At 41.7% G+C, this 508371-nt stretch overlaps 1 protein-coding gene and 3 long non-coding RNA genes across 4 annotated transcripts; 3 read left to right on the top strand and 1 right to left on the bottom strand.

The window, feature by feature from the left end:
• Positions 1-6: 6 nt before the first annotated feature.
• On the top strand, positions 7-1089 carry LOC122187649. The gene is made up of 4 exons (XR_006181368.1): positions 7-158; positions 258-415; positions 577-766; positions 850-1089. It is a non-coding gene; the product is annotated as an uncharacterized LOC122187649 (long non-coding RNA).
• A 33447-nt stretch (positions 1090-34536) lies between these two features.
• Positions 34537-405271, top strand: LOC122187645 (glypican-5-like). Its single transcript, XM_042885359.1, has 9 exons — positions 34537-34696; positions 63561-63722; positions 122451-123145; positions 161408-161538; positions 166068-166127; positions 168003-168128; positions 262038-262158; positions 309218-309368; positions 397657-405271. The coding sequence occupies exons 1-9, from the start codon at positions 34537-34539 to the stop codon at positions 397857-397859; spliced, it is 1809 nt and encodes a 602-aa protein (XP_042741293.1). The 3' UTR covers positions 397860-405271.
• On the bottom strand, positions 153198-159375 carry LOC122187646. Its single transcript, XR_006181366.1, has 3 exons — positions 159334-159375; positions 154356-154499; positions 153198-153409 (listed from the first exon to the last, which is right to left on the bottom strand). It is a non-coding gene; the product is annotated as an uncharacterized LOC122187646 (long non-coding RNA).
• Positions 405272-483526: 78255 nt separating the features above from the next.
• On the top strand, positions 483527-496141 carry LOC122187664. The gene is made up of 3 exons (XR_006181371.1): positions 483527-483602; positions 494627-494748; positions 495150-496141. It is a non-coding gene; the product is annotated as an uncharacterized LOC122187664 (long non-coding RNA).
• Positions 496142-508371: the final 12230 nt, after the last annotated feature.

The following is a 508371-nucleotide window of genomic DNA, read 5'->3' as shown; positions in this document are numbered from 1 at the left end:
CAGAGGTGGACATCAAACAGCTCCCCACATACCTGCATCATGCCGCAGTGAGCACTGACCCATGTCCAGCATGGCAGACCTCAATGCATTCCTGACTGACGCACACGCGCAGCGTATTCACAGGACACTACTTGGACCTTACGGCACCTGCACACAAGGTCAGTGCACTCTAGAAAGGAACGTGGCAAACATGGTCAACCACAGACCCTGATAAGAGAGTAAAAAGCGAGACCTACAGCAGTTGTTTGATCCTTCAGGGAACACCAGCGACGGGATCCAGCAGGTGGCACTCTAGTGCATGTTAAGGCACCTTGATCGCTTACGGTACCTGGTTTTCTCAGTACGTCTCCCAGCCAAATCCTTATCACCGATACTTCGATACCACTACTTGTTTCATACGGCACCTCCACACTAGGTCAGTGGACTCCAATTTCCATCTTTGTTTCTAGTATATCGCTTTTTCTGGCCCACTCTAGGCAGCCTTGCTCTCAATCGTCCTGTCCTTACTGTGCTACAATGTTCTGGGTGCACAAAATTCCTTTCCCAAATATAGCTAGTGTATTTTGTTTTTGACAGAACATGACAGGATATTAGGTGGCAAGATACCCTGTAGCTTGGGTGCATTCTGCTGTTGACTGGGAGTGCCTGGATGCCCAGCCGCGGCATGACGACCAGGAGTATGCAGTGTGCGGTGACTGCACAGATCACGTCTGCTGCCATGGCTTTCCCAGGACCGTCCACTGCCTGGTGCTCCTGCTGCCTCATGGTGAGTTGAGCTCTGCATTGGGCTGGGTATCCGGTGTGCCTTGTGTCCCTGCTTCCCCTCACAGCTGTGATGGGGTTTGGCAGTTGCATGTGGCAATGCAGCTCACATGTGGCCAAGCTGGGCTGGTTGTGGGAAGCAAACATGGCTGCAGAGCAGCTCCCTGCAGTCCCAAAGAAGGAGGAGCAGAGTGCCTAGCTGGGAGGAGGCCACTGGAGCACCCATGGCAGCTGTTTTTTCAGGAATCTGCACTCCAGCACTGCCCTACATGTGATGGTGAACCTGGGTGAGTCCCCTCCGTCCTTAATATAAAATCAGTTATCACTAGATATGTTACTATTGTAACAAGGAAGATGAGATGTCTTGTAAGCTGGACTTAACTGAACGTGAATGTTCTGTCGCCATCAACAACAGCACCACTTCTGTTGAAGAAGTCTATGCAAAAATGAAATAGGTCACAGGCAGGAATTGGGATTTTTTCCAAGCCATGCTGCTGACTGATTGTTTTAATGAATGGAGTCTGGATTCTGGCTTGCCTCAGTGGTGGAATCACTGGGACTCACAGGATGTGGAAAGTGGCTTGTAAATATTGGTTCAATGTGACTGTATGTATCTATGTCTTTGATAATCGCTATTGTGTTTGTAAAATATATAATAAATTTGTTTTTCTTTTTCTCCTTAGCTCTGCTAAGCACCAAAACATCACTCTGGAAGAAGACTATAACTGTTCCAGTGTCTCAAACATTGGGGTATCGCTTAGAGTCAGAGAAGGAACTGAAAATGTGTTTAATTTGCAGTCAGAACAGGAAACCAAAATTGTATATGGAAACGGTGCAGAGTACTCTGTGCTCATTTTACAGTTGGAAAACAGAACTAAAAGTGCTTACCAAAGAAGGTTCTGCATATTTGTCTGCATATTTGCAGTTGGAATAGTAAACCAAAAGTACCAAAAGAGGGTGCAGCGTACACCTGAGACTGGATGGCCCTACCCCTCTTGTTTAAGTCTGGGATATTTCCCTGGTTGCAAGAGATGCCAATATTACAAATGAGATGCTGGTCCCCTGCCAGCCTGTAAAGGATCCCAAGCTGAAGGATTTAGCTGCAAAGGGAAGTGCAATGCCCATTTCCTTGCATCAAGGGACCCTTTCCTCTTTTTTTCCCTCACCCTAGCAGAGATGTATTTGTCTCGCTCTGACAGCTGTGTCCTTGTGAAATAGGTCTGGCTCCTGCCTGAGAAGGAACTTCCTGAATCTCAAGAAGCACATTGACAGTGGTGAGGCCCTACAGACTGCATCAGCCTTTGAACTTGTGATGGGGTATTGGAGATGGCAAGGGATGAGACACAGTGAGGACACTGCAGCTCTCCCCACTTTTCATTTTCAAAGAAGCATATCTGAGTGTGTCTGACTAACCCTGCCCGCTGGGAGATAATAATCTCTCCTCAGGGGTTATTGCACACAAGAGAGGCTATTGGCCAGTTCCTGCCAGCCAGGGCTGAGTTGACCTTCCTCCATGATGAGGCTCTGGGATGGTTTTGAGATACACAGAAAGGCATTGGCAGGCCCCAGGACAAACACTGAGCACTTTGAGTCCTTGGAATCCCTTGGGTATCGTGAGAACAGCACAGCTGTGTAAAACGGAAATAGTCAATTTCTCTGCAGGCATTGTCATGTCCCCATAAAGTCAAAGCTGTTTTAGGAAAATACTCAGATAGGATTGACAGATGTGATCAAGCCTAAATTGGAGTTATTAAGCCTGCCAAGGAAGACTCACTTCATCAGAGACACTGCCTGGTTCAATAACTTACATTGCCTGGTTCAGCCACTTACCCAGTTTTCCTAAGGAGGTGGTGGAAAAGGCCACCTTTATCCCAGATAAGGAAGGTGAGACAAAGGCCTCCCTGTGCAGAATTAATGGCTTTATTCATGCCTCTACAGAAGGACTTTGTTCCAGGATGGAACAGGGATTGGTCTTTGCCACATGCCTCTCTATTCCTCTGTTCCAAATAGGAATCAGCTGTCCTGTGAGGACCAATATGAACTTAGGCCATTTTTAGATCATGGTCTCAGAATTACAGAATCACAGAATGGTCATGTTTGGGGCCTCTGAAAATCATCTGTTCCAACACCACTCCTCTAGCAAAAACATCTTGTCACAACTCATCAGATAAGGGTGGTTGAGGTTTTGAAATTCCCTCAGGCTAAATTAAAGTGAAATGATGAGTCATTTTCCAAGGCTATCAGCACCACTGCGGGCATGTTCTGCAGTGGAGCTGGGAATTGCCATTCAGTAGGCTGTTCCAAAAACCATGGAGAAGAAAGGGCTAGGAGGGAGCTACCCTGAGCTCACCTGGTCCACCAGGAGAACACAGTCCTCACAAGAGCAGGTTACACAGAGGGGTCTGGGCCAGGAGCCTTCACGTTTGTACAAGCAGCCACTAGGAAGTGCGAGGGACAAGGAATGTGGCAACCTAGACAAACAGAGTGGAGGAGCAGTGAAGGCATGGTGTGGCAGTTTGTGTGGCAGTTCACACAGGCAGGACAGAGAGGGAGAGTGAAATCCAAACTGCTTTCTTTTTATCTGGGAACAGCAAGGTGCAGTGCTCTATTGAAACGTATCTGGTGGCCACCTACTGCAACAATCAGGCTGAGACAGAATCCCAGGCAGAGGGGCTTCCAACTTTCCAGGCTGATGTATGCACCTAAATGAACTTCCCAAGGAGTGACAGGTCCGCTCAAAACTTCAGCTGTGGAGAACTCCAGAATCTAGAAGCCCCTCGAGGGCCTGAGGGAAGAGGGTGTGCAAGGTGTGCCCAGGTGAATAAACTTTTTGAGCAGGTGAGCAGGCTGCAATCAGAAAGAAAGATTGATGCTTGGTATCATGCAAAAACACAGTCAGCACAATAACCCTCTCTTCTGTACTTGCAAGGGTAAGAAACTAAGCAAGCTACCAACTCGTAGGAGATAGATCACAAAATCATGCAGGATAAGGGAGACTGGAGCAGAAGGAGTTTTTCCCTTGTTCAAGTCCTCCTAACCAACAAATACAAAGCTCTGGGTAAGGAAAGTGAGCAGAGTGTGGATAATATTTCAAAACAGAAAGGGACAATCAAGTTAAGATGCTTCAAGTGAGGATTCGAGTCATAGAACTACAGAATCATAGAATCATTTCAGTTGGATGGGATGCTTAAAGGTCATCCAGCCCAGTTCTCCTGCAATTCATTGGGACACCTGCAGTGAAATCAAGTTGTTCAGGGAACTCAGAACTCAAGGTTCAGCCTGGCCTTGAGTGTCTCCAAGGATGGGACTTTCACAACCTCTCTGAGCAACTTGTTTCAGTGCCTCATTACCCTTATTGTAAAACACTTTTTGTTTATCTCTGATCTAAATCTCCCCTTTTTTAGTCTGAAATCATTTCCCCTAGTCCTATCATAACAGACCCTGCTAAATAATGTTTCCTTCTTTCTTATTGTCCCCTTTAATATACTGAAAAGCCACTACCTGGAAATGCTGTATTTTGGGAAGTTCTTTTATTGGAAAATTTTTGAAAGGCAAAGGTAATGTGCAATTTAAACAAAATGAAAACTTCATTTAAAGCTGTGAAATATAAATTACTTAAGTGTTCTCCCTCTTCTTTCTGCTCCCTCCATTGTCCTTAGGAAGACTGAAAAGAAAAACAGTAGCTGTTACAATACAATTAAACTAACAGTAATGTAAAATCCTTGACCTTCCTTAACTGTGCTCCAGTTGTAAGAGTGAAGACAGATTTGTCAATATATTATCCCTTTCAGGGTCAAAACATATTATAAACTTCCTACCAGGAACAATGGAAGAGTCTGTACTTGTCTGCAACAAACACACGAGATCATATTCAAGATATTTTTGTGTTGTTTCAACTCAGGGATTGCTGATGTACTGAGAGGAGTTTCTCTAAAGTTCTGCAAGGGCAAGGAAAAGCAAGCATGAATGTGTGTATAATCAAGATGTTATAATCATAATATAATTGTGTATAATCAATAAATATCAAGATGTTATAATTGCAATATAATCAAGAGAGTAAGGCAAAGCAGACAACGATCACAAAAAGTGAATAAGTGGAAGAGCTTACCCTTAGGTTGAGCTCACCAGAAGACACCAAAAGAGGAGATCTCCAGAAGAGATCCTTCCCCTCTGGTAGCCAGCTCTTAAATAGGTCCAGGAGGGGTGGAGCCTGGCTCCACCCCTTCCGGCAGCACAGGTGAATTGCCTTCACCTGTACTCCTCTGGCTGACTCATGGCTCACCTCAGGTGATCAATCAGAGGTTCAGGCCATGACTCAGCAGTTCCCATACAATGTGATAACAGGACAGAGATGAACCAAGCCCGTTGCTGGCTTCTAACACATCTGTTTCCATGTAAAAATAAGGCGATTTCCTTGTAACTTGAGTGTGCAGGAAGTTTGGTTTTAAAAAAAATGCTCTCCTTAATTCAGAACACTGGTCTGTGGTCAGACACCTTGTCAACAATGATAGTTGTTCAGTGTTCAAGATGTGTGTGACATTCTAAAAGCATTATCTTCTAAGGAATATGATCAAAAGTCCACAAAATCCAAACAGGGGATTCAATGTACATGATTCTAAGAGCAGGAAACTGGAAAAATGAAAGCACGTTTAAAAAGGAAACCTACTGTAAAAGTTACTGAGGTATAACAGCAAAATGTTATGCTTTGATTCTGACATGAATTACTTAGAGAAGGCTGGAAAACCTTCACAGTGCCTTGGTTTATTTGACTCACATGCCTTTCCGTATTTGGCTCAGCCATTAGAGAATATTGAACATCCCTGAGTTTGTCTGTGTTTTCCTGATGCTGAAGTGGCCAAATTTTGGAAATGTGCAAAATCAGCTTCAATATGCAGTGTCTAAGAGAGAGAAGATCTGTTAGAGCTTCTGAACAGCTTTAGAACCTGTAGCTTTTCACTGCATAAAAATTGCACACTGAAAATTCAAAGAACAATGCACATTTAGTCCCTGCCTCCTCCAGTTCCTGATGGCATGCCAAATACTGCAGCTTCCCTGCGAACCATGGAGCTTATAGAGAGCATATCCCCAACTCCATTTGAGCTGCAAAATGCTTTGTACAACTTAGAAAACTTAGAAAAAAATACAACGGCACTTGTATGATCACATAAATAAATAGCATTTTGTATGGGAACTGCTGAGTCACGGCCTGAACCTCTGATTAATCACCTGAGGTGAGCCTTGAGTCAGCCAGAGGAGCACAGGTGAAGGCAATTCACCTGTGCTGCCGGAAGGGGTGGAGCCTGGCTCCACCCCTCCTGGACCTATTTAAGAGCTGGCTACCAGAGGGGAAGGATCTCTTCTGGAGATCCTCTTCTTTTGGTATCTTCTAGTGAGCTCAACCCAAGGGTAAGCTCTTCTACTTATTCTCTTTTGTGATCCTTGTTTGCTTTTGCCTTACTCTTTTGATTATATTGCAATTACAACATCTTGGTTATGTTCTTGGCGAGCCAGGCAGGCTGAATATACTGAAATTAACATCATGTCTTTCCTGTGGAATTTCTATAAATGGGTCAAGGGGGAGAACAATACTTCTCTAGAGAAAATGATTCCAGGGCAGATCCCAGGATTTGAGGGATCGCCCTATTATGAGTTAGCTGCCATCATTGAAAAATGGGGTCCCTTACGCGTTATGGGCAATCCCTCCCCATATCGCATGGCGGACTATTTTCAAGGACTCGGCAAGGATATCCTCATTACCAAAGAAAGACAATTGGCTGCCTCTATGGTGGCATGGCCACTATTAACCGCTTTAAATCATGCGGACTTAAGAAATAATACTTTAGAAACTGAAAATCAGCTTTTGAAAGACTGCATTGAAAAGCTGGAGCACGAACTTGGCGTTTTAACGGGGAAGAAGCCAATTCTACATCTTCCTGTAAGCCAAATTCGTAATATTTCAATAAATGATGACCAGGCTCCTGAATCAACAGACTTCGTTGATCAGGACAACAAGAAATCCAAATCAGACCTTGAATGTCCAATTCAAACTGATCCATTGGAAGTCCGTCCTGTTGTAACCCAAAAAAACAAAAAAAGTACAGGACAGACCGGCAGGGGTGCCGCCTGATTAATGGCCCCCTGCCCAGACTCATTTACATGTTACAGCTCGGCCATACACGGCAACAGAATTAATGGACTTAGTACAACGATTTCGGCAGAAGCCTAGAGAAAGTGTGCCGGCTTGGTTATTGAGATTGTGGGATTCTGGGGTAGAAAGTGTCTTGGTGAATGGCCCAGAAATATCTAAGTTGGCCACCATAACTGTCCATCCTGCTCTCAGGCAGAGGTTATACGTAGGCAATCAATATCGTGATGAAAACCATTCCATACTAGAATGGTTAATGGCGGCCTGCCGTATGGTATGGCCGAATAAATCAGACATACCTTTACATACAGGTATGTGGTCCTCCATGGAGGACCTTCAAAACTATATCCGTGAACTGGGTGTAAGAGAGGCCATCTATGAAGATACATTTGATGGCCCTGATATGGTTAAATTTTCAGCAGGGATGAGAGATTTAATTCTACAGCAAGCTCCCTCCCATCTGTACGGCACCCTAGTTTCGATATTAAATCCCCTTGTAGCATCAGAAGCCGTAGTCCAGCAGGCTGCCCAGTTAGTTGCCGATTTGGGAGAAACAGAACGCCTGCGGACTAGGCGCAATATTCGGTTTTTGGAGGAAGCAGAGGTCCTGCCGGTAAATAAAACCAAAATGCCGGCTACTCGAGCTCCTCCATCGGGACCCATAAGGGTGTCCCGAAAACAAATGTTTAATGATTTAATTCGGGCTGGGGTCCAATTTGCTAAGATCGACCGCCAGCCCAACCACGTCCTTCTCCAGCTTTGGAGACAACTAAAGGACAATCAAAAATTCCAGAGCTACCCTAAGAAATCAAGGGTAAGAGCTATAGAGAGGGTTCCAACAACGACATGGAACCTAGAAGATTTTATTATTCCAAACAGGAAAAAGAAGCCACCTCAGGCGTCTCGGGCCACAATGCCTGAGCCGTCAGAAGCAAAAGAACTGGCCCTAGCACAATTCATGCAGTGACAAGGGATGTTAGTCCCCGTAGGGCCTCCAGATGGGACCGGAGGCCCTATGTAGAATTAACGATTTATTGATCCCGAAAAAATATTCAGAGAGTTATGGCACTAGTAGATACTGGAGCAGAAACATCAATTATCTATGGAGATCCGGGAAAATTTGATGGCGACAGAGTGATGATTGGTGGTTTTGGGGGACAGACTATTCCTGTCACCCAAACATGGTTAAAATTGGGGGTTGGGCGTCTCCCACCCCGGGAGTACAAGGTGTCTATTGCCCCAGTCCAAGAATACATCCTGGGCATAGGCATTCTATGGGGTCTGGCTCTCCAAACAACTGTGGGAGAGTTCAGACTTCGACAAAGATCTATCAGTATCCGGGCGGTGCAGGCAATATTAAGAGGCCATGTGAAACATGAGCCTGTTTGCCTGCCGAAACCGCGCCGGATTACTAATGTTAGACAGTATAGACTCCTGGGTGGGCAAGATGAAATACCGAGAACGGTGCAGGAATTAGAAAAAGTGGGCATTATAAGACCTGCACACAGCCCGTATAACTCCCCCATATGGCCGGTGTGAAAGTCGGATGGCACATGGAGGATGACAGTAGATTACAGAGAATTAAATAAGGTCACGCCGCCTATTCATGCGGCCGTACCCAATATTGCCTCCCTAATGGACACATTGAGTAGGGAGATAAAAACCTATCATTGTTTCCTAGATCTAGCAAATGCATTCTTCAGTATCCCAATTGCTGAGGAATCGCAAGATCAGTTTGCATTTACGTGGGGAGGCAGGCAGTGGACCTTTCAGGTCCTGCCACAGGAGTACGTGCATTCACCAATGCATTGTCACAATCTAGTGGCGCGTGACCTGGCTGACTGGAGAAAACCTGATGATGTTAACCTATATCGTTATATTGATGATCTCCTGTTGACATCCGACTCACTGGAGGCAGTAGGACAGGCAGCAGATTCATTAACTGCCTATTTACAACAAAGGGGATGGGCTATAAATCCCCAAAAGGTGCAAGGTCCAAGCCTGTCCGTAAAATTCCTGGGGGTGGTTTGGTCAGGAAAGACCAAAGTGCTACCCAGTGCTGTTATAGATAAGGTTCAGGCATTCCCAGTCCCTACAACATCAAAGCAGCTGCAAGAGTTTCTAGGTATATTGGGTTACTGGCGTTCCTTTATACCTCACCTAGCGCAGCTGCTAAGGCCACTATACAGACTCACAAAAAAGGGGCAGCTATGGGACTGGGGGAAAACCGAAAAGGATGCTTTCCAACAAGCAAAACTGGCAGTTAAACAAGCTCAGGCATTGGGTATATTTGATCCTACCCTCCCAGCCGAGTTGGACGTTCATGTTACTCAAGACGGCTTCGGTTGGGGCCTGTGGCAACGCCAGAGTTCTGTTCGGACCCCCATTGGTTTCTGGTCTCAGTTTTGGCACGGAGCAGAAGAAGGATACAGTATGATTGAAAAACAGTTATTGGCTGCCTATTCGGCATTACAGGCAGTAGAGCCAATAACTCAAACAGCTGCAGTTATAGTCAAGACCACTCTGCCAATTCAGGGGTGGGTGAAAGATCTGACCCACCTTCCTAAGACAGGGGTGGCCCAAGCACAAACAGTGGCACGATGGGTCGCCTATCTCAGCCAAAGGAGCAGTCTGTCTTCATCCCCCTTGAAAGAAGAACTCCAGAAGAGCCTAGGCCCAGTTACGCATCACAGTGATGCACCAAAAGAAATACTGGTCGCTCCACCAGAGAAGAGTCCCGTTCAGGAGGGAAAATATCCTATCCCTGAAGATGCCTGGTACACAGATGGGTCCAGCAAGGGCAACCCGAGCAAGTGGAGAGCAATAGCATACCATCCTTCCACCGAGACAATCTGGTTCGATGAGGGGGATGGTCAGAGCAGCCAATGGGCAGAACTGCAAGCCGTGTGGATGGTTATAACCAAGGAACCCGGTGATGGTATCCTGAACATCTGCACAGATAGTTGGGCTGTGTACCGGGGGCTCACTCTTTGGATTGCACAGTGGGCCACCCAGGAATGGACTATCCACGCCCGACCGATCTGGGGCAAAGACATGTGGTTAGATATATGGAATACGGTCAAACACAGGACTGTACGTGTCTACCATGTTTCTGGTCATCAGCCCCTACAGTCACCGGGAAACGATGAAGCCGACACACTGGCCCGAGTTCGATGGATTGAGAATTCACCATCTGAGAACATCGCCCGCTGGTTACATCAGAAGCTACGGCATGCTGGACAAAAGACAATGTGGGCAGCTGCTAAAGCATGGGGACTGCCCATACAACTATCTGATATTGTCCAGGCATGCCAGGATTGCGACGCTTGCTCCAAGATGAGACCAAGATCGTTGCCCGAAACAACAGCCCATCTTGCTAGGGGACACAATCCTCTCCAGCGATGGCAGGTCGATTACATCGGGCCCCTTCCTCGTTCCGAAGGGGCAAGATATGCCCTGACCTGTGTCGACACTGCAAGTGGGTTACTGCAGGCCTATCCAGTACCGAAAGCAAACCAGGCATATACCATCAAGGCACTCACTAAACTGATGTCTGCCTACGGGACACCTCAAGTCATCGAGAGCGACCAAGGGACTCATTTTACTGGTGCAACGATACAGCGCTGGGCAGAAGAAAATAACATCGAATGGCGATTCCACCTGCCATATAATCCAACGGGGGCAGGCCTCATCGAACGTTATAATGGTATTCTTAAGGCTGCCCTGAAGACAGACTCCCAGTCCTTGCAGGGGTGGACAAAAAGACTGTATGAAACCCTGCGGGACCTGAATGAAAGACCTCGAGATGGCAGACCCAGTGCCCTGAGAATGTTGCAGACGACATGGGCCACCCCGCTTAGGATCCAAATTATGGGCACTGATCATCAGGTAAGACCCCAGATTGGTAATGAAAATAATCTTCTGCTCCCTGCCCCTGAAAACTTAGAGCCAGGTACCCATAAAATAAAATGGCCCTGGAAGGTGCAGGTAGGACCCAAGTGGTGTGGCCTACTTGCACCTTGGGGGAGACTATTGGAGGTGGGAGGCTCAGTAGTCCCTCCAGTAATAGGTACATGGCCTACTGATATTGCGGTCAACACTCCGATCTTTATTGCTAAAGGGACCCCCATCCTGTCCCTATGGCAGATCAGGACACCTCCTTTGGTGCCTGATATCGTTATGCAGCCGCAGATATCCGGCCAAAAGGTGTGGTACAGGCGGCCAGGACGTGCCCCAGTACAAGCGGAAGTGTTGACCCAAGACAGAAATACGGCCTGTATCTTGCCCTGGAGAGCAGACCTTCCCCTCCCGGTACCTGTAAAACATCTGTATTACTCCCCTTGAGTCTGTGAGCCTTCAGGACCACCGGAAGGAACAAAATGCCATCAAGCGTTCCAGTGTTGCTGTCAGATCACGTACAACACCCGGTGATGGTCTGCATGGGACTGACGGAACATAGAATGGACTTGCACCTCAGGACCTCATGCCTCCAGTCACATCATCAAGCACTGGCCCATAGAAGAATATAGACATCTACTAATCATCACTTGTCTTGAACTGTACCAACATACGTCGCGATAAAATTGTATAAGCGTCGCGATATACCGGATCTCTGTATTAGGGAAAGCTTACCCTTTTGTTAACCTGATCATTGGTTCACACCGTGAAGGGGTGGAGTGTATGGGAACTGCTGAGTCACGGCCTGAACCTCTGATTAATCACCTGAGGTGAGCCTTCAGTCAGCCAGAGGAGCACAGGTGAAGGCAATTCACCTGTGTTGCCGGAAGGGGTGGAGCCAGGCTCCACCCCTCCTGGACCTATTTAAGAGCTGGCTACCAGAGGGGAAGGATCTCTTCTGGAGATCCCCTCTTTTGGTATCTTCTGGTGAGCTCAACCCAAGGGTAAGCTCTTCTACTTATTCTCTTTTGTGATCCTTGTTTGCTTTTGCCTTACTCTTTTGATTATATTGCGATTACAACATCTTGGTTATACACATTTGCATACCATTATTTTCTTTTTTTTTTTTTTTTAATTTTCCCAGAAGTAACCACAGGGACTTTGCCCTGAGAACTTGTCACATTTTGGTTGCGTTACTATATATTACATTCTTCTCTGGTAAATCTGGAGGACAGAGAGAAAGTCTGATCATACTGCATTCCAGAAAAGATTTCTCTTTTAGCTTTGTGGGGGCCAGGACTCCATCTGCTGTAAAGGTCCAGCACTTAATTTCAATTGTCTACAATGTGACACATTTTTATGTGCAAAAATCTCAGGAAGACACATTTCTAAAAGAAAAAGGCTCACTGTCTCTGTCCTCTGCTCTGTTAATTTTGACTACTTGCTGATATCCAAATAATAAAGCAAATCTCCTGCATGATAAAGCTGACCTACAAAAATTAGAATTAGGCTGACCCGGAAATATTTTAGTTATAGTTTTTACAAGTTGCACTGTCAGAATAGGACAGTAATAATTTACTAAAGGGCAAGAAGGATGGGAAACCATGAGGAAGAGATCACAAAAATAAATAATCTTTGTCACAAAAACAGCTTCATGGAGGAATATTGATCCTGATGTGGGAATCAGATGTTGTTTCTGCATTAGAACAAGTTAAATAGTTAGCAATATACTTGTATAGCTAGCAACAATTTACGTCTAGTCAGCATGAATATGTATGCAATATTTTGTCACAGAATCAAAGAATCACTGAATTGTAGGGGTTGGAAGGGACCTCCAGAGATCATCAAGTCCAACTCCCCTGCCAAAGCAGGTTCCCTACAGCAGGTCGCACAGGTCGGCATCCAGGCAGGTCTTGAACATCTCCAGAGAAGGAGACTGCACAGCCTCCCTGGGCAGCCTGTTCCAGTGCTCCGTCACCTCACTGTAAAGCAGTTCCTTCACACATTGGTGCAGAACTTCCTGTGCTGCAGTTTCTGGCCGTTTCCCCTTGTCCTGTCTCCATTCACCACTGAAAAGAGTCCGTCCTTGCCATTCTGCCCCCCCACACCTTAGATTCTTATAGACCTGGATCAGGTCCCCTCTCAGTCTTCTTTTTTCAAGGCTGAACAGACCCAGATCACTCAGCCTTTCTTCATAGCAGAGATACTGCAGGCCCCTCACCATCTTTGTGGCCCTCCACTGGACTCTTTCCAAGAGATCCCTGTCTTTTTTGTACTGGGGAGCCCAGAACTGGATGCAGTACTCCAGATGAGGCCTTACCAGGGCAGAGCAGAGGGGGAGGATCACCTCCCTCGACCTGCTGGCCACACTCTTTTTAATGCACCCCAGGATGCCATTGGCCTTTTTGGCCACAAGGGCACACTGCTGGCTCATGGCCAACCTGTTGTCCACCAGGACACCCAGGTCCTTCTCTGCAGAGCTCCTCTCCAGCAGGTCATCCCCCAACCTGTACTGGTGCATGCAATTATTCCTCCCCAGATGCAAGACTCTACGCTTGCTTTTGTTAAACCTCATCCAGTTTTTTTCTGCCCAGCTCTCCAGCCTGTCCAGGTCTTGCTGAATGGCAGCACAGCCTTCAGGCGTGTCAGCCAATCCTCCCAACTTCGTGTCATCAGCAAACTTGCTGAGGGTGGCCACCATCCCCTCATCAAGGTCATTGATGAAGTTGTTGAACAAGACCGGACCCAGAGCAGACGCCTGGGGGACACCGCTAGTTACAGGTCTCCAGCCAGACTCTGCACCGCCAACGACGACCCTCTGCGCTCTGCCAGTCAGCCAGTTCTCAACCCACCTCACTGTCCACTCATCCATCCCACACTTCCTCAGCTTTGTTATAAGGATGTCGTGGGGGACAGTATCAAAAGCCTTGCTGAAATCAAGGTAGACTACATCCACTGCTCTCCCCCCATCCACCCAGCCAGAGACAACATCATAGAAGGCCACCAGGTTGGTCAAGCATAACCTCCCCCTGGTGAACCCGTGCTGACTACTCCTGATCACCTCCTTTTCTTCCAGTTGTCTGGAGATGACATCCAGCACCAGCTGTTCCATCACCTTTCCAGGGACAGAGGTGAGGCTGACTGGCCTATAATTGCCTGGATCTTCCTTCTTGCCCTTTTTGAAGACCGGAGTGACATTGGCTATCCTCCAGTCTTCAGGCACCTCCCCCATCCTCCAAGACCTCCCAAAGATGACAGAAAGCGGTTCAGCAATCACCTCTGCCAGCTTCCTCAGCTCCCGTGGGTGCATCCCATTGGGTCCCATGGATTTCTGAACATTGATGTTGCCTAGGCACTCTCGGACCACCTCTTCCCTGACTGAAGGGAGGTCTTCCATTCCCCAGATCCTCTCACTAACCTCCAGGGTCTCGGATTCCCGAGGGGGAGCTTTTTCACTGAAGACAGAAGCAAAGAAGGCATTCAGTATCTCTGCCTTTTCAGCATCCCCCATTACCAGAACACCCCCGTCACTTAGCAGGGGAGCCACATTCTCCCTAGTCTTCCTTTTACTGTTAACGTACTTAAAAAAGCCTTTTTTATTATCCTTTATCCCCTTCGCCAGATTTAATTCCAGGCAGGCTTTAGCCTTCCTCGTCACATCCCTTCAGGCCCTGACAACATTCCTGTATTCATCCCAAGTGGTCAGACCCTTTTTCCACATTTCATGGGCTTTCTTCTTTCCTTTGAGTTTGTGCACGAGCTCCTTGCTCATCCACACAGGTCTCCTGCCACCCTTTCCCGATTTCTACCTCACAGGGACGCACTGATCCTGAGCTTGGAAGAAGAGCTGCTTAAATGCCGACCAGCTCTCACAGGCCCCCTTGCCTTCCAACACCCTAGCCCATGGGATAGCTCCAAGTAGGTCCTGGAAGAGATCAAAGTTGGCTCTCCTGAAGTCCAGGGTAGCAATCCTACTTTTTGCTTTACTTCTTCCACTCAGGATCTTGAACTCCACCATCTCGTGGTCACTACAACCCAAGCTGCCCCCAACCTTTACTTCCCTGACAAGCCCTTCTCTATTAGTGAGAATAAGGTCCAGCAGTACCCCTCTCCTCGTCGATTCCTCAACCACCTGCATCAGAAAGTTGTCTTCAACACATTGCAGGAACTGTCTGGACCGCATGTGCCTGGCCACATTGCTTTTCCAGCAAATATCTGGATAATTGAAGTCCCCCATAAGCACCAGTGCCTGGGATCATGACGCTGCTTCCAGTTGCTTGTGGAAAGCCTCATCAACCTCCTCCTCCTGATCTGAGAGCGTGTAGCACACTCCCACAACAGTGTCAGCCATACCAGCCCTCCCCTTGATTCTCACCCACAAGCTCTCCACTGCTACACCACTCTCCCCCTGGTGGAGTTCAATACATTCTAGCTGCTCTCTTACATAAAGAGCAACTCCACCACCCCGCCTCGCCGGCCGATCTTTCCTAAAAAGCACATAGCCCTCCATGACAGCATTCCAGTCATGCAAGCTGTCCCACCATGTCTCCATGATCGCAGTGAGATTGTAGCTGTGCGACCGCACACAGATCTCCAACTCTTCCTGTTTATTTCCCATACTGCGCGCATTAGTGTATAGACACTTCAGGGAAGCAGCATTCCCCTGCCACACTCCATCCCTTCGAACTCCACCCTCATCACCCATCAAGTTCTCTTTTGAACCTCGAACTACCTGCACAACCTCAGCAACCCTCATTTTGTCCCCTTCCCCCTTCTTACCTAGTTTAAAGACCTTTCAATAAGGCCCACCAGCTCCTGGGCTAGGATCCTTTTATTCCTTGCAGACAGGTGAGCTCCATCTGCAGCCGTCATACCAGGAGCTGAGTAAATTGCCCCATGGTCAAAAATACCAAAGTTCTTGTGCCTGCACCAGCCTTTAAGCCATTTATTGATGAGGAGGGTTTTTTTGATCCTCTCAGTGTCCTTCCCCGCCACTGAAGGGATAGAAGACCACCTGCACTCCCGCACTATCAAGTACCCTCCCCAGACCCTTGAAGTCATTCTTGATAGCCCTTAGGCTTCTCTTGGCAGCATTATCATTGCCAACCTGAACTACCAATAAGGGGTAGTAGTCAGATGAGTGAATAAGCCCAGGAAGCTTTCTAGAGATGTTCCTGACATGTGCCCTAGGGAGGTGGGTGATAGTTCACCTTAGTAGCTGGGCACTACACCCTCCACATATGATAGAGAAAAATGTGAGAAGGGCAGTCCTAGCTGCAAGCAGCAGGGCCAGGCTCTGCAGGGACTCTGCTGTTTCCTGGGAATTGCTTCTGTGATGGTCTCCTGCTAAAAGATCTCCTCTTGTCATCTGCTAGCTGTATTCTATAAACATATTTGCTATATGATGAAAAGTGGCAAGGGAAACTGTTATGGTCTTATAAGAAGTTCTTTAGCTCGAAAGAATTAAGAAAGTAGAAACAAAGTACTTGTATCAAACTAGCATAATGTTAAGAGGAGTCATGAGGTGTGGTTATTTTTAGCTAAATCTCCCCAGTTCTGTGCTATTCTGTGGGGCAGTGAGAAAATTCTCTGTGCAGATCAAGATGTACTTTTTGTGAAGGTGAGCACACCAACAGCACAGGCCTGTCTTCAGTCTGTCCTACAGCAGATAAAATGCTGTAGAGAATGGAGGTTTAGGTGAGAGGAAAATCATTTCATTCTCACTGGGAAACTGGCAGGAGGCTGTAGAGTTTGTCAGGGACTGGCCTCTATCATAAGGATAAATGCTGAACTATGTAGAGATGGGAAGATATCTTCAGATTTTTCTGAATGAGATGAGCTCACAGAATAAGTTAAAGCAATCTGGGGAGATCATCTGGTCTCAACTTGTGAGCAGAACATGCTAGTTCAGTCTTTCTGGGCTGTGAGGTGATCACATCTTTTGTTCAGTTTATTTCTACTAACCTTTTTGAAGAATATCATAGTATTTAATTTTTGTATCAAGTCAATTTTCAAGGTTCAAAAATTTCATTGAAAAACATTGAACGAAATTTCTGATAAGTTCTCAACTGAAGATTAAAGCACCTAGAAAATAATAGTGAGAACCCCATACTTGAGCTGGAAATATCTGCTTTGGTTCTCTCTCTGCCAACTAAAGTAATTTGCCAAGATTATCAACATGTTTTCACCAAGCCAAGCTAGAATTCTTCAACAAAAATGTAATAATTACAGTGAAAGACAAAAATAAATACTCGCTGTAATCCTTTCCATTGTATATAGTCATGATAATTTTGCTAAACAAAACAGTAGTAAATCTGGGCTGCTTTTATCCTAGGTGATAAAACCAAAACACAATCTTAAAACTCCAGTGCAATGAATCCATCTTTCAACAGCTTTCTGTTCTAGAAGATTTGGTTAGAGAAACATATTGGGGACAATGTGTTGTACTTTCTTCAATGTGAATTCTCATTTATTTCTCTTTGAACTAATGCGTTTGATTTTTATACCTAAGTATAATCACACTCCTTGTCACTTGAACTTCAGAAACTTTCACAGAATATCTATGCTTGATGACAAAGAAGCTGCTGTCTGGATTCCAGAAATACGACTCTGGGATATGTGGGTTTAATGGAGTTTGTCTGATATCCTACTGCTTTTTCACAATACCTTTGGCATCATGTATTAAAAACTTCCAGCAGTAATAGTTACAAAAAGCAACATTGTCCCCTTTTGTAGAGATGAACAGGACTGAATTTTCCTGGCATGCTCTAATTCTCTCAAGTACATTACACTAATCCTCATACATGTCATTTGTCTGTACTGTTATATCTCCTTGGGGGGACTGTGCCTGCGTTATGCAGAGGTAATGAATAGATGTTTTTTCAGCTGGCAGCAGTGTAAGTAGGAGGCATAACAGCCTGCAGCTCAATACAAGAATGGTGGGGAAGGCAAAGAGTGGCATTCCCAGGCCACTTTCAGGGTAGCTGTAGTGGAAATGCTACGTCGAGGCCTGAGACAGCGATTAAGCACCTGGTGGGAAAGCAGGGCCAACTCAGGGCACCTCAGATGCATGCAGTGTACCTGAGTGACCAGAAAGGGTAGAGCCAAGATGCACCCCTTCCCAAACCTCATTTAAAGGCTGGCAGTGGAGGTAAGGGTGTTTGCTTTTACTGAGATCTGTGCCTACCTGAGGCGTTCTAAAAGTAAGCAGCTCTTTTCCTTCATTTCTGTATCTGTGGCTGCTGCATTTGGGTTCCTTATCATTTGCTGTAGCCAAGGACTTTGCCACCCTGCTGTTATCAGGGTTCTTTCCATCCTATTATAGCATTATAGTAGCTAACTTTGTGATGCAGGGAAAAAAAACAAAAAAAAGTTGATCTGGAGAGATGTATTCTGATTAAAGGGATCTCAAAGGATAAGCTTTCTGGTTATGTTGGATTACAGATGCTGTCATTAGTCTGTGAGAAAAGGTACAAGTATCATGCTCAGTGCTACTCTGAGTTTTCTGCTTTATTTTGGTTAGACTAGTAATAGAATGTAACAGCATTTAGTTTACCTCAGTGATTTTCTTGCATGTTCTCTAAAACTGGAGAATGTATGTGCTCAATTGCTGAGTACTGACTGCACCTCTGTTGCCTGGAACACTCTGATCTTAGAGTGTTAGAATAATGCATAGTCCCAGTTTGGTTTGCCAAGCTGGCAGAGTCACTGGGGCTGGTTTGTTCACTCTGTCCTTATTTCTTGAACGTTGAGCTGCTGCAAGCAGCACATCATGGAATTATTTAGGTGAACAAGTCACAACATCAGGATTATCTTCCTGCTGAAGACCAGCTTAGTCTGGCCTGTGCGATGTGGATGCATGTGCATGCCATAGAGGCAGTGTCCTGGAGTGATGTGAACCTACAGGTGTAGGCAGGATGAGTGACCTGGGGCAGTGCTGCAGCTCCATGCACATCAAGGGGCACGGAGGCCAAAGGAAGAGTCAAGAGTTCTTTAGGGATTGTATAGACTTGACAAAAAAAAAAAAAAGAAAAGGTAGTAAAGTGTGTGGGTGACTGAAATTTATCTCCTCTCTTGAACCGTGGAAGCAAATCTTGATTAAAACTTAGGTGTAGCAGATTCCTGAAATTGGCTGCCTGGTCCTTGGTGACTTCACAACTTCTGCTAAGGAACTATTGCACTTTAGAAAAGGATCACCTGGGACAGGAGGTCAGCATCTGCCTACTTAGCACCTCTGGGCTGTAGCCTCTTGGAGGCAAGACGAAGTTGTGCTCTGAGAAAAGGCTGTTTAGCTTCCAGCAGCACTGTGGCAGGTTCAGAGCTGCAGCATAAGGGAGTTGCACAAGGTAGTTTTGTTAGCATGGGAGTGATGGTGGTCAACTGGGCAAAAGCCAGGTGGTACCAAGTGACATTCTGATGTATCCATGGGTCCTGCACACAATCTTCTGTGTGCAGGGCCCTCTGTAGGGGTGAGGACAACAGGTATCCCAGTGTATCCTAACTCTAGTCTAGATTACAGCAGCTTTGTTGTTTAAAAAGTTGTTGCTCCAGCACGTGTGTCAATTCTTAGATTGAAACTTATTTTTACTGTGAAGTTATGAGCCTTGAAAGTAAGGATTTCTAACAAAAACACTGGTACACTCTTAAAGTGCACTGGTGCTACTAGGTTTTGTTGGTGTGGTTTGGAGAAGGAATAGTTTGTGTTAATTACTCTTAAACCTGTTATGCCTGGCAAACTCTGAGAAGCTCAGCTGTGTGACAGAGAAATTGTGTTTAGTCTGAAATTTACTTTAAAAAATAAAATCCAAACAAAGAAAAGATTAGGCACCATAATGATTTCATGGTTTAAAATCTCTGTGCTAGGAAAAAAAACTAATTAAATTCCTGACATCATCAGTTTTCTTAATAAATAGTAACCATGGATGCAGAAGAGTCTTGCATCTCATTACAGTCAGTGTAGGATTTCAATACAAGAGCCATTAGCTGTGGTTTGGAAGTGTAAAAACAAAGGGAAAGTACGGGAGACAGACTTTTTTTCTTCCCATTATCCTGAACAGTCCTGGAAGAATATCTGTAATTAATTAGCAGAGCTTTAATGTAGGGCAGTAGGTCGTAAGTTTTTTTTCTGGTGAATTTAGTAAGTGGCAGCACACTGCACAATAATAGAGGAGACAGGATATATAAACAGCACAAACTTCAGGAAATAAATACTTGTGCAGTGTTGCACAAGAAATAAGCACATATTTTACACTGACTTGTGAAGCTATTTATATGTACATATTTATCTATCTCAGGAAGTATGGAATCCAGGTGCATAAATCATTTAGTATACCTGTCCTAATCCAGCCTTTTAAAGCCATATTTATTTGGATGCATGGTGAAAATATTACATGTGTAAGGGAGGGTAAATTAGCATGCAGACAGCAAACATAGGCAGAAGGGAAACAAACTCATAAAGGAACTGATTGGAATTACTTGATGTCACTCTTTATTTAACAGGAGGTGTACTATTTAGCACTTCATTTCAGTACAAACAACAAACAAATGATGTTCATTTACCAAGGCTTGACATAAAATGAGTGTCTTAAAGGAATCGGGGTTGATTCAATTCAATGAGAACAAATTTTGCTTTGGGCTTCTGAATCAATTGGCCGAATGTGTCTAAAAGGCACAACACAGTGTGTTTGTCCAATCCTGCAGGTTCCTGTTGTGCAGCTGAGAGGGCTTATGCTTAGCCTTGCTAGTAGCAGTGGTGGCTGCAGAGATGGTAGTGGGGTGCTGAGATTGGGCCTGTACGTAGAGTTTGTCAGTTGTCACTGAAGCTTTGCTGAAATCGATCTGTAATTCACCTTTAATGATAACGTGAGCTTATTTAATGATATAAAAATGAAAATCTGTCAATCACAGGGAAGAAAAACAATACTGAAACCATAAAAATAACCAGATAAAAAATAACTTAATGTGCACCATTGATTGTAAATGGGATCTCTGCTTTAAAACGAATGGCACAGTGCTGTTCATCTGTTACTTGTCACTATTGATAATGGTTTTGTAGGAAGAGGATTTTTTTTAAAAAACTCCAGTAAAGTTCAACCAGAGTAAAAGGATGATGCCCTTCCCTTCACATAGCAGGGGGGTTGAAACTGGATGGTCATTGTGGTCCTTTTCAACCCAGCCCATTCTATGATTCTTCCTTAGGAATACATGAATGTTTTGTAGTGCGACTTCCTGTTGAGGTGCAGACCTTGAATGCCATTCTTTTAAGTAAAATGGCATGATCTGATAACTGCAGAGCTTGGTAAAGAAATTCCTATGGCTTTTAATGGACTTTGGGTCAGAGGTTGCTCTTTGGTTCCATGCACACAGGTCAAACAGCCTTTAGGTTTATGTGTTGCCTAGGATTTTATTAGTTGTGCACAGAAACAGAGCACACTTTGAGCAAGCTCTTGCAAAAGAAATCTATGGAAAAGAAATCTATGGCACCCTTTTTAAGGTGAAGGATAGTTTTCAGAAATGGAAGAAAGACAAATGGAGTTGGAGGGAATATAGATCTGCTAGTGAAATATGTTAGGAGATAAAGGGATCTGTATTGGAGATTACTACCAATCAGAGCATACTTAACATTTAATACTACTCTGTAGAAGAGACCTCATAGATACAGAACACTGTGCTATAAATCCGTTGCTACAACATGTTTATTCCTTGGTAACACTCGAGCAGAGACTTCATTGCTTATTCTGTATGGTGATGCCTAAAATCCACATTTATATTCTTGCTGTATGCATATTCCCTGTTTGCTTACAATATATCAATTTGTTGTATGGGTTTTTCTCTTTGCAACCAGTCTTTTAACGAGAGATTTCAGCATCCCTGAAGAGATTATGAAAACAAGTAACCAGTCTTTTTTTTTTTTTTTTTTTGCTGATTGTATAGCATGTGTTTTAAGTCATCTTGCTGCCCATGGAAGGGCTTATTGGATCTAGTGGGTGGAAATCACATAACCAGACTTAATATAAAGCGTTGTTGAACAAAATTTTGCTGAAATTAATGGTCACTACTTCCTTGAGTACTGCCTATGCTGTCCTATTTCTCTTCTGAATGTTTTTCATTAACTAGTTGGAATAACTCTTCTGATTGGAGGTGGCTTTTCTTATCTATCATATTCAGTACATTAGCTAGAATTTTGTCCTCATTTAAAGAGAAGCTCTTGCTGTTACAAGGAAAGCTTTATGTACTGTAGTGATGGGAAAACCAGAGGCAGTAAGAAATATAAATCAATGGTGTTATCTAAACATGAGTTGCTTAAGAATTCAAGATTCACATTCAACTAAGATATTGATATTTAGTTGGTTTTTTAATGAAAATAAAAATCCTGCTATCTTCTCAAACTGCTAAATGACAGCAAAATACCTATTTTCTAAGCATGAAAACTGTAGCAGAGACCTTTGTCTCTAGTCCAGTTCTGCCTCTTTTGATACAGGCTCAGTTATTCAGTTGACTGCTGAGCTCAGAACAGTTGCTGCATGGAGAAACCACTCATTTAAGCAAAGAAATCACATTTAAATGATGAGGCTAGTCAAGAAGTGTTAGGGGCTAAATGCATACTTATGCAATTGCTACCATAACTGAAGGGGTGAGGGGTCTGGAGCACAGGCCTTATGAGGGGCAGCTGAAGGAGCTGGGATTGTTCAGTCTGGAGAAGAGGAGGCTCAGGGGAGACCTATATATAGACCTCTATATAGACTGCTCTCTATAACTACCTGAACGGAAGTTGTGATGAGCTGGGCTTTGGCCTCTTCCCTCGTGTAACTGGTGATAGGACCAGAGGGAATGACTTCAAGCTACGCCAGGGGAGATTTAGGTTGGATGTTAGGAAATACTGCTTTTCTGAAAGAGTGGTCAAGCACTGGAATGGGCTGCACAGGGAGGTGGTGGAGTCACCAATCCTGGAGGTGTTCAAGGAACATTTGGATTTTGTGCTGGGGGACATGGTTTAGTGAGATCTATTGGTGGTAAGTGGATGGTTGGACTGGATGATCTTGTAGACCTTTTCCAACCTCGGTGATTGTGTGACGAATGATGATCCTTAGTAATCCAAGTTATTTACAGATTGGTTTTTCTCTGCTTATTTAAAAACTTTATAGTAGCTTTGTCTTTTGACGCCAAGCTTTATATTGCCACTTGAACTTTTATCTCCCCTTGGAGCTTTACCCAGCTTGCATTTCTTGTGGAATTCCTACCTCTTTTCATGAAGAATTCTGACCCTTGTCTGGATTGCTGACAGCGACTTTTCCTGCAGGATGCTTCCTAACTGTTAGGCTCTCTAAAGAGTGCAGTTATCTGAAAACCACAAGCAGCCCTCTGTGCCCATTTCCATCTGCACATGGAGTTTCATGGTTGCTCAAAATGAATGTAGTTTCTCTTTTTTCTTTTCCCTAAACAGTAACAGGGGTGAGAGCTGATTCTCCTGGCTATGGCAGTTTGATTAATTGCCACTACCTATATGCATGGGAGGCAGAAATGCAGATTTGTGATGGCATAGCAAGGGATACGGGAGAATCATTTATATGATTTTGTTGCTTCAATGAGCTTCTGTGGAAATACGATTGCAAAGAGCCAAAAATAGTTGTTTACTTTTATCTTTCAACTATTATGAAAGATTGGAGAGGAAAAAAAGTCTTTCCAGGAAGGAAATAAAGCGAGGAAAAAAGGATTCTGTAGATAGTTTGACAAAGAATACTCTCGTTCTAGAAGAAGTGCTGCTTTTGTGGTTTTCTCATGAGAGAACTGAAGTAGGAATAGTTGATTTTTTTTTTTTTTCTAGTAGAATTTGGAAGTATGATGAGAGCACACTGGAGTTTTAGCCTGGACGTTAAAAAATACATTTATATATTTCTACATGTAGGAAGAAGCTTGGGAGTCTGAACTGATCAGATATCAAAGGCCTTAAATGTGAACACATCTTTGAACAAGGTGGAGAATGCCCTCCTCTTTGCACCAAAATGTTTCCCATAAGCATGTTTTCTGGATGAAGTTTTCTGGGTGCTCTGATTCTGCACCTCTATTTCCTGTCTTTGTCATCCTTCTTGAGGCACTGAGAAGCAGCAGATGACCTGCATAATACTCCACCAACATGGAATGGAAAGGAGAAGCAATTTTTGCCACATATTTGAATTTCAGTTGAATAGAGCAATAAAAGTAGAAAAGAAGAAATCTGTCTTATCTCCTGTAGCAAGTGGGAAGTCTTCCATGGAAGGCTGTTGTGTTAAGAAGAGAGTGCCTTTCATTCAAACTGCAATTCCTGAAGTCTAATTCCAGCTGCCGTATGCTCTTAGGCACTATCAAGTTGAGCAGGCTTTACTCCTTCATCTCCTCTCTGCTCTCAATTCTTTGTCCTTCATTCATTCAGAAGTCTACAGGAGAATTCCTGGTGGCAGAATGCACTTTAATTTGAAATAACGTGGCACTTTGGTAATAATAGGTCAAACAAAAAAAGAAATAACTCAAGTTCCTATCTTCTGTTGGTCAGAGCTCATTCCTGTAATGTAAATTGGATTTTTTATTTCTGTGCTGAGCTGAAAGGATCAAGACTTGCCATAGAGGTGTTTCATTCTAACAGTTCACCCACAGGTTCCTGTGTGTGTAGTGATGCTGGTTTAACTTTGCTAATAAGTTAACACTGTGATAAGGCAACCCACACCTGCTACATATCCATCTCAAGCTTTTGAGGAATCGCATCAGCTTTTGGCATGTGTTTTGTGCAGACAACGCTGGGAACAGACCCAGAGATAAATCTCAACTTACTTAGGGCTTTAAGTGTCAAAGGTAGGTTATTCAAAATATTGGCCCTAAGACAAAAAAAATACAGCGGTTCTCTTTACATAGGAGGGAATGAAATGTAACAGTTTTGCACAAGTCATGCATTGTTAGTACATCAGCTTTCACTCTATTGGGAAAAAAAAAAAAAAAAATTACTAACTATATTGAATTTTGCCTGTCACAAGTAAAAGCATATTTGAAAGGTCTGGAAGTGAAAGAGCTAATGTGCCAGATCATGGATGCCATTGTTTTCTCCAAATTCCTCACAATTTTTACTTGGTTCTTCCTACTGTCTGCTTTTACATTTTTTCCCTTTCTTTGGAAGTCAGTAAGAAAGGGACTCTGAGCACCAGGAAATAGGGGTGAGCATCTATGTTCAACATGCCAAAATGAGCCAACTGTCCACTCTAAGTAGCTCAGATCTGGCTTCCTCTTATCACCCACCTGACATCACTGTGACATAAATAGTGTATAAAGCCTGATAGGGGCTCTGTATAGCCTTGTATTCTTTGTGTCTAGTGCAGATATCTAAAAAATTTAGCAGAGAGGAACATCAGACGAACTTGTGATGCTCCCTAAAGGGTCTTTGACTCCATAAGTCAGTTAGTGGATTGCACAGCCACATAAAGTATTTCCATTTATTATGCTCATAATGAAATAATAGTTTTCATTTAATAATTAGCCAAGTGTAATTCAATAAAAAGCCATAATATACTCCATTTCAGAGAAGGAAGCATGCCACAGCATAAATAGCATATCAGAGCTAAATTCTTGTCCCATGCTCTTTCTCCTTCACTAGGAAGCTTGCTGCATATCAAGTCTCATGACCAGAATGTCCACATAAGTATAGACTCGGTCTTAGCAGGCTTTAGCTCCTAGTGAATGCACTTAGGGCTTATTGATGTTCGTAATAGCTACTTTTTAAGATTTTGTTTTATCCTGATTTAAAGGACTAAATTCTTACATGCTGACTTCACAAACAGTGCAACTGAGGGCTGTGTCTAACACCTTGATTGGTGAAAGTACATAAAACATTAAAACACCACCATTAACTCCAGGCTTCAGAAAAAAAAATTCCTTTGGGATCTGGAACTGCTGCCTGAATACCAGTTTCTCATCAAGGAATCATGTCTGCAAACAAATCGGAAGAGTATCATCTCTGGGAGTTACAGCAAGGCAGTGCCTGTCTTGATACAGTCAGACAGGTACATCAGACTTGTCTCAGACTTTACTGGGGTCTGAGGAGTTTTGTGAAGTCTGTGAGGAGTCTTGGATGAGGCACGTGGTTGTCACTAGACTGGCAGATCCTGGTTCATTCAGCCCTTCAACCCTGTAAAGAACTTGAGGAGGAGAGATGTCAGGTCTTTGGGCCTATGCTTGTGACAGATTCACTGCATGGCACAGAAAAACACCCACTAGCTATTCAGAACCTGTTTTGGAGGAAATAAAATGAGCTGTGCATAGTAGGTAATGTTATCACTACTGAATAATCTGTACTTCAAAGTCAAACAAAGCTTTCCTGTCCCCTTGTTGAAATACTGATATTATTTATCCTTCAGTTTGTCACTATAAATTGCCTGTAACAAATCCCAGCAGTAACTAAGAATCTTTACAGACCTGGGCTCTTCTAGGGACCATCACAAATCTCATGTTGCCTCCCAGGTGATTGATTCATAAAGATGATCTTCTGATTTAGCAGGAAGATGCACATAAACTCATGTCACAGGCTCTATTGGTGCCACAGATGGAGAGTCTCAGAGTACATTATTCCAACAAATGTCAGTATTAATTTATACTTGCCCAGGGCTCATCTGCTTTTTTTCCTGCAATCCTTGAGCATGGTGCATGTGGTGCATGCTATGGAGGTGTGGGAAGGGAAGGATGACAGCAGACTGACCTCCAAGGAAAGGTGTTTGTGTCATTGTGTGTTATTCCCTGTCTTCCCAGAAGCATTATGTAACTAGGGGCAGTAAGCAGCAGCAGATGTCCACTCAGATAAGTTGCAATTTAAACTGCTGATCTGCAGGCAAGGATCACTAATGTAGACTTGCTGCAGAGGGGGGGTGGGGGGAGCTTTCTTTACTGGTGGACTTTGACAAAAGTGGGGCCCACAGTATGGTCTCGTTCACATGAAGAGCTACAGCAGTTGCTATACTACTCATGAACAAAATCCTACAGAGGAATCTTGACACAGATTTAACTGACACATCCCATTCAACTTTCCTGTTTGGAAGACAACTCTCAGCTCAGATGGAGTTGCCATCCTTGGAGCTCTATAAGAGTTGTGTGATGTGGTGCTTAGGGACCTTCTCTCTGATAGCAACTCATACATCAATTTAGTCTCTGCAAGGCTTAGATGAGTTGGGGTAACTTTATAGAAGTTGTTGCCCAAAAGTGTAAGGCAAACTGATGGCTGCCCACAAAGCAAGTTGCCTCACTTGACCATCACCTGCACTGTAGAGCTGAGATTGAAAGGGGGTTCTTTAGATTAGATTTCATAGAGCAGGTTGCACCCTGCCACATCAAGCAGGCATGTACAGTGAAACTGCTTTTGTCACAGCAGTTTCAGGAAGGGTCATGATTTTTGTGTGAGATTCAATCTGTGATGATGCTGAAAACTTGGAGCCCTCTCCTCCCTTTCCTGTACCTCCTCCTCCATCACCTGCTGCTGTGGTTCTCCTGCCTCTCCTAATGGATTACAGCTGCAGGAAGCTGTGACTGGGTATGGTTGCTCTTATTTAACACAGGGTACCCTCCCCATGTAGGGAGGAAGTGCTCCCCCTTCACATGATCCAGAGTGTGGGGACTTGCATACTGGACATGAAGTTGAAAAGGCCTGCAAATATGCCAGTGTTGTGAGTGGAAGCAATGTATTTGATCATTGGTTCTCTTTACAGAGATCTATTTCAGTTCATGACTACATGATAAAGGCAGTGTATGCTGTTATACCAGTTAAAAAGTACATTACTCTTGAGCTATACAGTTTTGTTATGAAGCTAAACACATGCAAGTATTCTGAGGGTGGTGGCTAGTGGCAATAGTAATGTGAGGTGTCAAAGGTGTTCATTTATTTTGATAAACTAGTTTATATTCTATGCTGCTTTTTTCACATTGATTAAAATGTCAGTCTTGGATATGAAGTTTACTATTTTTGACCTTTTACATAAAGTTGCAAGATAAAGATAAAGATTAACAATTTGAACAATAGAATTAAGGTAAACTTATAATTCAGTAGATGAGACTTCAGTATTAAGTAAATCATCCCATGGAAACTGAGCTATTGGAAAGTGTAGTGGGGATTGGTGACTGAAGATTGTAGTAAATGGCATGGTGTGTCAGATTATGGCATGCAGTTTGCATGGGCAGTTCACACAGTATGCTTGAGCATGGGTGTGAGCAGGGAGGGTGGACTATCCCTCCCTATTCAGGAGACCAACTCGCCTATTGGCTGCCCCCCAGACTACAAATCTAGCCATGGTGTCCAGTAGGCAGAAAGTTTTTGAAAAAAAAAAAAAAAAAAAAGGTGACACTGACTGAGTGCCTGTCCAGAAATATAGCTGACCAGGTTTCTGGCTGCAGAGGGTGCCTCTGAGCCTGTGGCTACTGGCGGAGGGTTGCAGGGATACCACGTGCATGAGTGTGAACAGGTAAAGATCTACTCAGTCCAGTGGCTGAGCTTGAGGAGGAAGAGATTAAGGAGCATCAGGGATTGTGAGCAGGAGGCAGACTGGTGGACCAATTCCCTGCTATAACTATGAGAAAGGCAGCAGGGTGATACAGCTCAAAAAGTGGTGGTCCCCCTGCACTGTCAACACTAGGCAGAGGGAGGGGACCAAAGAGATGGAAAGAATGGAAACACCACAGACAAACCCCCTCCCTACTTATCTGCCTTTGAAGCTCTGCCCCTGTGTAATAGGTTTGAGGCTCTGAAACTGGAAGGGCAGATAAGTGAGTGCACCCAGCAGATTGTCTAGGGAAAGGCAGTTCACTCCATGCCTCAGGAATGACTTCACCAAGAAGGAAAAGAAGGGTAATTGCAGGTATCTTCTTTCTAATAGGAAGAGCAGAGGGCCCCATACGTAGGTCAGACCACACATGGAATTATGCTGCCTCCCTGGGGCCTGGGTCAGAGGTGTTACTGGAAAACTTCCTGGTCTGGTTTGTCCCTCTGATTACTAACCTTTACTGATAGTTCACACTGCTAATGTTTAAAGTCACTGAGAGAAGTCTGAGGGCTACCAAAAGGGACATCAGTGAATTAGGGTAGTTAGTGGATGGAGCAGGAGTACAGATGATGTTCTCCTCTAACCATTCAGTGGCAGCAAGGGACACTGAGAGGACTGGGGAAATACATCTAATAATTTCAAGGCTGAGAGGCTGGTGCCACCACAGGAATTTTGCTTTTTTGACCGTGGGGTGGTTTACTGAGTGCCTGACCTGATGGCTTTAAATAGGTCCCATCTGTCTCAAAGGGGAAAATAGATCCTAGCCCAGGAGCTGGCAAGACTTGTTGAGAGAGCTTTAAACTAACTACTAAAGGGGAAGTGGGTAAAACAACACTCAGTGGAGATGGTTGCTGCTGGGGTTGAGAGTGAGGAAAGTAGCTCAGCTGAAATGTATCCACATCAATACAGCATGGGCAACAAACAGGAAGAGCTGGAAACCACCAAGCAGCCGGTAAAGTATGACTTAGTTGCTATTCCTTACAACTCCCATGACTGGAGTGCTGCAATGAATGGCTATAAGCTCTTCAGAAGGGATAGGCAATGAAGAAGGGATAGTGGTGAGGCTCTTTATTCTAGAGAGTGTTTTGATGTCGTTGAGCTCAGGGATGGCAGTGATAAAATTTAGTTCCTGTGGTAGGAATCAGGGGGAAGGCCAAGAGGGCTGACATCCTGGGGAGGATCTGTTACAGACAACCTAATCAAGGTGAAGAAATTGATGAAGGGTTCTGTGAGTGGCTGGCAGAAACTGTGCAATCACCAGCCCTGGTTCTCATGGGGTACTTCAACTTCTCTGATAGATGCTAGAAATATAATACAGCCCAGAGGAAAGAGCCTGGGAGGTTCATGGAGCCTGTGAAAGCTGGTGTGTGAGCCTACTAGGAGAAGTGACCCATTAGACCTGCTGTACACGAATTGAGAAGGACTGGTGGGAGGTGTGAAGGTGAGAAGCTATCTTAGACAGCATGACCACAAAATGGCGGTGTTCTCAATCCTTGTTGAAGTCAGGAGGGCGATCAGCAAAGCTTCTGCCTTGGATTTCCAGAGGGCTGACTTTGAACTCTTCAGGTCACAAGTAGGGAAAATCCCTTGGGATTCAGTCCTGAAGGGGTCCAGGAAGGCTGCATACTTCTTAAGAGGGAAGTCTTACAGGTGCCACAAGATGAGCCATGGTGAAGGAGACCAGTGTGGATGAACAGGGAACTCTGACTGAGACTCTGGGAGAAAAAGAGAGTCCACCTCCTGCGGAAGAAAGGATGGGCAACTCAGGGAGGATCTAGATTGGATCCACCCAAAGGTGCTGAGGGAGCTGGCAAAGGTCATAGCCAAGCCACTTTCCACCGTCTTTCCGAGTCTCTGGCCAACTGGAGAGGTCCCGGAGTTTTCGAGGCTTGCCCATGTGACTCCTATCTACAAGAAAGGTCATAAGGATGATCAGGGGAACCAGGCCTATCAGTCTGGCCTTGGTGCCCAGGAAGGTTATGGAGCAGATTATCTTGAGTGAGATCATCTGGCATATGCAAGATAACCAGGGGTCAGGCCCTGCCAGCATGGGTTCATGAAAGGCAGGTTCTGTTTGACCAACCTTATCTCCTTCTATGATCAGGTGATCAGCTTAGAGGATAAGGGAAATGCTGTTGACATAGTCTACCTAGACTTCAGCAAAGCCTTTTCTGTGTGTCCCAGGGTATTCTGCTGGAGAAGCATTGTGCTAGGTGTCAGATCTCTATTTGAGTAAGAGAAATCTTATGTGCCTTTTCATCCTTTACATCGGCAGAGAAATTTTAAGACACCTATTTCTCTGGGCAGGCTTTTTACAATTAAGAAAAAATAACTAAAAAACCCAGGTTTCCTGGGTATTAGAATAGTGATCTCAGATGGCATCATAGAAAATACACAGCACTCTCTGTGGCCTTGGTGTGATTTGAAACCATCATCTAGAGCATATGCAGTGCAATCTCCTTAAAAGCACAGTAGCTCTGATCCTGCCAGACACAATTCAACAGCCAAAATGATTTTCGATCTGAACCAAAATAGTCATCCTTACATTCTTAAAAGGAAGCAATAGAAGATGATGAAAATGTGGAAGCCTCTTCAGCACTGCCTGTGTTGGTGCCAAGCCTTATTCAGTTTGGAGTGAAACATTCAGCTTTATTCTAACTATTAGCTGTCCTGGCCTGCTGATCTTTGCGAAGGTTCTACTTCTTTCACAGATTGCATTTTAGCTTGTTTCAATACTTTTTTTTTTTTTTTTTTTTTTTTAATTTAATAAATGTTATGCTATAGTTAACAGCTGCGCATTTCAGGCAAGTACAGCAGGCATTTTTGAACTACATCTTTGAATAGGTCTGTCTGGTAAAGAAAATACCCATGAAATAATGAGGCAGTGCAGGAGTACTGCATTCTGACCATCAAAGGGGTCTGCACATACTTTTCCATGTGGTGTACATACTGCACAGGAAACAATTTATGATATGGCAGCATACTTGCGTTGTTCTCAGTTCTTACAGTGAGTGAGAAGAAGAATGGATTCTCTAAATAAAAAGCAGAATGGTAAATTTGTGCTGGTAATTTTTCTACTTTGTTCATAACCTCATAGGATGAGAAAATTTTCAAATTGACAAACTATTTTCTATCAGTGATTTTAGTCTTGGTATGATTGTGAATATTTCATGCATTTATATTTCTTTTCTTTTGAGGCAGATTAAGGTTTTTTTTTTTTTTTTTTTTTTTTTCTTTTTTAATGAAAATTGGTTTCTGGTTTGGGCTTGCTTCATTGAGTTAACCAGTTCCTTACTTAGGCTTCCAGGAAGTCAGATGAGTTCCTTGGGCACTTCACTAAAACATGTGCCTTGGAAAACTGGGCTTCTAAAGATAAAATAAGGGTTTAAAGACTGGATTACAGGTTTTCTTGGAATGGCTAAGAAATTCATACAGTAAGGTTTCTTGTCTGGCAGCTGAACTGGCAAGAGAAGACTGTGCCCATCAAGTCTCACTGGTGGCAAGTCCAGCATTGGAGATGAGCTTATTTTAAACTAGCTTAGTCCAGCTTCCATTTAAATCACTGGCAAAACTCCAGCTATTTTTAACAAGAGAAGAGCTGAGGCAACAGACATACAAAGCCTGATCCCAGACTTGATCCCAGCTTTTCTTATACATCCATGGCTCATGCTGAGTATTGCGGTCACTTTAGTAGGATTAAGAGCAAGCAGACTGCTTGGGCAGATTTATATTGCAATTCTTTGTAAGAAGTACCGATATTGTCCTTAATAAGTAATAAGTTGTCAAGGTAAACTGTCACAGTTCCAAGCCAATTGATGAAGTATAATAATGTCATGTACAATTGGATAAGTACCTCTTCTGTTGTTCCTAGTCATTTTACAAAAACGTATGTCCTTTATTAAAAAAAAAATGTGCAGGGATTTATATGTTTTTTCCAAAGGGGGAGTTGGGGGGGGGGAGGGAGGGGGGTTCAGGCTCCACCCTGAGAAATGCACCAGGCTATCTCTGATTTATGCCTTTCAATATAGTTACTACAAAACCACTAGGAACATACATGTTTCCTTAGGTACCGCAGTAGCTACTATTATATATATGGACAATCCAGTTCCCTGACACTAAATTTGCTGTTGTGTTTGTTATATGTATAATTCAGGCCTCACAGCAGTATTTTGAGGAGAGAAGGGGAACAGGAGGTAACATGTGAGACCCAATTGAGAAAATATACATAAGCAAAAAGACTTAAAGTAGCCCAAAAACAGATGGGTGAGGAGAAGAGCATCCACCGTATAAAGATGAGGTGACAAAATAAGGACCCACCTAGGAAAAGGATTAGCCATTTGTGATATGAACTTGCCACTCTCTGAAAACAGTGGGAAAACTTCCACTGAATTAAACGCCTCAGTCCTTTGCACAGGACTGGTTAGATGCTATTCAGAGAATAATGTATATATGCCAAATAGTGCTGTTTTCATGAGGTGAATTACTTGCCAAATCCATCATCCCGCTGTTTCTTTTCTGTCAGAACTCCTGCTGAAGTCAATGGGAGTGTTGTCTGCATAACATCTTTAGGACGGGGCACAAGGTTAAACAAAATGCATGTGTGGCCGCCCAGGGTCCATCCAGCCTGGCCTTGCGTATCTCCATGGATGGGGCACCCACGGCTCTCTGGGCAGCCTGTGGTTTACAAGTTCAAATGTTCTAAATCAAACTGGGTTTTGTTTTACAAAAAAAAAAAAAAAAAATTAAAAAAAAAAAATGGAATTAAAGAGATTAAAATAATTAATCTCTTGCTATGAACTTGATACGAACAAAGATAGAACCAGCAAAGTGCTTAAAAGATTTGCATTTCTAGCTATTAAAATACAACTCAGACAACTATTGACAACAGTGAGAAACAGCTTCTCAGTACTTCTTACGGGAAAGTGTAATGGTTAAATTAGCTGAGATGGACTGTCCTGTTGCTCTGGGAACACATTAGAAGCATCTTAAGGGTCACAAGGATCCTTCAAGAAATAAGATAACAATAACAGCTTATACCATGCTTGCATGCCTGAAAGATTCTCTTTGTGAGAAATGCCTTGGGATTTGTGTCTCTGGAAATGGTTGTTTCTGTGAGGTGGAAAATAGCTGCTGAGAACACTGCATGCTGAAGGGCACTAAGAGCGCTCAATGGTTAAGCATGCCAGGGCGGACAATGGGATGCAGAAGTGTTCTGACAGCACCCCGGTTCTCGTGGGGGTCTCAGCCCAGGAGGCAGCAGAGGGCACTGAGGAGAGCCCCGGCCCGAGGTGGGGGACTGCGGGTCTCTCGAGCTGCTGCCGGCGGCCGGCCATCTCCCGGGGTCTGTGCTCCTGCAGGTTGTGCTGCGCCGCGGGTACAGCAGCAATCTGAGTCCCAGCAGCAGCTCAGTAACCAGACTACGTCCTGAAAGGACTGTACTTTTTTTTTCCTTTCTTTCTTTCTCTTTGAAGTTATAGAACAGGAAAACGACTCAGAGCTTAGTTGCTAAGTTTTATACATGAAATGTATGGATAGGAGTGTGCCTCTAGGATACTTCTTGATTGCTGTTGATGGGTTTTCTGGACTGATTTCAGAGTTCAGTGCCACTTGGAATAGCCAGCGCGTTCCATGTGCCCCCAAAGTAGGATCTAACAGCTGTGCATTTTTTTAATACAAGCCAACAGTTTGTGCGTGCAGTCAGTACGCGGGGACATATGTTTGCTGGGGCAAGGTTTACTCCGTGTCCCGCGGTACGGGGCCTGGAGCTGCTGCTCACCTCGTGAGGATTCTCTCGTGCCCTCCGAGTCATTCAGCCGGGATTCCGGGAGCGACACGGCACGTCCTTCCTCGCGCTGGGACCCGCTCACCTCCTCCCCCGGACTGCCGCCTGCATCCCACGAGGGAGTGTTTCCCGTAGGGACGGGCCGCTGTAGCCACGCGGCTCTGCCGGCACCCGCTGCCAGGCGCGGAGCTCGGAGGCCGCAGAGCGCTCTGCGAAAACTTCAGCGCCGGAGCTGCCGAGACCGGCCGCGCTCGCGGAGCAGCTGGGCGGGCGCCAGGGCGGGGCGGCGGCGCCGGGCGGGAGGCGGCCTGGGCCGGGGGACTCGCGGCCACCCCCCACCGTCCCCCCCGCCCTCAGACGGCCCGTGCCCCGCAGCGCTGCGGCCCGGCCCGGCCGCTGGGTGCGAGATGGCCTCCGGTAGGAGCCGCGGGCTGCTGTGGCTGTGGCTGCTGGCGGCTGCGGCGGGGTTGACGGCGGGCAGGGCTCCCAGCTGCCACGAAGTTCGGACGGCGTTCCAGCTGCGGCAGATCGGGCCCCTCAAGCTGGTCCCCGACGTGCCCACGGCCGGTCAGTACCGCCCGCACCCTGGGGCCGCCGTTCGGGGGCTGCGGGCGGCGCGCATCTTCCCGGGGTCGCATTCGGGTCCCGCTTCGGAGCGCTGCCGCCTTTGGCCCGAGGGAGGCAGCCCGGGGCTGGCGGGGCTCGGTGCACCGCTCGGTACGCGTTTCTATACAATTCCCGGGGAGGCAGAGAGAGAGAGCGAGAGAGCAGCGAAACGTCTGGGTGTTTGCAGCCTGCAGGTATTTCTTGCTGACCGTCACTGGAAGCACCGGACTTTTTCTTTCCCTTCCCCATTGGCCCCCCTCCGCTTCTTTAGGGCTACTGCGATCCTTTTGCTGAGTTCTTCACGTAGAATCCTTACAGAAATTATCTCTTAGAAGGCAAATTTGTAGCTGAGTTATTAAGGAGTACTTGTTTTGCTGGCCAGGTGTAGAGGTCCTGGGGTCGTAATTTCTGAATTTGGGAGTTTTCTAGCTTGTAAATTCAGAAAGTCAGTGAGAAAGGCGGGAGTAACGCTTTGGAGGGGTGTAATCAGCAGAACTCGGTTTTGCTCTGTTGAGCAGCAAGTCCACAGCGCTTAGTGATTGTGAAAATTGATGAGTAGTGCGATGTTCTTTTTTTTATATATAGTAGAAAAGTTGTACATAGTAAAAGGTTTGTTTTGTAAGTTCTCTCTTGAATTCATTGTAAGGGAGTGATGTGCTTCACTGAGTCAGATGATGTAAATCTTATGAAAGACCATAGATCTATCCGGATAATGAAGTCATTTTCCCGCTTTCCTCATGTTTTAAGAAAAATATTTGCAAGACTGGAACACAAAAGAAAAGGCTGCCAGTCTCTTACAGAACAGTCTGTAGCTGCCTCTGGCTAGCACGCTGCCCATGTGTGTGTGCCGGGATACCTGTCAGTATGAGTTGTTAACTTTGTTTCTTTTCAGATCTTTTTAGAGCACTTCAAGCTTGCAGAGGCTGATGAAAAGAATTCTTCATTGAAATTAGTTTTGGGTGTGTTTTCTGCATTGGTTTCTGTTTTAGGGGTAGGTTTGATAGACTGTTGGTCTGAGCAAAGGCAGCTCCTGTGGCCATAAGCAATTGCGCAGTGCTGGTGATCTTCATCTTCTCTTTGCATAAAGCAGTGCAGATTGCGTGCAGCTGGAAAGTTGTCTATGACTAAGGAGACCTTGGTTTGTGGCAAGAGGATATGAGCAGGAATGGCATTCTGAGGCTTGAATCTTGCTACTGTTCTCTTGTGCTGATGGAGAAATCAGATTGCTTTTGGAGAGCTACGTGTGAAAGCTGGTTAAAAAAAAAAAAAAAAAGAAAAGAAAAAGAAAAAAAGAAAAAGAAAAGAGGTAAAACAAAGCTTCTCATCTACTATGTTGCACTCTTTCCTGAGCTCTTCCTGGAAGAAGTTCTAAAAGGTTTTATAGAATATATAAAAGACTGTAATCAAACTCTAGTATTGGGAATGAAGTGTGGGGAAAACCATGCTCTGCTCTGGAGGAAAGATGCCTCAGAGATGGCTTCATTGCATTCCTTGTGTCATACTGAATTTTCTTGTCGAATAACAAGCTCTCAGAATATAAATGGCAGGAGAGATAGTGAGGGAGAGCAATATCCTTGTAAATTTTAGCTTTCACAAAGAGGAAGACGATTTTTGGAGCAGAACAGAGCTAAGGAAATGCAGTGTGTGTTGATCTTCCCTGTTTGTAAGGTGTATTTAGCTCCAGCAAAGCTCCAGTGTGTTATTGATGCCCCTTGCCAGGCAGCAATGCCTCCTGCCTTATGCCCTCTTAATTAATTCGGTACTAAAGCATTTTCCAGTGTTTCCATCTGGCAGCTGTTATCAGCGAATATACCTTATTCTGTCCCACCAGGCACACAGTAGTGTACTGAGGGCCATTCTAAAAACTCATGACCAGCACACGCATTGGGGTGCTCCTCTGTTCTCATCCATCTGCATGTTGGGTTTCTCAAAAAAAAAAACAAAAAAAAAAAAAAACAAAAAAAAACAAAAAAAAAAACAAAAAAAAACAAAAAAAAAACAGAATTTCTGCAGTCATGTTATCTGTTTACCAGATATTTTCAGTCACAATAGTGTTGAAAGCCCTTGGTTAATTTTAAGCCAGTATTTATTGGCTAACTAGTACAGTGGATCTGGCAGAAGTTAGTCTTACAGATTATTAAATTCTTGTAATCTTCAGGAAAATCAGCAGCTTGGTTGAGGAGGGAGGTTTTCCAAGCTGGACAAGGAGTCAGCAGGCTGAGGCTGGCTGGTGCATAGTTTCTATCTCCTACAGGTGGTGCTTGTTTCACACTTAGTAAAAGTAACTCTAGATACTGAAGAGTTTATAGCCTGCACTCTCTGACCTTAGTGCAGATGCAGAGCTGAAGTCACCTACCAGTGGATCCTGGGTGCCAGCTTCGTGGGGCCTGCCCTCGTTGCACAAGGTCTTGAAGTAATGAGGTCTGAACAGCAGGCCTTGAACCGAAGCTGACCTCCATATGAATCTCACAACCCAGAATCAGTATCCAGTCATTAGCAAAATATATATGATCATTAAAAAAAAAGTGCATCATGGATGAAACATCTCGTTAGCAAGAGCTTGGATAAAGCACTATGAGAATGTATTAACCTTTCCTTGTTTTGAAGCATGGTGTCAAGACCTATGAATACACAAACTTCTTTAGTTCCTCCTTGAGTCCTGGCTTGAGGTAGAATCCAATGGCAGAATGAAAGCAGATGTTTCTGCCTCATTGTCACATAAACTTGTTTATTCAACAGTATAAAAGCTGGATGCACTTGTAGAGGAGACCTTACCTGGGAGTGGATGCACTGCACAGGACCTCCCCGTTGCATGATGATAAAGCAGTGGGGCAACTGGTATATCTTGTAACTGTATCTTTCTTAATCACTATTGCTATCCTCAAGTAGTGATGGTTAGGTGCATTGCCTTGTTCTGTGTTATAATTGCTGTATCGCTTCACTTATTATCTCACTGTTTTAAGCCTAAGTAAAGATAAATGCACTTCTTGAGCTTGGGGCCTGTGAACTCTGTGCTGGCCCTGATGACTAGAAAACAGCTCTGTAGGCAGATTGCTGATCTCCTCCACAAAATGTATTTGCATGGGGAACAAGGAGGATTCCTGTGGAAAAATCCTGTGGAAAATTTGTTCTGTTCTTAAAGCGTGATGTGAACATGGCAGTGGCCTCCCTGAAAGCTGTCACCTCCTGAGGAGAGCTCTTAATGATGCTCAAGAGGTTCCTCTTAAATTCTCTTCCGTAGTTTCACTAAAAGATGTGAGATTTTTCTGTTCTAGTGAAATCTATTCTGTTAACAAGTGCAGGACTAGGAAAGAATAGTGCTTTGACATGAAGTGGAGGGGAAGTCTTAACAACAGGTATCAGCAGATCTCCTTGGTCTGTCGGAAGAACTTTGTTTTTTGCTAGTGGAGCCTGTAATGTATTTCTTGTGATGCTTTTCTTGATCAAACACTGAGTGTTTCAAGGGTAATTTGCTGCAAGTAGCAAACAGATTGATCAGGTAGAGGTACTGCTGCTCTGGCTGGGATTCAGAGGAAGGGTTTTTTGTGTCTTCCCCAAGACTGGAAGTTGAGGTAATAAGCTCCTGGTTTTGTACTTTGATTGTTATAGGCTGAGCAAGCTGGGATGTTTTTGTGGGAGTTCCTAGGTGAACATTTTGATGAGTGAGAATTACATGTTGACTCCAAGGATGAAGAGCTGCATTAATCCAGCCAAGGAACTAAGCCTGTGGTTCCAGAGAGTCTAGATAACTCAAAGCTGATGCTTACCGCAATGCATGGTATTCCTTCCAGACATGGGGCTGTAGTGAGAAATACCCTGTGAACCCTGGGTTGTATTACAGTGTAGCTGCACGTAGGCACTGGCTATGGTTACGGTTCTGTTTATTTATGGGTTTTTCCCTGGCACTGAACACAGGGGTGGCTGACTGTAGGAAACTGGATGAACCCAACCGGGTTCTTGGACTTGTGTGCAATCAGGCAGTGAATTGTAGCTGAGTCAACACAGAAGTAGCCCTTGTTTCTTCTGCTGATCATGTAACCACAAGAAAATCCTCCCTCTTTATGCAGGCCCTATTCTGCCTCTTTTGCTTCTTGGCTAGTATATGAAGAAAACTGTATTGAAATATGTAAGTTGTAGAGAGAAAATTGGGATGACATCTGGTAAGCAAGAAGGATGTCTGTCACTCATAACAGAGTTCCAGGACATCTTTACTCCAGAATGATAATCTTGTTGAGGACAGTTTGCTTCTCATGCTGCTCTTCTGCTTAACAAAGAGTGTTGGCTCTGGGACTCAATTCTGAAGGGCAGATTTTGTCCTGCAAAGTGCTTCTTTGTTTTCTACTGTCATCCAGCACCTTTAAATCAGCAGCACCTTTACATCAGCAGTTCCTTACAATGTGTATATATATGAATACATATACACACTGAATGTTCCATTGCAGAGCTGGACATGCATTACCAATTTATACATGAAATCTGTTTTACTTTGTGTCTTTACAAAAGTGTCCTAGATTCCTACCAGAAGCTCATTGGTTGTGATGCATGAGAGAGACTGTCTCTCAGTCTGTGGCAAAGCTTCTGTCATGAGCATGAGCTAGATCCATTTTTGAATATATCCAAAAATATCTATTAATCTAAACATTTTAAAATGGAAGAGGTTGTATCACACTTTATTTTTCCTGTGTTTTTTTTTTTTTTTTTTCCTCTTATCACTCAGCTCTTTATAATCTCAATGAGAACACTGTAATTCCTCTGGTAATGGTGCAGTGTTGAAACACATTTTGTTCACATCAATATTCTGTCAAAGTCACTCATAAGCCTTGTGCTTACCAGATATGAAAGGCATTTCCTTATTGGCTCTGGAAAGTTTTTGCCACATCAGAAAGAGCAACTAAAAGTCTTTGGTGGGAATAGCAATTTATGCTCAGGTTCCTTTCACCTATGTGTCTGTGCACATACTGCATTCAGTAGCATGGATGAAGAGTATGCCTGGGAGAAAGAATTGTTGGATACACATTAATGCTTAAAAAGAGTAGAATGGTTGAGATTTTTTAGAACAAGAAAAGAAATAATCTTGTTTACATGAGGTTTAATTGTCTTTTAGAAAATACAACTATCATGTTGTAGCTGCTAGTTGTAACCACCTTGTGAAATGTCCTTGACATTACTTGTGCCTTGTCACAGTGGGAGATTTCCTTACATGGTACACCTCTACCGGCTTTGTCACTCTCTGAATAGCTTAAGATGAGGCCAGCTGTGCCTCAGTTTCCCCATGCTGTTAGCTGTGTCATGATAATGTTATTCTTAGGGGGCTGAAAGGCTGCCAGCAAAGGGAGCAGCAGGACTGCAGCTGGACAAAGTGTCAGTGAGGTGCTTTCATTTCTTCAGGCTGATTTCCCCATAATTCTTTATGATAGGAAAAATGCTGTAGTTTTTCTTGATTTCTGATTTAAATCTTCTTGATTGGAAGTTGAACGTGAAAATCATCCATCTTTCCCTCTTTTCTTCCACATCAAGTCCCAGGGAGGAAGCAGTCTTTCCTAAGCCTCTGAGCAGTCACAGGCTGTAAACAGTGCTTATGGTGACAGCTATTGTGAGCAGAAAAAAAGTTATGCTTTTGCAGCCTGCAGCTCCTTTGGAGTAAGGATGCCTCAGGATTTTATGGCCCTTTTCAGGCTCAGGTCGTCACCAGGAGTGTTAACCTGAGGCTGGTGATGAATGTAGCAAGAGTCATGCCAGTGCTAATATCTTTCCTTCTCTGTTTCTTTTTTCCAGTTGCCCACTCTGTAATGTCCTCATGGGAGCAATCTGTATGCAAAAAAATCTGTTTAAACTTACTTAGTGCCTCATAGAGTGAATCACTGTTCCACTGCCAGGTGGAAACCTCTAGTGCTTGATGGAAATATCTAGAACTCATGTCTGTGATCCTCAGAAAGTGTCCTCTGTGATTTGCATGACCATTTGGTCTAAGTGAGCACAGAAGACTGGCTTAGTTATTTGGATCAACCTTTGCAGTAAATATCTTGAGAAGGAATCCAAAAGTCAGCAGAGAATTGACTTTTCCCCCTTGTCATCAAAGAGAGTCAAGGGAAGGAGCCAAGCATTCCTATGATTCAAGTGGTCTGTTCTTTTTCTATGCATCTCTGTGCAAAAGGTTGTAGTCATTTAATTTTTTTATGGTCACGTCTGATCTGATTATTCTGAACTGCAATGCAAAATTGAGTAGAAACTTAGGAACAAATGACCTGTCCTTAAAATATTAGTGACTCCCAAGAGCTGCCTCTGTAGCACCTTATCTGCCCCTGAAGTTGTGCTATCTTTAAGTCTAATCAGAAGGTAACTGAAAAATATCCTCCCCACACCTCAGTTCTACTGAACCGAGGGGTGGTACTAATGAGAAGGCATTAATGTGATAAGTGGAAGCCAAGTTGGCATGATAAGAATCGCTATGTACATCAATAGAATAAATACATCAAAATGAGTAAAAGCTTTTATAAAGATTAATCATGAAAATGAGCATGAACCTGAGCATCTGTGTCAAGCAAGACTGTGTGTGAAATGCATCCTGGAGTAAAAAGGATTTCTCTCTAAAAATGATTTTGCTTTTAGGCTATATAAAATGAGCTATAGTTCCAAGCATTATAGAGTCTTTGTAATTGAATCTTTCTCCCATGAAAGCATAAAATAACATGATGAAGAGGCTCATGTTTAATAATACCTCAGATAGATACTCATCAATTATAGTTTAGAGCACTGCATCTGCTTGTAGGGGAAAACACAAATTTTGATGGATCAGAATAAATTTCCAAACAGCAGCTAAGCCTGTGACATAGAATTTATACCTGCTGTCAACCTCTGTCAATGTAATCAGGTATCACTGCTTAATATGGTAGGAGCATGTTGATACCTATGAGGAGATATTAACAAATTCTTGATCCATTCACATTAAGATAATCTCTAAGCAATGTGAGTGGATGAAATGAAGTTCCTTAGCCAAAGATTTAATTAATTATCATCTTAAAGATGCATGTCTCTGCTCTGTTTGTTAGAAAGGTAACGTGTCCAGAATGCTTTGTTATGGGTCTCTTTTGTCCATTTCAAGAGCTAAATGTTTTTTGTAGCAATATTAATACCCAGAATTAGATGCCTGCTTGAACTGCTTTAACAATTCTGGACCTTACAGCCGCATTGTGGAAGAGCAATAAGGAAAGGATTTCTATCAATAGTTTAGGGTAAAATTAATCTCATGTTGTTGGGAAGATTTTTGCCAAGTCCACGTGGAGTCATGTAGTGTAGTGGTATCTGATGGCAAGGAAAGCTGCATGGCTTAGAAATGTGATATAATTTAATTCACTGCTCTGTGGTTCAGCAGATATTTAGCTGCTTCTGTGTGGTTTATTTCTGAAGTGAAAGGTTTCTGCACTTCTGTAATAGAGTAGCACTCCAAGACTCACTATGGATTGAAGGTAACCTCTTTTATACAAGGTGCTGCACAGACATGCTAAAGCCTTTGGCCCTAGCAATCTGAAAGATGAATTTTGGAGTACGTGTGTATCCTGGACCGCCTTGGGGCTGTAAGTCTGTCCAGCACCAAGTGCTTTCGCAGTATTTAGCGAACAACTTATAGAGGAGTAGTGACAACTTTCTCTTATGGATTAGCACTATGCATATGCTATTATGAGTATAAATTCATCTATTTTGCTATTCCTAGTCCAACAGTTTTGAAGGATGGTTGTTAATTACATTCTTAGTGTACTCACACATGCAATGTTAACAAATACGTTTTTTACTTGTGATTTTTCAAGATACTAGTTCAAAGGAATATAGAAAGCACTTGATGGAGAAACTTTAAATCTACGGATGATACTGTTTAATGCATCATGTAATGACTCAGAATTCTCAGGATCAAAATCCTCATTAAGCCAGATAACATCCTCAGGTTTTGTCTTGCATTTTGATAGCTAAAATGTGAGAATAAAACCCAAATGCAGCCAGGCAATTGTGTAAGAACTTCAGAGCTGTAGAAGACAGCTATTTTCCCCCTAGAAGTTCTCTTTAATCAGCCTTTCTCCTTTTGATCTGTATCGCTTAGTTATTCTGTGCCATATTCTTCCCTGCAGTGTTCTTACTGGGTTTCCATTAACACCAAAGGTCAGTGTACGTAAGCATTTGAAGTGTGTGTGTATATATATATGTGTGTATATATATATATATATCCACATGTATAGTATGTAAGCATATAAAGCATATATATGTATACATATATATGGATTTTTGGTTTTCTAATTACTTTGCTTGATTCCCGAGGTCACGGTCTTTCTCCAGAGCTCTCCATCGCACAGAATGTGTAGAGACACTGTGGAGGACCATTATTCTTTGAGAGTTTCACCCCAGCAAAGAGATTCTATGGTGCAGACCACTGTCAAGTCCTTTAAAAACAAATGAGAGAAATTTCAGAGAGCCACTTTCTGAATCATATCAGATAGGTTGTGGTAGCTTTGTTTGGTGGCTAGTTAGGTTGGATTATTTCTGCAGATCCCGAGATGTTAATGGTTAAATGCATTCATTGTTCCAACAAGGGTCCTATTCAGAGGGGACTGTTCTCTGCTTGTTATGCATGCATAATTCCCATTAATGCTACTGGGGGTTAAGTGTGCGTAGTGCGGGGGAGGATGAAGCTTCTGTTTACACAGTCATGTTTGCACTCAGAGGAGAGATTTTGTAACATGTGAAGAATTGTTTGTTTCCATAGATGCCTTTACTTTAAGAAGCTTTAAATCTCTTATTTGAGGAGTGGATGAGAATGGGAGAAGGTGATGTTTTTATAACTTAGCTACCACCTCACACTCCATACTTTGTCAGTAGTTAGGAATATTACTGCAGTGCAATTACTAGACAAACCTTTTGAAAGTAGCTCAGTGCCTGGAAATGTAGGGGTCTTATTTAGGTATAAAAATAACAACTCAGAATTTTTAGCTTCAGGCACAAAGCTTTTCCAACTTTTTGACTCATGCTAATCAGGGTGACAAGATTTTGTGATTTATATACAACACAGTATATTCCATAGAAAACGTTCAGATTAAGATTCCTCAGTCTTAGGTCCACATCAAAGTCATGTAAAAGCCATAAAGAAACTAAGTGGTGCCTAAGAAAGCCTTTCAAGTTCCAGAAAGTGCTTGAACTACCAAGGGTTTTGAATTGCTCTAGTCTCTGACATGGGTGATGTGCTGGGCTAGCAGTTTTTTGTTTTGTCACAAATCATTCATGCACGTAGTGCAAAGGGATCCTGGCAAAGTCATTTTACTTTTGAAAAGGCCTCCCGTTCACATTTACATGTTTTCTTCCACTTTGTTAAGGTCTAAGCAGAGGGGCATTTGCATGGTCTTCCCTTTATTCTCAGTAAATATAGAGGAAAAATAAGCAAGATTCCTGCTGTGAAATTAAAGCTCTACTCCTAACAGATCTTAAGGGCCAAATTCTCACAAAAGATACAGCAACTTAGTGCCAAAGGAGCTGGAGTCCAGGAAAGCTTGCCCTGGGTGTTTGTGCTAGAAACTGTGAATAAGGCAAAGGGAATCTGGTGTAAACGGAGTGTAATTAGAAAAATAAACTGCAGAGAACTTCTTAAAGAGTAGGGTAATAGAAAACAGTGCTGGGATGGTCCTGACCTGGTCATCTGGCCCACTCCTGCTTGTTGGAGCCAGGATTAGTTGAATTTAAAGCAGTAATAGATGATCACAACTTTTTTAGGCTGTTTATTCCAGTTCTTAAGGCCAGGCTGGATGTGGCTCTGAGCAGCCTGGTCTGATGGTTGGCAACCCTGCACGTAGCAGAGGGGTTGAAATTAGATGATCTTTGTGGTCCTTTTCAACCCAGTCCATTCTATGATCTTACTGCTTTGTTTCTTTTCCTAATGCGAAACCTGACTCTCCTTTCCTGAAATACAGGGCTTTTCCTTCTTATCCTGTTCTTATCACCTTCCTCCTTGTTTCAGTATTCACATGTGGAAAAAACTACTTGGGCTTGTGCTGCTCCGTAACAGTGTTCTATGCATTTGTACTGGTGATAGAGAGACAGAATAAAGCTTTTTTTTTGTTTGTCCTTCCAATCTAGTTTTGGGATATGCATAGTAGTTAATGTGTGTAGTCAAATGAGCTTTGTAACAGCATGCACACTTCTTATTGGACAAAAACATCAGTCTAAAAGATAGCTACTTAAGACCAGTGTGGTCTTTAGAGGCAGGCGTTCTTTTATTTTGGTGCTGGATGCATGGGAAATGGATGCATGTGAAAGTCATTCCACCTAACCGTGTGTACCTGGCACAAAAGATCTTCAGCTTATGTACATTATTTGTATTACATCTGTGACTGTTTTCCTGGATGGTACAAACTTATTCAATACTTCCCCTAAAATCATTAACATAGCATTCTGGCTCCTTGGTGGTGGTCCTGAGCCCCTTAGTAATCATCTGTCTCTCCTTCTCTGTCTCTGTGTGTGTCCTTTAGTTGAACTCTCTGGTCTTTATACTTTATTAGGGATGGAAAGATCCTTTTGTGGCTGCTTTGCTGACTGCAGGACCAAGGACTTCTTGTAACTGGTTCTTATCTTCAGAGTGGCCTTGGAGGGTGGTCTTGCTATGTAGGCAGGAACCTATTGCAAGCAATCTATTTCCTGTTATCTAAAATGGTCACAGTGGTCCACAACAATTTGCCCCTTTGAGACTTACAAAGTTACATACTTTGGTAGTCTCACTTATGTAATTGTTACAAAAATCTAAAATTAAAGTTCAGAAGGTCATGGTTCTAGGTCACTGTTCCTTTAAAACGATACCTGTCTTAATGATACATTACAAAATCGCATAGACGCAAACAAGCAATAAAACAACCAAATCCATTGTGCTCAATAAATTCTTAAGCTACATTGACAAACTTCAACTTAATTTCATACACATTCTTTTCTACTGTTCTCTTACATCCCATTATTCTCACATCCGATTAGAAGGACAAGAAATATCAGTCCTTCTAATAATGAAGCAAGACATCCTCTTAGTGACCATCTTCCTATCCCTTGGAGGACTTTATTTAGACAGTTTTGTAATCTGCCTAATGATTTGGCTGTCTTCTGCAACTTCTCTCATTTTATTCATTTGTTCTTCCAAATCTTGTATAATATTAGGAATAGAAACACAGTAGTGCTCTTTGTCCAACTTTAAAAATCCACACACCTCTTATTCTAACTACAAACTTTGAAGTCTCTATCCAAATTCTGCAGCTGAGGATGATGACCTTCAATCTCCCTCTTAACCCTGCTCATAGCTTATTATAGGTCCCCCATTAATAATGATGTTGTTTCCTCGTTGAGCAAAGGATCTAGAATTCCAAGGTTTCTTGTTGGTGACTGAACACTCACGTAGATGTGTAGTCCAGAATCTAACTGAGGTTACCCAAAGTGAACATTCTGGTGAAAGGACCTCTTTGCTACGTGCCTTTGAGGTGTTTGTTTTACACTGCTCTGTTAATGTTAGGACATCTGTGATGATAATTATGTGACTACCATTTCCTACTTTTTGTTCACAATTCCAATTCATCCTATTATATTTTGATCCAATACCCCAATTCAATACACCACTCCTTCCTAACTGTATGTTGCTAATGTTCCTTTTCAATTATATACTATTGTTTTCTAGGCCTTATTTTTGCATTGCTGACACTGTCCAATTCCTTCTGAAACCAGCCATTTAATCATATTAATTAGATGGCTCCCCACATTCTCAGTTAGATATAACAGCTAGTCTGGTTTCCCATGTATGCTGTTTCATCTAACTGATGCAATTTTGCTATTCCTTTCCAGGAGTTGCATCTCTGGACATACCTTGTCCCTCCCATGGTACAAATCTACCTGCCAGTAATCTGGCAGTTTCCTCTCTTGGTTGTTCTGAGTGGAGGTCACTTAGGTCATTAGGATTGTTTTTCAAACAGAGTTCAGATCTTCTAACAACAGTCTTTATGATTCCTGCCGCTTGTATGCTTAAAATATGGTGTCTGATACTTTTGAACATTGCTTCTATTCCCCAGTGTGTTGATGGATTATTATCCATATTCTGCTGATTTTTTGATCTGTTCATCTGGCAGTGAGGCAGTCATTTCAGCTTTTGTGCTAATGTATTGAAAGGCAAAGCTTTGGCCTCTTTCATTTCATCCTGGGTCCCTAAAGCATAACCTTCTTCACAAAGCTGTTGCCATCAAGAAATGGCTCCTAGTCCATCTCCTATACAGAAGTATCACACAGGTCAGCTCATATGGAATACAGTTGTTCAATAGTTTGGAGACAGCCATGCTCCAGGTCTCCTTCATCTGCACTTGCTGTTAAGAATAGTGCAGGGTGGTCACTTTTAGTGCGATGTCCTCTCCTTCCAGCAATGCACTTTGGTATTTCAGCATTCTGCTGGGGGACAACCACTGTCACCATGTATGGCACAAATGCAATAATCTTTTCTCCCAGAGTCAGCTTCCTAGCTTCCTGCATCAAGAGTACAGTGGCTGCCCCTGCTCTAAGTTGTGATAGCCATGGTTTGCTGATGTTGTCGAGCTGCTTTGAAAAGCACACATTTTTTTTTCTCCAAGGTTCTAATCTCTGTGTCAGGACCCCTGGGCAGTATGCAGCCTTTCATGCACAAGCAGTTTAAATACATGTATTTTTTTCTTACTGATCTGCTGTTTGGCTTCTGGTGTACAATTAATGGCCCACCTTGATCTTCCTGGGGTTCCTGCAGCCCATACAGATGACATTATCACATTCTCTAGCTCTTCAAATATTTCAGATTCGGGAGATGATTCCTTTAACGTAAAGACCTGGGTTTCCACAGCCTTATTCTTGGTGGCATGTACTTGAATTTGAGTATAGTTCTACCTAAAAGTGGCACAGGGCACTCAGGCATATACACAAAACTGATGCCTAAATGTTAATCATTAAAGAATGGCGTGTCCTCCATCTTCCCTGTGATACCAACAGCTAGGGCTGTCTAATTGCTTAACAAGTATTAATAACAGTGTAAGTTTGTCCCGTATGTGCAAGAAATTTCACTTCTTTTTTTCTTCATACTCTGTTGAGGATAGCTTTGAATCCACCCCCGGCCCCCTTCAGTCTTCATCAGTATTTTCTCTGCCTGACTCGGCACTCCTCCAAAACCTCCCTGCTGCATCGGCTGCCTGTTTTGATACTCCTCCCAAACTTTTAAATCTCTGCTAATTTAGTGGGCAATCTCTTCTGCAGTGCTCTTCTTGCATGTATGTAAAGCATTGGTCCTCTGCTAAGTGCAGTCTCTTTCCTGTTCTGCACCACCTGGTACAATTTAGACAAATTTTTTTGCTTTAGGGATGGCATGCCTTATCATGAATGAAATCAGAATAAGTCTGATACTTAAGTAGTGCCAGGATTATTCAGGTCCCACTTAGGAGGCTGAGAAAAAAGATTGTCCACTGTTCCCTGTTGTGCTCCATGAATGTGGATTCTTTCTGCTTGTTCCTTTGCTAAAACTACAGTTCTTTCTTCATATGTGAGCAGACTTGCAAATCATTCCAGTCTGGATCTGCTATTAGTTTCCACCACCTTAGCTACCATGTCTTAGTCCTCTCTGTGTGCTACTTCCAAAGCTTTCTGGGATCACAAATCTGTCACAGCTGCTGGATCCTAGCCTGTGTCTCAAAAGCACCCATTGCACTTAAATCATCTCTCTCTGTCTCTCTTGCTCACTTCATTACTTCCCAAACTCAAATGTATTTCAAAATCGATCTCATCCATGCATGGTCTCCTCTGCCCTGAACTCGAACTAACTTCATTGTTCTGTACTTCTCTTCTGGCCCCACATTGCTCCTGTCTGGCCCTGACTGTGGGACCCACCATTCCTCTTGCTGATCTCTGATGCATGGTTTACTGATGCTGCAGGATGAGCAGCAGTGCTTATGGGGTTTCTAATTATCCTTTTCTAAGATCACCACCGTGTGATTTTTTTGGTACAAGTCCATGTTCTTTTTGCATTGCTATATGATGTGTCAAATAAAACAAATCAGCATGAAGCATTTCATCCTATTTTCTCTTTCATCTTCAAAACAACGTTAATTCTTCTAAAACAGAATGGCCAGCTGTGATTACACTGTTTCAACAGTTGACTTTTGGCGCATTGATCCTCTCCTACCACCTTCCATTTTTTCAACAATTGACCCATTGGGCATCTCCCTGGCTTCCTCTCTCCCCCTGAGGAAGGCTTATTGCCCGTTACAAGACAATATAATGGACAGTGACTTAACACAGACTAGCAGCAATAACCAGATGAGATTTTGGGGACTTGAACTCCCCTTTTCCCACACATTACCCACATGCTTCTGTTGTATTCCTGGCACTCCTGTTAGAGCAAACTGCATGGACTGTTTAGTCCCAACCTAGGCTAAAGGCCTTTTTAGTTTCAGGCTGCAGTTAGCAAATTTACTCTTCCTAATCTGAGTTGCCCTAAATAAGCCAGGAAATAGAAACATTTTCTTTCCCCAAAAAGTAACTGTTTGGCGGTACCTGTCTGTGATCTAAAAGGAGGTGCTCCCCCTTTGCTGCTCAAGGACCTGCCACACTCTGTGACATTCTCAGATGGAAGTAAACCCTGACTGTGATGAAAAGCATCAGTGTCATTTGTTGGCAGGGCTGTTGGCTTACGTTTGGGAAGTTCATTTTAGAGTCACTATCACAGGGACCAAACATGAGCTGAGTAGCAGCAATTGAATAGGGCCAGTGCACGTCAGTTTTGCTGCCACTGTGTCTCTGATGGCTGCCATACTCAGCTTCCTTTCTAATCACCTGCCTCTGGCATTTCTGAACGTGTGTAACCATTGCAGTGCTGTCTGATGCTTTGTGTGGCTGCCTTGGAACTGCTCTGCAGCACTGTGACTGCTTTGCCTGGTATGACTTACTAGTTCTGAAGCATCAATAACACTGTTAGTTTTGAGTGGAAAGACGCAACCAAGAAGGGAAACGATCAGTTTGATGTGCTGTTAATAGTGCCTTGGCTTAGTGTTGTAAGGAAATCATAGAGCTATAGGGGTTGGAAGGGACTTCCGGAGGTCCCCCAGTCCATCCTCCTGCTAAGGCAGGTTCCCTACAGTAGATCACAGACTAAAGCAGGGTGGGTTTTGAATATCCCTAGAGAAGGATACTTCTCCCACCTCTCTGGGCAGCCTGTGGCAGGGCTCTGTCATCTTTACCCAAGATGTTTTCCCTCATTTTCATATGGAATTTCCTATGTTCTAGTTTGTACTTGTTGCTTCTTGACCTGTCGCTAGGTACCACTGAGAAAAGCCTGGCCCCATCCTCTTAATTCTTGCCCTTCAGATATTTACGAGGGCTGCTCCAAAAATAATGCCTCCTATTTCATGGTGTTGGCCCATGAAATCAGGCATAAATTGGTGGGGTGGCAGTAGAAGTTGAAACATCCCACTGATATTCCATTACATGTCATTGCTGTGTGGCAGATGGCAGCAGAGGGGTAGCATGACGGAATAATGGCTGACATGGAAGTCCATATGGAGCAAAGGTATGGGACTGAATTCCTCTGTTTGGAAAAAAAAACTCCATTGACACTCATTGACACTTGTTGAATGCTAATGGAGACCAAACAGTTGGTGTGAACACAGTGAGGCAGTGGATGGTGCCTTTTAGCAGTGGTGACAGTGACAGTGGGTCACCACCACTGGTGCAGATTTTGAAAAGCGCAGCTCTTGTTTATTGCTTGCAAAAATGCATAGCTGATGGTGTTGACTATGTTGAAAATTACTGTTTTGTAGCTGAGAATCTGTGGTATCTAACACTGTTACAGCGATCTTTAAATCTGTTTTCGTTTCCATGGCAATAAATAGGAGACATTCCTTTCAAAGTAATTTAGCTAAGTACTGATAGGATCCCCTCTCATGGCCAACCTGTTGTTCTGCTTTGCAGAGCTTCTCTCCAGCTGATTAGCCTCTAACCTGTGCTGATGCATGTGGTTATTCCTCACCCCGTGTAGGATTCTGCACTTGTCGAACTTCATCAGGTTCCCCTCTGCCTAATTTACCAGCCTTTTCAGGTCTTGCTGAATGACAGCACAGCCTTCTGCAGTGTCAGCCACTCCTCTCAGCTTTGTATCATCATGAAACTTGCTGAGGGTACACTTTCTTCCTTCATTCAGGTCACTGATGAAGATGTTGATCAAGACCTGACCCAGTACCAGCCCCTTTGGGACGCCTCTGACTGCAGGTCTCCAACTAAACAGAGCAGGCTCTCAGAAGCCACTAAACATGCACACAGCAAAATGCAGTCTCTGCTAGGAACTGTTAGCAATCTAAGGGGTCAAATAAAGGGTATCCTTTCACCCTAGTTTTCAATAGTTTTCAGCCTGTTTCAGCAGTGTCCCCTAGGGCTCAGTACTGGGGCCGCTTCTATTTAACATCTTTATTAATGACAAGGGGATTCAGCGCACTCTCATAAGTTTGCAGATGACACCAAGTTGGGAGGGAGTGTTGATCTTCCGGAGGGGAGAAAGGCACTGCAGAGGGATCTGGATAGACTGGATCAATGGGCTGAGACAAACTGTATGAGTTTCAATAGGGCCAAGTGTCAGGTCCTGCATTTTGGTCACAACAACCCTAGGCAACCCTACAGGCTTGGGGAGGAGAGGCTGGAAAGAGACCTTGGTGTACTGATGGACAGTTGGCTGAATATGAGCCAGCAGTGTGCCCAGGTGGCCAAGAAGGCCAATGGCATCCTGGCTTGAATCAGAAAAGGTGTGATGAGCAGGAATAGGGAAGTTATCCTGCACCTGTACTCGGCACTGGTGAGGCTTCACCTCGACAGAAAGGACATTGAGGAGCTGGAGCAGGTTCAAAGAAGGGCAACAAGGCTTGTGAAGGGCTGGGAGAATATGGCCTGTGAGGAGAGACTGAAGGAACTGGGGCTGTTTAGTCTGGAGAGAAGGAGGCTCAGAGGAGACCTTATTGCTCTCTTCCAGTATCTGAAAGGTGATTGCAGTGAGAGCGGGATTGGTCTCTTCTCACTTGTGACAGGTGACAGGACAAGGGGAAATGGCCTTAAGTTGCACCAGAGTAAGTTTAGGTTGAATATCAGGAAATACTTCTTTACAGAAAGGGTTGTTAAGCACTGGAATAGGCTCCCCAGGGAAGTGGTTGAGTCACCATTCCTGGATGTGTTTAAATCCATTTGGATGTGGTGCTCAGGGACGTGATTTGGTGAAGGACTGTTAGAGATAGGGTAGTATGGTTAGGTTGTGGCTGGACTCGATGATCTTAAAGGTCTTTTCCAACCTGAGTGATTCTATGATTCTATGATTCTGGGATATGGTAAATGATGGAAATTGGAAGCTGTTAGGTTGGTTTTTGTTTGTTTGTTTGTTTGTTTGTTTTTGCCTATGAGTATTATGCAGTTGTGCTGCACTTTTCAACATTCTGTAGCCTGTAACAAGCACTGAGTTCTGCCAACTGTTCCTGCAAGAGCGTGCAGATTTGCCAAGGAGTAGACCAGGACAGGGGTGTGGTGCCAAAATGCTGATACAGCACATGGAAGTTTTTATTTTTTGAGAATATTCATGCTGAATGAGTATTCAACTCCAATGTTTAGTCATGTGTGTTGAGCTCTTTTATCTTCTCTCTGCTCTGGGTTGCCTTCCAATGCCTGCAGGTCCAGTTCATGACAACAAACTCTAGTATTACATCATTGTCACTGATTTTGACTGCGGCAGAATTATAAGCATGAAGAACTGAAGAAAGGAAACACGTTGCGGAGACTTTGTAATACTGTAGACTTACTGTTGCCTCCTTTAATTAATTATCATGTCATGGGTGGTGGAGCTGAAGAGTTGATTTTAGTGAAGGGTGTTTATCTAGTAATCAACTGTTTAGTTTTGGTTCAGCTTTGTAAACAATTACTATTTTGTTTGTGAAAATAACGTAGAGGTTCTCATGGTGCTTTTCTCTGAGGTTTTAGAGTTTTCATTCTTTCTTCTTCCTAAAAGTAAGTAAAATGAAAAAGAGATTGGAATCCTAAAGAAATAATTTCAAATATTGGCATAGCACTGACAGAAAACTATCTAATAAACTTGTTTTCTGCCATTCTGCTCAACTTCAGAATGGAAATGGCCAAACATCATAAGCATTGGGTTTAGTGCTGTAAAATTAAATCTTTGGGAAGAAGTGATACATGTTTAAAGGAAATAGAAGGTGTTATTGAACACTTTGGCTTCATGGCTTTCAGGTAAAAAATGCAAATCTGAGGGGAGGGTCATGGAATTCCTCGCTACTGTAATTTTGTTGTTCTTTCCAATTTCCCTTTCTGAGAGTGGTACCTAAAGATCTATAAGTCCCTTATTTCTTCTTGATTTTTCTTTGCTTTGGTTTCTTCTTCCAGTCTAACACTATGACACTTGTAGATTGACAGCTGTAATGAAAAACAGTAAGAAATACAAATGACCATCAATCAATGTCTTTGAAATGTTCTGTGCTATACTACCTTCTACAGATCCTACCACAGCAGGTAAAGCAGTTCTTACAAAAAGAAGGTCATGTGCCGTTGGTAGATCAGTTGGCATTAGTATCTGAATTATTGTTAGTCTTCACAGTTGAGATGAATGAGGCAATTCTTCCTCTCATAAAGCTATTTTTATTTCATCCTTTGGTAGAACTAAATAAATGGCCTTGTATTTATTTGCATTCAGAGGTTTTCTTTATAATAGGGCTAGAAACCTACAACATTCATTTAAAAACTTCACTTTTTCTGTAAACATTGTAATCCACAGAGAGTTACATATCTCTAATTTTGTATAGGCTTTTCACAATATGTGGTTTCTGTGGCATTTTCCTGGAAGTACTGCATGTCAGAGTTCTATGACAATGAAATGCTATCCCCACTGGAGAGAAGTAATTGAATTGTTTATTGTTGGCTTTAGATGATACAAGGTAGAAAGATTTTTTTTAATATTATTTTCCAGTAAGAAATGATTTTTGCATGCTTATGACTCATGGTGAAAAAGTGTATGGGATTTTCAGCTGTGAATGTGGTGAGGTATAATGAAAGATGAGCTATAGTAGGTAGGTTTTTGCAAAAATTTGTGACAGTTCTTGCAACTTTTCTCTCACCTCTGTATTGCAATTACGTATGCTGTCCAGGAAAGTTAAGGAAGGAGTTGGCATTACACTAAATAACGTACAAATCCATTTGATGGAGAACAACTGATCTCTATCAACCTGACTGCTTTAAAATGTTCTTTATGCATCTGTCTGTACTTGAAATAAAAACATAGAAACTAGAAGGAAAGAAAGATGAGTCCTCAAAGAGTATAAATTGTTTGACTTGGCATGCACTATGCAGTTGGGAAGCCTTTGAACATTCACAGTCATACAGTCAGCAGATAGGCTCACATTTTAAGAATTTTTCTCACTTAGCACTGTGCTGCTGGGAAGTCATTTTGTTTAATCAGTATTAAACATTGAGTTGCCTATTTGTGGAAGTGCGGGGTCTGGAGTGGTGGCCCTTGTGCTCTCCCACAGGCAACACAGGTAGTCCTTGCCCTGTGCAGCACCTGTCACTTCCCAGTCTGAGTCTTGTCTCTTACATCAAGGCAAATAATCTGTTAAGAAGAGGAAGAATTTGGGAGAAGGTGCCAAAGGCAGATTAGGGAGTACTTACAGGGCCTGCATCAGAGGAATGGTAACAAACATGAGGTAAGCAACAGGGTCTGCAACAGCCACAGTGTCTGCAACAGCTCCAATATAGCCAGAATTTCTAAGGAAACAACCAAGAAAACTGTGGATGTGCGTCGTGAGAAGGTCTCTGCATGCAGCAGCTCATCATCCTTGTAGAAAAGAGGTGGCCATGGAACTGGACAAATTTCTTGGCTGCACTGCTTTTCCAGAATATCCCATAGGCATGCAAGTGATTGGAGAAGCTGAGTGGATGGCTTTGAGGGGGGAGCAGAAGAAGAGGGCCTTGTTTGAGGGGCTGAGAATTGGGAAGAAGTGAACCTGTTCCAGCTATTCAGTAGTTTAGGTTCCTGTGAATGGAGAGACATTAAATTTAGGGCATAGACATGTTCTTCTCCTCAGTCACAGGCATGAGGCAGATTCCATGAGTTACAGCTAAGGTGGAAAAGTCAAAAAGTGTAGGCGTGCAGTAACCGAGAGTTCTGGGCAAAAGATGGTTTGCAAACTAGGCCACAAATCAAAATACAGGAGTGATCAGAACTGGGCAAGCAAGAAAGGGAAGTGGAAAAACCCAGATAAAAAGCACTTAGCAGCAAGCTGAAAAATTCAGCATTGTGCAAATGCTGTTCTTAATAGTTCCTGCTCTGGAAGCTGACCAGGGCCAGTGCTTGATGGTCTCCAGCTATCCTGCAAACTTACTGATGCTGCCAGCTCTGTGGAGTCATGGCATCTACTGCTTATTACTATTCTCCTTCCTTTCCTGTTCAGAGTTTTCCACCCCCATGAATTTGCTGTTCCAGTGAAATCAAGACATCCAATTTGCTGTTCCAGTGAAATCAAGACATCCTCCCATGTTGTGGATTTTTTTTTTTTTTTTACTTTTTAATGATTTTGTTCAGATCTGTTGAAGAACTCTTGAGGTCATGCAAGTATTTTTGACATGCTTGAGTAGATTGTAGCTACATACTCTACTAATTACACCAGTAGATTATCTGAGTCAGGCATGTCCGGCCAATGCCCTGTGGGCTGTGTGTGGCTCTGCACAGCCTGTGATGTGGCCTCCCAAGATCCTAAACTTTTAACATTATTATGTGATTTTTAGTGATATGTTTCTTGAGTTGGTTGCACATAGCTCTAGCATGGACTGTGTAGGCAAGAACAAGAGCTGTGGAGGGGAGCATGGATTTCTGTGTTAACTTGGCTCTCACACCCACCGCACGCCCTCAGATCGACACGTTATGTGCTCCTGTGCCACTTGGCTAGTAAAGTGCACAGATTGCTGATAATATCTCAGCCTTTGTAGACACACATTTTTTGTTATTTGGCAGACATGTATTTTTTTAAATTTAATAATTAAACTTTGGGAAATATATGATTGCCAAAAAATAATCAATCCATAAGACTTCAGAATGCAGACTTTTAGAGTATAATGACACTGAAGAAATGGCTTATTTGTTGCCATTGAAGTAAAAATTACATTAAAGCCATTTAACCTTTAACCTTCGCCAATCTGTTTGGTAGAGCTACTGATGGTGCCTCAGTGGCTGGTAAAAAAGGAGGACTTTTCAAATCTTTTATTGGATGATGCAGTTGCCACCAGCAACTCATGTTTGATGAAACGCTGCATGTCATGTCAAGAAAATTTAAGTGCAAAAGCTTCAAAAATGGATAACGTTGTGCAAATTATTGTCAAAGCTATGAATTTCATAAAGTCCAAGGGATTGAATCTTTGCCAATTACAGGAATTCCTTATAAGTATGGATGCTGATTATGGGGACATCATTTACTTTTCTAATGTAAGGTGGATAATTCAGGGTAAAATGCTAAGAAGATATTATCATTCACATAATGAAATCAAGTGTTTTATGGAATCAAAACGAAAATTTGTGCCAGAATATGGATAATGGTTCACAGGCTTAGCATTTTTGATGGATTTGGCAGCTCTTTTAAATGAGTTAAACATGCGTCTTCAAGGTGAAAATCAGCTTGCATGTGCTATGTTTCAAACCATAACAGCATTCAAAATAAAACTTAAATTATGGCAAGTTCAAATTTTGGGAAAAAAATTTAAGCATTTCACATCATTTTCAGCATTGGCTGAGCATAGTCCTGTGAACAGCAAAAAAATGCAGCCTTGCTTTCTATATTGATAAAGTAAGATAAGAAGATAATATAAGAGTTCAAGATTGCAAAAAAACCCCAAAACAAACAAAAACCCTCATTTTTTTTGTATATTTGCAACTCCAGTATAATATCTGTAAATTTTCAAATAAAATGTCACTGTAGTCAGAGAATTTGATCGTGCCACTGTAGTAGACTATTATATGCACCATGTTATTAGAGAAAAATATCCCATGCTTCACAATCACACCTCATTCGTGTCATCGCTTTATGGCAGTACGTATGGTTGTGAACAACTGTTTCCAAATGCGAGAAAAATGCCATCAAAAATCTCTGACGAGCACCTTGAGAACTCTCTGAGAACTGGAGCTGCTGCCATCAAACCAGGCTGATGCATTACTTTCACAAAAACAAGGTCAGATATCCCACTAGCGTTCTGCTTTTGTTGTGCTCTTTTTTTAACATTTTAATTAAAAAAATATTAAAAGTAAGATCAGTTTTGTTACTTATATATTTTCAACTACATTAATATATACATACACATACACATACATACATGTATAAAATAGTATGTGTCCTGAGATGATTCATCTTCACTCAGTCTGGGCCAGGCAAGCCGAAAGATTGGACACCCATGATCTGTGTGGTGCTTGATAAAGCTGGACGTGTTTATTCTTCTCAATTGTTTGAAGTCTGGTGACATAGCTGCTTGTGGCCATCAATGATGTGTTAGTGAATCTGTGCTATTCTAAGAGGGTAAGGTTCACTGATCATATTAAATAATATCTCTTTTAATGTACAGTAAGAAACAAGGGGCTGTGGAAAAGAATTTTCATGACTTGTATTTTTCAAGTTGCACTTGTATGCTGTCATGCTGCGCTAACTGAGAAGAGGCAAAGTCAAGTTCTATGCTGAGTGCTGCATTGGTATTTCTTCAGCTTTCTGACTTTTCAATATTATTTTAAAGAACCCTTTATCAATGTAATCTTTATTTTAAAGCTAATTTGGGGTAACAGAGTCTCTGCTCCCTGTAGTCTACCTGATATTACCCCTGCCTGAAAGGAGCTGTGGGTTTGTAGAGCTAGATGCTGTTTAACGTGCTGCACTCATTAGCAACAGTGCACAGTGCTGTGCTGACATCATTCTCCTGCACTGCTTATTCATCTTTCTAGCATATCCTAGCATGCACTTCTTCATTCAAACGTAATAACTAAGGTATATAAAACACTGGTAAATCAAATAGTCACACTTAGAGTGTGCATGCTTTGTGCTTGGTGAGCTTAATATATTTGGAGAGTTTTCCCAGTGCAAAACCATTCAAGTTGCAATGTGACTGAGCTGCACTTGCTGCCAGGCGAAGTTGGCTTGTGTCCTTGTGGATGAGTGTTTCTTGATGGTGGCCTTGCAGCTGTAGGTAATGATGGCTTTAGCTCTTGTGCCACAGCAATGCACACAAGTGACTTCACAAGCTTCCTGCAGTGGCTGGATCCTCTTGCTGGTGTGGCTGTGCAAGTGTGGGCTTTTCTCATGTGTGAAGTAGATAGTTGCAAGGGGTGTGCCGGTTGGAAATTTCTCTTTCTCATTTGATTTTGCCTCCTCCTATAGATGAATTGTTTTTAGTTACTGAATTTTCCTCAGTCTGAGGCAGCAGCTGTAGCAGACAGGTGAGTATCAGACTGAGAAAGTGTTGGCTCTTGTTGAACTGGGCCAGACTCAATGTGAGGTACTTCTGGCATGATGAGTCTTGGAGTTTATGAAGACATTTATAACAGTATTAAAATATTGGGGTTTGGATTAGAGCTTTGTTTGGAAATACTGTTGAAAAGCTTGTCATAATATAAAGGAGTAAAAGCTTTCAGAGGATGGATTACACTAAGTTTAACTTCTGATAGTGCTTGTTCAGGAATATTCTGTACAGTGGATGCTATAAGCTCAGTTTATACAAATCAGGACTTACAACAAAGTTGTGAAGGTACATTGTTTAGTGTGTGCTAAAGACCCAGCTTGCTGCATTCAGAGTATAGCTTTTGCAGTGTGTACAGCATTTTAAAGATGGCAGGGTATTTGGCATCTCTGCTGCTGTCACGGAGTTATCTAGATCAATCTGTGCATCTGACAGGGGGGCACCAGGCCCGTGGGCCCCCTGACCCCAAAAATGGAAAGGGAAAAAGGGAAGGGTAGGGAGATGGGAACTGGACTCAAACAAACAAACAAACAAAAAAACACCAAAAAACAGCGACAATGATCTAAGGAAGAAAACTTATTTTGCTAACTATGATATCTAAATACAAGATAAAACAATATAATACAATCTAATTGAAATTGAGGCTAATAAATCAAATCAAATAAAATAAGAGAGAGAGAGGGTCTTCTGAAACCAAGGAAACCTACTTTGAACTGAAGGCACATGGCTTGGAAGCCCATCCACACCCTCTGCCAGGCAGAGAGTGAGAGAGCAAAATCCCATGACTTCCTTCCTCCTGTGACTTATCTTCCTCTCTGACCATGAGGCCTGCAGGATATATAGTTCTTCTTCTCTTCTGAGAGACAGGTATCCAGCAAGTTGTCAGTCTGCAGAACGGGAGTATTAATTCTTTAATTACCCATGCTTTGCATGATGTTATGATGTGGAATAGTGATAGAAAAAAATTATAAAACCATGGCAGCTGCCTGTTTGAAACACTGTTAAGTTGCATGGTCAACTGGAAAAATGAATATGTATTTAGCTTTTGTTATTGCTAAATTACAGGCCTCTCTTTGCTTTTGAGAACTAACATGTATACTAACTCAAATAGCTTTAAAGGCCAAAGTCTCTTTGACTTTTACAAAATTCAGAGTGGAGCCCAGAAACTCTGCTGATTTAAAACAAACAAACAAAAAAAAGTAACCAAACACCACAATAACCTCTGCAGCTGACTTCAGTAGGGGTGGCTCTATTGACACCAGTTAGTGATCAGTAGTTGCATTTGGCACTTAAATAATTTGCTCTTGTGACAAGGTGGTGATGCCTCTGGCTCATATTAAGTGCTTTAGGGTTTCAGGAATTTTGAGTGGGGAATGTTGTTGCTTTCTAAGATGCTTATGGTTTAGGCTCCAGTGTAGCATAATTTTTCTTGTTCTGAATATGACTTCTAAATTTCAACAAAATACTTCATCCTGTTTTTTGGTCATTGCTCCATTCTTCCAGATATCACAGAGTAGAAACACAGATGAGTAGATATACTTGCACAATAGGTCAAGTGCAGGTGGAAGATGCCTTTTGTGCTTTCAGTGAGGAAGAATGGGATTGGGATTTGATGTGGCAAATTGGCTTGTGCTACAGCTTGTAAATTGTTCCTACTGTGACTGAAGGTGTCCTGAACAAAGAGGTGAGTGGAAAGTCCAACTCAAGCTGCAGGGAAAGGGCTTGTGATTCTTTGTATCATAATGACTTTAAGGGCTGAACTAGATGACCTGCAGAGATTCCTTCCAAACTGAATTATTTTACAGTGACATAAAATAGTGAGCAGCCTGGGGGGAAACAGTTATGAAAATCCTAGATAGCTATTAGCAGAATCAGATTTGAAATCATGCTATTAAGTTTTCTACCCAATTTCATATTCATGAATGTTGCTTTCTCTCTTCTCTTTGGAGTACAGAATAGCTTTGTTTCTAACCTTGAAGGAGTTTCCCATTAAGGTTTTCTCTCTGTTGATGATCAGCAGTGCTTGTGAAATATACCCCTCGATCACCATTGGATCTCAGTGTTCTTCACCACTTTTCTTTCTATTGGAGAGTATATTTTGCATTAAGATGAGAGATAAGATGAATTCATTTTAGTGGCAGTGTTATTAAAGACTTAAAGATAGAAATGGTCGGTTCTAATTGAATCTCAGCACCCAGGTTGTTGTAGTACTGAAAACTTCTATTAGGTTTCTATAATTGTGTTAGAAGTTATAGCCCCAGGCTAATTTTGAAGCAAGAGAAACTGACAGTTTCCATGCAATACAGTCCCAGCCTGATAGTACTGTGAGGGGAGTTGGACTTACTCTTTGCTGGTCTTTTAAAGGTCTAGCACTGTTAGGGGCTTAGTGCTGTCTCTATTTGAGAGTGCCCTCTATATTGCTTTTGCTCCGGACCAGCATAATAAACTAATCTTCTGGCTCCTGGAGTGTTCATCTGAAGACATAGAGGGATGGGGAGTCGCAGGAGTGTGGTTTCAGCTAAAATCTCTGTACTCATGGTTTTCTGGAAGAGATGTGTGATGCCTTGATGCAAAGAGTATCAGTGGATGCAGAACTGACAGCTGAGTGGCTTCCTTGTGTAGGTCCTGCAGGCAGCAAGGGGCACCATGCTTCAAACTATTCTCATACAGGTCTGAGCTTGGTAAAGGTCTTTCAAAGAAGACCTCAGAGGACTTCTGCAAGGGGACGTGTTCCGCATAGCAGCCTGGCATTGCAGAGGCTGAGTAATGCAAGCCCTCTGCTCTTGGACCTACTCTTTAAAACTGTCTTAATGGCTCAGCAGTCTGCACTATAATGTCACATACACTCCATGCTGCCAGCTCAGAAGCGATCCTTTTCTGACCTCTGGTTCCATGTGACAGAACAAACATATGCTCATAGGGCAAGCAGGAGTTAAAACTAGCCTTGTCAAGAAGCTAATTTCAACCCTAACCAACTTCTCTAGCACACAAGAGCAGGAGAGCATGCTCAGTTGATGGTTATTGTTCAGCCCTCCTGCTGCTCTTCCAGCTGCCTGCACAATGTAGTCACATCTTTGCAGCAACTTGGCTTGTGTGGGCAGAGTCATCATTCCTATTCCTGAAATTACTTCCTAAACTGATGCAAGTCTACCTCCAGAACAGTATCTTGAATGATATGCAGTCTGTCACAACCATTTTTTGTTTCATGAACTGGAATCAAAATGTAGGTTTATTGAAATATTTCACTTTTGATTTTGACTTTTTTACATAAACTAGCTCTGCTTTCAGGAGAGTTGTTAAAAGCTGGAAGGAACGTTTTCAAGATCGAACATGATATTTTCAGCAGTTAGGCTTTTTGGCAAGGCAGTTTGTTAAAGCTCCTCCCTGTGATTTCATTCTCAGTGAGCTGTTGGCCTGACATTGACCCTAGGCACATCTTGTTTGGATGATGCGCTCAAGATTTTCAGAAGGTCTGGTGTATCCTGTTACCTATTTCTTCATTATTTCAGCTGTATATGCCATCTTACCATGCCTTAATCTGCATGGCCAGATGGTCATGATGGCTCATTAATGTTTGTGTCCTGAGTGAAATCCTTGAAAGGAAGGCATAGTCGTGGACAGTCGTGCCCACTGGTCACAGTTCTGTTGTTTGCAGTAAGGCCATCAGCAGTGATATCACAGCAGAGATCCCCTCGGTGCTGATGGGCTGGGGCCCTGCTGGAGCAACTGCATGGTGAGATGGCCCATGCTGATGTTGTGCTCTGTCAGGTATCCAAGCATCCATTCTCACCTCTGTGAGGAGTTTGTTGTGTGGTGAGACCAAACCTCCTGCAGCCTCTGCCCCAGGGAAGGTACAGTTCCTGCTCCAAAGCTGTGCAGGGACAGGAGAAAGGAGGTACAGGCAGCTGTGGCCTGGGCCCACGCAGCCCAGCAGCCCCCCACCACCTTTGCTGTGAGGTGAAAGGCAGGCAGCTCCAGACATGTGCTGTTGCAGCATCTCATTGGGAAATTCTTATCTCGATTTGCTGATGATTGCATTGGTAGTGGTTCCTTTCTAATATATGTATATATTATAGCTGTTTCGTTTGTAGGTTTTTTTTGTTTTGTCTTGGGTTTTTTTGGTTGCTTGGATTTTTTTGCACATCTGTTTTTAGATTTGCTCTCACTACTTAATAGATACTTGTGGATTTTTTTTTTTGTTTGTTTGCTTTTTTTTTGGTTGTTCTCCCTACTTAAAACATGTGTTACATGAAGCAAAGGAGTATTTCTGTCTGTAACAGCTCCCTTCCAGAACTTATTGCTTCCATGAATGTCATACTGCATGGCAAACAGAGCTCAAATGTCTACTGCAACACTGTAATGCAGATTTCCTTATCAAGGATACAAACCTTACTGACATGCATACATACAAAAACAAGAAGATGAAGAGAAAGTAGAACCAAAAATAGTTCACAAAAATTAAGAAATTTTTAACAGATTTTCAAATTTTCTTTAGTTTCAAGGTAGGAATGACTTCAGTGCTTTTGTTAAATATAGGTGAGCCATTACTTGCTTTCAGAAATACTAAGGTTACTGTTAGACAGGCAGAGATCTGCCTGTGTGTGGCTAAGCTTATAACCAGGCTTTTCTTTTATTTTATGTAAAATATCTGTTGATGTTCAGTACTGCTCAAGCTCAGAAGTTGTAGTACTTCCCACTGGTGTAACATAGCACTTATATATAAATGTAGCATCATAATTTCTTATCTTTGGCCCTATATAGGTAAACACAGGCTGCCACAGAATTTTTTTTTTTTTTTTTTTTTTTTTGTGGCAACTATTGGTGCTTGCTTTTCTGTTTCTGTTTTTTTTTGGAAATCTGATTCAGAAAGGAGTTAAGCATGTCAGAACTAGAGAGAAATGGAAAAAAAAAAGTGCCACCAAGTTACCATACCTTTGGGAAAGCGCCGATGCGTTTATTTATTTTTAGCTGCTTAGAAGATTACAGATTTTGAGAGCCTTTCACTAGTGTAGGAGGCCAATAGGAAATTCCTTGAAGTGCTGCACAGTGCATATTGGATTCTAATTTAAACATGGTTTTCACTCAGATGTTAAAAAGTCTGATGCCTTTAGCATGAGTTGCGCAGTGGATGTGTTGCCCCTTCAAATGCTCATCTTCAGTGATTCTGTTGTTCCCTTGTATTTAAGTGATTTTGTGCCTAATATGTTTTGCACTGAATTTTTTTACTTGGTTGTTGCTTTCATATTAGGAAGCATTATTTTAATGGCATTTGTTCCCTTTCTTTTAATAGAGTCAGATTTACAGATCTGTCAAAATAGAGCACCAACATGCTGCACCAAAAAAATGGAAGAGAGCTACCAGGCAGCTGTTCGAAGAGAAAGGATGCAGAGTATCCAGGCACTGAATTTTGAACTGAAGTACATGATTGTTGGCCATACCACAGCTTTTCAAGGTAGGAACTGTTGAAGTACTCCAGCCCTGTGATGAGCAGCATGTAAAATTATTCTGTACAGATGAAAGAAAAGCTGGTTTTGTTCTTCATTTTTGTTGTACAGCATACAGTAGTCACTGGCTTCTTATTTACTTCCCTGCTCTTTAATGGCCTTGCCCTTAGGAAAAGGTAAGGGTGTGTAGTCTTGACTGTTAAATTTAAGTACCTGCCTAAACCTATATAGGAATAGAATGGCCCTTATTCCTGAAATCATTTTAAAAAAGGATTTATGTGGATTTTTCAAGGCATTTTCAAATATCATTTACGTGCCTTGTAGTTGTTTATGCTTTTTGATACTCTTATGTGGTCAAACCATTTAGAGATGTAGAAAGTTCAATTGAAATTTACTTTTTGAAGCTGAAGAATGAGTGCTCTGTCTGATGTGTCAAATGAAAATACAGTTTTCATTGCTTTTTAAAATGTTTCACTACTTAACAGGTTACATGTAGGGTCCTCCTTTCTGGAATTATGACTGCACTGTTGAATGTGAGTACTTGAAGGATTCTGTAGTGAAAGTCTGTTCTCATAACTCATGAAGTTTTCGAAGGTGTTTGCTCTAGCCTGTTCATACAGCTTTATGTATTTTCTTCAAACCATTATTGTTCAATTAAAGGGAGGGAAGTGATTGTGTGATTGTGTAGGATTGTTCATTATAAACTGTTGCACACTGGACTTTCTCTACAAAGGCATTTAAGCATAGACTGTAAATGTTAAATGTGGGATTGATTAAGTCAGTTGTTGAGTGATGAATCCAGCTTGCTGACTCCCATGGGACTAAGGTGCTTAATTTTATCTTACTAAATATATGCTATATTTAGTGCTGAACACCTTATGGAATGGGTTTTGAAAACAAGGCAGTAATTATTAAAATACAAAATTTCGAGGTCTATATGATTAAGCTTGTTGTTACAAGGCTTTTTTTTTTTTTAATCAAATAGTAGATTTTTTTTTTTGCTTAGTTTCTTCCATTTGTAAAATATTATTTAAAAAAGAAGAGATTGTTAGTGAATAAAAGATATTGTAGTGGCAATGGTAAGTCATGGCCTGAACCTATGGGTTACCTGGTGAGAAGGCAGGGCCAACCCAGGGGAGCTCAGGTGCATGCAATGTACCAAGTGACCAGAAGGGGTGGAGCCAGGATGCACCACTTCCCAGTCATCATTTAGGAGTTGGCAGTGGAGATAAGGGTATCTTTTGCTGGAGATCTGTGCCTACCTGAGGTCTTCCAAAGATAAGCAGCTCTTTTCTTTCATTTCTGTTTCTGTGGCTGCTGCATTTAGGCTCATTCTCACTTGCTATAGACAAAGATTTTGTCACCCTGCTGTTATCATCTGATTATAGCATTATGCATATTATCTAAAGTTCACAGTAATTGACGCTGGATGTCATTAGAGATATGTAAATGCAAGGTGAAAAAAATCTGCTTTTGGTTGCTTACTTTTTTCTGTTCTGTACCTTTGAGCAAAGATAAATAAAATAAACCTTTGGTTTATTTTACAATCAGTTTTTTCTAAATGTTTTGGTAACCCCCATGAATTAAAAATTTGGTTAGAGAGCTCTCTGGAGGAATGCTGTAGTAAAAGGGTCCCTGTTAAGGTGTCTGTTGGCATTGTTAAATGTTGGTGAGTTATTCAAGTAATCTTTTAGTATTGTGACAGAATAGAGATAAGGTCAGAAGAGATTGACCTACCAGCCCCTTTAGGTCAAACCAGTGGCTGTATGGTCCATTGTTGAACAGGCCTTTTGATGAAATGAAAGTAGTAGTTAGACATTTCACACAGTTTAAATTTACAGGCATGTTCCAAAAATGGTTAAATAGGTGGTTTGTAACTTGTTATGTCTGGCCTTCTGTTTATGTTAGATGGACCATTCAGAAATGCAACTTTGCACTGTTGTGTTGGGAGCTGTTTTGTCCCAGGTGTCAGTGAAAAACCTCTTTCTCTATCTTGTGTCTTACACATCTTGTTGCTACACATAGTACTGTGTGAGATACTTAATGAGAGGGAAGATTTTTTTTGCACTGAATTAACTTTGTCCTTTTGGTCTGTTTTAGTTTGTTGTTCTTTTGAATGGTGAGGGTGCTAAAAGCACATTTGAAGTCTTAACAACAATAAATTCCTTATTTTAAGCTCTCAGCTGCGTTTCAGACTTCAGGTTTCTTACAGCAATGGGAGCTAATTTGGACTTGTGAAAAATAGCATTTTTTTTTTTTTTTTTTTTTTTTTTTTAATGTGGCAGTGTTTACTTGTATGTTTTTTGTCCACAAAGCTTTCTTTTACAAACACATGTACGCTTTTTGCAGTGTTAGGAACACACTTGCCTTCAATAGTGTTAATGTAGTCAAAGCAAAGCACTAGTTAGTTCTCTTAACTGCTGATGTGGCAGATATTTCTTTAAAAATTTTTTAAAGGGGAAGTATTGCTCAAACCTTGCTGAATTGTTTAAGGAAGATAAGGGGAGGCAAGATGAGCCAGGGCAGACAAGACTTAGAGGACTGCATCCAGCCAGGATACACCATTCTTGAAAAGAATGTAACAGATAGTTGCTGACTGTATCCTTTTGGTTTAGGCTTAACCCAGATCAAAGGTGAAAAAGGACAAGTGGAAGACATAGAGCTTTCATCCTACGACCCCAGAAGACCACCATCACAATTCAGTACTCATGTGGAAAGGGCTAGGGATGGAGAATATAATAATAATCGCTCGGATGTAATTGTAATATACCTCCTATTTGTGGCATATATATGACTTGTCTTTATAAATATTTCTTAACCTCTACCTCATGGTGTGCAAGCTAGGAAGGGCTACCTGGTTTGCACCCAGCATGTGTGCACAGTGCTGATTTAACCACACCTGTGTTATAACTGCTTTGTGGTTATACAGTTTGATTTCTGCTACAGTACTGTGACACACACAGTACTGTAGCAGAAGTCTGACTTTTCCTATAGTGAAAGGAATTAAATTTTGGTGGGAAGAGAGCGCAGTTTTTTTAGAGTGAGGGTGGTGGTGTTTGTTTCATTTTACAGTCCTATCCCCTTATTTTCTTTCATGGAAGTCAAAAGACACTTCTAAGGGCCAACAATTAGATACCGCAAGTATTAATGAGAGAGCTTTATCATGTGAATAAGCGTTTAATAAGGTTCAGTTAAGTATTTCCTCTACAGTGCCTGGGATGCCTTGATCTGAAGAGATTCTATTTACTTTCAATTGAAAATATTATTTAATTAACTTTGCCCACAGCAGAAATAAGATGATTTTCACAAGTGCCAGAGCTGGATTTGCAAGTTTGTAAGATTCTATTAAATACAGTGCAGCTGTGGGCAGTCTTGTTTTGTTTGGGCTAATGCCTGTTCCTGCATATGGTCATCCTTAGAACTACAGTTTCATGCTGCTGTTTTTCCCCCTTTTAAGTCTTTGGTATTAGTGATGCGGTATTTACTCGAACACTTCATAAATCATACTTCTGTTTGGGTGTTTTTTGTTTGAACTTCTTTGTCTAATGCTGTTGCATGTGATTAGAGGAAGAGGTGCACTGACATCAGCAGCACAGTTACTTCCATCCAAAAATGAACTTATCCTTCTCTGTTTTTGCACCCAGGCCTGCAGTACAGAAATGCACAGAAATGGTCACAGGGTGACCATTCAAACAAACGAGCAAGCAGGATACTTTAATTTTGTAACTCGCTTTCCTCTTTGGCAACTGGAATGTTTTCCTTTTGAAATTGCTGAGGTTTTTTTTTTTTTTTTTTAATCCTAACCTTTTTTCAGACATGCAAATAAGCAATATATTGCTTTAGCTTAGATTTAAATAGTTGTGTTTCTTATTTCTTGTGGTGATACTTGGCGCAGTCATCCTTCTGCTCCCCACCTGCCTCATCAGTTCAGTCATGCAGTCACTGCAGTCCTTGGGGACAGGTCCAAACAAGGCAACTTTGATTCATTGTTTGTGGATTAGAAGTGGTGTGGGTGTGGATGCTGAAAGTTGCTGTCAGAGGAGCTATCAATAGTCCGCTAGGAAAGCTTTGTTGTGGGCAGACAGCAGAAAGAAACCTGCCAACCCTCTTCCATATCCTTTATGGTGCTGTGTGAAGACTTACAGAAAGCTTGGCTCTGCTCCTTTTTTATGCTGAGGCTAATTTGAGGGAATGAGAGTTAGAACACTAGTAATTTATTTGCTCTGCTGATAGTCTCTGCGAAGAGACAGTGAGATGCTTTGAAACCTACACATTTCATTCACCAAAATTAGGAGGTAATCAGAAGAACTTGGCAGATTCCAGGAAAAAAAGTATATTATTTGCTGTATTTTTTACTTATACATCATGGGATAGAAATTGTTCACTCTCTGTGAAAGAAAATATTTTATAAATAAAATATGGTAGTCATAAGGCAATGCTTTTGTGGTGTTTCTCCAAAATAGCATTCTTTTGGCCTTCTGTTAGGGGGGTCAGGTGTTCCCATATCCTTTCCCCTGCAGAAGAATATAACAGCTTTGTAACATTCTGCTTCTCTCTTAACTGTGAGAGGTTTGAGAGAAGCTGTGGGTATACTCTTTGTGTTGGGTGGGGAGATGTGAGATGCAAGAGGTCCTTGTTGCTATTTTTAATAGCAGAAGCTGCTATTGTGGCATTGCTGTTGTAAGTATGTTGTTCTGCCCTGTTGTTACCTGATGGCAGCTGACAACTGAGAAGGACATGAGTGATACAAGGCAATGGGAGAACTGGTGGTAGCAGATTTGGATCCCGGAGCCCCTGGTTTCCAATGAAAGGTCTGAAAGTTCAGTTATCCAATGGATCCCCCAAATCTTTAAGCACAATGTTCCTGATTTGGCTGTCTCTCTGGTAAACTGAATGGGTCAGCTGGCTTCCGTAGGTCATGGGGTTCATACCAGTACCAGTGATAAGCACTGTCCAGTCTAAATGACCCACCCAAATGCTTCCACAAGTAACCAGAAGTAAGTGCACAGGCTTACAAGCAAACAGTCAAACATTTTAAATCTTAATTGGCTGAGTTGCTTTGTTGCTGGCATTTATTTTTACTAAATTAAGAAATATCAGCTTGAAATATGGGTGACTGGCTAATGGTGTTAAGGTACAGTGATGTTTAAAAAACAAAAGATATTTGGGGAAGTGCACTATGTTTTGTAGTTAAATAACACATGCAGTATAGTCATAATATGGCTAACAGATACAGTCCAAAGTCAGAGCTATTTAAGAAAGGGGAAAAAAAAGAAAGCTAACTAGCACCAAGAGACAAGCACCAAGCATTGCCATTATGCCTTTGGTTTGCTTTGCTTACTGATGGATTGCAGAAACATAGAAGTTTTTTAATTAGTATTTTTTTATAATCTTGTATTACGTGGCTTCTTTCTTACCCCTTTCTGCGAACTAAATCTGCCAAGTAGTATTTTGTATGCTAATGACCTTTGAGCTGAAAGCTGCCCGAGATATATTATTTTGTTTTGGCTCATTGCAAAAATTACTCCTTGCAGAGAAAAGAAAGAAGCTTCATTAGGGTATTTCTGTCCACCTCCTGTATGATGTCTATTCCTATTCCCATTCCGATGGCCAGATGATCTGTGTTTTCCAGCAGGAATGACAGCCTAAGGAAGGCTAGAATATTCCTTTTTAGCTGTAGCCTCACGTGGGCAAACTGCATGCACTTAGATTGCTGCTGTTTGCCTGCTGCTGTTCTTTGTTGAAACATACAGAGCTCTTTATATGGTTCTTTCTGTCTATAGACCTTGAAGTGCTGTTGAAAAGGACTTTGTTGTTTTATCAGTGCTAGAAATAGATAAAGTGAGGCTCTGGGGAGGGGAGATGTCCTTCCATAAGTGACACAAGAGCCCATAGGCAGGGCCAGGAGTCCACTACAGCTTATCTTAGTGATATCTTCTGATCCCTTATTTAAAAAAAAAAAAAAAAAAAAAAAAAAAAAAATTAAAAAAAATTATATGTATGTATTAATGATTTCTAGGGACTTTAGTGGGGATAGTGATTTTGGCTGCCTGTAATCTCATGAGTGAGATTTTTGTTCTTGATCTTCACAGTTGGACTTCTTCACCCTGACTGTGGGTCAGGTCAGTGTGTTGGACAGGGCAGTATGAGAAAGTGACGTTCTGCATCAACTCCTTCATAAGATTCCTCCTTCTACTGGTCATAAACCCAGTATACTTACTGTGTTGTCATCAGAGGGAATTCCCCAGGTTTGCAATTTACTGTAAAAACTGTTCCAATGTAGGTGGAGGCAATTAAAGAACTGTAGGTAGGAGAGCCAAAACCCATTAGAAATGAATGGCCTATGTAACCAAAATTTGTGTGCAATGGTGCTGAAGAATCACCTTTAAGAGAGACATCTGATACTACTGTGCTGCTTTTTGTCCTTGGCTTTGGTGCCATCTCAGTTGAAATGTCAGTAACTGCCTCACTTTGGATAAGGCTATAGGGCCACCTAAAGACTTCGTCCAGCGGCAAGTTAAATCAGAAATATGAGCAGTGGATCTTCTTTCTTTTTTGTACCTTTCTGTTTCTTGGTGAATGATAATTTATTAGTTTTGAGTTGAGGCTGAAATGTACTTGTTTCAATTGTGCAGTTATCCCTTTTTGCCCACCCCCTCCATCCATTAATTCTTTTCTTTAAACAAGCTGTCATTTGGATGCCTCAAAAATTGGCACTGTTGACAGCATGCTGTCAACAATCCTAGTATGCGTCAGGCTACTTGCTTTAAATAGGCTGGATGGTATTTCCATTGTGCCATCTGGTTCCTAAGTTTTATTGCTGAACATGTACTATTCCCAGTATAAATATTCATCTTCTATATGCCATTTATGGCTTTAGAACCTGATACTTAGCTAAAACTTCAGTCTTGGTCTGCATATGGGGTGGGAGGAGGTATACTAAATTCTGTTTGTTAAAGTATCCTTTTTCAGCAAAAGATAAAAATGATTTTGCAATGTTCAGTATTTCCTAATGCACTCACTTTTCTTTTAATTTTGCATGTTCGTATGATAAAACTTAGAGATGTGTCAGGGTCTGTGAGTAAGTACTAGCACAAAGTTGTGAATGGCAGTTATTGAAGTCATGGTGCAAACTGTGTGTTTGACCTCTACCTTTGCAGAAGTTGGGTGTGCACTTTAGTCAAGATTCTAGATGCATGGATACTAGGTAAGAAACATGAAAATGAAAAACTTGTATTGCCTGACCTTGATTGTCACCAAGAATGGGGCACCACCAAGTCTCTGGGCAACCTGATTGCCCAGGTCAGTGCCTCACTACTCTTTTATTATAAAAAATCTTGTTCCTTATTTCCTGTCTAAATTTCCTGTTTTAGTTTAAAACCATTTCCCCTTGTCCTGTCAGAGCAGGCCCTACTGAGGAGTCTGTTCTTCTTTCTGACATCCTTCCCTTAGATACTGAAAGGCTCTCTGCAGTTTCCCCAGTCTTCTGTTCTCCGGGATGAACAACCCCAGCAAGTTGAGGGCAGTGGTCCTGCCTCTCCACTGGATGATCCACTATGCATTAAAGGAACAATATAAGGAATGTGTTTTGTTTTCTATATACATACAGGCTGGAAGTTAAATGTGTAAACAAACTAAAAAATAAACTGTTATCTTTAAGATCTGTAGTGCATATTCAGCATAAAATGAATGTGTGTATAAGTTCATCCCAGGCTCTAAAGTCCTGTGAGACTCTACAAATCTTTTGATTTTTTTTTTTTTCCCCTATACTTTCATCTCCCGTTGCATGTGTTCTGAAAATTGAGATTTTTTTTTAAACTGTATTATTGTGTTCTTTGTATCTGCTGTAATTTCTATGGAAATAAATGGGAGGCATTAGTGTGGGAGAAACCTACCTGCTTCTCCATGCTACTGATTGTCATGAAGAATATGAGAAGGCATTAATTTTTTATTCTCTCCTCTAATACAAATAATTTTTCTTTTTGGAGTTGTGGCAGATTGAGAGCAAACAAAGGTCTGCTTTTTCAAGCAGCACTGTTAGTTCGGAAGGGGAAAATGGTACCATTATTGTTGAGCATGGAGAGAACAGCTCTGGCTGAGAAAGCTGAGCTGCATAACTTTGGAAGATAGTATATTGGGAAAACTTTATTTTTGTCCTGTTCAAATACTTTCAAAATTGTGTCACTGGCTGCTGTTTGAGATAGGAGATAGGAATCTTCAGTCTGATGTAGGCTCTTTTCACGATTGTTCTTACTAAATGCATGTTGTTAGGAAGATTTCTACTTGACTTCTGCATTTCATATCAAATGTAGTACAGGGAGCTTGTCGTTTTGTCAAAAGTTCAGCACAGTTGAAGTGTTTTTTCTGTGACCAAACTGTCCTTTGCTTACGTTTTTCCCTTCAGATTCAGCAACACCATTTGTCTTCAGCTTGTACTTTCTAATGGGGCTCTTCATCTGTAAATTTGCTATCTATTTATCACAGCATGTTTTTGGTCAGGATCTGTAATAATTGTCTTGCAAAGTTTTTTTTCTTCACACAGCTAAAATCTCACCAAACACTCCTGGAATTTGCATATTAGTGATTGTATCATCTTTAAGATTAACACCACTAGTGCCTATTCAGAATTCAGCAGGAAAGATAGTTTTCCTAGCCATTCTCTCTTTGATACTGCTACTGCATCTGAAATAATGCCTTTCATCTTGTACTTTCCAGTGTAGGCCATAATGCTAGTCACTTACGTTTTGTGATCTAAATGTCAGTTTCTGTCACAGACCAATAATGCCAACTACCATTTATTATTTCAATTACCATGAAAATTCAGATGGCATTTTCTGTTTTATCTAGTGCTGTCTTCCGTGTTGGAGAAGCATGGCTGGAAATACCATCTACAATTTCATTATCTTCCTTTAAACGCCTCTCCTTAAGGTCAAGATAAACAAAATGCTTGTTAAAGTCAATCCAAAATATGCTGAAACTACTGCTCGCTACAGTGACCAGTTTTGTCATGCTTATGCTGTTTCTTGTCTTTCTTCCACTGTGTATGTTTATATGTCAGATGTTGTTTGCCTTTGCTTTTATTGGCAGCTCTGAGACAGGCACCATTTTTTATCCTGAATCTCTTGTACCTGTGATATTTGTGTTTTGTTAGCATCCCTGAGTATTATAGTATGCAAATAATTTGAGTTTGGCATTTTTTGTGTGTTTCTGATTACATTTCCCATCCTCCTACCTTGTCATTTGGGCAGCTTGTCAGAAAGATGAAATTACTAGTTTATTTTCCCCTTTGTTTTTTTTTAAATGGGGAAAACTGTCCTCTTTCATAAAAAGAAGTTCTAGATGACCTGATATGCTTTTGAAATACCAAATTTAAGTGAAAGATACAGTGAAAACCGAGGGTGAACAATTCTAGCCTTGGACTGTAAATTCAAGTAAATCTTTCAAACTCTATCTAGTAACAAAGATGATGTCCACAGAAATCTGTATAGGATTACAAAAACTATTAACCGGATTGCATATAATGGATATTTTATAAAACACAGTAAAACTTTTTAAGTCTGTTTTTGTGCTGAAGTGATATGCCCTAAAGAATGGCCACAAGCGTGTTGAAAGCCTGTGGTTGAGAGAGACCAAGACAATACTGGGAGTCCTGTGGCTGATGTATACTATAAACTGCCTCATCAAGCAGAACTTGTTGGTGAAGCTGCCTTTCTCCAGCTTCAGAATGTATCACAATTGCAGGCCGAGATTACGAGGTCAGAGAGAGGAGTATCCTGAGGATAACTGGTCTGACTTTTAAAGACAGACGTAAAGAAGGCATTCAGAACCTCTGCCTTTTCCTTATCCTCAGTGGTCACATTCCCAGCCTCATCCAGCAAAGAGTGGATATTCTCCTTTGTCCTCCTCTTACTGTTAATGTATTTATAAAAGAGTTTCTTATTCCTTTTCACCCCAGCAGCTAGATTAAATTCAAGCTGGGCTTTTGCCTTTCTGATTTAACCTCTACACATCCTAACGACTTCCTTGTATTCATTCTGAGTAGCCTGTCCCTCTTTCCACAGGCGGTAGATTCTCTTTTTCTCCCGGAGCCTCAAGAATAGCTCCCTATTCATCCCCGCCAGCTCATTTTGCAGCTCAGGGGGACTGCCTGCTCCTGCGCCCTTAAGACTTTCTTCTTGAAGAGCAACCAGCTCTCTTGGACCCCTTTACTCGCTAAGACTGAATGCCAGGGGACTCCCCCTAGTAGTCCCTTGAACATTTCAAAGTCTGCCCTCCTGAAATCCAAGGTAGCAATTTTACTATTCCCCCTCCAGGCTCCACCATGAATTGAGAAATCTATCATTTCATGGTCACTCTGTCCAAGACAGCCTCCAACCTCCACATCTCCCACCAAACCTTCCCTGTTTGTGAACAGCAGGTCTAGTGGGGCAGTTCCTCTCGTGGGCTCTTGTATAACCAAGATGTTATAATTGCAATATAATCAAAAGAGTAAGACAAAGCTGTATAACCAAGATGTTATAATTGCAATATAATCAAAAGAGTAAGGCAAACAAGGATCACAAAAGAGAATAAGTAGAAGAGCTTACCCTTGGGTTGAGCTCACTAGAAGATATCAAAGAGGAGGATCTCCAGAAGAGATCCTTCCCCTCTGGTAGCCAGCTCTTAAATAGGTCCAGGAGGGGTGGAGCCTGGCTCCACCCCTTCCGGTAGCACAGGTGAATTGCCTTCACCTGTGCTCCTCTGGCTGACTCATGGCTCACCTCAGGTGATTAATCAGAGGTTCAGGCCGTGACTCAGCAGTTCCCATACAGCTCTCTGACCAGCTGTATCAGGAAGTTGTCCTCTACGCATTCCAGAAACCTCCTAGACTGCTTCTTCTGTGCTGTGCTGTACTCCCAGCATATGTCAGGGAAGTTAAAGTCCCCCGTGAGGACAAGGGCAGGCGACTGTGCAGCTCATGCCAGCTGCTTATAGTATGCCTCGTCTGTCTCTTCATCCTGTTTTGGAGGTCTATAACAGATGCCCACCAGGGTGCCTGTCTTGTCAGCCCTTCCTCTGATCTTTACCCATAGGGATTCAATGTTATTGTCCCCAGTCATGATCTCAGTAGCGTAAAAGCATTCCCTAACGTAGAGAGCCACACTGCCACCCCGCCTTCCTTGCCTATCCTTCCTAAAGAGTTTGTAGCCATCCATTGCAGCGCTCCAGTCGTGGGAGCAATCCCACCACATTTCTGTTATGGCAACTAGGTCATAGTTTGTCTTCTGCACAATGGCTTCCAACTCTTCTTGTTTGTTGCCCATGCTGTGTGCATTAGTGTAGATGCACCTCAGCTGAGCCCCTCGCCTCTCACCTAATCCCAATACCACTTCCCCAGGCTGCTCTCTAGCAGGCCTGGCTTTATCCCCCTCCCCCTTCCTATCTAGTTTAAAGCTTTCTCTACAAGTCCCGCCAGCTCCTGGGCAAGTATCCGTCTCCCTTTTGGAGAGAGGCAATTCCCATCAGCAGACCTCAGGCCAGATGCCGAGTAGACCACCCCGTGATCAAAGAATCCAAAATTTTTGCGCTTGCACCAGCCTCTCAGCCATGCATTTATAAGATGGCTTTTCCTGGTCATCTCAGTGCTCGTCCCTGCCACCAAGGGAATACTGGCAAACACTACTTGTATGCCCACTCCATCAACTAACTTCCCCAGTCTCCTAAAATCATTTTTTATAATCCTCAGGCTTCTAACAGGGATCTCATCACTGCCGGCCTGAACTATCAACAGTGGGTAATAATCAGAGGGGCAGATAAGGCTGGGGAGTTTTCTAGAAATATCCCTGACCCGGGCCATAGGAAGGCAGCACATCTCCCTACGGGTAGGGTCATTTGTAGTGAGATTGATTGCTTCCATGGCAAGTTTGAAGAAGATGCCAAGCTCTGTGATGCAGTTGACATGTCTGAGGGGCGGCAGGCTGAACAAGAGACCTAAACAGGCTGAGCAGTTGGCCCAGAGGAATTTTATGAGGTTAAAGAAATCTAAATGTGCAAGCTGTGCACTTGAGTCATGGCAACCCCTGCTACCAGTACAAGCTGGGGGATGGGGGGAGGGGGGAAGGATGGAGCACGGCCCTGCTGAAAAAGACTTGGGGGATACTGGTGGATGACAGGTGAGCATGAATCAGCACTATGCCCTTGCTGCCCAGAAAGCCAATCGTATCCTTGGCTATATTAAAAGAAGCATGGCCAGCAGGTCAGGGAGGTAATCCTGTCCCTCTGCTCAGTGCTATGAGGCCTCACTTGGAGCACTGAGTCCAGATGTGGAGTCCTTAGTACAGGAGAGACATGGAGCTGTTGGAGCACAGCCAGAGGAGGGCCACAGAAATGATGCCAGGAATGGAACAGCTCTCCTACAGGACAGGCTGAGAGAGCTGGGGCTGTGCAGATGGAGAACAGAAGGCTGTGAGGAGCCCTGATAACAGCCTTTCAGTATCTGAGGTCTGCTGGAGTAGGGCAAGGGGAAATGATCTTGAACTAAAATGGAGGAGATTTAGAATGGATGTAGGGAACAATTTTTTTGCAATAAGAATGGTGAGGGACTGGCACAAGTTGCCCGGAGAAGGAATGGATGCCGTGTCTTTGGAGACATTCAAAGTCAGGCTGGATGGTGCTCTGAGCACCTGATAGGGCTGTAGGTGTCACTGTTTATTGTGGGGATGTGGGACAAAATGACCTTTGAAGGTCCCTTCCAACTCAAATGATTTTATGACCTTATAGTGCAGTAATAGTAGTCTTGTGAGTAGTTCTTTGTTTTAGTTCTGCATGTTGTATGCAGGTTTACTTTATGAAATAGCTTCAGTTGTTTTTCAAGCACACAATGCATGGAACTGTGCTAGTAGATAACTAATGATTTTATTAGTTCTGCCAGAAGCATGTTTGGTAATGATTTTTGACTGTTTTCAATCTATTTCTATTATATTACTTTGACTTTTAAGCAAAAGTGTTTTCTTGTTTATATATCTTTGTGATGAGTATATGAACTCTGTGAAGTTGTTTGGTATGAGGCTTTGAATGGATGGCATTATTCCCTGTGAGGTGATGAGAGAAATACATGTTAAATTCATCTTAAAGGAAACAATAAATCATCTAGGTAAGACATCTTACATTTAGCGTTAATAGTCATAATATGGACTGCCTTCCTGAGGACGTTTTGCTTTTGCTGACATCTGATACCAAGAATGTAAGCAATTTGGTGCAGAGATGGTCTCTTCATTATCTATTTAAAACTGTGCTTTGTTCAATCTGGGCAGGGCACATTGATTCTAGAACTGGAAACCCAGTGAACACATAGTGTTTGTGTTCATCTTGTATCTGTGTTCACATTTCACCTGTGAATTGCTGTAATTATCTTTCATCATTTTTGCTCTTTCCAGTGCCTTGTCAGGCTGTGGACCATATCTCCAGAGTATGAATGCATGGTGAGAATGTAATTCAGTAAATCGATGAAAAATAATAGACTAGATGGAAAGAGCACACATGCAATTTGAAGAGAGTGTGCAGTCGTCAAAAGAAAATGAAGAAAAGCTTGCAAAAAGTGGACAAATAAATCTGAGAGCTTAACCAAGGCTTTACTACAGTTCTGCTCAGAAGGCAATGTTTTTGTAACTGTTACTGTTTCTGAAATTTCATTTATTGTCATCATTCTCCAGGAGGTATGTCCACTTGTGAAAGTTCAGTTGCCTGATGAGTTTTCTCGCATCTGTTTGGACATAGCACTTCCACAGAACTAGCATTTCTGCTTTCTCTCTAATTATATGATGTTCCCCATTTGTGCTAATCCACCGCTGGGTATGTGAATAATTCAGTAAATCTCAAGTACTGAAGTTGAATTGCTGCGAATACTAACAACTCCACTTTCCCACTTTCTCAAATTAGTCTGACATTTTGTGAAGAAAGTGTATAAAGACCTGGGAAGAAATGTGTTCTGATGTTTTCTCAATAGGAGTCTTAGTGTATGAAGACAGCTTCTGCCCTAAACTACTTTCTGTAAATAAGTAGGACTGTCCTTCAGTATACTGGGGAATCTAATTTTTGTGATAATTCAACTTTTAATTATATATCCCTTTCCTCTGAAAGTTTGTTGAAGTTTCACTTACTGTTTTATTGGTCCTCTTACTATGAAACTGAAAACAGAAAATATATTCTCTTAGGCCATTTCTAGATACAAAGTTTTCAAAATTTTAGGTGTTTTTTGTACGAGATTGTAGGCACCATGACATTGAAATAAAAATAGGAGAAAAAAAAGTTGGAGATAACGAACTAAATCCAGAAAGACTGATTTACGGTAACTTCATTCTCACTGTTGCATTTTCAGACTTGGAAAAGAAAATGATTGAGAGAGACTGGCAAGGTTAAGACAGCAGATACCCCAGAGCAGGTATGTTCTGGATAATACTACAGCCAAACCTCTGACCCGTGGCTCGATAGTGAAAGTATAACGTGTCAGTTTGCGGTGAGCTCTCTTCCACCAAGTATAGACACTCAATTTAATTCAGAAAATGCAATAAAATTTTCAGATTAAATGACATTAGAAAATACATTGTAATTCTTTTCTGGCTTTATTTTATGAGTTATATGCGGAATGTCTGAGATTCTTCTAGAAGATTTTTGTTTAAAATCACCGGTTTTGTTATGCAGATGCATTTTTACTTTCAGAGCAATTTGTATATATATATCTTTTACTAATACGTATTATGTTATTGATCTAAACTGTATAGCTGTACAAAGATTATAGAATATTTTCTTCCACTTATCAACTGAAAGTGACTTAATGCTGCTGCAGTCACACATGGTATTTTAATTATGGGCTAGGACCTCACTATGCTGTGTACAAATCTAAGGAACTGTGCCAGTCCCAAGAAGATTATTGATACCATAACATGAGTAACATGTTATGTTAGTAGCATAACAGCGAAATACAGACAGAGGGTGCTTAAAAGTAAAGGTGACCCATTGTTTCACAACTGTTATGATGGTATTGTTTCTAGGAAGATGCTGCCTGTGCAACATCTGTCTTTCATCAGCCTAAAAAGATTGAAGTCGGAAGGTTCCAAACCCTGACTATACAGCGAGTGTGGTAGGACAGTCCCTCCAGAATTGGCAGTAAGTGCTCCACTGTGTTCAAACTGGTATGGAGCATGGTGTTAACAAGTTGCAAGAGAAAGGCTGTCTTCTTCTCTGGTCTTACTTTGGAAGTTTGGCCTTAAGTCAGCATTGTGATGTATCACAAAGAGTGGATGGTTTGTATGAGTTCCAGGAAATCCAGAGAGATCACCCCTTTTCTCTCCCAAAAGCTGTACGTCATGTTACTTACTGAGAGCTGCATCTGCATCTTCAGCATCCCCATTTCTTTGACAGGGAATTCACACATCGCCACTCCATGTATTGCATTTCAGCAGTGTAGAGCAGCGTCTCAGTGCTGGTAATGATGTGATCTGTGAAACAGTCACCTTCAGGCTCCTATTGGTTGAGTAGGTCCTGACAAACTTGCAGACAGTGTTCTTTGTCTTCCTGTGTGAGCATTCGTGGGACCCACCTGGCACAAACTGCAGTATTCCAATGTGGCCACCATCAATTCCAATGCACTGAAGCTGATATTCAGTTCCATACACAGTTCCTTGGTTGTAATCCACTGATTTTCACAGATGAGCTGTTTGAGATACACTGCCTTTTGTGATGTGACAGCTGTGTGCGATCGTCTGGAACGTGGCTTGTCTTTGATGTTGCTGTTGACACTGCTGAAAAATGCCATCTCACTGTGCTTATATCTGCTGCTTGTTCTCCATCAATGTTCAGCAAGCATTGATGAGCGTCAGTGGATGCCATCTCTTCTTCATGGAGGAATTCAGTTCCACACTTTTTCTTCATACACACTTCTATGTCAGATGACACTTTGTCAGACTGCCCATCTGCTGCCATCTGTCACGTGGCACCAAAATGCGACAGAATATTGGCAGGAAGATTCAACCTCTACTGCCGTAGCACCAGCCTCCACCTCTGATGTCATGAACAAACATAATAAAATAAGAGGCATTTCAGAGCAGCCCTTGTGGTTCAATCAACTTTTCGTCTCAGTAATCTTCAATTTTCTTATTTGGTTTCTTATGCTTTTCCACTAGTTACCTATCTTGAAGAGGAAGAGAGGAAGGAGTGTGCGTGTGCTGAAAAGGGAATACTTTGAATGTTGGTACCCTGTTCTTATCAGCTGTCTTACCACTAGTTTAGGGTGACTAGTTTAGGGTGTCAGTTGGACAGGTGACACAGCCACCTCCTTGTGTCTTCTTCACTTCTTCCCCTGACATTGATATGGAAGCTTCTTTGAAGTACTTATTGGACCAATTCTTTGTAGCCCAGTGTGGTAAGTTAGACTAAAATCTATGAGGTATGAACTGAAATAGTGTAAAGGAGATCGGTATGCAGAGATATCTGTTAAAATTCACGTTATGCAGACATAATTCCCTTATGCCTGTGTTTAGTCACAGTGGCTGCTCATCATCACTGTACAGAAATATCAATTGAGGGATTTGTGCAGAATATCTAATTTGAAGTTATCATGGAGTCCTTGTCCTGCGTCTTCTTTACAGACATCTGTTTGGATTATATTTCAACACTGCTAGCCATGCAGCTGGAGTGTAAGGATTTTGATTGTAGTTATTGGATTATGCCTTTTCATTAGGAAATTTAAATCTTAGTGAATACTTATCTATTATTCCAGAGGCATACCTATGGAAACAAGTAGCCTGGGATCTTCCTTCAACTTAGTGTGTGGCTTCTCTTTCTAGTATCTGCATATTCCAGACATCTGATTCTTGGAATGGTGAAAGCTCAGGACTGCTTGTCAGGAGGCACAGCTCACTGCTCCAGAAGCCATGTCTTATTCTGTGTGGCCAGGCATAGCTTTTTTTTTTTTTTTTTTTTTTTTTTGTAACTCAGCTCCAGGTGTATACTAAAAGAGAGAAGCAAATTTGTGCTCCTTTCCATTTTGTTTCTATAATACAATTTATGAAGACTGAGTCCAGCAGAGGAGCTAAATGTATAATGCACTAAAATATGGTGTAGTTCATATTGCGGAAAAACAAATATTTTAAAGTTTTTTGGTATCTCTTTTTAAAGTATTCACAATCTCTCCTTCCCTCCTTTTTTCTTCTTTTAAGTTTTTTCAGTAGGTTTGGCATCCACAATGTCCCAGTTATTTTGATGTTGTAATACCTAAGAATTCAAGGGCACATAAACCTTGCAGAAAAAACTAGGTGAAAAGAAATACCTACACATCTATCACTGTGCATTTAGAAATAACGGCCGGATGAACAGCAAGGATAAAATATGTCCAAGGATGGCATAGCTTTGAGTAGGGAAAAGTTCTAAAAGTGCTTAGTTATTATCTGCATCTGAAAACTGATTCTCAGCTACTTGAAGGTGGAGGAACTTGAAGGAAAGCTTTTGAATTCGGCTAGGTGTAACTGGTGTGAATGGCAGCAGTGTGAGATCCGCAGTGATTTATCTTGTGATGGCTACAAATCTTACATGAGAATTCCTGATTTTGTAGAGGATGAAATATTCACTTTCCTGTCATCACTCAAGGCAGTAGGTTGTTCTATCTAATTTCATAATGTCTGAACAGAGCAGTTTTGAAGATATAAACATGGTTTAAGCCCCCCAAAAAATGGGACTTGGAAAAGTTTGGAAACCAGTACTCAGCTCTCAAAGAACATAGCTTTTTAATCATAATGTTGCTGGCTGCTCTATTCTGCCTTCCCAGTAACTTTCCTATGCCTTTACTCCTCCGCTGGTGTAGTGAGGGTGCTATGTAAGAACGTTCTTTTTGAAGAGACTGTGTGGTTGTTCTGTCTATATTCTGCTTTCAGGAATACTGACCAAATTAAATAGAAGAATAGAGGTGTTTATTGAAATTCTGTAGTCAGCTGCACTAACAGGATGAGTAGCTTCCTTTTTGCCTGGAGCAAAGACCACTATGCAGTATCAAACAAAATGATTTCCTGAAAATAATGCTCATTCTCTCAGTGGGGATGCTGTCCTCACTGATAGTATCCTGGATAGTGTGTCAGACAAGTGAAGCTATTCCAGAGCTACACTCCTTCCTAGAAAGGAGCTGCACAGTTGCATCTAACATGTTGTCTCCTGTTTTTAAAGCATCCTGTTCTGCTTTAGTACATGTCCCATTGTCTTTATTTTATATAACAGAGTAGCTACCTTAAAGCAATCACTGATCCTTACACAGTAAACTGTCCTGCTGCTGTATTTTCATGCTTCATTTATTGATGTCCAGTTGCATGCTAGTAAGAATGGAAAGGTTGACCATCTCCTCTTTGGGAAGGGTAGCATCTCTCCTTCACAGTGTTTTGTGCACTTACGGCCTTGTTTTGCTTTCACTGTCGTGAGAGTGTTCCTAGTTAGTTGTCTAGTTTTCTGTGTTGCCATTCACAGCTGGCATTGCAGATCTGAGCTTTCTGTCTGGGATGAACCTTCTGCATGGGTGTACTATGCACTACTAGATCAGCTTGACCTGGCTGGGGCCTTCCATCTCAGTTAGATAGTTATGCTGTTCCGTATAGTCTGTCTAAAGAATGTATCTTTGTTCTGCCATCTAAGTTTCTCGATTCCTAAGGAGGGCAGATCCTCATATTCTTTCTTTCAAATCATTCATGGTGGCTTGACTGATCACGCAGATCAGGTTCAGTCCTAGGTTCCTGTACTTTAACAGTAGACACACACTTAGGTATTTTATTGGCTTGGCATCAAAGAACTTGATATTCTGTAGTTTAACACTTTGGATAGTGTTAGTGGTCAGCCAGGAAACGAGTTTCAGCAGCCTGAGGGATCTTTGGCAAAGTAAGTTAAGTGTATTTACACTATAACCTTCAGATTTCTTAGATTCTTAACCTTGATAATTTCTCTGAGTAAAGATTTGGATATAAAAATGTAATTGAACTTGTATGATAACCTTTAGAGTAATTCAAACATGTTTTCATGTTGACTTGTTATTTAAAAGTAATGCAGTGACTGTTTCACGATGCAGATAATGACATTTTATCTCACACTGTTTTAACATTTGTGTTGAGCTGTTAGCATGAAGAGGTTCTTTTCTTGTTAGTTTTTGGATGCTGTTTCTTTTATTTTCAGCATGAATTACAAACATAAAGAGCTATGGATATGTGTGTTCTTTTCTTTTGTTTACAAACCTTATTTAGATCCCATCTTTGGAGGTGCTGTCTCCAAGGGAGAAAGAGTTTTCAGTTTTTTGCTCTTTAATAGAGCTTCACTTGCAGTTAAAGACACTTGCTGTGTTAGGAAGTACTATTTTTCTGAAAAAATGGTCAGGCACTGGAATGGGCTGCCTGGGGAGGATGTGGAGACACCAACCTTGGAGGTATTCAAGGAACATTCGGATTTTGTGTTGAGGGACATGGTTTAGTGAGAACTATTGGTGATAGGGGGATGGTTGGACTGGATGATCTTGTAGGTCTTTTCCAACCTTGGTGATTCTGTGATTCATTCTTTTAATTTTTACCAAATAATCTTTTTAATGAACACATGATATGTTAAACAGAAAGTCCTGAATGTTTTTTAAGTTTTTACAGACAAATCTAAATCTGCTGCTTGAAATGCTATGCTTTTCATGTTTTATAACACATTAATCACCGATACTGAAGACCTCCTGATATGATTTGGCTAAAATATATTATTTGAAGACTGACCTGTAAATGATGCTGTACAAGTGACAGTTCAAGTCATGTGAATAACCTTTACAGCAGAAAACCGTACAATAGCTCCAGGTGCATGTTTTTTGTCCAGACTTAAAGTTGACATAATTTGGTGTTTATATTTTAAACTTGTAGCTCAGAAAAAGACTCAGAATTTATTTTAAAAATATTCTCTGTTGTGATAGTTACTAACAAACAATATATGAAAATGAACCAGAACTACTGACAGGCAGTAATCCAGGAAAAAGTGATTACTAGCGGAGATGGTGGTAGTCTTTTTTTCAGCATGAACAACAACAATAAAAGTAGTGTGAGAAACTTTACTTATTTGAAGATGTAAGTAATAATTATGGTGTGCAGTGACAAATCTGAACCCATTGCAACCGTTAGTCCAGAAGCAGCATTCCTGAAGTGTTGCAATCCTTTCCAAAAGATCCATTCACTCTATTACAGGGACCTAGGAGTTCCCAGCTGTCCCTGTGTGGCATTAGAGTTTTTTTAATTAAAATTCATGGACTGGATTCAAATCAGAGCCATAACTGCATCTTAACTCTGTGAATGTCTTTGGACATCTCTGAATTGAATTTATTTTATCCCAGAACAAAACCAGCATGCTTTGCAGTTACATTTCTGGTTGAAAGTTATCTAATGATACTGTTAGAATTTTATGTAAATACTACTGGAAAACCCATATAGCTTGACACTAGCAGCACTCAAGAGACTTGGCAGCTCCTTGCTTTTCCAATTCTAAGTGCTTGTTACTGAGGAGCCCCACGCCCAGCGCATTCCAAAATGTCTACATACAGCCACATTTTGGGAGAACGCATGCACGTGTCAAATGTCTCTAATCTTGGATAGCTTCTCATTTTAGGCAACAGAATTTCCTGATGAAAATGTTAAATACGTTTCCAGTCATATTATTTATTAAATCCACATTAGATGTGAATGTCCATGGAATAAATTGGTTTAAACTCTACAGCATATCTGTAAGCTATTCTTATTTAAAAAGAAAGAAGGAAAGAAGGAAAGAAGGAAAGAAGGAAAGAAAGAAAGAAAATCTTTAAATAAAGGAAACCAGATGCCCCCACAAGAAGGACATGTTGCTCTTGGAGTAGGTCCAGAGAAGGGCTGCTAAGACAATCAGAGAGCTGGAGCACCTCTTCTATGAAGAAAGGTTGAGGGAACTGGGCTTATTTAGCTTGGAGAAGAAAAAGCTCCAGGAAGACCTCATTGTGGCCCCCAATATTTGAAGAGAGCATATAAACAGGAGGGGGAACGGCTGTTTGTGAGGGTGAACAGTGATAGGACAAGGGGGAATGGTTTTAAATTAAGACAGGGGAGGTTTAGGTTGGATATTAGAAAGTTTTTCACTCAGAGGGTGGTGATGTACTGGAACAGGTTGCCCAAGGAGGCTGTGGATGCCCCATCTCTGGAGGCATTCAAGGCCAGGCTGGATGTGGCTCTGGGCAGCCTGGGCTGCTGGTTGGCGACCTGCACACAGCAGGGAGTTGGAACTGGATAAGCGCTGTGGTCCTTTTCAACCCAGGCCATTCTATGAGAACTCATGTAAGTTTGGTGCTTTTACTTGGCTTCTACTAATGAAATAGTATCAGATGTTTCTATCCAATGTAATTTTTAATGTAGTGATGTTTTTGGCTGGAGAGGCTCTTTACTTTTTCTAGAACAACACATCTCAGTGAAGCTGCTGCACTAGGTTGGTTTTCGTTTTTCTTTTTAGTAGGGTAAGTCCTGTTCTGTGGATGATTTCTGTTTTTTTTTTTTTTTTTTAATACATTCTGACAAATTTTTGGAAGTAGTGAAGTGTATTTTCAAATAAACAAAACTGTAACTTTTTAAGTTCCTGTTGAAATGGGGAATAAATCAAGCAGTATGAAAATTATTAGAGTAATATTAAGTTTCAGAGCTTCAAACACAGATGTGGTAAATGTGTTTTAAGGACTTCATTTAAATCTCTCTGTCAGCAGAGGCCACATGTTTGACCTGTAGGCTCTGTGCCTGAAAACATGATACTACTGAGGGCAAACTTAAGAACATGGAGATAAGACTTGAGGAACAGGGTCTTAGCAGCATGTCTGATATTCAAATCTGTCTACTCACTTCCCAGTCTTCAATCCTGATTTAAAACTTGCTTTCCTCAAAACTGGATGAAGACACTAGTTGGTACTGAAGTGTGTCAGATTTCACACATCTTTTGTAAAGACCAACTTGAAATAAAGGGGACTAAAAGTGAGAGAAGGGAAACTGAGATAAGAATCTACTCGGAAGTGCTCGTTGAGAGGATTTTTAAAGTTCTACCTCTTTCAGGTTTTCCGTTTTCCTAGTTCATATCATGTACCATTGTTTTATGTCTTCCAGATCAAATTCCTTGGAAGTGAAAAATCCAGCTTTCGAGCAGAAGAGAAATTTTGCTCGTCTGTTTTCAATTGCATATTTGAAAGCCTGAGAATGCCAGAGTGCACTAGAATCACACAGATGGCTACTGATTTCTTGCATTTGCAAGTGGCTATTCACAGCAGCATAGTGGGTGTTGCTGTGGGCAGAAAAGGAGTTGTTTGACTCTTAGAAGCTGCTGGAAACAATATCCAGTGTCCCCCATGTGAAGTCTTATGTAAGACAGGATAAGTTTCTGAAGATAAATAGTGAGCCCTAGGTGAGATATTATAAGTGCAGGAAAAAGTTGTTGAGCAGGAATTACTCCATGAGAATTGAGGGCATTGTAATTTTTAGAAGACAGGTGTTTCTAGGGCATATGCACAGGATTATGGGGTAAAGAGGAGGATAGAACTAGAAAGAGTCAGTATGTGTGTTAATGATTTCCCTGAAGGCTAAGTCAGCAATAATCCCATTTCTCCTCTTTCACAAACTTCTTATTCAAAACACAGAGCTTCCTGGCAAGGAGGCTAAGGTTTTTCAAGGAAGACATTGACTTCTGAAGTGTGTTGAAGGGTTTGGGAGCACAGGTAGCGCTCTCAATCCTACTAATTGGAGATGGGGATCTGAGCAGAAAGAGGAGAGCAAACCAGTCGAATGAATGATTGTGTGGATGGTGTCACACTCAGGGCTTTGATTTCTCTGATCTGGGATGCATCTTTGATATACTTGGAACTATTGACATTGGATAGGATGCAACTGACCAGGAGGTGTAAGAATATACTAGGCAGCAAGCTGGCTGGGCTCATTGCCAGAGCTTTAAATTTGATTTGGTGGGGGAGGAGGATGAACTGCTGAGTGACAGAGAAGAGCCAGGGAAAACTGTCACTTTAGGAAGCAAGGAGCGAAAACCTTGAATTTGCCCCAGAGTTTTTTGTGAGGTCTTCTCTAAGAAGGCAGTGAGGCCAGTGGCTCAGCTGAAGTGCCAATGCATGCAGCATGGGAAATAAGCAAGATGGAAACAAGGGTGCAATTAGGAAACTATGACCTAGATGATATCATGGAAATGTGGTGGGATATCATATACAATTGGAATGCTATAACTGATGGCTACAAGATTTTTAGAAGGGACAGGCTAGGTTGGAGGGTTGGGGGAGTTGCACTCTGTGTTGAGAAGTGGATAGACTGCAGTGAACTACCGATGAGAAGCAGTCACAAACATGTTAAGGTCTTGTAGGTTAAAATTAGGGACCAGACCAAGAGAGGACATCTGGTTGTCAAGGTCTTCTACAGGCCACCTGATCAGGAGGAGCCTGTTGACAAGGCCTTCTTGCTTCAGCTGCAAGAGGTAGCATGCTTTCAGGCTCTCATCTTGGGAGGGGATGGGGGATTTCAGCACCTAGACATCTGCTGGAAAAACAACGTGATAAGCTGCAAGCAATCTGGGAGACTCATGCACCAGTACAGGTTGGGGGATGACCTGCTGGAGGGGAGCTCTGCGGAAAGGGACCTGGGTGTCCTGGTGGACGACAGGTTGGCCATGAGCCAGCAGTGTGCCCTTGTGGCCAAAAAGGCCAATGGCTTACTGGGGTGCATTAAAAAGAGCGTGGCCAGCAGGTCAAAGGAGGTGATCCTCCCCCTCTACTCTGCCCTGGTAAGACCGCATCTGGAGTACTGCGTCCAGTTCTGGGCTCCCCAGTACAAAAAAGACAGGGATCTCTTGGAAAGAGTCCAGCGGAGGGCCATGAAGATGGTGAAGGGCCTGGAGCATCTCCCCTATGAAGAAAGGCTGAGTGAACTGGGTCTGTTCAGCCTTGAGAAAAGGAGACTGAGAGGGGACCTGATCCAGGTCTATAAATATCTAAGGTGTGGGGGGGCAGAATGGCGAGGCCGGACTCTTTTCAGTGGTGAGTGGAGACAGGACAAGGGGAAACGTCTGGAAACTGCAGCATAGGAAGTTCCGCACAAACATGCGCAAGAACTTCTTTACAGTGAGGTGACGGAGCACTGGAACAGGCTGCCCAGGGAGGTGGTGGAGTCTCCTTCTCTGGAGATGTTCAAGACCTGCCTGGATGCCTACCTGTGCGACCTACTGTAGGGAACCTGCTTTGGCAGGGGGGTTGGACTCGATGATCTCTGGAGGTCCCTTCCAACCCCTACAATTCTGTGATTCTGTGACTCCTGGAATCTGTTGACGATAACTTACTGGTCCAGGTATTGGACAAACCGAGCAGAAGTGAAGCATTACTAGATCTGGTGGTCACCAATGGAAAAAAATCATTACAGAGGTTAAAACTGGAGGCAGCCTGGGCTGCAGTGACCATACCCTGGTTGAGTTTGGGATCTTGAAGAATGTGAGACTGGAGAATTATTGGATGAGATCCCATGGAACCTGTCCTTAGAGATAAAGGAACAGAACAGAGATGGCAACGCTTTACAGATACCTTTCTGTGAGAGCGCAAGAGCTCTTCATTCCTCTGCAGAATAAATCAGACAGAAGGCAGGAAACTGGCTGAGCAAGGAGCTGCTGGTTAAACTGAAGGATAAGAAAGAAAAATATAAGCAGTGGAAGCAGGTGAGTGTACTGGGAGGAATGTGGGGATGCTGTCCTGATGTGCAGAGATGAGATCTGGAAGGCTAAGGCACAGATGGAATTGAACTTGGCAAGGGATGTGAAAAATAACAAGAAGGGATTCTTTGTATACATTGATCTTAAGAGACAGGCAACGGGAAATGTACCCTCTATGATAAATGAGAAAGGAGAACTGACTTCCTTGACATGTAGAAAGTTGAGGCACTTGAGTTCTTTGCCTCAGTCTTCACTACCAGTCAAGCTTCTTGTGTCCCTTAACTTGTAGGCAGGGTTTGGGTGAGCAAAATCCCTCCCCACTGTGAGACAGAGCAAGTCTGAGAACATCTCATGTGGCTTTGTGTACAAGTCTATGGGCCCAGATGACGTACATCTCAGGGTTCTGAAGGAACTGACTGATGTGGTCATTGAGATGCTGTCCATCATATTTGAAAAGTTTTGGCTGTTGGGCAATGTCCCCTGATATATTAGGAAGAAATTCTTTACTCAGAGGGTGGTGAGACACTGAAACAGGTTACCCAGTGGAGTAGTGGATGCCCCATACCATAGCAGAGATAAAAGGCAGCCTGGTCTACTGACTGGCAGCCCATCCCATAGCAGGAGGTGGAACTGGGTGGGGTTTGATAGTACCTTCCAACCCGAGGCATTCTGTGATACGGTAATCTGGGTGTGAAACTATTCTTACCATTAATGACATCAGTGAAGTGGTTGTTGGTGGAAACCAGTGTCTTTAATCCAGAAAAAACAGTTGAGACTTCCATGGGTAGGTTTGCATACGGCCCTATCAAACAATAGTAAACTTATCAGAAGCGAAACTAGGCAGTGCATGTGGGTGTTCATGTACAAGACACTTCAATACTGGATGACAAAGAAAAATATTCTTGTTAAAATCAGTGGCTGTGTGCTTTTGTCCTCAGTTACCAAGAATTCCATGCATTGAAAGTCTAACCTTGACTTGCAGAGTTCACTGAATAATATTTATGATGTAGAAAAATGAAGGAAATATTTTCAAGGCTGTGCAACCACTCTAATTTCAAGGTTTTCTGTTATCTTTGTCTCTTTTTCCACAATCTTCAAAAACCTTACGTTTCTTTGAAGAATTGTTTCATATAGGGGAACATACTTAGGAAACAAGGTATCTAAACTATCTCATATGGCATACATTTTTACTTGATTTGAAATGTGTGCAGCAGTTTTGTGTAAAAATTGTATTTCACAGATTAATCATGTGATTAATCTGTGGCATGGGCTACAATAGTAACAGAATGTTCTCAGACTTCTGAAACATCAACATGATCCAGTCAGCATGTGTTTAAATTAAAGCGGGTATTTCCATTGGTTTCTGAGTGATCGTTCGCACTCTTCAGTACAAGGTTAAAAAAATTCACCCAAGTTAAATTCATGAGAAATAATTAAGTCAGTATTGCTGCAGTTTGTTACACTGAGAACTTGGTCTTTTTTTCCCCTTAAATTGTGCAGTGCGAGTTGTAAACCCAGCTTAGTTGTGAGAGACTTAAGTACTTGCAGTAGCTGAATAGGAGGTAGTTGTATACATATGGATTTGATAAATGGACACGAGAAAACAAACATTTGTTCTAAATGTTTGGAGAACATCTGTTCTCCATAATACTTTCTGTGAGACTCGGACCATAATATGACTTAAGTTCAAACGCTCAGGGGATTCCCAGAAAAATAAACACGATTTCCTTTTCCAGATCTTCTCATCACTGTATTGTTTTGCATCACTTTGTTGTTTTCCAGCACAGCAGATGTTAAACAAAATGACCTACAGTCTTGTTTTTCACTGGTGATACTTTGCAAACAAGGCTTGTTTACAGATGTTGTCCTAAACCATTTAATAAGGTAGAAATAAACAAAGAAAAGAATGTGATTAGTATCTGACATCTCTAGTTCAGGAAGACTTCTGTAGAGTTACTACATGCCCTTAACAGTAAAGGAGAGAATGATTTTATTTTTTTTTTTGCCATACAGTATTGGAGTGTGCTTGTACATGAACACTCGCACCCACACATACCTGAAAGTTACAAGAAGGCCTGTAATCAGGCTTATTTTTTGGCTTTTGGTTATATGCTAGGCCAGTAATGTCCACAGAGAAGTAGTTCTTGGATTCATATGGCACAGCTGCATATGACAGTATGTTGCCTCCTCGGCTGCTCATGCTGAAGCATGTGTAAACTTCTGTTGTGAACCTGTTACTAAACTGGCAAAACAAATAGCTGTTTTTAAGCTACATTTGGAACTTGATATGATTTGCCCTGCAGTTTTGCGGTGCCTGTGGCCTTGGATTCCTCGCAGAGTATTAGGAAGTCCTGGTGTGGATGTATAGAGTGCTGCACGTACCTTGCCATCCAGCTTCAAGCACAGAAGTATAGCTAATGTACTGAATGACCCCTCAGTGGTTTGGGATATGGTAGCTGATGTATCTTGAATTCACATTCCAGCATGATGGGTGCCAACTTTTGGGTACAGACAAAGCCATTAACTGACACTGTACAGTAATTTATTTCTCTATTTAGTTCTCTGAGTCTCAAATTTGACCTACATGAGTTTTTCTAAGAAGGCTTTCATGTATAAAGTCTTCATGTCACATTAACATTACTGTTATGATTACAAGGCAGATTCTCATGCAAAGCTGGCATCCAACAGCCCATTTTTAATTTGGTGCCTGCATTCCTTCGTGGAACACTGCTTATGGTTAAGAAAGGCAGGATATGCCAGCAAGGCTGTTAGAATTTGCAGTCTGTGATCTTTAGAGAATTCCCCAAATCAATGTAATGATTTTTGAAAATTAATCCTAGGTATTAAACTTATCTTGAAAATGCATTTGTGTTTTAACCGTGACGCTCATGATTTTCTTTCCCCAAATGTTTTGAAAATATTTATATTTTTTTCCCCCCCAGGCAATAATGAAGTAATTTATTTTCAGAGAGGCAAGACTTTTTGCCCCACAAACAAAAACTTTAATACATATAATTTTCTGAGCCATGGCATGTTCTTATGAAATATACAAAGTTTTATGTTTGAAGATGATTGAAACACTAGCATTAATGGTTTGAGTCTGAACGTGTCATCTTTGCTTATCCTAGGCAGTAAAAGGATAAGAAAGAGCAGATTATTTAAAACATATGTAGTTCTTGGTTGTGAGAACATCCACTGATGCTGTAATGGAGAAAGGAAAGGTCAGTGACACTGTTGCCTGCAGTTCAGAGATCTCTCAGCTTGTATTGACCTGATGTAGTGAGTCTGGCAGCACGGTGACGAATAAATGTGGCTGTATGACTTCCAGACATGAGCTGTCTCGTGCAGAGTTAACTTGGGTTGTTCTTTTGGCATGATGAAACTGAAGTCTTGAAAAGCCACTGAAGGATGATTGAAAGCTAATTTCTTTTTTCCTTCTACGGAAGCTTATACTCTTAATGGAAGTAAGTCATCACAGCAGTACTGAAAGCATGAAATATACTAGTTCTTACTATTAATCTTGATTTTCTAGACCACCCGGTTTTCATTTTGTTTTCGCAAAATTTCAAAGTAATTTGAATCAATAGCTTTATGTAAATATCAGTTCATAAAATCATAGAATCATAGAATGGCTTGGTCTGGAAAGGATCTCAAGGGTAAACAAGTCCCAGCCCCCTGCCACAGGCAGGCTGCCAGCTGCTAGATCAAGTACTAGATCAGATCACCCGAAGTCCCATCCAATTTGGCTTTAATCACCTCCAGGGATGTGGCACCCACGGCTTCTCTGGGCAGCCTGTGCCAGCACCTCACCACTCTCTCAATAAAAAGCTTTGCCTGAAATCTAGTTGAAATCTCTCTTCATTAGTTTAAGACCATTTTTCTTTGTGCTATTACTACCTACCTATTTCCGTCATGTTTATAAACTCCCTTTTAATACTAGAAGGCTGCAATGAGGTCTTCTCACGGCCTTCTCTTTTCCAGATCGATGAAGCTCAGCTTCTTAAGCCTGTCTTCATAAGAGAGGTGCTCCAGCCTTTGGATCATCTTCTTGGCCCTTCTCCGGATGCTTCACATCCAATGGCTTCACATCCTTCCTGTACTGGGGGACCCACAATTGGATGCAGTACTCCAGATGGGGCCTCACAAGGACAGAGTAGAGGGGAAAATCACCTGCTAGCCCCCCCTCTTCTAATGGAACCAGGATACCATTGGCCTTCTGGGCTGCAAGGCACACACTGCTGGCTCATGCTGTGTTTTTCATCAACCAGGACCCCTGAGCTTTTCTTAGTAGAGCTACTCCCAAGAACTTCTGCCAGTTTTTATACGTATCTGAGATGACCTTGACCCATGTGTAAAACCTTGCACATTACTTTTTTGAACCTCATTAGGTTCCCTCTGAATGGCATCCCTTCCTTCTGCTGTATCAGCTCCACCACTCAGCTTGCTGTCATCAGCAAACTTGCTGAGGGTGCGCTTAATCCCATAATCTATGTCATTGATAAAGATGTTCAGACAGAAACCTGGGGACACTGCTCATTGCTGGCCTCTGCCTAAAACAGAGGCACTGACCACAACCATCTGGCTGCGACTTTCCAACCAATCCCTTATCCACCAAGTAGTCCATTCTTCAAATCCATCTCTCTCCAATTTAGAGATAAGGATATGGTGGAGGAACATGTCAAAGACCTTGCAGAAATCCAGGTAAATTACATTGTTTGCCTTCCTTTTGTCCACCAGTGCCATCACTTAATCCTAGAAGGCCACTAGATTGCTCTGGCAAGATCTGTTCTTGGTGAAGCCATGCTGTTGATTGAATTCAGTGTTTTAAAGTCACGTGTTAATACAGTGTGTGCAGGCCTTGCAAGTCACTTGAACTACTGCATTCAGTATTCAAACAATGTTGATTTGTGTAGAACATGTTACATTTTCCTTTACAGTCAGTCTGCAAAGCCTGTATGTGCAGGCAGCGCAGGATGGAAACCTGTATCTGGTTTGTATGTAGCCTTAGATGCAGTCTACAGTCCTTATGCAGTTATGCAGAACCACTGTTTTTTCTTTCATTTAGAGGTCGTGCCTTTTAATGCCTTCCTAGCGAAAATGGACAGGATTATTCTTTCTGTCCGTGGTGACAAGAATTTGGATCTCCTCAATTTTTGTGCTTTTTGCAGTGATATTTGTCCAGGATATGTTGTGTATATGCTAATTAAATGTTTAGTGCTCTGTTCCTTAATTGGAAAAAGTTTGTCAGTTATGCTACTGCTGTCCTGGGTTTCAATCCTCCTTTCTCCTTTCCTCCTGCTTTGTCTGTCTGAACATCCCTTGTTGTTTTCTGTTTTCTCTGTCCTCATAACAGCTCCACTTCTCAACTTCTACATCATCAGTCCCATGGTACTGTGTGTTAAAACAATAGGTGGTTTTGTTAATGGCGGTATTCTTCAAACACTATCATGTGCTCCAGCACAGTTCAGATTTGGTAGTTATTCTCTTAACAGCTTTTGTATTGAGGACTAGAGGGAATGGCCTCAAGTTGTGCCAGGGAAGATTGAGGTTGGATGCTAGGAAAAATTTCTTCTCAAAACACTGCTCAGGCACTATAATGGGGCTTCCCAGAGATGTGGTGGGATCACTGTCCCTGGAGGGGTTCAAGAAACGTTTAGATGTTGTGCTAAAGGATGTGGTTTAGTGGGAAAATATTGGTGGTAGGGGAATGGTTGGACTAGACGATCTTGGAGGTCTTTTCCAATGTTGGTGATTCTAGGATTCTATTTGGAAAGCTGCCCTTTATTGTTATGAAGGTGGAAACAATGAAGAAATGGTTAGATATTGGAAAATCTGGCTTGTGACACACCAGATATATTCATAGAATGTTGTCTTTTAACCCAACAGGTGGCTCAGCACCACTCAGTCTTGTGCTCACTTCCTTCCCTTCCTAGCAGGATGGGGGATAGAATCAAAAAAACAAAGTACATATAACTCATGGTTTGAGATAAAGCTATTTACTAAGATAGAGAAAGGAAAAAGATAATAATTATGACAAATACATATTTAACAAGTGATGCACAAACAATTGCGCACCCCCCCCAACCAGTGTCCAGCTTGTCCCCAAGCAGCAGGAGAGAGCAAGGTAAATTACCCCCCCCTCACCCAAAACTCCTTCCACATGATGCCATGTGGTATGGAATATCCCTTTGGCCAGTTCAGGTCAGCAGTTCTAATTCTCCTGCTCAGCTCCTCAGGCCCTTCACTGAGAACAGCCTCGGCTATGTGCAACACTGCTTAGCAGCTACTATAAACATGGGTGTGTTATCAACAACGTTTCTCTCAAAGAGACAAAACAGAATCATACCAGGCACTCTGAAGAAAGCAACTCTGTCCCTGCTGAAACTAAGACAAGGAAACAAGACCATCTGAAAGCTATGACATTAGGCAGATAGGTTTCAATGAATTGTCAAAGATCAAACACTGGAGATCCTTGTGAAATTACTGTCTTTAATGCATAGCTCTTTAGTTATCTCTGTTAAAGACAGGGTTGTTTTTGGTGTGAAGTCTTTGATGCCTCCAACCTACTTGACATATCCTGTGAACTTCGTACGTCATTCGAGCATACCTTCAGATACCAATCAGCAGAGCTTATTCTGATGACATTCACGGCTAAGAAATGAATAGGATTGCAGAATGCTTTGTCCTGAAGAAATATTCTGTATCAGTGATTGCAGTAAATGATACTGTAAAGTAATGTACCTCATAACAAGCTGTAGAATGTTCAAGGTCTGCTCTGAAAATATTGCCGCCTCTTTTCTTATGTTGACCCACGACATCAGAAGAGGATTCTGGTGGGATAACAGCAGAGGCTGAACCTTCCCAACAATATTTCAATACATGTTGTTGCTGTGTGACAGATGGCAGCAGAGGGGCAGTCTGGCAGATTGGTGTCTGTATGGTAACTATTGAACCATGGCCTGAACCTCAGATTGATCACCCTGGTCACCTATAGGCAAGCACTGAGTCAGCTGCAGCACAGGTGAAGGCAGTTCATCTGTATGACCAGAAGAGGTGGAGCCTGGCTTTCACTTCTCCTAGACCCCATGTAAGGGCTGACTGCCACTGAGGAAGGATCTCTCTCTGGAGATCATTCTTGGAGTTTTTTTCTGCGAGCTCAGGACATGGGTAAGTTTTTCCATTCATTTCCGATTATCCCTTTCCAACGTGATAATCTTTCCACCTGTAAGCTCTCTACAACCAGCCTAACCACTCTGTACATTTGTAGATTATACGGGCGTCTGACACGGAAGTGTGGGTGAATCAAAGCTGTGTCATTGAATTCCTCCATGTGGAAAAAATGGCACTCACTGACATTCACTGACATTTGCTGAACATTGATGGACACCAAACAGTGGATGTGAGCACAGTGAGAGGTGGATGGTGCCTTTCAGCAGTACTGTCAGCACCAACAGGTTACCTCTGCTGGTGTGGATTTTGATGAGCATGAAATGCAGGCACGCAAAAATGCAGAGCTGATGGTGGTGACTATATTGAAAAAGTGTTTGGTAGTGTTGTTTTTCTTTCTGTATCTTTTGGAGCAAACTGTGAGAAGCCTGAAATAAGTAGCTTGTCGCAACGTGAAATGATCATGTAGCTGCTCTTAGAAATGAGAAATTATTGAGTGCCGTGAGTGTATGCCTACTAGGAAATTCTTCCATACAGACCATCTGCTCTATTGCCCAATCTGTGGGTTCTGCCAATGGGGGAAAGATGGGGCACAGTAAGAAGAAACTGTACTCAGTAATCACTTTGACTTTTTTCATTTGGCGTTGAGGTATGTGAATAAGCAATGTGAATCATATCTAGAAATTCCTTGATCTGAAAAGAAAGTAGCAAAGCAGACTAGCAAATTGATGTTCCCTTAAAATACCTAGCCATCTTATACCAGATGTACCAGAAGTTCTGGACAAAAGCCAGACACTCAGCTGGTGCAAATCAGTGCTGCCATGAATGTTTGCCACTACTGAGACTCTGTGTCTAAGCTCTTCAGGTACATTTCTTGCTCATTGAATTACAGAGAGAAGATGCAATTATGATTCATGGAAAAGTTTCATTATTGCCCAATAATTTTTCAGCTAAATCAATTATGCATTATTAATATGGTTCATTTAATTAGAAGAAAATATTTGTTTATATAATACAGTAGAAACAGTGCAGATGAAAAACATTTTTGAACTGGGCAGTATGTTTGAACAGTCTCATTTTTCAAGTTTTCCCCTTTTTCAATCTAAGAATTACTATTTCTCTGTTTTTAAAGCTTTTATTTACAACTATCTTAAGTGTGTTGGGGTTTTCAGAACTATTTATGTTGATCTTTCAATACAAACCCTTCCAAAATCCAAGTTACGTGTTTTAATCTTTTTTGGGGCAATCAAGATACTGTTCTCTTGTCACTTGTAAATGAAACATTTTTATTAAGTAACTGATAATAAATGTTGAAGAGCTCTCTCAGTCATTTGTTAAAGATTTTCTGTACTTTTGTCAGTAATGGGAAAGAATGACACAATCCTGAGAACTGTTGGAAGAGAAATTTATAAGCTTATTGTTTTATGTGGATCTATTGGAAGTGAATCACACTGAGGTCTAAGATGTATTAGAAATGATTTTATGAAGCACTCGTATCAGAATGTAGAGGGTTTTTTTTTTAATATAGAAATGACTGATTCTGTTTTTCTCATAAGTAAGGGTTATATGAGCTCTAATAGAGACAGATAATATTGCTTTACTATTATTTGTGCAGATAAAGTCTGGTTAAGTTATGAAATACAAAATTAATGGATTCCCAGAAGAATTCAGTTTGTTAATACTTCACATCTTCTATGTCATGCAGTATCAGCTTTACATGAACAGGAATATGTTATGCTCAGCCTCCAGTGTTTGCATTCCTGTTGCTTATCAGTAGCTGAATGGATTTGTGAAGCTCTTATCTCACTGCTTCTTGAATACACTTTTCTGGCATAATTGAATACTTTAGGTATTTGGCTTTCCTTTTGTTGTGGATTTGATCCTTGAGGACTCATTTTGGAGAACTGATGCATACACTAATGTCAGGAAACAAAGATGATTAATCTCAAAAAAGAACAGCAGAAGTGAACTTTTTTTGTAGTAAATATTCTTTGTTAGAATGCCTTACGAGAACATCTCCTCAATTGTGTATGCCTCCAGTCCAAAGGAGTGGTTGGATCTCGTGCTCTCAGCTGGCTGGAAGGCAGTAGCTTTTGCAGCAGGATACTTGCCATGAGCTGGCTGGTTGGCTACCACTTACAGTGCTTGCTGATTTGGGATTGAACCATATGCTACCAGGGGAGACTGCTTCGTCCTTGGTTTTGTGTACCCAGGTCTAATTCTGGATTATGGCCTGAAGAGTTTTAGGGTAGTTTACTGTACTTCAGTGATTTACTGACAGGTTGAGCCTATATGGGATTAATTATCAAATGTAAAGTTTCTCAAGAGAGACTAGGGGAGGTAAGTGCCTAGTTGTATTAGTCATTTCTGGATAATTCCAGTGTAAAAGCCTAGATGATTCTCTCTGTTCTTCATCTCTCTTAAATATTGTTAATTCAGTTGCGAAATACGTAGGTCACACTGAAATTAATGCCTCCTATTTATTTCAGTGGAAAAGACAACGGATACAGAGTGCAATAACGTCGATAAAACACATTCTCAGCTATGAGACACTCTTTTTCAACATGGTTACTACCATTAGCTGTCCATTTTCACCTGTGATGTACAAAAGCCTGCATTCTGGGCTCATAAAAATCTGCATGACTGCTTGGAACTTGGATCCTCTTTCGCATCACTGTGACCACTGCTGAAAGGCACCACCCATTTCTCATTGTGCTGATGTCCACTGTTTGATCTCTATAAACACTCAGCAAGTGTCAGTGAAGATCAGTGGGAGCCATTTTTTTTTTAATAATTTAATTCTATGTGCTTGCTTCATCCGCACTTCCATGTCATACGCTATTTTGTCAGGCTGCCCCTCTGCTGCTGCCACCTGTCGCACAGCAACAAAATGTGATTGGATATTGTTGGGAAGGTTCAACCTCTGCTTCCAACATTCGCCTCTCAAGTTGTGGGACAGCATCATAATGTGGGAAGCATTATTTTTGGAGCAGCCCTCATATGTAATAATAATATGGTTAATATATATATAAGCAACAACACTTTTAATTTTTTTTTTTTTTTTGTTAAAACATAAAGAAAGACCAGCAGCAACATTAAACAATTAAATTAATTAATTAACAATTAACAATTGATTAACATTAAACTGGTGGAATATTTGACCTCGTTTTTTGTGAAACTACTACATCAAACTGGTTCAGTTGAAATGGTTGCAGTTCTTAGTGAGTTCCCAGGGTGATCTTCAGAGATTTTTGGTGGCATTTCACTCTTCCTGTACTTTATCCCTGGGAACAGTTGTTCACAAATGTATGTACTGCCAGAAAGCAATAACATGAGTAATATGCAATTGTGAAGTAAGGGATATTTCTCTCTGGTAAGATAGGCCTTATAAATGTATAGTAAGGAGGCACGATGAAATTTTTGAGTTGAATATTTGAATGTACATCTGTACTCTGTACAGATTGTTCTCTGTACATCCCGGGTGAAAATTCCCAGGTAATATATGCATGTCAACTGAAAATGGAATTGAAAATGTACCAAAAATTAAAGAGTTTTTCAGCAATCTTGATATCTATTCTGAATTTCTTTATTAAAAAAAAAAAAACAAAACAAAACAAAAGCAGGGCTGCATATTTCTGATTATTTCCATGACCGTGTTCAGCCAGCATATCAAAGTGCATAAAATTATTTGCTGTAACATGAGTTAACTCTGTGCTGCGACCTCCTTGTGTCCTGGTTTCAGCTCCCACAGTGCCAGCAGCACACTGATGTTTGGCTGTTGCTGAGTGATGGGTATGGCCCAGCCACAGCCTGCTGAAGAAGGGGAGAAGTTGTACAAGATTGGAGAACAGGATGGGGCGTAGGTCCTCTGGTGGATAACAAGTCTGCCCCAGCCATCCAGGCCAGATAAGGCCATAGCTATGCCTCTGCCACTCTCCTTGCCTTATCTGTGCCTAACAGCATGTAGCCTGGTGCCAGGTCAAGGGTCTGAGCCATGACCAGAAGTTGTCAACAAAAAGAGGAAGTGCCACCTTTGGCACATAGACCATACAGTGGTAATCTAATGTGATGATTAACATAGAAGCAATCCCTCACGTTTTTGGGAACTGAAAATGAGGTCTTAAGGAACCAACCGAAGGAGAAATGAGTGTTTTGTGTCAAAGAATGCTCTTCTGTGACACTTTTCATTTGTTCATTAGATGACTTTTCTGGTTTCATAAGGAAACATCAAAACTTTGGATATACTTTTCTTATAGTACTTCAATATGTTAGAAAAGGAAAAACAACAAAAACAACAGAATACTTGAAATAAATGTGGTGTAAAAACACTTTATACCTCCAACTGGATTAGTCCAGTTAATCCAGTGGTGATTATAAAAGATCATACGTTTGTTTGGGTCCTTTCATGGATTAACCTGGCTAGTTAAGGTTCATAAAATTAGACACTGTTCTTCAAAACAGTCCTTCAGTTGTATAACAGATGGCCAGTATTCACCGTAATTAGAACATAGCCTTTTGTTTGTCATTTTAAAGTATGGTAGCTGAGCTTTTCATCCTCTTTGTTTACTGCAGAAAAAAACTGAATATGTGCACATTTTATATATTAACAATGTTTTACTTTGTAAAAATTAAGTATTTCTGTGGTACGTTCTTTAGTATTATTCTCTTTTCTTTCCTCTTCCAGTGACAGTTGAATAGTATTTTACTTCTCTAATTTCTCTAGTCTCCTTCTCTAATGTGGAAAATACACCAGTTAATAAAATGCTCATGTTTGAGTTTAATGTGCTTGTAAATCTGAATGCTTCATCTAATTTTCTCCAGAATACTCTTGGGAAATAAGATTTTGTTAAGTAGTCAAAATACTTTGTTTCTACCAAACCCAAAGTAATTCTCAAATATATTGCTTTAAATCAGATTTTAAAGAATGTTTTGTCTCTGTCAGAAACCCAGTAGCCCAGATAAAATAATGGTGGTGGTAGGGAACAACACTGGATGTGAAGGTCTGTGGGACTACCAGAAAAATGAAAATTCTCTTACTATGTTTGGTGGTTTTTGTCAGTCTCTGGTAAGTGATTTCGTGACAGATGTTATCCCTTTTCAGACTGTGCTTGAGCAGTCAAGGACTAGTATTAAATTGGACTCTCTTTTTATTTGGGTTTGCAGTTTGGTAGCCTGTTCTTCCTATTCATTTCCTAATTATTTGGTTTCTGTGGAGGCTTTCTCCACCAGATTCTTGGCTTGCTGAACCAAGTCTCTCTGAGCCCACTTTCTTACCTATGTCCAACTGCTCATCCTTATTGCTAACTTTATCCTTGGTCAAGCCTTTGAATATAGCAACTTAGTTGAGAAAATTCCTGGAAGCATCTTTTTGTTGCTGGGAAAGTGAACTTAGCAATTTTTTTTTTAATGTGTTTGATTCTCTGAAAATTTTTATGACCCTAAACGCGGAAACATTATGTAGCCTCTTTTGGTATATTGTCTGCTTGTAGTCTGTCAAAAACAATTTCTCTAATATTTCTCTAATAGGATTTTCATCATAGTTGCCAAAAAGAAAAACCAAACCAACAGTCCAATAGAAAAAAAAAGAAAGCTTGCATTTATATGCCTGTTCAGTAGTAAGTACCTATAAGCACTGCAACATACAGGGCCCTATTTTTACTTTCATCACAGTGAATTGATATCCTGGGGCCAATTCTTTAAGTCATTACTCAATCTTTATTCACAAAAGCTTGGCTAATTTAATTTGGGAATGAGTGACTAACTATGCATTAAGCAAACCTGGCTGAACACCACTGGGATTAAGCCACTGGGATTAATAATGGCTCATAAATGACAGTTGTGTCTCATTAACTTGGTGAATTTTAAGATTTTCTCACAATTCTCTAGTGCAGGTGTGGGTATTTAAATAGCAGATTGAAGGCTTTTGATAACAGGCCTTTTTCTTGTTTAAGGGTTTGGTCCTGAAATTGGTCCTTCAACTTTCTTCCAGTATTCTGTGAATCTCTGCAACATATTACTGTAGGTAGATGATTGTCATAATTTTTTTTATTTGTGCTGTTGTTAAGAGGTAGAGATCATGCCACAGCATCAGAACACAATTTCAGTGATGAAAAGAGGTCCACCTGCCTCTGAGGTGTGCTGCAAGAGGATGAGTGGGATGGGAGTAGCAGTGTAATGCAGCATGTTCTGCATCTGCTTTCTTATGGTGATGCAGGGATCTTTGTTGCCTTTGCACATGCCCTTATCCTTCTATGGGTGAACATGGTCCCTGTGTTAGTAGTGTCTGTGCTGCTTGAAACTAGCCTGTTGCATTCAGACAACCCTGCTCGCTTACACTGTGAATGACCACTTCAGTGCTGGCTAATGTTGATGTTTCTTTATTGCGCAAAATACATATGTGCTGTACTTTCGTACAGGTAGTTTATGCATCAGAGTAGTCGTACCAGGGAGACAATAGGTAAATTGCTACAAAAGCACAACAAAATGACAGATTAGTCATGAAGCATTTATTCTGGAAGACGCATTATTGCAGATTCAAGACTTGCACTTTCTTCTGACATCCACCACATACTGGCTTGGTGACTTTGAGCCCATTGTTTAACTACTTCATAGTTTTTAAGTGAGATACTTACTAGTTTTTGCTTGTTTGCATGCTTGTTTTTTTAATTACCTGCAGGTAATTTCATTGAAGTATGATCTTTAGGTGAAGTACAAATAACACACACATAACCAGATTGTGTGGTCCTGCCCATGGACTTGCTGAGGCATTATGGACATTACAGAAGGTGCATCCCAGTGCTGGAAGCTTCAGAGGAGATGTGCATGGGCAACTGCTGTCCCCTTCAGTCGTTCATGATTCAGTGAATACAGACAGCTGTCCTTCCCTCACAGCACACCAGGCAAATATCACCCTTCTGTGGGAAAAGCATTTATGGTGTTTGGATGGCAAGCTTCATTTAGAAGAAAAAAGTTACATCCAGGAAAAAGAAAGTGTAGGAGGAGTGATGAATTGCATTAAGATTTTGGATCAAAATAGTTTTTCAAAAGCAGTGGCATTTGAAACACAATCCAAACGTGTCATTTTCTGGTTATGGTAATAACTGTGTTTACAAAGAAAATAATTTGTTGGACTCTTATTAAATGTTTTGAGCTTTGGTTTTTATTAAGGAGGCAGAACATTAGTGAGAAATGAAAAAGGAACAAAATCCAAAGTACTCGTAACTTTTCTGGGGAAAATAACCTTGAAATTTTAAAATTGCTGAAGTTTCACTTTAGGGGAAAAATGTAGCTGAAGATTTTGCAGCTCCTGGTTTATCAACTAAAGTGAAAGCACAAGATTTGTGTAGTAACTTTTCTTTGATTTTCATTTTCCTTCTTTGCTTTCCTTCCCACTTGCATCTCAAGCGCTGAGGAGGAAATTAAATTCTGAATTTGAAGTAATAACTGAACAACAGCGCATTTGTACAGAAGAGACTATGTAGCCCTAGGGAAATCAACCCTGATCGAAATGGTACTGTTCTTAGACTTTTCTGTAATATGTATGATGAAACTTCCATTTTTCACATTTTGTTTCACTCTGTTCTTCTTTTGTGGCAGCAGGTAAATTGCGTGCCTGTCAGTGGAAAAGTATCTCACCTGTCAGGAGGCTGATGGTAGGGGAACAAGGCTGTAGAGAGAATAAAGGAAAGTTCAGAGTACTGTTTTGTATCTATACGCTAGCTGATTCCACTGAAAATACGTGAGACACTGGACTTCCTGGCAAACTTCAAGTTTTCTATCTTAGCTGTATATTCTATGAGTCCAATTCAGAAGTACTCAGAAATGGTCAGCTTGTATGCATGTGCAGTCCCTTTGGGGTCAGAAGGGCTACCCACGAATAAGAAAGTAAGGTTGCTTTTGTATGGTGCAGTTTGGGATTGCAGGTATTTACAGTGTGCAAACACTGTAAATTCTTTAGTTTTTCACTGACTTTGTAACATTAACAGTCAATATAGAATGTAAAAAATGTTGCTATAGAGTAGCCAAATATTTCTTACCAGTTCCTGAGAAAATAGTTGTTTGAACCTGAGGGATGAACCCATAGCCAAAACTCCTGTGTTTCTGTGTCAAAAACACTTGTGCTAGTCCTGGGGTCCTTGACGTTTTGGAAGATGTCAAATTGATTATAAATGTTCGGACAGTCATAGAGGAATGGCTTTACAAGCCTAATGCTTCTCAAGCAGGAAGGTGGAGTAGTAGAGACTATGTGCTATGTTTCCTGCAAACATTGGATTGTTGCAGACAGCAGAGCTGTATAGAATCATAGATTGATTGATGTTGGGAAAGATCTGTAAGATCATCCAGTCCAACCGTCCACCAATGTTGCCCACTAAACTACGTTCCTTATTACCATGTCTACCTGCTTCTTGAAGAACTCCACGGATGGTGACTCAACTTTCTCCCTGGGCAGCTCATTACAGTGTCTGATCATTCTTCAGAGAATAAATTTTTCCTAATATCCATCCTGAACCTCCCCTGGTGCAACTTTAGCTCATTCTCTCTCTTCTTCTTGCTAGTAATGTGGGAGAAGGAGCCAACCCCCACCTTGCTACCACCTCCTTTCAGGGAGTTGTAGAGAGCATTAAAATCTCCTCTGAGCCGCCTCTTCTACAGACTGAACAATCCCAGTTCCTTCAGCCACTCCCCGTAAGACTTGGATATGCTGGTGAGCTCCAGACTGCTCACCAGCTTTGTTGCCTTTCTCTGGACATGCTCTAGGGCCTCCATATTTTTATTGTAGTGAGAAACCAGAACTGAATACAGCACTCAAGGTGCAGCCTCACCAGGGCTAAGTACAGGAGACAATCACTTCCCTGCTCCTGCTGGCTGCTCTATTTCTGGTACAAGCCAAGATGCCACTGGCCTTCTTGGCCACCTGGACACACTACTGCCTCACGTTCAGCTGGGCACTGCCCAGCACCCCAGGTCCTTGCTGTACATCCGTGCTTCTTAGCATCTAGAAAAGTGCTAGAACCATCAGTTGTTTAAAAAAAAAAAAGGGCTGGACAAATCTGAAAGTCTTAAACTTTGTGGCAGAAGAGGGGGAAACTTGTTTTTTCTAGACCAACAAAGGGAATGCAGTATCCAGTGACTCTTGTATATTGGATGGAACTCTGAAATTACTGATTTATTTTTGAAAAATTTCTCTTAGGTGTTCAAGATACATTTTTAGAAAATGTGGCTGTAGATGCTCAAGTGAGTGTAGAGTGCTGCTGTTGCGCTGTGCTTACTGAAGCTTTACTGTCCACTAACAGCTTTAACTGTTGGTCTGGGAAATATTAGCTTCTGTTGCTTCCTTTTCTCGCCTGCCAAGGGTTTGTATGGCACAGTGACTTTTGGGCCAGGCCATCGAGAAAGGCAGTTCATCAGTATGTAAGGTAGTTTTTTAATAGAAGGTCCTTTTTCTTAGGGTACAATGTGGAAGTCCTTACAAATTATTGCAGAAGTCTGTCCTATGCTTGTATTTAGTAGATAACAATATTGTTTTCTTCTGTGTACAGCAGTAAACTGTAGAAAAATGAATTTTTGTTAAAGCTTATGCTCTACTGTAAATGTAGAGTATGAAAATGGGCAGTGTTTCACCAATTGTATCTTTGTCTTTGATGTAATTCCATGTTTTGCTCTCTATAACTACCTGAAGGGAGGTTGTAGTGAGCTGGGGGTCAGGCTTTTCTCTTGTGTAACTGGTGATAAGACTAGAGGGAATGGCTTCAGACTGTGCCAGGAGAGATTCAGGCTGAACGTTAGGAAATACCACTTCTCTGAAAGAGTGGTCAGCCCACAGAGGTGGTGGAGTCACCGACCCTGGAGGTGTTCAAGGAACATTTGGACGCTGTGTTGAGGGACATGGTTTAGTGAGAACTATTGGTGATGGTTGGACAGTTGGGCTGGATGATCTTGTAGTCTTTTCCAACTTGTTGTTTCTGTGATTCTGTGATTCTTTTCCCCTTCCTTTCTGGATTACAGTATATATATGGGAATTAAAAATGTAGTGCTAACTTGTTTAATTAATTTATTTATTTATTTTAGCCAAAACCAGCATTTTTTACTTTATTCTGTTAATTACTGAAGCTCTATCAAATGTTGTTTCTTACTGGTAAGAAAAATCTAAAGATTATGTGGCAGTTAAAATGGGGTTCTTCCATTCCCTTATATTTTGAAGAGCTTTATTTCAAGACTTCTGCATGCTTTAGACATTTTGTGCTTATCAATATATTCCCAATTCCTTTCAGAAGCAAATATATATTTAAAAGCATGATAAATTATATTTTGTAACTTTCATACAAAATGTTGAAATCCTGATACTGGATTTTAATCTATTTGCAACTGTACGATTCAGCTGGGTAAGCAGTATGAACTTAGCATTTTACTCTTCTGTACTGGTTGATTCTGAATATTCAGTAGCTGAATACAAAAGAACGTGAAATGGTAACTCAAGGATGATGTTTCAAGATGATGTTTCAAGAAAAAATGAGAAGGAGTGACAACAGAATATGTTTGTTCTGTTAGAAAAGCAGCTGGAGTAGTCACGTGGCTGTAAGAAGAATGGTGTTGAGATAGGTATTAATAGAGTTAAGTTCCAAGTGTGTCGGTGACAGAGATGAAAGACATTCTACAACATAAGGAGATGGGGACTTAGCGTGGCAGAGAGCATGATGAATTGTCTAGTAGAGTGGAGAAGATTAATTCATTAAGGCTGAAAGAGGCAAATACATGGAGCATGCTGACGATGTGTGAAGGATGATAAATGGCTGTTTATTTCTGTCATTAATCTGTGGTTGTGCCTACTGATTAACGAAGACCCCTGAAGAAAAAGATCTCACTGGGGAACAGATCTCAACACTGTCTCAGTAGGAACAGGACATTGCTCTCTGAGCTCACCGAAAAACGTAGTATGACTTCTGTAATGGAAGAATCAGTCTGTAACTTTTGCTCTGTTTTGTCAAGTTAGTTGAAATAGGAAATGAGTACTAAATTGCTTAAATACCATGAATTGAAACGCATCTCAACATTTCAGGAAGTAATTTTTTGTTTGTTTGTTTTTTAACTAGTTCAATGTGTCACTTTTTTTTGAAAACTTCTAGTATGTCAGTGTCAAATTTGCCAAAAACACTAATAAAAGGTATTTCTGAAGACACTATGAAGTATTCAGGGCTTGGGGATCTCTGAATGTTTTGTTTTTGTGCTCTTCTGCAAAAACAAACAAACAAAAAACAAACAAGCCAAAAAACAGCTGAAATAATCTGCTGTTTATCCATGTGCCTTTTTAGATGTCACTGATCCTCATACTGCTTCAGTCATAGCAGCTTCAGTTAGGTGAAGTTTGGGTCCAGGTTACGTGACTTGAATTTAAATGCACAAGTTATCTCATGCTCCCTGAAGAGTTCCACAGTCAAAGCTGAGACTAGGCTATACAGACATTGGAAAAAAATAATGGCCAACTTGCTTGAAGTCCCTTCTTAGTAACTTGAACAGTGTGAATGCTGTTTAAAAATGTGGCTGTGATTAAGCATGGAAATAACAACTGTAGTTTAGGCATAGTGGCTGCTTAAGCACACCAGTCTGTCACTTTAAACAGGAATAGCACCATGAGAGAGAAGGAGCAGAATGGCAAGTGAATCCATATGCTTAAACTCAAAGTTCACGAGGTTATTTGAGCAAAAGAAATAGCTGTCAGAAACTGGAAATCCAACACGAGTGAATGCTAGGGACAGAGGCACAGTCCAGAGTGGGATGTGTGAGAAGGAAACTGAAGGGGCCTGAGATGGAATTTGAAGAGCAAAGAGTCAAAGATACGAAAACAAACAACAAGAAATTCTTGTGGTGTACTGAAGACTGGGAAGACTGTGAGAGAATGGGTAGGTCCCCTGGGTGTGATACTCTGTACCTGGAGCTGTCAGTTGCAGGGCTTCATACAGCTGTGTGTAAAATATCTGAGGAGAACTACTTCAGGCTTTCAGACCTGGGACTGGATCATTTTCTGTTTTTTTCCCTCTATGACAGCTTCTTCACAATGACTACTTTCTGTCCGAAAAACCCATTTCACCCTTTCCTGTTACCTGCAAGATCCAAAAAATATATTCTGAATTTCCCCTCGATATTTTTTCAGTATTTTGATAATTCTCAGTTACATCAAATGTCAAATTTAAGGACCAATGAGTATATGCATGTGCATACCTCAGGGTCCCATTATAACATCAAACCTTTTGTCTCTCTGAAGATGTGGGTGGATGTTGGCCTGTGTGAGTCTGACAGACTGCCTGGCTGTAGTACATGTCTAAATAGTGTGATGAGGATTACCAAATTTATGTTCTAGGTTTGTAGAGAAATTTATAATGCTCCTGAACCCGCTATACAAACCAGCATTATAAATGGAATATTAAAAAAAAAACCCTCCAAATTTCATAATGGTTGTTGATATTTAATTATTCAGTTCCATTCAGAATTGGATTAACAACCATTATTCTTTGCCATGCCAAACTCTCTGCTTCCATCACCTTGTTAAATTCCCCATGTAGAAAATCTCCTTGGCATCTGAAGAGGAGATTGAAAACTAGTCTTCAAGGTCATATCCTCTATAAATCCTCTCCCCTTGCCCCCCCATTCACCTGATGCCGCCTTCGTTTTAATGGCTTCTTGCTCTCTGTTAGTCTCTGCTGAATTACTGCTTGGTGCGTTTTCTCCAGCCCTGCCTCGCTAAATTACAGTGCAAGCTTTTCCTGCATCAGTGAGTTTCTGTTTCAGGGCTGTTCAACAGCCTCTTTGAGCAGGGAAGTGCTTGGTCCTTTCAGAGCTTCCTTTCACTAGGATGGGGAGGTTTTTCCAATGTTTTCCAATGCAGCAAACACTATCCAAACACTTTTGTTTGAAGGTTCTGTGTAGCAGATCTGGTCTTCACCCATCTGCTAAGGAAACGTGTCTTTCTACTGTGGAAGGTTAAGAAATCAAAGAGGTGCTTAAGACAGATCCCTCCTGCTCAGAGCAGAGCTCCCTTCTTTGGCCCTTGTCAGGAGTCGTGTGGCTGGGGAAATTGGAAAAAAGGAGAACAGGAGTGGGGCCCCATCAAGATTTTTAAAATAATTTAATTTACCTTTCTAGGTTAAGATGTTAAATTTGTCCTTTTCCTGTCTTCCTTCAGTAACATCCACTCTCCTTCCATCTTTGTTCTGTTTGAGCCATGTCAGTAGGAACAGTCCAGTCCCAGAGACATCTGGCCCGTGAAAGCTCCTTAGCTGAGTGGCAGGATTGGGCTATCGCCCTTTCTCCTACTTATTAGCTGCCAGACCAGGTCTGCAGTACAAAGATATTAAATATAAATGTATAAGGGAATTTAGTGCAGATATTCTGTGTAACTAAATGGTGAGACTGTGGCAAATTTGAATGCAGTCATAGTGACATCTTGAAACCTGGATGGCATCCAGACATTGAATGAAGTGGCACAGGCAGGCCAGGGAACTGTTGGAACCAGTAAAAAGGAGTTATTAACTGAAGTGTGTTTGATCATGATATTATAAGATATTTAAGGCATGAAATGTCCACAAGATTGGAAAAATTATGGCCAAGGCAGAATACATATGAGATACTGGTCTATAACCATTTGCACTTACATCAGTCTTCCTCCCAGTCTTTCACAAGAGGGGTATTGTACAAGATGAAATTGAAAAACAAGAGAAAACACTTTGGCAATTTGACATTTGTGGAACAAGAAGGCAAGAGATTTGTCAGAGGAATTCAAATGCCCATTCAGAATTCCAGTTTTTGCAAAGTTTGAGGCTGGTTTCATGAATCCTCTTTCCTGGAGGAAAACTTTTGTGCACTGAAGTTCAATGGGATTTTGTGGATTAAGAATTGTATTGCAGAAACAATATAAACTATATTGTATATATAAATACACCAGTATGCTTTCTTGCACTGGATCTAAAATGCAGCAGATATGTTTTCCTTGAGAGCACAGAATTTCTTGGTCTTTATCTGTTACTCCTCGTTTTTAAGTCTTCTGATGATTTCATTATTTGCTTGGGAAATGGTTCACCTCGTTGTTCTTTGTTTTGTTTGTTTTGTTTTGTGTTTTTATTCCATGCTTCTGAAGGAATCGATCGCATTACAGAGTTATTCAGACAAAGTTTCATGCTGAAGAGTATTTGTTAAAACAAGCAACCATTTCTGGGGCTTCAGAGAGTAGAAATTGAACATTTGGTATTTATTATAATGGATTTAAAGATCCAGAAAAGGAGAAGTGGAGAACGCATCTGATAATGAAAATGCCTGTATCTTGAAATTTTGAAGCAAAACCACCAATCTGTTGAAATATTTCAGTTGTGATTTCTCTCCTCCTTTTAAAAATCTGGTATTTCTTTTTCTGGATTTGACTAGGCTAAAAACATGATACCTAAATGAGTAAGGTAAAAAAAATGAATTGTCTTTATAGATTCTAAATCAACTTGAAGGTGAAGATGAGCATTTCAAAAAGAAAATCGTTATAGACTGTTTGAGTTGAGTATCTGTTGCTGCCCATATGTTTTTTGTATTAATATGAATTAAAGGGCAGAAATAAGTGGTGAAAGTTAGATGCTTTTTTAGGATGGAACAGCAAGTGACCTTATGAGAGCAAATAAGAATACCTGATATAGGCCAGGATGTGAGAACATTACGCAAGTGAAAAGACCGGACTGTATTACAGTAAAGTGAATGGCTGCGTATTTGAAATAGTTGCACCACGCCCTTTTTATGTCTGAGATGTATATAAGTGAGGGTTCCTGTCATAGATTTAAAGGGAATTTTTGGACTTTGGGCCTCAGTAATTTTCTGATGGAAAAAAAAAATAATAAATATATACCCAGTGTATTTAAAAACAAGGCAGTTGCACAGGGATAGCAAAAAAAATTTTGTAAAACAAAATACAGGGTAAAGCTGCAGCTTACAGCTCCAAAAGTCATCTGTCCCAGATTGCTTCCTCTGCAGCAGGGATGCCTGCATGTCTCACAAATGCATTCCAGTTCTTCTCTAGTCCAGGCTCTCCAAACTTTTTTGCAAATTGGAGTACTGGGTAACACAGGTCATTCACAACAGATGTATGACGTGATAGAAATATTCCAAATATTTTATTAGTAAAAGGTTGCAGAGCTTTAAACAGGACTATAAAAACTGGATGTATATGATAAAGTTTAACAATATTGTATCAGGACTTCAGAATGACAAACATACCTAAAACATAGTTTGATCTCCAATTCAATGTATAACATTGGTGTGATTGAATTTCCATCACTAAGCATAGCTTTATGCTTAACCAAAATAAACCAGATATGCATAGTAGTATATCAAATAGCTGTAAGGAATAGAGGCAGCAATTGTGACTTCAGTAACACCGAGAAGTAAGAAAGAAAGGAAAACTGTAACATGTTCCAAGAAAGACCTGCTCTTTGTCACTGTTTGAGCCTGCACTCAGTGAGATAATTGAGAACACTGGTGGTCCCCAGCAGGTAAAACTTAAATACTTTAGATACCTTATTGAGTCAGGGACTAAGATGAAAAACATGACTTTCAGGAGTGAAAAATAAGAGGACTTCTCCTTCTTGTGGAAGAGGCTGAGCTGAAAAAAAAAATCTGCAATGCTCTCCCTGGAGTTCTGACACTGTAGCAAAAAAGGGTACCAAAAATACGGACAACATGAGTTTAATGTGCTTTTCTCACTCACGAATGAGCAGTTCCTGCAGAGAGGGAACCCCTCTGAGCTCAGGAAGGGTCCTTCTTTCTCCTGAATAATGCATGTCTATCACATTCTGTAAGGACATACAAGCAATTTACTTAAGGGAGGATATAACCAGGTGTCCTCTTCTCTCTAATGACCTATCTCAAAAACCCCTGTTAACAAAATCAACATCAGCTCTTTGAGATGCCCCATCAATCAGATTCACAAATGGACTTTCTTTAGCAGTTCTTGAAGGTCAGCAAGCCCAGAGAAGAAACAATTGCTCACTTTTAACAACCTTCAAGTCCCCAGAGGTGCAGATTTCAGGATTGTTCATAGAAGTTTCAAGATTGTTCATGAACTGAGGACTCAGGCAGATCCCTGAGGCAGCTCACTTAAATCCAGCCATGAAGCTTTATACAGAGGTCTTGAAATGAACAAGGTGGATTTATATATTCTTTATTACTTAGCCTATACTACTCCTCTCTTAGAAATTCCACTACTGCTGCTGTGCATGCAAAAAAATGATGTACTGAACTGAAATCTGGTCAGTGATACACTTAAGGACTGAAGCAACTTGTGGTCTTGTGAAGTCTTACTCATTTCGGAGAGTGCCTGGGTATGTGTGGCAGCATGGAGGGGTGGTGTCATGGTGATTCCAGTCAAGGAGTGCAGCTTTCTGCAGACTGTTTCATTTTTTGGTTCTTTGGTCTTCATTGCTGGGATTTTTGTCCTGTAAAATACCCTTAGGTATTTTCTTTCTTTCAAGGAGGGAATTTCAGATAGCCAATCGATGTGCTGTATAATGGATGGGGTACCTTCCCTGTTGAGTAACTGCAGCTGGCTCCTGACAAACATCTCACTAGCTATGGAACTGCCAGCTTGTGTACTTCTGCCAGTGGTGACCCACCTGCTGAATGCACACCAGCCTTTTTACTCAAAGGAATTCGGGAGGATAAATTGAGGGGAAGCTTTCAACAGAAAGAAAACTCTGTTCTGTTTGTACTGAATTACTTTAAGTATTGTCCCACCTCTAATTTTCCCAGTAAGAGAGGCTTTGTGAGCATGTGAAGTTTTGAAAAGCAGTACCCAGTTTGTTTTCCTAAGCTTAGTAATTTGGGTTCAGTGTCTGCTGCAGTCAGTTACGGAAGTCTTTTCTACCATGTCTCTTCAGGAATCCAGTGAAATTTGTTGCTCTGACTGTCAAAAACACTCTCAACAAGTAATTTTCTTCTAGCAAACATCCTTTCAGTCACCTTGTGGCATTTTATTATCAAATAAGTTTGCAAAATTATCTACAGAGGGAGACAGCAGAAAATAGATGTTGCAGGGAGGATTTTTGGTTTTTAAGCATTAATTGCCTGTATCTGTAATCTAAGGCCAATGCCTCTGCATTTTATCTAGATGTTGATGCACTTCTGAGTGTATAATGGAAGAGTGGACAATACATGATCCATTTAGCAGCCTGCAGCTGTGCTGTGGACTAGTACTGCAGAGTGTTTCAGCTGAAAGATGGGTGAGGATACTGCGAGTTGCTGTAGGCTTGATGGATAGTTGTCTAAAAATCTGAAAAACATGAAAGCCACTGATTTAACTTCTTAGCCATGTACATAGAAGTAGCTAGTCAGCTTTTATTTTTTTCTGTAGCTTATTTTGCGTGGATATCTTTGTGGAGATTAACCCAAAGAGGAAGGGTGAGTAAAGTTGGTAGTTTCACAGTACTGCAGAATGAATTTGGTGTGCTTCAATCCAAAGCCAGAAGAAACAGCTGGAAGTTATTTTGGCCTGTGATTTGTCAGCTAGAAATATGCATTGACTGCCGTTGGGAGGCTGGCTGCCATGGTGAGTAACAATCCTGTTCCAGCAGCTGAAGGCTGAAAGTGGGTGGGCACATGCGGTGCAGTCCTGGAGCCAGCTGGATACTCTGGGTTACAGCTGTTGCTGCTGAGCACACAGGGCAGCGTTATTACTGTCACTGTTCTCTTCACTTTAAAGTTCTTGATAAATGCAGCTTTATTTAATTTTTTTTTTTCATAGAATTTTTTTTTTTTAGGTCTTATTTTGTGACCTTAGCCCTCAAATGGCACTCGGGATTGCTTTTTTTTTTTTTTTTTTTTTTTTTTTTAATATATATATATTTCTACATTAACACATAGGCTCGGAGAAGGAAAAAAAAATCAGCTTTGTTAAGCTAACCCTATTTCCTTTGGCTGTTTTTCTCTTAGATTTTTAGAAGTGAGTCATGATGGACCACCTTGCTAATTCAGCTGGAAATCATGAAACAGTTCATGACCTTCTGAAACAAACATATTAGTTTTCCTACTGCCAGTTGAACTCTATAATCACAGGGTTGAGAAAATTGTCCCTAGAGACTTCCGACTGGTTGCTCTTCAGTTAATGAGAAGATTCCCAGAAGAATGAAAATATTCTTAAAACTGAGTAGATCATATTCCTTCTGCTTTGCCTTGAAGGACTTAATATTTTTGGTTCTTTCATCTTAGATAATGCAAATCTTTAAAAATATTACATCCTTTCCTTTCTCCGTAGCATTTAATACACCAGAAGAATACAAACAAAATACCTCAATTTATTCTGTGTCCCAGTCTATCTGTCAGTTCTGGGGTGTTTCTGTGTCAGAAAGCATGAACATGCAGTGCAGCAGTTCATCGGAGGTAAGTTTTGTAGAGTACTCAGTGCTCTGGTGGAAGTACAGTTCACATCTGGATTCTAGAGATACTTGTACTCACTGAATAGGTAACATGCATAGTGCTCTGTACTTCAGTGGTCATCAGTGCTGTAAATCAGGTGCCAGTAACTCCGCAGTGCTTTTTGGTTAGATTTCTTGCTTGCTGAGCCCAGTTCTGTCAGATCTGTGATGCTTTGAGCCCCAACAGACCACCAACCTCAGAGCCTTCATTTGTCTGTGTGATGGTTGCATCGTTCCTTTCTGTTCTTGATAGCTGGTCCAGTGTGTAGCTGGCACAGCTTCTACTTTCGATGTGGTTTTCATTTTCAGGAAGGCTGCTCAAGCAGTTTCTGACCTGATATGTTTGGAATTGTCCCTCTCCTCAGCTAGTATATAGAAACATCTCTGCATATCCACATTTTACTTAGGCATTAGTTCTGACCTCACCTAGCCGCATTTTAGAGTTTCTGATTCTGATTTGGCAGTAGTGCACAGCTGTTACTGCTTGCTTCAGAACACTTACACTATCCGTGTTGTCCTCATCCTCACCTAACCTAAAGTTTCCAGTTAGGAATGTTTTTTGTAAACCCAGAGAATTTGGAGTGCTGTGATGAATGACACAGCCAGCCCATCCTGCAGAGGTGAATGCACCGAGATTGTTCCTCAAACTATGTATAATGTGCTAAGTATCTCATTCCAAATGTACTTATAATAAAAGCAGTTTGCTTGGGTAGGTGAAGGAGAAATGAAGTTCCCCTTTTATTCTGTCCAACTATTCTGTCCAGTGGGAGGAAATTACCTGCATGATGTAGTCCAAGGGATTGCAGTAAAACTACTCCCATGCTAGCACATGTAGTGCAATTATTCACAGCATTGAAAAGCTGCTTACACTTGTGGGAAAGTAACTCCTAAGGAACTTCAGAAAGAATAAAGTAATTGTTTTGCTATTGTCTCCTGACAATAGCAGTTCTGTATTGGTGCTTCTCATGTGTGAGCACCACAAGCAGTTACCTCCCTGGCTAGCCTCAGATGTAGCATGCCCTGGCTTTCTTTCCAGACAAACATAGCTTGAGTTCCATCTGTTGCTCACTAACAAGTGTGAATTCTAAGAAATACGTGGTTATAGTTTAATATTCAAAGTGTTATGAATAGAAAATAGCAAAAAACTGTGCAAGACTTTGGCACTGGAACATTCTGCTCATTCAGAGGAGTTGCAGCCATATGTACTGGGTATCTGTTCTGAAGAAACCAAACTGACAGGGAGTCACTTTTTAAGAGTCCAATATAAATCCTGTCTAACACCAAGCACAACTTGATTGCTGGGCCAGCATACCTTTGGGAATTGACTAAATTTTTTGCGATATTATTCCAATGCATCAAAAGTAAGCACAGCATGAAGCTTATTTGGAAAGATACTGGGTGTTTGTCTCATCCTATAAAGTTGTATTTCCACAAAGTATTGTCCAATTTGTTATTTTACTATATATATATATATATATATATATATATATATAAATTTTCTAAGAAGAAATTGACTTTTCAGTTCACTAAACATCTTTACAGCTGTATGCGGAGTTGAAGTCTGAAACATAAAAGCACATTTTTTTTTTTTTCTTCTGTATTTATCCTGAAATGTGTGTTAAGGAAATGTCCTTCAAAGCACGTGTAAGCCAGTTAGGCAATTGCAGTGCAACTTGATGGAGGTGTGGCTTCCAGTTACCAGTTTAGCGACTGATCAAATGAATCAGATAACATCATTTCTGCTCCTGGTTTCTGAGGGCTGTCAGACCTCTTAAGAACTTTGAAGATAGCTGTGTGAAGAACTTAACTATCTGTATCAGCTGACTTTGTGAAAACACTGCAAGTATTTTCTCTCTTGTGTATTGTCAGAACTTTTTAATGAAGTTCTTGGAAAGAAAATCAAAGACATAGCTGATGGAGTTGAAGCGTAGCTACAGTTCTCAGCTCAGTTATTTTAGCCCACCTCCTTAACATTTAATTCATGTTAAATAGTAGCTGGGGTGTTCGAACTTCACAAGGATAAATTATATGAATTAGAATTTGGATAGCCATTGTCCTCAGGCCTTTTACTCTTCTTCTAGATCATCTTACCCTTGTGATGCCAGAAGTCCCTTGGCCTTTATTGCACAGATATTCCCAAAGAACTATGCACTTTATTTATCTGTCAGTGGAAGCCTAGAGGGGTATTGAAAAAGGTTAATGCCACATCTGGTCTCCAGCTTTTTGCTGGTCAACTGATTTAGTTTCACTTGAAACCGCCTGGTTTAAAAAAGAGCAAGTGATTGCACTCTAAGTGCAGTGCATATAGAAATAGCATACACATGTACTAACATGCAGTGTAGAGAAGTAATAAAAAGCTAAATTTAATAGCTTTTTCAATCATTTTGTTCACAAACAGTTTGAAGATGAAATAAGAAACAGTTCAAAATCAAATTAGCAAGCAGTAGCTGTTTTGTGAAGCATAACAACTTCAAGTTTTCTCTGTAAACTCTTCCAAATAATGTGTTCTTTAAAAATATGGCACAAAGAGACATGAAGGCTTGATTTGTCATAGTGGAAATGCAGAGCTTTTCCTGGACTCTGATAAATCCTTTCACAGTTAGTTGCAACTTCATTAGATGTTGTGGATTTTCTGAAGAATGAGGCCAAGGTGGCTACTAAGCCTGAAAAAGTGTGTGGTGTAGTTACTGTTTACAGCAGTTTGGATACATTCCCCATGCAGAAATCATTATTTAATTTCATGGCAAAATGACCAGAGCAAAGCTTGATACCTGTCACTGGACTGTTCTATTCTTGTTAAGGTAACTCTTAGGCTTGTCTGCCCACTTCTTTTCCGTTTGCATTAGCAGACTGTGTAGCAATGAGCCTATTTTAAAGTTGGTGATATCACTTCTATTACTGATGCTTCCAGAGGCAAATTCTTACCAAAAGTTAATGGTATATAGTGTTTGTCAGTCCCACCAAAAATAGGCACTGCCTATTTCTTCCCATTCTCCCTGTGCAGGATTGCATTGTAAAGAAGCAGTTTAAGTTCACAGAAGAGAATAAAGTGCTCTGGGAATGTATGATTCAGGAAAAGAAGTATGTTCAGTACTTAGGGACAGAAGCCAGAAGATGTGATTGCTTCCTATATGATGGTACAGCTGTGCCAGTGCTGCAAAGAATATGTTTATGTGTATGTAGAAGACAAAGCTAATTTTCATACTATGAGACAAATTTTCAGATGGTACTTAATAGTTGGCTTATATTACTGATAATGGAAAAAAATACTTTCTTGTTTTTGGATCTCTGTTTCCAATTCTGTCTATGTTAAAAGCAGCAACAGGATACGAGTAGAAAGCAAGAGAGGCTTCCACTTGATCCAGCATTGGAGTTTTTTCTCTGGCCAAAATGTTTATGAGCAAGGTTGCTGTGTTTCCTGCTTACATGCTGAGCATCTTATTTCCATGAGGCCGCTTACATAATGATGCTTATTAAGATGTTACTTCTGATCAGTTTTGTGAAGAGATAGTGCACGTGCATGTAGGAAGCCTGCCATTCTAAAAACACATGAAAAAGTGAAAAATTGTGTGTTAATAAAGAGCTTTGGTGCTTTTTTCAGCATAATGACCGAGGACAGAGCAGAAGAAAACATCCAGCCCATGACATTCTGTATTGTGCTGTTTTGCTAGAAGTAAAGAAATGCAGCAGAAAGTTTTCTTAAGTAGCTTAATAGACTTCTGTTGCTCTAAATGTGACTGTGTTTTGCGCTTACGTTCTTTTCCAAAACAATCCTACAATCTAAACAAACAAACAAACAAAAAAGAAACAACAATCCCACAACCCAAATTTGATTATGTTATTTAATGATAGGTAGCAACCTGAGCAATCTTTGTTATTTTTGTTCACATACATAAATGTTTAGATTTTGTTGCTTATCTGTGAATATGGAACTCTGAATTTTATCGTGTGCATTACAAGAATTTGTACAAGTGTGACTTCTTGTTGTGTACGTAGAACTTTGCATCAAATTTCAAATAATCTGTTCTTCATTCCTACTGCTGCAAAATATGTTTGTCTTGTCCTGTGTTTTGGCAAACTGTAAAGACATAGAAGATTTAAAGGACTTGAAAGCATTAAAAGGAAGCTGTTTTCAACAAATCTAGCTTTCATGCACTTTGTAACTTGGTACTAAGTGGAAGACCTTGAAGAGAAAGGAGCCAAATCTTAGTGTGGTCCTAAGAGACCCAAGAGATAATGGAGCGACTTCAATTTGTCATTATTCTTTTATGATCACACACGGATCTAAAATGTATACATATTTCTGTATAGTTAGGTACAATGCTGGCTTCTACTTTTGGTTTCTTGGCCATTCCTAAATATTGTCATTAATGTTTATAATACAGTGGTTTTCCTTGTTGCAGGGGGACTTTTTTTGTAAGTTAATGTTTATTCAGTTATTGCAGAAGGTAAGAAATGATGAACATAGAGACCTTGCGTTAGCAGGGCGTTTCACACAGAAGCCTAACAGCAATGACAGTAACTTGCCCTTCACACGTGTCGATGTTTGCACTCAGTTTTGGAGGGCTGGCCTTGGTAGACTCGGGTTTCAGCTGGAGTAGGCCTGTTGTATGTGAGCCTGTGCTGCTGAGCAACAGAAATGGCCCCCTGTGCACAGAGGTCTCTGGTGCTTAAGCTGACTTTATTTTGGAAAGGTGGTTCCCACGCTAGTGTTAAAATATTAGATACTTTTCTTTGGTCTATAATGTTGCTTAAAATCTGCTTCTGCTTTGTAAGCACAGGATGAGCAAAATGAACAAAATTCTTCTCATGAAGGTGATGTTCATTAAGTAGTCACTGATGTGTTAGTCCAGGCTCCAGACATGGCTTTGATTTCTCCCTGTAGACTTAAATAAAAAAAGTGGCTCTTGAGGAGCATAAGAACAACTGTGATTTCCATCTTCCTATTTATTTTAATAATAAATGAAGGAAAAACTTACATAATGTTTCCTTCACATTCTGGAGAATTTTACAACTTATTCCAGAATCGATATATTTGCATGTATTTGTACTTTGATTTTGTGGAAGATTGATATGAAGGACTGTAAAGATGACCAAATATTTTTCTTTTTTGTGTGTGCTGAGGCTACACAGAGGAACATCTTACTTCTTAGACCTTTGAGATCTAGGAAGTGTACAAAGTACCATAGAAAGTATATTTAAAGTAAATAATCATAAATAGAATAAATAAATAAATCAAATAAAACAGGATGCTAAGGTAGACTCTCTTGCACAACCGCTTCAACTGCTTGAAGCTGCATTATTTCTAAGAAAAGATGTAAGAATATCCAGATGACCCAGTAATTTGATTCTCTGCTGTCTCTTAATGCCTTACAACAAGAAAGTCAAGTCCCACGTTTCCTTCTCAAGGGTGATTGTCAGATTTATCATTGGCGGATAATGATAAGGAAGCATATGGTACCTTACTGATGTTTGCAGTGTACCTACAACCAGCAGAAATGTTTTTGTACTGTACGCTCAATGCTCTGGCTCTTTTAGCAAGAGGAATAAAGCTGTGTGCCATTATCATTTCTCTTGCATAATGAAAAATAAACGGCACTCAACTATTTTAATTTCATACCTGTCACAAAATAGTGTAATTCCACTTAATTGCATGCAGAATTTTGATAGTCAAGGGACATTTGAATGTAAAGGGCTTACGTGGTTTCTAGTCTACAACCTATTACCCAGGAAGCTCCTGAAATCTGTTTTGTTGGGAGGTAAGTTGTCAGTAACTCATCTTTCACTGGGGGCTGTTATTTTCCAGGAAATTGAGAATACGTGTAAATTCATAAATGTGTTTCATTTATTCAGATAAGGAGGGTGATGGTTGCAGAGTTTATAGAGGTGGAAGGCAAGGGTATGTAGGAATCTACTGGCATCATTGGAGAGAGTCCCTGCTTCCATAACCTAATGGCAGGCTGCTTATCTGCAAGGGATGAAGTAAAGGAGGAAACTCCTAGGGCACTGTTTTCATGCTCTTCAGATTTCTGTTGTCTTTTCAATGTGATAAATAAAAATGGTTGTTAGATTTTCCCTACAAATAAAAGTAGGTGAATTCAGGTGAATCGTCAAACACAAAAAAAATCTAATGGTACAGTGGCATGCAGCTGACTGCATTACAATTTAGTTGTGTCAGCATTTTCATCACGAATCAAGTTAGGATTTTTTTTTAACACAGCTGTAAAAATCTGCTTCGTTCTGAAACTTGGCAAGATGTTTCGCTGTCTGAGAAGGAGCTTCTTTCTTTTTAAATGGAAATGTGTTTCATTTCTTGATATTCTTTCAGAGTATTCGTGGTTTACCATCAATGAGAATGCTGAAGTGATTCTCAGGCAGAAGGAAACAGCTCGTGCATGTGTGTAATATACTAATGTACAATGAGATATCTTATATTATCTGTCTGGTTAAATTGCCCTTCGTGGTGAGGGGATTATAATGCTCCACATAGCAAACAAGCTAGTTGCCCAGAGAGATGTAACAGAGGAAGGCAGTGAGCAGGCTCTTCTACAAAACTTGGCCAGTGCATGCTAATCTTACAGTATTGTGTCAGCTCCTTTGCTAAGCTGATGTTTGGGCTAGATCAGTTTGTGTTACATTGCTCTGAATTGCATGGTGATGTTCAGCTGAATGCAGAGTAGGATTAGACTGAAAGCCCATTATCTGGCCAGTCCTCAGGGGGCACAACGTGATAGGTTTCCTCCTTTAGCAGGAACTACTTGCCATTCAGAGAAGTGTGAGCATGATTTATGTCAGAGGCGTTTTGTTGTACAGTTTCCAAAGAAAGCAGTGGGAATAGTTCAGATTACTGTCTTTTATGTCATCAAAAAATAATCTTGGGAATTGATTCTATGCATGTTCCTGTCTACAAATCTGTCTACAAATTCTAGCACCTTGGTCATTGTATAATAGTTACATTGTGCAATTTCAAATGCTTTAACTATGGCATTTCTTAGATTTTTTTTTTTTTTTTTTTTTTTATAAGAGCATTCAAAAATGGTGTAGTTAAGTGAAATACTGCTTTCCTGAACTTAAAATTTCATCTCATTCTTTGTTCATAGACTCAATGTTAAGTTCTGCCTAACCCTTGGCTGGAGCTCAGGCCAAGCTGATGTTAACAGTGAGAGAATTTCTTCACACAGCATCTTCCCTTTATTCCTGATCTGTTCTTTGCAAGAAGTGCACCTCAGCCATCCACTCACAGGACTGTGAAAGAAAAGCATCAGCTTATGTTTACATTCAGTTATCTCAATCTTTCACTGAGCTGCTGTCCAGCAGCTTTATCTGAAGTTGCTCTTTGTACATTTGTCTTTGTCTTGTCCTTCATTCTAGCATGTATCCACTCTGCATGTCAGCTATCCAAATGTGCACACGCATGTTTTTTGTACGTCTAGACAACATTTCACACAACACAGTTGCCTTTACACTTCTCTCCATTTTTGATGCAATGTTATTTCATAGCAGTAGATACTTGGGATGAAAGCTAGCAAAACGTTAAGCTGTCATTGTGTTATCAAGATACTGCTTTCACAAACTGTTAAATTATTAAATCATTTCAAATAGCTACAGTTGAGAAGTACTGGTAATGAATGAGGATCAACATTTCTGAGCATTGATGAGATGTACATGTTATTCTTTGACTTTTTTCAGTGTTCACTGTGTCTTTATTACAGGTTTACAAGAAGATAAAAAATGAATTTTCTCCCTCTATTTTATTAAATGCTGGTATCATATAATTGTTTATACAGCCAGTACTAATTGTGTGATGGGTGTATTATGCCCCCCCCCCCCCCCTGTTACCAGGTATTCCTGTCATAGCAGTTCATGGCTTCCATAATTCTGCTTGTCCAAGTATTCTACTATGCAGTTTTATAGAGACATATTCAAGGCATTGAAAATGTTGTAGTTCTCTCTAAGTACTCAAAACCAGCAGTGCTTGTTGATGTAAAGGATGTTTTGATGATGTGTCTTTGTTGTATTGCCCAAATACAGTGTCAGTTTAAAAAAAAAATCTAGATACATCTGATCCCTGTGCCCACTGTCTGTGAAGATCCAGCAGTGACCACTAGAGCTTGAGTTGGGGTATAACTAGTGATAATACAGTAATCTTTCTTTAAAAAAAAAGTGTGTGTTAAGACATTTCTTTATTATACACATGTAATATTTACTTGTCTTTTTTGTCATATTCTGATGAAAGCTGTATTAATTATTAGTGTATTCACACTGCTGATTTTGTATAGCTCTTGGTGTCCCTGCTCAGGACATTATTAGTCCTGTGAATTAGAAGCAAGCTGCTAGCTGTTAACATCTAACATCTTTCTCTCTCTCTCTCTCTCTCCTGCCCCTTTTTTTTTTTTTTTTTTTTTTTTTCAGAGGCCTTTGAGTCCTTCCTGCACTTGGCTGAAAACCGTACAAGATCTCTGTTTGAAGTAGCTTACAGACCTATGGCAAAAGAAGCAGAAGAGCCTATTAAAGAACTTTTCACAGACATCTCCCTCTACATCCTGGGTGCAGAGACTACAGTGGAAAATGCAGTATTACGTTTTTTTGACAGTCTTTTTCCTCTGGTGTATAGTCGGCTAATAAATCCAGGAATTACTGATCTGTCAGAGGACTATACAGAATGTCTTCGGCTTACGAGGCAAGACATAAATCCTTTTGGACACTATTCTAAAAACATGGTTACAGAGCTGTCAAAATCTCTTTGGGCAAGTAGGATGCTCAGCCAGGCTCTCAGTCTGGGCACTGAAGTGATAAATACTACTGAACACGCTGCCCTCACCAAGGAGTGCAGTAGAGCTCTAGTGAGGATGCAGTACTGCCCACATTGCCAGGGCCTGACACTAATCAGACCTTGTATTGGATACTGTCTGAATGTGATGAGGGGCTGTTTGGCCAGCGTGTCAGAACTGGATATGCAATGGAGGGAGTATATCTCCACACTGGAATATCTGACTAATGAAATGGGTGCCTCACATGATCTGGAAATAGCACTGACGGGAATCTGGAACTCCATCAATGAAGCCATCCTGCACGCACAGTTAAATGGACCACAGCTTTCTGCTACAGTAAGTGCTCAGTGATCACTCCCTACCCCCATCTATAAATTTCATTATTAAATGTTTGAACAAGTTTGTGTTTTCTGTAGATCAGCTTTTGGTTTTCAACCGGATCTTTGTTAACAGTCCATGAAAATATTACGGATGGGGTTTAGTGGAGTCCACACTAAAATAAAAGGAGGGGTGAGGGAGTGGTGGAGGTAGCTCTAGCTTGTCTGCAGTATATTATAATATACTTGATATCAACAGCGTATTTTCATACTTAAAAATATTTGATCCTGGAATTCTAGAAACAATGTTCCCCTGGCACGTAAGTATTTGTAATGTATGGAGGCATTCCACAGGCAATAATGTACAGGGTTAAAACAGCGTGTTTCTAAATAAATGCAAAGAAACTTACTTCTTCATAATTTAACAGTCACTTTGTTTTTGTGCTGATGATTGAGACATCAGGAAGGTAGTAGAGGTCTACAGTGAGTACCTTCCTCCAATGAAAGCTGGAAAAAGCGATAGGAAAGGTACTTATTTCACAGCATTTACATTAGCAGAAGAATAAAATACACTGAAATAATTCCATCTTTTTTAAGTGTGAGATTAAAGAGGATATAACTAGGATGGCAGAATTCTTGTAAATGATAGCATCATCTTGACTGATTGATATTCTCTCAAGATGTTGAAAGTTACAGCGGAAATTATTGAAATGAGTAATGGTGAATCCGATGACATCTCTGTGAAGTTTAGCAATGGCTGTCAAAATGTAGTAGTGTGGCCTTAAGGAGGAGAAAGCCTAATTTAAAACGAGAAATGCAAGTAGATCTATCTTTCTTAGGGAAGGAATTCTTGCAGAGAACAAATTAGAAGGAAATGCTCAGATCTAAACTTGAATTCCTAGGCTGAACTCGGGTCTTCTATTATGTAAGAGGAAAAAAGAGCTGAAAGATTCTGTGTGAAGAGAATATGGCAGGGGTGTTTCTGGGCTAAGAACATTTTTTGCCAGAAGAAAATGACTGTAATTTGTAACCTTCCAAGATACCTAGTGCCACAGCTGCCTTTAATTTAGAAAAGTGGTTGGAAACAGAGTGACTGTATATATGCAAATGATGTAAAAAAGTAAATAAATGCCCCCCATTCTTAGTAATCTGATAGAATTTTAACTGTATCATTTGAAGTGATCTTAGTTCATGTCGCCTGGGGGTTCTGCTTTTACTTTACATCCATGACACTCATGTCTGCTATTTTGATAATCAGGGATAAACATGAAATATTAAGAAAAGATTTGTCTACTTTCTTGTCTACTACACTACTGGCCTTGGAGCCTACATGTGGTGTAGAACAGATCTTGCTCCTGCTAATGTCTTGTTGGGAGCATCATAATGTATGACATAAAGCAGTGTTAAGTGCTAAGTAATGGACAATATTCTTACATCTGCTCTCATTTTCCCTATCAGATTAGTTATATGCAAGTCTAGGAAAATGAAAATATATTCTAAATTAATAATACTAGTTTCATCTTAGTATAGATAGATGCCTCTTAAATCATCACACTGCTTCATTATTGATTACACAGTAGTAATTAGGAATAAACTGAAGCTTCCTGACTACTGGCAGCAAAAATGGTCTAACAGATATTTCCTGCAATATATACAACATGCTACAAAATGCTGAATTGTAATTCTGCATGGCATTTGTAAGCCTCTTCTTATGCTCTTGTTTAGTTTAATTGTGGAGTAAAATGCATACATAATCCAAATGATACCAGATAATTACAGATGAAGTCAATGAGTATATTGCTTCTAGCTGCTTTCAAAGCAGTATTACCTCTGAAGTATTTTTGACAATTTTCTTTGATGGATATCAAAGAATATTCACATCATTTTGTTTGACTTTAGTCTTACTCAGTTCCCTTGCTGTAACTTTGAAACATTTTCTTTCTTTCATTCAGAATGCATTCAAAGGTGTTGTTTGAAACTACATTAATTCTTTCTACCTACAACCACACATCAAAACAAAAAAAAAAAAAAAAAAAAAAAAAGATTGTGTTGGTTTAGGGACTGCTCTGTAGGGTATAAAAGGATGTTTTCTGTTTGAAAATGAGAACTGTATAACAGTTCGTTATTCTCAGTCTTTAGCTTTTTCAGATATTGGATTTCTGCACGGTAAGACTGTGATTTGAAGACAGAGCGTGTCCCACTATTTGAGCAAGTGTTTAGTCTGATATTAATTTAAAACTTTACTGAGTAGCTACAGAGGATAATAACCTCTATTTAGAAAATCGAGCCTAATTAAGTTGCATTTCCATCTCTAGAGAAACGGAAAGGAGTTCAATCTCCAGCTTCAGGATTTCTGTCTATGAGACGGCTTCTTGGAATCTGGGCCCCAGTTTTCAATTATAAGATAGTAGCCCTTCAGACTACTCTAAGAAGGTTTTGTACTTCATTTTTTCATTTTTTCATTTTTGTACTTCCATTTTTTCAGAAAACGATGACTTCTCTTTTACCTTCACATAAATGTAGAGATCTTTTCCTGTGCACGTAGTTCAGCTTCTGCAAAAAATGGAAATGTTTAATGTATGTGTTTAGTTTCCATTACAAGTGCTGTAATTGGTTTCATTCAATTATAAATAATCTATGGAAAACTCATTCAGGAAAGCAGAGCCCTCCTAGTAATTTTCATTTTTCCTGAGGCACCTGCCCTTTTGGGAAGTGTTTTTCATTTTTTAGTAGGTAACACAGCTAAAAATTAGAATTTGTTTTTGAGCTTGCTGCCCGCCTGGATGATAATGAAGAATAAGAAGTTACATTGTTTTCTTTCAAATGAGAGAAAGGACTGAAGGAAACCAATAGAGCGCACAGTGTACTTCCCTCAGATGAGGTTCAGTCAATTATTATAAAATTATATATTAAAAAATCCTATTTATAGGAAGAGTGCATAATTACAAGAGACTAACCTCTGCTCATCTCTTCCATTACAGCAAAGAGAATTGCCCCATTTGCTGGGATAGCATGTGTGAAAGGTCACCTTTAAGATATTAGTAACCACTCCTCAGATTCCTCCAGAATGTGCCATGCCATTTGTTCAATGATACTGGCTTGCATCCAGCTTACTTAACCTAATGTGGGCCAGCCACGGTCTGCAGCATCAGCAATCACAATCATTACTTTCTGGCTTGTCTGCTGAAATCTAATTGTCTTTCATATTCGTAGGAGATCTGATTGCGTCTTGGAGCCAGATAGAGACACCAACTTTGTTCACTCTTCCTTGTCGTTTTTGAGACTTTCTCCATACTTTTCCTCTTCTGTGTTTTAAAAGTGAGTGCTGTTTTCTCATGCAATCAGTCTACTGTATTGCTTTACACCAAACTGTATTTTTGCACCTTTCCCGCTTTTTACTTTTATTTTTTATTTTTTATTCCAAGTGGAAATAAAATATCCTCAATTAAAATGCTTGGGGGAGGAAGATAGACAGTTCTGAAATGTATGCTGGCCTTTGGCACCTGGGGAGGTGTATGTGTTTGCTTATTCATTGTAAGCAAAATTCGCTCTCCTCTCCTGATAAAATACTGTAGTCTTTAAAATACTTAAATTATAATCACAGAAAAAAAAAATATATATATTGTGTAGGTCAGTCCCTGTTGATCAGGAGCATACTGGAAGTGTCTTTGATTAAAGCACTGTATGTGACGGATGCTCTTGTTCACTAGGGGGACTCCCATTTTGCTGCTTGTCTATCACAAGTAGTTATCTGTAACAAATACTGTTGGTGCTTGTGCTTCCTTGAATCGAGTCCCAGAAAGGGGGCATTCCTACTGCTCTTGAGGCACCTAGCAGGTTGAGGGCATACATGGAGGCAGGTAATAGGAACTGAATAACATATGAAGTACAGATGATTTCTGTTGGATCAAAAATGGTTAGTCTGTCTGGTTGTGCTAACTAAAAATTTGCACCTCCAGTGATACTGAACATATCCCAGTTCCAGCTTTGTCTGGAGCATGGTGGTCTTAAACATGAGGAAGAACTTTTTCTCTCAGAGGGTGGTCAGGCATGGAATGGCTGCCCAGGGAGGTGGTGGAGTTGCCGTCCCTGGCAGTGTTCAAGTGGTGTCTGGATCTCGGCTGTGAGATCTGGTTTAGTGCTTGTGGGAGCAGTGGTGATGGGAGGACAGTTGGACCAGATGATTTTACAGGTCGTTTCCAACCTTATGATTCTATGAGATTAGGCTATCTGGGTCTTAGGAATATGCATCAGATCTCTCACCCAATTCTAGATACATAGTGTTTTTACTATAACTTCAGCTGTCTGTGTTATTGGTTCCATTGCTTGTACTGCAGAATTACAGGCTAGTAATTGTCTCTCTATCACACTAAATTGTTCTTCTGCTCCATGCCACATCTGGAACCAAAGCCCTATCAGAGTTGCTCCAATTGGCACCCAGATCCCACTTGAGTCACATGCACATCTAACTTGGTCGGGAGAGTGGGGTCAAAAATGCTTTATACCTGTAGCTGTTTTACTGCTAGCCTTGCCTGCTGGAAGGCATCCTGCTGTTGGTCCCAGTCCCACATTTGGCCTTTTGTTACCAGCCGATAGAAAATTCTTAACATCTGTGTTAAACATAGTATAAACAACCACCAGTATTCCAATATACTTAAAACTCTGGTAGCAAAGTTACTGCCTTTGGCACAGGGAATGCTTTTAGTTTGTTAATAACTGCATTAGGTAGGACTTTTGTCTTACGCAACTAGGCAACACCCAACAATTTGACAGATAATCTAGGTCCCTGTACCTTTTAAAGATTGATGGCCCATACTTTCTCCTGTAAATAGAAGACAAAGAGCCTACTGTGTTGTTTATTGTAGATAGAAATGTGGAGGTTAGCATTAAATCATCAATATAATGACATACCTTCACATTAAATGCTTTGTCCCAGTTAGCCAGGTCCTGAGCTATTAAGTGATGGCAGTAGGAAGGACTATGCAGATACCACTGTGGAAAGATTCCACAAAGTTCCCTGTCCTCCTACAAAGTAACAGTAATTGCAAAATTCTATTATAATTTAGAGTACCACCTATTGCCCTACTTTCCTTGAACTTCCAGAGTAAATGTTTGCCACCACTGATGACAGTACACAAAATTACAGTGTCTCTCTATTGAATATTAAACAGCCATTCTCCACCTACAGAGGAATCACGATGGGAGTCCCCGAAAAAATTCTCGAGTGCATGTTGGAGACCAACTCATGGCACCCTCCTGGCAGCAGTGAGAAACTGGACAAAGTTCAGTCTGTCTGTCCTTATTTTTTATTTATTCTGGATCTTTAAAAAGAAACATTCCATCTTGGGAAGTTTGTTTTATGTTTTTTTTACCACCTTGATGGTGATGGTGGTGCTCAACTGCTTCTTTTACAGTCATTTGTGATTTGTGGTTGGAGATATAATTAGGAGTTGGAAAGGAACTGTAGAAAGAGTAGCAGCTCGTATCCAGAGTCATTTAAAAAAAACACTCAGAAAATATAGTTTGACAGTTGGTCTCAGCTGGTTTGTTAATCTCCCATCAGTGGTTTAAAAAATTTTACTGCTTCCGCAGAGCAGGAAGCTTGTAGTCAAGAGGAATATCCACATAACTCTTCTGTCTGCATTTCTGTTGTCTATGCTTTCCTCCTTGAAGCCATTTTTAAATTGATTCCTCTCTGTATTTATATTACATCATTGCTAGTGTTTTGATTTTTAGTATTAAGCAAGACAATGATAAAGATGGAACTAAAAATCAGTAGTGTTTTTTTTTGTTGTTGTTCGTTTGTTTCCAATAATACTTCCTTTTTCCAGAAACTTTGAGTAGACTTTCAGTATCCTTAACATATGGTGCAACTCAGCATATTTTCTTAGCTAACTGGAAGTTGAAAAGATGTGTACCTTTAATTCTGAACAAACGAGGTGTATAGGTACTTCTTAGTTTCAGTTTAAGGGAGGAAAGAGGCATCTGTCTGTGAAATAACATTTGCAGTATATCCTGAAATGCCTACATGGTTGCACTGAGCTTGGACCAGAATTTTCTGAGTGGGGAAGAAATTTGGAAAATAAAATGTAAAGGTTGCCACAACTTTTCTGTTAGAAATTCAGCAATGAGTGGAAGGCTTAGGGAAAGTAATTTTGATGGTCTGATGTCATTAAGAATAGAAAACACAATCTGAGGAGAAACAGAAAAAAGAACTAACAGTGCTTAACTACACTATTAGTGAGATCTGTAGTAAGATAAAACATAAAGCCAAGGAAGAGTAGCCAGCTTTTAGAGCGAAAAGTCATGTGGCACTTAGGGACGTGGTTTAGTGAGCATGGTGGGGATAAGTCAACGGTTGGATCAAGTAGAAAAACTCGTATTGCCTTTTGCATATCTTTTTTTAGAGGACAGGATTTAAAAAAAAGTAACATCCAATAAATTTCTGAAAAGTACATTTTATTTCTTCTTTGCTGTTTCGTTTTGTTAACAACGATACACCACTGATACTGGATGTAAATGTATTCTTAAAATTGCATAATTGATGAAGCAAGGATCCTTGGTCATTGCAGGAGTGGTGAGCTTGCCTCTGTGTGATGCTAAACACTGTATTCAATAGCACAGGTGTATGCTATCATGTGAGCACATTAATGTACACACATACATGCTTTTCTCCTTCATCTAATTGAAGCTGCATCTGTTTTAGAGTGTAGATAATCAACTCAGTTCTGAAATACTAGTTCATTTAGCAGCTATTTTTTACTAAGAATTACCTTATTGGGTTTCCTATTTTCAGATTTCAGATTTAGTTCTTCTTACTAAGGGATTTGTATCTGCATGATATAAGCAATTTTTCTCAAAACAGCTGCTTTGTTACATTTTGTTCACCAAATTGAGGTTCTGATACTTTTCAGCTCCTTTTGGTTCCAGGAGGATTCATTTCTGTGAATGACAGAGCCAAGCGTAATTGTATGTAAAAAAAAAAAAAAAAAAAAAAAAAAGTCATGACCTACGTAAAATGAATGGACAGAAAGATGCTCATTTTCAGCCCCAAAGCAGCAAGCATGGAAAAGTGTGCCCAACGTCACAGTGTGTGTCTATCCTGTATGGCATTATCCTGCAGCTGTATGAAGAGATGTGGGTACCAAGGTCTGTCTTCTGGCAGGATATGAGCTACAGAATTCAAGTACTACTGAAGCCATAATCATAAACCTGTCAAGGTAACAGTCATAATTTCGCTGAGCACTCTGTGTCTTGCTGGAATATGATGTTGGTGTCAGCACTTCACCATTATTACAGTTGAAAGATGAAGGATGTAAACGTGGTATGAGTCCAAGGTTTTGTTTGAAGCAAAATCAGCTGTTGGGATAATACGGAAATAACGGTACTCAGGATGACAGCTGATGTACTTAATGTTTCAGCAACAGTTGTGTACACTCTATTCACTGTTTCTACTTTTCTTCCTTCTATTCTGTGCTTCTGTTGTAAGCTTCCAAAGATTGTGTAAATCATCTACTCAAGTGGAATGTTATCTTCTACAGAATCAATGCAAACTACAAACAAAAAATCAGATGCACAGATTTTCTTGTGGGCCTGAAATTCTATATTGCATTGCATTAAATGTAGTTGTGGTGCTTTGGAATCTTGGCACTTTCTGTTTGTTGTGGTTAGTTTTTGGTCTTAGAAATTAACAAGGCATCAATGAAGTTGGTGTGTTGCTGGGTTGGGGTCTAGACCTTGATAAAACTGCAGCTCTAGCTCAAGCTCGACTGCTTGTTATTCATTGTAAGGCATCTAGCTGTGGGAGTGTTAGATGTTTGACAGCATTGAATAGCTTCCAGTCAGCCATACAAACTACCTCCAGTGAAGTGGAAAGGACCATAAAATTGTTTTAGCAACAGCTAATTCTCGTGAGTCTTTTAAGGCTTTATTTCCCTTTTTTTCTTTAACTATTTAGTTGCCAATGGATGACGTGTCAGTTTGAACAGCAAATGTTCCCAGATTGGTTGCATGTTTTACAATCTGGTATGTCAGCTTTTCACTAATTTTGTATTTACACAATTTCTGTTTTGGAGGGAAAAAGTATATAATAACAACATCTTTCTTTGAATTAAAAAAAAAACACCAAAACACTGAAATACAAGGAAGCTTTCATGGTGTTGATTGTTAAAAAGCAATTTTTTTAAAGAATAATGTCTAGTCCTATTTTTATCAAGTCTTTTGAGTGTTAGTCTACCTGTTGTGAACTGGATTGAGCTTCTTATCCCTGCTCATTGTTTTGCAGTTGAAATGTTGCACAAACATAGTCTTTCTTTTACAAACAGCTTGTGGACTTACTTTGTCGTCTTAGATCTCCAAGGATGCACGCTAATTCTACCATCTCTTATTACTTGAAGTCAATTCTTTTTTTCTCCTGAATAGCTTAGATTGCGGATTCAGTGTTTAAAAGAACTTAGTGTGTCCTTACCTTCCAAATGCTTGCTGCTTACTTCATAATGTACTATAGATTGGTCTTGGAGAAACAATCTTCAACTCAAAGTATTTTTAAATAGTTTGGGAGACACTGTGGGAATAACTTTGGTGGAAACCTGAAAAATTTTGGGTTTTGGAATGCAAAGGGAAGATGGAAAGTGTTACAGCTTCATTACAGGGACTTTGAGAAGCAAGAACTTGGCTAAAAGCAGTTCAGCAGTTTAGTTTGGTGAGTGCAAGGCTTCACTCTGCTGGCAGTAGGTGGTTAAGGAGATGGGAATAACGAGCAGAATGGTTACCTTAGCAGCCATGGTGCCTCTTGTTAAGAGCTTTCAGTGTCATACACTGGGAAAAATATTTCATTCAGCTGGGTACAAACTATTCATATCTTCCTTCCGTTAGTGTCTTTTTCCCAAAATGACTTAGGTCATAATCACAGAATTGCAGGACCTCTGGAGCTCCCCCAGCCTAGCTGCTAAAGCAGGTTCCTTATAGCAGGCTGCACAGGAAGGCATCCAGGCAGGTTTGAATATGTCCAGAGAAGCCTCCACCACCACTATGGGCAGCCTGTGCCAGGGCTCTGACGCCCTCACCATTAAGAATTCCTTTCTCACGTTCAGTTGGAACTTCCCGGGTTCTAGTGATAATTGATATAAAATAATCATTGCATTGCTAGCATTTTGATCTTAGAGTAAAAACACCAGCTGTACTAGAAGGGCGTTAGGCAGCCAGAAACATCAGTACATGGGGCTGCCTGGTGGCACTGAAATTGTCATGTGAAGAAACCCAGGACATTGTTTGGAAAGGGCAAACTCTTGGTGACTCAATGATATACATCTGTAATAAAGTGAGGTGAGTGAGGTGGTGGTTTTATTCATTTATATAAATATTTATATATATTTACTGTGGCTCTCTGAGCTTTTTGTTAATAGTAAAGAAGTTTTATTTTTTATAAGTGTTATCCTTTTTGTCCATCTTTAAAAAATAAATTGCTTCACAGAATTTTTCTCTAGTCTTCTGATGTCTGTGTGATCCGGAGAAGTTGACGCTGTCTACTGCGTGATGTAAGGGGAGATGGAACGACAAATCCTCATTATTGCACTGACTGTACATGCATCTAGAGAAGAGAGCCTGCATTTTTATTTAGGTACTTCAATCCTAGGGAGAGCAACGTGGACTCTTTAAAGCTGCCCCCCTCATAAATAGCAGCCAATCGCTCCCCTCAGCTATTGAAGCAAACAGGGTAAGAGCCTTAAGCAGTCCTTCTTCAGAGGACTCCGTTCAGAACAAAATATGACGTGTGCAAGGAAGATGCATAGTTTTTGCTGCCCATGAATTCAAGCTCCCTCAGATGCCAGTCTGTCTACATCGCTAACTGGAGATACCATAAAAGATTGGGTTTTCAATCAGGATCTGAGCATGTTACAATTGTGCATGTTTCATCTGAGTTACTCAGTCTCTAGGACTGCTGCCAAAGCTCCTCTTTTACGACGCTAAGTGCCCGTGTTCTTTCTGATTGTAGCAGGGAGTGGTGGCTCCATTCTCTTTCTTTTATGAGTCTCTTCTATCCAAATTTACACCATCCACTGTATACCTTTTCTGGGAGACCACATAGTTTTCATTCTCCTATTAAATATAGGTTTTCTCTCATTGCAGTCTTAAAGTTCATGCATTTGTTAGTCATGTAAACATGAATCCTCATATCCTAGGAGCGTCCAGCTGCCCTAGTGCTGCCCTAATGCCCTAGTGCTGCCCTAAGTGCTGTTCCCTGGAAAGCACTTACTACTGCAGATACTGATGTGGAGGGTGGATAGGAAGGAGCAAAGACTATATTGTATTTTTAAAAATGTATCTATCGTGCAAATATGAATATTCACATCTCTGGTTTATTCCCAAGGGAAAGTGTGCAGAGTCATAAAGATACGAACATGTAGGCATGTTGCAAGCAGTGCAGAATGTGGCAGTGCACGCCTCAGGTTAGGCTACAGCGGTCGTACAGCAGCACCCCACCCAGAAGCCAGCTGAAGTTGCATGTGATCAGAAGCATGATGTTCTGTAATGCTTGCCTCGTGTGTAACACGTGGGTGTTTGGTGTTGGGATTTCTGTTGTTACTTAGGGTACTGCAGCACAGTGCATGAAACTGTGTGCACCAAAGTATGTGCAACATACCTTGTCTGGCAGGAGGCAATGGGAAAATGGCATGTATGGCAAGCCAGTCAGAGGAGCATTTGGTTAATGAAGAAGGAACTGGGATGTGTGCCCCTGCTGAATGCTCAGCAGCAGTCAAAGATGTGCACACTTGTGGTTTGCCCATCTGTCCTTTACAAGAAGGTATCCATGCATGAAGTAACCCTTATGGCTTAGCCTTTCCGCTAAAGGCTTCATTAATAAGATGGTTTGATTTGAATTGCTGATATTACTCCACTATATGGAGTATGCCATTGGTTCTCTTTTTTATCATTTGCTATATCATTTTAATTTCATGATTTTTAAAAATGTGCTGTTGTTTCCTTTTGTGGACGCAACAGGTCTCACTTAAGTGCAAAATATCACTTGGATCTAACTGCATTTTTATAAAGCACGAACTTAATCACAGTTGGTGTGGGACAAGTGCCTGGGGGAGAAGTTTATTTTGTGAAAGGAAAAGAGAATGAATAAAAATAACAGGAAGAGATTTAGAGCAGTAGAGAGGCAAAGCAATGAGAAAGGTATGTAAGAAGTTGAGACAAAAGATGTAGAAAATAGCTAGAAAAATAATTACGGTAAAAAAATTTGAAGCCCCTATATGCCTGGTTGTAGGGCAGCCCTTACTGCACCAGGTTCACTGAGGAGTACAGCTGTTGATCATGTTGAAGGTACACTGGGAATGCTGTAGGCCATCTTTTCAAGAGCTTTGTCAATAAACGACTACCAACAGCAGCTGCAGGATTGAAGTAGAAACCAAAGCAGCAACTGGTTGATTTCTGGTTGACAAGTTGTTTCTTGTAATGCTTTCATGCAGCAGGAAAATTCACCTTGAACTTTGCAGCTGAAAGGTGATTCTTGGATTTTCCTCTCAGGCCTCAGCATAATGATGAAATTCCTCCTTGATGTGTGATGGCCATACATCTGGTCACATATGAGGCAGTACTGAACTTGTTTGGTGTGGAACAGGCTGTGTTTGGCCTGGGGGACCACGTCTGTTTTCATGGACACATCAGCTTTGGAACTGCTGTGGTTTACAGTCCATATGATTTTATATTGCCATTGCAAGTTTGTCGAAGTCTTCACTTTTAATAGTTTGTTTGATGTTTAATGGCTTAAAGGCCATGTTCAACAGGATCAATGATATGGCTCAGTGATGCCTGTGCTATGGACAAGCAACAGGGCATCTTATATTTGAGCAACTTTGATGAGTTTGTCCTTTCTGTCCTCCATAAAAGGGAGTGAATTGAGAATCTGTGCAACTCTTGGAATTGCATCTTGATCTGTTTCCAGACATTTTCAAATGACAGCAAATACAGAGTTCTGTAGAAAGGTAGTCTTTAGAGGATAAATATTTAGTGAGACATGAAGGAATATTGATGTCAAAATCCTCTATAATCACAGCCTGAATCATCATCCTCTCCAGAGCGACAAAAAGAGCCAACCAGTCAAAAAAAAAAAAAAAAAAAATTACTTTTGTGTGGCTGACTTTGTGCATTAAGGCTATAAATATTAGCTTGTCATTATAAGTTCTGAGCAGTTGCGTTTTTCCCTATGTGTGCAGTGTTTGTTTGAAGAATGTTTTATGAAAGTTTAGGGAGAGAACAAGAGGTCAGTGCTCTACTGGTTTGCTGCCAAAGGCCACATGGCTATTTCTTCTCAGCAACCCAATTGTCTGGTGGGAACTCTTAGGACTGCTGTGTGTTATTCCTGCATTACTTAAACTAGTTTCTGAGAACAAGCTTTCTAAGGAAGTATGCTTGCTTGAATAGCAGAAGAGGAAGAAGGGTTATAAAATTTACTAGAAACGTCATACTCTTCAAAGCTGTGCAGTGTTGCAGGCTGTGTGGGATGGAGCCCAATTCCTCTCTCCCATACCTGCTCTAGCAGCTTGCCTTGTTGTGGCCATTGCCATGGTGTCCCCTGTTGAGCTGTTTTGTTCCCTTGAGTCACTGTGAGCAGCTGGGAGAGGAGGGAAGTTGTTGTAGAGATGGCTTTCCGGTACAATTCCCAGTCTGACCAGAGTTCCTTCCTCTGGTTTTGAAAGCCTAACAGACTTTGAATACGAAGGGTTAAGATCATTTTAGGTCATTTCTCCCCAACACATTTCAATAGAAAAGTAGTTTTTTTCTTTATTTATTTTAAATTGGAGTGACTTGGCAAGTATTTTTACTAAGGATTATCATTCTGAAGCAATTCATGAAATACTTGCTTGTTTTTCTTTTGTCTTACAGAGTTTTAAGTTTTAGAAATACACAGAAGATGCACATACATTGAAAGCATAAATGAACCGTATTATTTGTACTTAGTGTTACTTTCAGCTACTTTACCTAAAGTCTGCTTTTTCAGAAATTGAATGGGAGAACCTCACTTTCAGTGCTGCTTGATCAATTCAAATTTCCTATGAAGCCATGCATGATTTATAAGCAGAAAGGAGAATGAAGTGTAGAAAAAAGAACAAAGAGGCCATGTGGGTGCATAATAGGTGCAAAGGGAGCATAGGTTTTTTACAGCTCCTGGCTCTGTTTGCGATAGGACTGACGCTGCTGACTGCATCCTCATCCTGGGCTGCATCCACCACTGCCACCTCCTCATCCCACATCTGGAGCATTGCTGCACAGCAGCAGACACAGGTTTTGGACCGAACACTAGGGCAACTAATAGAACATTTCCCAAGGATACTGTAAACCTTGGCAGTGTTGCATGCTTAAGGAAGAGAAAATAGGTATGAGCAGTTTTCCCCTGCGGAAATGAACTTTAAATCATCACCTCTCAACTACTAGTGCTGGATGCTCTATAGTGGTCCAGCAGAGCCTTTGTGACTCCTTTCCTCCACAGTGCGAATGACTCCATTGCTTGTCACCTGGGGATATTTATTGTGTGTCAGCATCTGCATTATGCTGCTGCTCAAGGGACAATTTTTCACCATGTCAAATGTTGGTTACAAACGGTTACCAGACTGCAAGCAGTGCCTCAGTAACACTGTTTAACAGAACCAGGGAAGCACATCCATCGTGCCAGACAGTTCCTGGAAACCGTGTGGTGCCCACATATGTAAAAGCAAAGTAATGTGGTTCCTGAGACAGCCCAGGAGGGCTGAGCTGAGCTGATGGAATTGTTTAATATCTCAGTTTGGGATTTCAAAAGTTGGGTTCCCTCTGGGCTGGGTGATGCAAAGGGGAACCTGCCACCAGGAAGTCCTTCTACCTGAACTTGAAGAGGAGGTGGCATCTGGAAAGCAAACCGCTCTGTAAATTAGCAACAAAACAACTGTGGATCACCATCCCTACAAGGCTTTGGGAAAATGGATGAATACGTCTGCGGTGTAGAGCAGACAACAATGGACTGAGGGTCTGGCTGCAGCCTGCCAGGAGCATGGCAGGGGAAATGAAGGCATTATCAATTGGCAGCATGTAGCTGTAATTGAAAGCCTTTTTGCTGCTGGAAATCCTCAAGGCTGCCACTCTCTTGTCTGCGCTGCCACTCGCAGACACTTTTTTCATTTTCTCTCTGTTTTGCTTAAACTTTTCATCAAGTGTGCCAATTCGTTATCATGCAGCCTGGATTGCAATTATAGGTATGTAAATATGGAGGTATTTACAGCCCCTCTCCTGTGTTGTTTTGTATATAAATTTGCCCTGCTTGTAGCCTTCTTGTCTCTGCACATGCTGGGAGCAGTGGGCATTGCCTGGGGCTTGGCAGGGCAAACCTTTTGGGGAAGCTGGTTGCAAATGAATATCCAGCATCCTTGGGCTCTTCTGGAGGATGCTGACAGCCAAATAGCTGGGTCATTATACAGAACAACCTCAGCAAAAGCGATGGGGCGAGTCTGCTCCTCTGCTTCCCCCCAGTGCCTCCTTGCTGTCTTCCTGCAGGGATTTTGGAACTGGAGTGGAAGGGTAAAAGCAGCAGCTGAAGAGCTGAAAATATGAAATATGAAGAATGGCTTTAATTTTTACAGAATCTCTTACTCCATTAATTATAGTGAGACTTCTATACAGAAACGTCCCTCTCATTTAGTACTGCCTAAAGGTCACCAAGATGGTAATGACCGTTGTGGGGGAGGAGGAGCTGGGGTGGGGGACAGGCTGAAGTCCTGGGCTTGTCTCCAAGGAGAGTAGCTCAGCCCTTATCAGCAACAAACCCAACACATGGAGCTGCCACAAAAGCAGGGCAAATCCACTCGGGCACCTGAAACAGTTTTTAAGAATTTTAACAGCAGTCTTAAATGTCTCCAACTCCACCACTATGTCATTTTTCTTCCCCACCCCCAGAAAATTCCAGGATGAAAAAAAAAACCAAAAAAAAACCAGGTTGGATGCAGGGGGAAACATCCCCAGCTGATGTTCCAGCCCTGTGCCTACGGGAAAATGGCTCTTCACACCTTTGGGATGTCTGTGCTGCACAGTGTGAGGATGGAAGCTTCCTTCATTCTTCCCAGCCTTTCTTTTCCCACAGTGTCAGTGGGACCTGGAAGCAGCACAAGAGCAGAGTGGGGATGAAGGTGGCCAGAAGCTCCCAAATTGGTTCAGTGTTTGGTCTCTGTTTCCTTTGAGAAGGCGTTTGCAGGGACTCCAACCAGAAGCCTCAGCCAGCCAGCCAGCTTGTGCCTTGCTGTGGCTGGGGAGCACTGCTGTCTCCCTTGGGGAAGAGACAGGAAGACAAAGGTGTAGAAGTTTTCCCTTGCAGCAAACAAGGAATTTTGTCAATCTAGTGACTTCTCAGATGTCTTCTTTTTCCTTGAGGTTGCACGTAACTGTGCTGTATGTGAGCTGTTCTGTCCAGAAACAGCCATGTTGTATCCAATCGCAGGGGAATGCGCGAGCAGTGGCCAGTGTGTCAGTCAGCTGTCAGCATCCTGACATTTCCATGATGAGTTCAGCTCTGTAGATGCTTTGTGGCTTGGCTAACACAAAGACTGTTTTTTGCTTTCCCACATTCCCTAGTGCTGCTCCAACAGCACATGATCTTAACAAATCTTTTTTTTAAATAGACTGAAAATAAAATTCAGAGCACTGAAGGGAGAAACCAATGGGCATTTTGGGATTAATTTTTACATCAAGTTCTAATTTTTTTTTTGTTTTTAAGTTCGTGGCACAGGTGCATTTATGATATGCCAACAACACATGCTTAAATGTGATGTTCTAATTTGACTTGCTTACTTGCTTTTCTTTCCTACAGACATCATGGGTTATCTGTATTTTGCATTGCAGAGTACTTGTATGTGTGCTTCGTGGTTTTATATATACAAAGTGAACAAACCCTGATCTCTTTGTGGTGTAAGTAAAGCATACTGTTCCATGATAAATAAAGTGGAATGGGTATCGCAGTAATCAGTCTTTCTTTGCAGTGTGTTTTCATAAACCACTAGTGTTGATGGTTGTTACGTTCTTTTTTTCTTCCTGAAATGGATTTGCTGTCAGAATTTGCTATTCTCTTGCCATTTATATTTAATAGAAATAAGTCTTCTGGTCTCTAATTTTGGACTCTTTAATTTTGTGCTACACTATGATGTTCCTTCTATTTTTTCATCACAGTATGGTTCACATAGTAGAAGTGACAAAGTAAAGCTGCATTTTTCTGAATGGCTTTACACAAAATGATGAGTCTTTCATATTTTGAATCAACTGGATAGTGAATTACCTAAAAGTCACCTATGCTTCGAAAGTACAGAAGTATATTTCCTTGGAAGTGTCTAGTGATGGCAAAAAGTTACAAAGCAAATATCTGGAATAAAAGGTTAGTTCTGATTCAATAGACATGTCTAGCATTACAAGCAGTCTTAGCTCCTACACCGCATAGCAATTAGAGGAGAGCTTGGTGAGAAAGTTCAAACTGCAGAAGATTATCCTTTCACAAATAAACTCTTTTAATAGGCCTCTCTTGAAAATAGTAAGATTATACCTCTGAGAGAATTACCCCTTTAAATGAGTTTTTGTTACTTAAAGTTTGTGGAGACTTTCATATTGTGAGTGAAAGTAATTTTTCATTCTTTTAAATAAGATATGCATTTTCTACCGAGATCAGCTAAACTGATTGTGAGTCACTTAGGGAACTAATGCTCCTTGAAGAAAAAAAAATGCTGAGATTTGCATAGCAAAATATAACTTTGTTCCTTTTTATGGCCATGTTTTGTGAGTGCATGAAAGTTTCTTCAACTTCCAAGTTATAGTGTCTAACTCATTTTTAAATACTCATCTCATTTTCTAGGGAGCTTGCACTTTGCATTCTTACAACAAAAAAAAAAAACATTTTGCTGTGGTGCGAATCACATTCCAAATCTTGCACTAGGAATATCCTAAAAAAATTGTTACAGTGTGTTTCATATTCCAAAGTAAATATGGAAACTTTCTAAACATATTGAATATACTTTTGCACAAGAATATATATAACTTATTACAAAATTGGGGTGTAAAAATTTTAGGTAATTTTTTATAGTTCATAGAATCACAGACTCATAGAATCACCGTGGTTGGAAAAGACCCCCAAGATCATCCAATGCAACCATCCACATAACACCCACATTTCCCCACTAAACCACGTCCCTCAGTACAACATCTTAATGTTTCTTGAACACCTCCAGGAACCACCAGGATTCCACCACCTCCCTGGGCCGCCCATTCCAGCAATTGACCACTCTTTCTGAGGAATTTTTTGTCCTAATATCCAACCTCAATCTTCCCTGGCACAACTTGAGGTCATCTCCTCTCGTCCTGTCTCTAGTCGTGTGGGAGAAGAGGCTGACCCCCACCTCATTGCAGCCTCCTCTCAGGGAGTTACAGCAAGCAGCAAGGTCTTCCCTGAGCCTCCTCTTCTCCAGACTGAACAATCACTGTTCCCTCAGCTGCTGCCCATAAGACCTATGCTCCGAATCCCTTTGGAGACACTCCAGGGCCTTGATGTCCTTCAGTGTAGTGAGAGGCCCAAAACTGAACACAGTGCTCAAAATGTGTCCTCACCAAAGCTGAGTACAGAGAGAGGATCACTTCCTTGCTCCAGCTGTCTACACTGTTTCTGATGCAAGCCAGGATGCCGTTGGCCTTCTTGACCACTGAACATACTGCTGGTTCATGTTCAGCTGTGCAGAGACCAGCATGCCTAGGCCAGTTTCTTCTGCTAAGTCTTCCAGTAACCCTGCCCTACATTTGTAGCATTGCTTTGGAGTGCACAAAATGCAGGACCCAGCACTTGGTTTTGTTGAACTTCATCACCTTGGCCTCCCCACAGTGATCCAGCCTGTCCAAAGCTCTCTGAAGGGCCTTTCTACCCCCAGGGAGATGGACACTTCCTCCCAGCTTGGTGTCATTTGCAAATTTAACTGAGGGTGCACTCAATCCCCCCATTCAAATCATCAATAAAGGTATTGAACAGGACAAGCCCCAGTGCTGACGCCTGGGGAACCGCTCATGACTGGTCACCAGCTGAGTGTAATTCCATTTACCATCACTCTGTGTCTGGCCCTCTAGCCAATTCTTTTTCTAGCAAAGAGTTTCCTGTCCAGGCCATGAAATGCCAGCTTCCCCTGGAGAATGCTCTGGGAGACAGTGTCAAAGGCTTTGCTGAAGTCTAGGAAGACAAGTCAAAATATTTTCCCTCATCTACCAGGTGGGTCAGTTGATCATACAAGTAGATGAAGTTGGCCAAGTAGGACCAGCCCTTCATGAACCTATGCTGGCTGGGCTGTTCCCTCAGTTGTCCTACACATACCATGTGATTGCACTTGAGGTGATCTCTTCCATTACCTTCCCTGTGCTTCCATTACTGAGGTCAGGCCGACAGGCCTGTAGATGGCTGGATCCTCTTTACAACCCTTCTTGTCAATGGGAGTCATGCTGGGAAGCCTCCAATCCTTTGCGGCCTCTCTCCAGTTGACCATGGATGCTGATAGATGGTGTAGTAATTCTGATGCTAAGCAAGGAAATAGATGGAAAGTATGGATGGCAGGGATGGAGAGAATGTCAGTCATTGCCTTACACCCTCAACCTCTTGAGATGTTAAATCCCTATGTTTGGAAAGCCGAGGAAAAGCAGGCATGTCAAGTGATACATCCTGAACTGAATGCTTGCCAGTGAATTTTGTGTTTTTTGTTTTAAAAGCAGTTTTCTGTTTTCTTGCTCCCTGTAAATTATTTAGACTACAATTGGTAGGCTAATTTTAAACAATTTTTTGTTCTTTTGCCTTGTGTTGCTTTAAAGTGAGCTGTGGGGAATGTTTGTGAAATTATGCAAGTTTCAAATCTTTTTGTGCAGAATAATTAGTAGTAGCAAGTCCTGAATCTTGCTATTCTTGTTGAAAACTTGCTTCCTGCAGGGATCAGTGCTGTGGGAGCAAAAGGCTGAAGAGAACGTCCTCCATTCTTGCAAGTCAAAATATAGACAGCCACAGAGGTGCGAGTAAAAACGCCGTTTGTGAAAGCTAATGATAGATTGCTATTGTAAGTTTTGGGCTGTTTTTTGAAAGCATTCCAACTATTATTTCCAGGTCAAAAGCTTTTCTTATCTGAGCACAAGTTCAGATTGATTATTTAAAATTAAGCTGTTACTCTATGTTTCAAAAATCTAACTAAAATTCAGATCTGGGAGGGCATTCTTCTGAAAATTAGTAGGAAGATAACTGTGGAGATAGTGTCTTTGAAGCAAAAATGATATAGTACAAAGTGCAGGGAAAAGCAATACAATAACCAGTACCAAAGAAGCATGGAAAGCACATGTCTTCAGGAGGACTCAGACAACTGAATAATTGCCATTGTGCAAAAATCCCTGCTATTTGAGGATGCTGGAAGGAGGCAGAGATCAAAGAATCAAGGATCATAGGGGCTGGAAGTGACCTCTGGAGGTCATCTAAGCCAACCTCACCTGCTAAAGCATGTTTCCTAAAGTAGGTTCCATAGGAAAGCATCCAGACAGCCTTGAAAATCTCCAGAGGAGGAGAGTCCACCATCTCTCTGGGTAGCTTGTTCCAGGTCTCTGTTACTCTTGACAGTAAAGAAGATTTTCCTCATGTTTGCTTGGAACTTCCTGTGTTCCAGTTTGTGCCTGTTGCCTCTTGTTCTGTTGCTGGGCATGGTTGAAAAGAGCCTGACTCCATTTGCTTGACTCCTGTGCTTCAGATGTTTGTAAGCATTGATAAGATCCTCTGTCAGTCCACTCTTCTCCAGACGGAACAGCCCCAGGTCTCTCAGCCTTCCCTCATACAGAGATGCTGCAGGCCCTTTATCATTTCTCTGGCCCTCTGCTGGACTCCTTCTAGGAGATTCCTGTTTTTGTTGAACTGGGGAGCCCAGAACTGGACACAGTATTTTAAATGTGGCCTCAGCAAAGCAGAGTAGATGAGGAGGATCACCTCTCTTGACCTGCTGGCCATGCTCTTTTTAGTGCACCCGAGGATACCATTGGTCTTCTTGACCATGAGGGAACACCACTGTATCATGGCCAGCCTGTTGTCCACCAGCACACCCAGGTCCTTCCCCACAGAGCTCATATCCAGTAGGTCATCCCTTAACATGTACCAATGCATGTGGTTATTCCTTCCAAGGTGCACGACTCTACACTTGCTCTAGTTAAGCCTCATCAGGTTCTTCCCTGTCCAACTCTCCTGTCTGTCCAGGTCTTGTTGAATGGCAGCACAGCCTTCTGATGTATCAGCCACTCCTCCTAGCTTTGTATCATCAGCAGACTTGCTGAGGATGGACTATATTCCCTTATCCACGTCACCGATAAAGATGTTAAATACAAGACCAGACCCAGCACTGACCCCTGGGGAACACCACTAGTTACAACCTCCAACCAGACTGCACTGAGCTCCGCCAGTCAGCCACTTGTCAATCCACCTCACTATCCACTCATCTATGCCATGCTTCCTAAGCTTCACAACAAGAATGATGTGGGAGACAATGTCAAATGCCATGCTGAATTTAAAGTACACAACATCCACTGCTTTCCCCTCATCTTCCCAACTGGTGATGGCATCATAGGAAGCTACCAGACAGTCACTGAGATGTCTCATTGAACTAGCATCTGATGTGGGAGGCTCATGGGTTGAGGTTATTACAGTCTAATGTCACTCAGGTCTGCAGTGTTGTTCTCTTTGCCAGAATTTAATGAAAAGTGCTTAATCTTGCAACAGATAATCTTATCTTAGAGTAATAGAGCTGGCAGATGGAATTCTGCTTGTGGCATAACCCATCCCCTGCCTGAGGAAAGAATTATTATGTTTAAGCCTTTTCTGACAGTTGTTTTTAAACTTGCTTTTAAAGACCTTTAATGCTGGAAATGTTGTGATGTCCCCAGACACTTTTCTAAAATCTTTGCTATTACTGTAAGAAAAATTTATCTTAGTATCAAACATCCATTGCAACTTGTTACTTTTTCTCTCTTGTGTATACATATGTATTTCTCTTGATAGGGCAAATAGGTTATTCTTACATGCAGCACACTTTTATGTACTTGAAGATGGGGAGTGAACTACTCTGCACCTACTGCTGCCAGTTTCTTTAGCCTTTCCTTATTGGCTTTTCTTTAGATTTCTGGTCTTTTTCATTGCTTTACTTTATACTCAGTATGTTAAGTATCTACATTATATATATATATATATATATATATATATATATATATATATAATATAATATAATATATATATAATATATATAATATATATATAATATATAATATTATATATATGTTTGTATAATATATAATAATATATATATGTTTGTATGTATGTAAGCATACATAAAGTAGATACTTTACACTTCATCTGTCCAGATAAAGGTTTCCTCAAATAACATGATGTATGCAGAGCTGGATCCTGTGGCAGGGTCAGCAGGGGCCCTTCATGCAGTCAGGGTGCCTGGAAGGAAGGAGAGAAGTGAATGTTTCGTGACTCAGGAAAGAATAAAACCCAAACTGGCATCGGTGTAGCAATCCCAGCAATTCTTTTATAGACAAATTAAGAGAAGAAGCTGGGATTTTGAAGATGCAGATAGCTACTGGAGATGGAGTGTTTACTCTTACATCTAATAAGTGTTGTTTCTACTCTGCTCCGGTATTATATGCATGTCTGCCGTGGATAGTTTGGTACATAACTTCATTACATAAAGCCCTCTGTGGAAAACAGAAAAAGGGTGTATCTGTTCTGCAATGCATTACCAGTAGTCATCCACAGCGTGTGGACTGGTTTTTGTTGTTGCTGTTTGTTTTTGTAAAATGCATGAATGTATTTCATGGCTGTTATTTTTTCCTCTCTACATTTCAGATTTTTTTAAAAAATGCTATCTCCTGGTGTTTATGGAGAGGTAAATATTGCCTTATTTTGGCAATGATAATATGCCCTTTTTTCCAGGTCAAAAAAAACACATTTGTCTTTTCACTGTCAAGAATGTTCTGAGATGTGCAGGTGCTACAGTGAAATTAAATAGTGAGAAACAATTTCACAAGAATTAGATTTTTTTTATCAGCATTGAGTAAATAAACAGGAAACCTAGTTAGGCACAGGTGATGATAAAGCAGCTGCTGGTTAAATAAGAGCATTATTTTTGGAAATAATTCTTTCAGCTGCCTTAGAATTTTTTAAATGCAATTGGCTGAATCCAGAACTAGCTCATGCTGGTGCAGTCAGCCATAGCATGCATTACTCTGTTATCAGTCAGCCAAATGATTCCTAACAGAACTTTTCTGCTTTGCTTTGGCTGAGGATGAAACAGTGCAACGTTTCTTCCTAGTGTTTTTACAGCTTACATTTGTGCTGGTGTAGTGCTGTTAATATCAGCCAGCCTTTAGGACTTAAAACTGAGTTTGTTTTTTATTCTTTTTTTTTTTTTCCACACACCATGAAATGAATTACTTACATTTTTCTTGCCATCCAACCAGCAAAGGGAACTCTAACATTGTTAAACACGGGTTTGATACCTACCAAAATAACACAAGAATGAAAACCTCATTCAATTCAGAATGCTGCAGAATGCATTGTATTTTGTATCCCTCTTGAATTTCCGTGGGATCTTGTAGTACTGAGAACAGAAGGTCAGATTCCCAGGTAGATGGTATTGCAAAGTTTATTCAGTTAGGAATTTTCCACTGTGGTGTGGAATATCTTTTATTTGGTAATTTAATACAAGTGGAATTGTATTCTGTACATCTAGTTAAGTATGCCCCTTGGCTGGCCATGATGAGATTATCTATTCACTATATATCAGAGAACAGTAATTTCTCTTGAGTTTTTCTCTTGTTTCTCAAGCGGTCTAATTTTTTCATAATAAAATGAAAGGAAAATAAGATGATTCCAGTTAGGAATCCATCTTGTTTTGTTCCTAAAATTAACTGCTGGGAAAAATAATTAAGTATGTTTTTTTGTTTGTTTGTTTTGTTTTTTGTTTTGTTTTGTTTGGTTTGGTTTGGTTGATTGGTTGGTTTGTTTTTGTTTTTTTATGTTTGTTTGTTTGTTTTGGTTTCTTTTTTTTTGCATATGCTTGGGCATTGAGAATGGCCAGCTGAACGGAGGGAAGAACTTCATGAGCCTTAAGTGAGTGTGCATCTCATAGGTCATACTGCACATAGAATTACAGCTATCTCAGTATATACATTTATTTGGTGGTACAATTCTTCACTAGGATGGAAATTACAGTGGTTCTGAGCTGTCAGACAAACATCTATGAAATTAGACTGACTTAACTGAATGTCAAGAGTAGCTACTGAACTTTGCTTTATACTTGAGTTGAATATACAGAATGCCAGTGATCATTTAAATCTAAAAGAAAATACCTCAAAGCAGCACATGTTCAGATGAAGAATTTGGTCATGTATGTTTTCCAGCAGCTGTTTTTATTTTAGGTTTAATTTAAAATACCTTCAGCTTAATTTCATGTTCAGAGTCATCAAAGCCTACCAAAAAACCTCAGATTTTGTTTCACAGAGATCATTATCAAGTTCTGAGCAATTGTATGTTTATTACTTCCATATTTTGCATTTCTGGGGTTTCATATACTACCCAAGGGCACAGTCTAACTCAAAGAATAACAAGAATTGGCATGCTTTTCATTTGCTTTTTCATTATTACAGGCATACTGTATTATGACCTGTTTTAGAAACAAGCTGGTTTTGCTTTTTAACTTCCTATGTGTCTCCTAATGTTATGTTGCCTGGGCTCTAATCTCTAAAGTTTAAAAAAAAAAAAAAAAAAAAAAAAAAAAGTTATGAAATGGAGGGATTTTGGTGCTGATCCCTATTCATGCTATGGCCTTTCTACAAGGTTTTGTCATAATAAAGTTGTATGTGCAGGCAATTTGGGTGACTGATCGAAGCAGCAGAAAGGCCACAGCATAGTAAGTCCTTTGTGTCTGAGTGCACTTTTTCTTGGGAGATAAATTGTTGTATCTGGCAGATCAGATACATGGTCACATCTGGTGTTTTACCAGTTTCAGCCAAAGCTTACACCTCGGTCTGCTTCTCATCAAGTGTTCTTTGCTGTGGTGTCATTCAGAGTAGTGATGCTAATATGAGTAACATAGGTAAAAGCACTAAAAAAAAAAAAGTGCTTGACTTATGGATTGGCAACCCTTCCTGTGGCAGGGGGTTGGAATTTGATGATCCTTGAAGTCCTTTCCAGCCCAAGCCATTCTATGATTCTATATCTGTCCTTTTGCTTCAGCTATGGTGTCACAGAATTATCTCTAGATCTATCTGTGTCCATGACGGGAGGACAACAGTCCCACAGGCCCACATGATGTTATGATATGGAATATCAATAACAAAAAGTCATAAAACTATGACATATAGTAAACCGCTTTTGTCATGTCAGCCACCTGTAAGAAAATAAACAGATGCAACGCTTTTTACTGAGGTAATCAGTCATCTACTATGGCTGTTTGCTTACTGGTGTTGATTGCTGATGTGAGTTCAGTAATAATAGTGAACTTTGAGCCAGTTTGTTGTTATATTATAGTTTTGATCGTTTATCCCATATGCATATTGAATAATTAATGTTACAGTTTTTGCAGTTCAGTGAAGATGCTTTCATCATATTTAATATCCAGTTTCAGTTAGTTCATCAATAGCCCAACATGTGCTCTGGGCAGACTGATGAGTTTATATCAATGAAACTTTATCTGTGTTAAGTGTGAAAATTCCTCACAAATTTTGGAGAAGAAAGAAACTGTTAGAAGGCAATACAAAAATGAATTGGAAAGTTGGAAAGTTATTTTTGGTTAATACTTTAGTTGCTAATATTTGTTGCTGATGGGTTACAAGATTTTATGACAATATCTAGTCGTGGTGCTTTGTAACTCCTTGCAGGAGTCTGAATTCAAAGATGAAATTGTAGCTGCAGTAGATTCTACATATGGTAATGAAGTGGCTTCAAGTGTGATTGTGTCCCTAGCTTTGGTTTGTTTGGTTTTTTTTTTGCAACCAGACAATTGCAGTCTTCTTGGTGGTCTGTAAAGCTCTTGCTTCTAGATCTCATTGATAAACCAGGCCTTAGGCTCAAACTCAGTAGGTGCTGAGCTTTCATTTTATATATTAAACTATTCTATAAACCTGAGAGAATGTACTCTAGAATCTGCAAACTCAAAACCTTCCTGGATGCTGTTTAGATTGATGATACAGTGAGTCTGTATAAGTTACATAACTAAGTCCAGTGAAGAAAACTGAGCTGTGGCTCAGTGAAATGGCTTCTGTCTCCTGTAATGTAGAACATTACACAGTAAATCATAGAATCATCTAGGTTGGAGGAGATCTTCAAGATCATCAAGTCCAACCATCCTCCTGACCCATTAAGTCTTATCATTAATGCCACATATGCTTGTCTTAAATTCCTCTGGAGACAGGGACTTCACCAATCCCTGGAAGCTCATCTTCTGTGAAGAAATTTTTCCTAATATCTGATTTAAATCTCTTCTGGTGCAACCTAAGATCGTTTCCTCACATCCTGTCATTTATCACTTGGTCCAGTAGTGACTGATTACCTTTACAGCTTTTTCAGCATTAGAATCATAGATCAGTCAGAGTTGGGAGGGGCCTTTAAAGGTTTAAAAGTCAGGTTTCTCAGAGCCCTTTCCAGCCTGACCCTGAGTGTCTCTAAGGATGGGGCATCTGCCACATCTCCGGGCAACATGTGCCAGTGCTTCATCACTCTTAACATAAAACACTTTTTCCTTATAACCAATCTAAATCTTCCCTCTTTTAGTTTGAAACAATTTCCCCTTGTCCTATCACAAAGGACTCTGCTAAAGAGCCTGCCCCATTTCTCTGAGTCTGTCCTTGTAGAGGAGGTGTTTCATTCCTTGGATCATTTTATATGCCTGAGTAGCCAAGAAGGCAAACAGCATTTTGGCTTGTATCAGAAATATTGCAGGCAGCAGAAGCAGAGAGATGATTGTCCCCCTGTACTCAGCTGTAGTGTGGCCAGAAGGAGCAGGGAGGTCACCATCCATTCTGGAATGGACTGCCCAGGGAGGTGGTGGAGTCACTGACCCGGGGGGTGTTCAAGGAAAGACTGGATGTTGTGTTGAGGGACATGGTTTAGTGGGAGCTATTGGTAATAAGTGAACGGTTGGACTGGATGATCTTTTAGGTCTTTTCCAACCTTGGTGATTCTATGATTCTATGATCCCCCTCTACTCAGCTCTGGTGAGGCCGCACCTTGAGTACCATGTTCAGTTTTGGGACCGTCAGTGCACACGTTGAGGCCCTGGAACGTGTCCAGAGAAGGGCAGCGATACTGGTGAGGGGTCTGGAGCACAAGTCTTATGAGGAACAGCTGAGGGAGCTGGGATTGTTTGGTCTGGAGAAGAGGAGGCTCAGGGGAGACCTCACGGCACTCTACAACTTCCTGGAGGAGGTTGTGATGAGGAGGGTTTTGGCCTCTTTTCCCAGGCAAAAAACAGGACCAGAGGAGATGACCAGAAGTTGTACCAGAGGAGGTTTAGGTTAGACATGAGGAAGAACTTTTTCTCTCAGAGAGTGGTCAGGCACTGGAATGGCTGCCCAGGGAGGTGGTGGAGTTGCCGTCCCTGGCAGTGTTCAAGTGGTGTCTGAATGAGGAGCTGCGAGATGTTTAGTGCTTGTGGGAGCAGTGGTGATGGGAGGACAGTTGGACCAGATGATTTTACAGGTCCTTTCTAACCTTATGATTCTGTGATTCTATGATTCTGTGATTCTCTGGTGAGACCACACTTTGAGCACTGTGTTCAGTTTTGGGCCCCTCTCTACAGTGAAAGACATCGATGCATCGAGCATATCCAGGAAGGGCAATGAAGCTGGTGAGGGACCTGGAGTACAAGTCTTATGGGGAGCAGCTGAGGGAACAGTGATTGTTTAGTCTGGAGGAGGCTCAGGGTAGACCTCATTGCTCGCTGTAACTCTCTGTGAGGAGGCTGCAATGAGGTGGGGGTCAGCCTCTTCTCCCATACAAGTAGCGACAGGACGAGAGGAAATGACCTCAAGTTGTGCCAGGGAAGATTGAAGTTGGATATTAGGACAAAAAATTCCTCAGAAAGAGTGGTCAATTGCTGGAATTGGCGGCCCAGGGAGGTGATGGAATCACTGTTCCTGGAGGTGTTCAAGAAACATTAAGATGTTGTACTGAGGGACGTGTTTAGTGGGGAAATGTAAGTGGTATGTGGATGGTTGTATTGGATGATCTTGGGGATCTTTTCCAACCATGGAAAAAACCATTTCTACGATTCTGTGATTTTTGTGGCCCTCCCCTGGATGTGCTTCAACAGATGCATGTCTCTCCTGCACTGAGAATTCCAAATCTGGATGCAGCACTAAATGTGAGGTCTCAGCAGAGCAAAGCAGTGCAGCAGGACTGCAGACCACGCTTATTTGATGCAGCCCTGGATGTGGTTGAAACAGTTCCAGCTTGCCATCCACCAGTACCCCGAAGTCCTTTTTGGCAAGACTGTGCTTCGTCTTACATCCTCCAGCTTTTATTGGTAGTGGAGGCTTCTGTGGCCCAGGTGCAAATCCTTGCACTTGGATTAGTTTGAACCTCATGGCGTTCTCTTGGGCCTACTGCTCCGCCTGTCTATGTGTCTGGAACAGGTTACCTAGTGTTGTAGTTGATGCTTTGTCCCTGGTGACTTTCCGTGTGAGGATGGATAAGGCCCTGGGCAACCTGATCCAGCTGTGGTGACCCTGTTCATTGCAGGGGAGTTGGATGAGATGGCCCTTTGAGGTTCCTTCCAATTCTAAGGATTCTACGATTCTATGATTCTATTTATGATGTTAGCTCTGCAACAGGCTGTCAAGCTGATATGCTGCTAATGAAGAAAGGCATGCTAGAAGAGGTATGAAGAGAAGGCATACTAGGCTCCTCCACATCTGTCAGTTCTCAGGGCAATTACTCATGGAATTGGAATTACTTTTAAGCTCTGTGAGATGAATGCTGCTGTGTAAGGCTGTGTGAGAGTGGCCTGCTCTGGCAGGACACGAACACAGATGGGACCTTACAGCACAGGGAGACTGTTGAAATGAGTCTGCTGCTCAGAAGGGCTCTCTGGGATGTCACTCTGGTAGGAAGGTCTGGTCCTTCTTCAAGTAGTGCCTGGGTAACTTGAATTATCAGGGTGCAGTGATGCAGGCAGAGTTGGCTGTGTGTGAAGAAGCACAAGAGACAGGTGGCCAAGCAGGAAGCCTGGCCAGCCTGTCCTTTCCATGAGCCTGCTGCTGAGCATCAGCTCATGAGTTCTGGCTGCAGACTGTGGAATGGAGGTGGGGATGTAAATAAAGTCAGCTCACAGTGAATTACTTTTTTCTTTGCCCTTGTTTTACATGATTATGGGCATGCTTTATGAGGGCACTGTCTCTTGGCACCTGCGTTGAAAGCACCAGTGGCTTAATTTAGCTTTGATTTAGTCAATACTGCTTTCTTGTGGCTGAATAAAAGGAGAAAACAAACTCTTCTCTAGTGCACTGAAGGAAGTAAAGAAATGCGTGTTATTCATGGAAAAACTCCTCATACATGTTTTGAAAAGCAGATGAGCATTGACCGTATAGCTCAAACCAACTGCTTCCAGTTCCTATTTAAGGCAAGTAAAACAATTACGGAGTGAAACAAACTGGTGTATTCAGGGCAGTTTAGTTACAGCTGTAAAGAATAAGTTGTGCTGCATTGATGATTGCCAACTCTTGTTGCTGTGCTGGGCTGCTGGGTGGTCTTGGACTCCTGCTTAGGTGTGTCTTGCCTGGATTGTCTTTGTGTTTGGGTCTGCACAGGGAGCCATGAATGCACTAGGATGCTAGTGAGACCAAACTCGTAAGGCTTGTAGCCCAGTTCTGCATACCCAAGAGTTTCGGGTAGGCAAGGCAAGTATGTAATCGTGCAGGCACTTTGCCAGGGCTTTTGAACAGTGAATGAGATTTAATTGTCAGAGAAATAAATTGCCGCTTAGAAAGAAGGTGATTGGTTCCAAGCCTGCTCTACATGCGTTTCCCAGATTTTTTAATCTCTCTGCCCTAGCTTCCCTGTCTGCAAAATGGGAATAAAAATAAGAAGTTACTTCCTATTGTGAGATACAGGCCCCATGATGGGAAAGTTGCAGTGTTGATAAACGCCATGCAGGACTGTAGTTGGAAATGAAAAGAATGCTTCCCAGAGGCAGGGTATTCTTACCAAGAAAATAACTGACCTACAAATGCATTCCAGTGCTGCTGGTTGACAAGCAGGTAGGAAAGCTTTGACTGTGCTTTCCAATAGTGGGTTTTGTTTTATTTGTGGTTTTTTTTTTTTCTTTTACAAGCTCTTGTTAATAAAAAGGCATCTGAATTTAAATGGAAGCTTTTCCCTACTGAAATTCAGATGGCTTTTTTATTTTTAAGAGCTTGTAATATGAATTGAATTATAGCAATTTGACAATACTAACAGTCAGTCTTGATACTTCTCTTGCTAACAACTATCTGGTATTTCAGCATTATAGAGTGTGACTTTAACCCTCAGTTCCCTCTATGGAAGCAATACATGTGCGCACAAAAACACCAAATCTTGATGCTGTCCTGTTGAGGTGTGAGATGAATCTTTAGCAAAGTACCCGAACACTAGAGAAAGCCTTGAGAGTTTTACGTACACTCATGCACACAGTATTTTCTCCTGCTCTGTCTGCTGCTTGGTTTGCATCCCTGTCTGAGATGTTTTGTGCTATGATTAATGTCTCACACATCCATCAGAGGCATCCAATTTTAAACATCCTACTATTGTTTTCTGTGGAGAAGGTAGTGTTTTCCACTGAGCGCAGTGTCTCCATCCTTTTTGATGGCCTAACTCCCAGTAACATCTGCCTGAGATTCTAGAGTGAGAAGAAAACCTGTCTATTTTGGTATACATTATAAGCAGCACACTGCTGCTGAGTTAGAAGTGATTTCTTTAGGGCACAGAAGAGAAGCCTTAGAATTTGCTTATAAAGTACTTATCTCAGTTTGGAGTAAATGCTTCTGCTTCTTAGGGAGTGCTTCCTCCATATATTTTCTTGAAGCTTGGTTTTTAGGATATGTTTAATTTCAATTCCTTTTCTGACTGCAAAGGAACTTTGGTCAGCAGCTTTTAAGCATGTGACCTTGGATCCCTTCTTTGGCACATGGGTGTTCTGTCTGTCCTTTGTCCTCAGCTCACATCACCCTGCTTTCAGCTATCCTGAAAGAGAAGTAGCACAAAATACACAGTGGCCTTGAGAAGCATTTCAATCATTTCAGAGCCTGTAAAACAAGAACAATTATTTATGCAACTAGCTATAAAATTAATGTAATATTTTATAGACACCAAATCAAAGTAATGGAGTAAACAAAAATGGATCCTTCTCTGTCTTACCATTTACTGCCTTCTTTTGGATATACCAACCACATGAAAACTACTGAGAAAAAATTATCTTAAGACTGGAAACAAAACACTTCACTTAAGAGCTGTTTTTAGGAGGAAAGTGCAAACAGGCCTGCTAGGATGATGATTTCTGTTGTCTGGGCTTGTGCCTGCATACTCGACTGCTGATGCCCACCTCTGAAAGTATGTCAAACTTGAAGCTGAAATGCATGTTCTGAGAATTTTGTGACCATGGATACATGGATCACATCTTGCTCAGGTTCCTCATAATTACTTTCAAATTTCTAGTTGTTCAGATATAAAGAATCAGTCTAGAGCAGTCTAGTTGGCCAGCTCTCCAAAATAATTCCCATATCTTGTAGCATTACAATTGCAGTAACTATGTGTAGATGACCACCAGACTCCAGTTGGATGGTCTGTTTCACCCAGTCTTCTCTGGCAATGCCTAAAGGAGACACCCTTTTGGGAGAAACAAAAGTCTGACTATTTTCTGCCATCCATTCTCTCCCAGCATTACATCTCTTACGTAGGGATTATTAGAAGGAAAAAAATCTACCTAATCCTGCTGGGATATGTGCATGGATCTCATGGATATAACATTCACTAGTCCCTTTTGAAGCTGCTACTGCTGCCATTGAGGCAGCAAGTTCCAGAAGTTCAGTGGGTAAGGAAGGATTTCTATTTGTTTTAAATCAATGTTTAGACTTCCATCAACTGCATCCTAGTTTTGGTACTGTAGATAGCTAAACAGTTCAGTATTTACCTTTTAGACTAGAGTTCATGATAAATGTGAATCTTGACCAAACGTTTTCTCAGAAGAGTCATTCTCTGTAGTCTCTCGTCATGAGTCAGCTGCCCTGTCACTTGATTATAGTTGCCCTTCTTGGTGTGTTGTTTACCATTCCTTCTGTAAATGTGAGGAAGAGAAAATGGCACTTAAAATGTGGGTGCACCAATGCTGGATACAGCAGCAAACTGTGTTCAGTACCTTTTCTTGAGTGTCCTGGTTTTGAATGGTGTAGAAGAGCTGAGAAGGGCCCCGCCAGGAGAGATGACCCACAATGGCTAAAGGGATATTCCATAACACAACACATGCTCAACATAAAACCAGGTCAGATGGCTGCAAAGATTGCTCTTTCTCAGCATCTGTCTGACCAGCGGTTGTCTGGGGGTGAGAGCTTTGTGCATAGATTGCTTTGCTTATTGTTGTTGTTTTATGTGCTAGGAACTTGTGTTTGCAGTGATACCCGCAGCCTTTCAGTGTTCACTTTGTACAGCACTTCCACAGCAGGGGAGCCTACTACATGAGGATAGGAGATTTTTTTTACAGTTTTTTTTTTTTTTTAAATACTTGCATTTCTGTAATAAATATTATTTTTCTATGCTACCTTTATTAAAGTTCAGAAAGCAAATTCTGAAGGGATTTTCTTAGCTGCATTGTAAGTTTAATGGAAGAAAGTTCCAGCAGTATTTTGATAATTGATTTCACTTCAGAATGGGAATAATTAATAAACTCCTAAAAGGCAACAACATTTTGATACATTGCAATGAATTTGAAAAGTGACAAAAGAAATTTGAATTTAATTCTTTTAATTGATTTTCTTCTTATGTGAACTTTAACGCTACCCAATTGTTCACTCTTACAGTGACTTAGGTTGATTCCCAATGGGATTTTCCTTCCATACCAGATTATTAGAATTAATTATAAAATAAACCTCAGCCTTTTCACGCTACCAGTGTGTAAAGACAACTATCACAACAAAGGCAGACAAGAATGATCAGTAGCAAATTTTGGGAGTGGTGAAGGGAAGTAGTAAACAAGATTCCTGTTCTTGAGACAGTGTGGTAATTAAGTGACAAGTGTATACCTGAATCAACAAAAATGAGTTCTCATAGCAAGCACATAAGTCTGAAAATTGAAATCTGGTTGCCTCATAATTCAGTGTTCCTTGTTTCTCTCACTTCCAGCTTCATAGCTGAAACCAGTACCCCCCAGTTCTCATTTGAAACTTCTTAGTAGAGTGTGCAGGGTGCAGTCTATAGCTTGAGGCCTGAGCAGCCAACAGGAGCCAGGCAGAGATGTCAAAGAGTGCAGCAGCAAGCTGTCCACATTAATTAGCAGAGCATTAAACTAGATTAAATGGGGAGAGGAGATGGAATTCCGAGTGACAGAAGAAGAACCGAAGAATACTATCACTTTAGTATGCAGCATAGGAAAAACTCAGATTTGTTGCAGAGAAATTTAGGAGAGCTCTCCAAGAAGGCAACGCAGTGCCTCTACACCAATGCATATGGCTTAGGAAATAAGCAGGAAGAGTTGAAAGCCATGGTACAATTAGAAATATATGACCTGACCTGAAGCATGGTAGGAAGAATTGAACAACTGAGTATTATGATCAAGGGTTATAAGCTGTTCGAAAGGAAACGGCAGGACAGGATGGGCAGGAGAACTGCCCTCTGTATTAAGTGGACAGATTGTTAAGAGCTGTCTCTGAGAAACAGCAATGATCAAGTTGAGAGCACATGGATTAAAATTAGGGACCAGATTAATAAAGGAGATCTGATGGTCAGACTCTACTACAGGCTGCCTGATCAAGGGAATCCTGCTTGATGGAGCTTTCTTGCTTCATCTGCAAGAAGTATTTCACTCACAGGCTTTCATCCTGATCACGCATTTCAGACACCCACATATCTTCTGAGAAAGCAATATGTCTGGCTGCAAGCAATCCAGGAGACTCTTAGAGTTGTTGAGGTTAACTTCCTGCTCCACACTTTCTGATAAATGTGAAGGGAGAATTGGCTTTGACAGACATGGACAATGCTGAGGTACTCAATGAGTTTCTTGCCTTGGTCTTCATTGGCAGTCAGGCTTCTCATGCTGCTCAAGCCTCTGAGCCTCTAGGCATAGATCAGGGTAGCAAAATCTCTCCCACTGTAAAAGCAGAGCAATTCTGATACTGCCTCATGAGGCTGAATGTGTACAAGCCTCTGAGACTTGACACGCACCCCAAAGTCTTCAAGGAACAGGCTTATGTTTGCCAAGCCACTTTCCATCTTATTTGAAAAGTTATGTCTGTCAGGTGAAGTCCCCAATGGCTGGAAAAAAACATAGACTCATAGAGCCACTGAAGTTGGAAAAGACAACTGAGGTCATCTTGTACAACCATCAATCCATCACCACCACGGCCACTAAAACATGTTCCTCAATGGCACATCTACAAATTTCTTTAAACTCTCCAACACTGGTGATTCTACCACCTCCCTGGGCAGTCCATTCCAATGCCACACTGCTTTTTCTGAGAATTTAAAAAAAAACAAAACACAACCTGAACATCCCCTAGAACAACTTGAAGCGATTAGCTCTTGCCCTATCCCTGTAAACTGGGAAAAGAGGCCAACTCCCACATCACTACAGCCACCTTCCAGGAAGTTGTTGTAGAGAGCAATAAAGTCTCCTTGAGAATTCTCTTCTCCAAACTGAACAATCCCACTTCTCAGCATCTCTGCTCCAAGTCCGTAGTGTTGTCTGGGGTTATTGTGACCAAAGTGATCCACCACTTAGTCTTGTTGGAGTTCATACACTTGGCCTTAGCCTATCCAGAGCCCTCTGTATGGCTTTCCTCCCCTCAGGCAGATTGACACTTCCATCTTGGTGTCGCCTGCAGGTCCAGTGAAGGACTGCAGTGGTGAGCAGAGAGCTGGAGCACCTCTCATGGAGACAGGCTGAGGCAGCTGGGCTTGTTCAGCCTGGAGAACATTCTGGGCATATGTCATTGCGGTTTTCCAGTACTTAAATGGAGCTTATAAAGAGGAGGGAGATCAACTTTTTACATGAGCAAATAGTGGTAAGACAAGGGAAAACGGTTTTAGACTAAAAGAAGGGAGATTTAGATTAAATACTAGGAGCAATATTTTTTTCCTCAGGGGGTGGTGCAGGTTGCCCTGAGTTGCAGATGCCCCATCCCTGGAGTTGTTCAAGGCCAGGTTGGATGGGGCCCTGGGCAGCCTGATCTGATGGCTGACAGCACCGTCCATGGCAGGGTGGGTAGAACTAGATGATTTTTAAGGTCCCTTTTAACCTGTGCCTTTCTATGGTCCTGTGACTCAGCCTCTGGATTTTTGCAAAACTTCACACACAGTCAGGGGAAATAACTTGCTGGAAAATCTGTCTGCATTTTAATAATATCTTGTAAGTTCAATCAGTAGAAAATATTTTACAATACTGCTTAAAAGAAAGTTACTACTGTGAACTAGTGAAAAGGTCTCCTGCGTAAGGGAGTTAAGATACTCTTGGCATGACATTTTTCCCTTGTTTGATTATATAGGATATATTAAATACGACCTCAGTGTTTAAGGTTGCTCAAGCTGTAAGAGTTCAAAAGATTTCAAATACAATTTTTTTCCAATTCATTTTGTTAAGCCTTTTCAACAATTGTAAATAGTCATTCTCTTAAAGAACAAATAGTAAGAGGTTGAATAATCCACCTATGAGTCTGTATTTCATTACAGAGTTCAGGGAAAAAATGTAGCTAATGGTTGTTGAAAGATATTTAAAGTAACATCATTGGTGCATATGCTAAAAAAGAAAACAACTTTAAGTCCAGTAAAAATGTATATATTTGTGAAACATTGATTATTTGGGTGATATAAGAGGAATCCAAGTTATCAGTTGTGTGTTTGAAAACAGTAAACTGTTAGAGAGGACATATTAAATATCATACAATTCAGCATTTTGTCCTAGTACTTTGCAGAATAAATACACAATTCAGTGAGACATCACAGTTCACACTTAAGTAATAACAATGTAGTTAGCTTTCTCTACAGCTCACTGAAAACGTGAAACAAATGGGACAAATGAGGAGCAACTCAAAAGCCAAGGAGGAGTTTGGTCTTCACATCCAAAGGCATACAAGTTCTCAAACCACCTGTATACACATGGGAACTGTGGTGGAATGAAGTACTCTGTCCTTACTGCCCTGAAGAGGACAGGAAGAAAGAACATCTGGTGGTCAACAGTAACATGGAGGAGTGAGATGCACTGCATGTGGGACCGCCTGTGCACTGTGTGCTCCTGCTGTGACACTGATGAAATCCTCTGCCCCAGTTGTGCATAATATGTTGCTCCTAGATGTGTCAAGTGGTATTCAACAGGGTCTGCCTAACTGCACTTGTTTCTTCCTTGTACCAGGCAGTTCAGATCTCAACTGAGTCATTGAAGAATTACTGTTATTACTAATAATATCTTATAATTGTATCTCTCATCTTGTTAGTTTTACTAAAGATTAAAACACATATGCAACAGTTTCAATTACGTAGGATTTCTAGTGCTTTCTAGTGCATTGGGAGAAGAGGAACTAAAATGCCCACAAGGCAAAAAAAAAGTGACTGTGACCTACTGTTTCATTGAATGAGTCACCTTCTTTTGAATAGTTAAAGTTTTCCACTAAGAAATAGTTTTGTTTTTTTCCAAAAGTACTGTGGTTGTTTGAATTGCAGGAAGCTCTTAGTATCAGTTAGAAAGAAAACCTAGAATTTAAGGTTTGGCAACTTAACAGATGATTTTATTTCTCTCATGTCAAAAACACAAATCAAAGCAAAGCAAGCATTTTCATTTGGATGCTTAAACTACAGATTCATAACTGTATAATCAATTAATATTAAGAAGTCATACTTACAAAATAAACAAGAGAGTTAGACAAAGCAGATTATGATAACAAAAAGAAAGGAGATAGAAAGCTTACCTGCATCCTGGGCTCACTCACAAAACTCCAGCATAGCAGATCTCCAGAAGAGATCCTTCCCCACTGGCAGTCAGCTCTTAAATGGGTCTGGGAGAGATGCAGCCAGGCTCCACCCCTTCCAGCAGCACAGGTGAAGGCAATTCACCTGTGCTCCCGTGGCTGACTCAGTGCTCACCTCGTGATCAGTCAGAGGTTCAGGCCGTGACTCAGCAGTTCCCATACAATATCAAAGACAAGGACTTCAAATCCCTTTGAAATTTTGCATAGGAAAACAAAATCGCAGAGTTCTTCATTGCTTGTGTACACTCACATTTGCGAAAATTACATTACTTTTCCAAAGTGCTCTAACAGTTGGTTAGAGCAGTAGTGATGCAATTTGAGTTGTGTATAGTTTGAAGATATAAACTTTAGTTAAACCAAGATTGTTTTTGCAGAAACCTGTGGTAGGAATTTGGTCTCTGCATTGTAGACCTGGGATACCCAGGAGTCTCTGGGACTCTGGGAGAGAGTCCTTTGCAGGATTGTAGCCCAGGTGCACCCTCTGTTGAGCTCCAGAGAGCTCTGAAAGATACTTTTTTTCTTACATTTTCATTTCCATAGTGTTTTCTATTTTATTTTATGAAGCTATGTTTTAAAGTGATGTGGTGATGGTCCATGGTGTAGCAAGAACAATATACACAGTACTTAATGAGGTGGCTGGCTCCTGCTCTGACTGCTGCATGTATGTCAGGGTTAATCCAGTACATTTGCATTCATTTGCTAGTTTTGCCTCCTTTACAGTGTATTATATACTGGACCAGGCTGTAGCTCATACACCTAAGATTGACGGTAAGTGCTATGTCTGTACACATTCCCACTTTTCATATTCAATCGGCCTGTTTTTTTCAGAGGTATCTTGTAGATAGGTTTCTGATAGTAGTTTTCTGGAGGAGATGGGCTAAGATAGAGAAAGTTATCCTGTACTGCCATGGACACAAATATATACAGTGTAGTGATGCAGAGGGACAGAGGAAAGCAGATACGCAGCCATGACTCAGTATGGACATTAAAGATGCAGCAAAGTGCATAGGCTAGCATGAATCCTTCTCAATCCATGTTATAGTAGAAAACTGAATAAGGGATAAGAGTCAGCACTGTGTGGTATGATACATTATGTGTGATTAAGGCTTTGCTATTACCATGCCAGTATTAGGATTTCTTTTGTCCTCTTTTTGTGTTTGCTTCGTGTTGCCTGTGACTTATTTGTGGATTAGAAAGGGCAGAGCTTTATTTTAATGTTGTGACTTAAAACTGTTAGAGCAGATAAATGTATCAGGATGCAAGAGCAGTGCCAAATGCACAGTGCACAAAGGATAAATGCAAGCTTGCTTTCTTCTGCTGTTGTATGAATTCCCTTATAAGAGGCTCCAGGAGGGACGGTAAGGGCAAGTAGCTGAGCAGTGTTACTGTTCAGGACCTAGGATCTAAGGCACTGGTGATTTCTGTGGCTGGGTGGTGTTTTTTGATTCTGTTTCTCCAAGGAAAGACCACTTACTATATTGACAGTTATTTATTTGTGTTGAATTTTTCTACTTATTTCCTTATTTTAAGGGAACATCGTCTCGTTAAAGGCTGGGAAGCTTGTTTGAGTGTAAGCTTGTTCAAAATCCAAATAGGACGTAAGACTCTGCTCTCTATACATAGGGCAGATGCTGGATCAAAATTTCTTGACCTCAAGCTCTCCAAGTACGTTTCTACATGAAAATTGGATTTGGCAACACTTTCATCAGTCACTTTTAAATTGAGCTACATAGAAGTGTCACCATTTCAACTTGTTTCTAGATGTGCTATAGTCTGGTATCCAGTAACAAATGCACAGCTGATGGCTTTCTGGTAACAGTGCTTTTTTCCCTATAGCTCATCCTTCTGCAGACAGCTAGTTTCTAGATCCTGGAAAGAAGAATAATTTATTTCTGTCCCTTGGACACTTTCTCTTGCAGTAAATGCCAACAACAAGGAGCAGGCTGACCCTTGTGCAATTAGAAATCATTTTCACTGTTCAAACACAGTTTTTATTTCCCTTCCTTTCATACAGGTTGATAAAGTGTGTGGACAGCCCAAACAACAAGAAGGGAACCAGCCATCAGGCCATATAGTGCCACTGAAGGAAGCAACTGAAGCCCAGACACTTGTGTTGGCTCATGCTAGTCTGAACAATAAAAGAAGGTAACCCTAAGCAATAGCTGAGTTCAGATAAACTCTGCCTCACAATTCATGCTTGTGGTTCCTTGTCCTATACTGTTTAAGCCAGAGGCATATTTCTGTCATCCTGTCCATGCATGCTCTGTTATTGCCATTGCTGATAGTTAGATAAATGTGTGTGATATTGCATTGCAGATCTCCCCAGAAACAACAGGCCAGACTTGATGTCTCTATTTAGCACCAAGATGTTTTTATTTCCAGAAAATTTCAATGAAAATGATGAAAGCTTTTCCCTCAAAGTCTGAGCTTTTTCCACTGTTGAATCTATGTTGCTTAATATACAGTAATGTATAAATACTCAGGACCCAGAGGATGTAGGCTTATCCCAGGGCAGAGATGAGAAGGGGGAATGGGTGGAGAAGAAAGATTGATTGCCATGACACAAAGTCAGTGATTTCACAGGGCAGAAAGAACAAGTTCTCCCTTCTCACTGGTGCAGGCAGCAAGATTCCTTGCAATCTGCCTGGTTTGTTACATAACAGGGAAGGAGCAGAACTACTTGTATTTAGGATTTTGTGCCCATTTTGGCTTCTGTTCTTTGGCTGCATGCCATTTGAGTAACTAGAATGCTGAATTATTGCCACTGGCCTCAGTCCTGGCGTCAGTGTCCTTGCTCCATGGTTTTCTGATCTTTCTTTCACTTCCCCTCCCATAGCTCCTGGATTAGCTTTCTGTAAATGTGAAGGTAGGGGAAGAATGTCTTTGCAATTCATTGATGTTAAGTGAATAGATACCAGAGCCAGCTGACCATAAAATCACAATGACATATTTCTGGCTAACATGCTGTTTTCAGTAACACCAGTGTGATTCTGGAACAGCTTAGCAAAGTGAATGGAATTGTTCTGGGCATAAGCATCTAAACTTCCCAGGGAAGTCTGTGTGTATCTCTGTATGTTGATAGCCTGGGTCCTGGTGCCTATGTTGTGAAGATGGCATTTTCATCTGTTTTTATTTTAATTGTCACGTATTATGGGAGTGTGAAAAAATTATATAGGTAGGAGACAGCAGCATGCAAAGTTTTTTTTTTGAGTGATAGCAGCACTTTTATCCTTGTGTAATTTAAAACTGAAGATCAACATTTTGTGCTAGTGCTTGGAACGAATCGTTTTATTTACCTTGTACACAGAATATCAGAGAAAAGGGCATTAAGAAAATCAATAAATCCAGTGGAAATAATCCAAAGAATGGTGGTATTACTATTAAAAAAATATGTTTTTAAAACCATAGAATTCTAAGCCTATTTTCTGTATAACTCATTGACTTCACTGGGACTTAAATCCTGGCAACAATAAAGGCAGAATTAACAGCCTGTTAAATAGTGGCCTCTCACAGAAATGGGAATTGGTGTCTTTAGTAGCATGACGGCAAATCTTTTGCACTCCCTACCTCTGGAATTATTTGAATGTTCACCTTTTAAAATGTAAGTGAAAAAGACTTTCTTTCCACTTACGTGGAAAAGAAAATGTATTTGAACTATTCTCTATGGGTTAGACTTTCCCAGACTTGGTCTGTTCACTAAAAATTGCATTACCCCAAACATCTAAAGTAAGGCCACCCTTACAGAATTAGGATTAAGTGTTACTGAAATACAGCATCAGTAAGTATTGTGGACAGCTCATGCATCAAAAGTTAATGATGCAGCCATAATTAGTAAAAGGTGCAGAATGTTTTCCAGAACTTGCAATAAAACATATAGCATAAAGTTTGTACATTGTTTCTGTGACTGTGAAACAGTAAAAAAAAAACCCACAGTGAATGGCTTCTGTTGTTTGCCATCTATCATTCAATCACATATATCAATAAAAAGTAATTTTAGGTAATAAAGTGTCATAATGATGGGTAAAATCATCACTGCAGTGGGTTGTACAAAAGGCACTTAGTGTCAGGTAACTGCTGCAGGGGACCTAGGTTATGAGAGTAATTATGTGAATCTTTCCTGGTGCTGTTCCTTCTGGAAATTTAAAAAATCAGGAGCAATAATGTCAGCCGTCTGTCAGTTTAGGTCCTAGGTCACACTGGGATTCATCCCAACTGAGCCCCAGGCTGCTTGTATGTGTTGTACACAGCCCTCCAAATGATCCTTGTTTCAAATGGGATACAGAGCACGACTCCTTTATACAGTAAGGAAAGAAAAAAAAAAAAGAAGAAAAAGAATGAGTGAACACTCCCCAAGTAAACAAAAAAAGCGATGGCTCATTCCCTTAATGCACCAGAATAGTGCATTAAGCTCAAAGAACAGTCAGGGTAGTAGCAAACCTGTGGGATGTGCCCTTATAGATGCCCTTAAAAACCTAGTACCAGTTTCCAGTTGCATACGTACATTTGTTCCAAAGGTACTGCATCTTTGCTAAGCCAATTATAGGATCAAGCTCCTTTTCCAGAGTCTGAGAACCTCTGGTTTCACCTGTTCATTGGAGCCAAAGCTTCTCAAGCATTTATAAGGTAGGCCTGTTGAGATGGTTTCTCTTCCCCGAGCTGGGCTTTCTTCTGGCCCTGTGTCTTTTAGGGTCTGGTCGGAGGAAGTTCCACTCAAGGGAATCACCCTCTGCTGTTCAGTGCAGTGTGGTCCTGCACTCTCCCTGAATTTGGGCAGCAGCTGGATCTTCTGGGGCTTTCTGCTCCTCTCGCTGCCATATGGGTTGCTATGAGATTTCTCATCTTTATTTTCCCCCACATCTCGTTCTTATTTTTTGCTAAGCAGCACTAACTATCAAGAAGAAAATAACATTAAGAAGATGAGATTTGAATAATTGCTGCATGATATCCTGGCAAATTGTCTCCTTGATTAAGCTGAGAAGTGTGCATTTTTTTAAAACCTTTTTTTTTTCATTATTCGGTGATTAACTGAGCTCATCAGTATTGGTGCTGCTGTGATTTTTTAGTGTGGAGGTTACTAAAACATACAGTAAAGATGACAAGAAAATTGAAACCATATGGTGGTACACAGAATGCACATGGCATGTACACAATCTAGATCAGTAGATTGGAATGTTGTTGCTGAGTTCAGCACAATGTACTACACTGGTCAAGGTTCAGACTCCTGGAAAATGCCTTCTGGCATTTCTTCTGTGTGCAGTATTTCCAGCCACTAAACACAGACTGGATAGAGATCTTTCTACAGAGTTCTGTTATGTTTGAGAAGAATACGACATGATGTGAAGTCCCTAATTGAAGGAAGCAAGCTCTGAAATGATATTTTGGTGGTATTTCTTTGTTATCCTATGGGCTTGCGGATATGTTTTATACGTCTTAAAATAAACAATTTCGAATATCTTTGGGAATGCTGGAAGTCAAGATCATCTATTTTAAATAAAATAAAATTTGGATCAGGCACACCACGTGGTTTTATTGAAATCTAAGTGGTAAGGTGCTAGTACAACATAGATTATTAGCACCGAACGCAAATGAATTTACTGCAGAGAAAACCAGAACATTTCTGGGTCATGAACGCAGAAGTTTCAGCTGGTCCAAATTCTGCCTGCTACAAATACTGATTTCTCTTTTTGACTGGCTGTGTTTGAAGCACTGCTTCCGTGGTAGTGGATGGCACCTGATGCTAATAGCAGGTCAGCCCTGCCCTCATTCCCAAAAAAACACCAGCAGGGTTTTCCGAGAGCTACTGAAGAAGGTGGAGGTAGTGTCTGTCTCCAATAAGACATAACTAGATTGGTAACTATTACTGAATCTGTTTGTTGGCATACTGTACTCCAGGCATTGCCATTATGCTGAAGAGTACTGGTATAAGAAAGAGCAGAATGTGTTTTCAAGTCATTAAATGGAAAATTGCATCAGGATGCTAAAGACAACATTATTTGAGGGACCTCTGACATCAGTGTCTGAAAAATGAACTTGCACTAAGTAACTGACAGATATTTTTTTTTCCGGTTTTTCCTCAGATACAATCCTAAAGCCCATATATTCTGTTTTGTAAAGTTGTTTTTTGCAGTCCTTGATGCAGTCTGTCCAGAAATGAACAATAGAAGATATCTGTGTATGCAGTCTTTGTTAACAGAGCAAACTGCTCATTGCACAAGAAAGCAAGTTCTACTCATTTATATCCCCTTTGCCATGATGATCGTTCTACACTGTTTCTCATTATTTCCCTATATAGCCTCAGATATTTGCAGTTCATCCATTTGGTATCAGTTATGGTTAATTTGAGTCCCACTGAATTTATTTTCAGCTTTTGGCTCTGTGCTGCATTTGTTACTGTGCTCTTATTTGAAAATGATCGAGAGAAACAAAATCTCCATTGTATTTCTTCAGCATTACTTTGACATGTTTAATTGCATCTACATTTTGGGAAAATCGCATGTCAATTTTCCTCTTCATTTGTTGTCTTATATTGTCCTATGCATGTGCTTGATGACCTTTCTCTCAAATAATTTTTATTTTTCTCTTGTTTCTCATTTTTTCCCTCATTTGCCTGAACTTCTGCTTCTCCCCTACTCCCCAAACTCTGACTGATGCTTATTCTCCCTGGCCTATTCCAGTTCTCTGCCTCTGAAACCTTCAAAGAATGACAAACCAAGAAGTTTGAAAAAAATCTCTCGGTAAGGATGAAAACAAAGTGACATGCTTACACTCAGTGCTTTGCTCATCTCCATTGTAAGCTGCTCTTTCAGCTGTAATCTAGTAATTGGCATACTTTTGTGTGTGCTGATTTTATACAGCAGGACATTGGGAAACACTGCTTTCTCTGCCTAGCATGTTTAGTTTTATATTGATGAAAAGTAAATGCTTCTATTGGTTAAGACTTGCAGATACAGATCTTCATTTGCAAAGATGTTGTTTTAAAATGTCAGAACCCCACTGCTGAAAACATGGAGTTAAAGCCTCTTGGGGTGAGCTGAGTAAGATGAGCTTCAGCCTCTCTTAAAGGGGCAACTTTTAACTGCTTCAAAGGAAACTGCCTTTAGAGGGCTTAAAATCTTCAGCATCTATGTCAGCTTTGCATAAATAGATGCTCTCAGGATGATTCTGTCAGAGAGGTGTCGTCCAGACTTAACCTCAGTATGTACATACACAGAGCTCCTGCTTGTGAGTGGTCAAGAGGCAGAAATACTGATTTCTTCCTTTATAAAGCCAAAAATTCCTATTCACTTTTTTTTTTTTTTTCTTTTTTTTTCCTTTTTTTTTTTCTCTTGCAATGACAGCTTTCTTGCAATGTTAGGGTAAGCTTGCTCCTTAGGACTATGTGATGACTCATTCATCTAGGGCAGGACAGTCACATGTTAGACAAATATGATGGCAAAAAAAAAAAGAAAAATTGGGGAAGTGAAAAGACTGTTATGTGGAAAAATAACCCTGTCTCAGTCTTGAGGATAGATGCCTAATAGTAGCCTTAACTTGTTACTCCCCAAAAAGTAATGCATCCTGACAGCTCATGTGCCAAACTCCACCTGGCTGCATCCTAGGCACCTCTTCAGGACAGTGTTGTCCTGCAGCCTGACAGGCAGAAGCACAGTAAACCAGAATGAGTCTTCCAGAAAGCAGAATGGCCTTCCAGAAGGAGGCAGACAGCACCGTGATAATTCTAGTGAATTTCTGTGTCCTCCTTACGAACATCTTTAGCTATCTTATATGAAATAAGCTTCTGGATGTGTGGATAGAGGGTAATTTCTTATATCACAGTGCTCCCAATGGTGTGCTGAATTAACATTTGTTTTGCTATAGTGTGCATTTTTATGGCTGCCTCAGCGAGATACGTATTATACGTATAACCAGATTATGGAGGCAGCAGTTTAGCCACAAGGCATTTTTCCATGTTTAATCAGAAATGGGTTGTTTGCACAGGCCAGGAATTTTGGTGGTGCTCCAAAGCAGCAGGCACAACCATCTCCTGTGGGCATGTTGCCAGAGTTGATGGGAGAGAAATTTCTTTCCAGCGTGAATGTGATGTGGATAGTGATTATGGGGAGGAAATGGCCCCACCACATCCCAAGGAGATGGCATTCGTTTCTCTTGTTCCATGTGTATTTAATGGCATATTACAGGTTTTGTCACTAGCTTTACGAAGCATTTTCCACCCAGGAGCTTATTGACAGTTCTTTATGTATCTCTCTTGTGTGCAGGGAAGGGAGAGGTATTTGATTCCAGTACTGGGGAAAAAAACAAAACAAAACAAAACAAAACAGCACCACTCTTTTTTGTGACAGTGTTTCTTTTTTTTTTAATCTCTTGAGGCTGTAGATGTGGATTTCTTTAAAATTTTGAGGTGTTAACATTGTTTCTTGAAACTGCTCTTTGTATGGAAGTATGTGATAACGGATGGTACACAGTAGTAGATATACACTAGAAATAAATTTTAATTAGCTTGGTTGACCTTTAATTTTTCTGTGGGATGTAAACTTTGATTTTCACAGAGGACTGAGTGCTTAAAACTTGTGTATGGTTTTGTTGGTAAATGTATTCTTCCTCCATTGCAGAGAATTCATCAATTATATGAAGCGATCCCGAACCTTTTATGCCTCTATAGCAGAAAGGCTGTGTGATGGAGACCTGGTGATGAGAGACAGCTCAACCTGCTGGAATGGAGAAGATGTTGTAGAGAGGTAATGTTTTGACTGGAAGTTTTCCCTAATGATGAAAACGATTACTACTGCTGTTTCAGCTGTTCTTAGCCAGTATTGTCACCATTAGGTTTCCCCTTCATACTGTTGCTTATGTGACAAGGGTTTTCCTAACATATATGATTCTTAATGCTGAGTTTTAGATACTAAATGTATTCAAGGTATCAAAAATATTAAATGTAGTGGAACACTTTCTTGAAGGGCTCTTTTGAAGGGTCTTTCTCCTTTTCTTTGGAGATTCTAACCTCTAAAGCCAAATTAGGAATAGTAGGAAATAATCAAGCTCGCTGTGTCAAAATACAGTGATAGTAAATCAGCAGAGAATTGTAGGTAAAGCAAGAATGTGAATTAATTAACATGGCTATCTTGTACTGGACATGAAAAAGGTGGGAGTTGAGCAACTTGCTTATCTGGTCCAAACACTGGACTGACATGGAGGGAAGATGTGCTGATTAACACCTCACTCGAGGCATAGTGGCAGTAGCTACTGAAAGATGCCTGGAATGGGGCTGAAGTGTCCCAGCCTGATGTTGTTCCAGTAAAGGTGTCAGTTTGGCGAAGCTGGGAGAGCAGCCCAGCCTCTGTACCAGACAGTGGCCTCAACCCTCACATAATTAACAACGCAAGCTTTGTTTTAGGATGCCTGTCAGCACACTGATTCACTCTCACCTCATTAAGAGCATAAATCTGGCCCTCTGACAATACTTTGCTGAGAGGAGACACTGCATCTATTTGGACATATCTATGGGTTGGATCCATTCTCCTGTTCCCATTAGCAGGTCACCTCCTCCAGTAAGATACCAAGATGTTGTATCTCTATAACTGCAGATGATACCTGGGTGAATTGTTAGTTAATTACTGCCTATTCTTGAGGTACTAGCACAGCCAGTCAATGTGGCTAGTGAATTTATAGCGTCAATTCTTAATCTGTTATCTGTCACCTCAGTAAACTATCTATTTTCAACTGTATGAACCATTTCCAGTGAAAGTCTTTGAGAGATCTCTGACGGGTGTTGACTCTGGTAAGTGGCTCTACATGTTAGCCATTAGACAAAACTGTTGACCACGACCAAGACTGGGCCTCGCTGCACTCAGATTCCAGTAGTTATTTTAAAAGCCAGGGGCTGCTTTCTGAATATGGTTGACTCTGCCACAGTGAGCTGTGTGTGAGTCAGGTTCGTACCCTTAAAGCAACAGCAAGAAGTACCTCTGCAGATGACTCAAATTTCCTTTTAGTCTGCTGTTTATACATTCCTTAATAAGAACATTGTTTTTATCCATAGTGAAAAAACAGGCTTTTCCTGCGTAGGTGTGAGAAAAATACAGTGACTAGGTGGTGATATACTGAAGGATTTCCCTGCCGTTTCCTTTGAATATTTCTGAAACAGCACTTAGAATAACAGCTCCTTTTGGAATTGCCCAAAATTCTCACCACAGAATACTCTGTGGGGGTTCCTATAAAACACAATTAATAAGTGCATTCTTATATGCTGGAAGCACTGTAGGATGAAAGGAACTTCCTAGTTCTCTAGCTTTGTTTTCTCCTTTTGTGTTTTCTGACACACTTTCCCACCAGTCGCAGCCTCCACAGGCTGAACTTTTTGCTGTCATTTCTTTTACCCTGATAAACATGAGACAAAAAGAGGCATTCGGAATGTAACTGTAGCTATTACTATTGCTGTCAAAGTGTATGTCAGTTTTTATAGTGAGGGTTGTTTGGGTGTGTGCCAGTGAATATTTTCCAGAAGTGTCATTTCATTAAAACATAGAAGTGATTTGAGATTGTGTTGGCTTTCACAATTTCCTTTTAAAGTGCATTTTGTAGTCTGTAGCAGCTCTAAAGGATAAAGTTCTAGGTTTCTGTTTTCTTCCATCAAAATGATTTTCATTATTGAAAAAATTGTTTTGTAGCAAATGTGGAATTGATTTCAGCATGGAACAGAAATGCTGCAGTTACAGGCAATTAAAAGGAGTTCTGACTCCCAACAGCTCTGCTTAAATTTTTCATGTGTAAATAATTTCAGCTTGATTATGTTTAAGATATCTGTGATAAATGCATGTCTTACACATTCTAAGATAACTTTAAATGTTAATGTTTCAGTACATACTGGCTTACATATTATTAATTGTAGTAGCATATATTAGAACAGTATGACAGCAGTGCAAGATTCTAAATTTTAATGTACAGTAATAGTAACAGTGATTAAGGCTTTTAGCATAAGACTAGCAAAGAAGAACTAGGGAGAATAACAATGTTTCTAATCAGTGTTTCCATTTCGGAGTCCCTTGTGTTGGTAATGTTGCGGTGCAAACAGCTGACTTCTAGAATTAACAGCCTTTTCCCCGGGAAAAAAAAAAAAAAGTGAGAAGCAAAACAAAATAAAACAAAATTTCTATAGTGACTGTCTGAACAAAAACACTTAGTTTCAATTTTAGTCTTCCATTTTTAATAGAAATAATGATTTTGCTGTCTTTTTTGTTGTTTTTCGTTTCTTTTTTTTTCCCACCTCTGCCAACCTGCAGATTTTGCAGAGCTAAGCGCATGGAGAGCATGTAGCTAACATATTTCATGAGCAGATTAGGAGGAAAAAAAATAAAATCATGCTTTGAGCCAGGCTGCACTGTGCATACATTTATCAGTTGTGTCACAGTACTGGTCATTTTAGGAGGCTCTCTGAGCAGCCTGCACTGCCAGCAACACTGTACAGGACCACAACCATGGCACCAGCTAGCTGGCAAATCTTAGTCCTCTCATCATGTGTTTGACAGACTGCACTTGACACCAGTTCTGCCCGTAAGAGAAATAAATCTTGTGCCCTGGTGATGCCTGAAGATGCATTTCTCTTTGCTCTTTCTTCTTTCCCAGGAAATAAGGTTAAGCATCAGCTGTAGTAAATAGCACTGAACTCAAAATAGAGCCTCAGAAAATACATCTCTTCAGTTAATCTGGTGCATCTTGCATGAACCCGAGTCTGGTTACTTAGGATGTGAAAATGGCAAAAGCCACAGTGGGTTTCCTTAAAGATTCTTGCATTTCATAGTGCTATTTGAAAGCTGAGTGATACCTGTGTTACATACAAATTGGTGCTCTAACTCTTCAGGAAAAACAAATTCAAACTTCTAAAAAATTTGATGCATGTCTGCAGCCTGTAACAATATGAAACTGTTACTCTGAAATGGAGATCTGACATGCAATTAGTAAAGAGGCTACTAGTGTTCTGTCAGCGGATCTGAAAAACAGATATAAAAAATATGTTTTTTATCTGACCGACAAGAAAATAACGCCTCCTATTTTATGATGCTAGCTCACAACTTCAGAGGCAGATGTTACTGGTATGGCAGTAGAAACTGAACCTTCCCATCTGTATTCCATTACATGTTGTTACTGTGTGACAGATGGCACCAGAGGGGCAGTCTGACAAATGGCATCTGACGTGGAAGTGTGTACGGAGCAAAGGTGTGGGATTGAATTCTTCCATGCAGAAAAAAAGTCACCCACTGACATTCATCGACAATTACTGGATGTTGATGGACATCAGACAGTGGATGTAGCGCAGTGAGGCTTTGTGTCATGCATTTCTGCAGTGGAAACAGCAATGTGAAAGACAAGCCAGATTCCAGATGGCCATGCATGGCTGTCACACCACAAAGTGAGGAGGGTCTCAATCATCTCATCTGTGCAAATCAGCAGATTATGACCAGGGAACTGTGTACAGAACTGAATGTTGTTGTCAGTGAGTTGGAAACGGTGGTGGCAGTGTTGGAATATCACAAAGTTTGCACTAAGTGGGTCCCATGAATGCTCACACAGGAACAGAAAGAACACTATATGCAAGTTTGTCAGGACCTACTGAATCAATAGGAGGCTGAAGATGTCATTTTCCTGGTTGACATCATTACTGGTGCTGAGACACAGCCTCACCACTACGAGCCACAGTCATAATGGCAGTTCAAAGAGTGGTGACACATGAATTCCACACTGAGGAAAAAGAAACAGCCCTTGGTTGGGTAAAGTGATGTGCACTGTCTTTTAGGATAGGAAAGGGTGATCTTTCTGAAACCCAGACAAACCATCCACTCTGACCACAACATAGAGAATCTAAGCTGAAGTCTCAAACTTCCAGAGCCAGAGAAGAAGATAGTCTTTCTCTTGCAACACCATAATGCCAGGCACCATGCCAGTTTGTAGACCACAGAGCACATTGCCGATGTTGGCTGGACTATTCAAAGTATAGTCTGAATTTGGCACCTTCTGACTTTCAATGAGAGATGGACTGAGTAGGCAGCATTTTCATAGCAAATGCACCATCATAGTAAGTGCAAAACAGCGGGTCACCTCCAATGATGCAGATTTTTACAAGTGCAGCATGCAGCTCTCATTCATTGCTGGCAAAAATACATAGCTAATGGTGGTGACTATGTAAAAAAAAACTGTTTTGTAGCTGAGAATTTGTTCTATCAAATAGCGTTGTTGTGGCTTTTTGTATGTTACAGTTTCCATGGAAATAAATAGAAGGCATTACTTTTGGAGCAATCTATATAGTGCTCTGGATTGGATTTTATAATGTTTAAAAGCAATGCAATAGCGGGCAAAATAAAGTTTGAGCTGCCAATAAATACATGGTAGAAAAGCATGGTTGTTTCTGCTGATATGAGGCTGTGCTTCTGGTCTGCTTTCCAGATGAACAGCGAAACACAGCTTTTCTAGCAGTCTTCTAATGTCATTTCTGGAGTTTTGAAGACAAACGTAGTATCTTTCTGTTAATGGCTCTTTTAAGCAACTTGGTCCTGGAACTAAATTCCATGTAAGGAATAGTATAGTCTGTGGGGCTAATAGATGGCAGTATAGAAAGTGCTCAGAGAAGAATAGGCTAGAACTGAAGAACTGAAAATAGTACTTGATGAAGTGAAGCAAACTTGTGGACATTGCCATACTTTAACTTTTCTTTCCTATGAGTGTGTCAGAACAAAATTTCAACGCCATGTCAGGAGAAGAGATGAGAAGTTGATAGTATGAACTATTATGTAGTGTCAGAACATCTACCACCTCTAGAAAGACTAAAGAGTTAAATAGCTAAATTACTCATTGTGGTGCTGCGTTTCTTAAAGACTGCTCCAGTAGCAAAGAATGGAAAGATGTTAAACGTGAAGTCTTTATTGTGTTCTTTTAATAGCAACATTTGGGCTTGGGGAAGGCGTGGTAAAAGTACATAACAGCATAATCTGGAGAAATTATATGAAAGTAAGAGTAGAATCAGTGCATAAGCAAATGAATGTTATACTCAGAGGAAGAATCAATGTGTTGAGAGTCTTCAGAAGGAGATAGCAACCTACCCTGAGTACATGCTTGTTGTGCTTGGATTTCTGATAGGTGCTCAATGAGGTCCTTCACACAAGACTGGCAGAAATTAAAATGGGGGTAGGAAATCGATGGTATAAGCTGCAGTAGACAGAGGTCCAGTGACACTGCATTTGTGTGGCACTGGATTTGTGTTGGAAACTGTGCTGTTCATCTGTCATCAAAGTCTGTGAAGGGTGATATATAGAGAGATGACAGCATGTGCTGATGACATGAAATCATCCTCAGTAATAGAGGTAAGGGTCAACTGTAGTTAATTGTGGAAGGAACTCATGATGCTGAATGACAAGGCAATAAAATGACATAAGAAATTCAGCATAGGCAAATACAAAGTGATTGATGAGAAAAAAAATCCAAATGTCAGATACCCAGCAGTGGGTGCTGAGGTGGCTGTCACTGCTCCCAGTACATGGTTTGAGTGTCTGTCTCTCAGGTGCAGAATTGTATAACTCAATGGAAATGTATGGTGGGAGCAAAGAGGGGGATCAAGAGTGCGAGTTGGATCCTGTGTAAGTAATTACAGGCAGTTCAACCTGGAACAGAAAATGCAGTAGTGAGAATTTGATAGGAAATATGGCTATTAGGAGAGCTACTTGTGAAACAACTCAGCAGATAGAGGAAACCAGGTGTCATGTCCAATCATATTTCTCTGGTTGCAAAATGTTAGACAAAAGATTTCCTCTGATGATCTTTAGGTAGTTACTTCCATGGACTTTCTGTGGTAGCTGAACTGCAAGAACCTTTCTCTCTCCAAGAATAAAATATCTTCAGCTAAATTAAATGCTGGCATTGAGTCACTTTCTCTGTTCTCCCTACATGTGGTAGCTAAACTGCATTTGCTGATCCCAAGCCTCATGCTCATAAATGATAGACTAGTGTAATACAGTACCCAAGGAATTTCCTTGCAGCTCATCTTGGGACTTCTTCTTAGATTTACATATTTGGACAAAACTAATCCAAGTAATTTTTTTTTTTTTTTAATAAAGTTTGGTGTTTTGTGAAGTCTGGCTGCAGTGGAGTAGCTTTATCAGAGACTGATAGTAGTGAATGGAAAGGAGATATGGTTTTGCTGGCTTTCTTTTGGGGTGTGCCTATGTAGAACAGGTTAGTAATCCTGACTTGGAAGTAGCTTTATAAGAGAATGTTGGGATATGAGTATTATATTAAAATTAGATTATCATTTAGTCTCTCAGTCTGCCTACTTATTTCTCACATCTTCTATTTCAAGAGAGATGAGGCAGTCATCAATTATAAATAGATAAGCAGTGATCTGGATACAGAACAATAATAAAATATTATGAACATAGCTGGTGTTCATTACAGCGAACCCTACGCTTTGCAGCTCCCTCCCACTTTTTCCATGTGGCTGTGACATGTGGCCTTCTCTGATGGTGTAACTGTATCAGTGGACAAGGGAAGAACCACAGATATCATCTGTCTGGACTTCTATAAGGCCTTTGACGTGGTTCCCCACAACATGCTTCTCTCCAAATTGGAAAGATGTAATTTGATGTGTGGACTGCTCAATGGATGAGGAACTGGTTTTGAGATTGTACCCAGAGTGGTGATCAGTGGCTCCACGTCTGGGTGTAGGTCAGTGACAAGTGGTGTCTTCCAGGGGTCAGTACTGGGACCTGTTTAATATCTGGTTTAATATGACTGGTGCTGTTGAATATCTTCATCAGTGACACTGACTGTGGGACTGAGTGCACTCTCAGGAAGTTTGTGGATGACCCAGGTTGTATGGTGTGGTTGACATGCCCAAGGAATGGGATACTATCCAGAGAGGCCTAGATAGGCTGAGCTGTGGGCCCAGGAGAACCTCATTAGATTCAACAAAGCGAACTGCAAGGTTCTGCACCTGGGTAACCTCACCAACCAATAAAAGCTGGGGGATGGAAGGAGAGAGCATAGCCCTACCAAAAATGATTTGGGGGTACTAGTGGATAGCAGCTGGACATGACCCAGAGACCTTAATTGCCTCGAGTAGTAAGTACATGGAGGCTGTAATTAACACATATATATATATATAAAGTTTATTAAAAAAATCACAAAAATACAATCTGTTGGTAAAGCTACTTTCTGTAGTGCTTCAGAGCTGTCAGGCTCAGTGCTTGCCCCTAGGCTTGCTGCTTCCCCTTCCCCATGCAGAGTGCCAGGCTGTGCCTATTGAGGGAGCCCTAATGAGAACACAGTAGGACTGGCTGACTTCAAGTGATGATCTGAGTCCAGGTTCCTGGCTGCTTTTGATTCTGTATTTTACATTTACAGAAGAAAAACAAAGAAAGAACAGCGTCAAGCTTCATGTAAGTCTGCAAGGTGAAAAAGCAAGGTTTGGTAGAGAAATTACTCCTCATAAAATGCAAAGCCAAATCATGACCATGACTTCCAACAGTTTTTCCTACCTAAAGGGTGTGACAGTGAGACATTTTACAAGGTAAGAAAATACAGTAGATAAGTAATTAGTTTTAAGGGTTTCTGCATCTTGATGCCTAACAGATTGGACAGTTTCTGTGGCATCAAGTGGTTTAAGATAAGGATGTATCGTTTTTTTAAAAATATATATATTTTGAGTGACAGAATTGCTGGTGGCATCAAATTTTTTTCTTCAAAACTCATTGTCGAGTAAGTGGTTGTTTTGTACTTAGACAAACGCAGATGAAGAGGTGTTCAATTAGAAAAGAGTTTGGGCTAGTGTCAGAATAATTTTCAACAGTAGAGAGTTAAGAATGTGTGAAATGAAGACTACATTTACCAACTGCTGATTTTTTTTAAATGTCTCACCAGATCTCAGACAATTCTCTCATAGCAATTTTAGCAGTCCCATGTCCAACATTCATTTGACTAGCCAGAAGATATCCTGGTGGGCTGAATCTCCAGAAAACAGCTGAAGTTAGTACTGTGGCCTTCTGATCTATACTGCACTTCTGAAATGACATCAGTAAAGTCATGCAGAAATAGGGTATTGTGTCAGGAAGAAATAACGACTTTTTTTTTTTAGTTTGCCATGGTCATCAAATTATTTCCAAAGAAACTGGGAAGCTGCCTTAAATCCTGGTTATTATTTGGTGTCTCATCATCAATATAAACAATAAAGAAAATGAATATATAAAAAAAAAAAAAAAAAAAAAAAAAAGTATTCTCTGCCTGTTGCTTAAAATTCATAGCCTTGCAAGGAAGTAGGAAATTAGGGTCATATGCAAAGTTTTTTCAAATATGGAAATATTGCAGAAGGAGAGAAAAAGGGAAAGAATTATCTTAGTTCCTATGCATCTTCTTTCCTCTTTTAGTTAATTGTTTTTAGACAGATGGGTTATCCCATCAAATCCACCCTCAATTGCTGTAATTTTTACTCTTACCTGAAGCTGTTTGCATGTATGTATGGGCAGGAATTGCTATGAGTGTTAGAAAGAGCCGCTTTAACGCTGATGTAAGCCACTGTAATATTTGTTGCTATCTTTTCTGTTACCCTTTGGTTTGTCAGGCTTCACAGTTGCTAAGTTGTAACCTGTGCATAAAAGTTAAATTAGGAGATAATTTGGAGTGAGAAAAAACTATCAGTGAAAATGGTACTAGGCAATTTTGTAGTAGCTGTCTCAAATTCAAAAGGAGATTTTCCCGAGTTTGCAAAAGAAATGGTCCTTTTCTTGTGGCCAATTAGTTTGATGTGGAATAATCTTAATGATTTTTTCATCACTAGAAAGATTCTGTTGGTGAGGGGCAGCCTTTTGTTGCACAGATGCAGATCCCATCTTCATTTCAGATGTGTCTTTTCAGGTAGATTTATGGAAATATATTATTTGGACTGAGTTTTTCTGAACGTGGCAGTTTTTGGCACTGATGTGGCATGAAAATGCTTGAGACAGGCTTAAGTCTTCATTCTCATTTCTCTAGTTCAAAGATTTAAAAAATTATAACAATAAATCTATATAACTGAAGTCTGAAACTTTTCTCTGTTTTTTGGAGTTGGGGGGCTACTTATACAGTAACTGCTTTTCAGCATGGAGTCCCTTTGGAAATTAGAGATATAATGTTTTGTGGTTGAAAACTTGCATTTGAACTAGATTTTTAGCTGGATTACTGTGAATATGAGGAGGAGGTTTTGTAACACCCTGTAAGAAACCACACATCTTTTGATTCCTTCTTTTGTTCTGTTCCTTTCTTGTTTTTCTTGGAATTTTGTATTAAATGGAGGATTACGGGACACCTCCCTACAGGCTTGAACAGATCGTGTCATGGCTTGTTAGGCTCTGGAGGCCTGTTTAAGCTGGCTGAGAAAGGAAGTAGCAAATCAGTGACTTTCTTTACTCATGATGTTTTCCTTTGGAGACTTTCAGCTTTTATGAGTTTAGCACTTTCTTTGTCCTTTTTCTCATTTCCTTAGGCTCTAGCAAGCAGCCATCTGGATATGGAGAACAGAGAGGACCATTAGAGGTCCGTTCGGGCCCAAGCCATTTAAGTATTCATTTTCTGTTGTACTTGTGCCATCAGTGTAAACAGTTTCTGGAGACATACTCATTACTGTAGTTTGCAAAGTGCTTTTGCTTTGTGCGGTGTTTTGCAGTTTTCGGTTTATTTTCCAAGATCTCTAAGATTTTGGTTGTGTTTTCTTTCTTCAGAATCCTGTAGAATAAAGCAAATACCCTATGTTGCAAAAACATTAGAAGGTACACCAAATATTTTTGACGTTATTTCAAGGAGAAATGGGAGATGTAAAATTATCAATGTATTTAACATACTAGCATGTGAATTTTCACATTCTGCCTCATAAGTCCCATGTGCCTGCAGTGATGAAAACTGCATTTATAGACTGCGCGCAGCATGACCAGGTCAACAGAAAAAAAACACCCATTCGGTTCTTTCAAATTTTGTAGTAATCAGTGTTTTAGTAGAGCTTATGAAATAAAATAGCAAGTTTTCCTTTTTCCAAACAAAAAATAATGAACGTGAGCAATATTTTGCTACAATAAAAATTGCAGTTGCTTAAAAGAAGGTATTTTAGTGGAAAAGCAAAAGATCTCTACTTCACTAAGCTGTTGTGAACCTACTTGGTGTGATCCCTTTGAGGTATCACCCTGCTCAGTAACAGTTTGCAGCCCTCCTCACACCTTGGCACCTTGTTCTGCTATCTTTTAATTGTAGCAAATGATACAGTTCACAGTCTGATGTTCTGTTACTGCCAAGCCTTTCTCTGTACAGCCTGTGGTACTTGGGCATACACTTGTGATTCTGCGTACCACTTCAAGGAAGCCAACAGTAAAAACCCAAGCGAGCTCACAGCAGCTGGTATGATTGTCATCTGTGGGTGGCCATGCTTCATTTTTGAATGAAATTGGATATGTCAAATTAAATGTACTCTGCAGTTTGATCAAAGTTTTATGGTTCTGGGACAATTTTGCTGTAAATTATTTGCCATTAATGTAAATTAGGCCTTCCTTTTGGTTTTATATGTTTTACAGGTACTTTGTTTCTGAAGAGTGAGTTAGAAGTCCATTTTGGGTATTCTCCAAGCCCAAATATCATCAAATATAAAAATCAACTCTTTTTTTTACTGGATTTTCTCAATTACACTTCCTTTCTGTAATCTGTGTACTTTGGGAATAGGATGCTGGCAAAGCATCTTAGACATACTATAGTGTGCCTGTGATTTAATGTGTTCACTCAGCCAAATTCTTAAACAACTAGTTGTAGCAAGGTAGGGTAGAACCCAGATTTAGAGCTGAATTCAGGATATTATTTCCATTGAAATGTTTCTAATTGGAAGGTACTGATTCATCAAAATTAAAAAAAAAAAAAAATAATCTGGTTTCTAGCTTTGGACACTGCAGGGTAACCAATTATTAGACTGTGGGGAAGTTGTTTCTTTTTCCTATTTTGCACTCTACAACTTCCTTTGCTCTCTACAACTTCCTGAAGGGAGATTGTAGTGAGGAGGGGTTTGGTCTCTTTTCCTAAGCAACAAACAGGACCAGAGGAAATGGCTGCAAGTTGTACCAGAGGAGGTTTAGGTTGGACATGAGGAAGAATTTTTTCTCTCAGAGAGTGGTCAGACATGGAATGGCTGCCCAGGGAGGTGGTGGAGTCGTCGTCCCTGGCAGTGTTCAAGAGGCGTCTGGATGAGGAGCTGCGAGATGTGGTTTTGTGCTTGTGGGAGCAGTGGTGATGGGAGGACAGTTGGACCAGAAGATCTTTTAGGTCCTTTCCAACCTTGTGATTCTATGATTCTGTGATTCTATTGAACCAGCTCTATATAAGCAACAAAATATTTAAGGAGAAAAGAATCTTAAGTTCTAATCTTCGCTCTGTGGGCCGAGTACTCAGCTGCAATGTAGGCACTTTAACAAGCGAGTGTCTAGAGTAGAATCGTTATTCTTGTGTGAAAGATTTGGAGTTTTCTCAGCACAACACAGTTAAACCTTTGAAATGATGGTATTTTTGGCAGAAATGATGCCTGTTTCTAGCCCAGAAATTGCACTCCCAATAAAACTGGGTTATCTGATCATGTTTGCTAACTGTGGTAGTATTCAGAGCCATATCCTCTCTAGATTTGCTGCAAGAGGCTTGCAAGATGCAGATCAGATGAGTCGACACAAAGATGGTTTGGCAAATACTAGTGTTTAAGATAAGTTTCACTTAAACATTTTTAATTCCACAACCTCATCAATTTTATTGATAAAAGCAATGGTCTTCCTCTGTCTTTCTTTGCCATCTATGTGCTTTCACTAATAACTGTTACAATTGCTTTTTGAAAACAGATAATGTTTTCTGTTCTGGGAGTAGTCTGCTTAAAATATTCTCATGCAGCTACAAGAACAAACCCTGTGGAGTTAAGAAACAAAGAAAATGAGCACTGACGAACAAGCAGTAAGAAAACATTATATGTGTTCATTTCAGTTCAGTACGCTTAAGGCAGTGCCTCAAAATTTATGTATAGTACTTGATTCACAGTAATTATGTGTCTATGCTGTACTCCATAGCACTCTGCAGGCAATCCTTCAGGAATTTCTGCTTTTACCAGGATGCTGATGAAAGCAAATTTGGCTCTCAAGCTGTTGGTGCATCAGAGAATATCCCCATGCTCATGAATCACTTCACCTTGTAAAGTGGAGAAATAGAAGGAGATGTAGAGGTTGGTTTTTGAGAATCAGGATCAACAGGCTTTTTTGGAGAAAATGCTTTTAAAATGTTATGCCTGTTAATGAAATACTAACACATTTCTATATATTGACATTTTAAGAACAAATTAGAAAATTAAATTTCATTAAGATAAATATGTCAGACCTTACAGTGTTCTAAATACCTGTAGATAACACATGATAATGTTCATTAGCTGATTGGAAAATACTTTACATAAACAAATAATAAATGATTTATGACTGTAGAAGAGCCTGGGGCCAAAACAAAAACAATTGCAATCATATTTTCCATTTCTGAAGAGGCCAGACAGTTGGGCGTAATTAGTCAGACGTAGAGCATTGCTGTGGCTTCTCCAGCAATGTCTGTCTTCCCTTCAACTTCCTGCCAGAGTGAGAGAGAAGAAAGAATGCCACCAAAGCATCAGTCAAAAACAAAAACAACAACAACAACAACAACAAAAAAACTAACAAAAACAAACAAACAAACAAACAAAAAACAGAAAAGTGAAGAGCTGGAGGTACTGCTGCTTCAGTCTCTTTGCAATAGGACATTGGCCCTTGAAACCAGCTACAGATCTGTGTTTTCCAACCTTAATGATTCTGTGTTAATTTGTATCCAAATGATCTTTTTGCAAAGGCACTTGCTCTGTAAAATTGTAACGTGTAGCCCATTTAAATGGGAGGAAACTAAATCAGCTTTCTTGTCCGCCAGAGGACTTCGCTTATGAAACATTCCAGGTTTGCTGACACAATAAACAGAGTAAGAAAGCTCTCCCAGATGGATCCCTAGGTGGTCTTAGAGCAGTCCCTATTGCTCCACAGTTTCTTTCTCTCTGACAGTGGTTGTCTGTGCTGTTACTTACGTGGTCATCAGCCCACTGGGCAGACATACAGAAAACTACAGCTGCTCGAGTGCTGAAAAACAATTGGAGCAGCTGTTGGAACGTACCCAGATTCAACCTCGGGGAGTGCTGATCCTACAAGCCCTTGAGGGAAATGTATATGCCTTGTTTGTTAGTTGTTACACTTGTTTCTTAACAGTTATGGACAGCACAAGCAACAGCACAGACTTAGAAGAATAACCTGCCTCACAAACTGCCCATCACCTCATTCGTGCTCAAATAACTTACCAGATACTCAGAGCTTTGGAGCTTATAAACAGAAATTAAAGTAACTTGGAAAATAAGTTAAAATAACTCTACAGTACTAAGGCAATTGTGATAAATAATACAAGGTGCACATTTACAAAGTCATTCAGCAGCTGTTAATGAAATTACTAGGATTGAAGCATGGAGTTCAGCATTTTATAAGCTTTCATAACTCGCGTTACAACTAGCACAAAACAAAACTGATGCTTACAAACCATTAAGCTATAGGTGAATTGAATTAGGTTAAAATGATTAGAGAACTGAGGAAAACAGAAACCATTAGTGTACATTTTTACATATATATTCAATTAAATATATATATACATGTGTGAATCAAGCAAGTTCTTTGGAAAATGAGCTATCTTGAGAATTTCAAATGCATTGATTTAGTCAGTTTTATAGAATTGCCACACACTGAGATTTGGCAGAGGACTTCTACCATCTTCTTGCCAACGAAGAGCTGCTGATTGCAAGCAGACTTGGTACACGAAGAGCTTTCACTCTAATAGGAAGATGCTCTTCAGTTGTATCCTCACAGGCTGATGTAAATTATTAACAGTGTCAACAGAAGTTCTCTATATAAGGGCCTGGATTAGGTAATAGGGCTTGCTCCAGATTAAAAATAGAATTGTATTCAGTTTCTATAGTGACAATTTGTGTATGTGGTTTCTAATTACTCATAGAAAACTCTATGATTTGCAGATCAGTGCTTTTTAACAATCACGTGGCTCACTTTGTATTAAAAGGTCGTGGGTTGTTTTTTTTCCCCCCCTATAAATAGTAGTGTCAGTAATATTGGTTGATGTTAGCAGCACATATGTATGGGATATGTATGTATGGCATAAAGGATTTAAGTAACTTAGGTGACAGTATGTAAGTTGTGTAAGTTGTAGTGGAGGTGTGAAGTTTCATTCACAGCTGTTAACAGTGAAAGCAAATCTTCTGATATGCAATGCAGGTAACACCCTGCTGTTAGAATTAAGTGATACATCTCTTCAAGATTCCCTCAACCTCAGCCATTCTACAATACAGGAACCAGCAAGTCTTTTTTTAGATGATAATCTGGAATTAACTGTCAACTTGAACTTAATCTATCTTAAACTATCCTTGAACTTAAAGAGTTTTAGGGTTTCAACTTTCTATGAAGACTAGCTTCAGAGTAGGTAAGACAGCACTGGGCAAGGAATAAAAAAGGCCAAAAAAAAGCTCCTTTTAAGGCTTTTTCTGAAGCTAGCAACAGCGGTGCGCTCTGCTAGGGAGCTGGAAGCTTGTGGGCAGGCTCAGAGTCAGCGAGTGGAGCTGGTATATTAGCGGCACAATTTAAACACCTACCCTTAACGTTGGCACCTGATAATAGGCTTTAAATAGCTTCGGGGAGCAAGGCTTCACAGAGTACACTAGGTGAGCAACCATTGTTGCTGCCTGCTGAGAATGGGGAGGCTCAGCAAGTAAGCGCAGCATGCACTGCCCATATGGTGCTGTGGGTGTGGGAGGTGGGTCAGGTGGTGAAGGCAGTGAGTTTTGTTCCTCCTTGCTCAGGAGACCTGCTCTTTTCTTGACAGTCTGAGTCTATAGGTCTAAACATGGTCTCATCCAGACAGTGGGCTTATTCCAAGAGGACTGTGGAGATCCAGATGGAGGGCCTGCTCAGAAATGTAGCTGTTCAGGTCTCCAGCTGCAGGGAGTGCCTGGGCCTGCTGCTGCCTGGGGAGGGTGGCAGGGATTCCACCTGTGTGAGGTGTGAGCTGTTATGTAATAGCTGTTTTTTGGACAGTTTTTCTATTTTCTCATCTACTAAGTGCTCAGAAATTTGTACTTTGTTAAAAACTGATGATGCAGAATGCTTCATTTCTAAACTCAGACATTTAGCAGCTCAAAACTTAAACTCAGACCATAAATTTTTGTTTTAGCTTGTAGTTCAAAACAGGTAAAATCAGTGTTGTTTCTTCCTTTGCTATTCATCCTACCTAAAAAGTCAGGGTTCTTATTCTTTATAGGGTTCTGTTTTGACTCATGAAGGACTCTAGTTCCATCATTATACATTCCAAATTACTGCAGCTGTTCATAAGTAGTATTGTAATCTTGTAAGAAGTCTGGTGAATACCTTTAATTTCTTGGTACTGAATGCACCAAAATTAATGCAATAACAGTTTACTAAGGATGACAGACATAGCTGAATATATTCATACTGGCATATTTTAACATACTGCCCTAACTTCTCAAAAACTAGAATATTTTTAGAAGAAACCCAGCAGGAATTTTAGCCAATTAAAACAACAAGCTGCAGAACACAAAGAACAAATAACTCAGAAAAAAGTCAAATTATAACTCTGTAGTGATAATTCTGAAAAGAATGAAATATTTCTCCTCCCTTTCCCCCCACTTCCAACACAAAGTAGCTACAAGAATTTTTACTGGTCCATAATTTACTCAAAAATTCATCAAAACTCTTGTAATTGTCTTGATATTACATTAGTTGTGTAGATTTCATCAGAAAGACTGTACAGTGTCTTATGCTCATTCTCATTGTAAGCTTTGCTGCAGAAGATAATTATTATTATTTTTTTTTCCTAAATAAAAGCAGCTCTCTGCTGCTTGCAGCTTATGGTATTGAAGTGCTCATCCCTTTTTCCAAGTCAGGTGCCAGGATTGCATAGTTTGGTACTATACCTTTCAGATGATGCATCTTCCACATTTGAAACGCTGGGGTTTTAAAACAACAGTGACCACATTCTCAGCTGCTGAGATCTCCTGTTAGGATAGTGTAGACAGAATATAGCTGACATGGTATCAGAATTCACTGAGCTGACTCTCAATGGAAAGTCTCATTTTAAAAGCCCATACCCTCAACAGATTGTTTCACTGTTGTTTTCTTAACCAACATTAGATTCTTCAGTGACCACATAGTTGGCTTTTATTTGACCCTGCTGTTCTTCTTTCCATACTTATTTTGTGAAATATGATTAAATGCTCTTGTCTGTTAAAATCTAAAGAAAACAAACAAGTAAAAAGTCAGTAAGTAGTCTTGATGGATGAATAGTGTGTCACTATGGGTATTTTACTGCTTTTTAGACAATAGACAAATCAGTCTATTTCATCCCTTCTAACCAGCTGAGGGTGTCAAGCTCGGCGCATTCAGTAGAAATGTGTTGTTTAAAAATAGCATTTCAAGCATTTTGCTCATGTTTATGTGTAGTAAAATAAATAAATAAAAGGTTTAATTTACCAGCTGTTGTCAATACATTTCCATAAATATAGGCACTTTTGAATACATATACCTGATAGTAAGGCTGTTGAGTGCAGTAATTAGAGTAGTGATGTAAGTAGAGGAAGGACAGTGCCTAAAGTGATTAGGGAAAGGGGTACATTCTGTTAAAAGCAAGTGAACCTGAGCAACAAGATGGAAGTGATGAAGACGTGGTATGTTCAGATGGATATGATGGAGTGAGTAGGAAGCATGATGGAGTAGCTGGTGTGATGGAAGCACTGCCACTGCTCAAAAGAGTCAAGAGAGTCAAGAGTGTAGAAGCCATGGCAAGCTGGAGATCACGTTGCTCAAGGACCTGCAGATAAACTTGTCTGTGCACAAGAAGCAAAAAATAGAGAATTGCTGAGAGGCATAAGGAGGACATGGGCAGTGGGGGGCAAACATCAGTGCCTAAGCCTGAGAGGAAAGGACATCTAGGAGGGTGGAATGGGGGAGCTTGCCTTAGGTAAGGAGACAGGAAGAGTATGTCTAAGTTAGCTTAGTTTTGTGATTGCTCTCTATAAATACCTTTCCACTGAGGGAGGAGAGTTATTTAAGTAAAAAAGGTTGTTGGCAAAGGCTTATAAGTGGGTGTAAACTGAGTAGTGGTAAATTTAGCCTGTGAATTAGCTGTCAGTCTATCTGAGAACTGAGCTGCGGGAATGATGCATCGGAAGTTTGAGATTGCAGTGGAGGCACAACCTCTGTTTTAATAAGAAGCATTGTAAGCATGAAAAAGACAGATCCTGTGGCTCAGGAGTTCACTTTCAATCCTGTGTCAGGAAAGCTGATGTCTGAAAGATCTGCTACCCACTGCTCCGGCATCATGCATAGGGATGGTTTAGGTCCTGAGCAGGAAGGAGGGAAGGAAGTCAGAGCCTGCCAGGATCTCAACTGCCCATTGCCACATAACAAATCCGTCCATTCACCTTTGTAGTTGTTTATGTCCCACCAAAGACAAAGGGAGAAAGTTTTGTTCTGTTAATGTCATACAATTAATGAGAGGGGGAAGAGACTTTGACGTTTTTTTTCTTTCATGGGTGGTCTGATAGTGAACAAATGTTCTTAGGAAGAATTTTAGCACTGACTCTACATGTTCAAGATTATTCTGTTCATTGTTACTTCAATAACTTTGCATAGTTAATTGGCCTCTCTGGTCTTTGATTTTTCACTTGCTCAAAGGACAGTAAAGCATGAAATCTGCACTTGTTCCTCTGTAATATTTCCTACCCCATCAAGGACCACCAGATATCACCCTTTCCTCACAGTTCTTGCTCTGTGCTGCTAGAAAAGAAACTGTTGAAAAAGATACTTTTTTTTCTTTACCCCTAGCACAGATTTACTTCCTATAGGAGCTGCTGACTGCAGATCGCAAATAATTGGTTAAAGTAACCAATGGTTTCTCTCATTGAAATGAAAAAGTAGTTATAGGATGAAGTGTGTTATGGTTAGTTTTACAATGGTGATAACCCACTGAAATGTTTAAGAGTTGCACCGATCCATTTTCCTTTATGGCACAACCTTGTGGAAGTTGACAGTTGCCATGGTTTCACAGTGGTCAAAGTTTGTTCCTCTGGAAAAGAAAAACAAAACAAGTTATCATGTTTTTTTTCCTAGTGAATGAGGTATTGTTGTGTGGATTGGAGTCCAAGCAGATAAAAGGTATTTGAATTTGAAAGGAATTTCAATAAAAACACTAAAAGAATAAAGAAAACATGTCGGTTTTTAAGAAACAAACTAACTTGGAGGTCACTGAGAAGTGTGAACCTCAGTAAATTTCTTAGAGCAGCAAAGATGTGCTTACAATGATGGTGCTTTTCCACCCTCCAGCTCTCAGGTGCTTGGGATGGCTCTGGCCAGAGGTATGACAAAAGAGGGGAAATTAGTTCTGAGACAAGTTACTCACTTGAAAAGGCTTCATTGTGTTGATATCTTCATTGGAAAATTTTCCCACAAAGAAATAGCTGTTTTGTCTCATGCAGGAAAAATTGTTTATCGAGTTAAATTGAGAGAAAAGAAAAAAATGAAGAGTCATTTATCTGGTATGAAAATACTATGATTTCATTGTTGTGCTGCATGGATCAGTAGCACTACACACCTTGTGTTTCTTGCCCCTTTTTCCCTTATAGATAACTGGATTTTCTCAGCTTCTCAAGCTTGTCATTCTCATATTTCACCCTCTTCTGAGCAGTGTCATTGAGATCCTTTCACAGAGTGGCCAGGGCCATTGCTTTATGTGGACAGAATGGATATTTTAATGGTCTATATCTATGTAATTTATGTAATTTATCACATCTGACGGAAGGTATTACTCTGATCCTGTTCCTGGGGCTCCCTGCAGAAAAGCAGTGAGGGACCATGTGCAAAGTTCTGTTCAGGTTGGCTGCTCACCATTCAGCCACAGGGACAATAAGATGCACCTTCCAGTATTGCTTTTTTTCCGTTTCTACCTTTTTGCCATTAGACATCTGTCTTTGTAGATCTCAGGGCTGTGCATTAAGGGGTCTTAAGCTATTAAATTGTGTTCGTAGCCCACTAGAATTGATGCTTTCTAATTCACTTACTGCTGTCAAAAGCCAAATTGCTCTACTGATCCATCTTTGAAATAACAACATAAATATTTAGGCTGCTTTCATGTGGATTAGATTTTGATGACCATTAAGGTGAAAGGTCTGATATTAAAAACAAAAAAGATTTTGTATAAAAAATCAGTATGGGCACTGTGCAGTTATCTTATAGATATAACAGAGCCTGCAAGTTACTGGTAGTTCACTGACATCAGCTGTACCTCTAATTATGGGAAGGTATTTTAAGTCCTTTTCAAAGTCAGGCTCTTAATCTATTTATAGAGTTATTCATTCTCTTGGCATTTATGATACATAGAACAACAGAATTATAGAATCATAGAATGGCTTGGGTTGAAAAGGACCTCAAAGATTGTTTAGTTTCAACCCCCCTGCCATGGGGAGGGTCACCAACCACTAGGCATCATCTTAATGTACCAATTACTAATTTCTAATTCAAGTTGAAGATTTGCCAGAAGCGCGGTAGCAGTTGTGATGATCTGTTTGCTTGAATTATTTTCCTCTTGTTCTGGTGCTGTGGTTTTTTTCTGCTTACTCTTTTGTGCTTACATAGCCTCTGCATATGAATTGATTTTTGAAAAGTTGATGGATGCGTGACTGTAGTTGTAGTTGAAATTGCTGTAAGAAAAGCATGATACAGATGTATGTGTACTGGCACACCTGGCTTGTGATAACCTGCATGCTGTAGTTTAAAGAGCGTTCAAACAGAAGGTTTTCTCTTTGTAGCTGTATCAGTCTATCTGTGACCAAGCCTGGTTTACGAGCACCCAAGCAGCCACTGTGGAGACCCTGCAGCACCACCTGAGCAAATGATAGTCTGGGGTGCTTGAAAGGTTATTTCCCAAATATACAGTCCTAGCTTGCAGCAGGCTGCAGCTGAGATATTTTCTGAGTCTGTTTTTATAGCCCACAGTGGGCTCCAGTACATTTGCTGTATGAAAATTGTTTACTCTTCGGGGCTGTGTGAGGCAGCGGTGATGGCAGTGTATGTGACAAGTGGTCTGCTCCCATTTTAATGTGTTCTTTCTCAGTTTAATGTAGTGCCCTGTTCCATTACAACCACCCTGATACTGTGTAAATAGCAAATTTCTTTGTGTTTTCCAGGCTGTTCATGACTTTATTGTCATTAATCTAGACACCCAGTTAGCTATTTCCCACATTATTGAACTCTAGTGTACATAGTCTGTCCCAGTATTCTGGCTATTCCATATTTTAATATACTTACTGTTATTTTTTAATTTTTATGTACTCTTTTTTAAGGTGGAATAAGTAGTACCACACAGAGTTTTCAAGACACAGGCTTACAATGTATTTGTAGTAGTAAAAAAACATATATTATGATTTTTTTTTAATTTGGATTACAAAATAGAGAAGGAAGTCTAACATTGTTTGCCCTTTCTGGCAGTGGCTGCCAATGTCAAACTGACCAGCTGCAGTGACCTGAAATCTGCTTCCTGAGAGGCAGTGGCTGTGCATCACCACTATATTCACAGAATCACAGAATCACTCAGGTTGGAGAAGACCTTAAAGATCATTGAATCCAACCATGACTTAACTACACTACCCTACCTCTAACAGCCCTTGCTAAATCATGTCCCGGAGCACCACATCCAAATGGTTTTTAAACACATCTGGGGATGGATTTCTGCTAGTTCAGTGTAGCTTGATGCTAAGATTGTCCTGGAGCTGTCTCTGAGGATGTCAGAACATCTACCATGACATCAGATTTTTCCCATGCTGTTTTTCAAAAAGAAATGGACATGAAAGTTATGTCATTTGCTGTGGTTACGCACTGGTGCAGCTGCTGGTGTCCCATGAACTGACGACTGGGCAGATGCCTGTGTACAGCGGAGTGGATGACTCAAGAGATTGTTACCTGACTGCAAAAAAAGGAATTTGCATGTGTATTTCTCATTACTGGCTTAATTAAAAGTCACAAGGGTTGCTAAACAAGCTTAAGTAAGCTTTCATCTCAGCCCAGATAGTCCAGAAGATGCTTTTAATACCATTTTGCTCAAAAAGTCCGTTTGGAAATTTAGCCCCTTTGATTCCTTTAATCCTTCTTTGAGCATTTCTTGCTCCTTCTGTTCCACAAGGAGCTCTGTATCAACAGATCTGTAATCTTAGGAAAACCAGCAAGTTCTTTCCTTAATATGTTGCCCTGACTCCAGCTAGTGGAAAGTCGAAACTCACATAGTTCTCCAGTATCATAAGCTTGCTCCACTCCCACTTCCTTCTTGGCAGCTTCAGTGCTTATGCATAGAGTATACCACCATTGTACCATCACTTGGAGTCAAGCAGAGCTGGAGCTTTAAAAATTCTGGTTTTGTCCGAAAAGTGAGTGGTATTCCTTTCTTTCTCTGTTAGATTACAGTATTTCTAGCAGTGCAGAAGTTGCAAGAGGATCATATCAGATCTGACCATTTGTTCAGTGTGCATTACAAATAAGAAAACATCAACAACAGAGTTTAAAATCACTGAATTGAAAGTATGCCTTGTGAACCATCTATTCCTGGAAAGGAATCATCGATCCTTCCTCTTCACTTTTTTTCACCACAGAGAACTGTAAAACATAACTCTCAGTGTTTCCACTGAGTGAGAGCTGAATTCTCTTAAAGTTTAATCAAGGAAATTATGATCCCATTAACAAAAAATAAAAAAATTCCTGCCTTAGCTTGGTTGATAAAACCAGATTTTGTACATGTGAAAAGCAATGTCCATTTCTTGGGTTACACAAAACTAGAATGTATGGAAAACAAAACAAAGGATGACACATTCTGCTAGTTATATTTATATTGCGCTACTTCTATCAAATATAAAGGGGGAAAAAAAAAACATAGAAACACATAGAAATATGACAAATGCAGCAATAATACACCATAATACTATTCATTGCTAGAATTTGCTCTGTTAAAGATCAGATTTCCTAAGCAAAGAGGGATTGTCTTTCTGCATCTCACTCTCCAGTAGTTATAGCTATTTGAATGTAAATCTTTTGTCATGACCCATCCAGGAGGTGGATGTTGACTTTGAGGCACTTACAAAACATCACTATTAGGTGTGAATTATTTGCTTATGTCTTGTGCCATCTCTTCATAGTTGCTTGTAGGATCTGTCCATGATATTGAAAGCAGTACGCAGAATGAAGATGTGAAAGTGTACAGTGGTTATTTGGCATCATGCTACCTACTTTTTTTTTTTTACTAACAGAGACCCCAGTGAAAATAGCAGTAAACTTTGCAAAAGAAAACCCACATGTCAAGGATAAATTGCAAGAAATAAGCAGATCAGGCTCTCATTTTGTGTCTGCATTCTGCGTCTGGATGGATCACAGTCTCTAAGCTTGTGGCTCCATTCAAAGCATAACAGCAGCGGTAGATACTTCATGTGGAAGTTCAGGGCTATTGTAAGTAACTCCCACCATCATCAGCTACAGATGCTTTTCATGTTCGTACCTAGCAAAACCTCCTGACCTGAACTAGGCATAGGCACGGGCCAGAGAATGACAGTGCAGTATTATCATTTGAGGCAATATTTAGAGTAATACTTTCTCAAGAAAGAAAGAAAATGATGGGATGACTGATTGTACTGGCTGTGGTTCCAAATTTAGATGTACTTGAAGTAATATGGGAGTCAGATTCAGTGAAATCCAACATAGTATGATCCATGGTGTATCTTCCAATAAAAGCATTCTTTATGCTTCTGTCCTGTCACTGATCAGCCATTTGGGACTGGAAAGATCAGTTTTGTGTTCTTAACTGCCACTAACCGAGTTGTCACCTTAGCCAAATCAATTTCCACATCTCCCATCTCCCAAGCTTTGTCTGCAGGAGCTCTTTTCCCCACTATGTGTTTATGCTCTGCTCTGTAAAGTCATGCCATGACCTCATGATTGCATCTGCTCATTGCAGAAGTGATGAATTACAGCTATTAGGGCTGGCAGTAAAACCCACAGTGCAGCATTATGTCAAAATCACTGTTTCCAAACAAGAACGGTGTTACTCAGCTGCATAGAGGATTGTTGGTTACTTGTTAGTACTGGCAGTTTCAAAGAAAATTACTTATCAGGCATCAGTATAAATCTCTTAAGAACGCTTTGCGATCATATTACCACATCCTTCTGAGGTTCACAAAGAATGGATGTCTGTAAAAATGTTTGGTTTTCCATTAAGGCTGTAGAATTTAAAATAAATTGGATTGTAGTTTTAGGAACTACTGATGGAATTTACAAAGTTTTTTTGTTCATTTTTTTTGTTGGTGGTGATCGTTGGTGGTTTGTGTTTGTTTTTTTTTTCCTGTAGAATTAGGGACCGTGTGACAGCTTAAGAGTGAAATGTAATACAACAGCCTTAGAATCAATCGTCTTTATTCTAGCCTGTGTTTGTTTTGAAGAAATGCTTACAACTATGTAACACATGACACTTTGTCAGGAAATGTCCTTTTTGTCAACACATAAGAGAATAGGTAATTACGTTGGCAGAACTGGTGGGCAGCAAAATTGGCTTAGCAGAAGATGAGATGGTCAGGTTTCCAGCTGGGATTCTGCTGCATGTTGGATAAGTTAAAAACTTCTCAGAGTGCTCTAGGAGAAATTCCTTATCCTAGACTTACTGTAACACCAGAACAGCACAGAATTATGTTTGCCATTCTCTTCTGCTTCAACCATGTCAATTTGTAAAAGACTAACCAAAAAGAACTTCTATTTTTCATTTGCTATTAGCACCCATGGCATGCTCTGCAGTTGTAAACATACAGTTTAGAACTCAGTTATGAAATATGAGAGATTACTAGCAGGAAACATTTTAACTGGCATTTTATTACACTCATTATGAAAAAAAAAAAAAACAAAAAACAAAAAAAAACCACAAAACAAACCTCCCTAGAAGGTAGAGTATTTAGAAACTCTCAGTTCATGTTTTTCTTGTTATCTCTGCAGGTTTTTTGTTTTTTCTTATTGCAGCTGATAGAAGAGAAAATGAGGTTTCCCTTCTGTCATTTCAGTATAATCTTGTACTTGCAATCCACATCTAACTGGAAGACTGCGACTAACTCATTTGATTGTGACTTGTGGCTCACCAGGAAACCCAGGGAGTAGTAAAAGTAAAGGATCTTATGGTAGATCCTCAGGATGAGTCTTGTCCAGGTGAGAACATTTCAGCGAGAGGAAAGTCATCTTTTCTTCCTAGAAAGTGGTCAGACATGAGTATGTGGTGACCTGTGATTTTAGTGTCAAAGACAAGGTGCATTTAAAGGGTGATTCTGACAGTACTGGCCAGGGCTGATGCAGGAGATTAAGCTCTGGAAATTGAGTGGCATTCATCTGAAAGCAAATTTTTCTGTGAAAAGCTACAAACAATTACATGTTTTTGTAGAATAATCTGAACTCTTCCTAACACATAAAATTTATCAATATCAGATGCTTCTAAAAGAGAAAAAACTGGTGGATTGTATTTTTAAGCTGGTATTTTATGTGCACCAGGCTTATGCCCTCAGGTGACATTTCAGAAGAGGAACATGTTCTTAAGTCACCAACATAAAAATGTTGTTTCTGTAAACCACAGAAGTCCTTGAAGATCACAGAATCATAGAATACTCAGAGTTGGAAGGGATCCTTAAAGGTCATCCAGTCAACTCCCCTGCGGTGCACAGGGAAACCTACAGCTCTATCAGGACGCTCAGAGCCCTTCAGTGTCTCCAAGGAAGGGGCATCTACCACACCTCTGGCCAACCTGTGCCAGTGTGTGCCACCCTCATTATAAAAAGCTTTTTCTTTATGTCCAACCTAAATCTCCCCTCTTAATTCTTGAGGCCATTTCCCCTTGTCCTGTCACCACAGACCCTGCTAAAGAGTCTGCCCCCTTCTTTCCTGTTGCTCCCCTTTAGATACTGACAGGCTGCCCTCAGCTCTCCCCCTGCCTTCTCTTCTCCATCTGCACAGCCCCAGCTCTCTCAGCCTGTCCTGTAGGAGAGCTGTTCCATCCCTGGCATCATTTCTGTGGCCCTCCTTTGGACGTGCTCCAGCATGCAATGTACTGATTGACCAGATGAGGTAGAGCCAGGATGCACCCTTTCCCAGACCTCATTTAAGGGCTGGCAGTGGAGGTGAGGTTACTTTGCCAGGAAATCTCTGCCTGTCTGAGGACCATCTGGGCCTTCTTGAGGTAAGGAAATTCTTTTTCTGCACTTACTGTTATTGCACTTGAGCAAGCTCTCTCTCCTTAGTCTGAGGCCTTGCTGCTTCTCCTTTTTGTGACAGGCAGTTAAGCTGGTTTGGGAAGGCAGAATAATTTGATGTATAAATGAATTTGCAAACTTCTATAGTGCAAAAAAGCATAACAATGTGTATGTTACATATATATATATATACATGTATATATATATATATATATATATATATATATAAAACAATCCTGATAAAATTTGTCAAAATGAGCTTTTTTTTTTTTTTTTTTTGTAAGTGGATTTCTGTGAATAAAGGTATTGTATAATTTATACAGGACTCCCTGTCTGGATCTGGAGCTTCCATCTTCCTTAACAGAGCAAAAGTCCAGAGTTTCTGAAGCAGACAGCTGTTTTAGAAGATGCTCGGAAAATCAGTGGTTAGCATTTAGTTGAATTGTGAGTTTACAAATACAAACTGCGTTCATTTTCTTGATTGAAAAGTTTAGTGCAGACAAGATATATATAGTAGAAGAAGTTTGCTGCGCTCATAAGAATGCAACAGTGAAAAATACCTAGCTGTCAGCTGGAGTTAGCTGGTTCAAAACAAAGCTAAGCAAAATCATACATAGCAGTTATTCAGGATATTGAATAAAATAAAATATGGTATTTTATTATTAATGCTTATAAAGATAGGTGGGATAAATCTTACTAACGATAGTACTGCTCCTGGCAAGATCATAGCAGGGGTGCTCAGAAAGCAGTGCCTCCTCTTTTATTATACTGGCCCACCAAGTCAGATACGGATGTTGATGGGATGCCAGCAGAGACTGACCCTTCCTACTGATACTCTGCAATGTGTTGTTGCTGTGTGACAGACAGCAGCAGAGGGGCAGTCTGACAGAATGGTGTGCAATGTGGAAATAAGCATGGAGCAAAGGTGTAGGATTGAATTCCTCTATGTGGAAATAATGGCACCCAGTGACATTCATCAACATCTGCTGAACGTCTATGGAGACCAAACAGTGGGTGGAACTTGGTGAGGGATGGGGAGGTGTGTTCCAACAGTGGCAATAGGGGATCATCTCCACTGGTGCAGATCTTTATAAGCGTGAGATGCATGCTCTTGTTCATTGCAGGCAAAAGTACAGAGCTGATGGCGGTGACTGTGTTGAAAAATAATGTTTTGAACTTTCTCTAAATAGTGTTACTGTGCTCTTTGCATCTGTTGTAGTTTCCATGGAAATAAATAGGGAACATTACTTTAACAGCAACCTGAGTACTTTATCAAGAATGTTTTGTGTGTATCAGGCACAAATGATTTATCAGATTGAAAAGATGGAATAACTATACTTGTATTTCAGTGAACAAAGTAGGTTCTGGTGGGGAAATGATTTTTTTTTTTAATTCTGGTGAGACTTTCTGTGGGTTATACAGTGGAGTTTCAGAATCATGCTTGTAGAAACTTTGCCACCTAGCTCACTTCATAAAATGAGATTGCAATCTGCTTTTATTCAGGAGAGCTGTGAAGTCCAGCCCTGTAGTCCTTCTGCAGCCTGCAAGTGCCTTACTACAGGGGGGAATCATGCTTTGCTGGCAAGAACTGCACATGTTCTCTGCCTACTGTAGCCTTCAGGCAGCAAAGCCTCTGGCAGCCTTTCCCATCAATCTCACTTAAACTCCTGAGGCTGGGCCCAGTGATGGAAAGCACAGCATATTTAGTAATCTCTTTCCCTTGGTAGTGCCATTGCTTCTGTTTTCATTCTCCCTCAAATGCACATACTCATTTTAAGGGGCTAGCAGCATGTGGATCTGTGCTCAGGCAGTGGAAGAGGAATTTCTTTTCTGTCAGAGCTCATCTTTTTGGGGAGCAGCTCCCAGGACTGCCCTCCCCCTGGTCTTGTGAGTGACAAGAGGCTGTGGCAACACTCGGCACATGGATGGATATTGGTGACATCTATTGTCTGTAGGCAGCCAGCAGAGCAGGATTTGACAACAGGAATCATTAATGCTTGATTTACCTGACAATTAGCTTCTTCAGCAAAGATTTTTTTTTCAGTATCTGTAACTGTTTTTGCCTGGACTGAAGGAATGGATGTGGCTGTAAAGTGTGCTTGCCCCTGTGCTTTGATCTGTTCTCTTCTGAAGACCTTTTTCACATGGAACGCTTGAGGGATTACTGCCATCATTTTCTGCCATGCAAGCCCAGGTTTCCTATCCAAAGGGCTCTAGCAGAGCTTTTTTTATATCACTGTAAGTAAACAAGTATAAGAGAACTGATTTCAGCAGTTCCAACAGAATTTCCTGAACATAGACCCTTCCTGAACTTTTATCCTGGCCCTCTGAGGTGTCTTGAGATTCCTTTGTTATGTGCCATGTAATCAGACTTATGACTATCATTGACAATACACTGGTGTATTAAGGAAAAATAACTATTAAAACACTTGCCCACCCTGCTGTTGTATTTTTTTGTTTCTTCTTTCTTTAATTTATTTTATCAAAATCCATTATGTTCTTCCAGTCCATGCAGAAGTTATGGTCTGTGTGAAGAACACATGCTTTCAACATGCATTCTCAGTATTATTTTGATCTTGTTATTGTTGTCAGCAACACCTTAGGGCCATTTGCAGCAGAATCGCATATACTTTCAGTGAACTTTGGTGTGAATTCATATCTTCCAGCTTAATAATACTGGGCAATGAAAAGTAAGATCAGATAAGTTAAAAAAAAAAAAAAAAAAATACTGCTAGATATGTTTGGCCTGTAATTGCTTCTATTATGGTTTTGGAGTGTTTTTTTTTTTTTTTTTTTTTTTTTTTTAAAGAGTGCTGTGCTTGTTTATGGCACAAAACTTTGGGTTCACTTCTCAAGATCCACTGAGGGAATGGAGATACTGTCTTACCTATGACATGATCTGTAGGACTTCCAGAATAACTTAGAAAACTACAGATCAAATGTAAATGGTAATTTCCTGTTTGCAGTGCAGTAGTGCTTTCATTCAAGCAGTGAGTAAACAAAAAGAGGACTTCACTTTCTAAGATGCTCCCTAAGCAGGGGATTCAGTTCAATAAATTAAAGTTATCAGAAATTAATTACTTAATGAATTTTAATAAGAACAGTTTTTCATTATAGCCCATTTTTACCTGTGGGTTCTTGTGTAGGCAGTATTGCATACTGCAATCTTGGCTTGCTATTCATTTATAAATATCATTTATTAATATTATTTATGTTAAGGCATTGTTTTATTGTTAGTCAGAATTTTTTTTCTTAGAAATAGGCCTCAAATTCAGAAAATCCAAAGACCAAATCAAAACTGTATTCTCTTAAAGCTTTGTGTTTCTTTCTTTCATTTTCAGTGTGTAGCTCAAATACAGTGAGAATGGATCCATCCAGAAATGGATGATTCTTTGAAGTGTCAAATCATATCTTTCAGAAGAGAACTTTTCCAATACAGAAAACTGTATTGGACATAGTTTAAGAAGTTACAGGTGTTCTATTTTGCTTGTTTTCTATAGAATCATAGAATGGGTTAGAAGGGACCTTTCAGATCTCCTGGTTCCAACCCCTGCTGTAGCAGGGACACCTCCCATAGCCCAGGTTGCTCACAGCCCCATCCAGCCTGGCCTGGAGTGCTCCCAGGGAGGAGCTACAGCCTCACTGGGCAACCTGTTCCAGGGTCTCACCACCCTCACAGGAAAGAGCTTCCTAATACCTAGTTGAAATCTACCCTCTTCCAATTTACAGCCATTTTCCCTTATCCTGTTGCTACCTGCCCTTATAAAAAGTCCTTTCCCAGTTTTCATCTAGACTCCCTGCAGGTACTGGCAGGCTCTATAAGGTCCCCCAGAGCCTTCTGTTCTTCAGGCTGAAAAGCCCCAGTTCTCTCATGCTGTTTCCATAGGGGAGGTGCTGCAGCCCTCTGATTAATCTGGGGTCCTCCTCTGGACCTGCTCCAACAGCTCAGTGTCCTCCTTGTGTTGGAGGCTACAGAACTGGATGCAGTACTCCAGGTGGGATCTCAAAAGAGCAGAGGGGCAGAATCACCTCCCTCAGCGTGCTGGGCAAACTTCTCTTGATGCAGCACAGGATACAGTTGGCTTTCTGGGCCGCAAGCACACACTGCTGGCTCATGTTGAACTTCTCATCAATCAATGCTCCTTGAATCCTTCTCCTCAGGGCTGCTCTCAAGACATTCTCTGCCCAGCCTCTATCTCTGCTTGGGGTTGCCCCAACCCAACTGTAGGATCTTGCACTTGGCCTTGTTGAACTTCGTGATGTTGGCATGGGCCCACCTCTCACGTGTGTCTAGGTCCCTCTGGGTAGCATTCTTTCCATCTAGTGTGTCAACTGCACCACTCAACTTGGTATCATCTGCAAACTTGCTGATCCCACTGTCTGTGAAAAAAAAGATGTTAAGTAAGACTGTTTTTTATGCTGAAAACATCTCATCTGTAAATGCGAAAGGCCTTCAACAGCCAGAAATATCAAAGCAGATTTCTGGTTTTGGTTATTTAGAGTCTAGAAATTTTTTAATACGTTGTCAAAATGTCACTTTGTCTACCTGCCTGTCTGCTTGTAGAATATTCTTACCTGGTTTACTATCTTATGGCAGAGTTTGAAATGATCATATCTGTGAACTGGATAGCAGTGCATGAATCTTTCAGTGCAAACAAAATGCTGGATAACTCTTGATAGCATTTTCTTATAGCTGTTTTTTGTGGATGATCAGTAGAATTACTGAGCCCTCAAAGCTAAAGTTTATTTTCCATAGTCCAAAGGAAGAGTTGGTGTAAATCAGTGTTTTGCTGCTTGCTTCAGATCAGCTATGTTGATTTATTTGTTTGGATGGGTGACCTCATCAGCCCAGCTGGCAGAGGTCAGATGCAGCAAAGACTGAAATCAAGAACAATATTTATCATCAGCAACTTTCAGAAGCCTTTCCTTCTTTGAGAGTCTCTTAACTTTAAAGTCTGATTGTATGGATTCTTCTGGAGTAAGCAATCTACTCTGTATGTTTGGGAAGCTAAAATATTTGTCTGGAGAAATTAAGCTTTGTTTTATTTTATTTTATTTTTTTTTTTAAGATATATATTTCAAAGATACGGGACTGAAGGTGGAAGCTGTGTTGGCAGAAAACTTGCTAGGGAGACTGTTCTAAAGCTTTCCCAATTCTTTCAGCCACAATTAAGGATGGCCTGGCACAAGAAAAAAAAAAAAATCTTTTTTTTGGTGGACTTGGGCCAAAATTCCTGTAAAAATGTTTACGGTTTATTTTCTTAAATCTAACACTTATAGTCTTTCACAGCTGAATGAGCTTAATCATCCTTGTGGATCTACTTGTTTAGTGTCAAGATCAGATTCTACTGAGGCAGGCAGAGGGAGCAGTGTGGAGGCAGCAGCTGATGAGGAGCAGCCTGGGGTGGGATGCAGCAGAGCTGCAGGAAGGAGATGGGAGCTGGAGTGTAGTGCTTATGTGCTGCTACTGCCATCCCTTGTCCAGCCATGCTGTGTGGCCTCGTGGCCTTTGTGCAGAAGCCTGTGTGTTCCATGCTAGGTGGGAGCCCTGCATTCTTACATTTCCTTATTTGTCAGATTTAGGTTGCATTTACAGATTGTGGCTAGCTTCTTCTTAGGGACTGAACTCTTGGCATAATTTGGTGCATAAAACTGCAATTTTATAATTGTTAAAAGATGGGCTTTCATGGTTTGTCATTTTTCTCCCCTCTCCAGGCTACCCGTAAGACTATCTTACTGCCAAAACCATAATAACTGATATATCAGGGTTTTATTTTACTGTTAAAGCAAATGATTCAACGTTTGCAGAGGACTTTATAATGCTCAATGCTCTCCTGGCTATTGGTGAAGAAACTTTACATACTGTTAAAACTATGTGGATATAAATTGTTATGAACAGGTAAGATTTATTCTAATGTTGGTTTATATGCTTCCTGCCCTTCTGGTGTTAATGATTCCAACAGTGGAAATGACCAACTTAGTGATTAGGTTGGTATGTGGAATTGCTTTTTCTGCAAGGTGAGCTGTGGTGTCAGGCAGAAGAAGGAAGCAGCCCAGGCTGCCACCTCCTGTTCAGAGCATGTGGCCCTTGAGGAATCAGCCCCAGGACTAAGTCCCATTTCACAGAGCTATTTTGGCAGGAACAGATCTCCTATTCCTGGACAGGCAGTCTGTCTGGGCTGCTGCACTGAAGGACAGAGCTTTGGCTTCTCTGCTTATGGCCTAGCTCTGCCATCAGTCATGGCAGAGGGGACAGGCCCCAGAGCAGTATGGAAGTACCTGTCAGCTCCATAGTGCCTCTGCTCTGACATTAAGCACCATTTTTTCCACCCCTAGGACATCTGAACCATGAAATTGGTTCAGATAGTGCTGAAAATACTCAGGAAGTGTCTTGGCAATTTTTTTTTTTATTATTGATAGAATATCTGATGAACGGCTGTGGAGGATGAGTTACTGGTGTGACATCAGCAAAACCAGAAGTGATGTCAGGCTTAACGCAGAATGGATTGACCTCACCTTTTCCATTTCCTTGAATATCTCATATATTTGGGAAATGCAGAAATCAGAAATTTGAAGTCAGGTGGTCTGATAATAAACTACACTGCCAAAAACAAACTGGTAATTTTTGCCTGTCTGATCCTAACATCCACAGGGCTTAAGCCCTTCTCCGTCAAGGCTCATTAACAACACATGATCTTGCATGAAAACCCAGCAAGTTTAAAATGTTTTTTGCTCATTGTTTGCAGGATCAGCTAAATATGTTAAAAGCTTTCTGTAACTTTTGTGCATTCTTGCACACCCATTGTGACCCTTCCACAGAGCTTTTCAAAGGAAACCAACCCACCCCTCCCTAACAGTTCATAAGTAATTGTTGGTTAACCAGGAATTTTACCTCTTACTTCACATTCATGAGCAGATTGGAAACTATTATGTCCATAATAGGAGGAAGAGGCTCAGAATTTTGTGGTATGCCTAGCAATAAAAAGCAAAGCAGTTGTCACATGCGTTTTGGCTTGAATCATGACAAGAAGCAGATGTGTAACATGCCTTTTCCTTTGCTTGCATTTATGCCAAATGATGTGAAATTCTTAAATGTTTTCTGTTTTTTTGTTGCAATTTAATCTTCTTCTGAATAAATTCAACGTGACAGTGAGTCCATCCAGAGCAGCTGCAGTTTGACGTTTCTACAGCTTTTCAGAAAGTGCTTGATTTATGTTTATTTTCAACTAAACGAGGGGGAAGATCATGTTTATCTTGTGGTGAAAACATTAGGTGTATTTTCAGGTTGGAAAGCTATAAAAGGCATACTATCAGTTTACAAATAATGGTTGTGTATTTTAAAAGCACAGAGGCCAGTGAACACTCTTGTACAATTCAGAGCTTCATTATTTGGATTTAGGTGTGCTTATGTTTGCTCAAAAATACAGGCATGATTGAATCCAAATTTATCGGATGAATCCAGTGTCAGGATTGTGACATGCCACATGTGTTTGAGCATGGTAATGGGGCTGTCTCCAGGAGGCTCATCCTTTTCAGAGTATAAACTGGGGGGCGCCTGTACTGCTCAGGTTTTGTTTTTCAGATACATTGCTGTGATTCTATGTTCCATTTCTATTTAAATGAAACACAGAATCATGGAATCATTAGTCATTAAATAATTCCAGTTCTTTCAGCTGCTTCCTGTAATGCTTGACTCCAGACCCCTCATCGGCTTCATTGCACTTGTCTAGACGTGCTCCAGGGTCTCAGCATCTTTCTTGCAGTGAGAGGCCCAGAAGAACACACGGGGCTCAAGGTGCAGTGTCACCAGAGCTGACTACCAAGGAAAATCACCTTCCTGCACCTGCTGACAATGCTGTTTCTTATACAAGCTAGGATGCTACTAGCATTCTTGGCCACCTGTGCGCACCTGAGCCACCAGGCTCATGTTCAGCTGAGCATTGACTAGTTATCCCAGGTCCATTTCTTCTGCACAGTCTTCCAGCTGCTCTGCCCCAAGCCTGTAGCATTGCCTGGGGTTGTTGTGGTCAAAGTGCAGAACCTGGTACATGGTCTTGTTGAACTTCATCCCATTCATCCCAGCCCAGCTATCCAGCCTGTCCAGGTCCCTCTGTAGAGCCTTCCTATCCCCAGGCAGATCAACACTTCCTCCAAACTGGCTGTCACTGCAGACTCAGTGAGGGTGCACTCAATGCCCTCATTCAGGCCATCAATAAAGATACTGGACAGGGCTGGCCCCAGTACTGCCCCCTGGGGCACACTCAGGACTGGTTGCTAACTGGATGTAATTCCATTTAACACCACTCTGGGTCCAGCCCTCAGCCAGTTCTTCACCTAGCCAAGCATGTAGCTGTCCAAGCTATGGGCTGCCAGCTTCCCCAGGAGAGCACTGTGGGACAGAGTGTCAAAGGCTTTGCTGAAGTCAAGGTAAACTACATCAACAGCCTTTCCCTTATTTACCAAGCGGGTCACCTGATCATAGAAGGAGATTAGGTTTGTCAAGCAGGAGTTGCCTTTCATGAACCCATGCTGGCTGTGTCCGATCCCTGGTTGTCCTGCTTATGTCTCATGATCTCACTTGATGATCTGCTTCATAATCTTTCCAGGCACCAAAGTCAGGCTGACAGACCTGTGGTTCCCTGAATCCTCTTTATGACCCTTCTTGTAGATGGAAATCCTGTTGGCAAGCCTCCAGTCCTCTGGGAGGTCTTTGGATGACCAGGAGGAAGTGCTTATAGATGATGGAAGGTGGCTTGGCAATCACTTCTGCCAGCCTCCTCAGCACCTTCTGTGGATTCCATCAGGTCTCGTGGACTTGTGACAGTCTAGGTGGAGTAGAATGTCTCTGTTTCCACCAGAATTGTGGGAGTTTTGTTCTACTTCCCATCTCAAACTTCTGGTTTAGGGGATAGAATACCCCGAGGATAATTGATCTGACTTTTAAAGACAGATGTAAAAAAGATGTTGAGAACCTCAGCCTTTTCCTTATCATAAATAGTTGTGTTCCCTGCTGCATCCAGTAATGGATGGAGATTCTCCTTGCCTTTCTCTTACTTTTAATATTTTTATTAAAAAGTTCTTTGTTCTCTTTTACCCCATGGACAAATTGAGTTCAACCTGGGCCTTTGCCCTTCTAATTTTCTCCCAGCATATTCTAACAACTTCTTTGTACTCTGAGTTGCCCATCCCTTCTTCAGTAGGAGGTAGATTCTCTTTTCCTCTTGGAGTCTAAGCAGTAGTTCTCTGTTTATCCACATCAGCCTTCTTCCCCTCTGACTCATCTTAGGGCATGGGGGGACAGCTTCCTCCTGCACCTGTAAGACATCTTTCCTGACATGCTTCTAGCCCTCCTAGACCCCCTTTACCCTTCAGGATTGATTCCCAAAGGGAATCCCTGCAATTGTCCTGAGTAGTTCAAAGTCCACCCTCCGGAAGTCCAAGGCAGTGGTTTTGCTGGCCCCCCTTCTGGCTTCACTAAGAATCACGAACTCTACCATTTCATGATCATTCTGCCTGAGACAGCTCCTGGCCTCCACATCTCCCACCAGTCCTTCTGTTTGTGAACAGCAGGACTACCAAGGTACCTCCCCTAGTAGGCTCACATACCAGCTGTGTCAGGAAGTTTTCTTCCATATCCTTTAGAAATGTTTTAGCCTGCTTCCTCTGGGCTGTATTGTATTTCTTTATTATATCAGGGAAGTTGCAGTCTTCCATGAGAATAAGGGCTGGTGACTGCACGACTTCTGCCAGCTGCTTGCAGAATGCCTCGCCCATCTCTTCATCCTGGTTAGGTTGGCTGTAATAGACCCCCATCAGGATCTCAGCCCTGTTTGCTTTTCCCCTAATCTTTACTCATGGGAATTCAACCTTGTTATTGCCAGCCCTGAGCTCAACATCATCAAAACACTTTCAAGCACAGAGGGTGCTATATATGTTTAAACTCAGCTTCCTAATCTCTGTCTTCAGTGGTGTCCTGTGGCAGTAAGTTCTGCAAGCTAATTGTATATGGCAAATAAGTGTTCATCCTTTCCAGTGTTAATCCTGATAGAGAAACAAAACTGTGGGGAGAAACAAGACTCTCATGCAAAGGTGTGCATAGATAGGTCTAGCTCATTTTCAAAGAACCATCTGATTATGGGATTAGTCCTCAGTTCTGAAGATTAGATGATTGAGTCCATTAAATAAGAGAACTTGATTTTTAGCCTTGTAAAGATAGATAATAACCTTTCTCATAATCATTTTCAGCCCAATATGAGATTCCATGTTTGCGCTAACAATGTGAGAAATACCCTTCAGTTATTAAAAAAGGACTTGTAAAATGGTTGTAAAGCTGCAAAGTACATTCTAAATTGGACACACATTCCAAATTAGAGCAGTCTTTTTCCATAAATACAATATGTGTAACTGCTGTTACTTGAAATGTGCATCTTATTTTGCTAGGCAATAAAAATGAATTCTATTTGCCTCTTCTGGCTTTTGTGATTGTTTGCAGTTTAAAAAGCTGTGCAAAAAGAGATCAAGAGAACTTGCAGATTGTACCAGTTTTTGTGCAAATTCAGTGTTTTGTTTTTTTTTTTCAAAGCATATCTAAAAATCAGGGGGCAAAGAAGTAATGTCACAAAGTATTATAATACTAGATTGTGATTATTCCTATTAAAAGATACTGACAAAGGATACTGGAATCCTTTGCCTCTGCAGCCTTATTCCTGCGAACGCTTACTTGTAATGGTGATAATATGACAAAATGGATTTAAGTCAGATGAGAAGGGCTCCTGGAAACAGCCTGGTCTGATAGAACAAACAGTAACCATAAAAAAAAAAAAAAAGTGTCATAAAGGCTGTTGATCCCAGCACACCTGGAAACAGAAGATTCTGCCTTACTATGGGTGTGTTGGTTTTCTAACAGTTCCACATAAGCTGGTTTCCTCTTCTGAGTTCATTAATACCTGTTGTAGCTGTCCTTGTTCTTTGCCTATCCCAAATGACAGAATTATTAAGATAATTCAGAAGAAAGCAAAATAAATAAAGCCATTTTCAAATATTGTCTTGTATTTTTCCTGTTTTGCTTCTGTTCATTGAAATGTAATCTTGCTCATGCTATTTTTTTTTTCCATTTCAATATGAATGAGAAGAATTTAATGAATGAAAGTATGTTTTTGTAACTTTTACTGTACACCAAATAATAGGATGTATCGTCAGGTACATTTCAGCAATCTATTCTATTGCTGAGGAGAGTGAAGACGAAAATCTAAATTTTGCCAAATAGCATAATTTGAACAGTGATGATAGACCATCATGTCAGGGAGTTGGATCTCTTAATTGTTGTGGCTGAGCTTTCGTCTACAGTCTTTTTTTTCTAAGGGTAAAAATGTTGTAGATATAACTGAATTATACTGAAATTCCTCAGGTGCACTCAAACATGATCTCTGCGTTAGGGGAAAAATTGTTGAGGAGTAACATATTGGAAGTTAATATAGTAAGCAGTAACTCAAAGTGAGATAAAGCATGGATTTTAATTGCTTTCCCTATAGAAATGGTAATCAGGTTTTCTTAATATTTGTGCACAGAAACAGTAAAATTATACTGTGTTTTGTGAGAGTCTGTAAGAACTATCTACAAAAATCCCCTTAGAAAGAAAAAGATTGCACATTGGTCTTCTGCTTCTTACCTCTGTAGCAGCTCAGCAATCCCACCAGAGCCACTAGGTATGAAAATGATGTGAAAATCAGGCAGCTAGCAGTATTTCATACTGATACTAGGAGCATGTTCAGCTTTAAGTATTTAAACCAGAATTGTGTGAATGTGCAAGAAACCATTTATTGGTTGAAAATGCTTGAAAGGCTAGTTAAGTTTAGACTGCTTTTCCTCACTTTATTCCCACATCAGATCTTGCAGTTCAGTGTTATTGAGGCTGCTTTTAATCCAGGCTGTATAAGGAATTGTGTTAGTTTTTTAGGGGACTGGAAGTACCAATTCTAGAGGGAAGGGAAAAAAAGCACCATTTTAGATTTCTGTTGTGTTGCTTTACTTGGTGACGAAGGAAAGACAAACTCCTACTCTTCTGCAAAGAAAATGCTGAAGTATCCTTAACTGTCCCGTTCTGTTCTCTCTGCATTCCCCTGCTTGGTGTACTGGGTGGGATCCTGTCCTAGAGGTCTTTGTGTTCTACCAGTGCTGTTCCAGTCCAGGTGAGAAGGAAGGAGGAGACAAAGTAAAGTGCCCCTCAGAAATCCTTCACTCTTATCCCAAATACCTTTAGTTCTTTCTTGTTAGTTATCTACATTTTTAGGCTTAGGTCAGAGTGGCTGCAGGGCTGTACAAAGGAAAAGGATCAAGGGGTGTTAGTTGATGCTCAGCTGAACATAAGCCAGCATTGTGCCCAGGTAGCCAAGAAGGCCAATGGCCTCCTGGCTTGTATCAGAAGCAGTGCTGCCAGCAGGAGCAGGAGGTGATTGTCCCCTGTACTGCAGTGGTGAGGTTGTACCTTGAGTACCACATTCAGTTTTGGGCCCCTCAGTGCAAAAAAGACGTTGAGGTCCTGGAGTGTGTCCAGAGAAAGGCAACAAAACTGTGCAGGATCTGGAGCAAAGGTCTGATGGGGAGCAGCTGAGGGAGCTGGGATTGTTCAGTCTGGAGAAGTGGAGGGTCAGGGGAGACCTTATCACTCCCTGTAAGGAGGTTGTGGTGAGATGTGGGTCAGCCTCTTTTCCCAGGTAGGAGCAATCAGATGAGAGAGAATGGCCTCAAGCTGTGTTAGGGGAGAGTCAGGCTGAACATCAGGAAAATTTTTTTCTCCAAAACAGTGATCAGACACTGGAACGGGCTGCCCAGGGAGGTGCTGGAGTCATGGTCCCTGGAGGTGTTCAAGAAACGTTTTGATGTGGCATCAAGACACGTGGTTTAGTGGGCAGCATTGGTAGTAGGTGGATGGTTGGTGTTAGGTGATCTTACACATCTTTTGTAACCTTAATGATTTAATGATTTGTAACAACATTGCGTTTTTTTTACTAGACAGCTTTTAATATTAAGAACCGATGTCATTCAACCGATGCATTTGTTGCATGCATTCGTTAAGGATTCTAAAAGAGCAACTCATCTCAAATGGAACCTGTGCTTCTTGAAGCTTAGCCATCCAATCTGTTAGCTGAATGCTGAATCAGAAATTCCATACTGCTGTTGTGGCAGAAAGTAGTGGTCCCTTAACTCAGCTTCCATTTGACACATTGACAAAAGAAGGTTCTTATTTTTCCTTCTTGATGTACATTCTACATCTCTTCGAAAGGAATAGGATCTCAGTACCTTGTCAGTGTTTTGAGTTATCATTAATTGTTAAAAGACCAAATTATCATTATTTTTTATTTTATTTATATTTTATCAAATTATCATTAATTGTTAAAAGACCATTCTGCTGTAACACAAAACTTGGAATTGGAAATATAAATTACTGCATTGTTTTCTTTGACACCAGTAGCTGCTTTTGACTTCAGGGAGTTTTGTCTTGCCATGTTTAAGACTCTTAAGGATAACAGCAGGTACTTCTTTCCTTCAGAAGATTTATTTTTTATCAGTGAAGTAAGAGATGTTAAAAGTATTAAGAAAGAATCACTCTCGTGTTTTGTCCTGGGGCATCCTTCCTCTTTTTTTTCTTGTAAGTCTGGAAATCTGTGTGGAAACATTCAAGCAACAGTGCTGTTGTGGTTTTACATGCTAATTACCTTCAAAATGATTTGCGATTGTTTTTTTTTTTTTTTTTAGATTAGCATCCTTTGGCTAGCACTTTTTTCTTTTTCCACTTTTATAAACATGGGAAGGAGAAAGAACAATGAAATGTGCATTGGGTAAGAGAAATAGTCTAGAAGTACTGGCCTTGAATTCAACATCTTACCTCCTCATGTCTGTGAAATAACGCTTTTCTCTGCTTCTGGTGCTGACAGGGGAACTGACTGTGTTAGAGTTTCAGAGCCTTACAATAGAAGACAGCCTACAAAGTTGTGTGCAGGGTGGCAGAGGGAGAATTGACACATGAGCATTTGTGTCACTTTCTTATGCCTATTGCTTGGCGCTGAGGAGATGTGGCAATTAAGAATTAAGATCAGTATTGAAGCACTGAGACTTGCCTTTTGAGGAATCTCTCAGAAGATACAAAGGTACATGGCATACTATGCTGAAAAAAGTAGTGAGGAGTGTTTACTGAATGTGAAGTTTAATCCAATTCTTTCTGCCCAGTGAAACAGGATCGTTTTGATAAGCTGATGAGCTGTGACAGACTCCTGCCCTAGGGAGGTTCTTACTCGAGTCTTGGATAATTTCTTTGAAACAGACTCAGAAAATGTTTGGCTGCCAACTTCATCCTGTTTGCTGCCAATCAGGAAATTTCCATCCAATAGATTAATTCCAGACACTCCCTGGTGGTTTAGCTGTTCATTCAAGTGCAGTGCTAACATTGAACTTTGAATTAAAAAATACTATAGCTTTGCATGTACAACTTTCTTAGCCTTTAAGTCCATTTTGGTGGTGTTAGAGATCGTGTACTGTGCATTCCTTTAGAGATTTTTTTTTCACGTTCTCACTAACTCCTGCAGGGTACTTCATTAATTGCTGTATTATGAGAAAAAATGTTTCATGGTAAAGTACAGAATGTTTTTATTTTAAAAAATAATTAAAAAAAAACAAACAAACAAACAAAAACAAAACAAAAACAAGGAAACTAACTGTTCCTTAAAGTGTTAAAAGTGGAATAACTTACCACTTCTATTGCATGGTTATTTTACTTGCCTGTGTAACTCTCAATTTTGGTTTGAAGAGTGGATTCATGCAGTATTCCACACTCAGAAAGGTTAGGATTAGACTTGCATACAGAAGGTAGTTGCTGTGATTTATCTGCTTTTCTCATAGTACTGAGGGCAGAGCCTTAAATGGCTCAGTTACTCAGGTGTGAACAGGGGCATTCTTTGCTGGAACCACACAGAACGACTAATTTCGTATTCTTTTGGTTGTCAGAGAATTCCTGTGATATTTGAAGCTGTATGAACTAAGATGTGTGGATATATTTAGTTTATCAGATATTTAGTGATAGAATTTCTAACCTTGTCTCAGCAATGCAGTTTTTCATTAGGATCTTACAGATTTTGATCAAACAGTATTGTGGATTTTGGATGATGTCAAGTGAAAACCAGTTTCAGGAGAAAAAGTCCAACCAGCATCAAAGTTTTTTGTTGTTTTGGGTTTTGTTATTTATCTATTTATTTATTTATATTTTCATTTGTTTCCCTGCTGGGTAAAGAACTGGATGGCTATTGTGAACAGAGTTAAATCTGGTAGGCAGTCAGTTGCAAGTAGTCTTCCTCAAGTCTCAGTATTGGGGCCAGTTGGATGAGTGAATCTAGTGCACCTTCAGTATGTTTGCAGACAGTGTCAAGTTGGGTGGGCATGTTTTGCTTCGGGGTAGGAAGGCTCTGCAGAGGGGTCTGGGTTAGGCTAGATCAATGGGCCAGGACCAACTGTATGAGGTTCAACAAGATTTGATGCCAAGTCCTGTACTCAGACACAACAGCCAGTTGCAGTGCTGCAGGATGGGTAAAGAATGGCTGGACGTCTGCCTTGCAGAAAAGGTGTTTGCCAGTTGACAGCCATCTGAATGTGAGCTAGCAGTGTGCCCTAGTGGCTAAGAGTTGCCAGTAGCACCAGTGCCAGAAAGATCACTGCCTGTAGGATGAGGGATGTGATTGTACCTCTCTACTTGGCACTGATGAGACCACACCTTGTGTACTGTGTTCTGTTTGGGTCCCTTGCTACAAGAATGACCTTGAGTTTCGAGGACACCTTCAGAGAAGTGCAATGAAGCTGGTGAAGGGGCTAGAAAACAAAATGTATGAGGAGCAGCTGAGGATAGTAGGGTTGCGTAGGCTAGAGAAAAGGAGGCTGAGGAGAGACCTCATTGCTCTTTACAACTGCCTGAAAAGGAGGCTGCAGTGAAGAGCTGCTGGTCTCTTTCATCTAGTGACAAGAGATAGGATGTGAGGAAACAATCTTAAGGTGCACCAGGGGAGATCTAGATCAGAAGTAAGGGAAATTTCTTCATGGGGAGAGTGGTTAGATATTGGAATGGGTGTCCTAGGAAGTTGTGGGGTTGACCTCCCTGCAGGTATTTAAGAGATGTGTAGATGTGGTGCTTAGGAATGTGGTTAAGTGATGGACTTGTAGTATTAGGTGATAGATGGACATGATGATCTTGAAGGTCTTTTCCAACCTCAATGATTCTAAATGGTTCTAAATTCTAATGGTTCTAAAATCCACTCAGGATTAAGAGTTGCTCTTTGCTCAGCTACTTCAGTCTCTTTTTGCTAAAACTTCTGTTACTCTGACATTTGAATGTTGTTAATTTCTCCTTGCAAAAGACCGGAAATAACTTCATAGATTCTAGAAGTATTCCTAGGCCACAATATAGCCATTACAATTTCTTCTGAGTTAATCTTTAGGATGTTATTATTGACGATGCTACTGAAGAAGGTCAGTTTCACCCATCTACAGTCAAGTTCTTCAGCACATAAGGGCTGCATTGACTGCAATGGTTCAGAGTCAAGTCCTAAATCAGGACTGATATGACACTGAAGTCAATAGTTTAAATCAGAGTGCTCACCCTGCAACTGCCTGAAGTCTCTCTTGGAGGAGGCAGAGTGGCTATTCTCTTGTGTCATAAACCAGCTTCTCACCACATCTTCCTTCGCACAGCTTGCTAGTTAGAGGATGGTATCACTGCATAACAAAGAAAGTGGTAGGCAGTGCCTTTTTCTGCTGCTGACCTTTACTTTCTCTTTTGTTCTCCTTCCTCTGAGGAGGCTAGGTGACATTACTTTCCATGGTGACATGGAATCACAGAATCACAGAATGGCCAGGGTCAGAAGGGACCTCAAGGACCATGAATCTCCAATCCCCTGCCACATGCAGGGCCACCAACCTCCCCATTTAATACCAGACCGGGCTGCCCAGGGCCCCATCCAACCTGGCCTTGAACACCTCCAGGGACGGGGCATCCACAGTCTCTCTGGGCAGCTGTTCCAGCACCTCTCCACTGTCTCTGTAAACTTCACCTGACATCCAACCTAAATCTCCCCTCCCTCAAAACCATTTCTCCTTGTCCTGCTGTTATCTACCCTTTCAAAGAGTTGGTTCCCCTACTCTTTGTAGGCTCCCTTTACGTATTGAAATGCTGCAATTAGGTCACCCTGCAGCCTTCTTTTCTCCAGGCTGAACAAGCCCAGCTCCCTCAGCCTGTCTTCACAGGGGAGGTGCTCCAGTCCCCTGATCGTCTTCATGGCTCTCCTCCAACAGCTCCCTGTCTTTTTTGTACTGGGGGCTCCACACTTAGACGAAGTGCTGCAGATGGGGCCTCACAAGAGCAGAGTAGAGGGGAACAGTCACCTCCCTGTCCCTGCTGGCCAACCTTCTTTTGATGGAGCCCAGGACACCATTTGCCTTCTGAGCCGCAAGCACACACTGCTGACTCATGATAATTTTTTCATCTATCAAGACCCCCAGGTCCTTCCAGTCTGTATGGATGCCTGGGATTCCTCTGGCCCACATGCAAAACTTTGCACTTTGCTGTGTTAAACCTCATCAGGTTCACCCAGGCCCACCTTTCCAGCCTCTCGAGGTCCCTCTGAATGGCATCCCTTCCTTCCACTGTGTCGACCGCACCACTCAGCTTGTTGTCGTTAGCAAACTTGCTGAGGGTGCACTCGATTCTGTCATCGCTGTCATGATGAAGATGTTACAAAGCACCGGTCCCAAGACAGAGCCTTGGGGGACGCCGCTCGTTACCGGCCTCCACCTGGACACAGAGCCATTGATGACCACCCTCTGTCTGTGGCCTTTCAACCAGTTTCTTATCCATCGAGTGGTCCACCCATCAAATCAAATCCATATTCCTCCAATTTGGAGATAAGGATGTGGTGGGGGACCATGTCAAAGGCCTCTCTCAAGTCCAGCTAAATGACATTGGTCGCCTTTCCTTTGTCCACCAATGCTGTCACTCCATCACAGAAGGCCATCAGGTTGGTCAAGCATGACCTTCCCCTGGTGAAGCCGTGCTGGCTGTCTCGGATCACACACTCATGTGATCAAGTATGTCATCCAGGAGGATCTGTTCCATCATCTTCCCAGGCAAAGAGGTGAGACTCACTGGCCTGTAGTTCCTGGGGTTCTCCTTGCTCCCTTTCTTGTAAATGGGAGTGACATGACCCTTCCTCCAGTCATCTGGGACCTCACTTGACAGCCACGACTTTTCAAATATGATGGAGAGCAGCTCGGCAACCACCTCAGCCAGCTCCTTCAGAACCCTGGGATGCAGCCATCCGGCCCCATACACTTGTACGCATTCAGTCTTATCAGGCGGTACTGGACCTGCTCTGCTCTCACAGCAGGGGGGGGATTTACCACCTTGGTCTCCACCTAGAGGTTTAGGGATGCAGGGCTCAGGGACGTGAGAAGTACTGGAATCCTGGCCGCCAGTGAAGACCGAGGCAAAGAACTCATTCAGTACCTCAGCCTTCTCTTCATCCGTTGAAGCCAGTTCTCCTTTTACATTTACCAAAGGAGGCTCACTCACTTTGGCCTGTCTCTTCTGGCCAATGTACCTTTAGAAAGTCTTCCTATTGTTTTCCACATCCCTCGCCAAGTTCAGTTCTGTCTGTACCTTGGCTTTCCTGATCCTGCAGGACATCTGCAAGTCCAGGCGGCATCCCTGTATTCTTCCCAGCTGATGCACTCTTGTTTGCAGAGCTTGTGTGCACCTTTCTTTGCTCTCAGCTGCCTAGCAGGTCCTTACCAAGCTATGCTGGCTTCCTACTTCCTCTGCCCACTTTCTTATTCAGAGGGATGGAGAGTTCTTGTGCTCTCAGGAAGTCATCCTTGAAGTGCAGCCAGCTCTCCTCAACATCTTTGTTTTTAAAGACAGCATCCCAATGGATCTTGGCCAACAGTCCATTGAACAGCTTAAAGTTTGCTGTTCCAAAGTTCTGGGTCCTGACACCACTCTTCGCCAGGCCCACATCCCTCAAGATCATGAACTCAATCAGGGCATGGTCACTGCAACCCGGGCTGCCTCCAACCTTAATACCATTAATGATTTCCTCCGCACTGGTGAGCAGCAGGTCCAGCAACTCTTCACCTCTGGTCGGTCTGTCCAACACCTGGACCAGAAAGTTATCATCAACACACTCCAGCAGCCTCCTGGAATGGAGCAGCTCACAGCTCCTTGCAAACAGGTTGTTGTGCCTTAACCCTGCAGGTGGCTCAGCAACACAGTTATTTGCTCACTTCCCTCTTCCTAGTGGGATCAGGGAGAGAATCGGGAAGAAAAATGGTAGAACTCATGGGTTGAGATAAAACTATTTACTAAAATAGAGGGAAAGGATAATAATTATGACTCCATCTCTATCAATATAAAATGTATATAACAAGTGATGAACAAGTAATTACTCACCACCCCCTAAATGATGCCTGGCTAGCCTCTGAGCAGCAGCAGAGAGTAAGATGAACTCCTATCTCCCATCCCCGTCAAAACTCTTGATGTCACATGGTATGAAATTTCCCTTTGGCCAGTTTAAGACAGCTGTCGTAATTTGGTTCCTTCCCAGCTTCTCGTGCTCTTCACTGGGAATGGTTTGGCTCTGTGCTACACAGCTTAGCAGGAACCAAAAACAGTGGCATGTTATCAGCTTTGTTTTTCTCTTAGAACCAAAAGCATAGCATCACACCAGACACTCTGAAGAAAAATCTATCCCAGCTGAAACTAAGACACATCTATATGCAGGGAAAGTAGAAATTCTGCAGGCAGTGCACTGTCTTAACATTCTTGGTCAAGGTCAGATGTAAAATGATGACATTTTACATCAACCTGAGAACAGTGCCAAAGATACAGTAAGGCTGAATTAATCTGTAGAAGTATCTCTGTTTCTTCCCCTGAAAATATCTGCAAGATAAAGAAGAGAGGAAAGGCAAACTGTTCAGAATTTACCTGTACTGTGAGAGAGTCATTCTGCCTATATCATTGGAAACCAGTGGGAATCCATGGAAGGTAAAAGATAAAAAGTTAGTAGAGGTCTTAGATTATATGTACTCCTTTTCAGTACATGTGTTTCAGCAAAGCCAGATGTAAGGGGAAAAAACCTATGTTGATAGAGGTGTTGAAGGTGTTTTTTTTTCCACAGCACTCTCTTCAACTGTTGCTTTTTTTGTGTGTGCGTGTGTGTTTTCTGGATGAGAGGGTCTTTTGAAAAGAACGATACACCCAAAATACTTAGGATCTCCAGTGAAGGAACTTCTTAAGGGGAAGTGGGAAGATGTCCACATTTGCCTCTGTATCCATGTCTTGTCTGCAAGCAAAGACTTGGCTGGTTAGAAGAGTGCAATTGGGAGGCTCCTTTACCCATGGACTCAGCTTGCTCTGGGTTAATGGTCTGCACTAAGTGCTCTGTTTGCCAGGAGGAGGACCAGTGTGTATTTTTTGGTGTTTGTTCGAAGAAATAATGGAAAGATTGTTATCCCTCAGAACCTGCAATATCAGTGTAACTCCTGTAAGACATATATGGGATTTCCAACTATGTGCACATAAGATATTTCTCATACAGCGTAGAGAAAATAGTAAATGAGTGGTCTTGCGGAATCGGCCAAAGTGCTTCAGTTAGATGATTATTTTTTGTGAATGGAAATACTGCACTTCTGTCAAATCTACTGAGTAAAAGCAGCTATGCTTTAGCAACCACCATATCAGTAAACTAAGAAGATTGCACACCAGTGTTCCTCAGCCCAATATGGAATACCTTTCCTCCAAACCTTTAGTTTGAAATGACTGCTTCCCATACCCACCGCACAATGATAGCTGTCCGTAGCCCTTGAAAGCGGATGAGATGAGAACGTCTCCCAAAGCACCACTTAATGAGCTATAAAAATGTTTTTTATTTACGAAACCTTAGCAACGTAACCACAGCCTGAACAATGTAACCAACTCCCTTCTCCCCAGAGGCTCCCCATAGCTTTGTTTATATTGTACATAGCAAAAACGTTAAGACAGAACTCTTCACCCTCTATTCTCTCAGGGCTGTATCTTCCCTCTTCCCTGATCCAGGTCTATAAATATCTAAGGTGTGGGGTGCAGAATGGCGAGGCCGGACTCTTTTCAGTGGTGAATGGAGACAGGACAAGGGGAAACGACCAGAAACTGGAGCATAGGAAGTTCTGCACCAGTGTGCGAAGGAACTGCTTTACAGTGAGGTGACGGAGCACTGGAACAGGCTGCCCAGGGAGGTGGTGGAGTCTCCTTCTCTGGAGATGTTCAAGACCTGCCTGGATGCCGACCTGTGCGACCTGCTGTAGGGAACCTGCTTTGGCAGGGGGGTTGGACTTGATGATCTCTGGAGGTCCCTTCCAACCCCTACAATTCTGTGATTCTGATTCTGTGATTCTGTAATTGTGTCAGTGGACAAAGGAAGAGCCACTGACATAATCAATCTGGACTTTAGTAAGGCCTTTGATACAGTGCCCCATAACATTCTTCTCTCCAAATTGGGAAGATATGGATTTGATGGGTAGACTGTACAGTGGATGAAGAACTGGTAACAAGATCATACTTGGAAAGTGGTGGTCAATGGTGCCTGGATGGAGATCAGTGATGAATGGTGTCCCTCAGGGGTCAGTACTGGGACCTCTTTAACATCTTCATCAATGACACTGACTGTGGAATCACATTCTCAGCAAAGTTGCGGATGACACCAGGTTGTGTGGTGTGGTTGGCACACATGAGGAATGCAATGCCATTCAGACAAGCTGAGCAGTGGGCCCAGGAAAACCTCTTGAGATTCAACAAATCCAAGTGCAAGGTCTTGCACCTGAGTATTGGCAGTCCCCAGTATCAGTGATACAGCTGGGAGTGAAAGGGTGGAGTGCAGTCCTACTGAAGAGGTGTTGGGGGTACTGGTGGATGGTCAGCTGGATGTGAGCTAGCAATGTCCCCTTGCAGCCTACAAAGCCAACTGTATCCTGCACTGTACCAAAAGAAGCGTGGCCAACAGATGAGGGAAGTGATCCTGTCCCTCTGCGCTGGTGAAGCACTGCTTCCAAATGTGGAGTCCTCAGTACAGGAGAGGCACAGACCTGTTGGTGCACATCCAGAGGAGGGCCACAAAAATGATCCAAGGGATGGATCACCTCTCCCACAAGACAGGCTGAGAGAGCTGGGGCTGTGCAGATGGAGAAGAAAAGGCTGTGACAGGACAAGGGGAAATGTCTTCAAACTGAAGAAGGGGCGATTTAAATTGGATGTAAGGAGGAAGATTTCTTCAGTAATGATGGAGAGGCACTGGCACACATTGCCTGGAGGTGTAGTGGATGTCCCATCCCTAGAGACATTCAAGGTCAGGCAGGATGGGGCTCTGAGCACCTGATGGAGCAGTGGGCGTCCCTGTTCATTGCAGGGGAAGTTGGATTAGATGACCTTTAAGCGTCCCTTCCAATTCAAACAATCCTGTGATCCTTTGTTTGCAGTTGCAGTTTGCAGTTGCTCACTCATTTCTTAGTTTTGTTTTTATAGTGAGCAGCTGCATCTGAGCTGCTACGCTTTTAATTGTCTAAGTTTAAAGCTCTATCGCAGCTATCTGTTTCCTGCATGTGTGTTAACCCACAGATTTGATCCAGTAATTCATATTGTTTTTTAAGAACACTGAATGTAAGTTGTGATTCCTTGTTCAGAGAAAAATGTCCTCTGAGCAAAGAGATATCTTCTTCCTAATTCAGTAAAGGGTTGAATTAGGAGCTCTGTGACAAGGCAGAGATGGGGTGGATTTTTTCCTCTTTCTTTCTCTGTGCCTCACCTTTTGTTAATATTTCTCAAGTGCGTTTCACTAATTTAGATTACTCGTGCTGTCTGCTGCAAACTCTGCCAACACAATCAAAGTCTGTGTTCAGTCTAGCACGTTCACTTTGGAAAGGGGCTGTAATGTGACCACTCAGGTGTGCCGAGTGCTCTGTTGTGCCTCACTTCTGCTTATGCTTCCTTCTGCCCAGCCATACGTCTGCACCTGAGCACGAACTGTGAGCTGTTGGCTTTTCACCACTTGTGTGAGCTCTATGTGATGGGCTAGCTCCTTAGGGAGCAAATAAACATTAAAAGCCAACTTCTGATCTGTTTCAGAAGTCTAATGGTGACTTTATTTATGTGAATTCAGAGCAGCTCCCAAACAATATCATTAATTCTTGGGTGAAAGAAAGGGAAAGACTAATTCCCAGTCACTTACACTTGTACAAGGTGCAGCCACAGTTTATTAGTAACACATTTATCTTGCTATGGACAAGCATGAATAATTACACATGGTACAAGGTGAGGCCGTCAAATATGTGCTGGGATAACTGATAATAAACCTTAGCATTATATAAAGCTTAACTTATATAAAGCCTCGTAGATTTTATTGATGCCAGTTCAGAAGTTCATAACTTGGGTGGCTGGGAAAAATGGGGTGTTTTAAGATTGTGGTGATGGCAGACTGAGGCTCCACTTGGCTTAGATCACTCCCTGACATCTGTAGCTCTTTCAAAGCCCTGCTTCCTTCAGCATCCCACAGCTAGGCCAGTTGCTCAGCTGGCAGAACATAATATGCTCTTAAAGCCAGTGGTATTGTGATCATTTATTCCAGTTCAGCAAGTGAGACAGCATTTTTCTTCCAAAGTCCATAAATCCTTTCTCACCCTCATCCTGATTTTCTCCTGTTGTTTAATATACACTCAAGGTCAATCCTAGTCTTCTCTCGTGCTTCAAGGAAAAAAATCTTTGGCAGACCTAGCTGACAGCTCTTTCTTCTGCCACTTACTTGTGTGAGATGTACAAGGGGATTGTATGGGAGGAGGAATGGGCAGCTCAGCACCTGTACGTAGTCAGAATTAGACTCTGTTTATGTGAAGGGTTGGAGGAAGAATGGTTTATTTCAGGGAAGAGAGAAAAGTGTCCTCCAGGAGAGTAGCAAACTGGAGAGAGAATCTGCCCTGCATCCTCATTCACATTTTTTTCTGAAAATTTCTCTCAGCACTGCCATCCTTCATTAAGTACTGGTGACTGATGTGTAACAGGCATGTTAGCTGCACCTAAGTGCATTATAGCACAGCACTACCATGATGTCTCATACAGACACCTCTTTTCCTCCCCCCTGCTCCAAACTCTGCTAAGAATTTTGTTGCTCATATGTAAATGATTTGAGCTTTTATGCTGAAAGCAGTTAGTTGAGAGAGCTCTTGTAGTAGATGCATAAGAGCTAAGCAATCTATTTTCATAAAAGCCATGTTTTATGCAGTATTAGAGGTCTGGTTCTGACCCAGGTAACAGAGGTAGGATAAGAAATATTGGCCTCAAATTGCAGCAGGGGAGGTTCAGATTGGAATTTTTATTCTCAGGAAGAGTGGAGAGGTATTGCAACAGGCTGCCCAGGGTGGTGGGAGAGTCACAGCCGCTGGGGGTGTTGAGGAGACGTGTAGAAACGGCGCTGAGGAACATGGGTTAGTGGGCAGTGGTGTTTGTAAGTGGATGGTTGGACTGGATGATCTTAGTGGTCCTCTCAAACCTTAATGATTCCACAGTTCCATGTGTAGGTACATGGCATGGTAGATTCTTGATACTTGTAGTGATTAACTTCCCTTTTCTTCGCCCAAAATATTCCTGGCATCAGAACCTCCTGCATAAACACTGATAATCCTATAGATTACTGAACTTCTTTTTTTTTATGAAATCTTCATCCATTGGTAAATACAACTTCTTTCATTTCTGTCAATTTTTTGCAGAACTGAAAAGTGCTAATAATGTTTGTTTATATGCCAATGCAGCTTTATCTGCAAAGGTGATGTCCCAGCTGCTGGAATAAATCAGATACTTGGGTTTCTTGCAATATTCCTGAACCTGACTTGAAGACACTAAAATCATTAATCAAATATATCAGAGGAATGGAAATTCTAGCACAGTGTCACTGTTACTAAATATTTGAAATAAATGTGCTTTTCAGTATCAGCAGAGCGAGCCAGGTGTGTACAAGGATCCAAGATTGAGGTTTTCTGCCTGCTGTTCAATGTTATTATTAAAAAAGCTTTTTTTGTTGTTCTTTTTTATTTTGGCTGGGTTTCGTACAGAAACAAGGCATTTGTAATTTGTGTTCTTCTGTCTGCTTGCTCCTCATTTTTCATTTCTTGAACAATTTCAGTCAAAACTAAGCCAGTCACAACCAAACTAACAGAAAGGAAGAAGTCTGAGTAACATTGACTCCGCAAATTCTGTAAGCAGAAGGAAATGGTATTAATATTTTTGCACACTGAGGGTGAGTTCAGCTTTGTTACACGTGAAAAAGTCTTCAAAGGAAAGGCATCATGTGTTCTGTTGATTGCAGAACTACCTGTTCCCAAAGCAAGAATGCATTCTGAATTATTTTTGAGTTCATAACTGCCATGAGAGATACGTGACAGAACTTGACAATACGAGTCTGGATTGCAACTTCTGGGCTCCTGAAGACTCTGATGTGTGCCGAGAGTGTGGTATTTACAGTTCATGAGGAGGTTGAGAGGAGAGTGAGCAGCCCTGGATTTCCTCCATGCTCTGTCCAACTTGGAGAAATTGAGGAGGTGTGTGGCAGCAAGGGCAATAATTTTGCATGCTTCAAGGGGTAGGAAAGGTGGACTTCTCTTCCCCTCAGAGGAGAACAAAAACAGATTTATTTTTCCAAATCAAGAGTACCCCAGTGGAAGGTGAAACTCTTTAGAGTTGCCATGTGATTGAGTTGACGTACCTCACTGGGCCATGCCTTCAGGGAGGCCTCCTTTGTGCTGAGGTGCCAGAACTGTAGAGATAAAAGCAGTATGCATGTTAATTGTTTATATGTTATATGGGAGTAATAACCCAACATCTCTTGCAGTAATTCGAATCTGCATATAGTGACCTGAGGTACCTGGCTTTTGTATTTGGAAAAATGAGTTGTGTGTATGAGTATGAGGCTCTTTGGTCTTCATATTTGCTTCCTTAGAATGTCTGTATAGGCAGTTGACAGGCTCACTATGGGAAAGGAGCCTTATCCTGGTTTGCTATTTACTTACTTTTTTCCGATGATAACACACCATAAATCAAACTTTAAAATTCTTAAAAAATTCTTCTGTGTGCTGCGCAAAGAAAATGTGTTCAGTAAAAGCAGCGCATTTTGAGATTCAACAATATTTTGTGAAAAGAAGAAAAGAATTTAAGTATCTTTTGAATGAATGTAATTTTTTGTTTGTTTGTTTTGTTTCTGATACAGATATTCAGACTATTGCTAAGAATTGAGCTTTAAGCATTATTGCTAGTTTTGGAAATTCTGCCTTAAATTGTTGAAATAGATGAAACAGAAGGAATTTATACGAAAAATTCATATGCAGTCTATTCTTTGATTTTGATTAAACTGTCAAAATGAAATTTTGCTTAGTGTTGATCACTTGCTTGAGAGACCACTTTTAGTTGTCAGTCCTTTGGAATTTATTATCTAATAAATATGTTTTTATAGGACATTACTTTGGAAAAAGTTCCTGTTAATAAGGGACTCTCAGTTTCTCTCCAGTTCTGCAGAGTCCAAAGAAATCAGTGTTCGAACTGTATTTATTGCCCAGCACTTCAAAGTCTAGCCCAGAACATGTCATTACTTAATATTCTCTGGGAGGAAGCAGAAGAGGAGTCATTTGGATCCGACTTCAGCCAGCAGAGAAATTGCAAGATTCCTGATTTCTTTACAGTTCTTTACATTGGAAGTAGCACCTTGTGTAGTGTAAGAGAAGAGTCCAAAATCTGCTTTGTTCACTGTCGTGAAGCTCGTTAGATTTTGTGTATGTTTAAAAGGCAGAACAGAGTTCAGCTCAAAACTAAAGATTTTCTTTTTTCCAATGGAAAGTGTCACCAGAAGATGATATGGAATTACTGCTTAATGTTCCCATGTACTTAATTATTTTTCCCTGAAAAATCAATCAGGTGATAATGCCAGGTTGAATTACACATCTGACCATCTAAACTGGCCTCTTCTCCTCTATTTTTGTCTTGCATTTTCTTTTTGTTTTGAAATCCTAAAACTGTAGGGTTATTTTACCATGCTTAAGGAGCGCAGTTTTTATACTTTTCACAACTAACTCCAGTCTTGAACCAAAATTCACTGTTCATAAATTACAACCCATCATGTAACTGTGGTGGAAGACAAGACCCAGGATGGCTGTTTCCTCCTTTCTGGAACATGACAACTTTTGACTCGCCTGGGATCTCCCATGTAGCTTTTAATTTTTCAGCTTCATTCATTCTGACTGGATTTTGACCAGAGCTGAGCAAACATTTTTGAAGCACACAAGCAATTCTCAAAGTGTAATTGAGATTTATATATTTCAAGGTTTGATTTTTTTTTTCTGTGTATCACACCCAAAGGAATTCATTTTTCCCCAGAAAAGATCTTTCCCTTTTAATAAGAGTATGGGTTTTCTAGATTAGTTTTCAAGCTGCAGGGATCACATCAGAGCAGCTGCAGAACTATAGTTTGGCAGCACTGTAGTTTGGCTCCTGGGGTGCCCTTGTAGAAATTCTGTTCTACCCCTGAATATTAAAACACACCTTCTGCCAAACATTGTATTTTAAAGATGCAGAAATGAAGTAAAAATTCAGGGATCATGGACAGCTATTGCATCCGAGAGTTTTATTGACTATAAAAATTGACTATAAAAGTTTTCCAGTTTTTCCTTTACCACCAGGTAGATACATGGAGGTCTTACAAAGTCACTTTCTTCAAGAAAGATTAACTATATATACAAAATAATAATAATAATAATAATAATAATAATAATAATAATAATAATAATAATAATAATTGCATGTCCTAGAATAATGAGTAACTAGTAAAAAGAGATCCTGTAGATATTATCTGTGTACCTAATTTTGTGGGTCAAACCCTGAGAGTGCCACTCAACTTTACTCAAGTCCCCAGTGAAATAACTTATTTGCTTCTCAGAAAATGAGAAATTTAGGAAAATTTATTGTAATAGCTCACAGTGAGAGAATTGCTACCTCACAGAAATTCTTTGGTAAAGATGTTAAGTGAGGTGGCACAGTTGTGCAGGTCTATTTTAAGAGAATCACTGGGAACCTTTCATGCTTCATTTGAAAGTTGACTGATTTTCCATGTCACTTGTCCCATTTTGTGACTATGAAATGGTAGAGTTCTTGATTCTTGGTGAAATCAGGAGTGGGGTCAGTGAAACTGCTACCTTGGACTTCTGGGGGATGGACTTTGAACTGCTTAGGACACTTACAGGGAGAATCCTTTGGGATTCAGTCCTGAAAGGTAAAGGGGTCCAGCAGGGCTGGAAGCACATCAGGAAAGATGCCTTACAGCTGCAGGAGCAAGCTGTCCCCCTGTGCTGTAAGATGAGCCATAAAGGAGGAAGACCAGTGTGGATGAAAGGGAGTTTAGACTTCAGGAGAAAAAGAGAATCTACCTGCTATGGAAGAAGGGATGGGCAACTCAGAGAGACTACAAAGAAGTTAGAATATGCAAGGAGAAAATTAGAAAGGCAAAAGCCTAGCTTGAGCTCAATTTGGTCACAGGGGTAAGAAAACAAAAAATTTTTTTTATAAAAAGTAAGTAACTTTTTTATTAAAAGTAAGAGGAGGGCAAGGAGAAAATTCATCCATTACTGGATGCTGCAGGAAACATAACCATTAAGGAGAAGGCTGAGGTTTTCAACATCTTCTTTACGTCTGTCCTTACAAGTCAGATCAATTATCCTTGGTGAATAAGGGAAAGGCTGTTGATGTAGTTTACCTTGACTTCAGCAAAGCCTTTGACACTGTGTCCCACAGTGCTCTCCTGGGGGCAGTACTGGGGCCAGCCCTGTCCAGTATCTTTATTGATGGCCTGAATGAGGGCATTGAGTGCACCCTCACTAAGTCTGCAGTGACAGCCAGTTGGGAGGTCGATCTGCATGGGGGTAGGAAGGCCCTACAGAGGGATCAGAATAGCTGGGCTGTAATCAGTGAGATGAAGTTCGATATGACCAAGTACCAGGTTCTGTACTTTGACCACAACAACCCCAGGCAACACTACAGGCTTGGGGCAGAGCAGCTGGAAGACTGTGCAGAAGAAATGGACCTGGGGGTGTTGGTTTGTGCATGGCTGAACATGTAGCAGCAGTGTGCATAGGTGACAAAGAAGGCTAATCACATGACTTGTATCAAAAATAATGTTGCCAGCATGAGCAAGGAAGTGTTCATCTCTCTGTGCTCGGTGCTGGTTAGGCCACATCTTGAGTACTGTCCAGTTTTGAGTCCCTATTTATAAGAGATACATGGAGGCCTTGGAGTGTGTCCAGAGAAGGGCACTGAAGATGGTGAGGGGCCTGCAGCATAAGTCTTATGAGAAGTTAACCTGAAAGGAGGTTGTGGTGAGGTGGACATTAGCCTCTTTTCCTGTGTAACTAGTCATAGGATGGGAGAGAATGGCATGAAGTTGCGCCAGAGGAGATTCAGCTTAGACATTAGGAACAATCTTTTCTCAGAAACAGTGACAATGCTTTGTGTGACAGTGACAGGCTGCCCAGGGAAGTGGTGGAGTCACTGTCCCTGGAGGTGTTCATACTAGGGAACAAAACTTAGTGGGCAATGTTGGGTGGCAGGTGAACTGCTGGACCGGATGATCTGGGAGGTCTTTTCCAACCTTGGTGATTCTATGATTCTGCTGCTCATCCTTAAAACACTAACCAAGGATTTGCAGAAGTGGTCAGGAGATGTCCCCTAACTGGTGTTTCTGTCTGTGATAACCTATAGAGAATGCACTGAATTTAACATATTTGGTTGAGACATCTGGTTTTTTTTTATTTGCTGTAACCAATCATTTTGCCTAACCACATCTGGTCCAAGGAATGTCCATGGCTACGGTAATCTACAAATCTTAGGACTAGAATGAGAACTGTGCATATTTATGAGCAGAGAAAAGAATGCTCAAAATGCCTTTGCTCACATTTCTGTGGAATGGCTTTTGCATAGGTTACCTCGAAAGATACTCAGATGTTGTATGCCAAGAATTGGCTCTTAGCATGAGCAAAACTCATTCTTTGGCATCTTGATTTAGTTACTGATTCAGCCTAACATTTGTTTTGTCCTTGCTGGAGAATTCATTTTTGAAGATAACAGAAAAAACTCTGGAAGATTTAATGACTTACTAAAGAGGTGTTCATTTAGACTGGGAAACTTGGCTGCAAATGATCCCATATGGCTAAGGGTATTCACTCAATTTCTTTCACAGATTCCAGAAAATATCACTGATGTTTGATACTATGTCAGACTACCTCAATGACAAGCAGATATTAATATGTTTTCCCCTGAAACAAGCTGTCATGAATAACTGGACTGCAGTATGTTTCCCACTCCCTCTGACACTCAGTCTGTAGATTATGGCACTGTGTGGATGCTGACCTATAACTCCTAAGAATGCAATATTACAGCACTGGCAGGCAGCCAAGTCATAATGCAATGAATGTATTTCCTCATAAATAATATTAATATTTTGAAATACTACCACCTTCTGGCAGCTAAGGAAGAAAATATTCAGACCATTTCTTGATGAAAAACCATTACAGTGTCCCATAGTAAGAGAAGAAGCTCTGAAGTTAACTCTGAATTTTGCTTTCACTGTATTTTCTTTGCAGGATCTTCACTTTTGAAGTTTTATTGGTATGGTTCTCCAATGTGTTCCTGTCAGAAAAAGTATCATGTGCTATTTCTACTTCATTTTCCAGCTTAGTCATTTGTTTTAACAGGTGCCTTCAGTCTTCCAACTACAAGTGTAGTTGGGAAGAGGTGCCCTTTCCATGCCTCATTTCTCACTGCTTATTCCACATGCAGCTTGGGAAACAAACAGGAGGAGTTGGAAGTCACCATGCTACTAGAAAACAACAATGTAGTTGCCAACACCAAAACCTGGTAGTATGATCCCATGACTATTGACAGCTGCAAGCTGTTCAGAGTGGACAGGTGAGGAAGGAGGGGAGGAGGCATTGCCTCTACATCAGGGAAGGAATAGAGTGTAGAGAGCTGTCCCTGAAAAAAGGCCACGAGCAAGCCTTGATGATATTTGAAGAGTCATAGCAATCAGGTGAAGTTCCTGGTGACTGGAAAAAAGTCAGTGTCACACCTATTTTTAAGAAGAGTAGAAAGGATGACCCAGGGAGCTACCAACCTGGCAGCTTCACCTCTGTGCCAGGGAAGATCATAGAACAGATCCTCCTGGAGGCGCAGTGCTAAGGTGCTTGGAAAATAGTATAACTGGCATTGCTTAATTAATGGCAGGTCCTGCCTGACCATACTGCTGGCCTTTTATGATAGTGATCTGCGTCAGCAGACAAAGGAATAGCCACTGATGTCACCTTACTGAAGTCCACTTCAGTAAGGCCCTTGACATGATCCCCCACAACACCTTTCTCTCCACACTGGAAAGTTATGGACTCGATAGCTGGACTGTTCAGGGGACAAGGTTGTAAGATTGTACCCAGAGAGTGGTGGTCAGTGGCTCCCTGTCCAGATGGAGATCAGTGATGAGTAATGTCCCTCAAGAGTCAGGACTGGGAGTGGTACTCTTGCAACAATGTTCATCAGTGATATTGACTGCGGAATCTGTTACATTTCTCAGCATATTTGCAGAAAACAACAAGATCTGTGATGTGATTGACATGCCTGAGGGATGGGATACCATCTAGAAACATGTAGACAAGCTGAGCAGTTGGCCCAGGAGAACCTCATGAGGTTCAGCAAATTTAAGTGTGAGGTCTTGCACCTGGGTCATGGCAACCTCCAGTGTCAGTACAAGCTGGGAGATGTAAGGATAGAGCACAGCCCCACCAAAAAGGAGTTGGGGTTACCTGTGGATTGCATGCCGAACATAAGCCAGTAATGTTCCAACTGCATCCTGGGCTGCATCCAAAGAAGCATAACCAGCAGGTCAGGGAGGTGGTCCTGTCCCTCTGCTCTGTGCTGTGAGACCTCAGCTGGAGCACTGCGTTCAGACGTGGAGTCCTCAGCACAGGAGAGACATGGAGCTGTTGGAGTTGGACTAGGTGACCTTTAAGGTCACCACAACTCAAATGATTCTGATTGTTATAGAAATTTTATAAATATAAGGTGATTCCAAGCATTTACAATATAACATGTTGCTGATTCACCTTTGGAGCTAGTAGTGTACGGATCTATTGGTATACATCCCGATAGCTTAGTTGAAATGTATTCCCAGTGTTCATTTGACTATAAAGACTGTTTCAAGGATGCTGTGTTTATTTATAGTAAAGAAAGAAATGTGGCAGAGTTCTCCTCACACACAAGCTGGATTCCCAAACAGCAGCTTCTCTTCTTTAGGCATAAAAGACTGTTAAAAAAATATAAACAAATAAGAGTCTTTGGTGTGAAAGAGACTTTTGGACAGAGGGAGCTGTTGCTCTATTCTTCCCATAGAGCCCATAGCTGAGCCCTTGGAGTGGTCGTGGCAGAGTTCAAGCTCCCTTCAATGGGAGACAGTGAAAGAGTTTGTCCCTTGGTCCTTCATTTCAGCCTGAAATATAAAGTTTTTGGATTACAAAGCCTTGGAGAAGATCAAGTTTCTGATCCTGTGACCAGAGAGAAATGCACTTAGTGGCTGCGCAGGAAAAAAGCATGCAGGAAAAATTCTTGTTTCACAGAAATAATCAGACATTGTAGGCTTGCTTGAGCTTCACGTTTTATTTCTTGCTGTCCCTTCTCCATATCCCCAAACAATTGCTCTGTAACAATACAAGAAGTTGTATTTATTTTATTTTTTTTTCTCACTCATAGAGCTTTATAAAAAAAAAACAAAAAACAACAGATCTTCATTTCTTCACAAATATCTCTCCAAATTTTAACTGATTTGCTGTGAGATTGATTATTGCTTATGCTAAAAAACAGAGCAGATAAAGCAAAACTTTTACACATAGAATTTATAGGACTCCACTCAGAAGACTTTGAAAAGCTGGATAAGTCTTTGTTGTACTTTGTAAGAAAGTTCTTGAAATCAAGGGGTTGCCATGTTATATGGCTATGGTGAAAATGAGTGTTCAGGTATCCTGCCTGTGATATGCCTGCAATTGCTGTCGCTGTGGTATAATCTGATAGCACAGTAGTTTAGGTGCTTGGAATATTATTTTATTTTACTAAATAGTGAATATTTGCAGACAATGTCTATCAAAGCTATATATTAAACAAGTGTGTTGTTTAAAAAGATGCTGCAGCTCTACAGCAGTAATTGAGAAAAAACTTGTGCGTCCTGAAACATTGCTGTTTAGTGAATAGCAATTTTCTGCATTTTAACAGCATTGTTTTCATTATGTGAAAATAGACACAGTAGTGTCACTACCAGCTTAAAAATGCCTGGATGCTTGCATTAGCTTTCAATGCTGCTTAAGTACAAAGATGTGTAATATTTTCTCAGAAGGAGATTGAATAATGACATTCCAATGCTGTGAATATGCTGACTCTGAAAGGCACTGGTCCCTATATGAGTAATTAACAACTAAAGAAAAAAGGCATACTCTAGGAAACTAATTATCTCTATTCCTATCTGACAATGATTAATTTATAGTAGAACAGATGCTACATAACATTAAATTGCAATAAATTCTGCCTTGTGCTGGTAGTCCAGCAAGCGAGGGAGACAAATAGTCTAACAAAAGAGGAATCCAGTCTCTTTTGAACCTAGAGGGTATGAATTTGTGTCACGCGTGAAGTAAACTGAGTCTTGTTGTGAGAAGTAGCTCTGAAGTATGGATCTTTGAACAAACTGCAGTTCTGTGTAGTGAGGGTCACCTTTCAGAATTCTTTCATGAATTTTGTGTGTGCAAATGGCAGCAGTCATGCCAACAGGACCAAGGAAAGATCTGTGCCCTGTAGATCTCCATACCTGAGAACAATACAGTCTTACCTTTCCATGTTCAGAAAAAGAATAATGTATCTTTTCCCCATTTTACAGTTCTTGTTTTTTCTCTTTTTTTTTTTTTTTTTTCCAGTGGAGGAGATAGTAGAAAATCCCTTGATTTGTATTTGTATTCACAATACTTTCTTACACAGATTTGTGTCTCAAATTACATGTTTTTCAGAGAGAGAGTGGTGAGGTGCTGGCACAGGCTGCCCAGAGAGACTGTGGTTGCTCCCTCACCTGAGGTGATCAAGGCCAGGATGGATGGGGGCCTGGGCAATCTGATCCAGTGCTTCATCTAGTGGTGGGCAGCTCTGTCCTCAGCAAGGAGTTGGAACTAGAGGACCTTTGAGGTCCATTCCAATTCAAGCCATTTTATGCTTCTGTGATTCACAAAATAATACAAGTTTTAGTCTTTGGTTGTCTTTTGGGGAAAAGTTTTGGGAAAGAATATTAATAATGTCCCACTAATTCTACTCATTTACAGACTAAGGGGAATGAAGGAGTAAGCAGAGCATTCTGTGAGAAGGGGCATCTGTGGATCCATCATGATCAGTGAGTTATTAGAGATTTTAGGAGAAATTGGATTGGGACAGGGAGAAATAAGGTAATGTTAAGTTCTTAGGTTGTGATCTGTTGTATTCATCCAGCTATATCATGTCATCTGGATTGGTTGTTGGATTATGTCAGGGTAATGAGGCCATGTGGTACACTGTGTGGCTGAACTACTCTGGAAAAGAGAAGGCTGTGGGGAGACCTCATTGCAGCCTTCCAGTATTTCAAGGGAGTACATAAACATGAGGGAAATTAGCTTTTTACACAGGCAAATAGTTATAGGATAAGGGGAAATGGTTTTAAACTGGAGGGAGATGTAGATTATATGTCGGGGGAAATTTTTTTTGGAGTGATGAGGTGCTGGCACAGGCTGCCCAGAGGCAGCATCTCTGGAGGTGTTTAAAGGCAGGTTGGATGGTAATGGCAGGTTGGATGGGGTCTTGGGCAATCTGATCTAGTTCTTGATGATCTTTGAAGTCCCTTGCAACCCAAGCCATTTTGTGATTCATTGATCGTGTAATTTAAAGCATACATTTCAGTGTCTGGAACTGCAGTTAACGAAGTGATTATCAGCAACCAGAGGAAGTTCTTAACAGCTCGTAGGTAGTTGTTGCTGTACGGGTCTGGAAGGGCAGAGGCTGCATGTGCCTGTAGTGCAAAGTCCTGCTCTTATGGTCAGCATAAGGGCAGTGTGAACAAGAAAGAATATGTAGCTCCTGTGGGTGATAGTCACATTTAAGATGATACCAAAATGCAACTTGCTGACTGCAGTTTGTCTCAAGCTGAAGCTCCCTAGTGATCATTCTGTTCAATTTATTCTGCATCTAGCCTTGAAACAGCAGAGACAAGGCTGTTTCGTCTGCTTTGGGCTTTGACCCTATTAGAAAGGGGGGCTACACATGTAAGGGACTGAGAAGAGAGAACAAATGAAATACAGCAGGAGATGATTTCTGATGAACTGTGCTCGGATAAATGCATTATAATACAGAGTAATTTGATGGGCAATGTGTATGGTTCCTGGGATACTGTCTTAAACAGAACAGAGGTCCAACATTTTGTGTACAGTCACTGTTACATACATCAGAAAAACCTGATCATACATCAGAATAGCCTGTAGCAGCCCATCCCCTGGCTCCTGCAGCTGCCTGCTGCCCTTGCACCATCGTGGCGGTGGCTCTTCCCTGCCAAGCAGCCCGGCCCCAGGTACTCAGCCATCACTCTCAGCCACCAAGCATCGGTTTGCAGCTGGCACTGTCTGAGCTGAATTTGTAAGGAAATTGCATGGATGGTCAAAGAAAAGACATTCTGTGCAAAAAAACACAGACAAATATGTCTATCAAGGAATGTTTTGTAAGACAAGATACTGGAACTGAAAAAAGTAATCTCATTTTTAAGTTACAACACAAATGGACTCAATTATAAAAGCTCATTATGTGGCAGCAAACCTTACTGTAAAAAAATGAAAACCATTCACTGATGGCAAGTTTATTAAGCCATATATGGAAAGCATAGCAGATATAATTTGTCCTGATTAAAAAAAAAAAACGCAACAACAACAATAGAAACAGATTTTTCTAAAATCAGATTTGTCTCATCAAGAATATAGCCAGACAAATTGAAGAAATAGGAAAATGTATTAAAAGATGATTGGGGAGTAGAGCTGGTGATTTCAAATGTTATGCTTTGGCTATGGATGAAAGCACTGATGCTACAGATGCGGCTTAGCTTGCCATTTTCATTAGAGGTATTGATAACAGATAAAATGTCCCTGAAGAAATGGCTGCTTTGGTGCCATTAAACGACCCAAATAAATCTCTTGATTTGTATGAAGTAGTAAAAATTACAGGGATTGTCTTTAACCTTTTCCAACCTATCTGGTATAGCTACTGATGGTGCCTCAGCAGTGGTAAGTAAAAAAAGAGAGACTTAAAATATTAACAAGAGACGATGCAATTGCAAACAGCAACTCAAATTTGATGAAATATCACTGCATCTAACATCAAGAAAATGTGCGTGCAAAAGCTTTAAAAATAGATAATATCATGCAAATTGTCATAAAATCTGTGAATTTTATAAGGCCCAAGGGATTGAATCATCACCAATTCCAGGAGTTCCTTGAAAGTAAGGATGCTGACTATGGGGACATAAGTTACTTTTCTGAAGAGGTTAAGTCAGGGTAAAATCCTGAGAAGATTTTATTATTTGCAAAATGACATCAAGTCATTTATGGAATGTTATGGTAAATTTGTGCCAGAAAATGAAAAATGGCTTACAGATCTAGCATTTTTTGTAGATTCAACCACTAATTTAAATGAATTCAGTATGCATTTTCAAGGTGAAAATCAACTTATCTGTGCCATGTTTCAAACCATAACGCTGTTCAAAATGAAACTTAAATTATGGCAAGCTCAATTTACAGCAAATAACTTTAGGCATTTTGATACATTGGCTAAACACTGCCCAGCAAACAGCAAAAAATACGCAGCTTTCTGTTTTGATAAAGCAATTTGAGAACAGATTTTGTCATAGAATCACAGAATGGCCTGGGTTGCAAAGGAACACAGTGCTCATCCAGTTCCAACTTCCCCTGCTGTGTGCAGGTCACCAACCAGCAGCCCAGGCTGCCCAGAGCCACATCCAGCCTGGCCTTGAATGCCTGCAGGGATGGGGCATCCACAGCCTCCTTGGGCAACCTGTTCCAGTGCCTCACCACCCCCTGGGGGAAAAACTTCCTCCTAATATCCAACCTAAACCTCCCCTGTCTCAGTTCCATTCCCCCTCACCATCCACCCTTTGCTTTAAAAACAAAACAAAAAAAAAAAAAAAAAAACCCACAGCCCTACAGGTTTTCAAATGGAATGTGTACAGTTGCAATCAGATACTGAACTCAAAAATTTGATTGTCTCTTTACCAAACTTTTATGAGCTCTAGCTTGCCAGAGAGCAATCACACAACCACACCTTAATTGTGTCATGAGCTTTTGGCTGTACATACATTTGTGAACAACTGTTTTCAAGGATGAAGCACAGGGAGAGTAATATTTCATCAGAAATCTCTTATGAGCATTTTGAGAACTACTCAATAAGCGTTGCAACCATCACTATTGAACCAGGATGATGCATCAGTTTCATAAAAGCGGGGTCAGGTATCTCCAATAATTGTAGGTTTTGTTTCTCCCTTTTTTTTTTTTTTTTTTTTTTTTTTCCTGATTTAATAAAAAATATGAAGATTAAAAGAGGTTTTGTTACTTAATATATTAGGTATTTTATATGTAGCCCAAGACAATTTCACTTCCCTCAGTGCTCAAGTGAGCCAGAAGGTTGACATCTGCGAATTAAACCGCTGGGAACAAGGCTACAGATTTGGGAGGGAGGCAGCTGGAGGAGAGCATTGTCACCCATGGGACACATCTGGCAAAGAGAGGAGACACAGGTCATTTGCTGCCTGTAACTCACGAAGGGGTTAGCTGTGAGATGGGGAGATACAGTGTGCCTTTAAACCGCTCTATGTATGATTCACTTTTTTTTTTGTTTATATAGTGGATTTATGAATTTGACTTCTGAGATTATAATTTAGAACTGTTTTTGAAGATCCCATGTGAAGACCAGGAGGTCAGAAATGCAATGGTTGTATGTGAATTATTTCCATCCCTGGATATTTGGGGTTTTCTGGTCTTCTGTCCTTTGTTAGGAATCTGAGTGAGCTCATTTTAGTGAGCAGTAGTTGTTGAGTTGCTATGAGAGCATTTAATGTCTTGGATATATTATACTACATGCAGTATTCATGTCCAAGGTCCAGAAAATGTAATGATATTATTGTGGGCCATTTAGTATGATGGTTTCCTGATAAACTTGCTGAGTTCAGCAAAACTGTGGGATATGTTTGAGAGTTCAGGAGAAATTTTTTTTCTGCAGAAAAGCTCCTTTTAGAGCACCGTTTGATTGTTTTATAATTGTTGTCATAAAATAAAGTCTAAAAATCTTAAGTGTGCAGTGCATTCAACATTTCTAAGGGATGGGATGCTATCCATGGAGACCGAGGCAGGCTGAGCAGTGTGCTCAGGAGAACCTCATGAGTTTCAGTAAGGCCAAGTGCGAGGTCTTGCACCTGGATCGTGGCAACTTCCAGCGTCAGTACAAGCTGGGGGATGTAAGGATAGAGCACAGCACTGTGGGAAAGGAGTTGGGGGTTCTGGTAGATGGCAGCTGGACACAGGCCAGCAAAGTGCCATGCAGTCCACAAAGTCAACTGTATCCTGGGCTGCACCAAAAGAAGAGCAACCAGCAGGTCAGGGAGGTGGTCCTGCCCCTCTGCTCTGCACTGTGAGGCCTCACCTGGAGCACTGCATCCAGATGTGGAGTCCTCAGCACAGGAGAGACATGGAGCTTTTGGAGTATGTCCAGAGGAGGGCCACAGAAATGATGCCAGGGATGGAACAGCTCTCCTACAGGACAGGCTGAGAGAGCTGGGGCTGTGCAGATGGAGAAGAGAAGGCAGGGGGAGAGCTGAGGGCAGCCTGTCAGTATCTAAAGGGGAGCAACAGGAAAGAAGGGGACAGACTCTTTAGCAGGCTCTGTGGTGACAGGACAAGGGGAAATGCTTTCAAACTGAAGAAGGGAAAATTTTGACTGGATATTTGGAAGAAGTTTTTTACAGTTAGAATGGAGAGGCACTGGCACAGGTTGCCCAGAGAGGTGGTACATGTCCCGTCCTTGGAGACATTCAAGATTCAAGGTCAGGCTGGAGGGGCTCTGAGCACCTGACGGAGCTGTGGGTGTCCCTGTTCATGGTAAGGGAGCTGGACCAGATGATCTTTCAGGGTCCCTTCCAACTGAAATGCTTCTATGATTCTATTTGATTGTTCTTCCATTCTAAAACCAACCTAATTAACATTTATTGGTCCATGTGGATAAATCAGCCTGGAGAAGTGGGAGCAAGTGACAGTGTATTGTTGAGAGGAGAACTGAAATACAATTATAAGAATTCCTTGAAAGACATTCACCCGTGACTGCCCCCTCCTTTTTTAATAAAACCTTGACTCTGCCCCTGGGACAAAGAACGGACTTTGTTCTTTTGATAGATTGCTTTTTAAGGTTCATCCGTAAGTGAGATTACATTGTTCAGCCTGTATACCAGTTGCTAGCAGTACTCTATCACTGCCTGCAATTATCAGCTGATATGTGAAACTGACGAGAAGCTCTTTAAAGGGACGAGAGCAATTTTGAGAAGGCTGGTGAAAATGGGTAAATCTAGGCAAAAGCTACCATTTTGCCTAAGAAATTCTGAAGCATTAGTTTTTTTTTTTGTGAACTTGTTCCTTTCTGATCCATTGCTCCTCAATTTGTTGTTTTCACTTATTTAGTCAGTTTGCACTAAAGCTATTACTGAACAGTAGGACCCTATTCCTCCCAGGCAAGGTTTTACATCAGGTTTTGAAAAATGTATTCTTTAAAATAAGAATAATAAAAAGATTAAACAATAAAAGAGTAAAAAAAAAAAAACCCAGGGTTGGTGCTGGGGCCAATACTCTTTAATATCTTCATCAGTGACATCAGTAACAAGGTTGAGTGCACTCTCACAGCAAGTTTGCTGCTGACACCAAGCTGTGGGGTGCAGTCAACATGCTGAGGGATGGAACGCCATCCAAAGGGAGCTAGGCTGAGCAGTGGGCTCAGGAGAGCCTCATAGTGTTCAACAAATCCACGTGCAAGGTCTTGCACCTGGGTTGAGGCAACCTCCATTACCATACAAACTGGGAGATGAAAGGATTGAGCTGTAGTCCTGCCTCAAAAGGCTGGGGGTGCTGGTGGATGGCAGCTGGACGTGAGCTCAGGGAGGGCAGATTTAGGATAGATATTACAAAAATCTCTTTTACAGTGATGGTGGTGAGGCACTTGAACAGCTTACCTATTGATGGTAACCTGTTGGCGTAGATTAATGCCCGGTCCCTGGAGATTTTCAAGGCCAGGCTGATCAGGCCCTGGGCAACCTGATCCAGCTGTGGTGTCCCTGTGCAGTGCAGGGCAGTTGGACTACATGGCCTTTAAAGGTCCCTTCCAACTCTTAAGGATTCTGTGATTTTCCATCTACTCTATCCATAGCAAATGGAAGCTGTGTTGTCTAATCCAGAAAGGTGGCAAAGTAAGAGAGAACAGTAGACTCTGATTTGTTACAACATATTACATGTTTATGTGCTGTAAACATGCACTCAGAATGAAGCGTCATAAATTTAATTTCAGTGTGAGTTCTGTGAGACTGTCTAAGCTCACAGGTCAGATTTTTGCTGTGTTCCTTTGAAAGTGTGTGACAGACACTTTGTAAGGTTTTTCTCTTTTTTCTTTTTAATCAAATAATATTTGAAAGCTTACAGGCTTCAAAAGAAGAGATAAATGTGGTTCCAAAATGGTAGTTCTTTTTAATTCACAGATATGCAGTCTCTCAGCAACAACAAAAATGTGGGGTTTTCCATGATGGTGTTAGTGTTGGTTTTTTTGTTGGGTTTTTTTTTTTTTTTTTCCTTTTCATTTGGCCTTAACAGGAATAGGGAAAAGAAAACTACTTTTCAAGCCCTCTTACCCAAGCTTTACAAACACTTATCTTCCTTGGCATTGTTCCATTTTCTATTTTAATGTGGAAACTAAGGAAAGGAAAAGATTTTTTCCCAAATAAAAAAATTCTGTGTTTTCAGGGTTTATCTCCTTGATCTCCAATTGCTGTAAATACTGATGATGCACTCCAGTTGTGCACAACAGAATGAGCTGTAGGATTAGCGGTGGCACAGGTGGGAAGGAGATGAGATTCATATTCATTCAGACCCAATGGAGGAGGAGGGCAGGGAGCAGTGTGCTCCTGTGTCACAGGGTAGCTCAGCAGCTTCCTCTGCCTGTATCATTCCTCCTTCCCCCTGCTTCCTTGTGAGGCTGTGCTTGCTTCAGGCTGACTGGCAGACAGAGGAGTGTTGAGCATAATGTTGCCTTGGGGGGGATATTTTCCTTGCTTGAATTCTGAACTATGGGCAGGGAGATACCTTATCAGAGCAGATCTGTAGTGGTTCTTATATATATCAGCTTGCAATGTCATTTACAGCATTTTCAGCATGTGGCTGCCTTTGGTGTCCCAGTTTAAACTTACATCTTCGCACATTTAAATCTTCACACACATCAGTCTTCATGAAACTGGTACTTGTGATGGTATTCAACTATTTTTGCAGTGCCTTAACTCCCATGCTGACCACCTCATCCAAGAATTTGGCAGCGCTAGGGAACTGCAGATGCTTACTGGAAACAGTATGTAGGAGGGAAAGAATGTTAGAACCAGAGGTCAAAGTAACTTCCTGCCAGAGAAAGGAGTAGAGAAGATGGCAAAATCAGCCAGGTTTGCACAGGTGCCCTCCTGAAAGCAGCATGTCTTGTAGCAAGGTTAGGCTGAAGTTAAATGATTTTGAAAGGTGCCAACTAATGCTTTACAAGAAAAACAGTAGTTTTGTTGTACTGATTTGTTACCAATGGAGCGTGTGCAAGGATTGCAGTAAATGCGGGAGAGCAGATGCCACGAGCAGTGGTGTGACCCCACTGCTCTCCCACAGAACAGGTCACCATTGCATGGTTTAGGCTTGAAGTTTCTTAATATTCTCAGAATGACTGAAATATGGAGCCAGGGTGTCTCTCTGTTGGACTTCTGTGACAGACAGCAGCAGCACAGCCCATGCTGCCATGCATCTGTTTGTGTGAGGTCACAGAAGTGTTTTTACTCCTTAAACTCTAGTTTACAGCGAGGATATAAGGGCTCATGGCCCAATGCTGCTTCAAAGTAAATGAATTGAGATGGTTCAGTTAAATCAAGAATGGTTAATTTGATAATTGCAGGCAGAGTTATAGGGGTTGTATTTGTCGTAATTAATAAAGGACTGACAGGTGGTAACAATTTTAGGCAGCACTGGTTTTATGCACAAGAGATCTCATCACACCACCTTGGTGCTGGGTTTTTGTTGGAGTTCACAGAAGTTTGATAAAGATAACTCTCATAATGTGTTTGGACTTGTGCAAGGCTCTTGAGAAATGCAAGGTAACATTCCTGAGACATGTGTGGTTATTAAATCAGCATGGCCCATATCCACTGGATTAAAACTGCCCAAAAGATCACAAAAAAACTAATAGGAAATGAAAAACAGTTGTCTGACGAGTCTGCTTAGTTTGTACTTATTCTGTGGGGATCTTCACTCGGCCTGACGTGAGTCTGGGAAGGAAACACAAGATTACTGTCACAGAAGAGGACAGAAGTATTGTAATGGTAAAAATAATAATAATAACCTCGGAGGATATTTGAAAATTAGTCATATTTTAAAACTGGCCACCTCTTCACATGGAACAGAAAATTCTGGAAGAGCTTAGTTTGACTGATAAGAACGTACAGGCAGTATTATAAATACAAGCATATATAAATAAAGAAACAGATTGGGTAAATACTGCTTTGTCCACTGAGAGGGGAAATGGGCTGTTTCCATTGTCTCTGTCTCACTTCATCTGTGTCAAGTCTATCCAGTGGTCAGTTTTTGCAGATAATTTCTATACAGCTGATATTTTACACATAACTTGACCAGAAAAGCAATCTGTCATTTCAAGTGTTTCTAATCTCATAGATTACCTTGTAGGAGCACTCCTCTGGCCATGGCAGTGCTCAGCACATTGCACATATAAAGCAAATCTTCAGGCTTTGATGACAAAAAATATACGTGTGTTAGCCTTGCAGGTGCAATTCCAAGTCGGAATGTTTTCTCTGCGTCCCAGGGGAACTGACCTCTGAGGTTCCTGGTCATTGATAACCCGTGCAAACAGAGGGAAGGTGATACTTTTGCTCACGTCACTGGGAGCCTGCCTAGGCATGCAGGAAGAGAATAAACACAGCCTCCTTATGTTACGCAGCTCACAGACCTTGCAGAGCGACTTCCTGCGTCTGTGCTGAGAGCCTTGCTGCAGAAGCCAGAGGGCAGCAGGCACAAACCGAGAAAGAGCAGCTTACAAGAGTGCTTTGCAAAGCAGTGTTGGAAGGCTCAGGAAAATGTCAAGCAAACAAATTCCTTTGTTTTGCATCACAATACAAATGCGGTATTTAAAGGTTTTTTTTTTTTTTTTTTAATCTCAACTTCTGAGGGCTGTAAAGCTTGACAAACCGTGTGCTGGAATGTCTCGTGCCCAACACCCTCAAACACTGAAATAACAGCCTCTTCTTTCCAAGTCTTTTCAAACCTTTGGTCCTGTTCCACTGTTAGCACGTCTTGTTCCCCCTTGTTTTTAAGGGAAGTGGTTTCATCTCTCTGGCCCAAGGGAAGATCTTAATATATTTTTAAGATGCATTTTGTATTTGCATTAATTTGCTTTTTAAGCAGTGTGATTCTCAGAAGGTTTTTCTTTGCATGCAGTTCATAAGTCAAACTCAGTTACATGCAGAGGTTTTCCATATAAAAATAATATCTGTTTCAAACAGGCAACCTGGCTTGGAGAAATGCTTCCCTGTTACTGGAACAGGTGATTGTTATTCTCGGAGGACTTGGGTACCAGCAGTGGTTACCCACTGCACAGCGGAACTAATGTGTCCAAATGATCTTTTCTGTGCGAATTTACAGATAAGCTATTGCTTTAGAATAAATCTAGATTAATGTATTAGAATGGCTGGCCTCAAACACTGTCCTTTGAAGCACTCTGATTTGTTGCCTGCTTGGCTATTGCCAGTAATTTTCTGTATCCAAAGCATTAGACAGTCATGCTGAAGTGGAGGTTACATTTGATTTTTCAGAGACTGTTCTCATGCTGGAGTGTGGGCCTTTGGTTTGGGGGATTTCCATACTTCAAAGAAAATGCAGTATTCTTTGAAGAGCATGTCACATGTCTTTTAGTCAGAATGGATGAATCCTTAATGCACAGAATCTAGATTCTGTATTTTGTGGGTAACATCTTGTAGACTAAGCTGCAGTGGCATTTTGATGTGGTTATCAGTGAAGTAATAATGTTCACGCTCCCAGGAGTTGAGCAGAAGTAAGAAACCCTTATGCTTATATTCCACTCATCAGGTGTGACATTGGATTGCTGCATTCAGTGCCAGGCCGGGCCAGCTGCTGGCAGCCTGCTGTCAATCCCCTCTCTTCTAGCTGGTCAAGAAAAACCCAACTATTCCACACGTAATTTAGTTACAAGGCACAAGGGGGAGCTCAAGGTTCAAATGTTGCTGAATATTCATGGCATTGTGCAGAGCATCACACTAGCTCGTTTTAAATTGTTCAGGGTATTATGTGTACTATAGTGTACATAGTGTACTATGACATGCTCATTTCCTACATTGTGATAGTTCAACACTGGCTTAATGGAAATAGAGCCTACATGGCTATGGAGCAGAAGTGGGGCAAGCTGAATTTTCCTCTCTGTGTTAATATGTAGTCATTCATGATTTTTTTTTTAACTTAGCTATAAAAATAATGTACATAAAGTCACTATCCATACTGAATGCAATTTTATGACTTCTGAGAGTCTATAGGAGGCAATCACTCCATAAACTCTAGTAGACTAATGAGCTTCAGCAATAATAGTGTTCTGCTTAACTTTTAATGGAAATATTGGCACTAATCATTCTTCAGCAATAGATGTGCTGTTTTTACTTGACATTACCTTTAAATGGAAGTGTAGATCTTGTCAGATTACTTGTTCTGATTGGCATGTGAAATGAGCACAAAGAAATGACAGATAATTATTGCATCAGCTTTCAAATTAGAGCTGAAAATTCTGAATCTGCTTTCCTACCCAAATATGAATTTAAGAGGTAGCCAGTCAGTGTCTGCATTGGTCTGCTGTGCCCATTTTCAACTAGCTGAAATAACAGCAGTAGCTTTGCAGGGACATTCATTTAGTGACTTTGAGAATGTTGCGAGGATGCGGAAGAACAGAAACAGACCTCATCCCTCTCTGTGCCTTCTGCATATAGGGATTTGCATAGGTGCTCTGACCAAAAAAAAAAAAAAAAAAAAGCCAGCAGTGTCTTTTAGGTAGATTTTTCTAAGCTTACAGATTTATTTGTGGTCAGAAATTATCAAAAAATGATAAGTTCTGCATTTTGGGGGGTTTTTTAGTTTGTTTTTTATCCGGTATTATGCTCTTATACAAAAACATCTTCAAGATGAGGGCTCTGATAGAGGATTCCATCTGTATATGCAGCCTGTGTTAGCCTGTGTAACATGCTCAGGTTGGTTGCTGTATGTAACTCCTGAGACAGTATGCCAGCCCTTTGAACTGCTGGGTCTGCATTGTGAGGACTCTTCTTTTGGATGAGAAATCCCTTCTCCGTTGTGTTTTTTGGAAGACTGGTGAGAAATAGACCAGCACGAGTAATGTGTAAATGGCAGCATATCTCTGGGAGGAAAGGAAGAAACAAAACGTAAACTTAAGTAATCAGATTTCATGCTTGGGGCTACAAGCTGGCATCTGTGGTTCAGAAAAAAAAAAAAGAAAAAAAAAAAATTTGTTAGGTCTACTGTAAAAACTTCCTTTTTTCCTCCTTTGAAGCATTACAAGTGAGGCAGTTGCCGGAGGCAGGAATTCAGGGCTAAATGTGTGGGTGAGCTGATCTTCTCTGGCAATTCCAAGGTGCCACCCAGTTGGGAGAAGTTACAAATGAGGCATATTCGAGCTGCTGGGGCCTAACCCTGTGGAGCTGCAAGAACAGTTTAAGCAGCACGTAGTAAGAAAGGGCTTATTAATTTCTATATTACTCAAGTTTAACTATTCTATCGCATTTTCATTCTCTTTGGTGTTTGAGGGTTAACTGAATAGATTTTAAGACATCTGTAGTAGGAGCAGTGAATTTGCCTCCAATTTGTAAAAATAAAAATTAGGAGCAGTTTATAGCACACTGGGGTCTCATTATCATTAAATAATGAGAATGCCAATAAAAGGCTTTTCATTTCCACTCCCAAAAGCATACAGCTGTGCAATTAACGATTGCCTCTTACTGAGGATGCAGACTTCCATTCCTGAGATCCTTAACCTGGTGAGTCCAGATTGCTGCTGGGTGTCTCTGCTGCCTCTGTGTGCAAGTTGTGGTTTAACCCTGCAGCCACTCAGCACCACACAGCTGGGCACTTCCTCTCCCTTCAAGTGGGATGAGAGAGAATTGCAAACAAAATGGGTTTAGATAGGAACTATTTATTAAGACAAAAAAGGAAAATGTAAGCAAAAATGTAACGATTGCTATAAAGAGAGATGTCTGCAATGCAATTACTCACCACCTCTGGCTAACACCCAGCTAGTAGTACAACTGTTCACTGACCAGTGCCCCACCAGCAGTGCCACATCTCATCCCTGCTGACCGGCACCCAGGAATTTCCAAGCGTCAGCTGCCCCGCAGCTAACTCCTCAGAGCTTTATGGCCCTCCCCATGATGTCACATGCTATGGAATAAACCCATGCCTAATTCAGACCAACTGTCCTGCCTCCCTGCTACCCCCTGTCATCACACCATCATGGTGGTGGCTCTTTATTGCAGAGCAGCCCAGCCCAGTCCCAGGTGTGTTCCCATCACTCAGCAACAACCAGAACATCGGTGTGCTGATAACACTGTCTTGGCTGAAATCAGGATAATGCAGTAGTGACAAGCAATTCCCCAGGGGCCTGAAGCAACGAAGAACTGTGACCCATGCTGATCACCCAAAGAAGTGATTCTTGCTATGGGTGCTGTCAGTAGTATCACTACAAGTGCCACTGGCCTCATTGCTGCTGTGCCCAAGCATTCAAGTCAGGCTGTGATGGTGTAAGAGTTGTGCAGTATTATGCAGGGCATGTGAAATAGGGTTCTCTGCTGTACTTCAGTTGTTTTCTTAAGCTAATCACCTTTTCAGTCCTTTTTATCTCCTTTGATAGATACTTAGAGTTTTAGAAGGGGAAGAGGAAACCAAGGCAGGGGATTCTCACTCCCTTCTAAGACCTTTACGTGTTAAGTAACGCAATAAACCAGAATGGGAAACTTGTAAAATGGCACAGTGCCCTCAGCAAAACTGTCCTACTGGTGCCCAGGGCTGTGTGGCCCAGCAGTATCAGCAGGCTTTGGGCTGCAGAGCGCAGTGGGGAGCAGCCTGTCAGCTGTGTGACAGCTCTCACAGGCTGTTTTATGATCAGGATGGGAATTGTATCTCCCCAAAACACAGTGCGCACCTCTGCTTTGCTCTTCATTAACCTGCACAATAAGTCATTGCGTTGTTTCCTAAAGGCTTATGGCATCTGAGCGTTGGTGTCTTCGTCAGTAGCTCTTACTTAAGGGCTGGGCTAAGACTTCATGTAGCTTACAGTTCACTAGCAAAGGCCCCACTCCTGTACACAGTACACAAGTCCAACTTTCAATCCATTTATAGCCCCAGTGATTTGTGCAGGACCACTCACAGCTTTGTCATGACTAAAGTCTAAGGTTTCCAGCTTGCAGCCTAATCCACCAGCATGGAAACCTGCTTGCTGCAGAAGGGAAGGTGAGGGTCAGCTGGAAAACAGTCTCTGGAGTAGGGTTCTGGAAGTGAGGTGGTGGACAAGCAAGTTTCACGTGAGTAAAGAAATGCAGTCTACTCTGTTCTTAGCTCTATCACAGAATATGGGGTTTCTTTTGATGCGTGCCTTGTGAACAGGGCATCTTTGCATCCTGGTGCTGTCACTGCCCTGCTCTCTGTCCCACCAGTGATTCTTTCATCTGTTGCTGTGATTTTCTGATGCATCTCTTTGTGAGCAATGGCACTAAGCCAGAGACTTTGATTGCTTAACAAACCTAGACTTGGCTAAGCTATCTAGTAATATCTGATATTTTTGTCTAACCTTTTTGTGTGGATCATATATTGCTCTTTTCACAATGAAAACTAATAATAGATTGGATTTTTTTTTTCCCAAACAATTTGCAATGTTTGCACCATTTGCCAGAGAGAGAGCTGTCATTAGAGTTTCAGAGATGCTTTTGAGAAATAGATTAATAATTATTGCTGAACGTAACTGTCTACATGGAGGGCATTAATTTTTGATAATAATTACTTGTGTCAAGGCAAGATCCAACTAGTAGCTTGTAAGTATATGTAAAACTATATAAAAATAGAGGAATATCTTGTATGTCTCAGGAATTTATGGACCTTATTTAGACACTGAAAAGATCAAGAGAAAGTGACAGTCAAGAGTGAATTCTGAATCATGGAATCATAGGATGGCTTGAGTTGGAAGGGACCTCAAGGATCATCAAGTTCCAGCCCCCTGCCACAGGCAGGCTGCCAGTTGCTACATGAAGCACTTCGCCCAGGGCCTACCAACCTGTCCTTAATCATCTCCAGGCACGGAGCAGCCTGTTCAAGCTGCTTGCCCCCCGTTCAGTGAAAAACTTCCCTCTGATAACTAATCTAAATCTTCCTTCTTTTAGCTTAAAACCATTCCCCTCCTTGTCCTGTCACTATCAGATTGTGCAATAAGTTGATTTCCCTCCTATCTCCCTTTAAAGATTAGAAGGCCACAGTGACGTCTCCGTGCTGCCTTCTCTTCTCCTGATTGAACAAGTCCAGCTCCCTCAGCCTGTCTTCACAGGAGAGATGCTCCAGCCCACTGAGCATCTTCACGGTTCTCCTCTGGACCCTGTCCAAAATCTCCACAGCTTTCCTGTGTTGGGGGCCCCAGTCCTGGATGCAGATGAGACAGTCTCCTTCCTGTCCCTGCTGGCCATCCCTCTTGTAATGGAACCCAGGATACTGTTGGCCTTCCAGGCTGCAAGTGCTCACTGCTGGCTTGGGTTAAGTTTCAAGTAGACTAGGACCCCTAAGTCCTTCTCAACAGGGCTACTCTCCAGGAGTTCTTCTCCCAGTTTGTACACATATCTGGGATTACCTCAACCCAAGTGCAAAACCTTGTACTTTGCTTTGTTGAACTTCATGAGGTTCACAAGGGCCCAATTTTCAAGTTTATCAAGGTTCCTCTGCATGGCATCCCTTTTGTATGCCATATCAACTGCATTACTCAACTCAATGTCATCAGCAAACTTGCTGAGGGGGCACTCAATCCCATCATTTAAGTCATTGATAAAGATATTAATGAGTACTGGTCTCAAGACAGCCCCTGAGGCACACCACATGTGACCAGCCTCCACCTGGACACAGAGCCACTGACCACAGCCCTCTGGCTGCAACCTTCCAAACAATTGCTTATACACCAAATAATCCATTCTTCAAATCCATTTATCTTGAATTTAGAGATGAGGATGTGGTGGGGGACCATGTCCAAGGCCTTGCACAAATCCAGGTAGACAACATCAGTTGCCTTTCATTTTGTCCACCAGTGCTGTCACTCCATCATGGAAGACCACCATACTGGTCAGGCACGATCTGCCCATCTACGTATCCAGCTGTCTTGGGTCACCTGCTCATCCCTCATGTGCCTTAACATCTCTTCTAGAAGGATCTGTTCCATGATCTTTCCAGGCATAGAGGTGAGGCTCACAGGCCTTCCTCCCATTTTAGTAAATTGAAGTGATGTTTCCCTTTTTCCAGTTGCCAGGGACTTTGCCAGACAACCATGACTTCAAATATGATGGCAAGCGACTCGGAAACCACATCAGCCAGCACCTTCAGAACTCGGGCGCACATCATCCAGCCAAGTAGACTTCTACACATTTAGTCTCATGAAGCAGTCTCAAACTTGTTCTGCTTTTACAGTGGGGAGGATTTTGATCCCCGGTTCCCACCAAGAACTTCAGGAACATCAGAAATCTGAGAAGAAGTAAAGACTGAGGTGGAGAACTCATTGAGTACCTCAGCCTCTTCCCTCTCTGTTGTAGTCAGTTCTCCTTTCTCATTTATCAGAGGAGATATGCTTTCTTTGACCCTTAGGTGTAAATTTTTTTTTAGTTACTCATTGGTTTGCTCTGAAAAAGGGAAGTGCATTTAAAATGCAATCAACAAACAGCTACCCCATCTCCATTTTAAAAAATTAATTTTAAAATTTAAAATCCTTTCTCATTCCTTGTTCTTTAAAAATATGACTTGAAAGTACAAGATTGAAGGGTTTAATAAGTGTCTGCAGAAAATATCTTGGCATTTCTATTAGGAAGCATTTAATTTCAAATAGCAGAACTTGATTTACAGCTTTTCTCCCTGCTTGCTCTGGTGAAAGAATTTCTGCTCAGTTAGGTGGCAGTCAGCACTCCAGCCTTCCCTTGCTCCTGTTGCCTTCTGCATGTTTTCTAAAGCAAATGGATTTGGTTTTTTCTCTTTCTCCTACGGATTGCTGCAGAGCAGACTTAAGTGTCCCTTCTTGATGCTCAGAGGGCTGGAGCGTGTCTTTGTCTATGTCTGCAAAGAATGACTGAGGGAACTAGGCTTGCTTAGTTTGGAGAAGAGAAGGCTCCAAGGAGATTTGCAGCGTTCCAGTACTTGAAGGGAAGTTTATAAACAGGAGGGAGAGAGAGTGATTTTACATGGGCAGATAGTGACAGGACATAGGGTGTCATGGTTTTGTGATTTTTGGCTTTCAGTATTACACATCACAACATCATGTGGGGCACTGGGACTTTAACTGTCAGTGCTCAAGTCCTGGGTACCTGCCCTGAAGAGAAGAAGAACTACATTCCCCAGGGGACCTTGCGGTCAGGGAGAGGAGGTTTAACTCCTGGCAAGGTCACCTGATGTGCTTTTTTTCACCTGCCCTTTGTCGTGGGCGCTGCTTCCGTCTCCCTGCTGCTCAACTGGACTGCGCATCTCACCTCAGCATTGTGGTGAGGCCTATCCACCCTTTTGGACATTCTCTCTGTCATTATATTTGATTTATAGCTTCAATTCTGATTATATTGTATTATAGTGTGTTATCTTGCATTCCGATAATATACTTAGTAAATTAGTTTGTTTCTCCTCAGATCAGTGCCGCTGTTTTTAATTATTTTGGGGTCCCCTGTTTCCTTTTTTCTGGAGGCGCAGATCTGCGGATCCCTCCACCCCGCTTGTCACGGAACTGGGCCGAACCAGCCCGTAAACCGTTGACATAGGGGAATGGTTTTAAACTAAAATAAGGGAGAAATAGGTTGGGTGTTTGGAGAAAATTCTTTATTCAGAGAGTGGTGAGGCTCTGGCACTGCTACCAGAGTGCTGTGGGTGCCCCATCCCTGGGGGCAGTGAAGGCCAGATTGGATGGGATCCTGGAAGCCTGATCCAGTGGGAAGTGTCCCTGTGCATGCTTGGGGTTGCAAGTGGACAGACGTTGAGGTCCCTTCCAACAAGCCATTCTGTGATTCTGTGACGCTATGATTTGATTGCCCAAAAGCATAGCAAAAGGTCACGGAGGAAGGCTCAGAACACAGTTCCATGCAGGCTAAGGTTGGAAGCTGCATGGTGGTTGGGCTGATCCAGGCCTGCTAACTGCCATTGCATGGGAGTGCTGCTGAAGCCTGTTCAGATCCTTTTGTAAACATCAAAATGTCACACGCAGCCTTCTTTTTTTTTTTTTTTTTTTTTTTTTTAACATCCTTACATCATGTATTCTTCCATCTATTATTTGCTTTTTCCTCCATCCCTGGCATTAATCATCATCATATTTTTAGCACTCAGATAACAAGTGATGCTTTGTTTCTGGTAGTTGTGCCACAGCAAACTGCCTGCTATTTTTTCACTCTTTTTGTTTTGTGTTCAAAATGTCTTTGATTCTCTGCATTCTCTAATGCCATACACATCTAAAAAGAGTCAGGGAGACTTCCTGTGTTTTCTTATGCTGATTTTAGCAGGAAAGCAGTCAGCCCTCTTGTCATTTTCCTGATCTCCATAGGCCTTATTCTGAGTGCATCAGGTGCTTGCTTCCCTTTCTGAATGGTGCCAGCTCCAGTTCTTGTGCTGTGGGAAACTCTCTTCATCTAAGGGATCACTTGAAAAAACACACAGGGCAGCTGCTGAACTTGAGGGAACAGCTCTGTCTCGGGCTCACAGCAGTGAGTGAGGGTGACGGAGCACTGGAACAGGCTGCCCAGGGAGGTGGTGGAGTCTCCTTCTCTGGAGATGTTCAAGACCTGCCTGGATGCCTACCTGTGCGACCTACTGTAGGGAGCCTGCTTTGGCAGGGGGGTTGGACTCGATGATCTCTGGAGGTCCCTTCCAACCCCTACAATTCTGTGATTCTGTGATTCAGACACTTGAAACTGACAGCTCTTTCTTTAAGGGTGCTCATACTCAAAGGTCCAAAGTACTTTGTGTGGCAGCATAAACCACAGAAAAATAGCATGGTACTCAGTCGGTCTGAACCTTTGCCAGAAGGCACCTCCAGAGTCCTCCAGCAGGTGAGTAAGGGCTCACCTCTCCTGGGCCACACCAGCCTGGCTTGAGAGCATGTCCTGACTGCCACCATGTCTGTCCTCACCCTGTGCTGGGAACACAGCATTGGCAGCTGCAGCTAAGCCTGAGGTGTGGAGGGGGGCAGGGAGAGGGCTGAAGTGAGCTCCTGCACTGTTCCAGCAGTGTGAGTGGTGACAAGTGGACTGGGGCAGCAGGCTTTTACCTGGAAATGTGGCAGAGGCACCTGGTTATTCCTGTGGTTATAAGCTGTAGGGAATCAAGGAAAAAGAAGTGGGCGAGTGATTGTGAGAGATCAGCATTAGATTCCTTCCTTTTAGGATCTCTGCTTAAGGTTCCATAAATTCCTTCTCTAAAAGTGAATTGAGAATAGCAGCATGTTCTTCCTAAACAGCTTACTTGGTATGAAACTTATGCACAGGAAGTCAGGGAAAGTTGGGCATTGTGGAGATGTGAGTCCCTGTAGCCACTGCCACATTAGTGACTTTGTGGAGTACATTTTAGTTGGTTTCTCTACTGCATACAGCAGAATGCTGCGTTAGGGTTATTTCTTTTTATGTTCCATTGCTCGGTCTGTTTATTTGTCTGCTTCCAGGGGTCAGCATCTGTCAGCTGAAAGGTGACCATACATGTCTGCATATGATGGGAAGGGCGTTTGAGTTTTCTTGTTCTTAGTGAGGCTCACGATCTGCTTTGTAGTCATTTATTTCGAGATTTAACAGTGCTTTTTTTTACTGCATCTAGGGTAAAAGCATCGGAGCTCTTGTGTAAAGGAAGGGAATTTGTGCAACAGGAAGCTGAAGGAACATGGCCCAAAGCTGTCCTTATTTTTCTTCATAGGTATTCTTCTACCTTGTATTTTGTGCAGGATGCATATATGGTTAAATGTTTTAAAGTGTCTCTGATGCAGTTAATCCTGCAGTGAACTTGTGCTCAAGTTTTGTTGCAGTTCTTAGTAACGGAGTATAAAAACTCACTCTATCAGATGACTGTGACCTTACTGGGGAATAAAGTAGAAGAGAAGCTAAATTGTGGAAGGGAATGTTTCTAACCAGATATAAATCTTCAAGAATGTTAGAAGAATAATTGAACAGTATAGGTCAATTAAATTGATTTTGTTATAAATATTCTCTCTTTCAAATTTGTGATGACAGGAAAATCTTTTTGTTTGACCTCTCCTCCTGTGCAGTTATTTTTGTGAGAGGTATTAGACAAGCAGGGAAAACAATGTTTTGTATTTAATGACAAAAGTATTAATTGAGGCAGCACGGTTCCCCACATTGTTCTCAAGCTTTTCAGCCGTGACCTAGGTGAGCACTTCTCTTGGGCAAGTGCTGAGACACTTTGATCTCCAGAATAGGCCATACTTGCCCTCTGCTAACACTGGATTTTTCTACAGTGTTTTCAAGAGTGATCAAAACAATGATTTTGGCTTGATACTGAACTGATCTTTTATTTAGATAATTAGCTAGAAAAAACTTAAACTGCTATCTGCCTAAATTGTATGCAAACCCTGAAGCAGGTGCTGAAAAATTGTGAGTTCACAACATAGCCCTCTGATGATAGTATGGCAGGCATTTTGGTGCATCTTTAAGGAATTCCAGCAAAGAGGATGCCTACGGGATAACCGTAATTAAGCTAAGCCTAACCCAGTGTCCATAGCCATGAATCAGTTACAGCCAAAGATGCTGAGTGCATTTTGTTTTGGTGTTTTGCTGCTTGGGGAGCAATAAAAGCAGGTTGTCCTGATCTGTGCCAGGTAAACAGTTGCAAAAGGAAGAAGTTGGATGAAAGCTCTAAATCTGCTGGTGAACTGGTAGCTCTTACAGCTTCTGTAATACAAATACTGCATCTCCTATGTGGAATAAAACTTTTGTGCTTTGGAGTGATGAATTCAGCTGTCTTCTTGGTGGAAAAAACTAAGCAAAGGAAAAGAGCTTAAAAGCTCTGAGTCAGGAGATGTGAAGTCTCAGTGGTCCAATCTTTTTCTATACAGTGTGAAGGCCTCCTGTTTACTTGCATAACATGTGTTGCCACCATTTTAGTGACTAAACATTTGTTAACCTGGCAGCAGGTCAGCACCACACAGCCATTCGCTCACTCCCCACCAAGTAGGATGAGGGAGGGAATTGGAAACACAATAGAACCCATGGGTTGAGATAGAAGTTATTTACTAAAACAGGACAGTGAGAACAAAGATGTAATAACTATATATATAGAGAGAGAGATCTACAGTGCAATCACTTGCCACCCTCTAACTGATACCCAGCTGATATACAACTGTTCACCAGCTAATGCCCTGCCAGCAATGCAAGGTCTCGCCCCCTTGCTGACCAACAGCGAACCAGTTCCCCAGCAGGGGCCAGCCCTGGGCCAGCTCCCCTCAGTTTTATGGCCTTCTGCATGATGCCAAGTGGTATGAACAACCCCTTGCCTAATTCAAGCCAGCTGTCCTGGCTCTTCCCTGTGCCATGCTGCCACAAAGGCAGCTGCTCTTCTGCAGAGCACCCTTCCCCAACCCCTGGTGTGCACCTATCGTTCAGCAGCATCCAAAACATTAATGGCATTGCCATTAACACTGTCTCAGCTGAAACCACGACATTTTTAACCTACAAATAGAAATGGTTTAAAAGCATGTATCTCACTCCTGCAGTGCACAAATGATCGATTATTCTTCATCTAAAGCCAAGGGACTGAGCGCCTATTGTAGGATATTAAGACCTGGAAGGGGAGAATGGTGGTGCCAGTAAGAGATGCGTTCAACCGTTCTGCACAAACATATCAGAAATCTAGGAACGTGAGTTTGAATGTGTATACATAGTGCATATTTTGAATATGTGGTGGCCAGGGTCATCCATAAGGAGGAAGGGCAGGTGACACAGCAAGTACATTTTGAAGGATCTCTGGGGGTTTGAACTTGGAAGAGAAAGTGGACCTAGAGTACCCAAATGAGGTTGAACAGAAAAGGGCTTTATTTGGGGATAGATTTGAAGGCAGATAGATTGAAGATCTAATAAACAGTGTGTTTAAAATATAGTGACTTGGCTGCCTCAGGGATGGGTTCCCCATGATGAGAGAGGTGCTCCTCTGTCAAACCTAGCCATATGATTATTTCCTTTTTGGTTTTGCTGGTATGAGTAAGCACTGTACAGGTTTAAATACAGAACACTTCTCTAGTACCAATACATCTAATCCACCTCCTGTGGCCAGCACCAGCTAAATGCATGTTTCTCTTACAGAACAGTTATATGTGGTTTTGTCAGCATTGCAATACAGGTAAGCAGTGTTGAACAGGGGAAGTAGACATTGAGTGCCCAAGGAGGTACTGGGATTAGGAAGGAAACAAAGCTGGGCCCATGCTTGTGTGACTAGCAGAGTAGGGACGTGGCATTAAATATGGGAATCAGAGCAGTGGCAACTGTTGAAAACAGAGACAAGAAACCTGAAATTGCTGCGGTGATCCTCAGCTGCACTGTCATAATGTGCCGTTAGGCAGCAGAGGCGTTTTGGCTATGAACATACACAAACAGGTGACACATAGGCAGAGCTGTTGGGGCACAGGGCTCCAGCAGAGCCCATCAGGCCAGAGTTCATGCAGAGCTGAATTCTTTGTGTTCGTTATCACTAGCTACTCATTAATCTGCAATGTGTATCTAAATGTGTTTGCAGAAACAGACTTCTGAGGATAGCTGCAGTTTTGACCTCCATTAATGTTATTAATGCCTTTTTGTTACGTTTTGTTTAGCTTGACTTTTAATGAGCCACAGGCAAGGTCTTCTCCTTGTGATATGCATTCGATCCCACACAAATTTGGATGTTCCCTTTTTTGCTTCCTAAAAATAATTGTAATTGGATAATAAAATATCCTTTTGTATAAGTATGTATCAAGCCTAATTTCTAAGAATCAGCAACCAGAGTGTCTGTAAAAGGAATTGGATCAACATCACCTTTGCTTGCAAAAGCACCTATCAACCAGATGTGAGCTCTGGCTTGATTTTCACTCTTTCCCCACTGCTATGAAGTTTATTGCTAGTCTGCACTTGTTCTTGTTTTATTCCCAGAAGTAGAAGTCTGCTTCTCTCTCAGGAATTTCTTTTTCTTCTTGCTGAGTCAGGTCCGTTCTCCAGAATGTCATCCACTTCTCCAGTTAAAAGTTCGGCAGTCATATGTTCCCACTTGTCTTCCCTGCCCCTATGCCAGGCTGTGTGTGAGCAGCCCTCGAGGTGTGCAGTCAGATTCTGTCAGGATTTAGCTCCGTACTTGCTCTAGAAGTTGCTGAGAAAAAGGTGTTTCAGTTTAGCTTTTACTTTTTACTTTTTAGCTTCAGTTTTACTTTTCCTGCTAGGAACGGGCACAAATGTCCCTTTGCTAATCATACTATTTGTTTACTGTACTATTTCTGTCCTGTTTCCCAGATTCGTTTAATGGGGAGTGCTCTTCATGCTGACAGTCCCTGGTTAGCCTATCACTCTTTGGTTTCATGTCATTCTAACGAGAAAAGAGATATCATTTGCGTGTCCTGTGGAGGTTATGCCTTTTCAAACCTGACGTTAGTCCAGGCAAGTGCTTTCCCTCAACGTAATAAATATCCAGTTAACTTCTATAGATTCCCTTGGTGCTTTCAGAGTACTTTGAATGTAGCATTAACTTTCCATATTGCTAGGGAAAGAAAGGAGGCTGTTTCACCCGCAATCTGTTATGGCATGTTTACAACACTTTTCAAGCATTTTACATGTATTCTTTGAAAGTCAAAATGCTTTTGGAAAACCTGATGAACGTTTGTATTTTAATTGCTAAGCTCTTTTACGTATATACTTGTAACTGTTATTTTCAGTGTATTCATGGGGTTGCATCAGTTTGAAACTTTCAGGTAACTTAGTTTTGTACCTGCTGTCTTAAAACTGTCTTCACAATCCAGGCTGCAGGAGGTCTTTTCTCGTGCTGGAGAGATGGAGAAAGACCATTAGAAATGCCATTTGCCTTTGTGATTTCCTTGGAATTAGCTCACTAGCACACAGTATTTCTCTCATAATTCCCCATAGTTACTAATAAACAAGATTATGAAACTTCCAGTGAATAGTTCTGGCAGAGAGACACACACATTTGTGTCACTTCTTTTTTTACTTCACAGAATCTTCAGGACAGTTAAGCTCATCATGAATTTGATCTTCCTTGTAGTCTCTTGGCAGTTATTTAATTGTTTCAAAATGAACTCTTTATATAAATATTTTTAAATAACTGAATTGTTTTATTGTAAAATATTTTTTCCAGTTTTGTTTGGCACAAGGACTGTCATATGATGCATCCAAATTTTGCCATAGTATAACTCCACTGACTTCAGTAGAATTGCTTCTGCTGTACAGTGGCATAAATTGTATGTTTTTCCCTTAAAAGCAAACAAAAAGCCTCTGTGATTTTCAGGTTAATCAGAAAGCTCAGAAATATGATTTTCATTAGTCACCAAAAGCTTGCTATCCTGCATGCAAGAGTTCAGAAGGTCTGTAGCTCTGAGAACTTCCCAGATGTTAATGTCATTCTCAGGACATCATTTGTTGTCCTTTCTGTGATCACCCTTCTGTGCTGCTCCGTGGAACCGAGCTCCTCTCCCTGCAGGTCCTGCTGTGAGCAGAGCCTGGCTGAAACCATCCTATTAACAAGGACTATATCAATTTAAGGTAATGGAGCTGGCTGCAGGATGTCCTAATGGATCACAGTTAACTGAATGAATGCTGCAGTCATGAAATCTCCCGAGATTTAATTCTGTTAAATGCTTACACACTGACTGATTAGGTGAAAATAAGCTGAACTCCAAGACAAAAAAGAAAAAAAAGAAAAAAAAGCAAACTTATTTCCCCCTCTTATCTGCTGATTATCTGACAGTAAACCTATTAAGATGCATTTATTTTTAAATAAACTGTGGAACAAGCTGCCCAGAGAAGCTGTGGATGCCTCTCCATACAGGCATTCAAAGCCAGCCACGTGGGCAGCAATGGGTGGCAGCCAGTCCACAGCAGGGGGTTGGAACTGGGTGGGCTTTAAGGGACCTTCCAGCACAAGCCATTCTGTGCTTCAGTGAATACATGACAAGAGGTGTGTAGTTCCTAGAGAAGTCAAGGATTGACGATTTCTTGTTTGTCACTACTCAGCCAAGTTGCCCAACATCCATAATCCATGTTTTCTGAACTGTTACAGAAATAAGGTTGATACAGATATTTCTCCATGCAGTGCTGCTGTGGGAACTGGAAGCAAAGTCTGCTTGCTGCTCGATTCTAACAAGAAGGATGGAAGGAGCTGGTGTAAGCCCCCAAACCCACAGCCTCCTCCCACTGAGGGACAGCTGGCTGCAGGGCTGGCTGCTCCTGAAGAGCTGGGGTTGAGCATTAGGGAAACTCCAGGAAAGTGGCATTTGCTTGGCTTCCTCGAAGCTACTTGTTGAGCTGCATGTAACTTTGACAACTACGCTAGGGCTATAAAATTGCTGTATATTTTTCTTGTCTTCCCACTTTGCCTATAGGTGTGGGCTGAAGCTAATCAAATCAAAGTTGACAATCTTAATACATTATTGCAAACTAATTCTTCAACCTTCTCGGATTTTTGGACACTACTTTTACTGGTTGTTGCACACTTCTGGTTGCTTCGAGCTGGGAGAAAATCAGTCCTTGCAGAGCCCTATAGTCACATGCATACAAGAGGAAGGTTTGCATTTGGAGACATAACAGGATGGTATAGCTCAGCAGTGGATTCACATAATTCAAGCCCAAGGGTCTTGAATATTTATTTATGAATAAATATAAGACAAAACACACCATCTGGTGAACCATGCTTCATATAACTGAATTAGTTGTTCACTGGATATCAAGTCCAGTTTAATAGCTTATCCATAGTTCTTATTACTTCTTACTGAATGACACATGGAAAGCTCTTCCCTCCCATCTCCCCCTCTAACCCTTTAACCTCTGAGTCATTTAGTGGGGGTGGGTGGTGACTGCTCTGACAGTGCATTCATTATGCTGCTGAAATAAACAGGCTACTTCAGGATTTGTTTTAGCAAATAAGAAGAGAAGTGAATGACTGACTCGAACATATGGGTGTAAAAAGACAATTTTAATTCATTATGGTTTTTATTTGCATAGTGCTATCTACTTCTGAATGGTTTTACAGGCAACATATATCTCTAGAATTGTTTCCCGTGCAAGAAATTTTGCACAAAGATGAAAAAAAGTAGAGCTGGATGTGAAGTAGTCATTGTAAAATCTAGTTTTGTCTCACTGGTTTTATGACTTTTGTTGTTTGTAGAATTAGGGGCTTGCTTTTTTCAGCCTTTGCTGACCTCAGGCTGTTGGACAGGTGTTAATTTTTTTGAAGGCTAATAAAACATTTAATAGGTGGCTCTCTCTGCAGGTTTTTGATGTTATTTTCTGTTGGGGGAGAGATATTGTTGGGGAGGAGAGGTAGGGAGGTCCCATTTTTATAACAGTGATGAAGTAAATGGCTAAAGTGACTTTCAGGACCACTTGTCTCAGGCACTAAGTGTTTGAGCTTACCAGTATGTCTCAGAAAGGTGTTGCTCTTTTAGCCATTATGATCACAGCAGAATTATTCGAGTGGTACTGAAGAAAAACGATGAAAAAAATGCATGGCAGATTATGAAAAGTAATTGTTGTTTCCTTTTCTTTTCCTTGGCAATGTATAGTGCAAAGTTATGTTAAGAAAAAATGTGGCCAACGAATGAGAAAAACCTTGGTAAATGTATCTTTAATTCTGTAGCTTGTGAATCAGGTTCAGTCCTGGATTTTCAGTAAAGATTATTATGAAATTTTTCGTGCCCGTTACAGAGGACACAAAGTCTGCTGTGGTGTTGCTCTGGGATCCCTGCAGTGAGTACGTGTGCTTCATTGGAGAAGGACGGGCCATTAGCCAGTGGATCAGCACATGGGCATCTTAGTGACACAGCTCAGGATAACAGCACCCCAAGCAATGGGAAGCCATGGAAACAGGCTCCAGCTAGAGGCTGATCAATAACACTTAGAAAAGCTCCTATAAAAGCTTCATTAGACACTTTTATCCAGACTAGTGCTGTCTGCAGTGAGGGAACAGTGAAGAAAGTGCTGTGAACACAGCACTCTGTTCCTTACTAAGAAACGTGTTTAGTGGCAATAAGTAGGCGGACAGTTGGACCACATAATCTTAGAGGTCTCTTCCAACCTTAATGATTCTATGATTCTCTGCTTAGGTCTTTGGTGACTAAATATCATTGCTGGTTAGTTCCTGCATTGGTTTGCCTGGAAGTGGCTGCCCCCTGCCAGATCAGGCTGCCCAGGGCCCCACTGAACCTGCTGTTGGATGTCTCCAGGGATGGGACACCCACAGCTTCTCTGAGCAGCCTGTGCCTCACTACCCTCCAAGTAAAGAATTTCCCTCCAATATCTACTTTTATTTTAGTTTTAAAACCACTCCCCCTTATCAATATCTGCCCTTGTAAAATGTCAGTCTCCTGCCTGTTTTATAAACTCTCTTCAAGTACTGGGAGGCTGCAATGAGGTCTCCCCGGAGCCTTCTCTTTTCCAAGCTGAGCAAGCCCAGCTTCCTATCTTCAGAGAGGTGCTCCAGCCGTTTTTGAGACCACCCTGACTCAGTGATCCCTTCCAATCTTATCTTTCTCATACTAGGGGCCCCAGGGTTGGATGCAGTACTACAAATGGGGCTTCATGAGAGCAGAGGGATACAGTCCCCTCTGCCTTCCTAGCCACTCCTTTATTGCTGCAGTCCAGGATGCATGCAGTTGGCCTTCCATGCTGCAAGAGCACCTGATGCCCAACTTTTCATCCACCAGGAAGCCTAAGTCCTTCTCCACAAGATTGCTCTCAAGGAGTTCTCCAGTCTGTACCTGGGATTGCCCAGATCCAGATGCAGCACACTGCATTTGACTTCGTTGAATCTCATTAGGTTCGTGTGCACCCACTTTTCAAGGTTGTCCTGATCACTCTGGATAACCTCCGTTCCTTTTATTGTGTCAATTGCACCACTCAGCATGGTGCTATCAGCAAATCTGCTGAGGGTACACTCAGTCCCACTGTCTATGTCATTGATAAAGATCTTGAAGAGCACCAGTCCCAAGGCTGACCCCTGGGGGACACTTCTCATGACTGGCCTCCACCCACACATAGAGCCACTGACCACAACATCCTAGCTCCCTATCCGGCTAGTTTTTTATCCACCAAGTAGTCTACCCTTCAAATCCATCTGTCACCAATTTAGAGATAAGGATGTTTTGTGGGACCATGTCAAAGGCCTTGCACAAGTCCAAGTAGATGGTATCAGTTATCTTTCCTTGGTCCATTGCTGCCGTCACTCTGTTGTAGAAGGCCATTAGATTGGTCAGACGTGATCTGCCCATGGTGAAGCTGTGCTGACTGTCTCAGGTCACCTCCTCATCTTGCTTGTGTCTTAACATAGTTTCCAGTATTACCTGTATTTATATAGACAATAAAAATGTGTACCTTCAGTTGAAGTGAAATTCCATGTGTTAACAGCATTTTACTTTTTACGCTATTGTAAGCCTGCAAACAACTGTTAGCTAAGATGTACAATAACTGATTATATTATATTGATTATATTATATATCTATATCTATATATATTCAGTTGATAATTTGATCCTCCATAAAGCTATGTTAAGGCATATACGAGACAAAGAGGTGATTGGAGACAGCCAGCATGGCTTCATCAAGGGCAGATGTTGCCTGACCAACCTGGTGGCCTTCTGTGATGGAGTGATGGATGGGGGATGGGGGAAGGGCAATGTATGTAATCTACCTGGACTTCTGCAAGGGCTTTGACATGGTTCCTCACCACATCCTGCTCTCTAAATTGGAGAGGTGTGGATTTGAAGGATGAACTGTTGGATGGATTAGGAATGGCTGGCTGGACGCAGCCAAAGGGTTGTGATCAATGGTTCAGTGTAAGGGTGCAGGCTGGTCACATGAAAACCTAATGAGGTTCAATAAGGCCAAGTGCAGTACAGTGCTGCACCTGGGTTGGGGCAATCTCAGGTAATTATACAGACTGGGGGAGGATCTTGAGAGCAGCCCTGCAGGGAAGGACTTGGGGTCCTGGTGAATGAGAAGCTGGCCATGAGGCAGCAGTGTGCGCCTGCAGCCCGGAAGGCCAGCTGTGTTCTGGGCTGCATTAAAAAGGGGAGGCCAGCAGGGAGAGGGAGGTGATCGTCCCCCTCTGCTTGGCTCTTGTGAGGCCCCATCTGCAGCGCTGCGCCCAGGCCTGGGACCCCCAGCACAGGAAGGACGTGGAGCTCTGGGAGCGGGTCCAGAGGAGGCACTGAGATGAGCAGAGGGCTGGAGCAGCTCTGTGTGAGGAAAGGTTGAGGGAACTGGGCTTGTTTAGCTTGGAGAAGAGAAGGCTGTGGGGAGACCTCATTGTGGCCTTCCAGTGCTTGAAGGGAGTGTATGAACAGGAGGGGGAACGGCTGTTTGTGAGGGTGGACGGTGATGGGACAAGGGGAATGGTTTTAAACCGAGACAGGGGAGGTTTAGGTTGGATATTAGGAGGAAGTTTTTCCCCCAGGGGGTGGTGAGGCACTGAAACAGGTTGCCCAAGGAGGCTGTGGATGCCCCATCCCTGCAGGCATTCAAAGCCAGGCTGGATGTGGCTCTGGGCAGCCTGGGCTGCTGGTTGGTGACCTGCACACAGCAGGGGGTTGGAACTGGATGAGCACTGTGGGCCTTTGCAACCCAAACCATGCTGGGATTTTAATAATTGAAGCTATTCTTTGGAAATAATGTAAATTATGGTTTGAGAGCTGAATTCCTTTGTCATTTGCTTTTTTTTTTTTTTTTTTTTTTTTTTTTTTTTTTTTACTTTTAAGGCATCATTGTTTTACTTGAATGATTAGTGGAATAACGTTAGTGTGAGTCTCAAAGATCTGGAAGAGAATTCTGTCTGCACATATTGTTCCTTGAGCTCTAATGTAATGATTACATTCAAGATTGTTCCAGGGGCAGTATTTCAGTATTTTTATATGACTTTCCTGACCATTTCTACTGACATCTCTGAGTCATGTATGAATCAAGTACTTGAGCAGTAACCAGAGTTAACAATTCTGTACTATAATATTTCATTTAAATTGCAGGTTATTAAATAAAGCTAGCCAATTTCTGCTCTCACTTAATGTACGTTTCCAGTAATTCAGGATCTGATGTCAAAAAAATAATGCTTTAGATAGTGCAAAGAAGTGAAGTAATCAGATTATCTTTCAGGAAATGTTTAGTGTTCATTCCAAGCTATATCAGCATGCTACAGAGCTGGCAGAAAGATTCATTGTCTGCGAGGTAGCCGTTTGGGTCAGATGGATGTGCTGTCTTTTCCTAATGCAGTCTTGATTCCCGGCTGTAATGGTCCGGAGGAATTCTCCCTTCTCATTGGCTGTATGACTCTTCTTCAGTTCTGTGCTGTCTGTTCTCAAGAATTGTAGCCCACCCTCTCTGAACTCATCATTTTTTAGTTCATCATTTAGTTCTTTCTGAGATTGATTTTATTATAGATATGACATCATGGCTAGCAGAGTTTTAGAAACCCAAAAGCTGATTTTGCTGTGTTCTGAAAGTTAGTCTTTTGCCTCTCTTTGCATCATTTGGAAAGCAGAATACATCCATGTCACCGCTGCTAAAAGTCTACAGTTGCTTTTTAGAGCATAGCTGTCCTGCAGGTTGTGTTCCAGACCAGCACTAGGCTAGTGCTGTTTTGGAGCCTCTCATTAGCAGTTGGGTGTTCAGTGACTGCTGTACTAATGCTGTACTGGACTGAGGGGATGAGAAAATTATATACAATTCACACAATTCATGCATGCTTTCTCTGACATCTGAAATTTAGGATATCTACATTGTAATTGTAATTGCAAGCAATATGGCAGTGAAACTATCCTTGTATAATTTATGTGCATCTCTAGAGCTTTAAAGCTGATTCCTAAACACTGGTAGAACTTACAGCATATGAGTATCTCCTTTGTCTTGGTGGACTATAGACTCATTCATACAAAACAGTTGTGTTCGGATCAGGTCCAAAACCATCTCCTCATGGATCATGCAAGGTCTGTTCTGTTCCCCATCCCTATCTACCAGCGCCGGGGACTGTGTTTCCAGGGAGTAACAATTAAAGACTGAGGCAAAGAAGGCATTAAGTATCCCAGCCTTATCCTGATCCTTGGTCACCAAGTTGCCCTCGGCGTCCAGCAAGGCATGGAGATTCTCCCTAGCCCTCCTTTTGCTGTTGATGTATTTATAGGAATATTTTTTGTTGTTGTAGTGGCTAGGTTCAGTTCTAGCTGGGCTTTGGCATTTCTTATTTTCTTCCTGCACAGCTTCACTATGTACCTGTAATCATTATAAATAGCTTGCCTACTCTTCCAGAGACCATAAATTTTCTTTTGTTCTTGAATCCCAGTCAAATCTCTGTTCAGCCAGTCCAGCCTCCTTGCCCATTGGCTCGTCTTCTGTGAGTTGGGGATGTTCAGCTCCTGCACCTTTAAAATAACTTCCTTAAAGTATTCCCAGCCTTCCTGCGCTCCTACGCTCTCCAAAACTACCTCCCAAAGGACCCTCTCAACCATGGTCCTAAGGAGGTCCTAAAGACTGTCCTTCAGAAGTCCAAGCTGGCAATTCTGCTGACTCCTTTCCATGGTTCAATAAGGATCAAGAAATCTAGCATCTCATGATCACTGTGACCCAGATGGCCTCCAATCTTTACATCCCCCACAAGACCTTCTCTGTTAACAAAAAACAGGTCCAGAATTTTGCTTCCCCCCGTTGTCTCCCTCACCAGCTGTGTCAGGAAGTTATCTCCCACTCACTCTAGGAACCTCCAGGATTGTTCCCTATCTGCTGCATTATGAATCCAGCAGATGTTGAAGCCCCCACAAGAACAAGGGGGAGTGACCTTGAGACCTCACCCAACTGTCTATGAAGTATCTTGTCCACTTCTTCATCCTGGTTGTAGCAGACCCCCACAAAATATCAGTCTTATTGGCCTTCATTTTTATTCAGACTCATAAGCTCTCAACCCTATCATCACCATCATAAATTCCCATACATTCACATTCTTTCTTAACATAGAGGGCTACACCACCGCCTTTCCTGCCTAGCCTGTCTCTTCTGAAAAGTTGGTAGCCATCCATCACAGCACTCCAGCTGTGCAAGTCATTCCACCACGTTTCCATGATGGCAACCATATCGTAGTTTTCTGACTGCAAAGTGGCCTTCAGCTCCTCCTGTTTATTACCCATGCTGTGTGCGTTAGGGCACCTGAGCTGGACCTCCTTTTGAGTGGCAGTAGTCCTAATACCCTCATGACCATACTCAGGTGTTTCCACAGCCACCAACCTTACCCCAATCCTGGTGTTCTTCCTACAAAAGGGTAAGTCGTCCTCCTCCTTCACCAAGGCACAAGACTGTGGGATCTTACTAGCACATCCCCTTCCCACAAGCACTGGGAAATCACAGACAGGCTCCATTCTAATGCCCCCAGTTACACCCGCACCCCCCTTCATACCTAGTTTAAAGCTCTATCAATGAACCTTCCCAACTCCCGTCTTAAGACCCCTTTCCACCGGTGGGAGAAGCTTGTCTCGTGCAAACAGAGCAGAGGTCAAAAAACCCAAACCCCTGCCAGGCACATCAGGCTCAGAGCCAGGTATTAATCCATTGGTCCGTGATATTTAGTAACTCGTCGATCCCTATAACTGGTGGAATAGAGGAGCACACAATTTGTGCTCCCGAATCCTTGTATAGCTTTAACCAGGGGTTAAACGGTGAGCAGTCAAGAGCAATGGAAAGGCAAAGCCTTTATCTTCACTGCTGTTGATGAGTTTCTGATAAGAAAGTAACACACACAGAGGATCACTGAAAGGCTGGTAGAGTCCATGAGCTGATCCATTCATCTAAGTTTATTCTGTACCACGATAAGATGATCTCAGAAAGCCTTATTAGGTGTCTCTGTACATCTGCAGTGACAAGCATGTATTTTCATCTGACGAAGAATGAGGAATGTTCAGCAAATTTCCTGGTCAGTGGATAAAGGTATTTTTACAAAGATACCTTCCTGTGTCTTCAGAAAAAGGCAGGCTTTCTGTGTTGTCCAAGTGATTCGGTAAAGTGGGTTGATACAATTTAAACCAGTCTTGACTTGAAATTAATCCTTTATCTGTGTTCTTCCTGGGGACCTTTGTTCAGCTGTCAGAGCCTGCTTGGAAGATGAGAACCTGGCCATCATTTTGCACATGCCATTCCATCGTGGAAGTTTATGCTTCTGGATTAGTTTATGTTCTTATGACTTACACAAAGAAAACTTAGTCCATTTCCTTTAAAAAGCTCTCTGAACATAAAAATATAAACTTACTGAAATAGGTTTTCCTTAATGTTTGTCCTTTTAGAAGTACTGTCTCGCCATTAGTGAAAAAATGTTGTTTTTTTCCTCAATTCTTTGTTTAAACTATTTGTTTGTCTTTTTTTTTTCCCAAGCAGTGAGATTTATTCATTTTACTGAAAAGGTGGCCCTGGTTCAGTCCTTTCTCTTATTAAACAACAGTATACCCAGTATGCTTTGCCAGCAGTGTTCATAAAATTGATGGTTTGTCCTAAGTGAAATCAGGATTAGACAAGTATATTTGGAGATCAAGGTGTCTCTTCACCAAAGAAAGAAAAAGGATTTAGGTAATTTTTCCACTTTGAAATGCCGCCCTTGGCTTCAGCATAACTTGGTTTTACTGAAGCACCAACTGGTGAACAGCTGGTGTATTGAAGTATGTAGGTATGACCTAAGTGATAGATGTGGCAGGACCTTTTTTCTGGCATTTGTCCAAAGGAGCCGACTGATAACTGCTCAGTTGGTAAAGGTGCAGCTGGGCATCTGGTGGGCTCCTCGCAGGCACTGTCTGAGAGCTGGGTGTGGGAACTAACGGGTAGTGCAAGCATCTCTCATCTGTTTGGTGACAAACGAGTGCCAAACTACGAGGGCTGTTCCGAAAGTAATGCTTCCTATTTTTTTTATTTTTTTTAATGTTTGCCCATAACATCAGAAGCGGATGTTGGTGGGATGGCAGTAAAGATTGAACCATCCCACTTATATTAGAAATGGAAGTAATCTCTGTGGCTTGTAGAATTGATGTTCATTTATGGTTTGAATAATCTGATGATACCACAGAGAAACTAATTTTGTTCTCCCTTGGTGTATTTAAATGCATAAGTATTCATTACAATTTTCTATTACCATCTCCAGAATATTTACTTTTGGAAGTTTTTATTCATGTGATTTTTACTTCTGATGGTTCCAATCAGTGATATTTTCTGCTTTTTTTTCAGTTATACCAGCAGAGTTGTTTCCAGTGGACTGAAGGCTCAAATTAATAACCCAGAACTGAAAGTCAGAGGACTAGACCCACTCATCAGCAATTTGATTGATAAGCTTCAGAACTTTAATCATGTAAGTAACCTTAGAGATTAAAGCATTTTACCACCAGATCTGATGGCAGAGCTGAAGCCAGATGAATGGTACCTAAATTTCCCAGAGCCCTAAGAGAGCCCTGAAGAGGCCTGATAACAAAGGCAGCCAGAGATTGTCTTGTGTCAGCTGGATTATAGATTTATAGATAATGAGACAAAATTATTTCCCTGGAAGTTGCTGTAATTCCTGGCTGTTGTCCCATAGCATTCAGTTCACTGTCCTGTCTGGAGTTCCACTGAGCATCTCCTGAGTCCCTCAGTTCACAAGAGTCAAGTTCTGTTTCTTAGCCCTGTGGAATTGTTTTGGAGGTGTTTCTCCTTGGTTGAGCAGCTTTGTGGCGTAGATGTAAACAGATGAGAAGACAAAACAGATCTGTTAACTGTGCAATAACTGAACTGCATAGAACTTAAATCAGGACAAAAGGCACTCCCAAATGTATCAGCTATGCCCCTTTGAAAACATCATGATACACCAAAAGAATCACTGAGTTTGTCAGATGCATGATTAACCTCTGTCTGCCTCTGTCGTCTGCTAGTCCCCATGGATCTGCAGGCTTTTGAAGCTAAAGGCACAGCTATGAGATGTTACAGCTTCAACACAGCGCTGTGAGCTCTTACAGCAGTGCCACTCCAAATGAGCTGGAGCTAACAGATTTAGCAGAGATTGATTTTCATTTAAAGTAGGCGTGTTTTCTTTGTCAGCTTGGAAGAATGCTTTCAACAGTGCGTTCACAGTCAGATATGTCTGCACATGAATCTACTCATAATCCTTCACCGTTACGGAGTGATGGAGCCCTTTTTCTAAAAAAAGAGCTGGAAGATTAAAGGCAACCTTTGTGGGTGGGATGATCAGGAAGAAAAATAGTCTGCTCAATTAAAATGGGAGGAGGCATGGCTTAGTCAGAATGTTGGGATTTCTTAAGATCATGAGTGTGAGAAGGGAGTCGTGGTTTGATTTCTTATTTGCTCTTATTGTTACTTCTTCTTATTATTATTACAGCCCTCTTTTACTTCTCATCAGCAACAAGTGGTAAATACATAACCTGTAATTGGTGTTTCTATTAAATCTGGATTGTCTTTTATGTTCTGTAGTCTGCAGTTCAGGGATCCTTTGTATTGCACGGCTTTAACTTGCCATAGGGGATTGCAGCAACGAGGGTGATGTGGTACTTGATATTGTGGTGAAATAGACATTATGTGGTTAGACTGATGAAAAGGGTAATTCATTATTTATCTGCCTTTGTATGTTATCAAATAGAATGTTAATTTACTTTATAAATATTAGATATATCCGTCTGTGTAATCATCCTCTATAAACACAAACAGAAAATAGTTAGATTGAATTAAAAGTAGCTATGTATTGGAAATGCTTTGTCTGTTGTAGAAAAAGAAAATCAGAACAGTCTCATTATAATTAGCTGCATACCAACTTTCTTATGTACACTTAAAAAATACCTTCAAAATACACCTATTAGTTAGAAGAGTAAAACTGAATTCTTCGTATCTCTTCATCTAAGTTGGAAATATTGCTTTCTGTTACTTCTAATTCTTTTTTATGAGAATATCATCTTTAAGTAAATGTAACTACCATCAGATCGAGGTGCTTAGCAATAATGTATTCCAAGGGTAAAGGATTAAACAGAATATTGATTATTGCCCTAAGATTGTTCGTTCTTAAGTACTTGGAATAATATGAATTCCTTTGATCATAATTTTAGTAAGATTTCTTCAGAGATCAAAGCATCAAAGAGTTGCTAAATATCTAAGGCTTTCACATATATCATCAAACACATGTAGTTGTTTTTTTTTCTTCTTCTTGAGTTTTTTTTTTCAGTTGTGGTATTAACACACAAATAAAAACTGGCACTGAAAAGCCAATTAAATCTGGATTTTAAAGAGCCATTAGCGTGTGTAGGCTGTGTAGGAGAAGAGTGATACAGAATCCTGGTATTCTTTTTATGAGCCATAGGTGTGTTGGAATCTAAGCAGTGAAACAGTGACAAAGTAACATCTTTGTATTCCCCTAAGTATTTGAGATTAGCAACAGAATTTTAAGCAACACTTGCATATCTCACATGCAGAAACGAAGCAGAGAACAAAGCAACACACAGAATATCCATCAGAGCTGATTTAGTGTGTCTACGTCCCACTCATCTTCCTCCACTTAACTAATATTGCTAAACTGCACAGAAAAAAAATGTACTCTTGGTAAGAGGCAGCTGTGCTGAGACTGAAACACCAATAGCATTTCCTAGCTATGAAACCAAGCTCTAGCCTTGTAGCATCTCTGTAACAGAGGGCCTGGGCCTGTCAGCCCTCTGTCTCTGACTTGTCACAGTGTACATTTTTGAAAATTGGGATAACCATCTGCTGGGTTGATTTGGCATACTGTTATCTACAGTGGCATACTGTTAGCTACAGCCACGTTCCAACCAACAGCATTTATTTTTCCCCAGGTTGCACCTTAGCTCAGCACTTCCACACTTTCTGGAGCAAGTGGAATTGCTGCTGCCTCAGCGAGCCTTCGTGTGCCTGTGGCTGGAAGCAGCCCAGCCCTTCCAGCACGGAGCAGGCTGAGTCTAGCACGTTACACATCATCTGTATGCTAGTCTTCCCCATTTCATAGAAACACAGAATCGCAAAGTTGGAAACGACCTACAAGATCATCTAGTCCAACCCCCCTCCCATTCCTATTAGTACCACAAGCTACTGAACCATATCTCGTAGCTCCTCATCCAGGCGCCTCTTGAACACTGCCAGGGATGGCGACTCCACCACCTCCCTGGGCAGCCGTTCCAGTGCCTGACCACCCTCTGAGAGAAAAAGTTTCTCCTAATTTCTGGCTTGCATTTGGGTGAAATGCCAATTCATTGGAGATTGTGGTAGTTTCTCACTCTTTTCATCTTGGAGTTAAATCCTCACCACGTATCTTTTTTTAAACAAAATGATTATGCAAATAGCAGGCTATTTGATAACACTTTGTGAAACCGAAAGAAATTCAGAAATTACTGCCATTTGTGCCCTTGTCAGATAAGGTATTTGAAGGGTTTATTGTAGCTGTTGATTCATATACCAATGGAATTACTGAGTTACAATTTACTATAGGTAAAAATTACTGTAATGCAGAAACAGATCAAGTGAAGTCCCAGTTGATTTTGAAAAACTAGCAGTCAACAGTGGTATCTTTTCCATCCCCCTTTTTGATGAATAGAGCAGATGTGAATTGCAACTGATAATAAATATGAAATCCCATGTTGTACCTTTTTTGAGGGCTACTTCATGCCACATAATTGTACTTTAATGTGTCTTAGTGTTTTTCCTCAGTGTAATGCTTTTCATGGTTCAAACACAAGAGCTTAGGGAGCTAAGGCTAACAATCCAAAAGTAACAATTGTATTTAAAGCAATTAATATGCTAGGGGAAAGGGGAAAAGCTTTGACTATACCTTGCCTAGCAGGGTTGCACAGGCATTCTCAAAGAACAGTGAAGTGATAAGTAACATACAAGTTTAACTTCTTTGTCTAAAATCTTGACAGATTTTAAGAATACAGTGCGTTTTGCTATTGTCATTTGGAGCTGGATGCTTAAGGCATGGCTGTAAATCAGGAAGACAGTGCAGAATCTCAGTGCTTAAAGTGAGAGTGATACTGAAGCAGAACTTGCTGGATTCAGCCCTATGTATTGTTTTCTTCCCCAGTGAAACCACATGGATCTGCCAGGTGGCCTAAGGAAAACGTGTGTCTTGCAGCAAAGGAAAGGAAAGATAGAATTAACAAAACTCCAAATGGAAATGTTTAAAGTCCTTGTAAAAAGCGAGAGAACAAGGAAAAAGCAAATTGACTGTTTATTTCCCGCTTTGCTCCTGTCTTCAGATAAGCTATCATCTCACATTACTTCATCAGTTATATAGTTTGTCAACCAGTTGTTATTTTTTTCAAAATGTTCATGCTTATTGGATTCATGGGCTGTTTTTCTTCTCTTCTGCTAAAAATCAGACATCTCTTTGCTTCCAGATATAAATGCCGAATGCCCAGCTCTGAGATAAGTTACGGCCTTTTTTGTAATTCATATGCAATGAAACAACTCATGCCAGTGCTTGAAAGTATCCAGCTTATTCAAAGACTGAGTATAATCTTTCTCTCTCTGGTCTTCTGTGTGATTTTTCATTTCTTAGCAAATACATATGTACACATGTAACATATGCTGTATAAAAATATCAAATATATTTCGTCATATATTTCAGATTTTGTCATGTCTCAGATTAAAGCAAGAAAAGATACATCGGTTCTGGCAGCCTGGGAAGTTTAAACAAAAATCAGAAGCAGTTTAATGTTCTTTCTTCTTAATTGACAGATTTCTATCAGATGTAGTTCTTAGCAAATTCTTTTAAGCTTTTCAGTGATGTTACATTTTCCCATTGACTTGTCAATCAAAGCTGAGACAAAGCACTGGCTTTCTGCTGGGGGGTTCCTTTGTTACCAGGAAAGGTCGAAATCAGTGACAGCCCTCTTTGCAAAGCAGTGTAGCATACAGCAGTGCACTGGGATATAGTGGTATGTGGAAGGCTGCATGGCAGTGGAGATGCTTCTCTAGGAAGCATTGCTTGCAGTGAAGGCTGTAGATCCCAGGCAATTAAGAAGAAATGTATTGAAATAGTGGGCTGGGGCATCTGAAGTCTGTCAAAAGCCTCTGCTGGCTGGAGATCTCTGCTAACTGCTGCTATGAAACTAGAAGTGTGTGCCCCTTCCTCATTTCTGACCATTTCATGTCCGTGGTGGTGCTGGGTAGCAGGGATGAGCTGGGGGCTGCAGGCAGCTCAGCAGGCTCCTGCTGGAAACCATACAGATGTGGCTGTGAAGGGAGAAAAATTTAGACAGATCCTCTTTCCTGTGAGCCCTGAGAGCCCAGTTCAGCCTTGAGCCCATTAGTCTGCAGCTGAAAGCTCCTAGTGCAAGGTGCGGGAGCTGCAGTCCTGAGGACGTGCAGGAGTGCCTCATCACATACCCTTACACTTTATAAAGAAAAGGAGTTTGGGAGATCTGGATTTGGTTCTGCAATGGCTTTAAAGCTCCTGCCAAAAGCAGAAGTTAGTCTGTGAATCAGCATCAAGGGCTTGCTCTAGCCCAGTCCTGCTGAGAAGCTGTCACAGAAGTACTGTTTTATGGAGAGCACATGTTAGTGTTGTAATCTAATCCTAACAGAGTTATATATCATGCCTGGTTGAAATCCGTGTACTTTTGCTGTCCTGAGGTCTGCAAATTGTTTTTGTTAAATACAGTGATGCAAGATACAGTTAAACAATATTAATTAGGATCAAGGAATGACTTTTCAGTATTAAAACCAACATCAAGATTTCAATAGAGACAAGAATCATGTGACATAGTAATGCAACTAACCCAAAATGAAACATTTTAATATAAGACAAATCTGAATCGTTATGTAAATCTGGTGTATTTTATTATGTGCTAGAAAACATAGCATGCTGAAATGCCCATTTATTATTCATGTGTTGTGCCTCAGAGTATGCAGTGCTATTTGTCTTGCAAGCATTTGCAGAAATTATTTGCCCAGATGGGCCATTGTATGTGTTTTGTTTTGCTCATTGGGGGAAATTAGTCTTAATAAATCAAAATCACATATTGAGTCACAGTTGTGACTTCAGCCAAATAGGGGAGAGGGATGGGAGAGCTACTGTTTCAATCTATAACTGAGCCAAAACATTTCACATTTAGGAAAACATATTTTGAAAAGAAGAGTGCTATTTTAAGAAAAGCCAAGATCTGTCTGTTGCCTGGACTGCCTGATTCTAGCTGCGTCTGATGGCTGTGCTCACAGTTGCCCTAAAAGTGCTTGGAATCCTTTGGGTGGCATCTGGAAACAAAGGGGGTTGAGCATCACAGGTCTCTCCTTCGGATGGACAGTGGTACTTCTCCATCAGTTGTGGGAATACTGTGGTTTCTCGCCTTCCCGAGGGAACTGTGGGACTCTTAATAAAATGTCCTTGTGCTATGAGATGCTAGCCGAAATACATGCATTTGAAAAAACAAAGTCGTTATGGTTTTTTACTAGAAATGTGCCTTTGTGATGGCAGAGGGAATGAATTTTCTGACACCGCTAGGTTAGCCTTTTGGATGTTCATTGATTTTTTTTTTAAGCTAGAAAACAACTACCGTTGATTTATGTCTAATAGTGGAATTAAGATTTAGTCACAATAAAAGTAAAAAATACTTTTTAAAAGTAATTGAACTTCTGTAAAGTATTTGGTTGTATTATTAGCCTACCGCCTTTCTTTCATTGCTTTAATACTTGTAAGCGATACACATTTCATTTAGTTATGATCATTAGTACTGTGATCATGGTATTTGCTTTTGATCTCATTTCTGAGTTACAATCACATGCTTGTTTTTGGAGGTGGTTTGGTAAGCTTACATAATATGAAAGAAAAGCAGAGGTTTATGATGATTGTCCTTATAGGGTAGGTGAATGGTCTTCAAACAATTGGTCAGTGGCCAAAAGCAAGTACTATAGGGTGGACACAAGCAGTAAAAAGCAGTGTAAGAAACAAAGCTGAAGACTGTCCAAACTTGGCTTCTCAAGCTCCAGTGGATCTGCCCTGGCTGTCACAAGTACAATCACGTTTATGCTGCTGAAGTACACTGCCACTTCCCAGTTAAAGCAGAAAGTCTGTTTCCAGCAACCATCTGCTAAATGAGACCCAAGAAACCTCAGACCAGGTGCCCTCAGAGGTTTCTATTAGTGGGTGACTGATCCTGGGACCTCACGTTCCCCTGCGGTTGGCTCAGGGTGTGGGCCCACCTTTGGTTTTTAGAGAAAGCCTGAATGTTGGATAGACTCATACCATGCATTTATCTATCTAGAATTCCCACAAAGTCTTCCCATCTCACGCAAAAGTCTGAGTCTTACCTGAGTTTGCTAATACTGTGAAAGACTGTGAAAGAGCACTCTGGTAGGGATCGAAATCGCCTCATTCCTAAATCTCTTAATTTTTATCTTCTTACCTTTGCTGTGATATGGAGGTTTGCAAATAGACCAAGCTCAGCCAATGCCAAAACATGTAGAGGGAATTTTATAAACCGCCATACACTCTGATTTTCACCCTGTGTTATTTTTATGAATACTGGCTAGTCCTTAACTCATACCACTTTACTTATCTTTCTTACCCCCAATGAAATGTTTTGTTTCTGAAAATCAGCCTGATCTGAGTCCATTTAAAAATAGCTGGGTTAGGTGCATTATGTAAAGGGAGCATGGAAACTCATCACCTGATTACTTTGTGCTCCAGGCAGTCTCTGCAGTTTGCTCCTAACTCAATTCAGTCCTGTGTAGGTATGAGGCCAGCAAGTAGACTTGAGAGGAAACTATAGCAAAGAATGGAAAATCATTTCTTTGGCCATAGGACACTGTGGCATGGTTTATTATAAATATTGTTCTATCTGGATTAACATCTGGGTAATACTGTAAGAAGTTTTTCCAAAATGTATTAGTAATAGGACTGTTTTTAGGGGCATGTATTTTAATTCTGATTCTTCTTTTGCCATCTCCTACCACTATTTGCCAGAATACAGAGGTTGCTGGAGAATAGCAAACAATTTGAAGTTGGAGGGGATAATCTGGAGATCATCTGTTGAAGGCAGGGCCTTCGATTGGGATATCTAGGGCTCTGTAGGACCAAGTCCTGCATGTCCAGTGAGGAAGATTCCACCTCTTCACTGGGACACCTCAGCTTTGTGTGGCTTTGCTTGCTTGCTTTTATGGATGATAATACACTAGTCTTAAATGCCTGACTTCCTGTTTTTAGTGGTCTCAAGGTCTGGCTTGAATTCATAGACAACAGTGCTTAGGCACAGAATAGGCCCTTTATACCTTTGTACACAGAAATATGTTTCAGCATTTAAATCAAGAGTAGTTACGCTGCTGCTAAGTTGCATGGTATCTAGGAGCTCCTGCTTCCTCTAGGAAAACATGCAAAGGAAGTGACTACCCGGGGCAATCAGCACATGCTGGTGTCTCACACAGAGCAGGTTCCTGTGCATGTCTAGCCTGCCAGGCTGCCACAGTGTTCATAGACAGAGAGGACTGATTGAGCAGAAGCTGCAAAGTGCAGAATTTGCATGCACTTCTAGCTGGAAGAGCATTTACTGCTCTGCGTGTGAAGCTAAAATAAGCCTTGGTGTGTTAGGATAGCATTTGCTGGCTGCTGTGCTTTTGAACAGCAGGGAGGTGTGTGTAAGGGGCTGTTTGCTGTGGCTCCTACTCCTGAGCACAGATGGGACACTCACTGTCTTCAGCTGTGACTTCAGTGCTGAAGATGCCACGTGGCCTTCACTGTCTATACCCCTCAGCACCCCAGGCTTACACTGATGTCTAGCCTTACAAATATGATTTATTTACTGCCTACTGTTCAGTGACACCTACAGTCTGCTCTTCTTCTTGGGACTGTCTGCATTTTAAATGAAATAATACATTTATTTCTCCTGCCTTTTTCACGCATCTGAAATGAGCCTGTGCCTCAGTGTGGATATATAGGAATGGATCTACTTCGGGCTGAGTATTCCCAATCCCAGATGTCATGCATGAACTTGTCATTATGCAGAATAATCACCCAGGAGACCACCAGTTCCCTCCAGATGTGGGTGGCCTTGCTGTTACATAACACCAGTAGCAAGGAGAAAAGGAGAGAGAGTAAATAAGATGGTGCTACTTCAGGTGGAGAAACTACACTGGCATCAGTATTTTCTCCTGGAGAAATCTAAGAGAGTGTTCACAAAGGGTAATGTAAGCAAGCAAGACCTGGCACATACAACCATTCTCAATTCCAGAATCAATATTTATGGCTCTGACTTTAGGGATGTAAATAATTCCATGGGCTATTCACTTTTTATATAATTATATGCACGTGTGAGTGAAGAACATGCTTAAAATATGAGGTGAAGAGACCGGAGTAAGCCTGCCATGGCAAAACCCTTGGTGTAATTACTGGAGAAGAAACCACCTTCCTCTGTTGTGTTGCTCAGATCTGGATAGTGAAGACTGTCTCCCTGGATCACCCCTTCCTTTGGACAATGAAGGGGCTCTTCCAGCAAAGCCAATAGTGAGCACTATCATGTATCTTCCTTAGTTTTCTCTTTACCTGAAGCCGTCATTTCAGTGTGGTGTTTCAGCATGCAGGCAGTCAGCTCTGCATTCAGGAGCACGTAGGATGTCTGCTTTTTGCTACGTGAGCACCCACTGTGCCCTTGCAAATGTATTTCTGCTTCCCAGACTAGTGGCAGTGTGTACATCTCGTCCCAGGAAGGGGTGTACAGCCGACTGAATTGTTTTGAAGCAACCACAATGTGTCCTCAGTCTTACACAGTTCAGTCACATCTGAAGACAACTCTACATAGGTCTCTATGTTCTTCTAATGCACGTAATGAAAAAGAAAGGATGCATACATTCTGTTGTTTTCAACATTTGGAAGAAAGAAATTTACACTAATTTATTGGTAATTCTACTATGGAAAATACTCTTTCTGGATGAGGAGGACTTTTCCACAATTAGGAAAGTATATCTTGAAACTAATTCAAACGAGTTTAAGTGATGGTCAAAGTTGAGTAGCCAGCAGCAAATATCCAGAGCACAGCCTTCTGATATGAAGCACATCATGTTTTGAGTGCTGCCATATGTCTCCACAAGTCTCAGCCTCCCAGACACCATCAGAAAGGCTCAGTGGTGTTTCAGGGCTCTCTGGCTTGTTTGTTCCTTTCAGTATCTATGAGAAGAGTTGCTTACAGTGGAGTTTTTCAGAGTGATATGTTCATGGGAGTGAACTGGCAGACAAACATTGTAATTATTGGATAATATAATGAAATATGTCTTGTGCTTCGCTGCAGTAAAATGATGCTGAGCCGTATCTGATGTGGCATTTGAAATAAGAGAATGTAATAATAATAAAAATGGATTGCAGAATGGTAAATGGAAAGCTTTGGATTTGGTTTTCTTAGACTGTATAATTGGGTCTGGATGAAATCATAAGGCGAGGGCTTAGTGCCACGGCGAGCTGCAGGCGCTGTGAAGCCCTTGATGAAGCTGACCATTGTGCCAGTGACTTGAATATGCATTTAATATTAAAGAGCTTTGCTGCATGAAGTTCTCGTCTCGAGGGTAATTCTGAGTCATGTAGCACGACACTGAAATCTTAACAGAGGTATTTGGAATGAATCACTTCAGCTCTTAGAGGTCAGATTTGGACTTCATTTAGAGTGTTCATGAACCATATGAAGCAATATTATATTTTCTTATTAGAAAGATTGCTTCGGTTACTGTTTAAAATACCTTTTTATTTGAAGTTTTTTTTTTCATCTGGTTTGCTAATCACTTCCAAGGATTTTGCATATTAAGAAATTGCACACGAGTCACCAGACTTAAAACAAATAAGCTTTGGGGTGGTAATGTGATGTATGAACTAATAATCCAAACAACACATAATGAATTGCTACTTCTGAGACAAACAAAACTAAATGAACTGAATTTATTTTGAAAAATGGAATAATTGCTTTTTGAAATATGAGGTTTGTATGTAGCTCCTAGATACAGTGGGTAATGCCAGAAAGTCATGAGTGAAGGTGCTGGAAATGGGATTATCTGGCTAATAAAACAGCTTAGTTCAGCAGTAAAGAAAAGGCATCTAAAAATTTCAAAAGTAAGAACATAAAAACTCTGAACAGTGCAAAGTAGAAATTGTGATATATAAAACTCAGGAAGAAAAGCGGAAAGGATGGTGGAAAACCAGTTGGCTAGAAGGGCCAAGGATGGTAAGAAACTGCCTTATCCGGCATGAGGAGGTATACTGACGGGTAGTAAACAAATAATAAGGATGCAGAAAGTGTTTCGGTGCAACATATGAATTCTAGTAAAGGCTTTTTATTTTTTTTCTTTATTCTTCAGTGAGGCCAAAGCTGCTCAGATTGCCTGCCTGTCAGCCTGCTCCCCAGCAAAACGTGAGGTGCTCAAGTTCAACTGCATTCCCACAGCCCATTTTATCCGTGCAGGAAGTTTCTCTCATTCTGAAGTTCCAGAAGCCTTTGGACTATGCAGACTTGCTAACACGTGTGGCAAATCTGATTTTTGAGGAAAGGCTCTTGGAGGAAGTGCCTGACAGGGATGCACAGGGAGCATAAATGGGGGCAGAGGCTGCAGGACACTGTGTCTTCTTGGGAGTTGTTGCTCACAGGGTTATAACTGTAGGTCTGTTACACTGCTTTGATTAAGCTAGTACAGTCTTTTGTATGTGGGTGCTTTCTGTAATGACTTCAAGCAAACCAAAACTCGAATGACCGTAGTCTGGGTTTGGCAAAAATAGTTCAATATGAACTGTTGAGCTGCAGTTAAACTAGTAAGCCAGAGCTAAATAGCCTGCTATTGCTGTGCTGTCTGCTGTTGGGCTTGTAGCAATTTCAGAGAGATCAGATGATCAAAATGCATGAGTTCCTTCTGGTGGGTACAGAGGGAGGAAAAGAATAAGACCATATTGCTGGAGTCTCAAATCCATGAAAATTCTTATCTGTGGAGAATAGCCAACAAGTAGTTTGAATCATGGGGAAGATTTTAATCACTTTTTCTTTTTTCTTTTTTCTTTTTTCTTTTTTCTTTTTTCTTTTTCCTTTTTTCCCTATAAGGGATTGGGAAGTGGTCTAAATAGAGGAAGTCTGGTCTGGTTCCTATTAGCGTGATTGTCTGGGTCCCAGAGAATGCCTCATCCCTAGCATGCTCTGTGGACAAATTGCAGAGTATAAAAGAAAACACCAGAAAATTCAGTCTGCTTTTCAGCTATCTCCTTCTCTCATTTCTTTTTTCCTTATCCCTGCCCCTCTGCTGGCAGTGAGATATCTAATTTTGCCCATGGCAGCTGGCTGGCAGTGGATGGCAGTATGCAGTGCCCATGGCAGTGAGGTGGGCTGCGTGCTTTTGGGGATGAGTGTGGGGATATGGGAGACACAAGTGAGATGAGAGCAATTTGTGGAGGATCTGGGCATGACATTCTTCCTTGCAGGGCCAGAATTTGGATCAGTCTCAGCATCACCCCAGAACATCCCTCTGGGATGATGCAAAACATCCCAATCACATCACATGGCCATAAGGTTAATAACACAAGTTTGGGTGAGCTGAGGATGTGTCAGAGGGAGCAAACGGGAGATTTAGTACATTTGCACTTAATCCCTGGGCTTGGGTTTGTATTGAACCCTTGATCATCACAGTTAAAAGTAAATGGCAGTTGTGTTACCTCAATTAAATTTCATTTTGTAAGTCCTGTAAGGGAGATGGGAGAAGGCTGGCTCCTGAAGAGGAGAATGGCATTGATTTCTTACAGAGAAAGAAATGCTGAGAATTCAAACATTCCATATTTTCTCTTTCCAGTCCAAGACTAAGCAGAGGGTTAGCAGCAGGAGACAAGATACTGAACAAGACTTCTGTTTCTCTTGTTCCTCCCAGGCCCTCCTGTACTCTTCACAAACCTCTGTCACCCGTGCTTTACAGCAGCTCAAGCTTTAATTTTGGATGCTGCTCGTTAAGGTGGCTTTATACAGAATGCTATATGTGATGGAAACTAGATGAAATGCCTACAACAGCTTGAACAGGCTTCCATCTTATCTGCGCTTTGGTAACTTTCAGAAATGTGTCAGCTTTAATGTACTCTGTTGGCATGTTTGTGAGTATGTGTTTTAGTATACATATTATTTTGGTCATTACTAACTGAAGGCAGCAGGCTCAAAAAGCAGTTGATGAAGCAGATGCGCACATGTCCCTGACTACTCTGTCATGAGGTTTGTTTACCTGAGATGTTCATATTAACACGATTTTTTTCCTGGTTGCTCTGATTTCTCTGATTATCAGAGAGGATAAATTGTTGGCCACCCACAAAATCTCTGTCATCTGTGAAGCTCTGTTCCCACCTGGGGGGGCTCACTCTGGGCAGCAGGATCCCCTACTGTGAGGCCCCTGGGGGTTCAAACACACCTTCCCAACCTTAGTACCTGTAGTGTCAGACAGGTCCTGGCTCAGAATTGCCCTTTGCACAAAGATTCACAGAGAGTAACTTCCCCAATCTCTGAAGAAAAGCTGAGGGCTGGGATTTGCTTTGGGGAATACCCTTTAATTAACAACCACCTCTGCACACCCCAATGTGAGACCCGCTGTAGTTGCTCTTAAGGCACTTCAATAAAAGGTGAGGGTTATTTTTAGTCTGCAAACAGGAGTTAGATCGTTTTGTGTTCTGTTATGCCAGATAGCAGACATGACTTCACTTTGTCCTTCTAAAGGATGACCTTTACAAAGGTGCAGATCTGAGAGGGATTTTCTGTCCATGAGCTCTAACTCTTTCAGGACTCTCAGGAGTTTTTAGACATGTTTACTGATTCAATATTCCTTTTAGGAAGGGCAGAAGTCCACACAGCAGTTCATGCTGTTCTGTTGGCCTTCACTGTGCAGTGCACATTCTGCGGTAATGTGCTATCTAAATTCTGGGGGGATCTTTAAACATGCAGGCTTTAGTTCATTGTTTTCTTTGAAGTTTCACACTCATCTCTCCTCAAATTTGAAGTTTTTAGCCTTAAGCATGTGAGCAGGTCTTATTGCTAAAGGATTAGGAGGCTAGGTTTGTTTGTTTGTTTTCCTCTCACCACTGCAGAAAATGTGGAATTGCTGTTAGGAAATAGATATTTTTCATGTATAATGGAAGTTTATTCACATTGTTTTAACAACAATGGAAAGAGCTAGAAAGAGGGGAAATAGCTGCAGCAGGAATAACAGGGAAAGTTCACTGAGAAAAGTGCTGCTCCCTCAATAGTCACATGTCAGAAGCTTGGACATTTCTTCTAGCAGCTGGGGCGTAGGACAGAGGCATCTTTGCAGCAGATGCCCAAATTTGAAACAGAGTCAAGAAACATGCTGCACCTTGGTTGGGGCAATACCAGACATGGGTACAGATTGAGGGAGAAACTCAATGAGAGCAGCCCTGAGGAGAAGGAGATAGGCGTCCTGGTAGATGAGAACCCGGACATGAGCCAGCAGTGCGTGCTTGCAGCCTGGAAGGTCAGTGGTATCCTGGGCTGCTTCAACAGAGGGATGGCAGCGGGGCATGAAGGATCCCCCTCTACTCTACTATTTAAAGCCCCATTTGGGGTACTGCGTGCAGGCCTGGGACCCCCAGTACAGGAAGAGTGTTGGAGTGGGCAAGGAGGACGCTAAGATGGTCAGAGGGCTGGAGTACCTCTCCTGTGAAGAAAGGCTGATGGAGCTGGGCTTGTTCAGCCTGGAGGAGAGAATGCTTTGGGGGGACCTCATTGTGGCCTTCCAGTACTTGAAGGGAGTGTATGAACAGGAGAGGGAATGGCTGTTTGTGAGGGTGGATGGTGATAGGACAAGGGGGAATGGTTTTAAACTGAGACAGGGGAGGTTTAGGTTAGATATTAGGAGGAATTTTTTCCGCCAGAGGGTGGTGAGGCACTGGAACAGGTTGCCCAAGGAGGCTGTGGGAACACGTGCACAGGAGGGAGACTCATTTCTACTGTGGGCAGATAGTGATAGGATAAGGCGGGGGTGGCTTTAAACTAAAAGAGGGAAGAGTTAGTTTAGATATTACGAGGAAATTCTTTAGTTGGAGGGTGGTGAGGCACTGGAACAGGTTGCCCAGAGAAGTTCTGGATGCCCCATCTCCAGAGGTGCTCAAGGCCATGGCCCTGAGCTGCGTGTGCTGGTGGGGATCAACCAGCCCACAGCAGGGAAGTTGAAGCTTGATGATTTTTATGGTCCTTTCCAACCCAAGTCATTCTGTGATTCTATGAACTTCCTTTTCAGCATTTCTGTCAGCTTGTTTTTGTAGTTGCTGGTGCCTGAGAATGACCCCAGTGCCAATCTGTCTGCCTTGTAGATCCACATGCAGGTCACTGTCGGAAGTTGTCTGCCCATCTGTCAGCACTGGCAGAGCTCTTGGGTCACCTCCCCCAGTAGCATTTCAACCTGCCAGGTATCTCAACCAGTGCTGTAGTCTAAGAAAATATTAAAACCGTGCAAGTTTAAGAAGAATAAGTGTTTGGAGAGTGTGAGTCCCCAGCTGCCAGGAAGGGTACAGAGTGGGCTGTGCTTTATATGTCAAAGAACCCACAATAAGGGGTAATGGGAAAGAGGGCTCTGAGCGGCCTAGCTGCAAGAAAAGCTTCAGTCGGACCTCATGCCTTCTTACAGAGGAAACAATCCAGCCACAAGACACAAAGCCACAGGAAAGCAGGCTGAGTTCTGCTTCCCACAGAACAACTTGTTCCATTTGTGCCTGTGGTCTCAGCTTTGCTCTCCCAGTTGCACGCAGCAGTTTGTTGAACAAAAATATGGTGAGCATTCCCTTTCTCCAGGCTACACAGTAAGAATGGTTAAACTCTTTATTGCCATAATTATGAGCAAGTAAGCTCTCTGCGCTTCTGTTGACCCTTTCCAACCACTGCATTGTGTTGTCTCTGTTAGTAGCTGTAAATAGATCTGTAGTCCAAAGCAGAGAAGATTTTTGTGTTGGTTACTCTATTTGAACCAGCAGAGTTATGAATAAGAAGTACCAGTGGTGTTAAGAGCTTGAGCTTTGAAAGAAAATATCTCTGTCATCTGCATTTTTTAGAGTAGAGACTGAGTTTCTTGTCACTGTACATCAGCATCATGCATGATCTTGGACCAGTTGTGTTGTTGATGACTGCTTTCTGAAAGCTGATGACATTTCAGAAAGGCCTCACTGTGCTGAGAACTGCGGATTCCCAGCACTTCTGGAAAATAAAAATTAAGTGCTCAGCAGGAACACTTATCTGAATATCGCCTCAGCTTTCCTTAGGTTTCCGTTTTGTTCATTTTAGTGTACATATCATTGAACTATAAATAGTTATATTGTGTAATTGAGAGATGATGTCACAAGCTTGACAGCTGTCAGTCACATGTTGTGGTTTAGGACTGAATGACTGAATTATTAATGCTTCAGATGCAAGAGAGCCTGTTTAGCACTTCATAGGCAAGGGACTATTGTTAGCTTTCAGACTGCAGCTGCAGTCCTTCTCATAGTTGAACAGTGTGTGGCTGTGATTGACACTGTCAAAATGTTACTATACACACTGGAAAAGAGCTCTATGAAGCCATCTCAAGATGAGCTTCTTTCCCGAATAACTAATACGAGACATCAAGACATCCACTGTAATCCCACTTTCACTGGAGGCTACATGTGCATGAGATGTTGCTTTATAATACTGTGCATTGGAAAATTCTGAATCCATGAAAGTCACATCTGTGATTCTGTTTTGCCATTTGTTTCTGAACATGTCTCTGAGTATTAAAATAAAGTCTTAGGAAATAGAAGCCAGGGCTCCAAATAAAATGGTTATAGTTTGACCCTTATTCGGTTTTAGAATAACATTTATCCAGAAAAGAATTGTTTTCAGTGACACTGGAAGTCTGAGGCATATATTTGAGAAAGAAAGAAAATTGCAGTCTGCTGCAATTAAGTTTTGGGTGTTGCTGATATTTGACAAGTTTGCCTGTTGCAGATTAATGGCAAAGGTAAGGAGTCAGAGAAGAGGAGATGAAACAAGGGCAGAAATCTGGCCTACAAAAGGAGGCAGAAAGGTTAGTCATTGAAAAAAAAAAAATAAAAAGAAAAGAAAAGAAGGGAACAAAAAATCTTTTCAAGTTGGAAAAAAAGCTGTAGTTCTGATGAATTAAGTGCCAAAGTTTTGTGAGTTCAGTTTGCTGAACATGACCAGAGTGGGACTGCGCCTCAGAATTCTCCGTTGCTTCTGAACCTACAGATGTGCATTAGAAATCTTGTGAAAACACGTTTCCTCGTGGTGTTTTGATACCTCTGTTCTGGCAGTTGTCCAACAGCAGGAAACACAAAGGGTGCAACAGCAGCGTATGTTATCTGCATGTGGGTTTTAGTGTGTGTGTACTCTCAGTCCTTCCAGGTTTTCAGGGATCATTTGGCATTTGCCTGTGAAATAGGTTCAGGATGCATTGGCATTGAAACCTTGAACTTATTTTGTAGAATATATCCATTGTTCATTACAGGAAAAAAAAGTGCTTCAGAACAATGTATGGGTTCATTATTAATGGGATTTCCTTTTTTTTTTTTTTCTTTTTTTTTTCTCCCTGTGGCTTTGTTCTATTAAGCATCCCTAGCCTTTGTGCAGAGCCTTAGCTGCCAGCTCCAGTTCCTGTGCAGGAGTGGGAGGCGTGTGTGTCAGGGCCTGAGGTCTCTGCCCCACGAGGAGGAGAGAAGTCTCGTCATAAGCAATGCTTTCCTGTAGCACTGTGTTCTGCTGGAAATGGTGAGGGAGAACTGAGTCAGAAGGGGCTCCCCAGGCAGACAGCTCTGTTGCAGTCAGGATATGCGAGGCACCTTTCAGCGTACTGAACAGAAGTAGAATAAATTGGTGTAAAAATGGGGGAAGAGCAAATGCAAAGCCTCAGCTGAAGCACATTCACAGGTTGAAGATAGTGCTGTCAGATGGTAAATGCAGATGAATGTAAATAAATCAGGCTTCTAATCACCGCTTTGCTAACGCAGACAGAAATAGTTGGTCTTTCACAATCTCTGGGAAAGGCTGAATTGGTTTGTAGTGCCTTCTCATCACCAGAACTTATGATTATTATTATTCCAAAATACTTTCTAGTAGGTTGGTGAGACAGAGCTCATAGCAGCTTCTGATGTTAAAAGAAAAAACAGAAAACATTTATTTAGCAATGAGCAGCTTTCTCAGTATTCAGCTTGAGTAAGGCTGCCTCGCAGGATTTGGGTAAGTTGAGTAGAAGTAAAGGACGGTTACGTGGCAGAGGTGGAGAAGCAGTCAGAGCGGATCCATAAGACAAATGAGAACTAAGTCATAGTATCCATCTTGCCGACAAGCTCCTGGTGTTCCCAAGGACAAAGATCTCCGTCACATTATTTCCTAACGTGTAACATACAGATAAACAACACCTGCCTTTGGTGTTACTGTGGCAAATGCTCCGAAAATGCCGATTGTGACCAGTGAGGATGGGAGGTGTGAGATGCTCAGCACCAAAGGTTGTCCTGCTGACATTAGTGAGGTGCTGGGTTACCACACCGGCTGTCAGTTGCGTGGCAAAACAGGTTGAGGGTTTTTTTGATAATTTACCTAGAGCTTTGTCAAATACACATCACTTCAATGTAACTGAAAACTTAAGAAAGAAGGAAATTGGATATAAAACTGTAAGCAAAACCAATCTGTATTCATAGAGAATTAAAGATCATCATTCTTCACTGTGTGTGGTTCAGTTGTTGGAAGCATGATTGAGGTAAAGGATAAGCTGTTCCTTGGAAAGATGGCTGCCTTTGTTTCTGGAGCAGAAAGCAGCAGTGGATATTGTGATAGATGAGGAGCACTGGCCTGAGAAAATGAAAGGAAATGTTTGGTGGGAATCACCTTTCTTCTGCCAGAATCACTGATCATCTTGAAAAGATTTAAACTATTTTCCTTGAGAACTGGGGATTAGAAGAATAATTGCAGATTTCCAATTTACAGAGCACCGTGGTATCCTCTGGACTGTTTGAGGGGGATGATGTGGTGCCATTACCATTTAGTATTTAATAATCCCATTGCTTTCAAGTTTTTTTCTTACCTTGTTTTGAAATACAGAAGTATTTTGAGGGAAACATCCTCTGAATGTTAAGCAAGGTTCCGTCCAGTTCCAGAGATTTCATTGCCTGACAGCTTCCTTGTGGCAACAATGAACTTGCCAGCAATTAAATGAACAAAAGCAAATTTAAAAATGGTTCGGATGGAACCTGTGCTGTACATGTGTACGTTTAAAACTAGAATATGTATATTTAAAAGGAGATGCTGAGATTATAATGTGCTAATGTGCTGTCTGTGCTAGAAGGAAATGACTGAAGGGCATGTGTCAGCATAGATAATGTAAAGAATTGAGATAAACAGTGATCGGTACACGAAATTTGCTAGGCAGAAGAGTTTAAGAAGAAACATTATGATACGAAGTAGAAGTGAACGAATGATATCTTTAGAATGCCATTCAAAGCCATTAATTCTGCGTGATTTCTGTGTAACGTGCAAAATGATTAGTAAGGTTTTGGACAGTTGAGAGTACACATCGGCAAATAAATTTTGTTAGCAGCAGAAAAAAAATCACTCCTCACCTAGACAAATAGGGATGAAGTTTGATAGTATTAACTGAATTCATTAATTATTATTCGGAGCTCATTCTCTAAAACATGCCTATGATGTAGTTCTTCTCTAGTTCTGCCTGTGGTAACGGTGATACTGCTTGGCATTTGTAGGATGCTCAGTATGTGCTCAGCACACTACCCCAGTTTGCTCAGCTAGTCGGCTGCAGGGGAGCTGGCTGCCCTGGTGGCTGGGCAGAAACACAGCACAGCTTGGATGAGCCTTTGTCTCATGTTTGGATGAGAACCTTGGGCCGTTTGACAGGTACCCCCAGGGTCAGGGGTTAATTCCAGCTGCATTTCTCTGGAGGTTATGGGATAGCTAAGAAATCGGTGCTCTTTTCTGTTCTCTTTGATCAAGACTGCTTTCAATCCAATTGCCCTTTCGTGTGAGGAAGCTCAGTGCTGCAAGGCAGTACTCGCAATGGACAGACCTCCCTTTGTACAACAGTCCCTGCTGACGCTGTGACTGATTGCAGGGGTGGAAAAGCAGAGCCTGAAATTTCATATCATTTTAAAATCAAACGCACTGCAATTGGTGATGCAACATTTTGGATGTTGTAGCTGACAGATTTGATTGTAGTGTAATGCAAACTGAGTAGTACTTGAATGTAAACTAATTTAACCTTCAACAGCAGGGCTCGTTAGTTCATGTGCAATGCAAGATGTTAAATACACAATGTAGTTACTAAAGCAGGCTTTATCTCCTTGTGCTGTTGTCACTGTTCTTGTTCAAAGTACAGCCTACGAATTACATAGAGTTTGGATTGGAAATAACAGCAGTCAGAGCATGAACTTGGGGTATTTCATTTGCATCACACCTTTGTGGGCAGCAGCGATCATTGTATTTTATAAGGTACCCTATAAACAGAAGCAAAGAGGGAAATGGAAGGCAAAGTTGATCCTACAAATTCTTCTTTTGCCAATTTCTGATGGCTGTGTCAAACTCTTGCATCAAAGCTAGCCGCAGATCACATTCATTATACAGAGAGAGAAACAAAGCACCCGTAGAAACAGACACTCAGTTCAATGGTTCTGCTGTTTCCTGGGCCTGCTTAGCAGGAAGGTGCTTAATTCCAGTCTCTTCTACAAAGCACTTAAAATAGCCTTAATTTTTATCAGTGCCTAAAGGTAAGATGTAGCACATGCTCAGCAAACCCGTTCTCATGCGGTTGAGAGATTGGTGATGGAAAGAAACACCATAAAGGTATTCCCAAATTTCAGTCGTGATTAATAAAATGAGATAGAAGTTAGCAGAGGTTCTCCCCATCAGTTAAAAATTGTGATGCTGAACCTTGCCTAGCCTTTGAAAGTTCCTCACAGGACACCGGTGTTCCGTGGGAGCAGACAGGCTTTCCTGCAAACATGTAACACGGGTGTTTGCTCACTGCTGCTTTCTAGAGCAATCAGAGCTTCCAGCCTTTCAGGTTACCTGCAGGTGACCCACAGCAAAGTTTTGTCCTCTGCCCAACTTACTGAACGACTTACTGACTGCTCCTTAAAAAACTTTAATCAGCACTTTTCTAAGAAACGTTTCATGTTTCAAATAAATCAGCTCCTGAAAGAAGCTCCAGTATCTCTCAGGCATGCTTTCTTCATGTTGGTGAGGATCAGCTGCAGTTTGCATTGCTTTGAACTGTTGCTTTGATAAAATTGCGTTCAGCATTTATCATTCTTCCATCAGAGGAAGTTATTTTTTAATTTAGATTTCTAATATTACCTAAGTGTTAAGATCCATCCAAATAATTTCAATTATCCCATCTGTGAAGCAGACAGAAGACTTCCTTGTTTTTACCCTGTATTACTGTTATGAAGTTCACTGTGTTGATATTTGCAGTAAATATGGAACTTAGAGACAGTTTAGATGTTTTCACTTGTCATCTCTTTGATGAGGACTTACAGGGATACTATTACAAGCCAGTTTTAGTCCTTTGTCGAGTAGGAGAGAGGAAGAGAATTTCTAGGAGAGATTCCAAGCCCTTTGAGTTAGATTCCTCATCTCCCTGAGAGGAAGAAGCTGCTCCCTTCAGAAGCCCCTTCTCCTTGCGGGCATCTCCTGTCTTCACGCGTTGGCATAGCACCCAAGCGAAGCCTCCTAATTCCCACTGAGGCCTCAGAATTAAATACACTAAGTGTTAAACCCTCACAGCCTTGTAGAAGCCATTTCAGTGCTATACTATGTTAGGGGGAAGGATGATAGGGAATGCAGCTTTTTCTGTGTGCCAATAATGACACTGAATGTATATGCCAAGTACAGGAGCAATGTAGCAACTGTACCACTGGGTTATCAGAGAAGAAAACACTGCTGTCACCTTCTGCACCCTGCTTTGATTTTGGTGGGAGGGATTGGCTTTGGCAGTCCTCGGGATATGAAGTCTTGCTCCACCTGACAGAATTTGCCCTCAGTCAGCCCCAATGGAACATTTACCCAATGCAGATTTGAAAGGCAATCGTCATGTGCCGGTGCTTTCATGCTACGCTTTAGCAAGTGAGCGTGAGTGCTTCTCGGGTAGAGGTCAGTTGCTATGTAGGGATGGAATACTAATGAAAAAGAATAGTCCTAATACATAATATTATGCTTTAGGTAATAATTTCAGTAGATACTATTACTGCTGCTACTCTGTTGTATCGTGATAGTAACTCTCTCTGACACTCTCCAGGGTCAGTTCTGCCTTTCAAGAAATCCAGTTATTTTACAGCAGCTGACAGAGTGCTCTGATTTTAGCACTGGAGCAATATGCCTGTATCCCACCTGCAGCAGATAGGGACTGAAGTACCTGCTAACAGCTAGGTGCTGATTTGGGCAGCTCGAAGCAGGGTGCAGATGCTGTAGTTAGGTTAGCAGTCTAGATTTTATACTGTTTTTGAAGGGCTCAGAATCTTGTGAAACATGCCATTGCATGCACTGTTGAAATCCATGCAGTTTGCTGATCTCTGTAAACAGGGTTTCAGGCAGAACAACTGATTTCTCTTCTTGCAAATTCTGGGCTTGGATGCTGGTAAAGCATCGCTGAATATGTTGTAGTCTCACACTGTAGTCCCATGTGGGTGAGTGCTCCTATCACAGAGCCTCCATGCAGACCAGCACAACTTTTAGGGCCAGCTGGTGGCTTGACTGGCCAGGAGATGCATTGGCTGTGAGAAGTCGTGTGCAGTGCCTGCCCTGTGATAGGTCTCGATCTGGTATTGGTATTTATTCCTGAGAGTCAGGAGCTCCTATCAGAGAAAAGTTAAAAACTAACAAAATAAACAAGCAAACAAAAAATAATAATTCTGATTGTGAGAACACACTGCCAGTTCTAGGCTGGAGTTGGGAAATATTCACTTTGGAAGCTGGATTAGGTCAGTGTGTCAGAAATGCCTCCTCTCTTCCTTTCTCTGTCGTGAATCCAGTGCTGAATCGCCAAGTACTTTTTTTTCTTCCCTCCTAGGGCTGCATGCATTAAAAAAAAATACTGAACGCCAATTAGTTTGACTAATTTACATGAAGAAGTGCCGAAGATGCCTTTTTTTTCCATAATTAACTGTATTTTGCAATTCATTAAAATTCTGCAGCCCTACCCATAATGGAGCCCTATTCAGCATATGGGAGATAAGTGCTTAATTCCAAAAGGGGCAGACAGAGGAGGCAGAAAGGAAGAGGAGGAGGGCAGAATTGTCTTTTGGTGTATTAGTTATGCATATTCATGAGGGAAAATGAAGCTCTGCAAATTCATGTTGGTTTTAAGTTTATTTTGTGGGGTATTCACAACGCTGTCCTCAACAAATGGTTCATATGGGCTTCCCCTGGCTTTAATTGAGCAGCACCATGGTGATGGGCTATTTAATGAACTTGAAGTATGCAAGCATGTGATGAGCAGACGCAGGCTGTGCAGGCACAGTGTGGCCGGGGGGGCCGTTCTCTCTGGGAGGAGGCCATTGAATTGTGAGCCGCTCCTGAAGCGTGGCTTGTTTCTGTAGTACCATAAGTGCAATTTTCTGCTATGTCTGTTTGTTAATTGTTCTGGTTTCAAGTGGGACAGAGTTGATTTCCTTCCTGGTGTCTGGTATGGTGCCATGATGTGGCTTTAGGAGAAAAACAACGTGGGTAACACAATGATGTTTAGTTGATGTTGAGCAGTGCTGCACAGAGCTTTGTGTGCTGCCCTGCCAGTGAGAGTCATGGGGGATATGAGAAGCTGGGAGGGGACAGAGCCAGGACAGCTGCCCTAAACTGACCTCAGGGATATTCCACACTGTATGATGGAAAAGCTTGTAAAATGCTGGAGAGTTAGACAGGGGTCAGCTTGGAGATTGTCTGGGCATGGGTTGGCAGGTGGTGAGCAACTGCATTGTGCATCACTAGTTTTGTTTATTTATGTATGTAGAACCTTAGAATCACCAGTGTTGGAAATACCTCCAGGATCATCTAGTCCAACCATTCACCCACCACCAATATATCCCCATTAAATCTTGTTCCTTATTACAGCATTTAAACATTTCTTGAACACCTCCAGGGGCTCATATTTCCCATTTAAGATTTTTTTTTCCCCTTTTTAACTGAGTTTTGCTGCCAGATGAGCCTCAGATGTGCACATCAACTGGTTGAAATCCCATTCGGATTCCCGTGGTGCTGGCTGCTAGAAGAGCTGGCTGGATGGTTTCCTTTCCCAGATCAATCTGTTTTGAATGTTGCTGAGTATCTGTCCTTGTGTCTTTGGAGCACTTTGTAAACAGCCCAAAATGAAATGATAAACTGAGATATGGATAGTATCTAATAAAAACAGTGTAACCACTTTACCATATCCTGCACAACTTATTTCTGTCTTTGATAGAAAGTACCAATACAAATATCAAAGACAGAAAATAGTTTTGATGACTGGTCTGGTAACATTAATAGCATTGACTTAAAGCCACACTGCATAAAATTCTAACTAATATCTCATCTGGCCTGTGTCTCTAAAAAATATCTTTTGAATGACTCATTATATGATATATATGTAATATATATGAATTCTAGCACTTGGGTAGCTTTTCACTTCTCAGAATACATCAGTCTGCAAATCACGCTTTTATAAATTCAACCTGTATTTTGTGGTGTGTTTGTGTGTGTGTTTACATATTTGTAATGTGGAGGGGAATAAGGAGCAGATGAAAGAAAGAGGAGCAATCATACAGGGGTGGAGTCGAAGTGAAATTCAGAAAGCTTGAGTTGGGTGTAAATGGCCAAATATTTACATCCCTTCAGCTGCTTTGGTGCAGAGAGAGGCTGGAGGTCTGGTGGGGGAGAATAAGCTCCCTTTGACCAGGTCGCAGTGGTTTACTTTGGCTGCTCCACTCATTTCCCCTCACATCTGTTTTATTTCATCTGGAGATCAGGAGGAAAGCCAGAGCTATAGATGCAATGTTGGGAGCCACAGATTTAATTGAGCTTTCCTTTTTATTTGTTTGGGTTTTTTTTCCCCCATGCGTCTAGGGTTTCTAAATACTATAATTGAAGCAGTAACATAAAAAAAAAAAAAAATAAAAGAAAAGAAAGAAATATATTTGAAAAATTCTGTTATCCCTGCAGGCTTACAAGTTCAGACCATCACTCCAAAATAAATCATAAAGCTGCTTATTACCATCTACACTCAGCTTGTTCAGACACAGGCACACACAGGAGGGGAAGCTCAGGTCTTTGTCACTGAGAGAAAATGCTGCAATCTGAAACGTCCCTTGAGGCACCTGGGTTCAAAAGGATCAACATGTAACAAGAAATTAGCCTAATCTACAGAAGTTCCGATCTCAGTGTTAGAAGTTTCTGAAAGAGAAGTCGTGTATTGCAAGCTCAGAAGTTAAAGCCAAAATCCAGCCTCCACCCTGGGTCTCACTGCTGGCAGTGCCTGGGGCCACAGGGCGTTCGGCAGAAAGCCCAAAGCATGTCTAAATGTTGTACAAACCCACAAACCTTTGGGATGTAATTCCTAAACTGAAAATTTGTAGAGCTCACTGATAGTGGTAGCATGATCCCAGAGACAAGCTTTCTTGTTTAACTTGTGATCGGTCAGCTAGCAAAGGAAGGAATTTTCTCAAACATGCCTTTTGCAGCTCCATGCCTGCCAGGGCTGGGTGCTGGCAATAGAGGCAAGAAGAGGCCAGAGTGGTGAGGATGGAGGAGGAAAGGCACAAAGCCAGCAGGGACACCCCGCTGCCCACAGAGCACTGAGCAGTAGGTTTCTTTGGGGCTCATTGGTTAGCTCAGTCATGAAATATTAAACAGCTATTGACCTGAACAGAGGAGCACATCACTATTTATTGAGCCAAGAGTTAAATACTGACTGAGGCAAAAGCAAGCATATATTTGCTACAGGGACTCATTTGACCACACTTAGTACACGTAATGCTGCTTTGATTCTCTCTGTCTTCATAGACATCTTAAGGGCAGAAAACTTTTATATGTTTACGCGTACATGTTTGAAATATACATAGGTATGTATATGAATTTGTATACATATAAATAAAGGAAAAATCCATTTTAGATAATAGGACTGACACTACCATTAGTAAAACACACACGGCAATCAGTAATGCATGTGAAAAGTCATGAATACAGACACAGCAGTGAGCTCAGAAGGAGGCCTTACAACCAGCAGTGCTAAGCTGGAGAGCCTCCCCAGGAGCTTCCAATCTCTGTGTAGGACAGAGCAGCACTCCGGCTGTGTTTCAGGATCCTTGGGGTAGCCCCACTGGCCCAATGTGAGCCCCTACAGTAACCAGGGGGTGGGAAGTGGGGGAACTTGGGCTAGGTGAGTGAAAAGCCAGGGTCAGATTTGCTAAATATCCTGGTAGTTTATCATACACCTGCTCTCAACGATGGAATTTTCTTGTGTTCTATATGGCAGCTTCAGTTAAGTGTTTCCCTCAAGTCAGTGTCTCCTGGCGGCATCTTTACCTGACATAATTAATATGTGTTATTTTTTAGGAAAAGCCACATTTACAGTGCTTTAATGTGTTATTTAATATCTAAAAGTGCAGTTGTGGTCATGGATTTGCATTTATGATCTTGGCTGCTTAGTATGTATTAAGGCCAGATGCCAGCACTCTGTTAATCTTAAATGCTCCTAAAGCATGTTCAAGAAAGTAGGATAACTTTTGCACCAATAAATGGGGTTTTTATCAGTGACAACAAATTGCTTCCTATTTAGCTTGCACCACAAATGGTCAGCGTGGTCACTGTAGGAGGGTGTCAGCATTTCCTTTCCCATCTCCTCCACTGAGCAGCTTAGAATTCAACCATAACATCCCACTCAAAGCAGACATTAAATGGACCAGCTGTTAACACAATCCAAAGGGTTATTCCTCATCAGCTGCTCCATTTCAGTAGAGTAACAATCTCTTTTTGTGACCCATCAAAAGCCAGTATGTTAGCTTCCATAATTCGTGTGCTAATGCTTACCTTGCAGCATCTAAACTTTCAAAGTCAGTCTTGGTTTGGGTGAGGCTTTGTGTGGGCAGCATTGTGGCTGCTTGGTTCCGAGTCTGACAGATGAGGAGAGCCAGAGGTCTGTGCTTCAAAGGCTTCCCCCTGCGATCTGCTCCCATCTCCTGCCGCTCTGGACTCCATTCCCTGCGGGCACAGATTTGTGGCTTCCCAAGTGCCTTCCTGGACAGAAGCTGGTAAATGGATTGGTGCAAAGCAGGTTTGTGGAAGCTTGCTGCTCCCGACCCTTGCAGTGCACTGTGCATGCCCTGGGTTTCTCTGGGACAGATTCCAAAGGAGGGGCAGCTGCACAGGGCTGTGCTTTAAGTCTCCAAGTCCAGAGGCAGCAGCTTATCTCGAAATGCCTTAGGGAAAAAAAATCTTTTCCAGTCATTTAGATTCTGTATTCATTCTGCTGAAACTGGTATGTGTTCCCAAGTGCTTCTCTGCCTCAACAGATGCCTCCTAGAGCATCATTTTGTACACTCTCTAGGGCAGGAAGCCTCATTTCCCTCGCTTCTTGGAACTTTGTGCGTGTTTTTAGATAAACAGGTAATGATTCATAAAGATGAGCCACTTTGCTTCTTTTGAAAATATTATTGCCTGCTTTGATAATTAAAGGAACCAAATAAACTACATTTTATGTGGAAAGAAAGAGAATTCCTCCCTCTTCCACCCCTTTATCTCAGGTATGCTCAGTAATTGCAGCTAGGAAGAATTTGCCCTAGGAAGATCTCCCATAAATCTAATTAAAATAGACTTGTATCGTTTTAAAGCAGTAAATGGCATGAATCCTCTGAAAGGCCTGGAAGCTGGGAATGGAAAAGAAGCTGAGCAGCAGAAATGAGAACCTCAGAAATGTCTCCTGGAAAGGCATCATCTTAACAGGGCAGGGGAATAAGTGGACAGTTTGCATGATAATTGCAAATCCCTGCAGTAAGATTAGAATTACTCCTCTCAGCACCATTGATCCAAGCTGAGAGTGCTAACAGCACAGTTAAGTCGTGAACTGGATTTTTTTCTGTATGTTTGAACCTGCCCCAAACTTCTCCCTGGCTGATAGCACACACATGCACAGCAGCTCAGCATTTGAAAATGCATCATCACTTACTGCATTGCTCTACTATGAAGTCCTTCACAAGGAGGTATGTTCTTGAAGGAATAGGAGGAAAGCTTTCAGTCTTGCTTTAATATACCATATTATGCACTTCGTATTGAAGTCTGACGAATGAGTGCTGATTTAGAATTCCTTTTCACTTCCTGCTACAGCTCACTCTATAAATCAGATAGGACCACAAATTGGGTCAAGAGAAACAGGACTCCAGAGCCTCATAGAGAAATGCAGTGGGGGAATTAGCGTCACCAAGTCTCGTGCTCATTTTTAATATTTAGTTACATTCCAATGGAGTCGAGTGGAAATAAAAATTCAGATTAATATTCAGGCAGCCACTGTGAAAGATGTCTCTTGAACTACATAATACTTGAAATTTTACTGGAAAAATATGATCAGGGTAAAACAGCGAGTAGCTAAAGCTTTCCAATTGTTTGAGTAATACAAGTAAGCAAGAGAATGCTGGGCTTTTTAAAATTAAGTGTATGGTGGCTTTTCTTTAAGAAGTAATTTAGTAGGCTGTAGACTTAGGGTCAGCTTCATGAAATAGTGTTTTCAGGCCCAAATATCTCCACTCTGTGGCGCAGTGATCCTCTGGAGAATATAGAATGAAAAAACTGATGTACTGCTGTATCTAGAGATTTCCAAAGAAAACATCAAATTTATTGAAATGTATGCAAGGAAAACACTGAGCACCTTTTTTTCACTGTAAAATAGGCTAGCTTCAAGAATTCTGAGGGAATTATGGCTCCTTATTGAATTATTCTCCTGGAGTTTTTTGTTTGTTTGTTTGTTTTTTGTAAGGAATATTCGAAACATACTTTTTATCATATAAGCAATCCAGCAGGACTGTGGATGTCAGTGAAGCCAGTACGGCCGCACTCACTCCAGCAAAGGTGAGCACTGCTGGGCCCCTCTTCCACCTTAAGCTACCACTTCAAAAGACTGAATCCCCACATTTTTCTCAGAGCCAAGTCAACAGGAGCTCCCATGAGCAGCCGGTGTGTGATGTTCTTTGCATTGTCTGCCTCACTGCCAGACATCACAGCCGACTTTATCAGAAAGGAGCTGGCAGCTAGCTCCTTGTTGGATAGGATGCGAGGAAGGTAATCAGCCCTGTGCATGGACAGAGGGTTCAAGTTGTAAATGCGTGCATGGAAGAAGCAGGGGTGTGAAATTCAACGTCTCTGCTAACAGTCTTGTGTGCAGTGAATGTCCCTCCAGTCCTTGAATCCAGTGCCCTGCTTTTGTTGGCTCTGGGCACTGGGGTCCTGGAGCAGTACTGAGGGGAACTTGCTGTTCTTTGTCAGCGGGAACTGATAGACTCTATAGACTACATAGAATAATTAATAAGAAAAGAGAAAAGCAACAAGAAGTGGAACCCCATGTAACAGCATATCAAAAATATTAAATGTCCCTAATTGGTTGAAGGCTGTTGCGTGGCAACTGGCAGAACTATATACAATATACTGTTTGTATGTATTCTCTTCGACTCTTTCGCTCTCTCTCCCATTCATCAAATTGTCTGTTCAGACTTCAAGTAAATAACTGTAATAAAAAAAAAGCTAAGGCAGATTCTTACAAACTAAATGAGCCTTTCAGACTCCAAAAGCTTGAAGTGCTGGAATTTTTTCCCTGAAAGGGTCAAACACTGAGATATTAACAAATCATTTTGTCCAACTAGCGTGAGCTTCAAACACACACTTATATGCATCCAGAGGTGAAATATCTTCAAAGAATACAGCCGGCCTGAATGATGAACATCAGTCTGCCAGCCTGCACAGATTTACACAAGTGCTTACACTGTTAGGCATTTCCTGTACTCCCACGATTTTTTTAGTGGGAACTGTCAAGACCTACAAATGGACAGTTTTCCTTGCATTTCCTCCCAGCTCTCTGTAAGCAGTCAGGCAGACACAAGGCTCACCTGGGCTGCTCATTGTGCACTCACAACCTTGGAGTGGGAGCTCTTTGCAGGATCAGCAGGACGCAATACGAAGCTGTGATCTTTAAGGACTATAAAGAGCTATGTGGGCAATTCGGCACACTGACAGCCAAGTGTTGATGCGTCTCAGCTGCAGGGATTGTGGGAGCTATGCTTAGTGAAACCTCGAGGTCAGCTATGGGCACCCCTTGTCCGATGCTGTGCTTCCCTTCCCGTGGTCCTTGTGAGCCTGAGCTGGCTATCCAGCAGCTCAGCCTGACTCCAAGAGCTTGACAAGCATTAGCATACACTTTGATATTCATGTAGGTAGGGTATGATACTGCAAGGATAAATTAAGAGGTGACAGGTCTCTTTTGGTAGTTCACGTTGTGTGCTTTATACTCAGTGAGCTCCTGACTTGTGAAGTTCAGTGCATTTATTATCAAGTGTGGATGCTGCTTATCTCCTTTTAATGCTTAACATCTTGAAGATTTAGAATGTTATTCTCTACTTGGGTCCAAAACCAGGTCCTGCTTTTCCCTGCCAGACAGCATAGTGGGAAGTTGGGAACTGTTTTATAAAGCTTGATGTGAGTAGGAGCAGCATGCAGGGGCCTGGATTGAGACAATGGAGGTGGGGTAGGCCTTAGTCAAAGTAAGGTAGTGTGATCCTGGGCTGATGGAAAAGATGAGGAAAGAACAAGAAATTTTGAGATATGGGGAGGAATTGCAGTGGATGTCTTTGATACAATTCTTGAAAGAGAAAGGGAACCAAATCCTTTTCTCTCTGCCGGAAACATTCTCTTGAACTGCAAAAAACCCAGGAATACCTCTGTGGTCAGATGCTGGCAGCAGCAGAAGGCAACAGTGTAAAGCAGCACTTCAGTTTCTTAGAACACAGTGAAGAATTAATAATAAAGGCTCGTGCAGCACACGTTCAAAGATTAATGCTATAATAAGAAAGCAAATGTTTGCATAGGTAGTTCAGTGAACAGTTAGGATATATTTTGCCTTACATTATTGTCCCCTGAGAGCATTTCTTACTCAACGCTTGCTTTTTTCTCTTCTGATTAGCTCTCTTACCTGTCCGTGCTGTACAGCTGGAGCACATATTTGGACAGCTATGTTCAATCTGTTTTGGAATTGCTTAAGAGCTTGACTAAATCCTTCGATCTCTGTGCACAGCCAATGAAATAATGTTCTTGGCTGCACAAATCAATTGATAAGAAGTTTGATTTAAAGATTAGGAATGTAAATGAAAGGAAATAGCATATAGGTCTGCCTGTTTCTTTTTAATGGGTTCCTGCTTACCCCCCTAGCTGTCTATGAGCATTATTTACTGTAGCATTGTGCAGTCTCCAAGTTTGCATAAACCAGTTTAATCACTAGGACTTGCACAGAGTGCAGTGGTGCCATGGCCCAGTGAGATCCCTTTGAATGATGTTAGTGAGGAACGACGGTGCCATTTGTTACCAAATTTTATTGATCGGGCCTGCATTTCTTGGTTGCTTCCTGAGACTGTAATTGCCATGGATGTGCATCATCTAAGGGCACCTCTGTCTTACGTCCTCTAAAGCTACATGTTGTATCATGTTACAGGGAGGCTGGTCTTTGGTAAAATCTTTGAGGATCAGTGTCCGTCTTGAGGGTGGAAGCCTTTCTTGGGAATGAAAGCTTCAATTTTAGAGAAAACATGGGGGGAAAAAAGAAAACACAACAGAAAACTCTGGACAGAAGCCTAATTGCAGTGATGTATTTTTAATGCTCCATCTACCTAATGATATTCATGCCCTGTGGAATAATTTACTGAAAATGAAGTGCAACACTAAATATTGTATCTCTGTGGTGTTAACAGTCTTACATCCTTGACTGATTAAAGGTTTAGGAAATGCATTTAAAGAGTTTTGGGCCACAGTGGAAATGTGTTGCCCAAATACCATGTATTAACAAGATCGTCAGAAGGAGAATCCCAAGATATGTAGGCAGTAAATTGTACTCCCTTACGTTTTATAGATGCATCATTTTGCATATGAAATGTTCTCTTTCACGTGTGTGTCACTGTCACTGGTACTAATTAATTCTGAAGCAGTTGAAACTAAGAGGGGAATGATGTCTGAATGTGTTGCTGGAAAAAATCACTCGACTTTGATGGAAGGAACTGAGTTAAAATGTGCAAAACTGTGAGAAACAAATCTGACATCTCAATAGAGAAGTGGATGTTTTCCATTAAGCTTGCTAAATCTGCCTTTCTCAGAATACCCAATATAGTCTTTTACACTCTTGATTTTAACAGGCTTTATCAAACTCCATCTCAACCATATAAATATGTAGCTGAGATATCTAAAATATTTAACAGATGTAGAACAGTGGAGAGAACTCTACAGCGTACAGCAGAGGATTGGTCCAAGTTAAACAGCTATCGTGGATTTTTAGATGTTAAACACAGATCAGAAGGTAGATACTATCCCTCACTGTACATAGGCTGTTCTAGCACTTGAGCAAGAAATGGAAAAAACTCTCAACTAGAATCTTATCTTTGAAATGAGTAACCTGAAAGTGCTTTGGTTCTGAACATGCAAGCTGCATTCACTTCATAAGAGCATGTGAGCTTAAATCCTGCTGTAAATACCAGGTACACCTCAATTTAGAAGATACTATGCTATACAAACTTAGTTCTAGCTAAAAAAAGTTAATGAAAACGGCAACTTCGTATAAGACTTATTTCTGCCGTAGCTATGGTTACATGTGGAAGATAAGGTCAACATGAGTGCTTGCTGCCCAGAAAACCAACTGTATCCTGGCCTGTTCCAGAAGCAGCATGACCAGAAGGTCAGGGAGGTGACTGTTCTTCTCTGCTCTGCTTTCCACCACCCCTTCAGCACCGCCTTCAGCTCTAAGGACCCTCAGGTAGTAAGGATGTGGAGTTGTTGGAGCGGGTCCAGAGGATGGCCACAGTAATGCTCAGAGGGCTGGAGAACCTCTCCTGTGGAGGCAAGCTGAGGGAGCTGGATTTGTTCAACCTGGAAAAGAGAAAAGTTCTGCAGAGATCTCATTGCAGCCTTTCAGTACTTACAGGGCCCTACAGGAAGGCTAGAGAAGGACTCCTTCTCAGGCAGCATAGTGATAAGACAAGGGGTAAGGGATTTAAAGTGAGAGAGAGAAGGTTTAGATTATATACAAGGCAGAAATTGTTTATTCGGGGAGTGGTGAGGCTCTGGCACTGCTGCCCAAATAAGCTGTGGATGCCCCATCCCTGGAGGTGTACAAGGCCAGCTTGGATGGGGCTCTGGGCAGCTTTGTGTGATGAGAGGTGTCTGTGCTCACGGCATGAGGATTGGAACTGATCCAGGTCTATAAATATCTAAGGTGTGGGGGGCAGAATGGCGAGGATGGACTCTTTTCAGTGGTGAGTGGAGACAGGACAAGGGGAAACGGCCGGAAACTGCAGCATAGGAAGTTCTGCACCAATGTGCGCAAGAACTTCTTTACAGTGAGGTGACGGAGCACTGGAACAGGCTGCCCAGGGAGGCTGTGCAGTCTCCTTCTCTGGAGATGTTCAAGACCTGCCTGGATGCCGACCTGTGCGACCTGCTGTAGGGAACCTGCTTTGGCAGGGGGGTTGGACTCAATGATCTCTGGAGGTCCCTTCCAACCTACAATTCTGTGATTCTGTGATTCTGTCTGGAGAGGCTTTAAGGTCCCTTTTCCAATTCAAACCATTCAATGATTCTGTGCATAGGATTTATATTAGATATGCCGAGCAGACTGCCATGGTGGAAGCTTTGCAGGGAGACAAGGAGGATGGACAGAACCAGGTATATATATGAGATCAAGCATAGAGGGAGGAAATAACCCTAGAGTGGTTTGAGAGCAAAATGGACACATGAACCTCAGGAAGCAAGGCAGTGATGGAGTGAGGAGTTGGGATGGAAGTCTGAGAAGCCGTAGTGTGTATGTGTAGGATATGTACAGCTAATCAGAAGGATCTTTTTGGAAGAAATTTAATAGAAAGAAGGGAGATTTCACAAAAATGTAGCAAAAGAAATAATGGTTGCTTCAGTCAATTATCCCTTCCTTACAAACTGAATAGAAAGTAAAGCCATAACTTGCTCTGCTGACTGTTAATCTTTGTGTTAGATTGTTACAAAGACAATGCATGTGTGATGTATCATTAACACAAAATTCAACATTTATGACAGTTTGCTGCTCTTTGTGAGATAAATTCCCAATTTTGACAGTAATAATAAGAATTATTATTTGTCCACTTAGGTGAGAGCAAATCCCTAGTAATTTCTGAGTCTTTCACTCCATCAAGAACATTCAGAGAAATTTTAAACATGGGTATTTTTGAAAAAGGCTGCCAATGTAAAACATGAACTGCAGGTCCAAAGAAAGGATAGGAGGGCACTCCAAAAGTAATGCCTCCTATTTATTTCCATTGAAACTACAACAATGAGCACATAAATACTGTTTTATAGATCAAACCATCAGCTACAAAACACTATTTTTCAACATAGTCATCACCATTAGGTATGCATTTCCACTAGCAGTGAACAGGAGCCTGCATGCCACGCTTGTACAAATCTACTGCAGTGGAGACATTCAGTGTCGATGTTGCCACTACTGGAAAGCATCAGTCACCTCACTGTGCTTCATCCTCTGTTTGGTCTCTGTTGATTCAGTACCTGCTGATGAATTTCAGTGGGTGCCATTCTTTTTCACATTAATTCAATGCCATGGCTTTGCTCCAGTCACACTTCCATGTCAGCCACCATTCTGTCAGACTGCCCCTCTGCTGCCAGCTGTCAACAATGCCAGCATGACAACAGTGTGGCAAGGTTCAACCTGTGCTGCCATCCCACCAACATTCACCTCTGATACCGTGAGCCAACATCATACAACAGGAAGCACTGCATTTGGAGATGCCCTTCTATAAAACATATAAACACACTCTGAGGCACGAAGTTCACTTGCTCATAATAAAGTGCCTTTATATAGGAACTATGTGAAACTACTGAAAGGAAAATCCTGAGACAAACGTAATGCCATAACTGAATAATTATAAGATTAGAAGATTTAACATCCACTGTTGTGTCTGATTTCATTGTTCTGTTAGCATTCCTTCTTTCATTTCCCATTGTTAAACATCTAAACATTGGTTGCTCTAATGTGTAACATAAGACAAAACATTTATTCATTACAAGACAAAGAATAGCTCATCAACAAAACACACACCTTCACAAGTAGATCTGAGAGGCACAACAGATTGAAGTAATTAAAAGTTTCTCTCAAGCACTTCAAAACACAGATACCTCAGCTGTGAGTTTCATATTAATCCAACCTTCCTTGAAGATAAAATTCAAGAGGAAGGTTCTTCATTATGGTTCAGTATTGCCTTTTCTTTAACAACAAACATGTGAAGTGAATATGAATTAGGATGCAATCTATTTAAATATTCACTGTATGATTTGCAGTATGTGTCAGGATATATCTCACTATGAGTAAAACCTGTCAAATGAAAGGGGTCAAGAGGAAATTAAATTTATAACATGGGCATAATTAAGCACCATTCCCTGTATTAAAATCACAGCTTTTTGCCAGCTGTTTATATACCGTAGAGGTGGTGAGATCAGACTTAAAAGACAAACCCAGCATTCAAACAAGTAAGCCTGTCATCTATACAGTAATGACAGAACAAAAAGAGGGATGGGAGGGAGAGGAACATCTTTTAATTATTATAATTAATCATGTTTATTACAGAAGTAATAAGGGACCAGCTAGGAATAGCCCTCAATTGTGACAGTAAATCCAAGAGTAGGCAGTCCCTGCAGAGCTTATACTCATAGATGGGACCAGGTAAAGCTCTGGGGAAGGTGTCATAAACCACAACGGAGAGCTTTATAGAGAAGGTAGATCTTAACGAAATTTCCATAGGGCTCTTTGTCTGTTTCCCTAAATAAGTTGATCTGGAAGATCATTCTTTCTGTATGCCTTTTTTGTGTGTGTTGTGGTTCGACAGGCAGGTAGGTCAGCACCACACAGTTGTTTGCTCTTTCCCCTCCTCCCAGTGGGATGGGGCAGAGAATCGGGGGGAAAAACAGTAGAATTCATGGGTTGAGATAAAACTATTTACTAAGATAGAGAAATGAAAATGGACAATAATTATGACTATATGTATGTATATATACATAAATATATAGATGCACAAATGTATATAACAAGTGATGCACAAGCAATTGGTCACCAACCCCCAGCTGATGCCCAGCTAGCACGTGAGCAGCAGAAGAGTGACATGTGAACTCCCAGCCCCTTCCTCCCATGCCAGGGACTCTTTCATGTCCCAGTTGGGTTAGTCAGTACTGGTGTGCCTGGCTGCTGCATGTGGCCAGCACAGGCTTGGCATAGTGGTGCCTGCATCACTGGGGAGGGAAAGGCTGGCGTCGTGCTGGTGACATCTGCTAGGAATGTAAATTTTCATAATCTCCGTGTGCCATCCCTTCTTTGTGTTTCATGATTTGTGGTTATGAAAATGTCCAGTGCAATACTGAGGCTATGCAACGTGACTGCTCACACGTGTGACTGAGAAGACAAGTGGGTGGGAATGTGCCTCTGTTTGCTTAGATCGTCCTTTGTCGTAACAAATAATTGTACCTCCCTGAGTTGGATGTGAACATGGAGTGTTTGTGGGGTTGAATGTAGAGTAAGCAGGGCTGTTCCTGAGTTGATATGGAACTGAGATGTGCTGCATCTTGTTCTTCGTTTCACTGGTAGCTCAGCATCAGGAAAGAATGCTGATTTGGTTCAATGTTTGCAGCCAATTGTAAAATCCTGTATTTCTCATTTGTAGCATTTTGTTTTAAACAGGTGTATTTACTGGTTCTTGCTGCAGTTTCAGCCATGATTAAATGGAAGCAAAGCAGGACATGGGTACAAAATGCCAGATCATGACACGATCATACTGATCACATTTCTTCCCTCACACAGAGGAGGCTGAGCCAGCAGTGGGCCAGGCCTGATGTTGCAGGGACTCTTCACAAGTAGAATATGGACTTTTCTGGAGCTGTCTTAATCATTTCTTTCCGGCTTTTCTTGGCCACATTTCTGATCTGTAGCGGCAAATTGCTAACTAGCTCACCTACGAGTTTCTAAACGGGGGGGAAATGTGTTTGTGGTCAGTGGTGAGACCATGGTTGATTCCTTCTCATTTCTACTGAGAAACATCTGCAGAAATAGAGAGTTGTTCAAAAGCTGTGGGACAGCAAACAGGAAAAGTAGCCAAGCTTCTTTCCTCAGAGGCCTAGGATGAGAGAAAGAGGTGAGGTGACCCCAGTGGTCCTTTGCAGACCTTCAGTGAGTTAACAAAAGAAGGAATGGATGGGAGAGGAATTTCTACCTGTAAAACGTGGTAATTAACATCCCAGCAGAAATGACCAAGAATCCTCATCCTCAGCTGAGTTGGTGACCATATTTGGGTGGCAAAGAGGGTGTTGTTAAATGAGAAAAAGAAAAAGAGATCAGTGGGTCACGCAAGCAGTGAAGAGCAAGGGGGATCAAGTGCACATGAACTAGGGAGCAAAAGCACTTTACCAAGAAAGGGAAAAGCAGAATAGCAGAACAGTGTTTAGTGAAAAACTATCTGTCTACCTGTGGTAGCTCTCAGGCCACTTTGCTAGGACCACTTGCAATGGGTGTTAATCACCTATTCCAAAGTAGTTCTCATTATTGTAGCAGAGACAGCTCTGGTCTACACCTCTCTCACCTTCAGTGGCATTGATGTCTTCTCTTTGCTTCTCTTGAACACAGCTTGAAATTCCAGAACTTCAGTCTACAGAGCAGTTCAAGAGAGAAATAGAGAATGTTTGATTTAATTTTAATTAAACAACAAAAAAAGTTTTTATTACCTGAAAAACTTCAGAAATTTCAGGGTAGAGACTTTAGTGAAAATTATTCTAATTGATTAGGTGTGAATTTAGTCACTTGAAAACATTCTGGAACAACAAGTAAAGTTCTAAGTGTAAAACAGCAGGACAGACGAGTGTTTCATGCATGTACTGAAACTGCTGAAATGATTTCCGCAGTACGATGCTTGTAGCACAGCTCTAGGCTCTATTCTGAAAATCTCAGCCCTCTGCCTGGAAATGGCAGTTCCTTTATACAGTTTGAATAAGATATGCAGAGAAAGTTTCAAAGCCACTTACATGTCAGGTAAATGTGGACCAGTTCCCAGTCCTGAATTATAGGTACAGTGCAGGTAGAATGCATTTTTTTCAGTGCACCATGAGAGCTTTTGATCTCTTGGTCAGATTATCTTGTTAGAACCTTTTGAGAAGGCAAAAGGAGAAGCTGATAGCCCACAAAGACCAATGCATTGACCTTTTTCTATTTAGTGTGCCTTTTACACGCTTGTGTAGTATTTAAACCTGTGATGAGAAAGACAAAAGAACCATTCCTGCCCTCCTGAAATGTTACCAATGATCTGCCAGAGCTGTCCATTTGCCCATACACTGGATTTTAACCTGGTTTCATAAACAAGCACAGCTTACACAGTTGTGCTCTAGTGTGTCCCTGTCTGTCAGGCTTACAACTCTTTCTATATATTTTTAATCCTGAGCTAATTTTATCTAAATGCAACAGATTTTTAATTCCATGAGCAGAGGACAGTCTGGTGAAAAGACTGTACTGTGAATTCAGTCTTTGCTGAGACATCAGAGAACCTTCGTGGTTCAAATACCTTCTGGTTTCAGGTATATTCATCCCAATCTCTTCTTCCCTTTTTAAATAGAAATGACTTAGCAAAAGCATTCAGTCATACATCCTCACATGTTACCATGGGATCTGGAAAGAGGGAATCCTTTATTGTTAAATTCATGCAACATGAAATTGTTTGTTTCATTAAAGCACCCGGCTTTCCCAAATGAAACAGTCTGGGTTGGCTCTTCACGCAAAATCAATTGGAACAACTCACTGCATTCAGCTCACTGGTTCATAGCAGCACAGGCTGCTCTGTTTTCTTCTTCTGTACATACGTGTCACCTTCAGAATAGTATAGCAACTTTAGAAATGTGATGGGATTTCAGAGAAGTCCGATGGCAGTGAGGCAGCGTGATTGTTTACATGTTTTCCTTTGGGTTCCAGTGGTGGTAGAACTGTTAGCTTGAATAACGAATAATTTATGATTTAGCTGCCAGCATCAGTACATCTTAAAGGAATGACAAGTGTTGTTATTCATGTTCTTAACATGTTTTCTATATTTTATTCCACATTGTATTTCAGTGCTTGGTTGCTGGGATTTAGAGTAGAGGAGACTAAACAGAGCACGGCTTCTGTCATGTTTTAACATGAAACATCAAATGCAGAGCCTGAGTCCATTGAGCACTTCCAAATAATGAGAGACTGATGTTCACAAGTCTTTCCAGTGAAATGTCAAATTTCTCATACTATGAAAATGATCTTCACCAACATAAGCTTGAAAGCAGATAATTATCCAAGAACATGAAACAGAATTAACATGCACTGGAGCATGTCATGAAAATTTCCTTCAGCAAATAGAGTAATTGCTGTCTCAGTACAAAGCAAGGAGAAAGGTTAGCTCTGTTCTTTTGATGATGTAGAGCAGCCACTGTTTACTTACTTAACTCATGAAAACACACAGCTTGTCAGAAGGATGCCATTCAACGACTGATGGAGTGCATCCAGCCTCCTGATTGCAGGCACGTCTCATTTCCTCATTCTCAAGTCTGATCAGACAGGAGATTCTTGGCTATTATTAGATATCTAAAACCTGATGAGTTGGAACTCCTAGTCAAACAGTGTGTTTGCAAACCATGCAAAACCCCAGCAAAAAAATAACACATTTTTTGAGCCACGTTTTGTCTTCAAGCACAGCTGAGATGCTTCATTCTTAGTCTAGAGGAAAGAATGGATGTCATTTGATAGGTAGACATAATCTGCCCATACAGAAATCAGACAAGCAAGGAAATAACTAAAATGGCTAATAGGAGACGTTCTGGTTTGTGATTTTGATTTTATAAATCAATTTTCTAATATTAGAAACTAGCAGAGCATAGAGACATAGAATAGAAGCCTGGAAGAGACCTGCTGAAATCACATGCAGCTCACTGACACCCTAGGCAACTTTTCAGTTTTATTCAGCCAAATCTTGCAAATACTTGAGGGTTTTTGTCCCCATCTTTCTCTTGGTAGAGTGCTTGCACAGTGATTATCTGACATATAAAAAGTTTGCTTCTCATCTTTATATTTCTATGTTAGTTGTATTCTCAGAGATCTCTCCACATTTAAGGGAAACATTAAATATATTCATAGTCAGCAATCAGATTATCCCAGTCAACCATTCAGAGAAGTCTCTCTCTTTTCTTTTTTTTTTTTTTTTTGAATTTTGGTCATTTCTTTAGCCCTTCTGTGAAGTCAACGCACTTGAAACTCTCTTCTTCCGAAAATGGAGAAATGATGTATGAGGTAATGCAGAACAGGACCATTTGTGAGAGCACGGGTGATGACTCTTGATATGTCTGACTTGGTGCCTTGCTATCTTGGTGCTGCTGAGAAACGGGTTGTTCATCTCCTAGCTTCTTGCCCTTGCAGAGAATTGCACATTCCAGTCCTAAAGCAGTATTACAATTATTACAAAGAATAAGTGCAGCTCCAGCTTGTGATATCACAGTCATCCATCTAATATGTGCATGGATGCCACTCTCCACATCTGTGTCTAGAGATGTTGTAGCTCATAGTTTTTTCACAGAGGGCAACAACTGCTTTTGGCACTGGCACTCCTAACAGCCCTTTGAAGATTTAGTGTCAAAAAGCCCCTTTCCCAAAAATGAACTGTTTGGCAGAGCCAAAGAACTGTCTCGATGCAGCTGCTGCATACTCTTCACCAATAATGGCATTGTTTATCTTAGACTTTTGTTACAATTGCCTTTAACTTCAACAAGATGCAGGAAGTCTCAATGTAATGAGAGTTTCATTAGCTATATGCTCTATTTTCAGACTATACTGCAATTCAAAAAGCAAAGTTCATTTTTGGAGAAGACTACACTAACTACCTAAAAGTGAAGGGAGTGCCTTTGGCAGGGGCTAACCCAGATGTATGTATTAGGCACACCAAGCAATGGGTGAGTAGGGGCTTCTTTGGTGTGTTACATAATACCAAAAATGAACTGATTTTCACAAAGTGAGGTAAAATGTAAAGGAGGGATATCTGATATCTGCTTGCTTCCTTGACCTGCCTTACTGAATTCAAAACAAAATGTCTTAATGCACTTTAAACAGCTGATGTGCTTGGTTAAAAGAGATCATTAACTAGAATAAGCCTTTTTTTATTTGTGCTTAGTTTACATAATTCACAATTAATACCTTCCAGGGAAGGTATTAGAAATCTAAACTAGGAGCTGTAACTGCAGTATAAAGAAGGTGAGTCTGAAAAAGTCTGTGAGAAAAAGTTTCATGTAAAAAATAGAGGAATGATTGCACAGAAACGTCTTCCAGAGGCATTTCCACAGAAATGCTAGGAAGGTATTTGCCTTGTAGGAATTCAGGTGCAATTTCAGAAAATAGCATTTCAGTGCTGTAATTGTTGGGGAGGGAGGGTGTGGGAATGACAGAGCAAAGCAAATAAAAGCACCAATTGCATCAGCTTGGGAAAGATGAATAAAGTCGAAAAGCAAGTCCTGGCCTTCCCAAAGGTAATACAGCTAATACTGAAGCTGCTTGAAAGCACAGTAGGAGAGTTAGTGAAATAATTGATATATTTTGAAGGAAAGACTTCTGGAATGAAGTAGAAAGGGAAAAACAGGAGGTAAAACACATTAGAAATATGTGTGTCATTCTCCTTATGAAGTGGATTTGGTTGAGAGTTGAAGTACACAGAATTGCACTCATCATTCTGCATGTTCTTCATTGAATGACTTAAACCAGAAACTAGAATGGAGATACCCTGGGGCAGAGGAGGTATGGGGGCTGTTGGTCCCCATTTTGTGGGCACACTTGTGTCGTTCGTGCTTTCCATGTGGCACTTGTGCTTTCCATGTTTCCATGTGCTCAAACAGGGCCTTCCCCATCAATTTGCACACCAGCAGCATTGGCATAATGAGAAATACAAATCTCAGTGCAAATAAATACAGGGTACTCAGGCAAAAGAGAAAAGCATAAAACAAAGGCATCTACCACTACTGGTCCAATTCCCAAAGTGGAAAAGGTCTGGTCAGGAGAGATGGGAATACAATTCAAAAACCATGGTAAATCCTTGACCATGTTGCATGAATTATGCATAGCTGCTGAATTAAATTGTTCTAATATCGTACAGGTGACTTGTAAAGCAAGATTTTTTAAAGTAAAGGTTATTATATGAACCTGAATAAATCAAGCAGAAGGAGACCTTGGCGGTGTCATTTCTTCCAGAAGGTTAACTGTCCATCTTCAGCTAAAAAAAGGATCCAGGAGTTGCATGAAGCTACCTCATTGAGTTATACTGCTGTCAGAAGAAGTTAGAAAGCAATAATGCGCTGGAGCTTCTGGATTTCTCTGAAATGAAAACGGGAAAAACAAACCAAAGAAACTGTCAGAGAAGATTAAGACAAATAAGTTCATTTGGCTTATTTATGCTGTAATATATGAACGCTAGATAACGTGTAAAGAAGGAAGAATAGCAACTGCCAGATGCATTCAGAAGGAAGCAAAGAGCATATGTGGAGGAAAATTAACCATAAATGCTATCTCAAAAAAGAGGACCTCTTGGAAAAAGCACATATATGGCAGTTATGTCTCAAATCTGTTGTATTTGTTTTGCGAAATGACAGAACATCTGCTCAGTCACAAGGCCCCAGTAAAATGCAGCTTTATGCCTAAAGCAGTGTGTCAGTCCCTCAGAAAAAATGTATATAGAAAGAGAAAAACAAAGGAGCATTGTCTATTTCAGTTGTAGTCGTTTATGACCTAATAATGCTTTTGAAAGGACTTTTGGTTTTATTTTTGAATAAAGAAATGAATGACAGGACTGAGTCATTTATGACTCTTTTCAAGATTAGGCTTTGTGCATTATTTGGGTGGAAGCAAGCAAAGTGCTTTGTTTCTGCAAATCATGTTTATGTAATTGAAGTACATTTTAGAAGACTGCTTCTTAGCTTGCAATTTCTAACTTCAGTTTATAATAAGCACTTTCTGTCAGATATACGTGTTGACATGAAAACTGGAAGGAAGCTAGGTTTTAACTCAAAACTCTCTTTTCAGAGAAGAAGAAGATTCCCACTGAAATGTCTGCAGAAAACTAATCAACAAGTTCCTCATTAAACTATTATTATATGGGATTTGTCTCTGAATATTCCAAGCACACAGCTTTTAAGTGATTTTATTCAAAAAGTGTGTTCTCTTATATTTTCACTGCCGTATTCACTGACCTGAAAATCCTAAAACTGTGATGCAAAATACAGTTTTAAAATCTATCTTCTGACAAAATTAATATTACTCTACAGCTTACAGCAGTACTGGGACTGATGTTCTTTAATATCCTCATCAATTATATTGACAGTGGGATTGAGTGCAGCCTCAGCAATTTTGCTGATGACAGCTAGCTGAGTGGTGCAGTGACGCCTGAGGGACGGGATGCCATCCAAAGGAACCTAAGCAGGCTGAGCAGTGTGCCCAGGTGAACCTCATGAGGTTCAACAGTAGAGCACAGCCCTGCTGAAAAGGACCTGGGTTGTACTTGTGGATGGCAGCTGGACAAGAGCCAACAATGTGCCCTCACAACTCAGAAAGCCAATCGTGTCCTGGGCTGCACCAAAAGAAGAGCAACCAGCAGGTCAGGGAGGTGGTCCTGCCCCTCTGCTCTGTTCTGAGGCCTCACCTGGAGCACTGCGTCCAGATGTGGAGTCCTCAGCACAGGAGAGACATGGAGCTGTTGGAGCACGTCCAGAGGAGGGCCACACAAATGAAGCCAGGGATGGAACAGCTCTCCTACAGGACAGGCTGAGAGAGCTGGGGCTGTGCAGATGGAGAAGAGAAGGCAGGGGGAGAGCTGAGGGCAGCCTGTCAGTATCTAAAGGGGAGCGACAGGAAAGAAGGGGACAGACTCTTTAGCAGGGTCTGTTGTGGAAAGGGAAAAGGTTAAATGGTCAGACTTTTAAAAGAGAGGAGATTTAGATTGGATTTTTGAAGGAAGATTTTTATAATAAGGGCCATGAGGCACTGGCACAGGCTGCCCAGAGATATGGTGGGTACCCCATCCCTGGAGGTAATCAAAGTCAGACAGGATAAGGCTCTGAGCACCTGATAGAGCAGTGGGTGTCCCTGTTCATTGCAGGGGAGTTGAACTTGTTGGCATTGTAGTGGTCACTTCCAACTCAAAAGATTTTATGATTCTGTGAGTTCACATCCTCTCAGAAGTCTGTGAAGTCTCTTTAGATGATCAGGAATACCTGTGCTACACCATTAGGTATTAATAGGGGACCACTCTCATAGGACTTCTTTCTTCTCCATGATACCATGTCAGTAAAAAGTTGTGTTCTTTTTTTACTTAAGCTAGCGGCCTTTGCTGGGGTAAATAAAATGCATATGTATAATTATATAATGTATAATATGTATAATCTCTGTCTGACTCAGAGCTGAAACAGATACTAAATCTTTTCCACAGAAAGACTGTAAAGTTTCTCAGAAACTCTTTAGAGTCTTATGAACCTGATCCAAAAGCTTACAGTTTGGAAAAATTCTGATTCAAACTAGTTTTCAGTTGGGCTGTGGAAATTTTGCTAAGCTATTTACACGAGCTTTTCATGGGTAAGCAGGACTGTCTTTCAAATATGCCAAAAACTTGAAGATTTAGATTTTAAGCTGTTAGGACTGCAGTATCTTCTGGAATCTTGAGCAGCAAATACCTTCTGCATTGTGAAGGTGAAGACACAAGCTGCAGTGCACAGCCTGAAATCCATTGCAGTTGTTCAATCAAAGCATCAATTCTCAGCCTCAACGTAGGTCGCTCCCAGGCTGGAACTACTGAGCAGAGTTGCCAGAGATGGTTGGATTGCATTACGCATCAGCAGACAGAGTGTAAGTCAGCAAAATATAGCTTAAGAATAGCTCTTAAAAATGTAAGTGCCATCATTGATTCCAGTCACTGCTGTCTGCCTTCTAATCTGGGGAAGGGATTGCTGTGTGCTCTGTGGCCCTCTGGGGCAGTCTGGAAGCTCTAGGGGCTTCTCTCTCCCCTTGAAGATTTGTTGGCATGTTTCAGCAGGTCATGGCTGCCTCTGAAGAGGCCTTGAACATGGATAGCAGTGTTAGAGTGTGTATTAAGGACATTCCCTGTCCACGGTCATCTTCCAGACCTTGTAGAGCTGAAAAAAATGTAAAGGACATCTTTCTATTATGATTTTTCTTAGCATCAGCACCCTATTTGATCCTGACACAGCCTGTGCTGTCTCAGTGCAATCTCAGGGCTTTGAGAAGGGTGTCTCTGATTCTATGAAGAAAAGAAAAGGAGAAAGGCTAGTATATGCTTAGCTGTCACACTGAATCAGTGCTCTCACTAACATCATGGGGCAGTTGTCAAGGGACAAATGTTCCTAACTCACACTGCTTCACCTCCTGGAATGTGTTTATTTATGTATAAGCCAGTATGTGTGCACAAAGTTGGGCTCTGGTTTGTTGTTCTTGGTTAATGGTAATCATAGATCCAAAAGTTGTTGATGGAAAAATCATTGAAAAGATTTGGGAAGTGCTGTAAGAGGGGGAAAGGTAAGTAGGTTGCATTGGAGCTGGTTTTGAGCTGTGATATTGTGCTTCTGCATCAGAGTTCTGTCTAATTTGGCCTGCCTCCATAGTGGCAAGCCAAGGAAGATCTGGGTCAACTTTGAATAGCAAAGGGGAGATGCAGATCTCAACTGTGTTTAATCTCTTTTTGTTGTGCAGGCCTTAAGAACACGGAAGTATGTGAAGTGCTGCAGGTGCGCCGTGTTGGAAAGCTGAGCTTTTCTCGGTCTTTTTGCAGAAGTGGTACACACTTGGTTCAAGTATTTACTTGTTTTGGTCAGGGGTCAGATTGACCCGTGAACACTGAGTGAAGTAAAATTTTTGAGAAGAAGATTGCCTTAACAGGCAATAAACATTTCTGCTCTACTGGCAAGCAATCATTAAAAACCTTCATTAAATATTACATCTGTTCCATTCACCACTTAGCCATTTCTTTTCATTGTGAAAGATTGTAACTAAGAATGAATGACTGTTCTCTAATACAATGAGGACATGAGAAATCTGTGAAAGAACTGAGTTACCTTTCTCCCTCGTAGGCAAATTTTTCTCATTGTTTAACAAAATATTGTTTTGTGTAGTCATGACATCAGTCAAGATACCAATGAATAGCAAGGCTCAGCATTAGTCAACTTGTTTTTTAAAAAAACAGGCATGCAGTAACAATTAAACAGTCTCTGATGCTCTTTCCCACTGAAATCCATACCCTATCCTCTCACTTACTGATCTTCCCACTGCAGTGCAAAGTGATTTGCATCTTCAGAGTGAGCAAACAGATCTTTTCAGTGAAAGGGTGAAAAAAATCCTCAGTTCTGCCATAAAGAAGTTGGTGTCTGTAGATCAGGGTCTCTGCCATGCTCTACAAGTTCTCCAAGCACTTATCATCCCCGGAGTGGAGGATGGCAGCTCAAGGCATCTGAAGAACAACAAGAATACCCCAAAGATCTTCCCATTGCAGAGAAATGGCTGCATTCGCTGCCATCCATCCAGCCCAATTGTGTTAGTCTATGCTCCAGTTCCTGCAGCTCACAGCCCATCTCCTTTTTAGTGTGAAATCTGCTTGAACCTTCAAAGGAAATACATTTTATAATGTGTTTCCCTCAGCACCAGAGATAATCACATTTCTCTGGGCTAAAACGGATCACAAAGTCTCAAATGTATCTACAGCACTTTTCTCTTTTACGAGAAATGTGTGTGATAGAGGCTATTGGGCAGTTCTGACCAGCTTCAAACAGTGCTACAAAGTCTTTCTCGTTTGGTTAAGATATACTGGTGTAACAGGAGTAACAGGTTTTAACCGTACCTTGTCATGCCATGGGGCAGAGCTAACACAAAGCTGATGTGGTGTTTACAATCAAAAGTTGGACGGTAAGTGTTGGGGGTCCTCTGTGGTGGATATATTTTGATGGTGTAGTCTTTTACTCCAAAAATACAAAAATACAGTACTGCTAGAATCAATCTATGATGTGAGTAGCAGTTCTGGAGAGAATGTGAACATGCTTGTTGCTTTGTAAACCCAGCAATCCAGCTTGGTCACTAGAAGCAGGAGCTTTTGATTCTTTGCTCTTTCATTTTAGCTGGATGCCGAGAAAGCAAAATTAAAACTGGAAAGATGGTCTTCCCGAGATCCTGGCAGTGGGGGAGGAAGAAGTGAAGAGTTGGAGACAAGCGGGGACTGTGATGATGAGGATGGCTGCCAAGGATCTGGTGACAGGATTCACACAGCAGGTAAGTGCATTTTCTGTGGACACATACAGAGTTTAGAAATTCCTATGTGTCACAGTTAGGTGGACAGAGCTAAGGTTTGCAGTGCTTGAGTTACTGACAAATTCCTATTGAATTCAAAGAATTTGAATCGTAATACATGAACAACTGCAGTAGAACTAGAATGGTACAGGTAGTAATGCAGAACAATTTAACACTTGTCCTGCAGATAAGAGACTTAAATTGAGAGTGAAAAATCTCTGCAAGGATCTGTCTGGATCATAGAAATACTGGAAAATCTTTCCTAGTTCCTGTGGGCACTTCAAATAAATAGAATATTAATGCCCGTGTAGACTGCACTAAGTGTTAACATAGATGTTGATTGATTGCGTAATTATACTGAAGGATGATCCACAGAGAATTTTGCTGAAAGTATATGTTCTTGTAAAAATACCTGAAGTACTGTTTTAGTGGTATTGAGCAGCTGGATAAAGATTATCCTGGTATAAAATGTTGCGATAGCCTCAGATATGTATTCTGCAATATTTATTCTGGTAAGTACTTGACTGATATGTCATCAAGCTTGGAATCAGCATCACAATCTAACTTCCACCAAAATACTGGCAATTTAATAGGTAATTTCTTACTGTAATAAATCATCAAGAAGTGCAGTGTTTTTTTCTAAACAGTTGAAATTACTTATATGTCTTATCTGGAAGTTCTGATTCATATCAGGTCATCAAAGTGTAATTGTATTAATTATTGATAACTTATGTAAATGTATTTTCATTTGAATGAACAAATATGTGAAATACGAGCATAACATGTGTTGAATAATGTGTGTTGAAACACAGTGCTCATTAAGGTGAGATAAAACGCAGGTGAGCTTTAAGCTGCTATTTCATGCAGCACAGATAAACACATGCCTGCAGCTTATCTTTTTACCACTAAGTAGAGTGAAAGAAAGTATCCCATACTCATGTAGGACTCACAAACTAGATTTGATGTTGGCTGCATTCAGGAATTTGGTTGTTCCTGGTATGAGTATTTGTTCAGGAAAACTGAGCTTAAGCGTGTATTCTGAAATATGTGCAGAGTGTCAGTTTTTTTTACAGTACCAGGTTATAAATACCTACAATATGGTATATGTTGTTGGGCTATATAATCAAGGTAAATGAGGTATTATTACATAGATATGATTCTTAACATTTTTAAGTAGCTGTGAGTAACAGATCAGGTTGGGATTCTCACTGCCTATTCACCCATATTTTTGAACAGAAGAGCTTTGGTGCAATGTTATTTTAAAACTATTTGCTTAGCTTTTTTTTTTTTTTTTTCATTTTTGGTTGTGTTTTATATATGAGCAATTAAAAGATTGCTAAGTATTTCAGCCCCTAGAGATCTGTGAGTGTAAATACTATAAATAATGTGCTTTCCTCTCTATGTGGTATGATACAAACAATAGCCAGGTGCTAAGCACTCTTTAATGAACAATTAAACTATAAATACACTGCTTGGGGAGGATGGGTGTGCATGTTTATGCACAATGGTAGATTTCAGATGTTCAAAAATAAAACCTGAAAGCTTTCAAGACTAGGCTTGCTGCTGGTTTTAATAATGGTAAATAAAGGAAATGCGTAATGTCTCTTTTTTCCTTTTTGCTGGCAATCTCTTTAAATAAAACATTCTATGTTGATATCATCCTGGATTTAAAAGAATTATATTTATACAAATATCTGTTTCATAGTTTAGTAGGGTTTATATCCAATTAAAAAAGAAATCACAATTAATTGTAGAAAATAGTATTGATTCATAACAGTAAGAATATTTCATTGTGCAGCAATAGTACTTCTGTTTCATAATTAGCTCTAAAATGCTATACAGTGTACAAGCCACTAGCAGTAAATACGTTTGGCATATCTGGATACAATTAAGAGATAAAATGGAGTAATCTCATTATAGAACTTCTTTGCTTTAATAGAATGTTAAAGAAATAAACACTGGATTGGATTAGTTGCATTTCCTCTTGCTGCATGTCTGTAAGATGATGTTTCTCATTGTATATCCTGTGAATTTGTTATGTTTCCTAAACTTAAAAGCTGTCAGTTCATCTGACTTGTTCTGTAGAAGCGGAACATGCCAACACTGGCTATTCTGTGTTCACTTTAAATGCACAGTAAATTGAGACGTGAGTTGAGGCTAAAGCTAAATCCCAAATAAAACCCTGATGTGAAGCTCAGAAAAGTCAGTGGGAATATTCTTACTGACTGCAGCGGTCTTGGAGCTGCGCAGTGCCACCATCTCATCAGTGAATGCTGTAACTTGGAGTCACATGCTGGAACAAAAGGAATAAGAAGGGAATAAAAATCCTTTCAAAACATAGGCTTTTTGCCAGAGCAACGATGTTTTTAACAAGTTCGTGGAAAACGGAAAAGAAGGAAAACAATTATCAAATTCAGAAATACTGGACTCAGAATCCAGTGCAAATTTCCTACATCTATAATTTCTTTGAAACCTATACAAAAATGAGACTTACAATTTATGTGTTGAGTTCTGCTTTAAGCACAGCAAAAGATTCAGAATCATTTAAAATAGTTTCTGAAAACATACTGAACAGTTCCTTCCCACCTTCCTGAGAAAAAAAATCCTTTTGACAAGAAGTTGGCAGTTTTGCCAACAGCAAGGCTGCCATCACCAAAACATCTCTTCAGAACTACTGAAAGATCCCTCTGGACAGGGTATGTTGCCATCTCTACAGTTTGCTTTTTCCAGCTACTAAGAGGGAGTCTGTCTTCTAGGTTTGGAACTTCAATGTGCACCAGGTGGAGTGGCTGTGTGCCAGCCAGGTGCTCAGTGTGATCCCTGTCCCTATTTGGTGTGCACTGTTTGCTGTGCGCACACTCTATATTCAGCGCACCTTACAATGGATGTTAAAGTCTGTGTTTCAGTTCCTTGTTTAATGTCTACACTTCTGTGCATATTATTTAATGCTTTTTTTTGCTTTTTTTACCAATAAAACTTTCCTAGACAAAATCATAATTATCTAAAAAAATCGCCACTTGTAATCATAGTGGGCTGCATTATCTATCCTGTATCATATGTGCTTATGCGATTGATTTCATACAGACAAGAGAGGCACCCTCTCCAGAAGCCAGCAGCCTTTCAACACGTTAGGTGGGGTAGGAGGTACTTGAGCACGTCAAGCTCTGTCAGGCCTTACCAGTTATCACAACTGTCCCTTCTTGGGGAAGGCTGGAGAAACATTAGATTTCAAGCAGATCCATGTGCTTGTTGGAAAGTGGCAACTTTTTAATGACAGCATCTGTTAATCATCTTTGAACAAAGCTTTGTTAGAAGAGAGTTAAGAAGAACAAATCCTGAACATAGATGTTGAAGTAGCTGTGCAGTTTGGATCACTTTAGTCATGCAGGTTTCTGGGCAGAAGTGCAAAGCAGAGGCTTGGTCTGAGTGTGTGATCGTGTAAGCATGGTCTGATGTGAAGATCAATCACAAAAGAACTCACAGAATGATGTGAGGGCCTATTCTCAAATAGGACTGTGCAGGATGCTCAGCAGTGTGCAAGGCTCAGCACAATGCAGGATCAAGCTGCTGCACTGTTTACTAGGGGAGGGATTAGCATCCTGCAGATCATCAAAAGGTGCAGCAGCAACAGATTCATGTTGTACCATACTTCTCCTCTCTTTAGTGAAAAGGAAAATAAATGCTTCAGTCTGATCAGTAAGAAGTGGGAAGGAAGTCCCTGCAGGGATTTCCCACTCCCAGCTGTGCTGCACAGCTGTACAGCTGTATGTTGTTAAGAAGTCTGATCCAAACAGTGACTGCCAACAATAGATCTCTCTTCAGAGAAGTCATCGGGTGGTTTTCGATTAAATAAGGTTTAGAAGGTCCAATAATGTTGGTCCACAGGCAGGGACCTTGTTTAGTGAGAACCCCAAGACTTCCATGCTGAAAAACAAAAATTAAGACAAAAATTAACCCAAACTTCTGTCTAGATAAGCCTGAAATAACATGATGGAAAGTCAGAAGGCATTTAGCAAGTGTGAGACCACAACTGTCTTCACACTGGTAAGGCATCCAAACAGCACAGGTTAAGGAGAACATCTCTTTTGGACTGTCCTTGGGCCCAATCCCAATGGAGCAGAGTAGGCAAAGCCAAATGCCTGACATACAGGAACTACCATCATTCTCAATTTCAGCATTCAATCTACACCACGTTTAGTTCACCAGCACGTTCAATCTAAAACATGGCTCCAACCCCCAGCTTTATTCATGGTTGTTGAGGCAATACACAGCATTACTGCATCTTTCTGCTCTAGGCAGATGTATGGGAAGTGCTGAGTTCCGTCCTGAGCTGCTTATTGAGCACCTGGAGAAAAGACCTGGTCAGCCCTGGGAGCACAGGTGAAGGCAATTTACCTGTGTGACAGGAAGGGGTGCAGCCTGGCTGCACCTCTGTCAGACCTCATTTGAGGGCTGACTGCCGCTACAGCAGGATCTCTTTCTGGAGATCTTTCTTTAGTGAAGCTTTCTCCTGTGAACCTGGAATCTTCTGATACAGGTAAGTAATCTTCCCTTCCTTTATAGCACCTCTCTATTGCGCCACTCCTTCAGTCGTTGTACCTTTGTTGTAGTATCTTTCCTGTTGTATTCATCTGTCCAACTGCTAAACAGAATACCTGAAGAGATTGTCCTGCTTGTATATTTCATCTTCAGGGCATAAGGGAAGCACTGGGTTTTTGATCCAGAGTATCTTTTTAAGTGCAGACAAATAAACTTTTTTATTTCTTCATATCTTCTGATGTATATCTAGTCTCAACAGTTAGGGAAGTTAATATATTTTTCCTCGCTGCTTATGAATGTTTTCATTATCTGTTGGTTTGGTAGTTTAGTGTTTTGGTGTTTTTCTTTTTGAGTATCAAGATTATTTTACTCTTGGTTGTGCTCTCATTCTTCCTATTTCTCTGTCTTGTCTAGGAATCAATGTTAGCATATGAGCTGTCACTTTTAATCGTGCTTTATTTCCATTCATGATGTTACGGGATGCACTTACACTTGTATTTATCCAAATAAGTAATTGTAAAGCTGCTGAATTTGTAATTATTAGTACAAAACATCAATATTGTGAGATCATAATATCTGCTGGCAGTCAGCCATGCTCATGAAGTTCTCGTTGCTATACAACCTCTCTTTCTTTGCAGATTATCTTAGCTCTCGGAAATATGTGAAATATATTTTTAGTATCCGTCTCCGAGCCTGGAGAAATTTCTCCATCATGCCTTGTCCCTGGCCCACGGCTGTGTGTAGCCGTTTCCTTATATCCTTTGTTGTGCAGGGTATTTTATCTCCAGTTCTGTTTTAAATAGCCTATAAAACCCTGTATTGCTTTTAGTGTTAATGCCTCATTACATCTATAAAACAGCATAGTAACAATTTAAGCTGTCATGTAAGATTGATCTTTTAGGTAACTCAGTGGATCCTGAACTTTATCGTTTGGGCTGGTAGAGACGGGCCTCTGTCTTCTGCCGAGTATGCAAACCCTGTGAGATGCATTGGGCATTCCTGGGGCAACAGAGGAACCTGACAGCTGCAGAGTTCTGACTTGGAGTTGTGTTCAAAGGCATAGTTTGGAAAGAGGCGTGGGAACAAGGAAGACCAAAGTAGTATGGATAGTCAGTGTAAAAAGTGTGGGTTTCAGTTGGTGCTGATGGAAGTGGATAGAATCTGGGGATGAGATGAGTTGCTTTGAACTTGTGGTGCTGTCGCAGTTACCTATTGGGCAGACTTTGCTTAGCATTTCTGTGGGTGGCGCTGACATTCTGAGCAGCTCTATCCTGTGCAAATAGGACGATAATGCAGCAGAGAGAGGAGTTTGGAGATGGGGATAGGATGAGAGAGCATTTGGAGGGGAGAAAAAGGTTTCCCCACTTCTCTATCCCAATTCTTTCTTAAATATTTTATAATCTACTGGCTGAGATGAAGTATTGTGTGTCACTTTAGCCTCCTTCATTGCATGGTATCATTTAAACTGAAATGCATATGAGAAGAAAAGTATAATCATTCTTAATTCATCCTCAACACTTACATGACAGTTTGAGCTGTAAGTGAAAGGGAATTCTGTTCCTTCGGATTTTTACTCCTAGAACCATGGTGAGCTTGGGTCCATACAAGACAGGAGTTTTTGCCAAGGTGTATAAATCACTTTGTGCGTGGCTGGATAAACATTTCCCCTGTAGCAGTTTTTTTTTTTATTGATAATCAGAATGCCAGCTAGAGGAATGACAGGCTGTGTGCCAGCTCTGTGACTGGGAACAACTTCGGTACTGCCTTTGGCACCTTCAAAGAGACAAAAATGTGTTTTGGGATATGTAAATCACAGCAGATTTTTGATCATTTCAGCAGTTCATAGGCAAAATTAAAAGGTAACAACATTTTAGTTCTTCCATTGCTCTATTCCATACGGAGTAATTAAACATTAGAGAGATCAAGATAAAGATGTTCGGGGCTTACCTGTTTACTGTAGTTCTGTGTAACCAGTCATCAGAGACTGCTGTAGATCATTGATGGGTAACGGGCTTTTACCAACCTATTAAAAATATTGCCAGTGATCTGTATCCAGTGAATGAAATTGCTACAGCTCAACACTTTTTGCTGACTTGGACAGCAGAATTTTGTCTGGTTACTTTCCACGGCAGCAAATGAATGTGTGCGTACTCTTCTGAGATGTGATTTGAAAACAACCCTAAACTGGAAACTCACAGATGCGATTTTCCACTGAATTGCTGCTCATGGGTATTTCTCATAAAATCAACTTTTACAAACAGAAACATTACAGTACTGAGCAGCCCCAAACTGGAACAGCATAGGCAGACTATGAAGAGCATGAATGAAAAGAGATGATTTGGTATGTGGCTTGGAGAATGTACCCTATAGGGAGAGACTGAAGGAACTGGGGCTGTTTAGTCGGGGGAAGAGGAGGCTGAGGGGAGATCCCATCGCTCTCTTCCAATATCTGAAAGGTGACTGCAGCGAGAGGGGTTGGTCTCTTCTCACAGGTGACATGGCAAGGGGAAGTGGCCTCAAGTTGCTCCAGGATAAGTTTAAGTTGCATATCAGGAAAAACTTATTTTCAGAAAGGGTTGTTAAGCACTGGGATGAGCTCCCCAGGGAGGTGGTTGAGTCACCATTTCTGGATGTGTTTAAAACCATTTGGATGTGGTGCTCAGGGACATGATTTAGCGGAGGGCTGTTAGAGGTGGGGTAGTGTGGTCAGGTTGCGGTTGGACTTGATCTTAAAGGTCTTTTTCCAACCTGAGTGATTCTATGACTAGCACTATGAGAAAGATAAGCTCCCGAGAAAAATAGCCTTTCTGATCACATGAAGCAGAGCACCCTTCCTGCTGCAGGTCAAGAGCAGTCTTCAGGCAGAGACTTTGACCCCACGCAGGTCATGCCTACCCCTGTGGCAGTCATCTGCAAGCATCAGTGTGGCACCCAGAGATTAGAGGCCAAGCTAACTGGGAAGTGAAAACTACCCTCCTCAGTTAAGTCTCCTCAGTTGTGTGATTTAGATCCTCCTGACAAGAAATTCATTTAAGAGCTGTAATATCCTGTCATGCCAAGTACTGATGGGATAAATGTGAAGGCTAAGCCAGTTTGCTCCCAAAATGCCATAAAGTCAAAATTAATTAAGAGGAGTTAACAAGGAAAGGTCCTTCAAATTACTTCAAAATAGATAACTCATATAACTTAATGGCAGCACTGTTTAAAATGTTAATTCCATTATGCTATAAGTAAAAAAAAAAAAAAAAGCGCAAATCCTGCAAGCCTAAGGAAAATGCTTTTCACCTGCAAATTAGTCTTCATCCCACACAAGGGAATGCTCAGCTGATAACAGCTAAGTGATGGCAGCATCAGTGCAGCACCAGGCGTTGTGCCTGCCAGGCCTTTCCTCCTCATCAGCAGAAGCAGGAGCCTGAGGACCTGCACGAAGTGAGCGGCTGTGCCGTTAAAACCTTGCTCCTTGTTTTGAGGTATTTATCAGACTTCGTTTCAGGGTTTTAGTAATATCCAGAGCCCTAGCTGTGAGAAGCAGTGTGTTTGAGAAGTAACATGAGGATCTCCGGAGCTTAAAAAACATCACTTTTCTCCAAGAAAGGTGGACAGTAAAGGCAAACCTATGACCTCGTTTTATTCCAAAGGCAGATTATTCCAGGTTAGTTAAGGTAAGGTTACAATTTACCACAACCTTAAAGTCACTCAAAAAGCCTGTCATCTCTCGTTGCGTACATGTGAAAGGCAAAGAACAAAGGTGTTTGACAGTGGTAGCAGAACTGAAAGTCACTGAGGAATGAAGAGGTTCTGTTTCTCCCTGCTGCCACCTTGCCTCCTTGCATGATTCATGAACAAAGCTAAGAGGTTGCTGCTCCTTTAAAAGAGGAAAAGAATAGCTTTGCTTTGTTTTTTCCTCCCTCCCTGTCTTTAGACTAATGTGTCTTGGGGGTATTTTGTCTTTGCTTTCCAGGAGAAAATGCCTGGAATGCATCAGGTCTACATTTAGAGGTTTTCTATTCCTGATTGTCCATTTTAAGGTTTAATAATACACCTTAGAGCGCTGTGGTTCCTGAAGCCAACAGATATGCCATCGCAATGTACCAGCTGATTAAATTTAGGGTCAAAACAATACCCTGAAAGAAAGTATAGTTTAATTCAGTGCGAAAGTGCTGTGCTCTCTGTATTCAATTTAGTGTAAGAAGAACAGAACTTCAAGCTGAAGTATGTGACATATGAACTGGATTGTGGATTTATAGGGCTAGATCTGCCTGACTTGAGATCAAGGTACTTATAGTAACTTAAACCAGCTGAAGTTCTTGCACATCATTAAATACCTTCCTCGAAAAGAGCTCAAAGATTAGAAACATTGTTCCTCAGTAGGTGATTTTGCATCTGATTTATCCCTCAGTGGTCTCCAGTCTCATGGATTTAAGGGTATTTATTTTCTGCCTGTCTGTCCTCGGAGTAGTTAAGCAGCATTTCCTTGAAATTTAACACTTTTCAGGATGGGCAGGACAGCTGACACCTTTCAGAGGAATATCTGGGTTTTGTGCAGATTCAAGGAGACTGTAATGCCATCTGCCAACCTTAAGCCCAGGAACTGAGTATGCATTGTATGCATTGCAGAACAGTGAAGTTAGAAACTTAATTGTTTCTATACAACATCCTGGAGTGTGATTCTGAGCAAACAAGGTGAAGCCTGTAAATCATGGGTGTCCAACCTCTTGGCTTGCCCGGGCTACATGGAGTGAAAAGAAATTGTTGCTTGTACATAGATTGCACAGAAAGTAATGCCTCCTATTCAAATGAAACTGCAACAGATACAAAGAGCATAGTAACACTGTTTGACAGAGCAAGATAGTCACCACCATCAGCTGTGCATTTCACCAGCAGTGAACAAAAGCTGCATGCCACACTCATACAAATCTGCCCCAGCAAAAATGACCCACTGCTGCTGTCACTACTGATGAAACACACCACCCAGCCCTCACTGTGCTCACATCTACTATTTGCTCTCTGTAAACGTTCAGCAGGTGTTGATGAATGTCAGTGGGTGCTATTTTTTCCACGAGGGAGTTCAGTGACACACCTTTGCTTCATACACACTTTCACATCAGATGCTGTTCTGTCAGACTGCCCTTTTTCTGCCACCTGTTGCACAGCTGCAAAATGTAACAGAATATTTGTGGGAATGTTCAGCCTCTGCTGCCATCTACCAACATCTGTCTCTGACATCATGGGCTTATATCATAAAATAGGAGGCATTACTTTCAGAGCAGCCCCCATGAAACATATAATGCGGTTAGTGTAAATTAAGTAACAAAACTTATTTTGTGTGTGTGTGTAATTAAAACATTTTAAAAAGCCTGTAAAACTACTGGGTCTTTTGACCTTGTTTTTGTGGAAATGATGAATTGCCCTGGTTTGATGGCAGTGGTTGGAATTCTTAGTGTGCTCTCAAAGTGTCTGTCAGAGATTTCTGATGAAATTTTACTCGTCCTGTGCTTCATCCTTGAAAGCAGTTGCTTACAAACGTACACACTACCAAAAAGTGATGACATAAGATGTGATTGTGAAGCGAGGGATGTTTTTCTCTTGTAAGAATTCTTATAAAAGCCTGGTGAAGAGACGGGATAATTTTTTTTGGTTGAATTGCAACTCTATGTTTCATTTGAAAATTTGTAGGTACTGTATTTGTGTCGACTGAAAATTGAGTTGAAAATATACCAAAAACGTTACATGAATTTTTCAGGAATCTTGAATATTATTCTCAGATTCCTTTATCAGCATGGAAAACAAGAGTGCATGTTTTTTTGCTGTTTGCAGGACTGCATTCAGCCAATGTATCAAAATGCATGCAATTATTTGCCATAACTTGAGTCAGCACTGCTCTGCGCCCTCCCGGTATCCTGGTTCCAGCTCCATGCTAATCACGCACACAATCACAGAATCACAGCTCGTCTATCCCAACTTTCTAAACTTCCTTCCAGTGTTTGGTAGCTGCTGAGTGATGGGTGTGTGCCCAGAGCCAGGCCACTCAGTGGGGAAGAGCTGCTGCCCTGGTGGTGTGGGGCGGGGGATGCCTGCAGGATGGGCTGGGTGACAAGCAGCTACAGGCCATGGGTTGGACATGCCCGCTCTAGACTATGGGTTACTAAGGACTCTTTGATGTAGTTGTCAGTGATGGAAAAGCCAGCTGGATACAGTATCTTACAGCGCCTCTTATAATGCTTTTGGTCTAGTTTCTCCATTTCCCTCAGTTAATTGTCCCTCATGCTTATTCCTTTCAGAAGTTTTTCTCTTTCCTGAATTACATTTCTATCTCTAGTTAATATTCCTTAATGTCACAATTAGAGATTTCAGCCCTTGTCTTCTTGTCCTTAGGGTTCTATGCAGTTGTTCTAGCATTGTTGAGTCTTTCTTTAATCAGTCTCTCAGCCCCCCTATTTGTGCTTGCTCTTCTCTGAATTTCTAGTAGTTTGTCAAGCCAACTTGAACATATTTCTGAAATAAAGTGACATAAGGAGCCAACCAAACTTTGAATTTTATTAAATACTATTTTGAAATTTAGAGGATTTTGGGGGGTATGTGAGGTATCTTGCATCACATTAGAGTCTGTTCATCTTCTATATATACGCTTCTGTCAAGATAACAAATTAATGTTGTTGAGCAAGATTTAAACCTTTAAAATTTAATGTTTCTATTTTAGTGTGTTCTGAGGTTATCTGTATTTTTGATCCATGCATGATTTGCTCATGCAGAACATACACAAGTGAGCTATCTCAGTAGCAGCGTTCCCCAGAAGGGGTAAGATGCAGTAGTCTGATATCAAACCATTCAATTTAGCTGCAAAAATCAATCAAACATTCTCAGAATCCCAGTTATAGCCCATTTACCGTTGAACTGTTGTCCACAGATAGCAGTTAATTCAAGGATACCTAGGATTACATCAGGATGAGGACTGAAATGTCCTTTGAATCCCTAGAAAGTAGTGCACTGAAATCAGTTGCTTTGGGGGTGAAATTTCATATCGTCTATGCCTAAGGCTTATCCATTATTCACACAGAGAACCTTAGGAATTCTCAGCTTTCAAAACTGTTTGGCATTCGTCTCAAATGAAAGAAATTAGGGAGAGTTTGCCATTGCAGTATTGAAGCTGCCAAGTAATAGATCATTATCTGATATTTATAGCCCAGAATTAAGACTGGCAACTCAGGCATGCTGCTGACCGTTCAGCAGAGAGGTCCTAATAATCCAATCTGGAGCAGCAGGGAGGGGAATAGCTTTCTGATGTGAAGTCAGACAAGTAATTTCCTATTTAAAATTTGATTAGATAAAATCTTTTGAACATGTGCTTGTAAAGGAACAGCTTGTTTAAATATGTATACTGCTGCAGCACATGCTGTACGCTGTTACAACTGAAGCCAGCACAAAGAACATTTGCACTAACCTGAACATGCCAGGAGGGGCACAGCACTCAGGGATAAACTCGCTCAGGATAAATCTCTTACAGAGTGACAACAATAGAGCTGATGGGGAAATGTAGCTTTCATTCTACAAGAAAAAAATATACGTATTGGAAAGGTATCGTTGTCCAAAACAGAAACATTTGGTAACTTCTGCAATTAGGTAAGCATTCATTTGAAGGGGATATTTGTGTAGATTTTCAGTATAGAAGGGGAAAATACAGAATCAACCTTGAATATTTTTCTGCTTGAAAATAAGTCAGATTTTAAAGCTATCTAATTAGCTTGATGTGCCATACAGAGAGGTCTTAGGCATCTATTTGATTTCAAGATGTAATAGAAATCAGCAGGAGTAAAAGCAGTAAATAAATTTAATAAATTTAAAAATTAAATTTGCCCTAAAAATGAAATTTTGCCCTAAAACTTGACTCAGCAGTCGTGACTGGGAGTTTTGCCTTTGGCTTGAAGAGGTAACAATTTGAGCAACATCTGAAAGGTCAGTTTCTGCTGCCCATATGCTTGCTTTGCAGGGCAGCATCACAGAAGCTCCAGCCAGAGAAGCTGCCTGCAAAATTGCTGCAAAAGTGAGTTCTTGCCTGGGCCAAAATACAGAAAATGACGATGTTTCAGGTTGAAGAGTCATGGCAAAGTAATGCTCTTTTGTTCATATCCTGATTTATATCATTTACAGGGCCCATGGCAGCATCTCAAAACAGCTATTGATAATAGAGCACGCTGTCAAAACTGCAATGCTGTCCCATGTCAGTTTCACTACAGAATCCCATTGCAGCAGTTCAGCACAACTGTAGCAACGTTGGAACATTTCTATCACTCGTCATAAAAAGGGCTTGCATGATAGTCCTGGGAATATTCAAATTACATTCTGAAAAGGATTATTTTTGAAAGTGACCAACTGCTTAGATTCACTGAGAGTTTGTTTTTGTTCGTCTCTTTTCATGGACTTCTTTTTTATTTATTTATTTATTTTTATTTTTTAGTAAAACCTCAGGGACTGTAGATCTACAAGCCCACTGTGTGGAAAATAATAGTTTGCACAAGGAGATCTGGTAGGTATGTGACAAATCTGTGACCCTTCCACAGGCCCTACCCTGAAAGCAGGGATTGAGGGCGAATGAATCCCATCCCCAGTGACTGCTGGAGGTGCAGCCCTACCCAGCAGAACAGGAGCGTGCTGCCTGTCTCCAGACTGCTTTAATGTTTTGGTTGACTTGAGGTGAAGCCCACATGGATATCAGGAACTGAAAGGAGCTTAATCAAAAAAAGGGCTTTAATTGTATCCTGAGGTCCTGTGGCATCTTAGCAGATCTTGGCAGCTTGTCGGTAAATGAATCAGATGCATTACACTGATGGGGACATAACAGTGCTTCAGTATCATACTCAAATGCACCAACGGGGAATGCCCAGTGGGAATCTCCCTATTAGTCCCCCCAGAGTGAGTAATCAGTAGCCATCCATGAGAGTAGAAATACACAGTCCTTTGGATTTAATGCAGAAGGTGCTGTCAGCTGAACACTCTTTGTCAAGAAAATTTGCATAATCTGCATCACAACAGAAATTGGAAATGTACCACCTCAAAGAGGAATTGAAATGAAAATTTTAAACTGCGGATAAATCACAAACCTGTTTGCAAAGTATATGACAATATACTGTGAAGTCTAAAGAAGTCTGCTCTCTAAAGGAACAAACATGCAATCGCAGAAAATGTTTTTGTATCTATATAAGTAGACTAAAAACCCATCAATCTACGGAATATATAAAAAAAATGTAAAAAACAAGCAAATTATAAATTCCTAGAGGACAATTTTCTCCACGGATTATGCAAACACTGCATATACTTCAAGTAAAGTCTCCTTTTATTAAAAATGTAACTCGTGATATAACATGAATAGCAATTCAGAATCTATATTATTGTTACCTGATAAAAGGATATTGAAAAAATGAATTGAACTAACACAAGTGTGTTCAATATGCATGAAATTTCTATTTAGCCTGTGAAATGCAAAGCAGATAGATAGTAGCCATTTCCCAGTACTGTAATTACTGTGTCACCATTTGTAAAGTATTTATGTAAAGTACAGTCCTTGTGGCTAGCCATGTGCAAACTCTGCCTCTTGTTAAAAATCCAGTCGTTGATTTCAAACCCTTTACAATGCTGGTATTGGTGACTGCACTGTAATCCATCACTAGTTTTATTTCATGTAATCAGTCTCTTTCTTTTGTATGTATTCTTGTTGGACAGACTTATCTATTGTACATACTATCTTAATATTGTAATTGAAGTCTATTAAAAAATGGAATCCTACTTTATTTGTCCGCTCATGTTACAATGAAGGCTTGGACACTGCAGTAGACATATCTTTTCTCAGGGCTTCTTTTCCCATTTTTGCAGATACACGCATTGATTTTTAGCGAGGCTTACTTTTTCATGGCTACTACTGGAAGGGCCTTATCCGCTTTCTATACTGGTCACAGCCATTTGAAACTAGATAAATGCTTAGGTATGTGCTCATGAGTGAACTTCTGAGATAGAAGGCTTTCCCCTGCTAATCTCTTCTTTGGGACTGGCCTTTTTCATTTGCGGGAGCGATGGGGACATGTCTGTGCCCTTCTCTGAGTTGCAAGCCAAACATCATTTAGGTCTTGAACTAAGGGACGTGTTCAGTGGGGAAGTACTGTGGTGGCAGCTGGACAGTTGGACCGGATGGTCTTGGAGGCCTTTTCCAACCTTGATGATTCTCTGATTCTGTGATCAGGGTGGCTGTTGTACACCAGCTGCTCAGGCAGGTCTGCCGGCAAAGCGTCTGCAAAGGGCAAGGAGTAAGCACTGAGAGGCATGGTTTGAAAGATGGAGATCCAGGGCATGTCTGCTTCCCTTGGGAAGCAGCTGGGAGCTTTATCTCCCTGTTGCCACACTGTTCTTGCACTAGTGATACTGTGATAGCTGATGGCAGCCCTCAGCAAGGCTTAGCAATGTGCACTCACAGGCACGTTAAACTCCAGTGGTGTCTGCCCGAGTTGGTGTGAAGCATGGTAGGGTAAGCTTGCAGCTGCCTGCAACAGCGTGTCTGTGCACTTTCGATTTGCAAAATAAGTAGATGTGTGATCTGTTTTCTCCTGGGGTCTCGTATGATTCACGGTTATCTTAACTGTGTTACAGATAGACCACGTTAACACCGCTGCCTTAGAATGGAAGGCTTTTTGCCTTAGAATGGAAGGATGGTGTTAAGATATTAAGAGCTAAGGCGAGTTGTCCTGAAGCAAATTTGTAGAAAATTGCCCAGTGTTAACATCTTAAAACGTCCATCTTCAAATGTGTGACTGCTAAACTTTCAGATGGTGTGTGATAATACAATAATTGATGAATTACTTGCAGGCTCACACCTTTTCCTTGGGAGTACCATCTTAATATTCTTCTTTAAATTCTTCACCAGGCAGAGGTAATGCGCATGTGTCACTCAGTGCTATGGAAAGCTAGTCGTCATAAGTTAAGGATGATCCTTTAATGATTACTTGAATATCTTTGTTAGGAAAAAGGTATACAAATATGATGAAATTAACAACAAATTAATGTCACAGTGCACTAGGAGTGATATTTTATTTGGCTTATTGTTAATGAATATGTTAGATTTGGAGGCATGAATGCTATAGCTGATCAAAGGAAAAGAATTGTTTTGAAATAAGCAACAGGAATTGTTGTCTATCCAAACTGTGCATACAAATTAACAAGGCTCTCTCTCTATGTGAGATTTGGTCGGATACTTTTAGTATGGCATAGGTGATGAAACAGCTGTGTGCTGAGTAAAACAGCTACGTGGCTGCAGTCATCTTTGTTTCCTGTTTGATGTGATGGCTTGTAAAATGTTGTTAGGAATAAATCCCAGGAAGTGGGGAGTTGCATGTGGTTAGGGGTTTCTCGAGAGCTGCAGTGTTCAGTTTCTTAAGGCATGAAATGATTTGTTCCCTTCGTGCCTGTGCATCTGTGGATTAATTGTATTTGTATGGGGATTTGTATGTTTTGAGTACTGTCTAAAATTATCAAGGCTATGGGGGAGGCTACATTTCTGTTTAATTAAATACATCATCTTTGAGCTGACTAATAAGGGTTTCAGATGAGCTCCCCAGAGAAGCTGGAGAAATTAAACACCAAAGGCATTTTTTAGATCCATAGGTTAGATCTAATTCAGCATTGAACAGTCTCCACAGTATTACAAAGGGTTTGTATTTTCTCCTGCTGTGGGTAAAAGCAGAGCCTCTCAGCACATCCTTTCCTTTTTTGGAACCGCTCTCCTTTACCTGATTCTAGATGAGAATTCCGTAGAGAACTCCTACACCCCTTGTTTCTCGTAACTTCTCATGGGTAGTAGTGAGAAATATTAATAACGAGAAAACAATCAGCTAAATTTGCTGCTTTTTCAAACCCAAATCTTTCTTTTACTACACTGTGTCAAAAATGTCTATGGCTGTGAATGTGCCGAGATCTTAATGCATCCCTCAAGCATCTGTCATCTTGGTTAACACCAGCTAAGTACCTGCCACCAGGGCTATCATCTTTTGAGTATGCATCAGAAAAGTCACATGAGTTTTGTATACAGTAGTACATTAGCAAAAAAAATTAATTGGTATATCTAATGAGGAACACACATTGGAATAATATGCTCTGTTAAAATCAAATTACCTCCAACTTTAAATTGTATTTATCTTAAAATTTAGAACAGTCCATCTTTGAAGGCAAGCAGGCATGGCCACGTGCCAAGAGAAAAATCAGATTTTCTGCTGCAGGATATATAGGAAACCATAACAAACCTAATTACCTGTTACCGCTGCTAAAGACCCTTCATATCTTAGCACTCTTGAGATTTAGCAGATTGTATCACGTCTTCCTGATGAGTAGTTCCGACTGAGAAATTGAACATTCAGACTTAGTGAAATAAAAAAAGGATTCAATTTTGAAAGATGACAATTTGTGAACAGCTTTGATGTAAAATGCTATAAATGCTTTGAAATGTTTAAAATTTAGTGTATTTCCTCATGCTGTATGTTTTGGGTTTTTTTGTTTGTTTGTTTGTTTGTTTGTTTTTGTGCTATAGGAATAAATATCAGAATAGTTTCAATTTTCTGAGATCTCTCTGCTCCTCAGCCTTTCTTAGAGGTCAGGATATCAGCTTGGATTCTTCTTTCTTTATTTATTTTCAAGGTTTTTCTCACAAGAGACTCAATACAATTATCTTTATTCACAACTTCTAGGTAACAGGGATCCATGGGGCATTCAAAATCTCTTATTTTTCCATGTAACTCTTGGGCACTTCGTGATCCCAGTCTGTTTTGAAATGTCAGCAGGCTCCCAGCAGGTGCTGGAGCTGCCCAAAGGGGACGTGGGCCGTAGGGGACCTGGACATGGGGAGAGCACAGGAGCGCTGTGGAAGGCAAGGCTCTTATTTGGGCTGCCTAGCTTTCAACTGTTGCTCTCTGTTCTTTATTAACATTTCCTCGATATTGCTCGTGAGTTTAAAAGTTCAATACTGACTTTCTGGCATTAGCTCAGTGCCTCGTGATTTAGACGTTGGCATTTTTATAAGCAGAAAAGAACGCATTCAGCTGTGGCTCAGGACGGGAATGAGGCCACCAACATCCCCGTGCAGCACAGCTCGGTCAGGCCCTGCACATGCCTGCAGCTGGCTTCACAGCTCTCCTGAGCCACAGCAGCACTGGGCTGTTGCTTGGCTTGGGCAAAGGCTCACCAGGGCTGGGCTGACCCCCGCCTTCCTTGGGCACTGCTGCCTGGAAGGGCCTCATCACACGTACGAGCACATTTGATCATAATAATTCTATTTAAGCCTAATTCTCTACTAATGCTTTTCAGGCCTTCGGTGCCAATCACAGATCTCATTCCAACATCCTCCAGACGCAGTCTTCTCTCTCACTTTGAAAGATTCCAGTTCATACAGTCTGGCAGAGTGTAAGGAAACCCCCCAGCCCTCACTGCCAGCTCTGTCTCACATCTGGCCGGCTCTCCTGGCAGCAGAACTCGCCAAGGCCCAGTGCTGAGCACAGACAGCAGCAAGAGGCTGAGGCCAAGCCTGAGCTCCTCCATGCTCAGGCTTGCTCACATTGGCAGCACTTGGGGTCGTTATAGTTATGTGATAGCCAATTAAGAAGAGACAAGAAATAGTACTTCATTAAGGGTGCAGGAGCATGCTGTGCTGATCCTAGCAGGACACGTGCACACATCAGGCAGAGCTGGCTGTGGTGACTTGTGGGGAGCACAAGGCCTGTGTTTGTGCCTTTGCCTTCCAGGCTTTAACCCCGGAGCAAGCCTAAGCAAATACTTTGTTAGATCCCCCTCCTTCCCAGTGCACGTTGTTTGTATGCTTAATCTTAGCAGGTTAGACAGAGAACAGATAAGAACTTTCTTTTCTAAGCTTTCTCTCCAATCGTATCTGATCTCCATTGTTTCCTTCTGTTGAGAGCATAATGGATATTTTATTCCTGATTCCTGCCTTCGTAGCTCCCTGCCTTTGGAGATCTATTGCACTGAAGGGATGGATTTTCCTGCCGCTTACCTGATTTCAACTGGGAGAGCTGTTCTGTTCTACAGGAGCAGGCTCAGATGCTGGCAGCTGTGAAACAGGTCCCTTATTCAGGCAGCCATCCCATATGATGTGGCATAGAACATTGTCATGTCAGAAATCAGATTACCCTTCCAAATCGCCTCTTCTTCTTTGTGACCAAATGGCATCCTGTGAAATGTGTTCTTTTTGCAAAGCTGCAGCCCTCACCCTGCTGGCCTGCGCACTCACACGCAGACATTCCAACCAAATTGCACGTCTGCATTCATCTGGGATCCTGCTTAATCTTCTCCCTCCACCCATCTTCAGCATCTGCTTATCAGCTGAACTAATTTCTGTTTGCTTTCCCAGCTGCATGTTAGAGCCTCAGATTACTCCAGCTTTAAAAAGCAACACTTGTTTAATTAAAAGGAGTTGCCAAACTGTCTCGAGAGTGCCAGATGTAATAACAGGAATCATCGCACCGCTCCTTTCTTTTATTCTCTCTTCTCCAAAACACCTAACAGCAATCAAGAACAAAATTAGCAATAGTCAGCCTTAAAAAAAAATGAAAGTAAAAAAAAAAACACTAGCCATGAAGAAAAGCAGGTAGTCAGCCCCATAGGATGAGCTGCAGTATATCGTGCACCTTAGAAAATAAAAGTCCTCTCTGATTCTCTTGTTGTCGTATTTATAAGTGTCAACTGTTCTATTTATTGCTCTGTCATGTTTGAAGTTGTACTTAAAATATTCAGAAAGCTGTCAGAAAACCTCTTGCAATACTAAAATGTGTCTATGAAAGTGAAAAATTGATTTTTCCGTAAAGGCGGATTCTCTAGTGAAATTATGGCCCTGGTGGAAGTGTACTCCATTTCAGCGTGTTTTAAGGTGTGCCTCTTGGATAGCATGCTAATGTTATACCTAGATGCATTGTCTGCACACACTGGATCCTTTGGGCATGCAGAAATTCAATAAGGAACAGTTCTTTTGTATGATAGTATGTCCTTTGTGTATTTTTCTATGTAGTACTATAAAATTAATTCAGCTTCTCTCCATATTGAGCTTATCTACTTCCCCAGCATTAGGGTACACTTCTGCATTTTACGTAGAAATGATATTGTAACTTCATTTTGTTAGAAAATTCACTTCGGTTGTTTACAGAGCAACTTCAATCCTAGAGTCAGCTCCTTAACTCCATGCATATTTTTGCAACATTCTACCCCTAGGTTAAGTGGGATGTGAGGTTGGTTACCCTGCCTGTGACAAGGCACAACTTGGAGCACTGATCAGAAGCCAGAACCCTCGCTCTTACGAGAAGTTTTATATGTAACTTTTACAATGTCACGGCCTGTAGTTCAAATACCCTTTTACTCATGAGACTGTAAATTCTTTTTGCATTTTTCTAAATATCAAGTACCATTTCAACTTCTGTTTGGGGAGTTCATATTTGCTTTTAAGGCCTGAAAAAAGAATCTCCACTGCTTGCTTCAAGCTGAGAACTCATTGTCTGGTACCGGAAATTTGACTCAACTTTTTCCACTTTTGCATATAGTACCCTTAAACCTTTGCTGACATGATTTGTAGAAGAAAATCATTTAGTGTGGTGATCTGTCCATAGCATCCTGACTACAGCTACTTTCTGCTCCTAGCCAAAATTGGCTATAGACTTTGACAGAATCACAATTGGACCTGAAGGTTTCTGCTTTTTTAGTTTCCCATCAGACATTATCATGGGTGATTATTTCTGTTCAATCGCTGTCCTCTAATGCTTCTCACAGACAGAACATGTTACATTGGGACAGACTCATATATGATTAGAGCTAAAACACCTTTGTCCCTGTTTCAAAAACTGGCGTAGATTGCAAAGCCAAGGACTGTGAAGACTCGCATTGTCTCGAGTCAGTTTCAGTGAGTCAGGGGTTAATCTAGAATAAGCTCAGCCAAGGCAGAGTAAGTTCAGTCAGACAGAGAGATAGAGATAGATATATAGGGATATATAATATATCGCCTCATCCTTTTTCACAATTAACTTTTTAACAGACTAGATTAGCCATTCTACAGTCTCCTTCTATGAGATGAGCTTTTCATTCCTGTGTAAGCTCTTCGGCTCTGTGGATCTCTTTGGATCTTTTGGGAACGTTCTGGAGCTCATTTTTCCAATTTTTACTGTTGATGGTACTTCCAGCATATGACACTGCACCTTGTAGCAGAAATAAATCCATATATCTCCAATTTAAACTTGGTATTAAATTTCTACCTTAATTCTCTGTCTCCTGTCTTTGACATCATCCAGTTCGAGGTTCTGATGCTTTGTTGTACTGGCAGTATCTTCTACCTTCATGTCATGAAGTCCTGGCTTCAGTGTCCAGATTTCTAGTGAAGATAAATTTTAGGACCTCTGATAATGTTTACTTTAGCCCAGTATCCAATAGTCATTCTTTCGGCGCTGGCTATAGATCTCCACCTTTTAATCTAGCTTTACCTATTTTTAAATTCCTGTTTTCCTGTTCATTTTTTTTCTATCTTGGTCAGTTATTCCATATTTGGCATCATAAAAAGTGTTGATGTCTAGCTCCAGTTGGAATAGACCTTCTGCTTGTCATGAGTCTACCTTTGATACTTGTGTTAACCCTTCCTTCTGTCATGTTCACAACTGCCAAAGAGGCTCCAGCTCTGCAGGCACCCCTGAAGTCAGTTCACAGCTTTCAGTTGCCCAACTCACCCATGGTCTCAGTCCTAAGCATGGGTATAGAATCACAGAATGGCCAGGGTTGGAAGGGACCTCAAGGATCATGAATCTCCAACCCCCTGCCACATGCAGGGCCACCAACCTCCCCATTTAATACTAGACCAGGCTGCCCAGGGCCCCATCCAACCTGGCCTTGAACACCTCCAGGGATGGACAGGGCATCTGCCTCTCTGGGCAGCTGTTCCAGCACCTCACCACTCTCTCTGTAAAGAACTTCCCCCTGACATCCAACTTAAATCTTCCCTCCCTCAACTTCAAACCATTTCCCCTTGTGCTGCTGTTATCTGCCCTTTCAAAGGGTTCACTCTCCTCCTTTTTATAGGCTCCTTTTAGGTACTGAAAAGCTGCGATGAAGTCACCCCGCAGCCTTCTTTTCTCCAGGCTGAACAAGACCAGCTCCACATACCATACCAGTGGGGAATAAAGTATCAGAATGCATCTGATGGAGTTGTTCAGAGTCCTGGCTTCCAGGTGCTCACCTGCACTTATCTAGGTTTTAAAGTTACGTTCCAAATATTAATTCTCCCACAGCATAGTTGCCTTGAGACTTTTGGAGTTTTGCTTTTACCTGAGGTGGTGTGACTTCAGTATCCTCATGCTCAGTAGTGCTCTGAGATGTTGGGGAGGGACTTCTTGTAAGGGCATGTAGTAACAGAATGAGGGGAAATGGTTTTAAACTGGCAGAGGGTAAATTTAGACTAGGTATGAGAAATCCTTTCCTATGAGGGTTGTCTCATGAGGTTATGAATGCCTCTTCCCTGAAGGGGTTAAAGACCAGGCTGGATGGAGCTTTGAGCAGCCTGGTCTAGAGGGAGGTGTCCCTGCCTATAGCAGAACTAGATGATTTTAAAGGTCTCTTCCAACCCAGATCATTCTTTGATTCTATAATGATTCTATGTTCTTCCATCTCCTATACTGTCATCCTGATTTAAAACTGAAGTAAAACATTTATTTAGTTGGGATCCAGATTGTCTGTATTTTTCATCTTTGTTAGGAGCATGACAGCTTCCCTGACGTTTTACATATACAGCAGAGCATTTTTGCCATATTTTGATATCTCACACTTTACCCTTTGAGTCCTTGATCACTGAAATGTACTTACTGTCCTCTTCTCCATTCTTTGCAAATGCTCCATGTATTTCTGCTTTTCAGCTGGAGTGCTCATTTCTCCAGTCAGTTCAGCCTGTTGGCACTACCAGGTTCTCCTGCATGACCCTGGGCTGCCTGTAAACACGCACGGAGCCGAGGTTCCCTCACATGATTGCTGAGGTGATAAGCCAACGCTGTGAGGTATGTGCATCTTGATGACCCTTGCTTGGTTGCCTTGCCTTTCCTGCTGGCCTCCAGCTCTTTGGTGGGACCTGCTGTTGGCACCAGCCTGTTTCACTCGCCTGGGCTGTGCCACACAGGTGAGCTCGCTGCGGTGCTGGTGACTTCAGACTCAGTATGCTCCTTCTAGGCGTTGCTGTGGAAATCAGGTGCTTGACACCAGTTTATGCATTGTGCCTCTAGAGTCTCTCTTAAAAAGCAGTACCTGGAGTTTGGATGGGGAGCATAGGGTCTATCTCTGGAACTAAAAGGATTGAGTTCAGTTCCACATGATAGACTCCTTCTCCCTCGGCAACAACTATATTGCTTTTCCTGAAGCATTAAAAAATAAATAAATAAAAATAGGAACATGCTGCTTTTCTGAAAGAGTGGTCAAGCACTGGAATGGGCTGCACAGGGAGGTGGTAGAGTCACCAACCCTGGCAGAAGTTACGGTTTGGCCAAATGACGCAGTGGGCCAAATATATTTGCATTCATATGTATGTATTTATATAATGCAACTGACAGTAAGCAGTAACAGCCTGTCTTCTTTGCACCAAGAAACAACAAATATTGTGAAGCTTTGCTCTGTTACGCTGAAAGGTTCCTCAGTTCGTATGTGTTCCAGATACACACTGAAATAAAAGGCTTAGCCAGGTGGTTTGACAAACACATACTGGCAGGTTCTGGAATGCCATTTTGCAGTTTGATGTTATGCAATACTTGGAAAAGTTTGTCAAATTGATTTAAGAACAACACAGCGTAGGTGAATGATGTGGCCTTTCACGCAAGGATCACTTTGGTAGTCCAGATCTTGCAGTATCTCAGAAGTTCATGGCCTGATGTGTATATAGGCATCATAGATGTGTTCCTTGTTTATAGGCTGCAAAAGGCTCAGTATGCCAAGCCGGGCACAGCGTGGCTGGAAGGAAGAGCACTAATAGTGTACAGCACTGTTTACAGTAGGGTGTTTTCCTGCAGAGTTTTAAAGGTGACATGGAGCTGGTGTGCCTTTGACTTCCCCAGCGAGTCTGTACTTGTGTGCCTGATGGCCAGCTTTAAATTCTTCTCCTATTCTTTCCTCCTAAACAAACACAATTTTGTATTACTTGGATAGGCTTCTCCAGCCCACCTACTTGCATGGTATCCATTACAGCTGTGCTGGAGCTCTGTAGCTTTTCATCTGTTTTTTCCTCATTATGCCCCCAAGACTTGTTTTCTTAATTTTACAGCTGGAGAACTGGAACAAACAGTCAGTGGGAAGTGGGCCAACCATTCTGCATGAGCTGTTTTGCATTGGTTTTAAGTGATTTTCTCTAAAATACAATTTAAAGCTTTATTGTTCCTTGATTAATATGCCTCTCTGTTTATAGTATAATGCCACATTATCCATATTGTTCCTCATCCATTTTATAAATATTTCTGTGCCGTGTTTACTTTGGCAATTGCTGCCAGATGTTGACTGTATGAACACTTCGCAGCTCTTTGAGAGCTGCACATGCAGTGTGCCAGGGTCTGGTGAGGTGAGGAGCTGCAAGCTCACCTGGGACCAGCCCTCCTGTTCAGATGAGCTAGGCTGGCGTGGGGAGTAGCAGAAGCAGGTCAGAGCCTGGTATCTGAACAGCCAGTGCCAGTCCTGGCTGTGCCTCTAGGACTCCAGATCTTGACTGTCCCTTCACTGAAGCTTTCAAAAGGGAAGGGTCACGCAGAAAGGAAGGTGGTATGGGGAGCACAGTACCAGTTGTGCCTGCTTTAGGGTCTGGATGGTGATGAGGGCTGAAACAACATGGGAAGGATAGTTTCGCTCTGCAAAAGGGAAAACTAGTGGTAGCTTAATTTCTTCAATAGATTTTAACTTTTTTCATTCCACACCTCTTGCTGGGAGCTTCAAGACAGAGAATCTGTCCTAACTGGTTTCTGTTTAGATCTGCACATAGGAAAACAGGCTGGAAAAGCCTGACGTATGGGGCTCTGCGAGTCTGAATATCCCTCTCAGACTCTGACACCTTTGAAACATCCCGTTTAGAGCTCAGAGGAAATTTTAGGCCGTCAGACAAAATGAATGGAACAAAACAAAAGCATTCCTGCCAGGCATCTGCACTTCCATGACATAGCAACCACTCTGAGGTTTCATGACATAAATTGGCTGCAAACACCACCCATCTCGTGGCCCTGTGACATTAAATCAAGTACTCCATCCCTTGCAGTGTTCCAATCCTTCTGTGGTGCTTCTGGTAGCCATCAGAACTTGGAGTAAAAGAAGTCATCTGCTGCTTCATGTTCATTTGAGATAGGTATTTCCACTGAATGTAACATTAGGAGCTGTAATTTGATTGCTGCCAGCCAACAGACCAGCCGTGCCCCTGATAGTTACAGGAATTAGCAGTCTTTATTTTGTAACATTTGAGCTATTCACATGGCTGACAGGTTGCAGTGCAGGCACCAGATAGCCCATCTGTGTGCTGCAAAGAGCTTCCAAGTTAAGAGATCACTGTGCCGTTGAAATCAGGTATGTAAAATAATTCACACAAGGTTTTGCAGGCCATAATTCTGTGAGTAAATACAGTAACCCTCTCTTTATTAGAGCAAGAAACTGATTCACAGACATTCTGCAACATGCACTAAGAGTCTCTGGAAACCATCCCAACAGCAAATTTAGATTCCACAGCCAAATGTGCAGACCGCAAAGCTCAAGGTTAAGCATAATAGCTAACAGAGGCAATGGCAGATGCTAAAATCTGCCATGGTACCCCACACTTGGAAGTCTCCTCCTAAGAGCTGCATAAAAGACAAATCTCTTCCCTCTCCCCTTCCCAAAGGCAACATAGCTCAGGTCCATACGTGTACCTACCATCTTGCAGTGGTCACCAGCTGTGTGCACAAAACGCCAGCCCTGGCCTTGGGTGCACGGCTTGCTAGGAGCCTCAGACATTGGGCTTTTCCCTATCCTTGTTGCTCTGAACCCCTGGCAGTACTTCCTGGAGCTCTGTCCCTCCAGGTGCTCTTCTCTTTAGGCCCATCCTGATCCATTTCAAGTCTTGCATTCTGATTTTTGTCTAAGTCAAGCTAATATTCAACTTGTTCTTTTCCTGCAGTGATTTGAAAACTAAGCACAAAAACCAAAAATGATCTTATCTTTCACTTGTTGTGTTGTAGTGTCACGTTATTTAAGAGTCCCTTAAAGAAGAGACTAAGCAAATCACTATAGCCCATCTTTTTCCTATCATTGTTTTTGTTGTTACTGAATATTTTTTAAAGTGATTTCCACTTAAGCATGTTTAGACAGTTTGTGGTCTAAGTTTTGGCATTGACGTGAGCCTCACGTGTGGCACTGCATGTAGTTATAGAGCTTTTGAAGCAGACATAAGGCACATGGGCTGAGCTGAGTGCTGAGCTGTGCCCCCATGCAATGCTTTCCTTTGGGATGCATGGGGGGAGAGCTGTAAGTGGCTGTGTTGAGAAGAAGGTGGATGTTCCAACATGCTGGAGGAATATCTTCAACTAATTTACTCTAACCAAGTTTCTCAGTGAATGTGAGTCTTCAGAGAAGACTTCCCACCCTTTCTACATACATTAAACATGGCATGGAGGTTATTTTCCAAAGGTGTCTTATCTAGAGCGGAATTGTCTGTGCATAGACCTCTTTAAAATACTGATTTCCAAAGGAGATGGGGAGAGTAAGCTGCAGTGATACCTGTGTGACAAGGATTTGTCTTCCCAACATGGACATTCTCTTGGGAGCTCATGGGATCTGAACCACGAAAAAAAACCACACCCAGCCACCAGCTTGGTGCACTGCTTGTTTGTATGTGCTGAATGTTTTCTTCAAAACTAAATGTGTTAATCTGCAGCACTTCTGTTCCTTAGTTAGATTTACTGATTGCTAATAGGAAGAAATGTTTTTTGTTTGGGAGGCTAGTTTATGAAAACAACCTTTACAAGATAACTTTTAGCATAAGTTTTGTTTGTGCCGTTTCTTTCTGGGCTCAGATTCCGTAAAGTAATAGTGCAAAAGCTGTGGTGAATTATCTATTTTTCATGTATTGGATAACTTTGGCATCTGAAAGCAGGTCATAATTTTTTATGGTAACTAATTGACATTAGAGAGATAGAGAGATAGTGTAAGTGTTGCATACACTTATCGTTCTTTGATGTTTGTTATTCGTTCAGGCCAACTTGATGAAACCAATTCCAAAAGATACACTGATTTTTAAACATCACTAAAAGCTCAGTCTGGAGACTCAGTTGATAAAATAATGAGTTTTTAAAATATGAATAAACATCACTGTTTCGGGGAGATGTGATATCAATGAAGCCAGACTTCTCTCTTAAGGATAGTGCTGTACAGAAGCTCTTGTAACACCAGTGGTACTGATTGATATTTGGAAAAAGGTTTTAATTCCTGTTTCCAAAGCCATTGGATGCTGCCGGTATTTGTTACTACTGTTCTGTGGCTCCAGTTTATTTTAAGCTTCTGTGGTATTTTCTGAGGTCTTTTGCTTCCTTCTAGAGTACGTTTGCCTTCTTTCTTGGCTTATGCTGCAGGGTGCTGTTTTTTTCTTTTTTTTTTTTTTTTTTTTCCTGGGCATTGTGTCAACTCAGGAATGTAAGTGACTGTGTGATGGATGCTGTGGCCAAGGCTTGAATGTGCTACTAATCAGGACTTGTCTCCTTATCACTGACTCTAGCAGCAAACAAAGCTCCTTTTTTCCATGCCTCTGCAAGCTCACATTGGCAGTCACAGTTGTTGAGAGCAACTAGAGATTGCTGATGTGTTCCAGGCTCAGTCTGCAGCCTATATTTCTAGCCAGAGCCTAGGCAGACAACTGCTGATTCAGAAGAAATACATTTAACGTCAGAAAGCCTGAAGGGAAAAAGACTGACTTCAAAGCATAAATCTGAGCAGTAGCCAACACTGTTGGTCATGCTCTTTTGAGTTCCTGAATGCCAAATCTGCAGGATAGGCCTGTAGGACGGGATGGCTGTCACAGTTTCTGCCATGGCTGGTACTACTTCTCATTCCAGTTGGATGGATATCACAAATATCCAAATGAAAAAGAAACATCGTAATTAAACGCTTGTATCGTCCAAGCCAGAGTTTCCAAATGTAGTCCCTGACCTTCCGACTCCTTTCCAAAGGGCTGGGGAGAGCTGGCTGCAGCTCCAAGAAGCACAAGTGCTGTGTGTAGCATCTGGGGTGTCTGATACCCTGCAACTGTCAGGAGGGTTTTGGTTTCCAGTGTGGAGGAGGATGTCTGGGACCTGTGCCCTGGATCTCTAGCTGATTTCTTTGTTAAATTGGTGCTACCATTTTGGAATAAATCATTGTATTACGTTGTATTCTAAAAAAACTCTTCGTAATTGTCAAAAAACTTTGCTCCACAGTGTGGGCTCAGCAAGCTACTCAGTAGCCAGCGGGGCTATGGTTTTTGTGCCAAAATCATTTTCAGTCCTATCAAGGAACAATTATTTGAAGAGTTGCAGTTACTCTATCTTGGTTTTTAAGATGCATCTACTATCAGTTTGGTACAGGGAATGTTTTCTGGGTACATACTTGTGCCAATTGAAATTAGATTCCCAGCAAGCAGAAGACATTTCCAGCAGAGTTGAAAATCAATGCATGTGGTGATGGGACAAAGTGTAAAGAGAAAGTTTTGCTGCATAGGAATTAATTTGAGGCCAACACGTGCTACTTTTGGAAGAGGATCCCAGTGCTTTTGTCTTAGACAGAACCTCAACTCATCCAATAGTGTTTGAATTTTTAATGCTGTAAAGCAGATTGGTAGGAATGGACAATGCCTCCCCAGTCACCACTGTGATTTTCCTTGTTTTGTGCCGAAGAAACCTGATTATCACTTAGCTGAATTATGTATTATGGTGCTCCTTGATTCAGGTCCTATTTGTAAGACTTTCAGTTCCTAGCGATAATTAAAATACTCTGAAATATCCACCAGAAAGTATCAGGCATTGGTTCTGTTACCCCAGGGATGTTGAATACGAATTTTGAGCTGGTAGAGAAGGATTACGGTGATGTTCCACAATGAATCAGGTTTCCTTTGGGTGGGTTTTAGACCATACAGCATAGCATGTTAAAGCCAGAAAAGCCAATCCTGTGTCAGTGGCCTCAGTTCCCAGTGTGGCACTCCAGAGCCAGCGTCTCAGCTACAGGTCTCGTGTGAGGGAATGACTTTGAAAACAAAGAGCAAGTGCAAAATGGTGATCCCTGCCTGGGCCTGCAGGCACATGGCAGTTGTAGGAGCCATTCCATGGGTCTTGGGCCCTCTTGTGCACAGGTGCTGACACCTGAAGGTGATTCCCATTCTAGAAAGCATTACTTCACTGCAAAGGAGTCTGCGTGCTGGGATTTCTTTATGTGAGGAGTGGGGAGCAGCTGTCCTGCTGTGGCCATTTTAAACTGTCCCTGGATTGTGCAAGGGCCTCTGCCCAATCTGATCTGCTGTGGGGACTCCTGTAATGGAAGGGTTTTATCAGTGCAAAGGTGGGCTTGGTGCAGGTTGGAGAAATAGCATCTCTCTTTCACAGGGTGTTATATTGATGGCACAAAAAACCTCTCAGTTTTCTCACAATTAGGGCGTTTTCTAATAATTTAAAAGCTTGAATTACTTACGTGTGGAGCTAAAATAACTCTAAGTGCACTTTTATCGCCTGGCTCTGGAGCTGCCATTTACAGGTTAGCAGCCCTAATGCTTCTAAATAATAGGAGAGGGAGTATATGCAGTATAGTGTTAGAAAATGATATGTGTTGAGTTATTTGGATGCAAGTAGAGCACTAAAAGCCTTGTTCCGTTTTGTACTGGATGTTTTCATCTGAAATCTCTGGTTTTAAAATATCTTCCTGTGGACTAGTTAACACAGAGATGCTTTGAATGTGTAAAAATGCTGTTGTATGCATCTTATAATTAAAGAAATTAAACTAGTCTGGTGAACTCACATTTACAGTAGATGGCTATGCATACTTCCCAGCCCAAAAATCCAGAGTTGGTTTCCAGCTTTCTGGGACAGGAGTCTTATTCCTGCTTTTCTCTCACGTCTTCCTTGATTTTTTTTTATGTACTTAAGAAATTAAAGCTGGGAAATAGCTCAGTGTAGGGGAAGAAAGCTATGAGATGTCCTGCAAGTGTGAAAACAGAGACACTACAAGTTACCAGCGTATGTTTTTTTAATTATTATTTCTAAAAAAGGTAGAATTGAAATTTACAGGCTGCTTAATTGACTTCATGTTCATAAATGCTAGAGTTTGTTGTTGGATATAGGGGTGATAATCTCCCTTCTGTAGGTAAGGAAAGCAAAGCACAGAGGCAAAGTGCCTTCTTTCAGTTCACGGGAGCTGAACTGCATAGCAGAAGAGGTGCCAGATTTCTCCACCTACATCCTCCAGTGCTGGCCTCCATCCTGCCTCTTTGCAGCCTTCTGGCTGCCCCTGGTGGCATTGGACTGCTGAGCAGAGGCCTTTGCCCTCTGGGATAAATGCTCTGTTCATGGTATGCTTTACCCATACAAACATATTCTGAACTGCCAGCTAGTGCTGGCTCTTCAGTGTATTCACAGAGATCCTCTTATGTTTCCTTCAAACTTCACGTCCACCTTTTCAAACACAGCTTGTTTCATACTTCTGGCTGGTTGGAAGATGCGTTGCTTTTAGGCTGTAATTATCCCCAGAAAGTTAATGAACAATCAAAAAGTTGCAATAAAAATCTTTCTGTATAAAATGTTCTGTGATGCCTCAGCAGGGATGAGGGTGTCCTGCAGTTACCTTCTGATGAATGGCAGCTGCTTCAGACTCTTCCTCCTGTGATGTGCTGAGCCCTCTCCGGTTCTTACATGACTTTTGCTGTTGTGCATTAGGCTAGACAGTGGCTGCAGCAGTTTTTTTAAAGAGAATAATCCACGTCTTCCTCCAGTAATAATAATCATGTTGTGTTTAGTCAAAGTCTGCCGTTCTCTGATTTTAAGAGAACAAAAAATTCTTCCACTAGGCTAATTGATGTATACAGATATATAAATCTATCTGTCTGTATGTGTGTATGTGTACTTTTCATAGACAAGAAGCATCCTGAATCTGTATCACTGGGCTTTCAAGAAATATTGTCTAGTTGCCTGCACTTTTGGTTTGGTAGGCTTAACTCCTAGTACTTCTATATTTACAGGTCTGTAAGTCAGTACTGAGACTTGCTTTTTTTTGCACTTTAAAGTGTCTTAAAATGTGTAATCAGTACTGCACCCAGGTTGACCAAAACTAAGGTTCGCAACATGCGATGTAGCTTTTTCTTGTATTTCCCATTTCCAAATGACATCTGTGCTGCATTGATGCACTAATCTTGCTACTCTGTAGTGTAATTTCTATTTTGTATTTCCTCCAGCAAGGCCTTAATCACAGTGTATTTTGCATTACTGGTAGCCAGTAGATGCACGATTGTCCTTCCTTGAATTGTATTAAGTTATCCATCTAATTACCTGCTTCAGCAGATTGTCTGGATCCTCTTGTACCTTGCCTGCCATGAACAGTATCAGCCAGATGTCCTGTCTTTCTGCAGCCCTGAAGGAAGGTACTGGCGATTTCTTCCAGACCAGTATGTTGCAGCTTTTTCAGTTGACCAGTCACTAATTCAAATTCAGTACTTCTTGTGATTCACTCACTTATTATATTATTGTGTTCCACTTATGAAGCCATATATTTTTAATGATTGCACAGTTAAACCCATAGAATTTAGCTTACAGAGGATGCTGAGCCACAGAGGTGTTTGATGTGCAGTGACCAAGCTGTCTGGATTTGGCAATGCAATTTTCACCAACCTGTGACATTTTAGTGCTTTGTCTGTTCTCTCGCCTACTATTCCTGTCCCATCAGTTGAGAAGCAGTGTTCTGGACCATTTGCATAACCTCTAAATGGGATTTAAGTTTACTAGACCTAAAGGCATGTCCTTGTTTGATGCTGTGTTCTGTGATCTTTTGCTGTTTGTTATGGTTAGATCCTGTGAGCATGAATGCATACAAAATTCCTTACAAGGAAGCCAGAGTTGCCTGCAGTAGAAGACATGCTGTTGATTTAGGTGCAATTCCCTTTGTTGGTCAGACCTCTCCCGGCACTCCTCAATGGGCAGAAGCTCTTTGGTGGCCAGGGCATTGCTTGGGCTCCGTTTGCTTTCAGTCACTGCCAGATCAGGTGAGCGGTTCAGAAGAAGACCCAGCCATTAAAGCACCCACATCACCTCCCACTATTGTTTTGTTTATGCTTTGTTTGTGCATTTTCCCTGTGCCTCATCCCCAGTGTTAAGCCAGTTTCACTGGGGGAGATGAGCCTCTGTGTGCAGGAGTATTGTTCTGAACCAAAAAGATGATAAGAACCAGTGTGAAGCTTCTTACCTGGATGAACCACATCGTACCTTGTGCATCTCCCTGTACCAAGAGCCGGTAATGGGCTGAATTAAGATATCATATTAGTGCCTTAAGCAAAGGAAGGAAAAAAACAAATCACAAGGAGCAGAGCCCACACAGTGCATATTTTATTTATGCTACCTGTGCTGCACTGAGCAGAACAAATTGGGATTCTGTATTCTGCCTTGCACTTCAGAACCATGCTGTGTGGTGCCACGAGGCAGCCCAGAGATAACAAGCTAGCCCACATTCATGTCTTGGGTAAGCAGAGCTGCCACTGCTGATTACAGTAACGTCTCACCAGTTTGTGCTAAATCTGAGCTAATTCTGAATTCTTTTTTCCAATAATTTTCACTACTTTCTGACACAGTGTTGTTCAGAAGCCTTTCCCAGACCTAATGTCTCTTCCTCCTGTTCAACTAACCAGCATTTTAGAAACCATTCCTCCCTCGTCAGGACCTGATCTATACAATTAGCACACCCTGAGAGCTAGACTTTCTGGAAGCCAGTGCAGTTTGTCCACTGTGGGCTGTGCAGAGCGAGTCACACCACAGCAAGCTGCAGTCAAACCACAGACAGTCTGGCTTTTTGGTGGTGCTGCTGAGGGCTTCAGGATTTGCTCTCCTCTGCACTGCCAGAAACAGCAGACACTAGATCTCTTGGTACCATCCTCCATCCCAGCTCCTAGGGGATGGGGATGCCTGGGATCCAGAGTGCTGTGTTTCTTCACTCCTTGGACCTATAACTCGCAGAGCTGCCACTGCCTCAGATTCCTGATCAGCTGCCCCTGAACCCTTTTCTGCCATTGTGGCTCCTTTGGCATGATGAACTTGTCCTCTAGATCCTTGCTTCAGGATTCGCAAGTGATACAAAAACCCTAAGAGAATGATCTTTTTGTATCACACAGGGATTGATCACTTCCCTTTTATAATCTCTGGGGGAAACCTGACCTTGTAATCCACTGTTCTGCTAAGCCATTGCTGTGTGTGTGTGTGTGTGTGTGTGTGTGTGTGTGTGTGTGTGTGTGAAAGTTTTATTTCAGTTCTGAGAGTAAGCCTAAGGATACGAGGAGACCGGGAGAAGGAAGTCCTTGCCAAATCCACAGTGATGCAGCAGGGCTGCTACCTGCTGTGTGCACCCATACTGCTGCAACCATGAATGGGAATGCAGTCCCTCTCATCCTTCAGGCTGTGCAAGCAGCAGCTCACTGTGACTGTAACACCCTGGGGTAACAGGATGTGCCCTGAGAACTGAAGCACTCACTGCTCTCTGCTTACTTTATGTAGACTGACTGTGGCTTAAGAACTTCTGGGCGAAGTATAAAAGCTGATTTTCCATTACCTGGGGGCTGTTTGAAATTCTAGTGTTTTGTCATAGCATATTTATGGTCAGGAATACATTAGGAAAGGCTTGTTCGTGTTCGCACGCTGGTGTAAAAGTTCAATACAGAACAGGCTGAGATAATCCGTGATACACCAGATGCTATAAAAATACAAACACAAAAGCTGTTAGAACGATGTCATGTACAAAGATGTTCCTTCTGTCCTGTTACTGATGGAAGTGTTTAGTCTTATGCCTTTCTGCTTTTGTAAGCTGCGGATGTTACACCCTCTGTGTAGAGCATGTTCTCTTTCTTAGAGCAGCAGCTCTAATTCATCCACAGCTGAAAAGGCTGAAAAATACCAGAGGAAGGAAGAAATCAGATAGCTGCAGTGACCTCATTGCTTGAGTTAAGTTGTTGTCAGCTACAGCAGCCACTCCTCCACTTCCTTTCCCACAGTCACGTAAACTTCTGCACAGGGCTACAGGAATTTTTTGTGAACTGCATCTGTAGAGACCCACTGTGGAGTCTGCAGTGGGGTGGATCTGTGTCCTGTCCCTGCAAGTGCCAGTCCTGAGCTGCCTGTTCTTAATTCAGTAGTTTCATTTCACAATGGTTTTAACCACAAGGAAGACCTGGGTATTTCTTGCTCGAGTTTCACTGAAATCTTTCTCTTTCCAGCAGCTGCCTGTAGGTAACAGCGTGGAAATGCTCCAGCACTGACAGTCTGACACTGCAGACCTTTCAGCAGGCTCAAGAAGTTCTGGTCCTTCCCAGAGATACAGTTGCACTGCTGCTAATACCTTTGGTATGCCTGTGGTTTGCATTCCCTCTGGGGCATTCCTCAGCTCTCTTGATTTTTATCCTATGCTGGGAAGCAGTGGATTTGGTTCTTGCTGCATGGAGCAGTTTCCAGGACTTAGAGCATTCTCACAAATGGGTTGCATGTGTTTGCTGGTTCTGCATTCTTGGAGATGACAAACTCCAGAATGGATTCTTCTTGCATAGGACCATGTAATGTTTTCCACACTGAATAAAATAATTTTGTTTTCCAAGAATTGTTTGTTTTAGAAAATAGAATTGGTAGCACGGCCTCACTTGGAAACCTTTGCTTGCTTTGATGGAGCCACCTGTCGTTGATACCAAGCATCTTCTGCTGTGCTCACAGCACTGCTGTGTGATGCATTTGGGTCATGCAGGCAGGGCTGTGCATGGAGCTTCTCCTCACCTGCAAACAGCATCGCCATTGTCAATACCTGTGTGGTGAAAAAAGGATATATTTTAATGCATGAGATGAAGACTATTTCTGCAGTGCTTGTGATGTATGTACTTGGGAAGAAAGCAAGTCTGCGTTCAGATCTCAGTGCTGAGAAACTATCATTTTAACTTCTTGCTGAAGTTTCATGTACCCAGCAGGAACCATGAATGCCAGCTCCTTAGCACAAGTAGTTTCCTTTCCTCTTTTTGCCTGGTGTAGACACTGAGTCAAATTTGTATTCCAGTAGTATTACATTCATTTCATCTCTATGCGACAGGAAAGTTCATCCACATTTTAAAAATACTTGAATAGTTATTTTTGGTTGGTTTTGGTTATTTTTTTTTAAGTAGTAGTTCGGCTTAGAGTAGATTGCCCTTATTAATTGTATTCTTCCAGGGAGAGAAGAAAATTAGAAATAATAAAAGAGCTTTAGCAAGGGAAGTGGCCAGTGGTGTCACTAACCTCGTGATTTCAAGTATGGATATTGTCTTACAATGTGAAATGAATTATGTTTAACAGTCACAGCAGTGGCATGCTGTTAATGAGGCACAACATGATTATTTCTGTAATGAACATTCTACCAAAAATATTTGGGGGAAGAACTGTCGGTCAACCGTTTAAAGAATTCCTTTAAGCACAATTTTGCATGTGATTTGAGATAGAGAACTGTGCTTAACTTTGGGAAGGATGAAGGTTCCATCCTGCCATAGGCTGAAATAAACACTCCTCGTTCTGATTTCTGCTTTAAACCATGTTTTAGAGCTCCTGTTAATAATGCTACTGCACATCTGGCGTTTTCCCATGTCAAGATTCAGCTATTGCCCACATATTTCTCCATGAAACTACCCCTACATTTGGGTGGGTACTTCTAAATCAGTTCTCAATCTACTGAACCTACTGGAAAGATCTAGTCTTCAAAGCATGCAGAGGATGAGTCTGGGGACCTCCCAGCAGGGTGTGATGGTCCCACTTACCTGAACTCAACATGCTGATTGCTCTGCAGAGCAGGAAGCTGTTTCTATACTGCAGAGCAAGCAAAGGACAGAAGCAAATAATGCACAGAAAGCAGAAGGGTTGTAATAAGGGTCATAGACTTCAGAAAGGGTTGTTAAGCACTGGAATAGGCTCCCCAGGGAGGTGGTCGAGTCACCATCCCTGGATGTGTTTAAAAACAGTTTGGATGTGGTGCTCAGGGACGTGATTTAGCGGAGGGCTGTTAGAGGTAGGGTAGGATGGTTAGGTCGAGGTCGGACTCGGTGATCTTAAAGGTCTTTTCCAACCTGAGTGATTCTATGATGCTGTGATTAAGGAGAGCTTTTTCAGCATCCATTAGGAAGCTTTATCTGCACTGGTTTGCAATTTGCTATTAATAGTGCTGTAGCAGTTGTTAAAGAAGGAATTACCCACTGACACCTCGATCCTTCTACTGCTGAAACCACTGCTCATGAATTCAAGGAGACTCATTCCTTCACAAAACAATTTTGAAGCTTTGGTAAGATCTGCTTCCATTAGGCTGGACCCTCATCACCCTAATGTCAAGGAGTTTTGCACTTCAACATTAATGGTCCTGTTTAATGATTAATGTTGGAGATGTTATAGTAGATACACCTATAACAGTGGTTTTCTTATGTTTATCTCTTGCTGAATTTTGTGTTTTGTATTTCTTCTGAAGTTAGCTGAAAGTGAATCCTTTGAGTAGCTTTGTGATGTGCTCCTTGAGCTCTGTTGCTGGCCAGCTGATGTCTGAAGAGCCATTAGAAAAGTTTAGGAAAAGATTCCTTGAAATTCCTCTGTTAAATAATAATGTCAGGTGTTGGTCCAGTAGTCTCCAGTGCGCGGCCCACCAGGGTTGGCTTCATCACTGCCTCTGTGTACCCCTATTAGCCCAGTGTGTGGGCAGCACGAAAGAGGATTTCTGCAGAATCAGATTTCTCAAGGAAGTGCTCTACGTAGCAGCCACTCTCACTCACAAATGCTGCACTTTTAATGCAGATGTGTGCAGCAGAGGCGTTGCTACTATACTGAAAAAAAAATTGTTCTGGCTAGATGTTTTTGCCATTAAAATGGTCCACAACCAAAACCCTGGGGGGGAAAATGAGCTTATAATTTTCTATTTCAAACCACGTAATCACCAGGGAAATTAGCATGATTCATTTATTTTGGAATGTGTGGATTAACTAGCAATTAAAGCCTTATAGTATTTTTGTTTATGGAACAACAAAGGCTGATTGGAAGCCTTTACTTCAGTTGCAGCTCATTGGACTGCCTTCATACCTGGTGCAGATAGATAAACTCTCTGAAAGCAGATGAAGTACCTGTGTGTAGTGAACGTAGCCTACTTAGCTCAGAAATGTGATGGGTGTTCGCAGAAGGAACTTTCATTCATTCACAGCACCTGTCTCCATTGCATTCAGCCCAATCAAGCTATTACTCTGAAATTAAATGACTTTTGGTGGTAATGATATGAGAATAAAAGCAAGACCGGAGGGAGGGAGATATCTGCATGGCAGCAGAGGCATGCAGTGAGGATGAGCCACATAAGGGGCCTTTGAACTGTTCTGCAGAAATAACTGCATGCACCAGATGAACATGGAACTGTTTGCCTTGTCCAGAGTACGTCCCTCCACTGTAGAATATAGGTTGTCTCTTTGTAGCGTAGCTGTATTGTAGCATGGCCTCTCCCTGGCTCCGAGGCCAGTTTGCAGGTCTCCCTGAGGGCTGATACTGACATCCCCCCTGCAGCACCCCCACGGGCCTGCCTGTGCTCCCTGCCCCACAAGCATTTGGGGTCTGCCCAAGCAGTGCGGGAGGCTGGCGGAGTGCTGTGGGGAGAGGAGGGATGGCATCATGCAGAAGCAGGATAAGGTCAGCACCTGGAAGCAGGCTCCAGGTTCCAGGCTGGGGCTGTGCAGGGAAGCAGCTGTTGGGGAAGGTGGGGTTGTGTGCGGCTGCTGAGGCGGCGTGCTGCCCTGCTGCTTCCTACTTTGAGGTCCGCAGTGGTCCCTACAGCTTGTGTGACATTTAGTGCAGCTTCTAAGTCCCTGTATTTATTTCTGGTATCGTTACATTAATTGTCATTCACTGCACAGCTGTTATTTTCTGATGAAATGCATGCAGTAAAGTAAGGTATATAGTATAAGTGCACTATGTGCATATTACACATGTAGTATAATATACATAATCTGCAATGTATTTTATTAAAAACATGCTGTTTTTACATTGCAGGATGTGCAGTGTCCATATTGAAGCACTGGGGTTTGGAGGAACGAAGGTGTCAAAGTGTGCCTAGGCAATCACCATTGAAAGTGGCTCACAGGGAAGCTGCTGACCATGTATGGCAGTTGTCTCAGTCACGTGGAAAGAGCAGCTGTGTTAAGACATACCTGGGCCAAGCTTGTGTACCAGGTAGCTGCTAGGAAGTGTGGTCAGTTAGTTTCTCAGGCTGAGCTGCTATGTCCATGTGAGGCCTGGACCATGCCTGGGGGAGCAGTGGAAGGCTAGAGGTTATAGAAATATCACACAGCTTTGTAGAGGTGGCTGGTTTCTGCTTCATGAAAGTCACCAAAGCTCTGGGTGGCATCTCCATGGCAGAAGTTTCCCATCCTTAGTGTGGTAACATTCTCTTGTGTTTGAGAGCGTATTTTCACAGAGTTCGTAGTAGGATCAGTGGTAAAGACGCAGCGGCCATGGTCCCAGAGAGTCCACTTTGAGCATCCCAAAAGACAGCAGGGCTTCTGCCCTGATTGCCTGAAGGTGCTGTCCCCAGTGTCAGCTCTTGTGGCCAAGCTCTTGTCAAGCCACGGGGACCAACTCGGTGCTAGCAGGCAGCTGGAGGACAGGGCAGGGTGTTTGCAGCCTGCCTGTGGCACCTGGGCAGAGCCCTGCTGAGGAGGGGAGCACAGCTAAGGGCTGCTCCCTCAGCCAGTACTGCTCCTGCTGCTGGGAACAAGTGCTTCATCTGATTCCTCTAAATACCTCATTGCCTCTAATGATAAATGGCGTTGACACAGCGGTTCCCCGGTCCTGAACCAAGCTGCGTGCAGCTGTTGCATTTCCTGTTTATGCTCACTTGCTGAATTAGTCAGATTTTATCTGAACAGCTTCACTCTGGTTTTTAACCAACTTACTAACGTTTTTATGCTTGGAGGGGAAGGATTTAAAAGAGCCATGTTTCTATGAGTCCATCCTCGGGTGGCTGGCGCTGAGATTCTCCAGCACGCAGGTTCCCTTGCTGCTGTCCCCAGTCAGGGCTGGGCTGCTCACCTCCAGCCCTTTCCTCCTGTCCTGCAGAAACAATACTACTACTCTCTTGCCCAGTCAGGACTTGTCAAACATTCAGTTAAATTAGCGAAGAAAAGATTTAAAAACAGGAGAGGATAGCAGTGTTTCCAGGACATGCTGGATTTCTCACTTTGATCAAAGTGTGTTGTTGTTTTCTGGTTTTTCTGTTTTGTTTTGTTGTTGTTCTTTTTTTTTTTTCAGAGAGCATTGGAACAAACCGTTTATTTTTCTGGGTTAGTGGGTGAGACCCCACACAAACTGTTCCTGAACTCCTGCCTGCTTTCCTTGTCCAGGAACAGCCTACTTTCCTCGTCTATATTTAGCCTTCTCATAAGCATGGACAGTTCCTAAAAAACAGCATCTTTTCCTTTATGCAGCCAAGTCTGCCAGACAAAACTCCAGGGAAAGCAGTTTCGTTTATCACGCTGTTTCTGCAGTCTTATTGTTTTTGGAGGTGTTTCAAAAGGCAAGCACACAGAAAGCAGTAGCCATTTCAGTCCCAATCAAGTTCTCTAATATTAGCTGAAAGATGAGTTTTACAACATGTCAGACCTGAAATTATTGAACTGATGGCTGTAATTTAAATAAAAAATACTGTAGGCTTAGTCTATGAGAAAAAACTAGGTGAGATTTAAATGAGAAACAAGTATAGATGAAATTTTGAACTTTTTTTTCTGATGCAAATTTTCTTGCTCCATCTTGATTCACACAGGCAGATAGTGACAGGGCAGGAATGACTGGCTTTAAATGAAAAGAGAGGAGATTTAGGTTAGACTTGTTTGGACTTGTTCATCTGTGTCCCCAGCAAGCTTTGAGACAATGATGTAGAAGAATAATCTCTTACAGATGTTAGGAGGAAATTCTTTTCTCAGGGTGGTAAGGCACTGGAACAGTTGGCCAGAGAAGCTGTGGATGCCCCATCCCTGGAGCTGCTCAAGGCATGGAGCCCTGGGCTGTCTGTGCTGGTTGATGGTAGGGGCTGGGCTGAGTGGGCTTTAAGGCCCCTTACAGCCAAGTCATGCTGTAATTTGCTGACAGTGAACACCAGTCCCCAGGCACAGCGCAGTGCTGATGTCACAGTGCTGGTCCCAACATGGCACCACTGCCATCACTTGGAGAGGAAATAGGCGCATTGCCAGCGGAGCTTTCCATGTGAAGGCTGCCTGCCTCTGCGTGTGTAATTAAGCAGGTCTTTTCCCAAGTGAATGAATACCTGCCCGATTATGAGAAATCTAACACAGAAATTAGCTAATAATACTGAGGTGAGCAGAAAAACAGCCAGTGTTCTGTGTGTGAGTATCTGCTGCCAGAAAAAATAGCAGATCTTTCTCATTAGCTCTCTGGGCTTGTGGGGCTTTCTCAATAGAAAAGTCACCTGCAGAGGGAAAGCCTGCCTTCCTTCTGGCTTTGGGAAAACAGCCATCACCTCGCAGCATGTCGGCACCTGCCTACTTCTGGCTGCCTGGCCCCGTAGCATGTGAGCTCCCAGCCCTTCCTCTCTAGCACACCCCAAGTCTTGCCTTGCCGCTGTCCGAGACCTTCATCTCTGCCCACTGCTTCACCAGCAGTTAGCTCTGTCTGCCTGGCTTCTTTGCTGTGAGCAGCAGTCATTGCCCAGGCCTCCAGCATATAGAATGTACAGAGGATCAAGGGAGAACCTGGCATCCATCCACGTACAACCTTGGGCACCACAACAAGCTTCGCGCAAAAGAATGAAAATTAAAAAAAAAAAAAAAAAAAGCAACAAGAAAAACAACAAAAAGAATTGTTTTATTCATAGGTTTGAACAAATAACGTGTCAGCAAATAGTTGCGTAACTCAGCTGTTTTATGGTATTCATACTGCTGCGAGGATATTGTGCAAGAAAGCTGTGTGAAGTCATGCCTGTGCTGGGCAGAGCGAAGCTGAAGGCCCCAGGGCAAGGCAGCACGTATGCCAGCAGCCATGCACTGCGGGTGAAGACAAGGTGCGTGAGAAAGGTCTGAATCACGTCTGCCAGGATGCTCCTGCTGCGTTTCTCATGGTGCAGCAGGGAGCCACTTTGGTTTGTACAGGGCTCAGAACTACGGGATGGTTTTTCTTCACACGTACGTTTAGTGACGGGTAGAAACAATGAAGGTTTTGTTAATCATGGAAATGTTTGTGTAAGATGAGAAGCTATTTAATCTCTGTTTCTGTGTCTGCTCTATGACAAATGAAGCTGAAGTTTCCTGGCTGCTTCTGGAGGGAAGGGACCCAAGATTCCCATGGTTTAGGTAACTGGGGGTTCTCAATGTGCAGAACTGAACCAAATGATTATAGCTGAATTAAGTGGACACCTTATTCCCAAAGGAACTTCTCGTGAGCAACCATTTTATTTGCAAGCAGAGCATTCCTTGGGGAAGATCTTCTGGCACAGCTATTGAGGAGCCTGTAGTCATCACAATGATGACTGGAGCTGAGCTGTTGAGTGGACAGCCAGAACAAATCTGCTGCAGCAGGGCACTGAGGAATGCATCCACAGGCAGTCTGCTAGATTGGGGTAGATAATACTGACTTGGTAGCTTTAGTGGTAACTTGTTATGTATAGATATACACCTGTTGATCTATCTGCTTGTTATCTTCCCTGATAGCACTTAGATAGAGGAATATTTTTCTCAGTCATATATGTCATACATCCATGCTAGAGGGGAGCATGTGTCACAAATTGTTGCAGTGCTTTGTTTACAAGAATTGTTTTCTTTTGTCTTAAGTGTGTGTGTTAAGATTGAATTGTGAATAGGTTTTCAGGGAGCAAAAATAAGGCTCAGTCTGGGGCTTTCAGACTTCAGCTGGGAAATGCAATTGTCTTTCTTTGTTCATGAGTAAGAATAAAGTGACAGGGTTACGTGGGAATCATTTCAAAGTTGTCCCTGTTTTTTGTTGCAGGGCGATTATTCTGGTATCTGGAGGTTAGATCTCCTTGTATACTCATGTCATTTGAATTTGCTGCTTCTTAGAAGGTGCCATCCTGGTTGTGTGTGCTGTTGACTAACTCTTGGCATGCAAAAGTAATGAACAGTTAAAAAAAAAAATGGCTTCAGTATTATGTGGAGGAAATTGAAAAGTGCTAACACTCTCTTTGTCCCGTGTGAAGTTTAACTGTAGTCTCAGGTGCACCTTACTTTACAAGGAGGAAGAAGAGAAGCAGGAGCCAGTTGGGACAGGCAGCCAGAGAAGAGAGGCAGTAGCCCCTGCTTAACTGGGGCTAGCCTCAAGTGGAATGTGCTACAGGAGCAACCCAGCTCTGCAAGGAAACTTCTTGCCAGCACCAACACAACAGCTGCCTGCTTGATGGAGCATGGAGGGCAGTACGGAACTTCTCTTCCCATTATTTCAGCGAAGAGAATAAGTCACATGGGGAAGCAGTTAAGAGAGCTGGGATTGCTTGGTCTCGAGGATGCTTAGGGGGGGATCATACAGTTTTCTACAACTACCTGAAAGGAGGTTGGTGTCGAGGTGGGGGTCAGCCTCTTCTGCCAGGATGAGAAAGTGCCCTCAAGCCAGGGGAGATTCAGGTTAGATGTTAGGAACAATTTCTTCTCTGAAAGTGTGCTCAGGTGCTGGAATGGGCTGCCCTGGGAGGTGATGCAGTCACCGACCTTGCAGGTGTTCAAGAAACATTCGAATGTGGTACTAAGGGACGTGGTTTAGTGGGCAGCATTGGTAGTAGGTGGATGGTTGGACTGGATGATCCTGGAGGTCTTTTCCAATTTTTGTGGTTTTGTGATTCTGCAATTCTAGACCGTTGTTTAATAAGTCCAATAGTAGCACAAATCCTTTGTAATTTCAAATATGAAACCTCCGCCAGGAGAACGTAAACTGAGGATCTCAAAAGATAAGCAGGGTTTTCATAGACATTGATTTTTAAAAAATAATTATTTTTGTAAAGGGAAAAAAATATATATCTGTGTGCTTCATCCTTCCTCTGTGACCCAGGAGTGATTGGAGACTTCCTGTGAAGCAGCAAACCACAGATGGTAGAAAAGATTTGAATAACCGTATCATAGAAGAAACGTGTAAGCTTTTTCTAAAAAAAGATGGCAAGGAAAAATCTACAAAAAATGTAACTTTAAAAAAAAAAATAAATAAATAAAAATTAAAGCCTTTAATCATTCCTAGAAATGAGATCCCAGATGTAACGTTTAATTCATAAAGCTGCCAAAGACTCCTATGCCTGTGGGAGTCAGACTGGCATCCATGATTAATACTAACTACAGGTGTGTGTCTAAGTTTCCGAATAACCAGCCATAGGGGAGGTCTCAGAAATTACTTAACCCTGCCCAAGTGGGCTTTCTCAAGAGACCCCCTGCGAATAGATAACAAGAAGAAAATTGTAATTTTACAGCAGTTCAACAGATAATGTCAAATGCCTCTTGGGGCACCTTTCGCTTTAGCAGAGGAAAAGCATTAGACGCGATTGAAAGGCCTTTTCTGTGTTACAGAACTGAAGTGACTCAAAGCCGCCCAGTGAGTTGGTGCCAAAGGAATAACCCACAGCTTCTGTGTTTGCTTGTCCCGGGCAACTTCAACTGGGGAAAAAAAGCAGAGAAGAGATGACCGTCAATGCTTACTTTCTCTTTCCATGGGCTCACTGGAAGACTCGGCAGCAGCAAGAGATTTAGGAGATAATTGAGCTCAGGAGCTCAACAAGCTGTGCAGGGGGACCTAGCTCTGTCAGAGTGCTGGAAGCCCGCCTGGGCCTGGCTCCGAGCAATTGACCCTTCTTCTGCGGGAGAGTGAGAGCCAGAGAGTGTGGTTATCCTCTTGTTAGGAAGGAACAGCATTCTATCAATGAGAGGAAGAGACACTGCTCTAAGGTTGCAGTAGCACAACTAGACTGAGGGTTAAATCCTGTCCTGTATGACTTTTGTAAACATGTATCCACACTGTCTCCTTTGGGAGACTTTTGTTGTTTGCTTGTTTGTTTGTTTGTTTGTTTTAACCTTTATGGATCTTATTTGTTCTTTATGATAAATGGGTGAAACAAGGTATTTTTCCTTTTTGTATAGCAAATCTATAGGCTAGTTCTTTAAGAAATATAGCAAGCACCCCCACTCCCCAGTCCATCCAAGTGGTACCCCAACATCCAGTGGTACCGAAAGGATAACAGGAGAGCTGCACAGACCTGGTAGGGTGCTGTACCGAAGCAAGGGAAGGAGAAACACCATGCAGTGTCTGCTGGTGACACACAGGGAGATGTTGAGCTACATGGTTATGGCCCTGGGCTTGCTACCTGGTTGCTGCTGGAGATCTCACTATGCACTGGACAACATCTCTAAATAGCAGTATAACTCTAATCAGCTAAGCCTTTTGGTACTGCAGAGAAGATTGTTTGGTAATGCAATGGAAACAAAGACAAGCTAGATTTGCAGAAAGTGCTATGGAGCAGAAGTAGGAAGAGACACCCAAAGACTGCAGCCTCCACTGTGGAAGGCTCTGGGAGGGAAGAAGTCCTGATTCAGTGCATATTGTGCATGGCCATCCTCAAACATCAGCTGTGTATCGTTCTCATATAAACCACTTGTGTTGAGAAATCAAATGGACATAATCAAACAGCTGGAGCGCCAGAAAGGTTGAGGGAGATGGGCTTGTTTAGCTTTGAGAAGAGAAGGCTCCAGGGAAAGCAACAACTTTTCTTTGGGGCTGTCTTTAGGCATAGCAAGGATAAGATTAGGGGTAATCAGCATGGCTTCACCAAGGGGAAGTCATACTTAACCAACCCGGTAGCCTTTTATGAAGATAAGATGAATAGATGATGGTAAAGCAGTTGATGTGGTCTATCTTGATTTTAGTAAAGCCTTTGACACTGTCTCCCATAGCATCCTCACAGTTAAACCGAGGAATTGTGGTCTAGGTGTTCGGGTAGTGAGGTGGACTGTGAACTGGCTTAAGGAAAGAAGCTAGAGAATTGTGGTCAGTGGGACAGTCTAGTTGGAGGCCTGCGTCTAGTGGAGTCCCTCAGGGGACTGTAGTACTGGGAAAGTACTGGGACCAGTACTTTTCAATATATTCACCAACGACTTGGATGAGGGAATAGAGTGCACTGTCAGCAAGTTTGCTGATGACACAAACCTGGGAGAAGTGCCAGAAGGCAGTGCTGCCATCCAGCGAGACCTAGACAGGCTGGAGAGTTGAGTGGGGAGAAATCTACTGAAATATAACGTGTGTGGGTTCTTGCATGTGGGCAAGAATAACCCCAGGTACCAGTATAGGCTGAGGACTGACCTGTTGGAGAGCAGTGCAGGGGAAAGGGGCCTGGGGGTCCTGATGGACAGTGGGATGACCGTGAGTCTGCACAATGTCCTTGTGGCCAAGAAGGCCAATGGTATTTTGGAGTGCATTAGAAGGTCTGTGATTAGTAGGTCAAGAGAGGTTCTCCTCCCTCTCTATTCTGCCCTGGTGAGACTGCATCTGGAGTATTGTGTCCAGTTCTGGGCCCCTCAGTTCAAGAAGAACAGGGAACTGCTTGAGAGAGTCCAGTGCAGAGCCACAAAGATAACTAAGGGAGTGCAGCATCTCCCTTCTAAGGAAAAGCTGAGGGAGCTGGGTCTCCTTAGCCTGGGGGAGACTGAGGGGTGACTTGATTAGTGTTTATAAATATGTTAAAAGGTGAGTGTCAGGAGGATGGAGCCAGGCTCTTGCCAGTGACATCCAGTGAAGGGACAAGGTGCAACGGGAGCAAGCTGGAACATAGGAGGTTCCACATAAATATGAGAAAAACCTTTGTCACAGTAAGGGTAACAGAATATTGGAACAGGCTGCCCAGAGAGGCTGTGGGGTCTCCTTCTCCGGGAACATTCAAAACCCACCTGGACACATTCCTGTGTGACCTGATCTAGGTGCTCCTGCTCCAGCAGGGGGATTGGGCTAGGTGATATTTTGAGGTCCCTTCCAATCCCTGACATTCTGTGAAACCTTATTGTGGCCTTCCAGTACTTGAATGGAAGTTTATAAACAGGAAGGGGTGTGACTTTTTATATGATCTAACAGTGAGAAAGGACAAAGGGAAATGGCTTTAAAATAAAAGGGGAAAATTAGGCTAAATGTTAGGGAAAAAGTCTTTACTCAGAGGGTGATTAGTCACTGAAACAGGCTACCCAGAGAAGCTGGGGATGCCCCATCTCTGGAGTTGCTCAAGGCCAGATTAGAGGAGGCTCTGGGCAGCCTGATCTGGTGGTTGGCAGCCACCAGTCTATGGCAGAGGGGTTGGACAAGGTGATCTCTAAGGTCCCTTCCAACCTAAGCCATTCTGTGATTCTGAGATCATTGGGTGAAGTACTTCACAGCACTATATGTGCAACTTCTGTCCATTTTCACTGAGCAGGAAACAAGCCCCTTGATTTTTTAGAGAGGAGGCTGTATGGAGCTTGAAAGCCAGACTGTAAGGAGTGGCAGGCACTTCTACATCATGTTTCAGAAAAGCACAAGCAACTCATTTACTCTGTTTCAGTGTCATGATGCACTTTCACAGAAAGAGGAGCTCTTCTTTGTGAGAAGAGCAGGGGAAGCATGCTTGTGGCCCAGCCTGGCTCATGAGGCTGCAATTTATACTGTTAAATGATCAGCTGGGAGAGGCCAGGGAAGTTTGAGTAGCATGGGCAGAGCTGGGAAAGAGACGCAAATTGACAGTGCTTGTGAAAATGTTGCTAAGAATGAAGAAATGCAGGGCCAGAAGTAATGCTGAAAGGACTGCCAAGAACGTTTCAGGTGACAGTTTGGATTTTGGTGGGGCTGCCAGCATCTCCACATCTGTGCATGCTCTGGTGTTCTTCTTCCTGCCTAAAAGCTTGAATTCACCATTCTGTTTTATTTTAAAAAGTAATAATTAAAAAAAAAAAAAGCTCCTGTGTTTCACCACAGACAGCTGAGGATTGTGCAGCTCCTGAAGGAAGTATTTGAAAAAGACTTGGGGTTGATGGATTCCCTGCAGAGGGAACAGCAGTGGACAGAGTGCAGGCATCTGAAAGGCAAAGTCTGTGCAGAGCTGTGATGTGTACAAGGATGTGTGACAGGGCCTGACGTGTATTGTTCACATAAGGAGCTGCTTCAAATGAGGTCTGTCTTCTTTGATTCATATGCTGGGAGAAGTAGCCTAAGATACCAAAGCTTGCTATAGAGCTGGTTTTATTTTGGCTTAAAACAAACCTACGCGTAGTTTTTTGTTTAATAGATATTTTAAATGCACTGTGATTATGGAGCACTATCTTTTTTAGCCAGTCTAACCTGAAGAGCTTCAGAAAATTTATAAGAAATAATAATTGGAGAAATACCTGTTTCTGTTCTTGTTTTGTTTTGTTTTGTTTGAAGCCTCAGCAAAATAAAGAGGCTGTCTTCTGTTGAAGTTCTTTCTGTGTGACTCAGAATTAATGCCTGCTAAAATAATCGTGCTTTGTCACAGATTAGGCTAGAATTGTAAAATCGAAATAAAAAGCCAAGTGAATGATTCACTACTGAAGGTGCTGAAAAACTGTTCCTGAGTAGAAATAGTCTAGACACCAAGTAATTAAGTTACAATGACAGATGATAGTTTAATAAGAAGATCTGCCTGAGACTGCTCGGTAGGCTGGCAATCTTGAGCACTCCTAACAGCATTGGCTGGGACATCTGGTGGGAGGTGGCAGTGGGGATTTGAAATGAGATTTCTGTCTGACAGCTGGCAGCTGTGAAAGAGGACTGCACAGTTTGCCTTTTGAGCATTGTAGAAGGTTGTGCTGTCTGTATGTGTTAGGCAGTTTCTTCACATTACGTATCTGTTCTGGGTTTCAATGTGTACTTTATTTTCATCTCTTTTATAACCAAACTTGTAATCTAAACCAATTCTGCAAGTACTGAACACTTTACAATCTGATTGTTGGTGCCTGAAAGTTGTTGTATTGATGAAAGAAACACAGTGCAGTTTGAGGATTTATCTCAGAAATAGTGAGTTCCCATGTAAACAAACTTTTCCACTGAACTGGGGTGATTTTCACTGGAGAAAATTAAAGGGCAGCTTTTGGCCTTTGGGCAGACAGGAGTGTTTCTCCAATGTACTAACGTATTTGCCAATGTGTTTGCCAGAGGCAATGAAGACACTAGACAGCATCAAGCATTAACTATTTGATATCTAGGCCAATACATACGATGAGATGAGAGTCAAAAGTACCCCAGAGTCAGCATGCAATTCACGCTCTGTCAAGAATTTCCTTTTTGGCATAAGATGGATCATAGAGCACAGGTGACAGGGCAAGAGGGATAAACTTGATGTCACAAAGCAGCCCTGACCCCATAATATTTCCTCTTTGGGAAGAATCCAATATTTTAAAAATAAACAAAGCTATTGAGTTTGGAGTCTCATGTTTTCTTCGTCTGTCTTTATAAAGCAGCACGTGTTTTGGCAGAAGCCAGTTTACTGTAGGACCTGTGCAGAGGAACAAGTTGGGAGGCATGCCAGGAGGTCACTGTGCTTGTATTAAGCTAGCACAGCAGCTGCACTTGCAGCATCTCAGGAAATAAAACTCGTGCTAAAGAGCCAGTTCAGTTCTAGAGCAGAAGAAGTTCTGTTTCCCATCAGAACACAAACCAAGAAAGGGCAGGTTGCAGCAGAGGCAGCTTTATGGCCCGTAAATCAAAACTAAGTGTGGTCTGGGGTTTGTAGATGCTCTGCTGTCCAGTCAAAGAAAGATGGGAAAGAAGAAAGTATCCACCTTATGCTAGAATACTACACTTCTGAGCTTTGGTTTTACAGGAGAATTTATTTAGGTTATCCTATTGCCTCTCTTGATCTGAACTTAGTAGACATAAGTATACAACCTTGAACATGAAGACAAAACATTGCAGCCAGTAGAGAACCTCTCTATTAAATGCAGAAAAATTGTTACTGATTTTCATGAGCTATATTAATTTGATAGTTGGACTTACTATCTGACATCTATAACAAACCATAGTGTTAAAATTCATCAGTACAGTCTCATATATGCCAGTATGTAACAGCAGGTGCTACTGTAATTTAGTAAAACATTCCTTTAGTGCATCAGTTGAAATCAGTGTTAATGTTTAATTTGTGAGTTAGTGCATCACCCACCAGTATAAGAAGAATGAGGCTGCAAACGTAAGATATAAATACTGTGACTCTTGCTATTCAGTACATCCCATATGTTAGCTGTTGATAACATGATTTTTCTATAAATACAACAGTGCTCTTTGACCTTTAAAAGGATGAGAGGAAAATTGAGAAATTTACTTTGAAAAGTATCTTCTAGATGAAAAAATGAAAAGAATCTAGATTTAGAAATGGTCAAGGGGAAGGGTTATTAAAGATAAGTAGGTGCTTTTCTTAACATCGTCGTTCACCAAGATGAGTTCTTAGGACTCAGGTGAAACAGGAAATTCTGGTTAGGAACATGTATTTCTTAAAGAGAGGGATTTCACCTGACATGAGCAAAAATGTCTTGATTAAAATGTTTTTGGATGAGATTTCAAGACCTCCCAAGCCTTTGAGAGTTGTCATCCAGATTCAAGTTTGTGGAGATACGAGTCCTGTATCTGCTGAGCTCAGGTGACGTGGCACATACCTGCAGGTCAGCAGCATGCCTCTAGCAACCCTGACTTTGAGTATCTCTCTCCAAGGATCTTGGCTAAGTGGTGAAGCTTGTTCTGTGATGACTGATTGCTGCTGCCCAAGCTAAGTAGCTTGCAGCTAACTCAGGTATCTTTATGTTATCTGCTATCATACTCCTAAATTGTGGGGGAAACATGTTTTGTGTTTGTGGGTTCTGGGAGTATGATTAGGGTTGACTGGCCAGACTCTGTGTGGGGACTATTTCTGCCATCTCATATTTTCTCTGTTCTGTGGTCCAACATGCAACAGTCACAGGTATCATCTGCATTACCACATAATCTGAGCTGCAAGTGCATGCTGATGTCTCATGTCCAGCATTTTGTTCACAAGGTCCCCCATGTCATTTTCTGCAGAGCTGCTCTCAATAAGTTCTTCTCCTAGTCTGTATTCGTACCTGAGATTGCCTTGACCCAAGTGCAAACCCTCGTTCTTGGCCTTGTTGAACCTCATTCAGTTCACATGTGTCCACTTTTCAAGCTTGTCCAGGTTCCTCTGGGTGGTGTCCCTTCCTTCTATCGTATCACTCAGCTTAGTGTCATCTGCAAAGTTGCTGAGGGTACACTGTCTGTGTCATTGATAAAGATGCTGGAAGAGCACCAGGCCCTTGGAAGACACCCGTCGTGACCAGCTTCCAGCCAGACATAGGGCCATTGACAGTAACTTTAATTTCTTACAGAGGCAGAAGTTCATTCTCCTGAAGTCCCGACTCTGCTCTTTGCCAGGCCAGTATTCTTTGAGGTCATGAACTCAATCAGGGCATGGTCACTACAGCCCAGTCTGCCTCCAGTCTTAACCTTTGCATTGGTGAGCACCATTAGCAGTCCAGTAACCAGGTCCAGTAACAGTTCTTCTCTGGTTGGCTGTCCAGTATCTGACCAGAGGAAGTTACCCTCAGCAGACTCTAGGAGTCTTCCAGTTTGCTTGCAGCCTGACATGTTGCTTTCCTAGACATGGGTGGTAGAAATCTCCCATGATGAGGAGAGCTTGCAAGTACAATGTCTCTTGTAGCTGAAGCAAGGCCTCATCAGCAGGGTTCCCTCTTTGTCTGGTCCCTAAACCGGATCGTGTCTGTTTCTCAGATGATTAAGATATTTTTTCTCATTTGTTTGCAGGTAATAATATTAACTGAATCTGGAGGAGCTTACTTATGATCTTCTTGTTGCTGCTCTTTTTTAAAATTTTATTCACATAAGAGCAACAACATATTTGCTAAAATACCAGGCTCCTGAGCACATCGTCTTCCTCCTTTCTTTGTTTAAAGCCAGAAATTAAAGATGCTTCAGCCTTGCTGTTCTTAATGTCAATATACACAAGATGTTAGCAGCTTCTCTTAGTCTGAATGTTTACTAGTGACATACAGCTCTTTTTGTATAAGCCTTCAGTGCATGCTGACAGCATCCTGTTGTCTGTGTAATTCATCCTTTTCTCTTTTTCTTGTCTGTGTAATTCATCCTTCTCTTCATAAATCCTTATGCAGGAATAAGAAGAATATTTCAGTAATGAGCCCCAGCGCCAGGTTGTTCTCCCGTTTGACTTGAGAATCCTATGTTAAAATCAGTCCTGCTTCTCTTCAGGAAGGGGCATCTCTGTATGATCCTGGCAATATTTCAACATGACACGCTGTCTGTGATGAGTGGGAATGACGTTAGGTTATTCCAGAGAAGTCAGCTCACCATTCCATCTTCTCTGATTCACAGTCCCTCACAATTTGTCCTCCCAGAGAACTATCACAGCAAATGTTAATAAAATACTTCTATTATTTGGCAACTGAGCTATTTGCCGTGCTTATATTTTTTTTTAACAAAATTTTTTACCAATTGTTTTACCAAAATTTAACAATACTAGACTGAAACTGAAAGCACCTTCACCAGGTTATGATCTTATCATGGTAGAGTCCCCAAAATGCTGACTTATCTTATTCTGATTGATTTATTTCACCCCATTTGCTATGTTACCTGCTGATATAAGAGCATGAAACAGCCTGTTTCATGCCAGGGGGAAAGTGTTCTTTTGCTTTGTCTTCTACCTTCAAAACAAAATTCACAAATATAATATGGAAATGCTAGTTGCAGGGACATGTTTTTTACCACTATCCCATCTGGGTACAACTTTAATATAAGCATCAAATTAGCAAGTGTCTTATTCCCTTAAAATATCTCCTTAGCTTTTATAGCGCAGTTCAAGTATGTGCTGTATTTTTTCTTCCCATCTCCTACCATCCTCACCAGCCTGACAGTGTTTCCTTGGCCTTTTGGTGCCTGAACTTTCTCTTGCTGGTAGAAAATTACAGCTCAGCCTGTTTTCTTCTAATCATGGGAGTCAGGAAGAAACATCACATATCATGAGTAAGTGACATTTAGCACATCGAGTATAATCAGTTGCAGCTCTTCCTGAGCAGGCGCTGGTAGATTTAAGAAGTCAACACAGTAGGAAACATCTTACCCACAACAGTTTGCCTACTCAGAAGCAGCGAGTTGGACTTTATTTAATCTATATCTCCTTTAAAATAACGGTGTTAGTAAATGGGACGCTCATTTGCATCTCGCTTTCTGGAAAACCTTTTAGTGATTCTGCTCTGTGGCACTGTGGATCTGTGTATCTGGGGCTGCAAGGGTAGCGTTATTACCTGCAACTCGCACATCTCCAAGGACATCCTGTGGGCTGTGCTGCCAGGAGACCCTCAGCCATTCCTCCTGCACCCTGCAGACACCAGTCGATTCCTATTTCTCTCTTTCTAGTGTCATCTGTGCTCGATGGTAGCAGCTCTTACAGCAGGTGCTCATTAAGAAAACACAAGCTCAGAGTTCCATTCACAAAGCATTTTTTCATCTGCGTAACTCCTTGTGCTTAACATTTCCTGGGAAAGCAAATGAGACCATCAGTGAAATGGGCATATGTAATTCATCCAGGAGACTTGGCTAAAGTATAAATAATGGCTGACAAAGATGGGTCAGGAGGGGTTTGAGAGGTGGGTCTGGCAATTCCCATAGCAGCCTCATCTCCAAACACATTGGGCTTCATGCTATGCTAAATTATACTTATTTCAGACAAAAAATAACAGCTTCAGAGCTTTCGCAACGCCATCTCATGTAGGTAGAAAATGAGAACAATTAAGGGAACAGGAAAAGACATCTTTGCTGCATTTTGAATTGCATGCTTCCATACAAACAGCACAGGTTCACAAGTGGCAGCAGAAGGAGCAGAAGGCACGAGAAAAGACAGATGTGAATACTGAGGGCCAGAAGAGAAGCGTTTTTCCTTCCACTGACATCCACTGAGCTGTAATACAATGTTATTAATATGCTACTTTCTGTGACAGTTTCTTTGATATTGGGATCAGGCTGTATCTGTAGATCTGTATGTTTAATAGCAGAGTAAAAAAGTGCAGGCTTTAGAAGTCAGGGATAAGCTCTACTTTATTTGGACTCTCATTTAAGCTACTGCTGTGTTTTTCATTTTGTTTGAAGGCCAGATGAGGTAGAGAACTGAAGTCAATTTAAAATGCCAATTAGGGTGATCAATAATTAATATGCTTAAACTTCTATTTGTGGACAACGTGACAATGTTATTTCTCGCTAGTCAGTAAAAGACACTTTGTTGAACATATGTGAAGATCACTACTTATGTTTCAATAACTTGTGGAGTTCAAAACCTGAAGATGCCATCAGGTTGCATTGAAAGCCCTAGAAATCACAGGCAAGAGCAGTCATACTGCTGCTCCCTGACTGAGTCAAGTAATTCATTTTTTCACTGAAATGTACCTTGCTGGAAAGGTTCAGTGCGTGATGTGGACCCAGCAGGAGGTGGGTAATATGCACTTCTCTGGACATTCAGTCCTAGGATTTGTTTATATTCATTTTGAACTCTTCACGCTGCTTTTTATTTGAATTCTTCTGTCTTCAGGTTCCCACCATCAGGACCAAGATTTCTGGCTAGCAGAGAGCTCACTAGTTTCTCCCTAAGAAGATACAGCTGCACTGGAATCAAACAAAAATGAGGGCTTCTCCAAATTTCCAATATTTATGTATAAAAAGGGGCTGACAGTACTAATGTAATTGAGTTCCACAATTATGCAACAGCCTGGCCACAGCAATGCACAGCTACTGCTCAGGCTGAACCTGCCTGTCCAGATTTACTTTACAGTCTTCATTGGTTGTGCTTTGAGCTATCAACTCACATTTGATTCCATTACAAAAGATTTTCTTGGATGGAAGGGGGAATCTGAATTCCTCAGCATAACTACTCTTTTTTTCTTCTTTATTTACCTATGTCACATACAGGTTGTAGTAGCAGTAAAAATTTATGTGCGTTTGTATAGTGGATGAAAAGTGTTGAAAAGCACAGGGAGATCGGTGGCAGTTTGTTGCAGATTCCCCTTAAAACATCTTGTAACGATTTTCCTTTCAGCAAGCTTACCAATGTAAAGAGGTCATTATCCGTAAAATAATTGATCTTGTTATTACGGAGCAAAAACAGAGGGTCTCCTTTGCTTTTCGCTTGTTGCCAGGACCTACTTTCTATAAAAGCATTAGCAAATGTTAATTGTACTCATCTACTTTACAATTTCATTGGCTGGATTATTTGCAATCTTGCTGGTTGTTTGCAGCATAAGAGAGACACGCCTTCATAATCTAATTCAGAATCTAAGAGCTGACACTGTGCTGTGCTGCTAAGAAGGATGCTTCTTAGATAATTATTATCAAAGCAAATCACTTATTTTTTTATGAAAACCTTATCTGCTGTTGTCTCAGGAAGTGAGATATGCTTTACTGGATCTTGGTGTACACTTCACTTTTTCTCTCATTTCTGGTTTCTTCTTTAGTTGCTCTATAATTATACCAATGGCATCTCTTACTCTGTGTTGTGTTTTCTTCCAAGTGTGTTACGTATGAAAGTAGAAACAAAATATGAGAACAGTGAAGAACAACCTGTAAATTATATCTTAAGCAATATAATATAATTAAATGTGTTTCACATATTCACCAGCTTTCACCAGCTTGGGGTCAGCTGCTCTTCTGTTTCTTTCTGGCTCCATTTCTGTTGTTGAACCTTACCCTTGGTCTCTGTAGAGACAAAGATGGGTCAGGAGGTGTTTGAGAAGTGGGTCTGGCAACTCCCACAGCAGCCTCATCTCCAAACACATCGGGCTTCATGCTATGCTAAATTATACTTATTTCAGACAAAAAATTACAGCTTCAGAGCTTTTGCAATGCCATCTCACGTAGGTAGAAAATGAGAACAATTGAAGGAACAGGAAAGGAGACCTTGGCCTCTGTAACCAGTTGAACAAAGTATCCAGTAGTGGCAGCAAAGCATATCCAGGTGCCCCACACTGTGTGATGTGGGGGTAATGTTTAGGAGATGCCACCCCTCCTGGTTCACCTCGCTGTTCCTGGCTGCTGTGGGGCAGTGCCCACATTGATCCAGGCCTTTTGGGAAGTCACTGCTTTAGCTGCGTCCTGGTGCAAAGTCCTTTGTTGTGACACTTTGGGGTGCGCATTTCAAGGCTATCAATTGAGCTAAAGCATAAAATAACGATGTAGAAAGTAGTTTCAGTATATATTTTAAGGGACTTTCTGAAAACAGGCTCTGAAATGCATTGGGCTTACAGTTAGCACACTTTCCAATCCTAGCCTTATGTGGTCGAGGATCTAGCCTTAGGGTCGCACGGTGTAACTCAATTGTATACCCAAGGGGATAAAAAAGCTGCAACCCGATCGATGTGAGTTCAGTGGCACTGACAGTAGGAGTTAAACTTATTACATTGATATGGGATTGCTTTCTTCCTAAAATGTTGAGCTCTGCTTGTTTTGATTTTCCTTAATGACCTGTTTCACCAATTTTGCCAGGAGAAGTGCATGTAAAATGTTCTTTTCCTCTTTGGTAGTGCTGCAGCACTCGTAGCAATGCACGTGGGACAGTGGTAGGCTGCTATTTAAGCGGTCCCGGGCTTCAGCTCCACCACAGATCCCAACACCACCTTTTAGGTTTTGTCCAGTGTCGAATGAGAATTGCCTGCCTCGAGGAAGAGGCACTTGTCCTTCTGTCATAGGTGCAGCATCAAGCAAGTTACATTTGTGTTTTGAAGCTTAACTGTAGCATATGTACAGGGCTTATTTATACGAAAAACAAGTGGCTCTATCTTTAGAGCTCATTTCAGCTGTTTGTCCATAAGGAGAGTGTACAGTCAGTGGGATTTCCATGTGGAACCTCCTCAGACCATTGCCAAGTGAATTATCAGCATATGGTAACATGTGAAATCCTTTGATTTCATTTTGAGTTGTTGAAGACACATTTTCACCACCTATTTCAGGAAAGTGGCTCTCCCTACACTTCTCAAGCAGACTGTGAATGACAGGAGAACCTGTGTTCCTGCAAGGTAATTCAGAGAACTTGAATGAGATCCCGGCTCTGAGTTACCTTCAGGGTTACCTTTGGAGCTATACAAGGCTCTTAAGAAAAATAATTCTTTACTGCATCTCTAATTCCCCAGTGCTTTAAATATTTCATGGCGCAGCATTCCCCCTTCTGAAGTTGAGCTACGCAGAAATCATTGAAACCATTATCTAATAAGTAATGTAAAATATGACCTCTAGAGATTACAGAATGAAGTCCCAAATTTTAGCGAGGAACTTTTGAGCCAATTCACTGCAGATAGTTAACAGATAGGCTACCTTACCAAAATAGAATGTTTTCTACCATCTGTTTCTAGTACTTGGCTAAGACAGGATTGTATACACAAACCAGAAACAAATCCTTCGTAAATGCTATTAAGTGTAAATTGCAGTATTCTCTGTGTGTAGACATAAGTGAGAATAATTTGAACAGGAGGAACTGGTGTTGCTTTTTTAAAAAGCAGTCACTTGTTTAATCTTCTATTAAACATTTTGACACTTTCGCTATAGAAACAGCTGGTAATTTTTCAAGTACAAATTTGATACTTGACTGAGAAATTCAGATTTGACTGTGAAATGGTACGTACAGAACAAATGAGATAAGAACAGTTGTGGTGGAAGCTATGTCCAGTGGTGAAATCTGATCCTCAGTCCAGCACGGTTGTTTTATTTTTCACACATATAATTATTTTGTGTGGTTCTTTTTTGTGTTTCCAAATGAAGTAGAAGGTAGTGAAGTGCAGAAGGATGGAAGTGACCCCTGATTGCACTTTATCCTGTTTTATATTCTGGCACAGCAGTGAATAACCTGTTAATGTGGAGTATTTTGCACCTCATTGCTGTCCATACTAAAAGTTTCTGTGTTCTCTAATTCTTCAGTAGATGTGTACTGTATTCACTATTATCTGTCCATTTCATTTATTTCACCCATTTTTCTCTTTGTAATTAATTTGCTTCCCTTTATCCTATGGTAATTCTGAACAAAGCCAAATCCAGTTGTTTTAATGATCAGTTTTTATTAGTTCTGCAGGCTAACTGCACTGCAGCAAGGTGTCATTTGAGCCCAGTGTTATTATACCTCTACCTAAATGATTAATTTAACCTTTTTACATATTGCAAGAATTAATAACGTAATAAATCAGCAGAGGTCTATTATATTAAGTGATGTATGTAACTCATCAGTGATTTTGTTTCAGCTGTACTGTGTTAGTTTTGTCACTGACTGATCTCAGCTGCTCCCATATGAGATTCAGAGTACAGAGGAGAATGTGGTAAGGGGCCTAGACCTGAACAAATAAGTTTGGATTTTCCTAATAATGGCACTAAGGGGGGTTGTTTGCTGGTTTTAAATAAGTAAATATAAAAACCCCAGTATGCACCTAGTATTATATGGGCTGAAGTCTACTTGTTTCTCAGATCTCTACTGTGATGTGTGTTGTAGATGAAACCATGCGGACTAATGGCTGTAGTGCAGAGTGCAGGATCAGGGCACAGAACAAACACTGAGTGAAAAAGCAGTCCTTCCCCCAAAATACAGCTTTTGTCAACTGTAGTAACTCCAGATCAGCAAACAGCTATACCAGCATGAGGGCAGAGCCTGAGGGTTTGTACACTTGGGCACTGGGACTCTTGGAGCGCTGTGAGCTTTTTGGGCTCAGCCATGTTCTGAGGCAGCTCCTTTGACCTGCCCTGAGGGAATTGTTTTGGCAAATGCAGGCTGGTCATCGAATAATACAAGTCAGCAGGTAGATCTAATAAATATATTGATTCTCACATGAATAAATACAAGGGCATTCCATGAGTCGCCGGGATACAGTTGAAAGGCCCGAGAGAAGACTCACTTCAGTCCCACTTGCCTGCAAAGCACAGGGCGAGCAGCTGGGAGGGATCCCAGCAGGCAAAGAGCAGGAGCGGCAGTACTGTTCCTGGTGCTTCTCCCATCCCGAGCTGGGCAAACTGAAAGCTTTAATTGGCTTGTGGTTCCAAAATGCTGCACAAACACCAGACGGTGGAAGCATTGCAATGCTTCTGAAAGGCCCCAAGCCTGGCTGCCAGGAGGGTAGCAGGGTGGCTGCTGCCCGGGCACCGCAGGCTGAGAGCACACAGCAGGCCTGCCTCGCTTGCCTGGCACCGACCCCAGCAGGCTGGCAGTGGGTCACAGCAGCTCACCTGCCTTGCTGGGGGCTGCGGGGAGGGTTTTACTCATTCTGTTGGTGTGGCCATTCCTTACAGAGAGCCCTCATTCCAGGGTGTCTGTTGAGCCCATCTCTTCTTTGTTCACTGCGCCCAGCTGCTACTAGCAGTGGCTCGTCCCACCAGAAGTGGTTTCTGCAAGGGACAGGGATTCAGGCCCTGCCTGTCTGCGTGTTTTGAGAGCTGTGAGCAGCTTGAAGTTCTGTTTTTGAGGAGGAGGAGTAGTGAGGAAGAAACAACGGACTGGGCATGAGCACTGGGAGCCTGCAGGGGGTGGCTGGAGGACCCTCAGCATTGGTGCGTTTCTTAAAGCACAGAGCAGAACAGAAGGGATGTGCAGGGTTTAGATTCCCCAAGCTGTGAGCAGCGGGAGAGCTAGTGGTAACTCCTCCAATTTGGAAATCCTCATGAAGGACAAGAAAGCCTTGAAAGATGTCTGCTGTGAGGGGTCCAGCTTGCAGCCACCCAGCAGTGAAGGGCTCCCCTACCCTGTCATGTCTTCACAACACCTGGGTGGCAGCTGGAGAGTGTGGGGCACTCAGGGACACAGCTCCCAGGATGGATGTCTCCTATTGCTTTTCCTGGAGATAAAAAAATGCAGATTTTTTTTTTTCTTTCCCCCTGTTTTCCTTCCTTTCTCTTCACCTTTCTTCTCTACCTGTAGCACTGGGGTAACCCAGATGAATGCTGCCAGGAACTGTCTGCCAAGAACTGAGCGGGCAGTAGGAAAATGGGAATCTGTGCTCCTTTAAGAGGAAATTAGAAAAGAAACAAACTGAAAATAGTGAGAAGAAAGGTAAAAGCTGTCAGGGCCGTGGCAGGAGCAACCCATGTGCTAAAGCAGGGCTCAGCTCCAGGTCTGCTGTGCCCTGTGGTGAGTAAATGAGAACTCGAGGAAACACCATGTGGGAAAAGATGTTGATAGAGATGCCAGTACGTATGGCAACTTACATTGCATTAAAAACAATAATGTAGAAAAAGATTTTGTAAAGATTATTACAGTAATGTAATTAAAGACCTGCTGGTGTGTGTGCTCAGAACTTGAAAGGAATAGATTTCAAAGAAACAAAATGAGCTATAAGCAATATATGACATTTGTGGGTTTTTTCGTAATTGACTTCTGTTGGATGTTGAGACAAAAGAAAATTCAGATTGATTAAAAATTATCTGTTTTCTAGGCTTAAAAAAGCAACAACAACACAAAACACACCTTTGAAATGCACCTTTAGGAGCTTCAGTCCTTCATTCCAGTATTTCATGCCTTTATTACTGAAAATGTGTAGCTTTTTTCAGCCAAAATTTGCTTGGTATGATGTTCCACTAGTGTGACCATTGCCCTTAGTATCTTAGAATCTTCGAATCATAGAATCATAGAATTGCTCAGGTTGGAAAAGACCTTAAAGATCATCAAGTGCAACCATGACCTAACCATCCTACCCTAACAGCCCTTTGCCAAACCATGTCCCTGAGCACCACATCCAAATGGTTTTTAAACACATCCAGGGATGGTGATTCAACCACCTCCCTGGAGAGCCTATTCCATTGCTTAACAACCCTCTCTGTAAAGAAGTTTTTCCTGATAAAAAAACTTCTGCTAGGATGAACAGTCTGCTCTCACTAGTTTCTCTTTCCCCAAGTAAGTATTCACTCAGTGATCAAACGTGCCTTAACTTTCTCTTTCATAAGCTAAATAGAGCTCCTTGAGATTGTCACAGTGTGTTTTTTCATCCTTTAATCAATCTTACAACTTACAGCCATATCAAATTTATCAAGCTCTCTTTTGATGCGTGAACACCAATGCTGAACATATTTTGCTCTCAGTAGTGGCAGAAGATGTTATGGTAATGTACCTTATTCAGGTTTCCCAATACACACCCAAAGAACTTTAGTCCCTGTATAGTTACTTCCAAGCCTGCAGCCAAGTCATCATCTGCCATGATGCTCTACTCAGCCTGTGTACTTTTTCCCTGCATGCCTAGGACTTGCTCTGTTCACCTCCCACCTGGCTGATCAGCTGATGCAGCAGTCAGGATTGCTGCTTTTCCTGTGTTAATTCTCTTCTTATCATATAAATGATTCATCAAACAACTTTCCTTCAGTACTAATCACAGGTTGAATGAAGACAGTTAACGAAGAAAGTCCAGGTTTACCAACACTGCTGTGCTTGCAGATATTCTAATGTGTATCAGAAAGATCATTCTGTAACATAAATACCAGTTTTACCCAGTGAAGAAAGGCCTTACTCTGTCAGCAATTTCTGAAGGCTCAGTTTCTTCCTTCTTGTATTGTGCAGTTGTCCAGAAATGACCTCACACAGTAGTGGATAGAGCTGCCTGAATAATGCGTCTGCACTTACTGTGTCATGGGAATTCCCAGCCATCTTCTTTATAAAAATCCCTTCCTCATGTTCTTGGCTTTAAGAGTGAGGAAGGAAGAGATGAGATTTTTTTTTTCCTTTGGGGGCTTTTTTTTTTTTTTTTTTTTTTTTGGCCAGTTTGTTTGTTTTCCTTTGTGGGAACAGAGTTTGGAGTTGGAGAGTCTAGGTTAAAAGGTAATTACTTTTATAGCAATTAAAACCCAAAACTCATTGAACCAATTTCTAATACAAACAGGATCAGCATTAGCTTTTAAAGGATTGCTATTATCGTTTCAGGACTTCAATGTGATTTAAACTGTAATAGATATAGATTTCTATATTAGTGTTCTTGCTCCTTGTATTGCATTTCTGCTGCCATCTGCTATAACAGGAATGGCATTTTTCACTTTATTGACTGGACAGTGAATTGGAATACTACATTCCTGCACTCTTTGGATTGCGGAATGATTATAAGCTTACAGGGAGAAAGGGTTAGGACAATTCTGCTGCTGTGAGACTTGCATTTTTAAAGTAGCAGGTACTAATTAATAAATCAGTACAGATAAAAAGGACATTTGACTCACTCGTGGTAAAGTAGAAAGAATTTTACCCTCCAGAGCACAACAGATGACCCAATGTGCCACTTGCCTTCTTTCTGGCCCAGACAAGGTCTTGCTGCTGCTTGCTCAGGACCTACAAAAAAGAGCCCTTCCCTGCATTGCTTGAGAGCACTCTGCATGCAGACTGCCTGCTGCCTCCTGCTCCAAGCCAGGTTTTCCACTGGTGCTACGTGCTGCATTTGAAAAATGATTTGTAACGAGTTGCTCTATAAATGGACTCTATTGCAGAATGCTATTTAAAATTGGAATATACTGAAATGAAGCTGCCTCTTGATTATGACTTTTCCTAGAAAAAGACGATTTTGCCTAGTGATAGAGAATGGTAATGAGCAGCACTTAATTAGCATAAATTAAGCTTAATGGGAACAAATTCTGCTACTGCCAAGTAGTTAAGAGTGCTTAAAGAAATGAAATTCTGAAGGCTGATCTTACAATACCTGAAAATGTCTAGTAAATTTCAATATCTGTGTTCTCCAGAACGTTCAGGGAGCCACTGCCAAGCTGAATTCAGTGGTCTTAATTCAGGGATGTGTGGCCCAAATTGCTCAGGTCCATGAAACGCACGTGGTAGGAGTCTTATTCTTTATTTTCTTTAGGTAAACGTGGAAGTTTATTTCCAAATTCAGCGTCTGAATGTATTAACATAAAGACAGCTTAATTATGGCCAAGGTCTGAGTGTCTCTTCAATTTATCTCTAACAGAAATCTTGCAAGTATGTACTTGCTGACTTCCTCGATGTGTTTTCAGAGTTTCCATCAGTCTCTGTTCTAGGGACGTCCTTTGTCATTTGCTGCTTTTGCACTGTTGAAAGAAGTTGGGTGTTTTTCCCCATGTCTAGCCATTCTAGGGTTTTTGCCATACATTTATCATTTCTTTCCAAATTGCAGTCTGGACATGAAGATTTCCAGCCTCTATCAAAACTTCCTGATCACTGAGTGTTTAATTTCTCAATCTGCAGTAGCATTATTCTATGTAGCTAGTTGCAAGTGTGACACAACTTAAGAGTTTTCCTGTACAAGGCTGCATGCTCAGGGAGACGTGCCATGGTCGTCTTCTCTGGGAGCGAGGCGATAGGATCCCAAGACACAGAGTAGCAGAAATAGGAATTTTGAGGGAAGAAATCCTTGTCTATGGCTGCATCTGACCAACACGCACAGGTCAGGCTTATGTTGACCCCAAATGTGAACTCGGAACAGAGAGAGCTGGAGGAACTGGTTCTAGAGAAAATGAAGTATTCCTAAAATATCAGTGATAGAAAGAATGGAATTGTGGAATAAAGCAAGTGAATTTGAATAATAGATACATTGCATACAAGAGATATGTCAGAGTGTAGTACTTAAAATCTCACAGAAAAGGACCATTATACTGAGGGTATTCCAATTTCTAAGACATTACGTAGTGTCACGGAGAGCCCAGCCCAGCGACACTGTGCCTTGTATTTCAGTGCTGTGCTTTAAGGAAGGAAGGGTCACTGCATCTGGAGGTGGGACCTTGAACACAAACCCAAGTTCAGCGCCAGGTTAGCAGGGCTCCAGGGCAGAAGCAGCTCATTATCTAATGAGCAGCATAAAGCAACAGAATTACAAATAGGGAATGTGGTTTTAATTAATTCGTTGCTGTGTTTCCGGGAAGACTGGGTGGTCTTGACCATTCATTCTCTAGGCTATGCTTACCTAAAGCAGCCTGCTCTGCTCAGGGTCAGTCCTAACCACACAGGTTCAAGATCCTTTTGTGGCTTCCTTCTTTTGTGTGTTTGCCTCATCTGCTGTCCTGGGCTAAAAGCTTCAACGTGCCAGGCCTGAACTCACAGCACCTTCCTCAAGGCTGGCTGCAGGGTCCTGCTGGCATTACCGCAGCTCCCCCAGCATTCTCTGAATAAATCCCTTATTTGTTCTTTAGAGTAGCAGCAGGCTTTTATGCTCCATTTGTAGAGCATGTAAGCTTGGTGGTGTTTTGCCCAGGACTTGGCCTTCTAGCTGCTATTAAAAGTCTGACTTGAGCTCTTTGTGGGTAATAAATAACTTGCCCGTGTTTTCTGTAACAGTTTTTAATTTACAGATGAACATATTAGTAACTTCATATTTGGATTTTTAAATAATTAATTCAAGTTCAACACAGTTGGAATGAAAGGGAGGCAGCTGAACGCTACATGATTTTTGCACCTCACACCGTGCGTTTAGAGATGAGGGCTGGCTTTGGGCCATTGCAGGCTTCTCTGGGGACCAGAGGAGTGAGTTGCTCACAGATCAGAGTGCATCCCTGACCTCAATCTGTGTCCCTGGCAGGCCAGGAGTGAACCTGGTGCTGTGGAGGTGGGTGGAGGGATGGGCACTGATCCTTTGTGCTCTGGGCCATGTCACAGTCTAATGAAGCATAGCTCTCTGATTTCAAAATGTAACAAGTCCACAGCAAACAGCTCCACTTCTCTTACCCATGGCAGCATCTGTTCAGATCTCTCCTAGTGGAGCTAGTAAAAACTCTTAGAAAGCAAGGATTTCAGTTCCATTCTGGAATAAACCCTCACAATCCTGAAGATACTTGCATGGGCTGTTGCTAAAATGAAAAAGAACCTTGTAGTCCTCCTCCATATTTATTCTCCCAACGTAGCTGCAAAGTGGAGAACCAGCAGGTTCCTGTACAGGCTGGGAAGGGGCAGGCAGAAAACCTCTAATTTGCTACAGCTACACAGCAGACAAGGCTGAGGAAGGGACTCCACCTCCAGGAACACCAGCCAGGAGCTGCCCTGCAGGTGGGGTGTCCTCAGCACATGGAGAGGAGAGAGCTGCAGCAGTACAGCCTTGTGTTTGGTAGCTGCTTCAGAGGGAGCCTGCAGTTGGCAGCATTCATCATCTCACTCATTATGAAGCCGTTACACCGCAGTCACAACTCCGAATTGCAGCTAATAGATTTTCATTTTGTTTTCCCAGTTAAGTCATGTTTGATAAATGCAGAAATGCGTAGGGAGCAGCTTATCTCAAGTAGGCAGTTTCTTTTTAAATGGGCAGCTTGGGTGTGAATTGCATGAAGATTTTTTGAATGTAAAAAGGGATTCTGTAACGAGTGTCTGCAGGTATTAGGTGGTGAACTCAAAGTGTCCACTTGTTGAGTACAACTCCCATAGGTTTTAGGCATCTGTTAGCTTGCAGCTGCTCAAGACAAACAAGATTTTATAAGCATGCGTATACACACCTGTATGTGTATATGTGCAAAAATTTTGTCATGTTAGATGTGCAATTCTTTGTATTGCTGCCCGTGTTGTCTTAAAGACTGGCTTAAATTAATCTGAAGAAAATTCTTTTGTAGGAAGTAAACAAAATTCCATTACCTGCTTCTCTCCAGACAAATGCATACAGATGTCATTTGTTTAATTCATTATCTATACCTTTGAGTTTAAGCGGTACAAGCCAATTTGTTCATAGCCTAACAGTGGTCTGGGAAGTACCAGTGCATGGTGGTGGCAGTGCATGGTACGTTCCTGCCCCAGGTTGTTCATTTCAGAATTCCTCTGGAGCAGTTTTCAGCATGCTTGGCTGGGACATTGAAGTCATTCTTTTTCCCGTCCAGAGAATTTTTTTGCCATAATAAAGCAGCATTCTCGAAAATGCTGAAGCTGAGCCAGCCTCCCAAGGCTACCCCAGGAAACTTTGTCAACATTTTCAAACTTGGAAGCCAGACTACAAGCCATGCAAATATGCATTTTAGGGCCAGACTTTCAAATGCATTTTATAGCTACAGATAGGAGAACTTCTGAGAGTACCCATACAAATCCTACTCAGGCACCTTCTGGCAACCGAGGGACATGAAATCATAAAGAAGAAATTTTCTTTCTGTTATTTCAGGTAGCACTTCTCCCAGAGGTGCAATGTACCGCATCTCAGGAGTTGACTTGTCTAAAAGGGGAAGGCCAGCCCAGGGGATGCACATGGCAGTGGGCACGAGCCGTCCCTCCGCTACCAAGCACCATTCCCAGCTAGGACACTTGACAAGTATGCATAGCCAGGCCTCGCGTGTCTGTCCTGGCCCCGTGCCCAATGCTGTGTGCATAAGGCAGTTCTTTGAATGCCTGTAACTGGATCAAACTGCCGAAGTGTTTGTCACAGCTACCACTCAGCAACAGTCGCCCTATTGTTGGTGACTCGTCTGTGCCCCCTTTTTCCTTTTGCCACCCTCCACCTTTGTCCCTTCCATTTGCCTTCTGGGTCTCCTGTTCTCACTCCAGTGTTGCCCTGTGTTCTTTCCCAGGGTTTTTTTTCAGTTCTTTCCTCTGCCGCTGCCACTGATTTCTTGCTGTAGTTTGGTCTGCTGTGCTTCCTGCTGCTGGATGAGTTTGAAAGTGCGTCTCCCGTTCTCGAGGCTTCGGCCATCCCTTGCTGCCATCACTCATACCCTTGTTTGTGTTCTCCATTCAGTTGTTCCCTTACCCCTGTTCCCAAGGTTCAGTCTTCTGTTATGTCTGCAAGCGTTCTGCTTTCGTCTTTCCCTCCCCATTGCTGGCTGCTACTGCAACTGCAGCCCAGCCCCAGGCTGACCTTCACCCAGTCCAACTCAGACATATAAAACAAAATTAGCCAGTATTGCATAATTTGATAAACAAGCCAGCCAGCAGATCCTGTAAACTGCAAGCTGTGCACCTACAGTAACATGACCTCAGACCATTAAAATCATGTACTTTGCATCTGGTTTAGGATTTGTATAAAATGTTGTACAGAGAGACTTTATTAGAGCTTAGTAAACCAAAAGCTGGTCTTGGATTTCCATCTGTCAGGAGTTATTAGATTGAATGTGCCACAGGGGTTAAGAAGAAAGAATTAGAAGTTTGAAACAATGTTTGTTGAAACTGCTGATGAATTATACAAATCCACACTGTTTATCATACTGCTGTCATCTTCGTAATGCAAAATGATGAGGGAAAATACACTCAGTGTAGAATCTCACGTCAAGAAAAAAATTGATTATGCAACTAAACTGTTCTTGGCAATGTTTTACCACAGCAAGATGTAAACAAAATATCAGTGTGATGACATTGCTATCAATTTCAGAGAGCTCTCACTTACCTGGAAGCTTCTGCAGTCACTGCCAGTAACCCACATTGCAGTGTTCTTACATGGAAAATGGTGTGTTTTAATTCAGGGAGATTATACAGAAATTCTGGTGGCTGCTTTCAGCGGGTTCCTCAGCTGAAGTTATATTTCTTTGTAGTTGTGATGATAAAAGTGAACAATAGCTGCACTGTCTGTGCCATACAATTTCTTCACTTCAAATTGACTGCATGAGCCTGCAAAAGGGAGCTGTTTCCCAAGGCAGCTATCCGAGTCAGCTACTGCATTTCTGCCAGATTTGTGACTGAACTCTGAACTGCTATTTTCTAAGTCACTAGAGACCAGCTAAGAGAGGCGATCCATTACAGATGTTTTGTTGGCTTGCCCTATTTCAAAATGTATGGGCCCAGTGCAGGGAGATGCTGAGCCAAGGCCTCTCAGGACAGACTGCTACAGCAGTGTATGTGGCAGCATGGCAGGCATGGTGCACGTGCCATTCAGTCACCGTGAGAATGGGTGCTTGAAAGCTAGTTGGCAAGTGTCTTTCAGCTGAACCCAGTGGTCGTTTAAAACTGGCTTGAAACAAGCTGTCCGGTGCTTCTGTTCCTTCCCACACACAAACCAGGCACTAGCTTACTAACTTTTGATGGGAGAGCAGTTAAATGCCTTTCATTTCTGTGTAGCAGAAATACAAAACAGAAGTAAGCACGTCTGAGAGTTCTATTTAAATAAATATCTGCTGCCAAGGGAAGCACTTACTTTCTTTTTGTTTGCTAAGTGTCGCTGGCACTCTGAGATGGACATTGAAGCCCAACACAAGCTGTTTCTGCTCAGGCTGTCCATGCTGTCACCTTGCTGCTGATGCTGGTTGTACCAAACAGGTGAAGGAATCTATGGTCAGGAGCCTCATATTGTCTCCTTCCTAGACTGGGTGGCTGAGATCCTTTTCCAGCTCCCCTACAGAAATATAGCAAAGTTTCAGCTGCATCAGGAAATCAAACCACCTGCTGTCATTCAGAGTCTCATAACCCCAGTATAGAAATAGCCTTTCAACTGCTGAGTTCCATTCTCATTGCACAGGCTTTTCCAGAGTCCTGACGGTTATATGGAGGCATCTCCAGCAACACAGCATGGGTGGGCAGCCTCCGGGTGCTCCTGGTGGCCCTTAAGTACTGTGACAATTGCCAGCACACAAGTTGTCTTGGTGGAAGCTGATGCTTTACAAAAACAGCCAGTATTCAGAAGTGCATCTGAATTGGAAAAAAGGAAAGCATTGAGTGCACCTCTTCAATGTTAATAGAATTGAAGTACTGACTTGAAGAGTTTGGTGCAGTAAGGATTTTAATTAAAGTATGCTTTCTTCAATAATGTGCTATAGATAAAATCAAGTCTCTTAGACAGCTTCAGTAAAGAAATGTTTCCCATAGTATTTGGAGATATGTGGTGGAATTCTCTTTGATTTTAGTGCGGATGTAACCCTTAATTTATTTTTCTTTCTTTCAGTATGTCTCTAAAAAATAAATTTTGAAGGAATTTTCTGTTGCCTTCATCCGTTTATTCAAGTTTATCACTTCTTTGATGTCTTTTACAACAAATAATCAAATTCATGAGATTTCTGGTGCATTGGCAAATGCTTACTTTCAGTTAGTAATTATTCCAGAGATTAGACTTGCCAGCTAGTGGGTCTACTTGTATATACTAAATGTGCTGCAATTACATTTTCCTGTATAATATGAGCCCAACAAGACTTAAAAAAAAAGAAGTTTCAATATTTTCACATATCCTGGAAGTTTATGAAGTTGATAGAAACTGTACTGAGTTTTCTTTCTGGCGTTGAAGAAGCCCCCCTTCCATCTCTCTATGTGTGGAATTACAGAAGCTGTCCCGTTAGCTGAGAAAACCAGCCCTTTGATCAAGTGCTAACAAGAAGTTGAGTGGGGATTCAGTCAGATAGCACTCTTACTGGGCGGCCGTTGATGCAAACTTCAGCAATGCCTCCTGTGCTCTCTGTTTTATTTTCTTAGAGAGGAAAAAGAGCACTTCCTGCGTTAGTTCATAGAAATCCTTCAGGGACAGTTGGTCAGGATTAATCTCTTTCCCACGGACAGGATGTAGGACATGCTTGCAGAACTATACCGACCCATCACTGCAGTGTATCTACATCCATCAGTTACAAAGTGTCTCTGCAACCCCCTGAAGCAGGTAAATTCCCTCCCCACTTGCACAGTGCTGGGAGTGGGGCTCAGGGGAGCCAAGATTGGGCTGTCTGTGACACCGGGAGCTCTGCGTGCTCCTGTCCCCGCAGTCCCCGAGCTGGAATGCCTACAGGTCACTGGCAGACACTGGAGAGACCCAGCAGGTCTCCTGTAGTCTCTAATGAAGTGTTCACCAAATCAGCATTTAGACTTTATTTTAATGGCACTGTGTAGTCATATAGTTAAGCAGAACAACTCACTCCCAGTTCCATATGTTAGGGAGCATCCAGAGCTCCGGACTCCCGATCTCAATACATGACAGTCTAAAGGGGCTGGAGCAGAAACTTGCCTTTAGTTGTTTAACTGTTGGTCCAAAGCAGCTCTGGCTGTATGCAGGGCTCGTTCTCCATATTTGGCAGGAGTACATGCTTGCGAGAGAGGTCATTTCCTTTGGGGCAGTGCTGTGTTTTGCCTTCAGTCTGATTTTCTAGGGAAGTGTCAGAAGGTTTGCAGTTTATGCACGTGTTGTATGGCTCTGACAGTGTGTCCATACTGCTACTGGAGGTGTCATTTTTGTAAGTCCATTTATTGCACAGTATGCATTAGAATTTGCTTCATAGTTTGGCATTTGCATAGACACTGCTAGCCGTGTTCCAGGGCTTCTGTTCTCCAAGAACGAGAAAGAGCAGAGAGCTCCTCTTCAGAGGAGTGCAGTCAAATGGCAGCAGGAATAGCATGCAGGACAGGAAGCAGTGTGCCGTGCCAGCTGTGACTGCAGCCCTGTTAGTCTTCCATCCTCAGCTCTATCTGCTCCTGCAGTGCTGCACTGTGCAAGGGATCCAGCACAGCACGCAGTGTTAAGCTGTCAGCAGTTAGCAATGCGCACGTCGCGTTCTGCTGCTGCAATGACACATCATTCCCTTCATCTCTGAGGTTTGATGACACTACTATTTCAAATGCCAGTGTGAGTTTTTGTGTCCTTTCAAATAAAAAAGGCATATTTGAACTACCAGAGAGGAAACGGTTGGTGTCAAGTCAAAATACTCATAAGTTTGTTTCTAATGAATGCTACTCATCCAGCCAAGTCTGCTCCAGAAGGAGATGGCAGATTCAGGACTGAATATAATCCCTGCTATCAAAAGATAATTACGAGAGCAAATACCTGTCTGCATTCGTTTTCAGCTAGGTGCTGAGCAGAAAATGCCACCGTGCAAAATGCTGGATAGGAAATAGAGAGGACTTCAGTATTTCGTAACATATTTTCTTAGAGGTGATAAAAATGAAAGACAAACCTTTTGCTTTTACAGATTTTTTCACTTTGGGCCAAACAAAAAAAAAAAAGCATTTCAGATTCGAATTGCATCATTGATGGAGGTGGATAAGCAGGTAGCAGCAGAGGTTCTTAACATGGTCTATGGTGATTTTTGTTTTGTCTCCCTGAACTTTCAGTCCTTTGGCCCTTTGTAAGAGGTGAAGGCCAAAAGGAGTGCTGGGCATCCCTGCACCCCAGTTCTGTGTGTGGACAGCTGTGCTGGGCACAGGGTTCTGCTGGGCATCATTTGATGCATGCGCTCCTCCATGGGCCCAGTCTTTTCCTTCCTGGCATCACAGTTATCTTTGAAGAAGAATTAAGTGCAATGGAGTTTTTACAGGGGAGTTCTGAAGGCTTATTTCCCCACAGGGAATCTTTTGTGCAGTTACAATGACTAGTTCCAGAGGAAAAAAAAAGAATGTGTCAAAACTCTTCTAGGGATTTTGAGGTTTGATTAAAGGACTGTGCTCCTCTGTGCTCTTTTTTTTTTTTTTTTTTTTTTTGTACTTATGCATAACAAAATATGATCCCCACCAGAGCACATAGAGAAGTTGCTGGTTACAAGCAAAAAGTGCCTTCAGCTTTCCTCTCAACAATGCTGTTAACTTCGTGCAAGACAGAGGCCCTTATTTTTCCCCAGATTATTCCAGGCACTTCTTCAGTATAAATAAGAGTAAGTAATTCATATCCTGACATGTCAGAAATGTTTAGGGAAAGATTTTTCCCATCAAGCCACTTGGTTTGTGCATTGGGCTGCACTCTGTTCCCTGCTCTGTGGCTTGTGTCTTGTCACCAGGAGGAAGAGCTGCTTCCCTGCCCAGCCACTGGCTAGAAGCAAGCAGAAGACTATCTAGAGGATAGGGTCAGGTACCATGAGACCTTCTGTAATTCCTTTGGTTTGGGAGTGGGGAAAAAGCTTCTGATGCAGTCATACGGTGTGCAACCATCCAACTGCACATCTGTGCTGAGAGGCAACCCGAGCATTGCTTGCCATGGACGTGCCTCCTCCACATCCCACATCTGAATTCTGGGCATTTTCCATTGGATATGGAAGGGCAGAGAGCTGCCACTCCAGCTGGGACAAAGCAGGCACAGTACAGGCACCTCCCTGTCACCTGGCAGGGCACAGCTGGAGGTGGGCAGCCAATCTTGGGTCCCTACAGCAGCCTGCCCGCGGGGCTGTACGCCTGCAGAGCTTCTGAACAGCCCCTAGCCTGCCTCACTTCTGCCGCTGCTCAATGCGTGTGCTCAGCCAAGGAGTGACTGCCAGCCTTGCTTCCTGAAAGTGCTGACAAATCCAGTAGCCAGAGAAACTAGAGCAAAGGGGACGGCAGCAATACCTTGATCTGTTCATTTGATTTATATTGAAATGGGTTTATAATGTCCATAAATTATTACTTTTCCAAGAGATACCCAAACGAGTAAAGTAGACTGCTCTGCATGCTCCCACACATCCTAATGCTGTGTTTGTACATGTGCAAATGAATTCCTTCACCTCCCTTAGCCAACGGCAGCCATAACGGCCCAGTGGCTGCGCAGTGTGGCAGTCCCACGCATAGCGCGTGTGCATGGAAAAACCCACTCCATTCACTTCCCTACCGAGCAGACCCTGATGGAAGGCTCCCTATAGGTCTTAACCACCTTTTACCTTCTAAACCAGATGGTGCTTACATTTCTGTGTACTGATCAGTCAGACCGTGTGTCTCAGATGCAAGATGAGTGCAAAGGTTTCACATTCAGGCACACTGTCTTGAGGTCTCTGAGCAAGAACTTTGCATACCATCACAGGGAAAGGCTGAGCTGAAAAGAAGTGAGTATTAGCAAGTAAGGGAATAGGGGAAAGTGCAAAGACAACAGTAATATTAAATATGTACCAAATGGCCTTAAAATGTTCATTGCTTTGTATAGTGAGTCAGGCATAAAGTTATCTGAATGTGACCATTGCATGTAACCTGAGGATGATAACCCTCAAGATGTAGCAAGCAGGCAGAGCAGTTTACTCCCTCTCTCTGTGTTTGCAGACCGCATTTGTTGTGTATGTTGCATGGGAATCTCCAGATGCTGAGGCATATGTTGCCAGTGGGTACCTTCACTTCTTAGAGGGAGGTCAGGTGGCCCTGTGACTTCTTACAGAAATGAAGAATTTCAGAATTAAATAATAACTGCCTGCAGTAAGCCTGAAGTGTTTCAGGAACATGGAATCATTTGTCTCCATTGTAGGAAGTACTAAAAAATCACCAATCACACATCAAATACCAATCTCATCCAACCTTCTTTGTTACATCAGATAGGAAACTTCCAGAGGCTGCATGATTTGGGGGAGGATATTTCAATGCCTGTTTGCTGACAGCCTTCCCCAGTATATCACTGCTTTTGGTACTTCCTACTGCGCTTCACATCAGCAGAAACTGATATACTTGTATATACATCTGATCTTTTTTCTTCTAAGAACTGTAACATCATTCAGCATTCAACTCATCCCTTATGAGTTTGATGTCCATCCTGTGCTTACCCAGATCTACCTTTCAGTTTTGCTGCTCGCCAGGTAAACAAAATAAATGATTGTTTGTGGGCCAGATATTCCCGGTTCTCTGTAACTCATGACATGATTGTGCTTTAGAAGTTTAGAACAGGTATCATTAAATACTGTAGAACTGTGAACTGTACAACCCCTCATTAAATACTGTGGGCCAGGAGTCATGATCCACATGTGAGCTACTAATCTGAAATCCAGCATGATATTATTTATGCAATTTGTGTTGATTTGGGGATAAGGCAAATTACTTGTCAGTAAATATCTGGATTTAGGATGAATTGACATCTGCCTACGTCAGCCTGGGGACTGAAGGATGCAGATGTATTGCTGACTCAGTGTAATTGCAGATTTCCTCTGTGACCACCGCCTACATCGTTTTTGCCTCTTTATTGTCTCAGTTATCTGATCTGAAAAACGGGAACAATGCTTCTAGGAGTGCTGCCACATTTATTGTTTGTAACATCTGTTGGGACTCTGGAATGAAGTTGTTGTCACTTCTTCCATTTGTTTTAATGGAATTAGTGTCAAGACGGCGATGCTTTGATATGAGAACTCCCACAATCCCTCAGTATCTGCTTTAGGAGGCCAAAATATTTGGCAGCTGCCAAAATGGTTTTCCACCTGCCCAGGTCTTTTCTCTTTAACACATGTTTTATAGTGCTGAATAACTGTATTCATTTCAGCTTATGTCATCTCGGATGTTTCTTTTCCTCAGGCCAGACTGAAACACCCCAGCTCACGGTGAGTGGAACCAGGCTCCATAAGCAGTCTCACTGATTTCAGAAGGACTTTCACTCACACGTTGTTCTGTTCATTGTTGAGAAAGGGAACAAACAGCCTGGCCCTGTGCAGTGAAAGCAACATAACGGGGTGGGGGGGGGGGGTAAAGAGTAGGAATTGCAGAGACAAGGAAACCTTTCATGAAAAAAAGATGCAAAGAAACTGTGATTCATCTGAATGCCTTAACTCTAAAGAAGAGCTTTGACTGGCAAATGATAGAATATAGTATAGAAGCTGGCATCTGTAGTAAGGCAGAATTTAGAAAGCTCATTCTAAATAAGACCATAAATTGTCTTCTCTACCATAAATTTTACTCAAACACTTTGAATTCAACTGAAGTATGACTTTAGCCACTAAATAATTCTAGGATTTAAGGGATGTGGTGCTTCTGGGAGGGAAGCAGGGGCTTGCTTGGTCTTGTAGCATTCATTTTTCAATCATGTTCTACAGGCAGACCTTTTGGAAATCATGTGATGCACCAGCAGCACAGCTTCAGAGCTATTGAAGAAGAGCACTGTTGCACCTGAGTTAAAAGATTAAAGCCTGAAAATGATGTAAACCTGGAAATGTTTGTGCATCTGCTAATCTGCTGCAGGCTTTCTGTCCCCATGCCCACCCCAGCTGTGTGTCCCTGTTGTGCCATCCAGCTGGTGCTGCAGGGCAGCAGTGGGCCACGCTGGGTGCACACATGGTGCTGAAGATCTGCTTTCCCCCAGCTATCTTGCTACCTGAACCAAAAAGAAGCTTGTTAATGGTGGAAACGGGGAAAAAAATACTGTAGTGAATGCTGCCGCTGGCCTGTTCCTGGTGCAGTGGTGTGGGCTGAGGATTCTCCCTGGTGTGCACCCAAGTGAAGCTGCTGCAGATGTTGACCTTGCTGAAACAAGTTGTGTTCAGTCATCTCCATGCCAGCTGCTGTATCGTGCCTTGGTAGCAGCTACATTGGAACCCAGTTAGGCAGAGCATGGCTGCTCCTGTCACTTGGCAGAGTGCTGCCTGGAAACCTGAACAACTGGTCTGCCACAGCACCGCCGTTGGGTTTGCTCTGAGGCGCATTTCAAGGGCTCAGTTTTAGTGGGCGTTAGTTGGACATTTTGCCTGAAAATAAGACAGCTTACTTATACACCCCCTTGGAAAAAGCTTAGGCTGATGTTTGCAATTGCCCATTTCCTGTTATTTGATCTGTGAAGAAAGTAAGGTGGTGGAAGTTAAACAATCTAAATCTCGTGCCTGCTTTATCATTTCCAAAGCTTTACCACTCAGAATCCCCAGTTAAAGTAGTCGTGTCTGCAGTCTGGGAGGAGAGGGAAGAGGGCGTTTCCTTTTCAACGTGTACACAAAATTTGGTAATGATTTTTTATCAGGCTGCCACTGCTTGCTCTGCTTTCGTTTTCAGCAGACTCTCATAGAAGAGAAGAAATAAAGCACCAGTGGTGTTCAAATTGGCACTCAAGTCACGCTTTGGGTCACATTTGGGATTTTCCAACATCTTGAAATTTTCCTGGATAGCAGCTGAAGCAGAGAATAAGCTCTTGGTATAGTCCATAAGCACATTTAGTTGTTTGATGGCTTTAAGGCAAGCTCAGGTTTTAGTTATACCAAAATCAGTCCAGTTCCAATAATCTTTCCTTAGAACAACATATTATTTATTATATGGGAGACAAAGCTCAAATAATTCATATGTTTTCTTTAGCATGAAAAAAAAATTGAGATTGGTTAGCTGCTGCATGTTGCTACCTTTTGAACCGCTGCACGTCCATAACCCATACCTTATGCAGAAAGACATTTGTTGTTTCTCTAGTTAGAGGGTAAAAGAGCGTGATTTAATTGTAATTACATAGAAAAAAATAGGAAATTGAATGTCTTAAGGAAAACCACGAGGAGAAAAATAAAAATCTGGCATATGAGCTTAAGGAGAAGAGCAGCCCATGGACTTGTGAGGTCTTACAGCTATCGTCTCTCCCTTGGGTTACAGCTGTGCAGGATAAGGTGCTCAGAAAATTAAAAAAAAACACGCAACAGCAGAGCCTCCAAATCTGATGTGCTGGAGGTGCCAGTGACACACAGTGCATCCAGCCACATGCCCAGCCCATTCCTTGCTAGGGAATTCGGGAGCTGAGCCTTTCAATCCACTCTCCTTGGCAGTACTCCAGGATTACTGAGGCTTTGAAAAGCAGGATTGTTCTGAAAAGGAGGTGGCAGTCCCAGCTAGCCATTTGCAGGGGTATTGCACATCCACCGTCTCCTTGTAACACGGGGCCACATGTGCACACGCAGCACAGCCAGAGCTCTTTTCACTGCCTGAGCGCTGGAATGAATGCCAGAGAATTAGAAGGAACTGGCCAGCCTTCAAGATTTCTTCACAGAGACTTCTGAATCAGCTCCTGTGCTCTGTACTCTCATGTCTGTGAGTCTGGTAATTTGCTCTACTTTATGTATGCTCTGTTCAACATACAGATTGGCTTTTTTCTTTCCGTGGTAGTTCCTCTCACTTTGCCAGCACCTTGCCATTTGCAGCTTTAATGCCTATTGACAGCAATGTGTCAGCCATAGCTGCCGATGCATATTCCTTTTCTAAGGAATTGTTCACCCTCAGTTTTTATAGATAGCTACAGATTTCATCACAGACTGATTGAATAGTTTGTTTTCGTTTGCTTTTCACGTGGAATAGATTCAACAAATGAATAGATCATTGGAAGATTGAAAACAGAGATGAGGAAGCTTTTCTATTGTATACCAAAGCCATTCCTGTGCGTCTAGCCTGGTTTGTATTACCTTCAATGAGGGAGTTTTGCAGCTCCCTGGGCAGCTCTAGCGCTGTGCTCAGCCCCAGCATACACACCCAAAGGTTACTTTCTTCTACTGTTGATAACACTTTGCTTCCCCAAACTCAGTCATAGTGAGCAATGAGCCTGTCAGTAAAGCTCCAATTACTAATTTATAAGTTAACCAACTTGTTTCTGCCTTTACAGTGGAAATTGGCACAAATGCAGAAGAAAGCCAGCCTCAGCCCCTACTGGATTCATCCTCACACAAACTAGACTCCTGACCCTTAGTATTTTCCAAAAAAACTGTTTTTAGCATAGCATTGGAAAGCTCTGTCATCCCACAGCCTTTTTTTTCATTTACCATTATTGTCAGAACTGAACTGCTTCTTGATATTTGGTGAGGTGCCATGATTTCTTGCAGAGGAACAGATGTGATTTCTTCTCCCACGCCACGGCTGGAAATGAATGCTCTGAGTGTTGCCAACTCTCATCTCACAGTATCTTCCTCTTCACAGAACAGCTGTGTCAGAACCTACGGATTGTTGTGGCTCAGTGACATAGCACGGGAGTAGCTATGTTTCCCATTAAACAGATTATCATGACTTCCTTTAAGCTCTGAAGATGCCATTAGTTAGCATTGCTTAAGCATGCCAAGTCAGTGACAGAATGGCACTCTTTAATGCATATGCCAACACAAATCAGTTGATCACAGTTCAGCTAAAAGAATGGCCAGAAATCCTTCAGTCTTATTGCTTTGAATGTTCTTGATCTCAATTTGTAATTGGATGGGTACAAATCTATGGCATTTCTAGTTCAACATTTGATTGCAGCTTTGCTATATAGATCGTAACTTGGTAACTGCTCCAGGTACCAGTAAATGTTGGGTTTGAATTAAATCTAAATCACCCACCGTTGTTTATTACTGTCCTTTATAAGGTAAATGTCTTCCCATGTTTGATTTACTATTAGTCTTGGTTTGACAGTAGTCAGGAATCCCTCATTCAAGATAGCTACCCTATGATCCTTGGCTAGACCCGCATAAATTACTGTTAATGTTTTAAAGTGCCTAAGCAGGTTAGTAAAGAGACTGGAGGTTGCAAATATGTTCTGAGCTCCTTGTGCTTTTCATAGGAACTGGTTAATAGCTCAGAGAACAGCACTCATCCAGCAGTGATTAGAAAGACTCCTCCATTCACACTACACTGTCTCTGCCAGTGTGGGAAACTATCACCTCTTTGTAACACACCAGTCTTTATGAACTTTACTTCAGATCTCTAACCTATCCTTAAATTAGGTCACTTTTTCCCCAGCTCACTCAGTAGGCAACCCTTTTTCCATCAGCTGGCTCCAATTATGTGATCCTCATGTGCTATCTCTGACTAAATGCTCTTTGAAGTTAGAAAGTGGAAAGATGCCCTTGGTAAGCTACTTTGATTCAATTGCTTCAAACAGAGAGATTGCTGTTGAGATACAAAGGTTAATTTCACCCATCTCAACTCAAGTTAAACAAGGATTTAATGAAGTCCAACAGATGCTGAGTATACTACTCCCGATATCCCTGTTTTTCCAAATTCTTTACCCAAATTCTTTATCTTGATGATGTTTTCTAGCAAACTATATGTTGGTTGACCTAGATTTTTGTAAGATCACAGAAGCCAGGGATGAGCCTACTGAGAGCAATCTAAGATGTTTAGTATGCTTTGAAAAATATTAACTGCTTGCTTTAATTCCTCAGTGGGAGACCAGCATTCCTAGCACATGCTGAACACTGTGAGGAATTGTCCTATACCTAGCGTGACAGATGTGCAGCCAAGCACGTGGCCAAGCCCAAAGAAGTGTTTGTGCTGTTTCTGTTTTGGCTTTGACTGAAGTCTGACTCAAGGGCAGGATCAGCACTGCAGAGGCAGAGAACCAGGGCTCAAACCCTTACCCCACAGAAGAATACGCAACATGGCATATATCATTTATCAATCTATCATCCATCAGTGATTGGAAAGACTGTATCAATTAAAAATACAGAGTCTTTTATTAAAAAGGAAACCCCTTCATAATCCCAAGTGTATAACTGACTTGCAGATCGGATCTTCCAGAATGCTGGTGCCACAGCAAGTGCAAGGCAAAGGCCTATGATGTCAGTGATACGCTGCTTAAGTAGACTGTGACAGTCAAATTTACAGCAAAATTCTATTACATCAATATTGAATCTGCATGCAGAATACAGTTTGCTAAGCTTTAACATCCAAATGCTGTAGCATAGCAGCCCCTGAGAACAGGTTCACGTCAGAGATGTTAATTGTTCCCAAACATCGGGCAAGTAATCTGCATTTTGAAGAGGCTGTATATGGGCATTTCCATAATTTATGTTTTACAAAGTCCACTGATGCATATTTGCATAATAGACCACAACAGTGCCTGCAGATCCATTGCAGCACATGGTGTCAGCTTTCATGATGTTCCAGTGGGTTTTTCCCTTTATTGGAGCTCTTATGACACAAAGAACTTGTCAATAACTGATACATCTCAAAGAGAAGACTGAGTGCCTGTCAAAGCTTCTTTGGCTGGATTGGCAGCACACACAAATCAAGCTACATGTGCAGTCACCTAACAAGTGTTTTGCATATATCCATGCCAATTCTGTGCATAGAAACAAGTGAAGATAATTTATATATTTACTGTATTTAGGGTCTTAGCTGACCTAGATAGAGCAGTCCATTGCTTCTCTTGGAGTCTCCCATCACACTTCACTCACTTGCAGCAATATCCTGATGCTTTCAGGCTTTCCAAATTCTTCCTGCTTAAAAACTGAAGTTATTTTCTCATCACCACTCTCAGCACCTGGTCACAATCCAGTGGAGAGGTGCTGCAGGTGCCAAGAGTAGGTCTTTGGCAAACACTGGCCTTGTTACTAGTCCCACCTGGGCAGCCAAGCTTGAGCACATCTGTATAGAGAAGCCAGCTGAAAGCTTGAGGTCTTTGAATCCCAGTGCAGTATTTATCACTCTCAAAATGCCATGGTTGGTTTTTTTTTTCATTTTCATGATGGAATGAATACCTTAAGGAGTTAGATGTGTGGGATTGTGGCCAGAAGTGATTCTTCCGCATGGCTAAATAGGAGAGACAAGTGGTTTCCACTTTGTCACTGCTTACCAACGTAAAGTTCAGCAACACTGTAAATCTGGGAAAGGGAGAAGGTTTATAGCTTTCAGTATGTCATGTACCACACTGGGCTAAGCTAAACTCAGTGCTGCTACTTTTGATGTAGATGTTTCTCATTAAATTGGCAGGAACATTTCACCTCACTCACTTGGGACAGAAGCAGGGAACGGAATCAATGCCAGCCCTGGACAGGAATTTCCTTCCCTTAATTTGATGCACAGGCTGAGTGTAGTCTTCTGCATATGCTAGCAGATTCTGCTTCATTTTGTAAGACATTTTATTATAAAAGTTTGGTTTTTTTACCCTTAGTTGTGTATGTCCTTCACATTTGTGTCTTTGTGGATATTCCTTATTCTGCTAAATGTGATAAGGGTTCATCAGTTTCTCTGCATGCTATTAATAAAATAATGCTTTTAAGCCTTCAGTATTTTTACATGAAACATGTTCTTCTGCAGATATTCAGTAGAGTGATGGCTCTAATCATCCTCTCTGTCAATAACTGTCAGCTGTGATAGAGCTGGGGATCTGGTTGACTGGATAAACCTAGCAGTGTGAAATAGAGGATATGCATGCTGAATATTTGCCACATTAGAAAAGAAGAAAAGACTAATTTAAACTTCCCATACCAGAGGCAAAGCAAGTCTAATGCCATGATATTTTCCATTGCTGCTCTTGGTGGTAGGTCTAAAATTATTAATCTAGGATATTGTACCATCATTTTTTCATTTTATTTCACTCACCACTGAAATGAAAGGTTGGAAAAACTCAAATAAATATTTCCTACCAGCTTACTTAATGACCAGAGCTATCCATGCCATTATAGCTGATCTTTGCTTCTCATTCACATTAAGAGAAAACAGATGATGTGTGGATTGATGTGATTTCAGTGTCTATTCCATAATTAAATATCAATTATGATTATATCCTATTAGAATGTCTCTAGAAGATTATTCATATAAGGTTCTGTTTGTGCTGAAGAAATAGCAGAAATACAAGAAACACTTGAAACCTTCACCGCTGCCATCGTTAATGTGAAGGAAATGGGAATCCAATCACTTAAAAATCTTACCAAAGGAATTATGTCTGTCAGTGTTTCTAGGAGAGCAATGGAAGAAGTGGAATAATTTGACTGGCTTTTAAAGAGTGAGGAATGATGAGAGAACATCATGTTTGCAGGGAGAAAAGAACCCCTGAGATGTGTTGTGGAAGTGTTTGCAGTTGGCTTTTTGCAGTTGTCTTGCTGGAAGTTAGTGCCTTGTTTCTGGTTATTATGTTCTGGGACTTAGTTGGGCTGCTTAAAATGTACGTGTTGAATCCATCCTGCCTCGCAAAAGCAACTATGAGCTGAAAGACCTTGAGTCACCAAGCTCTTTGGTGGGAGGGGAATTCCATGGTTTACTTTCCGCTTCCCATTCCTTACAAATACATCTGCTGATGCTGAAATTGGAGAGCATGGATCTCATCTCCCTGCCCTCCACAGCATCTCTTGGGGAGGGAGTTACAGACCTCAGTCAGCAGCAGAGACCAATTCCTCGTGTCTCTTCTTTTTGCTTACCTAATTTGTATACTGGTACTTAATTTGAATAATTCCTTCCAGTATATTTTGGTCCAGTTTGCCCTAGGGTAGACCTAGGTGCAGAGAGCTCATGATAATGTTGCAGAGCCTGTTTCAGTCTCAGACCCCTTATCTGACTGGGTGATGCAAAGGAGGCCTGGGTTCGCGCACCCCTCCTGAATCAGCCACGAGAAGGATTTGAACCCAGTTGCCTTACACCATGATTTCAACTGCTGTCCTTGTTTGCTGATGGTAGTCTGCTCTCCTACCTTCTGGTGTGACCCGCAGGCCCTTGCTGATGAGGGCTGGCCGAGAGGAGCACTGGTGTCCTTCCTCCACCTCCACCCAGTGCCAAAGAGCTCTCAGCTACCTGGGCCTGGGTGCACGATCAGCAGCAGGAACAGTCATGGCTTCTGGGGAGGAGAACAGAAGCACCTGGGGAACTGTGCCCCTGTGGTGCAACAACTGCAGAGAGGATGCTCTGAGAACCTCAGTGGTGCAGAAATACTTGGCTCTGGCAGCCATGCTGCCATGCACAGAGTTCTCGGTGCATTGGTGTGGCTCGTGCACCGGCTGTAGTACGCTCAAACCTGGTCTTCCTCTCAAGCCATGTGACTCTTCCTCATCTTGGGCTTGGAGAAACAGTCAAGGGTGCTTGTCTGATTCGTGTTTTCAGCAGAGGGAGAAGCTGCTGTTCAGATATAGGCCTCGGGGCGGAGTGACATATGCTGGTGGGTAATATATTTATTCTGGTGGCATCAACTTTGCTTCAAGTTAAGCTGTTATGTTCAGATCCTTGCTGTAAGTTGAACTTACTTTGCTGTAAGTGTAAGATCATATCCAACCTTTTTGTAAAATGGAGCTTTGTCTGCTTAGAGCTGTAGACCTAAATTAAAATTACAGTTATAAATGTCAATTGCAGATGCAATTAGCAGCTTATGAAAAGGCTGGATATTTGTTACATGTAAATTTTAAAGCAGGTAAAGATGCAGTTTCCCCTTAAGGGAAAGAGCTCCTACAATACATACTCTTTCTTTTCTCAAGAAGAGGAGTTGTCTGGGGGAGAGGAGCTGGGATGGCTTTAAATGTTTTGTACTCCCTTTCAAAATAAGTTTATGTTTTCCTCATATACAATTTAATTAAGCCTTCAATTTGACCTTTGTATTGAGCAATAAAAGTCAACTGGGAAAGATGTGGGCAGAATGAGAACACAAAGCACGCCCCGCATCAGCCAGTGTGAGAACTGTTTCTGTAACCAGAACTAATGAGATCATCAGGACAAAAGCAACAGCCAAAGCATTTTCAATTATTACTAATATTTTTCTTCCTTGAGCCAGTTTATATTTTTCTTAATTACACAGCTTTGAGCTGTGGCGTGATATTTAGCAGATGCCTTCGGCACTTGGCGTGCTGATCACTTGCACACTCCAGACTGGCAGGGGTACCTAATCTTTGAAGTCTAGAGTGCACATTCATCTTCAGCTATAAAGGTCAGTCCTGCATTCCTCGCATCCCCCCAAACTCCCATTAAGTTTAATAGGAGTTTTGAGCACATGAGGCATGCAGTATCAGGATCACTCTCCGTCTTCTGGATATTACCAGTGAGGCATGTACAGAATTTCTAAACATAACTAATTAATTGCACCACACAGTGATGGCAGAAAGCTGTCACAGAGCTTTTTAGTTGTTTCTTTCATTACAAGAAAGTTACGATAAAAGTTCAACAGATTTACTGGGAACATCATGTTTCACAGATACTTCCATGCTGTGTCTGAGGATATCATGTCAGCTGTGCTGCAGTATGTATGAGGTATCTGGCAAGCGAAACAAGCTTAAGCATACAACCACAAACATGTGCCTGGGACTAGACTAAAAACAGATGTTTCCAGGAAATGTAAAAGATGTTTGACATGTTTTGAGCCTATACTTTCAGCTTGTCTGCATTTGAATAAGTCTTATATTAATACAAACAAAATGACGAAACCTTTTCTTGCCAGTGACTGACAGATTAATGGAACTATTGCTGAATCACACAAGGTTTGTTAGGTTAGATTATTTCTTCTCTAGAAAAAGATGGAGTGTTCTATTTTGACATATACCATTTTAGGGGCTGAGGCACTTATACAAGCAGGTTTACTTTTCAGCCCTCAGAACAAAGCATACATATTATTATGGCTCATGAAAATCGTGCAGGGTTTGCTATGGTAGCTGTATATCAAAAGCCAAGCAAATATAGTGATGGGTTTCTTACACTAGTACAGCTAAGATTTATTTTCATTTATTTATATTTTGGATTTCCATATATATAGACAACAGATCGTTTGTGAATGGGGAGGGAGTTGCCACTTAATCTAAGTGTGGCTTCCAGGCATCTGACACCTCAAATTGTCTTGCAGTTGTTCCTGACTCTTCTTTATTGTATTTTTTTTTTCATTCTAACCTTTGACTCTTTTTTATAACTGTAGCTCCTGAAAGTCCCAGGCAGTGTTATTTCTTGAGGAGGGTGGTGAAGGTTCTTCTTACCCTGGAGAATTTAAACTCAGAATGCACAAAGTGTTTGAGAAATAAAGTAATTCACTTGCTGTCCTACAGGGAGGAAGTGATCTGCCACAGATCCCACTTCTCTTCCAGTCTCCTTAAAAAGAGAAACAGAATGACTGCAGAGCTAAAACTAAACAGACTGATTGACCTGCATAATCTTCACTCGTGTTATGTAGCAGACAGTGGCAAATCCCACGTTTTGACAGTTGTATCATGAGTTCATCACACGCTGGGAGTTCTCACATTCCCATTTCCACAGTGTTCCAGTTTCCATGTCTGCTGCAGCTGTAACTGGAAATAATTAGTACTGATCTTAATGTCAGGATAATAGATTATTTGGAAATTGCTGTTACATTTTATGGTGACAGCATTGTTTTGCAATTTCAGAGTTCCTTCCTTTGAACACGTAGAAGTAATTTCAGCTTTTGCTACCAGAGGTGATAAAAAGCTAGTAATAACACTGTAGCATCTACTGTAATTTAAGCACCAGTTCCACCAAGTTGCACCTTGTTTTAATTTTCTCCCAGTCTTGTCTGCCAAAACCAAGCCTATGATCAAAGTGAAATCAAGCAGCAGAGCTACAAGGTTGGGAGTGAAGTAAGGACTGACCAGTTCACTTTCGACCTGTGTCTCATTGTAACCATCAGGAGACATTCAAACCAGGAATTAATTTGTCATCGTAGATGCTGACATTCCGTCTTTTCAAAGCAGAGTGTTTGCAGGAAAGTCTGGGAAGAAATGTATGGGGCTGGCTTGATGTAATTAGAATCATAGTCATAGAATCCTTAGAGTTGGAAGGAACCTCTGAAAGCCATCTAGCCCAAGTGCCCTGCACTGCACAGGGACACCACAGCTGGATCAGGTTGCCCAGGGTTTGATCAGCCTGGCCTTGAAAGTCTCCATGGATGGGGCACCCACCACAACACTATGTAACCTGTTCAGAGCCTCACCGCCTTCACTGTAAAAGACTTTTTTCTATATATCCACCCTAAACCTACCTCCCTGAGATTGAATCCTTTTCCCCTTGTCCTGTCACCACACAGCCTGCTAAAGAGTCTGTCCCCTTCTTTTAGAGAAGACTTCGTCACACTGACCATTTGCAATCACAGAGAGGACCGAGCTCCAGTCAAATCAAGAGAAGGCCAAAATCAGAGAAGTTTTTTCCTTTCTTTTTAAGCTGATGAGCTTATTTGTCCCTTGGCAGGACAATAGGAAGCCTCTACAGATGTTTAAGTAGGCTTTACTGATGCTGTTCATTAGCGAGCAATAGCGTGTGAGTGCACCAATCAATAGTTTGATAATTCCTACCAGTGCCAGGGCAGCCAACTGCAAAAGGTTTAGGCTAGAGAGGCGTAACTAACGTCTGGGCTGCCAATATTGCTGACCTCGTGTCAGCTAACTTAGTAATAACCTAAAAAAATAATACCCACATGATTTTTCCACTGTATCATGACTGGCTGAGATTAAGGTGTGCTGTAGTGTGTGACTCACCAAATGTGTTTGGATGGTGTACTCAGTCCTCACTGCAGGGGAGGTTTCCCACACCTAAATTGGATGGCAATGACAGGTTTGTCTCCCTTTTATCCTGGCTAGTCTCTTTGAGGAATGGCATTGATTCACAGAAGTATTTGTGAGAAGTTCAGTGCCAGCACATGCATTACTGGGTAGCAATCTGCAGTTGCACTGTTGAGGTGAAAATAATCCTAAATGCTCTAAACACTGAGGTCAAGTAATTTTAATTATGTGTTTTGTTAGTGTTGTCAAGCAGTGAATTTAACTACAGTTAATGCAGATGAAAGATCAGTTAAGGAATGGGACTCAGTCCCTTGGACTCACAGAGCTGCGCTCTGCACTCACAGTGGTCCTGGTGCCTAAGGGGACTTGGGGCCATCTTCGCTGACCACAGCAGACTTAGGCCCTGGCAGGGGTCCTGGGTGGCTGTTCATGGGGGCTGCTGGGCAGCCAGCTGCCAGCACTGAGTATCCCTTCTGGCAGGATTTGAGTGTTCATGCTTGAAGCCTGGATAAGGGAAAGCACAGGTGCTCTGTTGTGATTGCTGCGTAGTGTAGTACAGATCTTAAAACACACGTTATTAGAAGTATATGCTTCTATTAACATAAATTGTGAATATATCACATGAGAAAAGTAAGTGTAGAATGAAGTTCACATACCAAGGTCCATAGGCCATCTATATAAGGTTAGCTAGTCTTCAAAGATTTAAACTCCATTTCTGGAAAGAAACGGGGTGATGATGGTAAGAAATCTCCCAGCAATGGAGAGAGCTTTTACTTGGGAAGCACAAAGTTTCAAAATGCAGAAGGTAAACAGAACAGACTGAAGCTGGGGCTTCTGTTTTATGAAGTCATGATTTGTGGGGTTGATTCTTGGGTATTGAACCATCTGGGGTTCACTTTGTTGAGAATGGAGTTTCATTTCTGTGCTACTCTTCCCACTGACACTTTAATTACCATACTATCTTTTTGCCTTTTGAATGTCAGTAGAAGACTGAATGTAACCAGCCCTGACTCTGAGAAAAAGGTTTGAGAGAAAAACTCATTTAACTCTGAGTATCTCAGACAAAAGCCTGGAGTGAGTAAGCAGCTGGAACTCTTAACAAACTGGAAAAAGACATGAAATCTTTGCTGATATCTGTGACTTAAAAACTGAATATGGGATTGAAAAAGATGCTGAATTGGGTTAGGACTAGGGCTATTCTTATTTATTTATTTTTAAGCAGATTGCTAATTAGAGTCCTACGTCAGAATTGTCCATCGGAGAAGCACTCTGCTGTAAAGACAAAGAGAGAATTCAGAGTTAAGTCCCTTCCACGTAAAGGATAAAGGCAGAATTTTCTAATGTATTATTTAATGCTTGTTATGTAGTGCATTAAGCAATCACTGAGAGGAAAGCTTTTAAAAACCAACGGCTTCTCTGATAGCATTAAATCTTACCTTAGATTTTTTTGGTTAGGTCAATATTAAGAAAATAAATGAATTAATACATTTCAGTCTGCCCGATTTATAGAGGCCAATCAAGTTACAATGCTGGACATGGCCAAGTGAAAGAGGGGAATAGATTTACCTGAGTGAGGTCTTAATTTAATCAGCTGGCCCCAGAGAGCTGAAGTCAGCAGACTGAGATGATATAAGAGGCAGCAGAGAAGCAGCGCGTTTCCCACAGTCAGAAAGGAGAATGACAGTGATGGAAAGGAGTCTAGGCAGTGTCAGAGCACACCTACTCCCATGATTTATCCTTAATTTACTTTAATGACAGTCTGAAGGTTGTCCTTTTTTTTTTAAAGTGTCCTCAGAATACTGGTATTTCCTAAATATTTACAGCGTGCTTTTTCTCCTCCCCCCTTCTGTTAGCTCCATTGCAAGCTGGAATTGAGGAACATTTTGCCATAGCAATTTGGAACAGAATGGCAAACTGCCTTTTTCCCACTGCATTCCTTGCCAGCTGTGTCCCTTCTCTGCAGTAAGCCTTGAATCAGGCGTAGAAATCACAGGATCCTCTGGGTCACTGTTGATCCAGGTTTCAGCTGGGCAAAGGATGATTCATAGCATCTGGTGTGGTGCCACGTTGTGGCTTTAGGAGAAAAACAATGTGGGTAACAGCAATCTTAGTTGTTGCTGAGCAGTGCTGCACAGAGCTGAGGGCATTTCAGTTTTCAGCTTCGTGTGCTGCCCTGCCAGTGAGGAGCTGTGAGGGGACAGAGCTGGGACAGCTGCCCTCAGGGATATTCCATGCTGTATGGTGGCACGTGGAAAAACTATGAAACTGGGGTGAGTTGACTGAGAGGGCTGCCTCTGATTAGGGACTGGCTGGGCATTGGTCAGCAAATGGTGACCAAGAGTGAGAAGCTTGAGCACTTTCTTTATAAATAAATATATTTATATTTCCATGTATATATGGAACACTGGGGAAGGGGAAGCAGTGAGCAAAAGGCTGTGTGGTGTTCAGCTGCTTGACATTATGATAAAATGGAAGAATTCGTTGCATTTCTTTTACTGTTTATACTGGCAAGAACAATGTGTGCTTTCCTAATACAATAGCTCATTTTTATTATTAAGTGGGTTTATTGATGGTTGGTCAGAACTACTGATATGCAGACAATGATCTCAGATTGCATTTACATGTCTGGAATACTTTCTGCCTTTCTAGTTTCTATCAAGAACTTGCTTCTCTGATTCAGAGGGGGGTTCTATTTGTTTGTTTTTTAATTATGAGATCGGGCTGTTGTTGAATTTGCATGACAAAATTACACTTTTTGCTTTATGTGTGTATGTGCATTGCATTCATTAGTATCACAAAAAAATAAATATAAATAAAAATTATAGCTTGGACCTGAACAATTATTGTTAATTTATCAGTTCTTGCAGGTAAGTATTCGGTTATATGCCAGACACTTAGGTTATGCTTTTGCAGATCATGTCATCATTAGAGGAAGTGCTGATTTTTTGCACAATGCCAGAGAAGGACTCAATGGCAGTAAGATCGCAGTGATGCTTGCAAAGATAACTGGAGACTTTTATCAATTGTTTTCTCATTTGAAAAGTCTGTGTTTTTGCAAGAACAGACTACTGATACTAGTTTCTTGCATATCTAATCCTTTACATACAAGGTGTCCCAAACTGCCCCAAAATGCATGTGGAGGGATGGAAAATAAATAAATAAATAAAACACATGCAAGTGTTCCATATCTTAGTGGTGAAACAAAAAAACAAACAAACAAAAAAAACCAAACTTGTATTTACTAGGGAAAATGACGGAACAAAACTCAAAGCGTTTTCTCTTGGTGGCCACTTTATTTGTCCACGCTGATGAACAGGCCATATCAGACACCTATGTAGTTCTTTGTGTTAGTAGCCTTTCTTGCCAGTTCGTTCTACCATACCGAAAGTCCTGTGTTGCTTTAAAGTAAAGGCAATGCAAAAAGCAGCTAGGAACCTGGCTTATGAATTAAGTCAACATGTTCTCCAACTCTCCTCCTGTGGTAGCTTAACAACTTGACAGGTATTTCACTGGGACATGTTACAAAACTGGTCAACCCTAGCATAAACCAGTTCCTATCCCAGGTGAAAATGAAGGTATTTTTAAAGGGATTAAACTGTGGCCAGGTTTATGCTTTGTCTACCAGTAGGCTGGACTGGAATTCCTGAGCAAAATAGTGGGTGCCTAGCAAAGTGATGTGGCCACTGGGTTCAACTAAAACGTTAATATAGGCATCCTGTCACTCTGTACATAGTTTGGTTATTCAGGCTAGAGTACGTATCCCATTCCATGTTCCAGATGTGTGATTAATCCTACATTTACTTTCATGTTTTCAGATATACTCAAGGACAAGAAAACCCATCCAGAAAACAGAAATGAACCAAAACCAACTGTGAAAAAGATTGTCACCACAACCACCACAAGCACTGTCAAGTCATCCTCTAAACACAGCGTAACTGGAAATGGGAGCAGTGCAGCCCTGAGTTCCTCACTTGTTGTTTTGACAGCACTAGCAGTTCTGTGGCCTTGCCCCCCATAACTGCACACGATTGCAGCCACTGCACAAGCCTTTCTGTTCACTGTCACCTACACCTGCAGCCTTACCCAGAGAAAACAAAGCTAAATAGCTATCTGTTTTACTTGATATATTACAATGAATATTAAACAATGTGCTGGAGTTGGCAGATAGGAAGTGTCCTCACCTAGAGTGAAGATAGCTTCTGACAAAGCCCAGCCAGGATGCAGAGAAAATGATGACAGAAGTTCAAGTAGCTTTAGTTATGGGATAGAAATAATTGAGAACATGAGAACTGTGTACGTGTGTTACTGTTCTTCTCAGTTATGTTCACTGGAATCACATTGGCTGTTGTGTTGAAGTTTTTTTCTGATAAATTAAAGGAATGGTCAGTCTTCAAATCTAAGCCCATACATGCATTGTTTCTCCAGTGAGCGGCTAATAATCTACATCTGCAGTTGTAAAACATGCTGAAGTGAAGTACTTTGACCAACGGGATGAAATTCCTCACTGGTCGAGAAGATCAAAGCATGTCTGAAATTTCTTTTCACTGCTATTCTTTAGATTGTAGGAAGCCACACAAAAGCACATGGCATGTTTAATACATCAGCATAGCTGCCTTAACAATTGCAAAAATTAGGAACACTTTGTTTACTGAGAGCAACATCGAGAGTGAGTTTCCCTGCCCCGCGAAATGGAATCACCAAATGCTCAAACATATGCTGAAGGCCTATGGGATGCACGTCCAGCAACAGGAAATACAAGCATAATAGCATCTTCTTCAGTTGAATGCCGTTTTGTACAGTGGGGGGGAGGGTGGAGAGGGGAGATCATTCAGTTAAAATTCAGTTTGTCGGCATGTTGTTAAAGAGAAAATAACTTAAATTTTCCATAAAAGACTGAGAGGTGTAAGTTAATGGGAGCTCCTGTTATACACAACCAAGATTTTGGGCATTGTGAATCTATGAAATCAACTGTTTCATAAACTCTGTATTATTTAATTACATTTAATGTTTAAAGTTTTCTATCACTATAGGTGTAAATGTAAAATAGTCAAATCTGGAATATTCTCTATTGCATCTCAATTTCTATCCTAGAAAATGACAAAATGTGCATTATATTTCAAGGCTTCTTTTTTTTTTAATCCTTCATATCTTGATATATTGTAACTTTTCAAATGGAAAGTACTAAACTTCTAATGGGTTGAGCATCAATGTGTGTTTTCCAACAGCTATGTTTACAGTACCATTGAATATATATAAACACAACTGTATGAATTCAGTGATTAATGATAAGTGAAACGTTAGAATTGTTATACTTGCTGCATTTCATAACTGTTACAACAACTTAATGGCCATTTTCATGTTGTAGACTGTTACTGTGTACAGTTTTATAAGATTGAACATAAAACATTTATCTTTTTTTTTTTTGTAGAGCATCTCTTTTGATACTTAGAGTTACACAGCCACTGACATCATTCAGAAGAAGAACCCAATGACTTACTAATCAGCTTCAGGCATGTCATTGAAAGTCTTGATAGTGAAGGACATCTTGATTCAAAGAAGCTGCTATGTGTCAGTATTACTGAGTGCCATTGTATGTAAAGTGGCGACAATGCATGACAACACAACACACAACCAGACAAAGACCCACTGTGCTTGCCATGTTGTCAGATAGCATTAGTGAACATGTCTAATTATATTTGCAGAGGTGGGGCCTTCGTTGTTGCTTTTTTTTTTTAATTGTGCTGTAAGTTTTCATTGGCAGATGTAGAAGTGTAATCAGAACCACCAACACACCCAGGTGTGAAGGAGTTGGCTCTAATGTGAAAAAAAAGATTTCTAAAAGTGTTCAATTTTAACATTGAAACAAGGAGATGAAATAGAATGTATGTATGTAGAAGGTATGTGCTAACATGAAATATTTTCTACTTTGTGTTCCGATTTTTCACTATGCTAAGGTTATTAATATCACTCAGTAGGGCTTTTCCAAATCTTATCAGCGTAAATCAGGTTTCCCAAAGGTACAAAAATGTCTGTCCACTGCTTTCCGAAGTTTGGGAGCTGCACCAGTCTATTGAACCATCATTACAAATGCCACGTTTTGCATTCGTTGTCACTGCCCATGGGAAGAGTGCACTTCTACCTGAGGAGATGTACTGTGAAAGGACACCATTGCTCCTTGCAGCCTTAACAGATCGGTTGTGACTGGTGCTGTTAAACAGCCTGGTCTGCGCACACAGAAATGTGCTTTTAGTGCTCACATCCATCACCAGCTCCTCAGGTGATACTGATCACCGTGGCTTCACTGAAGCAATATAACATTTTTCATGCTTATGAACATAGTACGTTCTCACAATTGAGATCCTGAGTCATCACTCAGACACACATGTTGGCATTTGCACCCTTAAGTCTCCGTCAGTATTCCTGTGGATAGGGATGGGGTTTCAAGGTTAGGCTCAAACACTGCCACACTCCAGCAAGGCGGCTTGGCCTTTTCATTTCTCACTTGGATAGTGGGAACTTGAATACCTGGAATGTGCATGTCCTTTTGAGATCTTTGTGCTTTTAGGGAGGCCAGTGATCCAGATAGCCTCGTACTGAGCTGTAGCAGAGCAAGTTGTATGTGTGGAATAACTCACCCAGAGGACTTTTTGTTCTTGAGAAATCTCACGACCTTGCTAAACAAAAACCTCTGAAAAACTAAGTGTTTGAATTTTGGGTTTGGTTAGCTAGTTTTTGACTGAGGTAGCACTGATTCTGTGATTATATGATTCTGTAAGCTCCTGTGTTCTAGTGACGAAACCAGAACAAGTTCAAGTGGCAGGGTAAGGCAGGTCCATTGATTCATTTTGTTAATAGGCACAGGACAGGGGAAGAGACTGCAGAGGATTCAGCTGCTACCAATGCATTTCACAATGATGTACTTTTACTCTGTAAGAAGAGTACTGGTCATGAAATACGTTCGTAATGTGCATCAGAAGTGGTGCAGCTTTTAAGAGCAATGCAGAATATTTTTACTGATACCTTATGATTTTTTTTCCTGAGGATCAGTTGCATTTACATATGAAAAAGTATTTTCCATCAAACGGAAAAACTATACTAGTAAAAGCAAGACAAAATGGCTTCATCAGACAAGAAGTGTTCCTTTTTGGATGAACATATGAAATAAATCTTATTTTGATATCAGGGACACATGTAGTTCTCAGTAATTGAAAAGGTCTAAATTGGAAATACTTTTGAACTTGTCTGTGTAACCTTAATGTAAAATAACACAGCAGTCTGAGACCATTGCTGTAGCTTTACCTCACAGTTATGAGTTGTTATGCAGCCTCTGCTTTCTGGATGTTTATTGTGTAGCTACAACCTTCTTGTACTTTGCCAGTGTTGGGAAGTCTGCTTGCTGCTGCTGTCATGCACTTGAGTAGAATCAACCTACATTTTCCTCTTGATAGTGATGTATCTTCTTAGCAAATAAGTGGAATTGCTGTGGACGTGCAGTCACCTCTCAGTGTTTGACTGCTATTTAGGCAGTTCCATCAGGTGCACGTGAAAGGTTTGGAAAGTTCCTGTGTCGCTGTTCTCCTTCATGGCTATGGATGCATCAGGGAGAAAAGCCAACACAGATGGACAAAAGTGTGTATGGCTGCAATGTGCCAGTGCATGACAACGTCCAGCTGTCTTTTCTGAGGCTCTGCGCCAAGCGTTTCCCTCTAGTTTTCAAGCAGCTTTTTACACCTCTCTGAGTTAGACCATGGAGACTGGCCAGGCAGAGAGCAGCTGGAGAATCTACAGACTACATTTTAAGGCAACTTTGCTGACACCTCCTATGAATTGCACTTGCTTTGCAGTTTGCTTGCACTCTGTAAATTGGCAGCTCATTTTCAACCTTGCATTTTTTCTGGTTTGCCTGTTGCAAATGCTATGCCCTGTCCTGGAGCAGATCAGATACTTGGTCATTGTGTAAAGAACTGTGATTCTGTTCTTTCACTCCATAATGAACCTTCTGAGGTACAGATGTCTGTCAGAGCCTGGTAGAGCAATATAGATAATAATGTGCAGCTGCATTTACTTCAGAGGCTTTGTTTATGGGTATCTGGCTATGAGATTCATATCTCTTTCATCTCTTAAGTCACATGCCTATTCAATATATTCCTATTTCCTTTTGTTACCAGGACTGCACCATGTATGATTATGTTTCAGTTTGAATCTCTAAGGCTATGTGTCTTAATATTGTCCTGCTGGGTGCTGTGTGCAGTCTAGTTTTTAATGTTAGATGAGCCTTTTTGCCGAAATTTATTGAGCCATTCTCGTTCAGTACTGCACACGATTAGTTTAAAACAAGACCTGTTCAAGTGAAAGAAGCTGAAGCACATTGAAGTGAGATACTGAGTAGGAAACGAGTTTGGAAAGTCCTTGTGTTGCTGAATGGGCCTGTTCACATTAAACAGATTATAGTGTTTAGCTAAAATTAGAGTCAAGATTTCATAACTGATGCGTTCAAGAGGATTTCAGCCCAGTTTTTAAGCAAGAATTAATTGATACATACGCTTTTGTCATCTCTCTCTACAGGGGTAAAGACAGGTCTGTACATATAGGGAACATTCCCTAAAATGTATCTTGCACATTGACTAGCATCATATCAGAAGTGCTTATATCACAAGTAGCCAAGAGCATTTGTGTCATACATCATCGTTTTTTGCTTTTCACTGATCACAGTGGTTCTTTCAGTGACAGAGGACACACGTTAATGAAAAGTGAGATGTAACAGTCAGTGTTACTAGAACAATTTTCTAAGTCCCTTTCCCTGTCTGTTTTGAGCCCCATTCCTTTGCACTCCATGCAGTGCAGTACGAAGCTTGGATGCAAGAAACTGCTGCGCTCAGTTCAGGAAAATGAAACTATTGCTGCATGGTGAAATTCTGCTTTTAGAAGAATGTATTCAATCTGCTGGTGCAGTTACTGAAGCACTTGTGCAGTAAATGGCCGCAGTTGGTACAGCTCTCCAAAGAGGCTGTTGGACACACAATGAAGCTGATTTTTGCCTCACTCCCACGCAGTTGAGATCTGTCTTGGTCCTTTAATAGGCTGATTCAGACATTCTAATTATTATCGACACTATAGTGATTTCCCCTGCAAAAATGTAATGCTTTTCTTAGAGAAGGACACACGAGAGAAGCCACTGATGCTTTCATGAGGTGCATAAAGAACTTTGTTAAACCACTGAGGATTTTTTGTAGTGGTTTTTTTTTTCTTTTCTGTGCAAAACGCATTAATGCTGCCTTGCAAAAATATGCTGTTTGCCCTAAATCATTTCAATTAATCTTTAGTAAATTACCCACTACTTTGTAATTATAATATTTGCAGCTAATTTAGTGCCATTCTAGAAAATCATTTGTTGTATAATATAAGCAATTAACATTTATTCATTTTTTTCTGTTTCAGAGAGATACATAAATTATCCTCAGTGGCCTTTCTGTACACCTAATTAGCACCTGTTTGAATTATTCTACAGGATATAGACATTTCATTTGGAAAATGAATGCATTGCTAGTTTCACGAACTACTTGCAAATATGCAGTTATAAAAACTCATGAATAGAAAGCCATATTTTCATGTGTCTCGTGTCTCTTCTGTGTGTAAGGTAGGCTAGGCTCCCAGGCTATTACATGTAGAATAGGTGCTGACATTTAAAATGCATTTAAAATGTAAGTAGTCAGATGCCTCTTTCCTATCATTCAGTACACTATCACAGATTTATGTTGTGTTCTGGAAGGAAAAGGAAAGCAAGGGGACGTTGAGAAAGTAGCGTCTGGTGTCACTGCTGGATTTCTGTATATGGTTATGCAGCTAAAGAGCTGTGTTCATTAGAGAGTGTCCAAAGCATCGCTATGCTGGAGTGTCAAAGATACTGTGTTAGAGTGGTGGAAATTAAAGCGGACTGCTTCAGTATTCTAAGAAGGGTTCAAGATAAAGATTCATTTTATGTTTAAGTTCATAGTGTATTGAGTAAGGTCATTTGATCTTTTTAAAACTGAGATCTGAGACTAATATTCCATCAAAAATGTCAATATGAAATACTGGTCATGTATGAAATTAGAAAATTAGGAAACTGAAAAGCTTTGAGATTTCTCCGTGGATATGAAATGTTGCAGTGGACCCTCAGCACCCATAAATCAGCACGGTGCCTTTCATTTCAGTTTAGCTGTGAAAATAGAAGTTAGTATCTATCCCCAGAATGAGAATTCTTTCCTATCTTTCAAATGGGTAGAAAATCAAGAGTAACTGCAGAGGTTATGAAATTTGCATAGCAGTTTCACACTCTCTGTTCCACTGATCAGATTGTGTCACCATGTCTCAAATGAAAGTCTGCTAACACATGGGATGCCATGAGTCTTGTGGTGTTTTCCATTTCTAGGGATATGGCCAGGGCCTTTTCAAGAGAAGCAGCAACGATCTGGGGCTGCAAGGAGATGTTCATACTGTCACTTTTAGGGAAGTCTCTCCTGGAGTTTTGTTGATATTTTATTTTATGCAAAACATCCATAATTGGATGGAAACCAAAACAGGATGTATGGTTCCACAGTGACACACATTCATCTGTTTGGAGTTGTTCTCTGTGTGAACTGTCTGATTGCTGTGAAAGAGCTATTTTGGCTATTTTTGTTTGAGGCCAGGCACAGGCAAAAGCTTTTTACAAGTCAAAACAGTGAGGGAAATAGGAAGATATTTAGTGTCAATGTCATTAAAAATGAGAAAATGAATTTAAGTGGAATATTTGAGTTTCCAGGTCAGGGATGAACAATGCAGTTAAAAACCATTTCCAGAACAACAGTGTAGTTGCATACAGGAGGAGGGAATTGTAGCAGCATTCAGACATAAAATCTTTATTATACAGGGTAGTATTGGAATAAAAATGGGATCCAGTACACAAAACCTTGCATTGTACCACTACTTACTTTATGTTCAGCATCAGAACTAATAGAACATGAATGCTTACAGTACACTAGGGTAGGAAATACTGTAAAATACATGCTTTACCTTTTAGATACTTAAAGAATTAGTTTGTGGTCTCATAGTCTTGCTTAGTTCATTTTATTTTACAGGAATTAATGCTCTGCTTACATTTGTATTTTACATTAGTTGCATCCTGGCTATTTTAAATAAATTGGTTTTGTCCCATGCTGTGTTCAAGCTATAATAATTGTTTCTATTTCCAAAGCACATTTGATTTGCAGTATATCTGCTTATATTTGATCAACTACATTTGTCAATTTTCTTTAGTCTACTTTCAGCACTGAATGCGATACAGGGAATTTTAAAAAGGAGCCTGAAATCAGTATCTTAAAAAACAGAAAAACGTCATTACTTTGAAAACTTAAATGATGTGTTTTGTAAAGGACAGTGAGCTATGAATTGAAATAAAAATAAATAATCCACAACAGGAAATTGCTGCCTTCTGATAGAATTTTTGTATTTCTTTCTGCGCATCTTTGAGCATCTTTGGAAAGTACAAAGATGACAAAATCTTAAATAAGATTTTCATCAGTTTGTGCCACATTCTATATAGAAGATTTAGACCTTGATTACTGCTAGATAACATTTAATATTGTAGTCATAGTCTGGCAAAGAAAGCTTTGTTTCTTCAGCAGTGTAACTGCTTCCTTGCTTTTCCTTCTTGCATAAATACACTGAGATGTAAGGGTGCTGCTCTCTTGAGCTCTTTTTATTGAAGATAAAATAAAAAGACTTATATTGAGCTCTTAATATTATTGAAGAGGCACAGTACTCACAGCAGTATCCAGTATTCCTCCACACTGTTAACAGGTAGGACTTTTTTCATCAAAACCCATTCTGACATAAACAATCAGATCTAAGCTCTCCATTGACCAAGGCCTTGCAGTAACTGCATGCCATATTAAAAGCCTGGCCCTTGGTTTTGATTAGGATCACATCACTTTTCTGTGTACCGGAAGAAGGAAACTCCCTGCTTCGTGTTTTCATCACTTGTCAGCTAGGAACTTTCCAGTTTCTCTTCTTCTGTGGGAAAAAAAAAAAAAAAAAAAAAAAAAAAAAAAAGCACACTCCGGTAATTTTGTCATCAGATTCTGACTGCTGTGGTTGTGCCTCTACCATTTCATAAAATCACAGAATTACAGAATTTCGGAATGGTCAGGTTGGAAAGGACTTCAAGGATGATGAATCTCCAACCCCCCTGCCACACAAAATGACTCAACAGAGAACTTTGTTCCTGTGAATGTTTTTAGAGCTACTTTCCATGAGCTTCTGCTCATTGCTCTGTCCTGCTTTTTTCCTGCCTCCTTTATTTCCTATTTTTTAAATCGTATTTAGGAGGTTCTCTTGTAATATTTCCAACTGGGTTGTATGACAACTGAACGAGATCAGTATCATGAACTAAGTATTCTTTTAATTGTCTTTGAATGACCGTGCTCCTGCTATCTACCTAGCTGGTTTTTGTTGTTTTTGTTTTCTTACCCATTCTGTTTTCTGATTGCTTAATTTGACTGTTGCTCCTTAAGCACCTGTGATTCCAGTTTTCCTCGACTCCTTCAAAAAAGCTTCCTGTTTGAGGTTTGGGAATTATATATGGCTTTTCTCACCGTCTATAGAGAGTGCTTTTGGCTTATGTACTCATTTTTGACCCATCTCCAAGGATAATAGCTAGCAGCTCTTCTCTGTCAATGCTAGAGGAATACTTGTTCTCTGAAGTGCTGCCTCATAAAACCCTTTTAAGTTTAAGGATTTCATCTTCATCCTCTAATTAAGCAGGTGTCTAAACCAGTGAAGCAGCTTCATTCTGAAATCCAACCAGCCTCCACTTCAAAGGGTGTTGTTTCATCTTCCATAGATGTGAAAAAAGAACACTTCTTTGACAGTTCAACTCTGTAAGGTTATTTTAAGATAGGCTTTGCCTCTCACCTGATTCAGTTCTTGTTTTTCCAAAAATACACAGAATCCATCAGATCTGATGAGATGTCTCAAATACGTTCCTTAATACTGACATGAGTTCATCTTCGACTGAAGATATTGTTTCTCCCATCAGCAATCCTGAAACGACACACTCAAACTCTGTAAAAAAAAAAAAAGTGCATTTAGCCTTATTTGTTGTAGAGGTTCCAACACGGTGCAGCTCCAAATACAACCACTGACTCACCAGAATGATGGTTAGCCTTATGATACTGAGAGAGGCAGTACGACTTAAGCTGAGAAAGTCTTCCTGTACTGCAGCTTTACACCATTCTTTTGGAAAATACACTTGTGAAATTACTGACAGCTCAGGAACCAAACATGAGCCACCAATGTCACAAAAGAGCAAACTGGAACGCTTCTGCTTATGTAAGAAGCAGATGAGTTTTATTTGTATTTATTGCGTGCTCAAGGTGATTCAGAGTTAACTTTGGAAGAAATAAAGAACTCTAAACGCAGTAGTAACCCATGTCCTACACCGACCAGTTTAGGCCCAACAGGCACAGGTTACTACTTTCCCATCTTCTGTGTTTTCAAGAAAACAACATATGAATGGAAGGAGTTTGCCAGAGCAATGAGGAGGTGATGACACAAGATGTATGAGTCCTACTCACGCACAGAGGTTACTCAGCAGTACTAAAGGACTTCAGGATTTTCAGTCATTTGTCCAGGATAACACCTAGAACTTGAAAATGCCCACAGAGAAAACAGAAAACTCACCTGTTAAGGGACTGCCTCCCACTGTTCAGCAGGCGCCGTTCTGTTCCACCACCTGGGGAAGCAGCTCCCTCCCATGGGGCACATTTTCCTCCAAGGTTAGCACCAGGGACTACAGCATGCTGGTGGTTCAGGCTCGTGTTTCTTCTTCCAGTTTCAGAGTTATCCTGTTTTCAATTTCCAGCTGTAAAATCAATATTTCATTACGGAGTAACTCCGTCTGCAGATTTAGAAAATAACGGAGTCCTGTTGGGTCCAAGATGTGGATTTCCTCAGATTTGTCAGGAATTAGAAACTGCTAAGAGTGGCAATTGCTTTGCTTTCCCCTGGACAGTATCCATGCTACCTACATACCCAGTATGCACTGCTCTGTTTTCTGTTGCGTTCACCCTGTGGTCACCACTTACCACTTTTCTTTCCATTCTGAGTTCCACCTTAAGCTGGACGTAAAGTTCTTGAGACACATTCAGTGCATCAGTTTCCTCAGGGCATTTCTTTTAATTTAAGGAAAGGTATAGAGACTCCAATTAACCTCAGATGAAGAGACCCATAGTTCGTTGTCTGTCTGGGAAAATGAACCTCAGGGAACTGTACTCTTGCATTCCAAGTGCGTGTCAAAACCACAGTCAGAATTCATGTTTTTGTCTCCTCCTCTGGCATGTAATCTGTTAGAACAGTGTGAACAAACAAGTTCATTAACCTCCCTGAACTTTAATTTTTATTCCTTGCAGAGAATAAATTATATTTACCATGAGTGAAATCTGAAAAAATAAAAATTAAAAAAAATCGACACATATGAAGAAAATCAGCATGTGCTAACTTAATACACCACAGTAACTACCCTGACCTTCTCTCATATGCAGAACAGGAATTCTCAAGTAAACACGTTGGTAAACACTGGCTTTCTAGTGTTGCACATAGGATTATGTCCATACCCACAGATCTGCAAGCAGCTCAGAGCGACAGAAAAGAAAAGAAAGTCAAAACTGTAAGACAGAAATGCATAACAGCACATCCAGCAACAGGAAACTCTGAAGCTATACATGCTGATGGAAAATTGTAGTTATCAAAGTGCCATTTGTCTTGTCTCAGAAGGAGCTGAGTCTGAACGTGAGATCCCCAAACCTATTCTTCTAACACTAGAGTTAAAGGTGACTCCGCAGTGACGCAGAACAGGCTATATGGTCATTTAACCACAGCCTTTTTGCTGTGCTAGAGTCAGCTCCAGCCCCCCCATCCCTCCGGGCTCAGCTGTTCCCCAGAAATGAGGCTTGTCTTACAAAAAGGTCTGTAGTGGCCTGGCGCCATTATCTATTTGTCTTTTCATCTATAGATACGTTTGTGCAGAAAAGCCTGCGTGTATCAGCAAGGTTTGTCAAATCCTTGAAGTCTTTTATGAGAAAGGCTGTCTCATCTAACAGATTCTGAAGAACTTAAGATACACCTCTGTCTCTCCTTATGTAGGCACTTCTTGGGATACGTTTCTGGGCACACCTCTTGCTTCTTAGATTGCATAAGGCTGTGTGTTCTCACTGAGTATAAGATAGACAGGACACAGAAGTGCTCGCTGATGATGATGTGCCTTTTCCCCAGGGGAAAAAAAAAAATAAAAAGTGTCAGCAGTAACTTTGTGGCCATGATTTAAAGAGCTAAAAGAGCAAACCACTGTGCAGCATATTTTACTGGCCATCTCCAGCAGGCGCTCAGCTATGGATGCCTTGCTTCTAGACCCCAGCAGATCCGGGACACGCTCTAGGGAAAAGTAACAAAGAATATTTCTGCCAGCATTTCTAGGGGAGCCAGACTGGGATGTGAAGCTGCAGAAAAGTTAACGGTGGCTGAATTACAGACTCTTTGTCATGGTTCTATGTTTTTTGTTTTTGTTTTTTTTTTTTGTTTTTGGGTTTCAGTATTCCACATCAAAACATCATGTAGTGTACGGGGCATTAAAGTGTCACTGCCCCAATTCCAGGTACCTATCCCTGTACATTACAGCAGTCACGGGATCTGGCCCTTCCGGGTGGGGGGGGCGCTCTCTTGCTGCCTGGCAGTGGGTGCTGGAGGTGCTTTCCTAGCCGTTCCAACCTTTTCAGGTTTGACTCAGTCCCGGGAACTCTCTCTCTCTCATCTTGTCTGATTTATTAATCTCAATTGCAATTAAATTGTATCTATTGTGCTACCTTGTATTCTGGTATTATAGTAAAATAAGTTTTCCTCCATAGATTGTTGCCGCTGTTCTTTTCCTCCCTTCCTTCCCATTTTTGTGGGACCGGGGTGGGGGGGGAGGGCAGAGGCCTGTCGCCCCTGTCACGGACATAGACTGATCTGGTCAACTCTGTGACACTCTTAGAAATAAGAGGGTTTACTTCATTGCATATTGAGAGCAAAGTAAGGCAGTGGTTTAATGAACGACTTTAAGGTGCTTCACTTTTATGATTGTATAAGACTCTTTGTGTTGTCTCATGAGCAAAGGTCAGTGAACTGTCAGTCCTCATTACTTGGGCAAATGTTCTTTTGAGAACTCTCAAACTACTTCATGGTCCATGGAAACGAGTACATGTCTTTAATGGTTATCTTCAAAAATCAATAAGCATAAGGCTTGAAAAGAAGCAAATCAGAAAATGGAAAGAATCGTGATTGAAGAGACAGGCAGAATTGAATTTAAAAAATGCATTACTCAGAGTTACCAGCTTGTCTCTTGAGGGAAGAGTTAAACATCACAATTCCTGAATGGACTGCTCTACCAACTCAATCAAACCTACCCCTGAAAAGAAAATAGCAAAGACATGATATGAAAAAAATTGAAAGAAAGAAAGAAAGGAAAGCATAACAGAGAATGATGGAATCATTCATGCACTGAGTACATTTTTTTTCCATCTCCAAGATTTAAATTTATGTTCTGAATTTCCTTTAACTATGAATCTGAAATCCCCCGAATAAATATACCAGGGCTGCTTCAAAAGCAGTGCCTCCTGTTTATGATGTCAGCCCACAGCATCAGACATGGATGTTGGTGGGATGGCAGCAGAAGTTGAACCTTCCCACCAATATCCCACAGCGTGTTGGTGCCGTGTGACAGATGGCAGCACAGGGGCAGTCTGATGGAATGGGGCTGACATGGAAGGACAGGTGGAGGAAAGAGGTGGGATTAAACTCCCCTATGTGGAAAAAAAGACATTCACAGACATTCATTGGTGCTTGTTAAACACTGATGGGCCAAAAAGGGCATGTTAGCACAGTAAGGCACTGAGTGATGTGTTTTAACAGTGGCGAGAGCAACAGTGGTCACTTCCACTAGAGCAGATTTGTATGAGCACTGCATTCAGGCTCTTGTTCAACACTGGTGTCGATGCAGAGCTAGTGGTGGTGACTGTAAAAGAGCTGTGTTTTACAGCTCAGAAATTTTACTCTCAAATAAATAAATAAAGAGGAGGCATTACTATTGGAGTGACCTACTTACATCCTTGTACTGAACTGTGCAGTGCATTCACTTCAAAGTTCCTGACTTATTCCTGAGTGACTGAAAGACCACATCCCCTGTTATTTTGCTTTGTAAACATTTGCTTCCATTCATCATCTTATACTGCCTAGCCATTTTGAGTCATGCCTTTCAGTATCTGAAGGGGAGCTGCAGGAAAGCAGGGGACAGACTCTAGCAGGGTCTGTGGGGATAGAACAAGAGGAAACGGCTTCAAGCTCAAAGAGGGAAGACTTAGGCTGGATATGAGGAAAAAGTCTTTTACAGTGAGGGCAGTGAGGCGCTGGAACAGGTTACATAGTGTTGTGGTGGATGCCCCATCCCTGGCTAATCAAACCTGGGCAAACTGATCCAGCTGTGGTGTCCCTGTGCAGTGCAGGGCAGTTGGACTACACGGCCTTTAAGTCCCTTCCAACTCTAAGGATTCTATGAGCCTATGATTCTATGCTCCTAGATACAAGGGATCTTTCAGAAATGACTTTTTAAATTGTTGTAGATAGAATTACAGAGTGCTCATTAGCCTTTTGCATGCTTTTTGTTAATCAGTATATCTTTAAAATAGCCTTTTAGTAAAATAGTCACCCTCGATCATTTTTCATTTCTTCAGTAAGAGAAGTTTGCCCCCCTTGTCTCATCAATATTTTAAACCTGCCTTTGAACTCTCGTGTCCTCTCAACATTTTCTTTCCTAATGGCAGATCTAGAAGAGAACAAAGCCATTTAGGAGGAGGAGCACTACTGACTTTAATAGCATTCCAGTCTCTTACATAGGGTCTTAAGTGTAAGCACAGCAAGTGTAAGGAAAGCAAAATGTCCCTTCTGTTCAGCAACAGAATAAAAGACTTTTTCTTTCCTTCAGTTTCAGGCTCTCATTATCAACACCAAATTCCACTTTTTTTTTTTTTTTTTTTTTTTTTTTTTTTTTTGCCCCTGTGCTTATCCTCTCTAAATATCTTGGAGGGCAGAAAAAGAAAAAAATGAGAAGGGCAGGTTGTAATAACAGAATGCAAACAAGCTACATATAGTCATCTTTAATTATTTTTTTGTCTTGGATAGTGAAAACATTTGAGTTTGGACTGTATCAACAAGCATCAAATGGTAAAAGATCATTCTTGCAACTCCATTCAGCAAAAAGAACTTACAGTCTGACACTAGGAAAAAATTACAGTTACAGTGTGAAAAAAGACATTCCCATAATCTACTTCTTCTCTTATCACCTTATTGGATATGAAAGAAAATTCAAAATCTATCAGGAAAATTAATGATATTAAGAAAAATATTGATTGAATTCTTTGCCTGTGTTATTGAAGGGGAAGTATTTTCTGTTAAGACTGAGTATTGGTTTTGGATCTTTGTTGGGCTTCATCTTTTATTTCTCACCTTCATTACAATGCAATTTTTAAAGAGGAACAAATCTGTTATTCCACTCAAAGGGAGCTGAGAATTTGCTCATGGACTCTTCAGCAGAAGCAGAGACTTAAGGTTCGCTTTAGCCTAAGTTTCCTTTTGTAAAGAGCACTTGAAAATGTCTGTGCTTTCAACGAAGGGAGCCTATCCATGAGAGACCATGAAAAGTGGTGCTTGTTAGAGCTTACTGTCTTTGTGGATGATGACTAATTGATTAATAAAAAAACCACCAACAACAAAACAGATCACACAGTCCTCCAGTGAATGAATGAATAACTGTTTTTTCTTTTTCTTGCTGAAGACATAATGAGAGATGGATCCCCAAGAGTCATCCCCTAAGGAAGAAACGAGCAGTATAGTATAATTATGTGAATTCAATACCCACCCAGTTTATTTTGAAATACATCTGTGCACATCCTTTGAAGATATCTTCTGGAAGAAATTCCTTTGTAATCTGTCATGTTCCACTGTGGTTGGCAAACATCTGCATGTGCAGCGGGGAAGAAAATGGAGAGGATTTATTTTATCATGTCATCTTTAGTGAGGTTTAACCTTCCTTATTCTTTCAGTTTCTCTTCTCCTCCTAATCACTTCCCTTTGGAATGTCACCCTGCTATATGCGAGCATTCACATTTGACTTAGGTATTTCATTCAAGAAATTCATACTGCAGGTTATTCTAGTGGCAGACAGTTGGACTAATCTCACTCCCACATTAAGGCGGATGCATATGTACAAATTCTTTTAATCTCATTTTTCTCCAGATGAACAGTCACTGGCAACATGAAAACTAAATATTATTAGTTTCTCTTGTTCTTCTTCAGCAATAAACCTTCTTGTTTGCTACTGAAAGGCAGAGATAACCCCTCTGAAGAGTCAAAAAAACTCAATAGCTGTTGAGTTGATTTATTCCCAGATAGGAGTGAAATAATTTATTTCAAAGTAACTTTTTGGACAGTTACATCATTTGGTGTTTTCTTTCTTCTGAGACAAGATAAGAGATGATGAACAGAGAGAGATAGAGAAGATATCCAAACTGCACAAATTGAGAAGCAACTACAGGGGAATGGAAGGTTACCTGAGGAACCTAAAGCAAAATATGACAATGCCAAAGTACCTAGTAAAGGAATTCATTTCCAGGACAAGGGTTGCTGAGTTCTTTTCACACAATATCTCACAAAAACATCAAAATACACAGGAATAATTAGAAGGAAGTTATATACATCAGTTGTACAGAACCTATTGATGCTGTTAGACCTTATTAAAATCACTTTTAGCAATTGAGCCTACCTTGGAATGGGTTTCTTTTAGCAACTGGCACATGGAGACACACATGGCTGCTTTTACCTGGCAGTTCAGGGCTCAACTGTAGAAGACACCCAGTACTTGTCCCACCCACAAGGTTGCCAGTGCCTATGACAGGAGGACTGGGCTTGGACCTTCCATGGAAATGTCCTTGCAAAGCTGAACCTCTCCTACAGCTGCTGAAGACAAAATATTTCAAGCATTTCTGTTAAAAGTGTATACATGAGCCAGCAGAAAAGCAAACAGAACTGAGAAATCATAGTCAGCAAAATAGGAAAAATATTCTTAATGCCAAAAAATACCCATAAAAATAGCAGGTAGGTTTGTCTTTGCACAGTACTGAAGAGATTTCATTCCCTTCTTCCCTGGAGCACATTGTGAAAGATCTTTGATTTTCTTGGCTTCCTGAACCTTGTATAAATTAAAAACCTCTCAAAGAACAGAAAGAGGCTGGCCTCTTTCAAGAAGCCAACATCACTGCTCGTTTGGGCTTGATGATTTCAGCCCCTTCCTTTGGAGCTGGGCCCAGAATGCCTTCCTGCCCAAAGCAGTGTGCGAGGTGCAGGCAGCCCTCCTGGGTGCGGAGCTGGGCCCTGGGCTGGGTGCGGCAGGGCCGTGCTCAGCTGCCTTCTGCCAGCCCTGCCCGCAGCCAGGCTTCTGGCGGCTGCTTTCTGGTCAGCCTGGATGCCCTGGTTTTGTGCATCAGGGCAATGGCTCATTTAGCCCAGTCCTGCCCCAGGGCAGAGCTGTGGCCACCCCAGCTCACGGTGCTCCCACCTGCCGGGCACTGACAGGAGCAGAGGATGAAGCGACCTGTGGGTTTGGGCTCCAACAGGGAGGATCCAGTTGTCTCGCAGAGCAGCAGAGCTGCTGTGGCTTTTCACTGTTCACTGTCCTCTTAGGCCACAGCTGCTCCTTTTGGAAAAGTACAGCTTGCTACCTGCTGCGTGAAGTCGTGATTCAGCTCTGAGCATGCTGTACTGTGTCCTTTGCTGTGCAGGGCCAAGAAATAGCAGTCAGGCCAGGCTCATCTCTTCTTCCTCTCCCCAGGTGTGATCAGCCTCCAGCTGTGCCTATTTCTCCTCTGCCCCAGCAAGGCCATGCGTGGCCCAGCGGGGGCTGCGCCTGGCCCAGCAGTTGGGTGAGCAGGATGCACGTGTCTTCCTCCTAATTACTTCCTTGTGCTCTATGCTTTCTTCTACGAGGAAAAAATAGTACTTTTTTTTTTTTTTTTTTTTCCTGTTCTGCGTTCCTACCTTCTTGCCAGAAGGTTACTGGAAGAGGAAGGATGAGCAGAGGCTAGCTGTGGGGCACTCCACAGCACTCTCCCACTATTTTCTCCTGCAGTTTTAAATTTACTTCAAAAAACATTGCTAGTGGGAAAAAATCCTCGCTTCATCCTGTAGGCTGTGAGATGCACCATTGCAACACACTCTGGATTTTTCTCACTTTTCACCACAGGCCAACTCATTACTTAAATATGGGTAAAATAGAGGCGTGAGTAAATACAAAACACTGCTCTGTGCACAGATGAGTTGTAAAGCACAGTTGGATCTGCTTTCCTCCAGCCTGACATGATGGAAATTCACATGACTCAAAGAAAGCAGTACTAAATCTCTTGTATTTTATTATATACTGCATTTTCTCTGTCTAATTTGTGTGACCTTTGTCGTCATTTGGAATCAGTACTCACTGCTTTGAAATGACAGATCCACAGTGGTATGCACTGTGCCTGTTTACAGAGCCCCTTCCGTAAGGATGATAAATTCTGAATGAGAGTGGAAGGGAGGTAAAAGAGAGAGAAAGCAGCTTGTACAAGGTCATTCAGAGGTCATGGGCAAAATAATTACCTGTTTTAAAAATCTAATTTAAAAAAATTTGTACATTTCAGTGTTTTCCTTCTTGATCCACATATTGCTGGCAGTGATGTTAGTGAGTGCCACTATAATCTTCATCTAGATACAGTGTCACAGGCTTGAAGAACTCTTTGATACAACTCTAATGATTTTCCAGAAATATGATATGTCTTAGGGAAGAATGTTTTGGACTTTGCATTCCTCGACCAATAGGTAAGGAAAAAGATGATACTTGTGAGTGTGGTTATTAATATATTTTAAATTACTGGTAAAAAATAAATAAATAAATAAAATGGAAGAGAGTTTGAGGAGCAGTGTACAAGCATTAAGTATGTAAAGAAGCTTTCAGTCACACAGAATTTTCTAAGAGTCCTTAATGAAAGCTAAAACTGTTAAGACATTCCAGACAATATAGAAGAGAGAACAACTGGATTTTCCTTGGGTGTGTTCATGTCAGCTTGCTTGGTGGGGTACTGGCTACAGTCAAAAAAGCCCTACAAACAACTCCAAATAATAGTAATCTTCAGAATATGCATTTTGAGCCTTTCTCATCCCCTGATTGTTGATTTGAATCTGAGTAAGACAAATAAACATAATTTTAAACAGACATCCCTCCAACAATGCAAAAATGTTTATATTCTTCAGTTTGTCTTTTTTTTTTAACTGTTCTCCTACTTCCCTCTTCTGTTTCTCCCTTCTCTATGCAGACATATAAAAAAAAAATGGAAAATCTGTATTAATTCTTCGCTGCAAGGTTATCTTGACTTTGTAAGGGTTACATGCAGATTTATTCCCCCACATCCCTGTAAATAATGCTCACTCTGTTTTCCAGGTGCTACATTAAAACTTACTTTGTCATTTCTTTATAAAATCAGCCACAGCAACTCACTAATGTAATTCTCAACTGTGGTATAAATACAACTGACTTTTAGTAGAAATGGTTTCTAGTGAAAGGCTACAGAAGCAAACCTAGAGCCAAAACCAGAATAAAATCTGAGATGATTGGTTGCTCTGTTGAAACATAACCAGATTCCCTAGCACCAATGGCTTTGTCAGAACACCATGCTCACTGTGTAGTGTTTTAAATCCAGCCCCAAATGCTTTATTCACACTATTCAACATTCCAAGTACCACTCCTCTCATTCATCTGTTCAACACATTAAATGCCAAATGCCTTTCCTTATTTTGTCTTTACAGAGCTGATGCAAGAAGAGATGCAGGGTGATTCTCATTGATCCTCCACAGGCCTCTGGGCCACGACAATGGAGTAGTAAATCTCTGGAACTTGCCTCGATGTCCAACAAGTGTCATTATTTCACTTCAGTCAGACCTACGTCTGCTGGTCTGTCAGCCTTGGAAGTCTTTCAGGAAGAAGAAAAGAAAAAGGTGCAAAACCAAAGCTGTTGTTGAACCACCTCTTCAGTATGATTAGACTTCACACTTTTTCAGCAGTTCCTTGGGACAAAAGTGTCTCATGATTGTTGAGGGTATTTTTCTGGTTGATTTCTACAAGAGACTGAAGAAGCCAATTGGACTCAATTGGAATCTGTCGCTACCTTCAGGTCATTTGAAGGCTTTTTCCGTTGTGTGCACCACAGGAATTACGTATCTCCAAGGAGAGTTACATGACTTCTTTCATCAAGGCTTGGCCAATAAAAAAAGAAAGCATGCGGCCACCAGAAAAGCTTTGCAAGCTTCTACCAGATTTCTGTTATCTCAGTCATTCAAAGGAAAAAAAACCAAAAACCAATGATTCTTTCTATACATGCATGTTTATTATAAATTGAATACATTTTCTGGTCCAATTAGTCTACTTTCCTTGGTAAATGAGAAGAAAACTTTTTGTAGCAATTTGAAATCAAAGTAGCTTTTGTCAAGCAGCAAGTAATCAATGGACAGACCAATACAAGTCACTGTTTTCACAGCCCTTGTTCAAGTAATAAGCAGTCCAGTTACCGCCCCAGTGGCTCATCTGCAATTGGTTCAAGTGGATCAGACGACTGAGCCAATCCCTCAATCATCCATGACTGCACTGCTGGCTTCATGCAAATCATAAAACAAAATGAGACAAAATTTATCTTCGGCTTTGATTAAGTTCTGCTACTCAGCATAAGTGTTGGAAAATGCATTTTTTTTAAGACAACATGTAACCAACCTGGAAATGTAAATATGGTCTGGAAGGGCAGGTCCTACATTTTTAATTCTTTCTAGATTCTGTTTATCATTTCAAGTACTATTTAAGCCAGAAAATATTCCGCTAGGGCCCTGAAGTTAATATACTTATTTTAGCCTCCTTATCCTGTTAAAATGAAGAGAATCAGATTGTTCTGAGTAGAACATCTGTTTGAAGTCAATCTGTGTCCACTGTTAGGGGAAACAATATTAGTGAAGGGAAGCAGAAGGCAGCATTTCAAATGATATCCTCGAAGCATTTTCTACAGATGTCTCAAAGGTTCTCAGGGTATTATGAAGCATAAAAGACATCTGGTCACATTTTTTATAATCTCATCAGGGCATATAGAAAATATTTTTCCCTGTTTGACTCTTGACAAGTAGAGGTACTGAAAGGCTTTTTTTATTTTCTTATTTATCTTGTTGCTGTGTGAATGTACCCGCTGATTCTTAACTATCCAAATCAGCTTAATGCTTTATCAAATCACCAAGTTCACTCACTGTAACATCTGACTCTCTCCAGCTTGTATGTAGCTCTTCACTGAATCATTTGTAAAGTAGGAGATTTGGGGATATTTTTACACTGTGCTATTGGGCATGTTGTCTTTCATCTGCAGCTGCTGGGAAATCACTCTTTTCTACTCAAGAGTACTATTGTACTTCAGCGTTAACAACATTTCAGCTTGGTCTGTGGAAATGCATTACTTCTCCCCCAAAGGCAAAACACTAAAATGACATTGCTGATGCAGCTTCCAAAATCTCCACGTAAGGAACTACTCCCAGTGTTCTGCTCCTTTGGATTAATGTGTGTTGCCCAGCCAGGTTAGCCAGTTATTACAGAATCCCAGTTAGCCCAAAAACATTTGGAAGAGTCTAATTTTGATGAACCAACACAGCAGGCTTTAAACTGTGATTTGTCATCTTGACCTAGTTTGATGTGGCCATTTCTTTCTAAAGAAGTAATTAAAAGAAAAACATAGGAAAATACTCTTGGTTTTGTTTTGCCTGGAGGAAAACATATTTTACACAGTTGCTACATTATACTGTATTTCTCAAACCAAGGATTTTCATTTACATTGCCAATGCATTAGAGATTTTATTTCATTTATGTGATCATATTTCCGAGGGCCATGTAAGTCACACTCTGCAAGACTTACTTGTTCTGTTGCTTGCCTTTTGTTACCTATTTTGCCAGAGGTCAGTATGAAGTATTAAGCTTCATGGATGTATTTGAGTAGTTTTCCTTCCCTTGGTTTCCACTTCTAGACCTGCTCTGGACCTCTGGTTCTGTGTGCCATATCCAGCTTCTGCCCTTTTCCATTTCAGCCAAGAAAGCAAACTTTTCCTTTGCAGATTGTTTTTGGAGACTTCCCCTGTGTTTACATTGACAGTATTTGCTCTAGTCTGATGGAGTTTCTCTGAGACCAACTTTCTTGTGACATAAACATTTTAAAATAAAATCTAAAAGTAATAGCTATAGCATTGCATTAAAATTTCAGATCTGCCTTTTGCTCTTCCAGATGATAGGTTGCACCTATAAAGCAAACTGATTTTTTCTATTATAATGAAAAACAACTCTTCCTTTCCCTTCCCACCCCAAACTCAGAACAGTTTGTCCCATGAACTGCAAGCCTCCTGAAGTAAAAGGAATTAAATCTACTCACGGTGGATGTCTTTGCTTTATACAAGGAGTTGCTGTATCTTTACCTGCTTGCTGTGCTCTAAAGGAGTCCAAGTGACAGCACGCCTTGCATTTTGGAGTCTGGCATCAGCCTGGCCTGTGGGATGCTTCCACCTGCTCTTCATCTTTTCCCCAACAGCAAAGTCCTCTTTCTGAGCACTTAGTGCAGCAGGAGCAGCCAGAAACCTGCCAGTGCTCAGCAAAAAAGCATAGAGCTGCTGATACCTCTGATAAAGGCACGAGGGCATACTCAGGACTCAGGAGCTGCAAAATCCTGCCAGGTGTAGCTCTAATTTGCCTCTGTTAGGCAGCAACCAAATATCTTGGTGAGGTGGCTGTTGCCTGGGCTGGGACCCTGCATGTCTCTGCTGGGCACCAGCCTGCTTCTTGAGATGGGTGCTGGAAGGTGGAACAGGCTCCTGCTGCAGAAGGTAGATGGAAATGTTCATTTGAAATGAGGATAAGTATTAACTGGGTGAGGGAAACCAGTGGACAATAAGAGGGGTGTTTTCCCACAGTTCATGAGAGAAGTAAGAAGGCAACAAGTAGGGAAAGAAAAGAGTCCCCAGAATTTGAGGCTGGGGATTTACTGCTTGAGGCTTATTACACTGATCTGCTTGCCTTTGCACAGGAAAGCCTGAACAGAGCCTGCCTGCTTGTGCTCCTCTTTTAACCCCCAATTTTGGCAGTAAATTCTGAACAGTGAGTGGCAACTCTGCTTGTCTGGCCTCAAGGATGTCCCTGAAGTGTTACTTTGTTTAAATAATCAGGTCTAAACTGATAAAGTCTCCTGGCATCAAATGGCAGCATGAAATGTTTTTTGTAAGCCTTTTACCCCACAACTGTGCTTACTTGTTGCCAAAACCCTAGAACTAACTGTGGAGCCAGGTACAAGAGGGATCCCCATCTCTGTTTGCCACCAAAATGTGGGCAAAGTTGAAAACTTTTGGCAGATTTCACCTTCTCTTGGTAGCTCATTCCTAGCCCCACAAGAGCTGGACTCTGGTTCCTAATCTACAAAACCCTAAAACTAAACCTAGACTGTGGCCAGGTCATGGGTTGTGATTCATACTGACTTGTACGAGTTGCTAGAGAAAATCTTTTTGTATCACCTGAAATACTGAGTTAGCTTTATAAACATCTGGTATGAATTTAGAAACCAGCGGGAGAAAATAAATCAAACTATCTAACATTTACTACACTGTGTGAATACTTCCCAAAATCTTGCAACCTTTATCCTGAGCAGTTCTCTGAAAATGCTTGGTTTAGCACCTCACTTGAAAAGTTAAAATCAAGAAGTCTCTTTGGGTCTTTCTAGCCCAAACATACCCGTTGTGCCTTGAGTACTGCAAGATCTAGGGTCAGGCTGAGGTTATAGGGTGTATTTCCCACAGTCCTCTCACACAAACACTGAATTAAAACAACTGCCAAGTGACCCTTCTAAAAACACTGAATGACCCAGCTTTTATCTTGGCGGTAAGACATCCAGAGGTTAAATGAGAACCACGCTACTCCAGAAGTTTGAAATTTCCCCACTGCATTGGCTCTATCATCCGCCTGCAGCACAGACGCATCATTTAAGTAACATCAGAGATGGAGCCAGAGCAGGCATTGCATTTTGAAGTAGGGAAGATCCTAATTCTCCAGTGGTGACTGTTTCACTATCAGCAGTGAGAAGGACTTCATTCCTCCACAGGTGATGACAGCATCACCCGCCTTGCTATTAAATGAGAAATAATGACCTCTGTTTTGCCATGATCAGATTTTTTTCTGCTTGTCTACCTTTGTGCCTTTACTTTCATCCCGAGGATATACAGACTGAGTTGTGTGTCCTGCAGTGAGCCCTAAGGGGGTTCGTGTTTGTTCCTGGAAGGAGGTATGTTGGAGCCTGCCCAAGCTGAGCTGTTGATATTACACTTAAGCCATCAGTATGTTTTGTCTCAGGAGTTTTCATGTTGGTACTTGAAAACCATCTCATGCTGGAAGGATGCCATTTGCAGCTCCCAGCAGAGCCACTAAGAAATGTGCCAGTGCCTTCCTGAGATTTCCTGTCCCACCTGCACACCAAAGCAAGGGCTAACATGCAGTCCCAACAATGGATAACAGACCTTTTCACCCGCACAGGTGGCCTGTGGGCCTGGCACGGGAGTCGTTCAGGGAATGTGTTTGTTTCTGTGTTCTGGATGCTTTGTTTTTCCCAGGCTGATGCACTCAAAGCACAAATCACCAGTTACATATTTGTTAGTATGCGATGACAATAAACTTCCCTTTTTAGTTTATATGCAGCAAGAATAGGTGACTTGACATGAAGTGTGAAATCATTTTGGAGTGTTTCTATTGATAATCACTTGGGTACACCTGTAGCTAAATTATATTTTTCCAGCATTTCAAATGGAGCACTTCTAATCTTGCTCTGTTGTAATAAGAGTCAATGTTTTCCAATTCTTGAAATGGATTTTTCCAGACCCATTCTTTGTTTTTTTCCAAACTGTCTCTTTGCTTAGTCAATAGTTTGATATTTGCATTAAGCAGGGAACCTTTCCAGAAAAGCAGAATAGAGCAGGAAATTCAGTACTTCTCTGAGAAACGGAAAGAATCTCTGTCCTGTTTTGAGACAGCAGAGAATTGCATCCTTGCAAGAGGTGATCTCTAGGTGAATTTATCTCATTCTGGAACCTGTGGGCAAGTTACTATAGGGAGGAGCTGCATTATAAGCAGAGGATATGTATGCAAGCAGTAGTTAATAAATGGCTTTCTGGAAAAAACTGATAAAACTGAAACCATATTTTTTTATCAGAAGTTTCAAATTTCCTTTCAAAACAAAGAAGAGGAGGGAAAAAATGTCTTCATGCTGGCTTTTGTTTGCCAAAGGTTTTTTCCAGAGCATCACCTAAATTTTTAGTACACATATCGCTATCTCCTTGAAAAAGTAGTCCAGCATTACTTTGTTAATGACCACATGGTCAGGTTTTTTAATGCCAGTGTGTCCTAGAGGCCACCTCCTCAGTCAACTCCTTAAAAAATATTTTCACCTGTGCCCACAGTTTCATCTTCTGCATACTGAACTTGCCTATTGGTTCTGGCTCATGCTTATGGGAAGATGCTGAGCAGTTTTTGTTTCTTAACTGAGCACTGCCCATGGAGCCTGAATAAGGAATGTGATGTGCGAGCACAAGGGATTCCTGGACTGCTCCTTTCTAAAAACTTACGCAAATGTCAAGTTGGGAATTGAGCCACACTTCATTCCCCCTTCTCAGCTCAGTCATCCAATGTGTTTTTCTGGTTAAAGTGTTTTTAAGAGCCACTGAGGGATTCTGCAGCCGTGTAATGCAAAAGAGTTTTGAAGAGCAATCTGCTTCTCTTGCATAACTTTACAAATCCTAGTGGCTGTCCTTAAGAAAGGGTTATCAGGTGGTACAGTTAGTAGGTTGTAAAGGTCTTTGGGATACTACTGAGCCTTTGTCCTTCTGCTCTTCCCATTGTCTTGTGTTTATTTTTTATCTCCTGTTTAGATCAAGCTCTGCATTACAGTGGGTTAGGGGGACTTTTATGCTGCATTTCTACACATCGAGTGCCAGAGGTAAGGACTGACCTGATGGTGCTCTTAGCCAAAGTGTGTATGTTGGGGCTGTGCCTTGATCATATTTCTACTGCCCTTACTATGCTGGTGTGAATAGTGTCCCTGCAATTTAGCTTAAGTGACATTTAGTCAATTCCTTCTTTGACTTACGTTGTTTGTTTCTTTGCACTGCTTACGGTAAGGGACTCTGGGACCTTGTCCCCAGTGGTGCCAGTAGTGTCCCACCCCAGTTAGCAGAAGGGACTTCTGGTATAAATACTAAATACACAAACTTAAAAATTCACATTCTAAAGGGCACTTGTCCGAACAGTAGGTGTAGACTTGCATCCAAATAAAAAGCGAGCACAAAGCTTGTGTTATGCATATGTTCTTGCAAATAGATGCAGGTTTTTTTTTCTTTTTGCATTGACCCAGTCTGGATCTATGCTGGGTCTCTGTAATGATACATGCTATTATTCCCATGGGACAGCTGGAGCAGTTCAGTGATGACGTGCCACTGGACACGGGCCCTGGCCACATCGCTACAACTTGAGAGTCCAATCTGTCATTGACCGACTGGAGAGAATCCCACAGATGTTAGCCCACAGCTGGAGTACCGGAGGTAGGAGGAGTTTGTTCAGCCTGAAAAGAGCGGGCTGGGACCGAAGGATCTACATTGTTGTTTCTTTAGCTGCATGTGGGAGGCTGTATGTCTATAGAGAAATTGGAGCCAGGCTCTTCTCAAAGTGCTCAGCAAAAGATCAAGAGGCATTAGGCCCAAGCTGTATCAGATACATTCTTGTTAAACGTAAAGATGTAGGTAGGGTAATTAAGCAGGAAAAGAGGTGACCAGAGGTGCTGTGGAATCTCAGTCCTTAAATACGTTCAATCGTACTAAACTGGACTGGGCCCTGAGCAGGCTGGTCAGATTTCAGAGTTGGTGTCACTTTTCTCAGGGAGCTGGAGATGACCTCCTAAACTGCACTAAGATTCTGCCAGATGTAGGTTGGATCTAGAGTGGGATCCTGCTGAGAGGGAGCAGGATCCCAAGGTCTGGTACAGGGAAGTTTGTAAGACTGGGCTGCTCCCCAAGGGTCTGTTTGAGCAGGGCAGGACATCCGCTGTGAAGAGTGCAATTCTGATTCTGCTTCATCTATTAGGCTGAGGATACTGGACTGCTGCTGGTGGTTTCTCTTTTATCCATTTGAGAGCATTTGCTCAAATGCTGGCAAACTCTGCTGTACTGCTAACCTGCAGCAATTGCCCTTTCATGACCGTTTTTTCAGTGGATGTAATTGCTAGTGCCATCCCACATTTTTGGAAATCATTTCAAAGTTACTAAGGCAGTGATTCCACCTCATAAAAATGACGGAAGATTACCTAGCCTTCACTGGGTTAAAAACACCACTGGTATGGTATCCCAGTCATGATTCTGGGAGGAGATTGCTCCTTCCCGAGGTGTAGTAATGTATAAAGCTGGAAGAAGCAGAGTTCAGTGTTGTTTTAGTGCTGTTTGTGAACTTCATCTGCCTGTAAAGTGTCTTCTACTGTTAATCATTAGGTCACTGACCTGAGCAGTGCTGCTCCATACGCAGTCTGCCTGGGCAAAATGTGTTGGTGCATTAGCACATGGCAGAACTCCACTGCAGACTAATGTTGAGTGGGGGATGGAGCTCTGTGAAGAGCAGATAGAACGATTGTGTAATGCCTGCAGATGTAGGAGTTCTGGATCTTCTGCAGTGAGCATAGTCCTTTTTGTGCATGGCTCTTCAGACAAAAGATTCATTCATTTAATCTGAAGCATTTTGAGTGAAAAGAATGCAGGAAGTTCCTATCAATTATCACACCAAAAAAAAGAAAAAAAAAAAAAACACGAAAAATCTTGTATTTCTCTGGGCAATCTGTGTGCACTCCAACGTCAAGCTGTGCATGAGAATACGTTAGCACAAAGGAAGGTAGTATGCTCTAATTAGCAGTCATAAAAATGAAATAGCAAGGTGTTATTTCAGTGACTAAGAGCCAGACGTGTACAGATTGTGATACATGAATGTTATGTAGATACACTGTACTCTCAGAGATGGTTTTTCACTGGAGGATACTGAGTACTATTAGGCACTCATCACATACAGTAATATCCCTTTTTTGTGGGGTTCTTTTAAATTAAGCTCAAAAGGCTGTTAAATGCAGTGGTATTTCTGTAGATATGTATCAAAAGTACAGTTGGATGGAAAATTTCCAAAAACACTTTTTTTTCCCCCTAAGAGAAGGAGTTCGTTGGAAAATGTCAGTTATGTCAAAACCAAAATGTTTGAGGAAACCTGGCTGCTTGACAACCTATTGCTGACATTTTCATGGGCTGCTACCAGAGAGCTGTCTGGTTTCTCCCTGCCTTGTTGGTGCCGGGGAGTTTGGGACTCACAGTTCCAGTGGGGTTTTGCATGTAGGCTGCAGCAATGATTGAGGCTTTAGGCCTTCTGCTCAGTCTGGTGCGGGTCTGGAAAGGCAATGAGCTCCTCCTCTTCAGTGTGTGATGGCTCACGCCAGTCCCCTTGGCAGAGAGCTTAGACAGCCGTTGTTCAAGGTTTTGTCTTTCCCATCTCGGTAGGGTCCCACTGACTTTTAAGGACTTGTTGTGAAGTCCTTCAGAGTATGAAAGTATGCAGAAAGTCTTCCAGTGCTGGGAACAATCTACTGTTCCATTTTGTTCAGGAAGAAGAAATGGTTTGAGTTTCCCTACTTTTATTTTTCTCTAAAATGTCCTTTCATTTTCTTCTTGTTCTAATTCAGAACAAAGTCTTTCACAAAAGATCAGAATTTCCCATAGGAAACAAATCTTGAGATTTTTCCAGCCTGCGTTCAGTGTCTCGGAGTTCTGTTCCTATGGGACCGGTGGCTTCAACAGGCCACTAGTTGAGCCTTTGCTTTTTGAGAACCATTTCTGGATCCACTGGTGAGATTAATTAGAAACATCACTGTCTCTGCTATTGCTTAAAACTCTCTCACAGAGCACACTGAAGCAGAAATTATAACTGCATCCTGTTAGCATTCTGTATGTTTTACTGGATGCATCTGCTGGCCCGGTTTCACTTCATTATTCCATCACAAGGATGTCTCATTTCTTGTTTAAACCATTTCTAGAATTAGAGTTCGAATAGAGAAAAATCAGAACAGAAAAAAACACTAAATCCTGTCATCGCATTAGGTGCTGTCTAGCTGATTTCCCCTTGCCTGCCAGGTCTAGTAGTGAATGATTTTGAGTGTTGTTATGGGCTGAGCTGACAGCAAACCTTTTGCTAAGGCTGTTATATATAAGGCATTTGGTAGTAGTACCTCTTCTGTTATGAAACTGAGCAGTTGTTTCCTCTGCCTCTGCAAAATATTTGCTTTTTCTTTTGCTTGAGCTGCCCAGATCTGGACTGCATTATTTATGCTCAGTTCACAGTATTCTTTGTTGCAGAAACAGCTGCTAAGCAGAGCTGGGAAGGAGTGGTGAGGAAATAACGACCCATTCCACCTTAATCACTTATAGCCTCACGAAATTGTAGGATTTGAAGAACAAACAGATTTCTTAACGGTTATGATCAAGACCAACAATATCAGTTGTTGAAACTACTTGTGCTTTAGACTTTAGGGGAAAATAGACAGAATAGAGATTGTATTTGCTGAAGATAATTGTTTATGGATACTGTGTACAAGGTATCTGAAATTATGATTACAAATCATACACTTTGAAGTCTTATGTGATAAAGTTTCAAGTACTGTAGATGTGTATAATCAAGAAGAAAAAGGCAGAGACACAGAGCCAAAATTCATTCATTGACCATTCATTTAGCCTCTAGCTGAAGCCGACTGTGCTGAAACACCAAGAACCTCATGTAAAGTTGTGTTGAAGACTGTAAAACATCTTTCTGATTGAGACATCTGTACAAAATAAAGTGGGACGGTTCAGTCAGACCTAGCAGTCCGCAACTCCTGCTTGGGCATGACAGCAAAACCAGGGTTTGCACAGGGATAGTCCTAGTGAGGCAGTTCTGTCTGTCACAGTGCAGCTGTGGGATGACAAGTTCTTGGCATGAGCAAGGGGAGATAACCATTTTTCCTGCTGAGGACAATGAACAACATAGCTAAGAATAGGTTTGGCTGGTTTGCTGTTACCCAAGGAAGGAGGAAGGTGACACTGCGGAATGGCAGCTTCAAAATAAGCTGGGACCATCCAGCACATCAGCCATGGACTCCTTAACCTTCCAACAGGCTGAGACCAGGTGCTCACACCAAAACTGGTGTCGGATCTGCACTCGGCTTAGGGAAAAACACTGCAAAATGAGTACACAGAAATTCTACTAGTAGCTCTGAAACATCAGTGTAAGACATACTCATCTGAATATAATAGGCTTCAAAGTGTGAACTCCCTGGAAGCCAGGTGTTCATTTCTGACACACTCACACAGTCCTTCTGCCCTGAAATGAACAAGTGGTCTGCCAGCACAACAGCTCCTGGGAGGCTTCTGCTGCTGCCATCAGCTTCTCCAGAGGTCCAAGCAAATAAATCCTTCTGAGCACAGATCCTGGCATTGCTCAACAGCATGCAGATAGGTCTCTGAATCTGCCTCAGCTCAGCAGCAAAATGAGTGAAATGGCTTCAGTAACAACCTGTGCAGGTGTATTTTGAAAAAGCAACAGAGGTGACCAGGAATGTGGGATATTCAAGTTTATGGGATTTGTTTTTTTTCCTCCTTTGGAAACACAAATGGAATGCGTACTGCGCCCTGAGCACAGATTGACCCAGAAGACTTTGTTTAGGGGCTGTAAGGGAGAATGCAAGACCCTCACTGCTGCCAGTGAAAAGTGGGGAAAGATTTCTAACTGTAAATAAGCCTGCACTCCAAATGTTGTAATGATTCACTGAGCACACGTAGCTGAGAGAATATTCTGGCATCCATGAAATGTCATCTGTAGACAAAACATGTCTATAGTGTCAGGAACAGAATAGGAAAACAGGAAAATAGTACAATTGTTAAAGAGAAATGGTGTGATCACATGATGCAGAGTCTGTTTGTAATTGTAACTTACTGGCTGCTCTCGTTATTTCCTTCTTCTTGCTTTGCAAATTATGCTGATAAATAGAAACATGCATTCGTTTCCCTAGGTCCTTAAAAACACAAGCATTTCTTCCAGGTGGCACGTGGCTTTTTCCTTTGTTCACAGCAATATTATCAGCCCTGGTAATTTTTCCACACAACTGTGTCCACAGATTTCCATTCCTCTTCGGCTCACATTTTCCTGCTGGGCTGTGCTGAAGCACCAGCCTTTCATATGTACTTTCATTCAGCTCTCCAGTAGGAGGATTATAATCACTTAGCATTTTTAACCCCAGTAGAGGTGTGTTTGACTTAAAGTCATTCACAACATGCATCAGAAGGGAGTGAAATGAAACATTAGCTGTGCAAATTTTCTCTGCTCTGTGAAGCCTGTGAAGGACTGAGAACAATAGGAATGAGCTTTTCCCAGGTGTAGGTTGTTTAACTAGAGCGTGCACATTATTCCGTGAAACAAAAGTCCTCAACGAACAAGGTATTTCATTTTCTCCACCTCAAAACTGACAGGTGGGTGTTTGCCCTGCGGTCCTTTCTTTGTCACTTGTATTTGCTGTGGGGGCTTAACAAAAGATTCGGTGCCACATGCGGGAGCGCGAGGCTTCTTAATAAGCACGCTCCTAAGCGCCTTGTCCTTCACACCTCAGGACACAGCATGGCACACTGCACGGCTCATGTCCCATGTGCCCCTCTGCAGTGCCTGGCAGCCTGTCTGCTGCCACCCCCTCACCCCACACTGCACACCCATGCCCAGCGCCTGAGCACAGGAGCTGCTGGCAGCCGTTGCATGAACAGCCAGGGCTCAGATGTCCCCTGGTCCTGCCAGGTGATTTGGTCAGAAAAATAACCTATAAAGAGATCGTGATCATAATCAGCTGCTTAATATACCTCTGAGACGTGTCATCCCTAAACGTTCAGAGGGCAATTTAATGATAGCACTTATTAAAGAAGCTAATAACACAGGTTGTAAAACCTGGTAAGAAAGCACAATATAATGGAGGAATGGTTATTAGCAGATCGCACACTCTTTGAAGGGTTTGATAGAGAGGGGCTAAGAAAAATGTAATAGTTCATAAATACCTGAAAAATGTTCTTCCGTGTTCAAGTCTTTAGCTCCCTGCTTATTATAAGCTGTACAAATGTAGTATAGGTTTTCAGTGTAATGCTGTAATAAGCTTTCTGATTCGTGATAGTCTGTTGTTACTTATAAAGTGGGATCTGTAATAAGTGCCTCCTGATTAAGTGTGAGGAGCTGACTAGCTTACTTCTTCCCTCTGCCCCTTACCAGCAGGTTGCTCCAGGTGCACTCTGTACAGGAAATAGGCAAATATGGCAGCACCAATGCAGCATGTTATTTTCTTCCCATTTATCCTCTGGGTGTCAGTCTCCAGTTCAGAGGCAGCAGTCAGCATGTGAAGTTTCTCTCACAGAGTAGTGGAGACAACACAACAGTGAAGAGATGATGATGCTTTGTTATCAGAGCAAAGAAGGGCTTCCTTGTAGGCAGTCCTCTACACTGTTAAAACTGATATATGATGCTTAGTTTCTTGCAAGCTTACACTCCATTTTGTTTCACACCACCTAGTGAGGGGGAACAAAACAGGCACAAGTACTCTTGTTTCATTTGATACTCACAGTTGCATTTGGTTGCCAAAAAGAATGGGTATGATGAGACTCTAAGGTGAGTGTGTTTTTATACAAGCTTAGAAGACATGTGCAATGTAGCTTCACTTTTCTTCATGTTGTGTAATTGCTGTCATGAATAGCACATGCTGTTTCCCAGGTCAAAGTAGTAACAGTGTTGAAGTTATATATATGAGCAATGCTTTTAAGTGAGGCAAGGCCTATATGGAGATGAAATGCTTTTCCAAAGACCAAGTGGTAAAACAGATGCTTCCAAGTAAATGGTCCTTCCTACAGACCACTTAGAATTCATAGCTCCGAGAGCTGAGAGCTGAACAATTGCTATTACCATTCTACAGGGCTGAACACAGTCGGAAAGGAAACACAAACTGACACAAATGAAGCCATTTTTCCTGAGTTCTGTTCAAGTTCTTTGCAATTTCTGTTCAGACATCATCTATAGATGTATGAAGAAATGGTAACTGGTAACATGACAAATCTTTTTAAAGCTGAAACAAGAATTGATATAAAATGAGTTTAATCATACACTTCGCTTTCAAAAATTAATGTCAAGAATTCACATACTCAGATATTCATCCTTAAAGCACCCAAAACTACTAATGACTGGCAACAGAGATTGAAAGGAGATGTTCATTCATTCTGTCATCTTCAACATTCATTTCTGTAATAAAAAGGTTGCAGGCATGTATACTGTGCCTCTGCAAGTGTGCAGCCTGTGAGGCTTTGCCACATGGAACTCAGTCAAGATGGTGAAGACTGGACAAGAAGAAGAATTGCTGAGTGAGCTGAATGTGAGACAGCAGTAACTTCAGGCTGTGCTGAGGCTGGGCTGCAAGGCTTAGAAGGGATTTACAGATGGACTTGGATTGATGTTCTTAAGTATTTTCATTGATGGCAAGGGAAGGTGCAAGTATTCTTGTGAAACTGGTCCAAAATTGAGAGAATCAAAGTACTGTGGAGGAGATGCAAACTCTGAGGACTGAATCAAAAGAGAGAGCAGAAATTCAAGTACGTTGAGCAAGCTGTACTGTTACAGAGCACTCATCACAGTTTCTTGTGCAGTGTTGGAGCTCTACTGTTAGAAAAAGGAGGAGCAAGGGATAACTATATTAACTGATCAGAGAATGGTTGTCACTGTAAGCAAGATGAACATGAACCTAAAATATGCGAGACAGTATTTTTCCACTGAAGATATGGCTATCTGCAATGTTCTGAGTTAATTTCATCTTAAATGGTGTGAATAATTCCAGTCATTTACTTTCAGAAAGGACTAACACTGGAAAAGGTACAGAAAAAGGCTGCTACGACAGAAGGGAAGTGGAAAACCTATCTTACCAGTCTTTATAACTTTAATAAGCAAACCAGAAGATAGATTTATAATTGCTGTCTATGTGTACTTTGTGGAGTAGTGTCAGAGGCTAGGTCTAGAGCTATTTCCATAAAAACAACAAAAAACAAACAAACAAAAACAAAAAATTGGATGGAGCTGATGACTGATGTCACCAAATAGCTATCTACTCAGTTTTTGACCTAAGTAGACTGCACTGGGTGGGAATTCAGATCCTCTTTTAAGGTAAATTGATGCTATTCTTCAGATTTCAGTGGAGTGCCGGTTTTGAAAAGAATTTTCTTGTTGAGATATAAATGTGGTGAATAAGGGAATGGAGCCACATGAAAGCAATACATTGAATGGATTATTTTCTCATATGCAATTTTCTGATTTTACATGTCTATACTTTGTCAACACACCCTGCCATAACCAACTACATTTTTCCTTTGACCAATCATGCACATTTTTCCTTCCGGAGAACGTTTCAATGCCATTTTTTATTTTCTAATATCCTTCCATTGTTTCAAACTGCTTTATATCTGGAGATGATCCAGTTCTCTGAAAGCCTGCCTACTGTAGGCAACCCCTTTGAGAATGATAGCTGCAGCTTCTCAGTTCTTCAGACTTGATCCTGCCATGGGTTTTTCTCTCTGAAACTTCTGCTTCTTTCTAAATCACTTTTCAGAGCTCAAGTCTCCACATGCCCGCTCTTATCTATTGCTTGATTCAGGACATGTATTTTGTTGGATCAATGTTTAAACCATCCCTGTCAAATTGCCGACTTGCGTACCTAACAGCAATGGATGGTCAGCAAGACTCTCTGGAAAGGAAAACAAATAAGTTAACTTTTATAGGTTTGGGAGAGTGGCTTAATACGACTCACCACTTGCTTTAACGATGAATTGTGACTCACTGTATAGTGTAGCAGGGAAAATTAATGATAGAAATAGCAGAAAACTCTCTAGTAGTACATATGCCACGTATAGTGATTCATAGCATCTGGAGTTCCCCTATCCCACAGGAAGACCAGCGGATGACTACTTGTGAAGGCCCAAGGCTAAACTAGGCCCAAGTATACTTCATCACTTCTGTGATGCCTTTCGAGTGGATGTGGAAACTTATTCTTCTCCCACGTTGCTATTGCAGGTAGCACAGCCATTGTGGAACTGCCATGTAAACCTAGGACTACTGAAGTATGGGGATCTTCTTCAGCTACTGAACCCAACCTCAATCTTCTCAGGCCATCAGTCAGCCTTCATCCTGTGGGCAAACCAAAATGAACAGTGCAGTCTTGTTCACTAGTAATAATAATGGGGAATAAAGAGGATAGAAGAAGAAGGAAGCCTCTATCTCCATTTTAGGTGATAGTGCCTTCCATTAGTTATGGGAATGCATATGCAGCAGGGATTATCTTGCAGAAAATTATGTACGGTTGGCTGTGCAAATGTGTCTCACCATCCTACAAAGATTACACGTATATCTTATTCTACCTAAAGTCCAAGAAATCCCTCAGTAGCTGACCAAATCACTTGCTGACCTTACAGCTTTGAATCCTGATGTTTCTGTCTCATTCAGATGCTGTTTTACTATTTTCCTTCTTTTAATATCTTATCCGTGCAAGCTGTTTATCCACACTAACCTTGCAGTAAGCTTTATGTTACCCAGATTCAGAGAAGATGGGTAACCCATCTTCTCTGCTCTTCTCTTCTCACCCACCTTGACTCCTTTCAGGTGGGTGGCCATTCTGTACTGCTGGGCATTTCACAGCTCTCCCTTAGATACTGCTCAGACCTTCCCTGAGATCAGAAATGCTCTTGGTAGTCTCTAGCACCTTTTGCGCGGGAGCTCACTGCTCTACCAACGTAAGCCAGTAGGGTAATTCATTATTTCTCTTACTGTTGTGAAATAAACAGATACAGATTAATTGTCACAGCATCCTGCATAAGCCTGTAGTCTCTAGTTTTACTATTTATGATGCGTTTATTACCTTGCTTTTTCTGTTATGCAGCATTTCAGTAGTCTCTCGGTCTATATCATTCCAGAGGTAATATGATTGACTTGTACAAACTAAACTATCGCTGTTTTTGAGGAGATGTCTCCAGCACTTTAATAACCAGTTAGTCAGCTGTGTTCACTGTAATGGGAAGCAGGAAGTAAATGCTAAACAGCTTGGTGGTTTGACCACAGCAACAATGAGCTCTGAAATGACTTTCTGCTATAGGCAGAAAGTACTTATGAAACTGAAATGTTTCTGTTAATAAAATACAACTGTAGCCTCTCAGAGAAAGATAAATATATAAGTGCTTTTCTTCCTATATGATTTAATGTGTTCACGGACTGGTAATGTCTCTGGCACAAAAAATATAATGAGAAAAAAGAGAAATAGTAGAAGCACCAGCTTTGAGCTCAGTTGCACAAGCAATAATTTCAACTGTAATATTTCAATTTATTCTTTGTGAGCTGTGATCATGAGGTAATAGCATCAGTCCTTTGGCACCAGCACGCTTACTGCTTCTGCAAATCCAGCTGCATCTGAGGGTGGCATTCTTGTGCTGGGAAGACCATGCAGCTGCCACCAGCATCTTGCATTCCTAAAACCATTCCTCTCCCAGCATGGCCTGATCCTGAAAGTCACAGACAAGACTCATTTTAATAGGCAAGGCTGAGAATTCCCATTGGGACTCAATTATTATGTATTGCTGGTGAAGATAAAAGAATGCATGTCACAAATTCAACTACCTTTGGATTAATACTTCTATGCTGGGGTAATTCTGTGTTTGAAAAGTGTTTTTTCATGTTGACATAAACAGTATTCAGTGACATGGGCTGTCATTAGACCCCCATGTTATGATAGGACACAGCAGCCAGGTTGAATGTAGCCCAGGCTTGGGTTTAAAAGCCTTGTTCTTCCTCAACAGCTGAGTTTATCTCCCATCCATCTATCTATCTATCTGTCTATCTAGTGGCTATGACATCTGAGGCTTAGGCTGGTTAAACACAAGACTACTTTATAAAAAATGGCAATGACATGAGCTAGCTTTAAATAAAATGAGCTCAAACAAAGCAGTAGTTTATTCCAACAGCTCTCATTTACCCATTTTGTCTACCAAAGAAAAATCCAGATGAGACTGTGGATCTGTGAACATACAGCAGGTGTTGCTCACATGCTTGCCTAATTGGAATGCTGCATGATCTTAACTTTGCTTTCAGTGAAATCCTTGGGAGTTTGTCCTTCACCTTAGCAGGAAAAGAGCCAGAAATCAGGTTAGTCTACCTACCAAAGTGGCAGCAAAACCACACACCCAGGAGGAATCAAGAGGAAAAAAAAGCAAAGAAGATCGGAAGAATAACACCAGGTGGGTAGGTTTATACTTTCATTAGGATTATGGAGCCAAACATGGGCTAGCAATGAGTTTTTCACAGAACAGAACATCACAGGTTAGCCAGAATGATTTCAGTTATCTGATTTAGTTACAAATACTCCCTTAAGCAGAAGAGCAGTAGCCAAGAAAGAAAAAAAAATTGGACTCAATATTAGTACATATTTTATACTCAAAAGATAAATGGTTTCAACATTCCTTTAAACACCAAAGCTATAAAAAGTATTGGATGCAAAAAAGAGGTCTTCAAAGTCATTAAAAACTTTTCCTTGCAAAAATAAGCAAGTGAAATGAGAATTCAACCTCCATTGCATTTTCTCCTTTTAGCTTTAGGTAAACACAGCCAGAAGTTCAGCTCACTATTTATTTGCAAACACTGCATAATAAACATAAATGTACTGCTGTTAAGAATAATAATGCAATGCTAATGATTCTGAGAAGCAAGGGAATAAAGGAACCATCTGAAAGAAAGGGACAGGTAATTAGGCAAAGCAGGGAGATGAAAAGCTAGATAAGTACCTAGGAAAATAACATGGTAGAGGTGATTAAGAATAAAGGCATAGACACCATCCATTAAATACTAGAACAAAAAACATGGAAAGTGCTGACGAGGATGAGCCGTGAAAGGTGAATCCAAACTGCAAGTGTTGAGCATTTGAAATGTAGCAATCCCCCTAGACCATCTGATCACACAATCCACTGCTTGCGAAACAGATGGGGTAGGACTTCTGAGCTGTAACCAAGAAAGTGTGACCGCTAATGAAAACTTTGCAAGAGTGGTAGTCTTGTTTTCCATACCTGGTTTAGAGCCCTTTGCTGCCTTGACAAGTTTCCAGCTCTCACAGCTGCTCCCTCCAAACTACCTTTAGCACTGCAGTCTCACAGGAGCCCCACTATCTGCTTTTCGCTGGTGTTCAGCCTCACTTTTTCACTCCTGGCCCCATTTCCTGCCATGCACTTGGCCAAGGAGGTTTCCATCTCTTCTTGGATGGGCTCCCAGTGAATGGAAAGTTAGAGGTTGCCACCTGAATCAACATATCCATGAAAAGGTACAGAAACTGTGGGTGAGAGGGGTTGGTTCTCAAGCTGACTATCATAAGGCATTAGCAGTCCTAATGGATCAGCACAGAGAAAGGGGAAGTACATAACAGCACTGGTCACCTAACTACAGTGACCAATGGATTATATAAGTTAATCATGACTTCAAGTGAATGTTTGTTCCTAGTTCCCTCTGTACCACTTTTTCCACTCCCTTTGTTAGAATGACTTTATTTCCCAGGTTTTTAAATGGAAGAATACAGGTGAATATAGATATTGTAGAGATGTTAACAGAAAAAAAGATGCTGATATGAGATGTGGAAATATGTGTGTGCACAGAGTACTGAAGCTTTAACAACAATAAAAGTAATCTACTGTATTAGTAACTATGAAATAAAATATTCTAAAATCTTGACGCTTTTTTTTGTTTTTCGGATTAAAAATCGGAATTCCAATTTGCCAGTAAGATTGCAACTGCACCGTTTGTAATATTATGTCTGTCAATGAAGACTGAAGTCCCCTACTTGCAGTCAGTTGCTACAGAGGCAGTGCTGGGCAGCAACAGCTTTAGTGCTGCTGGCGGATGGCTCTGAGTGAAAAAAGTTTTAATTGGAAGTTACATCTGGAAAGAAACAGTAATGTTGCAGAAATTTGGCTTTTCCCCCAGCAGTGCAGCACAGCGACTGAGCTTGTCTTTGCTAGGAAACTGCCCCTGTTTTTTCAGCAGTCAGGTGACTGTAATCAGCCACATTTTTATGAAACGAGTGCTCTGAGCACTCTGAGCAATCTGCTACGAGCGGTGACTGTTTGTGCTAAGGGGGCCCACAAAGCACTAAGTGGGCATCAGAAGATGAGGCCTAGTGAAATCCATTGGCTGCTTTGAAAGCTGTGTACCTGTGTGCATTGCTTTCCCAACTGTGGAGTGCTGTAAGGGTGCTGTGGTGTTTAGTCAGTATCTGTTGAAGGTAAAACGTAAATATTTCAAGTGAATGAATACGAGTACTTTTCCCTCAGATAGTGCAAACTTGACTTTTGTCTAAGATTAACAGCAGGACTACCTGGTGTGCTTTAATACAGCTTTATTTTATCTTGAGCAACCAGCTGTTATTATTATTACTTCACCATTCCTAGCAAAACATTACCTGTACTCCTTAAGCATGTCACGATAATGAAAATTTAGGTGATTCAGTGATTAACTGAGTTGATTTTATTATGTTGGGTAAATAATATTACATGCTAATATACAGTAATTTATTTCTTTCTAGCCTCTTAGAATCCTATATGCTGCAATCAGATTATTTAAATATTTACTGAAACACTTAGATGTTATAAACATGATCAAATAATTCTTGAGTGACATTACAGTACTGCCAGCATAAGTTCCTTCTTTGCCATATGTAGAAAAGATGGGGAAAATGCTCCTTCTAAGCTACAGATGCAAGGAAAATTATTTCACAGGCACTTCCAGGCATGCTTGCAGCAATCCCTTAGCTTGCCATCACAGCAGACGGACCAGGCAGGCTGTGCCACGCTGACCTGCCCCTGGCTCCCCATAAGGGGTAGCAGGCCCAGCTGAGGGAGACCCCTGGGGTGGGTCACTGCACTGAGATTTTCAAGGAAATATTAGATGTGGCAGCGAGGGACATAGTTTAGTGGGCACGGTGGGGATAGGTTGATGGTTGTACTGGATGATCTTAGTGATCTTTTCCAACCTTACTAATTCCTTGACTCTATGTGGTGTGCAATAGGGCCAGGTGATGCGGTGCAGCAGGACCAGGCGATGCAGTGTAGTGGGACCAGGCAGTGCGGTGTGTTGGCACCAGGGGACGTGGTGTGTCGGGACAGTGCGGGGAGGATTCCCTCAAGGTGGCTCTTGTTTGAGGTCAGACCAGAGCCTCAGCTTGTTGCTGGCTCTGCTGCTCCATCAGCTGTCCTGACTCCCACAGGGCACAATGGCACACTGTATGTTACATGCACTGTATGCATGCCATACATTTGAGCCTCACTGCATCTTGCTGTAGTTTACTGTGGTTAGCATTTATAAAGAAACGAAGTATTTACTGCTTTAATACGTGCCAGCCTTAAGAGTCTCATAAAAATTCTCTATTGATTCAGTTCTTTACTAAACTATTACATAAAACTGCTATAAAGTTCCATAAAGTTTCTAATTACAGGGAAGCCTGCATAAGTCTGTATCTGGCTTTTACAGCATTTCGAATGCAGCCATTGGGAACCATGAGGAAATCTTGTTACACAGTCTTACATCTCATGGACACGTTCTGAGACAGACAGGTTGCTGAGCCTGACCTCAGTGCTTTGGGAAAACGATGACAAGAAGTCTTACAATGAATAAAATGTCTGGCAAGTAGGTCTGGAATTGAGATCCATGAAAACCAAGAATATTCTCATACAGCTGTCAACAATATTTAGAAGTAGCCTTGAAATGCAATGGTTGCTCCACTAAACTCTACACATTTTCTTAGTTTGCCAGATGCAGGAACACTCCAGACTGAGGAGCACTGGCAGGCTGCTGAGGTCTCCCTAACTGCTGGCTGAGTGACAGCTCTGTTCTTGCAATGATGTTACCTTACATGGGAATTTCTGAAGTTGTTTATGGTCTCTGCCATCAGACTGACAGCTGAAACAGCGAGCATTAGGCAGCTGCAAGAATCTGCATAACCTGACATTCATGCTCCTGATAGGCAGGATCTGTCAGCGGGTGAGATCTGAGCGTGGTCAGCCTGCTTGGTGCTGGGTCTGCATGGAACATGGAACGCTTGCTTGTAAGCAGGCAGTGGCTGAACTGTCTGCTGTACAGAGAACTCGTTTTCAGGCCCGAGCTCTGGGAAATGTGCAGTATGTGATAAAAAGCAGAACTACTCAGTAATATGCAACTTCTGTGGCAGAAGAGAGTTCTTTAGTGTGCATTCCCAGGGAATAAGCTATGATTGCTGTAAGACCATGTGCATCACTTCTAGCTTAGCACTACAGTGGTTGCTTATTGGTATTTATATCACCTTTTAAAAGCATCGTAGTTCTTCACATCTGCAATATATATATAGAGCTCTGACCAATCACTCTCAAACACAACTGTGCACACGGTGAAAATGAAACTTGTTCTTGCACGTGGGCAGGAAATTCATGTTTACAATTGCCCACTTTGGAGGCTGAACAGTCAATTCACCCTAGCAGATCTATATTGCTACTATATATCTATTATTCTCGAATGCAGCCTATTTTTTTTTTCTTCAGAGGCAAGCAAGGCTGACTTCGGGTGAGTGTAGGCTGCATTCAGGGTTTGGAAATGTTTGCCAGCACAGCCTTCTGTGCACATCATCCCAGGAGACATGAGCAGGCGTGGCCAGGGCAGGACATTGGCAAAGGGCAACCACAGATGCCCCTGCTTGGGTGAGGAACAGCTGCAGAATCAAGGGCAACATCAGCTCACCAGCAGGAGCTGTTCTTGTACACAGGGAGACAAAAGCATGTGTGAAAAGCAACAGTCTTTGCAACACCTGCGTCTGGAATGCCTGACACAAACCACACAATAGCAGCTAGAAGACAAAGTACTCAGAAAAATACTTTTGATTTCCCTTTCCTGTCACATTAAGCTTAAGTCAAAGTCAGACTCCCAGGTAAAGAGATTGGATCAGAGAGCAGCCTGGGTGCTGAAATCCCAAAGAAAGTTCTCTGAACAGTTACAGATGTGTCTCAGTCTCAACAGGTTGATGTAGGTAGGCACATTTCTCACATTTCAGTCTGTCTTCCTAGTCCTCAAACAATCCTAAGAGCAATGCTGTGGTTGTTCCCTGCACCAAATCTAGCCACTGTCCAGCAGTTTAGAATACAGGCTGTTTGCTTAGGGTGCAGAAGACCCAGATTCAGTTGTTGCTTTTGTTGTGCTGCATGTGTTGATGTGTTTGGGCTACCCTGAGCTGTGTAAGGACCCTCAAGCCCTTCCACTCAAGCTGTTCCACTTTGCCTGACATAATTAAATATTAATTGGGCCAATCTGAGAGAGTAAATGACTTTTCATAGCCTGGCAACTAGGCCACTCAGCCAGGAAGAAAACTAAAGTCCTAGCAATCGTTTTACATCTAGAAGCACACAACTGTATTTAAGCATGGACGTTAGATTTTTGGAAGCATTTAGGTGGTACCTGTTTGTTACCTACACTGAGCACATCTGAGGACCAGCCCATCCCACCTGAGTTCCCAACGAAAGAACATCTGCACTGAAGTGTAAGATTTAAAAGAAAGCAAAACAAAAAAAGCCAACCTACCTGGCTGAGCTAACTCTGAAAAATCAGAGTCCGAATCCCAGCTGGATCTGGTGATTCACTCTAAATGCAGCTTTCCCAAGAAATTACAGCGAATGGCTGCAAATCACTGCCTTGTTACCTGGCTCGAGACCAAGAGGGCTGCTGCTTCTGAAAGGCCTGTTGGAAATGCATTTTTAGGCAAGCCTTTTCATAAGCCTCCACAATTAAAAATTTACACTTTGCCACAGGACTTAAGCATACATTTCCTGCTAGCATAAGTCTGTCTGTTGAACTAAGGGACTGGCCATGGTGGTTCCCATGTGCTTGTTCAATGACCCACCAGGCACGGAGCATAGGGACACTCCTACTTGTGGCTGCACAGATTTCTCTGGAGCAGGGAGGAGTTTGTAGCCCAAGTGAAGTGTCCCGCATGAGCAAGTTAGCACAGATCGCTTTTGCTGCAGTGGAACCATGTGCCTGTTGAGGAAATGCTTTCACTTCCTCGCAAGCTGCAAGCACAAGCTTCAGCATTACAAATCAGGAGGCTGACGCTGCAAGCGCTCCCGCAGGACTTTGTAAAAAGAGACGGCCCAGCAGCCCGCGTGTGAGCCAGCAGGGTGGACACAAGGAGGAGGGCAGCAGATGGCTGTGGGTGGAGCCGGAATCCGGAATCCAAGCGGAGGAGCCCGGCTTGCCTGCACGTGCCCTCGGGTCTGGGGCACGGAGGAAGCGGCGCGTCCGGACGGAGCTCCCGAGCTGTGTGGGAATGCCAGGCAGCGCTGGCTTTGCGTAGTTTAAATAACTGAACCAGCTGTGCTGAATAAGCAATGGCTGTAAGCATTCTGTAAATTTTGCTATTAAACATCAGTGTTTAAAACAGTTTTTTTAACTGTCGGTATCTTTTGTCTGCAAAGCATGTGGATGCACTGGTTTGTTCCAAAATCGCAATATCAATTCCCTCTTCACTGAAAAATATTCTTGCTTCTAATGAAATGCATAAAAATATAATTCCTCTGGTTATTCTAGAATGCTTACAGTAGGTGAAAGAAGACAATATTTTTGTTTATGAAATTAAATTCTGTGATGTCTGGATCTCTTTTTAAATTAAAAACCCGTGATCCTTGAAAGAGGGGGGACCTTGTTCTTCACTCCCAAAAATGAACTGCTATTCATACAGAATTTGTAGGCTTTTTCAAGCATCCTGTGAATGCATTATGGCCTTCAGCTTTCTCATTATAAAAATCTGACAGTAAAAGATAATGCTTAGAGCCCAAGTTATTCTTAGCATTTGAGAAACGTATGGTCTAGAATCAAATTAAATGCTAACTTTGTGATTCCTCTCTGTAATAACATGTTACTGTATTTAAATAGAATTAGGGGAGGTATTTGCAGATGGACAAAATTACGTGTCTGGCTTTTTTTTTCTCCTTTGTTACAGAGGTTCTTCATTAAAGATTCACAACAAGACATACCTGAATAATTTACATTGCCTTAATTCACTGGGCAGGATGGTTAAGGTAAAAAAGACCAGTCATTCAGGCAACAGAAAGAATATGTTCCAGACAAAAACAAAGGAAAAAAAAAAGGAGCTTATTAAAGCACTCTCTTTGAATAGCAGACGTTGTGTATGTATGTACATATCTACATTTTAATGCTGGCTCAGACTTGTTTATTTTCTGCAGGTGGCTTCCAATTTTAAGATGCAGGATTGATAGCGGAATTATTTGCTGTTTAATAAACTCTGGGCCATTTTCATTGCAGTCAGTGGAAAAAGAGCCTTTGGCGTTTTGCATCCTTGCCTCATGTTAGAATAAAAGGTCACAGAGAAATGTACCCTTGACCCTGAAGTAGAAAAGCCTATACATTTTCCCAGCTGTTCTCACAGAGATTCATGGCAATGTGGAGTACTCACTACAATATGGTTTTCAGACAGCCATATAATAAAATATATAGCTCTTAATCTTTAGCTCTATAAACATAGGCCACTACCTCGTGAGAGCTCCCATGATTTAAGTGTGTGAAAATACTGCTCTGACACCGTCCTTACTGGGACATTTTCCAGAGGACAGCCTCTTTCTGTGGTTATGACTATCTCCTTAAAGCCAAAGATATCGTTAAACTTCGAGGGACAGCAACACCTATGCAAATACGTCTTGTCATCTTCATTTAAATACATAGGAATGTATTTTGACATATTCCAAAAAGGTAACAATGGTTTCCATAGTCTATGAATACTTCTAAATAAAACCATGCCAAAATTGTTAACGGTGCAAAGGTTTTGTTGTCCATTTCATGCTGCTGATATGTGAATATAGCCAGATGCAAAATCGACCCAGGCACAGTCTGCTTCTTAGTTGTACTGTAGTAATATCACGTGTTATGTTTGTTCAAACATTAGCTCTCAGATCAGAGAAGCTTATTAAAAATATCCTTTGTTAACTCCATCAGAATAATTAAAGAAGAAAACAATAACAGATGCATTGTAATTTCTCAGTGAAAATTAATAACCCAGAACTTTGTCTGATATCTCAATTGGATTACAGCAAGAAATTGCACATGAATAAAAGCCAGCCCAGTCCTTCAGGCTTCCTGCTCAGAAGAGTGTGGAGCAGGTCATTTCTCTTTCATAAAGTCACAGGTGATTTAAACATAGGTAAAAGTTTCAGTCCATATCCCATCTTCTTGATATCCCTTCAGATTTCCAAAAAGTAATTTGTGGCTTTCCAAAAGATGAGCCTCAAACTGTTCATGACAGTGGATGTGAAACTGAATAAATAACATCAATGGATTTTGGTGGTTTTTTTTTTTTTTTTTTTTTTTTTTTTTTTTTTTTTTGTGGTTAGGTGGTTATTTTATGTTTGTGTTATTTTTTTCCCTAGCATGCAACTTCTGTGTCAGCATGTTTTGGGAGGAAATAATATAACAAATCTGTAGTGGCTGAAATTGCTCTTTCTGTTGATTCATGTGAAATATTCCTCCTCAGAAGTGGAAGGTCAAAGTGTTCACAACTCAGTATTTCAGTATTGCTATTTAGAATCACAGAATGATAGAATGGTTTGGGTTGGAAGGACCTTTCAGATCTCCTGGTTCCAACCCCTGCTGTAGCAGGGACACCTCCCAGAGCCCAGGTTGCTCACAGCCCCATCCAGCCTGGCCTGGAGTGCTCCCATGGAGGAGCCACAGCCTCACTGGGCAACCTGTTCCAGGGTCTCACCACTATCACAGGAAAGAACTTCCTGATACCTAGTCTAAGTCTACCCTTGTCCAGGTTAAAGCCATTTCCTCTTGTGATTTGTGATGTTTAGAGCTGAATCCATGCAATGAACTTAAATGCCGTAGACCTGTGTGTGTCTGCAGCAAGCAAGGCGCCTGGGCTCCAGGATGGTGTGTGAGGAGGTGCTGGGCAGAAGGGTTTGCAGGCAGAGGTACCGCCTTGTACCACATGGATCAGTATGATTGGGCACGTCACAGAGCCCCTTGTGCAGGACATCCCAGCTGGATTCAGAGCAGTCTGCCATGGATGCTGCCATAGGAAGTGCCAAACACAGGAGTGTGTGCTGAAGAGCGGCTGGCGCCAGAATGGGAGCGAGTGCGCATTGGTGTGCTGTGCTGTGTCACTGTGTTCATGCTGGCACCCTTCAGCTGTTCCTAAAATATGCATCCTGCTCCTCCAAAGTGCTGAGCACCCAATAATTCTTGCTTGTTTCAGCAGGAGCTGTGGGATAAGTGGTTTGGAAAATCAAGTGATATATCTCTCTACTTGTAATAGCATTGCAGGATCTAGTTTTGAAATGCTTGTCAGAGATGCTTTTCTTACTCTTTGAATGTGTCTGAAGTGCACATCGATTTAGGAACTTCTGATTCAGTTTGTCAGCACATGGACCATAATACTGTTCAGAACTCAGTGGAAATCTTCCAGTGGGCTGCTCCTTAGTCACAAAGTCAGTGCATGCAGTTGAATAAATGTAGGAATGTGTTTGGTTCTCATATTTGTCCAATGGAAACAGCTTCTTGTTGATTCCCTTGTTTTCCTGGTAGGCTGCTACTGGGTTGGCACCATGTCAGGACACCTCAGGCAGAAAGAAGCATCTCAAGGCAGCACCCACAGGAGCTGCATTCCCAGGCCTCACGAGCCCTCAGATCAGCTGTCCGTGTGTCTGGCTGCAAGACCAGCAGCATCTCAAACACTGTCCCCAAGGCATGGCATTGGAAAGCCCTCATCTGTTAGCTACTCAGTGATAGGTCTGGATTTGTCATAAATTAGGATTCCACTCTGTGGTAGAATTCCAGGATTATTTAATAAAAGAGTTCACCGTATTCCAGTGAAACAGGGTATGCTTTTCTGTTTTGATGCAGTAGGAATTCTGAGCTTCTGTTGCTTTCTCTGACAATGTATGGTTGCTGTCGCTGTAAGTGCTTGCTTCTGCAAGCAGAGAGTTCATCTTCCTACCATTCTCCCTCTAACCAGGAAAAAAAGTCTCCCTCATGCATTAGCAGCAGGGAATACCATTTGTCCCCACTTCCTGGCTTTTCTGGCAGCTGCAGACAAATGACTCTCCCACTAATAGTCCCTCTGCTTCAGAGATTAGTGTTTAAGCATGTGAAAACAGTATTTCTCAACTTATTTTGATGGAATTTTATTTGTAAAGTTTATGCAGAGCTTAATCAAGTCGGATGCTATGAGACCCCATCCAAAATCTTCTTTAACTGGTTTCATTAAAGAAATTATAGTTTTCTCATCAACCATAATATTCTTTCTGCATATGCATCCCTACTGGCATTTTATCATCTTGCCTGTCTAATGCCAAGCACACCGTAGATTATCTTTGTAGTTGTTCTCTTCTGTGATACAGCTGTGAACTATCTTATTCCATTAGAAAAGATTAACAGCTTGTACACTGGGTGAGTTGCAGCTGGAATATACAACTTGCAACACAATTACACAGCACCAGAGGTGACACAGACAAAGAAATGTTAGCAAGCTCTCTTTAACTATCTAAAGCTAACCTTTTTCTGAGTAGTGAGCAGAAATAAACAGGTATTAACCAAATGTGAGTGAGTGCTGCAGAGCAGAAGGTAATTTCCACTGTATGTGCAGCAAGTCTGGGGTGAGCTCCCAGTAGGATTCGAAAGGGGGCTGTAATTGTGCAGTGGGAAGAGATCACCTCTTGCACGTTATTACATGTCCTGGTTGTCTGCAGAGTGGATGAGCCTTGGTGATACTGGGTGTTAGGTTTCTGTTCTTCAAAGGCCCTGCCAACAAAGAGTTGATACAGCAGTGACCTCTAAAAGCCCCAGTGCTTGGGTGGCTTACTTGCTTGACTGTGAGGCTTACTGATGGGGTGGCCGGGGAAGAGGAAAGGCAGCTGTGCTGTGGTTACACTGGGCCTTCCAGCTTGAGCATCCTGGATTCTCTGAGGAGATGGGAGTGCCTCTAACTAGGCCTGTCAGCATCTTTTTGCAAAGGATAGGCCAAATCCAGAACTTCTGGAAACCAGTTGAACCCTTTAACGTTTGTGTAAACATTTGGAATTTTGTTCAAATCGATCAGATAGCAAGAAGTGTCCTTTGGGAAAGGAATGTGGGAGATCAGAAATACTGAGGGCTACAGCAGTGAATGCAACAAACTGTGCACCATCCTCCCATGCTTTGTCACAGGGGCATGCATGATCCTTGTTCCCCTGCAGTGCTGAGCACTGACCTGTGGCAGTCTGAGGAATGGCGTGTCTCTGCACAGCAGCAGAATAGTCAAGTCCCATGCACAGAGCCTGATGCACTGACACCCCCCCAGAGCAGAGAAGGCAAAGCAGCTTACTGAAGGAAACTGCTACGTGGAGACTAGAAGGAGATGGTGACTGGCTACGTAGTATAGAATAGCAAAAATCATTTGCATTCATTCAATTAAAGTGAATTTAATAGCTGCATTTAAACTCTTATTCTACAGCCTAAATGTGAGTTGCCAATGTATTAAAATGCACAATAAACACTGCATAAATAAACAAATGTGTTGTTCTAATCTGTATCTGTAGTAATGTTGCACATTCAGTACAGTTGCGCAGAATAGCTTTAAGTTGCTATTGTAAGAACTGTTGTCCATCAAATTTTCATGTCATGTTTATACTTTTGCTATTCTTCACTGGTCAAGAGAGAGGATTTTTTTCTGTTTTTTTGCTGAGTAACTCCTGGAATTGGGGAAATGAAAAAGAAGGATCTAACATTTTATTGTTTTAGTTTATAATCCTTGTTATTCTAAAAAAAACCCAACCCTCTGGATTTTCAGTTTTGGAAGTTAGTTTAGCCTTTAACAATTTCGATTTGGAAAGGAAAGCAAAGCCCTTAAGTCTCAATGTTAAGTCTGCTACAGAATGGCTTAGCAGAAATTCATTCTTGCTTCTTGGTGCTGGAGAAAACAGCTCAGTGGAACAGGCATCATGACTGTCCAGTGCAGCACCTGTCTCCAAGGGTGGCCAATGGGTCAGAAGGTGCGCGTGCTATACATCTTGGGTAAAATCTTGTGGAATAATATTCACTGTCAGACAAGTATTAATTCTCAACATAGAATAAGATGCACAAAACTTATCTCCAGACGCGATCTGACCATTTTCATGCCGAACTCAATTTGTGAAGGGAACACATCAAAACTTTTATGTCAGTGAATTTATTATCAGCAAAAGCCACATGTAAGAAAGCAATTCAGTGAATAATGTGCTTTATTCAGTACTTCTGAATAAAGATCTCAACTCCATAAACAGTGCTAAAAGCTGCCAAAATTCTTGGAAGGTGCTGAGAAGTCCTCCCTGCTTGTCAGTCTTTTACATTAGGCACTTTTATCCATTCCTTTGGGATGTAAAATTTATTATGAAGTAAAATTGCCTTGAAACATTACATTATGAAAACTTCAATGAATTGCTTCCTGTTACTAATTAGCCTTGCAGCTTTCTCTTTAACCCTGAACTAAGCAGTAAGCACGAAATAGTTCTGTTGATTAAAGATGCTGTAACGTATTGACATGGATAAAAATTAAGCCAGTGAGCTCCACTTGCGTCGGAAAAATGCTCTGGCTTTTAATCTAGTAAACCTTTAAGTTAGAGACTCACCTGTTGACATCAAGCAGTGAATGAAAAAATCCCTGAGAAATGAGTGATGTGGAGTATTGGAGTATGTAATATGAAATATTAAAGAAATGCAAAGCCAAATTAGGAAACGTTTTCCATTCAGGGGTGATTGACATGTCCCTGAGAGACACTTTCCTAAGGAACTCCATGAGACCACCCTCTGAAGGCATGGTGCCTCTGCTGAGATGGGCCCTAACCTGGTGCAGTGAGCTGCTGTTCCCTAAGGACCCGCTATGTGCCATATCTGTAAGGGGAATTATGTTCTGGTTAACACTGAGGAAGCCAGGAGAGGACTATCAATGCCTTCCATCCTATCCTCCACATGGACTGTACCCATTGTGGGGAGTTGTTATTCCTTTGGAGACCCTACTGTTCTTTGTTTTCTGGCTGCCCCAGAAGAAAGCAGTTGGGAATATTCAATAGAGAAAGACTCTAAAAACTATAACACAGCAGTCCTAAAGAAGTGGGCTCCCACTGGTATGGTTCAACCCATACTGGAATGAGAACTCTGCCAGGTGGGTATCAGAAGACTGAGTTAGCACATTTTATGAGTCCAGAAAAGGATGGGGTCTCACTATTTTGGCTGTGTGGACTTCTTCAGTATATCTTTAATCTGCTGTCCAAGCACTGCTCATGTTTTGTTTCTTCTACTGTTTTCTTTGTGGTGCTTACTTAAGTACTTGCTGATGAACTTTTTGTAGCAAATATTAGAAACAGGCTGATGAGTTCAAATAGTATTCACAGTTGTCTCTGACATAAATGAACAGCATGTCTGACATACAGGTGCTCATCAGGGGCTTGACTGAGTTCTTTCTTGTATTCCAACTCACTGGCAAAACATCTTTTGGAGGTCATCCCAACATCTCAGCACAGCCCGTTAAACTGAGGAGAGAAGGGAGGATAATGTAAAATGTTAATGTGACATGAAGTGGTCATTTAACAAAACAGAGAGTCAGAAGCTTGGTCTGAAGTTAAAAGTTGTTTAATTACTGAGTTTTTAAAGGAGCAAACATGGGCATCCCAGCAAACCCAGCATCAGAGAGCAGGCACCCTTCTTCCCTGCACCCTTGAGCCCACAGCACTGCTCCAGCTTTGTGACAGCCTTTGGGCCTGGCTTGTCACCAGTACTGGCCAGATCGGGGCTGGTTTGTCACTGGTGCTGGGTCTGGTTTGTGACCAGCACGTTTCTCACCCTGCTGCCCTGCAGGTGCTCCAAGCAGACGGAGCAAGAGCAGGAGAGGCGTCACCTTCCTCCCTAGTTGTGTGTGCTCCTGGGAGCAGCCTGCCAGGTTGGCAGCAGGTGGGAAGAGGGATGTTGAACGTGTGCAATTCCAAGGGGCCTTGTGATTGATGGTGAGCAAGGCTGTGAGAGCCTCCCAATTCCAATTCCAGTTACTGCACTGTGCCCATCTAAATCCCCAGTGACAGGTTGTTTGGGTGTGTGCTCCCTGTATAGATTCTCCATAAACTGCCAGGCAGGGCTGCTGTGTGCCATTAGATTGCTATGTCGTAACACAGAAACCACCCCTGCACAGTGAGATTGGTGTTTAACAGGAGAGATTGTCTGTATTTTTATGGTCACATGTGAGTGCCGGGTCTGAGCATCTTCATTAATTTTGCTCTGTCTTCTACTGAAGATGCAATATATTACAGTTATTGATTGTCCACTGTGGTCAATAGTGACTGTGACTTGGAGTGATGCAGATTTTTTTTAATTTTAGGTTTCGTTTTGAGGAACAGGTGTGCTGGAGTTGAAGCACTTGAATTTGAGGTGATTGGGTGATTTATTCTCTGAGCTATTTTTTGCCTTTTCTCCACATCATCAGTGTGCTTTTCCCTGAAGGTTCTTCAGCTTCACAGTAAATCCCTATCCTCGTGTTTTGCTCCAAACAATATTCTTTCCGGTTACTGATATTGATTTAGTAAGTGCTATTACAGTAAATAGTGACTGGTTGTTTTGAAATCTTCTGTCCTGCCGTAGATGAGAAAGACTAAAGCAGATACCACGTCATCACATATATAGATAGAAGCTCTCACATCATATGCTATGCAGATCTTACACTGGATTTAATTCAGGCTGGAAAGAATAAACCTCATCTGGCAGGACAAAAACAATCAAATTCTATGGGATATCCTTGAGAAAGTAAGGAGCAAGAGATCAAATGAAGAAGCTTTATTAAAATTCATTATTATTCCTTTGGTTTATTCAAGATTTAGCAAGTGACTATCCAGGCTTAATGGCATTAACTGATATTATGACAAGAGGGGATACTCCACAGATACAGAGGGGAATTAGAAATATGCAAGGCTAACTGAAATGATGCTGCTAGTAATAAGCCACTGGAACAAGCCTGTCATTCGTCCTCTTGCTCTACTTCTGGGTCCTGATTATCATGTCAGTTGTTCAGATGCTGCTCTCATCTGCTTCAGTAAAATGAAAGTGTGAAAGAGATGGATAAGTTGGTCACATATTTAAATCAAATATATTTGATACTGTAAGTACGGATTGTGACTTGCCACAGATGATGTATCATATGCTGTGGCATATCATTTTATTGACCAAAGATGTAATATAGCCTAATGCAGTGTGAAAGGACACAGTCCTTCTGCAGGTGCTGTTTCATGCAGAACGATACACGTACAGAGTGATGTGATGCATCCACTCCATATGATGACTTTGAGGAGGGCACCCAGTCTGCTTGTGCTTTGTGTTATGAAGCTGATGGACTTTCTCACTTTGGATTCCTAAATCTCCCCATTTCATGCCTGTTAGCCTGCCCCGGTCTGTTCTATGGCTAGACATCAGTGCTCTATCTTACCAGCCTCTGACAAGGAGATGTGTTTCAACTGAGTGCCAAAGACCACTTGTTGTCTACTAGCACAATTACAATTGAATGCACAGTCCTTTCTCTGTAGATTTTTTTCCCGTAATTTTTAAAGTTCTGGAATACAGTAACAAATGTGTGCTCTGGGGTCAGTCCCACCTTTTCCCAGTCAGAAATCTAACTGTCCATCTTTCTTCTACACTTAATGTGTTTTCTTTATGTTCCATAAATGCAGGCAGTTGGGTTCTCCAAAAAGCAGCAGTGGAAATAAAGCAGAAGATGTATGATACAACTCTGCACGCAGAGGTAGAGGCCATTTCAGTGAGCACTTCTAGAAAGAAGCATCATCTGCCTTTTCAGGACTGCAGAAGCAGACAAGGATAGTCTAATGCATATCAGTTTCCCTAAGGTTCTAGACAGGAATTAATGGAGATGGGAACTGGAGGTGGTAATATTTCAAGCGTGCAGAATGCTGAGATGAGATAGGAGATTCCTCAGCTCCTCATCTGTATATTTATTCCCACTCACCTACCTCACCCCCACTGCCTTCAAAAAAAAAAAAAAAAATAGCATTCTTGTGAGGACTCTCAACTATTTTCTTTTAACAGCAGTAAAAGTGCCTGTAAAGACAATTTGTCATTTGTTACCTTGTAGGTAGCTAATTTCATTGCCAGGTTGTTTTTCTTGGTCTGGTGCTTCAGGAAGCGAGAGCTGCATGCTCTGCAGATGTGCTGTCACATCACGTCTCACTTGAGGAAAAAGGCCACGGTGACACGTCCCAAAACAAATTTAACCAAATTCTCTGAAGCCAAGTGAGAACACGTTTTCCTCCTATATGTTTTGGGCCAGTAGCTGGAACAAGGCTCCTGCGCCACAGGGATGATCAGGGGACTGGAGCACCTCCCTACAAAGACAGGCTGAGTGAGCTGGGCTTGTTAGCCTGGAGAAAAGAAGGCTGTGGGATGACCTTATTGCAGCCTTTCAGTACCTAAAGGGAGCCTACAAAGAGGAGGGGAGTCAACTCTTTGGAAGGGTAGACAACTGCAGGACAAGCGGAAATGGTTTTAAGTTGAGGGCAGGAAGATTTAGGTTGGATGTCAGGGGGAAGTTCTTTACAGAGAGAGCGGTGAGGTGCTGGAACAGCTGCCCAGAGAGGCTGTGGATGCCCTGTCCATCCCTGGAGGTGTTCAAGGCCAGGTTGGATGGGGCTCTGGGCAGCCTGGCCTGGTGTGAAATGGGGAGGTGGGAAGATTTATGATTGCTGTACAACGTTTTGGATTTGAGGAGGGTCAGTGGGACTGAAAAAGAGGCATTACAAGAGTTTGGGACACTGATGTTATTCTAAATATTAACAGATTTCTCCAGCTCCACAAGCACTGCATTAGACTTCCTACAGAATGGTCCTTTTACATGGTCACAAATTGTAGGGATAGGAAAAGACCTTTAGAGATCATTGAGTCCAACCCTCCTGCTAAAACAGGTTCCCAACTGTAGGTCACAAGAAGGCTCCCAGATGGGTCTTGAATATCTCTGGAAAAGGAGACTCCACAACCTCTCTGGGCAGCCCAATCAACTTGATTTCCTCACTTCAGGTATTTATAAACAATTATGAGATTCCCTTTCCACCTTTTCTTCTCCAATTGAAGAGTCCCAGGTCTCTCAGCCTTTCCTCAGCTGGAAGTTGCTCCAGGTCCTTAATCATCTTTGTCACCCTCTGCTGGACTCTTTGCAGGAGATCCCAGTCTTTCTTGAACTGAGGAGCCCAGAACTGGACACATCAGGGCAGAGTAAAAGAGTGAGGAGTGTCTCCCTCAGCCTGCTGGCCACACTCTTTTTAATGCACCCTAGGATACCATTGGCCTTCTTGGCCACAAGGTTACACTGCTGGCTCGTGGCCAACCTGTTATCCACCAAGACACCCAAATCCTTCTCTGCAGAGCTTCTCTCCAGCGGATCATCCCCCAACCCGTACTGGTGTGCGTGGTTATTCCTCCCCAGGTGCAAGACTTGCTCTTGTTGAACCTCATCATTTTCCTTCCTGCACAAATCTCCAGTCTGTCCAGATCTCATTGAATGGCAGTACAGCCTTGTGGTGTGTCAGCCACTCCTTCCAGCTTTGTATTATCAGCAAACTTGCTAAGCGTGGACTCTGTCCCTTCATCCAGGTCATTGACGAAGATGATGAACAAGACCAGACCCTGTACAGATCCTTGGGGAACACCACTAGTTTCAGGCCTCCAACCAGATTGACCGTTGATCACAACACTATGAACTCTACCAGTCAGCCAGTTCTCAATACACCTCACTGTCCACTCATCTATCCTGCAATTTCTGTGCTTCATTACAAGTATGTTGTGGGAGACAGAGTCAAATGCCACGCTGAAGTCAAGAAACACAACATCCGCTGTTCTCCTCTCATCTACCCAGCCACTGATGGCATCATAGAAGGCTACCTGGATGGTCAGGCAGATTTCCTCTTCGTGAATCCATGCTGACTACTCCGACAACTTTCTTCTCTACCAATTGCTTGGAGATGGCATTCAGAACAAGTAGTTCCATCACCTTTCCAGGGATGGAGGTGAGCTGACTGGTCTGTAGTTTTCCAGGTTGTCCTTGCTCTTTTTGAAGACTGGTGTGACACTGGCTATCCTCCAGTCTTCAGGGGCCTAACCCATTCTTCAAGACCTTTCATAGAGTGATTCAATCATCACTTCTGCCAGCTCCCTCCAGCACGTGGGTGCATCCTGCCAGGGCCTATGGATTTGTGTGTGTTGATTTTGACTAGACACTCTCTGATCAAAACTACCTCGATCAAGGGAAAGTCTTCCACTCCTCAGACTCCTTCTCTTACCAAGGGGCAGTCTTAGTAGTAAACACTGAACCAAAGAAGGCATTCAGCAGATTCACCTTTCTAGCATCCCCTGTTACCATGGCATGCACCTCATTCAGTAGTAGACCCACATTTTCCTAGTCGTCTTTTTATTACTGATGTACTTTAAAAAAAAAAAAAGAAAGCCTAAAAAGGCTTTTAAAAAAAGGATGAAATGAGGGAGAGGAGCAAGTATTGCTTCTTGAAGAAAGATTTCAAAGACTTCCACTGAAGTTTTGGGGACAGAGTGAGGTGTCCGTGTATTATTAATTCCTGCTCTGAGTAGGTAAAATTTATGTGCTGCTCACAGCTTAGAAAATATGTGTCTCTTTGGCTAACAGTAAACTTTATAAGATACAGTCTAGTCTCTGTTGGTGTGAAAATGGGAGCAGTTTTTGAGTTTTAAGATATTCTTTCATACCTAATGCTTCCCTTAAATTTTATTCTTAACCTCCCGCATCCTTATCATGCAGTTAATCATTTAGCAATGAATTTAGCCATCACCTGTCATTTTGCATATTTTATAATCTAATAATCATTGCAGCCATTGGAAGAGACAATTTGCTAATGAATCTGAGATAATATGATGGTGCCTATTTATTCTAGGCCCAAAACAGAGACTGCACTTTCATCCCTGAGGAACCTTTCAAGAGCACCCAAGAATTCCACAGGGCAAATGCCAAGTCTTTGCGCCTGTCTCCAAGCTATACGCAGAATTTCTTCAAATTATTTTTGCTTCTAAGGATTCACCAGCCATTGTGTTTCTGAACTGATCCCTTACCACCACGATCATCTGTGTTTTGGACATCTGTGATAGCTACAGCTCCTCCCTCACAACAACATCTGAGTTAAGACACTAATTAAGGGCTGTTGCAGCTTCTCTTGGAGGTTAGTATTCTTGTACTTCTGTGGCCTCAGATTGGAGACTTCCTGACTAATGTTAAGGACTGAGCAAATTACTCAGAACTTCTTGTCAGCTGTGTTCCTTTTCAAAAGTTTAATTAGCAGAAGCAGAGAATAACACAATTTGAAAAATATGTAGTCAAACCAAAAGCCAGCTCCTGCAAAATGCTTAGCTTGTTATCAGTAAAGCTGATAGGACTGAAAAGGACTGTATCTCTTTTGGAATTATACAAGCTTGAGACAGTTAGAAGAACTCCACAATCAATGAGTCCCAAACCTGCTTTTATACACACCTGCAGATAAGCTAAAAATATAGAACATCTGGTGTACATGGGTATGTATTTATAAATGAGCATTTTTAATTTTTCCTTTGCTTTGGGTGATGGTATGTGGGCTAAACCAACATAATGTCAGTAGTGGGCTTTAGAACCAAATCAGCCCCAAAGTGAGATTATTCCTTCATTCCTGAAGACGTATAAGCCATTCTGTAGAACTCTGCAACTCTTTAAATAGGAGCTACATATATATATATTTATTGTTATCTCATAGTGCAACAGGGGTTACTGTTGGAAGCGTGTCACAGACTTCTGTGAAAATAGTAGGAAAAGTTTAAAGCAGATAAAAGTGCTTGTTTACACAGTGAGTGGTGAGCTTTGCTGCCACAGTAGTTTGTAGAAAGTACAAGAAGGTTCAGGAAGGGATTAGACAAGTTCACAGGCCATGGGTCTGTAAATAGATATGATGAGGACCTGGGCAAGTGGGTTTCTCATAAGACTCTTGATGCAACAGCTTTGGGGGAGTACAAAGTAAATGGGGTGTAGAGAGTTTCTAGGTTCACATGCCCTCTTTAAATAGCTTATCCCATTGCACTGAGATGGCATCCTGGGCTGGACGAATCACCTGTTGCCCAGGAGAGCAGTTTCTGGGTTCTTACATTCTTTATACAACTTGCATTCGAGCAGAGCAGGCTGTTAGTTTCAGCCTTGGCTCTACAGATCCAGTCCTTGTGAAACCCAGAATCAAAAGTGGACGCTTTTTGGAGCCCTCCTGCTGCAAGAGTAGCACAAGTTATTTCAGAACAGAGAGAAGACATAGCAGCCAATGTCTGTAGGGAAAACAGTTACCTTGACTTCTCCAGAGGAACTATACTTCATAATGCAAATAGCAAAGAGTCATTTCTCACTGAGCCACTTACTTTCAGAGGTAATATATCTTTAGCCATTTCCATTAGATCACTGTCCTTCTTCAGCACTGTTCTCTGGCACAGTCGCTTGGCTTCAGTGTGAGGTGAGTGTGAATAGGAGCGGCAATTGGTTAATATGCTCTGCAACACTCCATCTCAAAGTGTTTGCAACTACTAGCTGCTTTTACAGTCACTCGTTTTGATAATTAACAGGACAAATCAAGGACACTGGATGCCTAAGCAAAAAGCTTTTTTTTCCTCATATAGATAATATACATTCAATTTATGAGACTTACACATCTTGGATTTTATTTTCTTACTTGGATCCATTTAATGCTGCAAAATAATGTTTGCTTCAAATGAGAGTTTTCTTTTTGTGTTGCCACTGCTTTATACTGTGCACACTATGATCTATATCTCTGCTGTCCTTTTCACAGAGCTTATGCAGTAGAAATCTCTCTTTAGGGTCAGAACATCAGCTGACAGACATGTGCTGCTCTGACTGCAATGAAGCTATATTGACATTCTTTGGCTAAGGAGAGCTGGGGCAGTATCTCTGAGAACACAATGTAAAGTGCGTCATATTTCTTTTGCTGGTTCAATGATTGGAAGAAGTCCAGAAAAAAACAATGTGATTAAAAATGGAAACTACTTTTCAAGGCCTCTCTGCATGCTGGCTTACTGATTACATGAATTAACTGGGGATGCCTTTCTCTTAGCATAATGCAAACACCTCCCCACACGCCAGCTTGTGTTAAAATATGTGTGCAGTTAAAATGTTAGAATCCGTCTAACCTTCTTACCACCCTGACAATATAACTGAATGTACTTTTTCTGGGAGAGTACCTTTTAATTGACTGTACCCCAATAAAACTCCCACAGGCTTTCAGTGCTTTCCATTAGCTGCCTTCCTGATTTCACCATATGTAAGGTATGGATCGAAGGCATCTCAGCACATACAGCACACAAAGCAGACCATTAAGAAGTGTGAAAGAAAAGCCAGTCAGCTCATACACAAACCCAGTATAATGAAACCAAGAGAATGTGGCACGAAGGCAAGCCTAGTAACTGTCAAGAGGAATCACTTTGGTAGTAAAAGAGAAATTCAGATATTTAGAAGGTACTGTATCTAAAGCCTGTTTAGGCACCAAGTATTCTTGTCACACTTTGCATCAGCCATGATTAAAAACTATTTGAGGGTTAAAGTGTTTTGTGGTATTTATCAGTGGATCATTAACCTTAAAAGCATCAACATTTCAATTGTCAGTAAGATTAAAAAAGGCCCATTATAGCAAAATGAGTACGTTGTACATAGAGATATTGGAACGCTGATGAATTACCAGCTCCGCTCAGATACAGACTTCAATATGGCACAGCCTTCAGTGTAGTGAGAGAGGGAAAATGGATTAATTGCTGTGTGACACCTAATGTTGAAGAGTTGCAGCAAACTAAATGAGATGGTTTAGCACTTGGAGAGACTTACAGGTTTTATTCACAAGAGAAAGAGTGTACATCAGCTTTTGGTTTCTGTAAGTGATGCCAATGAAGTGAGGGCAGAGAAAAGCAGACCTGAGAAATGACATTGTGGACCCAGGCCGTTCTTTAGATGTGGAGGAGAAGAGTCTAGGCAGGAAGGAGTGTTGATGCATGAACAGGACAAAGCAGAGACAGAGTCCAGGCAATATGTCTTAATCAGCAACACCTACTGGATCTACCCAATCCCTTATTTATGTGATTCCAGATAAAGATAACTCAAAGAACCATCCAGGCCTCATGCACAAAGTGAGAATTTAGGGCCCATCCAGTAGGCATTGCTGTTGCCTGGCAGTGCACTGTACATAAAACGTGCTGGGATCTGCTCTACAGAGAGCAATAGGCACAGAACTTCTCTCAGAGGAACAGTCTCCTCATCTGCAGTGCTTCCAGGTGAATCCAATGGAACAGAAAGCTTGAGGGAGGAGGCTGTAGGAAGAGAAGAGTTTGGGACAGACCACAAAGCTTGTGGTGTGGTTCTGCAGCAGGGGTCCTAAACCTAGCAGGGACAGGAGCTCTGCCATCTCTCAGTGGTAGAATCAGGGTGTGTTTGGCTGCAAAGAGAGCTTTAGGAAAAACATCTTTTCTACACCATGGGTCACATCTCCATTTGCTGCTTGCTGTCACCAGAAGCCTCCTGTGGGAAGGACTCTCCAGTGTGCAGGAGCAGCTGGGTTTGTCCAGACTGCTTGTGGGCTACAATGTAAGAAAAGCAGGAAATAAGATCTGCGCTGGCAGTCCACTGGCTCCATCACTTTGTAGTTTGGGTTTTAAGTTATAAAAGTTAAGACATAGCAAGGAGCCTTTGGGAGAGGACTTTTGTTGCTCTCTTTTCCCTCTGCTGGTTATGTGTCAAAGTGTGTATACAGGAGAATGCTTGATTTGTATTAGTGTGGTTTCTGGTGAAGTCTTGCTCATAGAATTTAGTTTTAAAACGTTCTGGAGTTGATAAATGTCTATTGGCTGCTAAATGGAAAGAAAGGAAAGAAATAATTAGAAACAAAAGCAGGGAGCTGATGAAGGAAATTTCTAATGGGAATTATCACACTCACATTATATCCATTCTTGCCTAACATATTTTATACTAATCCAAAGGAGAGTTTGCTGACATATAAATACTGTGCCAAAATGGACTTGGTATGGATGCTACTCCAGATGGAAAGGTACAGCATCACTTATAGGTACTGGAAATAAAACACAAAAGCCACTACATAAGAGTGTGCTTGGATTAAAGCCAGGGATGGCATCTGAGAGCAAAAATAGCTCCAGTCCCAGAGATTCACTGGAATGAAGAGAAGGAGAAATGCCATCCAAAAATGATTGGACGGACAGCAAATTATATGAACATGTAGTGCAATGCAAAGTGTTTATTAGGAGGAAAGGTCAAGGCAGTTGTCATCTCTGGAAGCAAAGATGATGTGTCATCAGAACATGGGATCAATAGTCTTTCTCCATGTATGTCCAGAAGACAGAACAGAAGATATAAGTAAGGAACAACAATTAATGAAATTAATGGAATAGAAGCGTACCCTTATACTTTAAAAACATACTAAAATGTTACGTGGCTTCAGCACTGTAATTTTCAGAGATTAAACAGAACTATGTGGTAGGTTCTCCTGCCTTACATCTTTGAAATAAACAATATAAAATAAAGTTTGGAGCTTGTAAATATCCATAAAGTCTCCGAAAAGACATCATGTCAGTGCCAGCACCTGCTGCAAATGAATATGGAGGAGGGAACATCTTCATTTCAGATAAATCCTTCATTTCTGATCATTGTTGGCTAATTCTGCTGTTTTCACATCTCTGTGCTTCCACTGACATAAATGAATTTGTCCAAGGAGGTATCAAAAAATCCATTTTGATTTATAACAAACAAAAGAGTTGATAAAGTTACCTTTCACGACAGTTAGAAAGACTGAATCATTAACAGTATAGATAACTAAGAGCACAGTGACTAATTGATTTGTACATAGGTCGCTCTGAAAGTAATGCCTCCCATTTATTTCCATGGAAACTACAACAGATACAAAGAGCACAGTAACACTATCTGGTAAAACAAATTTTCAGCTACAGAACTGTTTTTCAACACAGTCACCACCATCAGCTCTGTATTTACACCAGCAATGACCAAGAGCCTGCATGTGATGCTTGCGCAAATCTGCACCAGTGGAGGTGCCCCACTTTTGCTGTTTCCACTGCTGAAGTGCACCCCTATCCCTCAGTGTGCTCACATTCACTGTTTGGTCTCCGTCAGCGTTCAGCAAGCGTTGATGAATGCCAGTGGGTACCATTTTTTTCTCATGGAGGAATTCAATCCCACCTCTTTACTCCATCCGCACTTCCCATTTGGTCAGACTGCTCCTCTGATGGTATCTATCACACTGCAACAACACATAACGAGGTATTGGTGGGAAGGTTCAACTTCTGCTGCCATTCCACCAGCAGCATTACCTCTGATGTTGTGTGCCAGCACCATACAGTAGGAGGCACTGCTTTCAGAGCAGCCCTGGTATATAAATGTACGGTTATTTGTCAGAACATTTACTGTTAGTAATGTAGTATTAGTGGCACAGCACTGATAATATCCTGCTGACCACCTGGTATTCAATCATATCATTAAATAGTTTGAAAATATTTTTCTGTGTCCTCCATGATGTCTGAATATTTGTGGTCAGATACTCTGCTAGCTTTGCTCATTGCCCATCTTGCGTTGCTGAAATTAGACTGCTCCAAGTTAATGACTGCTGGGTCTTCTTGTGGAAATGGCTGTGAGGCTGACATACGTACATGCCAACAATCTGAACAGCTTTCTGGAAACAAAACTATTCTAAAGAGTACTTGTAGCAAATATCTGGGGGAAAGTTATCTTCTCCGATTTCTCTTGCTACTTTTTGTTAACTTAAAGCAGAGAGGAAGGAATACAGGAACAGAAGATTATCAGGAGGTGTGAATCTATGTTCCTCTGTGACTGTGTGTTTTATAAATATTTGATACTGCTCTCTGCATGAATGGAGCTTTGTTTGGGGGATTCGAGCAGCAGATGTTTGGCTCTGCCTGATATCTGCTTTGGCAGCACATCTACTTGCCTGTTTTGTGTGACGCAGTGCTGCAGCCATGTTTGGTATTTATAGTCTTTGAAGATACTAGGCCAGGCCCAAAAGCAGCGGAAGCCAGGGGAAGACTTACATCGACACCATTGGCTTTGGACCAGGTTCAGAAACTGTGTTTCTCCAAGTGAGAAAGGGACAAATGCTGTGCTTTGTTGTGTGGCTTTGCTGGAAAATACTACTTCTTATCTTTACAGTATTTCAAATTTCAGAGTGTCACCCCTAATAAACCCCTAATGTTTCTGTATTATGAGTAAAAACTTTAAAACGTTTATACTTCCATTTGTATGTTTTCAAAGCAAACGTGGAAATCTGATCATTTTAGCTAGAATTGAGTTTTTGCACCAGCTACTAAAATATTTGTCTTACTTTTGCATTCCCAGTTTTGGACTAATATTATTTTAAGTACTCTGTGATCATAATGGAGTTGGTCATTCTTGCATAGAACTATGCAGTGCCAAAGACATTTGTTAGTGCTATTTGTTAGTGTCTGCTGACTAGCCAAGAGTCACTGCAGATATATGATGGCCTGAATTTGCTAGAATTTAACCTCCAACAATAGATCCCCGCTGCCATAAACAAAACTGGACCAAAATGTTCCTGCTCACAATGAGCTAAAAGCCAGTGAGGAGAGCAGGAAGGAGAGATTTCAATATTGCAAGCACAAGGAGGAACCACATCTTCCACCTATGTTCATACACTGAAACAGGAATTGTCATTCGACAGCAGAGAACTTATCTGTCATACTTACACTTCTGTTTGCCATTCTGCAATCTTGCAAAAGCCAAAAATACATGAGCACTTCTGTGGCCTTTCTTCCTTGAGTCTTAGCCTGCTTATGGTCTTGTGTGGGTTGTAACTTTAAAAGGAAGAGCTGGCAGCAAATGAGCCAGAGGCTTTTGCATGTTCTTTTTTTCTCTCAAAGCCTTCTGACCTTGAAAAGCCTTAAAGCTGCATTCCCACATGAAAAATAACATCTACTTAGTGCTGAGCGCATGTATTGTTGCACAGACAAATAGACAAATAGCAATGTGAGTACATGCCTTGATCATTTATCCTCCTTGGAGGGCCATAAACCACAAGTAAATGTAACAAAAGCAGAAGATTAATAGTGGCTGCATAATGCTTTGCATTTTTCATAATGCTTCTCCACAGATATGATCAGTAAGTGTCACTAATTGGTAGGCACTTGTTCTGCAAGGGAGTCTGATCCCCCTTGCAATGCAGTCAGAGGCAAACCTCCTGTTCTCATGTGGGGAGATAGAGGCAGGCTCTCTGGAAGTGGTTAGATCACCCCCTAGGAGATGCCATAGTGCATGAGCAGAGCAAACACAGCAGCCTGCACGGACAGCACCTGCCAGGCTGTGTGCTGCAGGGGCCACTGTGTGCAAGCCCGCTGGTGGTATTCAGACCTGGGGAGCAATAGGAGGTTGGCCATGCACCTGCCTATATATTCAGCTGCATGACTGTGTTGGTGTAGTAATGTAACCCTGCGGTCTGCTGCTGATCTCCTTCAGATCTTCCCCCCTGGTTTGTTAGCTGCTGCTGGGGCTTGTCCTCTGTGGAAAACTGAGGGTGCTGTGTTGGAAGCTATTTGATGGATGACCCAGCCAGCATTGTGCAAAGGGCAAGAGCATGCAGGAATTTCCCCTGTTGATTGCCGTGGAGGGCAGTATGGGCTTGGGAAAACACTTCCATCAAAATTCTGTCAATTTTGCCTTGTTGCTGAAAGAGTTTTTATTTTGCTTTCTGTGAAGAATAAGAATACATCGTGTCTTTCCTGGTTCTTGAATTCTGAAATTGCCAGCTCACTTACATTCACGTTATGGCAAGCAGAGATACCCAAGTGGCACTCCTGGTGCCAGCGCAGCTCTGCTGCTCCCCAAGCATTGCCCAGTGCGGGCAGGGGACACAGCAGGGCTCTGAGAGCTGTGATACCATGCTGCACTCAGCACGGCTCTGAGAGCTGTGATACCATGCTGCACTCAGCACCACTGCCAGGCCTCGCACCGGGCTGGTGGGCACCTCAGTGCTTCGAGCTCTGCTTTGTGCAGGCCGCTTGGCTTCTGAAATTGCCACACACACACATACACACACTGCAAGTTGTTGCCAGTTCTCTGCAATGTAAAGCATACACTGATTTGGGCTGTGCTGCCAGAATTTCCCCAAGTGAACCCAGACAAGATCATCACATGCAGATTTATCTAAAAGCTGCCTGATAGTGTGGGGTCTTTTCCCATTTCCGCACATCCGGAGTGCCAACATCACACATCTCTGCTCACGTTCACTGTAATGGTGAGTATATGTGTAAGTATTTCTGTTACTAAAGCAATAAAATAACAAGTTTGGAATATGAACTTTGTGGTCAGTCTCAAGACCAAAACTAAAGCACCAGCTTTGTTCCTTTCAGATGGATCATCAATTGGTGCCAAAATAATAACGTCGGTAGGTCTTCCTGAATTCAGGCTGCCTTTAAAAAGCATCCAAGATCCACAGATCATTAGTTGACATGATGTGGATATTCATAGTGTTTAGCCTATGAGTTTTTGAGAAGCTACTGAGTGCCCCAGGCTGCTCTTCAGTGCTTTCTCTCTGCTGTTTACTTAGTGATTACTGCAAGCACACCAGCTTGTGTGAGGTAAGGACTTGAAAGGAAAGGATGCAGAGTGTCATGAAATTCACTTAAGCTGAGGAGAGTCGTGGCCTATTCAGAGGATAAATTGAGCATTCAAAAGTAAAACGTAACATCAGGTGCTTCTGGGGTAATCAGAGATAATTACTCCCAGAAAAAAGTGCATCTGAGGAGAGAGACTGTCTGCCAGATAGGAGTCCCTAAAGGGAAAGGAGCCTCTCTGCTGCAAGCTGGGGAACATATGCTCTTCCCTCCATGCTGTACAGTATGGGAAAGAAAAGGAACAGAGCTTTTAGCACAGCCATGCCAGCATGCCTGCATACACTGGATGCTCAGTGTCCTGGAGCAAGTGGAAGCGCAGGAGCTGAGTGGGGAACATCTGAATGAAGGCTGACTGAGGCCAGCAATTCACTGTGACAGAATTTGCTGGAAACAAAAGAAGAGTCTGAGAGCACAGATTTCAACCAGCATATCATTTCCAGGCGGCATTCCTCAAACTTGAAAAGTTCTGAGCCTGTTTCACTCAATTGCCATGTGAACAGCTCACCAGTGCTCATGTCCCCCCCCACAGATCCATAGCACTAAGAGCCTTCTTCTCCTTGCTGTTAAAAACACATTCCTGCAAGCTTTCAGCTACATTTTTATTGTTAAAAAATAATCTTTTGCCAATGGAGATTCTGTACTGCTTCTGAAAAGCCCTGCCTATAACTGGGATTCTTTGGGATAGGAAGGGAATATTTGAATCCTACTCTGGACATAAGCAAAGTAGGGTCTTATCTAGGTAACATATTGAGGTCAAGGAAAGAGCCATTACCTCACTGTTTTAATTTGCTACATGTCAAAGCTCTGGAGCATTCCCAGCATTGCAGGGTGAGAAATCAGAAATGATACCTGATAGGTAAAGGAATGCCCAAAACAATGCATGGAGGGTTACACAGTGAAAATTGGAAATTAACCTGAAAGAGCATCAAAGAGGAATAATAGAAAGAGTTAATTGGGCTTGCTAATGCAACTGAAATTATCTGGGTAGGACTGTCCTCCTGGCAAGATTATTTGCCTTCTGAGGGTTTGTTCTCACAGAAGCATGATTGAGTGTACCTCGAGCAGGGAATGGTTTGGTCTGGCAGAGAGGAGGGTGGGTCACACTTCTCAAAAAATGGACTGGATTTGCAGCTAGAGTAACAATGCTATCAAAGAACCATAGAATTGTATGAGTTGGAAGGGACCCTTAAAGGTCATCTAGTCCAACTCCCCTGCAATGAACAGGGACACGTACACCTAGATCAGGTGCTCAGAGCCTGATCCTGCCTTACCTTGGATGTCTCTGAGGACACTGCATTCACCCCCTCTCTGGGCAATCTGTGCCAGTGCCTCTCAGCTCTTACTGTAAAAACTTCTTCCCTATGTCCTATCTAAATCTCTCCTCTTTTAGTCTGAAGCCATTTCTCTTTGTCTTGTCACAGCAGACCTTTCTAAAGAGTCTGTCCCTTTCCTTCTTACAATCTCTCTTTAGATACTGACAGGCTGCCCTCAGCTCTCCCCCTGCCTTCTCTTCTCCATCTGCTCAACCCCAGCTCTCTCAGCCTGTCCTGTAGGAGAGCTGTTCCTGTGGTCAGACCAAAACTGCAATTTTAACAAAAGTACATCTGCTAGAGTCTTCTCCTATTAAGCACCTTGACTGTCCATTGAGAAAAACAGGGGGTTGTTGCTTTCGGAGAGCTTGTTTTGTTTTTTCACTTGTCTCTATGAAAACTTTGCACTGAGGTCAGTTCTTAAATGAGCTCAAAAAGAAAACAACCTGTATGGTCATTTAAACATCTCCCTTCCAAGTCTTTAGTGGAGGGTTGGCAGTTAGGGTAGTAAGGTCAGGTTGTGGTTGGACTTGATGATCTTTAAAGTCTTTTCCAACCTGAGCAATTCTATGATTCTGTGATTTATCCTAGCCTCATCTATGTTCTTTTATTTACTTCAGACCTGAGGAGATCCTTATGTTCTTGAAAACTGTGGTTTGTTTCCAGCTTCATCATTTACTCTTAACTTGTTCCACAAAGATCATTTCATTAAGATCCTACCTAAAGATAACAACATGACTGCGGACACAGTTGTCTTATGCTATCTGCATGTAGGCCAAAGCCAGTATTTGCTTGTTGCTACATGATGTCTTATGTTGTCTTTGTGCCTCATGTCTTTGCAACGCGTTCCCTGCCATCCCAAAATATTATTCTTTGCAGAAGGTGGAAGTTTGTCACCTGATTTTGTGAGAACAAGGACTGGCACCACAGGATGCTGAAGAGCAGTGGTTGTGTCAGATGAAGGAAGGGCTCCCATGGTGCCTGAAGGAAGATACTGCAGCAAAGATGGAAGGAAATCTCGTAGTCTAATCAGAAATGAATGGCATTGCTAAAAAAATAAACCAGATGTTCAGTGTCCAGATTTGAACCTGGAAGCTTAGTGGATGATAGGGTTGTCTTCACCTATCTCCAAAAGAGGTAGCATTCTCGTGCTGACTTTCCTCTCTGTTCTAATGGGCAGACTAATTGTGGACAAAATTAGAAATCACATCCTCAAATTAGATGTAAGTAAGGCATAGGAAAACTTCCTGAAAACTATCCACTCCATCCTTTCTGTCTGTTGCCATTGCATTTGTGGTTACATGGGAATAGATCATTATCTCCATTCCCTTACAGTTCAGTCATTTAAGGGACACAACTCTCCACTCCATGGACATCCCTAAAATCCCTATCTGAAACACCTTACAGAGATTTTCGGAAAGGAATATAAGCCTATCTAGAAAATGAAGTCCTTCTCAGAGTACTTTTAATTGGAAATCACAATCTATAAATTGTATCAAAAGAAAAATATTGATAGTTTTCAAAAGAAGCCACAGATTTTTTTTTTTTTTTTCAGAAGAATAAGGCATTGAACTAGATAGCACCTATATAGTACAGTGTATGGTTATTGTCACTGCAATCAGAACATTTTCCTTTTGTAATCTCTATTCAAAGCTTCTTCTAAGAGCTCCGCTTAGCAGCTTAGCTTTTCATGGAGATGGCGCGTGGTGAGAGTATAAAGTTTTCTTTTCCAAGTATTTAGCTTGCCTGGGGAGACAAGTGCCATCCTTGGACAAAAGCACATTCCCACCTTTGTCAGGCTGCTTCCACCCCTGCAACACATCCCTGGGGATGTTTGTGTCGCTGACTTGGCTGCCACAGGTGAAGGAGGGAGGCTGCTGCTACTCACAGGCTTCCAAGGAAACAAACACACTGGATTACCATTAAGTTTTCTTTCATTGGCATATGCTGCATAAAACTGTATGTCTTGTACTCATACATAAGCAAAGATCTTACAGCTCTGTACCAAAACTCCTTGAGAAGGGTCTTACACACAGCTGTATTCATCTGAAACAGAGAGATGCTTTCAGTTGGTGTCCTGCAGGGTCAGACCAGCCCAAAAGCATGGTTAGATCTTTGTTTTCTCTAGAAGAGCAGAGGCTCACCCTGCAATTAAAAGGTCTGCTGTTAGTCATACTGTGGGCCTGCTGCGTAGTGGCTTTGGATCCTTTTACCTCTTAACAATGGGAAGTCAGAGGGACTGACTGCGCATTGCTTTGTGATTTTTTGGTGGTTTTTTGGGTGTCACAGTGGGAGTATCTGCTCCTGAAGGCAGCCGCTGCATCTGTGCAGCCCAGTTTGGGCCAGTAGGCCTGTACACATAGTGGTGCCGTGCCCATTTTGGTGCTGTGTGAGCACATGGCAGAGCTTCAGAGAATCAGTGGTTCTGATTCCCAAAAGCTGTGCTACCGTACAGTGCCTGCCTCTTCCTGCAGCAGCATCTGCCTCTCAGCCGTGCCTGCCCTGAGAAACTGTGTGTGCCTGGAAATGTCTTCAACAAACAGGGGATGTACTCAGCTGTTGATAGTTCTTATAAATGAAACAGCCTGGCTGTGGCCTTAAAATCCAGTTCCTTATATTTGAAAAGAAATTCTTCCCTGATGTTTATTCACAGTCAGGAGACACAGAATAGTCTCTGCCTTCCAGGCTCTGTGTGAGTGAAGAGGGAAGGACAGAAGCTGCTTGAAACAAAGACACTAATGGCTCCAAAATGTGCCTGGTCTGACTGCTTGAATCCTGTTCTGAAGTCTTTCAGATCGGTCATCTGTATGGCCCTGTCATCTTCAGTCAGCTCTCGCTGTAAGCACTGTTCCCAAAGCCCTGTCTGCAATTTAGGCACCACCTCAAAGGTTGCATGAAAGGAAGACAGGAGGACAGCTTTCTATCTTTCTTCCAGAAATGATTTCACAAGTGTTTTGCTACCATACAGCACCAGGGGAAGATATGGATTAATTACAGCATGCTTTCAAAACACATCACCAGTCTCTGCTAAAAGGTGACCACAGGATATTGATCAGCATTTGGTTTGTTTCGTTCTTGTAGCAATGCTTTTCTCTGCTTCCCACCTTTTTTTTTCTGCTTTACTTTTTGTCCCTCTTTTCAGTTTCGCTGCAGGTGAAAGTAGTGTTCAGGTACTAACATCTTCCTATATCCCAAGACAGTGAATTAACCATAATTATACTCACTGCTTTGCTCATTCATTATCTGATGAGTTGCTTTGTTTGTATGAATGCATTCATCTTTCTTTGGAAGAGAAAGAAGTAGCTTTTTGTTGTTATTTATTTTTATTCTTGTACAAATGAAGTCTACAGACCTGGAATCTGATTTACCAGAGGCATCTTTCTCTGGCTTCATCACAGAAATTATGGCTATAGTATTTATATGGCAAAATGACAAGAATACACATCACTCTTCTGAGATCACCCTACTCCTTTAACAGCAAGACTTTCCCAGAATTTATTTTCATTCCATACATTGTGTGTGGTGCATAGGTTTAAAACAAACAAACAACTGTAATAAATCTTCCATGCACGGAGAGAATCCATTCTGAAATAGTTGTATTGGAAAAAGTGAAAACTCCTACATGATCTCTGCAACTGTGAAATAAACCCAGCTGCAGAACCTCATGGAAACTGTTCCTCTCTCATTCTGCTTACCCTTTGATCGACAGTTTGGACTGTGTATTCAAATGTAGAATCTTACATATCCATGAGCTGAGTGTACAGCCCTGTGCATTACATCATATGGCCAGAGAGACTGTTACTGTTATGGATAGTTTGGGTGCATTAGGACTTTGTTGAGCATCTGGAAGCAACTCCAGGTGGAGGGAACTTGTTCTACCAGCAGCAGTGTCATTAACATACAGTCTGTTGGGAAATGTTTATCAGCTCAAAAATCAACTACAGCTTATAGCTGGAGTGAAGCGGACTGCCATAATTTGTATGTATTCAGAGCTGTTGTCTTAATTATTGAACAAAGCCTTGTTCTGTGGCAATCAAGTATTAAATAGAGAACCGTGGTGACTGGAGAAATATGAAGGCCATTTGCTGGCCAGATTTACAGAGGTGGAACGAGTTGGAAAGCTATTTGGTGTCATGTTTGCTGGGTTACCATGGCAGGCCTGTGGGGTCTACAGGAGAACCAAAGTGGATGAGACATTCAATTCTGTTAAAAAGAGAGAAAAAGAAACAGAAAACCACCTGAAGGCCTTTTCTAAGAGGCTTTAAAAAGCCGTCTCTGAGGGACTGCAATTTTTGTAAACTTGGAAAAGCAGCTTTAAGAAAGTGTGTTTCCAGATCAGACTGAAAATACCAATCAAGAATGTAGACGTGGGTTTGGATTCCTGTCCGTAAGCAGGTAATGAAAAAGCATCAAATGCTGGTGACAGTGCTCCTCAGCATTGTTCTGGCATATTTTCTGCTGTAAATGCTGTCTCTACGTGTCCTTGCTGTGGGCAAAGATGCAGGCCAGATGAGTGCCTGACCCAAATCTCTTTTCACTGTTTCAGACACAGGTCATACAGTGGCTCCCACAGGCTGCTGTGTTCAGCTGCTGCAAACACATCTCCCTCCTGGATACGCGTCCTACTCCTGCCCAGTTTTCCTGTTGCCATGTATTGCAAGTGATCAAAAGTCTTGGAAAAAAATTGGGGAGAAAGAGCTTTCTGCTCCTTCTCTGCCTCTCCCTCTGTGTCACTGAAAGATAAGGGGATGTTCAGCAAAGAAATGTTTTCTCCCATTTGTCAAAATTGCTTTTAAAGAGATTTGCAAATAGTATTTCCACATTTTTGCCTAAAAATGGTTCTTCTATCTCTACTTGCTTGCAAAATACACATCATTGCATGAGCCAAGATACACAAAAATATTTCATAATTTCCCAAAACTTCTTTCTTTTTTTAAACAAATGCAAGGTTTGTTTATACTTAATTGGTAAGTACTTAGTCTGCTGAGGCTATAAAATAATCAGCCGGCATCCCATCCGAATTCCAATTCTCCCTTCCTCATCTGAGAGCAAATATTTGCTGTAGTCCAACCGGTTGCTGTGAACAAGGAGGTTGGAGTTGCTCCACTGGCAGGAATGCCTCCTCCTTCTGCTCATCCTCTGCCTGGGCAAGGAGGCAGCAGATGGGATGGGGCTGATGGTGCTTGGCAGGTCTGCTGGGTCCCAGCAGCAGGGCTTTGCTTGGAGGGGAAATATTCCTGCTACTTGGCTTGCAAGGGGAGTGCATCCACTTGGTAAGCTGTGCCAAGTCCTCAACGTCTGGTATGGATAATAGCAATTCAAACAAATAGACTGAAGTCAGCAAACACTTGGAAATCCATAACCAACAGCTAGCCAGGCTGTTTGTCCACACGCAACAAAGACACTGCGCTTGTTTAACCTGAGCAACAAGGTTGTTCCCTGCACCATTGATTTTTGGGTCCCTGTGCATGTGACATTTGTCCTTCTGCCCAGTCATGACTGGGTTGTGCTGTAACCTGGGATGGATGGGCATGGGGACCCTTGGTCTCAGGAGGCTGCAGCCTTTCTGCTTTTAGACAGGAGCCGGTTAAGTTCCTTGGCTAAAACAAGATCCAGCTCAGGCGTGCTGTTGACAGCACTCAGAAAAATTCTCAGGGACAGAGTCCAGCTCTCCCTGGTGCAGCCTTCCCACCAGAACTACAAATCTAGCTGCTAGCCACTCAGACTCTGTGCTGGGCTCTGAACTCTCCTGACTTCTTCATCTTTACCCAGATGTTTAGTTTGAATAGCCTTTCTCTCTTACTTATGTCTGGTTCCACATGTTAATGCGTTAAAGGAAAGATGAGGTTGCAAATAAATCCCTGATGAATCCAACTACAGAGGGTGTTGATTTCCTTGGAAATTACAGCAGGAAAGGGAAAGCTGGGGAGGAAATAAAGCTCTAGTTTTCATTTCTCTTTGCTGCATTCGTGGGGCATGTGCATGCAGAGGTATTAGGAAAAGTTAATCCACATTAACTTCTGAAGTAAAGTACTTCAAATGCAGGAACCTAAATTTTGCATGTGAGGTTTCCTAAATAGAATGCTGTACCACTTGGGTTCTTTGGGCAGTGTTTGGACAGCATGCTTAATGTAGCTCAGGTCATCAAGAGAGTGCCTGTACCTTTATATGGCTTGTCTGTCCTGGGCTCTGCAGTTAGTATAGGACCATGGAAACAAGACAGGGATGTGTACACAGAAATGCTCTGTCTGACAGCACTCTCTCTCAGGACCAGATTAAAACCAGGTGGGCTTGTTGTGTTTAGGCAGGATTTTACCCATAGGAGACGTACGACTGCTGCTCCAAGTCTTGGTGCTCCCTGAGCACACAGCTCTTGAATTTCAGATATTGTTGATCAGTGACTGAGACTTCAATTTCCTCTGAAGGTCAATCTGTGCTCTTTCTCTGGGGAAATCCTTGCAGGCAGTTTTGAGGTGATAATCTCCAATGAGGAAAGTTATTTGGTTTTAATGGAGTTGTATCAGCAAGAAACCTGTCTGTGAGCTGTGATGGCCGCACCAGAGGCAGCCTGATGGCACTGCTGCTTGTCTTTGGCCTGCAGAGAGGCTGAGGGCACAAGTAATCCTCCTCAGAAGGGACTGGCACTCTCTGGGCTCCTCGCGAAGTCTCAGAATGAATTTCATGCTGCTGCTGTATTTCTTTGTGACAGAAAGGACCACGCTGCGGTCTGCATCATGGATATCTCCGTGCTCCTGGCCCTGAGCAGCACCCAGTTTGCACACTGAGACTGACTGCAGTGAGATCCTGTGTCACAGACTGTGCTCTCAATCCCTGCTTTACAAACTCCAGATCAACTCCCTGGGAAGCAATACTCTACACAGCTTTAGCACCAGAGATCTGTACAACCTTCTGAACACCTCTGTTCCTTAGATTGATGATGCATTGAGGTACCTTGGTACTTTATACCTCAAGGCCAGGCTGGATGGGGCTATGAGTAACCTGGGCTAGAGGGAGGTGTCCCTGCCTATAGCACGGAATGAGGTGATCTTAAAGGTCCCTTCCAACCCAAACCACTCTATTATTCTATGAAAAGCAGTAGACTTTATTGTATCCATTTACTGTATGTTTCAACTTAGTCCTATACTGTTTCTATGGCATAAAACTACAGTCTTATTTAATGTATCTTGTACCTATAAATAAGTTTCCATTTGTAGGTCTACAGTCCTAATTTCAACATGCACAGATATTTTACATACAGTTTACATATATATATATAAAAACACCTGTATCTTGTGCATGTATGTGAGAGCACATAGAGATTTCCACACAGTCTAACCTGATTGCCTGCACAAAATATTTAAGAAATGAAATCAGAATGTAATTCTCTTTACATTAATACTGTGATAGTGGTGGGTTTTAAGGACACACCCCACCAAAGTTTTCTCACAAGGTGTCCAAGACATTACCTAGACATTGTAAGAGTTCCAATACATTTACAGGAAAGCTAAATGGGGCACTGACCTCACACCAACACCAATGATTCATAGAGCACAAGATATACGATTTCCACATGTTTTAAGTTAACATGGGTGCTGACATGCAGTGCTGGTCACTCACGTACATGAATTGCTTGTTTAGAGTTCATTCTGAAGTCCCCAGCCATAGCTGCACACAGCTGCTTTCATATCAGTTTTAGTTTTCTTCTGAATGCTGAGAGTCCAAAGGACTATTTGTCTATGTTAAGAGACATAAATATCTTTCCTTAGGTCCAAGATGGCTTTAGGCCATATCCTTTCCTGCATGAGGACAGAGTCAAAGAGTGAAGTGTTTGCACTGTTTTTCTGTGCAACGACCCCAGCTGCCATGCAGTCCCTTGAAGCCTCTCAAACCAAGGGGACCCAGTCCACGTTAACCATTCATGCAGTCAGTAACAGGTGAGTTCTGCAGAAAAAGAGCTGCAAGCTGAGGATGCTGCAGGTGGCTCTATCAGAGTGAAGGAGCTAGATCCCGAAATGTTCCTACTGCCGTGTCCCAGGAATGGTTTTGCTGCAATACTGACATGAACCATAGCAGGGAGTCTGGGGGCCTTTCAAAAAGATGCCCTCACTTCTCCTCCTTTTTATTCCAACTGAACAGTATCGATTTGGTCCAGGCAGAGGCTGGGATATGCACACATCATTTGCTGCATTTTCTGATAAGCTAAATCCACTAATGGTAGGTAACACTGGGAGAAAATTAAACACTAATTCTGTCAGAAATATAAGCTCCATCAGCAGACTGTATGAGCACACAGTGAATGAGAATAGGGTCTAGTGTTAAAGCACCAATTAAGCTTGCCATAACGCATGCCTATTGCAATTCAGGACCACAGTCTTGTCATGGAAAAGTAGGTGAGGATGTTTTTAATGCACACTCTATTCATTACCCTCATGTAGTCCTGCTTTAAATGAAGAAAAACATATTTGCTTATGGGAATATATACTTTTATACTTTTATATTTATACTTTTATGGGAATAACTGTGAGTGCAAAATTAGCTTTAACAAGGGTGTCCCAGAGAGAAAAGGAGCCTTTGTATGAACTGTCAGAAAAATTCCTTTAAAAAATGTTTACTTGTTGAGTTCCTAACCGGCTGTTAGAGAGATGAATCTGATAAGCACTTTAGCCGAAAATTTCCCATAAGGAGGAGGGAGGAGAAAACAGATGCCCGTTTAGCTAGAAGCGTGAAAAGCATGTGCAGAAGGTCAGAGACTTTTAAGACAGAGAAGATGATGAGATGCATGGCCTACCAGAAAAGACCACCTGTCTGAAGTGGCAGAACAGATTGTAAAGCACAGCCAAAAGAAAAAAAAACACAACAACAACAACAAAAAAACATGCTAATACTTATTAGTTTAAACAAAGAGTTTGGTGTAAGGAGCCAAAATAACAGAGAGATGAAGTAGCCAGGGTGGAGTATTTGGCAGCTGCTTTGTTCAGTTTAGCTGTGATGGACGATGAAAGGAGTGTTTTAAATGGAGAGTGCCATTGTGCAGAGATGGTTTGCTGACTCTGAGAACATGGGCGCTCAAAGACACAGCATGAAGTTGTCCTCTTACAAAATAGTATTTGGGACGTCAGGTCTTTGGTTCAAACCATGAGAGCAATCAGCACCGAGTGCCCTCAGCACGTGCTGTGCTAGGTTGAGGTGCCAAGGGAGCAGCAATCATCTGCTGCACAAACCACACCAGCTGCATTGCTGGAGAGAGACAGAGAGGTTTTACGATTACTGTTTCTCATTTTATGAACTATTAAATGTATTGGTTGTTCTGGTTAAGTTCAACTGTACTGTGATCTGTTGGATGGTTGATGCTTGCTGTACTCTTGAAAGGTTCTTTTTACTGAAATTCCTGATACTTGCTATTTATTTTGACTGCAATTCAACTGCCTTGCCTGAATGGCTGTGTAATGAGCTAACTGCCAGGATGAACTTTATGTCTGTTTAAGTGCTCATGGCTTTGGTGTGTAATGTAATATGATGCTGTCCTCTGGGACAACGTGGGAAAATGTAAAAACTGATTCCATCTGTGTTTGCAATATTAGAAGGGCAACTTCATCAGGTTGGGCAGGCTTGGCTTCTTTTTGTAGTGGGACAGGTAAAGCAGTGCTATTTTTTTCAAACTCTTTGCATTACATTTTTTTAAATATGAGTAAATATTTGCAGAAGTTACATCTAATGGATTCTTCACTGTACAAGGATAGCTTACTTTATATTTTATTGCGCCTTCTACAAAGTTTGGCAACTTTCTCTTCATTTAACCATGTATACAGAGGGAAAAAAAAAAAACAAAATCAAACTCAGTTCTTGTATACTCAGTCATCTCAATAAAAGTTTATGTGGCTACTAAAATCTCAAGATACTCATTTAATTACACATCTGACTTTTACTGTGTACAGTCAGAAATTCCTCAGGCAAGGCCAGCTTCTGCACGGTTCATCTTATGGAGATGGAGACAGATGGGTGCTTCTTCCATCAGGCTGTTAGCAATTTACAATGGACAATGTGAGTTCAAGGGCCTAAACTATAAAGTGCTTTAAAGCCAGCCATGGTGTCAGAGGGGCCTGCAGCAGCCTGTCTTTGCAAAGGCACCAGAACCAGGCACGATCCTAGGGACTGCACTGTGGCTCTAGGAGCCTCCTTACAGCTTGGGAGCAACCTCAGATTTTTCCTGCATGTTAAGGTTTTGAATCTTGCTAAACAGTGTGATCTTAATCCTGCAAGATGCCCAGAGCTACAAGAGAAGAACAACACGATGTCACTGTTTTCTTGAAGGTATGAAGACAAGTGACACATGGAAGAAATACAGCCAAGCCTGAGGTATGCTCTTTCAGATTGAACAGAAGTCACAAGATCCTCACACATTCACTCTTCGTGTCATAAACAATGAAATTGGTCTGCAGTCAAGAATACGAAAGCAGTCCTCATCAGTGCCCAGGACATGGGATCATTCTGGTCGTGAAAAACTTTAAAAGGTTCCTCTTTATTCAACCCCAGTTACTTCTGCCTATTTGAACACAAATTTCTGCGGCCTCTTCCCAGGCTACTTGGTATTTTTAAAAAAAAAAAAAAAAAAAAGGCTGTTTCCATTTAGAGCCCTCCAAGTCCCATCTACCATAGGCTTTTCTTTGACCTGCTTGGTGTGGACAATTTCCCCAGCATACATCATTCTGCCCACCCTCTCTTTACCAGTTCAACCATTAAGCTAATTAAGCTATATGCAGGATTAAGTCTATAGGGCTAGATTCACAAAGGGACTAAGGTGTTTGAAATGGGAATTAAGCTGATTATCAGCATATCACTCTCATTATACGGTCTTTGAAACTTGTATAGCCTTGTGGTTGTGCACGTTTCCTCCAGGAGAGTTCCTGTGCGTACATGGGAGGAACAGAGTCCCCTTTATGCTGTTTCCCCAGTGAGAACTGCCTCAGGGTGAGTCCTGGCGTGGGGGATGTTCAACCCCCACATCATTCTATCCAATGTTCTGAATATATGAAATGCTGTCTTTCCCAAACCCATGCAATACAGTTTGCTTGCTCCATGTAGTAGGAAGGCCTTTTTAAACCATCTCGTTTCGCACCTTTATGTACAAAATCGTCAGGGAACAAAAGACATTTTTGTTAGCAAAGGCTCACAGAGCTTTTCTTTCATGTGTGACAGATGCTTTCAGAATCCATGTGAGGGAGCCTGCATAATTGATACACAACACCGGTGACCCAGTCTGAATGACTTAAAGTCTTTATTTTCATCTCGGGTGGCTCAGAAGCAGCCAGTGGAATTTGTAAGGCTCCATTAAGATGTTCAGGTCCTCAGACCCTCTAGCAGTGGGACCCATGTAAATACCTAAGGACAAATCGCCTAGATTTCATTAGCAAGATAAAATCCACATTGTGAAACATGAGAAACCAAATGTGATAAGGAAGCAATTGCAGGCTGGTTGTGTATAGTGTCAGCCCCAGCAGGAGGAAAAATAATAAAAGGAGGAAAAATTACGAGCTCTAAACAGCAACAATTGCCCTGTGAGTCTTGACTGCCACATGGCACTTCCTCCTCTCTGTAAGCCTTAGCAAATGTTAGCAAGCTTAATAAGAAGAAGATAGAATGGAAATTTCTTGATACTGTACACTATTCAAAGTGCTATCTCTGTCAGCATATTGTACTACCAAGTCCTCTTCAAATTTTTGTCTTCATCCAGGCATAAACGTTCATCCCAAAATGAGGAGAACTCAGATGGATTTGTTTCTTCTCTTTGAACAACATATTTGAACTGCCCAGGATTTTGGAGGGGCTATAAGTTTCCCATAGATGGAATTATATATAAACACTGCATTTCATTGTAATGAAACTTTACAGATCATTAGTCTGTTCATTAATGCTTCTCTCTCTCATATTCTGATGTTTTTCTCACCCCCCAAACTCTACGAGTCACAGATCATTGCAGTGTCCATGCCTTGTTTTCCAGGACAGGTAAGACTGCAGCCCTTGAGGGCCAGGGGAGCAGTACTTGCTGCCCCATGCCTTGGGGCTCCATGGCTGATCCAACCTGCTGGAGCACCTCATCCAACCGCCTAAGCATCACAACATTCAGGAGGGTCTGGGTGTTCTGTGAAAATATACTTGGAGTCATACAGTACTCATTTTCAGTAAGTTTGTGAGAATCATCTCAAGAGATTTAACTAACATTCAGCTCTTTGAGTCACCACAAATCATTGGATGAGGTGCTTATCCTCTCTATGTCACAGTGCTCTGGTAAAACTGAGGATAAACTGTAGCGTTCCTTCGTCTGCCACGAACACAGGATGTTCTAAAACAGGTACCAATATAATCGCTTGGCTTCTCCCACCTTTCTCTTTGCGAATGGCTCCTGCTGGGCACCTCTGAGACAAGAGCTGCAAGGCCACCTGGATAAGCTCCAAAACGGCACTCCCCAAGTTCTGGAACAAGTAGCAGCAGCACATCAGTTGTATCTGTTTGTCATTAGGTATTAATATGCTAGTCTGGAAGGTAATATTTACCCCCTTTCCCACTCTGGTTTCAATAAAGTTTCAAAACATAGCTTCAGATACTCTTTTTTTTCCAGCTTTCTGTTTAATTATGAAGCAAAGAAGGATATCTTACACAGACAGTGCACTTCAGGGGGAAAAACTTGTTGAAGTATGGAAATCACTTTAAAAATGATCATATCAGTAACTATGAATAAATTGTCAGCACCATTCAGTACAGCTTAGTGCTACAATCACTGCAAAACATTTTACAACACATTTATGTTTAGTGGCTAGTGTGAGAAGCTTATAATTTACATCTGATGTACACGCTAACAAATGCATCTTCAATAGGTGCAATAGCTAGGCAGGACTCTGAGTTAATTGCAAACTTCGTTGCCTAAGAAAGCATTAGCACACATGGTATGTAGTGGTATTCAGCCACTTCAACAAGCCAGACAGGTTCTGCACAAGTGAATCCAACAAGAACAGGGTTAGAAGTGAGACACCAGAAACATTCCAAAAAGGGAAACATACAGACTGAGCTCGAGGGTTCAGGTCTTGACATTTTCCAATTGCCAAGGATTCATGTCTCTCTTCTCCAGGAGCCGGCGAGCTTTGTCAGACTTCTGCACACAAAACTGCGCTGTTCTGGGAGTCTCCTTCAGACACTCTGAAAACTCCCAGCTCTGCATCCAGAGGAATTTGCTGGTGCACCACTGAGTAACAACTGTGCCTTTGACTGAAGTCACAGAGACTGTGCTCTCTACCAACTGTTACAGAGCATCAGCTTCATCACTTGCTAAGGATAAAGGACTGCATTTGTTCAGAAACACAGATTTGCAACAATAAAACCAAGTTACAAAGGGCAAAACCAACAACGTGTTTACAAAGCTAAGAGATCGTGTAGCCGTAGGGAGGTTTGGGTCTGGGTCTTTTTGTCTTCTCTCCAAATATTTTGATTAGTATACACATTTTTATTCTCAGATTACATGATGACTTCAGTCTTGCAATTTTTAATGATACTGAGCACTTTAAGACACAATGGCAGCTGTATCATGGTAGTTTATAATTCTACTTACATTTTAATAGGACAAATGAAATTCATTATCAGCAATCCATGGAATTCAAGAACACTATTGAAAAGTGACAGAATTAAAAAATGGGGGTGACCCTCTTAAAGTTTTCACAAGATTCCTTAGAGACACCATCACTTGTGGAATACAAGAAATGTTACTTGGGCTAGCGAATGCCGAGCCTGTACAGCTCATGGTGCAGTCTGTCTACTGCAGCATTGGTCCATAGGTCTTTGTAGTGACAAAAAAAAGTCACTGTGATTAAGTGGAATTAGTAGGTGATACAGTACTTAATGCAGAGGTAATAATAAGGCTTCCCTCATTAGTACAGGACTGCTATAGCTTTTTAATTTATTCTAATTGGCATTTAATTAGAAAATGTGAATCCCCTGCGGCCAGTTCATACTTTAAAATATTCCAAGGTACACTGTTATTTCTTTTCTGCAATGGAATTCCCAATTTCATATTAGAAAAGAATAAGAAAAGTTGTCTTTGACTCATGGCTTTTGAGAGTCTTGTGTACGGAGATTGCACATCATACACTTAGGCTCTTTATTAGCTTTCAGCTTCTAAAGGTCACCATCATCTGTCTCAGGAAAGAATCCCTTTTTCTCTCTCTGCTTTGGAGTTTCCTAGTGCCAAAGTACTTCATAGACAACTGTGCTTGTACTGCATGTATCAAGTATTTCTTTGGGAAGCAATCCAAAGGCTTTGTGTTCAGAATTTGTGCTGAGATGCAGACAAAAGTTCCATCATTTATGAAAGGCCGAGAATACCTGTGAGTCCATATATTGAAAGAGCAGTGAAAGGTACTCAAATGAAATACTGTATTGTTTCAGCACTGGAAAGAATGACTTGAAATAGAGAGGGAGAATATTCTACTCCTCAAATGAATAACAAAGAAATCCCTGTGCTAGCATGATATGAAAGTTTTATTGCATTCTGGATTTTCAATTGCACTATATTAAACCATATTAATATTTGGTTTTTCTAGGGTGGTAAAAAATCATCGGTAATGATTAATTTTTCATTTACACTCATGCCAAATGATCAGCCTTACTGCTCCAAGGTCAGTCAATCATCTCACTCTGGTGGAACTTTTCTGCCTTTAAGGCAAATGAAACTTTTTTCTCTCTACCTCAAGTGCAGATAACTTATGGAATGATCTCACTAATTGCTCATCCTGTGTGCCACAGCTGTTGCCCTGTGATCCATCAACATAACTGAAATGAAATGTGATTTCTCTGGGGCAAGAGGCAGACCGGTACAGAGCTTTGTTTTGTAGCAGAATATAGATTCTCTAAGAAGCAGCCAGATCAAGCCAAATCTCTGCCTAGCAGTGCTGTTGCTTCCTTAGGGGAAAAAATCCCTGAGAATCAGATCCAAAACTGGGTAGAGTTTCATGGATATCTTTATTTCAATGGGCTTCGGAACAGGAATTTAATTGGGTCAAATAAAGATAACCTAAGTGTGAAGTCAACTATTCAGACCAAGAGTTAGCATCCAGCCTTTTTTAGAATCATAGAATTATTTGAGTAGGAAGGGACCCTTAGAAGCCATCTGGTCAAACAACTCTTCAGTGAACAGGAACACCTATAGCTCAGTCAGGGGCTCAGAGCACTGCCCAGCCAGACCTTGAGCATCTCAAGTGTCTCCTGCCACAATCCCAAGATCATCTTATTATAGGTGGTTCTTAGCACTTCATAGAATCATAATCACAGAATGGCCTGGGTTGAAAAGGAGCACAGTGCTCATCCAGTTCCAACCCCCTGCTGTGTGCAGGTCACCAACCAGCAGCCCAGGCTGCCCAGAGCCACATCCAGCCTGGCCTTGAATGCCTGCAGGGCTGGGGCATCCACAGCCTCCTTGGGCAACCTGTGCCAGTGCCTCACCACCCCCTGGGGGAAAAACTTACTCCTAATATCCAACCTAAACCTCCCCTGTCTCAGTTTAAAACCATTCCCCTTGTCTCATCACTGTCCACCCTCACAAACAGCCATTTCCCCTCCTGTTTATCCGCTCCCTTCAAGCACTGGAAGGCCACAATGAGGTCTCCTTGCAGCCTTCTCTTCTCCAAGCTAAACAAGCCCAGTTCTCTCAACCTTTCTTCACTGTACTGCACTTGGTCTTATTGAACCTCATTAGGTTTTCATGTGACCGGCCTGCACCCTTACACTGAACCATTGATCACAACCCTTTTGCTGTGTCCAGCCAGCCATTCCTAATCCATCCAACAGTCCATCCTTCAAATCCACACCTCTCCAATTTAGAGAGCAGGATGTGGTGAGGAACCATGTCAAAGGCCCTGCAGAAGTCCAGGTAGATGACATCCATTGCCCTTCCCCCATCCCCCATCCATCACTCCATCACAGAAGGCCACCAGGTTGATCAGGCAACATCTGCCCTTGATGAAGCCATGCTGGCTGTCTCCAATCACCTCTTTGTCTCGTATGTGCCTTAACAAAGCTTCATGGAGGATCTGATCCATGATCTTCCCAGGCACAGAGGTGAGGCTCACCAGCCTGTAGTTCCCTGAGTTTTCCTTTCTCCTTTTCTTAAAAATGGGAGTAACGTTTCCCTTTTTTCCAGTCACTGGGGACTTCACCAGACAGCCATGATTTTTCAAATATGATGGAGAGCGGCTCAGCAACCGCATCAGCCATCTCTCTCAGAACTGTAGGAGGTCTGAAACAGAATAGAAGTTCCCACTTCATAACTCACAGGCTGAGAGCTGGGGTGGTGCAGCCTGGAAAAGAGAAGGCTCTGGAGAGACCTGAGAATGGCTTTTTAGTTTCTAAAAGGAGGCTGTAAGAAAGAAGAGACAGACTCTTCAGCAAGGTCTGTTGGAATAGGACACAAGGAAATGGTTTCAAACTAAAGGAGGGTAGATTTAGATTGGATATAAGGAGAAGTTCTTTACAGTAAGGGCAGTGAGACACTGGCACAGGTTGCCCAGGGATGTGGTGGATGCCCTGTCCCTGGAGACATTCAAAGTCAGGCTGAACAGGGCTCTGAGCACCTGATGGAGCTGTTGGTGTCCCTGTGCATTGCAGGGGAGTTGGACAAAATGACCTTTAAAGGTCCCTTCCTCAAATGATTCTATGATTCCTCTTGAACAACGTGAGCTTGTACTGAAGCAAAATAGCAAAATTTTAAACAAACTGGCCTCCAAAAACATTAATCCAGTATACCCATTTTGCAATGCAAATCTGGTAGATTGTTGCCTGAACTGTGGTTTTGCTGCAAGTCTGATGTGTGGTGCAGATTTCTTAGTGCAGCAAAGGAAAGGTAGGCATGGCTGGTCTTAAAATCTTTGCTTACAACACTTCTAAAGTAAAGCATTGGACCCAGTGGTTCCTAGGTGCATTTGGCACAGAAGTATAACTACAGAAACTTTTCAGCAAAATTCACTCATTTTATGTTTCTTCTAACATTGTTCTGAAGTTGATCATATATTGCAGCTTTACTAATGATATTTAATGGAATCATAGGATCGTGGAATCCTTAGAGCTGAAAGAGACCTTTAAAGGCCACGTAGTCCAACTCCCCAGCACTGCACAGGGGCACCACAGCTGGATCAGGTTGCCCAGGGCCTGATCAGCCTGGCCTTGAAAGTCTCCAGGGACGGAGCATCCACCACATCTCTGGGTGTATTTGATTGTGTGGCGTATTTAGCCTTACAATACAAAATTCCTTTCTATGCTCTGTGTCATTTTTTATTACTTGTGCTCTGAAATCTTTGTATTTAGCTCAGAACTAAAGGCTTTAAACTGTTGATTTCTGAAAGAAAAGAAAATGAACAAACAAAACCTCCTCTAAATCAACATATTTGTTCACAAGCCAGCAACAAAAAAAACATTACCCAGGAGACCTGCCTTTTTCGGATTCATATCCTTGCTTTGTTCTGAGTGCCAGTCCTGCTAACACCCTTTCATTTCTTTTGATTAGTTCCTCTTTCCTTCTTCTGTTTCACATGCTATTTGTGCTTTTCATCTGTCCCTCATCTCTGCTTGAATCTCCTATGCCTCCTCAAGTTTATCTTCCCAAGGCACCTGCCATCCAGTTGGTAGCATTTTAGGGAAGAACATCTTCCAGTAATATAACAGCAGACCAGGTTCTTACATGCCCAATAATGGTGTAAATCAGGCATCCCAACCCATGAACAGGATACACCAGGAGCTGTATTCTTTTACAGCTAGGATTTTACTTCTGCTAGCCCACTTATGCTGGAAGGAATAATTCAAGAGTAAGGCATGACACAAGCAATGGTCAGGTCTCCACCTCGTTTAGTAAGGGAAACACTGTAAATCCCCCTACTAGTTGTTTTGGACTTTCACAGAGAGATCAGCACCCTTTTGTGTCCATCTCGCTGATGCTTTGGTGAGCTGAGGTGCCTGAATCCCAAGTGAAATGGAATCTGCAGCTGGCAGTTGGCTGGGTATTTAATGTGACTGGCTGGGCAGTCTTAATTTTGCATCTGCATTAATGGTTGTGTGTGGACATCATTAGACATCTGAAATTATGGGCATTGGTAATACTGCTGTTGACCTCCTAGAAAGAAGACTCACAAATACCACGTGGTTTTGAAAATCTCACTGAAGTGTTGCACAGTGGTTGTGCTTCTCTGAAGCCTTAAGGATTAAGGATGCAAAGAGCTCTACTAACAGCTGTGCTCAGGCTGCTAGCACACCTTTGGTGCCTTTGCTGCCAAAGCCACACTGAGAATGACACAGGAGTGGTGTTAAGTGGTGCACCCTGATGACAAGAGACAGGATGTACTTTTAAAAGTGCTCCCATTATAATTGAAGCTTTATAGTGAGTATGTCTAAGGCAAAGTTAGAAGAGCACACCACTAGCACTGAAGAAAAGGTATGTGAGGAATATAGGAAGTTGAATGAATACAGTGACTGAAACTGAGACAAACAAAATGGTTGCCCTCCATGCTCCATAGAAAATGAAATTCTCTTACTAGCCCAAACTGTTTATATGCAATATGAGCATCTTTGAAAAATCTATTTATGACCATTGTCAATGGCATCTATTCAGTCCACTGTCTAACTGTTCACCTCGTAATTTCTCTTTATACTTCTATTAACTGGAGCTTTGGGATTCACAGTTTATTCTAATTCATTCATGATGACAGTAAGCCAAAGTCTCGTGTCAGTACTTGTGAGATGTATATATATGCTATATGTGGTATGTACAGTGTATGTATTAAAAAATATCTATTTACTGAGAGATGATTTTTGTGATGATCTGTTCTGAGCATTGGTATCAACAAAGACTTCAGAACAGCGTACGTCAGTAAAAATAAAACAACATATAGTTTTTATAGTTTGTCCAAATTCTATTAATAATTTCCTGGCTTCCAACATATTCCTTTAGTCTTTTTAGGTGAGGGTTTAAAGAAAAAAATGTTACTCTGCATTTTTAGTGAAGCATATCTGTTTGTTTCTGAGATGGCTGTTTGTGATTCTATTGAAGTTCATGCTATCTCAGAAACGTTTACCAGAGTTGAAGAAATGCTTTCTTTTGCAATGCTGTTTGTGGATGTTGAAGGAGAAAGTGTAGACTCAGGTCATACCATGATATCAATAGGTAAAATCCATATTAGAGTCCAAGGGAATTTTGCTGTTTCTGCCAGGATTGAATTGGGTACTTGACAGAGTTGGGTTTCTCAGTTGTGTAGACAAATGCAATAGCAGAAGACTGTCAAGGAACGTACAGAAACATTGTCAGTGAGTAACAAGACTGCGAAACTTCTCCTGTTCAGATCACACTACTCTAAAGTCATCAGGAAAATTATATAAGAAAGCAAACATTGACTATACCAAAGTGACTGCTCTAATTCCAGTTTCATCTAGCATACAATTAATGAATACACAGATGTTATAGTATCGTAGAGAGCTTGGCTACGTAGTTGTTACACCAAAGCAGGGAACAGAAAAGGTAGGCACACTCACCCATCTCCTGGGCTCGCATGGGAAACATAAGGTGCAGAAAAGCACTGCTTTAATGTACCCACAGAGAAGAGAAAAAACTATAGGTGAAAATACAAGGGACTCAGAGGAAAGGAACTGATGTCCTGGAAAGCATCAGAGACCAAAAAATCGCCTCACTGAGGAGAGCCCCAGGAAGCACAAACACATAAAATCCTCAAATACGCCTTTTTTTTTTTTCTTTTCCCTCTCTTTGATCCATATTTCAGAAGTTCAGAGAATTAAGTTACATTTCTCCTTCCCCTGTACTGCATTTGTAGAAGTGCAATTACAATACAGATGGGAAGTGGAGGGTCCACTGAGGGCAGGTGACCTAATTTATGGCCTTATATCCTAAGTCTCACCAGAATGTCCAAGCTAGCTCACAATTACTAATTATTAGAAAGATTGGAAGGGAGGCCAGAAATCTTCTTACTGGACCAAGTGATACACCTGTGGGGAAAAGTAAAAGATCTGTCATAAATAAGACCTAGAAGTTGTTTTTGAACACAAATTTTGGACCAACAGAAGATGCACATCCTCCTCCACATGTGGCCATGTGTATGGGAACTGTTGAGTCATGGTCTGAACCACTGATTGAGCAGCTGGGGAAAGGACCCAGTCAGCCCTGGGAGCGCAGGTGAAGGCAATGCAGCTGCGAGACAGGAAGGGGTGCAGCCTCTCTTAGACCTCATTGAAGGGCTGACTGCCACTGGAAATTCCTCTTTGGTGAAGCTTTTCCCTGTGAAAATGGAATCTTCTGTTACAGGTGAGCAATCTTCTGCCCTTCCTTTATAGTACCTTTCTATCTTGTCAGTTCTTTGTCGTCACACCCTTGTTGTAATGCCTTTCCCACTGTACTGATCTGTCCAATTGCTACACTGTGTTTGTTGCCTTATGATTCTTCCTAATTACTATTAATAGATGAGCAGCAGTTCTGATTTATATATATTTTTTCATATATTAACATGGAGGTCTTTTAGTAGATTTGACTTTCAGAGGGTGATTGTCTGAAAATTTTAGGAAATAACGTGCTAAACTCTGGTTGGCAGCATTTAGAATCAATGGGATCATGATGTCACATCAGTGTGGAGCTGGCCCACACACAAATTTGGGGGAGAATTCATAGAATCATAGAATGGCTTGGGTTGGAAAGAAGCTCAGGGATCATCAAGTTCCAAGTGTGAGTGAGGGAGCTGTTGTGAAGCAAGCAGCTACATCATTTAAATAAATGGTTATCTGGAGGGAGAAGGTGATGTATGCTTTTTAATGAAAAAAGAAAGCTCCAAGTAAACGCTCAAACAAATGGTGAGATCTTTAGACTGACAGTGAATAATAGACCAGCTAGAAAAGCAATTGTGTGCTTCCATTCTTAAGAAAATCACTTCTTCTGGCAACCAACCATCCCAACCAGAGACTGGAGTCTTATTATAGAAGGAAATGAGTTGTTCTGCTGACTTCACACACACAGTGAGCTGGTTGCAGTTTCTACAGCAAAGTTAATGTAAAAGAAGTAGCAAACTTCTGCAAATGAGATTTGTTAATATGCCTCACAGCATTCAGCTACAGTAATAGTGACAAAATGCACACCGTGTGCAGAGGATGGGAATAGATTTAAACATCCTAAATTTGACTCTCAGATTAAATGTCCTAGTGTTAGAAAAATATTACCTGAGAGGACGCAATACATTAGCTATCAAAATAAACTAGCGACCAGACCAATGGGTGCAACGTGCACAGGCAGATGATCTGCGTACTGAAATTTATCAGGATACCACAGTGCTGTTTTTAATCTTGTGTGAAGTGACTGCACTGTGTGATGTCAGATGATTTGGGATCTTGCTGCCTGCAAGATCAAGGGAAGGCTCTGCATTATTCAGCTATTGTCATCCTCCCTTCTTTTTCCAAAGGAAATACATATTTCAGGTGCAGTAAGAAACAGTAAGTAGGTAACCTTCAGATTTCCTTTTCTGAGATCCTATTTCAGGATATTCTGTAATTTTGTAATCAGACGAGTGAAGGGCAGCCCACCTGCTGAATAAGTAACAGAAGACTACTCAATAAAAAAGCACCAGTAATTAATGCTAGAGTTGCACAGGGTTTGGGGCTAGTTAGTGGCCTGATGTAAATGAGTACAGCCATAATGGTACCCTCATTTACACCCACGTTAAATGTCATTTAAAGCTATTTACAGCAGCATAAGCATTAATTTCTATAATTTCTCCCATCAGAGAAGAGATTCTTTTCTATTTTGTAATGTATAAGTGGTGGTTTAAGCATTTGCTAGGAGAAAATGTCAGATCAGCATTTCTGGCTAGAAACTGTTAAAGGTAACTGCATTTTTCATGATAAAATGTTGTATGTGTTATATTAAATGTATTGAGCAATGGCATAATTAAAAATATACCAGGGATTTCCAGGGTGGGGGAAAAAACAAACAAACAAACAAACAAAAAACCCAAAAAAAACCACCTGCCTATTCTGAAGACTTCAGTATAGCTGTAAAAGCTGATTATACATTGGAGTTTGAGTGTAAAGATCTTGGAGAATGGGCTCTTTAGCACACATAAAAGGTATCTCTGTATAATGGCTTATAAACAGCTTCACTCAAAATCTAACAGTATTGAAGGGAGATGACAAAGAACTACTCAGAAATGCATTTAACTGATAAGCTGCATGCTCCTAATAACTGAACTTCAAGTATTGCAGCGAAGCAGGTGAAAAGAGTCTGAAGCAAAGAGTCCTGGCCGTAGGAAATCCTGCCCTTTCAGGATAGTTTCTAGAGACAGTGAGGTTTTTTAGGCTTCGTTCTATACTGATAGCATCAGCCCTTCAGCATCCACAAGGAGCACTGGCTATCTGTCTCCTGGTGCTGGGAACTGCAGGAACAGGGCCATGTAATAGAGGTTCCTGGGCAGCAGATCCCATCAGCCAGACTGATTTTCAAAGGAACACCAGTCAGTTTAGGTTCTGGATGGGAGCCTGCACCCAGTGCCAGCTGCACAGATGCATGACCAAGCAGACAGTGATGCTGAGTGTCTTTCTATGCCTGCAGAGAGATTGAATCTATGCTTGCTGTGCTGGATCTAAAAGCAAAGGTGTCTGTGCTGCTGCTGCTGCAAGCTCATGTCTGGACATGGTCTTGGTTAGGCACTGCCAGAGAGGTGATAAAATCTGCTGGGAGAACTGCTTCATCATTCCCACACAGCCTGAGGGCAACACAATTAAACTGCATCCAAACCAAGGCTAAGGAGCCACCACAAAACTTCATGAGTTTTGTTTTTCCTGCCTTGAGCTTTCACCAATTCAGGGACCTATGCACTTCATTCTATCTCAAGCAGAAAAGTACTACACAGCCACAGATCATACATTGTGGGTGCTCTCGCTTCTTTGCACTCCCAAGACTTAGAGGTGCATCAGAACTTGGTACGGGATGTTTAAGAAAGAGTAGCTATTGGCAATGCAGGTAAAACTTTGGTGTGTGGGAGAGTAAGCATCTTATACAGTGACTTATACAGAAGAGATGTCACAGCTTGCATGCAACAATTACAGCTGACTTTGACTAAAACAAGAAGCATCAATTACTTGGTACAGGATAGTCCTGTCTGGACCTTGATATGAGAAAAACAAAACAAAACAAACCCTACCTGGATCCTGTAATAAATGCTAGAGCTTGTAAGCAATATATGGCAGTCTCAACCATAAATGGTTGTTCAGAAGGGCTCTCTCTCAGATAAAGAAAAGACAGCACTTAAATGGATGGGGAGTGTGAGGGGGTGGGAGGGCGGAACTATTTAGAGACTGAGGTTGTGTGAGAAGAATGTTTTGTAAAGGTACAGGGAAGGAAGATTACTGTTTTTAGATTCAAGGTTTTTCATAGCTCTGCAGTGAATGCCTATTGCAGGGTGTTGGAACTAGATGATCTCAAAGGTCCCTTCCAATCTAAGCCATTCTATGATTCTGCGAATTAGAAATAAGTGTATATTTGAGAATTTGGTGTATTTGAGTTATCAAAAAGATGAGGGGGAGAGCTGTCTAATGAATAGTGTCTTCGTGGAGAGGGAAACCACAAAATAAAGATTTTATTAAACCAGTGAAGAAGGACATAACGAAAATATATTGCTGCAAGCTAACAGTAGACAAATTTAAATTAGAAATTGAGCGTGTGTTTTTAGCAAGTTGGGAAAGTTCACCACTGAGAAACACTGCTAAAAATCATATAATCTTATCATAGAAAGGCCTGGGTTGGAAGAGACCTTAAAGATCCTCTATTTCTACATTCGGTTCATGTGGGTCCACATCTCAAGGCTGTCCAGGTACCTCTAAATGGTGTCCTTGCTGTTGTGTCAGCTGTACCACTCAGCTTAGTGTCATCAGCATTGAGGGCACACTCAATCCAGTGTCTATGTCACTGATAAAACAGACCCCTGGTGGACACCAGTTGTGACCAGCCTCCACCTCGATATAGAGCCACTGACTACAGCAACCCTCTGGCTGGGACCATCCAACCAATTCTTTATTCACCTAATAATCCAGCCCTCAAATCCATATTTCTCCAACTTAGAGATAAGAATGGGATGCGGGCTCAAGTCAAAAGCCTTGCACAAGTCCAGGTAGATGACATCAGTTGCCTTTCCTCAGTTCACTGATACCGTTGCTCCATCATAGGAAGCCACCAGATTGGTCAGACACGATTTGCCCTTGGAGAAGCCATGCTGGCTGTCTTGAATCACCTCCTCATCTCACATGTGGCTTAACATAGCTTCCAGTAGGATGTGCTTCATGATTCTCCAAGCAGAGAAGTGAGGCTTATTGGTCTGCAGCTCTGAGGATCTCCCCTTCTGAAAAATGGGAGTGATGTTTCCCTTTCTCCAGTCACCAGGGACTTTATCTGACAGCCACAGCTTTTCAGATAAGATGCAGAGTGGCTTGACAACCACATCAGCCAGTTCCTTCAGAACACTGGGATACACACCGTCTGGCCCCATAGGCTTGTACACATTCAGCCTCAAGAGGCAGATCAGACTTGCTCTGCTCTAACACTGGGAGGGATTTCACTCCCCTGGCCCCTGCCTAGAAGTTAAGAGGCACAATAGGCACCAGAAGCTTGACTGGCAGTGAAGTCCAAGAACAAAGATCTTGTTGAGTGCCTCAGCTTTCTCCATGCCTGAAGAAGCCAATTCTCCCTTCTCATTTATCAGAGGGAGTACACTCTCCTTTACCTGCCTCTTATGACCAATTTTCTAAAAAATCCCGTTTTGTTATTTTTCACAGCCCTCTCTAAGTTCAATTCCATCTGCATTTTGTCTTTCCTGATCCCACCTTGTATCCATGTCCAGACACATCTGGACAACATCTCTATATTCTTCCCAATCCACCCATTGCTGCTTGCACTACCTATACTTTCCCTTCTTTTTCCTCAGTTTGACCAGCAGTTCTTTGCCCAGCCATACCAGTTCCTTGCTTCCTCTGCTTGATTTTTTTTTTTTTATGCTGGGTCATGAAGAGCTCTTGCACTCTCAGAAAAGTGTCCTTGAGGAGTTGCCAGCTCTATTTCACTGCTATGTCTCTAAAGACAGCTTCTCAGGGGATCTCCTGAGTAATTCCTTAAAGAGCTGAAAGTTTGTTCTCCTGAAGTTCTTGAATCCACTCTTTGCTAGACCCAGGTTCCTTGAGATACTGCACTCAACCAGGATGTGCTTAATACATCCTAGGCTGCCTCCAGTCTTAACTTCTTTAATGATTTCTTTGCATTGGTGAGCACCAGGTCCAGTAATGCTTCACTTCTGTTTGGTCTGTTCAATACCAGGAAGTTATCCTCAGTGGACTCTAGGAGGAACGTTGGTGTTTGTGTTCCTTAAGGATACACTGCATTTAAGTGCCAAGTTATGGATCTAAAACAAACCAAACTGGTGATTGCTAGATTGAGTACAAGGCTGGGTGGAAGGAATAGAGGCCACTGCTGGGTTGCACTGAGTGCAAAATGCAATTGCACCCTTATAATGGCCACACAGTGCGTGTGTGTCTGTCTGCCTCTGCCCTATGAGCCAAGCTTCCCTGGGAAGCCATAAAGCAATTTCTTTCCAGCTACATCACAGAGCAACCTCCTCACTGTCTCCATTAGAGACTATTGGTGACAGTTTATTCAATTATTAGGATTTACTGCTTAACAGTTCAGTTTCAGAACATCAAGAGAAAATCCAGTAGAGGGTACAGACAGAAACAACAGCTGAATGTGGCAGGGTGAACCTCAAGAAAGTGACAGTTTCCATCCAAAATGCTCTATATTCCTTAAATTACTGGTTTTGCTGCCTGGCAGTGATGCAACCTGGGATAAGTTCTTTGTGTAGTAGCTGGTCCTCCTGCTGAGAAGGAAGGGCCGTCCCTGTAGCAACAGCCAGACTCAGCACCCTGCTTCCACCCAGCAGCCCCCCCACTGCAGCTCTTCCCATAGCCAGCAGGGAGGTGTGATCTGACTTCAGAGATGCTCTGAGCGAACCCCAGGGAATTCCTGACAACTATGTGATCAGAGCCTGATTTTGATCGTGCCTTAACCTGGCTTGTTTTCACAGTAAGGGGCTCTGCTTGGCCACGAGGTGAGTTCTGTGATCACGGGAGTCTGAAACTGCCTGTTACTCCCAGGTTCTACATGAGTGTTATTTTGCTTCTGCCTTTAAGGACTGCCCCTCAGGGCTTCATTTGCATATATGGCTGAGATATGAGGCATGTAAATTAGACATGCTTTTTTAACTTCAGTGCGTATCTGACGATCCTGTCAGCAAGATGTAGGGGTGAAGCCAGTGAAGGTGACTTGACCTAACTTGTTCCACATCGTGGCCACAGGTCTGTTTTCAGCTCATGGCTCCCTCTGGGCTAATACCCATTTCCATTTGTACAAAGCTCATTTTTAATCTAGTCTTACTCAGGTAAAATATTTCAAATCTTCAGAAAAGAAGGGAAAGGACAAGTTTCTTTGTTGTGAGAAGAACTGAGGAGTTTGATAATTTTGAACACCAGTTATCTTCAACACCAGATTTTGACAATTAGGATTGGATTAGGATTCAAGTTCCATTTCAAGCATGCGTTGGAAGTAGAAGTTAGCAAGCATGAAGACAACCATGGTCCCTTGTCCTGTGAGAACCTGGGAATGGAAGGTCAGGAGAATGGGAGCATCACGGGACCGTGGCTGGGGATGGGTGGCCAGCCAAAGCCCTGTGCACAGCCTGTGGCACAGGCAGCAGAGCCAGGCTGGGGCCATGCAGCCAAAGGGAAACATGGAGGCTGCAGTCAGCACCCGCTGGGAAGCGTGCTCTGTGCAGGTACAGTGGGTTTTTCTTATCCTAGCCCAGTATTGCAACAAAGTCCTTAAATGTCAAGCTAACCCAGTGCATTTTTAAAAAATATGACTATTTTATCCTGGCTATGGGCTGTGAACATTGGCAGTAAACTCAAATGAGCATTCTCTTCCATGGAACTAAAGCCACCCAATCAAAAACAATAGCATAGAAATTGCTGTTACATTCGTGCTCAACATAGTCCACCACCACACTTCAGCTACTTGCATTGCATCTTTTTTAGTTTGCTCATTTTTAATTACTGTGTGGGTTATGTTATTAGGGGATGTTGACAACATTTAATTTCATCAAAGGCTTTCACTTAATTCATTGCGCTTCTATATACAATGTATCTTAGATTAGATATTAGGAAGAAGTTCTTTCCTGTGAGAGTGGTGAGATCCTGGAACAGGTTGCCCAGTGAGGCTGTGGCTCCTCCCTGGGAGCACTCCAGGCCAGGCTGGATGGGGCTGTGAGCAACCTGGGCTAGGGGAGGTGTCCCTGCCTACAGCAGGGGTTGGAACCAGGAGATCTGAAAGGTCCTTCCAACCCAAACCATTCTGTGATATCTGTGATGACGACCTACAAATAGCATAATTGTTAGAAAGCTTAATAACAATGTCCTACTTGCTTTAATACTGGTAATAGTGTACTCCTGTGAGGGAAAACCTTAGACACTGAAAAATCATCTTGCTTATTTCTTTCCATTAATTAGGTCTGATGGGAGCATATCTAGGGCACACAGACACCAAAGATCTTGTGGTGCTTTTGCCATACAGATAGAGAGGCATCACCTACTTTTCTAAAGCGGTTTAGCGATTGCTACTAGTGTATTTTAAATGAAAGCATAGCAACAACGGCAGAGATTATATATTCTATTTGTCACTCTGCATGGGCTTGCACAGTGAGTGTGAATGATAAAAGTTTTGTCATCGGCAGACGTGGGTGAGATCAAGTCTAGAGCCTGGCCCACAGCCCCCTGCAGCACACAGATCCCCAATTCCCGCCTGCTGTGCCCTGTCACGCTGCTATGCCAGCCCAGGGGCAGAACTGGCACGACTCCTTATGCCCAGAGCAGGAGAAATGAAACCTTATGAAAGGCCTACAGCAAGCTCCAAAAGAGGTGAACACCTGTGTGGTTGGATTTGCCTTTAAGTCCCACAGGAGGTGGCACTCTGCAGCATGATGTGGTGCTCCAGAACGAACCTTATGCACAAGCAGTTAGTATGGAAAGAAAGGGACATAAAAACTGATGCTTGTGACTGATTTCTTACTGAAAAAGCTAATTTGTGTAAGTAAATTAAATGGGAACGTGCTGTGCTGATAGAGGTGGTAAGGCAATAAGATACATTTCTCTCTGAAGCAGTGTAAGCACCTTGCTGTAAGAACACGCATTGTAAAGAGCTGTAAATTCAGGTTTTTGCCACGTATCCCAGTTCCTAAGGCTATGGGGCTGTTGGAGCCCCTGTGGCTCAAGTCAGACCACTGGCTCAGAAGCAGAGCTGGGCATTTGCTGAGCAAAAGCATGGAGGAGAATTAAAAAGCACTCATCTTTCTCTCAAGGGTCGGAGTGCTGTGAAAATACCCTTCCACAGAAAGCAACAGTGTAAGATTGATTTTACATTCTACAGCTATGGTTGTCCAAGTGTTAAGTGAGAAGCAGGATAAATTCATTAATTGAGGGAATTTCCAGGCTAATTTCCAGGTGTTCAGGGACCTGACCTATTTCAATTTGAATAATAGCTGATGACAGAATTCGATATCCACAAACATTCTCTTTAAACAGAGGGGAGAGTTGTTTTGAGTTGGATTTTCTTAATTAGTATTCCACAAATATGGCATGGTTTTCCTAAATCCAGCCAGCACTTATGTTCTTAAAAGACTTAAACTTGAAATAAAATCAGCATATTTCACTTAAATGACAGAAAATAAGACAAAAAAAGAGACTTTACTTTGTTGATTTAATCTGAATTAAGGAAAAAAAAACAACCATAAAAGCTGTCAGATGCTCATTAGACATCTCTTTTGACAATTAGACTCTAATTTCCAGTTTCATTTGCTTAATGGACAACTGCCCTGTCCATTAACTTTATTTAAGTGGATGTTAATTAAGACTAAATTACAGTTCCGAAGGTGCTACATGCTGTACCCACCTGAAAGCAAACGGTCACCTACCATTCATTCTATTGCAAAGATGGAAACTATGAGGAAAAGGAAGAAGAGAAACTAGGGAAGATGAGTTACTGTCAGTCAGATCTGGTCTTCTGGTTTCAGAATTTTTAATACCATATTTGAAGTGGTTTTTATGTTTTTTTTTAATTACTTTTTTATTTTTAGCCTATGTAGAAAGATCAGTTAATATTTATATAATGTTATTGTGCCCTGATGTCAAAATTTCCCGAGTAGGTAACAAAGAAATGTGTTTGGCTTACAATTTCTTTTAAGTGGGGCAGGCTGTGGAACACACAGCTCCTACAGTGGGTTAGTTCAGCTGCATCCAATGTCACTTTTTGGTTAATGCAAAGCATGATGCTTGCCCGAAGTAACAACAGCACCAAACAGCTCCCTTCTGGTAACTGTCTGCATTTCGTGACAGTCTTGAGCTCTCAGCAAAGATAATTCTGGTCCTGCATACTGTGCACATCTGTGGGATGAGGAAAGCCCCTGGCTCTGGGATGTTTGCAGTCTCCTGGATGTAATCTAGGTAATGTACTGACTTCACAGATCTCTGTAATAGGCTTTATATAGTGGGAGGGTTGCTCTAAATGTGCAGTCTCTCATTTAAATCCAGGCTTAACCTTTAGTACAGTACTGCTTGTCAGAGCCATCTATCTGTTAATCATTTTGATTCCCTGTTGACTGTGTTCCATCCATTCCTGTCTCTCTGCTCGGGCTTTTCTTGGCTGGAAGGGGAATAAAGTATTTTTCATTTTCTGACCCAAAATCTTGCCATAAATTTTCCACAGAGGTCAGAAACTCTGCGTGTAGTAACCTCTAGAAGTAAACTTGCGCTAATGGCAACTCTACTGCTAACAAACAGAGTAATAAAATTGATACATAGACAGCCCTAATCACGGCTATCAGCTTAATAACAGATATCTACTGTGTGAAACAATGCAAATACATTCCTGAGAACAGCTTCTGCTCTCTGTAGCATCATTTAAGACATTGTTAAGCAGAGACAGCTCCTGTGAACAGTATTTCTTCTTCTCCTGGAAAAACATGTGCGATCCTACCCAGTTCTAATACACCAGCAGTCCATGTGACTATGACAGGGGAAGATAGTTTCTGTGATGTTAACTAGGTGTGATGATAACTGGATCCCACAGCTCTCCCCCAGATAGGTGATCCTAGCATTTTTAAAATGCTGCGTTTATAAAGAATAGCGGCATCTTTTTGTTTAAGAGATTAAAGTTGTCTTCATTGGTGAAGCATTCTTTCTCACAAAGGCTAATGTTCTTATTTAGTTCCTTGACTCCACTGCAAAGTAGGTTCACTGCTGCTTTAATCTTTACAGGACAAGCAACCAGCCAGAGGCTGACAGTCACTGACAGCTGTTAGGCACTCTCTGCCTATTAGATGTGTTAATCAAATTTTCTAACTGTTAAGAAACTTCAGCATTAGCAGAACAAGATAGCTTGGTGTTTTTGACCAGGTTTGTCCAGAATATGTATATTCTGCAGGTTTGTTCGTTTGTTTTTTTTTTTTTTTTTTTCTAACAGAACGTCTCAGAAGGAATTTGAAATCTTTATCCTTCTTTTTCTCATACGGTCATAGAACATAGGTTAGAAGGGACCCCATCTGCTCCCACCTTCTGTCAAAGGCAAGGCCTGCATTAGGAATACTAGCTATCCACTCTTGTTTTGACCCTGCAGGTGCACAGGGAGAATCTGGAGGGAGTGCCCACCAAGGCAAACAGGGCACCATGACACCTGCAATGAATGTATCCACAATATCTAAGCATGCTTGGTGAGCCTAGCTGCAGCATGCTGCCATTCATTTGGTCTCTACCAGGAGGTGTTTCAGGCCAATCTGGTAAAAGTACCAATTGCTTTATAAGCTGACATCAAATCTCTTTTCTCTATAGTGGTTATTGCTATGATAACAGCCACAGGAAAGATTTTTAGAAACTGAGTGTTCATTTTGGGAATTTGTGCTTCAACTTTTAGCCCTAATGCAAACAGAGCTTGCAGGGTTATCTATTTGTGTTGTTCTCCATGACCGTATATGATATCTATAACAGTGAGTGCACATAAGATTAAGAAAAGAGATTTTAATGCATACATGTGTATGTGTTCAACCTAGTGTGCTATCAGTCAAACTTCTCATAGGTAACGGTCATTTAGTGCAGCCTCTTCCTTCCAAGTAGCACCCCCATCATCTTCTGCACCCCAAAACTATTGCTGTTGGATTCTGTGCTCCTTTTCTCTTGCAGTTTATCCATCCTTATCCCTTCTAGTGTTTTTGGGCTGCTGCTGTCCCCACATCATCCCCCAGTTTGCCTGAAGGTCTTGCAGCACTGAAGTTGGAACATAAAGCAACTGATCTGGCTGGAACTGAATGGCTTCACCTGCAAAAGGAGTAAGAATGACCGATCTCTGTATTCATACAGCATCCCCCAGAACAGTAGGTGTAAAATCAGTTTCTGGATGTAGGACAAAGCAGAAACTAATAGCATGGGTTCTGGCCAGAAAAACGTACTTTAGGCATATGTGGTGCTCTAATGGGTATAGAAGGAGCATGCTGTGCATATGTAGGTATATCGCTGGGCCAAGTCCCCTGTGCTGTAACTGCTATTTTCCAAAGCTAACAAAACGAAAAACATCTCCCTGTCCCCTGGGATTTGGGATGAAGTCAGATTTATGGCTGGACTGCTGTGGAAGCGTATGTGTTCCCCCGGGGGCAGGGAAGAGCATAGACAGTGCTTACAGTGGGTAGCTGCTAGTTTTCCTCCCTGTGTTTGTCCTGTTTTCCCCATGCAGGTGGAGCTTATGGTGCTTGGGCCCTGGAGCACAATGAGGGAGCTGCAGTAGTGACCCCCAGCCGTGGCACTTGGACAGCCCAGTTATGGATGGGGGAGGCTTCGGGGGCCCAGATCCACAGCCCCCCGCTGTTCCTGGCACGCTGAAAGCCTCCAGCAGGCCAACAAAACTCATTTTTTCACTATCTCTGCATGGCCCCTCATTACCACCACATCAAGCCCAATTTTCTCAGGCCCACCAGCCTTCCTCATAGCCCCAGTCCTCACGTCACTCTTGCTCTGGCTCTAGGAAATGAGAGCAGGCCTGGAGTCTATAAAACACCCTGCAAAACTGAGATTCCTCTGGGCAAAGGCTCTAAAGTAGTCATATTTTTTCCAACAAGCATCACAAAAATGAGTAAAGCCGAAGTACCTGTTTATTCCTACAGCATCTCAAGGAACATTAAATGTGAAATCAGCTCTCAGGGTTAAAACCTGCTCGCTGTTGCTTGTTCCACTGTCAGTTGTCAGTCTGCAGCCATTCCCACAGGATCACTGTGCCTCACTGTGTCAGCTCCGCTGTGCTCCTTGTCAGCTTCACAATGAGGAGCAAGGGGGGAAACTGGCAACCGGCACACAGGGATCAGAGGTGGAATAAATTGAGAAGGAATGGTTTATATAGGCATGAAGGTTTTGGAGCTCAGGGCCGCTGAAAACCAACAAAGAATTAAAGATATATCAAGTACTGAGACATCAGGCGTGGTTCTAAAGGTGCAGAATCTGTGAATGCTTTTAAGCAAAAGGAAAAGACCAGAGGTGGTACTAAACTGCATCAAAAGAAAGCAGGAAGAGCTAGAAATGAAGGCAATCAATTATAAGAATACAATTTTTTAGTCAGCTGCACTGGTTAACACTAGAACAGAAGTTGTGGGAGACTGTGAGGTTTTTTCAGAGTAACTTCTGTGTGTCTACATGGGATTCCAGAGATGCCATGTGACCTTGCAGTATGGAGTTTAAGCCATGCACATGAGACTAGGCTCATATGCTGTACAGGTGTGCTGAGATCTGGGCAGGCAGAATGCTGCTGTGCCCATTTCTGCTGTGGGGCAGCTGCGGTTGGAGCATCACTTCTGTCAAAAGGGGCTCTGGGTGTATGTGAAATGGGGAAAAAGGTTAGCAGCCCTCGGGCTGGTCCAAAAGCAGCACATTTCAGAAAAATGCCTATTTCAGTTCCTGCTTCCAAAGACAGTGCTTGTTGTTCAGTGTGTTTATTGTGAAAAGAGTAACATTTGAAGGCGCACACAGGATTCTGTAGCCCGACATCCTATGGGTCTGCCCATTCTGCTGAGAAATCCTCACACTGATCTCCCAGCATCTGTTAGAACTGACATATTTTTAGATGTATGTCTGCTTTCGACTTTAAGACTTGAAGAAATTGAATGGTCTGCTCACAGAGCTGCTTCCCTAGTGGTTAGAAAAAAGAAGGGGTCTCCTCTCATCTGAATTTCTATTATTCAGAGATTTTTGTTATGCCTTTCTCTCCCAGATAAGGAAAATTCTGCTCTAAGAACTTTCTTTCCCACAGACACAATTAACACCAAACTATGACCTAGTGGGTGAACGAAGAGTGGGTTCACAGCTGATTCTCACTATAGGGTTCTTTTCTTACCAGTTGCTTATCTTTTTGTTATACTGAAACCAGTTAGCTTGTTTTTCCAGTCATGGTTATTTTTCCAAGCTAAATGACTACTTATAGCCTTTTTTTTTTTTTTTTTTTTTTTTTTTTGGCTTGTTTTCTAGGTTTCAGCCAAAGAGATTCAGTCATTAGCAAGAATAAGCAGAGGGGCGCACAACTTCTGGTTTGTTTTAAATGTTAAAACATAAAGAAGCCTTGACAGCTATAGGTGCATCTTCATTATGGAAATAAATTCCACGATGTTTCGAAGTGCTCTGATACCATCTTGCCTGGGGAAGAAAAAAACAAAACCGCACTTGTTTTGCCCTGAAAGCCGAGCTCAGTTAATGTCCAGCAGGCACAGCAGTGTTTAGGGCCTAGCTGACAGGAGCAAGGCTAAGCCAGAACACTGAATAACTGCCCAAGGCGCACACACTGTCCGTTTTACATCCCAGCTGAAGCGGATGATGAATGCACCCAATAAAGGCTGCCTCCAAATGTTTAGTGGAGCTCACAGCTGTGACCCCGCTGGCGCTCCGGCCCTCACACAGGGCCACACGCAGTGTCCCCCAGGCGCTCTGCCCTGCTCAGAAGTTGGCATGGCCATACAGGGACGGCCGTCTGCACTTGCCACAGTTCCCATGGCACAATGTATGGGCAAACCAAGCGCATGTGTGAGGCCCGCTCCTGCTGCCCAGGGTTTTCCAGATGGGCTGAGCACCTCTCTGTCACACAACGTGCAGCTGGAGCTGACAGCTCCAAATGCTTCGCAAGAGTAAGCACTCGACATGCAAGAAAAGCAAAGCAATCAGCATTTTATGCATGTCAGGATGTGATCGTGTTTGTTTTAATTCATTCTCCAATCGGCTTTCTCTCAGATAAACAGCCCTCATGCTTAATAATGCCCATGCCTTCAGCCAAAAGGCAGCGAGTGCAGCTACAGGCTGTTTGTGAGCAGCCTTCTGCATGGAAAAGTTTTGTTTTGCTTTAGCTATGCTCCTAGCATGTCAAATTTCACGGGGCTCAAATAATACTTTTCTTTTGTATTAAAGTAAAGAATTTGCCTTCCGTTTCATCCAGGTAATTGCACCATCTGAAAACACAGCTTCCCACTCATTTCCTCATAGCTGTGTGCTCTCAGTGCTGGCACAGGGCCAGAGCTGCTTGCACGCGCGTGTGTGACACGGGCTGAGCTATAACATCTGTGCTGGGCCCACATGCCATTTCTGTCTGTGAGCGCTCCTGTTAGAAACAGACCTCCGTGATCAGTGAAAAACACATTGATTTAATGCCTCTTGGCACTGAAGAATGATTTGTACTGTCCCACCATGGCAAGTCTATGCTAGCAGCCCTGGTTATGAGTAGAGAACGTTTTATTATTTATCATCTTTAAACATGTTCTTCTCTGAAGAAGTGCTGCTTTTAATGATAGATATTTGGTGATGTGAATATAAAATACATCACAGTTTCTGGTGTCTTTTTTAATTTTACAGGTGACACAGCTTAAAACCAGGAACATCAAGTAAAATAACTACTGCTGAGAGGGAATAAAAGTTGGCAGGGATGGCAGTTTAAAATAGCCCTATTTTCATCCTAAATATAGGCTGGTTTAATTGAAATCTAGTGGTAGCTATGAGACAGCTGCTGTATCAAAGACCAGTGACAGCCTGCTGATGTTAGAAAAATACAGGCTGCCTGTATCTCTGCTGAGATTAAGAGGCATCACAGAGAGCACAGTAATAGACAGATTGATGAAAAGTTGAGTTCTTAAAACAGTGGTTTGTAAAGCTTTTATGCAGTTTTATTTATAATTTATTTGTCTTTGTCCTCCTAGTAAGATGGGTTTCTGCCTGAAACCAGAGGTGTGGTGCAAATCCTCGGTTGCTGTGACCTGCTTTAGCCCTGCTGGAAAAGAAGCCACAGATACAAGTAAGTCAGCTTTCCCTTCATAAATTCTGCTGTGTAGAAGCAATAATGGTATGATGTCCAGGTTTTTTTCCAGCACGGACTTTCCTAAAAATGTGTATTTCAGCTCCATGAGGTCAGCTTAATGCCATCAGTTTTCAGATGGTTGCATGGTTCAGGCAAGACCCCTCAGTACAGTAAGGCACAGTCCCATGCTTGCAAACAATAAACAAAGTGATGTAGTGATCCTCAACATAGCAGTGCCACCAGTGCCTCACTGAGTTACCCCACTAGCCAGCAGGGCCATGTGCAAAGAGACCAGAGACCTCTGAAAGTGCCTTCAAACTGAAACAGCTCCACAATTCTAAGATTTAATTACCAGAAGCAGTTGGGTATTGCAGGTGAAAAGTGAGCATTTCTCATTATGCTGCTGCTTTCAATGTTCTTTAATGACCAGGTAGAACTTTTAATTTCCATGCTTTCTGGTTATTACTATTTTTTCAGCTTCATACAATATAAACTCCAAGCTTTCAGACTTATCCTCCCTGGCAACTATTGTTATTCTTGCTTTCTAGTTCTTAATTAATATTTGCCATGTTCTTACTAAGGTAAGTCTGTACTTTCTCGTTATATGAAATTAAAAGTAGGTGAGCTTAGTTACCAACTAAGAGAAGCTTTAGGAAGCTTATAGAACACCTTCATATGTGGATTTATTTTCTTTTGATTTTGATTCTCAGGAGTGCCCTTAAGACCTTCTATCTACCCTGTCAATCAAATGAATCAGTGAGTAATTGTGTCAGAGATACAGTGTCTTGCATCCTGTGTTCTGTGGTGAGTCCCTGATTTTCCTGATTAGTGCACACAAACACTTCTTCGTAGCTGCGTGTTGCTGATGACTGAATGCAAAATAAGGTGAGTGAAAAATCTTCTGCCTCGGCTTTTGTGATTGTTGTTAGGAAGATGTCAATTCCTTTCCTTTGCCTCATGCTCCCTGGGCTGGCAGACTAAGCATTAGAAAGGTGAGGCAGTCTCCCTGAACAGGAGAAAGAGCATCGTAACAGCAGAGCTTCTAGCTGAGTGAAGAGCGTGCAGGCAAGGAAAGCAGGAAGATCTGTGGAATATGGGAGAAGACAATCCACAGAGCTATGGGATCATTTGCACAGGCATACTGAAGGCTGCCATTATGGTGGGTGAATTGAGTGTTCTGATGAACCTCCTTGGATATTTACAACTAGTGTACTTCGCTGATATTATATATATGTCATAGACACAAACAGCAATTTGGGAAAGGGAACCAACAACCTCTGAAGCCTCAGAGGTTTTCTTGTACCCATTACTGCCCCAAATGTACTCCTAAGTATCTCATCACACAAGCATGCTTCTCTCCCCTGGACTGCCGTGAGAACTGAGGCTGCCCAGGCATCCATGGGAGGCTCCTTGCATGCTGCAGGACAGGGCCAAGAGGCAGGCAGCCACGTGCAGCATGATGCCCCATGTGTGCAGGCTGCTGCAGCTGGGTCCCAGCAGAACCACGTGCTGCTGCTGTGGTACCAAAGCACACCAAGCCTCACTGGCCAGCACCTGATTTCTTAATGCCGCTGTTTGTGTAGTGCAACTTTAAATGGTTTCAGATAACTGGATTAGTGAGGTTAGACGCAATAAAGTTATCTGAGATGGGATCAGACTAAAGGGCTGTCTCTGACAATGGCCACTACTGACTTGGAGAAGAGATTGTACAGCAGTGCTTCCAAACTGACATCTCTGAGCTTTGGCAGTCTGTGCCTCAGGATCGATTCAGCCAAGAGTGATATCTGTGCTTAACAGATATGGAAGATCCCCACTGATGGTAGGAGGAGTTTTGCATGAGAAAAAGTATTCCAGCCATCCCTACTGAGTTAATGAATAATTTTGTGCAGTACTTCTCTGCATCTGGCCACATCTGATTCTCCTTCTCATACAAAAAAGCAACAGTCAGAATGATAGCAGCAGAGCTTCCAGAACCATACGAACAGAACGTGTCATCAAAACCCATAAATGGAGAAAAAGGACTCACGGGCTATGGTGCATTTCTTGAGGAGAAAAAAAAAAAAAAAAAAAAGGCTTTAATAGGTTACTTTATGGAGGGAAGGATTTTCAGTTCCTTCTAAAATAGATAGTTTTGAACAGTTCATTTCACAAAACATTAGGAAGGAAAGATTGGAGGAAATCTGTATTTCTCAGCTTCAAAATTGAGCTATAGGCAGAGAGTTCGCCAGCTCATTTTTCTCCTTTGCTGGAAACAGACATTTGTGAGTTGTGGAAAACAAGCAGTGGGAGGAGGGAGGAAATTGTCTAAGCTTGCATAAGGAAATTAGATAGTATACCTGTGTAATTTATAAGGAGCTATGGCCACTGCCATTCTTTGATACCTAAGAAGGCCATTGTAGATACACTGCACAGTTCTCACCTTGTGCCCAGTTGAGCCAGGGGCATCCATAGATGGTCGGCTTTTGTCTGCCCCAAGGACATTGCAGTGACAGCATATGTAAGTGAACTACCCTAAATTCTAGTACCTCCTTTTGTAACTCAACTCCAGCTGTCAGGCAGATGCTAGAAAATTAATGTTAGTGATGGGCTCTAATAGAGCCCTACTAGAGCCCAAAGCATTTATGGGGACCTAAGGGCTCACTGCAATGTCATCAGCACTCTCATACAAAGTGGAGTGTCATAGGAGTGAAAATGCACATCTTGTGAAATTATTTTCACAATGGTGCCATATGGGCTGGAATGGTTTTGAGATTTTTTTTGCCGTACTCTTCATGCAACTAACTAAACATGGGCAGAACGGGGGCACTGTGAGAAGGCCGTGCAATAAGGAAGTGGAATTACAGCATTCCCCCTGGAAAAAGAGTGGATACTTCAGGGTATGTGCTGGTTTTGAGGCTGTGTGGTGCTTAGAAGCCTGCTAGGGTAAACTCACAACAGGGTACCAGAGGGGAAGGCAGGCTACAATTTTTTATAGGTCAGTATTTTGTGGGCTGCTTAACTGAGATGACTGGGTACTTCAACACTGAGAGAGCCAGGAGAAAGTCTCCTGCTTTACTTCCAGCCTGGAGCTGGAAGCACAGCCCACCAGACATTGCTCAGTCCTCTGACATTGGATCTGCCTCCAACACAGCAGACTCTACACCATTATCCAGTACAAGTCCTCAATGCATGCAATTCCCAATAGTTTTTCTGATTGTGCCCAAAAAGTAATTTTTTCTTATTGCTTAGTTTGCTTCCTAGTTGCCTCACACTAAGTTATCTTCAAATTTATGCACTTTGTAAACTTGACCAAAATAAAACAGCCAAGAAAGCACAGAAATTGAGATAAAGTTGTGAAATGCATAGTTGCATTGTCTAGGAGTACAGCAGGAGTAAAGTACAGGGCTTCATGGCAGGAGCTAGACTTTGTTCTCTCAAATGCTAAAGACATTAACTGTGAAATAATTTCTTCTCTTATCAATTGCATGTTCCATTAGGCAACCACTTTGTCTATTTCTGTTTGAGAAGCTATAGTTAGGAAGGATCTCAGTGCCTAATTGCTTTGGTTTAATAATAAATTTGTGCTCTAAAGATGTATGGTTTATGTGTACTGCATCAACAAATAATATTTGTTAGCTGCTGCCGCACGGGAAGCAAGGAGTCATGGAAAGAAACCAAACCCAGAAACTCTAGCCCCAATTTTAGTCTCAAACCTGAATCTGTGTTCAAAACTTCTCAGGGTACATACATCAGTCAGGAGGACAATATGGAAGTGCATTTATTATGTAATCAGGGCTTTTTCCCCTCCCTGCCCTTTAGCTCTGAGAGTGGAAAATCAGGAGACAGAAAGGGAAAGGAACAGTGCCAGTAGAGCAGAACACAACGGGCCCAAATAATCCAACATTTCATCATTTAATTTCACACTCACTGGGCTGCGGGGGCATTACAAATCGTGAGGAGAGTGATCTAAGAAGGGAGGTGGCTTGACGATGATACCGTCAGAGTTTAAAGAGGTCTGGCAGTGCTCTGAAAGCGCGTGTCCTTCCTTCTCCCACTCCTTCCCCACTCAGTACAGATTAAAGTGACCTCTGGAGATCAGCTCTGCTGAACCCTTCATGTAGTTCCGCAGTGTCGTTCTTATGTGTACAGTATGTGAAAGAACTGCTCAGATGAAATTCCTGCCCTTTGGAAAAGTCTGTATGTACCTCAAAAATAAAAAGAAACAAAAAGAAGAAAGGCTATTTTATTTTAAAGCCGGAGCCTCTTTCATGGTCCCATGATCTCATGAGTTCTTTGGCTGGCCTGTGACCTTTCAACCTTGCACTACATGTTTCTTTTCTAAATTAGCCAGTGTTGAGACATCAGTGGGGGAATATCAATGTTATTATAAAAGGCATCATTCTCTCCCAAAAATGTCAGTGTGAGTGAGTCATTGCACCTAACTGCTTAGCTTTTGTAAGGCAGCAAGGAAGATTTGAAAGTGAGACCCAGGGTCCCCCAGTCCACCAACTTCTATTTAAACTCCTTTAAAAAGCAGTGTTCCTACATCTGCCACAATAGAGGCCAAGGAGCTAAGCTTTCTTCCTTCAGCTGCATAAGAAAAGTAGCGCTTAAGGCGAAGTTATATATATGTGATATAAAAATAGATAGATATTACAAATAATTGATTCTTACAGCTATGCTCAAAAGTAAAAAAAAGAAAGAAAGAAAGAAAGAAACAGAAAAGCCCTTAAGAAAGTGTGCTGGTGGGTTCTATCATTTCTTGCAACCAGCTTTTGTGCATCTTCTTGCACAGCTCATGCTCTCTGGTTTCTAGCAGGTTGAGGAAATTAAATCAGATGAACCTCTCTATTTTTAATCTTAAGAACGTGGGTTTGTGTTGTCTGGCGTTCTGAAAAACCCAATATGGATGTTTATGTGGTCCTGCCAAAAGAAGTGGAATACAAAGAGGCAGTAACCTTACGAAAGGACATCACACTTTTAAGAGTGCTGAATCCTCAGCCAGGATAAATGGGGGTACCTTCACTGACACCGCTCTGCCGTCTGGCCTTCCAGCACCAAGAACAAGTGGAGGCAGAGTAGATACTCTGTCTTCGTGTTGCAAAATGTGTTGACCTTAAAATGAAAATGGATCATCCATTCCAGACATAACCTTATTCATGGGTGAAGTTACATCAGAAGTGCAGTTGGCACACATTGGGAGATGCGTGTCACCCGGTAACCATCCAACCCACAGCACAGAGAAAAATGCACGGCAAGGATGAGTTTCCAAACTCAATCTCTCCTCAGCATGTGGAAGTCTGTAAATATTTGCTCTTAGCTATCCTGCCAGCTAGTTGGTGTTCAACCCTAATTCACCTGCACTTCTGGCCCAACACTGCTAACTTCTTACAGGCAGGCAATGCCTGAAGTGTCAGAGGTTCTGCTCACAACTACAGACATTTGATGTATTCCAATACAATGCTGTCATTTGCCTCAGCCAATTTCTCTCTAAAAATAGGTTATGTTGTACCTAACTCTAGGTGAAGGAAAAAAATAAACTCTTGAGCAGAACCTGCGATAGTTGTATTAATTCATCTTAAGTACTTTGGTCTGTAGTGTTTAATGTAGCAACAGCTGAGGATGAAGTGTTAGCTGAGAAGTAACATTAGCATCGCCAGATGCCCGTATGGCAACGCCACACATTTCTTTCTGAATGGCTGTAACATTTTTTCTCACTGACAGCTATGGGATGTCTGTCCCAGTTCCATGTGCATCAGACCAGTGCTCAGCAACATGCTTTTGAACTGGGGTTTGTGAGAACAGAGTGCTCTATGGGCTTCTTATGCTGTTGCTCAGATCGATAACGATGAGAATGAGGGGAGATTTATGCTTGATAAATCCTTTTCAAAAACAGTTTCTGGATAGAACCTCTTGAATGATAAGAAGTCCTCTGATTGTGACTTCTGAAGGAAGGGGGAGAAATCTCCTACATGTCACTGTAGCGGCATGCTGAAATCACATACCCTAGTAATTTGGAGGCCTATTTTAAGCCATTTCATACTACCAAGCTAAGCTCTGCTTATCAAACATAAAACATAAAGAATATGGGCATGGTTCAGTGCCCTGCCCGCATTCTTTAGTTGCTGCTGTACACATTTAGGGAGAGTTGTTGAAAGTCACATCCAGAAAGAATGAAACCTACTTCCTAAGGCAGGCTCAGTTAGCAGAGGTTCTCAAATGAGTTTATGGTGTGGTTGGGATTTTTGTTTTATTTTATTTTATTTTATTTTATTTTTGGACTTTAAGTCTTATGACTGGGAAATCTCTGCATCATATATAAAAAGTACAGTGCTGAAAGGGGAAGTCATTTGTAAAAGGTCTTTAAAACAATGCATTTCTTTCAGTCACTGCTGTAAAATTGGGCTCTTCAGCTCAAAATAGCACGGGGTGGCAATTACCTGCCTTACCAAGATAACCTGTCTGAGATGACTTGGCTGTCCATAATCTCCCTCTGAAAAGTACTAACCACACAGCGAGGAGTAAGCACTGCATTTTGAAGGCAACTGGTCTATGCTGCTCAAGGACCAAACAGCAGGATGGCTGCACTTGTCCTCAGCGCAGCCCCTCTGTTGCTCAGCAGCAGATTTGTGGTCATCTTCCTGGAACCCAACTCTGGCTTCCCTGAGACCTGGGAAAGATCCCCAGCTCCATACACCTACTGAATGATATTCCTAATTAAGTTATTTGGACACACAAATCCCCAAAAGCCTTAGCATTTCTGTAGGGCAAACAGCTTCGTGCATGGATCCAGCTGGATTTGTCAGCCATCCATGGGTGCCCCTGCAATTCAGAGGGGCCGATCCAATATTTTTAGTGACAAAAACAAAAAGATACTCTGCCTGTATGTGTCGTGGGGAAACTGAGGTTCCTAATGAAGGAAAATCCAGTGGAGAAGTAAGCAGCTGTAGATAGCAAAGCATTATCTAGAAAATCCTCTGGATAACTTAATTAGATTTGACTGAGCAAAACACATGGCCAGCTTTTGCTGAACAGCAGCCAGTGTTGGGGAGGGAGGGAGGAGAGCAGGGGATGAGCTTTCATGAATTCCTGTAGGAGACAGATACAGTAGAGATGAAAAGAAACCGGCAGAAAAGTGACTGAGATACTCATACTTTGATGAAGATTTATAATCTAAAGATGCCAGGTTTTCTGATGTTTCTGCAGAATGAGAAGTAGTGTAAAACTAAGGGAAAGGTGCTGAAGATTTCATTACATGACATCAGTGAGGAGGAGGAAAAGGTTACAGATCACCTCTTCTTGCCCATCTCCTTTCCCTCCTTCTTCCCTACTCTGCAGCAGTGTACTTCGTGCATTTTGAATTCAAGTGGGGATGCTCTGTTCCTTCAATGTGGCAGTGAAGACACAGTACAATTTGATAAGATATCCGGGTTTTTTGCTGCTCTGGTTTTGCTCCAAGACTCTAGGTTGCTATGCCTCAATATAGGTCCATTTTAGAACCATCTGGTTCTACATACTTTGCTGCATGAACAATTCTTAATTGGCTTCAGTATGAAAAACAGAGGTACGTCCACTGAAATACAGAACTTTTGGAAAGTTGTAGAGGAATAGAAAACATCCTGTGAAAGTCAAGGTTGTAAGAAGCCTCTATTTGGTTGTATTGTTTTTTAAACTGTAGCTTTCCACACTTGTGCCAGATGATTTGGCTCTTCATCATTCTTGTCTCTTCATAATGCTTGGATCAGCTTTTCAGTGGACTTTATTTTTTTCTTGTGACTATTAAGAGGCAATCTCCACAGCAGGATGGATTTTCTGTCTTCCTGACTCTTGCTGGCCAGCCATGTGCTATTCTCCTCCTCTGCATTTTGTCTACTCATCTTGTGTTTTACTTCACTCTTTCTTTTCTACCCCAGTTCCAGCTCCTCCTGCCAGTCCTTAGATAATCTCCTGTATACTTTGTGCCAAGCTCCATTCCTTTAAGTGAGTCTTCACAAAATAGATCTGGTCCTCAAAAAACCACACGATTTATAACACGTGCCAAAATCATATTTTCATAATGATACTTTGAAGATGTTTGTTTCAATCCTGGGTATGCATAACAAACATAATCAGTGAAACAAACAGATGTGCTTCAGCACCACGAGGAGGAACCACAATCCTGGCGTTCCACAGTCCTGGCAATACAGAGTCCCATATGGATTCCTCTGATGCCTGCATTCTGCCACCCTGTAGCTGGGCTGCCATAGGTCTCCAGGCGCTGTGATCGAGGCCTGGGATGGGAAAAGGGCTACAGACTGTGGACTGTTGGAAAAAACCCTCAAGATCATCGACTCCAGCCACCAACCTGATACATAGGAGTAAGAGCCGAAGTAACCTTGTGGGACCTTGTGTACATTGTACTTGCTAACTCGTCATATGGGCTGTACTCTTCTGCTTACAGTCGAGATCCTTTTTAAAGGCAGGGTGGGTTGGACTTTATATTATCCATGGCATGTTATTTCCATGCTCCAGAAAGTCCACAAAGCAAGCTTCCAGCTCAGGAGCACCAAGCTTTGGGAAGCTTCAAGCCTGGGGTTTCTAAACTGTGTGCATCAGAGAGATGTAGCAATGACCTGAAAGCACAGCGCTGTCTGTGAAAGAGCTGAGAGCCGGGAAGCAGCACGGGCTGTACTGACACACAGGTTTTAACTTCTGGTCACAGTGAGGGCTCACCACAGTCATGACCTTCATTACAAACCCTTTCTTTACAGTTAGGTTCTATTAATTCCCTATGCTGTATTTCACAGATGATTTTAGTTAGGGAGATTTCCTAGGAAATCATTAGGCGATTTCGAAGGAAAGCAATGCCTTCCCCCTTCTTTCCCCTCCCTGGAGCTATTAATTCGTGTCATTTCTTTCTTAATCATTTTTCTGAGAGTGAGCAGTTCTGAAGAAGCAAACTGGGTGACCCAGCCTTCCCACAAATTTTTAATTCTAGCAATTTGCCCCAATATATTCCTGTTGAGGAATTTTGGTGCCCATGGCAATGGCGGTTTTTTGATGTGGGCTTTTGGATATCTGTTAACGTATAAACTCCCCAAGTGCTTAAGCTGAGGTGCTGGTAGATTCCCTGTCCTTTTTCCATAGAAAACCTGCCTTTAGAGAACTGATCATTGGGTTATCTGCCTGTTGTCAGATGTGTTAGATACCAGCCAAAATATCCTCTGTGGGAGAGCTGGATCATTACTCTTCACTCTGGTGCTGACAGATGTCCCATCTCCGTGGGGAGCAGACTGCATCCAGCTGGCAGAGCCGTGGGGTGCCAGGTTCAGGACGGGGGATGCTGCTGTAGGAAGAAAACCCAAAAGCAGAGCCCGTAGCTGAAAATCCCCTCTCTTCTCCTGAAGGGGCACTTTCCACCTCCCAGGCCTTTGCTGGGACTCCCGAGCTCCCAGTTAAGACGTTTACCCCGCAACGATCAGGCAAAGCGTTTCACGATTCGTCTTTCGGCGTTTTCCCACCACATCCGGGGGAAATCGGAGCCTTGCGGGTTAAGAGCCGGACCGCGGCTCAGACAGACGGGGGCTCACCGCCCGCTTTCAGGACGTCCTTCCCGAAGGGCAGAGCGGACCACCCGCTCACCGGGCGCAGCCGGCGCCGCCCGCTCGCCCCGCGGCCG

Source organism: Lagopus leucura, unplaced genomic scaffold (assembly GCF_019238085.1).
Source record: "Lagopus leucura isolate 7727_CA_CO unplaced genomic scaffold, USGS_WTPT01 Super-Scaffold_100049, whole genome shotgun sequence".
NCBI lineage: Eukaryota > Metazoa > Chordata > Aves > Galliformes > Phasianidae > Lagopus > Lagopus leucura.
This window is presented reverse-complemented; position numbering and strand designations above follow the sequence as displayed.

Bases quoted from the DNA above. Each gene is read 5' to 3' on its own strand.
- LOC122187645 (XM_042885359.1), top strand. From the start codon at position 34,537: ATGGCCTCCGGTAGGAGCCGCGGGCTGCTGTGGCTGTGGCTGCTGGCG. The intron at 63,723-122,450 runs GTAGGAACTGTT...TTTTTTTTTCAG, and splicing joins CCATACCACAGCTTTTCAAG to AGGCCTTTGAGTCCTTCCTG. The intron at 166,128-168,002 runs GTAAGGATGAAA...CCTCCATTGCAG, and splicing joins AGTTTGAAAAAAATCTCTCG to AGAATTCATCAATTATATGA.